Source organism: Salmo trutta, chromosome 2 (genome assembly GCF_901001165.1).
Source record: "Salmo trutta chromosome 2, fSalTru1.1, whole genome shotgun sequence".
Classification (NCBI taxonomy): domain Eukaryota; kingdom Metazoa; phylum Chordata; class Actinopteri; order Salmoniformes; family Salmonidae; genus Salmo; species Salmo trutta.
Window position 1 is genome coordinate 54246903 of NC_042958.1, and position 552016 is coordinate 54798918.

The following is a 552016-nucleotide window of genomic DNA, read 5'->3' on the forward strand; positions in this document are numbered from 1 at the left end:
CAAGCAGCATGAGCTCTGAAGATAGATGGGGGGCAATCATTTCGCATACGGTGTCCAGGGTACAGCTGGGGGCAGAGGGTGGTCTATAGCAAGTAGTAACGGTGAAAGACTTGTTTCTGGAAAGGTGGATTTTTAAAAGTAGAAGCTCGAATTGTTTGGGTACAGACCTGGACAGTAAGACAGAACTCTGCAGGCTATCTCTGCAGTAGATTGCAACACCGCCCCCTTTGGCAGTTCTATCTTGTCGGAAAATGTTATAGTTAGGGATGGAAATTTCAGGGTTTTTGGTGGTCTTCCTAACTTCAGAGTACCATTTGGAGATGTTCTCATAGATAAATGCTTCGGTGGTTATCTGTATTCTCATTCTAGATTTACGTAATTTGTAGCTGCAGACTATTAATTATACGCCTACGATTTGCTCTTATTCTGTAGTGATGGATAGTCTCAGAGTTGAACCATTTCCAGCTGTGTAGCCATAGAATTGTAGCCATTCCAATGTGGGGACTCTGTCCCGGCGTTCTCTGACTTATTAACCATTCAAGATGTCCGGCTTATCGTGGGTCTCTTTGGCATAGTTGTAGTTTAAACCACTTCACACACCAGCGTCCCCCGGCATGTTTTGGTCCCATGTGAATTTTTTCAGGAGTGGGTTTTATACACTGGAGTAGAAAAGGGCGGTTCCATGACGCCTACCGTAATGTCTATGCTCACGTGGGCATGGCCACTGACTAGTTCATCTTTATACTCTCATTTAGAAGTTTAACATCACATTACATCTTTTCGCAAGTAGTTCAATGTTTATTCACATACGTTTCACAATATTTAGATGTATACCTGACAGCTGGGAAATGTACACTTTAAGACATACAGTTATGTGTGTTTCCTGTCCTTCATGAGATCACCAAATGAAACACACTCATCATAACTGTCCCTTAAGTGTCCACGGACCATTCCCACATTCTCAAAAATATAAATATTGTTTTGTCCTCCCATTATAGGGATTAGTAGTTTTGAACATAATAACAACTTTGTTCTGGTAGACTCTCTCAATACTGCATGGCATTTTCTACCAGGTATTTATGCCTGTCATAAAGTCATAAAACTGTGGAGAGAGAGAGGGGGGCGTTATGATCCTCCCCCCAGAGCACATCATGACAGTCCCCCTCTGGTGGGCTGAATCTTGTGATTATCCTGCAAGTTGCAAACCAACATAAAAATAATGACAACGTGATGTCCTGATTGTGGTTGACATTGTTAGGCTCTCTGAAAGTGGAGCAGTGCACCATTAAGTAGGGCAGTGCATGTTCGGATGGTGATTGCTGTTGCGGTCCCCCTCTGGTGGTCGACCCAGGTAGGATTTCTGCAAATGGAACAGGCCGCCACAAGGATGGGCAGTTGATGTCTGGATTGGGATCGCCGTTCCGGACCCGTCGTCTGGTCATCCAGATTGGAAGATCTGGGCAGTAACTTAGGCAGATGTTAACAACGCACACACACTCACAAAATATATAATTACATTTCTTCCCAAATGAGCGGCGTCGTGGCACTAAATTATGTTTGCATGGGGTTTTTGTTTATGGCTCTATCACTTCCTAAGTGTCAAAGGAACTGAAATGAAAAGGAATGATAGCATAAACAAAATATATACAAATATAGTCATCACACCACAATAATCTAATTGGATTGTATTCTATATATGTCCAAAATCCTGGCAAAATGACCCTATCATGGCATTGTCTAATGTCATATCTAGGGCGTTCCTAATTTGCGGTGTGTTGCTTAGGGCACTATCCCAAGTTGATAACTACATAAGTCTACAGCTGCAAGGCACCAGCTTCGGGCAGTCTACAGGGATGACCTATGTACCTCTGTGGAGAAACTGGTGAGTACTGTAGCTGTAGAGTCAAAGGCCTCAGAGTAAATTTTCAACTTTACTAAGGCTGGTATTTTGTTCGGACCCTTAAGTGGTATGAGCATAAATCCTCATTAAATGTTCCGTTGTACGAGTATGTTTAAGCTTACATAAGCGCACATGTCAAGGGAAAGAACCAAGTATCCTGGTAGGTTGCAACCTGTTCAGATTGAGTCTGATGTCATCAGATCATTTCCAGGTCATTGCCTCGAGGTCAGTAAGAATTGATGTCGACCTCAAGACATATGTTAAGGGGACCTGTAGTAGTTTTACTACATGTCACTGTGTCTTACACCATTGTAGTGGTGATAGGTATGAAGGAGTCTATTTCGTAGTTATGTTATCCACGGAGGAGCTAACCTTACGCCAAAAGTACTCTCTAAGCATGAGTCGAACGTGGTGTGATCATGGTTCATGACTTCTAATAACTTTCCTCCTGAATGGAGGGTTCTACTTATTAGTGGCATGTGTGTTGACCATCGGAAGAGAGTTCTGGAGATTCCCTTACACGTGTTGCAATCTGAGTGACTACTAACTCCTCTGTCATTGTTATCAATAGCAATTTGACTTGTGAGGTTTCTAATCTTCTTACTGACTGTTGCTGGACTGACTGTGGTAGCATTGGTACTGGTACTCAAGGGGACCAGTTATCCTACTGATTTATTCAGAAATATTACCCTACCGGAACACATGATTAGAGCACTTTACTAGTTGTATTGTAGTTGAAACCACATATGGCAACGCATTACTATTTTTGATATTTGTTTTGGAGGTGGAAGTCCACTGGACTTCATTTACGACCAGTGTGGTACACCTCAGTAATATCTTAGATATGTTCGAAGATTACCCCCATCTAGGGGCCTGTCTGTCCCTCACTGTCCTCATAGGGGAGTTTACAACTAGATTTGTTTTCTGCTCTGGTGGCCTCGTATGGTGTTGCACGGAGTCTTGACGACCCCCCCCCCCCACCCCGCCGGCCTCGATGAGGTTCATCATGGGTCTGGGCTACTATTCCCCCCCTTTGTGGCTCGGGACAACCCCACCAGCGGTTGGTGTTGGTATCCGAGGCACAAACAAAAAGGTCGGACCCTATGTACGAGTTGTCAGTGGCCGCGTTGTTATAAGAATGGCTGTAAATTTTCAACCAAATCTCCTGGTGTTTGTGCTTCAAAATGCTCAGTGGCTGTCGAAGCCTGTCAGTCACCACAGCGTCCGTGTGTGGCAACCTCTTCGGTACCTGCGAACTGAGACGAGGATATCTGTCTGATATCGCAAAGTGTTTCACCAGTGGGAGTCATCGGGTAAGTTGCTGGACTGACGCCATTAGTATCATTGTAAGGGGTGACAGTCCCCCACAAAGCGGAAGATGCATCATCGGAAGCAGAGTACGCTCTGCGCGTCGATGTTTTACTTGCTGAGACGGCCGCAGTGCTTGCGGAAGTGTCCGAAGAGCAAGAGATGTTCATCTCAACTACAGTATTGCACGACTTCAAGGAGGAGGGAAGTTGCTCATTCACAGAGACTGCTGGCTCGTAATCATGAAAGGAATTGTCAATCACGTTTGCTGATGGAATGTGTCGAGATATCGTAATATCTCCTTGGATCGGATTCTGCACCAAGAGGTTTTGAATCGTCTTTTTCCCAAGGGGTGCTTTCAACAGATACCCCTTTTGGATGGCTGCGTTGCAGCTAGCGTTAGGGGAAGACAGTGTGGTTAGTGGATGACATGTATGGTCACTGTGACCTGTGACCATACATGGTTGGTTTTCCAAACCATCAGTGGGAGTAACCGATCCATCAAGTCTGCTCCGAGTAGCGGGGGTTCAGATTCGAGGCTGGTGACATACACAGGGTGAATGAGCGATACTTCCTGGAAGTGTAGTTTCAGCATGACTCTCAATGTGACAGGCGAAGTAGTCTGAGTGAAACCTCGAAGTGTAGTGTCACATCGTTCCACTTTTGAGGTCATTGAACAATGTTTGAGAGATGAGTGATATTGTTGCGCCCAAATCAATTAGTGCATGACAAGTTAAGCAGTCCTCCAGGACTGATTTGCATTTAGTGGACATGGATTTGCGTTTAGTGGACATATTCCCCACAAAGTGGTGTGCCATTCTGTTCAAGGTGAAAGCAGATCGTCTTTTCGGAGTTTGAGTGGGCTTGGCTTTAGCGAAGCTTTGACCTTTTTCTTCGCAACCTTTGTATCAGAGTCTATAAACAAAGCCTGTGGGCTTGTTTCTTGATTGAGCGGGCCCTGGATAGGGTCTTGAGTGAGAGCGGGGCAAAATGTTTTTTTAACGTCCTTGTGACGTCTAGTCCTTGTGACTTATCTTTTACCCTTTTTCTTAAATTTTTCTCGCTTTAATTCATCACGTAGTGGAACTTCTAGAGAAGATTGGTCTATTTTGATTGTCCTTTAACCCTTTGATACCCTTGTGCTTTGACACTTTGTGTGGGTTGGGTGCAGGAATGTAGCGAACAGGTTGATTGTAGTAGTAGTCGTTTCAATGGCAACGTACTTTAAAGTTATTTCAAACGCGGAGGTTATTGGAATCGTGGTTTCGTGGTAGAAACCGTTGTTGTGCGTCATCTCTCAATGCTCTAATACCTGATAATGCACCCTCTAACTGGAGTGAGTGCTCCTGGTCAAACTTCAAAACGGAATGGTCAGGGATCTTAGGGTTGCGAGCTTTTGATGCCTCAAAAGCTGTGTTTGCAAGCTCTCTGAGTTGTAAGATAGGCAAGCCAACGTGGGCTGAAGGGCCCAAGTAGGTAATGAAGGTGGGATACATGTTCAACAGAAACATTTGTTTGAATGGTAACAGCTCTTTCATTCCTGTTTCAGTGAGTAGGCCAAAGTAAGCTGAACAAAGCCTATGATACTAAACTTGTGGGTGTTCACTCCAAGCTTGTTTGACAGTGTTAGCCAGTGAGCTATCGTGTTTGCGAGTCGCAGAACCACTGGTAAACTCTCTCAATACTGCATGGCAGGTTCTACCAGGTATTTATGACCTGCCGTAAAGTCATAAAACTGTAGAGGAGAGAGGGTCGGGCTATGATCCACCCCCCAGAGGACATCATGACAGCAGTTTATAATAGCAATAAGGCACCCCGGGGGTTAGTGATATATGGCCAAAATACCACGGCTAAGAGCTGTGTCCAGGCACTCCGCGTTGCATCGTGCAGAGAACAATTGTTAGCCGTGGTATATTGGCCATATACCACACCTCCTCGGGCATTATTGCTTAAATGACCTTAACAAACTATTTGTGCATACTGGTACCACCGGCAGGAAAAGAGAGATGATCATCTACACGTTGAAGTGACCTCTTCATATGGGACTCCTTAACCCACATCGTGAGCTGGTTACAGTATGTTCACACTGGCAGAGTATCTGTGTGCCCTATTCAATACAAGGCTTTCACAGAGGCCGCCTCTGGAAATCCATAGTACAATATGCTGTCTTAATCATCACATTTGTGTCTTTATTGTAGTGAACTGCGGGGCAGGGAATCGAACCCGGGTCACTAGTGTGAAAGGCAAACACCCTACGCACCTTGGTGGGATTGGTAATGTGGCTCATACAGCGAGGATGGCTACAGTATGTTAGTATGATACGCAGGGAAAATAATGCCAGTGCTCATGCATACACAATAGAAACATGCACATTCACATGGAACACATTCGCATGGAACGTGCGCATGTTACAAACACACAAAGGAGGCGCTCATGTTGGAATCGATAGATTTGTACTTGTATCCCAGGGCTCACGTGTGGAACCGAATCAATCGTGCTTGGACAGAGATGGAGACTAATCAAAAGGAAAGTCACTGTAGCTTCTCTCAGCATTAGGTTTGTCTCCAATGTGATTTAACACGAGTTGATGGCTGTTATCACAACCATGTGGGATTGGATGACGTCAGAACCGTCTCCCTGTCTCATGGAGTAATCATCACACATGGACATTGGTCTTTTCACATCAACAAGCGCTCTCTCGCTCTCTCTCTCTCTGCAGAGAAAACAACTTGCACAATTAAGTACTTCAAGCCTATGTAAGATCTTAATTTCAGCCAATTTGCTATAGCAGGAAAATAATCCTGCAGCAACAGAAAATGTGAATTATTATGTGGACTATAATTATTGGACATTTTTGTACAGGTTGATACATTTTGTGTGAGGGGAAAATCAAGTCTGAAATTTCAAAGTCGATGACTAATTTCAGAAGCCTTTTTAAGCCTCAAATATACATGTTAAATGTCCTACATTGCAGGAAAGTTCTCCTGCAACAAAGTGATCAAATTAACATGCTACATCTGTATAATGTATGAATAAATCTTTTTCAGAGTTTCTAAGAGTGGAAAATCATACCAGAATATCTGTATCTGTCTTTCAAATTATTCCTTTTCATCCCTCTTTTTCTCAGTGTATCTCCGCTTTAGTAATCTCTCATGAAACTTTCCATCAATAGTGCTGAAATGGGCTCATCAAAGAACAATGCATGAGCGCCTGTGCTCAGACAAGCCTCGAAGTAAAGTAAATAAGCGTTTCATTTGCCTTTCTCTTCTTTGTATTTTCTTGTGTTGAAAAAAAATCTGACAATGTAGCCCTGAATGTTTGTGACAAAAGGCATCTGAAAAGTGTGCTTGCTGATGGTTCTGTGAAAAAAAATCGGCGAAGCAACGATTGTTCCTCGGATATATCTTCAAAGTGAGATCCATTCACCAGTTCATGGGTTTTTGTATTCAGCACTTTACAAATAACCCTCGTTGCAGGGGGTCTCAGCTCAGCTTGACGTCAGCCTAGCTTGACAGCTATGTTTACGCTAAGAGGCTAGAGCAGTAACTAACTGCTTTTCACTTGAAACCAAGTGTAGACTTTGGCACATGTTCTTTTCTTTTGAGTTATTCTTCGTCGACCGATGCAGTCTTTATACTCACTGTGTAAGATCTTGAGCTGGGATCATCATATTGACTAGAGCCCCATTTATACCTGGCTCTAACATGCATCCTTTGTCCTGATCTTGTCCACATTATGACCGTCCCCACATTTTCAGACAGGTGTAGACAGTCAGAATCAGAATCGCCTTTATTCGCCAAAACATCTAGATACAGCCGGGAATTTGATTTGGTGAGCTGGTGCTGCCACAGTAAACATAATACAGACTGAATGTATCGACATAGAACATCTGAATTCACATACACTAGAAATAGCAACAACAACAAAAATATTGATGCATGTATAAACAATTTGCAATCAAAAGACACATTGAGATATGTTCAGATATTCCTGACAACCTCCAGAGGTAGTCAGGCAAGCATTATGTCTGGATATCTTACAAGTGTAGACAGATCATTATCTCACCCTCTTAAACCATTACAGGTGGCACCATTGACTTACACCATCAATATGTCTTTACTCAATGAGTAAATTATCACCAGGATTTCCCCTTAGGGGATAGCATGCCATCCACTTCTTAATAAGTGTTTTTATATTGGTTTTCTCACCACATTGGCATAATTACATGTTATGAATTGTTGCTAGGCAGCAGGCCTCTGGTGATTAGAATTGAAGCAGACAACAACTACGCTCTACAGGTAACACAGCAGGTTTTATTACATTGAACAAAAATATAAACACAACATGTAAAGTGTTGGTCCCATGTTTCATGAGCTGAAATAAAAGATCTCAGATATTTTCCATAAGCACGAAAAGCTTATTTCTCTCAAATTTTGGGCACAAATTTGTTTACATCCCTGTTAGTGAGCATTTCTCATTTATCAAGGTAATCCATCCACCTGACAGGTGTGGCGTATCAAGAAGCTGATTAAGCAGCATGATCATTACACAGGTAAGCCTTGTGCTGGGGACAATAAAAGGCCACTCTAAAATGTGCAGTTTTGTCACACAACGCAATGCCACAGATATCTCAAGTTTTGAGGGAGGATACAATTGGCATGCTGACTGCAGGAATGTCCACCAGACCTGTTGCCAGATAATTTAATGTTAATTTCTTTACCATAAGCCGTCTCCAACGTCGTTTTAGAGAATTTGGAAGTATGTCCAACCGGCCTCACAACCGCAGACCACGTGTAACCACGTCAGCCCAGGACCTCCATATCCACATGTCTGTGGACAGCCTGATAACATCTGTTGCCACCGTACCTTGCTTCTGGCAGCAGATCCCAGATCAGAGCTGGCTGGCTTGGGGAAAACACTAGACATCTCAGCTGGAATTGTGATCCTTCCTTCAGATGGGTCTGGAGCTGAATCTGGACAACCATTTTGGCTTTTGACTGGAATTGTGTGTCTGAAGTTTTAGTAGATGATGGAAGAAGATTGATATGTTTTCCACTGTTTCATAAAATTCTACATTTCAATACTTGGTTTGGTCAATGAAGTAAGGAAAATAATTGGTATGGATACATTTTAAGTTAGACCCATAACGTAAATTTGAAAATGTGCTGGGATGTCATTGAGTCACATGTTTCACATGGGAGCAGTGTTCTTCCTGGCTTTGATGATGGAGACATTCACAGTAACAATACCTGTTGCTTACAATATTGTTTCTTCAAAGTCCCTCAGATCACTTGGTGTAAAAACTCTAGCTTCAATAATGTGAATTTTTTGGTAAAGATCTGGTTAAGAGCATGCACTGTGGAGGAGTCATGGTATTGTCTCTGTTCACAGGTAGTTTGTTTATGTTGCCTAGAGGTAACCTATAGAACAAAGGGTTTCTATACATGAAAAACACTTTCATTTCATCATCCATAACAACAGAACAGAAATACTGTGCCTGTTTGCTTTTCCACGACTTTCTGACCTCAGTATGTTCCATTCACTGTTAACATTAAATGCTGCTTCTCAAGTGTGTATTGTGTAACCTACATTTTAATATAAGGCAAGCAGTGTGATGTCTGTCTCTACAAATCCATTTTGAGATCCTGTGTTATGTAAAATAGCTTCTCTTCTCCATGCGAAGGAAAATCGAGCTTGTGAGATTGGCTAAAGGGCTGGAGCTCTGGCCATCCAGCCGGCAAACACAAAGCACCTTGCCCGTCTCCTTCTAAAGCCTCCCCCTGGGACGGAATTACCTAAACTTGGAGGTTAACAAGAGAACAAACAGTCTCTCGTTGTCTACACTTCATTAGCTGCCTACTCTCCCACTCTTTCTCTTTCTCTCCTTCTATTAATCTCTCTCTCGCTCCCTCTTTCTCTCTCTCCCCCTAAAACACAGGGAATTTTACCTCAGCACCAGCGTGTGTCTTGACCTAGCAGGTTTGAATTAACGACCATCGCTGTTGAGTTTTCAACCACGACCAATCCCAGTCAGCGATGTTGAGGAAGTGAGACAAACAGGTAGAAGTCACGTCTAGTGCAGCCAACATAGGAAGGCATGATTTCATGCTCTAGTGATATCTGTTATCTGAGCAGCATGCTCCCTGCATTCAGAAATGTGCACACGGAGTCTTGTTGTTCAATGGGGAAACTCCACCATGCCTACCTACAGTAGCTCTCCTTTGACAGAGCTGAACAAGCCTGGATATAGATAGCAGTGTAGCTAGGTTGACTGAGTCAATATAGGCTAGGTCCCTTTCATTTTTCAGACTTTAACTTCTGAAAGTGCAGAAAGTTTCAAAGTTTGACAGCAAACAATATGGGAAGAACATCAATTTTCTCACGCTGGAGGGGGGTTTTGGTCGAGGCACTGTTGCATGGCACAAACAGTACAGCTGGGACATCCATTTTCATGGTGTTTAATTGCGGGGCCGTCTCCTGCAGATCCACTCATTGCATCATAATCTGCGAGAGGTCATACAGGTCCATCTCTCAGGCGACGGAGAGGAGAGAGAGAAGTGTCTGCCTGTCAGGCTGATAAGCAGTCATCAATCTGCCAGACACCTGTTTGGGCTGGGGAAGAGGAGGAAGAGAGACACTGGTCCACTTACTTAGCTGCCTGATGACTCAGGATAATGGCAACTTCACCTTCAAGACAGGTTGCCTTACAGTGTTAAGCTTTCCCATTAAAGGTGCTATCCAAGGGTAATGCCCAATGTGCTATGGTGCTCAATTATCAGTTCTGTTCTGTTGACTTGAGACGCAGTACAGGTAGGAATTGTCTGGAGAGTTTCTATAATTTTCTGTCCACTTTTTGCATTAGAAGCTTTCATTCAGCGTGACAGTACACCAGATACTTCTGAAAATGTAATTTGTGTGCTCTTTAAGGTGCATCCTTTCTAACCTGTGAAGAACCTACTAAAACCAAATTAAAAGACCCCACACAATGAAATCAGACACGGTATTAACACCGCTAACAAATATTCATAACAAGTGAGTTGTGGGTGCATGTGCTGGTGTGTGTGGTAAAACGTAGGGCAAAAACAAACAAATGGCCAGGCCTTACTTATTTGGGAGCTCCCTTTACAGCCGGATCCGTGTATCTTTATAATTCATAACTTGTATAATTTCACTAACTGCTCTCCCAAGACAACAGCCTCGGAAAACACCAGATTGGGTCTGATGTATGGTCAGGATTTCTCCTAAGGGTTAGCCCTCATTCCCTGACCCTGTAACTCTGTGGTGAGGTTGCCAGTATGATAAGGGAGTATAAGCCAATTTGCTAAATGGTTTCAGCAGTGTGTTGTTACGCTCTTTGACATTTGTCTTAGAAATGTTGTATTTAGAAAATTGGGAATGTAATAATTTGTCATACGGTGAATAGTTTGTCTGGATTTCCTGAATCAGAACTGTTCTGGTCTGTTCTCTCTCGAAGTTATGGCTATAATGACTCCAGATGCTATCTACAGTAGATGCATGGAAGGGATAATTTGACAGAGAGCAGTGTGAGCCTCACCCCCTTTAATGGCGACAATGGCGTTCACTATGGCCCTGCCCTGCACCACTTCTACCTGAGACCTGAGTCCGAGCCAGCAACCTGTGTACGGGCGGCAGGAGTGCGGCATGAGTCCTGAGAGCGTGTATGTGGAGTGAGCATGGAGAGAGATCACGTCCAAACTCCTCTCATGTTGCTGGTGCACTGGTGGGAAAATGGACAATACAGCATTGACTGTACAGAATGGTGATGGAGGCTCAGGTGAGAAATTTGTTTGCTTGGGCAAATCAGGTTATACCCCAGATATTGAGGTTATACCCCAGACATTATCTAGGGCCATCAACTTCGACAGGCATGAGTTACATGTGTGCCCTTGGGAGGATGAACTGTAAAGCTAACTGAAGAAGAAAAGGAAGAGAAGCCAGAAGAATGAATGTCGGGAAGGAGCGGGGGCTCAACTGTGCACGTAAATTGATTTAGGGTTTCCATAAACTCTTGCAAGACTGCTTTGACCCCCAAGGATGAGGATGAAGGAGACTGGCATGGAGATTAGCATCCCATTGGCATAGAACAGAACGGATGAACGGTCCTTGCCCCAGTCTCATTCTCGTCAAGGGTGGTGTGAAATTATTAAACATGCATTCTCTCTTCCCTGTTTACGTCAACATTTTTTCTAGGTGGCTTGGAACAAGTGAGTGATCATTGTTCCAGACGAGGGATTGTTGGAAACTGACTAATTGACTTGAGCATGTTTTAGTTTGTATATAACTATGAAAGTGGACTAGCAGTAGTGGCTAACGTGTAATGGGTTAGATGGAATGATTTATGTGGAAATGTATTTGTAGCCAGAGGCATAGTATATAAGGTGTCTGTGTTTGACACTGAATGTTTGCACGAGGGTGTTAGTTAGGACCGACGTAGGTGCATTCTTTGGAGTAAAAAAACAAAACAAGGCATTAACGTTACAGGGAATTGGGAAAGCGTAATTGAATATGACTGGGGCAGAGATTTGTGAGGCTCATAGATTAAGGAAGTGGGTAATAGAGTCTCTGGGAAACGATACCACTCCTCTGTGTATAGTGATACCAGGGGATAGCTCATAGGAAAGGAAGGACAGCTAACTATGCACAATATAGAGACTAATATGAAGACAAGTTGTACGTCACGCATAACCATCGAAGGTACAACTCTTGAAAGACTAGCTATAGATCCCTGTATACAGGAAGCCACCTCAACGAAAGGGAAGTTCGCTGTAATAACAGCGTCACAGCTCCTGCAGGGTGTGATTAAGAAACATGTGGCTCAGAGTTTTATATGGTTGGATACTCTTCCAACGCCACTAATCTTTCCCCCATTCCTAACTGCCAGCATTGTGACCAAGTGATGGTAACAGGATAGTGTCAGAAGGTTGCTGCTTATCCTGTTGAGTATAGGGGGCAGTATTTTCACGGCCTGATGAAAAACGTACCCAAATTAAACTGCCTACTACTCGGGCCCAGAAACTAGAATATGCATACTATTAGTAGATTTGGATATAAAACACTCGGAAGTTTCTAAAACTTTTTGAATGATGTCTGTGAGTATAACAGAACTCATATGGCAGGCAAAAACCTGAGAAAAATCCAACCAGGAAGTGGGATATCTGAGAATTGTAGTTCTTCTTTTGAATCCCTATCGAAACTACAGTGTCTGTGGGGTCACGTTGCACTTCCTAAGGCTTCCATTGGCTGTCAACAGCCTTTAGAAAGTTTTTTCATCCTTCTCCTGTTACTGGGCAGAGAATAGTAGCTCAATCAATGAGTGGACTGCCTGAGGACAAAGGGCTTAGTGATGCGCGACCCCGCGAGTGCGCCATTCCTTCTTTTCCTCCTGGAATGAATACGCTATTGTCCGGTTGGAATATTATCGCATTTTTATGTTAAAAATACCCTAAAGATTGATTGTAAACAACGTTTGACATGTTTCTATGAACGGTAATGGAACTATTTGACTTTTCATCTCTGGTACTGTGCTCGCGCGTTATGCCTTTGGATAGTGATCTGAACGCACAAACAAAATGGAGGTATTTGGACATAAATATGGAGTATTTCGAACAAAAATAACATTTCTTGTGGAAGTAGGAGTCCTCGGAGTGCATTCTGACGAAGATCAGCAAAGGTAAGAGAATATTTAGAATACTAATTCAGAGCTTTGTTGATGCCAGAACTTGGCGGGTAGCTGTATAGCTTGCTTTGATGGCTGAGCTATGTACTCAGAATATTGAACAATGTGCTTCCTCTGTAAAGTTATTTTGAAATCTGACAAAGCGGTTGCGTCAAGGAGTAGTGTATCTATAATTCTTTCAATAACTGTTGTAAATCTTATCAACGTTTATGATGAGTATTTTTGTAAATTGATGTGCACATTCACCGGGAGATTTGGTGGGAATACATTTTCTGAACATCACGCGCCAATGTAAAATGCTGTTTTTGGATATAAATATGAACTTTATCGAGCAAAACATACATGTATTGTATAACATGAAGTCCTATGAGTGCCATCTGATGAAGATCATCAAAGGATAGTGAATATTTTAGCTGTACTTTTGGTTTTTGTGATGCATGTCCTTGCTTGGAAAATGGCTGTGTGGTTTTTCTTGTGAAGTTTATGTCCTAACATAATAAAATGTTATGCTTTCGCCGTAAAGCCTTTTTGAAATCGGACAATGTGGTTAGATTAACGAGAGTCTAATCTTTAAAATGGTGTAAAATAGTTGATTGTTTGAGAAAATTAAATTATGAGATTTTTGCTGTTTTGTATTTCGCGCCATGCTATTTCACTGGCTGTTGAATAGTGTGTCCTGCAGGTGGGACGCTAGCGTCCCACGTAGCCCTGAGAAGTTATCAACTGTTGGGACCCAAAGTTTACACTGTAACGAGGCTGCTCACAACGGGGTGGGGTGTAGATCGGCCTTGGGATGAGAGATGTGTACCTCAACTGAGCACAGGGAAGTATTATCCACAGATATCGACAGTAGCAGAACATAGGATGTTGGTGGCTGGAAAGTCGGGTAGGAGTTGGAAGACAGGTAGGGAGTATCTGAAAGATTCAGTCCTAGATATATCAGTGAACGACAAGGGCAATAGGAGATCAGGAGCAGGAGACAGATTCAATGCAATAGCTATTGTCACGGTAGTGGCTGTAGGGACAACAACAGAAGGACTCTATAGTAACAACCTGGAATTGGACTACGGCGAAAATGAGGGGTATCTTGAAGTACGTATCATGGGCAGTGTTAGTGGTAGCAGGGGTTACCTTGTTAGTATTGCTGGGATATTACCTTCTGAAGGCATTGATGTTGAAATGTATATACAGTGCTGATTTACCTCAAGATGAGGTAGAGTTGATTAAGGCTACCGCACGTGTATATCGGGTGGCCATGGAGGAAGAAGGAGATAGGGAGGAAAGTGAAGATGATATGGAGTTGGAACACTTTTTAAATTTTTTAAATTTTTTACCTGTGGCCTAACAGGGGAAGACTGGGTGAAAGCATTAGGAGTTTTTTTAGGGTCTTCATTTTTGTGGACCCCAGTAGAACGCTATCCCGAAGGTATAGAGTCAGGCTAAGGGAGAGTGGGAATCGCCATGTTATCAAACTTTGGTTTTTCTTTGCATATATAATTATGCATAGCTTATCGCATTATTAATACTTGTTATGTTTTGTGTTTCCTTTTGCTTTTCAAGTCATGTGCTATCGCTCTCTTAGGAACCAGAAGGATGAAAAGGAGAAAGTCAAAAGCTCCATCTGAAATGTCATTATCAGTTGTACGGCGAGAGGGGGGAATATGAGTGTGCAATAGTGTGATTATAGATCAGAGACCATAAGTCTCAGAGGTGTAAACATACAAATCAACTGAGAATGTTAATCATGTTTTATTTTCTGTTCATTTATAAGTAATTTGAAAGTTTATGTAATGTTGAACAGTATGTTCAAAAAGGAGGGACTGTTGAATTCTAGCTTGAAATATATATTTATTCATGTTACTATACTAGAACTACTTTACATATATAATGTTATTGTTAAATCTCATGGATCCTATGGAGAGGGCCAGAGGGTAACAGTCTGGTTTCAGTCACTGATAAGGTTGGATTAGGGAGGAGTGAGGAATGTGGGCCGAAGTCAGGTCAGATGAAGTGACAAGGAACAGTTCTATTACACACACAAGTTCCTACCTATCGACAAAGATGTATTGGCTGTCTAGAGGTGCAAGGTGGAGGCCCCGCCTAGTACGAGGTTATAAATACTTGTGCTGGTGGAAACATGAATGTGTCTTTGCAGCTGTTTGACCCAGTGGGGAATGCACTTGTTTTGAGCTTTTCCTAGTCATCCGTTTGAGTTTAACTATGTTTGTTTAGAACCTAACAAAAGGATAGGCAGTATGTTCATGAAACACCACATCCAGTATATTTTGCAACCATTTCAGCTCAACTGAAAGATGTTACATTTTGGTCATCTAGCAGACCCTTGACTTACAGGAACAGTTAGGGATAAGTGCCTTGCTCAAAGATTTGCCGCCCATAGTCTGATTGATATGACACACTTACAAATAATGTAATAATAATGATAATCTAATATCATGTTTAAATTCCTATAATCCTTTTTTCATGAGCCCACAAAGCCGACAGTTATCCAGGAATGAGAATTCACTTTTTCAATTATGAATGTATCTTATATATCATCTGAGGAAGCAATATCCTTTTGTGTCATTATATTTTTGTTCTGAATATTTACATTTCCACTTTGAGAGAGGACACCCCTTGGAGTGATAGGGCCAACCATGGATATTAAAAGTTTATTAAAATAAAATGTGGGTTCTGTTCTTCTCAGACTTCCTTTTATAGTGTTCAACTGTACCATCATATAGCTTTAGGGAGCTGTACGACACCATAACATGATAAAACACATTGGGCAGTGGAGAGGGAGATTCTGATCTCTTGTTGCTTGTGCTACAAACTCATCAATCCGATAGCTAGAGATTGATCAATATGTTAGCACTTGATAGTTCTTTCACAGGCTGAAACATTGGTGTGGCAGTGTAGCCTAGTGGTTAGAGCGTTGGACTAGTAACTGAAAGGTTGCAAGTTCAAATCCCTGAGCTGACAAGGTACAAATCTGTCGTTCTGCCCCTGAACAAGGCAGTTAACCGACTGTTCCTAGAAACCGACTGTCATTGAAAATAATATTTTTTTTCTTAATTGACTTGCCTAGTTAAATAAAGTTTGAAAAAAAATGGATGGATTTACTGCACCATATCTCATTTGACCACCCAAGTAATACATTAGCATGTGTACTTGGAGCTGTGCTCTTCAGCTATGCATGAATGCATTTGGGTAATTACTGTTCGCGCATCATACCCGCATGGGCAGTCCCCCAGATATGATCAATGATCAGACACTAGCCATTTTTAAGCTCCGGCTAGCCCACACTTAAAATACAGACCATGTCAAATATATAGAAACAATAGTGTTAATATATATTTTAAAAAACGGGTGAAAATTTACTTTTCTGTCCTTTAGTCAATTTTGAAAATGGATGTCATTGATTAAACCTGTATCAATAAAAATAAGTTATGCCCATGGTTAGGAGTGTTAATGGAGTATTATATCTAGTTAACTGCGCACTTACCAGTTAGGAATTCCATGTGTATAAATGTGTCCCCTGTAAGATGAATAGTCCCTGATCAGTTTGCCTGGGAGGGAAACCCCTAGCTGCTCAGTAAGTCTGCCCTCGTAGAGATCAGTCAGCACTTTTCACCATGATGAATCTCACCCCTGGATATTAAAATGGAATCCATTTACCAAACCGCATTGACTACCTGATTACCAATCTGTTTTAGATGCAGGAGGATGTTTTGCTATGCAATTTAATGAACTGGTAATAGAGCAGAGGTTTCCAACCTTTTTCAGCTACTGTACCACCAACTGAATTTTGTTCTGCCCAGAGTACTCCTTAAGTATCCCATCATGTGCATTTTGCCAGTAGGCATAAAGTCTCATGAGTCTTCTCAAGTGGATAGGCCAAGTACCCCCAGAGTTCCTTAGTACCCCTGGTTGGGAACGACTGAGATAGAGTACAGTATATATATTTTGACTGTGTTGTGGTCAAAATGCCTAATTTTAAAACAATTACATCCAATTTATTGATTGATGCAGTGTATCAGCACTATCAGCTCCAATATAAATAACATGAGCAAGTCTAATTCTGATAAGCTTCCCAATAAAGCATTAAAAACAATCAAGAAACCCCAAAAAGTGCTAAAAAATAGTTCATATTAACATATGTAGCCCAAGAAACAAGGTTCATGAAGTCAATCACTTGCTTGTAACAGATGACATTCATATTCTGACTATCTCTGAAACTCACTTAGAGAATGCCTTTGATTATACAGTGGTAGCAATACATGGTAAACATCTACCGAAAAGACAGAAATGCCAACGGGGGCAGTGTTGCTGTCTATATTCAGAACCACATTCCTGCAAAGCTTAGAGTGGATCTCATGTTAAATACTGTTGAAGTAATATGGCTGCAGGTACATCTGCCTCACCTGAAGCCCATTCTTGTGGGAAGCTGCTATCCCACCAAGTGCTAACAGTCAGTATCTGGATAATATGAGTGAAATGCATGTGATAACAGAGAAGTATATTTTCTGGGTAATTTAAATAGACTGGGTTTCAAGCTGCCCACTCAAGAAAAAACTGTAACAAGTGCCTGCAACCTGGTTCAGGTTATCAGTCAACCTACTAGGGTATTTACAAACAGCACAGAAATGAAATCAACATGTTCACATCTTTACTAATGCTGCAGAAATGTGCTTTAGAGCAGTATCAAAATCCATCGGATGTAGTGATCACAATATAGTAGCCATATCTAAGAAAACCTAAGTTCCAAAAGGCTGGGCCTAATAGTGTATAAGAGGTCATACAATACGTTTTGTAGTGATTCTTATGATGTAGAGAATATTTGTTCGTCTTTGGTGTGTAATGAAGAGCAACCAGACGCTGCACTTGACACATTCATGAAATTGCTTATTCCAGTTACTAATAAGCATGCACCCATTAAGAAAATGATTGTAAAAACTGTTAAATCCCATTGGATTGATGAGGAATTGAAAAATGGTATGGTTAAGAGGGATGAGGCAAAAGGTATGGCAAATAACTCTGGCAGCACAACCGATTGGCAAACCTACTGCAAATTGAGAAATCATGTGACTAAACTAAATAAAAAGAAAGAAACTGTACTATGAAACCCCCCAAAATTGAGATAAAGAATGATAATAAAAAGCTTTGGAGCACCTTAAATTACATTTTGGGAAAAAAAGGCAAGCTCTGCTCCATCATTCATTGAATCAGATGACTCATTCATCACAAAAGCCAATGTGTCTACGTATGCCTCAACACTATACGTCAGCTACTACAGCAACTGAAATGATTGCAACACAAGGCAGGTCCTACAGGTTATCATTTTGTTGCACCTGGACTACATTTTTACATTTTAGTCATTTAGCAGACACTCTTATCCAGAGCAACTTACAGTAGTGAATGCATACATATCTTTTTTTTTTCTTCATACTGGCCCACTGTGGGAATCGAACCCACAACTCTGGCATTGCAAACACCATGCTGGCATTGCAAACACCATGCTCTACCAACTGAGCCACAGGGAAGCCATATGGCCTACTGCCCAGCCTTTTGGAACTTTAGTTTTCTTAGATATGGGTACTATGTGGTCAGGTGACACAAAGAGAGACTTAGGAAAATTACAATTGGCTCAGAACAGGACAGCACAGCTGGCCCTTAAGTATACGGGAAGCTAACATTAATGATATGCATGTCAATCTCTCATGGCTCAAAGTGGAAGAGAGATTGACTTCATCACTACTTATTTTTGTAAGAAGTGTTGACAAGGTTAATGTACCGAGGTGTCTGTTTAAACTACTAGCACACATCTTGGACACCCATGCATCCCACACAAGACATACCACCAGAGTTCTCTTCACAATCCCCAAGTCCAGAACAGACTATGGGAGGTGCACAGTACTCCATGGAAATCTATTCCACATCAGGCAACTGATGCAAGTAGTAGAATCAGATTTAAAAACACACCTAATGGAACAGAGGGGACTGTGAAGAGACACATAAAATGTACAGATGTAATGAATAATCAGGGAAAAAAAGGTTTAGATTCACACGCTGAGAACAGCAGGTGTTTATTTTGTCTTCGCAGAAGGCAGAAATCGTGGTCACTGGCAGGCAATGGTCATACACAGGTAGGTAAACAGGCAGGTGAATCAAAACTAGGACTGAAGGTTATAACTGGTTCTCACAAGCGAGCTTGGAAAAGGCTTAGTAGAGTCAAAACGAACAATACCTCAAAGGCACAAACAGAATGAACTGAACTAAATAAGGACCTAATAAGACCAGTTGAGTAACTAACGTAGGTGAAATCAATGAACAAATATGAAAGACAGGGCTACGTTCAAGAACACAAGGTTGACTAAGAAAATAAATACAGAACCATACAGTACCCCCCCCCCCCCCGGGAGGCTCCTGGCAACCCAACGGCACCGGAGGGTGGAGCGGGCGGGGGAGCAGAGAGGTCCATCAGGCTGGTTTGACAAGGTTGTAGACTGACCCGACGTTCTGCATCGAGGCTGATGTCCAGTGGGTCTGTTCGGGGGTTGACCCTGAGGTCGGGGAGCGGGACGATTGCCTTAATCATCTCTGGGTCAAGGACGTCCTGGTGGGGGACCCAGGACCGGTCTTCAGGCCCATAACCTTCCCAGTCCACTAGATAGTGGATGCAACCTCTCAGATATTTGGAATCAAGGATGGCCTGAATGGAGTAGGCAGGTTTGGGGCGCACTGCAGGTTGAGACTGGAGGATGAAGAGGACTGTACGTGACCGGTTTTAACAGAGACACATAGAAGGACGAGGAGATTTTATACTGACGGGGTAACTGCATGCGGTACGTGACAGGGTTGATGCGATAGGCTATCTTGAAGGGACCAATGAAGCGAGGACAGAACTTTTTGCAGGGGATCCGGAGCCAGATGTCTCTGGTAGAGAGCCAGACACACTGTCCGGGGTGAAAGAGTGGTGTAGGTCGGCGGCGCTTGTCGGTAAAGTGTTTCTGGGTATTAGAGGCTTCCTGCAGATGCTGGTGAGCGGTCTCCCATTCCCGCTCCCTACGCCGAAACCAGTCGTTGACAGCTGGGACAGTACTAGGCTCCGCGTCCCAGGGAAACGTGGGGGGTTGGTAACCAAGTACACACTGAAACAGAGTAAGGTGGAGGGATGAATGCATGAGTGAGTTCTGAGCATATTCGGCCCATGCCGTATACTGACTCCAGTCGTCTGGAGAGGCAGAACATTGTTGGCGGAGGTACCAACCAGTGGCGCCACTCCGAGGGCCAGCTTGATGGCGAGGAGTTCTGTTCCCCACATCATAATTCCTCTCAGCGGAGGATAACTTACTGGAGAAGAAGGCACAGGGATGTGATTTTGGAGGTGTTCCCACCCGCTGAGATAGTATGGCTCCTACTCCTACTTTGGAGGCATCCACCTCCAGGGTGAAAGGAAGGGTCGGATCAGGTTGGCAAATGACAGGAGCTGAGGTGAAGAGGCATTTGAAGTTGTTGAAAGCAGTCAGGGCGGTATCAGTCCATTGAAGAGTCCGGGTCTTTTGGCTGGTAAGGGCAGTGAGGGGAGCGGCAGTATAACTAATGTTCCGAATGAATCGGCGATAGTAGTTGGAGAACCCAATGAAACGTTGGCTTTCCTTAACGGTGGTGGGTTTGGGCCAGTTACTGACGGCGGTGACTTAGTTCTCATCCATGCTGACCCCTCCAGGTGTCAGTACGAAACCGAGAAAATTTACCGAGGTTACATGGAAGGTGCTCTTTTCAGTCTTCACATAAAGATTATGGTCAAGGAACCATTGAAGAACCTTTTGCACATGCTGTATGTGTTCCTTCAGGGAGTGGGGATGTCAGGATGTCATCAATGTAGACGATGAGAAAGCGGTTGATCATATCCTGGAAAACCTTGTTCATAATGGATTGGAAGACGGCGGGGGTGTTAGAAAGGCCTTAGGGCACGACCAGGCATTCGTATTGCCTTTGTGCGCCTTCACGTATACGGTCAAGGTTATATGCACTTCGCAGGTCGAGTTTGGTATAGATGTTGGCGCGGCCCACTTGTTCAAGGGTCGCTGGGATCAGAGGAAGAGGGAAATGGTTCTTGACCATGATGTCATTCAGGGAATGGTAATCAATACATGGACGAGACCACCGTCCTTTTTTCCAACAAAGTAGAAGCTGGATGCAGTCAGGGAAGAAGGACGAATGAAACCGTTTGAGTGTTTCATCAATGTAGTTCTCCATTGCCTCATTTTCCGGGATAGGGGGTAAACATGGCCCTTCGGTGGGGACACTCCAGGGAGTAAGTCAATAGCACAGTCCCCTGGGCGATGTGGTGGCCTTGATTTTGCTGAAGACATTTCTATGCAGCGCATATTCAGATGGTATGGTGGGTGGCACTATAGAGGCAGATCCTCAATGGTGGTGGCTCTGCAGGGTAGGCTGAGACAACTGGTGAAGCAGTTAGAAGACCAGACAGTAGTTCACCTTGTCGCCACGAGATGGCAGGGTTGTGACGACAAAGCCAGGGGTGTCCGAGGATGAGTGGCTGTTTAGCGGATGAGAGTTCCATGAGTTGAATGGTTTCGGTGTGGAAGACTCCAAACTGGAGGGTGATACTCTGTGTGCAATGAAGCCCATGCCCAATGGCTGCCCATCCAGGGTATTAATCCTTAAGGGAGGGGTGACAGGTGTTAGATCAATGTCAAGCTCATGATCGATAAAATTATCTGCTGCTCCCGAATCTATCAAACCCTCTACGTACTTAGTAACACCCTTCACGGTTATCAATACTGGGATGGAGAATTGCTTCTGGGAGATATTTAGAAATAAGGACACGGCTACCTGCATGGCAGCGGAGGGACCCTTCTCATCTCTCCATGGGGGCGAACAGGGCAATGGCTGAGTAGATTACCTTTCCCTCCACAGTATTGTCAGAGCCCTTCTTGGATTCGCCTTTGACGTTCGATACACGGGAGAGGAGCATGGCCCAACTGCATGGGCTCTGGAAGTCTCGGACGGGATGATGGAAAGAAAAGGTTCCGGCTTCCTGGGAGGCAGAGTTCTTCGGCGGTCGGCGATGAGGTGGTCGATGGAGATGGACATACGAATGTATTGATTTAAATCCTGAAGGTCACCTCTACAGGCCAGCTCCGCCTGAAATGCCCTGTTGAGCCCTCTTCGGTAAGTAAAGCAGCGTCACTCCATCCACTCCCTGCGGCCATGGTGCGGAACTCGAGGGCATACTTAGCAGCTGAATTGCGTCCTTGTTGAAGTTCTATGAGGAGGTCTCCTATTGGACGACCGGAAGGAGAGTGATCGAATACCTCTTTGAAGAGGGTGTAGAAATGGGTCTCGGATCTGAGTTCTGTGCTGTTGGCAGTCCATATGGCGGTGGCCCAATCCAGGGCTTTGCCTGTGAGTAGAGACACAACTAAATCCACCCTGCTCTTGTCGATGGCGAAGTTAGTGGGGGTTGTGCTCAATGTATTTGCTGCATTGCATCAGACATCCCTGACATTTCCCAGGTGAACCGTCATATTTTCCAGGCATGGATATGAATGGAGGGCTATGGGTTACAATACCTGGCATCGGAGGAGTAGGGATAGGCTTCCGTTTTTTTGGGTGAGGTATTCTGTAGTGAATACTCAAGGAGAAAAAGGTGTAGATTCACGCACAGAGTACGGCAGGTGTTTATTTCGCCTTCGCAGAAAGCAGGAATTGTGGTCACAAGCAGGCAATGGTCATACACAGGTAGACAACAGGCAGGTGAATCAAAACTAGGACTGAAGGCTATAACTGGTTCTCACAAACAAGCTTGGAAAAGGCTTAGTAGAGACAAAATGAACAATATCTCACAAAGGCACAAACAGAATGAACTGAACTAAATAAGGAGCTGATGAGACCAGGTGAGTAACTAACGCAGGTGAAATCAATGAACAAAAATGAAAGACAGGGGTACGTTCAAAAACACAATGAAACAGAACACAAGGTTGACTAAGAAAATAAATACAGAACCTTACAACAGACACATGCATACGCACACAAGTGCTGGCACACGCACTCCACACACACGTACATTATAATATTGTTGTATGGTGGTAATATACATTTTGTATTATAGATATGTGGTGGTGTAATAATTGTATATATTGTACTGTTTTATCTTTGGTTTTATATGTGATGTAAGTGCATTAATGTGTTTGGATCCCAGGAAGAGTAACTGCTGCCTTGGCAACAGCTAATGGGGATCACTAATAAATACAAATACACAGAATACATGTTTTACTGCAGGAACAAGAGCAGTGTAAAAACAACCTCATGTCTTTTGCTTAAAATGAAAGATTTATGCACATTAGCTAATGGCTTATATGAAATTATACATGGCCCCTGGCAGACAAACCAAGCCCTAACAATTTTATTGCAAATATTAATTGGTAAAAAGGTGAACAAGTCTTTCAATTGCGCTACCTGTGCTAAATATTCCAGTGGAGTGGGTATGACAATTTACATTTTGCTTTAGGCATTTAATTAGAATATTTAAAAAATCTGTTTTCCAAGAATTTCACAGATGTGAAGTATTGGGGCCTGTGTTGCATTACATGGTGAAAACTTGATATTTTTTGCTCTGAAATAAAGTTTGATTCTAAAGTAGTGACTCTCCTGTAGAATGTTAGATTAAATTGATGCAATTTCCACAAGAGTGGGGATGAACACAGTAAAGGACATTGTGAAGCCATCTGAGGGCTCAGTAGGCTATCAACACTGGCAATGTGACAATGTACCAATTCAGTGATCCACTTCAATGTATTTCTTCACATGCTGAGCTCTGATCCAATGTGAGTGAGCATGCTGCACCTAGCCAGGGGGTCGCGTGTGCACTTTGGATGACTACCTCAGCGTCACTTTGACGATTAGATGATTGGACGAGGACATTTCCCACAGACTAGCTCCTATTGGTTGTCTCTCTCTGTTGGAAGGCTAAGTGCCAACTGTCCAATCAGGTGACAGTTCCAATAGGCAGATTCGCAAGAGATTAACAAATACATGGTTATAGGGAAAATTCTACTAGAAAGATTGTGATGATGGCATTTGAATAATTTTCCATAATATCCAATCATCTAATCAAATGGCTAACCATACTACTTGCATTGCCCCCTCCCCCCTCCTTTTACACTGCTGCTACTCACTGTTCATTATCTATGCATAGTCACTCTTGTTCTACCTACATGTACATATTACCCCAATTACCTCAACTAATCTGTGCCCCCGCACACGTACTCTGTACCGGTACCCGCTGTATATAGCCTCGCTACTGTTATTTTACTGATACTCTTTAATTATTTGTTATTAAAAAATTGTACTTATCTGTTTTTTACTTAACACTTATTTAAGGGCTTGTAAGTAAGCATTTCACTGTAAGGTTGTATTCAGTGCATGTGACAAATACAATTTGATATCACAAGCATGCATATCTGGAAACATTTTCCATAATATCCTCCAAACCATCCACTGACAGTTTTGCAATTCTGTTTATTTTTATTGTGATAGAAATACTGCCAAATGATTTGTTAAGCTACAGATACAAGGAGCTACAAAGTGACCAATAGCATCACAGTGTCACATCGGGCTGACGTGTCCGTGTCAGACCGTAGGGAACGACTGCTCTGTACATGCTGAATCTTGGCTGTTGCATAACTGGACAGAAAGCTCTCCTCAACAGGTAACATCAACATGACAAGAGTGCTTCTGACATCTGATTATACAGACCACATTGGACCATGACAGCAGACTGAATTGAGTCTAGCTTGCATTTCATGACTCTTTTATATGCTGTCGTCACACGTAGATCCCAGGGCAACGTACAGTAGTATTATGGCCGGGGAAAAAATGTGGGAACTGCCACATATCCACCGGCTGCTGAAGTTAAAGAGTGAATCAGCTTGGCTGCTTTTAGCAGTTAATATTAACACTCACTTTATAACACATTCATATTTTATCATTCATATACACAGTTGTATTTTTAATGCTGTTTATATTCTGTTAGGGTTAATAATGTAGGCCTATCCTTTTGAGACGGAGTGAGACTCAAAATAGCGTTCATAATTTCATGCATCTAAAGCCCGATTTATTAAGTTTGTGCAGCGGTGCGGTACTAGGTCCAACCCTGTTATTGCCATAAGGGAACAGCATGAAAGGCACTTTATGTTAAAAGGTTGACAAAAGAGATTAAGTTAATACAACTTTAACAAGGTCTTAAAACATAAATATTCTCCCCTGACAATAACAGGTGCAAACATTACAAAACACATGCTTAATCTCTTCTGGTAGTCTTTAAAGGTCTAATGCAACCATTTTTATCTCAATATAAAATAATTTATGTGTAACATTTAAGTACCTTTATGTGATTGTTTTCAATGAAAGTGGTCAAAAACAAACAAAAATAAAGAGCAATTTTTCAAGCAATCATTTTTCTAGTACTGTCTTGGAGTGGTCTGGGTGGGAAAGGGACAACTGCAAACTACCTGTTATTGGCAGAGAGGTTTGGAACTCTTTCTTATTGGTCTATTAACTAAATTACTGCCTGATGAAGTCACCAGGCAGGCTAAAACGCCATCCTGCCAAAACTGCCTGAAATTTCAGCCTGTCTTTTCAAACACCTCTTACACTAAAAGGGCATTATCATAATTATCACAATCTCACAGTATTATTCCAACCTCATAGTGTGGATATATATATATATATAAAACACAGCGCCTTTAAATAATTTCAGGAGCATCTGCCACTTTCACACCCGTATCACTGAGATCAGGGTCAGACCTCTCTCCTCCCCTCTCCTATCCTCTCCTCTCCCTTCCTCTCTCACTTCTTAACTTCCTCCCCTTCTGCCCCTAGATCACACACTGTCTGCTGGACCCAGTCAGGGGTCGCATGTATCAAGCTTTTCAGAGAAAGAGGGCTGATTTAGAATCAGCTTAGCCTTTTAGACCACAATGAATAAGATTACATGGACAAGGGGAGGATCTAAACCTAGATCAGCACTCCTACTCTGAGACGCTTGATACATACAGCCCCAGGTCTTTCATAATAGCTATATCAGGGCCACTCGTCATCAACAACACCACCACCAGCAACCAGCAGCCTGCCAGACAGGCAGGCGGCTCTCTCCCTCATCCTCACCTTCTCTCATTCCCCATCTCTCCCCCCTCCAGCTTCCCTAACGAGGTGCTAAATGAATCCACCACGCCACCATGCCACCAGGGAAGGGAGTGATTCTGCTTCCTCTGTAAACAAAGTGTCTGGACCACGCTGATCGCCGCGTGACACCATAGAGGAAAAGGATGCCAAGGCTATTAAAGGTTATATTCAAGCTGTATCGCTGAAGGGTTACAGATTGCGCAATATAAATGTAAAGGTAATATCCGATTGAGGAGGCAAATGCAGTGTTTACAGTGAATGCAATCTCCGCTAACGCAGGAACATTGCCTTTAAATTTCAATCACGGTGTAAAGTAACGCTGGGTTTAATGGTCAACAGCTACTGTTCGGCAACCCTTTAAGAGGCATCCCTTTAAGAGGGATCCCATTTAAAAAGCAACCGTCCCTGATGCACAGGGAGGTGAGTCACAGAGAATGGTAGAGGTGTTGGAGGGTTTAGGTATCAGTAGGTACGCTGTGTCCAAGACATAGGCTACCATTCTGTGTAGGTAGGTTTCATAATACGTTATGTTCTCTGACTTTCAGACTTTGCATGTCCTTGTCAAACAATCTCAAAATATGTTTCAATATAAAACTGTAAGATGACAGGTGGTCTGGAACTTTGGATATGTTCTCCTTCAAATGGACACTTCATTCCATATTTGCCTGTTATAAGGCACTCAGCCTATCCTTGTGACAAAGCTCTTACAAGGTGTTCTCCCCTGTCCTAAGTCTGGAAACTCATTACTAATTCCAGTTGTCCAAAATGGTACATTGAAATGTTTTAAGGAAAAGGACCAATGAAGGACCACTTTACAGATAAGGAGATAATAGATAAATAATGCCTTAAAATAACATACCGTATATTACTTACAGTACATGTGTGTTGTACAGTTCTTGGAAGTTCTTTTGAAGGTTAGCACAAAACACATACCAAAGATCTAAAAACCTGAGCAGAAATAGAGAGCGAACGATAGACTGCCTGCCTGACACAGAGAGGGATAGACTGCCTGCCTGACACAGTGAGGGATAGACCGCCTGCCTGACACAGTGAGGGATAGACTGCCTGACACAGAGAGGGATAGACTGCCTGCCTGACACAGTGAGGGATAGACTGCCTGACACAGAGAGGGATAGACTGCCTGCCTGACACAGCGAGGGATAGACTGCCTGCCTGACACAGAGAGGGATAGACTGCCTGCCTGACACAGAGAGGGATAGACTGCCTGCCTGACACAGAGAGGGATAGACTGCCTGCCTGACACAGAGAGGGATAGACTGCCTGCCTGACACAGAGAGGGATAGACTGCCTGCCTGACACAGAGAGGGATAGACTGCCTGCCTGACACAGTGAGGGATAGACTGCCTGCCTGACACAGAGAGGGATAGACTGCCTGCCTGACACAGAGAGGGATAGGCTGCCTGCCTGACACAGAGAGGGATAGACTGCCTGCCTGACACAGAGAGGGATAGACTGCCTCCCTGACACAGAGAGGGATAGACTGCCTGCCTGAGACAGAGAGGGATAGACTGCCTGCCTGACACAGAGAGGGATAGACTGCCTGCCTGACACAGAGAGGGATAGACTGCCTGCCTGACACAGAGAGGGATAGACTGCCTCCCTGACACAGAGAGGGATAGACTGCCTGCCTGAGACAGAGAGGGATAGTGCAGGTGATAATGATTTCTTACCTCCAGCCCTGTGCTAGAGTTTCTGTGGAGAGTCCCATGAATATTTAATGGTTTGTCAGAATGCGGCATGTCTCCCTCTTTATATTATTGATAAAATACTCCCAGGTTGTTTAGAACACCACAAGGCCTGTTCCTCTCCTACTGTATGGCCTCTCTCTCTCTCTTCCTCTCTCTCTCTCTCTCTCGTGCTCTCTCTCTCGCTCTCTCTCTCTACAAATGGGAATAATAAACTTGAATTACACATTCCATTCACCCAGTTCAATGTAACAGCAATAGGTTGAGGCTACTACATGATACTCAAATATTCCCTATACCCATCATGAGGTTGCTACAACCTAGCCTATGAATGAATGTTTACAACGTAGGTGCACACAGGTCGAGAGACTTGCGTTTAAGAAATGTTTTTCAACAGAATCGGCGGAATGAATACAGCCCTGATCACGTGTAAACCCAGTCCACATTCATAGCAGTATGTGACCAGGCGAAAAAACCTTTCCAAGACAAACCGCTACACACAGCCTGCATCGTTGTCACCATATTAGCTAAAGTAACATCATAGTCAGAATAGCTAATTGAACTAATGCGTTAGTAAACCCACTACAATCATGCAGTAAAGTTACATTGTACAGTCAGTAAACAGTTACACCGACGGGCCCCTGTGGCAATAAATTAGTAAAACCAAAAGCTTACCTTGACCTGGAAGAGTTCCAGTGTTGTGTTGGAAAGTCATAGCCAGCTAGTTAACATAGCATCCCTCTGTTTGAGCAGGGTGTTTCAGTAGGCTAAACCAACTAGCTGCATTTTCTAGCTAAGTAACTGAAAATGGAATTGAAAAAAAGGACTAAACCTTACTCTCTATTTCTCTCTTGCATCTCCATCGTTTTGGAAGAAATGAATTTGTTCAAAACTGTCAACTACTCACCACATTTTATGCAGAGCAGTGCTATCTAGCTGTAGAGTACGCTTTCAGTACTAGATTCATTCTCTGATCCTTTGATTGGGTGGACAACATGTCAGTTCATGCTGCAAGAGCTCTGATAGGTTGGAGGACATCCTCTGGAAGTTGACATACTTACTGTGTAAGCATATGGAAGGGGCTGAGAACCAAGAGCTTCCTAGGTTTTGTATTGAAGTCAATGTACCAAGAAGAGGACGGAAGCTAGCTGTACTCCAGCTACACAATGGTGCTACCCTACAGAGTGCTGTTGAGGCTACTGTAGACCTTCATTGCAAAATAGTGTGTTTTAAACAATTATTTAGTGACGTGATTGTATTTAGTATAGTTTTATCTAAAAAGGATAACTTTTTAAATGTTTAAAAAAAAAATGTTTTAAATGAAATTCACTGAGGAGGATCCTCCTGAAGCACTCAGTGCAACATTCAATTGTCAGATATCTCCGATCTGATGGGAGAAGATCAAGGCAGTGGTTGAGTGGGTGGTCTGGGCTGAATATCATTTGGAGGGCTTTGCGCTGGATAGCGCGTTCATTCTGTATGAAGAGTTTTGGTCTGGGGAGTCCAATCATTTTAGATGCCGTGTTTGTGATCATTATGTTTTATTGAGACTGTGAGCATGTGTTAGCAGATACTTCAGTAGATTAATAGTGGTGATGTTGCTCCGGTAAAGTAGCAGAAGGAGTTTGGGTTTGACGGACAGGTTGCGCAGGCGTCTGATGACAGACAGATGTTGCTGGGGCTTCTGTCACAGGTGGGATTTTTGCAAAAGCCGATGGTTATTTATTTGGTTTTGTAGACGTTGAGATTCAGGTAGTTGTTGCAGCACCACTCACTGAATTTGGTAACGGATGACTGATCTTGCTAAAAGGAGGAGGGGGTGCTTTTGCGGTCCCTGGCAGTCATTAGACTGGAACTATTCTATTATTATACCATTCATTTTGTGTTACATTGACGAGTTGGAAATAAATGTCAGTGCAAACACATATGTTGTAGTGTTATACTTCTGTTGGTTATGGTTATTATTTAATACCATCCAGGTTGATGCATCTAAATAATAATGGAAGATGTTGTGACCCAGGTCATGACCCCTTCTGTAATTGGCTGTGTTGGCATTAACTATCGTCCTATCGTCTCCTACAAGCTGGTTGCTGTAATGTGCATGTAATTGATGTGTTCTCTGACCTCCCCATGCCTCTATAGGTGCCTCCCCAATGGCAATATCCATACACTTTCCATACATTATCATGTCTCCCTCCACGTGGCATCTCCAAATGACGCTAATCCTATAGTCCCGAATGGAAGTAATCTATCGCTTAGTCCAGGGATGGACAACCGGCAGCCCCCTTTTGCAGGCCCGCGGATCAAATGTGTAGAATTGCAGGAAATTAAAAAAGGCTAGGTCCGGCTCTGACTTCATGTGTGGGTATGGATGTGGGTAAGCAGACCAGCGAGCGTCTGCGGACCCTCATGATGTGTTTAGATTTTTCTTGACTCCCATCAAAGTTGCCTTAGTCAAACAATTTTCTTTTATAATTTCTTATACCTTTGTATTCCTCAGTGCAAAGATTGATATGGAGTTTTATTGCCGTAATACGGGGAATTGATACAGAACCCCGGCGGGACACGTACAAATATCTAATTGCACCTCTAATCTGAAACCTCATTTTCATTTGAAGGTTGACCTCAATGTGCTGGGAGGGCAACAACTCATTGTGCTATTTGGAGATTAGTGGAATGGGCCAGGTCAGAGATAAAGCCTTAATAGGGAACACTCACAGGTTATGGCTGAAAACCTCCAATCACTGTGTGATTTCATTAAGGTATTGCATTAAGTGATTCGTGAGCTGACAAAGTAAATTGTCAGCGCTGGCTGGGTGTGCATGGATTGGAGGGGAGGAAACTCATTAACCAGCTCAATGGAAATTCAACTGTGGCAGAGATAATTCAATAATTTGAATAAGATAAAGAGGGCCGCAGGCTGACAGTGTTTCATTGAGTCAAATTATTGTCTACGACATTGTCTTCGCAAAAAGTGTTGAGCAAATGTTTTTTAATCCATTTGGTAGATGGTTCCATAGACATGAACAAGACGAAGGATCTCTATGGCTGGTTCTATAGTATGAGCATTCAAAACCACTGTTGAATTTACAATAAAAAATATGTGATTTTATAATGATAGCTTTTATAATGATCCTATTTGCGTAAAGCGTAATGTTCAAATGTATTAAAATAACAGATTGAGAGTTTTGGATCTATCAGATGTTTTTGTCAAAATGTATTTACAGATATAGCCTTGTTCTGTTCAATGTTCTTTAGCTATATAGTACTCTAAATACCCACAAGTCATGTTAAGTTCCAAGAATACAAGATAAACTATTTGCTGACACTATTCAAACCAATGAGGGTTCAGAAATGTAAAGCCAATTATCTCAGAATCGTCTTTTTGCAGATAGAACCTTACAGTCCCAAGCTCTCGAGATATCTTTATTGTCCTAATTCTACATCTAGTCTCTTTCCATAAACCCATATTCTGAGTCTAATCAGTTATATAACACCTTTACGCAATCGACACTCAAATCCAGCCTATACTACTCCTGCTAAAGTAAGCCGGGTATACTGAAAGATCACAGAGATTCTGATCTCACCCACAGGGCTACAGACTAGGGAAGGATAATTAATGATATGCTTAGTTTACAGGGCCCAGGCTGAGCATGCTGGGCAGCTGAGAGCAGCTCGCAGGGCTTCCATTTATCACCAGTGACAGGGCCATTTATCTGTCAACCTTTTCTGGAGCTCCTGTTCCTCTTTGACATGATCCAATAAAGAGGGCAAAGGAGCGGGAGGTCATTGATGAAAACATGGGATTACCGTTAGCCTTGATACCCCCTATATGGATCTGTATGGACTGGGTCCAATCTATGTGAGCTAAGAGTATATAGCCCAGTATGGAATACAAAGGTATTACAGTACAGATATAATTTGGTCACTCTTTTGTTGTTGAGAATTTTCCTACACTGCAGGAAATGTAAGCTTTTAGTGTATTCGAGTTTTAAAAAGGCTTCTAATGTTTGTCATTTCCACTTTGACATGTTAGACTTGATTTACCCTAAAGAAAAATGTATCAACCCATACAAAAATGTTAATGAATTATAATCCACAAAATAATTCACGTCCTGTTGTTGCCGGATTATCTTCCTGCGGTAGCAAACTGGCTCAAATTAAGATCCTACATCTGTAGGCTTCAGTACAAAGATTATTTGTTTTAGTGGAAGGGCATGGTCAGCTTTATATGCATCTCCCATCCATTATAAAGGTCAAGCCTGTAGTTACTCTATGTGCAAAAAGATGGAAAAATCCATTACCATGATGATATAAGCAATTGGCTAGAATGGTATTTTCAAAAGCTTTAATAGATCGTGGAGAAATCGACAGTAAATATGCGTTGGAGGGACAATTCTCTCGCCTGTAAATGAAATTCATAAATGTTGAATGCAACTCAATCTAGGCTGCTAGGCTGGCAAAGGCATTTCCATGGATGGCGAATCTGCATAGTGCATACATGAAAACATTAGCATATATTCCATGTTTTGCATTGTATACATTTTCCATACACTGCACACACACTACATGACCAAAAGTTTGTGGACAACTGCTTGTCGAACATCTTATTCCAAAATCATGGGTATTAATATGGAGTTGGTCCCACCTTTGCTGATATATCAGCCTCCACTCTTCTGGGAAGGCTTTTCACTAAATGCTGGAACATTGCTGCGGGGACTTGCTTCCATTCAACCACAAGAACATTAGTAAGGTCGAACACTGATGTTGGGCGATTAGGTTTGGCTTGCAGTTGACGTTCCAATTCATCGCAAAGGTGTTCGATGGGGATGAGGTCAGGGCTCTGTGCAGGCCAGTCAAGTTCTTCATCACCAATCTCGACAAACCAGTTCTGTATGGATCTCGCTTTGTGCACGGGGACATTGTCATGCTGAAACAGGAAAGGGCCTTCCCCAAACTGTTACCACAAAGTTGGAAGCATAGAATCGTCTAGAATGTCATTTTATGCTGTAGCGTTAACATTTCTCTTCACTGGAACTAAGGAGCCTAGCCTGAACCATGAAAAACAGCCCCTGACCATTATTTCTTCTTCACCAAACTTTACAGATGGCACTATGCATTCGGGCAGGTAGCGTTCTCCTGGCATCCAGCAAACCCAGATTAGTCCGTTCATCACTCCAGAGAACTCGTTTCCACTAATCCAGAGTCCAATGGCAGAGAGCTTTACACCACTCCAGCCGACGCATGGCATTGCGAATGGTGATCTTAGGCTTGTGTGCGGCTGCTCGGCCATGGAAACCCATTTCATGAAGCTCCCGATGAACAGTTCTTGTGATGATGTTGCTTCCAGAGGCAGTTTGGAACTCGTAGTGAGTGTTGCGACTGAGGAAAGACAATTTGTATGCGATACATGCTTCAGCACTTGGCCGTCTCATTCTGTGAGCTCGTATGGACTACCACTTTGCGGTTGAGCCGTTGTTGCTCCTAGACATTTACACTTCACAATAACAGCACTTACAGTTGACCGGGGCAGCTCTAGCAGGGCAGAAATTTGATAAACTGACTTATTGGAAAGGTGGCATCCTGTGATGGTGCCACATTGAAAGTCACTAAGCTCTTCAGTAAGGCCATTCTACCGCCAATGTTTGTTTATGGAAATTGCATGGCTGTGTGTTCGATTGAATTACCTGTCAGCAACAGGGGTAGCTGAAACAGCTGAATCCACTAATTTGAAGGGGTGTCCACATACTTTTGTATATATAGTGTATGTGAATAGTAAATAACTTAATTGGATGGTTCTTCTCCGTGTTTCATGTACTGTTCTCCACATCCTGCAAACAGAGTAAAATGATACTCATACACCATAGTTAATTTGTGGTAAATGGTGTTTAATTTAAGGAGCCTTTTGTATGAGTGCAATTGATATTCACTAAATCTGTAAAACTCAGTCCACAAGCAGACATTCCTTCCTCCTCACTCTTCAAACCTAGCAAATATTGATCCAACAAATTACTTCTCAAGGTCAGCACTTTGGGCACAGCTGTGTTGTCAGAGATAAGACAGAAGAGCAGGCAGGCACCGGTCTCCACAGTAGCTGTCTGGGGTTTGAGTTGGGGCTGACCTGCATAGCTAGGTGCAGTCTCTGCATACAGAAGTAGGATAATAATTTGATCACCCTGTTGCAGGAGAACTTTCCTGCAATAAATAAAATGTAAAACCTGTAGTGTATTTGAGGTTTAAAACGGCTTCTAAAGTTTGTAATTTCCACTTAGAAATGTCAGACTTGACTTTCCCTTAAGAAAAATGTATCAAACCCTACAAAAATGTCCATTAATTATAATCAACATAATCATTTTCCTGCTGTAGCAAACAGGCTCAAATTAAGATCCTACGTCTGTATCTGTGATTACTTGGATAAGTTTGTAATTTCCACACGTACAGACACGTACACTACATATCGATTGGAACCGGCATTTTACTCTTGGCATGTAGTACAACTCATGGTGTCAGGATGGCACTGCATTGTGTGGAAGGATGAGGTTGGCACTACATTGTGTGGAAGCATGAGGATGGCACTACATTGTGTGGAAGGATGAAGATGGCACTACATTGTGTGGAAGCATGAGGATGGCACTACATTGTGTGGAAGGATGAGGATGGCACTACATTGTGAGGAAGGATGAAGATGGCACTACATTGTGTGGAAGGATGAAGATGGCACTACATTGTGTGGAAGCATGTGGATGGCACTACATTGTGTGGAAGGATGAGGATGGCACTACATTGTGAGGAAGGATGAAGATGGCACTACATTGTGTGGAAGGATGAAGATGGCACTACATTGTGTGGAAGGATGAGGATGGCACTACATTGTGTGGAAGGATGATTTAGTAAATGTGATTATTATTTCTAGATTAGAGAGATCCTTGGGGTTTAACTTTAGTACCAAATAAAGCTCTATACAATCCGTATCGCGGAAGTCAAAAGTCCAATTGAAATGTTATGGCAATATTCAAATCAAATCAAATCAAATTGTATTAGTCACATGCGCCGAATATCATCTTACAGTGAAACTTACGAGCCCCTAACCAACAATGCAGTTTTAAAAAATACAGATAAGAATAAGAAATAAAAGTAACAAGTAATTAAAGAGCAGCAGTAAAATAACAATAACAAGACTATATACAGGGGGTACAGGTACAGAGTCAATGTGCGGGGGCACCGGTTACTTGAGATAATATGTACATATAGGTAGAGTTATTAAAGTGACTATGCATAGATGATAACAACAGAGAGTAGCAGCGGTGTAAAGGGGGGGGGGGCAATGCAAATAGTCTGGGTAGCCATTTGATTAGGTGTTCAGGAGTCCTACGGCTTGGGGTAGAAGCTGTTTGGAATCCTCTTGGACCTAGACTTGGTGCTCCGGTACCACTTGCCGTGTGGTAGCAGAGAGAACAGTCTATGACTAGGGTGGCTGGAGTCTTTGACAATTTTTAGGGCCTTCCTCTGACACCACCTGGTATAGAGGTCCTGGATGGCAGGAAGCTTGGCCCCAGTGATGTACTGGGTCATTCGCACTACCCTCTGTAGTGCCTTGTGGTCGGAGGCCGCATCACAGGCCATACCAGGCAGTGATGCAACCAGTCAGGATGCTCTCGATGGTGCAGCAGTAGAACCTTTTGAGGATCTGAGGACCCATGTCACATTTTTTCAGTTTCCTGAGGGGAAATAGGTTTTGTCGTGCCCTCTTCACGACTGTCTTGGTGTGCTTGGACCATGTCAGTTCGTTGGGGATGTGGACACCAAGGAACGTGAAGCTCTCAACCTGCTCCACTGCAGCCCCATCGATGAGAATGGGGGCATGCTCGGTCCTCTTTTTCCTGTAGTCCACAATCATCTCCTTTGTCTTGATCACATTGAGGGAGAGGTTGTTGTCCTGGCACCACACGGCCAGGTCTCTGTCCTCCTCCCTGTAGGCTGTCTCGTCGTTGTCGGTGAACTTAATGATGGTGTTGGAGTCATGCCTGGCCATGCAGTCATGAGTGAACAAGGAGTGCAGGAGGGGACTGAGCACGCACCCCTGAGAGAACCCTGTGTTGAGGATCAGCGTGGCGGGTGTGTTGTTACCTACTCTTACCACCTGGGGGCGGCCCGTCAGGAAGTCCAGGATTCAGTTGCAGAGGGAGGTGTTTAGTCCCAGGGTCCTTAGCTTATTGATGAGCTTTGAGGGCACTATGGTGTAGAACGCTGAGCTGTAGGCAATGAATAGCATTCTCACATAGATGTTCCTTTTGTCTAGGTGGGAAAGGGCAGTGTGGAGTGCAATAGAGATTGCATCATCTGTGGATCTGTTGGGGCGGTATGCAAATTGGAGTGAGCCTAGGGTTTCTGGGATAATGGTGATGATGTGAGTCATGACCAGCCTTTCAAAGCACTTCATGGCTATGGACGTGAGTGCTACGGGTTGGTAGTCATTTAGGCAGGTTACCTTAGTGTTCTTGGGCACAGGCACTATGGTGGTCTGCTTAAAACATGTTGGTATTACAGACTCGGACAGGGAGAAGTTGAAAATGTCAGTAAAGACACTTGCCAGTTGGTCAGCACATGCTTGCAGTACACGTCCTTGTAATCCATCTGGCCCTGAGGCCAGAATGTTGACCTATTTAAAGGTCTTACTCACATCGGCTGCGGAGAGGGTGATCACACAGTCTTCCGGAACAGCTGGTGCTCTCATGCATGTTTCAGTTTTATTTGGCTCAAAGCGTTCATAGAAGTAGTTTAGCTCGTCTGGTAGGCTCGTGTCACATCCGACGACCGTCAGAGCCGATGTAGTGTGGTTTGATCTTAGTCCTGTTTTGACGCTTTGCTTATTTGATGGTTCGTCGGAGGGCATAGCGGGATTTCTCCTAGTAGTCCCCGGCTACTAGGAGTGCCGCGTCTGGGTGAGTGTTTTCTAGTTTGCTTATGGCGGAATACAGCTCATTAAATTCTGTCTTAGTGCCAGCCTCTGACTGTGGTGGTATGTAAACAGCTAGTAAAAAAATTGATGAAAACTCTCTAGGTAGATAGTGTGTTCCCACGTAGGGAACACACAATGAGACTGCATTCACGGTAAACACTGCATACAGTATGTCGGCTCAATCGGAAAATAACTTATAAATATTTATTTAAACCTGTTGGGGCTACAGGGTAGCAATGAACCCCGAGATGGGATTGCTAGCAAGGCTGGAAATTCAAAACATCAAAAATCTAATAATTTCAATTTCTCAAACAATCAACTATTTTACACCATTTAAAAGATAAACATCTCCTTAATCTAACCACATTGTTCGATTTTCAAAGAGGCTTTACGGCAAAAGCATAAAGTTAGATTATGTTAGGACAGTACATAGCCACAAAAGTACAAACATCCATTTTCAATTCAAGGTCAGGCGTCACCAAAAGCAGAAACCAGCTAAAATTATGCACCAACCTTTGACAATCTCCATCAGATGACACTCCTAGGACATTATGTTATACAATACATGCATTTTTTGTTCCATCAAGTTCATATTTATATCCAAAAACAGCATTTTACAGTAGCGGTGAAATTCAGATTTTTTTCTTCTCTGAAATGCTTCCGGTGAACAACGTTACAATTTACAAAATTACTATTCGAAAACATTGGTAAATTATAATATTGTCATTCAAATAATTATAGTTTAACATTTCGTAAATGCTACTGTATTGCCAGATTTCAAAATAACTTTACTGGGAAATCACAACCTTTGATTATCTTCATCCATTGGCACTTCCAGGAATCCCAGGACCACAACAAATGTGGTTTCTTTTGACAAAGTTCATAATTGATGTCCAAATAACTCCAAGTTGTTCCATGTTGTTAGCGCTTCGGTGGCTACTAAAAAGTAGCGCGGGGGGGTGTGAAGTCACGGCGAAAAGTTAAAAAAGTTTAAAAAATAATCTATTTACGTTCGTTCAAACATGTCAAACGTTGTTTAGCATCAATCTTTAGAGCCATTTTTAACGTGAAACATCAGTAATGTTTCAACCCGACCTCTCCTGTGTCTAGAAAAACGTTTTTGAAAAATGTCTCGCGTCTCATGATTGCGCAGGTGCAGGCAATAATGGAAGTGACGACATCCCAGGGACGTCAACTTCCCTGCATTCTAATTCGATCTCTGTTCATCATAGACGCTTCAAACAACTGTATAAAGATCGCTGACGTCTAGTGGAAGCCGTAGGAGTAGCGAAATGAATCCTTTCTCACTGTGGTATCTATTAAACAATGACTCAAAAAAATAGTACAGCCACAAAATTCTTTTTTTCTCTCAGGTTTTCTCAGGTTTTTGCCTGCCATATGAGTTTTGTTATACTTACAGACACCATTCAAACAGTTTTAGAAAATTCAGAGTGTTTTCTATCCAAATCTGGTAATAATATGCATATCCTAGCTTCTGAGTTGGTGTAGGTGGCAGTTAAAAATGGGCACATATTTTTTTCAAATTTCTCAATACTGCCCCCTAGCCCCAACAGGTTTTAATATATATATACCCCTTTTTCTCCCCAATTGGTAGTTACAGTCTTGTCCCATCGCTGCAACTCCCATATGGACTCAGGAGAGGCAAAGGTTGAGAGCCATGCGTCCTCCGAAACACAACCCTGCCAAGCCACACTGCTTCTTGACACACTGCTTGCGTAACCCGGAAGCAACCCGCACCAATTTGTCAGAAAGAAACACCATACACCTGGCAACCAAAGTCAGTTGGCAGGCACCCGGCCCGCCTCAAGGAGTCGCTAGAACGCAATGGGACAAGGACATCCCGGCCGGCCAAACCCTCCCCTAACTTGGGCGACGTAGGGCCAATTTTGCGCCGCCTCGTGGGTCTCCCGGACACGGCCAGCTGTGACTCAGCCCAGGATCGAACCTATGGCTGTAGTGACACCTCAAGCACTGCGATGCTGTGGCTTAGACAGCTGCACCACCCTGGAGGCTACCTTTACATTTCTATCGCGCAATCTGTAGCACTTCAGAAATACAGATTGAATAGAGCCCTTGGACTTGCTAAGAGGTCAGAGATGCACACAGTACCTAATGAATTCCTAAACCACCAGCAAAGCCATTAAAAAATGGTCACTTGAGTGACACTCCGCTGAGTCATGATGAGGCAAGATTCTACAACTCTTGATTCATGACCAGCAGCACCCTGTGTGAGCCAATGATGGCAAATTACTCGTATTTATCTAGATGCCTCATCCTGAATTAAAATTCAACTCTCTCTCTGTCTCTTTCCACTGTCAGGGGCATTACAAACACTGGGTGTTACACAGCTCACAGGAGGAAGACATCACCCCTGTATATTTCAGGAAGAGTTGCTGCTGCCTTTGCAGCAGCTAATGGGGACCCTTAATAAATGGGTCAAAGATGAGACGTACATTTGGTGTCCGAAGGCCATTCATTTAACATAAAAAGATAAATATGTATAAATATAATATTAAATCACTCAACTCTTACCCTTCTTTTGACCCAGAAATATTTGTGTTGTAAACTATTAAATTAAGGGAGTTATTGAGTTGTAAAGTGTCAAAATGTCCTTCAGTGTAACTGTCCGGGTTAAAAATCTAATGACAAAAGTGTTTTTAAAATGTAGAAATTCATCCCCAAAATATAAATGAACACCCATGGCATAATTGTGTTAGTGTTAGCAACAACATACAATAATAAGCGACATACTGTATCTACATTTTTTTTTTAAACTTGAATAACTTTTGTCCGGACTTTTGCGCTTCATCAATGTCATTCAGTATAACAAAGGTAAAAAAAAACACTTCCTAGCATATCACATGATGACAATCATGTGACAGTGTGTGAAATCACAAAGAAGACCCATTGAAGACCATCTATCAATGTGATGAGGTGAGTAAATCTCTGAAATATTTGATGATTTCACTTTTTCACCCTCTAGTAACAAAAAGGCATGTCCTTCAGTACAACACAGAAAACATACTTTTAATGTTAGTATTTTATAAAAAGCTATGTTAAACATGAAAAGTAAGGATAGTCTTTATAGGTCAAGGTCATTACTTTATTTAGGTGGCCAAGGAACTGCCTGTTATATATGTTTATGTATGAAATCCGTCCTTCAGTATCACTCTTTTGTCCTTCAGCACAACAAAAGTTTAATGTTATAGCACAATGTCACCCGTTATGCTGAACGACAGTAGCTTCGTTATCCCATGTTTTCACTAGTTTACAGCATTTAAGTTATTTCAAGGCACATTATCTTTATACTGTAGAGGCCGTTGTCTAATAAAGAGAAGGCTGCACGGCACAGACAACATATTAACACAGATCCAGTTTCTAGAGAGGAAAGTCTAGCCAGAAGAAAAGCAAGGTATTGTTTTCATGGTTTCATGCTACTGTCAGCAACAGAATAGGATATAATAGGATATAAACCTGGGTGGATAACACATAAAATTAAGTTGCACTATTATACTGTAGTTAATGTTTTATTGCACTGCAGTTAAGGTATAACTGATGGATTATATTAGTTAATATAATATTACACACACACAATTCTGGATTAAAAATGGATTATGAATTATATTAGTTAATAGCTGCTTTACATTTGGGGCACTTAATGAAAAATCGAGACTGTACAAGTTTGAATTGAAGTATTTTGATGGGCATTTTATGTAGCTATTTTGTGTTGGTATCTTGAAATAGCATTTGTGTACCTGCATTGAATAGAAATGTACCAGTTACAGTGTAACAATGCATAATTACAACATTAACTATCATGTAATAATCGTGTAAAAATGCAACTTAATGCAACCTAAAGTGTTGCCACAGGCTGTAAGAGGGTCCTAAAAGTGATTATTATTAACATTAGCAATGAAATGGGAACAAAACATGTTTGAGTGAGAAAGGGAGAGGGAGTTGATTTCGTTTTAAACTTTAAGTGTTATCATTGTATAGCATACAATTAATATACTACTAATAACATTTAATGGGTGCAAATCCTATTCTGTGCCAGAGACATAACTATTACATTTTTGATTTTTAGCTATCAGGAAAGAAAGAAGGATGTTAAGCGTGATGATCCACTGATCCATACAATGACACACTCTCTAGTGTGTCATTGTGTCATTGAAGTTCAGCTAGCCTGCACATTTTAAATATCTTATCCTGTTTTTTTACAGTTTTATAACTTAAAAAATAGCTAAAAGAAAAATACTGTTGCTGCTACTAATAATATTTCATAGGATCATTATTGTTATCGCTGAAGGAATCACATTTAATCAATATGTGTGGGCTGTAGTGATATGGGTCATTCAGGGTAACAAAACATCAGTATTTTATATTAAATTACAATAAAAAAAAATTGTTAACTCAGAGAGAAAAAAAAAAATCTCAAAGGATGAAGTGAAAGATATTTTCATATATTTTAGCATTTTTTTCATTGTAATGCAGGAAGTTTTTGGAAAAACCTTCAACAAATGTTGAGTTGTACCCATGACACATCAAATATGTTGTATTCAAAATAAAATAATGTCCTTTTTTATGGGTAGTTATTTTTCAGCCAGTCTAAGCATGGATATATAACTTTGTGATTATGAAAAATGGGCATAAATATATATATTTTTAAAAACAGCATTATACTGAATGACATTTTACTAGGGTACATTCATATGAATCACAATAAAAATGAATTATTGGCTTTATTCTTGCATATGACTAATATAAGGGCAAAGGTGACAGTCCAATGAACATAAAAAAGCATTTTAAGGAATTGTAATTGCTGTTTTATTTTTTTGCTACTTTGAAAATATCACGACTTCCACCGAAGTCGGTTCCTCTCCTTGTTCGGGTGGCGTTCGGCAGTCGGCGTCACCGGTCTTCTTGCCATCGTCGATCCACTTTCCATTTTCCATTTGTTTTGTCTTGTTTTCTAACACACCTGGTAATCATTTCCCTCATTAAGTGTTGTGTATTTAACCCTCTCTTCCCCCCATGTCTTTGTGTGGAATTGTTTGTTTGTAAGTGCTTGTGCACGTTTACTGGTGCGCGTCGGGTTTTGAAATTAAACTGCTCCAGCTATTACCGAGTTCTGCTCTCCTGCGTCTGACTTCACTGCCACAAGTTACCCACCCCTTACAGAAAACCTTATACATCTTTGACCCAAATACAAATACAAATTCAGTGGGGGAAAAACAATAACATGTTAGTAGTAAAGCATTGTAGGTAATTATCTTGTCCCTTCCACAACTTGAATGAGTTCAATAAAAGCCCAAAAGGTATAATTATAAGGGGTAACACTCTATTTTAAAGGTATGTCATTTACAAACAGTATACTCACCATTTATTAATCATTACTCCCACATTTGTAAATGTTAGTAAGCTAGTTCTTCACGCATGTATATATCTCAAATCAAATCAAAGTTTATTTGTCAAGTGCGACGAATACAACAGGTACAACCTTACAGTGAAATGCTTACTTACAGACTCTAACCAATAGTGCAATAGTGCAAAAAAAGATATTAGGTGAACAATAGGTAAGTAAAGAAATAAAAACAACAGTAGAAAGACAGTGAAAAACAGTAGCGAGGCTATATACAGTAGTGAGGCTATAAAAGTAGCGAGGCTATAAAAGTAACGAGGCCACATACAGACACCGGTTAGTCAGGCTGATTGAGGTAGTATGTACATGTAGATATGGTTAAAGTGACTATATATGATGAACAGAGAGTAGCAGTAGCTTAAAAGAGGGGTTGGCGGGTGGTGGGTGGCGGGTGGCGGGTGGCGGGACACAATGCAAATAGCCCAGTTAGCCAATGTGCGGGAGCACTGGTTGGTCGGACCAATTAAGGTAGTATGTATATATGTACATGAATGTATAGTTAAAGTGACTATGCGTATATGATAAACAGAGAGTAGCAGCAGCGTAAAAGAGGGGTTGGGTGGGCACACAATGCAAATTGTCTGGGTAGCCATTTGATTACCTGTTCAGGAGTATTATGGCTTGGGGGTAAAAACTGTTGAGAAGCCTTTTTGTCCTAGACTTGGCACTTCGGTACCGCTTGCCATGCGGTAGTAGAGAGAACAGTCTATGACTAGGGTGGCTGGGGTCTTTGACAATTTTTAGGGCTTTCCTCTGACACCGCCTGGTGTAGAGGTCCTGGATGGCAGGCAGCTTATGCCTTACAAACGGTTTATTACAGACTCCTTAAAATAAAGTGTTACCTTATAATCCTATTTGCCCCATGTCGTACTATTCATTAAAATCAGTCAAATGTTTAACTGAACAGAAAGGCATTGTAACCATAATATTAACTATGAAGAGAAGGAAACAGCATGAAAGAATGGAATTGGGACCTGAAACACTGTTATTTTAGAGGTCGTAGGTGGTGCTGTGAGCCGAGGTGCTGTGAGCTGTAGTCATAATGAAAGAACTGTCTATCCAGTGGTGAAGCCCCCCCCCACTCTGCCTCTGCTTGCTACTAATGGACAGAGGAGAAGACTGATTAGTCACTGAAAGCCCATCAGGCACAGCGTGTGGCCATTAAACACATGGTGACTCCACTGACTGGAACAAATATCAAAGGCTTTTGGCGAGTCCAAATGTAAGGAGCTTAGAGAACAAGAATAACATACATTACATCCTGTGGACTCCCCTCTGTTGATTTTCACTCTCATGCTGTATGACTAAGTGTTATACTATGTGTGATTAACAACTCTTTTGGTGGGCTTAAAATACAGCTATTGTAGTGTGTACAAAGTTAATCAATCTTAATCACTTTCATTTGTCTTTCTCCATCATCCTCCCATGACGGCTGACACGGCATCTTCCTACTCTTATAGTAGGAGACCATCAGACTGCCAGACCTTTGTGAACACAGATCCGTTTGTCATAGAAATTATTATTTGTTCTGCACCGTTTCAGTAAACCCAGGTGCAAAATTCACCTGCGGAAGGGGATTTGAAATTCCAGAAAATTGCCATGCAGTTTCTCTCTCTGATTGTACTCCAGCGGTGTACATCTGTGCCTTGGCGTTATGAATAGATGACTGAGTGCTGAGGAGGCAGGGTGTTCATCAGTCTGCTACACTCTTAGAAAAAAAGGTTCTTCAGCTGTCCCCATAGAATAACCCTTTTTATTTCCAGGTAGAACCCTTTTGGGTTCCATGTGATTTAGAATGCTCTGTGGAAAGGGTTCTTCATGGAACCCAAAATGGTTCTACCTGGAACCAAAAGAGTTCTACCTGGAACCAGAAAAGGTTCTTCAAAGGGTTCTCCTATGGGGATAGCCCAAAAATAATTTTATGTTCTAGATAGCACCTTTTTTTCTAAGAATGTAGGGAGAAGGGGCGAGGTTTAGAAAGGTTGCAGGAGCCGCAGGAAGAGAAAGCCTTCCTCAGAAGCCTCCCAGTTGGGTGACTGCCAGTCAGCCTCCATCTAATCGCAGAGGGGGCACTCCAATTTAAAACTGTCCATATGATGTGTGTGAAGCCGGGTTTGTGAGGCAGCAATATTTTCTGTGTTTTTGGTCACTCCAGCAGCCCTGCTGTGGAGACAGTGGACTGTGACTCAAATTGCTGGTCTGTCTGACTGACTGACTGACTCAGGGGATTCTTTTGTTTAAACTCAGTGATACGAGGAGGGTGTGGATGTGCTGCTGCTACTTGCGCTTTCTTCATTTCCTCCTCTCCTGTCCTCTTCTCCTCCCGGCGTCAAACCCCTGTGTCAGGCTGTGCTGTGCCTCTATCTTCAGACTCACACTAACCACTGCTTTCAGATCAGACAGATCAGACAGAACAGCCCAGCCTCTGTCCTTACCAGCCTCTATAGTACAGAGGAAGGAGTTTAGCTACAAAAAATAACCCCGTATTCATTGTTTTATGAAGATGACAAGATGTGATAGTAAATAAAGGGATCTAAAGGAAAGCATAGTGTTGAGACAGAAGATAATAGTCTTGCAACTATTCCTGCCAAAGTCAAGTTAGAGCTCTATTCAGTCTGTACCGCTAAATAGTTTTAAGGTTATTTCCTATTGAGCCAACATATGCAGCGTTTACAGTGAATGCCGTCTCCGCTAACGCTGGTACATTGTCTTTAAATTTCAATCACTCTGTATCGCTGAATTTCAGCACCCACTAATATCCCTTCTCCAGGTGGGTGTCAAATCTAATGTCTCCCCCAGTCAGCTGTCAGGTAATGACCCATAACACTTCCTCACAACTCTGCTAGGGAGAGATTTAAATGTTTATTTTATTTTTACGAGGTACATCGTCTACAATAAACTCTGAGCTAGAGGCTGCAGGTGAATCTGTAAAATACCACTACTAATGTGTGCAAACCTGAAGATGTTTAAGGGTAACAAGCACTAAAGCCATATGTACACTGTTGCTTAGAACACTGGTATTACATATACTTTGGTCAAGTATTGCCCAATGGTTTAGGGCTGTACACCACTTTCTCAAGGAGCAGATGAAGATAACCCCCAGTGATTTGAATTATGAAAGTCAGTGTCTACAACCTCTAAATACGGAATAAAGAAAAACCTGGTGCCACAATCAGAGTGACTTATGTATTTATGGAGTGGTCTCCCTTGTAAAAGAGGTCTTCCGACCTCAACGGGACTTCATAGATAAATAAATGTTAAATAGAACTCCCATTCTCACCCACTATTACTAAGGTTGTGACACCGCTGTCATCCATGCCCTCATTTACAGATAGCTGTGACCCCTGCGAAATCAGCCTCTGAAAAGGCAGTAGATTTTTCAGAGCATGTTCACCTGTGAAGGTAAGAACATGGACATGACTCAAATCTAAATTATTACACATTTCTTGTGGGAAATCAACTAAACAGGTAGTGATAAAACTTGATGTGTTTTTTTTTTATTTTCCTGATGTTTATTTGGAGAGGTCTGAGCTACCAGTCGGGGAGATGTTAAATGGTTGAGATTAAACACAGAGGACGGCTGGCATCCTGCACCTCCTGCTTAAATCGGCCCTAATTGACAGAGCAGGAAATTGGAGAGGGAGAGGGAGAGATACACAGAGAGAGAGAGATATAGAGAAATACATAGATAGAGAATGTGTGAGAGAGAGAGAAACTAAGAAAGCAAGAAAGCAAAAAAGTGAGAGTGAGAAAGTGAGAGAGAGAGAGAGAGAGAAAGAGAGATAGAGAGAAAGAGAGAGATTATGTATATACACTGTGTACAAAACATTATGAACACCTGCTCTTTCCATGACATAGATTTATCAGTTGAATCCAGGTGAAAGCTATGATCCCTAATTGATGTCACTTGTTAAATCCACTTCAATCAGTGTAGATGAAGGGGAGGGGACAGGTTAAAGAAGGATTTTTAAGCCTTGAGAAAATTGAGACATGGATTGTGTATGTGTGCCATTCAGAGGGTGAATGGGCAAGACAACATATGTAAGAGCCTTTAAACGAGGTATGGTAGTAGGTGTCAGGCGCACTGATTTGAGTGTGTCAAGAACTGCAACACTGCTGGGTTTTTCACACTCAACAGTTTCCCGTGTGTATCAAGAATGGTCCCCAACCCAAAGGACATCCAACCAACTTGACACAACTGTGGGAAGAATTAGAGTCAACATGGACCAGCATCCCTGTGGAACACTTTCAACACCTTGTAGAGTCCATGCCCGATGAATTGAGGCTGTTATGAGGGCAGAAGTGGGGGCAGGTCAATATTGAGAAGTTGTTCCTAATGTTTTGTACACTCAGAGTATACAGGATGTATTCCAACATTGGTACGTGGGTCGTGTCAGCGGATGGCACGCTTGGCCATGTGATCAAACACCTTCTTCACACCTGCTGAAAGGGGTAGGTACCATTAATGTGTATACCGACAGAAAGCGAACCACGGTACACAATGCAATCTAAAATGAATTATCGATTGGGTAAGGAGGTGGGTGAGATGTCCTCTATTGTGAGCATTTGATAATAGAATAAGCTAAAAGCTGAGCTTTTAGAAAGCATTTAAGAGAAGGAAGCACAGTATCTTCTCTCACACTATATATAATTAGGAAGACTCAATATGGTGCCTTATTTCAGTATTGTATACATACATTGAAAATGTAAGGACATGTCATCTCTTAAGCCTACAGTACACACACTGCATGCCAATGTCGACCTCCCCAGCTCTTATGACATCACTGCGTTTTATCTCTGGAACAATCCGATGTCACTGGGGTGACGCCTATTAACTTTCAGCCTGTTGAGATTTACAGGTTTAAGTAAAGGCCCTGTTGTGATGAAGAGATACTTGTCGGTTGGTCTATTCTCAGCTATCTGTTGGAGCACCACCTCAAAGGGATGATTTTAATTTGTATCGTACTGAGAAGATTATGTCAAGCAAATCAAGCAAGGCAGATAGGACTTCTATGATATCAGTTGTTAGCACTGGAAATGGTTTTCAAAAGATCAAAATTAAGTGCAAATGTTTTCAAAATGTTTAAAAAGAAATGAATATAGGACCAACAGTTTATATAACAAATGTATAGTGTCGTGTGTGTTATCCATCGTCACATGCCCTATGACTCGAAGAAACAAACATATGTAAACCAAATTTCTTTATTAAAGATTAAGAAACTCCAAGCAGCATATTCATAAATTAAATGAGTCTCCTTAGATGTACTGTTACAGACTGGATGATGATAGCTTTTTTGAAATCATTTTTTCTTGAATCTTGTGGTGTGGGCATTGATACAGTAACGGGGGGAACACAGTAAGGCAGTGAAACACTCTCAACCCTTACAGTGATGTGGAACTTCCCTTTCACCACTGTTAGCGGATCATTGGCACAGGTTGTATGCAGAACACAGTGTAAAATGAGATCACTTTGGTTCACATTAGTATCTACTTGTACAAAATATACAGGCTTACAACCTCTCCAATTTAGTTTGAAAACCAAGAGCGGGAAAACGGGTGGCGCGAAACACTTTTGCGGTATGATACTTCTGTTTATCCTCATGACATCACTTCTTTCTCGTTCTTTGCTTTCCTTCAATGGCTCTGCGGGGTGATTTGTCACATTTTCAAAGAGGTAAGGACAAACCTTTTTATTGGTATGAGTATAGATCAGCTATCAGTACTCCTGGTACACAATGTGTTGTGCATATGAACAGTAACCACTGACATTCACTATCTCACTTCCTGGCAATGAGTTCTTCAGTATGATAGGCTAAAGGACATAAACAGAAAATATACTGCAGGACATAATTGCATTTTAATTGCACTTACGAAAGTCTTGGTAAAGTTTCGCAGTTCATCCTTAGTTGGAAATGTAATATGAACTGCTGCTCTGCAAAGTGCACAGGTTAATCGATGGGAAAATTCTGTTAATTTTATGAACAGAGTTCCATCAGTATTTAGACAGTAGGATATGTCACTATTACACTGTAATAGTTTAGAATTTTGATATCACTCCTTTATCTTCCATCTACCTTGGTGATAATTACTCCATTACAAATGATAAATATGAGACATTACAATATTATATATCTACTTTTCTCCATCTGCAGTTGAAATGACTTAACTACTCTGAAAGGAGACAAACTGTATACAACTTTTCAACAATAAATCCTTCAGTAAAAAATGAACACAGATTTTTCTAATGAGCTTTTTTTGTTGTTAAAAATAACATTTTTCTGTTTTAAACATCCCTCCCACACAACTAAAGAAACATATGTTATACATCGTCAGGGACATGATTCAGTCAAGACATTTCCTTTGAACATTCTCCTAACGTAAGCCTAACTCTAAGGTCTGGCCTTAGCAACGTGAGACGTCTGACTGATGTTACGCTGTACAGGGCATCCTTAGTACCAGCTTTGTTTGGTGTTGGGAGCTGACTGATACTAAATCTCCCTATGTCTTTGACAACATAGGGCTGAAATTGAGCTCTATGAAATACCTTCCATTTCAAAAATATGTAGAACTCATGAGAGACAGTTACTTCAGTTTCAGTCTTTATCAATGATTCTCTAAGACTTTAAAGTAGGAAAACAAAAACACCTTGAAAAATGTATGTCTTACAAACAAAATGAATCCATCTATTGGGAATATGCTCCTCTGATACTGCTCTATAGATATGGTTGTTGTTACAGTGGTACATAACAGTTGGTGTTCTACATTATGTCTCTATGGTGCATGGCCATCTAAGAATGAACTGTGGAGAGACATCTTTTATTTCGGCACTTAGAAAACAATCACAATGAATTTGCGTCATTATTCATATAGAACAAAATTTACAAAGCCATTCAAACAGTCGTTTTTTTTTATATCATTTTTTTTATCTCTTTTTTTTTATTTGTAACTCAACTTCAAAAATTGAGAATATTCAAAATACACTTTTACTTCACTTCGTTCTCTCAGTATTTACAAATATATACAAGTAAAATTTGCTGTTCTTTCGACGACGTTGGTTGTTCAACAGGTAATAAAAATCTCTTATTTTTCTCGTTTGTAGACTTTTCATATTTTTTTTCTTCATATATTTTTCAACAATCCCCCAGAATATCAGGTGAGGGGAAGGACATGTGACATTGAGATGGCACTATTAGATGGATGTACTGTGGGTGGACTCAATGGCTTCTGGGATGGGTCCTCCGGGAACTCCCTGATATGACATTGGCATGGGCGTCTTGGCGGGACTCTGTCGGAACAGCCCCCCGTTGGGAGCTCTGTGTTTGCACTGAATGGAGGGGATGGTGGAGCTGCTGAGGGGGTGGTGGGGGAGGGTGCTTCCAGGGCCCTGAGCTAGTGTCCGACCCAGGCCCCCCCCATGACCCTCCCCTGGGAGATAGGCGCTCACAGACAGGCCCGTGCCCGGGTAGTCCCGCACAGACTCCAGCTGCTGGCTGGGCTGCATGCTGCCGATGTCCAGCGCAGAGATCTCGATAGACGGGCCGGGGATCTGCTTGTGTGCCATGTCCTCGTCCATAAGACTGTTCATACGCCGATGCACCTGTTCCAGATTCACCTCCTTGTCCTAAAGTGTGTGAGAGAGAGAGGGGGAGGGAGAGACACAGAGGCTGAGATGGGCTGTTCCACAGTGGGTTTCTCAGGCTTTTCACCAGCTCCATACATTTACTTCCACTCTCCCTTCCTTAGTTTTTTTGAGGTGGTTTGTTTCCCAAGCCTCTTTGATTGTTTCACTCAACATGCTTATTGGGTAATGTCCGTTTTAAGTGCCCAATTGGAATTGAGGTGACTTAATTACAGTTGTATAGAATGTGCACCTTGAAATCAAACTTGGCCAGTGGACATAGACAGTTTGATGTTTAGTAAGGGGTGTCAAATCTTTGACAGACGACACTAATACTGGAGCCAAACCACATCCTGACCTCTACTGACTTTTCTAGGTTGCCATGCAACCTTAGGCTTCTGCGAAACCACTCAAGCATTTGTGCACAGGAAAAGTAACCTAAGGATATGAGGCATTTCTGAGGCTACAGTAAGTGCAATGTAACATATTACATGCCACATTAAGACGGTTATAAATTAACAACACATTGCTGATGCTACAGGAAATATAGTACATTGTCAAGTTGAAGTATTATATTAAGTGCCTTATTAAGATGGTCATACATGTACAACTCATTGCTGACGCTGCAGTATATTGTTGCAAAGTTGATGTAATATATTGGTGTCCCATTAAGATGCCCAAACATGAATACATGGGCTTCTACAGTGTTCTTTAAAAAAAAGAAGATATTATTTGCTGACAAAATAGGTTACATCGGGACATCTAGATAGAGGACAAGAAGCGTTAGGGTAGCAGGAATCACTAGTCAATCAGGAGAAGAATCCTTGCACTCGGTGGCTACATTAGGCTACTTTGTCGGCAGACGCAGCTTGGCTCCAGTAGTGGTCTGACAAGACGATTATATTAGTTCAATTACTGAATATGAAGACAACATCCACGTTGATCCCTATGTGCAGCACATATACAACACAATACATTGCAGAGGTTAAGCTTCTACATATGGAGGACAAGCCCAACCAATGAAAATAATACATGTTTTGGAATGATGACATAATCAGAAATGTGAATCTACGATGACGGGTGATGCCTTGTTATTCTATGCTCATCTACTACATGATCTACACGTGAAAGAAATATTTGATTATATTGCACACTGGGAAATTAAGAAGTCCTATATTTCAATCATCTTTATGTGATATTGGAGAGTAGGAACAAGCCTACATGCAATTTTAGAGACTAACCTAATGCACTGGAAATACTATGCAATTATAATGGATGTTGTTTGGCAACATAGATGCAGAAATACTTACAAAAAAACATTTACTCCTCTCATACTGCCAGACTGTATGTGTTAGAGTTGAATAATTTAACCATCAGAAGACATGAACTTTCAATGAGATCAGTGTTGCGTCAAACCGCGTAACTAAACGCCACTGTGATTCTACAGCGCATCGACTGCTCTTCCTCTTGTCAATACCAACTGCCTGTCAGAAGCACATTCTACCACAGCCTCCCAACTAAAAGCAGAAAACAAAGTCTTCTAGAGGAGATCCTAAACGTTACTAAGCCACTTAATCCATCTTGATACATTAGATTCCAGTCAAACAATAGTGTTTCCCACATCAGTTTGAACCTTCTGGAATGTACAAATATGTATCTTGATATGATTTGTTCTGAATACTTTATCAACAGAGACGTCGATTATAGGAATTAATTTATGACAGTATCAATCCAGTATCATAAAAAACTCCCAAAGCTAATTAAAACATCTCAGCCAAGGCTATTGTTTTAGCAGACTGGCGCCTCATTAAAATATGTTTATAATCTCGCTGCATTGGCGGCACGCCTAAACAAATACTTGCCTCAAATTAAACCACCGCACCGGTGTTTTAATAAGTGTGTTGATTTAAATTGAGAGGAAATAACACCAGGCTCTACGGTGTGAAAGCTTTCGTAAAGAAGAAACAACTCTTAAAACAAAACTATAAAACCACTCTATCCATCCATGGTGAGCCTGACATCGTTTCAATGACTTATCTAGGCTTGAGTAGGCTGTTTTCAAAATGTCCTCCGTAGGTCCTGTATTGTGGTTGTTTGTATTGTGGTATTGTAGCTGATCTCTGTATCTGTAACATATTCTATACACCAACTGCGTCAAACTTTACGAACACATTTAGAGATATGTATGCATATACAAAGGCCGTTATCCGAGTCCTGCACTGCTTATAACAACTGTTATAACGCACTGTCTATAGTATAAGGCACAATAAAGCGTCATAATGAGGTAGTTCATAGAAAATGTCACTGAATTAAATTCCTCTTATTCCCCATAAAATGTTTCTAGGTGAGGGTGACAGACAAGCCCTCGTCATGCATCCAACCATTACGAAAAAACTACCCAAAAAAGGAGAAGGAACAGAATAAGAAAATAGGAGGATTGCCAATGATGGGAAAGATGGTGTTGCGGCGTTTTAGATCAAGATGGCCCCCCAAGCCCAGTCGGACAGAGCAGAGTGCCCCTTTAATGCAGCAGCACATATCAGATCTTAGGAGCTCTATTCTGACCTGTGTCAATAGCTTCTGCTTCATCCCAGTCTCTTTCTCTCTCTGTCCAAATGTCCTTCCTCCCTTCCGATGAAGCAGTGGTAATCTCATTATATGTCAATGGACCAGAAACCCTTGCCAGTCTGTAATCCTTAGTAACCTGCACGAGATCATAGAACAGTCAAGAATAAGAACGGATGGATGTCCACATTGACATATAATAGCAATAAGATGTCACACAGTGAATTACTAGGGATTATAAACTGGGTGGTTCGAGCCCTGAATGCTGATTGTATGAAAGCCATGGTATATCAGACCGTATACCACGGGCATGACAAAACATTATTTTTACTGTTCTAATTACGTTGGTAACCAGTTTATAACAGCAATAAGGCACCTCGGGGGCTTGTGGTATATGGCCAATATACCATGGCTAAGGGCAGTATCCAGGCACTCCTCGTTGCGTCGTGTTGAAGAACAGACGTTTATCCTGGTATATTGGCCATATACCACACCCCCCTGTGCCTTATTGCTTAATTATGGACTGGGTTGGACAGATACAGTGGCTCTTATTGCTGTGGGGTGACGCATGCAAGCGTCCAGTTTCTGCTCAAACTTTAGTTTAGTTAACTTGTCTCATGTCATATGCACGGGAGAGTCACTCATGTGAGAGGTCTTGATAGACATAGAATTAGTAATTTAATAGGATCTCTATGTTGGTATACATCATGTTGACATTATCGTAGTAACTTGAGTGGATTAAACTCATAAGAAAGGCTTAAAGTGAACTGGCATTGATGCATAAGGTGTAATCAGTGCAAATCAGCTTAGCAGGCACTTATCTGGTGAAAGTGTAACGAGAATCAATGAAAAGTGTTCTCTGTGGTAGGCAGTGTGAATGTGTTTACAGTTTAGGGTAAGGAAGCTGTCTTGGTAATCAATGGGTTTTGATTATTTCAGGAATACTAATTTTACGGGGAACTTAAAACAAAATCGATACTGACGTCTTCTCATAAATGTGTTATCCTGAAGGCAGCTAAAGGGTTTATTGATGTGATTAACATACATCAATGAATATGTTCAAATTCAAAGAGTTTTGAAAAATACCAATAATCCAGATGGAAATATTAGTAAGAAAATGATAAAGGGGATTTGTCTTCATCTGTGAGCTGTGTGAGGTACGTAAATTCATACAAAAACAGATGGATTTGGTTTCAGAGAATGGGAAGGTGATAGATAGGGGGGACCAAATTGTATTTCAATCTGAGCACAATCTACAACTGTGTGTTCAGTAGCTCCACTAAATGGTGGTCTGCAGCTACAGTAGATCCTTAAAGTAGAGTGTGGTAGTGTCCTCCCCCTGTTGCCCTGTCCTCCGGGCTCTGTGCTCGGTCACCTCTTTGGGCTGCTCTTGCCCGCAGCGGTTGCTGTTCCACCACATCTCCAGGCCAGCAACCAGGCAGGCCAGCAGCAGTCCTGCAGCCAGGACGCAGAAAACCCCGGCAAAGCTGTGTAGCTTCAGGGACCGCCCGTCAGGCGTGGCGTTGGAATGGCTGTTGAGGTCGCATCGGCCCATTCGAGGCCACCACTTCTGCTTCAGGATGTCCAGGTCTCCTTTCTCCTGCAGCTCCAGGATCCTGCATTGAGGGGAAATATTTAGGTGTAAGAGGGTCCTAAAGTCCTTATTTCTAAAATCCTTTGTGTAACAGCCTTCAAACTTAGTACAACAGCAGGAAGCTTTCCTGAAAACAGGCTGTTGTACTAAGTTTGAAGGCTGCTAAACAAAGGATTTTAGGAATAAGGACTCTAGGACCCTAGTTGCATTATAATTACCATTTGTATGCTATCATGTCACTAAAGTAACAATGAAAAATAAACCTGCTGTATCTTCTGCAGATTAAAGCATTAATTTGTGACCATTCCCACAGCACAGTGTTTTAGTGATTTGTTGAATTATGCTTGTGCAGTGAATTAAACCCCCACAGTAAATTTCATTAAATGTCAGCTTTTGTAGTCCTTCACTGACACAAATTAAATCCAAAATAAAACAAGAATGAAGAACTGCTTAATTAAAAGAAAAGGAGCCGTGGCGAGGAGGGAAAGACCATTATCAGAGTACCGCCCCGTGGGCAAACAGTCATTTCTTAGATGAAAAGGAGCACATGGCGAATTTGTAAGGTTATGGATAGACAAGGGCGCTGAGGGAGGGATAGAGGGAGGAGAATGGATGATGATGATGATGGGACAGGGGACGGTAGGAAGTAAGATGAATCCGTCTCTGTAGAGGAGATGACTTCCTGGTTCAGCCTGTTATTACCCCCTAAGCATCCCAGCTGTCCTCAAAGCACATTACCATCCCACCACCACCACTATTTCTGTTAGCCCAGGATTTCCCAGGCAGATATTCATCCAGGCCATTATGAGTAGAGACAGGGGGACCGTGTTCAGTTCAGTGGGGATAGGCATTATAGGAGATCTTCCATGGAAGGACCTCTTTGCTTAAGCTCTGACCCCGGTCTTCCCCTGCTATGGCCCTGCATACTAAGTGTGCACTCCGAAGAGCCCTGATGAAGAACACCTCGGAAAGATTGGAGAGGATGTCAGTGTTCCACCACATTGACCTCTGGTGATTTATCAAAGGTGTGGCTTCCATGAGCCCCAGATCAAACCTGATCTAAGCATGACTAGCTGGTTGACACTGGTTCTGCTTTGTAGAAGGATCATTGTCCCTATCCTAAGACTTGTGTTTTAGTCACTAGAACGGCAGATCTTTCTGATTGTGAAGTTGGGATGGCACTCAAACAACAGAAACTGTTTATTTTCACTGAGTTGAACAGAGTTAGATTTCTTAACTAAAGCATAGTGTGACTAAACATTTTGGGTTGTTTTCACGGAACTGTTATTCGTGAGAAGAATCAATACAAGATATGTGGGAACGTAGTCAAGACTCAGGGATTTTGGGATTCATTTTGGGGATATGCTTGGCCAATATCCTTGGCCAATGCACAGTCCTAATTGGTTCCATGTGATTATGGAGAGATTTAGACAATCAGCATCTAAAATCTGCCGGCTTCTGTTATCTTCGCAATGGGATCAATTTACAATGGTTAATACAAAGGAGAAAAAACTGCAACTAAAAGATCAAAGATTTTCAAATGTTGTTAACATTTCAAGACATTGCCTAAGTATTTTGTTAAAATATGAATCATTAACCTTTTTCATGGAAATAATTAGCAGAATCATGTTAACTCATATTGAATAATTCCTCTAACTCAGCTGGAACATAAAACGTGTCCATGACTGTAACCTGGACTTATAGTAAAAAAGTTAAACTTGCCTTAAGGATAAGTTGCAGTGATCCCCTACTCTGTAATTCAAACACATCATGTGGCTCCTCAAGGGTAGTTTAGTGAGAAGTAATAAAAAAGAATAGACCACATTCTAACTGTGCTGCAATGTATACATCTGATAATATATAATTGCATGGGGAAACAGCATTAGAAGGGCATTAAAATCATGCATTAAACCTCTGTGAATGACAGAACTGTAGTAACTCCCCAGCTAACACATTTGGTTCCATGGAAGTTGTTCGAAAGTATGTTTTTGGTTTCAACCTTGGTTGTGGGAACAAAGCCATACGTTTCCTGACGGGTAAAACGGAATTTAAAAAAAAACCTTCTGACAACAGAAGTGAACATTTTGCCTCTTCTGGGAATGTTTATTTTTAGGTTGCAGGGAGGTTCTGAGAACATTTTACTCTGGTTCCTTAAAAGTTGGCTGGGAGGTTTGAGTAATGTTCTGAGAAGGAAATTATTTGGAGGTTTTTGAATAACTTCCTTAAAAAATTCACTGAATATTTCAATAACACTTAATACCACTGTTAGCTTATTTTGGTTTAACTTTTTGGAACTCCAAGCACAGCTAGGACACATGGAAATGAATTTCATTAGGTATTAATCATTCAAAAATATATTTTTTTTTTATTGTGACACAACATCAGATCGATTTGAAACTATGATCTTATGTTCTCTATCCATGAAACGAGTCCATCCAGGATGGAGCTAGCATGCATGTCATGTTTTTCATGTTTTTTGTCAATTTCCTTAAATGTGCTAAGAATGTCCCAAAGCCAAGTAACTATCCTGCACCATTCCAATAAAGTTGCAGTAAGGTTGTATGCAAAATATGTTTCTCAGAACATTATGTGCTAGCTGGGTTCTAACCTTTATTAAGAGCATTTTGACTAGTGTTTTTACTACAAAGTGAATTTATAAAAACATTGTCTTAGTGGGCCTTTCATTTCCTCATCAAACTCCCTCTAAAATGGATGAGTATAACCACCGAATGACCTCTCAGCCAATTACAGCCTTCAATTACCTCAGGCGCTGTCAACCATCAGTGATTATGTTTATGACTTTTATGAAGCAGAGAAAGTAATTAGGATTCAAAGTAGGTGTGCGTTAAACCATATGCACTTAAGACTTAGGATATTTCCCGAAGGGGATGAAAGGAAGAGATGAGGTGATGAAAGAAGAGGTGAGGAGGAGAAGATACTGAATAGAACTGATGATAAAGTGATGGTATATCATTAATGCATAAACATTGTAATGAAACGAGGGAGTAGCACGAGGTTTCGAGGCCAGAATCGATTTTCCAAAGCCGGACATGTTACCTCTGCTCTGAGAAAGCTAGTTCCCTTTGGGGGAGCAATAATCATGCTTATCAACGCCAGGGTCGTTACAATATAGATGGTGTATAATGAGGTTGGTGTTGTTGCTCACTTCTGGGAGAAGAGGTCTCTGTAGGGACTCCCATGCTGCATGGCGATGCCGTAGCCTTTGCTGCTCATGCTGTTTCCTGTGACGGTGATGGTGCAGTCATCGTCCGTCAGCGCGGCGTACTCCACCACAGCCATGTCCCACAGGAAGGCATACGGGCCCTTCTTCGCCTGAATAGGAATGACAATCAATGACCCTGCTAATGATCCAGATGATATACATGCTGCCTATACAATAACATTGTTTTCCGTGATAGAACCTAAAGGATGATAAATGTCAATGTGAAGTCTGGAGAAGGCCGATACAGTGCATTCAGAAAGGTAATCAGATCCCTTGACTTTTTCCACATTTTGTTATGTTACAGCTTTATTCTAAAATGTATTAAATTGTTTTTTTCCCTCATCCATCTACACACAATACCCCATAATGACAAAGAAAAAACAGGTTTTTAGAATTGTTTGCCAATGTATTGAATATAAAACTCAGAAATATTTGACTCAGACCCTTTACTCAATACTTTGTTGAAGCACCTTTGGCAGCGATTCCAGCCATGAGTCTTCTTGGGTATGATGCTGCAGGCTTGGCACACTGGTATTTGGGGAGTTTCTCCCATTGGATGGGGAACTTCGCTGCACCTCTATTTATAGGTCTCTCCAGAGATGTTCGATCGGGTTCAAGTCCAGGCTCTGGCTGGGCCACTCAAGGACATTCAGAGAAGCCGCCACTCCTGCATTGTCTTGGCTGTGTGCTTAGGGTCGTTGTCCTGTTGGAAGGTGAACCTTCACCCCAGTCTGAGGTCCTGAGCGCTCAGGAGCAGGTTTTCATCAAGGATCTCTCTGTACTTTTCTCTGTTCATCTTTCCTTGATTCTGACTAGTGTCCCAGTCCCTGCCACTGAAAAACATCCCAACAGCATGATTCTGCCACCTCCAGGCTTAACAATAGGCATGGTTCCAGGTTTCTTCCAGATGTGACGCTTGGCATTCAGGCCAAATAGTTCAATCTTGTAGCATCTTGTTTCTTATGGTTTTAGAGTATTCAGGTGCCTTTTGGCAAACTCCAAGCGGGCTGTCATGTGCCACTGAGGAGTGGCTTCCGTCAGGCCATTCTACCATAAAGGCCTTATTGGTGGAGTGCTATAGAGATGGTTGTCCTTCTGGAAGGTTCTCCCATCTCCACAGAGGAAGTGGAGCTCTGTCAGAGTGACCATCAGGTTCTTGGTCACCTCCCTGACCCTTCACCCCTGATAGCACAGTTTGGTCAGTCGACCAGTGCTAAGAAGAGTGTTGGGGTTTCCAAACTTCTTCTTTGAAGAATGATGGAGGCCACTGTGTTCTTGGGAACCTTCAATGCTGTAGAAATGTTTTGGTACCCTTCCCCAGATCTGTGCCTCAACACAATCCTGTCTCGGAGTTCTACGGAAAATTCCTTTGCCCTCATGGCTTGGTTTTTGCTCTGACATGCACTGTCAACTGTGGGATGTTATATAGACAGGTGTGTGCCTTTCCAAATCATGTCCAGTCAATTGAATTTACGACAGGTGGACTCCAATCAAGTTGTAGAAACATCTCTGTCACGTCCTGGCCAGTATATAAGGTTAATTGTTTGTAGTTTGGTCAGGGCGTGACAGAGGGTATTTGTTTTATGTGGTTCAGGGTGGTGTGTTTGGTTTAAGGGTGTTTGTTTTAGTAATTCCGGGTGTTGGTTTGTTTAGGTATTTCTATGTGGAGTCTAGTATGTCTGTTTCTATGTCTGGTGAATTGGTGTTGGGACTCTCAGTTGAAGGCAGGTGTTTTCTATCTGCCTTTGATTGAGAGTCTCATAAATGAGGGTGTGTTTGTGTTTTGGTGGGTGATTGTTCTGTGTTCAGCCCTAGGCTTTGCCAGACTGTTTTGTTGTTCGTTTGTTAGTTCTAGTAGTTTTGTTATTTTGTATTCAGTTGTTTTTTGTAAGTTAATAAATCTAAATATGAGCATACACGTACCTGCTGCATTTTGGTCCTCATTCACCAACGACAGCCGTGACAATCTCAAGGATGATCAATGGAAACAGGATGCATCTGAGGTTTATTTAGAGTCTCATGGCAAAGGGTCTGAAACCTTATGTAAATAAAGTATTTCTGTTTTAATACATTTGCAAAAAAATCTAAAAACCTGTTTTTGCTTTGTCATTTTGGGCTATTGTGTGTAGATTGATGAGGAAAAACATTTATTTAATCAATTTTAGAATAAGCCTGTAATGTAAAACAATTTGGAAAAAGCTAAGGGGTTTTAACACTTTCCGAATGTATTTTATGTGGGAACGACTGTGAATATAGTATCCCAATTCCATGCAAGTGTAGGACTCTAATGAATATGCAGTACCTTGGTAAAACAGACGCACTTCAATCCATTTACTGTATAGGTTTCTTTTCTAGGTTGATTCTCGTTGTAGACTGGGCTATTTGTTAACTTGCGTTTTTGATACAAAAACCTTTTAACTCAGAAACAGAAGGTGATGTGTGTTTTGATGTTGTCTCCACATAATTGCTACCTCTTACTGCGCTCTCTTCTTTTGTGAGTCCTCAATGGACTGACCCAGAAACATACTGCTACAAAGGCACACATTGTCTGTTGACAAATACAAATACATCTGCCGTGCTGCTAAAAGGCTCAGTTGGCTGAGTTTGAGAAAAAAAGCCTTTGTTTTGCAGTATAAAGACTAAATTTGACAGAAAAAACAGCACCTCTGTTTCCCTCCTCTAGATTGTCAGAATAGCTGCTGGTAGCTAATTGAAATTGACTGCATTGGAGAAAAGAAAAGACAATGCAAGAATGCTAATTAAAATGTGTACACAGACCGAATTCGAAGACATATGTCATAGTACTTCTCAGCATATGGGTAGGCAAAGTGCTAGTGCTGTTCTTCCTTAGCTATTTATTACAGGCAGTTTATGAGATTAACCAGTGTAATTGGTACAAATGTCACAAAACAGCACTTGCAGTTTATTCAGACTGACAGATAGTCAAAGACAATGTTGAATTTGCCTGGCTAATTGGTTTTGAAATATTGTGGAACTACAGGCGCAGTATTGAGTGAGAACAGTATGACACCATACTGTGAAATGACAATGAAACGACAATATTATACTGTTTTCTCTTTTCGTCGAAATCCACAGTAGCTAAGCAAAACTACCTAAAGTGATTGCCAGCCTGTACTCAGGAATCCTCTCCGTATTGGCATATACCTGCCTTGTCTTTGTCAACCTACCTTGCGGATGCCCTCTGAGGGACTGGACACAGAGTAATCATGGCCGTTGTTCTTACTGATGGTCCTCCACAGCTCTGCGAATGTGCTGTCCTGCTCCAGAGGGTTGGTGCCCTTGTTCTTGAAGTAGTCGTATACGGCTGAGTCTCTCACGGTGCCATAGGACACGTCCATCTGCCTAGACAGGTCCTGGAATGTCCTGTAGAGACATAGAGGGAAGAACACAGAGAAATACATCAAGTCAAATGTATAACAAGACAGATATTGTATGTACAGTAAAGTACACTGTTAAGTGTAATAGTAGATTTTGTCAACTTAACTTGATTTCCTGAATTGACATATTTCAAAGAAACAAGTTAACTTAACTTAAGGCAACAGCTGTCACGTCCTGACCAGTAAAAGGGGTTATTTGTTATTGTAGTTTGGTCAGGGCGTGGCAGGGGGTGTTTGTTTTGTGTGTTTCGGGTTTTTTGGTTTATGTTCTATGTGGGTTTTCTATTTTTTCTATTTCTATGTTAGTTTTGGGACCGACCTCCAATTAGAAGCAGCTGGTTGTCGTTGCTTCTAATTGGAGGCCATATTTAAGTGGGTTTATTTTCTCTTGTGTTTGTGGGTGGTTGTTCCATGTATAGTCTTAGTACCTTACAGGACTGTTTTTCGTCGTTATTTTGTTCAGTGTTCATTTCTTTAATAAATCAAGAAGATGATTCACATCCCCGCTGCAGTTTGGTCCGATTATTACGACGCTTATGACAACAGCAAACATGGCATACCTCATGAATGATGGAGCGCCTTCCATTGGGCAATTGAGATATGTATTTTACACATTTCTGTTATCGCGTGACCACAGATTATACATTATATTGACCAGATCTTCAAGTGGCTGCTCTAACAATGAAAATAAATGTCTTAAAAAATGGAAGGCAGTTAGCCTGGGTACCAGTCTCTTTAGCTAATCCACTCCCTGTACTCCATATCATGTGCCAAAGACTCTTTGGCAATGACAAAGAGTAGCAAAGAGTGGAATGTTAGGTAAAGAGACTGGTACTCAGACTACAAGGCAGTCGGAGGAGGCAAGATCAATGAGAGGGCAAATACACTTGTGAACAACAGGCACAATTCCGATACAAAGTGTTTTTTCTGAAAGTTGCAGGGATGTCACGTGTCCTATTTATGTCAGTACACTTGTAATAACCTAATCATTCTGAAAGGTATATTAGATCTGATGTTGGAGTGGTGCTGGAAATGATGACTATGAAGTAGAACATTTTTGAACATTTCCTTTAAACCAAATGTTATACTTTCTCATTGACCTTCATATAAAAACTCCTTGCTTGGTGAGCGGAAAAATCGCTACCTCCGGGAGAAGACAGATTTTGGGCCCAGTTATCCCTCTCGCTTCGACTCTTCCTCTCTGGTGTGACTCACAATTGTCAGTCAATTACTATAGCTCATTCCTTGGGCCAATCAGTTTAATTTTGTAAATGCTGGATCTGTATGGCAAGACACATCATTCACCCAGGTTTCATCAAAATTGGGCCAGTGCTGTCTGAGATATTGCGTATGACTATAATACAAACGAACAGACAGATGGAGACCGATCCACAGTCTCTCCCCGATTTCATCATGGGGGACAACAAATCTATTTTGTAACAGTGTAAATTGAGGATAGGCTTATATGGATGTCAGATGTATGCTCACAGTGAGACAGCTCCAAACTGGCAGGTGGGCCAGCTGTTACATAGCAGTGCTCTGTTTAGACACTTGCTGTGTCATAACGTATAAACAGTCCAGGGGAAATGAGGGCACAGTTTTTTATGGGCATCTCTAGACAGGAAATAATGATGCCGATGAGTTGTTTGCTTATTAGTTAGTTAACACCAGAGGAAGCACAGGAAATAATTTAAGAGGCGAAGTAAAGGGACATTGTTTAACATTAACATTAAAGGTGGAGAAGTCTGACTTTTAATCAAAACCTACTCTTAAAGAAATTAATCACTTTTGTACTGGATCAGATCAGCATATCACAAAAAAGCAACAAACAATTTACACACACCTCAGTTCTCAAAAAGAGTGAGAAAAACGGATTTATGTAATGAAGAAATTAGCAACACTAAACTTACAGAACAATCAAGGAGTGTCTAGAACTTGAATTATCTTACTGTCACGCAATGATCTGTTTCACCTGTCTTTGTGCTTGTCTCCACCCTCTTCCAGGTGTCGCCCATCTTCCCCATTATCCCCAGTGTACTTATACCTGTGTTTTCTGTTTGTCTGTTGCCAGTTCATCTTGTTTGTAAAGCTTACCAGCTTTTATCCTGTCAGCTCCTGTCTTTTCCCAGCCTTTCTTTTTCTCGCCCGCCTGATTTTTGACCCTTGCTTGTCCTGACCCTTAACCCGCCCGCCTGACCACTCTGCCTGCCCCTTAGCCTGCCTGACATCATGTACCTTCGCCCCTATCTGTATTTCCGACCTCTGCCTGACCTGACCCTGAGCCTGCTTGACGTCCTGTACCTTTGCCTCTGTTGCTGTAATAAACATTGTTACTTCGACACGGTCTGGGTTTTACCTTATCCTGATACTTACATTATCCTGTAGAGCAATCTACACCCACACCTTTCTTATAGTTGCCTTTCTATAAGGTGACAGGCAATGTCAAAACATACTTCATAATCAGTTTTTTACAAAAGAGTGCTAACAATTCTAAATTCATTTGATAACCAAAGGGAGTATTCACTGAGCTCGCAAATAGATTGGACATGACTCGAAGCCTTGTGAGAAGCATTATGATGCCTTGAAAGGTGTCTGATTTGAGTGTGTGATTTACTATGCCTTCGGAAAGTATTCAGACCCCTAGACTTCTTCCACATTTTGTTACGTTACAGACTTATTATAAAATGTATTAAATCAATACAAATCCTCATCAATCTACACACAATAACCCATAATGACAAAGCAATAACTTTTTTTTCTTTTTGCAAATTACAAATTACAAATAAAAAACAGAAATACCTTAGTTACATAAGTATTCACACCCTTTGCTATGGGACTCTAAATTGAGCTCAGGTGCATCCTGTTTCCGTTGATCATCCTTGTGGTATTTCAACAACTTGATTTGCGTCCACCTGTGTTAAATTCAGTTGAATGGACATGATTTGGAAGGGCACACAACTGTCTATATAAGGTCCCGCAGTTGACGGTGCCTGTCAGAGCAAAAACCAAGTCATGAGGTTGAAGGAATTGAAGGCACAGCTCTGGAGAAGGCTACCAAAACATTTCTACAGCATTGAAGTTCCCCAAGAACACAGTGGCCTCCATCATTCTTAAATGAAAGAAGTTCGGAACCCCCAAGACTCTTCCTAGAGCTGGCCGCCCAGCCAAACTGAGCAATCAGGGTAGAAGGGCTTTGGTCAGGGAGGTGAGCAAGAACCCATTTGGTCACTCTGACAGAGCTCTAGAGTTCCTCTGTGGAGATGGGAGTACCTTTCAGGAGGACAACCATCTCTGCAGCACTCCACCAAGCAAGCCTTTATGGTAGAGTGGCCAGACGCAAGCCACTCCTCAGAACAAGACACATGACAGCCTGCTTGGAATTTGCCAAAAGGCACCTAAAGACTCTCAGACCATGAGCAACAAGATTCTCTGGTTTGATGAAACCAAGATTGAACTCTTTGGCCTGAATGTCAAGCGTCACGTCTGGAGGAAACCTGGCACCAACCCTACTGTGAAGCATGGTGGTGGCAGCATCATTGTCACGCCCTGACCTGAGAGAGACGTTTTTCTCTGTTTGGTTAGGTCAGGGTGTGACATGGGGTGGGCATTCTATGTGTTGTATATCTATGTTGTTTTTTCTTTGATTGGCCGAGTATGGTTTCCAATCAGAGGCAGCTGTCATTCGTTGTCTCTGATTGGGAATCATACTTAGGCAGCCCTTTTTCCCACAGTCAGTTGTGGGATCTTGTCTTTGTGTTGTATGTGTTTGCACACCTAGCTTTTCGTTCGTTGTATTGTTTACTGTTTTTGCTGGTTCACATTTAAAATAAAGTATGATGAACCGAACTCACGCTGCGCCTTGGTCTCCTCCTGACAACGAACGTCACAATCATGTTGTGGGGATGTTTCTCAAAGGCAGGGACTGAGACACTAGTCAGGATCAAGGCAAAGATGAACAGAGCAAATTACAGAGTGATCCTTGATGAAAACCTGCTCCAGCGTGCTCAGGACCTCAGACTGGGGAAAAGGTTCACCTTCCAACAGGACAACAACCCTAAGCACACAGTCAAGACAATGCGGGAGTGGCTTCGGGACAAGTCTCTGAATGTCGTTGAGTGGACTAGCCAGAGCCCAGACTTGAACCCGATCAAACATCTCTAGAGTGACCTGAAAATACCTGTGCAGCAACACTCCCCATCCAACCTGACAGAGCTTGAGAGGGTCTGCAGAGAAGAATGGGAGAAACTCCCTAAATACAGGTGTGCCAAGCTTGTAGCGACATACTCAAGAAGACTCGATGCTGTGTAAAGGGTCTGAATACTTATGTAAATGTAATATTTCCGGGGGGGTTTTGTATAAATTAGAAAAAATGTCTAAAAACAAGTTTTCCTGCTCATTATTGAGTATTGTGTGTAGATTGATGAGAAAAACCAACAATATAATCCATTTTAAAACAAGGCTGCAACGGAACAAACTGTGGAAAAGGTCAAGGGGTCTGAATACTTTCCGAAGGCACTGTAATTAAGCTATTCATTACCAGCAACTGTTTAGATCATATTCTTTGTTACTTTGTTACCAAAACTTGCCAGAGTAATGAAAAGGAGGTGGCATGGTGAATTAATTGTACTTCGGTTCGAAGATATGTCAGCAGTGACGCATGGCTATCTCTCGGACAGTCACCACAGCACTCAGCAGTCTATCTATGTAATGACAAGTTCTCAGTGAGCAGTGCATACAATCATTAGTTAGACAGTTTAGCAAACTGCCTGTACTCTATGTCTGAAAAATGCTCAAAGTGAAATGGTTTAAGAGTGCATCTCTGCCGCAACCTTCACCTGTTGCTTAAAATACCCTGGTTTGAAAAAAATATTATTGCCAATTTGTAATAAAACGGTTATGTATTTCACACATTACACCGGTTTTAAGGTGTCTGCACTGGCTGCCTGTGAGTTTTAGAATTCATTGTTTTTTTGGTTTTTCAATCAATCCACGATTGTGCACCCCAATACATGTCAGATGTTTTTAAGTTATGTAACCAGTAGGTCCCTCAGGTCCTCTTGCACTGGCCTTTTAATTATCCTAAAGCCTAGGACCAAGATGCACGGAGAGGCAGCCTTTAGTTATTATGCCCCCAGCCTCAGGAACAGCCTGCCAGAGAACCTGAGGGGGTCCGAAACTGTTGACATATTTAAAAGAGATCTTAAAACACATATTTTTTAGCTTTACTTTTCCTTGGGGTGCTTTTCAGTTGTTCAGTTTGTTTTTTATCTTATATTTGCTGTGTAGTAAATGTCCGCCAACTCCTGGACAGTCTGTGGTGCAACGTGGCGTTGGTGGACGGAGCGAGACATGATGTCCCAGATGTGCTCAATTGGATTCAGGTCTGGGGAACGGGCGGGCCAGTCCATAGCATCAATGCCTTCCTCTTGCAGGAACTGCTGACACACTCCAGCCACATGAGGTCTAGCATTGTCTTGCATTAGGAGGAACCCAGGGCCAACCGCACCAGCATATGGTCTCACAAGGGGTCTGAGGATCTCATCTCGGTACCTAATGGCAGTCAGGCTACCTCTAGTGAGCACATGGAGGGCTGTGCGGCCCCCCAAAGAAATGCCACCCCACACCATGACTGACCCACTGCCAAACCGGTCATGCTGGAGGATGTTGCAGGCAGCAGAACGTTATCCACGGCGTCTCCAGACTCTGTCACGTCTGTCACATGTGCTCAGTGTGAACCTGCTTCATCTGTGAAGAGCACAGGGTGCCAGTGGCGAATTTGCCAATCTTGGTGTTCTCTGGCAAATGCCAAACGTCCTGCACGGTGTTGGGCTGTAAGCACAACCCCCACCTGTGGACGTCGGGCCCTCATACCACCCTCATGGAGTCTGTTTCTGACCGTTTGAGCAGACACATGCACATTTGTGGCCTGCTGGAGGTCATTTTGCAGGGCTCTGGCAGTGCTCCTCCTGCCCCTCCTTTCACAAAGGCAGAGGTAGCGGTCCTGCTGCTGGGTTGTTTCCCTCCTACGACCTCCTCCACGTCTCCTGATGTACTGGCCTGTCTCCTGGTAGCGCCTCCATGCTCTGGACACTACGCTGACAGACACAGCAAACCTTCTTGCCACAGCTCGCATTGATGTGCCATCCTGGATGAGCTGCACTACCTGAGCCACTTGTGTGGGCTGTAGACTCCGTCTCATGCTACCACTAGAGTGAAAGCACCGCCAGCATTCAAAAGTGACCAAAACATCAGCCAGGAAGCATAGGAACTGAGAAGTGGTCTGTGGTCCCCACCTGCAGAACCACTCCTTTATTGGGGGTGTCTTGCTAATTGCCTATAATTTCCACCTGTTGTCTATTCCATTTGCACAACAGCATGTGAAATTTATTGTCAATCAGTGTTGCTTCTTAAGTGGACAGTTTGATTTCACAGAAGTGTGATTGACTTGGAGTTACATTGTGTTGTTTAAGTGTTCCCTTTATTTTTTTGAGCAGTGTATTTCAGCTTTTATTTTCATTGTTTTTATTTTTTTTTCCTGTAAAGAACATTGTGTTGCATTCCATGTCTGAAATGTGCTGTATAAATAAAGCTTGATTTGATTTATGTTGATAGCTGCTATATCATACCTGATTAAAGGCACATGCTTTGTTTCCATTTTGGTTAGCTTTAATTGAGGTAGATCATAACTGACGGACATGTGGTCTCATACACCTGTATGTAATATGTTAATATTTTTATATCAACCGACGCGTCAAGGGATTAAGTTACAACCGTTAGATGTGTTGAATTGAGCATTTGGGGTGAGTGGATGCACGATAGGTTTAAATTAAACATGTCTATTTGACTATCTTCATTCAAGCGAATTAAAGCTAATAGCACATGTCAGGTTGTCTATTGAATGATGCTCTTTGACCTTTCCTGTCAGTCTCTATTGGCTAGTATATTGTATACGAGTAGATTTTTAATTGAAAATCTGAATCTTCCTAAATACTAAGCCCTGTTATGTGTGTTACGGTATTCCAGAACTATAAATATTAAAGTCTCATATATTGAATGAATGTAAAGTATTTGAATGGGTATGCATTATATGGACAGAACATTAGGTCAAACATTGAGCATTTAAAATGATTTAAGATTACCTCAATGGAAACTTGAAATGCTGTATCTTTTCCCCACACTGCCCTGGCCTCAATAGGACTGTAAGAACAGTTTAATTTTCACCAACTCAATTGAGGGAAAATGTGGAGGATAGAGCAGAGTTACTTTAACGCCCTTGCCCAATAGCAGATGACAGAAACACACACCCCATAATGCACCTTCAAGAAGTAAGTAACAAAAACTGTAAGCTAAAGGTCACCTCCTGATTTTACTCTGCTATCCAGAACCGTGTACTTTGCTTGGTTTATTCCAGTGTTCATGTCTGGGTCATTTGAAGCACAGTGAAAATAAAAAAGATAATTGCTCAATAAAGCAGTGTGATAGTAGCTGTACTGTTATTTGTGAGTATGGGATAGTGTTATAAAAGCATAATAACCCTGTGGATCAGAGATCAATTCCAATCACTATCACTGATTGCTCTCATTTGGCCAAATCAATACATCCTTTTATGCTATGGTCAATATGTGTGCTTTTTCATAGAATTGATGGTAGAGGATAATAGCAGCATGATGACTGCTTAGAGGAAGGCAATAGCACCCAGGTTTTGTCAGTGTAGAATACAGAGAGATATACAGTTCCTTCAGAAAGTATTCATACGTCTTGATTTTTTCCACATTTCCCTGTGTTACAGCCTGAAATTGATTAAAAAAAATTTTTTCACACAATACCCCATAATGACAAAGTGAAAACATGTTTTTAGAAATGTATAGAAGTTTATTGAAAATTAAATACAGAAATATCTCATTTATATTAATATTCACACCCCTGAGTCATTCTGGGTAAGTCTGTCAAAGCTTTCCACACCTGGATTGTGCAACATTTGGCCATTATTATTTTCAAAATTCTTCAAGCTCTGTCAAATTGGTTGTTGATCATTGCGAGACAATCATTTTCAGGTCTTGTCATAGATTTTCACATAGATTTAAGTCAAAACTGTAACTCTGCCACTCAGTAACTTTGCCACTCAGAATTCACTGTCTTCTTGTGTTATATCGGATTTGCCCAAACTCAACACTATATTCCACATTTTTTGCAGTATTACTTTAGTGCCTTGGTGCAAACAGGATGCATATATGGGAATATTTGTTTTTGTACAGGCTTTCTTCTTTTCATTTTGTCAATTAGATCTTCAGTTTTCTCCTATCACAGCCATTAAACTCTGCATCTGTTTTAATGTCACCATTGGCCTCATGGTGAAAACACTGTGCGGTGTTCCCTTTCTCCGGCAACTGAGTTAGGAAGGATGCCTGTATCTTTAGAGTGAGTTGGTGTACATTTAATGTCAGCTTTTTTTACCCATCTACCAATAGGTGCCCTTCTTTGCGAGGCACTGGAAAACCTCCCTGGTCCTTGTGGTTGAATCTGTGTTTGAATTTCACTGCTCGACTGAGGGACATTACATGTGTGGGGTACGGAGATTAGGTACTGTAGTGATTTTAAAAATCATGTTAAACACTATTATTGTACACAGAGTTAGTCCATGCAACTTATTATGTGACTTAAGCACATTTTTACTCCTGAACTCATTTAACCCTCTAGAGTCTAAACCCTGTCTAATCCGGGGGAGGGGGTTTCTAAGCTAACATATGAAATTGTTTTAAGATGGCCATACCAAGAATAATTTGGCTATTTGATTTTGAATTTTAAGACCCCTTAACATATTACAAAAATATATTTAAAAAGTATTTGATGCAACATTGAATTTGGCAATAATGCTATTAGCCAAAAGAAACACATTGAATAACAGATTCACTACATGAAACAACAAAATTAAAAGGAAGTTTGTTCTGAAGTGTCTGTCCTATATCTGAGAGAAACAGGAAACTGTTTAAAATATTTTTTACATGTATTTATCCCCTTATTTTAGGCACTAAACTATCTCCATATATACTTCCATAATTTTTTTAAACTGGGAACTTCAGAGAACTTCAGACGAGTCTTGTGAGGCTTTTGGGCGTCCTAGAGCAAATCAGAGAACACCATCCTGTTCGTGAGAGTCTCAGCTTTCAAACTGTTCGGACACTACAGACGTTTTCGTCGTGAGAAGACCGATTTTCGGGATGTCCCATGGCCTGACAAGCACTGCTCTAGCTCTGACACCTTTCACAGCAGATACGGAAGGGCGATATTATTTATTAATTTGTAAAAATTATTCCACTTTGACATTTTAGAGTATTGTGTGTAGGCCAGTGACAAAAACAAATCTTAATTTAATCCATTTCAAATTCAGGCTGCAACACAACAAAATGTGGGAAAAGTCAAGGGGTCTGAATACTTTCTGAAGGTACTGTATGTTTCTCAGGGCTTTTTGAAGAGGCCTTCAACTAGGGTTGCCCATTTTGGGGAATATTCAGAGGTAGAAACTTTCCGTGGGAATTAACAGGAATATATGGGAATTAACGGGAATATATGGGAATTAACGGAAATATATGCAAATTAATATTAATACCATTTAAATGTTTTTGCATTGGATATATTTACCATTTCATATGGAGACAGAAACATAAACCTTTTACCTTATCATAAGTAGACATAATTGCAAATGTTTAAATCCAATAGAAATAAAACAAAAACTATTTAGTTACAAATTGAACCTTAATTAAATGAGTTGACTCTTCACATGGGATGATTTCACTGAATGCCAAAAGAAAGGGAATTTTGAATGATTCCCAATGATCCATCGCATCTCCGGATGGCCACCAATTTGTCAACGCTTGTATTGGTCAGCCTGTTGCGTGCTTTGGTGTGTGTGTTCCCAAACAAGGACCAGTTGCGCTCTGAGGCAGCTGATGTTTGTCACACCCTGATCTGTTTCACCTGTCCTTGTTATTGTCTCCACCCCCTCCAGGTGCCGCTTGTTTTCCCCAGTGTATTTATCCCTGTGTTTCCTGTCTCTCTGTGCCAGTTTGTCTTGTATGTGGCAAGTCAACCAGCGTTTTTTCCCGTTCTCCTGCCTTTGCTATTCTCCTTTTTCTAGTCCTCCTGGTTTTGACCCTTGCCTGTTTCTGGACTCTGTACCCGCCTGCCTGACCATTCTGCCTGCCTTGACCTTCGAGCCTGTCTGCCACTCTATACCTCCTGGAATCTGAACTGGTTTTGAACTTTTGCCTGACCACGACCATTCTCTTGCCTACTCCTTTTTGGATTATTAAACATCTTAGACTCCAACCATCTGCCTCCTGTGTCTGCATCTGGGTCTCGCCTTGTGTCATTATAGATGTTGGTGGGATTTGAGGATGATGGAGGCAACAGGGGAAAGAGCCTCAGATCCACAAAGTCCCTTCTACCAGGTGGCTGATGAGATATGTTGGCACGACTGCCATATAGCATCTCAATCCCAAAGCCATTACTTGGAAGTGTACTTTGCCAGACTGCCAAGAACCTTGCCCTCATCCAGGCCAAGGTGGCGAGACACGGTAGTGATGACACCATAGGCCTTGTTGATCTCTGCACTAGACAGGATGCTCTTGCCAGCATACAGGGTCCAACATGTACGATGCGGTGTGTATGGGCTTCAGGCAGAAGTCTTCATGCTTTTTGATGTATTTCAGAACTGCAGTTTCCTCTGCTTGGAGCAACAGTGAAGTGGGCAGGGCAGGGCAGTACGGACTTGTTCTCTTACATCTGCAAGTAGAGTCTGAACATCAGACAGGATGGCATTGTCTCCCTCAATCTATGCAATGGCTACTGCTATAGGTTTTAGGCTGCTTACCACTCTCTCCCAAAATACATCATCCAGGAGGATCCTCTTAATGGGGCTGTCCATATCGGCAGACTGTGACATGGCCATTTCTTGGAGAGACTCCTTCCCCTCAAGGAGACTGTCAAACATGATGACAACACCACCCCAACGGGTGTTGCTGGGCAGCTTCACTGTGGTGCTCTTATTCTTTTCACTTTGCTTGGTGAGGTACATTGCTGCTATAACTTGATGACCCTTCACATACCTAACTATTTCGTTGGCTCTCTTGTAGAGTGTATCCACTGTTTTCAGTGCCATGATATCCTTGAGAAGCAGATCCAGTGCATGAGCAGCACAGCCAATGGGTGTGATGTGAGGGTAGGACTCCTCCACTTTAGACCAATCAGCCTTCATGTTGGCAGCATTGTCTGTCACCAGTGCAAATACCTTCTGTGGTCCAAGGTCATTGACGACTGCCTTCAGCTCATCTGCAATGTAGAGGACGGTGTGTCTGTTGTCCCTTGTGTCTGTGCTCTTGTAGAATACTGGTTGAGGTGTGGAGATGATGTAGTTAATTATTCCTTGTCCACGAACATTCGACCACCCATCAGAAATGATTGCAATACAGTCTGCTTTCTCTATGATTTGCTTGACCTTCACTTGAACTCTGTTGAACTCTGCATTCAGCAAATGAGTAGATAAAGCATGTCTGGTTGGAAGGGTGTATGCTGGGCGAAGAACATTCAGAAATCTCTTCCAATACACATTGCCTGTGAGCATCAGAGGTGAACCAGTTGCATACACAGCTTGAGCAAGACATTCATCAGCTTTTCTCTCACTATGTTCCTCCATTGAGTCAAAAAAACGTCTGATTCCAGGAGGACCATGAGCTATTGCTATCGATAAGGTGTCTGATTCATCATTTTCACCTCGAATAGAAGTAGAGGGACTTTTTGATTGCATGTTGTGAGCGCTGTGAGAACTTTATGCACTTGGCCAGATGATTCTGCAGCTTTGTTGCATTCTTCACATATGATTTGGCACAGTATTTGCAAATGTACACAGCTTTTCCTTCTACATTAGCTGCAGTGAAATGTCTCCACACATCAGATAGTGCCCATTTAGCAGGCTCAAGCAAGCTACAACCCACATGGTGGCAAAAACTAACTAGCAGAAAATGTTAACAAGTTAGAAATTATTTAAACACACTTTGCTGTAGGAAACCATTTACTAGTTAACAAAAAATCATGTATGTCATATAAAATATATTCAGTATTGTAATTAAAACTTACCAGAAAGCATGTAGTCCTTGGCTCAGACAGTGTTGTAGTGTGGGCCCAATAGCATCATTTTAGTGTGCAAGATCTTGACAATCAGCTGTACATGTGATGGAAGAATTGGTTGCAATTCCATTGAATTTGGGATAGTTTAACCAAAATATGCCACAAGACCTAGAATTGCCTTGTGTGTATCCCACAAAAAAATGGTTCACTGTTATAAGCTAACTTTTTGGATAAATTTAAGCTAAATTTCCTAAATTTCTGGGGCTTAACGTCCCATGGAAAACTTTAGGTTAAATTCTGGAAATTTACCGGAAAGGTTCCGTCCCTTTGCAACCCTACCTCCAACATTCATGAATATACAGTATTGTTCATGGGTGTACTTTGGATATCTTCTGTATGTGTTTACTTGAATAAATAAAGTAATTTATTTTGCAACACAAGATTGCATTGAAGATGAACTGATGGAAATGTCATCTTGGATTTGATTTTCTGGAATATAGTTAAAAGAAGCAGCTAGGGAAATTGGCGTGTCACCATAGTGTTCAAACAGTCAGTGATCTCTGATGTGACATGCTTGATGACATACTCTATTCACTAGTAGATACTAAAAAAACATTTGATGTACAATCAAAAGGCCCTCCATCTTCCAACCTCAGATTTCAAAAATAAAAAACATTCCAGACTGTAACCTTGCCGTAATATTAAATAATTTCATATTAAGGACATGACTGACGTCATACTTCTGTGTGATTGCCAACGAGCACCTCTAGCTGAGGCGCTTTTCTCAATATATATATTTATTTTTTCTCCCAGATTTTGATAATCTTACCTCAAAAGGACGTTATCAACATAAATATTTAACTTATTCATTGTTATGAACATTATATGGGGAATAATAGGCATTTTATCTAAGAAAATATAGCTTATTTCTAAACAAAGTAGCCATTTTCATCCGCTATAGAAATGCTGAGGATATGGGTTTTGCAAGTGCCAGCATCCCTCTCGAAAAAGTTGACAATCCCAAAATGTGCACATTCTTTAATTCCAGTAAAATGACCAAATCTTCCTCTAGTGGCATCACGGGTCGAATGTCATTAGTATTTTTTCATAATTCACTTTTATTATTTAATTTTTTGCTTACAATCCAGTGTTTCTATGTGAAACCTTTTTGTTATTTCAGTCTTCTGTGATGTATATAAAAGTGTAATATTGGGATGCAAACTCAAGATTGAATACATTTCAATTCTATATCTGACATGGTAAAGGTGTTTCTTTTTAAGCCCATAACCACGTGTTTGAGGTGTATACTTTTATTTCAAAGTAGATTTGTTTAAGACTATCAATAAAAACTCTGTGTGACCCTGATTTAGCCCACTGCAGTAAATGGTTAACACACTGGGGTGAGGCTAGTCAAAAAAACTGAAAGCATTTCCATAATAACGGGTGAATCCACTGACACACAAGACCATTATGTTCTTCATATTTTGTAGGAGAGGTGGGTGAAGAAGTTAGTTGTTCTGGCTGATACAGTGTATTTAAAGGCAGTGAACTATTCAATAGTGTCAGAATATCATTCAGAGTACATGCCCTTTTACTTGCGTTTTGTGGAGGTGGAGAAGCGTATCTCTCCAAATACTGCGGTCCTAACAGAATTGGAGAAGTTGTTGGGTTGTTATTTCTATAGGGAATGAAAATAGGCTAGCCATTTATGTTCTGAAAATAGTCTACATTTCCCCCTATATATTTTCTGAGATAAAAATGTCTAACATACCCATATGTTAAGAACGGGCTATGAATACTTTGTGAAATATTTTGGTTGATGGATTCTATCTTGTTATGTAAGGAGACTTTTTCATTAAATCCTCCACAACCTTCTTGGTACTGTAGAAGCATTCTGCTGAGATAGCGTAATGTGTTGTTTTTTTCATCAGTTGGCTGTCTATTCTGTCCTTCCATTTATAATCTAATGCTAAATTTCAGGTTTTGAAGAATATATTGTCTGCAACTGATATTCTGATTTGGAATTTTTTATATTTTCTGGTTGGATTCAGTCTCTCCCCTTTAACTGTCCTAATTGCAACATTTTTATAAACTCTGATCAGGGATTGAGTCTGTTGGAGAGGATCAGTTTGAGTAAAGTGAGGTGTAGAATCACTGATCTACAAATTGTATTCCCTGCCAAATAATAGGCTTTGTGCAATTAAGATTTGTATGTTACGCCTCCCCTGGTTTAGGCGATCCCCCCACCAAACACTCACGCGTAACCAGACTTTAAAGAATTGATTGGAGGCAGCTTGTGTAAATGAAAGAGCATTTCCTATGATTTTCTGCCTGCAGCAAACCCAGTGGATAATGTTACAAATACCGGTAACCCATGTATTATTTGCTGTTTGCCAAATATCACCCCATGGAGGAAATAAAATCAATCAATACCCACCCCTTCTCCCTCTCCCCATGTTTCACATTATCAATACATGTATTCAAAATGTGAATAAGAAATACACTGTGGGCTGCCAAACAAATTACCTAGTGGATATTGCGAGTGTCTTTCTGGGCACTGCCCAGTCTGTGAATACAATAATTAGGTTTAACTTTTTAGTGACAAGGGGCAGTATTCGGAAATTTGGATGAATGACGTGCCCAAATTAAACTGCCTGCTACTCGGGCTCAGAACGTAGGATATGCATATTATTAGTAGATTTGGATAGAAACCACTCTGAAGTTTCTAAAACTGTTTGAACGATGTCTGTGAGTATAACAGAACTCATATGGCAGGCAAAAACATGAGAAGAAATCCAACCAGGAAGTGACTTGTAGTTCTATCTAATCCCTATTCAAACTACAGTGTCTGTGGGGTCATGTTGCACTTCCTAAGGCTTCCATTGGCTGTCAACAGCCTTTAGAAACTTGTTTACTAAAAAGACCCTAAGGGTTGATTGGAAACATTGTTTGACATGTTTCTATGAACGGTAATGGAACTATTTGACTTTTCGTCTCTGGTTCTGCGCTCTCGCGTTATGCCTTTGGATTAGTGACCTTTGGATTAGTGACCTGAACGTGTGAACAAAACGGAGGTATTTGGAAATAAATATGGAGTATTTCGAACAAAAATAACATTTCTTGTGGGAGTCCTGGGAGTGCATTCTGACGAAGCTCAGCAAAGGTAAGGGAAGATTTATAATACTAATTCTGAGTTTAGTTGACTCCAGAACTTGGTGGGTAACTGTATAGCTTGCTTTGATGGCTGAGCTCTGTACTCAGAATATTGAAAGATGTGCTTTTGCCGAAAAGCTATTTAAAATCTGACACAGCGGTTGCATTAAGGAGTAGTATATCTATAATTCTTTCAATAACTGTTATAAAGTTTATCAACGCATATGATGAGTATTTTTGTAAATTGATGTGCTCATTCACCAGAAGTTTTGGTGGGTATACATTTTCTGAACATCACGTGTCAATGTAAAATGGGGTTTATGGATATAAATATGAACTTTATCGAACAAAACATACATGTATTTTGTAACATTGAGTCCTGGGAGTGTCATCTGATGAAGATCATCAAAGGTTAGTGATTCATTTTAGCTGTATTTCTGGTTTTTGTGACGCCTCTCCTTGCTTGGAAAATGGCTGTGTGGTTTTTCTTGTCAAGGTGATGTCCTAACATAATCTAATGTTTTGCTTTCGCTGTAAAGCCTTTTTGAAATTGGACACGGTGGTTAGATTAAGGAGAATCTTATCTTTAAAATGGTGTATAATACTTGTATGTTTGAGAAATTTTAATTATGAGATTTCTGTTGTTTTGAATTTGCCGCCCTGCTATTTCACTGGCTGTACCGCGGGTGGGACGCTAGCGTCCCACATAGCCCATATTAAACAAGGTTGGTTAGATCTACATAATCCCCTGATCAAGGATAGAGAGGGAACAGAGAGTAAAAAATGTCACAAAATTAGGACGAAAAGATAATTATGACTTTGAGGCCTCACCAGGATTTGTTTTTTGGATGTCTAAAATGTTCTTGTTTAATGTTTTGCCTCCGCCAGTTGACACCTTTTCAAAAATATTCTGCCTACTTCACAGAACTTGCAAGCACGTATTTCCAGCATTTCAATGAATGGTAAACAAAATGTAAATTAATAAATTGGTAAAATACTCAAAGTTTGGAGTACAAATTAAACCCTCTCAAATGATGTAGGTCACATTATTCACACACTGTCAATGCAATTGCATGTGGTATGCATGAGTGCGCACTTGTGTGTGTGTGTTTGAGCATAAGTGGGGGCTACTCATGATATCACTGGCTAATGCACATCACCATTAACACCTGGCACTGGCTGTACGGTAGCTTCTAAATGGTGTGATGGGAGACCCTTCAGAAAGAGGTTCATTGTGACCTCTGGGTTCGGGGGGAGTATGGGATGGAAAACACGTGTCCAATGTACTTTCCACTACCTATCCACTACCTACCATTTCCATTAGCTAACGTAACCACCATGCTGATGTAAAGAATGTCACGCTGCTTGCTTAGCGAGTACCACGTCCTCCTGATTCGGCTCACACCGTGGCTCAAACCCAGGACCTCTGCATCGCTAGCACAAATGACCGCCCTCCTGAAGCATCTTACCAGTCGGTGCCAAGCGAAAAGCTATCTATTCGCTGATGCAAGTCTGAGGAGTACGTTTCAGACATTCCCATGCACTCCAATGACATAAATGTAAAGAGACATTTGAAAGAACCCAGTGTCTGATTCAGCCATGGTTTCCACTAACAGGAGTGGGATGAATCATCCAGAATGGCTATAAATAAAGAACCTCTCCCAGCAGTGGCAGAATCAACAGAATGGCTAGAGCTCTGTCTCTATAACCTAATGTACCGAGAATACAGATATAAACAAGAAGGACGCGGCGTCACACTAGTGAAAAGCACACTCCAGTCCGTACTCCTAATGTGGCAGAAAATCTGCCAGGAAGGTCTGCTTCAGATATGTTTGATTATGAATTGGTACTCAGGTGGAATATATAAATATATACACTGAATATAAATATAAGTGTTGGTCCCATGTTTCATGAGCTGAAATCCCCTTTGCCAAAACAATCTATCCACCTGACAGGTTTGGCATATCAAGAAAATTATTAAACAGCATGATTGCTACACAGGTGCTCCTTGTGCTGGGGCAATAAAAGGCCCAGGAAATGTGCAGTTGTCACACAACACAATGCCACAGATGTCTCAAGTTTTGAGGGAGCATGCAATACACATGCTGACTGCAGGAAAGTCGACCAGAGCTTTTGCCAGAGAATTGAATGCTCATTTCTCTACCATAAGCCGCCTCCAACATCGTTTTAGAGAATTTGGCAGTACGTCCAACCGGCCTCACAACCGCAGACCACGTGTATCGCGTAGTGTGGGCGAGCGGTTTGCTGATGTCAGCGTTGCAAACAGAGTGTCCCATGGTGGTGGTGGGGTTATGGTATGTTCAGGCATAAGCTACGGACAACAAACAGAATTGCATTTTATCGATGGCAATTTGAATGCAAAGAGATACCGTGACGAGATCCTGAGGCCCATTGTCATGCCATTAATTTGCCTCCATCACCTTATGTTTCAGCATGACAATGCACAGCCCCATATTGTTCAGGATGCGCTGTATGACAGCGTGTTCCAGTTCCAGACAATATCCAGCAACTTTGCACAGCAATTGAAGTGGAGTGGGACAACATTCCAAAGACCGGAATCAACAGCCTGATCAACTCTATACAAAGATGATGTGTAGCGCTGCATGAGGCAAATGGTGGTCAAACCAGATACTGACTGTTTTTCTGATCCACGCCCCTACTTTTTTAAAAAGATATCTGTGACCAGCAGATGCATATCTGTATTCCCAGTCTTGTGAAATACATAGATAAGGGCCTAATTTATTTATTTCAATTGACTGATTTCCTTATATGAATTGTAACTCAGTAAAAAAAAATATTGTTGCATGTTGCATTTATATTTTTATTCAGTATATATATTTTTCAAGCTGACGTGACACACATAATACTGTAATACTAGTAGCTTATATGTAGCGTAATAAAAACCTGCTGTGAGAAAAAGCAGGGGAATTGGATGAGCAATGATATGAAAAGCTTGAGCTTGACACCTTGATAAAGTAATTTCCTGATAATGGCTCACCAATCATTGTACTGGGCGACTTCAACTTCCTGATGCCGGACTTCATTTCAGTTCTTTGACTTCACCCTTTCCCAGTCCCCTCCCACTCACAAGGCAGGCAATGCGCTTGATCTCATCTTTACTAGAGGCTGTTTGCTTGGTAATGTCACTGCAACCCCCGTCCGTGCTTTTCTCTCCCTCTCTCCTCCAAACCTAACCACTCAGCCACTACTTAGTTACGCTATCACAATCTTCGCTCTCTCTCTTTCCCACTACTCTCTCCTCTCTATTCTATCATCTCTCCCTTCTGCTAAATCCTTCTCCCTCCTGTCTCCTCACTCTGCCTCCTCGACCCTACTCTCCTTCCTTTTCGCATCCTTTGACTCTCACTGTCCCCTTTCCTCCCAGCTGGCTTGACCCTCCCCTCCCGCTCCATGGCTGAGTGACTCACTGCGTGATAGAGTCCTCCATCGGGTCTGATACCAACAGTTCCCCGTGGGTGACCCGCAAAAAAAATCAGCTTGCGGGTGGAATGAAAATGTTCTTTGAACAATTATATCGAGGGCCGGAAAACATTTGAAATCAACACAATATTTTTACAAACCCAGGAGCTTGTTGTATTGTGAATTCCATTATGTGAGCAGGGAGGCAGACATATAGGCTACCAGACACGCACGCAGTGAGAGAGTATTGAGCAGGGAACTGTCAACATTATTTGTGTGGTGCTGAAACATTTTAATTTGTCCATGTGCAGAGCTTATGTTCCGTTCCTCCATGTGAGAATACATTGCCATGTTTACTTTCCCTGGCTAGCCTAGCTCACGCAAAAATGGCTAACGTAAGCATAGAAATAAAAAGAAAGGTTACGATGGGGGAATACAGAATCGTGGATACAAGTCCCGCGTGAGTGAAATCCCCGGTTTGTAAGGATTTTGGAGTCATTGTGGACATAGACAAAAAGACGGTAGATGGATAGCGTACACAGCCTTCAAAAAGTGCAAGCAGGTATTTGTTTACGATAATTCTGTTAATTATCAGTTAATAATTATTACATTAATGTAGGCGTTCGCTATTTTTTTTTACTTTATGAAGGACATATAAAGTTATAATCAGTACAGCTGGTAAAAGTTTGAGTAGGGTCTATTAGCCTACTAAATATATGTATTTTTGCAGCCTACATTCAATTCTAGGAATTGTTAATTTAAGTTTCAATGAAACGATTTTATTATTTTAACAATATTGATTGTAAAGGTCTTGTTTTGTTATCTCAGCTATAGGTTTTCATTAGGTAAGAAGGTTAACAAGAAAGCATTTTTTTCCAAAGCGATTTGTGTTGTCAATGTGCTACATCGCATTATGAAAAAAAATAAAATAGTGTTCTTAATTCCATGGCATGGTTTCCGTTTATCCAAATGTTGGGCCGCCTGATTGACCTCCACCCGAGTGGGACACCCGACAACCTGCCCACTCAACTCCATCCCCTCCTCCCTTCTTCTCTTCTGCCACCTCTGGTCTCTTGGCCTTCCCACCTCTAGGGGTGGTCAGCACCCACTCAGCCCAGTCAAAGCTCTTCTCTGTCCTGGCACCTCAATGGTGGAACGAGCTACCCCCGGACACTAGGACAGGAGAGTCCCCGCCCATCATCTTAAAACGTCTGAAACCCTACCTCTTCAAAGAATATCTTAAATAAGACATCGTTCTTACACCTCCCCACCACGCCATGCCCCCCCCCCCCCCACACACACACACACACAAATAACCTTCCACTTGCCTTTTCCCACTAGTACTGACTTTGCTGACAACTTATTTATTGAGGAAAAATGTACGTACTACGACTGCGATATGTGGTTGTCTCACCTAACTATCTTAGTAGGCTGGATGACCTTCCTGCAATCCCCTCCCTCCTCCAACCTTGAAACACACCATTTGCACAACATCAGCATAATCAAATACAATCAGACGTCAAAGCCACAGCGCCTGAGCAAATACGCATCGTGCCGGGATAAGCGGTGGATAACATTTGCAGATCCGAAGGCCAACAGAGAGGGGATGGTAATCTTTAAAGATCCAACATCATGCCTCCATGTGTGAGGTCCATGTACATATACATGTGTCTGTGTGTGTCTGTGAGCAGGGAGGCAATGTAGGCATATGATTATTCAAAATGGATTCTACTGGACGATGCCATGATGTATGTCTGGCATTTCAAACAGTTGGCACATACCAGTGTAGCAAAATATCACCTTCAGAAGGAAGACACTGTATTAGATAATACAAATGCTGCAATCATGCTTTAGACATGTCAATTCAGTTTCAGTTAAAATGTTGTGGATGACACTGTGGAGATTTGTGGAATATGTTCTGGAGCCCATGTCCCTACAGGATGAATGGCAAAAGTACTGCATGGTCGAGCTCTGACATTAAAATAATGATCCTGTACATCCTGAATGTCATATTTCATATACATCTATTGAAAACTTTACAAGATCTTTTGTGTTATTCAACATATCACCATGGTTGTGTAACAGTCCATTGTGAGGCTTCAAGAACATCTAATGTACACACATGGTTTGATGCCATTCCATTTGCTCCGTTAAAGCCATTATTATGAGCCGTCCTCCCTGAGCAGCCTCCACACTGCAGTGCATACTACCTTGACCACTCACAAAACTTGACCCCTGTATAAACCACAGACTGACAACACTTGTGGTGAACACCTCATTCATATTCAACTGCAGACAATAAAATACACTGAACTTCTGGATGGTCTTTCTTGTCCCCTTGTGATGACAGAACATTAGACAGTCCAACAGCGGGGTAAGCCAAGGGTCGTCATTCATGACTTGTTCACCCGGGTTAACAATACCTTGACACTATTATTCAGGAAGGGATAAAACAGAGTCAGAGGGGCAAGGAGCAACCTACCGTACGGTGGTGTCCATGCGGGAGACGGTGAGGTAGGCTGCCAGGTTGGCCGTGTAGGAGGAACATACGATGAGAGTGAAGAGCCACCAGCTGCCCATGACGATCCTCAGGGCCACAGAGCTCACCACGCTGTCCCCTCCTATAGAGGGGGAGAAAGGACTTGTCACTATCCAGGCTGGGTAGAAAGCAACAACAGTTATCAAGGGGTTGAGGATGAACAAGTAGTTGGTAAAGTGGGTGGATGTACAGTACCAGTCAAAAGTTTAGACACCCCTACTCATTCAAGGGTTTTCTTTATTATTACTATTTTCTACATTGTAGAATAATAGTGAAGACAACATAACTGTGAAATAACACATATGGAATCATGTAGTAACCAAAAAAGTGTTAAACAAATCTAAACATATTTTAGATTTTAGATTCTTCAAAGTAGCCATCCTTTGCCTTGATGACAGCGTTGTACACTTTTGGCATTCTCTCAACCAGCTTCACCTGGAATGCTTTCCAACTGTCTTGAAGGAGTTCGCACATATGCTGAGCACTTGTTGGCTGCTTTTCCTTCACTCTGCGGTCCAACTCATCCCAAACCATCTCAATTGGGTTGAGGTCGGGTGATTGTGGAGGCCAGGTCATCTGATGCAGCACTCCATCAATCTCCTTCTTGGTCAAATAGCCCTTACACAGCCTGGAGGTGTGTTGGGACATTGTCTGGTTGAAATACAAATGATAGTCCCACTAAGCGCAAACCAGATGGCGTATTGCTGCAGAGTGCTGTGGTAGCCATGATGGTTAAGTGTGCCTTGAATTCTAGATAATTCTAAATAAGTAACTGACAGTGTCACCAGCAAAGCATCATCACATCTCCTCCTCCATGCTTCACGGTGGGAACCACACATGCAGAGATCATCCGGTCACCTACTCTGCGTCTCACAAAGACATGACGGTTGGAACCAAAAATCTCCTATTTGGACTCAACAGACCAAAGGACAGATTTCCACCGGTCTAATGTCAATTGCTCGTGTTTCTTGGCCTAAGCAAGTCTCTTCTTCTTATTGGTGTCCTTTAGTAGTGGTTTCTTTGCAGCAAATCGACCATGAAGGCCTAATTCACACAGTCTCGTCTGAACAGTTGATGCTGAGATGTGTCTGTTACTTGCAGAGTTTGGGCTGCAATTTCTGAGGCTGGTAATTCTAATGAACTTATCTTCTACAGCAGAGGTAACTCTGGGCCTTCCTTTACTGTGGTGGTCCTCATGAGAGCCAGTTTTATCACAGTGTTTGATGGTTTTTGCGACTGCACTTGAAGAAACTTTAAAAGTTCTTGAAATTGTCCGGATTGACTGACCTTCATGTCTTAAAGTAATGCTGGACTGTCGTTTCTCTTTACTTATTTGAGCTGTTCTTGCCAACATATGGTCTTTTACCAAATAGGGCTATCTTCTATATACCACAATTGATTGGCTCAAACCATTAAGAAGGAAAGAAATTCCACAAATTAACTTTTAACAGGGCACCCCTGTCAGTTGAAATGCTTCCAGGTGACTACCTCATGAATCTGGTTGAGAGAATGCCAAGAGTGTTCAAAGCTGTCATCAAGGAAAAGGTAGGCTACTTTGAAGAATCTCAAATATAAAATATACTTGTTTGGTTACTACATGCTTCCATATGTGTTATTTCATAGTTTTGATTTCTTCACTATTATACTACAATGTAGAAAATAGTAAAAATAAAGAAAAACCCTTGACTGAGTAGGTGTGTCCAAACTTGTGACTGACACTGTATATCAGAGGAGACTGGTGGGCGGAACTATAGGAGGACACATTTTCAGTTGAGGCTGGTATAGGAAGACTGGCTCATTGTAATGTATTGAATGGAATAAATGGAACGGTATCAAGACATCAAACATATGGAAACCACATGCTCGACTCCGTTCAATTTCTTACATGCCAGATGATAGAATGAGCCCATTCTCCTATAGCTCCTCCCACCAGCCCCCACTGATGTATATAGAAAATGCTGTGACAGAAATGCTTATATAAGGATCACTGAAGGGCTGAAGTCTGTTCACTGTCCCATAACACAATTGGCTGACAATATGCTGTGCTAAGAAAATGTATCCAGATTAGAGTGATTCACTTCAAAGGTTCCATAACTTTCAATGAAAAATGTGTTATGACGGACCATTGTTTTCCAATACAGTAAAAAGTGTCCACTTGAAATAGTGGGCAGTTGCAAAGAACCAACAGGACAGAGGCTCCCCATGTTTAATCCTTGGCTGTTAGGCTTAAAATGGTTCAACAGGCTCTCTGGCAGGAGGTAATTATAGATGCAGCTGAGGTTCAACAGGACTTGCTGACACACTCATTTATTTCCCTTTGCCAGTCTTGGATCCCAACCAACATATCCTTTTCTTCATTCAAAGGCACCTTTACTGTGCTCTTGTGAGCTTAACAAGCTTGTAATGCAATCACTATGCTATACGGACTGTATATCGCACACGTGTCCATGAGACATGTACGAGACAGCAACATAGGTGCAGAAACAGCTGTGTGGCCTTTTCCACTTCATATGCAACTTTATGAATGGTATTGTAACGCATAGGATCACTTTCATTACCTAAATCGGCTTACTGTTCATCCGAGCATTAGAAAGTATCAACATCTTATCATAAATAGTTTGTAAATAGTCACCGGATTTTTTTATGAATCATGCATTTTTAAATGTAATCGACAAACACATTCCAGCACATGAAAATGGTATGTTTCCCATAAAGTTTTTGAAACATACAAATTACACATTTGTTTTCTACTGTAAAATGGCCTGGGTTGCTTTAGATAAAAGCCAAATGAGTATGTAGGAGATTCCTCTGTACCTTGCTGTACAAATGCTCCATAGACTATCCAGATAGCACTGTGCAGGGAGTTGGACGCCTGGTTGGCGGGCTGCTGGTGTGGCACTGGAGGATTCTGGGTCCTCAGTGACTGAATCCTGCTTAGCAGGAATATGAGAACTCCAACCACGGGGATGGCTGCAGCAATACACCCCCACACGGCCAGGTCAAACGGAGCGAACAGCGAGAAGATGTTAATCTTCTCCTCCGGTTTCTTCAGCAGGATCCCCACAGAGTAGTCCATGTAGCGCTTACTGAAGTCCACCACGCTTTCCCGCTCCGGAGTGATAGTAATGGCAGACACGGCCAGGTCAGCTCTCTGTGGAGACAGACAGAGAATAAGTATAGCTAACATCCCCTGGTCGGTCAGGGATGAGCGGGGACTGAATTCAAGTGGAAACCGTAGTGGTCTCAAATGGCATTCTCTTCCTGGGGCTAATACAGCAGGTTGGTAGGTTTCACGGGTAATACAGAAAAGCTCACCTTGTTTATGAGCTCGCCGATCATTCCATTCCAGGAGCCGTTGGGCAGCTGCGAGCCGTACTTGCTGTCCGCCACCTGGTAGATCTCGTACTTGAAGCCCAGGATCTTAGCCAAGGCGTCGAGCACATCGATGGAGAATCCTTTGTACCGCTTAGGCTGACCAAGGATGTTTTCAGCAACCATGACAAATGGATCCTCCTACAAAATCAAACACAACATCAGATAGGAATGCTCACAACATGAATTCAGGTGCATGTGCTGAGTCAATGGTTATGTTTTAAGCAGCAGTGTTCAACACATTATTTTCAAGATGAACAGCATGGATACTGTTTCCAATTCACAGCACATGGATGGTAACACAGTCTCACAGTGTCAACAAGATATTCCTTACCAGTAGTGTTACTACTTTGACCGTTACTCCTTGCATGCCGTTCTCAATGCGACTCTCTTTCAGGCTTCCATTTAGACCATGGACTGAGTCCCATGTAGCCAGCTAAAAGAGAGAAAAGAGAGAGAGAGAGCGAGAGAGAGAAAGAAAGAGACACTTTCATAAATGTGTTCATAAAAAAAGTTCAACCATGTTTTTAGCAAAAAATAGACCAATCTCCTCTTGGCCTAATTCTATCTTTCAGGCTTCCAATCACACAGAATGAACCCCCAAAATCTCCACCAGACACCTTTCGATATTCCAACCAAAGAAAAGCTGATACTTAAGGATTCCTAAACCGTCTTAATTTAGGAACATGAAAAAGGCATTGAAGATCCCTCATTCCACCCCTTTACATGTTTAGTGAAGGTGATAGATGGAATGGAACATGACGGTCATCTAGGTAACAGCTGACTGAGGCAGTGCCGTGCTAATGCACAGAGGAATAGTTCAAAGTTAAAGAAAAATTAATAAAATAATAATTCAACATATTTCCCTCTTGATCTCCTCAAACGCTATAGTGTGTGTGTGTGTGTGTGTGTGTGTGTGTGTGTGTGTGTGTGTGTGTGTGTGTGTGTGTGTGTGTGTGTGTGTGTGTGTGTGTGTGTGTGTGTGTGTGTGTGTCTCATGCAACCATGTTTGATACTGGTGAGAAATCTGAAATCTGCTTAGCTCAGGTAACATGCTGATTCATTGATTACTTGATATGACATGTGTTTTCTGACTGCATGGCCAGATGGACTAGTCCTCTGGCTGAAATTAAATGCAAGCAGGGAGGGTTGGGCTCACTGGTCAAGTTGAAACTGTACAGACCACCTCTATATGTGGTTCATGGATACCAAATACTCTTATCCGGGATTACATACATTATAAAGAAGTCCATTCACAGGCTGTGTGTGTGTGTGTGTGTGTGTGTGTGTGTGTGTGTGTGTGTGTGTGTGTGTGTGTGTGTGTGTGTGTGTGTGTGTGTGTGTGTGTGTGTGTGTGTGTGTGTGACCCATCATCACCCCAGCAATAACGGTTGATTAAACTCATATCATTTTATGAACAATTTCACACACTTATTCAAAAATCAGATTCATTTACTCTGGGTAACAGTGTGAAGTTAATAACCAACATAATCCTCAGCCTAATGTCATAATTATGCTATTTAACGTACCATGTAGGATAATTGTTATTTTACAGCACTCCCATGCATAGAGGCATGCAGTATACAAACATAAACAAGCATAGGGAGATATACAAATGCACAAACACTCAGATATAAACCCTACATATGTACAATCTGTTGCAGGAGAACTGTCCTGCAATGCTGGAAATGTAAACGTGTAATGTATATGAAGTTTAAAAAGGCTTCTGAAGTTTGTCATTTCCAATTTGAAATTTCAGACTTGATTTTCCCTTACAAAAAATGTATTCATTAATTATAATCCACATAATAATTCAAATGTCCTGTTGTTGCTTGATAATGTTCCTGCTGTAGCAAACTGGCTCAAATTAAGATCCTACATCTGTACACATCCCATCACTCTAGAGATGTTTACTAAACTATGTTACAGCACAATATCAATTACCATCAATATCAACAGCCAGTGAAAACATCACTGTGTGTGTATCATCATCATGGTAACCATCTTACATGTAAAGGGTACCATGATTTCTTTCTATACTTACCGTATATAATCCTTTTCAGTAGGATGAATGTGGATGAGCTAGCCTCACAGGCCCATAAAGAAAGGCTAACTGGGAAAACATGGCTTCCCCATGAACAGCCTGAGGCCAGAGAGAATATCTGAAGCAGCTGTCTTCTTGGTGATCTCTAAATCGTTAGGGATTTCTTCATTATGTACATTAGGGCCTATAGCACTACGGAATTGTTATGGCCACATTTTTATGTTTTAGCTCTCCTCTCGGAAGTGGACAATACTAATGAAACTGGTTGTGAGTATGATTACTATTATTTTATTTATTTAATTAATTGAATCAATTAACCCTCTAAGCCAGAGGCACAGGGAAAATTATACATTTTAAATTAAATCAGCTGCCCTTTAAAGTGTATCACATTTTCAGTGATTCACTTTAAATTATGTTATTGGCATCAAGCCAAATTTATTCTGTCATGCATGCCCTGTAGTCACATTACAAGCTGTAACTTATTCATCGAAAGGAAGTGAGTTTTCTTGAAGGAAAAAGACATGGTTCTCAGTAGACTGAAACAGCTAAAAATGGCTGTGGAAAGCAGGGTCCTGAACCATAGAGAAATCAGTGGCTCTGTAGCCTACTGCTTTAAACCCATGACAGTCTCACTTCATAAAGTCAATATTCATTCCAACCCCAGTGACAAGGTCAGGCCTTAACAACAAAGAAGGCCTCATAATAATGGTGGTAAGGAAACGGCATCAATCATCAAACCAGAGCAGATGGATCACTTGTCAACGGAGTTTTATATATGGCTTTTATTGTGACCCACCATGTTGAACTTTATAATCTTTATCGACCCGGGTACATGTCAATCTGCACATGAATGGCTGCTTCTGGTTTTGGCCTCGGAAGGGAACTCCACTGTGGCCCTGTGATGTTGTGTCAGACTCTAGGGTTCTAACAGCTGTTTGAACACAAATCATGATGAACTCTGTGCACATAGAATCTCAGAAATGTGCAAAGGACAGAATATAATTTCATGTTTTAAGAGGAAAGTCCCTTCTGCTTGGTTTTCGCATACCAATTGTCATCATTAACCCCTAGCATTGTACTGCACACCACTGACACTCAGTTGGGCCATGATAGTACTATTTCCTGTTCTACTGGAAGACCAAAATCCTTCTTTAGTATGGGAGTGCTCTTTTATTTTTTTAAGGAGTGACATTTTATTGGATAAAACTGAGGTTGAGGGGCACGATAGAGGAGAGAGTGTGCTGAAATAGCAATAGTCCGGATTCAAACCCATGCTCCAGCTGTGATCCGGAGGCAGCGGCTTAGACCGCTAGACCACCCCTAGGCCACAGGGAAGGCTCTTTTTGAGCAGCAGTCAGGCCAGACAAATCTGTGTCTGTACAGCATCCTGTCCTCAAGGTGGATGGATCAATGGTGGGTCAACGCGTCGTCAGTCATGCGCTTCCATGCATCCCTCTTCCCTTTGTAAAAATGTCAGGCCTCTCAGTCAACTGTGGCGTTGCTTTGAGTGGGTGGGGGAGCTAAATGCCACCGCTTGACACCTGCTGTGTCCATCCCCAATACATATCCTTTCACAGAGATGATCTAAAAACTGCTCGAGGCTGAGAGGGTACTGGTGTGACTATCTGTCAGGACAGCTGTACTGCATGTCAATGTATCACACTCATGCCTGCTGGCAAATGTTTCACGGGTGATCAAAATGACATTGATGTTTTGATGGATTACGGCTATGACAGAGAAGGTAGTTGCCTGGATTAATGTACATGAGTTGATAATGATTTAATAACATGCTAGGGGGAATTACGAATATATTTGTCATTCTTGAAGAAATAAAATCACAAAATTTTTTAGTAATGGTTAATGGAAATAGACAGGCTTTGTCAGTGTTGGTTATATCATGTTTGTTTACAAGAGGCTAACCTATAGTGAATGATTAAATGGCTCCCTTAGCCACATGGCAGCGCTGCTAAAGTTAGCATCAGGTACAATGTAGCGCAATCCTTCTCTAACAATGCAGCAGGAAATCAGTCAGCGTGCCTTAATTTCGAGCTATAAAATGCATGGAGCTTAAAAAGCAACATCAACTCTGCTCTCCGCATCCTCGGAAAGCCCCCAGAAACAGAATAAAAATATTCTGTTGACGCATTCTTGGTGAATCCTCTCCTGTGTATTTCATTATTAGACTGTCTGCCTCTGATGTTTGAATCTCCACAGAAAGTTTTTTCTCTAGAGACAGTTCAAAGAAAACCATCTCTAACTAAGTAATTAGTGTATGGCAAGGATTTAAATTATTAGAACGCCTGGTGGTTCTTTGTTCGTTTAAATGCAGGCGGGGGAAGAAAAATAACAATACTGCTACCATCAATAGACGTGGCCTAAATGCGTTGTTTATTTCTTCCTCATTAGCGCAATGCAAATTATTGCAGATTTAAATTTGAATTGATCAGGGACGTTGAATATCACATGTATTATGGTGAATTTAAACTCATTATTGGGCTTTCATTTAATTCCAAAGTACCACAAGCCAATCCTGGTCACAATGTTCAGACCTAGCTCAACTCGTCAAGAAAAAACACACAATATCATTAAAGACTAATAGCGAAAAATCTACAATATCCTATGTCATTATTTTCGTATACTTATTACTTGGGGTTTCTGAATAGCAAATTGTTATTGCGAGGGATTGAAATTATCATGAAAGCCCTGCTTTTTCATCTCTTTTGTAATGGATTCATTTCAGAAGGACTTCTATTCAGCCGAATCCCTTTATGTTCCAAATGACTGTCTGTGTAATTCAGCTCCGCTCCAGCTCCTCTCCAGCTCCGCTTGCTTGTTAGTGGGCAGAGCCGCCACTGTAACAAGCCTAACAGGCACAAGAGAGCCAGGAGGATCCCTGTCTACCTTATCAAAGTCGTGCTACAAGCCGATAAGCCCCCTTCGTCTTTCAAATGGCCCACTGCTGGATCTCTATCTCTGTATTTCTCAATTGATAGACCAACAAAACACCTCTGTACAGAGACCGTCTGACACACTGGTGTCTCCCATGTCCCATCCACCCTCTCCTTTAACCCCCATCACAAACTTTATCACTGTGTCAAACCAAAGGAGATTACACCTCTATGTCCTGGTCGAGATCTAATCACCAGGCCAAAAACCACCGGTGGGATCCATTCTTGATCTGTGGCTGAGTGAGCCATGTTGTGCTTTACTATCTCTCCCAGTCGGGAGTCCCCGCAATGCAGACATGAGGCAACTCTGGCCTGTCTGCTCAACACAGCTCTACTACACCACACTGCATGGTACCTGCTAGCCAGCCTAGTCGCAACAAAGCCAGTCATTGCGTGATGTGAATGCTACTTGCAGGACTTAAAGCCAAAATCACTTTGGCTGCACTCGGTACTAGTCTCACACTGTGAGCAACATTTAGGTTACACCAGTGACGTCACAGCTTAATTTTTCAACAGATAAATATCGACTGATAAATAGAATTGAAGAGCTATCCAAGTTTTGCGTACATTGTCTGTACGGTAGAGTAGTGGTTATGGTGGTTGCTCCCCAAACCAGAGTTTGAGAGTATTAGTCCCACTGTAGCTCAGTTGGTAGAGCATGGTGCTTGCAATGCCAGGGTTGTGGGTTTGATTCCCACGGGGAGCCAGTATGTAAAAATGTATGCACTGTAATTCGCTCTGGATAAGAGCATCTGCTAAAATGTAATGTAAAATGTTTTTCATAACGGAGGTGCCAATCCTTGTATTGAATCGCCGTTATTGTTCTGAAAATACGGCTCAGTTTTTCAAACCAATTGTAATAAAGGGATAAGCATTATTGCACGTTACTTAGGGAAATGAGAACGCATCGTTAGTGAGTGTCGTAACTTTTACAGATACAAGATAAATTAGGCTAATTATTAGTCAGCTCGTTAACCCCTCTTAGTCTTCCGTCCTAATGGCCTTGTCGCAATCCCGAAAGGTTAATGGCAGTAAGGAGAGGATGTTGTAGGGACGTTCTACTATTTAACCAGTTCTTGCCAAGCTTGGGTATATTGATGAGTATATTGTATATTGATGTGTATAGTGTATATTGATGTGTATAGTGTATATTGATGTGTAGTGCATATTGATGTGTATAGTGTATATTAATGTGTATAGTGTATATTGATGTGTATATTGATGTGTATATTGATGTGAATAGTGCATATTGATGTGTATAGTGTATATTGATGTGTAGTGTATATTGATTTGTATATTGATGTTTAGTGTATAATGATGTGTATATTGGTGCATATTGACGTGTACATTAATGCGTAGTGTATACTGATGTGTATATTGATGTGTAAATTGATGTGTATAGTGTATATTGATGTGTATATTGTATCTTGATGTGTATATTGATGTGTATATCAATGTATAGTGTATATTGATGTGTATATTGTTATGTGATGTATGTTCATGTGTATATTGATGTGTATATGTATGTGTATAGTGTATATTGATGTGTATAGTGTATATTGATGTGTATATTGATATGTGGTGTATATTAATGTGTATATTGATATGTATATTGATGTGTATATTGATGTGTACATGTATGTGTATAGTGTATATTGATGTGTATAGTGTATATTGATGTGTACAGTGTATATTGATGCATATTGATGTGCATATTGATGTGCATATTGATGTGTATAGTCTATATTGATGTGTATAGTGTATTATGATATGTATATTGATGTGTATAGTGTATATTGATGTGTATAGTGTATATTGATGTGTATAGTGTATATCGATGTGTACAGTGTATATTGATGTATATTGTTTATATTGATGTGCATATTGATGTGTATAGTCTATATTGATGTGTACAGTAGGGAGAACAAGTATTTGATACACTGCCGATTTTGCAGGTTTTCCTACTTACAAAGCATGTAGAGGTCTGTAATTTTTATCATAGGTACACTTCAACTGTGAGAGACAGAATCTAAAACAAAAATGCAGAAAATCACATTGTATGATTTTTAAGTAATTAATTTGCATGTTATTGCATGACATAAGTATTTGATACATCAGAAAAGCAGAACTTAATATTTGGTACAGAAACCTTTGTTTGCAATTACAGAGATAATACGTTTCCTGTAGTTCTTGACCAGGTTTGCACACACTGCAGCAGGGATTTTGGCCCACTCCTCCATACAGACCTTCTCCAGATCCTTCAGGTTTCGGGGCTGTCGCTGGGCAATACGGACTTTCAACTCCCTCCAAAGATTTTCTATTGGGTTCAGGTCTGGAGACTGGCTAGGCCACTCCAGGACCTTGAGATGTTTCTTACGGAGCCACTCCTTAGTTGCCCTGGCTGTGTGTTTCGGGTCATTGTCATGCTGGAAGACCCAGCCACGACCCATCTTCAATGCTCTTACTGAGGGAAGGAGGTTGTTGGCCAAGATCTCACGATACATGGCCCCATCCATCCTCCCCTCAATACGTTGCAGTCGTCCTGTCCCCTTTGCAGAAAAGTATCCCCAAAGAATTATGTTTTCACCTCCATGCTTCACGGTTGGGATGGTGTTCTTGGGGTTGTACTCATCCTTCTTCTTGCTCCAAACACGGCGACTGGAGTTTAGACCAAAAAGATCTATTTTTGTCTCATCAGACCACATGACCTTCTCCCATTCCTCCTCTGGATCATCCAGATGGTCATTGGCAAACTTCAGACGGGCCTGGACATGCGCTGGCTTGAGCAGGGGGACCTTGCGTGCGCTGCAGGATTTTAATCCATGACGGCGTAGTGTGTTACTAATGGTTTTCTTTGAGACTGTGGTCCCAGCTCTCTTCAGGTCATTGACCAGGACCTGCCATGTAGTTCTGGGCTGATCCCTCACCTGATCCCTCATCATGATCATTGATGCCCCACGAGGTGAGATCTTGCATGGAGCCTCAGACCGAGGGTGATTGACCATCATCTTGAACTTCTTCCATTTTCGAATAATTGCGCCAACAGTTGTTGCCTTCTCACCAAGCTGCTTGCCTATTGTCCTGTAGCCCATCCCAGCCTTGTGCAGGTCTACAATTTTATCCCTGATGTCCTTACACAGCTCTCTGGTCTTGGCCATTGTGGAGAGGTTGGAGTCTGTTTGATTGAGTGTGTGGACAGGTATCTTTTATACAGGTAACGAGTGGAGAACAGGAGGGCTTCTTAAAGAAAAACTAACAGGTCTGTGAGAGTCGGAATTCTTACTGGTTGGTAGGTGATCAAATACTTATGTCATGCAATAAAATGCAAATTAATTACTTAAAAATCATACAATGTGATTTTCTGGATTTTTGTTTTAGATTCGGTCTCTCACAGTTGAAGTGTACCTATGATAAAAATTACAGGCCTCTACATGCTTTGTAAGTAGGAAAACCTGCAAAATCGGCAGTGTATCAAATACTTGTTCTCCCCACTGTATATTGATGTGTATATTGATGTATATAGTGTATATTGATGTGTATATTGATATATAGTGTATATTGATGGACTATAGATATAGCTTATAGGTGGGCTATGTACAGGTGCAGTGATCTGTGAGCTGCTCTGACAGCTGGTGCTTAAAGCTGGTGAGGGAGATAAGTGTTTCAAGTTTCAGAGATTTTTGTAGTTCGTTCCAGTCATTGGCAGCAGAGAACTGGAAGGAGAGGTGGCCAAAGTAGGAATTGGCCCTGGGGGTGACCAGTGAAATACACCTGCTGGAGCGCGTGCTACGGGTGGGTGGTGCTATGGTGACCAGCAAGCTGAGATAAGGCGGGACTTTACCTAGCAGGGTCTTGTAGATGATCTGGAACCAGTGGGTTTGGCGACGAGTATGAAGCGGAGGCCAGCCAATGAGAGCATACAGGTCGCAGTGGCGGGTAGTATATGGGGCTTTGGTGACAAAACGGATGGCACTGTGATAGACTGCATCCAATTTGTGAGTAGGGTGTTGGAGGCTATTTTGTAAATTACATCACTGAAGTCGAGAATCGTATAGTCTATATTGATGTTTATATTGCTGTGTATAATGTATATTGATATATGATGTATATTGATGTGTATAGTGTTTATTGATGTGGATATTGCTGTGTATACTGGTGTGTATATTGATGTGTATAGTGTATATTGATGTGTATAGATGTGTATACAGGGTCATCTGTGAAAAGGTTAAATTAAACAATTCATGATTAACACATACAGAGGCTTTCACTTCCTCGTCTTCGACCTCCTTGCTTCCCACACCCAACTGTGGCGAGCTTGAACTGTAACGCTTGGACTTAATTCTGGGGATTACTAAGAATATACAGTATGTACAGTGCATTCGGAAACTATTCAGAACTCTTGACTTTATCCATATTTTGTTACATTACAACCTTATTCTAAAATGGAAGCAATATATTTTTTTCTCTTCAATCTACACACAATACCCCATAATGACAAAGCAAAAACAGGTCTTTAGAAATGTTTGCAAATGTATATAAAAAAACCTGCGATACCTTAATTACATCCTTTGCTATGACACTCGAAATTGAGCTCAGGTGCATCCTGTTTCCATTTATCATCCTTGAGATGTTCCTACAACTTGATTGGAGTCCACCTGTGGTAAATTCAATTGATTTCACATGATTTGGAAAGGCAAACACCAGTCTATATAAGGTCCCACAGTTGACATGGCAGAGCAAAAACCAAGCCATGAGGATGAAGGAAATGTCCATAGAGCTCCAAGACAGGATTGTGTCGAGGCACAGATCTGGGGAAGGGTACCAAAAAATGTCTGCAGCATGGAAGGTCCCCAAAAACACAGTGGCCTCCATCATTCTTAATGGAAGAAGTTAGGAACCACCAAGGCTCTTCCTAGAGCTGGTCACTCTGACAGAGCTCCAGAGTTTCTCTGTGGAGATGGGAGAACATTCCAGAAGGACAACCATCTCTGCTGCATTCAACCAGACAGGCCTTTATGGTAGAGAGGCCAGCCACTCCTCAGTAAAAGGCACATGACAGCCTGCTCGGAGTTTGCCAAAAGGCACCTAAAGGACTCTCAGACCATGAGAAACAAGATTGTCTGGTCGGATGAAACCAAGATTGAACTCCTTGGCCTGAATACCAAGCGTCACATCTGGAGGAAACCTGGCAACATCCCTATGGTGAAGTATGGTGTTGACAGCATCATGCTGTGGGGATGTTTCCAACGGCAAGGACTGGGAGACAATTCAGGGTGGGCTGAAAGGTAAACGGAGCAAAGTACAGAGAGATCCTTGATGAAAATCTGCTCCAGAGCGCTCAGGACAACGACCCTAAGCACACTGCCAAGACAATGCAGGAGTGGCTTCGGAACAAGTCTCTGAATGTCCTTGAGTGGCCCAGCCAGAGTCCGGACTTGAACTCGATCGAACATCTCTGGAGAGACCTAAAAATAGCTGTACAGCAATGCTCCCCATACAACCTGACAGAGCTTGAGAGGATCTGCAGAGAACATTAGGAGAAACTCCCCAAATACATGTGTGCCAACCTTGTAGGGTCATACCTAAGAAAACTCGAGGCTGTAATTGCTGCTAAAGGTGCTTCAACAAAGTATCGAGTAAAGGGTCTGAATATTTATGTTTTATTTTTAATACATTTGCTAAAAAATCCCAAAACCTGTTTTTACTTTGTCATTATCAAATAAAATGACATTAGTGACATGTGCCGAATACAACAGTGCTTATTTACAAGCCCCTAACCAACAATGCAGTTTAAAAAATACGAATTAGAATAAGAAATCCATGTAACAAGTAGTTAAAGAGCAGCAGTAAAATAACAATAGCGAGACTATATACAGGGGGTACCGGTACAGAGTCAATGTGTGGGGGCACCGGTTAGTCGAGGTAATTGAGGTAAAATGTACAGTTGAAGTCAGAAGTTTACATACACCTTAGCCAAATACATTTAAACTCAGTTTTTCACAATTCCTGACATTTAATCTTAGTAAAAATTCCCTGTCTTATGTAAGTTAGGATCACCACTTTTTCTAAGAATGTGAAATGTTAGAATAATAGTAGAGAGAATGATTTATTTCACCTTGTATTTCTTTCATCACATTCCCAGTGGGCCAGACGTTTACGTACACTCAATTAGTATTTGGTTAGCATTGCCTTTAAATTGTTTAACTTGGGTCAAACGTTTCGGGTAGCCTTCCACAAGCTTCCCACAATAAGTTGGGTGAATTTTGGCCCATTCCTCCTAACAGAGCTGGTGTAACTGAGTCAGGTTTGTAGACCTCCTTGCTCGCACACACTTTTTCAGTTCTGCCCACAAATTTTCTATAGGATTGAGGTCAGGGCTTTGTGATGGCCACTCCAAAACCTTGACTTTGTTGTACTTAAGCCATTTTGCCACAACTTTGTAAGTATGCTTGTGGTCATTGTCCAATTGGAAGACCCATTTGCGACCAAGCTTTAACTTCCTGACTGATGTCTTCAGATGTTGCTTGAATATATCCACATAATTGTCCTCCCTCATGATGCCATCTATTTTGTGAAGTGAACCAGACCCTCCTGCAGCAAAGCACCCCCACAACATGATGCTGCCACCCTCGTGCTTCACGGTTGATATGGTGTTCTTTGGCTTGCAAGGATCCTCTTTTTCCTCCAAACATAAGGATGGTCATCATGGACAAACAGTTCTATTTTTGTTTCATCAGATATTTCTCCAAAAAGTACGAACTTTGTCCCCATGTGCAGTTGCAAACCGTAGTCTGGCTTTTTTATGCCGGTTTTGGAGCAGTGGCTTCTTCCTTGCTGAGCGGCCTTTCAGGTTATGTCGATATAGGACTCGTTTTACTGTGGATATAGATACTTTTGTACCCGTTTCCTCCAGCATCTTCATAAGGTCCTTTGCTGTTGTTCTGGGATTAATTCACACTTTTCACACCAAAGTACGTTTATCTCTAGGAGACAGAACGTGTCTCCTTCCTGAGCGGTATGATGGCTGCGTAGTCCGTGGTGTTTATACTTACTATTGTTTGTACTATTGTTTTTACAGATGAACGTGGTACCTTCAGGCATTTGGAAATTGCTCCCAAGGATGAACCAGACTTGTGGAGGTCTACATTTTTTTCTGAGGTCTTGGTTTATTTCTTTAGATTTCCCCATGATGTCAAGCAAAGAGACAATGAGTTTGAAGGTAGGCCTTGAAATACATCCACAGGTACACCTCCAATTGACTCAAATTATGTCAATTAGCCTATCAGAAGCTTCTAAAGCCATGACATCATTGTCTGGAATTTTCCAAGCTGTTTAAAGGCAAAGTCAACTTAGTGTATGTAAACTTCCTACCCACCGGAATTGTGATAACAATTGTTGGAAAAATGACTTGTGTCATGCACAAAGTAGATGTCCTAACTGACTTGCCAAAACTATAGTTTGTTAACAAGACATTTGTGGAGTGGTTGAAAATCGAGTTTTAATGACTCCAACCTAAGTGTATGTAGACTTCCGACTTGAACTGTATATGTAGGTAGAGTTATTATAGTGACTATACATAGATAATAAAAGAGAGTAGCAGCAGCGTAAAAGAGTGAAGGGGGGGGCAAGGCAAATAGTCTGGGTAGCCATTTGATTAGATTTTCAGGGGTCTTATGGCTTGGGGGTAGAAGCCGTTTAGAAGCCTAGACTTGGCGCTCTGGTACTGCTTGCCGTGTGGTAGCAGAGAGAACAGTCTATGACTAGGGTGGCTGGAGTCTTTGACAATTTTTAGGGCCTTCCTCTGACAATGCCTGGTATAGAGCTCCTGGATGGCAGGAAGCTTGGCCACCAGTAATGTACTGGGCTGTACGCACTAAATCAAATCAAATTTATTTATATAGCCCTTCGTATATCAGCTGAAATCTCAAAGTGCTGTACAGAAACCCAGCCTAAAACCCCAAACAGCAAGCAATACATGTGAAAGAAGCACGGTGGCTAGGAAAAACTCCTTAGGAAGGCCAAAAACCTAGGAAGAAACCTAGAGAGGAACCAGGCTATGAGGGGTGGCCAGTCCTCTTCTGGCTGCGCCGGGTGGATATTATAACAGAACACTACCCTCTGTAGTGCCTTGCAGTCGGAGGCCAAGCTGTTGCCATACCAGGTAGTGATGCAACCAGTCAGGATGTTCTCGATGGTGCAGCTGTAGAACCTTCTGAGGATCTGAGGACCCATGCCAAATCTTTTCAGTCTCCTGAGTGGGAATAGGTTTTGTCATGCCCTCTTCACGACTGTCTTGGTATGCTTGGACCATGATTGTTTGTTGGTGATGTGGACACCAAGGAACTTGAAGCTCTCAACCTTACCACCTGGGGGAAGCCCGTCAGGAAGTCCAGGATCCAGTTACAGAGGGAGGTGTTTAGTCCCAGGGTCCTTAGCTTACTGATGAGCTTTGAGGGCACTATGGTGTTGAATGCTGAGCTATAGTCAATGAATAGCATTCTCACATATGTGTTCCTTTTGTCCAGGTGGGAAAGGGCAGTGTGGAGTGCAATAGAGATTTCATCATCTGTGGATCTGTTAGAGCGGTATGCAAATTGGAGTGGCTCTAGGGTTTATGGGATAATGGTGTTGGTGTGAGTCATGGCCAGCCTTTCAAAGCACTTCATGGCTACAGACACGAGTGCTACAGGTTGGTAGACATTTAGGCAGGTTACCTTAGTGTTCTTGGGCACAGGGACTATGGTGGTCTGCTTAAAAGATGTTGGTATTACAGATTAAGGGAGAGGTTGAAAATGTCAGTGATGACACTTGCCAGTTGGTCAGCACATGCTCGCAGTTCACGTCCTTGTAATCCATCTGGCCCTGCAGCCTTGTCTTACAGTAAAGGTCTTACTCACATCGGCTGTGGAGAGCGTGATTCTTCTGGAACAGCTGGTGCCCTCGTGTTATTTGCCTCGCAGCGAGCATAGCTTGGCTCGTCTGGTAGGCTTGTGTCACTGGGCAGCTCTCGGCTGTGCTTCCCTTTGTAGTCTGTAATGGTTTGCAAGCCCTGCCACATCCGACGAGCATCGGAGCCCGTCTAGTATGATTCAATCTTGGTCCTGTTTTGATACTTTGCCTGTTTGATGGTTCGTCAGAGGGCATAGCGGGATTTATTATAAGCTTCCGGTTTGGAGTCCCGCTCCTTGAAAGCGACAGCTCTAGCCTTTAGCTCAGTGCGGATGTTGCCTGTAATCCATGGCATCTGGTTGGTGTATGTATGTACGGTCACTGTGGGCATGACGTCATCAATGCACTTTTTGACGAAGCCAATGACTGATGTGGTGTAGTCCTCAATGCCATAGGAAGAATCCAAGAACATATTCCAGTCTGTGCTAGCAAAACAGTCCTGTAGCTTATCATCTGCTTCATCTGACCACTTTTTTACTGACCGAGTCACTTTTGCTTCCTGCTTTAATTTTTGCTTGTAAGCAGAAATTAGGAGGATATAATTATGGTCAGATTTGCAAAATGGAGGGCGAGGGAGAGCATTGTACGCATCTCTGTGTGTAGAGTAAAGGTGGTCTAGAGATGTTTTCCCTCTGGATGCACATTTAACATGTTGATAGAAATTTGGTAATACAGATTTAAGTTTCCCTGCATTAAAGTCCCCGGCCACTAGGAGCGCCGCCTCTGGATGAGCGTTTTCCTGTTTGCTTATGGCGTAATACAGCTCATTGAGTGCGGTCTTAGTGCCATCATCAGTCTGTGGTGGTATGTAGACAGCTACGAAAAATACAGATGAAAACTCTCTAGGTAGATATTGTGGTCAACACCTTATCATGAGATACTCTATCTCAGGCGAGGAAAACCTTGAGACTTCCTTAGATATTGTGAACCAGCTGTTGTTTACGTATATGCACAGTCCGCCCCCCTTGTCTTACCAGACGCTGCTGTTCTATTCTGCCAATACAGAGTATAGCCAGCCAGCTGTATGTTGATAATATTGTTGTTCAGCCACGACTCCGTGAAGCATAAGATATTACAATTTTGAATGTCCTGTTGGTAGTTTAATCTTCGTCGTAAGTCGTCGATTTTATTTTTCAATGATTGCACGTTAGCTAGAAGAACAGGGGTTTTTATTCGATCGCCTATGAATTCATAGAAGGCAGCCCGACCTCCGCCCTCTTTTTCTCAGTGGGGTATTGTGTGTAGATTGATGAGGGGGAAAAAAAACAATTCAATCAATTTTAGAATAAGGCTGTAACTTAACAAAATGTGGAAAAAGTCAAGGGGTCTGAATACTTTTATGATGTAAATAACATGCATCATGACGCATCATATATTAGAATTGCTTGTGATAAAAAAATACAGAGACATTGGGTTCCTATTTTCACCCCAAATTACAATTGTGCCGAGCTCAAAGCCTGAAACTTTATACTGCTTGGTAGAAGAAGAGAGATAGAAAAAGCTAGGAAAGAAATAGAAAGGTAGAAATTACAAATGTCATGCCTGTTAGCGCTGCATTGAGTGGTCAAAAGGGAATGAAGTCAACAGACAGAAATAAGGAATAACGTTTCAACAGCTTTACCATGTGCCTTTTACTGAGAAGTGGCTTCCTTCTGGCGACTCCACCATAAAGGCCTGATTGGTTTAGTGCTGCAGAGATGGTTGTCCTTCTGGTATGTTCGCCCATCTCTACAGAGGAACTCTGGAGCACTGTCAGAGTGACCATCGGGTTCTTGGTCACCTCCCTGACCAAGGCCCTTCTCCTCCGATTGCTCAGTTTGGCCAGGCAGCCAGCTCTAGCAAGTCTTAGTAGTTCCAAACTTCTTCCATTTAAAAATGATGGAGGCCACTGTGTTCATGGGGACCTTCAATGGTGCAGAAACGTTTTGGTACCCTTCCACAGATCTGTGCCTCGACACAATCCTGTCTTGAGCTCTACGGACAATTCCTTCGAACATCATGGCTTGGTTTTTGCTCTGACACACACTGTCAACTGTAGGACGTTATATAGACAGGTGTGTGCCTTTCCAAGTCATGTCCAATCAATTGAATTTACCACAGGTGGACTCCAATCCAGTTGTATAGACATCTCAAGGATGATCAAAGGAAACAGGATGCACCTGAGCTCTATTTCGAGTCTCATAGAAGAGTACTTGAATTTTTTATAAATTACCAAACATTTCTAAAAACCTGTTTTCACTTTGTCATTATGGAGTCTTGTGTGTAGATTGATGAGGATTTGTTTTATTTAATGCATTTTAGAATAAGCCTGTAATGTAACCAAATTTAAAAAAGTGAAGGTGTCTGAATACTTTAAGAATATACTGTACATTAATCTCTTCTCAGGGGCCTAGCTTGTTGGGAAAGGGTGGAGCCCAGCAATAATGAACCACAACAGGACTGAGTGCACTTGCAATATTTTGTTGTTGTTGTTGTAATTTAGCATATACTCTTATCCAAAGCAATGTACAATAGTGATTGCATATATTTTCATACTTTTGTTCATACTGGACCCCCTCGGGAATTAAACCCACAACCCTGTCGTTGCAAGCGTCATGCTCTACCAATTGAGCCACACAGGACCATTAGCTGTCGCGTCCTTTCATTACATGCAATACATGCCCATGGTATTAAGGGGAGCTACAGTAGTATGATGTGCGTACGTGCGTGCGTGATTGGTTGCATGCATGTGTATGGGTGTGCGCCAGTGGAGGCTCCTCAGAGGAATTTTTGAAAATGTTAAATAGTGAAACATTTAAAAAAATACCATCCTCGGTGAATTTCTGAAAAATGTTAATAGTGAAACATAAAAAAAGACCATCGTCAGTGAATTTCCAAAAAATGTATACAATTATCCTTTTTAGATAAAACTATACTAAATATATTCACGTCATCAAATAATTGATTAAAACACACTGTTTTGCAATGAAGGTTTACAGTAGCCTCAACAGCACTCTCTGGGGTAGCACCATGGTGTGGCCAGAGGACAGCTAGTTTCAGTCCTCCTCTGGGTACATTGACTTTCATACAAAACCTAGGAGGCTCATGGTTCTCACCCCCTTCCATAGACTCACACAGTAATTATGACAAATTCCGGAGGACGTCCTCCAACCTATCAGAGCTCTTGCAGCATGAACTGACATGTTGTCCACTCAATCAAAGGTTCAGAGAATGAATCTAGTTCTGAAAGCTAAAGCTAGCTAGCACTGCAGTGGATAAAATGTGGTGAGTAGTTGACTCAAAGAGAGAGACTAATTTGAACTAACAGTTTTGAACTAATAAAAAAAAGTAAATGAAGGAGAAGGAAGAGAAAGAGAGAGAGCTATCTGTCATTGTATTTAATTGTTTCACTTTCACTTACTTAGCTAGAGAATGCAGCTAGCTAGTTTAGCCTACTTCAACACCTGGCTCAAACAGAGAGGGATGCTATGTTAGCTAGCTGGTTATCGCTATCCAACACTGGAACTCTTCCAAGTCAAGATAAGCTTTTGGTTGTATTAATAAATTGCCACCGAGGCCCACCGGTGTAACTGCTAAATTGCTTGCTGTACACTGTACTGCATCTTTGTAGCTGGTTTACTAATGCGTTAGTTCTAGTATCTAGTTCTATTGACTATGACGTTAGCTAATATGGTGACAACGATGTAGGCTGTGTGTTGCAGTTAGCGGTTATGATACGAAGGTTTGGCTTGGAATGTTTTTTTTTGCCCGGTCATAGACAGCTGTTGTGATTTGCACTAAAGTCCAGAAGCGAAGGGCGAAGGTGAGAGGAGGAGAGCGTGTAGATGCGAGAAGGAATTATACAACGAGCAAAGTGATCATGCTGTTTGTATGTGGCTGCTATAAAAGTGAACTGTGATTGCGGGTGATCAAGGGTGTATTCATTCTGATAATTCTGTTGAAAAAAATTTCTTAAACGGAAGCAAACGGAATGAAACAGGGATAAACATAGCTGAATTTGCCCAATAGAAACTCTTGTTTGCAACTGTTGGTGTAATGATTACACCCTAGCTCAGACAGATGCAGGCAAGAGTGTGCAAGGAGGTATTGAATGTGGCACTGTCTGTCACCTTGATTACAAAAAAATTTCTCTAGACCTGTACACGTACATTTGAAACATTAATTTGTAGGCTAGGTTGTAGGAACCTCATGAGGGGTATAGGGAAAATTCAACTATCATCTAGTAGCCTAAACCTATCGATGTTACACTGAGCTGGGTAAAGGGAATATGAATGACAGTCATCCAATATGTTAAGGCCAATATGTTAAGGCGACGTCACTGGAGTGCATGTGTATGTGGGGCTGATGGCTGTGGACCCTAATGGCCATAATGTGATACATTGGGTTCATAATTCAAGTTGGGATGCTGGGTGATTAAATCGGCATTGCCATTGGTTTGCCTCATTCCACTTCCCTGTAATTTACATTACTCCTTATTCTCCATGGTGGACCGACAAAAACAGTTGCACGAACCAACCAATGCGAAAATCCTATAAAACACGTGTCAAACACAAAGCCCGCAGGCAGAATCCGGACCATGACGCATTTCTATCTAGACCCTGCAACGATTTGGGTTTTCAATACATTTTGGCCCACTTCCATCACTGCAAGTCACAGCACGCAATGCCAACATGCTGCACGCCAAATGGAAGTGCCTTGCCACACACCCACCCCTCTCCCTGACCCACACACACACCCACACATAAGCACACACACCCAGTGCACTGTATAATATCATCACTAATGGCATGGACCAAATCTTCTACCGGACCTAAAGTTTAAGCCTGTTGTAGGCCCATGCCAAGTTTCGGTTGCAACAGGTCATTGCTGCAGCCTACAGAAAATGTCATACAGGTTGTCAAAATGTTATAAAATAAGGATTCACGTGCGGGTATAAATTACTACTAAAGGACAATAGGACACACAAGCGAGTATAAATGAGTCAACAGTTGAGTCATTTACTTAATGAAATAACAGCCTGATGCACTCACATCTGTGAATTCAACTTCAATTGCGCTGCTTCGTGTGTCCCGTTTATCGCGAGCAGCGGAGGGAAAGTGTACAGACACAAGACCTAGCTTGGCTACTAAAATGTTGCAGTGTGACTTCAGTTTTTAAAGCTTGACAATGAATAAGCAAAAAACTAAACCTGCAACAAAACACCAAAGGAGAAACAGACATAATACTCTATGTCTGGCCCGCAAATTCGTTGTGTTTTTTCAGTATGGCCCTTGCGCTGATTGAGTTTGACACCCCTGCTATAAAACGCTATGAAATTTAAAAAATATGAGTCAATAAAGCACTTGATAAGCAGGCTTTGACACTTTCCTCCTAAAAATTCAGCCTTAGGCAATAGCTGACATTTCTCCCAGTCATGGAGCATGTCCCTGTTATGTGGGGCGTCGTATGGAGACGTTCACATCTGATAGGCATCCTCCATTTTAATGATGTCTATCTTCTCCTCAGCAAGCACCAGTGAAAGTATCTTAGAATGAGAGTGGAACAATAGAAGAATACACTCTACCCAGCAAACCGGCAACATTCCCAGAACATTAGTTAAGATTCCCATTAAGTTCCAGTTAGGATGATAACATCCCAAAAACATTCAGAGAATGTTTTTTATAACAAAATATTGTATTTTCCAATAGATTTTTTTTTAATATTCTTGGAATGTTGTCCTAACATACACTTAAATGTTGTGCACAACATCTTTATCAACCATCACAGAACATCCCCCAAAAGTTTTCATAAAGTTTTCAGGTAAGGTAATGTACCAGTAATGATTTCCCAGCAAACCAAAATTGTCTCTGTAAAGGTTTCCAGAACATCTGTTAGGTTGCGACAAAAACTGACCATTCATGGTGATGATTATAGAATGTTTGTATAAAATGTTCCCAGAACACATTTCTTCTGTTCTGGTAATGCTCGTTGTTAGAAGGAGAAGTGGACCAAGGCACAGCGTGGTAAGTATTCAAGATACTTTATTTCAAGAAACACTCAAACAAGAATAACCAAAAACATCAAAACGAACGCGAACAGTTCCGTCAGGCGCAGACACTAAACAGAAAATAACCTCCCACAAACACAGGTGGAAAACAGGCTGCCTAAGTATGATTCCCAATCAGAGACAACGATAGACAGCTGCCTCTGATTTGGAACCACACTCGGCCAAAAACAAAGAAACAGAAAACATAGACTTCCCCACCCGAGTCACACCCTGACCTAACCAAACATAGAGAATAATAAGGATCTCTACAGTCAGGGCGTGACAGTTCATTAATGGTTCCCAGAATCTTTCATTAGATTGTGGGAACAGCCTGCTGGGAACATTATGGGGAAATCACAAAATATACGTTCCCAAAACACAAAAACTGTCCAGTTGTGCTGACATTAAGATAATGTTTGTATTCAGGTGCACAACAAGTGGTGCGACAGGGGAAACGTACAGGAAATTGCAAGATTCTGCTCTCCTGACTTGGTCATCAATTGAATACTTGGTCATCAATTGTCCCCCTTTTTACCTTCCGTGAGAGTTCTCAGGGATTATCACCATGGCTGTGTATATCCCGCCCCAAGCCAACACCAAAAATGCTCCCAAAGATCTTCATTGGACTGTGAACCAACTGGAGGCCGCATACCCAGAGGCAGTGTTCATCGTCGCGGGGCACTTTAACAAAAATAATTTGAGGGCACTGCTCCCAAATTATTATCAACATATTGACTGTCCAACTCGCGCAAATTCCACGCTTGGCCACTGCTAAACACCTTTTAGACATCGGTATAAGGCCCTCTGCCATCCTACTTTCCTCAAATCTGACCACGACTCCATTTTGCTCCTCCCCGCTTACAAACAAATACTCAAGAGGAAAGTTCCGGTGGTGAGGTCTGTACAGCGCTGGTCTGACCAATCAGATTCCAAGACTGTTTTAAACACGTGGACTGGAATATGATATGCGTCACCTCTGGGATAACATCAATGAATATGCCAACTCAGTCACCGGATTCATAAAACAAATGCATAGATGACGTGATACCGATTGTGTCTTTCAAAACTTAACTGATTAAAAAAATGTGGATTGTTGGCAGCCTTGTCAGAAAACTGAAGGAGAGAGATACTGCTTATAAACACGGCAAGGTGACCGGGGACAATTGTATGGTTAAGCAGTACAAATACAACCTACGCAGATCAATCAAGATTGCGAAACACAAGTATAGGGACAAAGTGGAGGAGCAATTCAGTGGGTTGGACACGAGGCGTTTGTGGCAGGGGCTTCTAACGATCACGGATTACAAAAAAAAGACCAACGCCGCCCTACTGGACGAGCTAAACACCTTTTTCTCACACTTCAAGCATAACGACTCTGAGCTGCCGAGGAGAGCCCCTGAGGACAATGAGGGAAATGTGCTTACAGTCTACAAGGAGCATGTATGTAAGTCACTCAAATGTGTTAACCCTCGCAAGGCAGCCGGCCCTAGCCACATCCTCAGAGCATGTGCAGACCAGCTAGCTGTTGTATTTTCAGACATCTCTCTCTAGCTCAGGCCATTATCCCCATCTGCTTCACGATGTCCATTATCATCCCTTGCCCAAGAAAGAGAAAGTAACTGAACTGAATGGCTACTGACCTGTAGAACTCACTTTAGTCATGGTGAAGTGTGTTCGAGAGGCTGGTCAAAGACCACATCACCACCTCCTTCTCTGACACACTAGACCCTCTGGAATTCGCCTACTGCCCGACAGATCGACAGACAACGCATTTGCCATTGCACTGCACACTGCCCTCACCCACCTGGACAAAAGAAATGCATATGTGGGGATGCTGTTCATTGACTACAGTTTGGCCCTCAATACCATAGTGCCATTTAAGCTCACCACAAAGTTCACGCCTGGGACTGAACTCCTGCCTATGCAGCTGGCTCCTGGACTTCCTGACGCGCCGCCCCCATGTGGTGAAGGCAGGCAACATTACCTTCTCCACACTGGCCCTCAACACGGGGGTCCAACAAAGGTGCATCCTCAGTCCCATCCTGTACTCCCTGTATACCCACGACTGTGTGGCCTCACACAGGTCCAACTCCATCATTAAGTTCGCTGACAACACGACAATTGTAGGCCTGATTACCAGCAACGACAAGATGGCCTACAGGAAGGAGGTAGGCACACTGATGGCATTGTGCCAGGTTAACAACCTCTCCCTCAACGTCAGCAAAACAAAGAAGCTGATTGTGGATTTCAGGAGGAACCAGGCTGGGCAAGCCCCCATCCTCATCAAAAAATGTCAAGTTCCTCAGCATCCAGATCGCCGAGGAGCTGAACTAGTCTAACCACACGGATAATGTAAAATCAAATCAAATCAAATGGTATTGGTCATATACACATGGTTAGCAGATGTTAATGCGAGTGTAGCGAAATGCTTGTGCTTCTAGTTCTGACAGTGCAGTGCAGCAATGTGGTGAAGAAGGTGAAGAAGGCACGAGGCTGAATAAATTTGGCCTGTCCCTCGAGGGCCCTCACAATGTTCTACAGGAGCACCATCAAGGGCATACTGCCGAGTAGTATAGGAGCATCATGGCAAAAAGTGAAAGTAGCTTCTACCCCAAACCATCAGGCTGCTGAATAGCCACCACTAGTAAGTATTATTTTTTTTGGTCTGGTTTCGGGAAATACAGTTTAAGTCCTCATTGTCCGAGACAGAGTCAAGACCAAGTAAATATGTATCCGACACAAGACAGATACACTCAATATGTGGTCTCGAGACCGGACTTGAGTACTATAACCATGGTTCCCATCAGACTGTTCCCAAAACCTACTGAAACATTCTAGGAACTTTTAAAGAACAAACAAAATGTTTTATGGGAAAGTTCTTGTAATATCAGGTGAATGTTTTTGCTCCCTAAAAGAAACATTGTAGAATCATCTGCCCAACTGGACAGTTTTTGTGCTTTGCAAAAATATATTTTGTGATGTCCCCACATTGTTCTCAACAGACTGTTCCCACAACCTAATGAAGAATTCTGGGAACCTTTAAAGAACAGATTAAATGTGTTCTAGGAACGTTCTTGCGTTATCAGACAAATGTTTTATACAAACATTCTATAATCATCACCATGACTGGACAGTTTTTGTGTTATAAGAATGACCTAACGATAGTTCTGAGAACTTTGACAGAAACCAATTTTGGTTTGCTGGGTAGTCAGTGAGGAGAAACAGAGCTGGTCTCTTCCCTATGGGACAGAGAAGTACACAGTGTCCCGTAATACTGCGTTTCTTTTCAATAGATCTACTGAGGGAACCAAATAGGGCGCTGGTAGAAGGTAATGCCCAATATGGGAAATATAGAGTATTATATGACACAACAGCATACAGTGTGTGTTGCTATGGCCACATACAGAGCTGTGTTGACAGTGGCCCTGTAGCTGCTTGTCCTACAGTTGTTATTACAGGATGCTTGGCATGTTCTCCCTCAGCCACAACTGACTGGTGTTTGATCAGGCCTCTCATGTTAGGGAGCAGGAAATATAGGCTGGCAAAAGCATTACATTAGCTGAAATAATGTGTGTGATTGAAATACAGTAATAGCTTAGCTGTATAGTAGCATGTTATTGTATGGTAGCCTTATAGAAATAGAAGTCATTCATATCTAATTTCTATGGGGAGCCTACTCATTTTGAGTTTTTATGTCTTAAGATGTCGTGCTGAAGCACTTTATAGTCATTCATGTCATTCATGTCATTCATGTCCTTCATGTTGTTTATGTCATTCATGTCATTCATGTCATTCATGTCCTATGGTGTTTTCTACTAATGGTTTCTTCTAATGGTCTCATGCCTTCAACACAAATGCATACTAAACCAATGAACTAGTTGGTTGTTATTTCCATTATGTTCATGTTGAATATAACACCCTGTATGTGTTTTACTAGGACGTATTCATGAAAATTAATAGTTAAGAAAAACATATCTTAGCACTTGACATTTAGCATTATAGAATATAGGGAATTTAGGTAATGTTGGTTAACCTTGTTTTTTCATATATTAATAAATAACCTAGCTAGATATTGTAGAGTATATGACATTTCTCGGTACAATTTTAACAGATAACTGACAGTATTCTGGCAGGTTCTTGTGTATGCTTTGCCTCAAGGACTGCAGTATGTTCCACAGGGTAGTTTCCACACTCTGATTTCTGTGTGCTAAGAAACCCACCCCAACACACCTCAGAAATCGCTGCCAGCAATTTATGGGCCATAACCTCCACTGTTTTAAAGAAATGGTTTACTGACTATCTCGTCGAGGCTTGCTGTGCTGAAATACCACTGGGTAGTGCCACAGAGGTCGTAGCTTCAGAACTGCACAGAGAAGAGTAAACTCAAAAACATCTATCAGACTTACAGCCATCTTGAGACAAAGGAGGAGTGACCACCAGCAGCAGAATCATCATACTCACCCTTTTCACATCTTTTCCAAACGTCTCACTGAAGCTGGTGCCCAGTATTTCAAACTGGACGTGAGAATTGGATCCGTTAGCTTTGAAATCCATCGTTCCTGTAAGGCCTGTGATATGTCCCTGTGATGGGAGAGAGAGGGAGGGAGATAGAAAGAGAGAGAGAGAGAATATAGGATGAATTTCATAGAAAGAGTGAGGTCTCACAGAGTCACGACAAGACCACCTGTCCAGTTCCAAGACCTTTAGTATCAAGACCATAACGAAATTGATGCGCTCCCAAAGCCAGTTTAATATTGTGGTTGAATCAGTTTGAACCAGTGACACTGTGCTAGGGACAGGCCGAGATCTCTGAGACAAAGATATCTATCCCATGTCCCCCCAGGGATAGATTAAACTCTCTCCACAGCTCTCTGTGGCTCATAGAACGTTAAATGAGCATGAAATTGAAGTGCACACACACACACACCTGCCAATACTACTCTGAAGACATCATTGGAAAAATGGACCCCAAAACCCATGAGCGCCACAAAAAACATAAGAGTATCTGCAGAGGAGATCTAGTACGTTGCTCCTTTTAGTGCTGAAGATATTAAGTCTGGAGAATGGCAATAGCAGAACTGACAAGGGGGTGGCAACCATCTTCATCTCCAACAGCTGAGCATCTCCAGTTGTAACGCAAGTGGAGTGAATTAGATTCAAGGACTGTTTCTTTTACTCTTTTCTGCTTCCGACTTTATTCAAGGCCTTGTGCCCTTCTGCTTTCGAAAAACATTCGATTCACAACCTATGTCCCTTGAAAAACCTTTCAAGTATTCAGCATGATGAAAGTCAATCAATCACAATCACAATAAAAAAAAAAATATATATATATATATATATATATATATATATATATATCTCTGTTTCACTGCAATGAAAGTCAGGAAAACAATTCATAGAGTATAAGGTTAGAAAAAGGTTAATGTTCACGTTCTGAACTAAAGTTTACCATCTGGATGTTCTCCAGCATGGACCAGCCTCCATTCCAAGGCTTGGTGGACTTCTTGATGCAGTTCAGACTGGCCATGCTGTGCCACTTCCTGTCCACCAACTTCCTCTGGAAGGCATTGGCCAGTGCCAGCACGCTGTCATACAGGTACAGGTTGGACACCTGGAATACAGAGGGAGGAGGAGGGAGAAAACACCATATAATTAGACATAGGACTCTAGAAAGGGCATTAGCATCCTAGTAACATGCCTAACAATCATCCATCTTGGTCAAGAAAACATCCATACTAGAAACTGATTACATACAGTATCGTAATATGTTCTATCAAACAATACATTTCTTAGATCTCTGTTGAAAACACACTACAGAGATTGGAGACCACGGAAACCAGTTAACCTCTCTGGTATCATTGGGACGCTAGCGTCCCACCTCAACAACAGCCAGTGTAATTGCAGGGCGCCAAATTCAAACAACAGAAATCCCATAATTAAAATTCCTCAAACATACAAGTATTAAACGCCATTTTAAAGATAAACTTCTTGTTAATCCAACCACAGTGTCCGATTTCAAAAAGGCTTTACGGCGAAAGCACACCATGCGATTATGTTAGGACAGCGCCTAGCCACAAGAAACCATACAGACATTTTCCAGCCAAGAAGAGGACTCACAAAAGTCAGAAATAGCGATTAAATGAATCACTAACCTTTGATGATCTTCATCTGGTGGCACTCCCAGGACTCCATGTTACACAATAAATGTTCGTTTTGTTCAATAAAGTCCCTCTTTATGTCCAAAAACCTCAGTTTTGTTGGTGCATTTAGTTCAGTAATCCAAAGGCACAAAGTGCGCTCTCAACATCCAGACGAAAAGTCAAAAAAGTACAATAAAAGTTTGTAGAAACATGTCAAACGATGTTTAAAATCAATCCTCAGGTTGTTTTGGTCATAAATAATCAATAATATTTAATATAATATAGGCTTTCAATGGAAAAACAGCCTTCCAAAATAATAGTACTTCCTGGATAGATGTTCACCTCAGGTTTTCACCTGCCATATCAGTTCTGTTATACTCACAGACATTATTGTAACAGTTTTGGAAACTTTAGAGTGTTTTCTATCCAAATCTACCAATTATATGCATACCCTAGCTTCCGGGCCCGAGTAGCAGGCAGTTTAATTTGGGCACGCTTTTCATCCAAAATTCCGAATGCTGCCCCCTACCCTAGGGAAGTTAAACGTGATTAGATCATTGTTGATGCAGGACAGTAAAATTTAAGCTGCACCATAATGGTTGATGTGTTTGATAGGACCATGATTTCTAATGGGTATTGTCTGTTTGTGTGTCATGACGACATGGAAAACTACTGCATAAGCAAAGGTTAGAAAGGCTTTATAAACAGAGCCCTGTGGTTGTCTGTCAAAGCAGCACAACAGATGTTGGTCTTTTTCTGATAGGGAGTGAATGGGTGCTAATCCTAGTGACCTCTGGGACTAGGAAGCACTGTGAATGGGAGTAGAAAACAGCTGGGGACTTCAGGATCTCACATGAACCCCCCCCCCCAAAAAAAAACACATGCATGCATGCACACTCACACACACACCCCAGTCTACCACACTCCCCTATCAAAGTGACACACAGCATGACAGCCCCCTTGAGCAGATGTGAGTGCAGTACCAGAGTCAAACCAGAGCCATGGAGCAGAAACAAAATGCACAGTGACAAATAAACAGCGGAGCAGTCCAACTGTTTCAGCTATGAAGGACGCAGGATATCACACTGGGCTGAGATAATGTCATAACCTGCACTGACAATTCACGCCATCTCCATTCTCCAGTATGTTAGAATAACAACATTAAGCAATACGGAGCTGCATCTGCATTACAATACTATAGGCTACCTCATACATCCACCCCTCATCATGATATGATTGTGATAACACATATCTGTTGTAATTATTATTCCTTTTGTCATTTTAGAGTGTGAACCCACAAATCAGGACCAGGCCCGTAATGTGCAGGCCTACTGGAGGGTTGTAATTCACACAGTAAAGCAGTCTGCACTAGTTTGTGGCCAGATTAGAAGCCTCAAGAACAGCTATGAGCCAGGCTGGGCTCAGGTAACTGAGTCCAGGCAGGGCTAACTGAGGCTGGACTAAGACTGGTTAGTCTGGCAAACCCGACCCTAGGTAAAAGGGTGTCTGGTTTGAATGATGGACTCTTTAGGCAGAGAGGCACTGCCTACATCGATAACGAAAAACTCCCAACAAATTATGAGGCAAACCAAAGTTTGCAGGCAAAACCTTTGCAGTGGTTCATATGATGCAAAATGCAGCTTCATATGATGCAAAATGCATCATACGGGGATGATTTCTGTATTTTGAAGGGTACATAAAGTAGTGGCGTAGACACTGACGTAGTTCCCCTATGACAAAAGAGTCCATCATTGAAACCAGACCCGAGTCACTGCTTTTGCCTAGGGTCAGGTTTATGAGACTAAGGCTGAGCTGGGCTAACTAAGTCTAGGCAGGGCTAAGGCTGGGCCGTTGATAGTACATCTGCCTGGGTAGTGTGTATGTAGCTGAAGAACTGGGAGAGCGACACTGGCTACAACGTCCCCATCACTCCCAACCCCCATGACCTAAATCTCTCCATCAGTGACACTTAGAGAAGGCAAGAAAAGCAACAAATCAAATCACATTTTATTTGTCACATGCGCCAAATACAACAAGTGTAGACCTTACCATGAAATGCTTTCTTACAAGCGCTTATCCAACAATGCAGAGTTTTTTTAAGTAAACAAGAAAAAATAAATATATTCAGTACCAGTCAAAAGTTACTCATTCAACGTTTTTTCTTTATTATTACTATTTTCTATATTGTAGAATAATAGTGAAGACATCAAAACTATGAAATAACACATATGGAATCATGTAATAACCAAATAAATGTTAAACAAATCAAAATATATTTAGTATTTCTGTTTCTTCAAAGTAGCCACCCTTTGCCTTGATGGCAGCTTTGCACACTCTTGGCATTCTTGCAACCAGCTTCACCTGGAATGCTTTTCCATCAGTCTTGAAGAAGTTCCCACATATGTTGAGCACTTGTTGGCTGCTTTTCCTTTACTCTGCGCTCCGACTCATCCCAAACCATCTCAAATGGGTTGAGATCAGGTGATTGTGGAGGCCAGGTCATCTGATGCAGCACTCCATCACTCTCCTTCTTGGTCAAATAGCCCTTACACAGCCTGGAGGTGTGTTGGGCCATTGTCCTGTTGAAAAACAAATGATAGTCCCACTAAGCGCAAACCAGATGGTTTGCAGAATGATGTGTTAGGAATTCTCATTAAGTTTGCCTTGAATTCTAAATAAATAATTGACAGTGTCACCAGCAAAGCACCCCCACACCATCACACCTCTTCCTCCATGCTTCACAGTGGGAACCACACATGCGGAGATCATCCGGTCACCTACTCTCTGTCTCACAAAGACATGGTGGTTGGAACCAAAAATCTCCAATTTGGACTCAACAGACCAAAGGACAGATTTCCACCAGTCTAATGTCCATTGCTTGTGTTTCTTGGCCCAAGCTAGTCTCCTCTTCTTATTGGTGCCCTTTAGTAGTGGTTTCTTTGCAGCAAATCGACCATGAAGGCCTGATTCACGCAGTCTCCTCTGAACAGTTGATGCTGAGATGTGTCTGTTACTTGAACTCTATGAAGCATGTATTTTATGCTGCAATTTCTGAGGCTGGTAACTCGAATTAACTTATTCTCTGCAGCAGAGGTAACTTTGGGTCTTCCTTTCCTGTGGCGGTCCTCATGAGTGCGAGTTTCATCATAGCGCTTGATAGTTTTTGCGACTGCACTTGAAGAAAGACATTTTCCAAATTGACTGACCTTCATATCTTAAAGTAATGATGGACTGTCATTTCTCTTTGCTTATTTGAGCTGTTCATGCCATAATACGGACTTGGTCTTTTACCAAATAGGGCTGTCTTCTGTATACCATCCCTACCTTGTCACAACACAACTGATTGGCTCAAATGCATTAAGAAGGAAAGACATTCCACAAATTAACTTTAAACAAGTCACACCTGTTAACTGAAATGCATTCCAGGTGACTACCTCATGAAGCTGGTTGAGAGAACGCCAAGAGTGTGCAAAGCTGTCATCAAGGTAAAGGGTGGCTACTTTGAAGATTCTCAAATATAAAATATATTTTGATTTGATAAACACTTTTTTGGTTACGACATGATTCCATATGTGGTATTTCCTAGTGTTGATGTCTTTACTATTATTGTAGAAAATAATAAAAAATAAAGAAAAACCCTTGAAAGAGTAGGTGTGTCCAAACTTTTGATTGATACTGTATATAATAAAATAAAAAAATGAAATAAACCAAAGTGAAAAAAATTAACAAAATAAAATAACAATAACGACGCTATATACATACAGGGGGTACCAGTACCGAGTCAATGTTCGGGGAAATAGGTTCGTCGAGGTAATTCAGATAATATATACATGTAGGTAGGAGTAAAGTGACTATACATAGATAATAAACAGAGAGAAGCAGCAACGTAAAAAAGGGGGTGAATGCAAATAGTCCGGATAGCCATTTGATTAACTGTTTAGCAGTCTTATGGCTTGGGGTATAAGATGTTAAGGAGCCTTTTGGACCTAGACTTGGCGCTCTGGTACTGCTTGCCGTGCGGTAGTTGAGAGAACAGTCTATGACCAGGGTGGCTGAAGGCCCAATTTTTAGGACCATCATCTGATACCGCCTGGTATAGAGGTCCTGGATGGAATGAAGCTTGGCAACAGTGATGTACTGGGCCGGATTTACCACCCTCTGTAGCGCCTTGCGGTCAGATGCCGAGCAGTTGCTAGGCCAAGCAGTGATACAACCAGACAGGATGCTCTTGCAGCTGTAGAACTTTTTGAGCATCTGAGGATCCATGCCAAATCTTTTCAGTCTCCTGAGGGGGAATAGGCTTTGTCGTGCCCTCTTCACGACTGTCTTGGTGTGTTTGGACCATGATAGTTTGTTAGTGATGTGGACACCAAGGAACTTGAAGATCTTGACCTGCTCCATTACAGCCCCATTGATGTGAATGCAGGCATGCTTGGCCCTCCTTTTCCTGTAGTCCACGATCATCTCCTTTGTCTTGATCACGTTGAGGGAGAGGTTGTTGTCCTGGCACCACAATGCCAGGTTTCTGACCTCCTTATAGTCTGTCTCATCGTTGTCTGTGTTCAGGCTTACCACCGTTGTGTCGTTGGCAAACTTACTGATGGAGTTGTAATCATGTGTGACCATGCAGTCGTGGGTGAGCAGGGAGTACAGGAGGGGACTAACCACGCACCTCTGAGGGCCCCCTGTGATGAGGATCAGCGTGGCAGATATGTTGTTGACTATACCTGGTGGCATCCCGTCAGGAAGTTCAGGATCAATTTGCAGGTGGAGGTGTTTAGTCCCAGTGTTTTAGCTTAGTGATGAGCTGTGAGGGCACTATGGTGTTGAACGCTAAGCTGTAGTCAATGAACAGCATTCTCACATAGGTGTTCCTTTTGTCCAGGTGGAAAAGGGCAGTATGGAGTGCAATAGAGATTGCCTTATCTGTGGATCTGTTGGAGCGGTGTGCAAATTGGAGTGGGTCTAGGGTTTCTGGGATGATGGTGTTGATGTGAGCCATGAGGAGCCTTTCATATCACTTCACGGCTACAGACGTGTGCTACGGGTCGGTAGTCATTTAGGTCGTTACCTTGTCGTTCTTGGGCACAGGGACTATGGTGGTCTGCTTGAAATGTGGGTATTACAGACTCAGTCAGGGAGAGGTTGAAAGTGTCAGTGAAGACACTTGCCAGTTGGTCAGCGCATGCTCTGAGTACACGTCCTGGTAATCTGTCTGGCCCTGCAGCCTTGTGAATGTTGAGCTGTTTAAAGGTCTTACTCACATCTTCTACTGAGAGCGTGATCACACAGTTGTCCGTAACAGCCGATGTGCTCATGCATTGTTCAGTGTTGCTTGCCTCGAAGCTAGCATAGAAGCATTTAGCTCATCTGGTAGGCTTGCGTCACTGGGCAGCTTGCTACTAGGTTTCCCTTTGTAGTCCATAATAGTTTGCAAGCCCTGCCACATCCGACGAGCGTCAGAGCCGGTGTAGTAGGATTCAGTCTTAGTCCTGTATTGATGCTTTGCCTGTTTGAAGATTCTTCAGAGGGCATTGCTGGAGTTATTATAATCGTCCGGATTAGTGTCCAGCTCCCTAAAAGCGGCAGCCCTTTATCTCAGTGCGGATGTTGCCTGTACTTCATGGCTTCTGGTTGGGATATGTACGTACGGTCTCTGTAGGGACGACGTCATCGATGCACTTATTGATGAAGCCGGTGACTGATGTGGTATACTCCTCAATGCCATTGGATGAATCCCGAAACATATTCCAGTCTGTACTAGCAAAACATTCCTGTTGCTTAGCATCCACATCATCTGTCCACTTCCAGATTGAGCGAGTCACTGGTACTTCCTGCTTGAGTTTTTGCTTGTAAGCAGGAATCAGGAGGATAGAATTGTGGTCAGATTTGCCAAATGGAGGGCGAGGGAGAGCTTTGTACGCATCTCTGTGTGTGGAGGGAAGGTGGTCTAGAGTTTTTTTTCTTCCATTGGTTCCTTTGACATGCTGGTCGAAATTAGGTAAAACGGATTTACGTTTTCCTGCACTAAAGTCGCCGGCCACTAGGAGTGCCACTTCAGGATGAGCATTCAACAACAACAACAACTCTGCATGTATACTCCCTTATCACTTCTCTCCTCTCCTCCGCCTTGTTGTTAGTTGTGTCCTTTCCTGATTTCTGTGTTTTGATGATAACCTTCTTATTACTTCACTATCACAACATGTTCAACCACAAGTGACCCGGTTAGAAGTCTCCATCGAGAGTTCTGTGATCGGCTATCTCAGTCATGCTCATCCCATCCATAGAAGTGGAGTGAATCACTACATTATAGAGGGGATTTGCTGTGTGCCAGTATATCGACAGAGTGAAGAAATGCATATGGCTAATTTGTTAATACATGGATAATTTACAGCTTTCCAGGTTGTGAGAACTAGATGCAGTGGTGTTAAAAGTGCAAATTCAGCGACAGGCTGCTGATGGGGTTTCGCCGGCACCGTGAACCAGCATTTTCCTTGTCATGAGGGTGATTTAACATCAAAGAGTGTTTAACCCTCTTTTGCATTAATTATTGAGATAAGAGCCCCTGGAGGATTTGGGCCATCTGTTAACGGTTAGCGATAGCGAAAGTTCAGGTGGGTTCAAGGAGGTTTTCAGTCAGAGACTCCTCTGGTTACATAAAGGTGGAACAGAGGGGAGGGATGTCAGAGAGCAACATCCATGTGATCTCGTTGAGTGGTTTGACTGGGAATGTCTAGCTGCTATCTAGCTGCCATATCAAAGAGGTATCTTTGATAACTTTGTCATCATATAGTACTTGTGTTGCTTCCTCTACTGTTACTGTTAAGGGGTAACATACTCAAAAACATATTCTTGTCATAAACTGCAGGCAGTGATTACACAGTGTTTACTCCAAGTTTACGAGAATCTCAGATTATTATTTGTTGGATTCTTAGCAATAAAGTGTAGGTTGCTTGGATGAGTAAACTAAAATAACTAATATGAATGGGAAGTTCAGTCTGAAATAGTGTTAGGAGACTCAGGGGACTGAAAGCAAAACAACTAATGAGTCAATAGGAATCAGAGGTCTAACTTCTCTCTAGCATCCTGGTCCTCTCAACCATAGAAATATAATCTCTAGAATTGGAATCCCCATTCAATGGGTCTAAATCCCTAGTGATTATATATCTATGCTCTCAACCAACTCTTCCTTATCTGTCCTACAGGCCTCCAAAAGCTGTCACTGTATGTATCCCACCACATGTCAATGGCACAGCCTTGTGTAACATCTCATCATCCCTCATCATGCTGTTGACCTTCAGAGGCCCCCAGGTCACATGCTCAGTGATACTCTAAACACACATTCTGGGGCTGTCTCTGACGTGACATGTGATAGGAGTCACTGACCTCACCCCCAGAGGCAGCATCAGATAACAGCAAAAGTAGACATGGGTACAGCGATAACATTTCTTCGATATACATAATTGTTGTTTCTTATGTATTTGTTATGATCAACCTTGAAGATATTAGTAAAGAGCAAATGTAATTTGGATCCGAATATGTTATGTGGGGACTGACATTTTTTCCTGACCAAATCTCCTGACAGGAATAACTCGGGACTCGGGCCCCTGGTCAGGTTACAGGGCCAGGAAAGATGCTTGACCCTATGGATGTAAGACCACTGGCCTTGATGTGAAGGTACATAAAAAGGCCCCTTGTTGAACTGACCTCAAGTGACTGTAAGTATCCTTCCTGGGGGTCACAGAGTAAGGAGGAGATGCGGTGGTTGTTCCTCATGCAGCGCACGCTGCTGTCCCTCCACAGCGGGAAGATCTGACGAATCACTGTCATCCGCCCCAATGCACTGTGGGCCAGCTCCATGATCTCAGTGTCACTGATCTCCTACAGACAGAAGGGGAAAGAAGGGAAGAGGAGGGGAGAGAAGGGGAGAGGAGGTGAGAGGGGGAGAGAGGGGGAGAGAGGGGGAGAAGAAGGGAGATAGGGGGAGAAGGGGTGAGAAGAGGAGAGGAGGAGAGTGGTAGAGAAGGGGAAGAGAAGGGGAGAGGGTAGGGGAAGAGAAGGGGAGAGGGTAGGGGAAGAGAAGGGGAGAGCGGTAGAGAAGGGGAGAAGGAGAGACAAGAGGAAAGGAAGGGAGAGGGGGAGAGAAGGGGAGACATGTTACAGCATAAAAAAAGGTGAAACAAAAACTGTCCTGCCTGTTACTACAGACTACCAACTATGACAAGGTGGACAGAGTCCCTGTGTACGGTGACCATATTAGGACAGCCTCAGTCTCAGCAGGTGGCAGTGCTGCAAGAGCTGTGTCCTAAGAATAAATCTCTTCGATGAGTATGAATATGGATGCTTTGCTGCGTGGTGATAGAGCTTTTTCCTTCACCTCCTATTTCCTTGGGTCTGCTTGCTGTTTACATCACAGTGCTCACTCAGCCTGCAGGCAAACTCTGAGCTCCTGCCTGGGAGACCCACCCGGTCCAAGGCCCCATCATCTCACCCGCCGCATCCACCCCCTGGATATGTGCTAGTCAGCCACTGCAAGCCCCTGGCCCCCGGCTCCCGGCTCACCCCACCACCACAGCTGTTGGCTTGTCTTCTCAGACTATGTTTGTTTTTATCGTATTTTCTGCTGGCTTGGGCTTCCCTCAGCCCTGTGGGACTGGGAAATGAACCCAGGCAGGCTTGCACAATCCCAGTCTGCACTTTGCCTGGCCTGGCATGTCCTGACTCCTGATTCCTGACACTGTCAGGCACACCTCAATGGCGGTTTCCTGGATACAGATTAAGCCTAGTTCTGGACTAAAAAGATAACTTAATGGTGAATCTCAATTGAAAATTATTTTTGGGGCTTAATCTGTATCCCGGGATACCACCCCATTTTTGTCTGAAGCAGCAGGGAAGCCTACGGTTCTGTATCACTTCCGCATCAATCAGAGAGAGGATTATCGCATGACATGATAATAATAACAGACACATCTGGTACTGACCGTTTGGCAGTGATGCATGGTTAATTTACCCTACAACTATAATGTGATATGGAGGAAATAAATGCTGGTCACGGCTTTAAAAAATAATATCTCATCACAAAACTCTGAGCTGACAAATTATTCAACGGCAGATGCTCTGATAAAAATAATTTAATTGAAGCAGTGTGGGTAATGTTTTATTCACCGTCACGTTGGTATTTTGTCCATATATAAAGATGCAAAGTTTTACACACAGTTTTTTTGTTAAATATGGGGACATTCTTTTTTGGTTGTAGTTTTTCACCCTGTCATAGCTAATAGGGTATATGGTGTACAGTATGCAACATTTGCTTTCATAGGATAACCAGAGGCAAAGTCATTAATACATTAATGAGCTACATCGGGTGATTGGTTAAGGCTTAAAAACCTGTTGAGGCCAGGGGGCAGGATCTTATCCCGGTATTGGGATTCATTGTCATGTGACCATGGCGGGGAATTCAAAACTGCAAGAATAATCATTTCAAATAATCAAATAATCAACTATTTTCCTCCATTTGAAAGATATATCTCCTAAATCTAACCACGCTTTCCGATTTTCAGAGGCTTTACGGAGAATGCATAAAGTTAGGTTATGTTAGGAGAGTACATTGACAATAGCTGTGTGTAATGTTTAGCCAATTCAAAGAAGGGCATCAACAGACAGAAAACTAGCTAGAATTATGCACTTACCTTTGACAATCTGCATCAGATGACACTCATAGGACATTATGTTATACAATACATGCATTTTTAGTTCCATCAAGTTCATATTTATATCCAAAAACAGCATTTACAGTCGCGGTGAAATTCAGAATTTTTTTCGGCTCGAATGCTCCCAGTGAATCCAGCATTACAAATCACGGAATTACTATTCGAAAACATTGGTAAATTATAATATTGTCATTCAAAGAATAATATATTATCATCTCGTAATTGCTACCGAATGGCCAGATCTCAAAATAACTTTACTGGGAAATCACATTTTGCTATAAACTGGGTACTATGCTAAGAACAATAGGCTAAGCTATAAGCTAAGCTATACAGTTAGCATCATCTAATATCGATAAATAACATTGTAAATATCCCCTTACCTTTGATTATCTCCATCAGAAGGCACTGCCAGGTCAAGAACAAATGTGCTTTCTTTTGACAAAGTTCATAATTTATGTCCAAATAACACCAAATAGTTAGCGTTCAGTAGGCTCCCACAAAATGAGTTGGCAGGTGTAAAGTCACGCCGAAAAGCTAAAAAAAACCTAGTAAATAATCTATTTACGTTTGTTCAAACATGTCAAACGTTGTTTAGCATTAATCTTTTGGTCCATTTTTAACGTGAAACATCAGTAAACATCAGTAATATTTTCACACAACCTATCAAGTGTCTAGAATAAACGATTATGACAAAGACACTCTTCTCAGATTTATGCGCAGGCGCAAAAAATGAAGTGATGACGTGTCAACTTCCAAGCATTCTAATTCGGTCTGTATTCATCACAGATGCTTCAAACAACTTTATAAAGATTGTTGACATCTAGTGGAATCCGTAGGAGTTGCGAACTGAATCCTTTCTCACTATGGTATCTATAAAACAATGACACTAAATAGTACAGTCACAAAATTCACATTTTTTTAAATCTATTTTTCACAGGTTTTTGCCTGCAATATGAGTTTTGTTATACTTACAGACACCATTCAAACTGTTTTAGAAAATTCAGAGTGTTTTCTATCCAAATCTGAACAATAATATGCATATTCTAGCTTCTGAGTTGGTGTAGGAGGCAGTTAAAAATGGGCACATATTTTTTTCCAAAATTCTCAATACTGCCCCCTAGCCCAAACAGGTTCACCCGATGTAGCTCATTAATGTATTAATGACTTTGCCTCCAAAAGGCTTAACCGCTAAGCCTTTTGGGGTGTGTGACATCACACAGATTTTTCCTTTCCACAAACTGTCTGTTGCTTGATATGAGCAAGTTGGCCCAAATGTATCAAATCCACAATTAGTTGGCTAGTAGTGGCTACTGCCTTTAGTGTTCTAGCTAGCTACATTTCAGTAATTTAGCTAGCCTCCTAAATGCAGTGGTTAGTGGATAAACTACAGTAAATATGAGTTGAACATATTTGTCTGAAAACGAATTAGTCACCAGTTATTGTTGTCCATGGTGTTATCATGTCTAACCAGTGGGCTCCTGAGTCTAGCTAGCGGAGTAGTTTGGCATCGACGATTCGCTAACTGTGATAGTTAATTGGTTACTGCTTGGCCAATGTGAGCCAGCATGCTAGATAGCTACATTTCAGTCAGTAGATATCCTAAATGCGGTGGTCACTGGATAAATAGCTATGAGTTTAACATATTTTGGTCAAAACAAACTAGTAGCCAGATGTTGTTGCCCATGGTTGATTAATATCTAACCAGCTGGCTACTGAAGCCTATGTGACATGTCTAGTACTGTATGTGCCTATTAGCTCCCGAGTCCATGTGCAGTTTAGCTAATGTTAGCTAGCTAGCATTGCTAGCTGAGCTGTTATAGAAAACGGCTAAGATGATTCAAACCCTGTGGCTAGCTAACAAGCCCTTCTCGGCGACAATGTTATTCAACAATATTATTGGGGTGCGGTACTATTAGATGTATTTTAATTTTAAAGTAACTGTCATTGAAGTTGGTGGTTAGTACTGGTTTTAGGGTTGTCACTAGTTACGACAGACAAAGGCAAGTTTTAGATCCAAGGGAGAGATACTTTTGAGGAGATAGGAAACTCCGTTGGAAATGAACGCCCATTGTGAATTTTGCCCATGCATCATCAATGCATGGTGCATTCTGGGCGATTCTGGGATAAGGAGAGCTTTCCTTCAAGGAGTGAATGGGTGTCAATTGGGAGTTAGCTCAAAAAACAACATTAGTATGAATTTCATTACACGAAGTACAACCTTACAAATCTTTTCTGAGATGTGAGATAATTAACTTGTTCTCTGTAATATCGTATAGCTTTGGAAATGTGGCGTTACATACACTACATGACCAAAGGTATGTGGACACCTGCTCGTTGAACATCTCATTCCAAAATCATGGGAAGGCTTTCCACTAGATGTTGGAACATTGCTGAGCGGACTTGCTTCAATTCAGCCACAAGAGAATTAGTGAGGTCGGGCACTGATGTTGGGCGATTAGGCCCGGCTCGCAGTCTGTGTTCCAATTCCCAAAGGTTTTCGATTGGGTTGAGTTCCGGGCTCTGTGCAGGCCAGTAAAGTTCTTCCACACCAGTCTCAACAAACAACTTCTGTGTGGACCTCGCTTTGTGCACGGGGGAATTTTCATGCTGAAACAGGAAAGGTGCTTTCCCCAAAATGTTGCTACAAAGTTGGAGGCACTGACTAGTCTAGAATGTCATCGTATGCTGTAGTGTTAAGATTTCCATTCAATCAAACTAAGGGGCCTAGACCGAACCAATAAAAACAGCCCCAGACCATTATTCCTCCTCCACCAAACTTTTCAGTTGGCACTATGCATTGGTGCAAGTAACGTTCTCTTGGCATCCGTCAAACCCAGATTTGTCCAGATGGTGAAGCGTGATTCATCACTCCAGAGAACGTGTTTCCACTGTACCAGAGCCCAATGTCGGCAAGCTTTACACCACTTCAGCCGAGGCTTGGCATTGCGCATGGTGATCTTAGGCTTGTGTGCAGCTGCTCGGCCATGGAAGCCCATTTCATTAAGCTCCCGACGAACAGTTCTTGTGCTGATGTTGCTTCCAGAGGCAGTTTGGAACCCAAATCAAATCAAATATTATTGGTCACGTGTTTAGCAGATATTATTGCGGGTGTAGTGAAATGCTCGGTAGTGAGTGTTGCAACCAAGGACAGACTTTTTTTACATGCTAGATGCTTCAGCACTTAGCGGTTCCGTTCTGTGAGCTTGTGTGGTCTACCACTTCGCGGCTGAGCCCTTACAGTTGACCGGGGAAGTTCTAGCAGGACAGAAATTTGACGAACTGACTTGTTGGAAAGTTGGCATCCTACGACAGCGCCATGTTGAAAGTCACTGAGCTCTTCAGTAAGGGCATTCTACTGCCAATTTTTGTCTATGGAGAATGCATGTATGTGTGCTTGATTTTATACACTAGTCAGCAACAGGTGTGGCTGAAATAGCCATATTTTTGTATATACTGTATAGTGTACGTTAAAAGAAAATAGGAAAGATTCTTGACTAATGCCATGTTCACGTGCTAGTTGGAACTAGGAAACTCGAAAATGCCCGACTTGCTAACTGGTTGTAATTATACACGTGCCACTTTCAACCAGTTAGCTAGTCAGAAATGTGGGAATTTGTTAATCCCGACTAGCACGTGAACACGGCACATAGCCTGACTTGGAGAAGGGTTTGTGTGATGATTAGCTTAGCAACCGCATGATACAGCATGACAACTTGAACGCATTTGGTTGACAGTCTACTGGGTGAGGCATTATTCGTTCCTCCATTCATTACCCATTGGGATTCCTATCTCTTACTTTCTCTAACATCTCTGTCCGAGGGGAGAGAAATTGTCCGCCATTGTTTTGTGTTTGCTAGGGGCTCGAAGTGATGCCCCCAATAAGGATCAACCAGTCACCCGACGGATAACAATGACTTTGCATCCGTCTATCCCCCGAAGAAAAGTTTACGTACAGCAGCGCAGTACAGAGCATCCTACTGGATGTGTCAACTGTAAACATCTTTTTCCCATTAAATTGAATTGTTTCATTCCCACATCAGTGCAGATCTGGAGGGGTGTTGGGGGTTAGTGTTAGCACTCTCTTCTCCTGGCCTCACATGCCCCTCCTGATTTCACACTCCGATGTGTCCAACATCTTCAGGTGCTGTACAGGCTGGGCCTCTATCCTGCTGAACCCCAGGACAGACTATCTGGTCATCCAACAGTCCTACAGACTGGAGCAGACCTACTCCAAGCTCAAGCTCCAGACAGGAGAGTGGCTCAGGAGATGGACGATGGGCGATAGACTATGGACTTATAACAGAAGGATATTTTGATGGAGCACACAACTGTTTAACCCCTGGCCAATGTCCATGAAGACTCTTCCATAAATACTCATGTTTATGTAGACAGAGTAGTGTTGATCTTGGCCTGGGCCTCTAAACTCTCTGTATCAGATTAATAATTAAGGTGAAGTTACAGCAGTGTTCAGGAGGATCTGTCTGATAGTACAACACCAAGGTAGAGTGTCTCAGCTAGGAAAAGCTAGCTACATACTGTAGGGTGAGTGCAGTATAGTTGTACTAGAACCATAACATGCAATACATTATGAAGTAAACATATTTTCTGGTTCTGATGGAAAAACCATAAATAGTTTTGAAAAAGCAGCCTCAAAAGAAACATAATTATTGAAGATAAATGAACAGTGCACGCTACTCACAGTACTCTGGAAAAAACTTCTGATCTACAGTAATCTCTCTTCAAAGAAAATCGATATCATAAGACTTTGAAATGTATATTTAGAATCATTTTTCTTATTCTGTTTGACTGATACGAAATGTAATTAAACAACAACAACAAAAAGATCTGGTACTGTGTGTATATATATATACACACAGTACCAGTCAAAAGTTTGGACACACCTACTCATTCCTTGGTTGTTCTTAATTATTACTATTTTCACCATTGTAGAATAGTGAAGACATTAAAACTATGAAATAACACATATGGAATCATGGATTAACCAAAAAATTGTAAAACAAACATATATTTTATATTTGAGATTCTTCAAAGTAGCCACCCTTTCCCTTGATGACAGCATTGCACACTATTGGCATTCTCTCAACCAGCTTCACCTCGAATGCTTTTCCATAAGACTTGAAGGAATTCCCACATATGCTGAGCACTTGTTGGCTGCTTTTCCTTCACTCTGCATTCCAACTCATCCCAAACCATCTCAATTGGGTTGAGGTCGGATGATTGTGGAGGCCATGTCATCTGATGCAGCACTCCATCACTCTCCTTCTTGGTCAAATAGCCCTTACACAGCCTGGAGGTGTGTTGGTTCATTGTCCTGTTGAAAAACAAATGATAGTCCCACTAAGCGCAAACCAGATGGTATGGCGTATCGCTGCACAATGCTGTGGTAGCCATGCTGGTTAAGTTTGCCTTGAATTCTAAATAAATCACTGACAGTGTCACCAGCAAAGCACCCCCACACCATCACACCTCCTCCTCCATGCTACATTGTGGGAACCACACATGAAGAGATCGTCTGTTCACCTACTCTGCGTTTCAAAATGGCATGGTGGTTGGAACCAAAACTCTCAAATTTGGACTCATCAGACCAAAGGACAGATTTCCACCAGTCTAATGTCCATTGCTTGTGTTTCTTGGCCCAAGCAATTCTCTTCTTCTTATTGGTGTCCTTTAGTAGTGCTTTCTTTGCAGCAAATCAACCATGAAGGCCTGATTCACGTAGTCTCCTCTGAACAGTTGATGATGAGATGTGTCTGTTACTTGAAGTCTTGGTTACTACATGATTCCATATGTGTTATTTCATAGTTTTGATGTCTTCACTATAATTCTACAATGTAGAAAATAGTAAAAATAAAGAAAAATCCTTGAATGAGTAGGTGTCCAAACCTTTGACTGTTATTGTATATCCACCGACACTGAACAAGAATTGTACTTTCTTTCTCTCTAACGTTGATGTGTATGTGGGGTTTTAAAGAGCAGAATAACCATTCTAGACTGCAGACATAGATAATACTAATATAAGTAAAATGCCTCTGGATTAATTTTCCAACACATTTTATGTAAAGGAATATTTCACAAAGAGAAGAGAGATAAGACCAACAAAATAAAAGGTAATTTTCATGTGTTCATTAAATTATTAATGAACTTGGATTGTTACCTTGAAAATATCTTTGAGTTGATAAAAAGCACAGAGAGACTTCCTCCTCATTATATTTTCAGATTATGTACAGAAGACGGTTCACCCATTTCTGATGCGGGCTCACAATGACAATAACTGGAGTATACTAACATACACAAATTAGCTTAATGGAAACACAACATAACACTGTATAATATACCATGCCATGTGTAGACCTAAGTGACAGCCAAATCACTCAGCAACACAAACCAGCACGACGTCTGCCTTCGTTTTACACACCGGCAACACACAAACACAAAATCGATTAAAGCACCATCTGCCGCTGCGTCATCTCCCCCCCATTCCCACTTTCCCGGCATCAGCGAACATTAGGAACACTCATAATAATAAATAAGACTTATCTCTGGTAGGCTGTGACATCACAACAACCACGGCTCTCTGCCCGCCATTGGGCAGTCTGGGCGAGGCAGCTCCAGCTCCACAGGAGGCCAGTACACCTGCAGCTACAGTACTCTCAAACCCTCATCAACTCTCTCTACTGCTGCCTGGCTGCATTCTGAGCAGACTCTGCTACTTTTAATTGGCCTCCAATGAACAGGCTGGATTAAAGGGCAGGGTTGTTTACATCAGCACAGTGTTAGAGCAGACATACTGAGACCTGGGTAGATGTCTTTGAGACATTGGCCGCATCCGAATACTAATACTAGTGTACTACATTCTTAAACTGCATACTAATTCCAGTGTTTGATCTAGTAGAATTCACTCATCTTTTCTGACTGGCGTGTTTGACAAAAGCTGATAATCAGATAAATTGACATGCTCTACCAAAATAAACGAATGGCGGGAGTCAACGCAATCGCGCATTAAATAATGCATTTGGAGGACTACTTTCAAAATTTCACACACTACAAAATGTTATTTTTTTGGATACTATTTAGTAAGCTAGTATGGCTATTGGGACAGGGCCACTGTCTGACTCTGCTTCGGGCACAGTTACTGCTGAAAAACAAGTGTGGCGTCCTAGTGGTACAAAGACCCAGACTATGTCTTTGGCTAAGACCTAGGGCTGAGTCCCAAATGGCACCCTAATCCCTATCGTGTACTACTTTTGACCTGGCCCCAGTGCCCATAGGCCTCTGGTCAAAAGTAGTACACTATATAGGGAAAATACTGCCATTTTGGACGCACTCACAGGAACATAACTTTTGCCGAAATTAGCAAATTGAGCAAGAGATGACAGTTTGCCATTTATCATTTAAAAAATGAGAAGTGTTTTTACAAAACTGCAAACGCTTAAAAGATGTCTGAAGTGGATGTGGGAGACTCAGGCATATTGAAATTGAAACAACAGAGAGGAAACTTTTAGGAACCCTTAGCCAATTGGCAACGCTTGTAACGAGAGAACACATAAGTACAATTATAGTTGAATCCAGAGAGAAATCTATGATGTGGAAATCGATCAAGGAAATTATGTAACTAAATTGGAACTGTCATGTCTCTTTCTTACTGGGGAGTTTCAAATGCAATTTTGGCCACATCTTCATAATGGTGCAGGGGTTTTGTTGTAACAAACAATGAGCACATCTTTTGTTAGAGGTCTCTCAGGGTGCAGAGTGACTAAAGGATGTGAGACACACGCAATGCAAGGTGCTGTAGAACTGTGAGCGACTACTGATCTACTCGATGCGTCTAGCAGTTCCCTTGATCGTCAACTCACTGTTATTGGCATCGTGCAGTTGTTGTGGGTATATACACTGAGTGTACAAAACATTAGGAACACCTTATGAATATAGAGTTGCACCCCCTTTTGTCCTCAGGACAGGATCAATTCGTCGGGCCATGGACTCTACAAGGTGTCAAAAGCGTTCCACAGGGATGCTGGCCCATGTTGACTCCAATGCTTCCCACAGTTGTGTCAAGTTGTCTGGATGTCCTTTGGGTGTTGGACCATTCTATTGAGTGTGAAAACCACAGCAGCATTGGCCTTCTAGACACACTCAAACTGGTGCACCTGAGTCCTACAACCATATCCAGTTCAAAGACACTTACATATTTTGTCTTCCCCATTCACCCTCTGATTGTCTCAAGGTTTAAAAATCATTATTTAACCTGTTCATCTACAGTGAGGGAAAAAAGTATTTGATCCCCTGCTGATTTTGTACGTTTGCCCACTGACGAAGAAATTATCAGTCTATAATTTTAATGGTAGGTTTATTTGAACAGTGAGAGACAGAATAACAACAATCAAAAATCCAGCAAAACGCATGTAAAAAATGTTATGAATTGATTTGCATTTTAATGAGGGAAATAAGTATTTGACCCCCTCTCAATCAGAAAGATTTCTGGCTCCCAGGTGTCTTTTATACAGTTAACGAGCTGAGATTAGGAGCACACTCTTAAAGGGAGTGCTCCTAATCTCAGCTTGTTACCTGTATAAAAGACACCTGTCCACAGAAGCAATCAATCAATCAGATTCCAAACTCTCCACCATGGCCAAGACCAAAGAGCTCTCCAAGGATGTCAGGGACAAGATTGTAGACCTACACAAGGCTGGAATGGGCTACAAGACCTTCGCCAAGCAGCTTGGTGAGAAGGTGACAACAGTTGGTGCTATTATTCGCAAATGGAAGAAACACAAAATAACTGTCAATCTCCCTCGGCCTGGGGCTCCATGCAAGATCTGACCTCGTGGAGTTGCAATGATCACGAGAACGGTGAGGAATCAGCCCAGAACTACACGGGAGGATCTTGTCAATGATCTCAAGGCAGCTGGGACCATAGTCACCAAGAAAACAATTGGTAACACTACGCCGTGAAGGACTGAAATCCTGCAGCACCCGCAAGGTCCCCCTGCTCAAGAAAGCACATATACATGCCTGTCTGAAGTTTGCCAATGAGCATCTGAATGATTCAGAGGACAACTGTGTGAAAGTGTTGTGGTCAGATGAGACCAAAATGGAGCTTTTTGGCATCAACTCAACTCGCTGTGTTTGGAGGAGGAGGGATGCTGCCTATGACCCCAGGAACACCATCCCCACCATCAAACATGGAGGTGGAAACATTATGCTTTGGGGGTGTTTTTCTGCTAAGGGGACAGGACAACTTCACCGCATCAAAGGGACGATGGACGGGGCCATGTACCGTCAAATCTTGGGTGAGAACCTCCTTCCTTCAGCCAGGGCATTGAAAATGGGTTGTGGATGGGTATTCCAGCATGACAATGACCCAAAACACACGGCCAAGGCAACAAAGGAGTGGCTCAAGAAGAAGCACATTAAGGTCCTGGAGTGGCCTAGCCAGTCTCCAGACCTTAATCCCATAAAAAATCTGTGGAGGGAGCTGAAGGTTCGAGTTGCCAAACGTCAGCCTCGAAACCTTAATGACTTGGAGAAGATCTGCAAAGAGGAGTGGGACAAAATCCCTCCTGAGATGTGTGCAAACCTGGTGGCCAACTACAAGAAACGTCTGACCTCTTTGATTGCCAACAAGGGTTTTGCCAACAAGTACTAAGTCATGTTTTGCAGAGGGGTCAAATACTTATTTCCCTCATTAAAATGCAAATCATTGTATAACATTTTTGACATGCGTTTTTCTGGATTTTTTTGTTGTTATTCTGTCTCTCACTGTTCAAATAAACCTACTATTAAATTTATAGACTGATCATTTCTTTGTCAGTCGGCAAACATACAAAATCAGCAGGGGATCAAATACTTTTTTTCCCTCACTGTACACCTATTGAAGTGGATTTAACAAGTGACATCAATAAGGGATCACAGCTTTCACCTGGATTCACCTGGTCGGTCTGTCATGGAAAGAGCAGGTTCTCCTATTGTTTTGTATACTCAGTGTAGAGGAAAGGCAAAGATAGGAGTTAGGAGAAAGAGAGAGAGAGAAAAGAAGCGAGAGAGAGATTTATCAGCAGCATCAACATAAATACTCTCATCTTCGCTTACCTCATTGACAAATACCCAGTGACTGTCCTTGGAAGCCAGGTTGGTTTCAACAGCCTGCAAAGAAAGAGAGAGAGAGAAATAAAGAGGTTACCATAGTGACAGATAAGACTTTGGAGGGAAGAGGCAGATTGAGTCCAGAAGACTTGGATGTATTGCTGCTGTTTCTGTCCAACAGAACCCATGTAAAATCATCTACAGTCTTGTCATTATCCAATTATACAAGGAACAAACATAAGACCCATGTGGCTTGGAAAACCATGATGGACAAGCAGCATTGGATCCATGCAAGCCTCACATCTAAAGACTCTCCAAAATCCACCGGACGGTAGCTCAAAATGACTGTCCAATCATTTGTCATGGAGACAACTTTTGTTCAGATTTGTCAAATAAATTGTACAGTATGTTCACACAAAACACCTCAGCTGTGAAAATAGTGTTTGTACAATTCCTTCCGTTTTTCTCTTTTGTTGTTCTCATGGTGGTACTGCCTTTCCCACAGTCCATTGTGTTGGCAGCCAGTTTCAACTGAAAAGTGTACTATAACATCCAAACTACAAGCCTTTTTTATGCCTTAGTGGTGCAGCATAGGTAGAGCTAAATGGTTGACAGCATAAGTAGTGCCAAATTGTTCAGCACCTAACATCTTTGCGTTTTGGAAAATTATAATTGCTCAGTGTAAGCCTACATTTTTTTATGACAGTGTTTGCTTGGGCCTATGCCATATATCATAATCACAACAGAAACTATCTTGTACTTTACAATAAAAACAAACATTTACACTGCCATTTTCAGAAAGAAAGGTCTGCACATGGTATAACCCAGTAAGAAAGGCCTGTACATGGTATAACCCAGTAAGAAAGGCCTGTACATGGTATAACCCAGTAAGAAAGGCCTGTACATGGTATAACCCAGAAAGGCCTGTACATGGTATAACCCAGTAAGAAAGGCCTGTACATGGTATAACCCAGAAAGGCCTGAACATGGTATAACTGTTACAGGAATGAAGTTATCAATGTTCTTAAACCGAACTTCAATGAAACTACTCAGTCTGCCCCCCAGAGTGTGTAAGATTCTGGTTGAATGAAGCAGATGGAGAACCAGCCCACAATGGTCAAAACGTTTATTTATGAGAGCTCTAAAATTCATACAATGCACACAGTCTTTTATATTACCCCCCCCCCCCCACACACACACACACACACACACACACACACACACACACACAAATAAACGTACATCAGTAGAGAACTCCAACCCGCTTTAGGCAGCTGTATTTTTCCACAGTACACATAAATTCATTATCAAACCTTGCAACCTGTCTTCTAATCTCCTGCCAGCTAAGCCGTTCTCAGGCCGTTGTTTCCCTCCCTAACTTAGGGAGGCCTCTTCTCCTGTTCCTTTCCCAAGGTCGTCTTATCAACTCTGCCCTGCTCATTTTGAAGTAGTAACAGTGTCCTAGTCTTAAACAGTCTCCTCACACACAGTATTGGATTATAGTTTTTAACATATTATTATAGCCTTATAATTGCTAATATATTTCAACAGGTTATATGGTTTCTGTGTGAAATCATTTAGTCAAACATTTAATCATATAATTTCCATTACAACAACCCAGTAAGAAAAGCCTGTACATGGTATAACCCAGAAAGAAAGGCCTGCACATGGTATAACCCAGTAAGAAAGGCCTGTACATGGTATAACCCAGAAAGAAAGGCCTGCACATGGTATAACCCAGTAAGAAAGGCCTGTACATGGTATAACCCAGTAAGAAAGGCCTGTACATGGTATAACCCAGAAAGAAAGGCCTGCACATGGTATAACCCAGTAAGAAAGGCCTGTACATGGTATAACCCAGTAAGAAAGGCCTGTACATGGTATAACCCAGAAAGAAAGGCCTGCACATGGTATAACCCAGTAAGAAAGGCCTGTACATGGTATAACCCAGAAAGAAAGGCCTGCACATGGTATAACCCAGTAAGAAAGGCCTGTACATGGTATAACCCAGTAAGAAAGGCCTGTACATGGTATAACCCAGAAAGAAAGGCCTGCACATGGTATAACCCAGTAAGAAAGGCCTGTACATGGTATAACCCAGAAAGGCCTTTTATTTGATCTTTATTTAACTAGGCAAGTCAGTTAAGAACACATTACTTTTCAATGACAGCCTAGGAACAGTGGGTTAACTGCCTTGTTGAGGGGCAGAACGACAGAATTTTACTTTGTCAGCTCAGGGATTTGATCTTGCAACTTTTCAGTTACTAGTCCAACACTCTAACCACTAGGCTACCTGCCGCCCCATAGTATAACGGCCTGCACATGGTATAACCCAGAAAGGCCTGCATATGGTATAACCCAGTAAGAAAGTCCTGTACATGGTATAACCCAGAAAGGCCTGCACATGATATAACCCAGAAAGGCCTGCACATGATATAACCCAGTAAGGCCTGTACATGGTATAACCCTCATCATCTGTATTCATGAACTCATGTATAATACATTCTGGTTGTAGGGTGTCCATATTAGAACAGCCTAGCACATTTATGTTGAGATACATGTAGAGCATGAGCCAGTTGAGGGGCCCAATACAGAAGCTATGGACCACCCCATGTGATTCTCCTGTCCTCAAGCTAATTAGGCCTGACAGATGTTCTCAAACGGCTCCTCATTTGCCTGCCTTACCATAAGAAGGCTGTTACATATGTAAACACTTCTGTGGGTTCATGTTGACCAAAGATATTCACAGATATATCCTGTCACAGAATTTCACAATGTAGGCTATACTATATGGACAATTGTACTGACTGCTCTAATGTGGGTAGTTTGTAATCATTTTGCTCCCCAACACACAGAGGTGGGACGCACACTCTTAGAAAGAAAGTTTCCAAAAAGGGTTCTTCAGCTGTCTCAATAGGAGAACCCTTTTTGGTTCCATGTAGAACCCCTTTTGGTTCCATGTAGAACTCTCTGTGGGAAGGGCTCTTCTACCAGGGAAAAAAAACGGTTCTACCTGGAACCAAAAAAGTTTCTTCAAAGGGTTCTCCTATGCGGACAGCCGAAGAACCCTTTTAGGCAGAGTTGCAAAAAAATCCATATCTCAGACTGGCCAAAGAAATATAAGATTAAGATGGGCAAAATAACACAGACACTGGACAGAGGAACTCTGCCGAGAAGGCCAGCATCCCGGAGTCGCCGCTTCACTGTTGATGTTGAGACTGGTGTTTTACAGGTACTATTTAATGAAGCTGCCAGTTGAGGACTTATAAGGCATCTGTTTCTCAAACTAGACAGATCTAATGTATTTGTCCTCTTGCTCAGTTGTGCACCAGGGCCTCCAACTCCTCTTTCTATTCTGGTTAGAGCCAGTTTGCGCTGTTCTGTGAAGGGAGTAGTACACAGCGTTGTACGAGATCTTCAGTTTCTTGACAATTTCTCGCATGGAATAGCCTTAATTTCTCAGAACAAGAATGATGAGTGATGAGTTTCAGAAGAAAGTGCTTTGTTTCTGGCCATTTTGTTTCTGTAATCGGACCCACAAATGCTGATGCTCCAGATAATCAACTAGTCTAAAGAAGGCCAGTTTTATTCCTTCTTTAATCAGAACAAAAGTTTTCAGCTGTGCTAACATAATTGCAAAAGGGTTTTCTAATGATCAAGCCTTTTAAAATGATAAACTTGGATTAGCTAACACAACGTGCCATTGGAACAGAGGAGTGATGTTTGCTGATAATGGGCCTCTGTACACCTTTGTAGATATTCCATAAAAAATCCACTGTTTCCAGTTACAATACCCATTTACAATATTAACAGTGTCTACACTGTATTTCTAATCAATTTGATGTTATTTTAATGGACAAAAAATGTGCTTTTCTTCCAAAAACAAGGACATTTCTAAGTGACCCCAAACTTTTGAACGATAGTGTATATACGTATATGTATATTATTACATTTGTTTTGCTGAGAAAACTTGGGGGGGAACAAAATCCGCGGAACAAAATCGGCACACGGGCCGCCAGTTGGGGAACCCTGCTATAGCCTATAGTCTAGCTGCATATCATGCCACATTTCATGTATGCAAGATCATCGCACATGTCCCCAAAAGCAGATGATATTTATGTGTGGCCCGTCCCCTCTGTAAGTTGTGTGATGTGGTTTGAGGCGGTTTGCGGGGAGGTGAAGTGGTTTGCGGGAGATGTGAGGAGTAATCTCGGAGGCTGCTGATGACTCTGAGCCTGCTTGGTCATTTTTCTCCTTGACCGAGCTACTGAGTTATAACAGTGACTACTACACGCTATATTTACCAGCCTACAGCAATAAGATAAAGGATACTACTGTGTTGTTAAGGACTGTGCTGCATGAAGAGAATATGCTTTAAACGTGGCTGACCGAAATATGTGTACATAAAAATAAATTTGCGTCAAAATCACTGTGAAATGTGTAATATCATTCAAATACTGAGCAATATGTATACTGTATCTGGAAAAACCCAATAAGCAAAAAGTAGAACACCTCATAATTCAAAATAAAGAAGAGGGATTTAAGTCAAACCCTCCCTGCTCTGTCCAATCCTGCATCCCAATGGAACCCCATTCCCTATATAGTGCTCTGTCCCTACAGGACTCTGGTCAAAAGTAGTGCAACATGTAGGAAGTAGGGTGGCGTTTGGAACACATTCCTGAGATTTCCAGCACCGGGTTCTCAATAGTGGCACTGGGCAAAGTGGATGTTTGCATTGCTGGTCACCACTTGGGCAGTATCAGTTATGGTCCTTTGTAGCTCAGTTGGTAGAGTGTGGTGCTTGCAATGCTAGGTTAGTGGGTTCAATTTCTGAGGTCATTCATATGTAAAACGTATGCACGAGTGGCTGTAAGTCGCTTTGGATAACATTATGATGGGTGGTGATGTAGAGCATGCTATAGAAGGCCTTAAGGGAGGTTGGCGGATGAATGGTTCGGTAATACCTGTCAGCCTTTAACCAGGGAGGGACTAAGAGGGAGACCACTGAGTGGAGGTACTGGGGAGAAACTACTCTTAACACTACAGTGACAAGTGTCTGACCATAGAAGACCTATAATTACATAAAGAACCTATAATGCCATAGAGAACCTATAATTTCATGTTATTCTATTGTTCTGACTGGGTCAATTAGACAGAGAGGCAAGGCTACTCTATTCAGTTCGAACTAGTAATTTTCTCGACACAAATTAAAAGTACATAGATAGACTACTGGTATTTAAAGCAATAATGTGCACTTAGCCTTTCTGCTATCTGAAACATTAGGACATTATGCACAATGTGTAATCAATTCAGTAATAAAATAATGAAAAATGTTGAACACATTCAAAAATCCCTTTTTATTGAATATTATATTTGTCCGTTTATTCATGCTATACATGCAAAGTTTGCATGGCCTCAAACTAAAAACACACAAGTCTACCTTAGTGAGAATATTTTATTTTAAACATGTCAGGTCAGGGGGACAATCAAGACATTGTGCAAATGTTCCTCATGCAAACAGTGTGTGTGTGTGGGTGGTGGAAGTTGAAAGCTAGTGGGGACAACCCATCAGGGAATCTGCATCTCTAGAGGTCAGTGAAAGCACGTTTGAACTCTGAATTAAATCAATGTGTCGTGGCAACCGCCTCACCAGGAATACAAATCAGCCTTCCTCTATTTAAAAAAGAAACACATCCTGATTGTATTTAAATCATAAAAAGTAATTAAGACATTTATTTAAGGAGGATGTATTTCAGGGGGAATCTGGATGCATATTATATAGGCTACATGTGAAGAACACACAGCTGTTACCTTCCTTTTAATATAGTCAGGTAACTGACTGTCCACATTATATATGATATATGCCATTTAGCAGATGCTGTTCTCCAATCGACTTACAGTCACACGTGTATACCCGGTGGCAGGTAGCCTAGCTGTTAAGAGCGTTGGACCAGTAAGTAAAAAGTTGCTGGTTCGAATCCCCAAGCCGACTAGGTGAAAGCTCTGTTGACGTGCCCTTGAGCAAGGCACTTAACTTGTAAGTCGCTCTGGATAAGCGTGTCTGCTAAATGAGCAAAAAAGTCAAAATACATTTTACGTGTAGTTGGAATCAAACCCACATTTCTTGGCATTGCAACTGCCGTGCTCTACCGACTCAGCTACAAAGAACCTCATCACCATCATCACATTACTGTGTGTGGAGTGTTGCTGGACCCCAGGAAGAGTAATGAGGATCCTTAATAAATACACATTATCTGATACAGAATAAGCAACCAAAATAACCCTGTTACCACAAAGAAAACATGGAGGTAACTGTACCTCATGTTCTGTAATGATGTGTCATGGACCAATATGACTAAGCGAATAATGGCGTTAATTTCAATTTACCCAGCTAGTTCCGTTTACCGCAAAACCAGCACAGGAGGTTGCTGGAACATTAACTGGGGAGGACGTGCTCGCGGTAATGGCTGGAGCGGAATTGGTGGAATGTTATCAAATAAATCAAACACATGGTTTCCACCTGTTGGATGCCATTTCACTTGCTCCATTCCAGACATTATTATGAACCATCCTCCTGTCAGCAGCCTCCTGAAAATAACAGCTTGCTTTGGCATTATATGACTGAGCCTGTCCGTGTTGCTCTTCATGCATCCCTGTGTCCGCAAACATAACCAAGCACATAGGATGCGGGAAATCAAAACGTGCCACAGCATGCCTTACCATGCATCATTTTAATGTAAAACAAAGAATAAAGCAATATCACCAACGCTTTCCATTTATTCCCTAATTAATCATGCATATGCAAAGCAGATGCATATGCATATGCATACCAGACAACTCACTTAGAATGGAAACCACCAAAAATGGTGGATGAAGATCTGTTTTGCATCAAGATGAATTAATGCATTATTTTAGGTCATTCGGGTCTACACTATTGAGAATGTGTTTTTTTTTAAACTCAGTTCATTACACGCTAATGAATGCTTCTGTTTAACATATGACTGGTTGGGGTTTGACTTCTGGTCTTCTGCCCGCCACACAACACTGTTAGCCGACTGAGCAGAAGCCCAGGCACTGGCTCTGGAGCTAACACATGTCTTCAGAAGGGTATTGAATTATCATGGCATTGCATGCAGATCTGGAGAGAGTGACACTGAGTAAACCAAAACAATAGCATCACTTATCCTCTTGTAGCATTCCATTTTCTAAGTCTGTGGTTTACAGTTTTTTGCTCAGAGGAAGTTTTAAAAGCTTATTAACAAAACCCACTGATAGCGTAATGGACTCAGGTGAATTGACCAGACAAACATTGAGGCATAGAGAAATACCTAATTTCAGACAAACCGATTCCAAATGGATTTTGCTCGCTGCGTATTTGCCGAAAGCTGCCGAGGGCCCTGAGAAACCATCAGCGGGACCTTGTAATGTTCCATGTCGTGTAACTATGGTTACGGTCTCCACAGCTGCATTTAAGATGCATTTTGAGCGTTAATGATGTTCATAGCTCTTTCTTTTTGGACTTTATTGGAATAATATCAATGGAAGTCAAACTAAAACATACAGCAAAGGGACTGAATACAACATTTTAGGGGGTTCATACAGAGAGCTGGCTTCCCAGACACAGATTATGCCTAATCCTGGATTAAAAAGCTGTTTCTATGGAGAATCAATATTGACAATGCTTTTTAGTCCTTATTAATGTCTGGTGAACTAGCCAGAACTGCATGTTTAGTTTGGTTTCCTATTCTGCAAATGATTTCTAGATGTATCTGTGACAGAGGCACATATATAGAGAGAGATCCATATATATTGTGATCTATATAGAGAGAGCCATATATATTGAGATCTATATAGAGAGAGATCCATATATATTGAGATCTATACAGAGAGAGATCCATATATATTGAGATCTATACAGAGAGAGATCCATATATATTGACATCTATATAGAGAATGATTCATATATATTGAGATCTATATAGAGAGATCCATATACATTGACATCTATATAGAGAAAGATTCATATATATTGAGATATATATAGAGAGAGATCAATATATTGAGGCTCTGTACAATGACTAGGATGTTAAAGTGCAGACTGGCAGCTTTAATTTGAGGGTAATTTCATCTATAACAAGTTTAGATATTACAGCACTTTTTGTACATAGTCCCACTATTTTAGGGGACCAAAGGAATTGGGACAAATTCACTTATATGTGTATTAAAGGAGTCAAAAGTGTAGTATTTGGTCCCATATTCCTAGCACGCAATGATTAAATCAAGCATGTGACTGTACTAACTTATTGGATGCATTTGCTGTTTGTGCCCAATAGAAATTAAGTGTAAATATTTTGGAGTCAATTTTATTGTAAAAAATAAAATATGTTTCTAAAGACTTCTACATTAATGTGGATGCTACCATGATTACAGGTAATCCTAAATGAATTCTTAATAATGATGAGTGAGAAAGTTACAGACGCACAAATATCATACCCCCAAGACATGCTAACCTCTCACCATTACAATAACAGGGGAGGTTATCATTTTTTTGGGGGGGGGGGTATGATACTTAGGAAAGTATTCAGACCCTGACTTGACTTTTTCCACATTTTGTTAAGTTACAGCCTTATTCTAAAATTGATTAACTAAAACAAATTCAATCTACACACAATACCCAATAATGACAAACCGAAAACAGTTTTTTAATCATTTTGGAAAATTGATTAAAAATGTAAAAAGATAAATATTGTATTGTATTTGTCTCATGCGCCGAATACAACAGGTGTATACCTTGCAGTGAAATGCTTACAAGTCCTTAACCAACAATGCAGATTAAAGAAAAATAAGTGTTACGTAAAAGGAAGATAAGTACACTTTCTTTAATAAACAGAGAGTAGCAGCAACGTAAAGGGGGGGCGGGACAATGAAAATAGTCTGGGTAGCCATATGATTAGCTGATCAGGAGTCTTATGGCTTGGGGGTAGAAGCTGATAAGAAGCCTTTTGGACCCAGACTTGACGCTACAGGTACCGCTTGCCGTGCGATAACAGAGAGAACAGTCTATGACTAGGGTGGCTGAAGTCTTTGACAATTTTTAGGGCCTTCCTCTGACACCGCCTGGGATAGAGGTCCTGGATGGCAGGAAGCTTGGCAACAGTGATGTACTGGGCCGTTCGCACTACCCTCTGTAGTGCATTGCGGTCGGAGGCTGAGCAGTTGCCATACCAGGCAGTGATGCAACCAGTCAGGATCCTCTCAATGGTGCAGCTGTAGAACCTTTTGAGGATCTGAGGACCCCGAATCTTTTCAGTCTCCTGAGGGGGAATAGGTTTTGTCGTGCCCTCGTCACAAACTTGAAGCTCTCAACCTGCTCCACTACAGCCCCGTCAATGAGAATGGAGGCGTGCTCGGTCCTCCTTTTCCTGTAGTCACAATCACCTCCTTTGTCTTGATCACGTTGAGGGAGAGGTTGTTGTCCTGGCACCAAACGGCCAGGTCTCTGACCTCCTCCCTGTAGGCTGTGTCATCGTTGTCGGTTATCATCGGCAAACTTAATGATGGTGTTGGAGCCGTGCCAGGCCATGCAGTCATGAGTGAACAGGGAGTACAGGAGGGGACTGAGCAGGCACCCCTGAGGGGCTCCAGTGTTGAGGATCAGCGTGGTGGATGCCCTTACCACCTGGGGGCGGCCTGTAAGGAAGTCCAGGATCCAGTTACAGAGTGAGGTGTTTAGTCTCAGGGTCTTTAGCTTAGTGATGAGCTTTGAAGGCACTATGGTCTTGAACGCTGAGCTGTAGTCAATGAATATCATTCTCACATATGTGTTCCTTTTGTCCAGGTGGGAAAGAGCAGTGTGGAGTGCAATAGAGATTGTATCATCTGTGGATCTGTTGGGGCGGTATGCAAATTGGAGTGGGTCTAGGGTTTATGGGATAATGGCCTTTCAAAGCACTTCATGGCTACAGAAGTGAGTGCTATGGGTCGGTAGTCATTTAGGCAGGTTACCTTAGTGTTCTTGGGCACAGGGACTTTGGTGGTCTGCATGAAACATGTTAGTATTACAAACTCAGTCAGGGACAGGTTGAAAATGTCAGTGAAGACACTTGCCAGTTGGTCAGTGCATGCTTGGAGTACACGTCCTGGTAATCCATCTGGCCCCTTGGAATGTTACAAAGAAAGTGATCACGCAGTCGTCCGGAACAGCTGATGCTATCATGCATGTTTCAGTGTTACTTGCCTCGAAGCGAGCTTAGAAGTAATTTGTCTGGTAGGCCCGGGTCACTGGGCAGCTCTCGGCTGTGCTTCCCTTTGTAGTCTGAAATAGTTTGCAAGCCCTGCCACATCTGATGAGCATCGGAGCCGGTGCAGTATGATTCAGTCTTAGTCCTTTATTGACGCTTTGCCTGTTTGATGGTTCGTCGGAGGGCATAGTGGGATTTCTTATAAGCTTCCAGGTTAAAGTACCGCTCCTTGAAAGCGGCAGCTCTACCCTTTAGTTCAGTGCAGATGTTGCCTGTAAGCCATGGCTTCTGGTTGGGGTATGTACATACAGTCGCTGTGGGGACGACATTGTCAATGCACTTATTGATGAAGCCAGTGACTGATGTGGTGTACTCCTCAATGCATTCGGAAGAATCCCGGAACATATTCCAGTCTGGAAAATTGTCCTGTAGCAAAGCATCCGCGTCATCTGACCACTTCCTTATTGAGCAAGTCACTGGTTTTGCTTGGAAGCATGAATGAGGATAGAGTTATGGTCAGATTTGCCAAATGTCGGTTTGTGGTGGTAAATAGACAGCTATGAAGACAGCTATCTCATGCTTATCATGAGATACTCTACCTGAGGGCAGCAAATCCTTGAGACTTCCTTAGATTTCATGTGCCAGCTATTGTTTGCAAGTATACATAGACTGCCACACCGTGTCTTACCAGAGGCGACTGTTCTATTCTGCCGAAAACTTGTAAAACCCGACAGCTGTATGTTATTCATGTCGTCGATCAGCCATGACTCAGTGAAACATAAGATATTACAGTTTTTAATGTCCCATTGGTAGTATATACATGCTTGTAGTTCGTCTATTTTATTATCCAATGATTATATGTTGGTTAATAGGGCCGATGGTAAAGGAAGATTACCCACTCGCTGTCGGATCCTTACAAGGCACCCAGACCTACGTCCCCGATATCTCTGTTTCTTTCTCCTGCGAATTGACGGGGATGAGGGCCTTGTCGGGTGTCTGGAGTAAATCCTTTGCGTCCAACTCGTGTGAAGAAAAAATATTCTTCCAATACGGGTTGAGTAAATCCTGTCCTGATATCTAGAAGCTTTTTTCAGTCATAAGAGACGGTGGCAGAAACATTATGGCTAAATTAGTTACAAATAAAGCAAAAAAAAACACACAATAGCACAAATGGTTAAGGGACTGTAAAACGGCAACCATCTCCTCTGGCGCCATTATTCACTTACTTACATAAGGTTTCAGACCCTTTACTATGAGACTCGAAATTGAACTCAGGAGCATCCTGTTTCCATGGATGATCCTTGAGATGTTTCTACAATTTGATTGGAGTCCACCTGTGGTAAATTCTATTGATTGGATATGGAATGGCACACACGTGCCTATATAAGGTCCCACAGTTGACAGTGCATGTCAGAGCAAAAATCAAGCCATTAGGTCAAAGGAATAGTCTATAGAGCTCCGAGACAGGATTATGTCGAGGCACAGATCTGAGGAAATGTACATAAAATGTCCGTAGTATTGAAGGTCCCCAAGAACACAGTATCCTCATCATTCTTAAATAGAAGAAGTTTGAAACCACTACGACTCTTCCTAGAGTTGGCTGCCCGGCCAAACTAAGCAATCGGGGGAGAAGGGCCTTGGTCAGACAGGTGACCAAGAACCTGATGGTCACTCTGACAGAGCTCTAGAGTTCCTCTGTGGAGATGGGAGAACCTTCCAGAAGGACAACTATCTCTGCAGCACTCCACCAATCAGGCCTTTAAGGTCAAATGGCCAGACGGAAGCCACTCCTCAGTAAAATGTACACTTTTGATGTCACTTTTTAAATCCACTTCAATCATTATAGACGAAGTGGAGTTAAAGAAGGATTTTTAAGCTTTGAGATAACTAAGACATGGATTGTGTATATGCGTCATTCAGAGGGTGAATGGGCAAGACAAAATATTAAAATGCCTTTAAATGGGGTATGCTAGTAGGTGCCAGGTGCACCGGTTTGTGCCAAGAACTGCAACGCTGCTGGGTTTTTCACACTCAACAGTTTCCTGTGTGTATCAATAATTGTCCACCACCCAAAGGACATCGAGCCAACTTGACACAACTGTGGGAAGCATTGTAGCCAACATGGACCATCATCCCTGTGGAATGCTTTGACACCTTGTATAGTCCATATATATTCCATGCCCTGATGAATTCTGAGGACAAAAGGGGTTTGCAACTCAATATTAGGAATGTGTTCATAATGTTTGGTATACTCAGAGAGAGATCTATTTGGCTCTGATCTGTGAAACAAAGTATGAACAACTCCTCTCTAAAGGCCTAGTGCAGTCAACAACCCCATTTTCCTGTGTTTTACATATATTTCCACACTATGAGGTTGGAATAATACTATAAAATTATGAAAATGATGATAATGCCCTTTTAGTGTAAGAGCTGTTTAAAAAGGCCGCCTGAAATTTCAGACCACTCCTACACAGTCCTAGCAAAATTCTTGCTTGAGAAATTGTTCCTTGCTAAGAAGCCTTTTTTTAATTATTGTTTTGTCATTAACCATTTTAATTGAAAGCAATCAAAGTAAGTTACTATAATTATTGCCCAGAAATTATTTGATATTTAGATTAAAATGGCTGCATTGGACCTTTAAAGGTGCTGTACATTTCTTCTATTGTACATCTATTCTTCTATTGTACATCATTTTTAATGGTGATAGATCCCAAGTGATAGATCCAATGTCTGACAATATGATGACTTGATTGTTCCATTGTCTGTGACCTTTCCCTGTCCTGTTTGTTCAGATACCTTCATTGAAATTTCACACATACACACATGCACACGCAGAGCTGATATTAGTCTCTTAATGGAGCGACATGTCCATCTGCCACAAGAGCAAGTTAATGACTTTTCATCCTAAGAATAAAATAGGGAGACAATAGCTGCAGGGTCTTGCTCTACATAACCATCATGCAATACAGAGAGTAGGAAAGGGTTTATAAATAGCTACATACTAGAACACTTTATTTCTATTCATCAGTGGATCAGGTCAAGTGGCACTTGAAAAAAGTCAAAAACACATCAAAACCACTTGATATGTTGAACACAACTAGTGGAATATGGTTGAATACAAAAATCAGTACAGAGACAAAGTGGAGTCGCAATTCAATGGCTCAGACATGAGACCTATGTGGCTGGGACTCCAGACAATCACGGATTACAAAGGGAAAACCAGCCATGTTGCGGACACCGACAAACTAAACACATTCTTTGCCCACATTGAGAATAACACAGTGCCACCGATGAGGGCTGTTCCTGAGGACTGTGGGCTCTTGTTCTCCGTGGCCGACGTGAGTAAGACATCCCTAGCCGTGTCCTCAGTGCATGCGCAGACAAGCTGGCTGGAGAATTTATGGACATATTCAATCTCTTCCTATCCGTATGCTGTCCCAACTTGCTTCAAGATGTCCACCATTGTTCCACTATCCAAGAAAGCAAAGGTAACTGAACTAAATGACTATCGCCCCGTAGCATTCACTTCTGTCATCATGAAGTGCTTTGAGAGGGTAGTTTAGGATCATATCACCTCCACCTTACCCAACACCCTAGACCCACGTCAATTTGCATACCGCCCCAATAGATCCATAGGCGATGCAATCACCATCACACTGTACACTGCTGTATCCCATCTGGACAAGAGGAATACCTATGTAAGAATGCTGTTCATTGACTACAGCTCAGCCTTCAACACCATAGTACCCTCCAAGCTCGTCATTAAGCTCGGGGCCCTGGGTCTGGACCCCACCTTGTGCAAATGGGTCCTGGACTTCTTGATGGGCTGCCCCCAGGTGGTGAAGCTAGGAAACAACACCTCCACTACACTGATCCTCAACACAGGGTTTCCACAAGGGTGCATGGTCAGCCCCCTCCTGTACACCCTGTTCACCCGTGACTGCGTGACCACACATGCCTCCAACTCAATCATGAAGTTTACAGACGACACAACAGTAGTAGGTCTGATTACCAACAATGACTAGACAGCCTACATGGAGGAGGTGAGAGCCCTGGTGGAGTGGTGCCAGGAAAATAATCTCTCCTTCAATGTCAACAAAATGAAGGAGCTGATCGTGGACTTCAGGATACAGCAGATGGAGCATGCCCCCATCCACATCGACGGGCTGCAGTTGAGAAGGTGAAAAGCTTCAAGTTCCTCATCGTACAGTACACTTCACTGACAATCTGAAATGGTCCACCTACACAGACAGTGTGGTGAAGAAGGCACAACAGAGCCTCTACAACCTCAGGAGGCCGAAGAAATTTAGCTTGGCCCCTAAGAACCTCACAAACATTTAAAAATGCGCCATTGAGAGCATCCTGTCGGGCTGTACCACCGCCTGGTATGGCAACTGCACCGCCCGCAACCGCAGGGTTCTCCAGAGGGTGGTGCGGTCTGCACTCCAGCACACCTACAGCACCTGATGTCACAGGAAGGCCAAAAAGATCATCAAGGACATCAACCACCCGAGCCATGGCCTGTTCACCCCGCTATCATCCAGAAGGCGAGGTCAGTACAGGTGCATCAAAGCTGGGACCGAGAGACTGAAAAGCACTTCTATCTCAAGGCCATCAGACTGTTAAATAGCCTTCACAAGCCGGTACCCTGCCCTGAACTTAGTCAATGTTACTATTCGGCTACCACCCGGTTACTCAACCCTGCACCTTAGAGACTGCTGCCCTATGTACATAGACATGAAAGCACTGGTCACTTTAATGACGTTTACATACTGTTTTCTAATTTCATATGTATATACGGTATTCTAGTCAATGTCATTCTATTCATCTATTGCTGTATATACTATTCTATGCAATGTATTCTAAATATTCTATCCACATAATGTCTATACATCCCAACACACACACACACACACACACACACACACACACACACACACACACACACACACACACACACACACACACACACACACACACACACACACACACACACACACACACACAGTACCAGTCAAAAGGTTGGACACACCTACTCATTCCAGGTTTTTTCTTTATTTTTACTATTTTCTACATTGTAGATTAATAGTGAAGACATCACAACTATGAAATAACACATATGGAATAATGTGACATACCTCAACCAGCTACACTAAGGTTGGAGTCATTAAAACTGTTTTTTCAACCACTCCCCAAATTTCTTGTTAACAAACTATAGTTTTGGCAAGTCGGTTAGGACATCTACTTTGTGCATGACACAAAGTAATTTTCCAACAATTGTTTACAGACAGATTATTTCACTTATAATTACCTGTATCACAATTCCAGTGGGTCAGAAGTTGACTGAGCCTTTAAACAGCTTGGAAAAGTCCAAAAAAAGATATAATGGCTTTAGAAGCTTCTGATAGGCTAATTGACATCATTTGAGTCAATTGGAGGTGTACCTGTGGATGTATTTCAAGGCCTACCTTCAAACTCAGTGCCTCTTTGCTTGACATCATGGGAAAATCAAAAGAAATCAGCCAAGACCTCAGAAAACAAATTGTAGATCTCCACAAGTCTGGTTCATCCTTGGGAGCAATTTCCAAACGCCTGAAGGTACCACGTTCATCTGTACTAACAATAGTACGCAAGTATAAACACCATGGGACCACGCAGCCGTCATACCGCTCAGGAAGGAGACGCATTCTCTCTCCTAGAGATGAACGTACTTGGTTGCGAAAAGTGCAAATCAATCCCAGAACAACAGCAAAGGACCTTGTGAAGATGCTGGAGGAAACCAGTACAAAAGTATCTATATCCACTGTACAACGAGTCCTATATCGACATAACCTGAAAGCAAGGAAGAAGCCACTGCTCCAAAACTGCCATACAAATGACAGACTACGGTTTACAACTGTACATGGGGAGAAAGATCGTACTTTTTGGAGAAATGTCCTCTGGTCTGATGAAACAAAAATAGAACTGTTTGGTCATGATGACCATCGTTATGTTTGGAGGAAAAGAGGGAGGCTTGCTAGCCGAAGAACAGCATCCCAACCGTAAAGCACGGGGATGGCAGCATCATGTTGTGGGGGTGCTTTGCTGCAGGTGGGACTGGTGCACTTCACAAAATAGATGGCATCATGTGGGAGGAAAATTATGTGGATATACTGAAGCAACATCTCAAGATGTTGTCAGGAAGTTAAAGCTTGGTCGCAAATGGGTCATCCAAATGGACAATCACCCCAAGCATACTTCCAAAGTTATGTCAAAATGGCTTAAGTACAACAAAGTCAAGGTATTGAAGTGGCCATCAATCCTATAGGAGATTTGTGGGCAGAACTAGAAAAGCGTATGCGAGCAAGGATGCCTACAATCCTGACTCAGTTACACCAGCTCTGTCAGGAGGAATGGGCCAAAATTCACCCAAATTATTGTGGGTAGCTTGTGGAAGGCTATCTGAAACGTTTGACCCAAGTTAAACAATTTTAAAGGCAATGCTGCCAAATACTAATTGAGTGTATGTAAACTTCTGACCCACTGGGAATGTGATGAAAGAAATCAAAGCAGAAATAAATAATTCTCTCTACTATTGTTCTGACATTTCACATTCTTAAAATAAAGTTGTGATCCTAACTGACCTAAGACAGGGAATTTTTACTATGATTAAACGTAAGGAATTGTGAAAAACAAAGTTTAAACAAAGTTGCATGTATTTGGCTGTGTATGTAAACCTCCGACTTCAACTGTATATATATATATATATATGTATGTATGTATGTATGTATGTATGTATGTATGTATGTATGTATGTATGTATGTATGTATGTATGTGTGTATGTGTGTATGTGTGTGTGTGTGTGTGTGTGTGTGTGTGTGTGTGTGTGTGTGTGTGTGTGTGTGTGTGTGTGTACGCATATACACACACATATATTAATACTCCAGACTTCGACATTGCTCGTCTTAATATTTCATATATTTCTTAATTCCATTCTTTTACTTTTAGATTGACCTGTATTGTTAGATAGTCCTGCACTGTTGGAGCTAGGAACAGAAGCATTTCACTACAGCCGCAATAACATCTGGTAAATATGTGTATGCAACCAATACAATTTGACTTGGAGATGCCAATCATGGCCGGTGTCTGGTAGATGAGAGGGACAGGAACACGAGTCCTAGTACTGACGCCCCTGCAGCCAGCCAGTGCAGATGATGACTCATAGCTTGACAGACTACGGTGCAGTGATATGTCACTCATTTCCCTTTTCCATTATCACTGTGCATAGGCACTGAGGAGGAAGGTGATTGGGATACTTGGAAAAAGCCCTTTAGTAGTGGTTCTGTTCTTGATAACGAGTGCTTTCGAGCACCGTCATGAATCTAGCTATCTACCACCAAGAGAGGGAAATTAAATGGTAACTCAACACAATATTCTCAACTTTCTGGCATAAATAATTAATCTGACCTTCAGTTCAAATTTGAAGACTATATTAAGAATGTACACATAGAATTAATATTCAGATGAGTAATTTCTTGTGTTTGCAGGAGAAATGATAACGTAACCAAATCAAAGTACTCACATTGACTTGCAGAGGTCGAATTGTTCAATTCAATCAAGCTCACAGTATTTAAGCAGCCAGCATGTATGTATTTTGATATGGAAAGGGTTGAGTACTGTAAAAGCAACAGGTAGACTCCACTGATAGGTAGGCTAGACACTTCCATTTCTCAGAATAAGACATGAGTGTGTAATGTGTACAGGGAGTATACATTTTGCAACTCAAACCTTTGCAAAAAGATTAGCCTGTCAAGTTTGATTGATTCAGACCATGACGTTTTTAATGCAGTTTCTAGAATGCAGGTGTGTGTAACAATGCTTTATGGGAGTTATTCCACATTCATCTATTGCACACAATATACTGGTATTTCACAGAGATTATGTACCTTGATATGAAAACCTTAGTTCATACTAGTTTCAGTGAAACTTCCAATAAAACAATAACAACAAATTTACCCAATATATTTCTCTCTTGGGGTCTTGTTACAGAGTACCAAGAAAAATGTGATGCTTACAGAAGTACCCATTGTCTGAGAAAACAGACAATAAACCACTGTCCCTCTAAATCGCACTCTCTTTATATGTCTACCTCTCTCTCTCACACATAAACCGCACACAAACAAGCATGCTCACTCTACACACAGTTACACATGCAGAACGGGACAAATTTTGCTTGTTTTGCAGCAATTATATCTGATAATAGGAGGGAAGCTCTGTCCACCATCATGAGAGAAATTCTGTCAACTTCACTAAGTTGATTTAGCTTATACCATGACTAAGGGCTGTGTCCATGCACTCCACGTTGCATCGTGACTAAGAACAGCCCTTAGCTGTGGTATATTGGCCATATACCACACCCCCTCGGGCCTAAATGCTTTAGTAGATCATTAAAAAGGCACAAAGCAAGGCCTACTTTTCATATGATGCTGAATTTACAATCACATACTGTACATTATATCTGAAACAACTATATTTCAATCTGGCTGCACATCAAAGATGCCGAAATAAATAATAAATTAACAAGCCTTTTGAACAGAATATGAATTTATCATATACACCAAAATATGCATTGGGTCAGTAATGTAAAGATGATTTTACTGTACAGTGAATATTAATCAGTGACTGCTTTCACAAAGTGCCTAAACACACACACACACACACATTCCTTGCTTCTCTCTGCCTAAACAGGTCATGGCAGCAAAGTCAAATGAACAACTACTGATTTCTCATACTTCGCAAGGTTATGATATGGGGGCAAGGTTTGTGTTGGGACATCCTGTAGAAAAACACTATCCAGGATACAATTCCACTCTCCATCCCCCAGGGGGCAGCAGCAACCTTGTCCAGATGCTGAGCCGGATTTTAAAAGTTTGGTTTTGAGTCTTTAGTTTAGGCATGCCTGTTTGCAGTTTTCCATTTTGTAATAATCCGCTTGGACTGGCCAACCAAGAGGTCAAGACGGAGCTGGCCCTGAACTCTGTAAGTTGCTGTCTCCTGGGCACATCCAACACGGACTTCAAATGCTGATTTCTCACATGAATGCACAGATTCATTCAGGTTACAGACCATGCAACTAGGCCTAGGACCCCTATACATAACGATTTCAGAACAATTAGTAGGCTAGTTAATCGGTTTTGTAACACAAGCCACATACAACAACGTAAAAAGTCTGTTTTCCTCCCATAGATTTTTTTACACATTTATCTTTCTATTGGTTCATTTTATTCCTTCCCTAATCTTACATCAGTGGAGGCTGCTGACGGGAGGACGGCTCATAATAATGTCTGGATCACGGCGAATGGAATGGCAACCATGTGTTTGATGTATTTGATACCATTCCACCGATTCCGCTCCAGCCATTACCACGAGCCCGTCCTCCCCAAAGAAGGTGCTACCAACCTCCTGTGTCCTACACCTAAAATAGGTTTGCTCTTATGTTGTTGTTGCAAATATGTTGAAGCTCAAAGCTAAGTTAAGAACTGAAGAGAGAAGAATGGTGGAAAACATTAAAGACAGACATAGTTAATTAAGCCACTACCACAAGGATAAAATGGGTATGAGATTGTGAAAACCGCATCTTCCTAGGCCTTGGCAAGACTCCACACACACAGTATAATCTCAATGTATTTTTGTCCTCTGTTATTCAGTCTGTTTTTCGAATGACTAGGCTGGATGTTTTTGTTTGTTTCCTTAGGGAAGTATTTTTGTTACCCTTGTGGGTGTATTGGTGCTATTTGAAACCTGGACATTTAAGACTTGAATTTCTAGAACTTTTTAAGCAGCTCTTTTGTGTGTGTGTGTGTGTGGGGGGGGGGGGGGGGAGTGCAAATTTAGGCTGCATTGCATGCATTTCTTATCTCCTATCGGAACAAACCCGCAAACCAGCTCTTCAAAGGTCTGACATTATCCTAATGCAGGAGAAATGTGCTCTACACTTAAACCGATTCACAGAAAGGAACATAGGATTCGGAGAAAGAGTAATTGAGCAGAACAGTCTTTTAGTCTTTTAATTATAAATAATATATATATATATATATTATATATAATGGATACATGAGGTCATCAATGTCTTTGCTCCACTGCCTGTGTAGCAAAGAAGATAATACACTTCATTTAAAGAAGGGGTTTATACAACAGATAAGCAGCTATTACGGTGCTACAAGGCCGATGACAAGGCTGTACATTATACACCATTGTAACCAATAATCCAATCTTGGTCATACAGGGCTGCTGAATAGCTAGACTATAATGAAAGGGTTGAAGTGAGAGGATGATGAACATGGCTTAGACAAAAGCATCTACTGGGGCTTTGAAATAGATGATGGCTCCTGCATTGTCTGGCTGTTGAAAATGAGGCGTTTGTGCACTGATTATAGACTACATTCATAGGTAGATGTAGGGTTGCAAAGGAAGGGTATATTATTAGAAACTTTCAAAGATTTTATGTAATTTATCACAAAACATCTAGTGGCCTTTGTGGGCCCTCTGTGTGGCCTTATCACATGTAAAGTATATAAAACAAAATCTAATTAGATCATTTGGAAAGAATGACAAAACTGTAAAACATTATCCTAAATACAAACCATGAACTTAGTGAATACCATCGGTGTTTAACATTGGCGGATTTAGGTATGGGCGACATGGACAGCCTCCCAGGGCGGCATCTTGCCGTTGACGGCACAGGGCGCCCGCACCCAAAAATTTGGAATGGTGACATTTGCGCGATCGGTTTTCTATCGCTCATTTGCACAGCACATCAATGATATCATGTCACCGTGTGGAACTGTGGGTCAATTAACCTTGTCGGAGTGGGCGCCCTGATTCTAGTTTGTGAGCTAGGCAGGCTACTGCCTGGGAAGGTCTCCCACTCAGAAGTACGAGATGGGGAGGGGGACGGGGGTAGGTTGACCTCAGGTCTCCCCACTGGAAGCCCGAGGTAGGGGGAGCAGGGGAATCTATCAAATAGCGCACCTCTAACTATGTACACTACTAATGCAATTAGTAAAATCAGTCACACTACGAAATGCTACCAATTAAACCACAATGAATTCATAGTACTGTGAATATTTAGTTTCTCAGACATATTGTTGCATTTATAAACTGTATTTCACTGCACATTCAGGGGCACTTCTGAAATATTATGGAGCACCCTCTGGAACTGGCCAGGATGAGGAGCCATCCACCTCCTCAGCCACACAGACCTCTTCAGAAATGATCTCTGAGCCTCAGAATGAGGAGCCATCCACCTCCTCAGCCACACGGACCTCTTCAGAAATGATCTCGGAGCCTCAGGATGAGGAGCCATTCAGCTCCTCAGCCACACGGACCTCTTCAGAAATGATCTCGGAGCCTCAGGATGAGGAGCCATCTACCTCCTCAGCCACACAGGTGTCTTCAGAAATGATCTCGGAGCCTCAGAATAAGGAGCCATCCACCTCCTCAGCCACACGGACCTCTTCAGAAATGATCTCGGAGCCTCAGGATGAGGAGCCATCCACCTCCTCAGACACACAGGTGTCTTCACAAATGTTGTCTGAGCCTGAGGATGAGGATGAAGACCCATTTTCTTCCATCTCTCCCCAGCAGGATTCTTCAGATGTGTTTGTGCACGTGTGTGTGCGTGTGTGTGGGTACACTCTCATGTGTTTGTGTGCATCCATGCATAACATAAACAAAATAAATGATTTCCCTTTTGTAAAGTTTTAAGTTTCCATATTGTAGGTAACAATGATGATTTTATTATTACTGGGTATGTATGTGGGATGTTCCACCACTATAAATGCTGTGAATAACGTGTGTAAACTAATTCCCATGTGCTCTCCATTAGAAATGCCTGTAGCAGCATTCCCACCACATCCTGCTGGTGAGGATGAACCACTGTCTACAGACCCTGCTGACTGGCCTTCAGTTCTGACTGACAGAATTCAGACACAACTAGTTTGCAGAGGACCAAGTGAGGAAGAAGTTGCCACCACCAGTATTTCAGGAAGACCTTGGTGAGTGGTGAACATATCCCTAGAATTTGGTCGGTGTATTCTGAAAGAAACAACAGCCTCTTCTGCTGCAAACTCTTTTCTAAGAAGAAAATGTATTTAGCAAACACAGGACTGACAGACTGGAAACATGCAAGTTCTTTGCTGACTTCACACGACAGCAGTCCAGAACACCAAAACTGCATGAAAACATGGAAAGAACTGGCAATGAGGATCAAAAAAGGGGAAACAATTGATAAGCATGAGATGGCATTTATGGAGGCTGAGAGGATAAGATGGAGAGAGGTGTTGACATGTCTGACTGCTATTGTTCAGTCTCTGGCAATTAGAAAGCTGGTACTAAGGGGACACACAGAAACCCTGTACTCTCTATCAAATGAACATTTCCTCAAAGAGGTTGAACTGATGGCACAATTTGATCCAGTCATGAAAGAGCACCTTAACCGTGTCCAAAAACAGACCTCTAGTCACACCTCCAGCTACCTTGGCCACCAAATACAGAAGGAACCCATTGATTTGTTGAGCAGCAAGGTCATTTCAATAATGGTGAGTGACATCAAGCTGGCAAAATTCTTCTCTATCCTTCTAGATTGCACCTCAGATGTCAGCCACACTGAACAGTTGTCAGTTGTGATTAGAATTGTGTCACTGAAGGAGGATCCCCACATTTTATGTTTTTTTTTGGAGGCAGAGGAGTCCACGGGCCAACATTTGGCATCCCTGATTGTCAAAAGATTGGAGGAGCTAAAAATTCATTTTGAGGACTGCAGAGGACAGTCTTACGATAATGGGGCCAACATGAGAGGTAAAAACAAAGGTGTTCAAGCCAGACTCCTGGAAATGAATCCAAGAGCACTATTTTGTGCCATGTGGGGCTCACACATTGAACCTGGTTGTGGCTGATGCTGCTAAAAGTTATGTTGATGCCAAAGGTTACTTTGGCATCTTACACAAACTGTACACCTTGTTCTCAGCCTCCACACACTGATGGACCATCCTGAAAAAAACATGTGGACATCACTTTGAAGATGTGGACTGAGACAAGGTGGGAGAGTAAAGTTAAGTGTCAAGCCACTGAGGTATCAGGCAGCAGTGGTGAGAGAGGCACTGACTGAGGTGAGGGATCAAACCAAAGACCCTGTGATAAAGATTGAGGCCCAGTCCTTGTCAGAGGTGGGATCAAACCGCTTCAGCATCTGTACAGTGGTGTAGTATGACATCTTGAGCCAGATCCAACATGTGAGCAAGCTGATGCAGTCTCCCAGTATGCATGTGGATGTTGCAGTCAGTCTTCTCAGAAAGACAGAGAGAGGTCTCAGCAACTACATGGCAACAGGCTTTATGACTGTACAAACGCAAGCCAAGGATATTTGTGAGGGTATGAATGTAGAGGCCTGTCTACAACAAAAAAGGCTGAGGTCTACAAAGCAGCACTTTTCATACGAATCATTTGATGAGCCTTTCAGTGATGCCCTGAAGAAGCTGGAGGTGACATTTTTCAATGTCGTTGTTGATGCTGCAACCTCAGCCCTTCAGGAAGGTTTTCCACATTGGAAAATGTGGGAGAGAAGTTTGGATTCTTTCAACCTTCCAAAGTCTCTCAAATGAGGAGCTGACAGAACAATGTACTATAAAGAACACTCAGACTTGGATGGCAGAGAGCTTGCACAGGAACTGAAGAATTTGCCTGAATTGCCATTGAAGACCATGACCCTGCTTGAGCTGCTGATATTTATACACTAAAGGGAGCTCTCAGAAATGTATTCAAATTTGTGGACTGCTCTCAGAATTAGTCTTACTCTTCCAGTGACCGTAGCTGAAGCAGAGAGGAGCTTTTCAAAGCTGAAGCTCATCAAATCCTACCTGAGGTCCACCATGGCACAGGAACGCCTTAGTGGCCTTGCTGTCATCAGAATTAACCATGCAGTAGCTGGGCAGATTTCTTATGATGATGTAATTGATGACTTTGCATCAAGGAAGGCAAGAAAGGTCAGGGTTTAGATGGGAGTTGTGCAATTTATTTTGTGTGTTTCTTGTTTGAAGTGCAATAGTGTAATAATCAGGTTCTCTTCTGTATAAGTGTGTTATTCTATTTGTGTGATATAGGATTTGTGCAATTTAGTTTTATTTGTTTTTGTTAGTAATAGGGTAATAGTGTAGTAATTTGATTCTCTTTTTTATTTGTATTTATATACTACAATTTGTTTCTATTTGTCTTTGTTACTTCTTGTTGATATTTATGAGTCTTATTTTTGAATATATGTTATGTTTATAGTTTTAAATGTTATGATTATTTATTTGTGTTGTTCCAAATGTCTGAATAAAAACTACAAGGGAGGGTCCGCCCAAGGAACCATACAAGCTAGAACCGCCACTGGTGTTTAATATGAGAGTTTCAGCATGAAATACATATTTTTACACACTTTTATTTATGTTACTATGTCAAAATTCTAAAGTTGGAAGAATAGCAGAGTTAATTAAAATGATGCCATTGTTGATTAGATGTCTTTTTCATTAATTAGGCTATTTTATCTTTAACCACATGGTCTGTCACTAAGAAAGTGTCACGACTTCCGCCGAAGTCGGTCCCTCTCCTTGTTCAGGCGGCGTTCGGCGGTTGACGTCACCGGCCTTCTAGCCATCGCCGATCCACTTTTCATTTTCCATTTGTTTTGTCTTTGTTTTACACACCTGGTTTCAATTCCCCAATTACATGTTCATTATTTAACCCTCTGTTTTCCCCATGGTTTTTGTGCGTGATTGTTTTATGTATGTTCGGTCAGTTATTGTGGGCTCAGTATTACGACATGTTATTGGAATATCTGAGTAAAGTTACTTGTGTTACTCATCTCTGCTGTCCTGCGCCTGACTCCTCTGCACCAGCTACACCCAGACCACTACAGAAAGTCATGGACAATAAATATATATATATATTTAGTGGGGGAAATATATATATAATATATATATAAATATATATATATATATACAGTGGGGGAAAAAGTATTTAATCCCCTGCTGATTTTGAGAGACAGATTAACAACAACAAAATCCAGAAAAAACGCATGTCAAAAATGTTATAAAATTATTAGCATTTTAATGAGGGAAATAAGTATTTGACCCCTCTGCAAAACATAACTTAGTACTTGGTGGCAAAACCCGTGTTGGCAATCACAGAGGTCAGACGTTTCTTGTAGTTGGCCACCAGGTTTGCACACATCTCAGGAGGGATTTTGTCCCACTCCTCTTTGCAGATCTTCTCCAAGTCATGAAGGTTTCGAGGCTGACGTTTGGCAACTCGAACCTTCAGCTCCCTCAACAGATTTTCTATGGGATTAAGGTCTGGAGACTGGCTAGGCCACTCCAGGACCTTAATGTGCTTCTTCTTGAGCCACTCCTTTGTTGCCTTGGCCGTGTGTTTTGGGTCATTGTCATGCTGGAATACCCATCCACGACCCATTTTCAATGCCCTGGCTGAGGGAAGGAGGTTCTCACCCAAGATTTGACGGTACATGGCCCCGTCCATCGTCCCTTTGATGCAGTGAAGTTGTCCTGTCCCCTTGGCAGAAGAACACCCCCAAAGCATAATGTTTCCACCTCCATGTTTGACGGTGGAGATTATGTTCTTGGGGTCAAAGGCAGCATTCCTCCTCCTCCAAACACGGCGAGTGGAGTTGATGTCAAAGAGCTCCATTTTGGTCTCATCTGACCACAACACTTTCACCAGTTGTCCTCTGAATCATTCAGATGTTCATTGGCAATCTTCAGACGGGCATGTATATGTATTCTTGAGCACGGGGACCTTGCGGGCGCTGCAGGATTTCAGTCCTTAGTGTGTTACCAATTGTTTTCTTGGTGACTATGGTCCCAGCTGCCTTGAGATCATTGACAAGATCCTCCCGTGTAGTTCTGGGCTGATTCCTCACCGTTCTCATGATCATTGCAACTCCACGAGGTGAGATCTTGCATGGAGCCCCAGGCCGAGGGATATTGACAGTTCTTTTGTGTTTCTTCCATTTGCGAATAATCGCACCAAATGTTGTCACCTTCTCACCTAGCTGATTGGCGATGGTCTTGTAGCCCATTCCAGCCTTGTGTAGGTCTACAATCTTGTCCCTGACATCCTTGGAGAGCTCTTTGGTCTTGGCCATGGTAGAGAGTTTGGAATCTGATTGATTGATTGCTTCTGTGGACAGGTGTCTTTTATACAGGTAACAAACTGAGATTAGGAGCACTCCCTTTAAGAGTGTGCTCCTAATCTCAGCTCGTTACCTGTATAAAAGACACCTGGGAGCCAGAAAACTTTCTGATTGAGAGGGGGTCAAATACTTATTTCCCTCATTAAAATGCAAATCAATTTATAACATTTTTTACATGCGTTTTTCAGGATTTTTTTGTTGTTATTCTGTCTCTCACTGTTCAAATAAACCTACCATTAAAATTATAGACTGATCCTTTCTTTGTCAGTGGGCAAACGTACAAAATCAGCAGGGGATCAAATACTTTCCCCCCCACTGTGTATATATATATATATATATATATATATACACACAGTGGGGGGGAAAGTATATATATATATATAAACTCAACAAAAAAACAAACGTCCCTTTTTCAAGACCCTGTCTTTCAAAGATAATTCATTAAAATCCAAATAACTTTACAGATCTTCATTGTTCAATGAACCATGAACAATTAATGAACATGCACCTGTGGAACGGTCGTTAAGACACTAACAGCTTACAGACGGTAGGCAATTAAGGTCACAGTTATGAAAACTTAGGACACTAAACAGGCCTTTCTACTGATTCTGAAAAACACAAAAAGAAAGATGCCCAAGGTCCCTGCTCATCTGCGTGAACGTACCTTAGGCATGCTGCAAGGAGGCATGAGGACTGCAGATGTGGCCAGGGTAATAAATTGCAATGTGTGCTCTTCACTGACAAGTCGCGATTTTTTCTCACCAGGGGTGATGGTTGGATTCACGTTTATTGTCGAAGGGATGAATGTTACACTGAGGCCTGTACTCTGGAGTGGGATCAATTTGGAGGTGGAGGGTCCGTCATGGTCTGGGGCGGTGTGTCACAGCATCATCGGACTGAGCTTATTGTCATTGCAGGCAATCTCAACGCTGTGCGTTACAGGGAAGACATCCTCCTCGCTCATGTGGTACCCTTCCTGCAGGCTCATCTTGACATGTCCCTCCAGCATGACAATGCCACCAGCCATACTGCTCGTTCTGCACATGATTTCCTGCAATACAGGAATGTCAGTGTTCTGCCATGGCTAGCGAAGAGCCTGGATCTCAATCCTATTGAGCACATCTGGGACCTGTTGGATTGGAGGGTGAGGGCTAGGGCCATTCCCCCCAGAAATGTCTGGGAACTTGCAGGTGTCTTGGTGGAAGAGTGGGGTAACATCTCACAGCAAGAACTGGCAAATCTGGTGCAGTCCATGAGGAGGAGATGCACTGCAATACTTAATGCAGCTGGTGGCCACACCAGATACTGACTGTTACTTTTGATTTTGAGCCCGCCCCCTTTGTTCAGGGACACATTATTCCATTTCTGTTAGTCACATGTCTGTGGAACTTGTTCAGTTTATGTCTCAGTTGTTGAATCTTGTTATGTTCATACAAATATTTACACAAATTAAGTTTGCTGAAAATAAACGCATTTGACAGTGAGATGACGTTTATATATTGTATATTTAAGTGCGTTATTCAAGTACAAATTATGAAAGTTATCCTCTAGATTGCCATATGTTACCTGTAAATTACCAAAATTTCATTCGATTTTGGTAAATTACTATTAGCTTTGCAACCCTAAGTAGATGTGGGACTCTGAATCATCCATTTTGTCCACGGTGAATCACTGAGTGGGAAACATATATGAGCTATAGATAATGTGTTCTGCAGAAGATAATTCCATTAAACAAACAACGCCATACTTTGACCCGACTAATATTTAATAGTTAAGATTGCAATTGTTGGGTAATAACATTGGCCATAATCCAATTGACTAGTATATGCAGAAAACTCCATACCCTACTACATGACAATCCCAATCTTCCCGTTGTGAAAGACAAAACCTAAATGCCAGCTGCAGATGTTTCAGTATTGTTGCAAAGCCTACTATTGTACTGCAGTCTTCTTGTTTTTCCTCTAATTGAATCCATCCTATATCTGCTCCCTGTTTCTCTGCTCACCAGGCATCCAGACTGACAGCTAAGGCATGAAGCCTTCACGATACTGCAGCATTCTGTGCGGCGGCTGCCTGCCTTTCCAGGGGGGCATCACAGATGCGGCACCCTGTCACTCCCAGAGCACATTATCTCCGCTGAGGGAGGGAACACTTCCCAGCAACCTCATAATAAGCGCTGCCATTCCCTAACCCTCCCCCTATTTCCTCATCACTTCTCAAACAGTCCACGATGAGCTGGATGACTATGACAGAATCCAGACTCGATAGTCAGGGTTTTTCTCGAGTGCTGGATTAGAGGAAAAAGGGGACAGTGTTACAGACAAAATGACAGTAGTGACAGCTGCCTCAGACAATAATGTGTCAATGCTCTAGTCCTCCAAATCAAATCAAATTGTATTTCTCACGTACACTGCGTCCTCCAGTCTGGGATAGGATGGCGCTGCAGAGATGGACAGCTGCCGTCTTACGGGCTCCTGACCAATTCTGCTATTCCGTTTTTTTACTCTAAACGTAACACATTTTTTTTCTTATAATTTTACTGCCATTATTTACTATGACCGAAAACAGCTTCTGGACTTCAGAAGGCTGCGGGGCCAGACGGATTACCAGGACGCGTACTCAGGGCCTGCGCTGACCAGCTGGCAAGTGTCTTCACTGACATTTCAAGCTCTCCCTGACACAGTCTGTAGCATCTATGCTGAACAGAAATATAAATACAACATGTGACGTGCTGGTCCCATGTTTCATGAGCTGAAGTAAAAGATGCCAGAACTGTTCCATACAGACAAAAAGCTTATTTCTCTCACATTTTTTTGTGCACAAATTTGTTTACATCCCTGTTAGTGAGCATTTCTCCTTTGACAAGATAATCCATCCACCTAAAAGCATGATCATTACACAGGTGCACCTTGTGCTGGGGACAATAAAAGGCCTCTCTAAAATGTACAGTTTTATCAAACAACACAATGACACAGATGTCTAAAGTTTTGAGGGAGAGTGCAAATGGCCTCACAACTGCAGACCACCTGTAACCACTCCAGCCCAGGACCTCCACATCCGGCTTCTTCACCTGTGGGATTGTCTGAGGAGGTGGAGCGTGGTGCTGAGGAGTATTTATGTCTGTAATAAAGCCCTTTTGTGGCAAAAAACAAATTCTGATTGGCTGAGCCTGGTTCCCCAGTGGATGGACCTGGCTCCCAAGTGGGTGGGTCTATGCCCTCCCAAGCCCACCTATGGCTACACCCCTGCCCAGTCATGTGTAATCCATAGATTAGGGCCTAATTCATTTTTTTCAATAAGTAAGCAATTCACTGTAAGGTCTACACCTGTTGTATTCGGCGCATGTGACTAATAAAATTAGATTTGATTTTGATTTGCCTCAGTAATATCTTTGAAATTGTTGCATGTTGCATTTATATTTTGTCTAAATGACTATCGCCCCGTAGCACTCACATCTGTAGCCATGAAATGCTTTGAAAGGCTGGTCATGGCTCACATCAACACCATCATCCCAAACACTCTGGACCCACTCCAATTCGCACACTGTCCCAACAGATCCACAGATGACTTAATCTCTATTGCACTCCACACTGTCCTCTCCAACCTGGACAAGAGGAACACCTACTTGAAAATTCTGTTCAGTGTTCAACACCATAGTGCCCGCCAATCTCATCACTAAGCTCAGGGCCTTGGGACTGAACACCTCCCTCTGCAACTGCATCCTGTACTTCCTGACGGGCCGCCCCCAGGTGGTGAGGGTGGGCAACAACACATCTGACACGCTGACCCTCAACACATGGGCCCCTCTGGGATTCGTGCTTAGTTCCCTCCTGCACTCCCTGTTCACCCACAACTGCGTGGCCGCTCACAACTCCAACACCATCATTAGGCTTGCTGACGACACAAAGGTGGTTGGCCTGATCACCGACGACGATGAGACAGCCTATAGGGAGGTGGTCAGTGACCTGGCGGTGTGGTGCCAGGACAACAACCTCTCCCGTAACGTAAGCAAGACAAAGGAGCTGATTGTGGACTGTAGGAAACGGAGGGCCGAGCACGCCCCCATCCACATTGACGTGGCTGTAGTGGAGTGGGTCGAGAGCTTCAACTTCCTTGGTGTCCACATCACTTTGGAATTATTATGGTCCACATACACCAACATAGTCGTGAAGAAGGCATGACAACACCTCAGGAGGCTAAAAAGATTTTGGCATGGGCCCTATGATCTTCAAAAGGTTCTACAGCTGCAACATTGAGAGCATCTTGGCTGGCTGCATCACTACCAGGTATATATCAACTGCTTTGCATCCGACCACAAGGCGCTACAGAGGGTAGTGCGTACTGCCCAGTACATCACTGGGGCTAAGCTGCCTGCCATCCAGGACCTCTATACCTGGCGGTGTCAGAGGAAAGCCCTAAAAATTGTCAAAGACTTCACCCAGTGCATAGATTCTCTGCTACCGCACAGCAAGTGGTACCGAAGCAACACGTCTGCAACCAACAGGACCCTGAACAGTTTCTAACCCTAAAGCCATAGACAGCTAAATAGTTTCATAGTTTAACCGAATAGCTACCCGGACTATTTGCATTGACCCTTTTTGCACTAACTATTTGGACTCACCACATATGCTACTGCTTATTATCTATCCTGTTGCCCAATCACTTTATCCCTACCTATATTTACATATCTACCTCAATTACCTTGTACCCCTGCCCATCAACTCGGTACTGGTACCCCTTTTATATAGTTATCGTTACTCATTGTGTATTTATTCCTTGTGTTATTATTTCTCTATTTTCTCTCTGCATTGTTGTGAAGGGCCCGTAAGTAAGCATTTCATTTTTAGTCTACACCTGTTGTTTATTAAGCATGTGACAAATAACATTTGATTTGTATGAGCCTGGCCAGCTGGTGAGGAGGCACAGCAGCTCTTGTTGTTAGAGAGACTCTGTCTGTCTGCTCAGATTCTTATTAAGATATCAGATCTGGGGTTATGTGTCTGTGTGTGGCAGGGCTGAAAATCTCATTATGATTATAAGTGTTGGCTCGGCCATGATAACGGCTTTATAAATGTCCCTGTGACTGGTGATTGGGCCTTCTTACTCAAATCTATATAACTGTTTCTCTGAATGCGTTGATGTTTCATTGGAATTACTGTGCTTAAAGGGATAGTTCACGCCAACTTATTATATTACTATGTTGATTGTCGTAGACAAAATATAACTAAACTGCATATCAACTCAAGCATGCGTTCTCATTGTGGGGAAGGAATGAAAAATAAAATAAGATGTTTTATTGTCACATACACCATATAGGTGCAGTGAAATGTGTTGTTTTACAGGTTCAGCCACAGTAGTACGCCACCCCTGAATTGAATTAGGGTTAAGTGCCTTGCTCAAGGGCCATATCGACCATTTTTTTTATATGATACTGGACTCTTCCTAAGCTTGATTAAATGCAGTCTGCCTGTAGTTTGTTGCTCCTTAGACGTTGAAGATGAGATCCCACTGACTGTAGATAATAATGAAATGGCATCGAGGCAATTTCCGATGTAAAGACCTTGTTTTCGTCATCATATCCTTCCTAGGAGTTTTTGACATAGGTGATTATATGAGATAGAAAAATATCAATTTAGAATCATTAATATGCCAGTCAAATGCAGATCTGTCACATATGAGGAGTAAGAGGAGTGCATTCTGGGCGATTGAATTGCCACAACAATAGTGTTGAAATGGCAAACGTAAGACCCACCTGGGCTAAGACTGAAGAAGAGAGAGGCTATAATTGACTTCAATTATAGTTCAATCTAGTGAAGGCTTAACTGAGTGAACAAGAGAGACTGAATGAACAAGAGAGACTGGATGAACAAACGGGAAAGTTGATTCAAATACATTTTGGGGATGACCACCAGAGCCATACGCCGGGATGGCAGTTAGCCCTTTGATGGGCAGCTGGCATCAGACTGAACTAGCGCTTCACTACATTATGCAGATAGGAGAGTCTTGCAGAGGAGAAGAGAGGAGAGAGAAGAGAAGAGAAGAGAAGAGAGTGATGGGGAGAGGATCAGGAGGATGAAATGGCCCTCTTTAGCTTAGAATCCCTTCAGAAAGAAGGATGAAAGACACCGTGCCTTTAAAGTCCTGATGCTATGACTCCCACATGTAAATGTACATAACACTGTAACTTGTAGCCGATACACATATGTGTGGCGCACATGGGAACAAACTCACAGCCTTGATGTCTTAAGAGCCATGCTCCTACCAACTGAGTCCTCAGCCATTATGTCAAGCACTTGATTTGGCTTAGGGAACAGTATGCTGGTAGGTATGCAAATAGACATGTAGGCTACTACAGTATCACAACACATAGTGGTCTGTCGCCCACTTTGAGTTAAAGTATCAAACCATAACATTAAACAAACTCATTCAGTAACCTCTACAAAACACACAGGGTACATGACACTAATTTACAATCAATAAGGCAGACACTTCCAGACACATTTCAAATTCAGAGCAATGTTCCCTTTTTTGTTGGGAAATATCCATTCTGTACTTTTCATCCTCAAACAGACAGAAAAACGCAGAGAGAAACATTTGCCCAGTCGTTTACATTTTAGTAATTTAGCAGAAGCTCTTATACAGAGCTACTTACAGGAGCAATTACGGTTAAGTTCCTTGCTCAAGGGCACATGGTAAGATTTTTCACCTAGTCAGCTTGGGGATTTGAACCAGTGAACCATAGCTTACTGGCCCAAGGCTCTTAACTGCTAGGCTACCTGCTGCGCCGAGAGATACAGTTATGCTACAGTCAAGTAGGTGTCTATTTCCTAAGGCAATTAACTCATACACAGAAGACCAGAAGCAGGGAATTAAAATGAAGTGGTTTGTGCGTGTGTGTGTGTGTGTGTGTGTCTTTCACCTTTGACCCTTTACAATGTCTCACTGAGGCAGGACGTTATAATATGCATGACTGGGAGCAAGACTCAATTCTTTCCCGCAGCATGTGATGTGAGACGCATATAAAACCCACCTGCCACCGTAATTAGGATATAACATCTTTACTCTCCCTTTATTTTTCGGTGATAATCAATCACATTGATCATCACATTACTGAGAATGTGAGCACGGGTGCCTAAAACTACTGTTCCACAAACACCGCCATTACGGGGCCTGAGAGGCTGATTACCACCCCAGACACAAAATGGGAGGGAGAATAATGCCCCATTGATTCTTACTGCTGCTATCCCAGATCACACGGTGCCATATTACAAGACTGAACCAAACGGCTGCTTTGTTCCTTATGTACAATCAATCAGTGATCTGGAATTAGTTAAAATACAGAAAAATGATATGCTTTTGTAATTGTCCAAAAGGGTGATTAAATCTTGCAATGGCCCCCTTTCGCCCATGTTCTTAATTGGATAGCCAGCCGGAGACAACATTATGATGTCCTGTGTTCTTAGAAACCTGGAAGCAGAGCAGCAGCCTCCTCAGGGACCACAACAACGCCTACATTTGGATCCTCTAATCCTGTAATAAAAGGCATAAACCATCTTAAATAAACGACTTAATACACAGGTGAGTTGTCTGACTATCCACTGGAGGACTCCAATCACAGCTCTCTCTCTCCATCTTCCCTCTCTCTTTCTCCATCTAAGACAGGTCAGTGACTGTGTGTTGTGTTGTCCACAGCTGCTGTAGGAGCCAGGAGCAGCGGGGGTGTGGCCTGGCCAGGACAGCCACTCTCCAGGAGAGATGGAAGGAAAGGGCCATGGAATAATACTCATTAAGAATCTAATTGTAATGATAGATTAAAGGCCCAACGAGCAACAGCTTTGTTTGGGGCAGCATCGCCCGGGTCCAGCTAATCCTCACGTGTTTCATTTTTGTGAAACCAGGAATGAGGGAAGGAAGGAGATGGGTTGCAGCAGGGCACTAAATGTGGAGGAAAGGAAAACCACTACCACCAGCTTCAGAGTCTCTAATGACAAACACTACGTTCCTTTGCACCTTGACGTGTGCTTTTGGTCTTATCAATACAATAGCATTCACCTCCGCTTACGTTTCAGTCAGTCAACAATATCTCTCTGTATGTCAACCAATCAATCAATGAATCAAATCACAGCATGTTAGGCCATCAATATATGTCTTTAGTCTATACGGAGCCGTTGGAGGTTAAAAAAAAGAAAATAGCTTGAATGACGGTGGCGCAGGACAACATGATTAAAACCTATATCTCAAATCACTTACTTCTCCATTAGTATGATTAATGGGACTGGCTAGGGCCTCAGACAGAGGCAGGGCTTGAAAAATGATGCAATTACCTGCTTTTGAATAGGGAAGGGGAAACCCTACTCTACTCAGGATGGTATGGACAGAGATTCTCTCGGGGTATGGAGACTAGTGGGGACGGAGAATGGCCTCTATTTCTATGGCCATTCACCTGAGCTGGTAGAATAGTAGTAGATATATTAGTAGGGTTGCAGTTAGAGTCACGGTCCCACTGCTGCTCCACAACAACCCCAGACGAATTATCTAAACATCTGAAGAATACAACCAGACAATCCAGTCGCCTACTTGATAACAGGGCAGTGGTTGATGTCCACTCCAGGGTTGGGATCAATTCCATTTCAATTCCAGTCAATTTAGAAAGGAAACCAAAAATTCTAATTCTAATTTACCCCATTGAAAAACATTGGAGAGAATTGGAATTTCAGTCTACTTCCTGAATTGGCTGTAATTGAAATGGGATTGACCCCAACCCTGTTCTACTCTATGCTGACCAACACCAAGATCAATAAAAACAACATGATTGTTTGTGTGAATGAGACTAGTATTGAATTCTGCATACTGGAGCAACGAACCGCCCTTGCTGTCTCTGCCTTGCCGGTTCCCCTCTTTCCACTGGGATTCTCTGCCTCTAACCCTATTACAGGGGCTGAGTCACTGGCTTACTGGTGTTCTTCCATGGCGTCCATGGGAAGGGTGCGTCACTTGAGTGGGTTGAGTCACTGACGTGGTCTTCCTGTCTGGGTTGGCGCCCCCCCCTTGGGTTGTGCCATGGCGGAGATCTTTGTGGGCTATACTCGGCCTTGTCTTAGGACGGTAAGTTGGTGGTTGTAGACATCCCTCTAGTGGTGTGGGGGCTGTGCTTTGGCAAAGTGGGTGGGGTTATATCCTGCCTGTTTGGCCCTGTCCGGGGGTATCATCGGATGGGGCCACAGTGTCTTCTGATCCCTCCTGTCTCAGCCTTCAGTATTTATGCTGCAGTAGTTTATGTGTCGGGGGGCTAGGGTCAGTCTGTTACATCTGGAGTATTTCTCTTGTCTTATCCGGTGTCCTGTGTGATTTTAAATATGCTCTCTCTAATTCTCTCTTTCTCTCTTTCTTTCTTTCTCTCGGAGGACCTGAGCCCTAGGACCATGCCTCAGGACTACCTGGCATGATGACTCCTTGCTGTCCCCAGTCCACCTGGCCATGCTGCTGCTCCAGTTTCAACTGTTCTGCCTGCGGCTACGGAACCCTGACCTGTTCACCGGACGTGCTTGTTGCACCCTCGACAACTACTATGATTATTATTATTTGACCATGCTGGTCATTTATGAACATTTTAACATCTTGACGATGTTCTGTTATAATATCCACCCGGCACAGCCAGAAGAGGACTGGCCACCCCTCATAGCCTGGTTCCTCTCTAGGTTTCTTCCTAGGTTTTTGGCCTTTCTAGGGAGTTTTTCCTAGGGAGTTTTTCCTAGCCACCGTGCTTCTTTCACATGCATTGCTTGCTGTTTGGGGTTTTAGGCTGGGTTTCTGTACAGCACTTTGAGATTTCAGCTGATGTACGAAGGGCTATATAAATACATTTGATTTGATTTGATTTGGTGTTTTTGATATTTTATTATAGGATCCCCATTAGCTGTTGCAAAAGCAGCAACTACTCTTTCTGGGGTCCACACAAAACATAAAGCTTAGTACAGAATGGCATAATACAGAACATAAATAGACAAGAACAGCTCAAGGACAGAACTACATAATTTTTTTTAAATGGCACACGTAGCCTACATATCAATACATACACACAAACTATCTAGGTCAAATAGGGGAGAGGTGTTGTGCCGCGAGGTGTTGCTTTATCTGTTTTTCGAAACCAGGTTTGCTGTTTATTTGAGTAATATGAGATGGAAGGAAGTTCCATGCAATAAGGGCTCTGAATAATACTGTAAACTTTCTTGAATTTGTTCTGGATTTGGGGACTGTGAAAAGACCCCTGGTGGCATGTCTGGTGGGGTAAGTGTGTGTGTCAGAGCTGTGTATAAGTTGCCTATGCAAACATTTTGGGATTTTCAACACATTAATGTTTCTTATAAAAAGAAGTGATGCAGTCAGTCTCTCCTCAACTCTTAGCCAAGAGAGACTGGCATGCAAAGTATTTATATCATCCCTCTGATTACAATGAAGAGCAAAACGTGCCGCTCTGTTCTGGGCCAGCTGCAGCTTAACTAGGTCTTTCCTTGCAGCACTGGACCACACGACTGGACAATAATCAAGATTAGACAAAACTAGAGCCTGCAGAACTTGCTTTTTCGAGTGTGGTATCAAAAAAGCAGAGCATCTCTTTATTACGGCTAGACCTCTCCCCATCTTCACAACCACTGAATCTATATGTTTTGACCAGGATAGTACAATCTAAGGTAACGGCAAGTAATTTAGTCTCCTCAACTTGTTCAACAGCCAAACCATTCATTACCAGATTTAGATGAGGTCTAGTACATAAGGAATGATTTGTACCAAATACAATGCTCTTAGTTTTAGAGATGTTTAGGACCAGTTCATTACTGGCCACCCAATTCCAAAACAGACTGCAACTCTTTGCTAAGGGTTTCAGTGACTTCATTAGCTGTGGTTGCTGATGCGTAAATGGTTGAAAACATTTAAACTCAGTTTTTCACAATTCCTGACATTTAATCATAGTAAAAATTCCCTGTCTTCGGTCAGTTAGGTTCACCACTTTATTTTAAGAATGTGAAATGTCAGAATAATAGTAGAGAGAATTATTTATTTCAGCTTTCATTTCTTTCATCACATTCCCAGTGGGTCAGAAGTTTACATACACTCAATTAGTATTTGGTATCATTGCCTTTAAATTGTATAAATTGGGTCAAACCTTTCGGGTAGCCTTCCACAAGCTTCCCACAATACGTTGGATGAATTTTGGCCCATTCCTCCTGACAGAGCTGATGTAACTGCGTCAGGTTTGTATGCCTCCTTGCTCGCACACGCTTTTTCAGTTCTGCCCACAAATTTTCATTAGGATTGAGGTCAGGGCTTTGTGCTGGCCACTCCAAAACCTTGACTTTGTTCTCCTTAAGCCATTTTGCCACAACTTTGTAAGTATGCTTGGGGTCATTGTCCATTTGGAAGACCCATTTGCAACCAAGCTTTAACTTCCTGACTGATGTCTTGAGATGTTGCTTCAATATATCCACATAATTTTCCTGCCTCATGATGCCATCTATTTTGTGAAGTGCACCAGTCCCTCCTGCAGCAATGCAGCCCCACAACATGATGCTGCCACCCCCGTGCTTCAAGGTTGGGATGGTGTTCTTGGTCTTGCAAGCCTCCCCCTTTTTCCTCCAAACATAACGATGGTCCTTATGACCAAACAGTTCTATTTTTGTTTCATCAGACCAGAGGACATTTCTCCAAAAAGTACGATCTTTGTCCCCATGTGCAGTTGCAAACTGTAGTGTCTTTTTTATGGCGGTTTTGGAGCAGTGGTTTCTTCCTTGCTGAGCCGCCCTTCAGGTTATGGTTATCGGTGATGTCATTTACAAAATAGCCTCCAATACCCTACTCAATAAACTGGATGCAGTCTATCACAGTGCCATCCGTTTTGTCACCAAAGCCCCATATACTACCCACCACTGCGACCTGTACGCTCTTGTTGGCTGGCCCTCGCTTCATACTCGTCGCCAAACCCACTGGCTCCACGTCATCTACAAGACCCTGCTAGGTAAAGTCCCCCCTTATCTCCACTCACTGATCACCATAGCAGCACCCACCTGTAGCACGCGCTCCAGCAGGTATGTCTCTCTGGTCACCCCCAAAGCCAATTCCTCCTTTGGCCGTCTCTCCTTCCAGTTCTCTGCTGCCAATGACTAGAACGAACTACAAAAATCTCTGAAACTGGAAACACTTATCTCCCTCACTAGCTTTAAGCACCAGCTGTCAGAGCAGCTCACAGATCACTGCACCTGTACATAGCCCATCTATAATTTAGCACAAACAACTACCTCTTCCCCTACTGTATTTATTTATTTATTTAACTCCTTTGCACCCCATTATTTATATTTCTACTTTGCACTTTCTTCCACTACAAATCTACCATTCCAGTGTTTTACTTGCTATATTGTATTTACTTTGCCACCATGGCCTGTTTTACCTTTACCTCCCTTATCTCACCTCATTTGCTTACAATGTATATAGACTTATTTTTCTACTGTATTATTGACTGTATGTTTGTTTTACTCCATGTGTAACTCTGTGTTGTTGTATGTGTCGAACTGCTTTGCTTTATCTTGGCCAGGTCGCAATTGTAATTGAAAACTTGTTCTCAACTTGCCTACCTGGTTAAATAAAAATAAATAAAATATGTCGATATAGGACTCGTTTTACTGTGGAAATAGATACTTTTGTACCAGTTTCCTCCAGCATCTTCACAAGGTCCTTTGCTGTTGTTCTGGGATTGATTTGCACTTTTCGCACCAAAGTACATTCATCTCTAGGAGACAGAACGCGTCTCCTTCCTGAGTGGTATTACGGCTGCGTGGTCCCATGGTGTTTATACGTGCATACTATTGTTTGTACAGATGAACGTGGTACCTTCAGGTGTTTGGAAATTGCTCCCAAGGATGAACCAGACTTGTGGAGGTCTACAATTTGTTTTCTGAGGTCTTGGCTGATTTCTTTTGATTTTCCCATGATGTCAAGCAAAGAGGCACTGAGTTTGAAGGTAGGCCTTGAAATACATCCACAGGTACACCTCCAATTGTCTCAAATGATGTCAATTAGCCTATCAGAAGCTTCTAAAGCCATGACATAATTTTCTGGAATTTTCCAAGCTGTTTAAAGGCATAGTCAACTTAGTGTATGTAAACTTCTGACCCACTGGAATTGTGATACAGTGAATTAAAAGTGAAATAATCTGTCTGTTAACAATTGTTGGAAAAGTTATTTGTGTCATGCACAAAGTAGACGTCCTAACCAACTTGCCAAAACTATAGTTAACAAGAAAATGTGTACCTAAGTGTATGTATACTTCCGATTTCAACTGTATTTAGAGTTTCTTTCAATTTTATTTGTAAAGCTCGCCGCCATTGGACTCTGGAGCAGTGGAAACGCGTTCGCTGGAGTGATGAATCGCACTTCACCATCTGGCAATCTGATGGCAGTATTTGGGTTTGGCGGATGCCAGGAGAACTCTACCTGCCCCAATGCATAATGCCAACTGTAAAGTTTGGTGGAGGAGTAATAATGGTCTGGGGCTGTTTTTCATGTTTCGGGCTAAGCCCCTTAGTTCCAATGAAGGGAAATCTTAATGATACAGCATACAATGACATTCTAGACGATTCTGTGCTTCCAACTTTGTGGCAACAGTTTGGGAAAGGCCTTTTCCTGTTTCAGCATGACAGTGCCCCAGTGCACAAAGTGAGGTCCATACAGAAATGGTTTGTCGAACGCCTGTGGGATGAACTGGAACGCCGACTGTGAGCCAGATCTAATCGTCCAACATTAATGCCCGACTTCACTAATGCTCATGTGGCTGAGTGGAAGCAAGTCCCCGCAGAAATGTTCCAACATTTAGTGAAAAGCCTTCCCAGAAGACTGGAGGCTGTTGTAGCAGCAAAGGTGGGACCAACTCCATATTAATGCCCATTATTTTGGAATGAGATCTTCGACGAGCAGGTGTCCACATACTTTTGATTGTGTAGTATATATAAGAAACCACAGGAAAACATCAGGAACCATAACAATATGTCTGCATGCTGTCCATCATAGAACAACTACCATTCTAACGAGTCCTGTGGACTCAAAAGACAGACAACACGTGTGTTTGTGAGAGTCTCAGCTTTCCATGCTGGGGTCATAATTGTAACTCAAACAGTTGGGACTTTAGAGATGTTTTTGGGAAGTCTCCTGGTCTCAGAACCAATTCAAATCACGGACCCATGATGGAGAATAGAACTTAGAACTGATGTAGTTCATTTGTGTTTTTTTCAGCACCTAATCATGGCATTGGGTTGATCAATAACGGACATATATTTGTTTTATTTTTATGAATCACTACAATAATATGAGGTCTGTATGTCAAATATTTACATTTGACATTTTAGTCATTTAGCAGATGCTCTTATCCAAAGTAACTTACAGTTAGTACATTTATGATAAACTCGATAGGTGAGACCACTACATTCCACAGTCAAATATAAACAAACAAACAAAGAATAAATATAGCGTTTTGCAACAACATTTATTTTAACACACATCTAAATTCAATGAATAAAAAAATCAGAAAACAGTAATATTTACAACAAAGACGGTGTTGAGCGATATTTTTTTTTAGGAAAAAACAAATGTGTGGATATAACGTTTTGGAACGAAACTAAGAGTAACTGTACCCCTTTATTTTGATAGGCCATATGTACAGGCTCAGCAAAATAGAAATAAAGACAAACACAGTAGCACATTACCTGCATCTGTTGACTTGCAACACACATGTACTTTACATTGGGGATTTACATTGGCTACGCAATGTGATGTACTACTGCAGATTAAATGCAGTCAATTGAAAGCGGAGCAAATTGAAAACAGGAGATGGGGAAACATCTGAACATCATGCAGCCAGTCCAGTCTCTCTCTGCACTACCACTTTTCATCCTCTGAATATTTCTGTGATCGCATCAGAGATAAGGGAGAGGAACAGATAGAGAGGAGAGGAGAGAGAGAGAGAGAGAGAGAGAGAGAGAAAGAGGGAGAGAGAGGAGGAGAAGGAACAGAGAGAGAGAGGAGAAAGGAGAGAGAGAGAGAAAGAGAGCGATAGGAGAAGGAACAGAGAGAGACAGATAGGATGAGGGAAGAGAGAGAGGGCGAGAGAGAGGGAGGAGGAGAAGGAACAGAGAGAGAGAGGATGAAGGAAGATAGAGAGCAAGAGAGAGAGAGGAACAGAAAGAGACAGAGAGGATGAGGGCAGAGAGAGAGAGAGAGAGAGAGAGAGAGAGAGAGAGAGAGAGCGAGCAGTGCTTTGCCCAGTGGAGCATGCAGCAAGGCAGGGTTGGCCAGGAAATAGGGTCCTCGCTGAATTAATTGTGTGAGACACTGCAGGGGCGTTGGAGTGGGACGAGTGTTGAGGGAGTGGGGGGGGCTGGGAGGGATGTGTGTAGGGAGGGGGTTGAGAGTGGGAGAAGAAGAGGAGGCGTGCATTAATTGTTAGTGGGTGGGTTGGTCCTGCTGGAGTGAAATAACGCTACTTCAGTACAATGACGGTTTGTTCAGTCTCACAGTCCCCCCTGTTCTCCTCCTCTTCCCCAGACGGCCCCAGGGCAGGGGGTCGATCAGGGCGCTGTGGTGAACGCCGGACCACCCTATCTGTCCTTGTCGCATTTCTGCCCACGTGTTTCCACTTCCCATTCTCCCCTGCCAAGCAGGTTGACCATCTTTGTGAGCCTCTGTGTGAAAGTGATTACATTCCAGTGGCTCTACCACCCTGTTATCCTTGGTATGCACGGCTCATGCTGTTCACTGCTTGGGGCTGGGTGGTAGTTGTGTTTCCACTGAATGTGCAAGTCAGCAATATGCTCCCATCTGTCAGATGGGTCGACAAATCTAATGATTGGAGTACTGGTAATATCAGTAAATGAATTGACTCGGTTTTTGGGAGAGCTTTTTCGGGAGGGCTTTGGCCAAGTCATTGGCTCACGGTAAAGCCTCTCAGAAGGCACGATTCCTCAAATCCTAAACAGGACGGTAAACCTCGACAGGAGATTGGGAATATTAATGGTTGCCAGCCTATTTAATGAATCCTTTGGCGTCTTTATCAACGAAGATGCTATTGAGTGATATTTTTTTCCTCTGGGTAGACTACCTTACTTCCTGAAATGATTTAATGGAGCTGGAGCCCGGAGGGTGGAATATGATGGGATGAGAAGTCTGGAGCTACAGATATCACAACACTTCATATCTTCTTCCTCGGAGATTGAGATCAAATCTATGGAATGGGCCAGTATATAAAAGTAAAGCTGCTCAACTTAACTCCATTCCAAAACCCCACTGCAAAACTGATTACCTCCACCTGATGAAATGATAGAGATGCTACCAGGCCGCAATGAAAATGACCACAGACATCCTGCAGGGTCGACCAGAAAATGTGATTGCATCCTCCTCCTAAACCACTCTCCCAAACACATGATCGAGTTCATTACAAAAAGCCCCCATCCAAAAGCCCATCTGGATAGAGGAACTGAGGGTAGCGCCTGTTAAAAGGCAAGGTAAATTATGAATAAACATGACTGAGGATTGACAGCTGAGGGTGGCGGAGCCCCCTCAACCTCTCCGTGCCATGCAGGCCAAAAGCCTCCAGATAATCCCAGATGATCCCTAGAAAGCTGTAAACACAGGGTTTAACTGACGATGCCATTCAGAGGGGAGGTGTGTGTGTACGCGCGCGACTGTGTATATGTGTACGTGGGTGTGTGTGGGTGGGTGGTATGGGAGGGAGTGGGTGTCATTGTCCCCATGATAGTGTGTAGTGTAAGGGCATTGGTATAATGGAGTTGCATGGGTGATACACCACTACTGTGATTCAAAGGGGGGGTAGCGTTTGGGGTTGAAATGTGTGGAGATTGCTATACAGTATTTACAACCCCCTGTGTGTCTGGCGCTGCATATGGAACAATTTGATAGAGTTGTCAGAACATTCTGATTGTCAAATCAAATCAAATCAAATCTGCTTGCTGTGTAGCCAGTGCCAAACTGTAATTTGTATTTGTATTTATTATGGATCCCCATTAGCTGCTGCCAAAGCAGCAGCTACTCTCCCTGGGGTCCAGCAAAATTAAGGCAGTTTATGTAATTTTAAAACATTACAATACATTCACAGATTTCACAACACACTGTGTCTTCAGACCCCTACTCCACTACTACCACATATCTACAGTACTAAATCTATGTGTGTCCTCAGACCCCTACTCCACTACTACCACATATCTACATTACTAAATCTATGTGTGTCCTCAGGCCCCTACTCCCCCACTACCACATATCTACATTACTAAATCTATGTGTGTCCTCAGGCCCCTACTCCCCCACTACCACATATCTACAGTACTAAATCTATGTGTGTCCTCAGACCCCTACTCCACTACTACCACATATCTACATTACTAAATCTATGTGTGTCCTCAGGCCCCTACTCCACTACTACCACATATCTACAGTACTAAATCTATGTGTGTCCTCAGGCCCCTACTCCCCCACATCTACATTACTAAATCTATGTGTGTCCTCAGGCCCCTACTCCCCCACTACCACATATCTACAGTACTAAATCTATGTGTGTCCTCAGACCCCTACTCCCCCACTACCACATATCTACATTACTAAATATATGTGTGTCCTCAGGCCCCTACTCCCCTACTACCACATATCTACATTACTAAATCTATGTGTGTCCTCAGGCCCCTACTCCCCCACTACCACATATCTACAGTACTAAATCTATGTGTGTCCTCAGACCCCTACTCCACTACTACCACATATCTACATTACTAAATCTATGTGTGTCCTCAGGCCCCTACTCCACTACTACCACATATCTACAGTACTATATCTATGTGTGTCCTCAGGCCCCTACTCCACTACTACCACATATCTACATTACTAAATCTATGTGTGTCCTCAGACCCCTACTCCACTACTACCACATATCTACATTACTACATCTATGTGTCCTCAGACCCCTACTCCCCCACTACCACATATCTACATTACTAAATCTATGTGTCCTTAGGCCCCTACTCCACCACTACCACATATCTAGATTACTAAATCTATGTGTGTCCTCCGGCCCCTACTCCACTACTACCACATATCTACATTACTAAATCTATGTGTGTCCTCAGACCCCTACTCCACTACTACCACATATCTACATTACTAAATCTATGTGTGTCCTCAGGCCCCTACTCCACCACTAATCTACATTACTAAATCTATGTGTGTCCTCCGGCCCCTACTCCACTACTACCACATACCTACATTACTAAATCTATGTGTGTCCTCAGGCCCCTACTCCACTACTACCACATATCTACATTACTAAATCTATGTGGGTCCTCAGACCCCTACTCCCCCACTACCACATATCTACAGTACTAAATCTATGTGTGTCCTCAGACCCCTACTCCACTACTACCACATATCTACATTACTAAATCTATGTGTGTCCTCAGACCCCTACTCCACTACTACCACATATCTACATTACTAAATCTATGTGTGTCCTCAGACCCCTACTCCACTACTACCACATATCTACAGTACTAAATCTATGTGTGTCCTCGGGCCCCTACTCCACTACTACCACATATCTACATTACTAAATCTATGTGTGTCCTCAGGCCCCTACTCCACTACTACCACATATCTACATTACTAAATCTATGTGTGTCCTCAGGCCCCCTACTCCCCCACTACCACATATCTACATTACTAAATCTATGTGTGTCCTCAGACCCCTACTCCACTACTACCACATATCTACATTACTAAATCTATATGTGTCCTCAGGCCCCTACTCCACTACTACCACATATCTACATTACTAAATCTATGTGTGTCCTCAGACCCCTACTCCACTACTACCACATATCTACATTACTAAATCTGTGTGTCCTCAGACCCCTACTCCACTACTACCACATATCTACATTACTAAATATATGTGTGTCCTCAGGCCCCTACTCCACTACTACCACATATCTACATTACTAAATCTATGTGTGTCCTCAGGCCCCTACTCCACTACTACCACATATCTACAGTACTAAATCTATGTGTGTCCTCAGACCCCTACTCCACTACTACCACATATCTACATTACTAAACCTATGTGTGTCCTCGGGCCCCTACTCCACTACTACCACATATCTACAGTACTAAATCTATGTGTGTCCTCAGGCCCCTACTCCCCCACTACCACATATCTACAGTACTAAATCTATGTGTGTCCTCAGACCCCTACTCCCCCACTACCACATATCTACAGTACTAAATCTATGTGTGTCCTCAGACCCCTACTCCACTACTACCACATATCTACAGTACTAAATCTATGTGTGTCCTCAGACCCCTACTCCACTACTACCACATATCTACAGTACTAAATCTATGTGTGTCCTCAGGCCCCTACTCCACTACTACCACATATCTGCATTACTAAATCAATGTGTATGTACAGTGCGTATGTTATCGCGCGCGTGTGTGTGTGTGTGTGTGTGTGTGTGTGTGTGTGTGTGTGTGTGTGTGTGTGTGTGTGTGTGGGTGTGGGTGTGGGTGTGGGTGTGTATGCGTCTGTGCCAATGTTTGTGTTGCTTCACAGTCCCCGCTGTTCCATAAGGTGTTTTTTTTATCTGTTTTTTTAAATCTAATTTCACTGCTTGCGTCAGTAGTGAGCAATGGAACAGTTTCCCTCTTGAAGGACAATACATGTCCTAATCACACACTATAAGCCCTACCCGCATCATTGTGACAGATCAAAATGACAAATGAAAAGGGCAACGTTTCCAAATGATTAGTCCTGATAAATATACAGGGAGAAACAAAAGTACTTTGATAATAACTGTTGGCTTTTAGTGCCGCGTGTCCACTAATTCCTGTACCAATGCCAAGTCTGCCATGCCAGCCAGTACAGGGCTGTACAGGGTGATGAGTTCATTGTTTAGTTTCCTTTCTTTATCCACTCTCTCCCTCTCCCTTTCCATCCCCCCTTTCTCTTTCCCTTCCCCCTCTCTCTCTATCGCCCCTCTCCCTCACTTCTCTCTCTTTTCCCTTCCCACTCTCCCTCTGTCTCTCGCTCCCTCTCTCGGCTGTGGGCTAATTGAAAGTGAAAGCGACTGATTTCACAGATTCCCCTGGTGTCACCTAGTCTGTGCATGTTGTGGCATCAGCGAGTGCCACGGGGTCTGTACCTCCAATGGGAAGAGCCAGTACAGTAGGTGCATGATTGGTTGATTGATTAGTTGACTCCTCACACCTAAAGTACCTAACACAATTGTATAGCTAATGAACACAACAGGTAGCTAAAAGAAAGAAAAAAACTCCCCAAACCCCAATGAGACAGTACAGAGGTCACAATATGCAGATCAAGGATGAGTTAATTGGAGAAATTACATTTCTGAGGTCAGAAGAGAAAAAAATCCAACAGGACAGCAACAATAAGAGTTTCGCTTAGACAATCACCAGGTCCTGATACGTTTGGGTTTCTTCTCAGGGCCAGAGGCTATTCAGGCTGCAGCAGGCTACCTCATCTAAAACCTCAGACAATCTTCTCAGAACAATGCCAGACATGGTTCGCTCTTTCTCGAACATCTCTCGCTCTCTCCCTCTCTCCCTCTCATTCTCTCTCGCTCTTTCTCCTTCTCTCTCTCCCCCACTCTACTGTATCTCTCTCTCCCTCTCTGCTTTCTCTCCCCTTAACCAACAACACGAGAGGGTTACAGGGAGGCAGAGTGAGAGAAGGAACGTTCTTTGTGACAAGGACAAGTGGTAAATCGGTACTAGACCTCAAGAGTCCCAGAGAGTCCCCTCCATCCAAAGAGGTTAAGGTCTGTCCAATCCAACTCTTAAAACAACCTCTAGCTTCAGTCTTTCATTTTCAAACAGACTGTGTCTGAGGGGCAAAGAGCACCATTTCTAAGGGCTTCAGAGAACTCAGAAAGACTGAGTGCATTTACATGTGAGCCTATTTAAGGTTGTTTGTGTCCTGGGTACCGTCTAAGTAGTAACCTCACATCACCGATGCACAAATTAGTCTGGTCAGAGTCTGACAATCGCTGACAGACATCTTAATGGGTGTTCTGGAGAATCGTATTCAACCATGGATTCAAATCAATTTAGCATTTAATCAAGTATTACATGAATGGCCCTAATCAATATTTTCCTTTAAACAGTATGACACAGAATACCTCATATAACCACAAGCCTGCGTTATCTGGACAGATTACTGCACATTATAAACTGTCTGGTTCGAGCCATGAATGCGGATTGATGTAACGTTCGGCGTCAGGTAACGAGGAAGCGGACCAAAACGCAGCTGGGAGCGAACACATGTTTATTCTTACACTGAATTAAACACGTACACAAAACCAAGAAAATGCCTGATCATTAACTGCTCAAACAAAAGAGACAACAACCCACAAACATCGTGGGGGGAAAAGGAACTTAAATATGATTCCCCAATCAGAGGCAACTAGCGACAGCTGTCTCTGATTGGGAATCGACAGAACCCAACATAGAAATACGCCCCAAAGCAAGGCTATACCAAAAGCATAGAAAATAAACTATAGAAATGCCACACCCTGACCAAAATAGAAGAGTTCACCTGGTCAGGGCGTGACAATTGACTGAAACACATGTAATATCAGACAGTATACCACGGGTATTATTTGTACTCTTCTAATTACATTGGTAATAAGTTTATAATAGCAATAAGGCACCTCGGGGGTTTGTGGTATAGGCTGTATCCAGGCACTCCGCGTTGCGTCGTGCTAAAGAACAGCCCTTAGCTGTGGTATATTGGCCATATAACACACCCCTCGGGCCGTATTTCTTAATTTAACCATTCAATAGAGCAATATCTTTACTGAATGTTTTTTTTTAGAAGTCACAGCTTTGAAGGCTATAAATATGTAAAAAGGTTTGATTTTCACTTGATGTAAAATTAAGTGGTTGTGTGTGAACGTGTGTGTGTGTGAGTGTATGAGTGTGTGTGTGTGTGTGTGTGTGTGTGTGTGTGTGTGTGTGTGTGTGTGTGTGTGTGTGTGTGTGTGTGTGTGTGTGTGTGTGTGTCATTCTACTCCAATCAGAGCCCCCAGAGGACGACTTCCTGATTGGTGTAAATATCCCCAAAACATGAACACGGGCATGAAATTGAGACACACGTCCGGCACCATTCAGTGAACAAAGGTTGACTGTGTGTAAAGACAATCTCCCACTACAATCCTATTCCATTACTTTGTGTTGCATGTCCTAGGGGCTAGGGAAATTCAATAGGGTGCATTTACACCATAGTAATACGTTATTGCTACACAGTAGCTATACGATACAGTGGTCTTCTCTCTCACTCTCTCTGTCTATCGCTCTCTCCCTCTCTCTCCCTGTCTCTCTCTTTCTCTCTCTCTCTCCCTCTCTCTCTCTTTCTCTCTCTCTCTTTCTCTCCAGGCACTACAGCCTTCTACACTCTCTTTTACAGTCAAACCTATTCCACACACTGTCATGAGGTGTTTATGCACTGTATGTCCTGTAATATCCACTATAAATCTCTATAATAACCCAAGAAATCATATTTTAGATGTGTGTATGCGTGTTCCATTTGATTGAAGAGTAGGCAGGATGAATACTAGGGTGAGAGAGGTAATGTGTTTGTCCTGGTTTGTATGGCAAGCAGCCGGGGCAATGCACACTGCCTGCATCCAAGTAAGCACAGATACAGATGTATGATCTTAATTTGAGACAGTTTGCTGCAGCAGGGAAATAAACCTGCAGACAATAGGACATGTGACTTATTATGCGGGTAATTATAATTAATGGACATTTTTGTAGGGTTTGATACATTTTTGTTAAGGGAAAGTCAAGTCTGACACTTCTAAGTGGAAATTACAAACTTTAGAAGATTTTTTAAACCTCAAATACACTACAAGTTTTACTTCTCCTGCAACTAGGTGATAAAATGAAGATCCTACATCTGTAGATAGTCTTAGTATCTGCAGACTGAGCTCCACATATTTCCACGTTCCTATTGACTAGAGAAGACTACAATACCACTGAGATGTAACTGCTAGCTAATGCACCAGCATAGTTCCTAGCATTTAATATACAGCTTTATTATACTTTTTTATTAAGTGTGTGTGTTTGTGTGTGTGTGTGTGTGTGTGTGTGTGTGTGTGTGTGTGTGTGTGTGTGTGTGTGTGTGTGTGTGTGTGTGTGTGTTTGTGTGCACGTGCGTGCCTCCAGTGTAACGTCCGAGCCCGGCTGCACAGCCAGGAGAAGGTAGAGCCACAGTCCCAGAACTTGGCATGGAGAAGAGAGGAGAGAAGAGAAGAGAAGAGAAGAGAAGAGGAGAGGAGAGGAGAGGAGAGGAGAGAGGAGAGAGGAGAGGAGAGGAGAGGAGAGGAGAGGAGAGGAGAGGAGAGGAGAGGAGAGGAGAGGAGAGGAGAGGAGAGGAGAGGAGAGGAGAGGAGAGGTCAGAGCAGCAGGATAAATGGTGATTTATCTGAGAGATGTTCTGTAAATGTCCTTGGTCCACAGAGGCCAGGCCAGCACAAGCTGGAGACAGGCTGGATGGCACAGCCCCCCCAGGGAGAGAGATAGATGGAGAGGAGGGAGGAAAGCTTTGGGGGAGAGGAGCGAGGTGAGGGGGAGGAAGAAACGGGGGAGATGGAGGGAGAGGAGTCTGAGGAGAGATGAGATGGGGAGAGAAATAGAGAGGGAGAGAGATGAGAGGGAGAGAGATGGAGAGGAGGAGAGAAAGGCCAGGGGCTGTGGCTGGTTTTGTAGACATACTGTAACAATACATGTTTTGCTTTGACATCCAACACCCTTCTCTGCTCTGTGTAAGGCCGAATTTAGCCTTGTAGTGCAATGGACAACACACTATTTTGAGTAGCTATATGCTAAGAATAAACAGGGAGCTACAAGCGTGGGGTTATCTCACTTTACTCATTACAAATCTGAAATCCTAATAATAGTATGTCAGCACATTAGACAATTAACATAATAAACAACACATTAGATAATGTGTTGCTTTAGGCTTCTATAAGCCCTTGGTGAATTTGCTTGACCACATCATCCTCAGTCTAGCACATAGTTCTACTACCTGGTGCCTGAATAACACTGTCTCTGCTGGCTTCAGCCCTGGATCTGCAGAGTGAGAAAAAGAAACAGGTCACTTTCAAGGTTGTCCTCAACAAACCTTTCTCCCACCTCACTCTCTGTCTCTCTCTGTGTCTCTCTCTGTGTCTCTCTCTGTGTCTCTCTCTGTGTCTTTCTCTGTGTCTCTCTCTGTGTCTCTCTCTGTCTCCCTGTGTGTCTGTAAGTGTGTCTCTCTCTTTCTCTCTCTCTTCCCCTCTGTCTTTCTTCCTCTCCTCGCCTCTCATCATCTCTCCTCGTGCTCTCCTCTCCTCCTTCACTTCAGATCTACCAGAGTGGTCCCTGATGCTCACCAGATGCGATGGGGACACATTTTGTGGTCTCCTTCTGTATGCACAGGGGTCATTACAGTATGTATCTCTCATCTTTCCAACTCCGATCAGTGCTCCACCGAGCCTCTGTACCTGGCCCAGCATGCCCGTCGGCTGAAGCCAGGGGAAATGTGCTGAAGCGAGGCTCTCCTGCCCCAGAAATGCTGACGCCATGGAGAGAGAACACTGATGTTTCACTGGGTGACGCAGATGAAGTGGATGTCAGAGACGTGGACCAGCGTGCCGTGTCCCTACCCAGAATCACCACAGTAGCAGAGAACCCCAAATGACACCCTATTTCCTATTTAGTGCACTACTTTTGTGCAAAATAAAGGGAATAGTAGTACAATATAAAGGGATAAGGGTGCCATTTGGGACAAATAACTCAATAAAGGAGCTTAGGGAAACAAGGTCTTCACACTATACAGTTGAAGTCCGAAGTTTACAATACCTTAGCCAAATACATTTAAACTCAGTTTTTCACAATTCCTGACATTCAATCCGAGTAACAATTCCCTGTCTTAGGTCAGGCAGGACCACCACTTTATTTTAAGAATGTGAAATGTCAGAATAATAGTAGAGGGAATGATTTATTTCAGCTTTTATTTCTTTCATCACAATCCCAGTGGGTCAGAAGTTTACATATACTCAATTAGTATTTGGCAGCATTGCCTTTAAATTGTTTAACTTGGGTCAAATGTTTCTGGTAGCCTTCCACAAGCTTCCCTCAATACGTTGGGTGAATTTTGGCCCATTTCTCCTGACAGAGCTGATGTAACTGAGTCAGGTTTGTAGGCCTCCTTGCTCGCACACGCTTTTTCAGTTCTGCCCACACATTTTCTATAGGATTGAGGTCAGGGCTTTGTGATGGCCACTCCAATAACTTGACTGTTGTTGTCCTTAAGCCATTTTGTCACAACTTTGTAAGTATGCCTGGGGTCATTGTCCATTTGGAAGACCCATTTGCAACCAAGCTTTAACTTCCTGACTGATGTCTTGAGATGTTACTTCAATATATCCACATTTTGTTTCATCAGACCAGAGGACATTTCTCCAAAAAGTATGATCTTTGTCCCCATGTGCAGTTGCAAACCATAGTCTGTCTTTTTTATGGCGGTTTTGTAGCAGTGGCTTCTTCCTGCTGAGCGGCCTTTCAGGTTATGTCAATATAGGACTTGTTTTCCTGTGGATATAGATACTTTTGTACTGGTTTCCTCCAGCATCTTCACAAGGTCCTGTTGTTCTGGGATTGATTTGCACTTTTCGCACCAAAGTACGTTCATCTCTTGGAGACAGAACGCGTCTCCTTCCTGAGCGGTATGTCGGCTGCGTGGTCCCATGGTGTTTATACGTGCGTACTATTGTTTGTACAGATGAACCTGGTACCTTCAGGCATTTGGAAATTGCTCCCAAGGATGAACCAGACTTGTGGAGGTCTACAATTCTTTCTGAGGCCTTGGCTGATTTCTTTTGATTTTCCCATGATGTCAAGCAAAGCAGCACTGCGTTTGAAGGTAGGCCATTAAATACATCCACAGGTACACCTCCAATTGACTCAAATTATGTCAATTAGCCTATCAGACGCTTCTAAAGCCATGACATCCTTTTCTGGAATTTTCCAAGCTGTTTAAAGGCACAGTCAAGTTAGTGTATGTAAACTTCTGACCCACAGGAATTGTGATACAGTGAATTTTAAGTGAAATAATCTGTCTGGAAACAATTGTTGGATAAATGACTTGTGTCATGCACGAAGTAGATGTCCTAACTGACTTGCCAAAACTACAGTTTGTTAACAAGAAATGTGTGAAGTGGTTCAAAAACTAGTTTTAATGACTCCAACCTAAGTGTATGTAAACTTCCGACTTCAACAGTACATCGAAAAACTATAAAACCATAATACCTACAGTACATTTGATGTAAACCATAGTATTTATGGTGTTAGAAGAAGTGGGAAGCATGTGCAGTATGGTCGAACATCTCCTAACAAAGTGATTGATTCCCAGAACTCAACCCTCACCTCTATCCCTCCATCTCTCCATTAATTTCCCATCTTGAGATGTTCAGAATGAGCTGAGGCCAGGACTCCCACTCAGCTCTACAGGGGACCAAGCAGGATGAGATTAGTGTGTGGAGAGGGGCCTTGCCTTGTGACTACAGAACCCTACAGTGATGCATCACTCCAACCCCCATAGCACCACACTGTGACGCCTCCCAACACCACCCACCTCTGGCATCTGTTAACGACTGTAGCAGGAGCAATCACCTCTGCAGTAGAGGAATTCTCAACAACTCTTAAATGAAAAACACGTAAGTACAGAAAGTTGAGTCGTAAACTTTAAGTGTTGCTGGGAGAATTGTTTACTGTCAGGACCTCAGTTGCCAGTTCATAAAAAAATACCATGAAACACCATCAAGAACATTCCTGCGTTCTCTCATTCTAAATCTAATTTGTTCGAACTTCTTTTTCGCAGGAAGTCTCGCCTTTTTCAAGCCTCTCGTAACACTTGCCTGAGTCTGAAAAGGTTCTTGTGGGTAGACAATAGGCCAACGCAGTGTGACTGGCTGACCATTGATCCACAATATCCCCTGTTGAATCCTATTAATTCCTGCTAGACAGGCTGGTAGGAATCTATGCCAGACGCACTGCTGTGCTCCGTAGAGACCCAACCTTCTCCAACAGGATCCGGTTCTATCCTGGACTGCGTGCCAAATGACACCCTTTTCCCTACTGTATGTAGTGCACTACTTTTGACCTGGGTCTATAGGGACTCAGGGACCTATATAGGGAAATAGAGTGCCATTTGGGACACAGCCCTGGTGACCCCTGGGAAGATCTGCCCTTCCGGACATTCAGTGTCTGACTGAGTGAGAGAGAAAGTGGCAGCCAGACCCGGGGCTGGGGCAGACGTCAGCCACCCTGCAGTGTTTTGTCCTCAGCCTCACAATGCAGGGGGACTGCCACCGGACACTGGCAGTCTGGCCCTCCACCAAACAGCTTCCAACATCCCTTTCCTGTTGTCAATCTTCTGTTTGGGGCTGTTGGAGACTCTACTTGAAAGTTTGGGTGTTTAGGGCTGTATTATACCCGTGCGGAGGGTAGGAGATGGAGGGGAGATGACGCAGGGATGTGGGGAGCTCTGGAGGATCTCTGGAGGATGTTCTTTCAGCACCTGCAGGTGGGTTTCTGGGTGTTTCTGTGCACATTTAAGCTCGGTTCCACACGCTGCATTCCAAACTGTACTCAGTCTAAACAGTCTACCACATCTGCAGTTATTCTTCCCTCGTGTTGAAATCCCATTAGGAAAATATATCTTCATATATGATAGTCAATGACATCGGCAAAAATTCCCTCAAATAAGTTGACGTTTGTCCTTGAGGAGAAATGGACATGATTGAATGTTTATAAATCTGCAGCTACATTGGTACTATGGCACGTACATGTTTAGTAAGATCATACCCCTGTCACTCAGTCTGAAGTGATCTGGAAACTTCATTTGAGTTAATGCACTCTGCCAATGGAACAAATTATTTATGCATGTGCGAGTGAGTGTGAGTGTGTGTTCTCTCTCTCTCTATATTCTTTCTGCATCGCTCAGTGTCACGCTCTCAGAAGTCTCCTCCTGTCATCTCCCCAGACACTTACAACCACAACACGTAAATGAACTGCAAACAAAGTGAACGTCAGACACACACACACACACACACACACACACACACACACACACACACACACATACACACACACACCCCCCATTGAGGGCAGCCCTCTCCATTAGGACTGACATGTTTAGTGGATGGAACATATATACATCCTGATGAAGTGTCTGCTAACAATAAGGACTGATTTACACATAACAGCACTGTGAGGGGGTGACCTTGAGACACACTGTGAGAGCGAGAGAGAGAGACAGAGAGAGAGAGAGAGAGAGAGTAGAGACAGAGACGGAGGCAGTGTCTGTCTCCTCTCATCCTTCTTCCCTCCTCTCTCCCTCTCTCGCTCGCCCCTCCTCTCTCCCTCTCCTTTTCTCTCTCTTCCCTCCTCTCTCCCTCTCCCTTTCTCTCTCTGTAGAGTTCTCCTAGTGGCCACTCCACACACGCAGTACCGCCGTACGACCTGCAGGTGCCAGTAGTGAGCAAATGTTCACAGAGTGTAACCTTCCATGGCCTGTAGTCAGCCAGTGTGCTAGATCAGCTGTAACGCTTGAGACATTGGACCAGCGTTTTATCTTCAAGGTCCAAATTCACACATAGATGAAGTTCTATGATAAGAATCTTCAGAGAGAGAAAAAGGTATGAGGTAGAATAGTATGAGTCAAGAACAAATAACGTCTCCTTTCTCTGTATAAACAAAATCATCTCATATAAACAATGTTCCCTGAGGAAAGAGAGACGGGTCTTTCAAACAAATTGTGTTTTATCTGGAGAGATTGGCTTTTAAAAGGGCAATTTACTTACGCCGATATGTCTTGCATGCTTTGGCGGCAAGCGCTACATACAAGCCAGAGTAATGATAATCCATTTCCTCAAGAGCCTGTCAACAGCAACCTTTTACTCTTAAATACCAACATTTGATTCAAGAGACTCTTTCTTTCTCTGCCACCAGTGAAAAATGTTTGCCTCAAATCAATACAGAAATGTTAGGTTTCTTTCCTTCCATTTCCCCCTGATGCAAATCACTGAGTTTCCAGGAATTTCTCCCCCATCCACTTCTGCCCTGAGATGCAGCTTTTCACTATCTCTAATATAATATCAAGGTAAAATGTGTGCTCAGCATTCAGCAATAGCTCTCTCAGACTTTGTTGAACGTTATTAAAGTCACAATACGTTTTCATGAGCACACAACACGCCCATCGCACAGATGTCAGCGAGCAGCTGCTCCATCAGCCATTTGATACATTGAGACTGTGACAGACTGTCTTGGCCGTGGAGAGAAATGCAAACACACATGAAGAGCCTTGCAGTGCTCTATTACTCTGTCCTGTTCCGCTCTGTTACAGGACCTGTCACACTGAAGACCTGCTACAGGCCGGGACCTGTCACACTGAAGACCTGCTACAATCGGGACCTGTCACACTGAAGACCTGCTACAGGCTGGGACCTGTCACACTGAAGACCTGCTACAATCGGGACCTGTCACACTGTAGGCCTGCTACAGGCTGGGTCCTGTCACACTGAAGACCTGCTACAGGCCGGGACCTGTCACACTGAAGGCCTGCTACAGGCCGGGACTGTCACACTGAAGACCTGCTACAGGCAGGGACCTTTCACACTGAAGACCTGCTACAATCGGGACCTGTCACACTGAAGACCTGCTACAATCGGGACCTGTCACACTGAAGACCTGCTACAGGCCGGGTCCTGTCACACTGAAGACCTGCTACAGGCCGGGTCCTGTCACACTGAAGACCTGCTACAGGCCGGGTCCTGTCACACTGAAGACCTGCTACAGGCCGGGTCCTGTCACACTGACGACCTGCTACAGGCCGGGACCTGTCACACTGAAGACCTGCTACAGGCCGGGTCCTGTCACACTGAAGACCTGCTACAGGCCGGGACCTGTCACACTGACGACCTGCTACAGGCCTTGGTGTCCACATCAACAATAAACTAGAATGGTCCAAACACACCAAGACAGTCGTGAAAAGGGCACGACAAAGCCTATTCCCCCTCAGGAAACTAAAAAGATGCGGCATGGGTCCTGAAATCCTCAAAAGGTTTTACAGCTGCAACATCGAGAGCATCATGACTGGTTGCGTCACTGCCTGGTACGGCAATTGCTCGGCTTCTGTCCGCAAGGCACTACAGAGGGTAGTGCGTACGGCCCAGTACATCACTGGGTCTAAGCTGCCTGCCATCCAGGACCTCTATACCAGGTGGTGTCAGAGGATGGCCCTAAAAATTGTCAAAGGCCCCAGCCACCCCGGTCATAGACTGTTCTCTCAACTACCGCATGGCAAGCGGTACCGGAGTGCCAAGTCTAGGACAAAAAGGCTTCTCAACTGTTTTTACCCCCAAGCCATAAGACTCCTGAACAGGTAATCAAATGGCTACCCGGACTATTTGCATTATGTGCCCCCCACCCCCTCTCTTACGCTGCTGCTGCTCTCTGTTTATCATATTTGCATAGTCACTTTAACTATACATTCATGTACATACTACCTCAATTGGCCCGACCAACCAGTGCTCCCGCACATTGGCTAACCGGGCTATCTGCATTGTGTCACGCCACCCGCCAACCCCTCTTTTACACTACTGCTACTCTCTGTTCATCACATATGCATAGTCACTTTAACCATATCTACATGTACATACTACCTCAATCAGCCTGACTAACTGGTGTCCGTATGTAGCCTCGCTACTTTTATTTTTCACTGTCTTTTTACTGTTGTTTTATTTATTTTCTTACCTATTGTTCACCTAATACCTTTTTTACACTATTGGTTAGAGCCTGTAAGTAAGCATTTTACTGTAAGGTTGTATTCGTATACCTGTTGTATTTGTCGCACGTGACAAATAAACTTTGATTTGATCTGACCTGTCACACTGAAGACCTGCTACAGGCTGGGACCTGTCACACTGAAGGCCTGCTACAGGCTGGGACCTGTCACACAGAAGGTCTGCTACAGGCCGGGACCTGTCACACTGAAGACCTGCTACAGGCCGGGACCTGTCACACTGAAGACCTGCTACAGGCCTGGACCTGTCACACTGAAGACCTGCTACAGGCTGGGACTTGTCACACTGAAGACCTGCTACAGGCCGGGACCTGTCACACTGAAGACCAGCTACAGGCCGGGACCTGTCACACTGAAGACCTGCTACAGGCAGGGACCTGTCACAATGAAGACCTGCTACAGGCCGGGTCCTGTCACACTGAAGACCTGCTACAGGCCGGGACCTGTCACACTGAAGACCTGCTACAGGCAGGGACCTGTCACACTGAAGACCTGCTACAGGCCGGGACCTGTCACACTGAAGACCTGCTACAGGCCGGGACCTGTCACACTGAAGGCCTGCTACAGGCCGGGACCTGTCACACTGTAGACCTGCTACAGGCTGGGACCTGTCACACTGAAGACCTGCTACAGGCCGGGTCCTGTCACACTGAAGACCTGCTACAGGCTGGGACCTGTCACACTGAAGACCTGCTACAGGCCGGGTCCTGTCACACTGAAGGCCTGCTACAGGCTGGGACCTGTCACACTGAAGAGCAAGGAGCAAGGAAGCGAGACAGTGAGAGAGGGGAAGAAAGCGCCAGAGTAAGAGAGAGAACAAGAGTGAGAGAGAGACGAGAGAGAGAGAGAGAGAACGAGAGAGAGAGGGAGCAAGGGGGGAGCGACAGTGGAAACGGGGAAGATGAGGCTCCAGACAGAGATAGATGATCCATTGGCAGCTGTGATATTCCCAGAGAAGACAGTGGAATAAAGAAACAAAGGAGATCCATAATGAGGTAGAGGAGAAGAGGGCCAGCTGAGGGGCCCTCGGGACAGGGGCCTGATAAGAGCAGACAGCCAACTAGATAAACTCTCCATGCAGCAGGACAACACATTCCTCATAACACAGCTGGCCTTGAGCGCTGCCTACCCTGCCTGTCTCTTATTAACCCACACCTTGGCAATCACACTATGGTCCCTATACACATCCACCATGCCATAGGGTCCAAACAACCACCTTCACACCCAGCTAGCAGACTCCGATCCTGGGTGACAGAGGGGACAGAGGGGGTCCTGCTTCTGGTCTCTCCAGAAGTTATAGACACGTGTATGTATGGTCTTTGCGTGGCTCCAGAGCCCCAGTCAGGGGTAAGCTGAGGTGAGCTGAGGTGATACTGAGAACTGTAAATCGTCCACCGCCACGCAGACAGGCTGATACTATTCATACCTCCATGAAGTCTGTCGTGCTTACTCAGCAAACCACTGTCCCATAGCTGGTGTGCCTTACCCATAAAGTACTTCCACATGACTACCAATCAATTGTCTCTGGCATCATCATCATCATCATCATCATCTTTAACATCCTCCTCATCGATGTTATCCTCTTCCTCCTCCTCCTCCTCCTCCTCCTCCTCCTCATCATCTTCAACGTCATCATCATTCTCCTCCTCATCATCCAGCACCTCCTCGTCCACCACCTCCTCCTCCTCCTCCTCGAACATCTGTATAACACTGTCTCTGTCTGTCATCTGGCTGACTATTTAAGGAGATGACATAGGATCACTTGTTTGGCGCTCGTTCAAATCAACATTCCTCTTTCACAGACTTGCTTTTGTCTTTCTCAGCATTTCAAAGTGTGCGGCCCCCAGACAAAGCCAACTTCTAAACAGTGACACCGCCTGTCTCAAGGCTGTCCTTGCAAGCGTGGCAACGCAGGAAATGGAGGCCATCTCTTGTCAGGCACAGCTCAGGTATTCACAGGGACACACACACACTGCGGAGAACAGCCTAGAGGTAACCTGCGCACTGTTTTCTCGTGTCATTGCCCCCAGCGGGACACAATGAGCCCTCCTTGGATAATGACATTCAGATTGATGTAATCAGAGTGTGAGGGAAGGCCATTAGCAAGCTGTCCTGATTTAATGGAACCTCCTATCTTTTTTTCATTCACAGTAGGGGGAGAGTTTTCTCTGTGTTTAAAATTTCACTAGGAAAACGCTATGGGACGTGCATAATTATTCCTGGCCCTGCTCATTTTCTCCCTCAAGGGAAAGTGTCAGTGATGGATACTGGTGGTGGTAGGTGGGTGGGTAGTAGGGGAGGGTGTCAGTGATGGATACTGGTGGTGGTAGGTAAGAGGGGTTGAGGGGAGGGGGGCAGCAACAGGCAGGGTTGACCCAGGGAATGGTGCTTCTCCCTCCTCCTCAGAGGGAGTGATGACTTGGGCTATGTGAGTCACACCTAGCTGGGTGGATGTTGCTGGTTCCCATTTCTCACCTAACGCACTGGGTTTGAGGTGGATGGTTGGAGTACTTACTCAGTCCTACTAAGGCATGGCTCTGTACTGGCCATAAGGATGAGGAGCGAGAAGCGGAGGGAAGAAGCAGCGGAGAGGGAGTGGTCCTGTATAGTGTTGGTTGGAGGAACCCCTGCGTCTCTTCCAGGGTGACCCTATGTGATTAATACAGCCCTGTCAGGACTGTCAGACCTGGGAGGTGCCCAACTTTCTACCGCTGCTAATAAGCCCCATCCCCTCCCAGCTCAATCCTAGCTCACTCCTAGCCATAAACTCTCCCATGATGGGCAGTGAACCAGCGATCCTCCCCCTGTCCTGGCCCTGTCACACCCCATCTCCCCATCCTGTCCTGGGGGAGTGGCTAGCGGGTGCTCCACCTCGCTACCCATCCAGGCCCATTGGGAGTAGACAGATGATAGGGATTTAATGGTGATATGCTCCTCCTCTCCTCTGCTCTGCCTCAGCCCAGAGAGGGAGAGAGGATCATGGGGAGAGGGAAGGAGACTCCAGGCTCCTCCTGACTCATGTAGGCCAATAGATAACAACTTCAGCTGGAGAGTATCTTACCAGAACATATCGCCAGTCCCAACACCTGAATCTATGCATGTGTGTTCCATGTGTTTCCCACAATCCACAAGTTTATCCTCCTATTAATGTTTTGAAGTCTGTGTATATAACCTCTCTGTATTCCCTTACGGAAAATACAAATTCATTTAATGTGATCTTACATGAAGTTAAGATGATAACACCTGACAAAATGTCAATATGTTATACCATGAAACTATACCTGTGAGACAACATTTAGAAGTTTTTCACATGTAAAACTGCAAATTTGATTTTCACATGTGAATGTTTTTCACATGTGAAAATTTAATTCCACTTGTGAGAGTTAGATTTTCACATGTGAATGTTTCTTACAGGTGGAACTGCAAATTAGATTTCCATCTGCAATTCACATGTGAGGTGAAAACATTCTCCTCACATGTGAAACGGTGGTGATAACATGTTATTCTCCTCACATGTGAAACGGTGGTGATAACATGTTATTCTCCTCACATGTGAAACAGTGGTGATAACATGTCAATTCTAGATGTAATACATGTGAACAACTGATATAAAAAATATTAACTTGTAAAAAGTTGAATGCACATGTCAAAGATGATGTGATCACATGTAAAATACACATGTTAAACTCCATGTGAAATATCTTCACATGTGAAGTGTTCCAAAACCACATGGTTTCACAAGGTAAAGGTTATGTGATCAAGTGAAATTTCATGTGAAAATATCATCACATGTTAAAAGTTCCAAAACCACATGGTTTCACATGATTTCACATGTGCAAAATGTGAATTTGACATATCCAAATCTAACTGCCTGTAGCTCAGGCCCTGAAGCAAGGATATGTATATTCTAAGTACCATTTGAAAGGAAACACTTTGGAGTTTGTGTAAATGTGAAGGGAATGTAGGAGAATATAACAATAGGTCTGGTAAAAGATCTAATACAAAGAAAAAAAAAACATTATTTTGTATTTTTTTGTACCATCATCTTTGAAATGCAAGAGAAAGGCCATAATGTATTATTCCAGCCCAGCTGCAATTTAGATTTTGGCCACTGGATGGAAGCAGTGTATGTGCAAAGTTTTAGACTGATCCAATAAACCATTGCATTTCATTTCAAAATGTTGTATCAGGACTGCCCAAATGTGCCAAATTTGTTTATTATTAACTTTTCAAAATTGTGCACTCTCTTCAAACAATAGCATGGTATTCTTTCACTGTAATAGCTACTATATATTGGACAGTGCAGTTAGATTAACAAGAATTTAAGCTTTCTGCCAATATCAGATATGTCTATGTCCTGGGAAATGTTCTTGTTACTTACAACCTCATGCTAATCGCATTAGCCTACGTTAGCTCAACCATCCTGTGGAAGGGACACCAATCCCGAAGAATTAATATTTTTCATTTATAAACATTATTTCAAAAACCTGCCGAAAATCCAGTGTTTCTATGTCAAGCGATTATATTTTGTGATGTATGTAAAGTGTGATGTATATATTGCTCCATTTGTATATTCTGTGATGTATATAAGTGTAATATTGGGATGCAAACTCTAAATTGAATACTTTTCAACTCTCTGTATGACATGGTACAGGTCTCTTATTTTTTAAGCCCATAAACATGTGTGTGAGGTGTATACTTTTGTTTCAAAGTAGATTTGTTTAAGACTACCAATACTCACTCTGTGTTACCCCGAACTAACCCACTGCAGTAAAAGGTTAAGGAGTCCTCTAATCCCGCTCTGTTTACAAGGTGATCATGTCTTGTCCCAGCCCAGTCCTTATCAATTCTTCTAATGAGCCCTGCTTACTGTAGCTCAAATGTGATTTACTTCATGGATTGTACACTGCAGGATAAAGCTGCAGTGGTTTAATGAGCTGAATGGCAAACAGATAGGACAAGTTATTGCTCCATTTGTATAGGTTGAATTTAAACAGGAAGGGAAATAGTGGAGATTTGAAAGGTTGTGGGTGGATGGGAGTCACGTACGTAAACGGACCTCTGTAGCTTCTGTGTGCTGTAAGGTGATTTGTCTAGGCAGAGATTATTTGTGTTTATTTTTATTTAACCTTTATTTAACTAGGCAAGTCAGATAAGAACAAATTCTTATTTACAATGACGGCATACCTTGGCCAAACCCTCCCCTAACCCGGACGATACTGGCCCAAATGTGCGTTGCCCTATTGGATATGGGATGTGACTGGACCATGGGGAGATATGTGATTTGTTGTGCTGCCACTGATAAAATATATTGTTGTTACACTATGTCACTCACTGACCTGACAAGATTAATCTTAAACCTTAGTCATTGTCCCTACATCACAAACACCATGCATGGGCATGCCAAGGCATACACACACACACACACACACACACACACACACACACACACACACACACACACACACACACACACACACACACACACACACACACACACACACACACACACACAGAGGCTCTGTTTCCATTCGTTCTAAAGCGAGTCTGTATGAATCCTCTGTTCCTTGTTGTGTGCCGATCTCTGCATCTCTACGAGTGCTTGTCAACTCACTTAACTGTCTAATAAAAAGCAAGATGGCAAGAGTACGCGATAACTGCTGCAGCTGGCTTGAACACAGAGGAGGATGCCACCAGGCTTAAAGCTCAAATCCAAAACTTGAGTGCTGACAAAATGAAATGCCAAGCTAACTACAGTTCAGTAGGCCCTCGTACCTCCACAACATGAAAGTCTATCTAGCACAGCAACACCAGGGAATAGCGTAACAGCAAACAGCTTTACTCTCTCAGTTTAGTAAGAACATGCATTTGAAATGGGAAATGTCAACATGTTAAGAGGAAATGTGTCACTATTAACTCTTGAATAATTTATCCAATACCCTCAATCCCATTGTGTAACAGTACATTGTTCTCTACGGCAGGGTGTTACTCACAGTTTCATGTCCCATGTGTGCTGGTCTTAATCATTGTTAATCACCGGGATTTGTCTCCCATCAAATAAGTCCTTGCTGCCACAGTAAGACAGCACAACTAATGAGGCAGGTAATATGTGAGGGAAAAGAGAGAAAGAGAGAGTAAATATTTGAATGGTTTATTTCACTTTTGTTTATTATCTATTTCACTTGCTTTGGCAATGTAAACATATGTTTCCCATGCCAATAAAGCCATTAAATTGAATTGAATTTGATTGAGAGAGCGAGAGAAAGAGAGAGAGAAAGAGAGAGATAAAGAGCGAGATAGAGAGAGAGAAAGAGAGAGAGAGAGAGAGAGAGAGAGAGAGAGAGAGAGAGAAAGGCTTCTAACGTTTATAATTTCCGTTTTGAAATTTCTAACTAGATTAATAATTCACATTTCCTGTTGTTGCAGGATTATTTTCCTGCTATAGCAAACTGGCTCAAACTAAGATCCTACATATGTACAACAGCAACGAAACAAGTATCTCCATTAGTGTCACGACTTCTTGGAAAGATAGTGCAAACCTAAATCAATATACACCTAGTATACAAAACCTTAGGAACAGCTCTTTCCATGACATAGACTGACCAGGTGAGTCCAGGAAAAATCTAGGATCCCCTTGTTGATGTCACCTGTTAAATCCACTTCAATCAATGTCGATGAAGGGGGGGGGAGGGGGGGGGGACAGGTTAAAGAAGGATTTGTAAGCCTGGAGACAATTGAGGCATGAATTGTGTGTATGTGTGCCATTCAATGGGTCAATGGGATAGACAAAGATTTAAGCTGTGGTGTAAAGTACTTGAGTAAAAATACTTTAAAGTATTACTTAAGTAGTTGTTTGGGGTATCTGTATTTTACTTTACTATTTACACTACCTGTCAAAAGTTTTAGAACAGCTACTCATTCAAGGGTTTTTCTTTATTTTTACTATTTTCTGTATTGTAGAATAATAGTGAAGACATCAAAACTATGAAATAACACATATGGAATCAAAATATATTTTATATTTGAGATTCTTCGAAGTAGCCACCCTTTGCCTTGATGACAGCTTTACACACTCTAGGCATTCTCAACTTCACAACATTTTACTTTTACTTCACTACATTCTTAAAGAATGTGTATGTGTCAAGAACTGCAACGCTGCTGGGTTTTTCACGCTCAACAGTTTCACTTGTGTATCAAGCATGGTCCACCACCACAAAGGACATCCAGCCAACTTGACACAACTGTGGAAAGCATTGGAGTCAACATCCATGGGAAACGCTTTCGACACTATGGATAGTTTACAAAATGGGGGGGAGCAACTCAATATTAGGACTGTGTTCCTAATGTTTTGTACGTTCAGTGTACATTCAATTGGGCACGACTATAAACTTTTTATTCCAGAAAGAGCATGATTGCATGTGGGTGATAGATGTTAATGGTACTTAAAATGCAATAATTTGATCTCTTCTCCAAATGTCTCCCCCAGATAACCTATTGTCTGATAGCAGAACATTACCCCTTATTTAAAGAGGTGTGCTTAGAGGCCTGTTGTGGTAGATGTTCAAGGTTAATGGAATACAGGGCTGCTTTAGTCACTGTGTTGTTCAAGACTGACAAATGACTCAACCTTTTTGACAAACCAAAAATGAAATGTCAATCATGGAGTTGTATCATTATTTTGGAAATCTAACTTCCCAGCTTTAATCCCATTGGGGACTTTGGGTCTATTACACGTAGGCCAAGGTATCAGGATTCAAACAAATGCAAAGTTGCATAAGACGAATTTGTGATGCAATTGGCTTGAAAAGGCTTTTTTATCATCCAACTCCAGCTGCGAACCCGACATAAAGTCTAACCAGAATTAATGAACTCCCTTGACAAAAAGATTGAACCTTACAAACAAAAAAAGTGAAGGCAAATGTGTTTGTGTTGTTAGATTTTGTGTGTCTGTGTGTGTGTTAGGTGTGTGTGTGTGTGTGTGTGTTTGAGTCACAGCTACACCTCTCTCATACCAACCCCTGTTCTCTCTCCTCCTGCTGGTGGGTTGGCTAATGAGAAACCTGCCATCCTGTCATTCACTGTGCACACACACATACACACACACCCCTTCCTCACCCACCCACACACACATACACATACACACACAACCTTCCACCCCCCCCTTCCTCACCCACACACACACATACACACACAACCTTCCACCCCCCCTTCCTCACCCACACACACACCTACACACACTCTCCACAGGAGGTGGAAGATTGTCCAACACGTGTCATCAATCATCTCCTGGGCTGCCTGATGGACGATGCCACTCAATCTGTCTTCCCCTAGCCACGACAGCCCTGGCCCAGCCTCTGTCTCTCCTCGGCGGGCAGAAAAAACATGGGCAAGGCTGGCAGAATGAGGATTGATGGAACACCCTGACTGAGTCCCAAATGGCACCCTCTACCCCATAGGACTCTGCTCAAAAGTAGTGTACTACACAGGGATAGGGACTCACACCCTGACTGACTGGCTGGGGTCTGGCACAGCCCCACCAGGGAACAGTGCTGTTGGGAACAGATTAGAAGGGGTGTCACTTCACAATCTGGGGCCTTGGTAAGACCGGAGGCAGCAGCGTTGTGGTGAGCTGAGCATCTGTACTTCTATCCACCCTTCAATCAATCTGTCCATCAATCTTTCCATTGATCTTTCCGTCAGTCTTTCCATCAATCTTCCATACATTTTCCCAAATTTTCCATAAATCTTTCATCAATCTTTCCATTAATCTTTGCATCAGTCCGTCCATCTATCATCAACTTGAGCCCTTAAACAGCAGCTGTGTAAGTTCTACAGAGAGACTGGTGAATGAGTTTCTCTGCAACCAGTAAATTGTGTAAGCCATATTCTTGCCAGCTCAAAGGATATAATGCCTCTCAAACAATCTTGGATGTCTCTGTTGAAGACCTACACACAGATGTGGATTGTCATGTACCGTTGCCTTGACTTGAGGAAAAGTGATGCAACGCGAGATTCATGCTTGTAATGCAAGACGTTCTATATGACTCTGTACAGGAGAACACACCGAGCTCGTAACACCCCAGAACATTATTCTATGACCATCTATTATTCAGCTGTAGTTCTATTTGGGATTCCACTGTGTCTGAACAGATAAAACACTCCCACATTAGAGATGCCAAAACAGCATCCACTAGCTACCTTATCCAGCAGCTGGCAAACAGAAACCATTCATATTGCAGTGCCAAACGATTAAAGTCACTTAGTCCTTTTCATCATTGTTAAAGTAAGTAAATAAGGTCAAAGTGTACATCCTCTCCTCTGGAGTGGGAGAGAAAGAAATAACAAGGAGAAAACTGGGTAGTGAATGCTAATACTGTAGCTGATGGGCCTTACACAGTAGTGAAGCTGGTGATTCTCTGCTGTACAACACTGCTGTTGAAGACTCTCCACTGAGTGTTAGAACTGGAAGCCTGAGTTTGTGTGTGTGTGTGTGTGTGTGTGTGTGTGTGTGTGTGTGTGTGTGTGTGTGTGTGTGTGTGTGTGTGTGTGTGAAGGAGCAGAGCAGCCTGCGGGGGGTAGTGTGTGGGTGCTCGCTGAGCCTCTAACAGACGCTCTGCGTTTAGTCACCGCGTTTACCGCTCACAAAAGGGACAGCAAAGGCACAGGAGATAAAGGAGCGGCACAAATTATTTCTCTCATCCAACCAACACCACGGTAATCCAAGCCATCCGAGCCAACCTGCTTTCTACCGTTAGAGAATGACAGTGGGAATCGACGGCACTACAGCGCACCGCACTAACGGCTGTATGTTGGTATCTCTCTCCCCTCTCTCTCTCTCTCTCTCTCTCTCTCTCTCTTTCCCCTCTTTCTGTCTGTCTCATACTCAACCTCTCTCTCAAATTCTCTCTCTCGCATTCTCTCTCTTTCTCCCCTCTCTCTCACTCTCCCTCTCTCTTTTTCTGTCTCTCTCCCCACTCTCTCTACCTCTCTCTCTCTCTCTCCCCCATTCTCCCGCATCCCTCTCTCTCACCCCCCGCTCTCTCTCTCACTCTCTCAAAAGGGAAGAAAGAGAAGAGAGATCAGACAGATAGATTTACGACACAACTCTCCTCTCAGCCACTCTAGATTTAATAAGAGACTCAGCGAGGTAGGCTGTGTGAGACACTGCTCTCATAAGTGCATTCACTCCCTGTGTCCTGCAGCTTAGGCTATGGATTGCTTACAAAATGGCTACTAAGCATGAGTGTGGAGTGTTTGGGTAGGGGATCATCAGAGTGAAGCATCATTTTATTTCACAGCAGCTATCAAGGTTCGTATTCTGGAATCATAGTTTATTGAATCACAAGTGGATGTGCGATGAGCATTTACGCTTGAAAACACTTTCTTGTCACATCTCAATACATTTTCATAAAGGGGCTATTCACCTTGTGCTTTTACTAATGAACATGGTGTGTGAGCCATGTCATCTTACCCTAGCCTGTCGGTGAGTGCTCATTTGCCGTAGTCATGGGAGGGAACAAAAGAACCCAGACATGGAAAACAGAATCAATCATCAAAGCCTGGCTATTCCTGTACACAGTGGTTCACCACCCCGCCACATCTATGCATAGATTTCCTCTCAGTAGCACTGAACGCCAAGCCATTCTTTGTGCTTGCTTACTGGATGACGACCAAATGCTTGATAATTTCCATTATTATTTGTGGGATACAACCTCTAAATCAAACATAATGTTCCGTGTGCCGTCCTCAATCAAAATGAGATAAAATGTCAACGATTTTCCTTGCACAAGCGTAACACGACGCAACATATGAATTACATAAAGGCATCAATTATCTGGAGATATCCACGCCACACTGAACCAGGGACCTGTGGAGAGACAGAGAGAGAGATGAGCTGTGATATTTTAGTATTTATTAAGAACTCCAATTAGCTGCTGCCGAGGCGGCTACTCTTCCTGGGGTCCAAACAGGAAACTATACAAGAAATCTCATCATAGAGATTGTGTGTGTGTGTGTGTGTGTGTGTGTGTGTGTGTGTGTGTGTGTGTGTGTGTGTGTAAAGAGGGAAAGTTAAGTGGTTTTGTATGTGTTACTGTGTTATAAATGTGTGTTTATACTCTCTTTCGATGCTCGACCACCGATTCTCAGACGGAGCTACTGCAGGATCAGGATCAGGCCTTCAGTGTGTTTCTTGTCCTCAAGTTAAACATCCGACTGCCCAATGGCGGCGGCGTGGGATTGCGGAAAGAAACGCTGTAAGGTGACTTTACGAAAAACCTTGAGTTTTGTCTCATGGCTCATCAAGGGAAAATGCTCACTAGGGCTGTGGCGGTCCCGAAATTGCGTCAGCCGGTGATTGTCAAGCAAATAACTGTCGGTCTCATGGTAATTTAACGTTAATTAACATAAAAACGTTTAGCATCTCCTGGCTTCCAAACATAGCCTACAAGCAATTTTTAAAAGTCTAAGAAATCCATGTAATGTGGCATACACCTTCACAATAAATCCATAATTTATTTTAGACAGGTCTAAAGAAGCATGATATGAAGAAAAGAAGAAAAGAAAAGCATACTCTGAATTGTCCTCCATAAGATGGAGCTGGAGACGATGGCAGACGTTTTAGGTGCCCCCAGCCGATTGGGTTTTTGTTCGTTTATTTGTGTTGTTTGTAACTTATTTTTGTACTTATTTTGTACATAATGTTGCCGCTACCGTCTCTTATGACCGAAAATAACTTATAGACATCAGGACAGCAATTACTCACCAAGGAATAGCAGAGTCCTCTTTTTCCTTTCACGACGCTGAAGAGCCCGACGCGAAGGATACACTTCTTCCTCGGGAACAGGCCCCGATCCCCGTGATCTGCGTGAAGATGCGGCGAAGGTCGGGCTGCCTTCTGAGAATTCGTAGGCGATCGAATAAACCCCCACTCCCCTCCATTCTACTAGCCAAAGTGCAATTTTTGGACAATAAAATCAATGAGTTACGCAGAAGATTAAACTACCGGGACATTAAAAACTGTAACGTGGCTAAACATCAACAACATCAACATTCAGCTGGCTGGTTATACGATGTACCGGCAGGATAGAACAGCGGCGCCTGGTAAGACAAGGGGCGGCTGTCTATGTATTTTTGTAAACAACAGCTGGTGCAAGATATCTAAGGAAGTCTCGAGCTATTGCTGAGGTAGAGTATCTCATGATAAGCTGTAGACCACACTACCTACCGAGAGAGTTATCATCTGTATTCTTTGTAGCTGTCAGAGGCTGGCACCAAGATAGCATTGAATGAGCTGTATTCCGCCATAAGCAAACAGGAAAATGCTCACCCAGACGCGGTGCTCCTAGTAGGGACTTTAATGAAGGGAAACTTAAATCCGTTTTACCACATTCCTATCAGCATGTTAAATGTGCAACCAGAGGAAAAAAAAAACTCTGGACCACCTATACTCACACACAGAGACACATACAAAGCTCTCCCTCACCCTCCATTTGGCAAATCTGACCATAATTCTATCCTCCTGATTCCTGCTTACAAGCAAAAATGAAAGCAGGAAGCACCAGTGACTAGATCAATAAAAAAAGTGGTCAGAGGAAGCAGATGCTAAGCTACAGGAATGTTTTGCTAGCACAGATTGGAATATGTTCCGATGGCATTGAGGAGTACACCACATCAGTCAATGGCTTCATCAATAAGTGCATTGATGACGTCGTCCCCACAGTGACAGAACATACATACCCCAACCAGAAGCCATGGATTACAGGCAGTATCCACTCTGAGCTAAAGGCTAGAGCTGCCGCATTCAAGAATCGCGACTCTCACCCGGAAGATTATAAGAATTCCGGATATGCCCTCCAACGAACCATCAAACAGGCAAAGCGTTAATACAGGGCTAAGATCGAATTGTACTGCACCGGCTCTGCCGCTAGTCGGATGTGACAAGGCTTGCAAACCATTACAGACTACAAATGGAAGCACAGCCGAGAGCTGCTTCTATGACCGCTACTTCTATGACCGCTTCGAGGCAAATAATACTGAAACATGCATGAAAGCATCAGCTGTTCCAGAAGACTGTGTGAACACGCTCTCCACAACCTTTAAACAGGTCAACATTCACAAGGCCGCGTGGCCAGATGGATTATCAGGACGTGTACTGTGAGCATGCGCTGACCAACTGGCATGTGTCATCACTGACATTTTCGACCTCTCCCTGTCTGAGTCTGTAATACCAACATGTTTTAAGCACACCACCATAGTCCCTGTGCCCAAGAACACTAAGGTAACCTGCCTAAATGACTACCGACCTGAGGCACTCATGTCTGTAGCCATGAAGTGCCTTGAAAGGCTGGTCATGGCTCAGATCAACACCATCATCGCAGAAACCCTAGACCCACTCCAACTTGCATACTGCCCCAACAAATCCACAGATGATGCAATCTGTATTGCACACTGCCCATTACACACTGCCCTTTCCCACCTGGACAAAAGGAACACCTATGTGAGAATGCTATTCACTGACTACAGCTCAGTGTTCAACACCATAGTGCCCTCAAAGCTCATCAACAAGCTAAGGTCCCTGGGACTAAACACCTCCCTCTGCAACTCTATCCTGGACATCCTGATGGGCCGCCCTCAGGTTGTAAGGGTAGGTAACAACACATCCGCCACGCTGAACCTCAACATAGGGGCCCCTCAGGGGTGCATGCTCAGTCCCCTCCTGTACTCCCTGATCACTCATGACTGCACGACAAGGCACGACTCCAACACCATCATTAAATTTGCCGATGACACAACAGTGGTAGGCCTGATCACCGACAACGACGAGACAGCCTATAGGGAGGAGGTCAGAGACCTGGTCATGTGGTGCCAGGACAACAACCTCTCCCCTGACGTGATCAAGACAAAGGATATGATTGTGGACTACAGGATAAAGAGGACCAAGCACGCCCCCATTCTCATCGACGGGGCTGTAGTGGAGCAGGTTGAGAGATTCAAGTTCCTTGGTGTCCACATCACCAACAAACTAACATGGTCCTAGCACACCAAGACGGTCATGGAGAGGGCACGACAAAGTCTATTCCCCCTCAGGAGACTGAAAAGATTTGGCATGGGTCCTGAGATCCTAAAAAGGTTCTACAGCTGCACCATCGAGAGCATCCTGACTGGTTGCATCACTGCCTGGTATGGCAACTGCTCGGCCTCCGACCGCAAGGCACTACAGTGGGTAGTGGGAACAGCCCAGTACATCTCTGGGGCCAAGCTTCCTGCCATCCAGGACCTCTATCCTGAACAAGTAATCAAATGGCTACCCAGACTATTTCCATTGTCCACCCAACCCCTCTTTTACGCTGCTGCTACTCTCTGTTTATCATATATGCATAGTCACTTTAACTATACATTAATGTACATACTACCTCATTTAGCCCGACTAACCGGTGCCTGTATATTGCCTCGCTATTGGATATAGCGTCGCTACTGTTATTTTTTAACATTTGATTTTATTTGATGTTAGGGCCTGATGTGGCTATGCCAAATAGCTGTGGGCTACACTAATTCATTTAGCAGACAAGATTTGCTTATAATTCCATGGCATTATTTAATATTATTTTATAGTATGGCGAATACAATTGAACATACGTAATAAAACATAAATTTTTCATCCAACTGATTTGAGGGTGTGTGTACATTAGGCAATTCTGTGTGAGTGGTTAACAAAGAAATCGGTACTCCTATATGCTTAATTTAGAGTTATTAATGGAACTTTAGTTGTTCTACAAACGTTAGGCTATACATTTTGATTTCGAATACATTGTAAGGCTGCATGATGACTGTACATACTCCAATAGTCTCTCATTCACAATATGAGAAGCACTTGATGATGCCTCGAATTTCACGGTGGCATCCCCTTTGTGGTCGTAATGCACCCTAAAAAAATCCATGCCTTTTGCAGCCTGGAGTGCTGCATTGTGCCCTTCTCCCTGAGTGTGCTGCGCAATCCGAAGCGTCTCTCACTCGCACGGCTCTCTGTCACATGATCAGGTCTTTCTCACAGGTAACAAGTGAAGACAGACACATCAGAGACGCAACCTTGCACGCCCTTATCCAGTTCTGAGGTGCATATTGAAGATATTGGATGAACTGTCCACATTTACTTTTCATCAGCCAACAAGAGAAGTAGGCCTAATGAACAGCAAAAGCACTAGCCTATGTCAATCTACTATCCCCCATAGCACAAAAGTCGACCTATTCTATTCTGTGTCACAAATAAATATTCCAAACATAGTTTGTGACATTTGTGGAACGCGATAGATCCCAAATTAATACAACCACTAGCATAAAAAAAAAGTTTTTATGCTATGTGGCTGACGCAACAGATCTGAATGTTTAGCTTAAAATGTTGATAAACTATGAGGCTATTTCTTCACACATGGTAGTAGGCTATAAGCGTGAATGTTACATTAGCGGAAAACACCATTATCAAAAGTGACCGCAAATGCAAATATGCATGCAACGCTTTTATTATTACAAAAATCTCTGAAATTGGAAACACTTATCTCCCTCACTAGCTTTAAGCACCAGCTGTCAGAGCAGCTCACAGATCACTGCACCTGTACATAGCCCATCTATAATTTAGCCCAAACTACTACCTCTTCCCCTACTGTATTTATTTATTTTATTTATTTTGCTCATTTGCACCATATTATTTATATTTGAACTTTGAACTTTCTTCAAACTACAAATCTACCATTCCAGTGTTTTTCTTGCTATACTTTATTTACTTTCCTACCATGGCATTTTTTTGCTTTTACCTCCCTTATCTCACATCATTTGCTCACATTGTATATAGTCTTATTTTTTTTATTTTTTTATATATATTTTTATTTTTTTTATTTTTTTTCTACTGTATTATTGACTGTATGTTGTTTACTCCATGTGTAACTCTGTGTTGTTGTATGTTGTCGAACTGCTTTGCTTTATCTTGGCCAGGTCGCAATTGTAAATGAGAACTTGTTTTTATGATGAAAAGTATCTTCCCCAAACTTGAAACTCACGCGCTGCTTATATATGCCAGTTCGGCTCTTCAGCCCTTGTAAAGCTGATTAATGTAGTTAATTTTAAGAAGTTATTTGGCCACTTTAGTGATACAAACCTTATTAAAACATATAGGCCTATGGGGCAGGCTACAGTACATGCAGTATGCAACTATGATTTGAATAAGTCAACAAAAAAAATGCATTGTTTCTTATGCTGGGCATCATTCACAAGTGATGATATATACAGTTGAAGTCGGAAGTTTACATACACTTAGGTTGGAGTCATTAAAACTCGTTTTTCAACCAAACCACACATTTCTTGTTAACAAACTATAGTTTTGGCAAGTCGGATAGGACATCTACTTTGTGCATGACACAAGTAATTTTTCCAACAATTGTTTACAGACAGATTATTTAACTTATAATTCACTGTATCACAATTTCAGTGGGTCAGAAGTTTACATACACTAACTTGACTGTGCCTTTAAACAGCTTGGAAAATTCCAGAAAATGATATCATGGCTTTAGAAGCTTCTGATAGGCTACTTGACCACCAAAGGTAGCCTTCACAACGAAAATCTATCACCCAAACATAAACAGAAATGGTAGCATCTGTCTGGACATTCTGAGGTCACAGTGGTCCCCAGCACTTACAGTTTCGAAAGTTAAGACAAACTGGCTTACATTCACAGTTTGTAAACCAACTTTTTTTTGTCTTGTTTCTACCCTAATTGCACAATATAAAATAATTAAAGCAAAATGCATCTCAAATGTTTTCCTAATTTGTTCAACTGTTGCCCTTGACAATATTGTGATGGTGTAATTGCAGAATAATCTCATCCTGGTTATCCTCACCTTTTGTTCTTCCAGTTTTATTGTCCATATGTTCTTTGCTATGTGACCCAAACCCAGATGACCACCTAGTCCCATACATAGCACACATCTACAAGCAGGACAAAGAAAAGTACAACAGATTAGCAAGAGATTGGACTCAAAAGTATGCAATGTTAAGGACTGAAGTTTGAGACAACGGAAAAAGCTTAAGCAAATTCATTTCCTGGACACCTCTGAAAACAAAGTACTGTTGCCACCCCTCATCCACACTGGTTCAAGAAAGTGTTTTATATGGGAAGCACTTTCTGTGCCCAAATTAACTGTTTTTATGCTTTGAACTCATTATTTTCTTTGACATTCCCAATGTTATATAAATTATTGTTCTGTTATTGCTGAGATGGCCATAAAGATTTTAAAAAATATATATATATGTATGAATCCAGTCCCCCCCCTTCCCTCATCTTATAGATAATTTTTTTATTTATTTTAGATATTTTTATTGTATAGTATCAAGCTATACTTCATCTATTTTTATTATTTTGCATTAAAAAGTAAAACGAATGGATCTTGTCTTTATTTTGATACTAGAGATGAGATGTATTGTGTCCTGTGTAGCTCAGTTGGTAGAGCATGGTGTTTGCAACACCAGGGTTGTGGGTTCGATTCCCATGGGGGACAAGTACGGACCAGTATGGAGAAAAAAATGTATGAAATACATTCACTACTGTAAGTCGCTCTGGATAAGAGTGTCTGCTAAATGACTAAAATGTAAATGTAATTGGAGGTGTGGATGTATTTCAAGGCCTACCTTCAAACTCCGTGCCTCTTTGCTTGACATCATGGGAAAATGAAAAGAAATCAGCCAAGACCTCAGAAAAATAAGTGTAGACCTCCACAAGTCTGGTGCATCCTTGGGAGCAATTTCCAAACACCTGACAGTACTGTGTTCACCTGTACAAACAACAGTATGCAAGTATAAACACCATGGGACCATGCAGCTGTCATACTGCTCAGGAAGGAGATGTGTTCTGTCTCCTAGAGATGAACATACTTTGGTGTGAAAAGTGCAAATCAATCCCAGAACAACAGCAAAGTACCTTGTGAAGATGCTGGAGGAAACAGGTATGAAAGTATCTATATCCACAGTAAAATGAGTCCTATATTGACATAACTTGAAAGGCCACTCAGCAAGGAAGGAGCCACTGCTCCAAAACCTCCATAAAAAAGCCAGACTACAGTTTGCAACTGCACATGGGGACAAAGATTGTACTTTTTGGAGAAACGTCCTCTGGTCTGATGAAACAAAAATAGAACTGTTTGGCCGTAATGACCATTGTTATGTTTGGAGGAAAAAGGGGGAGGCTTGCAAGCCGAAAAACACCATCCCAACCTTGAAGCACGGGGGTGGCAGCATCATGTTGTGGGGGTGCTTTGCTTCAGGAGGGACTGGTGCACTTCACAAAATAGATGGCTTCATGAGGCAGGAAAATTATGTGGATATATTGAAGCAACATCTCAAGACATCAGTCAGGAAGTTAAAGCTTGGTTGCAAGTGTGTCTTCCAAATGGACAATGACCCCAAGCATACTTCCAAAGTTGTGGCAAAATGGCTTAAGAGCAACAAAGTCAAGGTATTGGAGTGGCCATCACAAAGCCCTGACCTCAATCCTATAGAACATTTGTGGGCAGAACTGAAAAAGCGTGTGCGAGCAAGGAGGCCTACAACCTGACTCCATTACACCAGCTCTGTCAGGAGGAATGGGCCAAAATTCACCCAACTTATTGTGGGTAGCTTGTGGAAGCCTACCCAAAACGTTTGACCCAAGTTAAACAATGTAAAGGCAATGCTACCAAATACTAATTGAGTGTATGTAAACTTCTGACCCACTGGGAATGTGATGAAAGAAATAAAAGCTGAAATAAATCATTCTCTCTGCTATTATTCTGACATTTAACATTCTTAAAATAAAGTGGTGATCCTAACTGACCTAAGACAGGGAATTTTTACTCGGATTAAAGTCAGGAATTGTGAAAAACTTGGTTTAAATGTATTTGGCTAAGGTGTATGTAAACTTCCGACTTCAACTGTAATTTGCAATTGATAGGCTGATATTTTCACCCTTCAGATTATTCTTGATTTAACCTTGTCTTTTTTTAATCTTTTTTTTATTGAGCAGTGAATCCGCTCAACAACTACATCATACCAGTCATCCAACAGACTCCCATTCATAGCGACACAGAGAAGCATCCAGGGTCTATGCCCTGCTCAAGGGCACGTTGACAGATCTCCCACCAGGCCAAAACACGTGAACCAGAACCCTCCAAGATCCCCCACAGTTCCCCAATAGCTGTCCCTCAACCATTTGAGATAAATAAAAACTACAATTCATTCCATTCCCCACCACCAATAACCCCCCAATGCACCAACAACCAAGAGAATAAGCTAATGAAAAAAAAGAAAACAACAGAATAAAACAGCAAACAACGCCATTTTTTTTTAAACAAATGACATCAAGGACAACTAAAATCATAGCAGCAATGCCAACTGTTTGTGTGCATGTCTGGCGCTATTACATGTACAGTATGTGTGTGTTCTTGTATGTGTTTATTTGAGTGACAGTGTGTGTATATGCATGTATACAAACACCTGAACAGCATCAGCCTCAGGCAAACCGGCATTTTTTGTAAAAACACTGCCCCTCAGTGTCATTCAAATGTACTTTTGATTATGTTTATTTTAACCTTGTCTTTACAGATACTAAATAATATATGTGTGACATTAGTTTTGATTTAGAATGGACCATTATCATGCACCTGTATCGAAACAGGAGCATGCAGGAAAAAATACATGTCATTTATGCACTTAAATAGCGAACGGAGGATGCTTTTTCCCGTGGTTTATTTTCATGACAGCCAGTTAGGCTCTATTCCTGTTGTAAATATAAGCAATGTGCTTAATATTAGGAAAGTTGAGAAATAAATATAGTAGGTCTAGCCTATAGAAAGCTGATAGGATCCTCCTCTTTTTATTAGCGGCCATCACTCTGTTTTCTCACTCAATTGCATAGCCTATAGAAATGTTGCGCAACATGAGCTCATGGGCTCTCATTAAGTGTTTGATTAGATTTTCGAATACATTTGCATTCATGTCAGAGTGATTAGAGGGACAATAGAGTGCTGAGTCCCTGGCAGTTAGTAAGTTTGATAGGCTACTAATGACCAGCAGCAGCATCAGAGCTTGGAGAAGCTGGTCATGTGGAATTTGACTGCCCTCATGACTCGTGACCGCCGGTGTGGCGGTAATATGTTCACTACAACAGCCCTAGTGCTCACATGTCACAACAAGACAGGTGTCTGCGTCATTTCATTTCTCAAACGGCATAACGACTGCATCTTGCCCACCGGCACCCCGGCTATACATATGAACTACCTATGCACTGGCTGAATAGGAACACAACATATGCACTTAGAATAAAATAGTCTTGCTCAAGGGCACAACGGCAGGAGATGGGAGTTCAGATCCATTTTTGCATTACCCTGGCACAGGGCTTGAACCAGCAACCTTCTGCCTGCTGGTCCACCTCTCCATGGCTACTGCTTCAAAGTAAGGGGTTAAAGGCCATAAAGCAAGCATAACAGTACGCCATGAAGTCACAGGAGAAGGAAGAAGAATAATTCCAAATAACTCACCTGGTTGACAGAGCTGTTAACTACAGCCAGGTCTAGACAACTTGGGAATCAGAGAGGATCAAGAGGCCTTAACCCGCCAAACAAGTTGAAGGGAAACTCACTTGTCGACCCATTGCAAAGCCAGTGGTGCAGCATTCAACACTTGTCATTAACCAAGGAGTCCAATTCTCCCCTTTAACCAAAAGAACACACCAACTTAAAGACAGACAGACATACAGACTGTCTATCTGTCTGGAGGCTGGACAGAATAGATGTAAGTAAGGCAGACTTTGTCCAGACAGACGGACAGACAGACAGACAGTGTTATTTTGCTGTATGATCGTGGAACAGCGTGTCTGGTTTAAAGAGCAGTACAGCTAATTAAAATATTCACAAACATTTCCCGGTAGAGGCAGAGTAGCATCGGGAGTCGGAGTACAATGAGGCATTAAAGCAACTAGCTGCCACCAGCGCCCAGTTCGATGCAGCCGCCGAATACGACAGAGGTGCCACGGTTACTCCTTCCCCTCTGCTTGGCTGCTAAAATTAAGACTTCTAAAAATACAGCCTGCCTTGGCTGAGGCTTGGAGAACTGACACATTCATATGCATGACAACCGTGTTCCGTCTCCACTCTGTCTGTTAGCCATGGACAGGCCATCTGCTCTGCTCTGCGGTGCTGAGCCTGAGTCCCAGGACAGATCTCCGGGACACGTGACAGACTGAGCTATAAGGAGTCATGTGTACTATCTAATGATAGGCAATGCCCCCATGCCATATGGTGGCCTGGTCCAGTGGGGGAATACCAATATGATCACAATCATCTTGAAGAACAATCTGCCCTAAATGGCCATGTCCTCCTAAAGTCTCTACCAGGCAAAGCCAGAAGAGGACTGGCCACCTAACAGTCTAGTTCCTCTCTAGGTTTCCTCCTAGGCTCCTGCCTTTTCTAGGGAGATTTTCCTAGCTACTGTGCTTCTGCATCTGCAACATGCTTGCTCTTTCGGGTTTTAGGCTGGGTATCTGTACAGCACTCTGTGAAAACTTCTGTTGTAAAAAGGGCTTTAAAAAATAAATGTGATTGATTCATTGATTGACTGACAATGTGTCATGGAGGTCAATACTACTTGTCTTACAAGTACTGTGTTTGTGGGCAAGTTGGTGTATGGCTATGTGTGTGGGGGTGTTTCTGGTTTCTGTTTGTATGCACAGAGCAGGTAAACTACATGTGTGTATGTGTGCTCAGACATACCTGCATGTGTGTGTGTGTCGATCCGCAAGCATATGTGTGTGGCTATATCTAGGCCTAAATGCTGCCACGTACCTGTTGGATGAAGACCTGTGCTCCTCGGGGGCTGAGCAGTAGGATGGCCCGTCTCAGTGTGTCCCTGTAGCGGTTGAGCTCCTCTGTCCTCATGGTGTTGAAGAGGTTCGAGAAGACCTTACTGATGTTCCTGTCCACTCTCTGTAGAGATACGTCCAGCCCCTGCCGAGACGTCTGGTCCAGGAAACCCTGTAGGCCGCGGATATCTGAGGGGAGGGAGGAGAGGCGGATGAGTGGGGTTGGACTGACTGGACTCAGAAAACTCACTGACTGAACTCGGAAACCCCTCCATCCTCCTGCAGATCCCTATGAGTAATTGAAGGATAATGTATAATTAGGCATCCATTGCACTTTCCACTCAGATTCCCCTTTCAATGGCATATTCCAAATCAAAGTTTATTTGTCTACGAGCACTGAATACGTAGACCTTACAGTGAAATGCTTACATACAGGCCCTAACCAACAGTGAGATTTTCAAGTAAAAAATAGGTATTAGGTGAACAATAGATAAGTAAAGAAATAAATACAACAGTAAAAATACAGTGAAAAATAACCATTAGCGAGGCAATATACAGGCACCGGTTAGTCGGGCTAATTGAGGTAGTATGTACATGTACTATAGGTATGGTTAACGTGACTATATGATAAAGAGAGAGTAGCAGTAGCGTAAAAGAGGGGTTGGCGGGTGGCGGGTGGCGGGTGGCGGGTGGCGTGACACAATGCAGATAGTCCGGGTAGCCAATGTGCGGGGGCACCGGTTAGTCGGGCTAATTGAGGTAGTATGTACATGAATGTATAGTTAAAGTGACTATGCATATATGATAAACAGAGAGTAGCAGCAGCGTAAAAGAGGGGTTGGGGGCAGTGGAAATAGTCTGGGTAGCCATTTGATTACTTGTTCAGGAGTCTTATGGCTTGGGGGTAAATACTGTTGAGAAGCCATTTGGTCCTAGACTTGGCGCTCCGGTAACACTTGCCATGCGGTAGTAGAGAGAACAGTCTATGACTGGGGTGGCTGGGGTCTTTGACTATTCTTAGGGCCTTCCTCTGACACTGCCTGGTGTAGAGGTCCTGGATGGCTGGCAGCTTAGCCTCAGTGATGTACTGGGCTGTTCGCACTACCCTCTGTAGTGCCTTGCGGTCGGAGGCTGAGCAGTTGCCGTACCAAGCAGTGATGCAACCAGTCAGGATGCTCTCGATGTTGCAGCTGTAGAACCTTTTGAGGATCTGAGGACCCATGCCAAATCTTTTTAGTTTCCTGAGGGGAAATAGGCTTTGTCGTGCCCTCTTCACGACTGTCTTGGTGTGTTTGGACCATTCTAGCTTGTTGGTGATGTGGACACCAAGGAACTTGAAGCTCTCAACCTGCTCCACTGCAGCCCCATTGATGAGAATGGGGGCATGCTCGGTCCTCGCTTTCCTGTAATCCATAATCACTCCTTTGTCTTGATCACATTGAGGGATAGGTTGTTATTCTTGCACCACCCGGCCAGGTCTCTGACCTCCTCCCTATAGGCTGTCTCGTCGTTGTCAGTGATCAGGCCTACCACTGTTGTATCATCTGCAAACTTTATGATGGTGTTGGAGTCGTGCCTGGCCATGCAGTTGTGGGTGAACAGGGAGTACAGTAGGGGATTGAGCACGCAGCCCTGAGGGGCTCCAGTGTTGAGGATCAGTGTGGCGGATGTGTTGCTACCTACCTTCATCATGGGGGGGCGGCCCGTCAGGAAGTCCAGGATCCAGTTGCAGAGGGAGGTGTTTAAACCCAGGATCCTTAGCTTAGTGATGAGCTTTGAGGGTACTATGGTGTTGAACACTGAGCTGTAGTCAATAAATAGCATTCTCACGTAGGTGTTCCTTTTGTCCAGGTGGGAAAGGGCAGTGTGGAGTGTAATAGAGATTGCATCATCTGTGGATCTGTTTGGGCGGTATGTAAATTGGAGTGGATCGAGGGTTTCTGGGATAATGGTGTTAATGTGAGCCATTACCAGCCTTTCAAAGCACTTCATGGCTACAGACGTGAGTGCTACAGGTCTGTAGTCATTCAGCAGGATGCCTTAGAGTTCTTGGGCACAGGGACTATGCTGGTCTGCTTAAAACATGTTGGTATTGCAGACTCAATCAGGGACATGTTGAAAATGTCAGTGAAGACACCTGCCAGTTGGTGAGCACATGACCGGAGCACATGTCCTGGTAATCCATCTCGCCCGGCGGCCTTGTAAATGTTGACCTGTTTAAAGTTCTTACTCACGTCGGCTGCGGAGAGCGGGATCACACAGTCATCCGGAAGAGCTGATGCTCTCATGCATGCCTCAGTGTTCCTTCCCTCGAAACGAGCATAGAAGTGATTTAGCTCGTCTGGTAGGCTTGTGTCACTGGGCAGCTTGCAGCTGTGCTTGCCTTTGTAGTCTGTAATAGTTTGCAAGCACTGCCACATAAGACGAGCATCGGAGCCGGTGTAGTACAATTCAATCTTAGCCCTGTATTGGTGCTTTGCCTGTTTGATGGTTTGTCTGACGGCATAGCAGGATTTCTTATAAGCTTCCGGGTTAGAGTCCTGCACCTTGAAATCGACAGCTCTACCCTTTAGCTCTGTGCGAATGTTGCCTGTAATCCATGGTTTCTGGTTGGGGTATGTACATACAGTCACTGTGGGGACGACGTCCTCAATGCACTTTTTGATAAAGCCAATGACTGAGGTGGTATACTCCTCAAAGCCATAGGAAGAATACCAGAACATGTTCCAGTCTGTGCTAGCAAACAGTCTTGTAGTTTAGCATCTGCTTCATCTGACCACTTTTTTATAGACAGAGTCACTGGTACTTCCTGCTTTAATATTTGCTTGTAAGCAGGAATCAGGAGGATAGAATTGTGGTCAGATTTACCAAATGGAAGGCGAGGGAGAGCTTTGTATGCGTCTCTGAGTGGAGTATAGGTGATCTAGAATTTTTTTCCATCTTGTTGCGCATTTAACATGTTGATAGAAATTAGGTAAAACTGATTTAAGTTTCCTTGCATTAAAATCCCCGGCCACTAGGAGCACCGCCTCTGTGTGTGCGGTTTCTTGTTCGCTTATTTCCTTATACAGCTGACTGAGTGCAGTGGCTGACTGGTGGTAAATAAACAGCCACGAAAAGTATGGATGAAGTCTCTTGGCAAATAGTGTGGTCTACAGCTTATCATAAGATACTCTACTTCAGGTGAGCAAAATCTAGAGACTTCCTTAGATTTCGTTCACCAGCTTTTCTTTACAAATATGCAGAGACTGCCACCCCTTGTCTTACCGGAGTGTGCTGTTCTATCTAGGCGGTGCAGTGTATATCCCACTTGCTGAATATCCATGTCATCATTCAGCCACGATTCCGTGAAACATAAGATGTTACAGTTTCTGATGTCCCGTTGGTAGGATATTCATGATTGTACCTCGTCTAATTTATTGTCCAATGATTGCACGTTGGCAAGTAATATTGACGCTAACGGCAGCTTTCCCATTCGCCTTCTGCGTATCCTTACGAGGCACCCCACTCTATGACCTCTGTACCTGCGTCTCTTTCTCTTGCCAATGACGGGGATGTTGGCCTTGTCGGGTGTTCGAAGTACGTACTGTGCATCCTGCTTGTTGAACAAAAAATCTTTGTCTAATCCGAGGTGAGTGATCGCTGTCCTGATATCCAGAGGCTCTTTTTTTGCCGTAAGATATGGTTGCAAAAACATTATGTACAAAATAAGTTACAAATAACGCGAGAAAAAAACACAGAATAGCACAATTGGTTAGGTAAAACTGCTGCCATTTCTTCCGGCACCATTTTACAATATTTTGACTGTAAAAGTAAATATAATCTTGTCACTGTGATCGTTACAACATGGTGCTTCTGTTGTTAACCCATGACTTAGAATATACAAATAATGCATTCTCTACATGCTGACAAGGACTGTAATAGACATAAATGCACACAAAAAACACCATGCTTTGAACTTTTGCAGTGGTTTGGCTTGAATAACAGCAGAACAGAACTGAGCAACCCGGATCCCACACTGTGGAGTAAATTGCCTGCCTGCCCATCTCTGCTGTAGGCAGTCCAGTGAGTGTTCAGCTGAGGGAGAGTTGTGGAGGAGGCCTGGGTAAATCAATGCTTACTTTATTGTGCTCTCAGGGCTTCTTACTCACAGTCCTAGCCTATGGTGGGGCTCTTGTAGCTAGCACCAAGGCCCCCTATATACAAGTCATCTTCCTTTGTCTAGAAGTCACAATTCAGCCCAGAATAGAGCGGTTTCATTGCTAGCATTACATCTTATTTGCATCATGTTGAATGCTCTTCTTGGTGTTATAACTTCTTCAGCTATCACCCAAGTGAGAAGTTTGAAATGTCTGGGAAAGAGAGTTGTGTGGTGACAGGTGGGTTAATTTAAAAAAATCTCTCCTTCTCCTCTTATCTATTTGGACTAACATGTGCCTTGTAGTGAGTTATGTTTGGCTGTCTACTGTACTCATATGCTGCTTCCTCTCTCCGGAGTGACAAAAACTGTGCTTAGTCTATGTTTCCATGGTGAAAAAGGAGATACTACCAGGTCTTCTCACCAATGCTGGTTGTTGTAGTCTCTACAAAACAACCACAAACTACAAACATGTCTCTCGCAATTACGTGTTGTTGATTCATCATGAAGGGTACAGTTAGCAGTTCCTTGTGGGGGATGCATTCCTCGTCAGAGAGAACCTGGAAATGATCTGTATTAATCAAAATGCTAGCAGCACTTCTTGGCTTGAGTAGGAGATTACTAAATCATATATATGACTGCTAATGTCTAATCCCTTTTCTTCCTGTAACCCCTGCAGGTAGCACTTCATGCCTTGCTGTGAAACTCATTACACTGTGCAGTTTGCATGTTTTTATTCCTGTTATTTTATACCGTATGGATATTGTGAGACTTAAGGTTTTCACTTATATTTCACGTATAGGTAATATCAAACAGGACTGAAGTACTATAACTCAACACCTGCAAATATAGAGTGATACATACTTTATGGTGGACCAGAATCGGGGGGAAACCCCAGAAACTGCTCCGTATCATTCAAAGCCTAACTGCGGTGGGATCGAGAAATCCTTGTTTATGAAAATTCTAGATTAGCATTTTCCTCACTTTTCCTCAACTAATCCCTACAGATTACAGTCCAAATCTTTTGTCGGCTGCTCAGAGAGTGGCAGCAATGGGCTCCACAAAGCTGCCTCGCCTCGCCTCAAGGACTTCAGCAACAGCTGCTGTGGTCCCAGTGAAATTCAACTAAGACACGTGGGGGGAGGGGGGGGATCATAACAAGCAGCATAAGAGATAACCAAAGAGGAGCAGGGGAGCAAATCCCATCAAAGATGGCCCATCTCCAGTCATCTCTCTACTGGCGGGTAACAAATTAGATTTTACAGGGGGTTTTATTCTCTGTCACTCTGGTAGCTCTCTCTCTCATAGCTCTCTCTCTCACACACACACTCTGTAATAGCTAACACTCTTTCTTTCTTTCTCTCTCTCTCTCTCAATTCAATTTCAATTCAATTTAAGGGGCTTTATTGGCATGGGAAACATATGTTTACATTGCCAAAGCAAGTGAAATAGATAATACACCAAAGTGAAATAAACAATAAAAAATTAACAGTATTCATTACACGTTTCAAAAGAATAAAGAAATGTCAAATGTCATAGTATGTCCATATACAGTGTTGTAATGATGTGCAAATAGTTAAAGTACAAAATGGAAAATAAATAAACATAAATATAGGTTGTATTTACAATGGTGTTTGTTCTTCACTGGTTGCCCTTTTCTTGAGCAAACAGGACACAAATATTGCTGCTGTGATTGCACACTGGTATTTCACCCAATAGATATGCAAGTTTATCAAAATTTGATTTGTATCTCTAATATGGTCATACATTTGGCCGGAGGTTAGGAAGTGCAGCTCAGTTTCCACCTCATTTTGTGGGCAGTGGGCACATAGCCTGTCTACTCTTGTGTCACGGATCCCTCCGGAACTTTCATCACACACACCTGTCCCCTATTTCCACTGATTAGTATTTGTATATATGTGCCCTTTGGTTTCCATGGTCTTGTCTATTATTGTTACAATGTCCGTTGGTGAGTGTGAGTACCTGTGCTGTGTGTTTTGGGCAATCGTGCCCTTGTGGATTGTGCAGATGATTACGGGTTTTGTCCCGTGTGTTAATCATTGTGCGCGTGTGTATTTATTCGAGGTACTCCTCGCTCTTTTGTTTGGGTTTCACCCCCGTGTTTTTGTTATGTGTTTGTTTGGTCTTTGTTCCCGTGCCTTTACGCGGCACATCGTTTGGGCTGAATAAAAACCCCTATTACGCATTCCTGATAATAAACAGACCCTCTCCCACCCACAAAGGGGAGAAGGAGGGAACTGCCGGGTTGACAGCTCACACCCGGTCGTACATTTAAGCAAGAAAGAACTCTCTCTCTCTACCCTTTAGTATCAACCAAAGGAATGCCTTTGTCTAGAGAAACTTTTGCCCGCCCAAAACTCTGTCCAAAAAGTGATAATGAAACAATATTTCTAATGTAACAATGTGGGAAGTGGTCAGTGAGGAACTATGGAAAACGAATGTCATATTGTTTTTCATTTTGTGATGTTATTAACCTGTTGGGGATAGGGGGCAGTATTTGCACGGCCGGATAAAAAACATCCCCGATTTAATCTGGTTACTACTCCTGCCCAGTAACTAGAATATGCATATAATTATTGGCTATGGATAGAAAACACCCTAAAGTTTCTAAAACTGTTTGAATGGTGTCTGTGAGTATAACAGAACTCATATGGCAGGCAAAAACCTGAGAAGATTCCTTACAGGAAGTGGCCTGTCTGACCATTCCTTGAGCTTCTTGTCTCTGTTTATTGAAGACTGAGGATCTTTGCTGTAACGTGACACTTCCTACGGCTCCCATAGGCTCCCAGAAGGCGGGAAAAAGCTGAATGATGTAATTCCAGCCCCAGGCTGAAACACATTAGCGCTTTTGGCAAGTGCTCTATCGGAGGACAATGGGCTGAGGCGCGTGCACGGGTCGACCCCATGCTTTTATTTTCTTTCGTCTTTTATCCTAAACACAGATTCCCGGTCGGAATATTATCGCTTTTTTACGAGAAAAATGGCATAAAAATTGATTTTAAACAGCGGTTGACATGCTTCGAAGTACGGTAATGGAATATTTAGAAATCTTTTGTCACGAAATGCGTCGTGCTCGTCAACCTTCTTTACCATTCGGATAGTGTCTTGAACGCACGAACAAAACAGAGGATATTTGGATATAACTATGGATTATTTGGGACCAAACCAACATTTGTTATTGAAGTAGAAGTCCTGGGAGTGCATTCTGATGAAGAACACCAAAGGTAATAACATTTTTCTTATAGTAAATCTGACTTTGGTGAGTGCTAAACTTGCTGGGTGTCTAAATAGCTAGCCCTGTGATGCCGGGCTATCTACTCAGAATATTGCAAAATGTGCTTTCACCGAAAAGCTATTTTAAAATCGGACATATCGAGTGCATAGAGGAGTTCTGTATCTATAATTCTTAAAATAATTGTTATGCTTTTTGTGAACGTTTATCGTGAGTAATTTAGTAAATTTTTAGTAAATTCACCGGCATTTGCGGGGGGTATGCTAGTTCTGAACGTCACATGCTAATGTAAAAAGCTGGTTTTTGATATAAATATGAACTTGATTGAACAAAACATGCATGCATTGTATAACATAATGTCCTAGGTGTGTCATCTGATGAAGATCATCAAAGGTTAGTGCTGCATTTAGCTGTGGTTTGGGTTTTTGTGACATTATATGCTAGCTTGAAAAATGGGTGTTTGATTATTTCTGGCTGGGTACTCTGCTGACATAGTCTAATGTTTTGCTTTCGTTGTAAAGCCGTTTTGAAATCGGACAGTGTGGTTAGATTAACGAGAGTATTGTCTTTAAAATGGTGTAAAATAGTCATATGTTTGAGAAATTGAAGTAATAGCATTTCTAAGGTATTTGAATAACACGCCACAGGATTCCACTGGCTGTTACGTAGGTGGGACGATTTCGTCCCGCCGACCCTAGAGAGGTTAAAAACATTATAGACCAAATACAGTAACTTGGAAAGGATACCCCTTTATCTGTCAAGTTTTCATCCAATATGATGTGAATACAATATGAAAAGTGATGAAGCTATTTGTGTTAAGATAGGAATGTGATTTTAGTTTTCTAATGAGATAATAGTTTTTGATAACCTTTGCACATTAAGTAGCCACACCACGAGTGAGGTCAGAGAGCTTGTCAGCATGACGGAACGTCCCTTTTGAGCAAGAGTGCATAAAGGCTTGGAAGAGTAATCAACCTTTAGACAAGGGAACGTGAGGCGGAGAGCTGCACGTTTGGAATTGTTGATGCTTTGAAACTCAACAAAGAAATTAACTCACCTTCCTTTGGACCAGAAAGATGAAGAGCTGCTGCTCATGTCCATCGTGGTCTGAGTCCTGAATACCAACACGAGGAGGAAGTGGCGAGAAGCTCACCTCAGACAATCACTGGTACCGCTAAGTAGCTGTTCTGAGGAATGAACAACCCAAGGAGACTGGACAACTAAGAAGAAGGATATTGTGACCTCTGGTGGACAATCAGAGCATGTACAAGTGGGCCTCGGAAAGGCCCCACAAACATTCCAAGAAGGCTTAGTTCCGACAGAGAAACAGCGAACGGCATTCAACACGTAAATATATTCATTATTTCTTATTCCAAACGGCCGGCAGACTGTGTGCAAGGTATATGATTAATGTGAGGACAGTTCTAGAATGTATCCATGTTAAGTGTCCTGTTTCTTTCTCTCTCTCTTCCCCCCTCTCCATCTGTTGTAACAAGCCATCATATCTTGTCAGTCCACTAGGGACCTTTGTCTCATGTTAGTGTGTGTGTGTGTGTGTGATTTCTGTGTTATTATTTAGTTAGCTAGTAAATAAATGATTAAACCAATTTGTGTACTACTGAATAATGCACAAGGCTGGGGTTTTTGCAGATCCAAGAAGGTTACAATCGTTCAGAATGAGTATTTGATAAGAGGTAATGATTAATAAGATGACTGTTTATCGATGAAATAGGTATAGACCTTATAGAGTATAATTTGGGAGATGGTTACTCTCTGAACAACTTCTTCTGTGGTGCCCCAAATCCTAATGAGCTAATTGTTACATGATTAATTATAATCGGGTAACAATTAAACATAGTTAATTGGTTAAATAAATAACAGTCATTAGATTAATGAAAATAAAGTCACGACACATTCTAGTTTGCTCTGCTTTTTTGTAAATTCTTTCCAATGTGTCAAGTAATTCACTTTTTGGTTTCTCATGATTTGGTTGGGTCTAATTGTGTTGCTGTCCTGGGGCTCTGTGGGGTCTGTTTGTGTTTGTGAACAGAGTCCCAGGATCAGCTTGCTTAGGGAACTCTTCTCCAGGTTAATTTCTCTGTAGGTGATGGCGTTGTTATGGAAGGTTTGGGAATCGCTTCCTTTTAGGTGGTTGTAGAATTTAACGGCTCTTTTCTGGATTTTGATCATTAGCAGATATCGGCCTAATTCTACTCTGCATGCATTATTCGTTTTTTTTTTACGTTGTACACATTTTTCAGAATTCTGCATGCAGTCTCAATTTGGTGTTTGTCCCATTTTGTGAATTTATTTTTCATTATACACTCTCTAGTAGCTACCCAGTCCTCTCTCTCTCTTTCTGTTTCTTTCTCCTTCTCTCTGCTATCCCTCTCTCATCTCTCTCTCTCTCTCTCTCTGTGTCTTTCTCCTTCTCTCTGCTATCCCTCTCTCATCTCTCTCTCCTGCTCCTATGATTTCTTCTTCCTTCTGCTGGCCTTTTCATGGTCTATGTGAGTCATCATGAAGGCTGCTACCGCGTGAGGAGAGCACACACACACATCCACCAGCATGCACAGGAACACGCACACTACCCCCAACCACACACACAGAGACCTCCTAGGTGATGAGAGGTGCTGTGTGATACAAGCTGACAGCCCAAATATGGGCTTTTGTGTAACAGTGCTGCTGTCAAAGCGATGGATCGAGACAAAAGCATGCATGAGAGGCGACTATGTGACGTCCTATTGCAATCATTCAGCCCTCCTTTCAAAACTGCACGACATAGTCAAATGAGTCAGATGATGTCATTGAATGGGTTGTATATGTAATCATAACATGGCTACAATAGAAAAAGGAAACAACCAAACATTCCATCACACAATCATCACACTCTGCAAGGAGATGTGCAAGACAGAGGAAGTCATAGCATTGCAAAACTAGGCTTCACATTCGAGGAGGGGATATGTTGTGTCATTCTTTGCCACTGGCAGCCTAGAGGAACTTCAGGCTGACCCCAGGCACAAAGGCTTCAGAGGAGGGATGGAGAGATGGAAGGATAGAGGGATGGAGAGATGGAAAGATAAAGGGATGGAGAGATGGAAGGATAGAGGAATAGAGAGATGGAAGGATAGAGGGGTGGATAGAGGCATGGAGGGAGGAAAGGATGGAGGGATCAAACTAGTAGGGGAAAACAGAACAGCTCATAGGATGATACCACAAGCCGTAGTTGAAGTAGGGTTTAATCTGTTAGAGGTTACATCACACCTCGTGACTTATGAGTGGGGCGTGGCATGAGGTGATAAAATGAGGTTATAAGATATAACCCCATGATCTGAATACTTTGAGTTTAGGCAATCAAGGCTGAGAGACTGTATCCATTGATAGGATGTCCTGCTCTTTGTTTCATGCTCTTTGATCATACAAATGTTCAGACTTGATGGTTGTAACAGCAGAAAGACAGTAGGGTAGGTGTCAGGCCATGGTGCCCCAGAGTCTGGGGTGGAATTGTGGTGTGGGTGTGTTGATAAAAAAAAAAAATTCTACATCCTATTTCAAAAATGTTTCATTTACAACCAAAATATGTGAATTTTTTTTACAAGTATGTGGAACATTTTCACACCTCTAAGCACAAAATGTAATCAGGTCATCAAAATGCTCATGTTTCAAAACTATACGGATATTTTCAATTGACTGAGTACAACAAAGAAATCCACAAAGTCACTTGTTCACGTCTTCAATCCCTTTCTATCTGCTTTTCAAAATACAATATTCACTTCACTTTCGATATGATTTTATTGTCATTTGTTAACAATATAATTAACTATCACTTAATCAAACTGCTCAAATCTGAGAACCAAAATTATGTAGTACCTAGTGAATGTACACTACATGACCAAAGGCATGTGGACACTCTGCTCGTCGAACATCTCATTCCAAAATCATGGGCATTAATATGGAGTTGGTCCCCTTGTTGATGCTATAACAGCCTCCACTCTTCTGGGAACATTGCTGGAACATTGCTGCGGGGACTTGGTTCCACTCAGCCACAAAAGGATTGGTAAGGTCGGGCACTGGCTCGCAGTCGGCGTTCCAATTCATCCCAAAGGTGTTAGATGGGGTTGAGGTCAGGGCTCTGTGCAGGCCAGTCAAGTTCTTCCACACCGATCTGGACAAACCATTCCTGTGTGGACCTCGCTTTGTGCATGATGGCATTGTCATGCTTAAACAGGTAACAGGTATATTTCACTGGTCATCCCCAAAGCCACTGGTCATCCACACTTCCTTTGGCCGCCTTTCCTTCCAGTTCTCTGCTGCCAATGACTGGAACGAATTGCAAAAAATCACTGAAGCTGGAGTCTTATATCTCCCTCTCTAACTTTAAGCATCAGCTGTCAGAGCAGCTTACCGATCACTGTACCTGTACACAGCCAATCTGTAAATAGCACACCCAACTACCTCATCCCAATATTGTTATTTACCCTCTTGCACTTTTGCACCCAAGTATCTCTACTTGCACATCATCATCTGCACATCTATCACTCCAGTGTTAATGCTAAATTGTAATTATCTCGCCTCTATGGCCTATTTATTGCCTTACCTCTCTTCTACATTTGCAAACATAGATTTTTCTATTGTGTTATTGACTGTACGTTTGTTAATGTGTAACTCTGTGCTGTTGTTTTTGTCGCACTGATTTGATTTATCTTGGCCAGGACGCAGTTGTAAATGAGAACTTGTTCTCAACTGGCCTACCTGGTTAAATAAAGGTGAAATAAAAAACAATTTAAAAAACAGAAAAGGGCCTTCGCCAAACTGTTGCCACAAAGTTGGAAGCACAGAATAATCTAGAATGTCATTGAATGCTGTAGCATTAAGAGTTCCCTGAAACTAAGGGGCCTAGCCTGAACCATGAAAAACAGCCTCGGACCATTATTCCTCTTCCACCCAACTTTAGAGTTAGCACTATGCATTGGTGCAGGTAGCGTTCTCATGGCATCCGCCAAACCCAGATTCATCCGTCAGACTGCCAGATGGTGAAGTGTGATTCATCACTCCAGAGAACGTGTTTCCACTGCTCCAATGGCGGCAAGCTTTACACCACTTCAGCCGACGTGTGGCATTGCACATGGTGATCTTAGGCTTGTGTGCAGCTGCTTGGCCATGGAAACTCATGTTATGAAGCTCCCGATGAACAGTTCTTGTGCTGACGAATTCGGTAGTAAGTGTTGCAACTAAGAACAGATTTTTGCTTCATCACTCGGCGGTCCCGTTCTATGAGCTTGTGTGTACTACCACTTCGCGGCTGAGCCGTTGCTGCTCCTAGACGTTTCCACTTCACAATAACAGCACTTACAGTTGACTGGGGCAGCTCTAACAGGGCAGACATTTGACAAACTGACCTGTTGGATAGGTAGTCACTGAGCTCTTTGTAAACGGCCTTTACCGAGAAAGGTGCAACAAACCAAAATCATCCAGTCAGCAGCAGTCCTGTGGGTGAAAACAGCTTGTTGATGAGAGGTCGAAGGTGAATGGCAAGAATTGTGCAAGCTAACAGGCAGGGCACAAACAGACAAATAATGGAGCAGTGCATCAGTGGTGAGCGGAACGGCATCTCGGAACGTACAACTCGTCAGTCTTTGTCATGTATTTCAGCAGTTTACAACACCGGGTTCCACCCCTGTCAGCTGATAACCAAAAGAAGCAGCTCCAGTGGGGACGCGATCACCAGCACCAAACAATTGAGGGGTGTAAAACGTTGCCTGGTCCGAAGAATTCCAGTTCCTGCTGCATCGTTCCTGATGGCGGAGAGGATTTGGCGTAAGCAGCATGAGTCCATGGACCGATCCTCCCTGGTGTCAACGGTACAAGTTGATGGCAGTGGGGTAATGGTGTGGGCAATGTTTTCCTGGTCCCTTGATACCAATTGTGCTAAATGTGAGAAAAAAGACTTGGTACTTTTCCTTGGTCAATTGTGGGACAAAGATGTGTTATGCCCTTCATCAGTGGTAGTGTATTAGAATATTTGAGGAGCACAAATCAAATTAAACGATCTAGTGATGTTTTTTAAGGCCCTTTACGACACTGCTGAATTCCCTATTTACTACTGAATAATCTGTATTCAAGTTATTCCATACTGCGAATAGGCATATACACTTTCTGAAAGATTTAGCTGATGTGATTACCGTAATTTCCGGACTATTAAGCGCACCTGAATATAAGCCGCACCCACTGAATTTAAAAAAAAATAGTATTTTGAACATAAATAAGCCGCACATGTCTATAAGCCGCAGGTGCCTACCGGTACATTGAAACAAATGAACTTTACACAGGCTTTAACGAAACACGGCTTGTAACAAAAATAAACAGGCTTTAACGAAACACGGTTTGTAACAAAAATAAATAGGCTTTAACGAAGCACGGCTTGTAACAAAAATAAATAGGCTTTAACGAAACACGGTTTGTAACAAAAATAAATAGGCTTTAACGAAACATGGTTTGTAACAAAAATAAATAGGCTTTAACGAAACACGGTTTGTAACAAAAATAAATAGGCTTTAACGAAACACGGCTTGTAACAAAAAATAAAAAATTTGCAGTAAACAGTAGCCTACCAAGAAAGTCATTGGTCACTATCTTCCTCCTCCTGTGCACTGAAACCATCTCCTTCGGTGTCGGAGTTGAATAGCCTCAGAATTGCTTCATCCGATATTGGATCGTTTTCATTGTCGCTTTTGTCACTTTCATCCGGAGGCAAATCCCCCGCTGAGCCCTCTTCAACACGCAGCAGTCCAGCCTTTCGAAACCCGTTGATGATAGTGGATTTTTTGACAATGCTCCACGCTGTCAGGACCCACAAATTTGAAAGCGGGAAAAATCCATATATTAGCCGTGTCATTGTTTAAGCCGCGATGTTCAAAGCGTGGGGAAAAGTTGCGGCTTATAGTCCGGAATTTACGGTATATGTATTTGTGTTTTTCCACAATCGGTTGTTTATAGATATGGATTTAGTTTGTAGCATGTGTTACAATTGCATATTCTTTTTTTGGGGGGGGAGTATGTTCTGAGCATACTTTCATTTATATATTCCTTTTTAAAATGTTCAGTCACAGGATGCATGTCAATAAGAAGTAATATAACTGTGTCATATAACAATGTGCAGTTACATTACTCCACATAGCTTTATAGGAATCAGTTCCTAATCTACATAAACTTCTTCATGTTGGCCAAGTTTTTGTATTTCTAACATGTAACATATTTCCAAGTGTTTTCCATATCACATCTTGGGGATAATTTTTACCCACCCTTGGTTACAATATAGATTTTTGTTATCAAGATATGTCAGTACTGTACTACTACACTTATACTATATTGTAACATACTACTATCCAAGATGGTAACCCTTTACACGTACTCATATACGGGTTGAAAATGGCAGATTTGGGAACTAATAAGCACCTAAACTGGATCGCAGTGGCTGTACAGTACCATGATATAAATGACGTCAGAACTCAGGCTCTGCACTTCACAGCACTTTACGGGTTTTGATTGACAGCTGTTCTGAATTTGAGCACTGCACGTGACAGAAGTTGCCCAATTAGCTGGAGGGAGGGGGGAAACTTCTTGTCATGTGTGGTGCTCAAGTTCAGAGCGGCTGTCAATCAAAACACGTACAGTGCTGTGAAGTGCAGTGCTTGCCGGGTGCTGGAATGAGAGCAAATTTTGCTCCAATCCCCACAAAGGACAACGATTTTAATTATGCCACAGTGAGACTCACATAGGATGTTTTTTATGTGTAGATGCATTTTATTTTCTATATCCTGCTGTTTTGAAGAATAATTGTGACTTATACATTTTTATCTCTGCTGACAGGTGTGACATTTTTCCTTTAGGAGACATATTTTTCTCTTTGTGGATGAGAGATTTCTGCTATTGAATATCTATAAAAACACCTGGTATGACCTTTCAGATAGCTGTGAGTAATGAGCAGAGATTGGACCAGAGGAAGTTGGAAGGCAGACGATGGAATTCAATAGAATAGAAGCCGCCATACAAAGCCACCAATGTTGATGCTGTGTTGTCATTGACAAACCACTGCCTGTACACCTGCACACACACACACACACACACACACACACACACACACACACGGTTCTTATTCTAAAACTGGAAGGATCTATCTAGCCTGAGTGCCAGTCTGTTTGTGCTACCATGCCAACTCCTTGTCACTCGTTGTCATGCCAATCATTTTAGTTTTGCTTGACAATGACAGCATATAGGCAAGAGCACAAACAGATCTGGGACCAGGCTACAGAAGGAGACAACAGATCTGGGACCACGCTATAGAAGGAGACAACAGATCTGGAACAGGCTAGGAATAATCTACTCTTAATCTTCAAATAATATTTTTGCAGGAATCTCCTTGCGAATGATTTTGCTGAAGATTGTATCTCCGCCGGCCTGGGCAACCTGAGCTTTTGCTATCTGGGCAACCTGAGCTTGGGCAACTGGAGCTTTTGCTATACCTGTGAAGAGCTATTTATTAGTGGTCCTTTGTAAATCAGTTGGTAGAGCATGGCACTTGTAAAACCAGGGTAGTGGGTTCGATTCCAGGGACCACACATATGTAAAATGTACATATAAAAGCAGTAAAAGCAGCTGCTAAATGGCATATATTACTTAATAATCTTTTTTTCTCTCTCTTTTTTTAAAGCCATTCTGTTATTGTGTATGACCATAGGAAAAAGAGCTGCGTGCGTTTCAATGTATTTTGAGTGAGAACAGTTTCTTTCTGGGCTCAGCTCAGTCTCTTCACAGTGTTGAAGTATGAGGCTTGGCTGGAGAGAGCAGCTAGCAAACTCTGTCCTGGTCCTGCACTGTCCAATCTGTCACCACCATCTGCCCTCAGGGCAGAGAAAAGAACCTTGGAGACAAGAGTTGTCATCTCTCTGTGATGTCATCCGTCTGTCTAAACGCCTCGCACTTCACTGGCCGACTGAGGAGAGAAAGAGGGAAGAATCGCTCGCCATAAAAAAGGTGAAGAGAAAAGATGAGGGAAAAAAGAAGGGAAGCACCTTGGACAGCCAATTACCTCGCGTTGGAGAAATGCTACAGAAATGCTACCTTTTACAAAAGCCATTCTCACACGTCCTGGAAAACAATTACACTCACAAGAGCCATGGCAGTAATGTGATGAGCATGTTCTGGAATGGTGGGATTTAATTTTGTGATTGTATAAGTTAACAGTGTGTTCTCTCCTTTGACTAAACAAGTATTAAATGCAAAATTGCTCACACTGTCACGTTGTATAATGGTAGGAGACAGGCGCAGGAATACGTAATAGGGGGTTTAATTTCTCCACCCAAAATAAAGTACGTCATGTAAACGACGGGGACGAAGCCCAAAACAAACACGTATATGTATAACACAGGGATGCAACCCAAACAAAAGAGCGAGGTGTAAACCTGTAAATAATACACGGGACAAGACCCGTAACAACAAGTGTGCAACAGAACACAGGTACTCACAAGGCCAACGGACATGGGGACAACAATCGACAAGGACAATGGGGAACAGAGGGCACATATAAGACTGTCCGGGTTTGGTGGTAATGAATACAATTCAGTGACGCCTAGAAGGCCGGTGACGTAGACCTCCGGAGCTGGTGAACGGAATGAACAGCAGTATAGGGGGGGATCCGTGACAGTACCCCCCACTGACGTGCTGCACCAGCAGCGGGACGACCACAGAGATGCGGTGCAGGTAGGTCAGGGCGCCGACGGTGAAAATCCCTGGTCAGCGAAGTGTCCAGGATGTCCACCTCAGCAATCCGGCATCGCTCCTCTGGGCCGTACCGCTCCCAGTCGATTCCAGGACTTCACGGACCGAGTACGCCAGACCTCCCTTGATGTCCAGAGGAGGAGGTGGGGCGTCACTGGGTCCGGCCTCAGCGAGTGGACCAGGCACCACTGGCCTGAGGAGAGACACATGAAAAGTTGGGTTAATGCGGTAATCAGCAGGGAGACGCAAACGGTACGTTACCTCATTAATCCTCCTCAGGACTTTAAACGGCCCCACAAACCACGGGCTCAGCTTTCAGCAGGGCAGGCGGAGGGGCAGGTTCCGGGTGGAGAGCCAGACTCCTGGTGAGAAAACAGGTGCCTCACTGCTGTGCCGGGTGGCCTGTTCCTTGTGCCGAATCAAGGCCCGCTGGAGATGAGTGTGCACAGCTTTCCAGGTCTCCTCAGCGCACTGAAACCACTCGTCCATGGCAGGGGTCTTGTTCTGGCTTGGATGCCAAGGTGCCAGGGTTGGCTGATACCTCAAAACACACTGGAAAGGAATGAGGTTAGTGGAGGAGTGGCGGAGGGAATTCTGCGCGTACTCAGCCCAAGGTAGAAAATCCACCCACTCCCCCGGCCAGTCCTGACAGTAACACCTCAGGAGCCTGCCCAATTCCTGATTGACCCTCTCCACCTGCCCATTAGCTTGAGGACGGTACCCGGAGGTGAGACTGACCATGACCCCCAGACGTTCCATGAACGCTTTCCATACGTGTGAGGTGAACTGAGGGCCACGGTGTGACACAATGTCCTCCGGGATCCTGTAGTGCCGGAAGGCTTGCATAAAAAGAGCCTCCGTGGTTTGCATGGCTGACGGGAGCCAAGGCAGGGGAAGGAGGCGACAAGCTTTGGAAAACAGGTCCACAACGACGAGAATGGTGGTGTTCCCCTGGGAGGGGGGAAGGTCAGTGACAAAGTCCACCGAGAGGTGAGACCAGGATCGTTGTGGAACCGGCAGGGGAAGGAGCTTTCCATAAGGGAGGTGTCTGGGTGTCTTTGACTGGGCACAGATGGAGCAGGAAGAGACGCAAACCCGGGCGTCCCTAGCCAAGGTGGGACACCAGTACTTCTCAGTCAGGCAGTGTGTGCCCAGGTAAGGAGGTGGTCCCGCACACCCGTGGGCACGTAGGCACTGTTCTCCGGGCACAGTGCAGGTGCGGGTCCCTTGCGCATGGCCTGGCGTATGTCGGCGTCCACATCCCACACCACTGGTGCGATGATACGGGACAGAGGGATGATGGGGATCTCCCTGCCTCTCCTCTGCATCATAGAGGGAAGACAGGGCGTCTGCCTTCACGTTCTTCGAGCCTGGCCTATAGGAAAGTGTGAATTGGAACCTGGCAAAGAATAGAGCACACCTGGCCTGTCTCAGGTTTAGCCTCTTTGCTGCCCTTATGTACTCCAGGTTGCAGTGGTCTGTCCACACAAGGAAAGGGTGTTTGGACCCCTCCAGCCAGTGCCTCCACACTTCAGAGCCTTCATGACCACGAAGAGTTCCTGGTCCCCTACGTCGTAGTTCCTCTGGGCGTGGCTCAGCTGCTTGGAGTAGAAGGCGCAGGGCCGCAGCTATAGAGGTCTTCTAGTGCGCTTGGACAGCACTGCCCCGACTCCTACTTCGGAGGCATCCACCTTGACAATGAAGGGGAGTGAGGTATCAGGATGTGCCAGCACAAGAGCAGTGGTGAAGCATGCCTTCAGTGTCTTGAACGCCCACTCCGCCTCCGCCATTCAAAAAAGCCGCTGGGGACCTCCTTCTCAGCAGGGAGGTAAAAGGCGTGACCCCTGTGTTGAAGCCCCGGATGAACCTCCAGAAATTGTTGGCGAACCCCAGGAATCGCTGGACTGCTCTCACAGAGTTGGGGATGGGCAATGACCTGATTGTGCTGACGCGTTGCTCCTCCATCTCCACTCCTTCTGTGGATATGAGGTAGCCCAAAATGGACACGAACATTTCTCTTGTTTAACATATAGATCATGCTCCAACAGTCTTCCCAGCACAGACCTGACTAAAGAGACATGCTGGGCACGGTCAGCAGAATAGACCAAAATGTTGTCTACATAAAGCAATACGCCCTGTCCCAGCATGTCCCGAAACACTTCATTAATAAAGGCCTGGAAGACTGAAGGAGCATTAGACAGGCCAAAAGGCATTACGAGATACTCACCTGCACGAATGCACACCAGATTGTAGGCGCTCCTCAAGTCCAGTTTCGTGAAGTACTGCACCCCATGCATTTGTTCAATGATGGTTGGGATGAGGGGTAAAGGATAGCTGAACCTAACGGTGGCTTTATTCAGTGTTTGATAATCAATGCAGGGGCACAGTCCCCCATCTTTCTTCTTAACAAAAAAGAAGCTTGAGGAGGCTGTTGACGTAGAGGGGTGGATAAAACCCTGCTGGAGGCTCTCCTGTACGTAGGTCTCCATGGCCTCGGTGTCCGCATAGGAGAGGGTATAGACGTGTCCTCTCAGGAGGTCTGCGTCAGACAGCAGGTCAATGGCACAGTCCCAGGGGCGATGAGGAGGCAGGGGTGTAGCCTGGATCTTAGAGAAATCCCGGTGCAGATCCTGGTATTCCTCCAGTAAATCCACTTGAGGGGCGTGGTCCAGACTATTCACTGAAGTGGTGTTGACAGAAGGATATTCCCGGCAGCTCCGGAATCAATCAGAGTTAACAGGAGTGAGGGGCTAGGGTATTCAGGGAATTTAATGGGAAAACACACTGGTTGAGTTGACAGAAAAGGAGGGGAGATCTTGCATCCCACCTTGGTTGGAGCAGGATTATTCCCTGGCTTGTCACCTCCTCGCCTATTAGTGGATAGAAGGCAGATCGGGGAGAAATGACCCCTTCTCCACAATAGGAGCAGAGGCCCAGATTCCTCCTTCTCCTACGCTCTGCCTCGGGCAAACATGCAGAGCCCACCTCCATCGGCTCTGGCCACAGAGCAGGTGTAGCCATGGGCTCCGGATTCCATGCAGGTCTTCATCGGGACCGCAGGAGGTTGTCCAACCGGATTACCATGCTGATGAGCTGGTCGATTGACAGGTTGTCATCAGGGCAAGCTAAGTCCATATGTACCTCGTCCCGCAGTCCGCTGTGGAACACAGTGATCAGAGCCGACTCGTTCCATCTGGTGGAGGACGCGATGGTCTGAAACTCCAAGGCAACCTCTGAGACTGTCCTAGATCCCTGGCGTAGTCAGAGTAGGCGCCACCCCCCCCCCCCCCCCAATCTCGGCCCTCCACAGGATGATCAACCACTGAGCGGAGGAGGAGAGTGAAGCGCTCGTAGGACTCGACCTGCAGCACCCCAGTCCAGGGCACGTCTGGTCTGTACAGGTCGCATTGCAGAAGGAAGCCCTTGCATCTCGCTGGCGCACCATCAAGGCGCTGCAGGAAGGATAGGGGTATTCCGCTGACTGGCTCAGATGGGACAGAGGCAGGTAATGGTGGTGTGGCGGCTGGTGCCGGAACAACCCTCCAATGCAGGATGGTTGCCAGCACGCTGTCCATGGCGCTGCCGAGTCTGGAGTGACGGTCCTCGTGATGCTGGACTGTCTCTACGATGGTCGCCAGCTCGGCCTTTCCCTTTGTCTCGATTTAGATCGGTCGATAATTCTGTCATGTTGTATAATGATAGGAGACACGCGCAGGAATACGTAATAGGGTTTTTTATTTCTCCACCCAAAATAAAGTATGTTATGAAAACGATGGGGACGAAGCCCAAAACAAACACAGGGTTGCACCCCTTTTTACCCTCAGAACAGACTCAATTTGTTGGGGCATGGACTCTACAAGGTGTCGAAAGCGTTCCACAGGGTGCTGACCGCATGTTGACTCCAATGCTCCAAGTTGGCTGGATATCCTTTGGGTGGTGGACCATTCCCACAGCATGAAAAACCCAGCAGCGGTGCAGTTCTTGACACACTCAAACCAGTGTGCCTGGCACCTACTACCATACCCCGTTCAAATACACTTAAATATCTTGTCTTGCCCATTTACCCTCTGAATGGTACACATACACAATCCACGTACCAATTGTCTCAAGGCTTAATAATCCTTCTTTAACTTGTCTCCTTTTCTTCATTTACACTGATTGAAGCAGATTTAACAAGTGACATCAATAAGGGATCATATCTTTCACCTGGATTCACCTGGTCAGTCTGTCATGGAAAGAGGTGTTTCTAATGTTTTGTACACTTAGTGTATATTTTCCCTCTACATAAACAACCCTTGAGACTGTACAACACCCAGATACCATGTAAGCGTCTTAATGTTTTCCAGTTATGAAGAGGGGAAGCTAGTTAGTGTGGCTTTCCACGAGGTCATAAACAACACTAATTGGTACAAACACTTAAAAAGTTAAAGGTCCAAAGCAGCTGTTTTTTATCTCAATATCATTTCAATTAAATACCTTAGAGTGATTATTTTCAATTAAAATGGTCAAAAATAAACTAAAATAGCTTCTTCGCAAAGAGCAATTTCTCAAGAAAGAATTTTGCTAGAACTGTCTGGGAGCGGTCTGAGAGGGGAGGAGAAAACTGGCTGTTATTGGCAGAGAGGTTTGAAACTGTCTTTCTTATTGGTCTATCCACTAATTTACAGCCTGATGATGTCACCAGGCAGGCCAAAACTCCTTTCCACCAAAACAGGCAGAAATTTCAGGCGGTCTGTTCAAACAGCTCTTACACTAAAAGAGCATCACCATCATTTTCACAATTTCACAGTATTCTTCCAACCTCATAGTGTAAAAATATAGGTACAGCCCCCATTCACCAAAAGGCCCCTTGGTACCAATTGAGCAACGTTTCCATGCTCCGGAGAATTCAGGCTTCTCCGGAGGCAAAGGGGATCCAACTAATAAACTGACCACTGAGTGTATATTAAACACAGGAAAATCAAGTTTTTGACTGCACTGGGCCTTTAATGAAAAAGAGACAAATAATCATGCTATACCAATCAGGTCAACCGACCCATGAGACCGTAGGGTAACTGTTTACAGTGTCAGATAGAGGATAAGGGGAGAACAGCACAGTTTGTTTGTCCCTCTCATGACCCAAAGGATATGTGTTGCCCTGCTTCCCGCATGTCAAAAACAGCCAGGCCAGTAGATCCAGCAGGCCTCATGTAACCGGATTAACTGCATTAATATGTTCACTCTGGACAATCCCACGGACACTCGGTTTTCTGAAAGACAGCTTAATGACCCCTGAGGCTGGGTCTATGGAGACCCCTCTGAAGGCCTCTAAATGTGGGCCTGGGCATATAGGCTAGTGTGTGTCTGTTTATTTATTTGTTTATTTGGATGCAGAAGCAGCAGCTGGTCTTCCTTAGGTCCCCAAAACCCACAAAACAATGACAAGTAACAAAACACTGACACACTGATAGACAAGAAAACTCACATACAATTAAAAATAAATCAATATATAAACAATGCAACAATGCCAAAATAATTTGTGTTACATTGTGTCTGTGTGTGCATGTGTTTGTGCGTGTGTCCCCTCACAGTACCCATTGTTCCATGAGTTGTTTTTTTAATATATTTTTTTACCCCCTTAAAACTTGTTTGGGATGGGGGTTCCGCTAGTGGAACATTTCGCGAGTGGAACGTTTCGACAACATCCGGTGAAACTGCAGAGCGTGAAATTCCCCCCAAAATTTTTAAAATATTTCACTTTCATACATTCGCAAGTGCAATACACCAAATGAAAGCCTAACTTCTTGTTAATCTAGCCACCGTGTCAGATTTCAAAAAGGCTTCACGGCGAAAGCAAACCATGCTATTATCTGAGGACAGCACCCCATCAAACAAACACATGGCAATCATAATTCAACCCGCCAGGCGCGACACAAAACTCAGAAATAACGATATAATTCATGCCTTACCTTTGAAGATCTTCTTCTGTTGGCACTCCAATATGTCCCATAAACATCATAAATGGTCCTTTTGTTCGATAAATTTAGTCGTTATATCTCCAAAATGTCCATTTATTTGGCGTGTTTTATTCAGAAAAACACCGGTTCCAACTCGCGCAACATGACTACAAATTATCTAATAAGTTACCTGTAATCTTGATCCAAACATTTCAAACAACTTTCGTAATACAACTTTAGTTATTTTTTTACGTAAATAATCGATAAAATATAAGACAGGATAAACTGCGTTCAATACAGGACGAAAACAAAATGGAGTGAGCTTTCAAGTCATGCGCCCCAACCACAACAGTACACTAGACTCGACCCTTGTTCTGAACAGCAATACTTCTTCATTACTCAAAAGAAAAACATCAACCAATTTCTAAAGACTGTTGACGTGGAAGCGATAGGAACTGCAAACAAGTGCCTTAGAAATCTAGATCCACATAGAAAACCAATTGAAAACACTGTCACCTCAAAAAAAATAATTCCTGGATGGTTTGTCCTCGGGGCTTTGCCTGCCAAATAAGTTGTGTTATACTCACAGACATAATTTTAACAGTTTTAGAAACTGTAGAGTTTTTTCTATCCAAATATACCATATATGCATATCCTAGCTTCTGGGCCTGAGTAGCAGGCAGTTTACTTTGGGTACACTTTTCACTTTTTGGATGTGAAAATACCGCCCCCTATCCCAAACAGGTTTTAAGGTCGATGTCCGCGACCCTGCAGAAATCAAAATTCGCATAATACAAACATCTGTCAGCTTAAGCATCTCAATCCATCGCGTCCGCCTATATCGCACTTCCACATCTGCGGTAAAAGGTGACACAGCTAGAGCGGTGTTTGTCAGACCAATCGTTCTTCTCACTAACATGACCCCTCTGTGCAAAGGTGAGACTCTCACGAACACGTACATGTTGGTTGTTATGCACAAAGACGCCCACAGGCCTCACAAGACTAGTCTGAAGGTCCCCCGGTACCAGTTGAAGAAATTATTGGAAGTACAGTATGAAGACTGTTTAGTGCCAAAAAGAACGTGTTAAATACATGTTAAAAATATATAAATCCTGATCTTTCTTATATCTCTCAGATATAGAACAGACACTTCAGAACAAACTTCCTATAGATTTTATTGGGAATATCTGTTGTTCCATGTGGTGAATCTGTTATTCAATGCGTTTGTATGGGTTAAGGCAAAAACATTGTTTTCATCAAATATTATTATTTTAAATTTTTTTGATAATTCAAGGGGTCTTACAATTCCAAATCAAATTGGTAGATTATCCTTGGTATGACCATCTTAAAACAATTCCATATAACTTAGTAGAGAATGTTTTGAACCAAATACAATGCTTTTAGTTTTAGATGCATTTAAGACAAATGTATTATTAATCACCCATTCTGATACTGACTGTAAGTCCTTAATGATAATTTCAGTGAGCTCACTGGCTTTGGGTGCTGACATGTAGAGAGTGGCATCATCCGCATACATGTGGCAAATAATTTGTAAAAATAACGAGTAACAGCCAAAGACAACTGCAGTGAGGGACTCCGCACTGTACGTATCTGATGTTAGAGAAGCTTGAATTGAAGAACACTCTCTGGGTTATATTGGATAAATAACTCTCCAACCATGTGATGTAAAGATATAGCAAGTGAGATTTTCATGAAAGGCTGCACTGAAATCTAACAAAACAGCTCCAAATATCATATTTGATTCCATTTCTTTAAACCAATCATCAGTTATCTCAGTCAATGCAGTACAAATTGAGTGCCCTTCTCTATATGCATGCTGAAAGTCAGAAGTTAACTTGTTCTCTGACAAATAGTATTGTATTTGGTCAAACACAATATACCATATATGCATATGTAGCAGGCAGTTTACTAAGAACAGGCAGCAAACTGATAGGGCAGTTGTTAGAGCCAGCAAAGGGTGCTTTAGTCAGTGGAATTACTTAGCTTCCTTCCACGCCTGTAGACACACACACACTCCTTTAGGCTCTGGTTAAACATATAACAAATAGGGGTGGCAATACACTCTGCCTCCAATACAGTCTGTACTATGGAACTGTAAGAGTTGTCTTCTTCTAGCCAGGCGACAGCTATTGTGTTTGACTTGCCCTTTGCACTTGAGCGACGTCATTGAAAAGTATGGCTGTCTCTACTGATATCTATTCCTGTCCCTGCACAATGCCCTTTAGAACGTAACAATCACCAGTGGGGGAGAGGGGGAGGGGGGGAGATGTGGGTGCCGTGGAGGATAGAGGGAGGTGGGAGTTTGAAGGGGGGGGGGGTAGTGGCTGGTTCTGTTTATTTCATTATGTGCCAGCAGCTCTCTGCAGCTTCAATTGCATCTTTGGGATGACTCACTCACTGACTGTTGTGCCCAATAACATCAGTCCCTCTTTCTCTCAGAGCGCGTCAAGACCAGACTCAGTGTAACTGGGGGGTATAGAGAGGTACCAAGAGACCAGAAGAGATCAATACAAAGCTGGATATTGCTTAGAAAAAATATGAATGTTTGTGATTGGATGGCACTTAGAGACAGGCCTATATTTCAAGTGAGTTTTGTTTTGTTTTTATTGATTATCTTTTAAACATGAACTGTAAAGCCACATAGAAACAAAAGAGGAAGGGTCTGATTGTCTGATCTTCCATCTGATGTTTTGTGAATGCGTGCGTATTGGAAGCGTAGAGATGCGGTGCCTTCATAAAGTATTCATACCACTTGACTTATTCCACATTTAGTTGTGCTACAGCCTGAATTCAAATTGATTAATATAGTTTTTTTTTCTCTCACCCATCTACACACAATACCCCATAATTACAAAGTGAAAACATGTTTTTAGGAATTTTAGCTAATTTATTGAAAATGAAATACAGAAATATCTAATTTACATAAGTATTCACACCCCCGATTCAGTACTTTGTAGAAGCACCTTCGGTGTTGATTACAGTTTGAGTCATCGTGGGTATGTCTGTATCAGCTTTGCGCATCTGGATTTTGGGATTTTTTTCCATTCTTCCTTGCAGATTTTGGTTAACAGCAATCTTCATGTCTTTCCACATGTTTTCAACGGGATTCAAGTGTGGGCTTTGGCTGGGCCACTAAAGGACTTTCACATTCTTGTTCTGAAGCCATTCCAGCTTTGCTTTGACTGTATGCTTACGGTCATTGTCCTGTGGAACGTACATTTTTGCCCTAGTTTAAGGTTGTTGGCACTCTGAAGCAGGTTCTCATCATATTTGTCTCCATTCACTGTATCCTCTATCCTTACCAATCTCCCAGTTCCTGCCGCTGAAAAGCATCCCCATAGCATGATGCTGCCACCAACATGCTTCACGGTAGGGATGTGTTAGACGGGTGATGAGCAGTGCCTGGTTTTCTCGACACATAGCGTTTTGCATTCAGGCAAAAAAAGTTACATTTTTGCCTCATCAGAGACTTTCAGGTGCCTTTTTCTCAGGAGTGGCTTTGTCTGGCCACTCTCCCATAAAGCCCAGATGGTGAAGTACTTAAGAGACTGCTGTCCTTCTGTCAGGTTCTCCCATCTCAGCCAAGGAACTCTGTAGTTCTGTCAGAGTGGTCATTGGGTTTTGGGTTACCTCCCTGACCAAGGTTCTTCTTGCCCATTTGCTCTAAGCAGAGTCTGGGTAGTTATATATACACTGCTCAAAAAAATAAAGGGAACACTTAAACAACACAATGTAACTCCAAGTCAATCACACTTCTGTGAAATCAAACTGTCCACTTAGGAAGCGACACTGATTGACAATACATTTCACATGCTGTTGTGCAAATGGAATAGATAACAGGTGGAAATGATAGGCAATTAGCAAGACACCCCCAATAAAGGAGTGGTTCTGCAGGTGGGGACCACAGACCACTTCTCAGTTCCTATGCTTCCTGGCTGATGTTTTGGTCACTTTTGAATGCTGGCGGTGCTTTCACTCTAGTGGTAGCATGAGTCTACAACCCACACAAGTGGCTCAGGTAGTGCAGCTCATCCAGGATGGCACATCAATGCGAGCTGTGGCAAGAAGGTTTGCTGTGTCTGTCAGCGTAGTGTCCAGAGCATGGAGGTGCTACCAGGAGACAGGCCAGTACATCAGGAGACGTGGAGGAGGCCGTAGGAGGGCAACAACCCAGCAGCAGGACCGCTACCTCCGCCTTTGTGCAAGGAGGAGCAGGAGAAGCACTGCCAGAGCCCTGCAAAATGACCTCCAGCAGGCCACAAATGTGCATGTGTCTGCTCAAATGGTCAGAAACAGACTCCATGAGGGTGGTATGAGGGCCCGACGTCCACAGGTGGGGGTTGTGATTACAGCCCAACACCGTGCAGGACGTTTGGCATTTGCCAGAGAACACAACGATTGGCAAATTCGCCACTGGCGCCCTGTGCTCTTCACAGATGAAAGCAGGTTCACACTGAGTACGTGACAGACGTGACAGAGTCTGGAGACGCCGTGGAGAACGTTCTGCTGCCTGCAACATCCTCCAGCATGACCGGTTTGGCGGTGGGTTAGTCATGGTGTGGGGTGGCATTTCTTTGGGGGGCCGCACAGCCCTCCATGTGCTCGCCAGAGGTAGCCTGACTGCCATTAGGTACCGAGATGAGATCCTCAGACCTCGTGTGAGACCATATGCTGGTGCGGTTGGCCCTGGGTTCCTCCTAATGCAAGACAATGCTGGACCTCATGTGGCTGGAGTGTGTCAGCAGATCCTGCAAGAGGAAGGCATTGATGCTATGGACTTGCCCGCCCGTTCCCCAGACCTGAATCCAATTGAGCACATCTGGGACATCATGTCTCGCTCCATCCACCAACGCCACGTTGCACCACAGACTGTCCAGGAGTTGGCGGATGCTTTAGTCCAGGTCTGGGAGGAGATCCCTCAGGAGACCATCCGCCACCTCATCAGGAGCATGCCCAGGCGTTGTAGGGAGGTCATACAGGCATGTGGAGGCCACACACACTACTGAGCCTCATTTTGACTTGTTTTAAGGACATTACATCAAAGTTGGCTCAGCCTGTAGTGTGGTTTTCCACTTTAATTTTGAGTGTGACTCCAAATCCAGACCTCCATGTGATGATAAATTGGATTTCCATTGATTATTTTTGTGTGATTTTGTTGTCAGCACATTCAACTATATAAAGAAAAAAGTATTTAATAAGATTACTTCTTTCATTCAGATCTAGGATGTGTTGTTTAAGTGTTCCCTTTATTTTTTTGAGCAGTATATATTTATTTTTTACATTTCCCAATGATGGAGACCACTGTGCTCTTGGAAACTTTCAACACTCTAGAAATCGTTTAATACCCTTCCCCAGATATATGTCTCATCACAATTCTATCTCGGAGATCTACAAACAGTTCCTTGGACTTCATGGTATAGATCTGCTCTGACATGTACAGTCAACTGTGGGACCTTATATAGACTGGTATGTTTCTTTCCAAATCATGTCCAAACAATTGAATTGGCCACAGGTCCAATCAAATCAAATCGTATTGGTCACATACACATGGTTAGCAGATGTTAATGCGAGTGTAGCGAAATGCTTGTACTTCTAGTTCCGACCGTGCAGTAATATCTAACAAGTAATCTAACAATTTCACAACAACTACCTTATACACACAAGTGTAAAGGAATGAATAAGAATATGTACATATAAATATATGGATGAGTGATGGTCGTGCGACATAGGCAAGATGCAGTAGATTCTAAAGAGTACAGTATAAACATATGAGATGAGTAATGTAGGGTATGTAAACATTATATAAAGTGGAATTGTTTAAATTGACTAGTGATACATTTATTACATCCAATCAAGGTGGACTCCAATCAAGTTGTAGTGACATCTCAAGGATGATCAAAGGAAATTGGATGCAGCCTGAGCTCAATTTCGAGTGTCAAAGCAAAGGAGTGTGAATACTTGTGTAAATTATGTATTTCTGTATTTCATTTTCAATAACTGTGCCAACATTTTTTAAAGCAAGTTTCACTTTTTCATTTTGGGGTACTGTGTGTGAGATTTTTTTATTTACTTAATCAATTTTGAATTCAGGCTGTAACTAGGGCTGAGTGATATGGCCTAAAAATCATATCTTGATTTTTTTTAGAACTTATGCGCGATTCACAATATATATATTTTTTAAAATCTAAATCAGCGTTGTTGTACAATTATAGGTCAAATACACCACATTTCAAACAGTCAGCAATAATCTAATGAATTCAGGGCTTGTGAAGTTACACTTAGGCTGAATATAAGCCTTCCACAACCATAAGACCCACTAATCATTTCATTATTTTTTGCAAGAATAATGTTTCTGGATTTCAAGTCTGTCTATAAAAATTCCCTTTTTTTCTAATTTAACTACAACCATGCATAATGCACATTCACTAATAATGACTAACTTCATGAAGCAGTTATTTGGCTATATAAAATGCACACAGGTCTCATCAACAACCTCTCAAGCCCTTGTGCTAGTGATTAGCCAGCTAATTTTTATATTTCAAGTTTAGCCAACTTGGATCTATTTGCTAGCTAACAAGATTGAACAGTTGATTTGTTATGAACACACCCTTCTGTCTTTCTCCAACTGTTTGAAAAGCATGCGAGCCTGTCCACTTTGTTCAGATGTTGAAATCAAGTGGCCTACATTATTTCTGAGAATGACAACGAGTTGCCAATTCCTTATATAATTGTGTTTTATGCTTATTGCACATTTATAAAACACAGACTAGACAGAGAGTATAACAGTCTTTGGCTAAAATGCTGCTAACAGTACGTGGAACCAATGCCGCGTGCGACAAACTGACCATTCATTTTCAGAATCAATGTTCATTGATGCTCTCGTTTTAGTAGTGTCTGCTTTGCGCACAATTTGAGTAGTTGAGACAGAAAAAGGGTTTAGTTTGAAAAGTTAACTTCTCTATTATAGTAAAATAATGTCTCAATGTGGTTTGGTGTCCATATTACCGATTATTTTGGACCAAACCTTAAATGCAAATAGCTAGTTGAAACCGCTTAACAGAGAGGAAGATGTGATCTCTCAACTTTGTTGGCCTGGGAGGCAGGGAGAGGGGCGGGGTGTGTGTGTAAACCATAGAGGAAGAAGCGAAACAAGAGGTTTCACTCTCGCTAAAATCTGTCCATAATAAGGTCAATGCGTTTCTATAGACTTATTTTGGACCTAAGCATGTCGCCTACCTTCCCGCCTTTGGGACAACGACTCCCATTGCTAGGGTGGAGACGTACATCTCGTTATTATATACAAATCTCTGGTGTAAATGGGGAAGGTACACACAGCACAGAGGAGCGAAGGAGAGGAGACCAAAAATACAACATGAAAACAACCGGATATAAACGCTAAATGCTCATAAAAATGAAAAATAACTAAAAACTTGGTTCTTGCGATACAAGCATTTGGAATATCGTGCAAAAACATACATTTGAATTAATGAAATTAATTCGATATATCGCCCAGCCCTAGCTGTAACACAATAAAATGTGGAATAAGTCAAGGGGTACGAATACTATCTGAAGACACTGCTATATAGACATATAGCTTTGAGAAATTAAATGAGTCAATGAAAGACTTGTTAAGGATTGCAACAATAGAAATGGCATCACAGGAGTCCATTAGTGAACCGTGTGATTATGAGTCCTGTATGATGTCAAATTGAGGTGAAGAGGGGCTAAAGACAGGCTGCATAGACTTGGCTACATACATCTCTGTCCTTATCTTCTACTTGTAATTCTTCTTTGGCTCATTGAGAGGCTTCTTAGAAATGCACAAAGGCAAGCCTACAGTAAGGGCCTAAGGAAAGACTGAAGACTGAGAACTCTTCTGAGGAGAAAAAATGATGATAAAGAGAAACACTAGAAGAACCTTATTTTTATACAGTCTGTGTGTGTGTGTGTTTGTGTGTGTGTGTGTGTGCGTGCGTGCGTGCGTGTGCGTGTGCGTGTGTGTGTGGACCGCTCGCCAAAACCTTGCCTTACAAGATCTGTTCTTTGGCACCACCTGGGACTCAATCTGGCATGCAATATGCTCTTCCTGCAACCATCTGAGGCCAATTGCTGCTGTATCCTTCATAAAAAGAATGATGTGGGCAAAGCCTTTGAACAATTGTCTCTCTATACGGCAGGTTGATCCAAGGTATTCTGTTAATTGACAGGTGAGAAAGACACCTCACATCTTAAAATCCATGCAGCAATGTATGTATTTTATTTAATTTTAAAAAACTAACATTTTCCCACCTCAGAATCACGACCTCCGTCCAATATGCCACGGGCAGGTTGGGAGGCAGAGCAACATCAAGCAAGGCCTTGAAGGGCTAGCTAAGCCCAACATCCATTATGCATGCTAAACCTATCTGATCCAGCTCAGTGAGTAGGAGCGTTTCATAAGGGCAACGTTTGCAGTGAGAAGCCCAACCCGAGGGGCTGAGGGCTTTATTCCTAACAGCAGCCGGTAGAGTACGAGCCTAGCAGCAATGGAGCTCTTCTCAGTTTATGTGGCATGAAGCAGCCACCAGACAAAACAAGTTAAGACTCCAGGAAAAGATGTCTGTCCATTGCGGACCATTAACCCAATCAATCTAGGTAATGCGAAGTGCCAGACAAGCAGGCAGAGAAAAGCAAAGGGAGAGAGTGAAGCAGTTTAAATAGTTGTTTCAGGTACTTGCTGCCTGGAGGTGGCTGTACCAGAAATGTGGCCAGTGACTTCTACAACATATTTGTGTTCATTCAAATGCAATTGACCTCTTGAGTAACTCAACCTTGTGTATGTGTGTTGCTTTGTGCATACGTGTGCACATGCATTCAAGCATGTGTAGGGGAAGCTTGACTGACTAGCTTCATGTGTGTGTGTGTGTGTGTGTGTGTGTGTGTGTGTGTGTGTGTGTGTGTGTGTGTGTGTGTGTGTGTGTGTGTGTGTGTGATGAATGTGCGGCTGTGCCGGCTTATTGGCTAGAAGCAGTGTTTTTAAACTTCATTAACTGAGGAGGAGCTCGTAATGAGTCCATCCCTCAGGACCTCTGTCTGTCTGATGCTAGCATTGCTAACCACTGCTGGGTGCTCTCAACCATTCCCTCCATACCGCCACTTTACACCACCACAGCCCAGACTGCATCAGGACAGGCGCAATTGCCCACGCCGTCCTCTCACCTCTTGATGGAACAAATTGCCAAATCAACAGGCAGCTAGCTCGGCAGCACTGCAGGGGTGAGGAGAAGCCAGACTGCACTCCATTAATTGTAGGGAAATAGGGAGGTGTTTGTTATGTCAAGGAGGCTAACAAGATAAATTGTGCTTAAGATTATGGAAAATTGTTCAATAAAAATGTTATTACCCTGGATAATATTTTTTCTCGTAAGGCTTGAATACACTGGGAAAAGACAATTAGCAGTAAGAAATCTGTCTTAGAATCAAATGTAAGGTTATGATTCTTAAATATGCAGGTGTGTCAGTTCAGAGATCAACAAATTGTGTGCGTAAGTTCATTTCAGCGACCTCTAGACGATCTCTACTGCTAACGATCATCAACAACACATTGTTGTATTTAGCACAGAACCACAACGGACATCAGAGTTTTTCATGTATTACCGATAAATTGTCACATCTTAAAAATCCCCTCCAATGCCTGTAGTGCTTATGCAGATCCTCACATCTCTAAAGACAGTCCCATAGGGACTGATATACTACCATCCTACTACTGTAGATAAATGTTAATATCACCATGTTTCTCATCAAACATTTTTCTGGAATTAATCAGAGGCAAAACATGTAATGTACAGTATCACAGAAGATAAAATAAAAATGGTGGGCAGAAGCTATATGGCTAATTGGGGTTCTGCCGTACTACAGTACAGCAATCAGTCAGTTCAAACACAAACATCCATACTGTAAAGCCAGTAAGCCATGGGCTGCATTATGAAGTGTCGCCCTCTCACACTCTAAGAGCTCTATTTTAACAAACCTAACGCAATGATAAATCTAAACGCTGCAGGTAGTGTTATAGGTTCGGGGTTGTGTCAGAAATATTTTCGCTATTTTCACAGCCAGATTTATGGGCGCATTAGCTGGCGGTGGTGCGAAAGGGAGTTTTGATGAAAAAATGAATTGAAGGTGTGGCGAGACTTGACCCCTTGCTGGAGAATCAGAACTCGCTCCATGGCTAAATATGTGGTTGCTTCAAGTTGTGTATTTACGGTCTTTTATGTATTGGGTTTTCATCAACCAGGAGGCTGAAAAGATTTGGCATGGGTCCTCAGATCCTCAAAATGTTCTACAGCTGTACCATCGAGACCATCTTGATTGTCTGCATCACCGCTTGATATGGGAATTGCATCACCCTTGACTGCAAAGCGCTACAGAGGGTGTTGCGGACAGCCCAGTTCATCACTGGGGCCAAGATCCCTGCCATCCCGGACCTCTATATCAGGCAGTGTCAGAGGAAGACTCCAGCCACCCAAGCCATAGACTGTTCACTGTGCTACCATCCGGAAAACTGTACCGGAGCACAGGCTCTTGGACAAACAGGCTCCGAGAGCTCCAACCCCCAAGCCATAAGACTGCTAAATAGCCAGACCGCTTAATAGTCAATTAATGGTACCCAAACTATCTACACTGACTCTATTTTGCACTGACCCTACGCACACTCACTAGTCGATATATACACACACCATATACACACTCACTCACACACACACATTACACTGTCACTCCCACACAAACTCCCATATTCACATACACTACATACGCACACACACATAACACACACACACACACACACACACACACACACACACACACACACACACACACACACACACACACACACACACACACACACACACACACACACACACTTTTACACTCATCATTTGCTGCTGCTACTCTGTTCTTTATTTTACTCCTATTATTGTCTATCCGGATGCCTAATCACTTTACCCTGCGTTCATGTACATACAGTGCATTCGGAAAGTATTCAGACCCCTTGACTTTTTCCACATTTTGTTACGCTACAGCCTTATTCTAAAATGTATTATTTATTTTATTTTTATGTATTAAAAATAAAAAACAGATATACCTTATTTACATAAGTATTCAGACCCTTTGATAGACTCAAAATCGAGATCAGGTGCATCCTGTTTCCATTGATCATCCTTGAGATTTTTACACAATTTGATTCGAGTCCACCTGTGGTAAATTCAATTGTTTGGACATGATTTGGAAAGGCACACAACTGTCTATATAAGGTCCCACAGTTGCCAGTGCATGTCAGAGCAAAGATCAAGCCATGAGTTTGAAGGAATTGCCCGTAGAGCTCCAAGACAGGATTGTGTCGGTGCAGAGATCTAGGGAAGGGTACCAAAACATTTCTGCAGCATTTAAATTCCCCAAAACACAGTGGCCTCCATCATTCTTAAATGGAAGAAGTTTAGAACCACCAAGACTATTACTAGAGCTGGCATCCGGCCAAACTGAGCAATCGGGGGAGAAAGGCCTTGGTCAGGGAGGTGACCAAGAACCTGATGGTCACTGACAGAGCTCCAGAGATCCTCTCTGGAGATGGGAGAACCTTCCAGAAGGACAACCATCTCTGCAGCACTCCACCAATCAGGCCTTTATGGTAGTGGCCAGATGGAAGCCACTCCTCAGTAAAAGGCACATGACAGCCCGCTTGGAGTTTTCCAAAAGGCACCTAAAGTCCTCTCAGACCATGAGAAACAAGATTCTCTGGTCTGATGAAACCAAGATTGAACTCTTTGGCCTGAATCCCAAGCGTCATGGCTGTAGGAAACCTGGCACCATCCCTATGGTCAAGCATGGTGGTGGCAGCATCATGCTGTCGGGATGTTTTTCAACGGCATGGACTGGGAGACTAGTCAGAATTGAGGGAAAGATCAACGGAGCAAAGTACAGAAAGATCCTTGATGAAAACCTGCTCTCAGGACCTCAGACTGGGGTGAAGGTTCACCTTCCAACAGGTCAACAACAGGGCGGGGTCGAGAAGCAGGGTCTCAAGCTTAATGATGAGTTTGGAGGGTACTATGGTGTTGAATCCTGAGCTGTAGTCAAAGAACAGCATTCTTACATAGGTATGCTCTCGATTGTGCATCTGTAAAAGTTTGTGAGTGTTTTTGGTGACAAGCCAAATTTCGTCAGCCTCCTGAGGTTGAAGAGGTGCTGTTGCGCCTTCTTCACCACGCTGTCTGTGTGGGTGGACCATTTCAATTTGTCCGTGATGTGTCAATAAACGTTGTCAATACGCAAGATTAAACTCAGTATTGATAAGACTTATAAAGATAGTTAATCATTCCAATCATATTCTAATAAAACATCAACTTGTTTTAAATAGGCTCTGTCTAAATACAGTAACAGGCACCGTCATTTCTCCCAGTGGGGATAGACTATTAGGCCTAAAACAATGCAGACTATGGAGGGTTTTATGCACATCCAAACTTTTCACAGGACCAGAAAAATATCCAATATAAAGAGAAAGGTTGAATGTTCACCGTTACTGCTTCCAAATATATACAGTATATAGCTAAAGCCTACCATCACCATTGATATGGCCAGCAGTGACTTTGCCACTTGAAAGGTAAAGGAACAAACAGGCAAAAATAGCCTACAAGCGGATTCAGCACCACGGACAGCGATGATCGGAATTCCCACGATTTGACAGTTAGATCAAACAGAGGAAAGTAGAAGATGCATTAATTGACAAAATGATTAAAAATAAACAATCAGTCTTTTAAAAAAACTTAATGTTCCTTAACAGGCTTCCTACAGCCACTGAAGGCTGCTCACAAAAGCCGCTGCTAATCACAAGGATCTGTCCGTCTCCCCTTTTTTGCCCGGCCGGCGAATGATTTATCTCTCTCCTTTCACTGTTGCTCCCCATTTCAGCAATGTTGTTGCTGAGTTTTAGAGGCAGCTTCTGAAGGACGTTTCTATTCTCAGACTGATTTAGGCATTGTGCCAGTCTGTGCCCGGTTTAGAGCCCAAGACAATTAAGCAAAATTTCTTCTCATTCTACCCTCTTCACATCACAACAAAGCTTTTCTGGTTTACCGCAGCAACACTGATTACCATTAGCAACAATACTCCATCTATTCTGCATAGCCCAACCTAGTTTCATACCGTATATTTCATATTGAGATGTTCTAATGAAAATGTATGCTCTTCTTCATCGATCATTTAACAAGGTTTAATCAAGATATAGCCTATCTCGGCATATTCCCTTATCAAAGCCAGCTTAAACATGGTAAATGTGATCAATTTGATTCTAATGCAGTCAGATGTTTGCTGAATCATTGAATTATTGAATATAGCAGTACATTACAACTGCACGAGAGTTAAGGAAAACCCTAAAGCCTCTTTTTTACTCATCATTCCTGTAAGACATCTCAGAAATTCAGGCACTCTTGTACTGTAGTCTGTAGGACAATGGAAGTTTAATCAAAAAGTCATTTTTTAGGACCAAAAGCCAAAGCGTATCATTTTGACATAGTTGGGATTATTTATTGGTTGGACTGTGTGGTAATGACAGTATAGCGACAATATACTGAGAGTATAGAGACAGTATAGTGACAGTATAGAGACAGTATAGGGACAGTATAAAGACAGTATAGAGACAGTATAGGGACAGTATAAAGACAGTATAGAGACAGTATAGTAACAGTATAGAGACAGTATAGTGACAGTAAAGAGACAGTATAGAGACAGTATAGTGACAGTAAAGAGACAGTATAGAGACAATATAGTGACAGAATAGAGACAGTATAGAGACAGTATATTGACAGTATAAAGACAGTTTAGTGACAGTATAGTGGCAGTATAGCGACACTATAGAGACAGCAGTGACAGTATAGTGACAGTATAGTGACAGTATAGAGACAGTATAGCGGCAGTATAGTGACAGTATAGTGACAGTATAGAGACAGTATAGTGACAGTATAGTGACAGTATAGCGGCAGTATAGTGACAGTATAGTGACAGTATAGAGACAGTATAGTGACAGTATAGTGACAGTATAGTGACAGTATAGAGACAGTATAGCGGCAGTATAGTGACAGTATAGTGACAGTATAGAGACAGTATAGTGACAGTATAGTGACAGTATAGCGGCAGTATAGTGACAGTATAGTGACAGTATAGAGACAGTATAGTGACAGTATAGTGACAGTATAGCGACAGTATAGAGACAGTATAGAGACAGCCCCCTCAGCATGCCAGTCCTTTATATCAGAGCAGTGAAACTCCATTGGTGATCCATAACCCCTACTTGATGAGCCCTCTGTCCCCCAGCTAGTGCATCAGGGAGAGGGTCACAAGATGGTGCCCCAGTTGCTGAGGGGTTACACTGTGGCTGAGCACTCTGGGAGGAAACTGGGAGAAAACTGTCCATTACGGGACTTACAGTAACTAAGACAGAGTGGGGGTCCTATGTGGCAACACAGCCAGGAAGCCACTGTACTGTGAGGAACAACCATAGGTTAAGTTAAGAGATTGAAGCTGATGGGAGTCAGATAGGAATCCGACTCCAAATGGGATTCAGTATAGTCAGGCTAAAACAGAACTTATTCCACTGTGTATTGCTCCTTCTACGACAGTGAAGCATTATTGCTTTTTTGTTATTTCCCTACTGTGGTTTGTAAGGTCATACCTACCCCTACCGGCAACACATGACACAACACAGGATATCTATTAGAGGAATTCAGAATTGTCAGGAGGCATTTTTCACAAGTCCCCTCTGAAGAGAGTTGCAATACAATGCGATGTATCACCTTGTGAGACAGTCTGTCCAATGGAAGCACAAGCACAGGGCCAGGGGACCTGTCCGGTAGCGGCAATCTAAACAACTCCTATTATTCTTTCCGTTTTATTAGTGACAGATATGGTGGTTTCGCCTTTGTTCAGGCTGCAACTACATTACCCAAGACACAGTGGGGCAGTGCTGTGGAGGTGTGACTGACTAGATCAGACATGCAGCATAAAAGCCAATGAGATCCTGCTCATAGGCACCTTTCAGACTGCATCACATTTCCCCATCTCACTGATAAAACACAGCTGGGAGGAGGTTTTCAGGGGTGTCAACAGTCGGAAGGGGAATATCTTTTGGCAGCCAACAAGGTCCAGATAAACTCAGTGTCACGTTAGAGAATTCGAGATGCGCGGGAGAAGACAAATCGCTTTGAGGCATATGTGTTGAAGCCTCTATATATAGACAGCAGGGAGGAAGTCAGGGCAATGAGGGGACCCTCAACCTCTGTCATCGTAGCGTGAAGAGGCTCCAACAATTATCTGTCTGGCTGCTCGCCTCAATGGTGCTTCTGGATAATCACACAACCTCAGAATAGACTATAAACACCCTTGTATAAGTCCATGTGAAATACAGCTAGCTAGATAACTGTCATTTGTTTGTGTTGGCTATTCTGAGACTTGTCGTTGACGATTTCGACTGGCTTTATTTGTCACAGCTCTCAGCAAAGGTAACACCCTACAAGAGACGATTTGTGATATGACACCCTAATATCATGGGTGCTAATGACACAAAGTGACAAAAACAACATGTTTTGAGCAAATTCGCGTTATGTTTAGTCCACTTACAGTGTCCATATTAGGACAGCCTCAGTCTCAGCATGACTTCTTTCAATCCACCTATTATGGACAGCGTGGTAATCATCCTCCCAAATACTTTAGTCCATAAAAGTGCTCCTTATCTGCAAGGTGATTGTTCCAGCATACAGTGCCTTCAGAAAGTTATCACACCCTGATCTGTTTCACCTGTCTTTGTGATTGTCGCCACCCCCCTCCAGGTGTCGCACATCTTCCCCATTATCCCCTGTGTATTTATACCTGTGTTCTCTGTTTGTCTGTTGCCAGTTCGTCTTGTTTGTTCAAGTCAACCAGCGTTTTGTATCTCAGCTCCTGCTTTTTCCAATCTCTCTTTTCTTGCCCTTCTGGTTTTCACCCTTGCCTGTCCTGACTCTGAGCCCGCCTGCCTGACCACTCTGCCTGGCCCTGACCCTGAGCCTGCCTACCAACCTGTACCTTTGCCCCCATCTGGTTTACTGACCCCTGCCTGCCTTGACCTGTCTATTGCCTGCCCCTGTTGGAATATTAAACTGTTATTTATTTGACGTGGTTTGCATCTGGGTCTTACCTTCATACCTGATAGGAAGTATTCACATCCCTTGACTTTATCAATATTTTGTTGTGTTACAAGGTGGGATTAAAATTGATTTAACTGTCATTTTTTGTCAACGATCTACGAATAAAACACACTGTAATGTCAAAGTGGAGGAAGAATTTGAACATTTGTAAAAAAAAATATGAAAAAGAAAACACTAAAACATATCATAGGTAGTTAACCCCCTGAGTTAATACATGTTACCATCACCCTTGGCAGCGGTTTGCACAACTGGCTTGTACAATATTTGCACATTATAATTTGTTTTTTAAGCTCTGTTAAGTTGGTTGTTGATCATTGCTAGACAGTCATTTTCAAGTTTTTTGATAGATTTTCAAGGCGATTTAAGTCAAAACTGTAACTAGGCCACTCAGGAACATTCAATGTCATCTTGGTAAGCAACTCCAGTGTAGATTTGGCCTTGTGTTTTTGGTTATTTTCCTGCTGAAAGGTGAATTTGTCTCCCAGTGTCTGTTAGAAAACAGACTTGTACCAGGTTTTCCTCTAGGACTTTGCACTGTGCTTAGCTCTAATTCCATTTTTTTTATCCTAAAAAACAGATGACAAGCATACTCATAACATGATGCAGCCTCCACCATGCTTAAAAATAAGAAGAGTGGTACTCAGTGATGTGTTGTATTGGATTTGCCCCAAACATTAAGCTTTGTATTCAGGACATAAAGTTAATTTCTTTGTCACATTTTCTGCAGTTTTAATTTAGTGCCTAATTGCAAAAAGGATGCATGTTTTAGAATATTTGTATTCTGCACAGGTCTTCCTTCTTTTCACTCTGTCATTTAGGTTAGCATTGTGGAGTAACTACAATGTTGTTGATCCATGCTCACTTTTCATGAGCGGATGGTCGGGGGGCTGGAAGAGGCAGGGTCGGCATATAGCCTAAAGGTTATGAGAGGTGCCCTGGCCAGTAATCAAAAGGTCACTGGTTTGAATCTGCACGCTGACTAGGTGAAAAATCTGTAGATGTGCCCTTGAGCTAGGCACTTAACCCTAGTTGCTCATGTAAGCCACTCTGGATAAGTGTCTGCTAAAATGTAAACATAATTACAAATAATTGGTAGACTGAAAATTGACTGCAAGAATCCCAAACAGACATAATGTTTGACTAACACATAATCGTTTCAAACCTTGCTTACATTTGTACACGATCACGTGTCTCTCTATTATACTTGGGAACATATTTCTTAAATTAAAATCATTTGCAGATGATTTTCTGGTGTTTTTACAGTCCAACAATAAAAAATAATATTAAATAATAAAAAAGTGAATGTATTTTATTTATTTTTTAACTTAATTACTTCACCATGCTCAAAGGGATATTTTGGAGTGCTTCTCTTTCTTTCATATGGCTGGTCAGGCAAACTGGTTCTTGATCTGGGGTTTGAGATCAACAATCTGAACTAGGATCAAAGTGTTATGACACAGGTTGCATGGGAGCCTCAAACAGATCAGCTACTGGAGAGAAGTTGCCTTGGATTATCTATATTTTTTACTTTATTTAACGAGGCAAGTCAGTTAAGAACAAATTCTTATTTTCAATGACAGCCTAGGAACAGTGCCTTGTTCAGGGGTAGAACGACAGCTCGGGGATTCGATCTTGCAATCTTTCGGTTACTAGTCCGACGTGCTAACCACTAGGCTACCTGCCACCCCAACGATGAACCCTAGATCAGGAATCAAACATAGTGAGCCAAATCGTAGATCGTAGTTACTCAGCTTTCTCCATGAGACAGAAATAAGAGTATTCCATCCAGAGTAAACAGGAATAAAAGCCCTCTTGGAGAGGCGGGTGATCCACAGGGGTACTGTTTGAGAATACCTGTGTAGAGAATTATCCAATTAAGTGGAAGGGAAACTAAAATAAGCTAGCATCCCTTTTAGCCATGCATTATAGTGCATCAGGTAAGAGAGAGAAGGGAGAGGGAGAGGAAAGGAGAAGGAGAGGAAAGGAGGAGAGAGGGGGAAAGAAGGCTAATGCTATGCTAATGAGCGTGAGGGGTGTTTTGGTTAAGCAGATGCTAGGCTAATGCCTGTCTGTTTATGAATAAGACCACAGGGAAGGACGAGGGTGTCCGTGCTTAATTTACAGCGGGTATTTAGTGATTTAAAAACACAACCTTGAGTGTGCAGACATACCCACTTCAACCAACCTCTCTCAAGCCTAGACATTGGACCATGGGGCTGCATCTAGTGTCTCAGAGAAGGAGTGCTGATTTGGGATCAGTATTGTATGTTTGAGCACAATGAAGAAGATTACATGGACGAGGGGGACCTGCTCCTAGATCATCATGTAAAATGTATTTAGTACATTGTAATGTAGGACCTATAATAACGGGTTCAAGTATTACCAGATTTTCTTTTAGTACTAATACACATTGCTTCAATTCAAGTAGAGGCCGAGTGATTTAATGATTTTAACTGATCAATCTGACAGTGAAGCTAAGAAATGGCTTTAAAGAGATTTTAATATGAGTATAACTTTAACATCTGTCAACTGGACGTGCTGATTAAAGCTTTTACATGTCTACCGCTCCAATAAGTTATCTGCTGTAGCCACGGTAACAATGGACCAAAAAGTGTAACTGTCAAGGACCACCTCAGATTATTATTTTTTTAGTTGTGTATTTGAAATAAATATCTTTTCAAATGAAAATGAACTCAGTCAAGGAAATGTTTTCGGACACATCATACTTTATTTAAAAGTAAAAATGTTCACACACAAAAAATAACTCTTCACCAGTCATATAAAGTCTGCATATCACTATAGTGTTGACATAATTCAAAACATGTTAAATACTGCATGCACTTTTCTAATAATATTGCTGTTTTCCAAGAAAACACAGTGTCACACCATTCTGGTCTTGAATGTTTAAAGGTCCAATGCAGCAGTTTTTAGAAACAATTCTCAAATCAGATAATTTCTTTGTAAAAAAATCAAGTACCATAGTGTGATTTTAATTGAAAACAATGGTCAAAAAGAAACAAAAACAGCTTGTTAGCAAAGAGCAATATCTCAAGCAAGAATTTAGCAAGGACTGTCTGGGAGGGGTATGAGTGGGGAGGGGAAAACTGAAAACTAGCTGTTATTGGTAGAGAGGTTTGGAACTCTCTTTCTTATTGGCCTATTAACTAATTTAATGCCTGGTGATGTCACCATGGAGGACAAAACTCCATCACACCAAAACGGGTGAAATTTCACACAGTCTTTTCAAACAGCTCTTACACTAAAAGGGCATTATCATAATGTTCACAATTTCACAGTATAATTCTAACCTCATAGTGTGTAAATATATGTAAAGCACAGTAAATTATGTTTTTGATTGCACTGAGCCTTTAACGGTTCACCAGAGGGGTGTGAAATAAATACACTTCAGACCAAGCCTTTGTGACTCCAAGTACAATGGTGAGAAAGCAACTACTGTAATCACTTGGAGCCATACAGTATGTTACCACAGATCTGGAGAGAGATGAACAAACATCCCATTAAAATAGGTCAAATCAAATCAAATTTTAATGGTCACCAACACATGGCTAGCAGATGTTATTGCGAGTGTAGCGAAATGCTTGTGTGATCTCTCCCACTGTGACACCAGTTAGCACTCAGGTACAGTGTGGGTAAGTGTGGGTAGTGACCAGCGGCAGAGCATAGGAGACCATTAACTACACAACATCCTCAGTTCATCACAGCTTGAGTAGAAAATCGAACTCATTATGTATCTTCCTCCCTGGGCTCCATTTTGTTTCCCAACAATTCCCTCTGGTGAACAACAGACCAGTTACAATGACTTACTATGGTTTTAATGGAAACTGCTGGAAATGGAGGTTCCTGTGGTGGCAGCCATGTTCCCAGGATGGACTCCTGCAATGTGCAATGCATGGGAATTTGTCATCCACACTGTAGTCTGTGCTAGAAGAAGGGAATATCCATTTCTCTGGAACTGCATCACAAAATACCTATTTCAGGAGAGCGATTTGAAAAACATTCTACAATCAAATTCCTAACTGCTACAGCTATCTTTTTTTTCTGCATTGTAAAACCTTTTTGCATGTTTTCTTCTCATGGCTCATGGATTGTTGACTGAAACATATATCCTTTCTATAAAATGCAGTATATGTATTCCCCTTGAGATCCTACCAGTGGTACTTGTCTCCAGGGACAGGGAACAGCAGTCAATATCTCACACTCTGGGGGGCCAACAGGGACAGTGGCCAGCAGTTAACATCTCCCACTCTGGGGGCCAACAGGGGCAGGGACTGTGAGTGGAGGAGAGGAAATGAGCAGATGGGAGGCGGGACTTTGATGCCAAAGACCATCACATGGACCAGTGAGCCAGCAGCATGCCATCTGCTGAACGGCAGAGTGTTCAGGACCATGGACAGGCACCAGAGTGGGCTGACTATAAGCTCATAGACACTGGCCGTGTTTGAATACTTCAGAAATGCATCCTTCCTTCCTAGCTTCCTTGAAGTAATCACAGACCTGCATTGTTTGGATTGGTGAAAGTAATACGTTGGTAAGCTTGTTTCCACCTATCCACTCACTTATCGATCAGTGCTTATCTCAAGAAGGGCAGGAAGGAAGGATGCATTTCTGAAGTATTCAAACAACTGCGCTAAGTGAGGAAGAGAGGAGGTGGAGAGGGGAACCAGAAGAAGGACGAATGACAGGTAGAGTTATTCTTAGAGCAGCCTGATAGAATGTCACCTATAACATGACATGATCAGCATCTCGAAGAGTTCATAGCTGAGTTAGCAGAGGTATTTCAAACCCCCATGGTTGGATGTCAATCCACAATACTCTGGATGTAGAGGTGAGGTCACTTTTCCTCCCTGCTGCTGTTAGTTCTGGCCTGTATAGAGTGGGGCCAGGCCAGGATGTCCTAGGTAGGTGTGCGGATGGCTAGCCAGCCAGTTAATAACTTTCCTAGTCCCAAAGACTGGAGCTATTTGACATTCACTTCATTTGCCTCAGCCCAGAGCACTGGCGTCACATCACCTCCGCTTCTCAGCTCCAGGAGAGAATCTCCACGCTCATCCCTCCTCCAGGCTCTACACTTCACAGTATGGAGAGGAGGAGAGGATGGGACAGGTATAGCTTCCTTTTCTTCTATCATTATCCATCTCTTCAAAATATCCCTTCGTTAATCTCATGACATGAAGTACCTTTCCAGGATTTTACAGCCTCTGCTGAGATGAACATTACAAGTATACTGCTGAAACACACTTCAGTCTCAACTGATTCACTCTATCACCGATCATATCATGCAATGTAAGCCTGATGGAGTTGTCGCAAATCCCGATTGTACAACCCCTTCACAAATAAGACCTACGAATTTTCACCGTGTCTTGGTAAGCACATCTCAGAAAGACGCACGAGACGGCGGCTCCTTTCAAATGACTTCTCACCCCCACTGTTACACGCAGCGCTTAAGAGAAGGTGTCAAAGGAGGCAGATGGAAAAAAGAACTCAAGCTTCAGAGTAAAGAGCGAAAAGCGATCGCGCATCTAATACCAGCCTAATGTCCTGGCCCCTACCAACGAGCACATGGAGAAGCTCAGCATAATCTGCCCATTCTCCCCCAAGAGCATTGTGATGGGATTGGCTGAAAAACATACCTTGTTGTCAAAGGCAAATGTCTGGATCCTCAGGAGCTAGGGGAGCGAGGAGAAAAGTGTCATTTGGCTACTGCTGGTGCTGCTGGTGCTGCTGGTGCTGCTGGTGCCTCCCCCCTCCATCGGCATCCCTGCCTGAGGTGAGGCAAGACGAGGGGGAAGAGATTGAAGGGTTTAGGCTGCTGTCAAAGCTGAGCTCACCGTTCAGACCCTAATCTATTAGCAGCAAAGGCACAGTTCCTTTGATGCAGAGTGATTACCCAAAGAGCAAGGGGTCGGTATGATGTGTTGAGATCACAGGAGGTTGGTGGCACCTTAATTGGGGAGGACGGGCACGTGGTAATGGCTGGAGCGAAAATAAGTGGGAAGGTATCAACAACATCAAACATGGTTTCCATGTTTGATGCCATTCCATTTACTCCGTTCCAGCCATTATTATGAGCCGTCCTCGCCTCAGCAGCCTCCACTGGTTGAGATGTACACTGTGTGTACAAAACATTAGGAACACCATCCTTATATTGAGTTGCACTCCCTTTTGCCCTCAGAACAGCCTCAATTCGTCAAGGCATGGCCTCCAGAAGGTGTCGAAAGCATTCCACAGGGATACTGGTCCAATGTTGACTCCATTGCTTCCCACAGTTGATGTCAAGTTGGCTGGATGTCCTTTTGGTGGTGGCATATTCTTGAAACACACAGGAAACTGTTGAGTGTGAAAAACCTAGTAGCGTTGCAGTTCTTGACATATACAAACCATACCCCATTCAAAGGCACTTAAATATTTTCTCTTGTCCATTCGCCCTTTGAATAGCACACATACACAATCCAAGTCTCAATCGTCTCAAGGCTTAAAAATCATTTTACCCTGTCTCCTTCCCTTCAAATCAAATCAAATTTGATTGGTCACATACACATGGTTAGCAGATGTTAATGCGAGTGTAGCGAAATGCTTGTGCTTCTAGTGCAGTAATATCTAGCAAGTAATCTAACAATTCTACCTAATACACACACATCTAAAGGGATAGAATAATAATATGTACATATGGATGAGCGATAGCCGAGCGGCATAGGCAAGCTGAAATAGATGGTATAAGATATAGTATATACATATGAGATGAGTAATGTAAGATATGTAAACATTAAATAAAGTGGCATTGTTTAAAGTGACTAGTGAATCTCTATGTAGAGAGCAGCCTGTGGTGGTTCATTTCTGCATTACCAAAGGAGGAGAGTTACAAACTTCAGAGTTATACTTAAACTACATCTTTAATAATAAGAGCTTTGCAATAGCACTTGACTTTCAATGATGCGCCATTTCTAATGAACCATTGAAAGTGACAATACGAAAGTACAAAGATCTTTTATAGCCAAGATACACCCCTCTCAACGTACATGACGAACCACAGATCTTAGGAACAGTTCACAAAGAAAGAGTTTTACTTGAGAGAGGAGTATCCCATAGCCAGATAGCATTCACTATAAATTATTGTTCAGTTTGGTCCCTAAAACGAGGTTCTAATCCTGTTCCTGGTACTTCATAGCACAGAAACACCATCTCATCCAATGGCATAAATCAATTGACAACTCTAGATACTCCCATCTCAAGTAAACCCCCTCTTGACCCCACTCCTGGACAAGCTCACTGAGGGGAGTGAGCCTCTAGGTCATACACTATCCCAGGATAAGTGCAACATCAGAGAGGACATACAATGGTTCCAGACACTGCCATACACCTCCCCCCAATGCACTCGATATGTCCGATTTTAAAATAGCTTTTCAGATGAAGCACATTTTGCAATAATCTAAGTACATAGCCCGGCATCACAGGGCTAGTTATTTAGACACCCACCCAGGTCAGCCTCCACCAAAATCACATTTCCTATAAGAAAAATGTTCTTACCTTGCTTGTTCTTCGTCAGAATACACTGCCAAGACTTCTACTTCAATAACAAATGTTGGTTTGGTCCCAAATAATCCATCGTTATATCCAAACAGCGACGTTTTGTTCGTGAGTTCTAGACACTATCAGAATGCTACATCACGGTCTCGAGCATGGCGCATTGGCGTGACAAAAAATTTCTAAATATTCCATTACCGTACTTCGAAGCATGTCAACCGCTGTTTAAAACCAATTTTTATGCCATTTATCTCGTAGAAAAGTGATAATATTCCGATATGCATTGAGCCTAAACAGCCGAATAAAATTTCTCCTCAGGAGCGAATCGTGCACGCGCCTCATTCAAAGGTCCTCTGAGCCGTCACTTGCCAAAGGCGATAATGTGTTTTAGCCTGAGGCTGCCTCGTAAACCTTCAGGTATTTCCCGGGTTCTGAGAGCCTATCGGAGCCCTGGGAATTGTCACGTTACAGCTAAGATCCTTACTTTTCAATAAACAGATGCAAGACGCACGACTCCTTGTCAGACAGGGTACTTCCTGCTTGAAACCTTGTCAGGTTTTTGCCTGCCATAGGAGTTCTGTTATACTCACAGACACCATTCAAACAGTTTTAGAATATTCAGAGTGTTTTCTATCCAAACCTGAACAATAATATGCATATTCTAGCTTCTGAGTTGGTGTAGGAGGCAGTTAAAAATGGGCACATATTTTTTCAAAAATTCTCAATACTGCCCCCTAGGCCAAACAGGTTAAATGTAAATGTAAATGAAACATTTAGTAAGACAATGCAATCGTCCGCCTTGAATATTATTGAAGCTCTGGTTGAAAAAGGCCCTAAAGATTTATGTTATACAACGTTTGACATGTTTTAACGAACGTAAATATATATTTACGTTCGTCCCGCGCGCTTCAGTACATTATGAGTAGCCTTCGGAACGCACTAACAAGAAGGAACTATTGGGACATAAATTATTAACTTTTTCGAAGAAAACTAAATTTGTTGTGGACCTGGGATGCCTGGAAGTGCCTTCTGATGAAGATAATCAAAGGTAAGGGAATATTTACGATAGTATTTTTGATTTTAGATGGTTCCAAGATGGCGCTAACATGTATCGCCTAGCCTATTTTTCTGAGCATACCACGTCGTTTATTGCAAAGTGTGATTTCCCAGTAAAGTTATTTTTAAATCTGGCAATGCGGTTGCATTCACGAGATGTTAATCTATAATTCTTTGAATGACAATATAAAATTTTAACAATGTTTTCGAATAGTAATTTTGTAAATTGTAGCGCTGATCACCAGAAGCATTTGAGGGAAAATATTTTCTGAACGTCACCCGCCGATGTAAAATGCTGTTTTTATATATAAATATGAACTTTATCGAACAAAAAATGCATGTATTGTGTAACATGATGTCCTAGGAGTGTCATCTGATGAAGATTGTCAAAGGTTAGTGCTGCAGTTAGCTGTGTTTTGGGTATTTGTGATGCATGCTAGTTGCTTTGAAAATGGCAGTGTGATTTTTTTGGCAGGGTACTCTCCTAACATAATCTAATGTTTTGCTTTTGCTTTTGCTGTAAAGCCTTTTTGAAATCGGACAACATTGTTCGATTCAGGAGAGGTGTATCTATAAAATGGTGTAAAATAGTCATATGTTTGAGAAATTAAAGTTATAGCATTTATGAGGTTTTGTATTTTGCGTGACGCGATTCCACTGGCTGTTGACTAGGGTGGGACACAAACGTCCCACCTTGCCCAGACAGGTTAAACAGCGTCTGACATGCTTCTAAGTATGGTAATGGAACATTTAGATTTTTTTTTCTTTCTAAAGGCTTAGAAAGTGTCACGTAACAGCACAGATGCTGTAATTTGGATAGAGATGCAACAGAAGGACTACAAATTGTCAGACAGGCCACTTCCTGCCTGGAATCTTCTCAGAATTTTGCCTGCCATATGAGTTCTGTTATACTCACAGACACCATTCAAACAGTTTTAGAAACTTTAGAGTGTTTTCTATCCAAATCTATATGCATATTCTAGTTTCTGGGCAACAGTAGTAACCAGATTAAATCGGGTACGTTTTTTATCTGGCCGTGAAAATACTGCCCCCTATCCCAAACAGGTTAAACGCGGAGGTTCGCGCTTTCAGTTTTGCGCGAATGCCACCATCCATCCATGGTTTTTGGTTAGGGTAGGTTTTAACCTGTTAGGGTATAGGGGGCAGTATTTTCACAGCTGGATAAAAAAATTTACCCGATTTAATCTGGTTACTAATCCTACCCAGTAACTAAAATATGCATATACTTATTATATATGGATAGAAAACACCCTAAAGTTTCTAAAACTGTTTGAATGGTGTCTGTGAGTATAACAGAACTCATTTGGCAGGCAAAACCCTGAGACAGATTCTGACAGGAAGTGGATACCTGATGTGTTGAATTGACTTTAAGCCTATACCATTGAAAAACAAAGGGGCTGAGGAATGTTTTGGCACTTCCTATTGCTTCCACAAGATGTCCCCAGCCTTTACAAAGTGTTTTGAGTCTTCTACTCTGAGATCTGACTGAAGAAGAGCCTTGGAACGGTGATGGCCCATTAGACACCTTGCGCGCGAGTTGATGGTGGGTACTCTCATTCCGAAACGTTTTAAAAGAGAACCCAATGGTCCGCCTTGAATTTTATTCATGTTCTGGTTAAAAAAGGCCCTAATGATTTATGCGATACAACGTTTGACATGTTTGAACGAACGTAAATATATTTTTTCCGTTCGTGAAGTGAAGTGAAGTCTGGCTGGCTTAGTGCTAACAACACGGAGGTTTTTGGACATAAATGATGAGCTTTTTTGAACAAAACTACATTCGTTATGGACCTGGGATTCTTTGGAAGTGACATCTGATGAAGAGAATCAAAGGTAATAGATTATTTACATAGTATTTTCGATTTTAGATCTCTCCAACATGGCGGTTAGTCTGTATCGCAATGCGTATTTTTCTGGGCGCAGTGCTCAGATTATTGCAAAGTGTGATTTCCCAGTAAGGTTAATTTTAAATCTGGCAAGTCCATTGCGTTCAAGAGATGTAACTCTATAATTCTTTGAATGACAATATAATATTTTACCAATGTTTTCTAATATTAATTAATTATTTTGTTGTCATGACTTGACTGCCGGTATTGGAGGGAAACGATTTCCTGAACATCAACGCCATAGTAAAACGCTGTTTTTAGATATAAATATGAACTTGATAGAACTAAAAATGCATGCATTGTCTAACATAATGTCCTAAGAGTGTCATCTGATGGAGATTGTAAAAGGTTAGTGCATAATTTTAGCTGATTTTATGGTTTTGGTGACGCCTGTCTTTGAATCGACAATGCATTACACACAGCTATTGTCAATGTACTCTCCTAACATAACCTAACTTTATGCTTTCCCCGTAAAACCTTTTTGAAATCGGACAACGTGGTTAGATTAAGGAGATGTTTATCTTTCAAAGGGTGTAAGTTCGTTGTATGTTTGAGAAATTTGAATTTTGACATTTATTTGGTTTCAAATTTGCCGCTCTTGAAATGCACCTGCTGTTGATAGGGTGCGCCACGGGTGGCACGCTAACGTCCCACATAGCCCCAAGAACTTAATTGTCACAGTGGGTACAACATCTCCAATGCACTTCCTTATAAACTCACTCACCGAGTCAGCGTATAGATCGATGTTATTCTCTGAGGCTGCCCGGAACATTTCCCAGTCCGCGTGATCAAAACAATCTTGAAGCGTGGATTCCGATTGGTCAGACCAGCGTTGAATGGTTCTAGTCGCGGGTACATCCTGTTTGAATATCTGCCTATAGGACAGTAGGATGATGGAGTCGTGGTCGGATTTGCCGAAAGGAGGGCGAGGGAGGGCCTTGTATGCATCGCGGAAGTTAGATTAGCATTGGTCCAGTGTATTGCCAGCGCGAGTGCTGCAATCGATATGCTTGTTCTCAAATTTGCTTTGTTAAAATCCCCAGCTACAATAAATGCCGCCTCAGGATATATGGTTTCCAGTTTACATTGAGTCCAGTGAAGTTCCTTGAGGGCCGTTGTGGTATCTGCTTGAGGGGGTATATACACAGCTGTGATGAAAACTGACGAGAATTCTTTTGGGAGATAATATGGTTGGCATTTGATTGTAAGGAATTCTAGATCAGGTGAAAAGAAGGACTTGAGTTCCTGTATGTTGTTATGATTACACCATGAGTGGTTAATCATGAAGCATACACACCTGCCCTTCTTCTTCCCAGAGAGATGTTTATTTCTGTCAGCACGACGCATGAAGAAACCCAGTGGCTGTACTGACTTCGACAACATATCCTGTTAGAGCCATGTTTCCGTGAAACAGAGAATGTAACAATCTCTGATGTCTCTCTGGAAGGCAACCCCTTAACCTAATTTCTTCCACCTTGTTGTCTAGCCTCTCTGGGGTATTGTGACGCTCGCCAACAGCCAGTGAAATAGCAGAGCGCCAAATTCAAAACAACAAAAATCTCATAATTCATATTTCTCAAACATACAAGTATTATACACCATTTTAAAGATAAACTTCTCGTTAATCCAAGCACAGTGTCCGATGTCAAAAAAGCTTTACGGCGAAAGCATACCATTAGATTATGTTAGGACAGCACCTTGACAAGAAAAACCACAGCCATTTTCCAAGCAAGGAGAGGCGTCACAAAAACCAGAAATACAGCTAAAATGAATCACTAACCTTTGACGATCTTCTTCAGATGACACTCCCAGGACTCAATGTTACACAATACATGTATATTTTGCTCGATAAAGTTCATATTTATATCCAAAAAACCCATTGCACATTGGCACGTAATGTTCAGAAATGTTTTGGCTCCAAAACTCCCGGTCAATGAGCACATCAATTTACAGAAATACTCAACATAAACGTTGATAAAATATACAACTGTTATGCATAGAATTAAAGATAAACTTCTCCTTAATGCAACCTCTGTGTCAGATTTCAAAAAAGCTTTATGGCGAAAGCACACCTTGCAATAATCTGAGTACAGCGCTCAGTCACCAAAACAAGCCATACAGATACCCGCCATGTTGTAGAATCAACAAAAGTCAGAAATGGCATTATAAATATTCACTTACCTTTGATGATCTTCATCGGAATTCACTCCCAGGATTCCCAGTTCCACAATAAATGTTCGCTTTGTTTCGATAAAGTCCATATTTATGTCCAAATACCTCCTTTTTGTTCGCGCGTTCAGTTCACTATTCCAAATGCAAAATGCGCGAGCACTAAGTTCAGACGAAAAGTCAAAAAAGTTCTATTACAGTTCGTACAAACATGCCAAACGATGTATAGAATCAATCTTTAGGATGTTTTTATCATAAATCTTCAATAATATTCCAACCGGACAATTCCTTTATCTTCAGAAATGAAAAGGAACTCAGCTCGCTCTCACGGCCTCGCACGTGACTGAGCTCATGCCATTCTGCCAGACACATGATTCCAATAGCTCTTATTCTCTCCCCATTCACAGTAGAAGCCTGAAACAACGTTCTAAAGACTGTTGACCTCTAGTGGAAGCCTTAGGAAGTGCAATATGACCCCACAGACATTGTATATTGGATAGGCAATCACTTGAAAAACTAAACCTCAGATTTCCCCCTTCCTGGTTGGATTTTTCTCAGGGTTTTGCCTGCAATATGGGTTCTGGTATACTCACAGACATCATTCAAACAGTTTTAGAAACTTCAGATTGTTTTCTAGCGTCTGGGCCTGTAGCATGCAGTTTACTCTGGGCACGCTTTTCATCCAGACGTGAAAATACTGCCCCCTACCCCAAAGTAGTTAGAGACTGGACATTGGCGAGTAGCATACTCGGAAGTGGAGGGGAGTGTGCACGCCTTCAAAGCCTGACCAGGAGGCTGCTCTGTCTATCTCTTCTGTGGCGACGTTGTTTTGGATCGGCCTCTGGGATTAGATCCAATGTCCTGGGTGGTGGTCCGAACAAAGTCGTATTCCTGATTGTAATGTTGGTAAATTGACGTCACTCTTATATCTAATAGTTATTCCCGGCTGTATGTAATAACCCTTAAGATTTTCTGGGCTAACAACGTAAGAAATAATGCATAAAAAAACAAAATACTGCATAGACTCCTAAGGACTTGATGTGAGGCGACCATCTCTGTCGGCGCTAGAGATTAAGTGGATTTCACAAGTGACATCAATAAGGGATCATTGCGGTCACCCGGATTCACCTGGTCAGTCTATGTCATGGAATAAGCAGGTGTTCCTAATGTTTTGTACACTCAGTGTATATGTTAGGGATATGTGTATTTTCTCATAAAACTACTAGATATTGTGTTTCTATGGATCTGCATACTATGCTATTGTCTACAATCTAATGCATTAAATTGCTTTACAGGTGTAAGATCTTTGTTACCAGGTTCTTACAGCAGGAAACTAATCCTGCAGCAACAGGAAATGTGAATGATTGTGTGGATTATAATTAATGGAACATTGTCTAGGTGTTGATACATTTTTAGTTAGGTCAAATCAAGTCTGACATTTTTAAGTGGACATTACAAACTTTAGAAGCCTTTTTAATAAACCTGGGGTGCATACCTGAACACTCCAATGACGCTTTATCTTGGCCATATTTATTGGCCATGTGGGATAGGTCGTGAAAGGACCGGCATTGCAAGGAATCTGCCCAATTCGTAGAGGAGAAAATAACACCACAACACAAAAACAGTTAATGAAGACAAATGTCAAAGTGTGTTTCGCTCCCGGCCCGATTTTCCGCTCAACTTTTTATGGCTGTGGAGCAGCAGAACAGACCAAGGGCCGACGGACAGGGGTGCAGGGGGATCAATCATAGCAATGTCGTCATCTACCCCAGGTCCAGCCAGGCGAAAATAGCCTTCCTATCGTATCTGATCATATTATATCACACCTTTGATGGAACAAAGATGTTTAAGATCACAGTCCCAGTTCTAAAAGAAAATATAGAGAAGATAAGGATGTCAGAGCCTAGTAACAGACCCCTTGGGATTTGAAGAGAGAGAGAGATAAAGGTAGGGGGAGGGAGGGAGGAAGGAAGGAAGGAAGGAAGGAAGGAAGGAAGGAAGGAAGGAAGGAAGGAAGGAAGGAAGGAAGGAAGGAGAGGGGAAAATAACAAATGAAAGTGAGATGACTGGTGATCCCTCTTTCCCCCCTCTCTCTCTCTCTCTCCAGTTACCCCATCTCTTTCTACCCCTCTCTCTACCCCCCCAATCTCTCTCTCTCTTCCTCCCCATATCTACATCTCTATCACTCTCTCATAGCACTCCCATCGCCCTCGCAATCCCCAGTCTCCCAGACCGTCCACGTCCCACGGTGAGGGCCCCAGGTGAGTGTGGTGGGTAGAGATTAAGAAGGGGACATAGTCATTAACACACAACGTCTCACCGAGTCCCTAACCCCGCTACAACCACTTCCCTTAGTGAAGATTCCTGGCCAATTAAGGACTTTAATTGGAGGCAACATCAAAGCATCAATCGTAAGAAAGAAAATAAAAGAGCCCAAATATTGGAGCTGCTGCAGGTGTCTAGACAATGTCACTCGCAGGCCCAGTTGAAGGCTTAATTAGCTACAACAAATTGGCGCCGCGAATCCAACGACCATGAACGCTCTTCTCAATGACATCCCCCAAGGATTCATCATCAGCTTGCCTTGTGTGAAGTCCGAGCACTGATGAGTAGCTACACTGAAACACGGTGTAGAAGAAGTCATCCTGATTGTCTCAAAGGCAAAGATGGTCAAAGAAATAGGTGCATGGAATACAATTGGCAGAGGGAAGCCGGTGACGCCGTTGACTCGTTTAACAGTACAGCTTTGACTGAAGAGGAGCTTTTTAAGTATAAAATGTTCCATTCAGGCTATCGTATGTCTTTGTCAAGTAATGTTTTTACTGTGCCTCCTAAAGAATAAACAAACTCAGCAAAAAAAGAAATGTCCTCTCACTGTCAACTGCGTTTATTTTCAGCAAACTTAACATGTGTAAATATTTGTATGAACATAACAAGATTCAACAACTGAGACATAAACTGCACAAGTTCCACAGACATGTGACTAACAGAAATGGAATACTGTGTCCCTGAACAAAGGGGGGGGGGGCTCAAAATCAAAAGTAACAGTCAGTATCTGGTGTGGCCACCAGCTGCATTAAGTACTGCAGTGCATCTCCTCCTCATAGACTGCACCAGATTTGCCAGTTCTTGCTGTGAGATGTTACTCCACACTTCCATCAAGGCACCTGTAAGTTCCCGGACATTTCTGGGGGGAATGGCCCTCACCCTCACCCTCCGATCCAACAGGTCCCAGACGTGCTCAATGGGATTGAGATCCGGGCTCTTCACTGACAATGGCAGAACACTGACATTCCTGTCTTGCAGGAAATTACGCACAGAACGAGCAGTATGGCTGGTGGCATTGTCATGCTGGAGGGTCATTTCAGGATGAGCCTGCAGGAAGGGTACCACATGAGGCAGGAGGATGTCTTTCCTGTAACGCACAGCGTTGAGATTGCCTGCAATGACAACAAGCTCAGTCCGATGATGCTGTGACACACCACCCCGGACTATGATGGAACCTCCACCTCCAAATTGATCCCGCTCCAGAGTACAAGCCTCGGGGTAAAGCTCATTCCTTCGACGATAAATGCAAATCCGAGACTCGTCAGTGAAGAGCACTTTTTGCCAGTCCTACATTTTACATTTTAGTCATTTAGCAGACGCTCTTATCCAGAGCGACTTGCAGTAGTGAATGCATACATTTCATAAATTTTTTTCCCATACTGGTCCCCCGTGGGAAACAAACCCACAACCCTGGTGTTGCAAACACCATGCTCTACCAACTGAGCCACACGGGACCGGGTCCAGTGACGGTCCAGTGACGGTGATTGTGCCCATAGGCAATGTTGTTTCCGGTGATGTCTGGTGAGGACCTGCCTTACAACAGGCCTACAAGCTCTCAGTCCAGCCTCTCTCCGCCTATTGCGGACAGTCTGAGCACTGATGGAGGGATTGTGCTTTCCTGGTGTAACTCGGGCAGTTGTTGTTGCCATCCTGTACCTGTCCCGCAGGTGTGATGTTCAGATGTACCGATCCTGTGCAGGTGTTGTTACATGTGGTCTGCCACTGCGAGGACAATCAACTGTCCATCCTGTCTCCCTGTAGCTCTGTCTTAGGCATATCACAGTAAGAACATTGCAATTTATTGCCCTGGCCACATCTGCAGTCCTCATGCCTCCTTGCAGCATGCCTAAGGCACGTTCACACAGATGAGCAGGTACCTTGGACATCTTTCTTGTGGTGTTTTTCAGAGTCAGTAGAAAGGCCTCTTTAGTGTCCTAAGTTTTCATAACTGTGACCTTAATTGCCTACCGTCTGTAAGCTGTTAGTGTCTTAATGACCGTTCCACAGGTGCATGTTCATTAATTGTTTATGGTTCATTGAACAAGCATGGGAAACAGTGTTTATACCCTTTACAATGAAGATCTGTGAAGTTATTTGGATTTTTACACATTATCTTTTAAAGACAGGGCCCTGGAAAAGCGACGTTTTTTGTTGTTGCTGAACTTACAATACTGGTACATAGAACAACAAGACACAGCCATTGTAAGACAGGAACATAATTACCAGACTGGCATTTTCTGTTGGCTCACTGTGACTGTGATTTTGTTGTTTGGCAATGGCTTAGTGAATAATGTTTTTGTCTCAGTTAACGCAGCCCTGAATACACTATATATATAAAAGTGGACACTCCTTCAAATTAGTAGATTGGTCTATTTCAGCCACACCCGTTGCTGACAGGTGTGTAAAATCTAGCACACAGCCATGCAATCTCCATAGCAAACAATGGCAGTAGAATGGCCTTACTGAAGAACTCAGACTTTCAACGTGGCACCGTCATAGGATGCCACCTTTCCAACAAGTCAGTTCGTCAAATTTCTGCCCTGCTAGAGCTGCCCCAGTCATCTGTAATTGCTGTTATTGTGAAGTGGAAACGTCTAGGAGCAACAACGGCTCAGCCGCAAAGTGGTAAGCAACACAAACTCACAGAATAGGTGTGCTGAAGAATGTAGCGTGTAAAAATCGTCTGTCCTCGGTTGCAACACTCACTACCGAGTTCCAAACTTCCTCTGGAAGCAATGTCAGCACAATAACTTTTCGTCGGAGCTTCATGAAATGGGTTTCCATAGCTGAGCAGCCGGACACAAGCCTAAGATCACCTTGAGCAATGCCAAGCATCGGCTGGAGTGGTGTAAAACTCTCCGCCATTGGACTCTGGAGCAGTGGAAACGCGGACTCTGGAGTGATGAATCACGCTTCACCATCTGGCAATCCGATGGACGAATCTGGGTTTTGCGCATGCCTGGAGAACTTTACCTGACCAAATGCATAGTGCAAACTGTAAAGTTGTGTGGAGTATGAAAAATGGTCAGGGGCTGTTTTAAATGTTTCGATCTAGGCCCCTTAGTTCCAGTGAAGGGAAATCTTAACGCCACAGCATACAATGACATTCTAGACGATTCTGTGCTTCCAGCTATGTTGCAACAGTTTGGGGAAGGCCCTTTCCTGTTTCAGCATGACAATGCCCCCCGTGCACAAAGCAAGGTCCATACATAAATTGTTTGTCAAGATAGGTGTGGAAGAACTTGACTGGCCTGGACACTGCCCTGATTGCAACCCCATCGAACACCTTTGGGATGAATTGGAATGCCCGACTGCAAGGCAGGCCTAATCGCCCAACATCAGTGCCCAACCTCACTCATGCTCTTTTGGCTGAATGGAAGCAAGTCCCCGCAGCAATGTTCCAACATCTAGTGGAAAGCCTTCCCAGAAGAGTGGAGGCTGTTATAGCAGAAATGGGGAGACCAACTCAATATTAATGCCCATGATTTTGGAATGAGATGTTCGACGAGCAGGTGTCCACATACTTTTGGTCATGTAGTATAGGTATGCGTCATCATACGATTTTAAGTGGATTCTCAAAATAACTTAATTCCTATTAAGTATTTAACATGATGAGGAATGAGCGCTGTCTCCTTACAAAAATGTACCATGTTACTACTACTATGGTACTTTCACTTATACCATGGTATAGTCGGAATCATAGAAATGTATCATGGTTTTAACCTTAAAGTATAATTTGTACTACCATGATACTGCGATTGTACCTAAATATTACTATAGTATTGCATACTTTATACCATGGTATAGGTGAGGATCATGGAAATACCATGGTTTTTAACCTGCATTCTACATTCTACCATGGTAATGCACAATTATGATAATTGGTACCAAAAATGATCATATCATACCATCTTGTGAGTTACTATGGTACAATAGCAGTATAATGCATTAAATAAATAAACCCCCCCCAAAGTCAAAAAAGGTTAGTTGGTATTATATTGATGCAATTACAGTATATACCAGTATGGGCAAGTTTCTGATAAAGTCAGAGGCATTATGCTATTATTGTTGTTCCTAGTTTGTCTGTAACATCAAATAAAAAGGGAAATAGTTGCTGTCAAAAAGGGGTAATACTTTCTGTAGTAATACAACAGTTTTTGGTCATCTTTGGGTTCCCTGTGTTGCCAACCAGAAATGTGGGAGAATGTACCAGTCAAAAGACACACCAACTCATTCAAGGGTTTTTCTTTATTTTAATTGAGTACTTTTTTCACCCCTGTACTTAAGTACATATAGAAGCAGATACTTTTAGTATTTTACTAAAGTAGTATTTTACTGGGTGACTTTCACATTCATTTGAGTAATTTTCCATTAAGGTATCTTTACTCTTACTCAACTATGACCATTGAGTACTTTTTCCATGACTGTTCCATTTTTTTTAACTTAACCTTTATTTAACTAGGCAAGTCAGATAAGAACAAATTCTTATTTACAATTAGGACAAATTTTAACCTTGTCAGCTCGGAGATTCAATCTAGCAACCATTCAGTTACTAGCCCAACACTCTAACCACTAGGCTACCTGCCGCCCACATGTAATTAAGCCAAAATTACTGACACTTTTCATAAACGGCTGGCAGTAAAAATGTACATTCAGTCTGGCTGGCTGAAACCAGAATGAGCTTTCTCAGGAAGCTAGCTCTGTTATACAGATGAAAGATGGAGCAGTATTAAATCAATGCAAACAGCCCTACACTACAAACAACGGAAAAAACAACACAAAAGCACCCGACGCCATAAGCACATCTGTAATGTGGCATCTGACTATTGATGATAATCAACCTCCTTTTGATCCACCCCTTCCTCTCTTCTCCTCTGTTCCCCCAACGGTTCACACCATTCCCAGAGTTAATCCACTATGTTATGTACATTTACAAAATCGTCAGATGATCCAAATGTGGTGCCATGCTAGAGCGGCACTAACGCAGGCGGCGCTCCCTGTGATCCCACACAGGTGTTGGCTAATCTGCCTTCCAGAGGAGAGGGGCTTGCAGGCTTTTTTGGAGCTGCTGGAGGATAGCCTGGAACTGTGATGTGAGGTGCCTTTTGTTGGCCTCTCCTGAAGCGAACTGTCTCAGAGCATCAAGCAGCTCCGGGAATTACTCAGCATTATATAAAGCCCGCGGAGACTCAGCCAAAGTCACGCAGGGATTTACAAAACATCCAGTTCAAATGAGGCACCACTTCTTCTCTCTGTGCCCCCTCTATCTCCCTCCAACTCCCCATCCTCCACATGCACGTTCAAAGTCGTTGACTGAACTGATGGCGTTTATCAGGAATCATAGGCCAGTAAAGCCACAAGCAAATACAACCAAGCGGGCGAGCTTAAGATGATAGACCACAGTAGCCTTTTTTTTAAGCACTAATGCTCTGTAAATATGCGACTCTTTCTAGTATGGGTTCGGGGTATATCCTTATTTAAGTGTTCTCGCCAGGCTTACGCAATCACTGCCTTTAAATACGCAATCGCGGAGTTCACTTGTTTAACTGAACGTTGTTGAACGTAGCAGATAGGAACTACAAGATGGAACTTAGTAATTGATAACACTTTATTACATGTCTTGGGCGGATAGTAAGAGTGACTGATTTGTGAGTGGAGTTGTCCTCAGTTGCTCCACTCTGAAAGCCTAGCCATGCACTCCTGGGGGAACTGTTTGTGTAAATAAATCTGCCTGGGCTCATGAGGCTCCTGTATTCTGGAGGGTGTCTCGATAATATCATCACACCATTTGAATGACACAGTGAGTGGTAAGGGAGCTGTAAAAGTAATAGAAGCTTTTTGAATGAGGAGTTCCTGGGAGTGACTCAGCTGATTTCGGGCCAGACATAAATGAAATCACCTCCGCAGGCTGATATTGGTTTATTTATACTAAGGCTGGCATTAATATCATGACAGTGGGCATAAAGAAGTGCGACAGTAATCAACCACCCTCACTTTATGACTTGTGATTTTGTAAAGCTATACCACTAAATATAATGAAATTGCTGCGGACCAAACGCCTAGACTGGGAAAATACATGCATAAACAAAATTATGAAGGTCAGAAAGAAATGAATGGCTTAAGCTAGCGCTAAGAGGCTAAGTGAGCAGATCAGGTCTGCCACAGGGGGCGTTGAACTGGTGTTCAACTTGAATGCCCTGCATTCAAGGCACTGTCCAGCGTCAGTATAGGCTAATGCATGTTAACACTGATAGAGATCATGAAATATTATTGTGGCAAACCCTGACCCTGGGTATCCACTCAAGCAATTAACTCTGACCCCCTATAAATGACCCCTCGCCAACATAATAATATATAAAATACTATTGAAATGACCCCTTATAACCCAAACATAATGATATGGCTACTACAGTATGTTAGCTCCAGACAGCATTGTAAACCATCAGGCAGAAAGGAATGCAGCAACCCATGTGTAGCAATATGAGGTCACGTCAGAACCCCGTGGGTCAACACAAAATCATTCAGCCCTCGTTGCTTCTCACCTCATACTCCCTTTTACATTATATATTTTTTTACAAAAGTCAGGAGGCTTTTGTTCCAGCTGGCTGGCAGGTGGCTCTTATTGTTGCAGGTGAAAACAGGAGGTCCCAGGATGCATCCTAAGTTGAACACTACTCCAAAAGTAGTGCAATACTTTTGACCAAAGCCCTATGGACCCTGGTTTAAAGTAGTGCACTATACAGGGGGTAGGGCGTATTTTGGGACACCGTCCCAGTCAACACTGGAGCCAGCCCAGCTCCAACCATGTCTGTGATTGGGAGTCCATATTTGATGTTGCCCAACTGTTGTCTCATGCTTGGCGGAACATTCGGCGGAGCACTGTGTGACAGACGGAGCAGATCAATGCACCCGGCAAATCAATTCAGTGGACTATAGCTGTGGTGTGTTTTCCCCCCACCTCGCCACATCTCTTCATTCTATAGAGACACGCTGTCTAAATCCTGAGTCTCAACACCTTCAACAGTATAATGACATTCCATAGCCCAGCCAATAACCCTGTAGTCAGATAGGAGTAGGGGGAAGAAGTGCCACATTCCTGGGTGAGGCTGGAAAGCTGTGAAGTTGAGAGATGAGGAGGCAGAGTGGGGCATGTTTGTTAATTCATTCATTCATTTCTAACTAGGTTATTTTGCACAAGACTGTTGAGAGCAGTGCTATGTAGCAAGTCTCGTGTGTGGTATAACCAAAAAGGTTTCGCAGTCAGCTATGATGGCGACAGCAGAGCAGTAAACATTGTTTCAGCAGTTTACCAACCATGTGCCAACCAAAAATGGTCTACTCCACACTGTTTGTGGGACTGAAGTTTAAAAAAAGAACTGAAATGCTATTTCTGCATTTCCAGCAGCATCAGTGTACATATCTCTAAAACGGGTTGAGGGATTTGCCCTTTTGTCCTTTTGTAAGCAAACCAGCAAAGAGGGAATTGTCTGTACTTTATGAGGCGAAACAGGGTTTCCATGAGGAAGTGACTGAGAAAGAGAATGAGAGAGAGTATGACAGCAAAACAAACACAGAGAAAGATAAACACACAGACAGAAAGCGAATTTCAGTGAAAGGCGAAGAGAGAGAGGGGATGAAAGACAGACAGAATGAAAGGGAAAATGAGCACGGAGGTTGAGAGAGGGGCTGGGGAGGCAAGGGAGGCAGGGGGGAGATGGGATGGAAGCAGCAATGCAATCCAAGGTCTCTCCTTAATCATCATCACTCAGCTGTCAGGCCTGGGCCATGCTGGAGCCAGGCCTAGACACCCAAACCCAGACCCCATCTGCTCCTAATAAACTTAAAGGACTTAATTTGAATAAATGTGCCTTCTTCGTCTCCCCTCACTTATTTAATGCATTTGCTCATCAAAGGGAGTGATATTGTTGAGGCTGGGTTTGGATAGAGTGGTGGGGAGGAAAAAGCTGGCTTGTACATGCCTGTGTATGCTAAAAATCATTTGTTGAGTCAGATGGTTTGGTGACAACCATCTTTTGTGCTCTGTTAGGATTTTACCTTGTGAAGTATAGTGTTGTGCAATTTCCTTTCATAATGTCCACCTGAATGTTTGTTTTCCTGAAGAACAGGAAGACATTATGCATCCTCCTCTTAATATAGAAATATTACGATGCCGCATTTACTAAAACAACAAATTAAGACGCACAACACAAGAAGACATAATAACCATTTCTAATCCATTGCTCTTCTTCATATAGACAGAGTGCAACGTCTGTAAATTCATGATAAATAACAGAATAACAGCCAGAAACGTTAATATCTTACCCTTACCGTAACCTTTGCCACAAACACATGCACTGCAATCTGCTATACTGTTCAGAGAATCCACATCCCCCAGTTTCTATTGAAACACATCCTCAAGTTTCATCAGCTCTAGAAAAGCAGTCGAATATGGCAGTATGCAGTCATCCGACAATATTGAAACAACTGGGTTATGCTGATAAAGACCCTGGTTCAAGGGCATCACTGAAGCAAACCAAACATAGACAGGTTGAACTTCTGACCTTTTCTGATGCCGCTCTATACCTTCACAAATATAGACTCATATAGTGGAACGATATAAAATATAGAAAATAGAATCCTTATCTAAAAGCATTGAGCTGAAAGGAACATGCTGTGAAATCGTGGATCCTATCATGAAGCTGCTGTACAGTACATTTCATCATACTAAAATCAGACTCATTTGATCCTGATTAACATGATTAACATGATTTGATAAGTATCAGGAACAGGTGGTTCGTTGATGAGTAAGACAGCCTCTCTCCCTCTCTCCCACTTCTCACAGCGAGAGCTTCCCATGTGACGGTGAGTAAGCTCTATTTCCTCCATCCGATCACTCAACTCTGAGAGGCTTCATTGATTGGAGCACTTTTGTCGTCGGAGACAGACCATCCTGCAGCCCTCGCCCCCTCACCTCTCGTCATCAACCTCCTTCCACAATACTCTAGAATCCTTTTAGTGCCAGCCTTGAAGCATGTCCACTAGCTAGTCACTCCATACTCCACACTTACCATACTCGTTGTCATAGAAGACAATGAACTTCTGCCAGCGCAGCTCGCCGACCAGGGTGAGCATTACGTCGTTGAGACGGACGGGCGGGCGCGCCGCCAGGGTGTAGCGTTGGCCGTCGGGGCTGGGGTTGAGCTGGCAGGTGGTGCGTGGCGAGCCCTCGCCACTGCGCTGGACATACACGTGTGGGATGTGCATTGCGTCAGTCAGGGATTGGAGGGCGCTGGCCGAGGCACAACCGGTAGAGGTGACCAGAGCCAGGATGCCCTGGGTCATCAACTCGCAGGCTAGAAAGAGAAGAAAGAGAGAGAGAGAGAGAGATAGAACAGATTAGTACAGTGAAGTCAGCAGCACATTCATCTAATTATAAAACACATTGTCATAAGAAGACAAGGAGTTTGAAATGTAAAATATGAAATCAAATTCTAGTCTTCAGTGAATACTAATGCTCACATTACAGCTCTGAATGCATTGCCTTGGTCAACATGAGATCATTATTAAGAAGAAAATTACAGTTATTATAGAGAGTGTGACAGAGTCAATTGCTTTGTGACTTCTCTGTGCAATCCCTCCATTTTGATACACAACCACTGCTTGTAAGAGTGACACTAGGCTTTGACAGTGCTACAGTCAACAGTCAACACGCTGCATTACAGTAACTATAAAAGGATATAAAAGTCCCAATACCCTGTAAAATCTCCACTCTCTCTCGCCTTGATTAGTATGACCTTTCCCCAAATCTTCTCCATTATATAGCTCACACACTCTCTCTCTCAGACTTGCCAACCTTGACTGCTCTTCGTCTGAGATTTCCTACAGAGTTGGGGCTAATTATTTCCGGTTGAGGGATTTCCAAAGTTTCTCTAAAGGTCATTAAAAAATGAAGCACAGAGGCCTTTGAGTGATCTCAAGCCCGTCCGTGCACTGCACCGCCAGTCCGCGACAAAGGAGAAAAGTCACTCTCACACTAACACTCTCCCACTGCAAAGGGCTTATGTTATGTTATCCGCCACAGTTTGAGTAGGACCTCCAGAGACAAGGGCTGCATCTAAAATGGCACCCTATTCCATACATACTTTAGTGCACTACTTTTCACCAGTGCCCTATGGGACTTGATCAAAAGAAGTGCACTATATAGGGTGCCATTGTGGACCGAACCCTAGGCTTGGACTGGGTGAATCTACAGAGTATAACAGCAACGCTTTGGCTTTTAAACAAATACTGCTAATGAGGAAGTAATTAGAGCACAGCACTCTTCACAGACCCAAAGCATGATTGATCTGCTTCACTTCCTATGTCTTTAAAATAATGTATTTAAAGGAAAATCCCTCCTGTTCCTTTCCCTTGTTTCCCTGGTGACCGACACATCCCAGGACGAACACCGCCCGGCCCAGTCCCCTTACCTCCACATCAGCCAACATAATGGATCCGCCAGTTGGATTTCCTTGGCAGTGTCACTGTTTTAAAGCTACTCAAATGGAGTCGAATGAAAATGAAATTTAAAGTGCCTCTGTAAAACCTGCTGGGATCGATACACGGTTGGGCCAAAATAGCGAGCGAAAGAAAGCAAAATAAAAGGAGTGAGTGGGGCCAGGGTGGGGAGAGGAGTAGGATTCAATAAAAGGAGTGAGTGGGGCCAGGGTGGGGAGAGGAGGAGGATTCATCGAATTAATCGCTGACACAAGACAAAGGGACGGCTCATTGTGTGGCTGGCTATTACTCAAGGTCAATTGAGTTTTAATTCCTGTTACACTGAATTAAAAGCTCTGCATTGGTGGTTGGTCTTCATCAATAGGACCTCTGCTCACTGTCTATGTGCCCTCTGATCCTCCTATAGACAGGCTTTCACACACACACACACACACACACACACACACACACACACACACACACACACACACACACACACACACACACATACACTGGTCAATATCGTAGCTTCAGGTTCTGGCCCCTAAATAGTTCAATAGACACCTATTATTAGTGTATTATTAGTGTGGAATCAATTGTCCAGACTCTAGACAGACCACTAATGTCTTTTTGGAGGAGTTATAATTGCTCATGAGTTTTCCCCCGAAAATCGCTAACGTGCGCAACAAAACAAATTGTATTTATAAAGTACCAGTCTTTCACACGACCAGTCTGTGTGCGGGTTATGTCCTTCCTCAAAACAAAGGAACTACAACAGAGCTGTTTCTGAGCATTGATTTGCTGAGTCATACAAATTCAATATCATTGAAATGAATGCATCTGGATGGTAGACGCCCAAAATAGTAGACCACAAGAAATGCTATGGAGAACGGGGAGAACGGTAGTGCACAGGAAAGAGGATCTTGAGGGCTAAGGGCATATATCCAAATGTCATTTTCCATTTTCGTCCTTGGTGCTCAGGGACAATAAATCAGGCCAGGAAATGAACATGATTCAAGAGACTAGTTAATGTGACATCCAGGAAGATATCATCGGAGTCACAGAAGAGGGCTACACCAGACTGCTGTAAATTGAACACATGCTTCACCGGATTATGGTGAGTGGGTTTCATCTGCTCTACATCAATTGGGTCCCAGAACAGAGCAGAGAGTGAAACGACGTCCCTAAGGAAACGCAACCTGAAATCTCAGGTGTCTGCAATCTCCCATATTGCTTATTCAAGAAATAAGATGACCCTGTATCCCACCAATCTAAAGTTTGCATACTGTTCTATATTCAATCATTCAATGGCCTACTCCAACTTCAGTGGGCCCCTGGGCCTTTAATGTATGTAGACGATCAGCTTCATCTCATTTTAGTGCCAGTTCACTTAAGAAGGGGCACCAATGGGTTGGAATTCTAATCAACAGCTCAAATGTGTGTGTGTGTGTGTGTGTGTTTGTGTGTGTTCATTTTTACACCTCTGCGCATCTCCCATCAATTCCCTAATCTTTCTTTGGTTCATTAGCGAAATGTTACAGGCGGATTGTGTGCGGCGTTAAGCCTCAGCTTTGATGAGTATTTTACAGATGACACAAGCTGCAACACTGTGCTGGGACAGCCACCGGTGGATGGGAGCGTCATTGGTAAGAAGTAACGATCTATTAACGGTTGGAGGAGACATTAAGACATGCCAGAGGCTCCCATCCATCACCCATAGACATCTCAGGGACAATGCCATTTCTCACCAGTAAAACAGGGGGTTGGTTTGGGGGAAATTCAGACTGATGACGCGTGTTCCTACATAGCGCACTACTTTTGACCAAAGACCTCTGGCTCTGGCCAAATGTAGTGCACTATGTAAAGTAGTATCCTGTTGTTTACTGTGTTCTCTAATTGAAATGATGCAGTAATAAAACATTTTAATCTGGTTGGTCTCTAAGCCCTCCGTCAGAGTCTCTGGAACCATCTGTTGAGTGGATTTGGGTAATTTAACATCAACAGCATTGTCTCTCACTATTAATCCCACTCACTTGAACAACATTAAAACATTCAAGAAGAACACGTATTAGGTTCAAAGCAGACGCTTCATTCATTGACTTTTAAACGTCTTGTTTTAGATCAAAGATACAACCATGAAACAAACGTAAAGTATTCCTATGCTAGTGGGCTTTTGGATGCCTCGTGGAACAATCCGAATTCTCCTAGCCTGGTGGTCCAGACTATTTTTGCCTCTTTGCATTCGTTCATTGACATGCCAAACAAATATGTAATGGATAACAGTGATAGTTGGCTACAGCACATACAGAATACAACCAGGTTAGAATCCTCAGTGATAGTTGGCTACAGCACGTACAGAACAGGACCAGGCTTGAGTTAAAAATTCTCTGACCTGTCAAGTGTCTTTGAGAACACACAGACAGAGCCAGTCTCTCCAAGGGCAACAGTGTGTCTCTCAGAACAAAGAGAGGGTGGAGGTGAACTCCAGGCCCCGGCAGGAGAGGGCTGTTGGGGGAATAAGAGGGCTTGCATGGAGGCCTCACATCAAGGGCACATTCATTTCTCCTCTCTTTCCTCTTTTTCTTCCAGAAACTCCAACAGCGGAAGGATGGAAATGCTTATTGACTTCACAGTACCTCAGACATGGACGTCACCAGAAACTGGCTTTCGGAACTTTCACCCCGAATGATTTTGGGTCAGCCCCAAATCGTTTGCGCTTGCAGTCAACTGTCAACTGAATGCGGCACTTAGTTCATAGAGCTGTGGTTACATGAAACTCCCGAAGTTATCCAAACGTTATAATCAGGGGATGTAGGATGTAGTGCTGAGCGTGAATCGTCACTTCTCAGAATGGTGCCATGTCTTGCAAGATCACTTAATGATTAATTAGTATTGTACATAACAAACCTAATATAATAGCATGATAATGTCAGGCTACTGTAATACCAAAAACACCAGGTCATTTCTTAGGACGATTTAGGACGATTGTGCTGAAGTGTTTAACTCCATCTGCTCTGAAATGTGATTAGTTCAGCCGGTTAGCCACCCTGACATCGTTCAAAGGTCTAAATACATATTCCCATGAAACTGATTGAGATCAAATGGTTTGCATGCATGCAGCATGGACGTTTCACCTGTAAAATGTGAAGAATTCACGATTGACAGTGATGATGGCCTAATTTATAATAAGGTTGGCCTAATTTGGTGTTTTAGGATTTAAAAAATATAACGTTTTCCTTTAGCCACTTTCAGTACAGTATGTGTAGGCAATCATGTAATTTGGATAATGCATTCTATGTACATTATGTAACAGTTGTTAAAATATGTCATGAATTTCACCAGGTTCATATATTATGCATCCTGGGAATAGGGGAGCTTGTACTTGCGTTTTGCCCTGCGTGCTCCTGCTCAAATAATTCTGATGCACTATGAGAGGTAGGCAAACTTTTTCTGTCCTAAGGATCTGACCCTTTTTTTAAATTTTTGCCTAAAATAACATACCCAAATCTAACTGCCTGTAGCTCAGGACCTGAAGCAAGGATATGCATATTCTTGATACCATTTCAAAGACCACACTTAAGTTTGTGGAAATGTGAAATGAATGTAGGAGAATATAACACATTAGATCTGGTAAAAGATAATACAAATGAAAAAACCTTTTGTATTTTTTGTACCATCTTTTAAATTCAAGAGAAATGCCATAATGTATTATTGCAGCCGAGGCGCAATTTAGATTTTGGCCACTAGATGGCATCCGTGTAGGTGCAAAAGTTTAGACTGATCCAATGAATCATTGTATGTCTGTTCAAAATTTTATATTTTTGTTTTATATTTTTGTTACTTACAACTTCATGCTAATCACAGTAGCCTACGTTAGCTCAACTGTCCCGTGGAGGGGACACCGATCCCATAGAGGTTTAAGCACAAAGTCATGACACACAGTGTTTTGTTCATGAGTAATGTTGTATATTTAGAGTTTACTCATAAGTGGATGGTAATGTCAATATGCAATTGTAATTCTACTTTTTAGGATGATATAACCATTCTGAATTCAACATGTGGTTACTAGCCAGCTAAGGTATTGCATGTGCGAACGATGGCTATCTCCTCGACTGATCCAAGTCCTTTGCATTCTGCATCTATGTTGTAGAAAGAGGGGACAATTGGCAGAACATAATTGTTCTGTACAAATATTTTGTATTTTGGATGCAGAGAGAGAATTCTGATTCATTAAAATTAACTGATATCTGAAGTCCACATCTATAGTCTCAATCAATCACACACAACGCAGAGCTACATCTGTGCAGTACAGCTCCGGTTACATGTATATTCTAAAATCATTTTATACAATAGGCTTCATGTCGGTACCAACATTCATTCAGAAATGATGGCTTAATAATCTTTTTTTTTTTTACATTTTACATTTTTATACTTTTTTTTTAAAGCAATTGCCATGTGTGGGCAACTGATAATTCTAGCACGGTTTTGATTGGGACAGCGTCATTGCGCTGCTTTGAGACAAGAATGGGAACAAATCTTGATAAATCAATCAATGTCCGATTTTACTAGGGTACATTCATATGACTCACAATAAAAATGAATTGTATTCTTGAATATAACTAATATAAGGGCATAAGTGACAGTCCAATGAACATAAAAAAAGCATTTTAGGGAATTGTAATTGCTGTTTTATTTTTTGCAACTTCTTTTTGCTACTTTCAAAACCCACTTTTTCCATAGTAATTTGACATATGTTTTTATTGTTTTAAAAATGTCATAAGGCCTACATCGTTTCAATAACAATATACTGTAGCTGAACCCACTATTGGCTTCATTGATTTACTGAATTTATTCTCGTAATTGTAGGCTAGGCTACTTGCTGACAGTGTCACACCCTGATCTGTTTCACCTGTCTTTGTGATTGTCTCCACCCCCTCCAGGTGTCGCCCATCTTCCCCATTATCACCTGTGTATTTATGCCCGTGATCTCGGTCTGTCTGTTGTCGTTTCATCTTGTTTTGTCAAGCCAACCAGCATTTTTGTTCTTAGCTCCTGGTTTTCCCAGTCTCTCTTTTTCTCGCCCTCCTGATTTTGACCATTGCCTGTCCTGACTGTGAGTCCGCCTTCCTGACCACTCTGCCTGACCCTGAGCCTGCCTGCCAACCTGTACCTTTGCCCACCTCTGGATTGTTTGACCTCTGCCTACCCTGAGCCTACCTGCCGTCCGGTACCGTTGCCCCACCTCTGGTTTACTGACCCCTGCCTGCCTTGACCTGTCCATTGCCTGTCCCTGTTTGAATATTAAACCATTGTTAATTCAATGTGTCTGCATCTGGGTCTTACCTTGATTCCTGATAGATAGACTATTTTAAATATTATTGTAAAAGAAGGTCTAGCTACACAATAACCTCATATGCGGTTATTGACCGCAATCAATTTAATTAATAATAAGAAGTATTGATTAATTTATTTGGCCTTCGGGAGAGTAGGAGAGTGGAATGGAAGAAAACATAGCGTTGCAGGAAGTGGTGCTGGAAGTGCTGCAGATAAATTTGAATAAATGTGCCAACTTTTATAATTACTCCTGTTTCTATAAATAAATGAAATCATTGAAAATACTATCGCAGCATAATTTAGCCACAGAGGATCAATAGCTTTAAAAACAATTTGCTGTAGATTGTGTTTTGTCACATTCTGAGCGCATAGGCCTAGTTAGTCTACAGTCGGGAATCCTGCAATTAGGCAGCCAGTGCAGCAAATATAAAACAGCTGATTGTTGAGTTGTGGCTGTCAATGAACAGCAGGCAGCAGCTAGAAGGTATTTCACAATATTTCAAAATACAATTGAGGGGAAAAATCGGTTTGAATAGGTGAGTACTACTGGAAAGTTGGTGAACTATAATTTCCTACTCATGCTGTAGGCCTAAAATCTGTGTATCCACTCTTTTCATTGGCCTATGCTAATGGTTGCATTTAAGACATGGGTTGTTTTGTTTTATTGATCTCAGTATGTAAATGTCAGAGTAGCTTGTCATTTTGATCATTTGTGTGGTATAAAAAAATATTATTGTAATGGAGACATGTAAATGGACAAGGAATTTGCGGAAATTATTTTAGAAAATGCCTTTTTTTTCTTGGACCGACAAACCCTTCATCCCGTGGTCTTCAGGACTTTTATGAAACTGTGGTGATGGCCCTGCCTCAGAACCTCCCACCTAACCAAAGTACTAGAACTGCCCAGAAAGGGTCAAAGAGACTATATTTCATTGTTACAGGTAGGAAGGGGAGGAATCTCACAATAATGTATTGACAAAGGACCATCAATACCTTTTGATCAGGACATTGTTTGATCTATATGATTTGAAGTTTAAATCGTGATTGTTTCTGCATCACCCCTATGTCAATAGCAATCTTCTTCAATGAGGTTTAATAAGAATAAAGATAAAATAGATTATTTCTCAAAACAAGACAATACTTCATTACATATACTGTAGGTCAGGAAAATCTATTTCCCATTGAGCAAAACAAAGCTGATGTCTGACCCCTTCTCAGCTGTAAGTGTCAATTCAATGCCCTGTTTTTCCCTTTCATGCATGACCACAGCAATGCTTTTTTTTAAATTCCTTTTTGGGATTCTGAGAAGCTAGGTCAGAGCAGCATTTTGTGTGAAATGCAATGCTCGGATTGCATCACTTGTTGACTGCTGTATTCACATCTCCTTCATGGAACACTTGCCATCCAGGCAGAAAAGCATGCAGATTGTTGTGAGAGTGAATGGCCATTTGAATACTCATCACAATCATACAATACAAGAAGCCTTGGTGTGATAATCACAGAAAAGCCTTTTACCATCGCCAATGCACCTCGATGCCTTAAAAACAACACAGGAGTTTAATGAGGCAGTACTACCTGCACATCTAGATCAAAGAGATGAGCACTGCATGCTACTGAGGACTGCATGGAGTAGAGGCTTTTCTGACTACCTCCTCCTCACCCTCGCTTAAATTTGATTTAAATTCTACTTTTGCTCCTGCTAAAATGAGGAACTCGACAATAAACATGGTCAAGGGGAAATGAAATAATCCAAAACAAACCGGCTAGGAAGATGACAAATTCCCTGCTGTTGAGTCTGAACTCATCACGGTACAACATAATGATGGCGATGCTAACATAACGATGGCGATTCTAACGTTAGCCTAACTGAAACTGCTAGCATGGCTAACCCTGACTCACCCAGCCACGCCTGTTGCTGACGTGTATACAGTGCATTTGGAAAATTACTCAGACCCCTTTCCTTTTTCGACTTTTTGTTACGTTCAGCCTTATTGTAAAATGGATAAAATATATATCTACACAGAAAATCTTTGCAAAATTATTTAAAAAAAACTAAAACAAAAATACCTTATTTACATAAGTATTCAGACCCTTTGCTATGAGACTTGAAATTGAGCTCAGGTACATCTTGTTTCCATTTATCATCCTTGAGATGTTTCCACAACTTGATTGGAGTCCACCTGTGGTAAATTCAATTGATTGGACATGATTTGGAAAAGCACACACATGTCTATATAAGGTCCCAAAGTTGACAGTGCATGTCAGAGCAAAAACCAAGTCATGAGGTCGAAGGAATTATCCATAGAGCTTCGAGACAAGATTATGTTGAGGCAAAGATCTGCGGAAGGGTACCAAAACATTTTGGCAGCATTGAAGGTCCCCAAGAACACATTGGCCTCCATCAATCTTAAATGGAAGGAGTTTTGAACCACCAAGACTCTTCCTAGAGCTGGCCGCCCAGACAAACTGAGCAATCGGGGGAGAAGGGCCTTGTTCAGGGTAGTGACCAAGAACCTTATGGTCACTCTGACAGAGCTCCAGAGTTCTTCTGTGGAGATGGGAGAACCTTCCAGAAGGACAACCATCTCTGCAGCACTCCACCAATCAGGCCTTTATGGTAGAGTGGTCAGACGGAAGCCACTCCTCAGTAAAAGGAACATGACAGCCCACTTGGAGATTGCCAAAAGGCATCTAAAGGACTCTCAGACCATGAGAAACAAGATTCTCTGGTCTGATGAAACCAAGATTGAACGTCATGTTTGGAGGAAACCTGGCACCATCCCTACGGTGAAGCATGGTGGTGGCAGAATCATGATGTGGGGATGTTTTTCAGCAGCAGGGACTAAGAGACTAGTCAAGATCGAGGGAAAGATGAACGGAGCAAAGTACAGAGAGATCCTTGATGAAAACCTGCTCTAGAGCACTCAGGGCCTCAGACTGGTGCAACGACCCTAAGCACACAGCCAAGACAACGCAGGAGTGGCTTCGGGACAAGTCTCTGAATGTCCTTGAGTGGCCTAGCCAGAGCCTTGACTTGAACCCGATCGAACATCTCTAGAGAGACCTGAAAATAGCTGTGCAGTGACGCTCCCCATCCAACCCAACAGAGCTTGAGAGGATCTGCAAAGAATGGGGGAAACTCTCCAAAAACAGGGGTGCCAAGCTTGTAGCGTTATACCCAAGAAGACTTGAGGCTGTAATCGCTGCCAAAGGTGCTTCAACCAAGTTTATTTTTAATACATTTGCAAAAATGTATAAAAAAAACATTTGGTGCTTTGTCATTTGTGGTGTCGTGTGTTGATTGCTGAGAATTTTTTCAACATCTCTGGGATGAATTGGAATGCCGAACATCAATGGCCGACCTCACTAATGGTTTAGCGGCTGAAAGGAAGGAAGTCCCCGCAGAAATGTTCCAAAATCTAGTGGTAAGCCTTCCCAGAAGTGTGGAGGCTGTTATAGTAGCAAAGGGGGGACCAACTCCATATTAATGCCCTTGATTTTGGAATGAGATGTTTGACGAGCAGGTGTCCACATACTTTTGGTCATGTAGCGAATTTAACCTATATGCGACCCTAATGGTAGCTATGTCATAGGCCATATTATATCATCACATGTAACATTTTAAATCTTTGTGCACCGAATTTAGATGAATGTTTTCATCTCTTACCAGACTCATCGACCACACATTTAATTCTAGGTGTTGATTTTAACAGAGTATTGGATCCTTGTATGGATAGGCTTTCCACTCCAATGAACTCTATTAAACAATTAAAGTAGATACATTAATCTTGTTGATATTTGGATATTACACAATTTAACGGATAAGGATTACTCTTTCTTCACACATGTGCTTAACAAATACGAAAGAATTGACTTTGCTAAAACAAAGCCTCAATTCAACTGCCGATTTAATCCAACATTAGTCAACGATGAAACATTTTGCCAACAAACAGCCAATTTAATTACGGACTATATGTCCCAGAATGATACTGCTGATGCATCCAAATCCACTTTGTGGGAGGCCTTTAAGCCTGTGTGTTATGCGTAGGAATAATATCATATGGGGCTAACATGAAAAAACTTAGGCAGAGAAGATCATTAAAAATCGAAGCACAGCTCCCAGTGCTTGAGAGAGATTATATGGAGGCTTCTTTATCTTCCAAGTTGAATGACAATGAAACTCAAGTATGAATACAATAATATTCTTTATAACGATGTAAACACAATGCTATTACAGATTAAACAAAAACATTTTGAGTTTGGTGACAAGCCGGATAAACTACTGGAGCGCCAGCTGAGAGATTGTTGTGTGTGTGTTGGTGTTAGAGAGATACAGGCCAATGGAGCGATTCATAACATTAAATCTAGCACAGGAACTGTTGCTACGGACCCAAACTAAATTAATGAATGTTCACAAAGTTTTATCAAGACGTTAACACACCAAGGACCACTGTAGCCGCTGAACAAATTTCTGATTTCCTCCATCCTCTTTCCATACCTAAATGATGAGTCCGCTCAAAAGGAATGAAATGCTTTAGAAGAAGTTGCCTCTGTAGTAAACTCCTTCCCTAACCGGAAAGGGCCTGGCCCTGACTGCTTTGGTACAGACTTTCACAAAGCACATTCAGAAATGGTTACTACCCGCATGTTGAGGATGTTTAAACATTCTATTGCAACTCTCAGACTCTCAAAGTCTTTACACTCAACCAATATCTCCATAATATTGAAGAAAGATAAAGATGAAACAGATCCATCTTCTTATCGTCTGTGCTATAACCCTCATCGGATGCAATCTCACAGTGTTTATTAAAATACTAAATAACTGCATTTTGACAATAATTAATCATGATAAAACTGGTTTCATCCCGGGCCGATTTTCCTTTTCCAATGTTAGGCAACTGATGAAAAGCATGTATTCCAAACATGAAAAAGATTCCAAAATGTGCATTATAGCTTAATTTGAAACCTTTCATATCAAATTGTATTTGTCACATGCCCAGAATATAACACTATAATACAGTGAAATGCTTACTTACAAGCCCTTAACCAACAACGCAGTTTTAAGAAAATACCCCCAAAAAAGTGAGAGATAAGAATAACAAATAAAAGTGGAATGGAATTCTGACAGTATTGAAGGAGTTTGGTTTAGGGAAGAGATTTACATTTAAATAATTGAGCAGAAACTCTTATCCAAAGTGACTTAAAGGAACAATTAGGGTTAAGTGCCTTGCTCAAGGGGGCACAGACAGATTTGTTTTTACCTAGACGGCTCAGGGATTTGAACCAGTGAACTTTCCATTACTAGCCAAATACTTTTAACCGATAGGCTACCTGCCTTTTGGGTTGAAATGCTGTATACGTGCCTGACGGCTTCAGTTCTCACTAATTAAGCCAGGTTGCAGTTGTAAATGAGAACTTGTTCTCAACTGGCCTACCTGGTAAGATAAAGGTGAAATAAAATAAAAATTATACTGAACAAAAATATAAACATAACATATAAAGTGTTGGTCGCATGTTCCATGAGCTGAAATAAAGGACCCAGACATTTTCCATATGCACAAAAAGCTTATTTCTCTTAAATGTTGTGCACAAATTTGTTTACATCCCTATTAGTGAGCATGTCTCATTTGCCAAGATAATCCATCCACCTGACAGGTGTGGCATATCAAGAAGTTGATTAAAAACCATGACATTGTCACGCCCTGACCTGAGAGAGTCGTTTTGCACTGTTTGGTTAGGTCAGGGTGTGACATGGGGTGGGCATTCTATGTGTTGTATGTCTATGTTGTTTTTGCTTTATTGGCCGAGTATGGTTTCCAATCAGAGGCAGCTGTCATTCGTTGTCTCTGATTGGGAATCATACTTAGGCAGCCTTTTCCCCACCTGTGTTTGTGGGTTATTATTATTTCTGTGTGTACGCCACAGTTGCGGTGCGATGCGTTGCGTTTCTTGCTGTTTACCTGTTTATTGTTTTGGTTCGGTTTTCTTCAATAAAGCCTCTATCTATGATTGGCTGTGTTAACATTATTAAAAAGGTTTCTGTATCTCTTTCAGAATCTGCCTATATTTTTAACTACAGCTTTTATCAAATTCTAACATCCTGCCTTTTGTGTGGGGATAAAAAGTACACCTCATCTCTAAAAAACACAATCAAGCCCAAAGACCTAGGGCGTCTGAGCGTGCCATATTTTCAGCATTACTATTGAGCAGCAAATGCTAGAGCATTGGTTTACTGGCAGGGTGCATATCCTGGTTTGGGGGATTCCTTTACCCTTTCATGTCTTGCTATTGAGGAAGATATTCACAATTACCTCTCTTCCCGCACTCTTTCTCTCATCAACCAAATGATGGTTAATGAGAACAGAAGTGCCGCACTGTATGTGACAAACTGATGGTGTTAAATGAATAAATTAATTGGGTTATTATCAAAATAATTGTTTTCCAGTGGTGGAATATCTCCTGCAGTTCCTCAGTTCACGCACCTTAGATGAACTGTACAGTACAGTACGTGACAACCTACCTGAGTTGAATGTAAAGTAAAAGTAATATAAAGAACACATTGCATCAATCGCTCAACAATGGTGTGTGTGATTAGAGTGTTATATTAAGTGCAGTATGAGATTCAGAAAGGCTGTTTAAACACCCAACCACCTCTTTAGTGCTAAAGTATTCAGCCCAAAGTGCAGTTATCGTCTGCCATTGTAATGGGTTAGGACTTCCAAATTCTGTTTATGAGTTTAGAAATACAGGGAATACATTTCACAATTTTTTGACACAAACACTTTAGAAGTGTGACCTGAAAGAGTGGTGATGACATGAAGTGTTGGCAGACTTTAAGAAAACATCAAGGTTATAAAGAAACTCCAAATGAACAGAGGAGAAAAGAGGACAGCTCACAGGGTAAATATAGACACAGGTCGTTTTAGAAATGTCACACTCAATGCTGGCATTGTGCGTGTCTCAAAACTCTAATGCATTCAAAAGTACATTATAGATCCCATAGGCGATGACTGAAGTCTTCAGAATCACTCCAACTATCCTTTTCCTATCGTTGCCTATCTATCTTCACTGGCACTAACTGTGTCTGAAATGGACATGAATAGAGTAGACCTGTCTCTCCATCTGTCTTGGAGGACCTGTCCTCCCTATCTGATTACCATTCTCTTTCAAAGAGGTTTGTCCAGTCTGCCTGGCCAGATAAGAGGAGTCTAGGTCAGAGGAAACCTGGAGACAAAGCCTCTCACGTCAGCAACAAGACGATAGCACTGCCCTTAACTGAAGCAAAACTCAATTTTCTGATGCCAAGTCTAGAGAGAGTCTACAGAGACACCCACCCACATACACCCACACATACATATGCGCACACATTTTTTTTCTATTATATCTGCTGTTCTTTAGAGAGTGGAGCCCGGGGCATCATCTTTATGTCTTGGTGGGGTTTGTTTTTTCCTCTCTCCATGTCTCTCTTTTTAAAGTTACTGGTTTATCCACTCACATGCCAGTTGAGCTTGTGACTGCAGAAGTACAAGAAATGTCAAATAGGCAGCAATGCTGAGCCTCTGTCGACTCTTGCTTCCACCCTGAAGTAGGCTGGACAATAACGTCAACGGTGCCACAGTGCTCAATATAACTAATAGGAGTTGGCAGGGTGAAAAATGCCCTAAAACAAGGCCTGTTTATTTTTTTTTACTTCAAAACTACGGCAAGCAGCTGGGACATACGGTAATATTATGAAACTGGGCTCCATGGCGGATGTAATTAATTTGTTTTTATCCGAAAGAAAGCGTTGTTAAAAATGTAATGTGTCCAGAGATAAAAAAAGACACTACCTTTCAACCGACCCGAGCGCCAGGCCAGGGTCTGGGACAAATTAGCTCGGCAGCATTTGGCTAACGTAGCTCAATCACTGTAGAATGTCAGCATCCCCTTTTAATAACATGCTCTTTTTAAATTGGTCAAATGTGTTGGAGCCTGATAAAGCTGATTGGTTCCCTTAATAGACCTCATGGGCTATGCGAAGAATGTGAACCCATTTGGGTATACCCAGAAGGTTCCAGGAATCAATTTGAATGTAATATCTTAGGGCAGCAGTTCAAATGACCACATTCATGATGGCTTTAAATGACATGTGATTTTCAAGGGCTTAGACAATGGATATACTGTAGATGTTCTGCTTGAAATGGAATTCTGCCGATAATAGTTATTGTTATACTGTTTTTCCAACATTGACCTTTTGTGAAGACAACAAAATAAACAGTTGAATTGGTGCAGATAAACTAGACAGCGAAATAGTATTTTCCCTGTAGTTTACTTTGGAAAGAAGACATTCTCTCCCCACAGCACAGTAAACCCATGCCTGTCCCAACACACCAACTCAATATGCACAGTGCATCTCGCTTTAATGCCCCTTACCTCCCCCTGAATATGCAGCAGCCAAACAAACAGTGTCATTCCTCATTTTAATACCTGGCTTAAATTACAGGACGTTTCATTGTGTTTTTTTACTGGGGCTTTTATGGATATGTTCAATCCATGTTATCACCTTGAATAATCCTGATGCCCTCCGAGACTCAATGTGTACCCGGCACAATCAGCTGCCTAGTTTCCTCTGAAATTGTACATCATGGTAGGGTAAGAGAAAGGTATGAGTTCTGGGAGGTTTTCAGGAGTTTCATCTATCTTGAACATCCTTGTATGCTAGCTCGAACTAAATGGGCAACCTGTTGCAGGAGCTAAGGTAGTAAATGATTCCATTGTCTAGTGGTCTATGTAACCTTTTCAGCTGCAAAAACAGTGCTGCCACCATCACTACATCCCACGCCAACTGCCCGTCCAATGGAATAATACAGTAATTAATCGTTCTGTCAATATTGGATCTCATGTCAGCCAGTAAGATGGGCTTTTTGAGGCCCATCTCTAGGCTCTGAGAAAAAAATCATTTGCATTCATTTTTGAGCAGGGTATTCATATTCACTGCAAACGTCATTTGGCTCCATTCAATTCCAAATAGATTGAAACAGAGAAATGGATTTGATTGATAGATTTTTTTTTATGCAAATCCTTTAGAAAGCAAAATTGAGCTGGACCCTTCCATGAATATTTTCCGAGGAACATACTACGTACATTCAACCTCAATTTCCATCAAAAATAAGTAGCCGTTGCTTACAGGTTGTAGAAATACATATGCTGGTAGATAGAGTATAGGTCAGGCTTTGTTCACTGAGGTCTGTGGTGTCTGCTAAGAGTGGTGATGATGACAAAGTCTGAATAAGAATAGAGGAAGGTTTTATAAGACCAGCCGAAGCCAGAACCATTGTGACACCCAGGCACTCGGACATTGAGATATTGATTAAAGGTTATAAAAGCAGCTGACATTTGAATTTAATTTGGCCTGTCTTTTTTTCTCAGAGAGCTGTTGAGAATAAGCAGGTGCATTGGCAGTTTGTGACATTTGTTAAGTCAACTTCCCCTTTTCATGTGGCTTCGCTCGGAATCTTAAATGCTCAGGCATCATTTTTTTGTGGTCCAGGGTCCAAGGTGCAATGAGAGCTAAGCTCTCCCCTGGGCTGAGTACAGAGGCTGATTTGAAAATGAATAGAGCCAGTGCTTTTTCTCTGTTAATATCGCTCTCTGGGCTCCATTGTTGATTACAATGGAGGCCAATGCAAGGGCAAAGGGGTGAGAACTTATAATGAATTCCCAATTAGATTGGTCTATTTCATTACTTCAAGCCCACTGCCCACATTTTGAAGGAATTTTGTGGAAGGTTGAATCTTTCCAGTTATTACTCGAATGATGGTTTAAAAAATCAGGCCTGTGTATTAGCTATCATCTCACATTAAGCATGTTTTTTTGTTCAACACAAATGTTTATAATATTGGATTTCTGCACTGTAGTCCAGAGCAACACTGAAAATAATTTACTTTCGAATGCGCTTCATTTAGCGAGTCATTGGCGTGTGATTTCATATTGATGCAGCCTAAACAAAGCATAGCACATCATTTGCTAAAGAGCATGCTGCATATGCATCGGACCGACGCACTTGCCTCACCTCTGATTGTCAGCTCACGCAGAAAAACGACTGGAATTAAACCATAGATTTTAGAATCCCTAGTTCCCTGCTCTACATTTGTGCAAAAAAATAACCAGCAGACAATGTATAAAGGCTATGAGTGTCTGTGAGTATCCCCTTTTCCCTACAGTGAGTAGAAGATCAAGGCTTCCTGTTCCCCTGCAGAGAAGACGAGTGTGTGTGTGTGTGTGTGTGTGTGTGTGTGTGTGTGTGTGTGTGTGTGTGTGTGTGTGTGTGTGTGTGTGTGTGTGTGTGTGTGTGTGTGTGTGTGTGTGTGTGTGTGTGTGTGTGTGTGTGTTTGTGTGTTGAAAACCAACTACTACTTTTTGCCCTCACCAGGAAGTGTGTCCAGGGGCTACAGACAGTCAGTACAGAGACAGAGACGAGTGTGGGTGAGACGTGTGGAGATGTGGAGGCAGAAGTCATTACAAGTGACCTTGGCTAGGCGCCATTTAATATCGCCCACCAGCCGTCTCTCTCTCTGTCGAGACGTCTGGTTTCACAGCCCCTCAGAATGGGACACCGGTTTTAATTGGCTGATCTCCCAGTCCATCACCATCTAGCACCTACCGCTCTTTGTGGATTTCAAATGGAGAGCATCGTAAGTAATGGGCTAAATAAGGAAGTGAATTCCGGAAATTGAAAAGTATGCATCTAAGAAATTGTTTTCACATATAAACTTTACATGCCGAACTCAGAGTCAAATGGGCTCTCCAAAAATAATATGGTCGCTGTGATAGAACATTTAGTTTGATTGCCGATTTTCAGCATATTTTAAAGTCCCATCTTATTCAGCTGTAGCAGGCTCGCTCCCTCTTCCCCCTCAATTTTAACCACACCCCTTTCATGTCCCAATTTGTTGCACAGTGTTACCAGGCTCTATGCACCACCAATTCGAGCCTGGGGACGATGTTAGGCACCATTGGTCTGTGGGTCGGAGTGCGCGAGGACAAACAACCTGCAATTAAATGAATGGGTGAAAGAACACTCCCGTGTCACATACATGTAAAGTACCTCATAGTCTCACACCTACAACATGGCTCACACCATTAGTGGCTAGAGGAGATACTGTGGTTGGAGTACAAGGAATTGATTGGCAGGCCTATAAAGGAAGTTAAAAGGTTAGATGCAACAACAACAAGAACAACAACAACAGCAACAGAAATATCAGTGCCAGTTGTAAGCGAATGTCTGTAGGTTGAAAACTCCTTCCATTAAGCTAGCTACATTCCTCTTAGTGTACAAGGTGTGATTCTCACCCGATAAAAAAAAGAAAGAAAACAAAAATATCAGGCTGAGTAGGGATGCAGCTGTCATGATACTGCAGATAGCTGATCTCCTGGGCTACTGGAGTAAGTTGCTCTTCACATTTCAAGCCTGCACCGGGTAAGCTGATAAACACCGCCTGACATGAAAGGCAGGCCCAGGTTTCAGGGAATCATGCGCCAAAAACAAAAGGCATCAGGAAATCCATCCAAGCACACGGCTGCATTTGTATGTATGGTTGCGCCGTAGCCCTGTTTCGGGGCTGCAGTCGGGAAAAATTTGTAGGGAAATAAACATGTTGTTCAGGTTGGATTAGACATCAAGGACCCTGTGTTGGTATTAGCAAGGGGCTGTGTAAGAGTTGGGCCCTGTGCTTCTATTCTCATCCATAATGAGTGTGTCCATGGTGTGAACGCCTTGCCCATATTTAGTCATCATTACCGCTCCGCTGATCCCCCAAAGGCCCTGGGTTGACTGAATGCTAATGACAAAGGGGATTTGTCTATGCGGAACCTTTACACACTCACAGATGCACTCCCAAACTCACCAGAATACGGACACATGCATGCACTCACAGACGCAGCAACGCCCCCCCCCCCCCACACACACACACACACACAAATATACACTCGTACCCATTCTCTAAAATGTCCTCCAATGTCCTAATTAACCTGTCACAATAGTCATCGTTATAAATGTGTGCTTTCAGGGAGCATTCTGCTACTTTGTGAATCTCTCATAACAATAACATGTATTACAGCAAGAAATTGGAGCCTGTCGGTAAATGCTGGTATGCCAAATTAACTTTGTCATAACATAGTATTCACTCTTGTTAAAGACAGTCAACATTTTTACCTCAGATGATTACAAAGCTTTAGAAATAGTAAGCTGGAAAGAGCTGATGCTTTCTCTGACGCGTTAAAAAGACTGCAGACAAGACCTCGTCTCATTGCAGAGTTACAGCCTGAGCTAATATGATCAAGACCACAAACACACAATCTTCAATGGGAAATGACACCTAATTTAGCTTGATTTCTCCTCATCTGCCACTTAGTCTGGGAAGAGAGAGTGTCCGGTCGAGGCAGCAGTGTTGCTGGAGAGATGGCACGACTCCCACAGAACGCAGAATGGCCTCTTCACAGCTCATGATTACTAAGCATCATCGGCATACTGGAAATGGAAGGGGGGGGGCCCTGCTGAGTCATTCTCTCTCTCGATCTCTCTCTCTCGATCTCTCTCTCTCGATCTCTCGATCTCTCTCTATTCTGGCACCACAGCTCACAAATATTTGGTTTATAAAATATTGCAGTATTGTTAGAGAGGGAGCCCTGCTGAGTCTCTCTCTCTCTCTCTCTCTCTCTCTCTCTCTCTCTCTCTCTCTCTGTCTCTCTCTCTGTCTCTCTCTCTCTCTCTCTCTGTCTCTCTCTCTGTCTCTGTGTGTGTTACTCTGTCTCTCTCTGTCGCTCTGTCTCTCTCTCTCTCTATTCTGGCACCACAACCCACAAATCTTTGGTTTATTTGACCACGAGGCACAATTAGGCTGCTTTCACACAGACACTGAGAACAGAGCGGGAACTATTTCACTGGCAGAGGAGGGCTCTGGAGGGCTCTTTTAGATGATGTGCAGCAGCGTGACTGCCATTTTTCCATAGACACAGTCACACCATGGCATGTTCATCTCACAAAACCGTGCTTTGGAAAAGTAATGCCCATGAAACAGGTAACAATACACACCATAATCACAAGTACAGCACAGAGCTGGTTACACAGGCAGGGTTCATTGTGTCGTTTTCCATTGAATGCTATATAATCTAGTGCATAGATGACCCACTGCCCACTTTGTGGTTATCGGCTCTGTGTGAACAAGGATTGATGTTGAGTATTATACAGACTAGGGCTGTGGTGGTCACAACATTTTGTCAGCTGGTGGTTGTCAAGCAAATAAATGTCGGTCTCACGGTAATTGACCGTTAATTAACATAAACGCATTTAGAATATCCTGGCTTCCACACATAGCCTACAAGCCACTGATGCAGACCTTTGGAACATGTACATGTAAAAAGTATAATAAATCCATATAATATAGCCTACAACTTCACAATAAATCCATTTTTATTTTTAAACAGGTCTAAAGAAGCATGATATGAAGAAAATGTAGTTTATTTCAGAAGAAGAGAATAGCATACTCTGAGTTGTCCTTATGTTAGGTCCTGATCTGGCTATGCCAAATGGCTGTGGGTTACACTAGTTCATTTAGCAGACAAGATTTTCTTAGAATTCCGTGGCATTATTTTATATTATTTTATAGTATGAAGAATACAATCGAACAAAGCTGAATGAAATATAAATATTTTCTCCAAACGATTTGAGGAAGTGCGCACACGAGGCTATTCTGTGTTGAGCGGTTAACAAATAAATATGTACTCCTAATTTAGTTATTAATGTAACTTTAGTTGTTCTACAAATGTTGGGCTATATGTTTTGATTTTTAATACATTGTAAGGCTGCATGATGCGACTCTAATGATGATTTGGAAAGTCACTTGAAAGGCATGAGCTCAGCTTTGTTTTTTGCGCAGGCTGCTCAGACTTCATTAGTCTGTCAACCACAATATGACAAGCACTTGATAATGCTCTTTGTGGCTGTAATGCACCCTAAAATGCACCCTAATGCACCCTACTTCTCCTGGAGTGCTGTGCTCTTCATCACGTGATCAGGTCTTTCTCACAGGCTACAAGTGAAGACAGACACATCGGAGACGCATCCTTATCCATTTCCGAGGTGCATATTGAAGATATTGGAAGAACTGTCCACGTATACTTTTCATCAGCCAACAAGATGAGTAGGCCTAATGAACAACAAAAGCACTAGCCTATGTCAATCTACTAACCCCCTAGTACAAAAGTTGACCTATTCTATTCTGTGTAAGAAATACATTTTCCATACATAGTCTGAGACAGTTGTTGGATGCAATAGATCCCAGAGTAATACAACCACTAGCATCCCCCAAAAAATCTCATGCTGGGCATAATATATAAGTGATAGGCTAATAGTCACCCATCAGACTATTCTTGATTTAATCTTGTCTTTACATATACTAAATAATATATGTGTGAAATTTGTTTTGATTTAGAATGGACCATTATCGTGCACCTGTCTCGAAACAGGGGTAATGAGAAAATAATACATGTCATCTATGCACTTAAACAGCGAAAGGAGAACGCTTTTCCCGTGGTTCATTTTCATGGGTATACTCCTGTAGGCTATACTCCTGTTGTAAAGATAAACAATGTACTTAATATTAGGAAAGTAGTTGAGAAATAAATATAATAGGTCTAGCCTATAGAAAGCTAATGAGAACCTCTTCTTTTTAGTAGAGGCCAGCACTCTGTTTTCTCACGCAATTGCAAAGCATATAGAAATGTTGCGCAACATGAGCTCACGGGCTCCCATGAAGTGTTTGATTACATTTTCGAACACATATTCCTTGATGTCAGAGTGATCAAAGGGACAATAGAGTGCTGAGTACCAGGCAGTTAGAAACGTTGGCAGGCTACTAATGACCATCAGCAGTATCAGAGCTTGGAGAAGAAGCCTAGTTACCGTGACCGAACAGTCTCGTGGAATTTGACTGCCTTCATGACTCGTGACCGCCGGTGTGTCGGTGATACATGGGTGTCCTTCCATTTCACTAGATACCAATCTCTTCTGGTATCTCTACTAATATCACTCCAAAAATACACAAGGAATATGTTAGAAGCTATTTTTCCTAATCATTCTAAGGCATCTCTGTGTGTAAGCAACAAGCGAAGTGATCAATGGTGAACACACCGTTGATGATGCTTTGTTTTGATCCCATGCTACAGCAACATTGCTGTTTTTGTTGTGCGTGTTGCTGTACTGGCTGTCACAACTAACCATGATCCTCTCTGACAATACAAGGATCAGGCAACTCCCAGGCTAATGAGCAGTCGCCTCTTCAGCCTCAGCACTGGGCCAGATGAATGTGAATGAGTGGAGAGGAGAGGATTTGAAAGGTCTCCCAGTCCCAATTAGAACTGGGCAATATGGGCAAAAATCCATATCGCAATAAATTGCCTGAATTGAAGCGATAATGATAAATAGAACGATGCATTTATAACATTAAGGTTCACCAGTTTTTTGGTTATGATCCTTTAAACTACTTCTACTAGTTTGATGGTTGCAGCCATCAATTGTCCCATTAACAATCACCTATATTAGCAAACTTATTTCATTTCAAGCGTCATGTTTCTCTAGTATAGGCTACTTATCGTAAAGAACGGTATCAGCAAAATAACTATGATAAGTGATCGGTATGGTTGGTGTCAATCATTTATCTAGTCCCAGCATACTATTGCAAAACATAGGGGAACATGGGTAGGATCATACTGCAGATAATAAGATATTTACATCAGGAGAACTCAAGAGCGCTGAGATGTTCTCTTCTCTTCTACTCTCTTTCTCACCTGTCTCTGTCTCGCGTCTCACACACACACACACACAATATCCCTTCAGATATGATCAGGATATGTAGTATATCGACTAGCTGTAGCCACTTCTCCAAAGCATCAGATTTCCACATATTCATGTGTATATTTGCCTTAGCCGTGTATCTCACATATCCATACATGAAACTCTAAACAGCATGCAGGCTGCATCGCACCTCCAAGCCAAGTGACTAACAACTGAACAACATTTCATTATCTGTACAAGGCGAGGAAAAACTGATCCCATGTGAACTATCTCTTCTCCTCGAGTATTAAAACCTCGAGCATTAAAACCTCCCACACTCATATCAAAAGGGAAGGACAGAATCTATGTCCCCCTTGTCATAATTTTCACAGAACATTGAAAAATGAAATGTTAAACGGAGTTAGAAATGAAAATGGGTGGATATATTCCGACTCTGCCTCCTTGCCAGGCATCCAGAGGTATTTTAAAAAAAGTGTACACCTCTCTGACCTTGAAAAAAGTGAGACGTGCTCAGTGCCGCGTTCACAGGCAGTGGAAATGCACCCGGGATAGCCGTTAGAAGTTGATGGAAAATATAATTTTTATGTTATGGACTGAATTTATAGGCACACTCTGCAGGGGGATAGCTAGGACGTAGGTGCAGAGCAAGGCTTAGAGCATAGTTAATTACATTTCCTGGCAGAGGTCCTTTTTTTAATAGCTATTACCATTCATTAACAAAAATGTTTGATTGTTAAAGGAAATAATCCCCTTTCTCATTGTCAGATTCAACCTTAGGGGTGGCCTTTATCAAGAGAGTTGTGTCTCTGAACACAGTAGGGAATTTTTTGCACTCTAGGTGTCTCACTCAAGTGAACAGATCTGTTGCAATTATTATTATTACTTACCTTTATTTAACTAGGCAAGTCAGTTAAAAACAAATTCTTATTTTCAATGAGAGCCTAGGAACATGGGTTAACTGCCTTGTTCAGGGGCAGAACAACAGATTTTTACCTTATCAGCTCGGGGATTCAATCTTGCAAACTTTCGGTTACCAGTCCAACACTCTAACCACTAGGCTACCTGCCGCCCCAAATGAGGTGCATTACAGTGCCGTCACAAAGTATTCACACCCCTTGACTTTTCCACATTTTGTTGTGTTCCAGTTTGAATTTGGATTAGATTGAGATTTTGTGTCATTGATCTACACACAATATCCCATAATGTCAAAGTGTAATTATGTTTTTTGAAACGTTTAAAAATGAAAAGCTTAAATGTTGTTATGGCAAGCCTAAATATGTTCAGAAGTAAAAATTTGCTTAACATGATTTTTGAATAACTACCTCATCTTGGCAGCCCACACATACAATTATCTGTAAGGTCCCTCAGTCGAGCAGTGAATTTCAAACACAGACTCAACCACAAAGACCAGGGAGGTTTTCCAATGCCTTTCAAAGAAGGGAATTTACTGGTAGATAAAAAAAAATAAAAAAAAGCAGACAGTAATTATACCTTTGAGCATGATGAAGTTATTCATTACGCTTTGATTGGTGTATCAATAAACCCAGTCACGACAAAGATAAGGGCATCCTTCCTAACTCAGTTGTCGGAAGGAAGGAAACTACTCAGAGATTTCACCATGAGAACAATGGTGACTTTAAAACAGTTACAGAATTTAATGGCTGTGATAAGAGAAAACTGTAGTTACTCTACAATACTAACCTAATTGACAGAGTGAAAAGAAGGAAGCCTATACAAAATAAAAAATATTCGAAAACATGCATCCGGTTTGCAACAAGACACTAAAGTAATCCTGCAAAAAATAAAACTATTAACCGTTTGTCTTTAATACAATGTGTCTCCCCCTCAGGAGACTGAAAAGATTTGGCATGGGTCCTCAGATCCTCAAAAGGTTCTACAGCTGCACCATCGAAAGCATCCTGACGGGTTGCATCACTGCCTGGTACGGCAACTGCTTGGCCTCCGACAGTAAAAGGCGCTACAGAGGGTAGTGCAAACAGCCCAGTACATCACTGGGGCCAAGCTTCCCGTCATCCAGGACCTCTATACCAGGCTGTGTCAGACGAAGGCCCTAAAAATTGTCAAAGACTCCAGCCACCCTAGTCATAGACTGTTCTCTCTGCTACCGCACTGCTAGCTGTACCTGAGCGCCAAGTCTAGGTCCAAGACGCTTCTAAACAGCTTCTACCCCCAAGCCATAAGACTCCTGAACATCTAATCAAAAGGCTACCCAGACTATTTGCATTGTCCCCCCCCCCTTTTATGCTGCTGCTACTCGCTGTTATTATCTATGCGTAGTCACTTTAATAACTCTACCTACATGTACATATTACCTCAATTACCTCGACTAACTGGTGCCCCCGCACATTGACTCTGTACCAGTACCCCCTGTATATAGCCTTGCTATTGTTATTTTACTGCTGCTCTTTAATTATTTGTTACTTTTATTTCTATTGTTTTTTAGGTATTTTTCTTAAAACTGCATTGTTGGTTAACAGCTTGTAAGCATTTCACTGTAAGGTTGTATTTGGCGCATGTGACGAATAAAATTTGATTTGATTTATGTTTGGGGCAAATCAAATATACCACGTTACTGAGTACCAATCTAAAAATTTTCAAGCATAGTGCTGGCTGCATCCTTTTATGGGTATGCTTGTAATTGTTAAGGACTTGGAAGTTTTTCAGGATGAAAAAGAATCGGAATGGAGATAAGCACAGCCAAAATCCTAGAGGAAAAACAGGTTCAGTCTGCTTTCCACCAGACACTGGGAGATGAATTCACCTTTCAGCAGGATAGTAACCTAAAACACAAGGCCAAATCTACACTGTAGTTACTAACCAAGAAGACAGTTAATGTTCCTGAGAGGCCAAGTTACAGTTTTGACTTAAACCGGCTTAAAAATCTATGGCATGTCTTGAAAATAGTTGTCAATCCAGGTGTGAAAAACTCTTGGAGACACACCCAGAAAGACTCACAGCTGTAATTGCTGCCAAAGGCAATTCTAACATGCATTGACTCACGGGGGTTGAATACATATCTAATCAAGATATATTTGTGTTTTATTTTTCATTCTTTTTTTTTTACAAATATTATAATATTTCTTCCACTTTGACATTACAGAGTATTTTGTGTAGATCGCTGACAAAAAATAAGTTAATTCCATTTTAATCCCACTTTGTAACACAACAAAATGTGTAAATACTTTCTGAAGGCACTGTAAATGTCATCCTACTGTATGTGGCTCAGTTTGTACAGCATGGTGTTTTCAACGCCATAGTGGGCTAAGCTCTCGCTAGGTCTATCAATATAAAAATGGATGCACTCACTGTAAGTAGCTTTGAATAACAGTTTATGCTTACTGTAGGTAAGATGGCACTGATGGATGGTGCCTCGCCTCAAGCTCATACAAAACATTGCAGGTTTCCAGCCCTAGTCAACTACTCCCCTTCTGCTCTGCAAGATTTAGTATGCAAAACTAACTGTGCAAAAGATTTTCTTGTAGGCAGAGTGCATTGGAGTAGGAATCTAATGCATTGACAGCTAGGACTCTACACAGTGCGACATACACAATCAGAGCTGCAGTAGGTCTATATGCAAATAGGCATTGCCATATATGGATCTGTGCCATTCGCTTTGAACTAGACTGTGTTAGGCTACAGTATGAGCGGTTGCCAGTAGATGCGCTTGTTTTGAGATCAGAGTGAGAGTGGAAGCTTGCAACAAGAGTACAGATTGTGTACATTTCTAGCCATCTTTGAAAAGTGAGTCAGGTAAAGAGCTTTTTTATGTCTTAAAGGGGCAGTGTTGTATTTTGAGACTGTCTTGAATAAGCTAAGTAGCAAATAGCCAAAGTTAAGCATAGTTTGTCTGATTCTCTGTAATAATGGTATGGGAATAGTAATGCATTTAATTTTGTAGTGTTTTTTTGCATCATTCACAACATTTTGTGGCCTTCCCTGTGGCTCAGTTGGTAGAGCGTGGTGTTTGCAACGCCAGCATGGTGTGTGCAACGCCAAGGTTGTGGGTTCGATTCCCACGGGGGACCAGTACAAAAAAATTTAAAAAATGCATGAAATGAGATGTATGCATTCACTACTGTAAGTTGCTCTGGATAAGAGCGTCTCGTAAAATGTAATTTTCAATCACCTTGTCTGAAGGACAAGTGGATAAACAGGTTAATGTCAAGCTCTGCATGTTTTGTTTCAAATGTCTCACGGCATGTAGGCATTGAACACCACACATTGGCTGTTACTGTAGGCTGAATGATAGAACAGCTATTTCCATGTTAAAATGTTATGGGATGCATTTTCTCCATTGTTTTTAATGGTAGGCCACTCTGGTAGGCCTACATTATGATCAAATAGCCACAGTGCCCTACTTGGCCACTGTTAAAACTGTAACTTAAAGTGGCTACAGCCTCAGTGTTCACAGTAAACACAGAATTTTCACAACATTCAAGTTTAAACTCAGCAGACTGAAATTTACTCAGTTCCCCAAAGAATTTAAGGGAACATTGCCCTGCCTCCACCCCAATGGTAATTTACCATTGTTAAAGTATAGATTTTTACTGTAACCTGTAATTACACCTGCAACCCTGTACATGTGGATATTTAACTTGTAATATAATCTAATCTATGCAAAATGGATTTTTTTTTAAATAGTGCAGGAATAAAGATTCCCTATTCACTCACTGCTCCCATCATGTATTGGTTATTTTCTCTGTTATTTCTGTTATTCTTGTATGTAATAGCACAGAAACACAACAGCATGTGATTTGTATCTTCATCTTCTAGGGATCACAGAAAAATAGAATATCTCAGCAAAGGTGTTGCAATCTGCCAAACACTTTGATCTTCTTGTCAACAGCCACAATAATATAAAGGTGTATTATATTCTCAACTACTGACCAAGGAAACAAACAAAAGTTTCAATCCAATTCCTTTGTGGAAACTGTTCTTCAGCACAAAACATACACTACCGTTCAAAAGTTTGGAGTCACTTAGAAATGTCCTTGTTTTTGAAAGAAAAGCATTTTTTTTGGTCCATTAAAATAACATAAAATTGATCAGAAATACAGTGTAGACATTGTTAACGTTGTAAATGACTATTGTAGCTGAAACCGGCAGATTTTTTGTAGAATATCTACATAGGCGTACAGAGGCCCATTATCAGCAACCATCACTCCTGCGTTCCAATGGCACGTTGTGATCCAAGTTTATAATTTTAAAAGGCTAATTGATCATTAGAAAATCCTCTTGCAATTATGTTAGCACAACTGGAAACTGTTGTTCTCATTAAAGAAGCAATAAAACTGGTCTTCTTTAGAATAGTTGAGTATCTGGAGCATCAGCATTTGTGGGTTCGATTACAGGCTCAAAATGGCCAGAAACAAAGAACTTTCTTCTGAAACTCATCAGACTATTCTTGTTCTGAGAAATGAAGGCTATTCCATGCGAGAAATTGCCAAGAAATGGAAGATCCCATACAATGCTGTGTACTACTTTGTCATTATTGGGTATTGTGTGTAGATTGATGAGGGGAAAAAATTATTTAATCTATTTTAGAATAAGGCTGTAACGTAGAAAATGTGGGAAAAGGGGTCTGGATACTTTCCGAAGGCACTGTATATATTTGTATTTATTTAGAATTTTTTTTATTAACCCACCTCCCTCTTCAGAGGACAAACATTGCTTTTTTTGTTTTTAAAGCTTTTTTGTTATATACATTTTACGTGGCAATTTATATTAATTATGATCCCACACAATTTCGATCTAGATTTGTGTTGAGTGTGTCATTTACTGAATCGTAACGAAGAACACCAAGTGCATTGAAATGAACTTAATGAAAACGGAGATGTAGATATATTGACTAATTACAACAGTAATGGGCGTCGGACCATAAACAACCATGTGATTAGCTTGACAACGCTCCATTCTGTACATAGCTCAGATAGAAGTCCAAACTGTTTCATCAGAACGCTAACATGAGCTCTGATGCCCTATGCGTCAGCCGGCGCGACAAGAATAAGTGAATGAGTGCTAAGGTGAGCTGTCGCATTTCAATAGAGATCCAGTAATGCTCATATTTGACAGCAGTTAAGACAAGTGAGGAGAATACACATAACAAACCTGAGAGTCATTCACGTTCAATTGGTCATTACTGTTGATGACTAAATACTTAACAGTCTACCTTGATGATTATGACTGATCCAGGATCAGTGAGACGATGCGCCATTGACACTATGTGCTGCTGTTCTCCCCTCCCAGTCCCATCAGTATCTACTACTGACAGTGTAACTCACTCAGGTAGCACTTAGCAGTGTAATAACAAAAACATTCAGTCACATTCACTAGCACACTATCTGTGTGACCAGGAGAATTCTCACATTCTTTAAAGAGGCGACACACATGTCTGTCGGTAGAGGAGACACAGTAGTGTGTCTGTCAGGTATGGTTCCCACCTAAGCCGTTTTGGTTCAAGGGCTGTTCTAGTGTCTTGACACGGTGATAGGTCCCTGAGGTACAGGATTGCTTACAGGAGTGTGTTTGTCAGGTGTGGCTCCCACATCAGCCATTTTGGCTCCTGGGCTGTTCCTGACACCATGACAACTGCTCCCTAAAGAACAGGGCTAGGCTAAATCCCATGGTAGTAGCTCTAAAAGTGACCCTAGCCTTTGAGACTACATCAGAGCTGAAGAATGGGGATTCGGTATGAGCATGGCCCCTGGCTGCTCCAAGACCCAACCTGTGTAATCTCCCCTAAATGAATTCTGTCTTTGAGTAATGCCTGGAAAGACATGACAACACAGCCAAAGTCTGTCCTAAAAGTCTCCATTAAGAATGCCTCTGTAATGAAATACACCTCTGCAGTGATGGAAAGCTTTATCGTGGCCCATTATATTAATTCAATAATAGAAGGTATGGTATAGTGACAGAATGACTTACAAATGGTGCTCATAGGATCTTTAAGATCAACCAAACTGTCCCGTACAGTACCTCCGATGAAGAGGTTACAAAGGAGTTATTCAGTTTCACCCCAGGGAAAAGAAATTAATCCAACAGTCATCATGTGCAACACGACGATGAGAATAGTTCTGTCAACGTTTCATTACAGCAGAGAATTGTCGCCGCCAAATATTATCATGAGGTTGGCCTGTTTGATTTGTAGCATGGCTGGGGACATGGATCCACCTTCTCCATGTGGAAAAAAGAACATCAGGATGCTGCTTTGTCCTGGTACGAAACAAACTGGATGAAAACCCACAGGAAGTAGGCTGCGTGACATTGATGGATTAACATTGTCCTGGGAGAGAGTCCCTTTAACACTGCCCATTTAACACTGTGCCTTTAACACTGTCCCTTTAACACTGTCCAAATCAATCATGCTGGAACTTAAACAGGCAAAGCAAATGACACCTCTCTGGAACCCCCTCAGACTGCAGTAAGGGTCGAGGCCCGCTAAGACCCACTGCTTGTTTAACATTCACCAAGACCCTTGTCATATCAGCACCTCCACACTGCAGCCACTAATGGGCCCAGGAAAATGCCCTTGAATATCCATGAGATTTCCTACTTTGTCTCTCCCCCTCTCTCTCTGTTTCTCAATCTCTCTTCTCAGTGACCACATTAGCCGAGACAGACAAGATAATTCTCCTAGGGCCATAAATAGTTTGTGGGGTTTAAGGGTGTGTGTGTATGTGTGTGTGTGCGTGTGTGTGTATGCACGTGGGTGTGTTTGTGTGTGTGCGTGCGTGCGTGCGTGAGTGTGTGTGTGTGATGGCGGTGGTATATGGGGAATGCTGAAGGCTGTTCAAAACAACAGTAAGTGAATGCGACACCATCATTGTTAATCCTATGATTGCAATTATGCATTGTTGGGCTAAGCTGCAGATGTGGCCTGTGTGGGGTGTAAGGGACAGAGGATGGCCAGTGGTGATAGTACTGTCAGGGCACAGAGGGGACAGAGGGGTGTACGAACACACAGAGTCTATAACACTGCAGGAACTAACACGCAAGTGCGCACACACGAACACACACACACTGACACATTCAACAATATGATTTGCGATGTTAAATACATTCCACGGCTGGCGACCATTTGTAGAAAAATGCCAGCCGAATGCAAATTCTATTAACAGAAGCTGTAAAACAATATGATTTAACGTCATACATAATATAAATAGTAGTATATTAAAATGTAAATAAATTACAATGATCTTTAACTGTGTGGTATGCAGGGATGGAACCAAGGATTTTGGGCAGAGGCCAGCATGGCTAGTAGACTGCAATTTCTACTAGCCCGGGTCCAAAATCTCTGCCACAACATATTACTAGCCAGTGGGCTAGTTGGGTACATTTTTTATTTCCATCCCTGGTGGGATGTTTAGTGAAAAAGTGATTTAAATAGGAAGCAAAAGTAAGTACATTTCTATAGTCCTAATCTTATATGTTGCCATTGAGGCCAGGCTGGCCAGTAATAGACAGGGCTTTGGACAAGAAATGGAAAAAAGATAAAGTGGATTCTGTCAAATCAAGTCAGCACCATACTGATGAAACAGTTACAAGTCTGTGATGTGTGGCTAAACTGACAACTGTACAGGGATTACAAACAAGCAGAGCACTACAGGAGCCCAGTAGAAGTTATAAATGATTTCTATGAGGCTTAAGTGGAATACTTCACGCGGTGATATACGAGCAATAATACCTCGACAAACAAAGATGACATATCCAAAGATCAGAGCAACAGTGATTGCCTCGTTGAAAAATGACACCCGTATGCAATTAAATCATCAATGATATTTCCATAATGGATTATTGTTTTCCAATTAGTTTGCCTAAATTAAGCTACTGCAGGTCAACAAAACAATTGAATTGCTCGTTGACACACGCACCACACTTCTTCATGGTGTAGCAGCTCTGCTGGTGACAAGCATGGAGACGAGTGCATGCCTAATACCTTCTTCTCCATGGGAATACAACCAGGATATTGACGTGTCACTCATACAAACACTGTTAAAATCCAAGAGTTATTCAGCTGTCCCATTAGGGACCCTTTCGGGTTCCATGTGGAATTCCTGTGGAAAGGGTTCTACATGGAACCGAAAAGCATTCTACTTGGAACCAAAAATAGTTATTTGAAGGGTTCACCTATGGGGACAGCTGAAAGAACCCTTTTAGGTGCTAGATAGAAAAAAAGATGCTAAGAGTGTACCATACACCATTCAATAACCATGCAACCCATCCTTGTCATATTCAGGGTATCACACCTGACCCGTGGAATGAGAGCAGCTAGATTACAATGAGAGGAGATATAACGAGTGACCTAGCCTTACATATTCAGCACACGTAACCTATCTGTCACGTAACCTACCTATCACGTAACCTACTCTGGTTAGACTTAGAGATGGCAGGGGGCCTGCTTCTCTCTCTCTCTCTCTCCCCCTCCTTCTACCCCTCCACGACCCTCAGTCTCTGTTTGAAAAGGACAGTGGCCTTGTAAACTGAGTGGGAATAGAATTCTCTAAATCAAAGGACCACTGACTAGGTCCACCCACTGGCCTCCTCGGTCTCCACAGTGACAGAGAGCGAGAGGGAACGAGGGCAGGGGCGGACTGGCATTTCTAACTCATTGACCCATTTTTTTCCCTCAAGGCCCCCAGATAATTAACATTTTGCACTAAAAACCCAAGTTAGACAGGCCCACTAGGCAAAATATTTACCAGTCGCCAGTCTGCCCCTGAACGAGGGAGATAGGGAGTGAGTGAATGAGTGCCAGGAAACAGGAAAGGAAAATGACAGCCCTCAGAGCAGCCAAGCCTCTTGTAACACTCGTCGTTGAAGGGGGACCAAAGCGGGTAAAGTGCTCATCCTCTTATTTATTAAAGAAAACACTTAATCAATACAAAACAAACGATGAAAACAGTCCAGTAAGGTGCATAGACTATACTAGAAACAACCACCCACAAAACCCAGTGAAAACAAACACAACTAAATATGGCCTCCAATTAGAGACAACAACAACCAGCTGCCTCTAATTGGAGGTCATTGACAAAACTCACATTGAACTAGAAAAGCTAGATAAACATAGAAATAAGAAAACTAGAACCTAAACCCACAATACCCAACCACACAAAACAAACACCCCTTGCCACACCCTGACCAACTACAATGACAAATAACCCCGGTTACTGGCCAGGACGTGACAGTACCCCCCCAAAGGTGCAGACCCCGAATGCACCTCAAAACAAAACCCACAAAAACAACCCCAAACCTAAAGGGAGGGAAGGGAGGGTGGCCACCGTCAACAACGGTTCCTGTGCTTCACCCCCCCTTCCCAATCCTCCCACCACGGAGGTGGCTCTGGCTCTGGCCGTAGCTCCCGTTCAGCAGACTCTGGGCTGCGTGGCATCGCTGGAGGCCCCGGGCTGAGAGGCGTCGCTGGAAGCCCTGGGCTGAGAGCCGTCGCTGGAGGCCCCGGGCTGAGAGGCATCGCTGGAGGCCCCGGGCTGAGAGGTGTCGCTGGAGGCCCCGGGCTGAGGGGCGTCGCTGGAGACCCTTGGCTGAGGGGCGTCGCTGGAGGCTCCTGGCTGAGGAGCATCGTTGGAGGCTCCGGGCTGGGGAGCGTCTCTGGAGGCTCCTGACTGGGGAGCGTCGCTGGAGGCCTCGGGCTGAGAGGCGTCACTGGAGGCCCCGGACTGAGAGGTGTCGCTGGAGGCCCCGGGCTGAGAGGTGTCGCTGGAGGCCCCGGGCTGAGGGGCGTCGCTGGAGCCCCCTGGCTGAGGAGCGTCGCTGGAGGCTCAGGGCTGAGGAGCGTCTCTGCAAGCTCCAGACTGTAGGCCATCTCTGCAGGTTCCGGACTGTAGGCCATCTCTGAAGGTTCCGGACTGTAGGCCGTCTCTGCAGGTTCTGTACTGTAGGCCGTCTCTGCAGGCTCCAGACTGTAGGTCGTCTCTGCCGGTTCCGGAATGTAGGCCGTCTCTGTCGGTTCCGGACTGTAGGCCGTCTCTGTCGGTTCCGGACTGTAGGCCGTCTCTGTCGGTTCCGGACTGTATGCCGTCTCTGTCGGTTCCGGACTGTAGGCCGTCTCTGTCGGTTCCAGACTGTAGGACGTCACCGGAAGCACTGGACGGGGAACTGTCGCCGGAAGCTCTGGACGGGGGACTGTCGCCGGAAGCTCTGGACGGGGGACTGTCGCCGGAAGCTCTGGACTGGGACTGCGCACTGGAGGCCTGATGCGTGGGGCTGGCTTAGGAGGCACCAGACTAGTAACCCGCACCACAGGGCTAGTGCGAGGAGCAGAAACAGGATGTACTGGGCTGGGCAGGCGCACTGGAAGCCTGATGCGTGGGACTGGCTTTGGAGGCGCCAGACTAGTAACACGCACCTCAAGGCTAGTGCGGAGAGCAGGAACAGGATGTACTGGACTGGGCAGACGCACTGGAGGAAGAGTACGAGGAGCAGGAACAGGATACACTGGGCCATGAACCCTCACCGGCGGTCTGATGCTTGCAACTTGCATCACCGGTCCTTGTTCGATGCTGGCTGTAGCATGACACCTGTGAGGAGCTTACACCAAGCGCACCGGGCTGTAGCTGCGCACTGGCGATACCGTGCATATCTCCGCATAACATGGTGCTTGCTTGCTCCGTCGCTCCCCATAGTAAGCACAGGTGCTCCTTCGTGCCCTTTCCGCCAGTACCTCTCTCCGGAATCTCGCGTCAAGCTCCTCGCTTGATTCCTTGACTGGCTCCTCTTTGCTCCACGGCTCTCCCCTGTACGCCCGGGAAGTTAGGTCAGGGCTCCCACCTGACTCCTCCCATGTCCAGGACTCCAAATAGCTCTCTTGCTGCTCCTTCCTCCGCTGCTTGGTCCTTCTTTGGTGAGTGGTTCTGTAACACTCGTCGTTGAAGGGGGACCAAAACGCAGCGGGAAATTGCTCATCCTCTTATTTATTAAAGAAAACACTTAATCAATACAAAACAAACGACGAAAACAGTCCAGTAAGGTGCATAGACTATACTAGAAACAACCACCCACAAAACCCAGTGAAAACAAACACAACTAAATATGGCCTCCAATTAGAGACAACAACAACCAGCTGGCTCTAATTGGAGGTCATTGACAAAACTCACATAGAACTAGAAAAGCTACATAAACATAGAAATAAGAAAACTAGAACCTAAACCCACAATACCCAACCACACAAAACAAACACCCCCTGCCACGCCCTGACCAACTACAATGACAAATAACCCCTTTTACTGGCCAGGACGTGACACCTCTAATTTTCTTCATTAAGAGTTTGTCACCTGGGTGTGCTTTCAGTGAAAAGAGACTTTTAATTCCGGTTGATTGTGATAAAAAAAAAAAACGGTTTTATTTGAAATGTGTTAACATTACTGTCCTCATCGGCACCACCCACGTAATTCCGTTTCTTCCAGTTCCAAGCAGAACCTTTCACATTGTTTTAATTGTCAGATTAGCTGATTAGTTGTAGCTGGAGAATAGCAGTGGGGGTAACATGCTCTGCGTATCTTCTAATCAGAAACTCCGAAACTTTTCCTGGGTTTGGAGAGGGCTTCATCTCTGCGCCGTGACGCCCTGCCTGCCTGTGAGCCTGTGAGCCTGAGATGTCATCTCCACTAAACAAATTAGTACCCTGATCAAAAACCTGACAGGATATAGCTTTCTAGCGCACTGTCTCTCAAGTCCAATGTTCATCTGGTGCTCCCGGGGACCCCAGGGATGATGTCTAGCTTCTTTTAGAACAGAGGAGAGCCCCACTGTGCCTCAAAGAGACACACTTTTTCCTCCATTGACACACTTTTTCCTCCATAAGTATAAAAAAACTGTCCTCTCCAAGGAGTTGTTTAACCCTGAAAATTGGCTAGGATCTAGTCTTATTCTTCATCACTATGGAGACGTGAATGGGGAAAGGAGATTTCTGTTGGCGACAATGTCGGAATGCTCTGGAAGATGCTTCCAACAGTGGAACACTGGCTCCTCAGTTGTCATGACAAAGCTGTCACTCCTTATATAGAGGCACGGCGAGATGAAGCACTCATTTAATAGCTAGGGGAGCGGGATAAGCTGGACACATACACAGCCAATCAATGTGGGCTCGTTCTGCCATCAATTTGGGTGCAGCAGCACTGTCTGCGTCTCAAGTCAACATCAGAGCACGGGGACGGTGAATTAGGTGAAAGCATAAAGGCAATCACAGGTCTGTCTACATATCAAACACAGGGACTGAAGGCTATACTGATGAAAGGTTCGCCATGCTGATAGTAAACAACATAATGCTGCATATTTAAGCAAAATAGACTAATAGAAAATGGATCTACAACTCACAGCAGGGTTTCCATGCGATTGCCTGTGGTGTGGTGCATAGGGTATGGGATAAGGCGGGGAGAATCAAATCATTTCTGATTGATGTAATATTAATGGGCTGCATAGTAAAACATGCTGACTGAATCAGCTTATTCCAGTGTGGATTAATTACTTTCACCAGATACACTATATGATTCTATGGGAATGGGACGGTATGGTATAGCCTAGCCTAGCCTAGCCATTATCCATTAGCTTTCCATTTCAGTCTAATGCCAAGCCATTCATTTTAAATCTCCAGATTAACATACTGCAAGGCAATACCTATTGGAATATTTTCCCCATTAGCTGTAGAAAGACCTGTGAGTAAGTATGTAACCCACTACAGGTGGGCATGGTGTGTGTCGCTGCAATGAAATGTGCACTGAGGCATCTCCTTGAATTGAAGGTGTTATATATAGGCACACACGTAGCCGAGGTTTCACACCTTATCTGAATACGGCGTCCACCAACCTTGTCACTTCAATCCCCACGTCACACTCACCCTGCGGGTACGCACAAGTAGGTAACACCCAAATAGGTGTGGAACCCTGACCTTGCCATCTGTCCATATGTCTGTCCGTCCATCCGCCATCCTTCAACCTGCATGCTCCACACTGCAATACATGCAGCCTGACATCAATCCAAGATCAGGGTCTAATTACGCTTTCCCCAATCATCTTTATTTCATGGCTGGCAGGCTTAAGAGGGCGGCCCGCTGGCATATGAAAGGGTGAATTTCCACATGAATTATTCTCAGGCTACACAGCCCGAGGGCTCACCGCAACCATGAACAGTCGTCTCACACACTCTGCACACACACATATGCATGCAAGCGCACACTCCGCACATACAACAATACCGGCGCACACACACAAACACACACTGGAGCATGCACCCACACACACCTCCCTTGACTGTGAGTTCCACCACCAAGGTCACATATGTACAGGAAGTTATCCATGTGCACACACACACACACACACACACACACACACACACACACACACACACACACACACACACACACACACACACACACACACACACACACACACACACACACACACACATGCGCACTCATTAAGAGGGACTAGATGGGAGGGATGAGCTGACACAGACTCCCTTTGGTCAGTGGCTTTGGAGCCATGCCCCAGCCAGGACGGAGCTGAGTCCACATCCTTCCAACACACACAGAGAGAGAGAGAGAATGGAAGAGAGAGAGAGAGGTTCAAGAAGAGAAGCCTCATCAGCATGCAGGACACATAGGACATATAGAGGAAGGAAACTATTGGAGCTCAGGAGAGGAAGCACGACTCACCCTAACAACGGTGCAGTAAGCCGGGAGGGAGGAGCTATCAATAGCTCATCGCTAGCTACTGCTCTTCCTGTACTATACTGTCTGTCACTCACCTCCCCCATACAATACAATAGCCATTGACTCAGCAACCTTAGCCGTCTGTACCTCTACCCTTTCATTGTCCACTGTGTGTGTGCGTGCGTGTGTGCGCACACGCGTGCGCGCGCGCGCGTGTGTGTGTGTGTGTGTGTGTGTGTGTGTGTGTGTGCGTGCGTGCGTGCGGGCTATGTGCTTACAGGTCTGTCAATCTTTCCCCCTCAGCAGTTTCCACAGCCATTGCTCACTGTTTGTTTATGTGCTATATCATATAAACAGTATTTAGCTTCCTCAATTACCTCGTACCCCTGCACATAAATTTATGGTACTGGTAATCCCTGTATATAGCCATGATATTTTCTACTCCCTGTATATAGCCATGATATGTTCTACTCCCTGTATATAGCCATGTTATTATCTTCTCCCTGTATATAGGCATGTTATTTTATAGTCCCTGTATATAGCCATGTTATTATCTTCTCCCTGTATATAGCCATGTTATTATCTTCTCCCTGTATATAGTCATGTTATTTTATAGTCCCTGTATATAGCCATGTTATTATCTGCTCCCTGTATTTGGCCATGTTATTATCTTCTCCCTGTATATAGTCATGTTATTATCTTCTCCCTGTATATAGCCATGTTATTTTGCACTCCCTATATATAGCAATGTTATTATCTTCTCCCTATATATAGCCATGTTATTATCTTCTCCCTGTATATAGGCATGTTATTATCTGCTCCCTGTATATAGTCATGTTATTATCTGCTCCCTGTATATAGTCATGTTATTATCTTCTCCCTGTATATAGTCATGTTATTTTATACTCCCTGTATATAGTCATGTTATATTCTACTCCCTGTATATAGCCATGTTATTATCTACTCCCTGTATATAGTCATGTTATTTTATACTCCCTGTATATAGCCATGTTATTATCTTCTCCCTGTATATAGCCATGTTATTATCTTCTCCCTGTATATAGCCATGCTATTATCTACTCCCTGTATATAGCCATGTTATTATCTACTCCCTGTATATAGCCATGTTATTTTGCACTCCCTATATATAGCAATGTTATTTTCTACTCCCTGTATATAGCCATGTTATTATCTTCTCCCTATATATAGCAATGTTGTTTTGCACTCCCTATATATAGCAATGTTATTTTCTACTCCCTGTATATAGCCATGTTATTATCTTCTCCCTATATATAGCCATGTTGTTTTGCACTCCCTATATATAGCAATGTTATTTTCTACTCCCTGTATATAGCCATGTTATTATCTTCTCCCTATATATAGCAATGTTATTTTCTACTCCCTGTATATAGCCATGTTATTATCTTCTCCCTATATATAGCAATGTTATTATCTACTCCCTGTATATAGCCATGTTATTATCTTCTCCCTATATATAGCAATGTTATTATCTACTCCCTGTATATAGTCATGTTATTTTATACTCCCTGTATATAGTCATGTTATATTCTACTCCCTGTATATAGCCATGTTATTATCTACTCCCTGTATATAGTCATGTTATTTTATACTCCCTGTATATAGCCATGTTATTATCTTCTCCCTGTATATAGCCATGTTATTATCTTCTCCCTGTATATAGCCATGCTATTATCTACTCCCTGTATATAGCCATGTTATTATCTACTCCCTGTATATAGCCATGTTATTTTGCACTCCCTATATATAGCAATGTTATTTTCTACTCCCTGTATATAGCCATGTTATTATCTTCTCCCTATATATAGCAATGTTGTTTTGCACTCCCTATATATAGCAATGTTATTTTCTACTCCCTGTATATAGCCATGTTATTATCTTCTCCCTATATATAGCCATGTTGTTTTGCACTCCCTATATATAGCAATGTTATTTTCTACTCCCTGTATATAGCCATGTTATTATCTTCTCCCTATATATAGCAATGTTATTATCTACTCCCTGTATATAGCCATGTTATTATCTTCTCCCTATATATAGCAATGTTATTATCTACTCCCTGTATATAGCCATGTTATTATCTTCTCCCTATATATAGCAATGTTATTATCTACTCCCTGTATATAGCCATGTTATTTTTGTCACGTCCTGACCTTAGAGAGCCGTTTTATTTCTCTATTTGGTTAGGTCAGGGTGTGATGTGGGGTGGGCATTCTATGTTGTCTATTTCTTTGTTTTTGGCCGAGTATGGTTCCTAATAAGAGGCAGCTGTCTATCGTTGTCTCTGATTGGGAATCATACTTAGGCAGCTTGTTTTCCACCTGAGTTTTGTGGGAGGTTATTTTCTGTGTAGTATTCTGTTACCTGACGGAACTGTTGGCTTTTCATTTTGTTACTTTGTGCGAGTGTTTTTTGATCAATAAAAATCATGAACACTTTCCAAGCTGCGCTTTGGTCCACTCATTCCGACGAGAGCCGTTACAATTTTCTACTCCCTGTATATAGCCATGTTATTTTATACTCCCTGTATATAGCCATGTTATTATCTGCCCCCTGTATTTGGCCATGTTATTATCTTCTCCCTGTATATAGGCATGTTATTATCTTCTCCCTGTATATAGTCATGTTATTATCTGCTCCCTGTATATAGTCATGTTATTATCTTCTCCCTGTATATAGTCATGTTATTATCTGCTCCCTGTATATAGTCATGTTATTATCTTCTCCCTGTATATAGGCATGTTATTTTATAGTCCCTGTATATAGCCATGTTATTATCTGCTCCCTGTATATAGTCATGTTATTATCTTCTCCCTGTATATAGTCATGTTATTTTATAGTCCCTGTATATAGTCATGTTATTTGATACTCCCTGTACATAGCCATGTTATTTGATACTCCCTGTACATAGCCATGTTGGGGTGTCAGGTAGCCTAGTGGTTAGAGTGTTGGGCCAGTAACCGAAAGGTTGCTGGATTGAATCCCTGAGCTGACATGGTAAAAATCTGTCGTTCTGCCCCTGAACAAGGCAGTAAACCCACTATTCCTAGGCCGTCATTGTAAATAAGAATTTGTTCTTAACTGACTTGCCTAGTTAAACGAAGGTAAAATAAAAATATATTGCCATGTTATTTTCCACTCCATACATATAGCCATGTTATTTTTACTCTTTATTTTTTATTTGTTATTCACTGTATATTTTTTCCTCGTTTCACTATTTCTATTTATTTTAAAAAAATGTCATCTTATCTTTACATTTTGGAAATGGACCCGTAAGTAAGCATTTCACTGTTAGTCTACACCTGTTGTCTATGAAGCATATGACAAATACAATTGCATTTTATTTGAAATTTAATTTTATCAAGATATTAGATAAGAAAGATCCGTCATGCTCAGATAAAACCAGCCATTTTTTACAGAAATGTAAAGTCAGTCAAACAAAATGGAAGGAAAATGATGGCAATGTCAGTCATAGCAGAAACAGGCATTTTTCGTGGTTAAGGTTTAATTATCACTTGCCATGGATGCCGCCACATGGATGCCGGTGCTGGAACGAGTTCTGGAATACGGACAAATGGATTGTGTCTTGGTGACACGTATTTCCTTGCCCTCAAAAAATGTATATTTTCTGTCGGTCCTCCTACCGTGTGAATGTATTATCCAATCCACTGAGAGGCAGGTGCCAAGTTTCCACAGACAGAAATATGCACCCCTGCAGCTGGCCTATTGGCATGCAACACGTGACACTACACAAATACACACAGACAATGCACACATGCATGCAAGCAAACGTACACATACTGTACACACACATTGGGGAATTACATGACACACACACACACACACACACACTGACAAATGCAGTCAAGACAATATTGAAATTAACCCAGCCTTGACCATATCACTAACATCAGCATGTGCATACATTGTTGAATTTTTCTGAATACGCTCAGGCACAAGGACAGACACATACACACCGACTACCAAAGGCCCCAGAAAGGACTCATTGTAGGTAGGGTGTGCTCTCCCCCTCCTTCATCATCTCTTCTGGGAAATACTCCAGGTCATCGGCTGCCTTGGCCTGCATGATAAAGCCTGCAGTGAGACTCTGACCGGGTGTGTGAGTGAAATCTCAACTGCAGCACACGATAGGAGGCGTACACACAATAATAATAATGTGGGTGCTTACATTTGTCCTATTTCACATATGTAAAAGTGCATTGGAAATGCATCTCCCTGAGAGCCAGGGATCAGCCATTATGGACAGATACCCTGGAGCAGCTAGAGTTACATGCCTTGCTCAAGTGCACATCAACAGATTATTTTTCACCTAATGAGCTCTAGGATTTGAACCAGCAACCTTTGAGTAACTGTCCGACCGCTCCTAACCGCTAGCCTACCTGTCGCCCATGCACACATTCATGCACACACTCATACACACACTAAAGCACTGGTCAACAGACGACTGCATCATCCCCCCAGTATGTTTCCATCAGGATTAACCCCCTAAGAGACAGAGTCATCCATAGTGTCACAGAGCCAGTGAGTTTATGGACAAGACACATAGACAGACAATCATACGGATGAGAGGGCGATTACACCAACAAGAAATATTACTGATCATCGGATTGAAATAAGGTTGAGGGGGAGAGAACCTCAACATGGTGGCCTCATCCTGTGTGTGTGTGTCGGCAGTGAATCTCTCCATGTCAGGTGGCAGGTTTACGCAAGCCATAGAGACATCAAGGCTCCCCCAAATGTGACAGGGACAGATTGTGTAACATATAGGCCATCTATTCTCCCTTCCGATCCTTGATGGGACGAGACGTTTTAATTCACCAGGGTCAGGATGCAGGACTTGACAACTGTACTCTTGTCAGAGCAAACAGAAGCATTCTGTGTGACTCCTATCGTTTAGGCTTTCTGCTTTGATTTACAGAGGTGGATGGGTTTGGAGAAAAGGTCCTTTGATTTGTATAAACTAGGTTAATGATACCCGACTCCCGCCGTTGGACCTCAATTGGCTATTGATTTGCTTTAACCATTGTGGATGTCAATGAGGTATGTGTTCAATGACTAGGTGTGAAGTACAGAGGTAGGATCTTAATTTGATCAACCTGTTGCTGGGGAATTTCACTTATTTTTTCCCTTACAAAAAATGCATCAACCCCTACAAAAATATCCAATAATTATAATCCACATAATAATTCACATTTCCTGTTGCTGCAGGATTATTTTCCTGCTGTAGCAAACTGGCTCAAATTAAGATCCTACATCTGTCCACCTCCATAGCTCTACACAAAGAGCTAGTGTAAACAAGAGCAAGAACATCACCACTAGCATAAACAATAGTATCACCACTCTTGACACTTCCTCTCTATATCTACACGTTCTTCTCCTTATCTCATGTTGAAATACCTTTGCACACTGAATAAACGTTGAATAATGGCATGCTGGAATTAAGCATGAATACTTCTCTGAGTTAGCCTTGCTCTGGTTTAAAGCTCCTCAAGGTCTTGTACAACAACACTATCATAATTACCTGCCTCTCTGTGGACCCAACTGAAATTACACTCCATAATCCAGGGGATAAGAGCCAGTGTATGGCCTTATTCTCAATATATTCTACTCTCCACAGGGTCCCCCATGTTGACCAATCAGAATCAAGCTCAGTTTGATTGACACACTATTTAAGTAAACATAGGATGTGTATCTGTGTCTGTGAGTGACCATGTCTATTCACCACCACACATTGAAGCATACTGGCAACGACAGCAGGGATCCTGTGATTAAGATGGTGCCATATTGTCAATCTAGATAGAACATGGTTCTCCAGTAGCTACATCAAAGCCAGACCAGCGGAGTGACCCATGTATTAACACATGACAGGAAGCTGTGCCGTCACATTCACACCTCACTTCCTGTGAACACCGTGGCATGCACTGAGGGAGCTAACTGTCGTTACGTGTCTCTCCGCTTGGCACATGGATAAAATAATGGTGAGAGTGAGAAGTGTCTTGTGAGCGGATTTATTTTGTAGTTAATTTAACTAGGCAAGTCAGTTAAGAACAAATTCTTATTTACAATGACGGCCTATCCCAGCCAAACCCTAACCCGGACGACGCTGGGCCAATTGTGCGCCGCCCTATGGGACTCCCAATCACAGCTGGTTGTGATACATTCTGGAATCAAACCAGGGTCTGTAGTGATGCCTCTAGCACTGAGATGCAGTGCCTTAGACCGCTGCGCCACTCAGGAGATGATACAAGTAGATTACTCTTATATATTAGATTATGTAAGATGTAAGATATTAGGTGACACAAGACAATGTAAGGATTGAGTACAGTATGTGACTTGAATGTATACAATGCCTCTCTATCCATATCATTGTAATTAATGGAGCCTTGGTCTCCACATCTGGCACATGGGATTGGGAAGTACTCCTCATTGAGTTTACTTGTATTAAATACATCAGTCAACCCCAAGTAGCTTGACTAATATAACTTGTATTTTTTTGCAACACAACACACCTGCCACTGTTTTAGTAAGCTGAACTCCACCTCACACATAGAGCTTCATAACCGTGAGAGAAAATACTGTTCTATTTTCTTTCACCCACTAAATGATATAGAGTTTGAAAATAATATTTTCAGCTCATTTTATCCTGGTATAGAATTCACTCCACATTATTTGCAGAATCATCATCTGGAGTACTTATTAAGTTGCAGAAACATATTTTTAAATTCAGAAGAATGGAAAATATTAGTTTTCTGTGTAATCAAGGTCCTATGCCTTAACTGTGAATGGTTGGGATTTGACTGGAGAGCAGAGGGAAAATATCAGAGGAGAGGTCCTTAGCATAGTCATTACCTCGTATACTCACTGAGCTATGGGCTAGATCAGTGGTCACTAACCTTTTCTGAGTGAAGATCATTTTCTGAGTCAAAAAGCAAGCTGAGATTCACCGCTCAGATTTTTTTTAAACATGACTTTAAAAAAAAGTAAGCCTATGGAACATTATCCAATTAAACTGTTCTGTAGCAATCAGGTTTGTGCAATACATTATCACAGCATATCGGCTATGCTTGAATTTCCATGCAATGTTGTTCTTCTCAGACCATTTTGAAATTATATTTACATGTTTAGGTATAATGATCACAATGGTAATAGATCATTTGTTGTACTACTTGTGAGGCACAGCTGAGCGGGCATAATATATATACTGTAGGCTCACTGCTGCTCCCTGCCTCCCCTCAGACAGACCATCAGATGCAGGTCATCAGTCCAGTAAAAATAAAAAATAATAATAAAATAAAGAACAGTATATTTGTGTGTATATATATATATATATATATATATATATACACAGTCGTGGCCAAAAGTTTTGAGAATGACACAAATATTAATTTTCACAAAGTTTGCTGCTTCAGTGTCTTTAGATATTTTTGTCAGATATTACTATGGAATACTGAAGTATAATTACAAGCATTTCATAAGTGTCAAAGGCTTGTATTGACAATTACATGAAGTTGATGCAAATATTTGCAGTGTTGACCCTTCTTTTTCAAGACCTCTGCAATCCGTCCTGGCATGCTGTCAATTAACTTCTGGGCCATATCCTGACTGATGACAGCCTATTCTTTCATAATCAATGCTTGGAGTTTGTCAGAATTGGTGGGTTTTTGTTTGTCCACCCGCCTCTTGAGGATTGACCACAAGTTCTCAATGGGATTAAGGTCTTGGGAGTTTCCTGGCCATGGACCCAAAATATCGATGTTTTGTTCCCTGATCCACTTAGTTATCACTTTTGCCTTATGACAAGGTGCTCCATCATGTTGGAAAAGGCATTGTTCGTCACCAAACTGTTCCTGGATGGTTGGGAGAAGTTGCTCTCGGAGGATGTGTTGGTACCATTCATTATTCATGGCTGTGTTCCTACCCAAAATTGTGAGTGAGCCCACTCCCTTGGCTGAGAAGCAACCGCACACATGAATGGTCTCAGGATGCTTTACTGTTGGCATGACACAGGACTGATGGTAGCGCTCACCTTGTCTTCTCCGGACAAGCTTTTTTCCGGATGCCCCAAACAATCGGAAAGGGAAAATGACTTTACCCCAGTCCTCAGCAGTCCAATCCCTGTTCCTTTTGCAGAATATCAGTCTGTCCCTGATGTTTTTCCAGGAGAGAAGTGGCTTCTTTGCTGCCCTTCTTGACACCAGGCCATCCTCCAAAATTCTTCGCCTCACTGTGCGTGCAGATGCACTCACACCTGCCTGCTGCTATTCCTGAGCAAGCTCTGTACTGGTGGTGCCCCGATCCCGCAGCTGAATCAACTTTAAGAGACGGTCCTGGCGCTTGCTGGACTTTCTTGGGCACCCTGAAGCCTTCTTCACAACAATTGAACCACTCTCCTTGAAGTTCTTGATGGTCTGATAAATGGTTGATTTAGGTGCAATCTTACTGACAGCAATATCCTTGCCTGTGAAGCCATTTTTGTGCAAAGCAATGATGACGGCACGTGTTTCCTTGCAGGTAACCAAGGTTGACAGAGGATGAACAATGATTCCAAGCACCACCCTCCTTTTGAAGCTTCCAGTCTGTTATTCGAACTCAATCAGCATGACAGAGTGATCTCCAGCCTTGTCCTCATCAACACTCACACCTATGTTAACGAGAGAATCACTGTCACGGTTGTCTTCGTCCTCTGACGATATAACGAAATCGTCATCGGAAAATGTGGACCAATACGCAGCAGGTTCGTGAATGCTCATCTTGATTTTTATTCACTTACAAAAACAACTTAATACAAAATAACAAAACTACTAGAACTAACAAACGAACGAACAACAAAACAGTCTGGCAAAGCCTAGGGCTGAACACAGAACAATCACCCACAAAAACACAAACACAAACACACCTTCATTTATGAGACTCTCAATCAAAGGCAGATAGAAAACACCTGCCTTCAACTGAGAGTCCCAACACCAATTCACCAGACATAGAAACAGACATACTAGACTCCACATAGAACTACCTAGACATAAACCAAAACCCGGACATACTAAATCAAACACCCTTTACACAAACACACCACCCCGAACCACATAAAACAAATACCCTCTGTCACGCCCTGACCAAACTACAAAACAATTAACCTTATATACTGGCCAGGACGTGACAGTACCCCCCCCTTAAAGGTGCTACCCCAGAAGCACCTTAACACAAAAAAAATTACCCCCAAACAATACCCAAAAGAAAATTCCCCCTTACTAAAGGGAGGGAAGGGAGGGTGGCTGCCGTCAACGACGGCACTGTGCTACACCCCCCCCTCCCCAACCCACCTATCTTGGAGGCGGCTCAGGTTCTGGCCGTTCCAGGCAGTCTGGGCAGTCTGGCGGTTCGGGGCGGTCTGGGCAGTCTGTCAGCTCGGGGCGGTCTGGGCAGTCTGGCAACTCGGGCAGGTCAGGGCAGTCTGTCAGCTCGGGGCAGTCTGGGCAGTCTGTCAGCTCGGGGCAGTCTGGGCAGTCTGTCAGCTCGGGGCAGTCTGGGCAGTCTGGCCACTCCGGCAGGTCAGGGCAGTCTGGCAGCTCGGGGCAGTCTGGGCAGTCTGTCAGCTCGGGGCAGTCTGGGCAGTCTGTCAGCTCGGGGCAGTCTGGGCAGTCTGTCAGCTCGGGGCAGTCTGGGCAGTCTGTCAGCTCGGGGCAGTCTGGGCAGTCTGGCCACTCCGGCAGTTCAGGGCAGTCTGGCCACTCCGGCAGTTCAGGGCAGACTGGCCACTCCGGCAGTTCAGGGCAGACTGGCCACTCCGGCAGTTCAGGGCAGTCTGGCCACTCCGGCAGTTCAGGGCAGTCTGGCCACTCCGGCAGTTCAGGGCAGTCTGGCCACTCCGGCAGTTCAGGGCAGTCTGGCCACTCCGGCAGTTCAGGGCAGTCTGGCCACTCCGGCAGTTCAGGGCAGTCTGGCCACTCCGGCAGTTCAGGGCAGTCTGGCCACTCCGGCAGTTCAGGGCAGTCTGGCCACTCCGGCAGTTCAGGCAGTCTGGCCACTCCGGCAGTTCAGCGCAGTCTGGCCACTCCGGCAGTTCAGCGCAGTCTGGCCACTCCGGCAGTTCAGCGCAGTCTGGCCACTCCGGCAGTTCAGCGCAGTCTGGCCACTCCGGCAGTTCAGCGCAGTCTGACCACTCCGGCAGTTCAGCGCAGTCTGACCACTCCGGCGACTGTTGACTGACGGGCAGCTCCGACGACTGTTGACTGACGGGCAGCTCCGACGACTGTTGACTGACGGGCAGCTCCGACGACTGTTGACTGACGGGCAGCTCCGACGACTGTTGACTGACGGGCAGCTCCGACGACTGTTGACTGACGGGCAGCTCCGACGACTGTTGACTGACGGGCAGCTCCGACGACTGTTGACTGACGGGCAGCTCCGACGACTGTTGACTGACGGGCAGCTCCGACGACTGTTGACTGGCGGGCAGCTCCGACGACTGTTGACTGGCGGGCAGCTCCGACGACTGTTGACTGGCGGGCAGCTCCGACGACTGTTGACTGGCGGGCAGCTCCGACGACTGTTGACTGGCGAGGCTGGGTTTACGCACTTGCCGTTTAGTGCGGGGAGCGGGAACAGGACGAGTCGGACTGGGTGGACGCACTTCCGGGTCCGCACGAGAGACAGGAGCTGGAAACCCAGGGCTATGGAGGCGCACAGCCGGTCTAGATCTTACCTCCTGCACAACCCGCCTTGGCTCGATGGAACTAGTAGCCCTGCACGAGCGGAGTGCTCGTACAGGGCAGACTGGGCTGTGCAGGGGCTTGATGGTAGCCGTGCGTAGAGCGGGAGTTGGGTAGCCTGGTCCTCGGAGGCGTACCGGCGACCAGATGCGCTGCGCAGGCATCCTCCTACCAGGCTGGATGCCCGCTCTAGCACGGCACCTGCGAGGGGCTGGAATAACTCGCACCGGACTGTGCGTGCGTATGGGTGAGATATTGCGCTTCTCAGCGAAACATGGCGCTCTCCACCCCATACGCTCCTCCATATATCCACGGGTAGCTGGCTTCCGGCTCTTCTTACGCCTAGCCAAACTACCCGTGTGCCCCCCCCCAAAATTTTCTTGGGGGTGCCTCTCGTGCATCTCCTTCAGCGCGTCCACTCTGGCCTCGTACCACCGCCTCTCTGCCTTGGCTGCTTCTATTTCCCACTGCGGGCGGCGATACTCCCCAGCCTGATGCCAAGGTCCGGCCCCGTTCAGAACTTCTTCCCAAGTCCACTTCTCCCGCCAGTCCAACTCGAACGCCTTCTGCTCCTTCCTCTGCTGCTTGGTCCTTGAGTGGTGGGTGATTCTGTCACGGTTGTCTTCGTCCTCTGACGATATAACGAAATCGTCATCGGAAAATGTGGACCAATACGCAGCAGGTTCGTGAATGCTCATCTTGATTTTTATTCACTTACAAAAACAACTTAATACAAAATAACAAAACTACTAGAACTAACAAACGAACGAACAACAAAACAGTCTGGCAAAGCCTAGGGCTGAACACAGAACAATCACCCACAAAAACACAAACACAAACACACCTTCATTTATGAGACTCTCAATCAAAGGCAGATAGAAAACACCTGCCTTCAACTGAGAGTCCCAACACCAATTCACCAGACATAGAAACAGACATACTAGACTCCACATAGAACTACCTAGACATAAACCAAAACCCGGACATACTAAATCAAACACCCTTTACACAAACACACCACCCCGAACCACATAAAACAAATACCCTCTGTCACGCCCTGACCAAACTACAAAACAATTAACCTTATATACTGGCCAGGACGTGACAATCACTGACATGATGTCAGCTGGTCCTTTTGTGGCAGGGCTGAAATGCAGTGGAAATGTATTTTTGGGATTCAATTAATTTGCATGGCAAAGAGGGACTTTGCAATTAATTGCAATTCATCTGATCACTCTTCTTAACATTCTGGAGTATATGCAAATTGCCATCATACAAACTGAGGCAGCAGACTTTGTGAAAATAAATATATACACAGTACCAGTCAAAAGTTTGGACACACCTACTCATACAAGGGTTTTTCATTATTTTTATCAAATTTTCTACATTGTAGAATAATAGTGAAGACTATTATTAGACTCAAAACTATGAAATAACACATATGGAATCATGCACAGAAGTAACCAAAAGAGTGTTGAACAAATCAAAATATATTTTATATTTCTAAAAGTAGTCACCCTTTGCATTGATGACAACTTTGCACACTCTAGACATTCTCTCAACCGGCATCAAGAGGAATGCTTTTCAAACAGTCTTGAAGGAGTTCACACATATGTCGAGCACTTGTTGGTTGCTTTTCCTTCACTCTGCGGTCCAACTCATCCCAAACCATCTCAATTGGGGTGAGGTTGGGTGATTGTGGAGGCCAGGTTATCTGATGCAACACTCCATCACTCTCCTTCTTGGTCAAATTGCCCTTACACAGCCTGGAGATGTGTTTTGTGTCATTGTCCTGTTGTAAAACAAATGAGAGTCCCACTTAGCACAAACCAGTTGGGATGGCGTATCGCTGCAGAATGCTGTGGTAGCCATGCTGGTTAAGAGTGCCTTGAATTCTAAATAAATCACTGACAGTGTCAGAGCACCCCCAAACCATCACACCTCCTCCTCCATGCTTCACGGTGGGAACCACACATGCAGAGATCATTCGTTCACCTACTCTGCATCTCACAAAGACAGCGTTTGGAACCAAAAATCTCAAATTTCGACTCATCAGACCAAAGGACAGATTTCCACCGGTCTAATGTCCATTGTTTGTGTTTCTTGGCCTAAGCAAGGCTCATCTTCTTATTGGTGTCCTTTAGTAGTGGTTTCTTTGCAGCAATTTGGCCACGAAGGCTTGATTCAGTTTCCTCTGAACAATTCGACCAAGAAGGCCTGTTTCAGTCTCCTCTGAACAGTTGATGTTGAGATGTGTCTGTTACTTGAACTCTGTAAAGCATTTATTTGGGCTGCAATTTCTGAGGCTGGTAACTCTAATGAACTTATCCTCTGCAGCAGAGGTATCTCTGGGTCTTCCTTTGCTGTGCCAGTCCTCATGATAGCCAGTTTCATCATAGTGCTTGATGGTTTTTGTGACTGCACTTGAAGAAACTTTCAAAGTTCTTGAAATGTTCCAGATTGACTGACCTTCATGTCTTAAAGTAATGATGGACTGTTGTTTCTCTTTGCTTATTTGAGATGTTATTGCCATAATATGGACTTGGTCTTTTACCAAATAAAAACATCAGTTCTTTGCTGTATTTGTTGAGTCTCTCTCTAGTCATGTTTATAAAAGCTTTGAAATCTCACAGTATCAACTTTGCTGTGCATTCGAGGCACCTCGAGGAAACTTTGCAGACACGGTGATATGAGCTATCTGATTGGCTAGCAATAGGCCTATAGGTGCACTTGATTTACTCTCTGGGCATGTTGGGTAGGCAGAGTTCTACCTTCAGACACATGATATTTTTCAAAATGGGAACACTTTCCCTGGACAGAGAATAACAGGTATGCTATCCACAACTACAGAGAGCCATCCTCAGTTGACCCCAAAACCTGTTCAAATGAACTTTGAACAAAACACTTACTCGTCTGGCAAAAGAACAGGTAAAGTACAGATCATTATTATCTCTGATGCACACAAAGTGCTAAATAATTAAATAAATAATATGGAGTAAACAGATTCCCAAAAATAGCTAGTACACTTGTCAAGCGGACTCCATAGAAACCATTAGGTTACTGTGGGGAAAAAAACTCTCCTCAATCTAAGGCCCTAAGCGGTCGAATTAAGTCGTGCTCAAAGAGGTGAACAAAAGCAAACCAATCCCACAGGCTAACTCTGTCCCTTAAACACAGGGCTTTCAAATTCAGTCCATATGTGTGACTGGGCAGCCTCTTCCTGAGTCCCATTACTGCGTTGAACTAGTGCTATCCATTAACCACCAACCTCATTAAGGCCAAACAAAACGCCACCTAATTCTAATTAGATGGGAGTGATGTCAGTGGAGCCGGGTAGAGAGCACTGTGGGAGTGAATTGCAAAACAAGGTTGCCTAACTCAATTTCCAGAATAAACCAAATTCACGCATATATTACAGAAGAAATACAGCGTGGGGTGGCTGAAACAATGCTGTTAAATAGGCTTGAAGTTATACAAGGTGCAACAGGCGAGGTATCTACAACAATCTCCCCCAGGCCCTCTCATAGCACGGAGTTATCCTTCAGTCAACAAACGGATGCCATTAACAACAATGTATTAAATTAGCACTCAAGGTTGCAGTCTGTATATGCCCTCTCTCTCTATTTATATAATGCATTTACTCAGTCTCACAGATCTTCATTTGAGACAGTTTGCTACAGCAGGAAAATAATCCTGCCGCAAAAGCGAATGTAAATTATTATGTGGATTATAATTAATGGACATTTTCTGTAGAGGTTGATACATTTTCATTAGGGCAAATCAAGTCAGACATTTTAAAGTGGAATTTACAAACTTTAGAAGCCTTTTTAAACCTTGAATACACTACAAGTTGGCATTTCCTGATGTGCAGGAAAAATCTCAGCAACAAAAGCATGATCAAATTAAGATCCTACATCTGTATAGGCCTACAGTGCCTTCTGAAAGTATTCACACTGTCGCGTGTACTCCCTCTCCAGCACGCTAGGTCACCAGGCAGCTCATTATTACACACAACTGTCACCATCGTTACGCGCACCAGTGCCTCATCAGACTCACCTGGACTTCATCACCTTCCTGATTACCTTCCCTATATATGTCACTCCCTTTGGTTCCTTCTCCAGGCGTAATTGTTTTTGTTCCATTGTTTCGTGTCTGTATGCTGCTCGTGTTTCTTGTTTTGTCGATGTTCGTTTATTTATTAAATTATTCACTCCCTGTACTTGCTTCCCGACTCTCAGCATTCATGTTACACACACCCCACAAAGTGGGATTAAAAGGGATTTAATTGTCATTTTAAATCCCAAATACTTTGTTATGTCAAAGTGGAAGAAAGTCATAATAATATCTTGTTTAATTTATGTAAGTATTTAACCCTCTGAGTCAACATATGTTAGAATCACATTTGGCAGCGATTACAGCTGTGAGTCTTTGTTGGTAGATCTCTAAGAGCTTTACACATTGTACAATATTTTCCCGTTAATGTAAAAAAATTGTTCAAACCCTATATATTCTGTTGTTGCTAGACAGCCATTTTCAAGACTTGCCATAGATTTTCAAACCGATTTAAGTCAAAACTGTAACTAAGCCACTCAGGAACATTCAATGTTGTCTTGGTAAGCAACTCCATTGTAGATTTGGCCTTGTGTTTTAGGTAATTGTCCTGCTGAAAGGTGAGTTTGTCTCCCAGTGTCTGTTGGAAAGCTGACTGAACCAAGTTTTCCTCTAGGATTTTGGCTGTGCTTAGCTCTATTCAGTTTATTTTTATCCCCAAAAAACTCCCTTGCCAATGACAAGCATACCCATAACATCATGCAGCCACCACCATGCTTAAAAATATGAAGAGTGCTACTCAGTGATGTGTTGGATTTTCCCCAAACATAACACTTTTTATTCAGGACAAAAAGTTAATTTATTTGCCACATTATTTTAGTGCCTTATAGCAAGTTTTGGAATATTTTGTACAGACTTCCTTCTTTTCACTCTGTCATTTATGTTAATAATGTGGAGTAACTACAATGTTGTTGATCCATCCTCAGTTATCTCATATCAGAGCCATTAAACTCTGTTTTAAAAACCATTGGACTCATGGTGAGTTTCCTTCCTCTCTGGCAAATGAGTTAGGAAGGGGGCCTGTATCTTTGTAGTGACTGGTTGAATTGATACACCATCCTAAATATAATTAATAACTGCACCATGCTAAAAGGGATATTTAATGTCTGCTTTTTTTACCCATCTTCCTTCTTTGCGAACCATTGGAAAACCTGCCTGGTCTTTGTGGTTGAATCTGTGCTTGAAATGTATTGCTCGACTGCGAGAGCTTACAGATAATTGTATGTGTGGGGTAAAGAGATTGGGTTGTAATTTAAAAATCATGTTAAACACTACCATTGCACACAGAGTGAGTCCATGGAACTTACTATGTGACTTTACTCCTGAACTTATTTAGGCTTGCCATAACAAAAGGGTTGAATAGTTATTGACTCAGCTTTTCATTTTGTATTACATTTCTAAACATTTCTAAAAACATAATTCCACTTTGACGTTATGGGGCTTTGTGTGTAGATCAGTGACACAAAATCTATTTTTAATCCATTTTAAATTCAGGCTGTAAAACAACAAAATGTGAAAAAAGTCAAGGGGTGTGATTACTTTCTGAAGGCAGTAATTTCAGAAAGTATTCAGACCCTTTACCCTTTTCCACATTTTGTTATCTTACAGCCTTATTCTAAAATTGATTAAATTCGTTTTTTCCTCATCAATCTACACACAATACCCCTTAATGACAAAGCAAAAACAGGTTTTTAGAAATTTCTGTAAATGTATTTAGAAAAATATATATCTCTTATTTACATAATTATTCAGACCCTTTGCTATGAGACTCAAAATTGAGCTCATTGTTGAACATAAGACCGTAAAAACACCAGGAAATCAGCTCCAAGTGATTTACATGTTCGGAGATCTGTTTCCAAGTATTCCCATGCATAATAGAGATCACTCATAGAAACGTAAGCAAGATTTAAAATGATTATGTTTAAGTCAAATATTATTATATCTGTTTGGGCTTCTTGCGGTCAATTTGCAGTCTACAAATTTCTTGCAATTTCATTCCGGCCCCTGACCATCCGCTCAAGAAAAAAAATCATCCCGCAACTGAATCTAGTCGATGATCCCTGGTGTAGAGGTTTGTAATATAAGGATGTTGGTCAAGCAGAATGATCCGGATGAACAAGATAAAACACGTACATGCGCATATACAAACTCCACATGAAAAGGACCATACCAAAACAGAATTTTGCACTCTATTTGGTCTATTTGAATTCACTCGCATGGCCTTTTGGGTATTGCAATGCTCCCAGTATATTTCAACATGTCATGGAATGCATACAGAGTGCATTTGGAAAGTATTCAGAGCCATTTACTTTTTCCATATTTTGTTACGTTACAGCCATCTTCTAAAATATATTACCGTAAATTCCAGACTATAAGCCGCAACTTTTTTCCCAGGATTTGAACCTCACGGCTTAAACAATGACGTGGCTAATATATGGATTTTTCCCACTTTCAATTTTTTTTTCTAAAAAAAACACATTCTGTGACGTGCTCAGTTTTTTGGCGGCATGAAGCTTTCATTAAACCAATGAAATTGCCGAACGGGTTACGGTCAAACAACTTTTTTGTTTACTGTTTAGATTAAATCGAGAGCTCTAAAACTTCCCATTATTCTGATTACGGTAGTCATTTTGTCACCCTCATCATGGCAAAGACATGGAGAAATGCATATGATGCAGCTTTCAAGTTGAAGGCGATTGATCTGGCTGTTGGAAAAGGAAATAGAGCTGCTGCACGGGAGCTTGGTCTTAATGAGTCGATGATAAGACGTTGGAAACATCAGCGTGAGGAATTGACTCAGTGCAAAAAGACAACTAAAGCTTACTGCTCATTTTTTATTTTTTGTTACAAGCCGTGTTTCGTTAAAGCCTATTTATTTTTGTTACAAGCCGTGTTTCGTTAAAGCCTGTGTAAAGTTAATTTGTTTCAATGTACCGGTAGGCACTTGCGGCTTATAGACATGTGTGGCTTATTTATGTTCAAAATAATATTTATTTTTAAATTCAGTGGGTGCGGCTTATATTCAGGTATGCTTAATAGTCCGGAAATTACGGTAAATAGTTTTTTCCCCTCATCAATCTACACACAATACCCAATAATGACAAATCAAAAACAGGTTTTTAGATTATTTTGCAAATGTATTAAAATTATTATAAACGAATATCAATTTACATACTGTAAGAATTCAGACCCTTTACTCAGTACTTTGTTGAAGCCCCTCGACAGCGATTACAGCATCAAATCTTCTTGGGTATGACGCTACACGCTTGGCATACCTGTATTTGAGGAGTTTCTCCCATTCTTCTCTGCAGATCCTCTCAAGCTCTGTCAGGTTGGATGGGGAGCGTCACGGCACAGCTATTTTCAAATCGCTCCAGAGATGTTAGATCGGTCCAGGCTATGGCTGGGCCACTCAAGGACATTCAGAGACTTGTCCCGAAGCCACTCCTGCATTGTCCTGGCTGTGTGCTTAGGGTCATTATCCTGTTGGAGGTCCTGAGCGCTCTGGAGCAGGTTTTCCAACAAGGATCTCTCTGTGCTTTGCTCCTTTTACTGAGGCGTGGCTTCCATCTGGCCACTCTACATAAAGGCCTGATTGGTGGAGTGCTGCAGAGATGGATGTCCTTCTGGATGGTTCTCCCATCTCCACAGAGGAACTCTAGAGCTCTGTCAGAGTGACCATCGGGTCCTTCTTCCCAGATTGCTCAGTTTGGCCGGGTGGCCAGCTCTAGGAAGAGTCTTGGTGGTTCCAAACGTCTTCCATTTAAGAATGATGGAGGCCACTGTGTACTTGGGGACCTTCAATGCTGCGGACATTTTTTGAATTTATCACAGGTGGATTCCAATCAAGTTGGAAAAACATTTCAAGGACGATCAATGGAAACAGGATGCACCTGAGCTAAATTTCAAGTCTCATAGCAAAGGGTCTGAATACTTATGGTAATCAGGTATTTCTGTTTTTTATATTTAATACATTAGCAAACATTTCTAAAAACCTGCTTTTTTCTTTGTCATTATGGAGTATTGTGTGTAGATTGATGAGAATTTTGTTTTTAGAATAAGGCTGTAACGTAATAAAATGTGGAAAAATTCAAGGGGTCTCAATACTTTCCGAATGCACTGTATACATGTTTGCTTCACACGAAGGATACTCTCCATATTCCTGGTATAATAACACATTGAATATAGGATATGAAGACAATACTAGCTACTGCATAGCTGTCAATGGATGGCCCACTCCATTACCAAGGTCCCCCTGAATGCTCATATAGGCTAATTGAATGAACATTAATGGTCATTCAGGACAGCTTTTTCTTGTGACTGAAGTGCACTCTACACTCCTGCATAAGCACCACCAACACACAAAAATAACCAGAAACAATGTCCTACATGTGACCATGGCTCTGTGAACAATGGCGGCAGCCCAGAATTCTACTTTGTGTTTATGGACTCTAAAGTTTCTTTTAAATCTTAGGTTTTCTCATGACTAGTTTCTCATGGTAGATTTGAAGATGAATGACAATTAACAGAGGTTCCATAACTTAAGAGGTGTACTTGGGAGAGGAGCAGGTCTTTTGTACAGCTAGCAAAGAGAGACAGAGGCTATAAACTGAGTCATTAAAGGGATACTTCAGGATTTTGGCAATGAAGCCCTTTATCTTCATCTTCAAGTATATGAACCCGCAGATACCATTTTTATATCTCTGCGTCCAGTGTGTAGGAAATTATAGGCAGTTTCGCAAGCCAATGCTAACTAGCATTAGCACAATGATGCTAGCTGTTACCATAGACTTCCAGGCATTGTGCTAACGCAGTTAGCAATTGCGCTAATGCTAGTTAGCAACTTCCTTCAAACTGCACACAGAGATATAAAAATGGTATCCACAAGTTAATCTGACTCTGGGTAAATAGATAAAGGCCTTAATTGCCAAAATCCCAAAGTATCCCTTTCATATCTATGTAATCTCAGTGCATAGAACACAGCATTCTTTATAGGACTGTTAGTGCCCACAAAATTCATCTCAGGTACAATCTTTTCAGGTTTAATATAATGATAGTTATCTCTCAGTAATATTTAATGGAATTTATAGATAATGTTGGAGTTCCAAGCACAATGGAGGATAGGTACAGAAAATGACTAATATAATTGAATTCCAGAACTGGAAGTGAATGAAATGTAAAAAGAAACCATTGTATCTCAAGAGATTTCATGCAGACGATTAATCTTTAAAGAGATGATCCATTTGCCATTCTTAGCTATGATATTATATCAATCTGGTTTATATGAAACAACCATACGGAACATTATATCCCTGAAACACAGGATTAAGTACATATCAAATCCAGCACAGTTTGACAGCATTCGTAAAAAAATACATTTTCCAATTACTGTCTACATGTCCACCAGGAAAAGCAATACAAACAAGCTTTTCTTTATAATTGTCTTTCCTTTATTGTTTTTTTTTGTCCAATCATAACTACACACGGACACAGCAGAAAAAAAATCATTTTGCTTCCTTGAGGAGGTCTCTGGGGTCTGGTCACATGACCAGGCTAAGGGAGTGGAAGCCACGGTAATCACACACAGAATGTAATTGAGCGTTTGAATGACAGCTGTCTGGCGATGATAGGTGGTAGTAATGTGATTATTGCCACGGTCCTGGCGGCTCTCGCTGCTTTAATCACATTGTAGGCCAGCTTGTGTGTGCAGTGGTGGGAGCCTGAATTCACAAAGACCAGCCCACACAGTCTCTGCTCTTCTTAGCTTTGCTCAGAACCCAGGTATAGGAGAACCAAAGCCAATGGGAGTTTACGTCTCAATAGTAAGCTACCATGGAAACCCGTTAATCACAACAAAATATCCTTTCAGAGAGAAGGTATAGAGCAGGTAGGTACAGACATTAAGGAGTCGGATGGATGCACCTAATGCAGTTGAGGAGCCCCTAAGGTGTCTGTAATGCATATCTGAATCAAAATGTGCAATGTGTGTGCCTGACACACAATATTACACCTACTGTATATCTTATTGACATCAATTCATGATTTAAAATGAAAACTCTAGTTACACACATTATCCTAAGATAGGAACTGTCCATAGAGTTTCTGACAGGGTGGCCAATCGGGGGAAACTAGACTCACCTACTTTACCGATAAATGTAGCACAGGGTCACTTGGTTTCACTCTGTCGTGATGTGGTGGCCCTGCCTGTGACTTAAAATTAGTGTTGCCATGGGCCCAAGAGAGAATTTCCTCTTGGTCACAGGAGGCGGCTGAGGGGAAAATGGCTTATAATAATGCCCGGAAAGGAGCAAATGGAATGTTGTCCAACACCTGGAAACCATGTGTTTGATGTATTTGTTTACATTCCACTAATTCCGCTCCAGTCATTACCACAAGCCTGTTCTCCCCAATTAAGGTGCCACCAACCTCCTGTGATCTTGGTGTAATCGTTAAGACGTTGGTTCCCGAGTGGGACACCAGGATTCAGTTCCCACCAGTTACATAAACAAGGAGGCAAGCAAGGAAGTATACACCAGATAGGAACAGTAAAGTGGACCCTTTGTTTTTTCAAAGTCAGCCATAGTAGTACAGCACCCCTTGAGCGAATTAGGGTTAAGTGCCTTGCTCAAGGACACATCAACACATTTTTCACCTTGTCGGCTCAGGTATTCAAAACAGCAACCTTTCAGTTAATGCCCCAACGTTCTAACCGTTAGGCTACCTGCCCACCTACCTGCCGAATAGTACTCTACCCTGTGTTGCCCCAACTTTCAGGGCCAGACTGTGTGTTACAAGCAGGGAATATGATTAGCATGCTTTGTTAAGCAGCCCGTCACAGTAACACAGTGGTGTGTTATGAGTGTGTTTACACTGTAACCTCTGATGTCTTCTGAGAGGACGAAGACACCTTTATGGAAAAATAACATGATTTCACAAGTGGAAAATGACATGATTTCACATGTGACATTTCCCCAAAAAATTGCACGTGTGAAATCATGTGAAACCATGTGTTTTTGGAACACTTCACGTGACGATATACCACATAAAGTTTCAGACGTACATTTTCACATGTGATCGCATAACTTTTCACATGTGGATTAAAATGTTCACATGAGATCTCACAGGTGATGCCGTCCAAACAAAAAGTACTATGATACACACACAGCACTTTTACCATAAAGTGTTTTCCACTTACATCCATGAGTACATAGCATGTTCATTTACACAGTAATTATTACTCAACATGTCCTTACCTGGGACTTGAACTCACAGCCTCTTGGTTTACTGCATTCCAATATTCCTGCTACGCAATCATGTGTGTATCAATAACTGATTTCACCTGTATTTCTACACTTTGGACTTCAAAGTAAATCTCAGCTTTGTTAAAAATACACTCAACAAAAACAATTATATTGATCATAGTGATCTAGGAGTAACATTAAAACAGAATAATATGCTCCACCAACATTAGACAATAACATTTGATTTGAACTAGAAAGAAAACCCTAAAATTGCTGAAATATGTCTGTTAAATCAATGAAGAGAACAGTCAGAATAACTGATAACTAAAATAGCAGCGCATATGGCACTCTTTTGCTAAGTGCCTAGTATAGGTAATGAATGTGTATGGGACGCTACAGACTTTGTGGTGCAGCTGAAAGGTCAGTGTACTTCAAATCCAGAGGTTGAGAGTTCAAATCCCAGGGTAAGTCATACTTTAATTGAACAGCAATTTCACATGTGAAATGTCACGTGAAGTACTCCAAAATTATATGTTTTCACATGTCATGTGAAATCATGATTTTCCACTTGTGAAATCATGTCGTTCAACATGTGATGAAATGAACCTACACCGTCAGCCATTGCTGTTCATTTTGCAGAATTGTTCTGGTAATTTGACTGCAAATTTCTACAATAATAGTGTTTAGCTATATATATATATATATATATATATATATATATATATATATATATATATATATATATATATATATACTGTGAATCGCAATGCACTTGGGTACTTTTTGGCCCGTCCTGCAAGTTAATTTGGCACGCCTCACTTGCAATTGCATTTAAACTTATAGGACACTAGTTTAGATGAACTTATAGCACAAACTGTTTTTAAAACATCCTGTAATTTTATAGTAAGTTACCGGCTACTGAGTTGCGGTGAAAATTGTGGAAACAACTTTTAATGTACACTGAGTGTACAAAGCATTAGGAACACCTGAACGTTCCGTGACATAGACTGACCAGGTGAATCCAGGTGAAAGTGATGATCCCTTATTGATGTCACCTGTTAAATCCACTTCAATTGGTGTAGATGAAGGGGAGGGGACAGGTTAAAGAAGGATTTTTAAGCTTTGAGACAATTGAGACATGGATTGTGCATGTGTGTCATTCAGAGAGTGAAAGTGCAAGTCAAAATATTTAAGTGTATTTGAACGGGGTATGGTAGTAGGTGCCAGGCGCAACGGTTTGTGTCAAGTACTGCAACGCTGCTGGGTTTTTCACACTCAACAGTTTCCTGTGTGTATCAAGAATGGATCCATCACCCAAAGGACATCCAGCCAACTTGACACAACTGTGGGAAACACTGGAGTCAACATGGGCCAGCATCCCTGTGGAACGCTTTCAACACCCTGTAGAGTCCATACCCTGATGAATTGGGGCTGTTCTGGGGACAAAACGGGGTGCAACTTAATATTAGAAGGTGTTCCTAATGTTTGGTATACTCATTGTGTGTTCCAAGCAATAAGTATGAACCTGGTGGCACTGCAGAAACGTCAATGCACTCCCAACCAAGCGATTGCAAGTTAAAATCCCTGAAGAATGATTGTTTACTCTACGTCAAGTGTCATTAAGCACTGCTAGTTTTACATTGGTGGTGATAATTGTACAATTATTGACTTGATTCTGGGCACCTTTTAGCAAAGTGCAGGAATGCATTCTTGCCAATAAGTCTGTGGCCATATCTCTTTTACACTCACATATCTGGTGATGTAGCTGCACTGTAGCAGGATATTACAGATTGGTAGCGAGCAAGGGGTAGTTTAAATACCATTTAAGGCTAGGTCCCAGTTTTGTTCTCAGTACAAAATTATACAAGATTTTACAGTAATGGAAATCAGAATACAGCAGCATATTGTCATTTTATAGAAATAACATTTAAGTTGTTGTATATATTTACTTTACTTTAACAGCAACTTATTAAAGCAAAGTGCAGAAATGTATTCTTAGCAATAAATATAAAGCAAATGATGTCCATAGACCTGGTGGCTAAGCAGGAACTTCAGGTAGCTAGCAACCAAGAGGTTGTGAGTTAAAATGAAGTCCCAAGTAATCAACATACAGCAGCATACAGTCCTTTAACTTTCATTTACCTGTAAATATACAGCAACTTGTTGTAGATTTACTGTATTTTCACTGCATCTAGCCAAAAACCTCCAGGGGACCATGACACAATATCCTAATAATGTCCTTAGGACGTCCCTGACGTTCCTTGTCACATTTATTTGACATTCATTTCACATGATATCATGTTCTCACGTGCTCACATGTTGTCACGTGTAGTTTTATGTTATCACATGTTGCTACACATGTTTTCACATGTTCCTTTACATGTTATCACATGAACTTCACATGAAATCACGAGATCACATGAGATCACATGTGATCATGTGAAATTCATGTGTTTTTTCCATAAAGGCAGAGAGAGAGAGAAATCAAAAATGGCAATGGTGTTAAACTGTAAGATAACTCAGAGCTCGTCTTCATTTAACTGTAGCATGAAGACGAGACATCACTATCTCTGAGTATTGTTTGAATCCTACAGAAGCAATAAACTGGAAAATATTAGGCCTAAATCGATGACACAATAGACACAATGTTCATATCACCACAGTAACCCCATTGTTCCATAATTGTCCAGTGGACAGTCAATGAACTCCACAAAGCCAGTGTGACTGATGTGTGTGAAATACATCTCTATTTCAAGTTACAAATCACCAAAGCAGGTGAGGGAAAAGGTAGGTGCAGCAGAACGGATTGATGGCAACACAACACAACAACGGTTCCCACCTCATCTCATCTCCCTGCCACCGCTCGGCCATGCTTAATTCTATCATTTAAATACGAAGACACAAAGGGCCCCGCTAAGAAAAAATGCATGACAGGGACCTAAAAGCCGAAAGCCAATCCTTGGACAACAGACAATTAATCTCTTCCCTTCCTCCTATCCATCCCTCTTCCACTCTGTCTCTCTCGCTACTCCCCTCTCTCATTCCGGCCTAAAATAGGAAAATAGTCGAGGTGGAGATCTCGGAATTCCAATTCCAATAGCAGTAATTAGGAAAGAATGTGAGGTTCTCACAATTATGATCTGGCTTGCAAGCGACCCCTCCGCCGCAGCTTAATTAACACTATAATGCCTGAGAAGATATTTCCTCCTCTCTCTGTCTTCCTCCTTGGAGCTGAATTAACTAACTGATTCTGAGGAGGAGGAGGATGACGACAAGGGAGGAGGGGAGGAGGAGGACAACGAGGAGAGAGGAGGGGAGGAGGAGAGGAGGACAACGAGGAGGGAGGGGAGGGGAGGGGGGGGAGGGGAGGGGAGGAGGACAACGAGGAGGGGGAGGGGAGGAGGTGAGGACGGAGAAGAGGGGGAGGAGGAGGTTGGGGAGGAGGGAGGAGGACAACGAGGAGGGGGAGGAGGACGTGGACGGAGGAGAGGGGGAGGAGGAAGAAGGGGAGGAGGAAGCAAACGAGGAGGGAGGAGGGGAGGAGGACGAGGACGGAGGAGAGGGGGAGGAAGAGGTTGAGGAGGAGGGAGGAGGGAGCGGCTGAGGAAGAGGGAGGAGGGGGAGGATGATGAGGAGGGAGGAGGGGGAGATGGAGGGAGGAGGGAAGGAGAACAACGGGGAGGGAGAGGAGAGGAGGCTGATGAGGAGGAGGGAGGAGGAGGACAACGAGGAGGGAGGAGGGGAGGAGGAGGGAGGAGAGGGGGAGGAGGACAACGAGGAGGGAGGAGGGGGACAACGAGGAGGGAGGAGGATGACAAGGAGCTTGAGGAGGAGGGTGGAGGGGAGGAGGGGATGATGACAACGAGGAGGAGTGAGGAGGGGAGGAGGAGATCAATGAGGAGGGAGGAGGGGAGGAGGACGAGGAAGGAGGAGGATGATGAGGAGGAAGGGATGATGACAATGAGGAGGAGTGAGGAGGGGGAGGGGAGGAGGAGGTGGTCAATGAGGAGGGAGGAGGGGAGGAAGACGAGGATGGAGGAGAGGGGAAGGAGGAGGAGGGGAGGAGGACAAAGAGGAGGGAGGAGAGGGGGAGGAGGAGGTTGAGGAGGAGGGAGAGGATGACAAGGAGGGAGGAGAGGGAGGAGGGGAGGATGCGGCAGACAACGAGGGAGGAGGAGGGGAAGAGGAGGACTACGAGGAAGGAGGAGTGGAAGCGAGGAGGATGACGAGAAGGGAGGGGGGAGGACGACTAGGAATAGGTTGAGGAGGAGGACATGGGGGAGGAGGAGGAGGCAGAAGAGGGCTGCATGAATTTGTTTCCCCAGTTAGGGTTGGCAGGGTGAAGAACAGAACGGCAGCCCTTACAGCTCCTGCAGAGCAACGCTGTTACTACCACTGCTGCTATTAGTACTGATAATAATGCTCCAATGCAGACCCTGATATGGTCATGTCCCATGCTCGCTATGCAAGGAATCTACACACTTTCATCTGCTGTTGTCTGTTACCCTTTCCTGGCCTAACAAGGCTTATCTATTTAAGAACTCTTCTTCCTTAATCAATCAATAGTACACTACTTTACTATTTATCTGTAGTAGTCTAATAAGTGCCTCTGAAAGCTCATGTGGTGCTTGGTTTGTTTGTTATTGCCTGTCTATCACTGAAGAGCTGAGGTTCACCCTCCTGACATTACTATCTTATCTTCAGCATTCCATTTCTAATGCTACGCTAAACAGTTTGAACCTGGCAGTATATCTCAGCAAACATATACGTCTGTACCTTGTACAGTACCAATCTGCCTTAGGCAATAATGCTACTGTTATTTCAGTGAAAGATATAATCATCCTTTAATAGCTTTATCATACACTATTGAATAGAAAATAAATGCATTAATTTTCCGGGTAGATGAGTTCCTTTTAACTGACAGGCAGTCTGATATTAAGAGCCTATAATTATGATGCTAATTCCACAAAGACCATTATGGTTCTGCTTATTACGGGTCCTAAATTGAGGACTTCAATAAGGCCTCTATTGGTTTTGTAGTTAAACGGTATGGTCGTCATAATAATTTGGCTCTGCCTCTTTTTTTAAAATGTAGAATTGAAGGCATATGGCACTCCAACATTAAGCAGAATGCTGACACACATTTTATCAGCCAAAGGGTTTGAAACAGACTTAGCCAATTTTTTTGTAAAGAGAGCAGAAAATACGTTGTTAACATAAACTGTGAGTCGGATGATCTTGGTTTGTTTGAACCACAACTGGATGGCCACATTACCTCAGATGAAACTGAAATAGCAGTCTTACCAATTGGTACCATCAGTTGACTTGAGCAGAGGTCCTGTCATTATGCTTCGGCTAAACTGTCACCTCTGCCGATGACTTTAGTGCGCTTGGGTCTCTTTGTGTGTCCCAAATGGCAACCAATTCCCTATGCAGTGCACTACTTCTGACCAGGGCCCATAGAGCTCAAGGCAAAAGTAGTGCGCTATATAGGACATAGGGTGCCATTTAGGAGGCAGCCTCTGAGTCATCAAAGGTAGTGTGACCCACACCGGGTTGTAAAGGCAGTCAGGGTATGCAGGGTGAGAGCGGGGAGGAGAGCGGTGCTAATGAATTCTCCCAGCTAGTTCATAAACGACCCATACATCCTCCAGGGCCTCCCCAGGGGAACACTTAGCACCGGGTCAAAAGGCTCCTCCGTAGCATGTTCTTTCAGAGCCATTCAAATCAAAGGTCAACACGGATTTATCAGTGCTATTGATGGATGTCAGTGACACCCAGGGTTTAGGCGGCGGGAGCGTGCTGCTTGAACATGCAGGGGCTTAGAGCTGAGTAGGTTGACATAAAGTGTAGTCAACTTTGTTCTAAGGGCAGAAAGAATCTGATTGGTCTAGAGCAGAACAAATCTGATTGGTTTCTAAAAGGTCAATGGACAGAGTTTAACAGATGCACAACTTTGGAAAACATGGCGGAGGTTTGAACTGAGAATCTTATAAGTAAATCCTTGAATTGTAGAATTTTGAAATCATTATTTATGTTACAGTAGGAAATGTGACAACCCAGAAAACAGGGGACGTCCTGAGGACATTCAGTAATGTTCCCATTAGTTCCCTTAAAGGGTAACTCCCAACCCCAATTTCAGCTTTTGCCCAACCCCTTCACATTTTCAAGAAATGCATTCTGTTGAGAAGTTACAGGTTGGAGGAATTGCTCATATTACTTTTGGGGGTGGGTACATGGAGTTGTACCTGATCCCAACACTTTTTCACTAAAGCATACTTACCAAAAGTCCACTGGCACCCTCTGATAATACCATTATGTGCATCGAAAGGAAATACAGCTCTGGACAGTTAGCTCACAGTGGTAAGGCAACCGCGTTCCTGACATCTATTGCCACTTGTTGTGTGAGTTTGAATCCTGACAGTATAATACGGACCGCGGTCCGCCAGTTGAGTATGGGGGTGCAAAGTGAAAAGTGCAATCATCACCTTGAAAATGAAGATTAGGGGCTCAATTCAATCCAACCCACATTGCAGTAGTTATGCAGTAGCTGTTTTTCCAATGGGCAAATTCACTCACAGGTTGGTCATGGGGTACTATATAAGAACCTACAACTACAACAGGGCATTCCCTCTCACAGGTGGTACCAGGACAACAACCTCTCCCTCAACGTGCTCAAGACAAAGGAGATGATTGTGGACTACAGGAAAAGAAGACCGAGCACACGCCCCCATTCTCATGGACGGGGCTGCAGTGGAGCAGGATGAAAGCTTCAAGTTCCTTGGTGTCCACATCACCAACAAACTAACATGGTCCAAGCACACCATGATAGTCGTGAAGAGGGCATGACAAAACTATTCCCCGTCAGGAGACTGAAAAGATTTGGCATGGGTCCTCAGATCCTCAAAAGGTCCTACAGCTGCACCATCGAGAACATCCTGACTGGTTGCATCTGCTCTGCTCGGCCTCCGACCGCAAGGCACTACAGAGGGTAGTGCGAATGACCCAGTACATCACTGGGGCCAAGATTCCTGCCATCCAGGACCTCTATACAAGGCGGTGTCAGAGGAAGGCCCTAATAATTGTCAAAGACTCCAGCCACCCTAGTCATAGACTGTTCTCTCTGCTACTGCACGGCAAGGGGTACCGGAGCGCCAAGTCTAGGTCCAAGAGGCTTCTAAACAGCTTCTACCCCCAAGCCAGAAGACTCCTGAACATCTAATCAAAAGGCTACCCAGACTATTTGCATTGCCCCCCCCCCCCTCTTTTACACCACTGCTGCTCTGTTGTTATCATCTATGCATAGTCACTTTAGTAACTCTACCTACATGTACATATTACCTCAACTAACCGGTGCCCCCACACATTGACTCTGTACCGGTACCCCACTGTATATAGTCTCACTATTTAATTACTTGTTACTTTTATTTCTCATTCTTATCCATATTTTTTTTAACTGCATTGTTGGTTAGGGGCTCGTAAGTTAGCATTTCACTGTAAGGTTGTATTTGGCGCATGTGACTAATACAATTTGATTTGATTTGAGCTGCTTGGTCAGGATTAATCATACCCTTCTAGGGAGGATTCCCCTGACTGGTTAACTAGGGGCTCTGGGCTGGGGAGGGGGTCTGGGGGAGTATAAGGGAAGGTGACAGGCTTTTAATACCAAAATGATGCAATTAAAAGGAAAGGGTGGAAAGCCATCTATCCTTTAATTTGCAACGTGTGGCAGTAACAAACGACCCGACATCACTTTCCTCAACGACCCCCCCCCCCCCCCCCCCCCAGTCACCCCGTCCCCAACTCTCATACAGTATGATACATTATGCATGCTAATCCACCAGTAGCCACCCCACCCCAACCCTCTTCCAAATGAGTCTGGATGACATGTTATGTAGTGTACAGAGAAGTGGGGTTTGGACTAAAGTCTCTCCCTCTCTCTCTCTCTCTCTCTCTCTCTCTCTCGTACAGTAAGTGGAGTTAGTTGACCCAAGTAGTGGACCATACCATCTCAATTTCCATTTAGCCTCCTGGTCCATGTCCATTGCTAATAAAGTACACCCCTGACCATTTTTCTTCCTCACCGCAAAGAGAGAAAGAGAGAGAGTGAGAAAGAGAGTGAGAGACACAGAGAGAGAGCGAGAGAGAGAGAGAGAGAGAGAGAGAGAGAACATGGCAGGACGGGTGTGTTTGAAGGTGACACCAGTACCAGTTAAAAATGATGGACTTATAAAGTGGTTTTAATTAACTGCCTCCTTTTTAATCCTTTGATTGATAGTTGGACGAGAACGAACAGGGGACTTTGTTAAATGTAGTACATGTGTCAATGACAAAGACGTGATGAGCCGCTCCTTCCTGTCTTTCCAAGAAGGAGTTTAAGTCAGAAACGTATTGGCCATGGCCATTGACAAATGATCATAAATGAACCAGATGCTACAATAAGACGCAAAGCCATTACGCCAATGGTATGCCCTTCACACAATACGCGTCGGAACAATTGCCATTGGAACGATTGGAATCATCTCTTCAGATTCCTGGGAAGGCGTGGGAAGACCGTTGAGTTGACATGGGGAAGGACACGGAATTGTTTACACGCGACGGTGGGATTGAATGGTGAAGAACATGGTGGTTTTCTGGGCACACAATACTATTGTGCGCATGCACACACGCACGCACGCACACACACACACACACACACACACACACACACACACACACACACACACACACACACACACACACACAGACACACACACACACACAGGGGCACAGATGGCACTGCTCATTTTGACTGAGGAATTGGACGCTGGTGTGTGTCATCCTGCTGGTTTACCTAACCCATACGGTCACAGGATCTCTGTGCATGGATATACTGTATATGCCTGTGTGAGAGAGAGAGGACCAAGGAGCAACATTTGATATGAGGGTGCATTGTTTAGAGCGGGTAAACATTGTTTAGAGCGGGTAAACATTCAGGCAAATTGTGTCTTTTGGGAGACGGAGCGTAGCGGAGCAGAAGTTGACCTCTGCCAGTCAAAACAGAGCTCAGTGTGCTGGGGGGGGGGGGGGGGGGGGGGGGGGGTTAGATTTGGACTGATATACCCTGGCAGCACAAGACAAGGGGCACGATGCCCACCTTACCCACTCCTCCATGACTAACCCTCTGGCCAGAGATAAATTAAAACAGAGAGAGAGCACACACACACACACTCACTCTCTCTCTCTCTCTCACACACACACACGCTTTCTTTCTCTCTCTCACACACACACACACACACACACACACACACACACACACACACACACACACACACACACACACACACCAAACACAGAGACAGCACATCAACGCCCACTAGAAGTAAAACAACAACAAACAAGATAAACCTGTGTTTGTGAGTGCTGAGTACTATCCTACTTCTCTGCTCATAAACTAGAACAAAAACATAACCAGGTCTGGCTTTGACAGGGTCTCTGTCAGCTAGGGCCAAACAAAGGACCTCCTGCTATGTGGCATCCCTGGTTACAAAACTGCCGAACCAAACCCAGTGATTCAGAGCACAATATGATTGAGGGGTTTGACTCCGTAAAGCTATTGAGCAAAATGTGATAGTGTTTTTGTGAGGACTGGTGTGGTGTGTTTTTCTGCAGCAGAGAGAGAGGGGGGGGCGGTGGGGGGGGGGGGCAGAGAGAGAAATACAGTGCTACATCAACTGCACAGGCAGGAAGGATGAGAAGGAGGAGGTGGGGGGGGTTATATTGGCAGAGAAGAGCAGTTGCGATACAACAGCATAAATTATTTGCCAAAGCCGCTGCAGCCAATGTGATCTAGTATCCCTGAGCAGACAATGGGGGCGACCAATCGTCTCCTGCCTCTGTGTATGCAATCCACAGATTACAAAATACATACTATTCGGATTTGACTAGCGACTAAACTCAAATCAGTTTCTTATGTACATTAATGGAATTGCCCTATTACAAAAAATCCGCTCAATAAAGCACTACAAATAAACCGCACATCAAAATGTCTCTATGAAAAATCTGGCAGTGAGGGAACAAACACAGAACACTCTCACTGGAGGCCGTTTTACAGCTGCAATTTCAGGCTACAACAGAAGTGAATTTGTGTTTTCAATGTTTTTTTATTTTCAGCAAAGGCTTTTTTATAGATGTTTGCAGCACACGCAAGTCATAGATTAAACATCACTCTCTTCTCAATGTGTATAGTTCTTTGATTTTATAGAATTGTGCGATTTCATTGGTTCCAACATCTAGGGCCTGTCCAGAAATAACCTCAAGCCCTTACGACCCACTATGTCAACTTGACATAAACAAAAACAATGTTTAGTGTAGTGAATGCCACAGCAATACACTACTCTTTCTCCGCAAGACTTCCTTCATTAGGGGTGAGATTCAATTCGATCCTCCTTTGTCTGCTATGCACCCTTTAATGTTAATATTTATCATCATTATTTCTCATTACATTTTAATGAAGCAGTGCATGTGTTATTTAATAATTCTGGCCTTCAGTGTGTGTGAGACTCTTTGTTAGTGTCATCTCATTCTCAGCTCTGTAGCCAGCTTCACCTCATGGATATCTTCTATCGAGCTGTGGCTCTCCTTTCTGGTACCAGCCTGTGGTCTAAAGTAGGCTTGTTACTGTAGTAATAACATGTAATTCGCCAGTAAGGAGTAGATTCTGAAAGAGAAAGTGAGGAGGACAGAGGTGCTCTCTGCAGAGCATGCTCTAAATGCACTTGGCAAGTGAGCATTCCTCGACCCAATGCATAAAAACAGACTTGCAAAATCAGTCAATGCCAGGACACAGTGCCAACATGGCACATTGGAATGACGGGACCGACAAAGGCACGCCGATGCCTCTCTAGCTGTGGCAAGCTGTGGAGTCGCGAAGTCAGCCTGTCTTTGGAGGGCACAGCAGATGTTTTCACCCGTTGTCATTAGTTATAGTTTGGGAGAGCCCTAAACACACTCTGTCGAAGAGCGGGCTGCTTTCATTAGACTAACAAATCGGAAATATGTTCAACGAGGCCGGAGTTGGAACTTCATGGATGCCAAGGGAAGTCAGGCTTCCCCCACAAATTGACCAAGAAAAAACATATAAAATGATTTATCTTTCGTCTCTCTGTGTTTCATAATTTTACTTCAATTTGCAAGAGGCTGAATGTATCTCACCAGAGAAAGCATCCGAGCAAGTGAAACAGCCCACCTGTCTCTGTATGTGAAGCCCATCTATCTCATCATGCTGTCTGTTCAAAAAGAGTATGATATTGTTGCCGCCCGTAACATTGAATGCAAGGCATTTGGCCTCCCATGATTAAAAAAATTGACAATAATTGCCAATCAACTTTGAGCTAAACTGAGTGAGCTCAACTGTGAATGGTCCTGGTGCACAAAAAAAAAGTGTCAACGGAAGCCAGTTTGGATTTGGCTTCACGCCAATCACATCACATCAAGTCAAAGGTCATTGACATAAAAAAAACTTGATTTGTTGTGTTGTCCTCCTAAACTTTCCTAAATTAGCCATGGACAGATATAGGCATTTGAATTTGTGGTTTTACTTAATTCTCCGTACTTGCCAATAATTATAACGATAACTCTGATCCAACCATAAATTCATACAGTACATCGTTGCCCATGAAACGAAATTAGGCTAGCGAGCAAGCATTTTAGCCAGGTAGCCTAGGACAACAAAACTAAAAGTGTGTACTGTATGACAGAGTCATAGACCGTTTCGGCAATGGTGTTTCTCTACAAGTAGGTTGAATCAACATGTTTTGTTTTTTCACACACACACACACACACACACACACACACACACACACACACACACACACACACACACACACACACACACACACACAAATCAGTACTATGGACAGCCACATTATATTTAGCTTAAGTTGATTGGACTAAATTGTTTTTGGAATCTTTTAGTTGTCACTTTATTACACTAAAATACAATTTATGCTTGATCCGAATATGTAGCCGGAGGCGCCGTATGGAGTGTGTGACGCAATCGCGAAGCCGCTGGAGGCGTGCAGAGGCCAAATTGTGCTCTGTCCTGCATCATCGTGCCCTCCCAAATTGTGTAACAATATGGAGGGCTGCGTATAGCTCTGTATAACTCTGCATGAAATGATTGGTTGACTGTAGGTGGGGGCAGGAGGTCCAGTATTAACACAAACTCACTTCCTTGACAACTTCCTTCACAACAGCTCTGCTCTGCGAAGCACAAGAAGTATAAATGCCCAGTCTTCTGCAGAGGCCCTATCGCAGTAAATGCTGTACAACCCCTGCAGAAGTCAGATTTACCATGCATAACCTTTTAGCATAGGTGATTTGATGATGATGAAATGTTGAAAGTTGAAATAGTGGAGGCAGCTCCTGTTTTCTTTGCAACTTGCGATAACTCTCCAATGTTCTAAATCAATAGTTGTTTAGTAGTCCAAAAATGTTGGAAACATTAACTTGATCGACCATGCTGCAGGTCAGTGGTAACCAACCTTGTCTGAGTCATGATCACTTCCGCAGTCAAAAAGCAAGAATTTGTTTAAAACATGACTTAAAACATTTTACATTACCCTGGTTTGTGCATTAGGCCTAAAATATTATCACAGAATATTGGCTATATGCCTGGCCTACCAATATTGTTCTTCTCAGACCATATATTTAAAAACTTGAGCTTTGATAACAAAATAGATCAGTTGGTGTAGCACTTGTGAGGCACAGCTGAGCATACATTTAAATAATTATGAAATAATTTGCCATTTTATTTTACTGCATCTGATGTTCATGGTGCTTTCAAGACAACTGGGAACTCTGAAAAAAAACTAGGTCAAATCATGACATCAGTGATCTTTTGGTTGGAGCACTAGAAAGATGCCTTAGTTTCCCAGGAGGAATTCTGAGTTGGACGACAGTTCAAAATACAGTTTCCCAGCCGGATCTAGTTTTTGTCAGAGTTCCCAGTTGTCTTGAAGGCACTGAAGTCAGAAGTGTGAGATTTCCGACTTCCCAGTTTTTTGAACACAGCATTAGCCTCTTTGGAGGGAGGGAGAGAGCAGCAGAGTCTCTCACGTCCCCCCTCTCCCCTTTCTTTCCTGCGGTGAGACGGACCAAAGAGTGGGGACAGGTCTTCCACCTGATGGTGAAACTTTCTTGATATTAAAATAGACATGATGAGCTGCTAATAATAATAAATAAAAAGACAGGACTATCAATACACTTGGCTACTCATTTATTTTCAGCGGCAGCGCGAGTGGAAGTAGGGAGAAGTGTGTTTTATAAAATGGTTCTGGTCCCGTGTGGCTCAGTTGGTAGAGCATGGTGTTTGCAACGCCAGGGTTGTCGGTTTGATTCCCATGGGGGACCAGTATGGAGAAAAATGTATGAAATGTATGCATTCACTACTGTAAGTCGCTCTGGATAAGAGTGTCTGCTAAATGACTAAAATGTAAATGTACCTGGTGCGCAGGTCTTCTGAATCAAGTGCACATACAGTGCAACACCAATACAATAAAAAATGGAGAGCAAGCCCTTATCACTGGTTTTTGTACAGAAATGTTTGGTGATTGATTAGGAATGCCTTGAAGATCAATCAGCCGATTGCGATTGACCAGCTGGTGACCACTGCTGTAGGTCATGTAACTGTTTGTTACATGCAATATGCCTTGTGGACTCCACCTGACAGATGTTGCTCTCCGGTTTTGTGATGAAACAAAGGTGAGGTTGAATTTATTCTGCCACCATATCTTCTTACTGTCTTGGCCTTAGGCCTATATATCACGGTGGCAAGGTATATGAACTAACAGGTTATTGAGCAAACAACACAATTATCACAAGACACGGGTTTTTTCCCTGGCTTGGCTCTCCCAGTGATTTTACCCATGCACCGCTACTGAACTTTGGAACAGTAGACTGAGACTGTGGGCAACTTTGGCATCACTGAAGAGATACCCAAATATTGAAGCGTGAGAGGTGTACTCTAACTGTGTATTATGATGAAGGTGAGAATGTCTTTTGGCTTCTTTTCCAACCAACTATTGTTCAAGTCTTTTGTGGCTGTGAAAGCAGCAACAATTATCAAGTTCGGGACATTAAACCCCAATGGAATGATTGTGTGCTGGCAAAGTGCTCTAAAACGCTGGTGGGTAATTAATTCGCTCAGACATGAATGAGCCATGGCTATAAATTAGACACTCATGGTTCTTTTCACATGTAATTATCTCTGTATGTGATGTGTGAGATCTATGCTACATTATGGCTGGCAGATGATGGCATATGAAGTATCTGAGTACCCTCTGCATAGTGGAAGGAGACCGTGAATATCTCCATATTATATAGTGGAAGCCATCTACACATTCATGAGGGACAAAACATAATATGTGACCGACTGACTTGATTCGGTCTTACGTAGCAAAATTTGAATTATTATTATTTTTTTTACATTGGATAAAAGTAGAGACTCAGAGATAGAAACTGGTATATAATACACTACAGTTGATGAACAAATAGGAAAGTAATTCCGATTTGAAAGTTGATATACTTGTAACCTCACTTTTGAGAAAATGGTACCTACTGGAGAACTCTTCTTTGTCTACACCCATTCACCATCGTTCACACCCTTTCAAGGTTTAGCCCCACCCATCTCTTTAAGGATTCACATGTGAGGCTATGTAGTAAATAACCAAAGATTTCAAGACTAAAGGCTGGCTTGAAGAAGTTGAAGAGCATACTGGCATTGCCTCATTTTGTATAATGTGATCTAGACTTTGAACCAAAGTATAACCGCTGGCAAAGTGTGGTCGCAAACCAGCTGTGGGAGGCAGGTGTGATATGGAAGAACAGAGGGGAACTCACTGCAGCTGTGGCATTTCTCTTTAGAAGAAGGGTTGAGGGAGGCCAAGAATTCAGCAAAGTGCAGTATTCGGTCCTCTTAAGATTCACTCTCTAGCAGGCCCTGTACTGATCAGCAGTGACGGACTGGGAGTAAAAAAACGGCCCTGGACTTTGATCCACACCGGCCCACCAGAACCGGCCCCAGTATAATCCACAACGGCCGCCCTGCTAATGCACACACGACCAGCCACTAATACAGCCACCTAGCTGCATCACAACCATTGATCACTATTGCAGTACTACTTTAAAAAGGCTGCAGAACACACACACAAACGCTGCACATTGTTATAAAACTTCTACATATTTAACTACCTCACATCATTTACAGTCATTTAGCAGACGCTCTTATCCAGAGCGACTTACAGTTGTGAATGCACACATTTCACCCTTTTTTTTTCTTTTTTTTCCCCGTACTGGTCCCCATGGGAATCGAACCCACAACCCTGGTGTTACAAACACCATGCTCTACCAACTGAGCCACACGGGACTACTATCACATGAAGCCTAGAGTGAAAAATAGATGCTATAATATCCACAATACTCACTAATACATAGAACTGTATAACTGCTGGCTAGCTTTATGTCATAGGAGTACACCTTCTAAAAACAATGGTTGAACACCTCTCCAAACATAGAACGTAACCTGTAAGAGAGCAGCACAAGCCATCATGAGTCATGATTCATCTACATCACCTGAAGCCTGGAGTAAAAAAGAGATGCTATAATATCCACAATACTCATTGAAACGTCTAGCTGCTGCTCAGGGTCAGCTGGCTGGCTTCACTCTGTCAAAGTACTGGACAGCAATATTACAGACAGGAAAAAGAGACATTAGAAATGTAGGAGTAAAATAATGGTAAGTAAGCAAGTGATAGGAAATACGTCACAACTACCTTATTGGATGAGCAATTTTCTCAAAAGCTTGCTTTCTCTGCAACTCTATCGATCACCATGTCAGTATCCAGGGTCATTAGGATGTCCTTCTTGGTGGCCATCAGCATGAAGGCCTCTAGGTGTTCTTGTGAGAGAGTGCTCCTGAGTCTGCTCTTGATATACTTTAAGGTAGAGAAACTTTGCTCACAAGCTACCTGTGTAACTGAGAGGGTGAGTAGGAACTTGTATCCAAGGCCAAGGATATGGTATGCATCAGTCAGCAGGTTGTACCGTCTCAGCATCTGGTAACAACACAGTCGACATTCTTTGCAGGATGTATTCTTCATTTCCACCTCATCTTCATTTCCATCAGGGCCATCCTCCGCTGTCCTGGTCATGTATTCCTCCAATCCTGAACTTTTCAGTCTTTTCCACTGTACAGCGAGGCTCCTCAGCTCACACTGCAAATTGTCAACAGTTGCTCGGCTATCAAATCGAAGCAAACATTTTCTGAGCTCTTGAAGGGCTGTCTCTGGAAGACCACTGGATGTTATTTGGGAGAAGTTTCTAGGGTCTAGATGGGCTAGGTCAGCATATAGAGTGCCATGAGACAGAAATCGCCTGTGGATACTATCTGTGACTGTATCCATCATTTGATTGTGGACTTGAAATGTATAGGCATCTCTGCCTCTGTCGAAGCCTCATCTTGAGGAGAGCAAACAGTGACCCACTTGCTAAGACAATTTCAGTTGTGTCAGAACACCAGATTAAGGACATGTGCATAGCATCATACATGCACTTGATTGCGGGACTTTGAGGTTAAAAGAGTAGAGAAGCCGTTATATTTGCCCTGAATCTTGGATGCTCCATCCGTAGGATTGCCAATGCACTTGCTCATGTCTAATTTTTGTTTATCCATGACATCTGTCAACAACTGGACAAAGAACTGTCCAGTTGATGCCTCGCACTTCACAACAGCCACAAGCCTCTCTTGTATGACGTTTGTCACATATCTCACAATAACAGAACACTGGTTTTGAGAAGTTATGTCCTGAGTTGTGTCGATCTGGACAGAGAACATTCAAGCTTGCTCAATTTCACTTGACATGATCTCTTGAATAATGCTCTGAATTGTGTGAATGACGGTGTTGACAGTATTTCTTGAGAGGAGTGTGATTAGAGAACCTCTGCCTCTTGGCCCAGACTGATGTAGGTTCTTGCTTTTCTCAATGCATTAGTTGAGATATTCTTTCAAGCAGACGTCATACTTTCCCAGCAGTATTATCATCTCCAAGAAATTATCGTGTCCTCTAATGTATACGCAGTCTCAGACTGCATACCCCTGTAACTGAGCCCCCTCTTGCCAATGACTTTCACTATGTCTACGACATGTTCCAGCACCTGCCTTCTCCTGCGTACCTGCTCTCTGTGGGCAGACACCTGAATGCCACTAAGCAGGCTTTGAATATCTGCTTTGGAGGACCTTAAAAAGTATGCCTCAGCACTACTTCTGTGCATGTTGCTCTTCTCATGCTTTTCTACCCTTTGGTGAACATGTTTCCAATCTGCCATTCCACTCATAAAATTCCTGCTGTCAGTAGGCTTTGCAAATGCCATACAAATTGAACAGTATAACCCATGGCTTTCTTCATTGTATGACAGCCATTTCCAATTGGTGCCGTCTTTAAAACAGAAAACCCTCTGTACCACAGAGTTTTTTGATTCCTGCATAGGGTGGAAACAACCAAAAAAAATGTATTAGGTCATCTAACTTGAAATAATCAAAAGTTGGTCTGGCATCCTGGCCTTCCCTGACTCTCTCTTCCACTGAAACTGGACTGAGCCTGTCATCAACATCAATGCTCACTTCCACTGAAACTGGACATATCATCAAACTGGATATGAATATAATTATATATGAATGAACTAATAAAGGCCCAATTTTGAAAAACTACAAAAACACAGCAGCAGCTCCACTTTTCATATCAAGTGAATGAATGACAACACAACACGTTTTTTTGTGTGGCTTTACTCGCCTTTCACATTGGACTGTTGGCATGATGATGAGTTTCAATGCATTGTCTAGTAAGAGGCAAAGTGGTAGGAACAATGGCGATGAGGATCATAGCTAGCATATCACTGTAGCCACATTCTCCCATACAAAATATGAATTTGAAAGGGAAAGGACTTGATTGGTTTTACAATATGTATACTATTTACAACCAATGGCTGTATAGAAATTAACTACAATTAGCTAATTAACATCTGTATATGTCTAATCCAATTTAGAGTTCAGAATGACAAGGCAAAAGCAATCAGAATCAAACGAAAATGGTTGTTTTAGCTAAGTAAAATTATATGACTGATTGCCATTTCCCACAAAATCCCCACAGGACAGCAAAATCTAGGCATTCAGAGCTTTGCTAGGTGTCAAATTTGAGTTTTTCCACTAGCCGGTTTGAACACCCAGTTACTGTATGTCTTTAGCTCAATTCTTTCTTTCTGGTACATTTACACAGCGATAGCTCACCAAAAGTATTTGCATTTCACTCATAAATTCTGATATAACCTGTTGTATTTGTAACAAATTTAGGCAGATAAAGTCGGAAGTTTACATACACCTTAGCAAAATACATTTAAACTCAGTTTTTTACAATTCCTGACATTTAATCCTAGTAAACATTCTCTGTCTTAGGTCAGTCAGGATCAACACTTTATTTTAAGAATGTGAAATGTCAGAATAATAGTAAAGAGGAGGACTTATTTCAGCTTTTATTTCTTTCATCACATTCCCAGTGTGTCAGAAGTTTACATACACTCAATTAGTATTTGGTAGCATTGCCTTTAAATTGTTTAACTTGGGTCAAACGTTTTGGGTAGCCTTCCACAAGCTTCCCACAATAAGTTGGGTGAATTTTGGCCCATTCCTCCTGACAGAGCTGGTGTAACTGAGTCAGGGTTGTAGGCCTCCTTGCTCGCACATGCTTTTTCTGTTCTGCCCACAAGTTTTCTATAGGATTGAGGTCAGGGCTTTGTGATGGCCACTCCAATACCTTGACTTTGTTGTCCTTACGCCATTTTGACATAACTTTGGGAGTATGCTTGGGGTCATTGTTCATTTGGAAGACCCATTTGCGACCAAGCTTTAACTTCTTGACTGATGTCTTGAGATGTTGCATCAATATATCTGTCACGGTTGTCTTCGTCCTCTGACGATATAACGAAATCGTCATCGGAAAATGTGGACCAAAATGCAGCAGGTACGTGTATGCTCATATTTAGATTTATTCACTTACAAAAACCACTGAATACAAAATAACAAAACCACTAGAACAAACGAACAACTAACAGTCTGGCAAAGCCTAGGGCTGAACACAGAACAATCACCCACAAAACACAAACACAAACACACCCTCATTTATGAGACTCTCAATCAAAGGCAGATAGAAAACACCTGCCTTCAACTGAGAGTCCCAACACCAATTCACCAGACATAGAAACAGACATACTAGACTCCACATAGAACTACCTAGACATAAACCAAACCCCGGACATACTAAATCAAACACCCTTTACACAAACACACCACCCCGAACCACATAAAACAAATACCCTCTGTCACGCCCTGACCAAACTACAAAACAATTAACCTTATATACTGGCCAGGACGTGACAATATCCACACAATTTTCCTTCCTCAAGATGCCATCTATTTTGTGAAGTGCACCAGTCTCTCCTGCAGCAAAGCACCCCCACAACATGATGCTGCCACCCCCGTGCTTCACGGTTGGGATGGTGTTCTTCGGCTTGCAAGCTTCCCCCTTTACCCTCCAAACATAACGATGGTCATTATGGCCAAACATTTCTATTTTTGTTTCATCAGACCAAAGGACATTTCCCCAAAAAGTACGATCTTTGTCCCCATATGCAGTTGTAAACCGTAGTCAGCTTTTTTTATGGCAGTTTTGGAGCAGTGGCTTCTTCCTTGCTGAGCGGCCTTTCAGGTTATGTCGATATAGGACTCGTTTTACTGTGGATATAGATCATTTGGATTTAGATACTTTTGTTCCTGTTTCCTCCAGCATCTTCACAAGGTCCTTTGCTGTTGTTCTGGGATTAATTTGCACTTTTCGCAACCAAGTACGTTCATCTCTAGGAGACAGAATGCGTCTCCTTCCTGAGCGGTATGACGGCTGCGTGGTCGCATGGTGTTTTTACTTGCGTACTATTGTTTGTACAGATGAACGTGGTACCTTCAGGCGTTTGGAAATTGCTCCCAAGGATGAACGAGACTTGTGGAGGTGTACAATTTTTTTCTGAGTTCTTAGCTGATTTCTTTTGATTTTCCCATGATGTCAAGCAAAGAGGCACTGAGTTTGAAGGTAGGCCTTGAAATACATCCAAAGGTACACCTCCAACTGACTCAAATTATGTCAATTAGCCTATCAGAAGCTTCTAAAGCCATGACATAATTTTCTGGAATTTTCCAAGCTCTTTAAACTTCTGACCCACTTGTGATACAGTGAATTATAAGTGAAATAATCTGTCTGGAAACAATTGTTGGAAAAATTACTTGTGTCATGCACAAAGTAGATGTCCTAACCGACTTGCCAAAACTATAGTTTGTTATCAAGAAATGTGTGGTTTGGTTGAAAAATGAGTTTTAATGACTCCAACCTAAGTGTATGTAAACTTCCCACTTCAACTTTATCTATTGCTTCGGCTGCACTATCTTTGGCTTCGCTGTGCTCTCCGTCTACTCTTTTACCCGGTGAACCGGGTTGTGGCATCTTCCTCTTGCCGGTCTATCACTTCGATGTTACCGTCGGTGGCACTGGTACTAGTACTACTACTACCACCGAATAAGTAGGTTCGTTTTTTACATTTACTTGCATTTGAGTGAAGACTTGACTCTTTTGTCTCTTAACTTTCCAGCCCAGCCCTTATGTTTTTTGACTCTGATTTCCATTTTCTATTGTAGCTAGTTTTGAGCTGTCACTGTCAGTGTCAATGTGAGTGTGAGCGAGACAAAGGGGTCAGAGCTAAGGGTGGCATAGATGTTCGTTTGGAATAGACCAACGGGCCTGGGGGAAAGGGGGGTTGGCCCGTGTCGCTCAACCTTCTGCCAACTTTTTTATTAGTTGTAAAAAATGTATAAGGCAGGTGGCCTACCGGCCCAGAGGTTGACCAGCCCACCAGGAATCCTCCTGGTGCTCCTGGTGGCCATTCCGCTACTGCTGATCAGAACTGTTCTACCAGACCAGCTGTAGACTGGCTATATTACTGAAATCCTTGGACAAACGACCATCATCTATAGTATGGACTGCACAGAGCGGTGTGCTCTGAAGTTATTGAGTTGTGCTCATTCGTATTGCCAGGACAGTCATTAGATTGCTTGTGTTCCCTGGTCCACTGGGACACTGGGACACAGGGAAGAAAGTTGTCACGAGAATCTAACTTTTCAATCAAATTATTACAAGTGCCCAAGCTTTTATACAATTTGGAAGAGTACATTACTTTGATGTCCTTTTCATTTCACAGAAGGGTAACTTGGGGCCATTTAAAAAAGGGAGAAAGCATCTATTTACCATAGTTTGCCAATACCTCCTTTCGAGACGAGGGGTAATGGGAAGTTTAATGTGGGTTTGTGAGGGGTTTTCAAGCTCCAATAAGGTGCTTATGTTTTAGCCAATTGGTTCTGCAGCCTGCAGTCAGGTTTGGTAAATAAAGCCAATTAATGCATTTCATGCTTGATTTTCAGATACGACAAATACTTCCTTGAAATAATCGAAAACTGCTGTTCTGACCTGCTTACATCAAACCAAAGCACAATGGAAACAGCGCAACCTATATTGAGTAACATTGAGTAACAGTATTTGTTGCCATAAATGTTTCCATGAACGTTAGCCATTTCCTATATTTCATCATATTTTAGTATGATTATTTAAGATACCGAATAATAAAATGTTCCCTATGTATGCCATCTGAGCTGTCAGCAGTTTGAAATCCTATACATGCAGTTGACAATAATGTCAAACCAACAACACAATGTTTAAGCTGGAAATTGCACATCCGACAGCAGTGTGTACTGTGTAGAGGAGGCTAAACGGCTGCTGCTGCACTGCAGGTTTGATTGGACAGCATCATATGTCGAGCAGTGATGGGGTAGAGATCTTGTCTTGCACTCTGAATGGTGAAAAGGTCTCACAGAGTGAAGACAGAATAAAGAGAATAGAGGATGGAGATTGAGAAGCGGGGTTATACTGTATTTCAAGCTGGCTGCCCTTTTAACACTCTCCATTTCTTTTTTCTCTCTCTCTTTCCCCCCTCTCATAATCTCCTCCACTTTTTCAATCTGAAAAGACTTGGTTTTATCTAATAGGTTTACATTTCTGACAGCCTTATGACGATTTGTTGGTTCTGGATATAGGATGAAGACGAAGAGGATTTCCATTACTGCCAGTCGGCTACATGCAGCACCATACTTGGAAAAACGTAAATGGCAGGAATTCCATCCATAAAAGCAACCGATTATCAAACTGGTTATTCACCCTGGATATCTACGGAAAAGGGATTATTGACTGTGATTCGTAACTGTCAGAACTGTTTTATATTTAGTTAAGTGTTCACTCATCGGTCAATATCAAGATATCAGTACCACTCAAGCCCAAGAATGGTAGGGGAGGGCTGGGGATTAGCTGTACTCCTAATCAGCTAGAGGAACAGAACAGTCTACCCAACTACGGTACTCTGGAGTAACACACTAACACCACCGCCAGTGTTTTCCCTCCCATCATCAGGGGGAATGTTCCCTCCTGATGCATCCTGGGACGTAAATTGCACTATAGAGGCTATCAGATATATGAGGCGTTCTGTAGTGGAGCCCCTGATGGCGGTCTAAAATTAACTCATCCTATCTAAAAAAAAAATCTATCCAGCATCAGCATTCATTAGGCTGAGGGGCTTTTATAAGCACAGCTTGCCATGGAAACTCTTGTCTGGGGGAGATTGATGGCAGGAGTAGACGCTGGGCTTACTAATGGCTTTAGAGTTGAGGCCTGCTGGAAAGCCGGCTTATTCTTTTACTCTGTTTCACATGCATGTGCTTTGTCATTCAGTGTGTAAGTAAATAACAATCAACAACATGAACAGATTACTACTAATTAATTTGGTCTCTAAATATTTAATTCAATGAAAATAGTTATTATGAATGATGATTGATGTAATTTAGCCATATACTCAATATTCTATTTGATTCAATAGCGTAATTAGAAGAAACATCAATATTCACAGTATTGCATTGCAGTACTTGATTGATTGAATCCGATTTATTGCAATGCATTCCATTGACAATCAGTTAATCTCTTTTCAAGCAATCTCACCATGAGCCAATCTGAATGAGAAACTCTTATCTTTTCTTGGCTCACCTATATGCAGGTTGCTGAAATGTAGCTGATCATTGCAAAAAGAAGCCCATTTGCATTGATTTAATTCCGTGGGGAAAGAAAATAAGAGTCGCCTATCATGGGCTATTGGATTTGACACAGAGAAAATTCAACATATCCAACTATGGCAATAGAAATACTGTGAGGCCCATATAAATAATAGAACGGGCTTGGAACTTCTAACCCTGGCAATTTGACTGCTAATGGCTGCCTGGTATTGTGATGTAATAATTTTCATGGTAATGTAGAATGTTCATTAAAATTATGCTGACTGATGTGGCTCACGCAATGGAATGCATTTTTTGTAACGTCATTTGACTTGATTCAACAAATCACAGCACAGATTGATGCTTTTACATCCTGCTTTTACTTCTTGCTGTCACGCCTGCTTCCGATCTCCATCTCTGGCGCTCGAGGGAGCCAGACTGCCTTCACTACGCACACCTGTCACCCTCGTTACACGCAACTGCACTTCAACACCGGTCACCATCATGCGCAGCAGCGCATCATTGGACTCACCTGAACCCCATCATTATTTTATTGCCTCCCCTTTATCAGTCTGTTTCTTCTGTTGGTTCCCTGTGTCTTTTTTATTTTTGTATTTTTATTTTACCTTTATTTAACAAGGCAAGTCAGTTAAGAACAAAATCGTATTTTCAATGACGGCCTAGGAACAGTGCCTTGTTCAGAGGCAGAACGACAGATAATGCAGTGTCTGCATTAATGTCGTTGTGTTTTCCTGTCCTGACGCTGTCTTGTTCCATGTCCGTTGGTTAATTAAATGTTCACTCCCTGTACCTGCTTCTTATCTCCAGCGTCATTCCTTACACCTGATTTGCTCCTATGGGTTCACTCGCAATGGCCGCCAGTCCACCCACTATGTCATCATTGAATTGGGATGTCCGTTCTATTCATTGTTACTTTATTAGTAGTAGTAGGTTTTATTTGTTTCTCTCAGTCATAGACTGAATTTACACCAATTTACAATAATAACATCAATAATAAATAATGATCAAATAGTAAAACCCTAATCTAGCAAAACACTTTTAATCTAATACAATGTTAAAATTTGCAATAAATACAAAACAAGACTACCAAGACAATATTTGGGGTGGCAGCTTTAGCAAATACATGTTTAGAGTTCTTAGGTAGGCATTTCTAAGGCCCCTGGGCTATATGGTGTGTACATTGTTTAGTGAAGTGTGGAATGGGAGAGTTCTGATAGTGGCCTGTGCGTGTAATGGGAGTGTTCAATTTGTGGCTGCTGTGGGTTCCCCATCCAGTAATCTGCTGTCTGGTTGTGGGGGAGCCAGTTTGCAAACAGGGATTTAGTATATGTTAGGCAAATCTGCTCCTGTCTGCTCTCCAAAGACATGATTTCGAGGGTTTTATGTAGCTGGTGTACGACCCGCCCATAATTATTCTGCAGACACTCTTCTGGACCCACTCCATCTGAGTAATCAGGGTTTGAGTGAGGCCAGAGTGCCAGGCATAGACAGCACACTCCAGAACTGGTCTTACATAGACCATGTAGATGTACAGTACACTCTTAGAAAAAAGTGTTCTGAAAGTGTTCTTCGGCTGTCCTCGTAGGAGAACTCTTTATGGTTCCAGGTAGAACCCTTTTTGGATCCAGGTAAAACTGTTTTGGGTTCCATGTAGAACCCTTTGTCTAAAGGGTTCTACATGGAACTCAAAAGGGTTCTACCTGGAACCAAAAAGGGTTCTTCAAAGGGTTATCCTATAGGGACAGTCGAAAAACCCTTTTAGGTTCTAGATAGCACTTTCTTTCGAAGAGTGTAGGTCTACTGTGATTACAGAGAAGCGCTTAATGCGCTTGGGGAGGAATAGCTTCCTGCTGGTGCTTGTGGTCATGGTGTCAACCTGGCTGCTCCAGCGCAAGTCCTGTTGGACAGTGAGACCCATCACCCTGACCTTTGATGTCTCTGACAGGGGGACACCGTTGATGAAGAGAGGTGGTGCAGGGGGTGGGTTTTTAGAAAAGGTGACATGCGTCACTATACATTTCATCTCAATGAGGAGCATGTCATTGGTAGCGGTCCAGGTGCTGAGCTCGCCCAGTTAATTTTGCATTGATAATGGTTGCTGCAGTTTCCTGGTTTCAAGCAGATTCATGCCGTCAACATATTTCCACAAAGCGTTGGCAGCTTCATGTGCAGAATTTTAATGGGGACAAGGAAAAGGACGGGGCCAAGGAGGGTCCCCTGGGCCACATCACATGTAAGGGACTCCCATTCAAATAGAGCACCACGATAGCACACCTGTTGTCTCCTGTCAGAGATAAAGTCACAAATCAGACCTCACCCCCAATGACAGGATATTTTTGATGATGGTAGTTTTTTTATGGTGAGACCATTGTAAAGAAACAAAGACTCAATAAATTGCATACAGGAAATACTATTTTCAACAGGAGGTCATTTTATTTTAAATTGCATTAGGCAAAATTATTGTTTCATGCTCTTCATATGGGGCCAGTAATTCAATAATAAATAGTTACCAATGTACCTCTCATAGCTGTAAGTAACCATTTATGTTGCACCCCGTACATAATCAGTGTTAACCCATAACTAAGCTATATGGAATTGTTTTAAGAAGGTCATACCAATAATCATTTTGATATTTGATTTTGAATTTTAAGACACTTTGAAGATTCAAAACAATATATTAAACAAATACTTGATAAAAATGTGTATTTGGTCTTACGGCAATTAGCCCATACATACAGATTGATTAGACAACCACGGGGGCGCTGACATTGACCTTAGGGGGTTAATCAGTGTTTTATGCTATAAAAATGTGGGGATTGTATCATACTGTAGTTATTTACTTGTGCTTGTGATGTTAGGGTAAGCAACAGGATGCAGTTAGAATGTAATTATTATTGCACATACAGAGGGCATAAACATTATTTAATGCCATTTTGACTGGCGATACACAGAAAGTCTCGAAGCTATCACTGGCTGGAGAATGGTCTCCCAAACAAGGAAAATATACAATACAATACTGTGCACAACCTTGATTAGTCTATGTCTAGAATATAGAATATGGGGTCACATTTCTGGGAGGCATCATAAAGCAGCAAGCAACGCTGGACAAAGTGCAGAAAAAGGTTTGGAAAATAATTAACAACAAATTCTAAGCAGGGTTTGGAACCAAAATAATTTTCCAATTGATTCTTTCTGAACAGAACCATTATTTGTTTTGTTCCATTCCACTGTTCCGACTAGCAAAATAAAATTCTGTACCGGTTCGAACCCCAAAAAAGTACTGGTTTAAATTGTTCCCTTTGGTTTTTAAATCATGTTTGTTTTTACATTTAGCTCAACATTAAATTACTTCACCAAAGTGTGGATAGAGGAGCTTGCTATGGAGCAGACAAGCTATAGCTTAGTGAGTTGTCTACATGCGTGATGGAAAGACAAGTCTAGGACGCGAGATGCAACTGAAAGTTCGAGGGTAGGGAGAGTGAAAGAGGGTGGAGGAGGAGGCTTGGCTTGAAGAGCTGGGCATCTTGTGATGACATGCATTATCTGAATTAAACCCAAAGAATTAAACTTACAGAAGAACGGCTTCTATGGAGGAACTTTAAGTGTCTTTCAACATCAGAGTTGGTTTAACATTGGACCAGAGTTAGCTAGCTAGCTAACAAGCTTGTATGTGCAGACCGGCACCAGAATTAAAAACCCGTTTGACCTTTTTGTAGTTAATAAATCCAATGTGAAATGCGATAACTATAGTTTCCCTAACTAGCATTGAAAAAGTTAATCCATTCTTCTGACATTACAAGGGTGATTCTTCTGAATCACGCTTGTAATGTAATTAGGCTAAAGCTATGTTTCGGAGGAGGAGGGACAGGTAGCCTACACGCACACACTGGCAAAGATCTTCAGCTGGCACTGGAAGAAGTTTTTGATTGCTTTGCATAGGTGCTTTGTTGTGTTTTTTTTTGTGGACCTGGAAAAGAATGCTGGAATGTAAAATAACGTTATTAACCGGTTCCCATTCCTTGTAAAATAACGGTTCTATTCCGGATTAGTAAAGATAACTTTCCTTCCCAGTTCTGATTCTGTTCTCTGAACCGGTTCCAACTCCTGGTTCTGGTATTGCGCCCACAGTTTATCAGTCTATTCTTGTCCCACTATTGCCAGTACAGAACACACAATATATGCACTGCTGTATCTGTCCAGCTGCTTCACTCAAAACACACTCTCATATCAATCGCCAACGGGTGAAAACACTCCCTCTTTCCAGAAATCCCACCACTTAAAGAGCTCATTCAAGAGGTCAAAAACCAAGCTGGGAAATGTGTCTTTTCATTGCACAACTAAATGGACTTGACCTTCAATGGCGAGAAGCCGGATTGGGCCAAAGGCTGGAGAGAGTAGTACATTTTTAGCTAGCACCAGAGAAACAGTCTATTCGAAGACTTGGAAAGGGCAGCGGGTGTCAACATTAGGCCCAGTGGGCACAGGCTTGCATGGACTCCTCCTCAGGTTAGTGCTAATTTCCATGGCAGCATTTATTAAGTGCCTTGTATTGCACTCAGTAGCCCCAGTCATCCAATTAATCTTGGCCTCATTGAGCTCCATTGTAAAGGGACTAAGTATGAGACAGAATTGCGGAAGAGTAAAGCAGGATTAGGTTAAATGCCTAAATGACCGCAGCAGTGTTTTGGGGTGCCTGCTCATTTCCATACCGTAGTGGACACTGGAGAGGCCCAACCGGATGAGAAGAATTAGCTACTAGCTAGCTAGCGTCCCCACAGAAGTAAATGGTGACATTTCATTTAAACTGTAAAGGCTAATCAATAGCAGACAATCAAGGCTGAGAGTTTTATCACAGCTTGAATGTGATCACCGATTGATTACCTTGCTGTTTGGCTGGGAGCTGGCTGGACTGCAGCAGTGGCCTCAATGCAGATGCTTGGTTCGAGGTGCCCATGAAGGCAAGGACCATATTCCCTTTGCCAAACTCTTAGTCGTATCTTTGCCACATTGTATAAACACTTTAAAGAACAGGCTCATGACTCATACACAACTATATGTTGATTACACACTGTAGTTGGGTGGATAAGTGCTGTATAACTTTTTCATATTAGTCTAAATTAAATTGTCTTGTCATGTATAACATGATAAACAAACCAGTTGTTGTTGTGTTGTGCCTTCCATCATGATTAAGAGAAGTCCTTGACTGCCAAATTGCTTTAGAGTAACTACAAACTGTTACGTACAGAAGTGTCTTAAATCAGTATGCAAATTATATTTGCTCTCTTATCCTGAGGAAAATAACTAATCTGTTTATATGTAACTGTGCATACAGTACCAGTCAAAAGGGGTTTTATTTATTTGTACTATTTTCTACATTGTAGAATAATAGTGAAGACATCAAAACTATGAAATAACACATACGGAATTCTGTCATAACCAAAAAAGTGATAAACAAATCTTCTTCAAAGAAGCCACCCTTTGCCATGATGACAGCTTTGCACACTCTTGGCATTCTCTCAACCAGCTTCATGAGGTAGTCACCTGCAATGCATTTAAATTAATTAACAGGTGTGCCTTGTTAAAAGTGAATTTGTTGAATTTCTTTCCTTCTTAATGCATTTGAGCCAATCAGTTTTGTTGTGACAAGGTAGGGGTGGTATACAGAAGATTTGGTAAAAGACCAAGTCCATATTATGGCAAGAACAGCTCAAATAAGCAAAGAGAAATGACAGTCCATCATTACTTTAAGACATGAAGGTCAGTCAATCCGGAACATTTCAAGAACTTTTAAAGTTTCTTCAAGTGCAGTCGCAAAAACTATCAAGTGCTATGATGAAACTGGTTTTCATGAGGACCGCCACAGGAAAGGAAGACCCAGAGTTACCTCTGCTGCAGAAGATAAGTTCATTACAGTTAACTGCACCTCAGACTGCAGCCCAAATAAATGCTTCACAGAGTTCAAGTAACAGACACATCTCAACATCAACTGTTCAGAGAAGACTACGTGAATCAGGCCTTAATGGTCGAACTGCTGAAAAGAAACCACTACTAAAGGACACCAATTAGAAGAAGAGACTTGCTTGGGCAAAGAAACAAGAGCAATGGACTTTAGACCAGTGGAAATCTGTCCTTTGCTCTGATGAGTCCAAATTTGAGATTTTAGATGCAGAGTAGGTGAACGGATGATCTCCGCATGTGTGGTTCCCACCGTGAAGCATAGAGGAGGAGGTGTGAGGGTGTTTTGCTGGTGACACTGTCAGTAATTTATTTAGAATTCAAGGCACACTTGAATTCTGGTTTGCACTTAGTGGGACTCTCATTTGTTTTTCAACAGGACAATGACCCAAAACACACCTCCAGGCTGTGTAAGGGCAATTTGACCAAGAAGGAGAGTGATGGAGTGTTGCATCAGATGACCTGGCCTCCACAATCACCCGACCTCAACCCAAATGAGATGGTTTGGGATGAGTTGGACCGCAGAGTGAAGGAAAAGCAGCCAACAAGTGCTCAGCATATCTGGGAACTCCTTTAAGACTGTTGGAAAAGCATTCCAGGGGAAGCTGGTTGAGAGAATGTCAAAAGTGTGCAAAGCTGTCATCAAGTGCTTTAGGACCATGGGTAGGCTGTTTGGAGGGTTTATCCGACCGGATAAAATACACTGCTCAAAAATATAAAGGGAACACTTAAACAACACAATGTAACTCCAAGTCAATCACACTTCTGTGAAATCAAACTGTCCACTTAGGAAGCAACACTGATTGACAATAAATTTCACATGCTGTTGTGCAAATGGAATAGACAACAGGTGGAAATTTTAGGCAATTAGCAAGACACCCCCAATAAAGGAGTGGTTCTGCAGGTGGTGACCACAGACCACTTCTCAGTTCCTATGCTTCCTGGCTGATGTTTTGGTCACTTTTGAATGCTGGCGGTGCTTTCACTCTAGTGGTAGCATGAGATGGAGTCTACAACCCACACAAGTGGCTCAGGTAGTGCAGCTCATCAAGGATGGCACATCAATGCGAGTTGTGGCAAGAAGGTTTGCTGTGTCTGTCAGCGTAGTGTCCAGAGCATGGAGGCGCTACCAGGAGACAGGCCAGTACATCAGGAGACGTGGAGGAGGCCGTAGGAGGGCAACAACCCAGCAGCAGGACCGCTACCTCCGCCTTTGTGCAAGGAGGAGCAGGAGGAGCATTGCCATAGCCCTGCAAAATGACCTCCAGCAGGCCACAAATGTGCATGTGTCTGCTCAAACGGTCAGAAACAGACTCCATGAGGGTGGTATGAGGGCCCGACGTCCACAGGTGGGGATTGTGCTTACAGCCCAACACCGTGCAGGACGTTTGGCATTTGCCAGAGAACACCAAGATTGGCAAAATCGCCACTGGCGCCCTGTGCTCTTCACAGATGAAAGCAGGTTCACACTGAGCACATGTGACAGACGTGACAGAGTCTGGAGACGCCGTGGAGAACGTTCTGCTGCCTGCAACATCCTCCAGCATGACCGGGTCAGTCATGGTGTGGGGTGGCATTTCTTTGGGGGGCCGCACAGCCCTCCATGTGCTCGCCAGAGGTAGCCTGACTTCCATTAGGTACCGAGATGAGATCCTCAGACCCCTTGTGAGACCATATGCTTGTGCGGTTGGCCCTGGGTTCCTCCTAATGCAAGACAATGCTAGACATCATGTGGCTGGAGGGTGTCAGCAGTTCCTGCAAGAGGAAGGCATTGATGCTATGGACTGGCCCGCCCGTTCCCCAGACCTGAATCCAATTGAGCACATCTGGGACATCATGTCTCACTCCATCCACCAACGCAACGTTGCACCACAGACTGTCCAGGAGTTGGCGGATGCTTTAGTCCAGGTCTGGGAGGAGATCCCTCAGGAGACCATCCGCCACCTCATCAGGAGCATGCCCAGGCGTTGTAGGGAGGTCATACAGGCACGTGGAGGCCACACACACTACTGAGCCTCATTTTGACTTGTTTTAAGGACATTACATCAAAGTTGGATCAGCCTGTAGTGTGGTTTTCCACTTTAATTTTGAGTGTGACTGCAAATCCAGACCTCCATGGGTTGATAAATTGGATTTCCATTGATTATTTTTGTGTGATTTTGTTGTCAGCACATTCAACTATGTAAAGAAAAAAGTATATAATAAGATAATTTCATTCATTCAGATCTAGGATGTGTTATTTTAGTGTTCCCTTTATTTTTTTGAGCAGTGTATATATATATATATATATATATATATATATATACACTGCTCAAAAAAATAAAGATATATATATATATATATAAAAAAAAATATATATATATATATATATATATATAATAATTATGATTCTCCCACTTCTAAAACCAAAAGTTGCGCCCCTGTTTCCTCGTCCAACTCTCTCCCCCAAAGCACCTGCTGCTTTCGCACAAAATACATTATATTTCTACCAACCAAATGTTAATTCAATCCAACAAAATAACTATAGTTGTCATTTGATATTGTTTATTGTGGCCTTGCAGCTAATTTGTCCTGTGTGTATAATTTGAGTGAACCTTCTTCCAAACCTTGACCAAAACCCAAGCGTTAAATGTTTCAGATGATGTGTGTGTGTGTGGGAACGATAGTGTACAGCCACAGCCTTTTGTGGTGAAGCCCATATCAGCTCCACTAGTTCTGCTCAGCCATTGTTTCAGTCAGGCAGTGTTGACACCAAACAGCTCCCTACAGACACGTTTCAGTCAGGCAGTGTTGACACCAAACAGCTCCATACAGACACGTTTCTGGGCCAAATGAAGCATGCCTCCATGTTAAATGTTTAATTTCTCATTCCAAGACCTTCCCTGTGAACTGAAGCTTCTGTATTTCACAGCTCAGAGGAGTTAACAGCGGAAACCTTAATGGGCTTGTTGTGAGAACCAGCTTGTTTTCTACAAAGGAAAAAGCAGGAAAAAAAGACAAACAACTCTCCCTCCATCTCTGAGCACTTTCCTTTGTTGAATGTCATATAAATCAAATGCTAGCTTAGTTTGAGAAATACAATTATGTGTTTACCGTAGCTGAACATTTGATTAGAGGGTTTGTTGTCTTACCCTGAGCTGCCCTGGTTGGACGCATCACTCATATCACTCTGTAAACTTTGCCCCTTGAGTTGGAACCAGTCAGTGTTCCGTCTCAGATTGTTCTTAGCACATCTTGTTTAAGTCATATGTCAGGGGAGAAGGCTTGGTTCCATGGTAGGAATTTAGGTTGGCTAGTTGACAAGCTAATCAATATTTGTTGTGATAAGAAATGAGAGTAATTGGGAATTTGTTTTCAATCTGAAATTTCTAGTCACAGTTTGTTCAACTCAAAAATGATTTGTTCCTCTGAGTACTGCAGTACAACCTTGGCAGGGTGACCTGAGTCTTTATGAGTTACTTCTAAAAACACCTCTGAAGCTTCCCTGATGAAATCACTGTGTTTATGGGCAGGTTTATTTACAGCTCACCGTTGTCCTTATTTGCTTATTCATGACAGGATGGCTAAGGTCAGCGAAATAAACCAAACACCCACAGTTTGGCTTGACAGCAACAACCAAACACAAACAGGAAAATGAGTGAAATGTTTTTGCCATTCTGACAGTTGATCAACCATTTCAAGAAAGACAACCCCCAGGGCAGTATCGCACGACTTTATTCTCAGTCTTTGTTCAGTGCATAGGCTACAGTAAGATTATTTGGTACATATGCTACAGCTTACCGTCAGTCTAAGGCAGGTCCAGGAGTATGATATTATTAGATTCAGTGGGAGAAACATAACATTTGATTCCCCTCTTTTCTGAAGAAGAAATCCTTCCCATCCTTCTGTTCTGGGCAGCGTGCCATGAGTGAGACTCACAGGTCTTTGATGTCTAACTGAATATTTAGTCCCAGTGACGAGCAGCAGCGGTGCTTCTGAATCTGGATGGTGATAACGGTGTCTTTGTGATGTCTTCATTGGAATCAGGAGTGGACTCGGAGCCCACCCCTGTCTGACAACCCTCTTTACACAGAGAGATATGGGACAGCAGTATGGGGCCTCTTTAATGTCCCTCAGGGATAGAGGATGGAGACACAGGTCCCACTCAGTCAGTCTCAGCAGAGTCTAGAGAGATCCTGTTTGGATATTTAGTTTTCTTTGCTATGCCGATAATTATATATATATTTTTTTTCTACGATACATAACTCTGTTTATCGATAACTTTTTGTTTGGAATCTCACCACCAGGCCTGAGGTTGTACTCCTGCTTCCATAGCCCTTTCCTGCAGGCAATGAACAAAAGTCCCCTCTTGTCTCATGGATGGAATGTTATTAATATTCTTTCATAATTTCGTAATTAATAAACATGATTAAAATATATATATATTATATATATATTTTAATCATGTTTATTAATTATGAAAGAATATTAAATATATATATATATATACAAAATTCTGGTGTTTCTATGTCACAAATTTTGTTATATTTCAGTCTTCTGTGATGTATATGAAGTGTAATATTGGGATGCAAACTCAAAATGTAATACATTTCAACTCTATATTTGACATGGAACAGGTCTCTTCTTTTTTAAGCACATAACCATGTGTGTGAGGTGTATACTTTTGTTTCGAAGTAGATTTGTTTAAGACTACCAATACTCACTCTGTGTTACCCTGACTATTTCATTTTTGTGTTATTTCGTTACTCATGAGTTTAAATAGGTTGTTATTTTACTTTTGCTGTTCAATTAAGTCAATTCAAATTCCTCTGAAGCTCGGTGGAGACTAAATTGGATGGAAGGCTACGCGCTAATGAGTGATTACAATACCGTGGAGCATTGGTAAAGCTTCAATGCAGGTCGGTGAAAGCACATCATGTAAGCTGACAGTCAGCTATCATGATATCATTAGCTGAGCCGGAAAGTCTGTTAGCATGGATAGATGAGTGACAGCTGGCATTGTTTGGTGTGTGGTGAAGGGGTTTGGGGTCTAGTCTGTACCCTACCCCATCCAGTGGCCTTAAGATCTGGAGGAAGACATCTAAAGCGAGCAGAGTCACGTGGGAGAAAGGTCTGGCGTCATAAATCATGTCACATTCAATCAACAGTCTGCTCCTAAAGCTTAGCAGACAAAAGTCGATTTTGACAAGGCAGAAGGATGGCTTGTGGTGGATTTATGATCATATGGCAACTGCAGAGCAATGTGCACCATGCAACGCATCCTCTACAACGAAAAAATGAGAAAATCTGTGTTATTTGTCCATTTGTCTATATAAAGAGCTCGCTGCTTAATGTTCCATCTAGACGGTTTTTGACAACATTTATACATTGAGTTGCCTTTTGCCCTCAGAACAGCCTCAATTCGTCGGGGCATGGACTCTACAAGGTGTCGAAAGAGTTCCACAGGGATGCTGGTCCATGTTGACTCCAATGCTTCGCACAGCTGTGTCAAGTTGGCTGGATGTCCTTTGGTTGGAGAACCATTCTTGATACACACGGGAAACTGTTGAGAATGTTGAGGCACCTACTACCATACCCCGTTCAAAGGCACTTAAATATTTTGACTTGCCCATTCACCCTCTGAATGGAACACATACACAATATATGTCTTAATTGTGTCAAGGGTTAAAAATCCTTCTTTAACCTGTCTCCTCTCCTTCATCTACACTGATTTAAGTGGATTTAACAGGTGACATCAATAAGGGATCATAGCTTTTACCTGGATTCACCTGGTCAGTTTATGTCATGGAAAGAGCAATGTTTTGTACACTCAGTATGCATATAGAAGGCTTAAGTGCATATTGAACCACTTGCTCAGACAGTTCCTATGTAATTTCGTTCTCTGTAAAAGCCCTGATCCATGATTTTAATTGAGCATATCACTCAAATGAAAAAAAAACAAGACACGTCCTTGTTTCACAGCTCAATCATCTCTCTAAGGGGAAATTTTGCACTTATCTTGCGTCTTGCTGTGATAAAAATGAACTGTCATTCAAAAGAAGAAACAAAGACATGTCTGCTTTTCCACTCGCATCACTTCTCTGCAGGCAATGTGTGGTTGAGTTGGATACCAGACCCAACAAACATGACCCCATTGTTTGTTGACGTTGCAGAGCACAGGGCAGCAGGTAGCCTAGTGGTTAGAGGGTTGGGCCAGTAACCGAAAGGTCGCTTGCTCAAATAACTGAGCCGACAAGGTAAAAAATCGGTCGACGTATCCCTTGAGCAAGGCTTTTAACCCCAATTTGCTCCAGGGGTGCCGTACTACAATGGCTGACCCTGTGAAACAAAACATTTCACTGTATCTATCCGGTGTATGTGACAAAACATATTTTGAGTGTGTCACGGTCTGTTGACAATAGCTCCACCCTCCTATATACCCCGTCGGGCAGAAGGTGTCGGAGGTCTGGTACCAACAGGGTCAGAGACAGTTTATATCTACAAGCTATTAGACTGCTGAACACTTGAAATGGACTGACCACCTGCTCTGATTCTCCACAGCTTAGCACACATCCACTCACTCATGCACACATCCACACAGACACACACAAACACAGATATACATTTGTGCTACACACACACACACACACACACACACACACACACACACACACATCACAACTGCTGCTACCAGACTTTTATTATACTGCTCCCCATTTCCCCCTTCCCCAATATACGTGTAAACATTGGACTATAAATTGTGCCTTCCTGTATTATATTTATGTTAAAATGTATTATTCTATTTACTTTATTTTAGTATTCTTATTATTTATTACTGTTGTTGCATTGTCGAGAAGGAACCTGCAAGTAAGCACATTCTGTGGTTTGATTTATACCGAGAGTATCCCATACATATGACTAATAAAAGCTTGAAACTTGTAACAGAACTCCAGTGACCTCGCTAGCCTACAATACCACTTTTCCAGTCACATTCACACTACAGCAAACCCACATACCTTTTCCTGCCTATAGCTATTTAGCTGTTTTGACGGAGGTACTCTGAAAAGGGCTGGCATTGTTTTCCTAGTATCTGGAGTGCACTCAGTCTACCGTCCGAGGGCTGTGACTGGTGATGCTGAAGTCCCTCTCCAGGTTCCCACGCACCTTGGGGACCACTTTAAAAGGAAGCTCTGGCATGTTTTGCAATGGGGAACGGAGGGAGTAGTCATCGGGGAGATGTTGTTATGTGATGAATTCTTCTGGATTTCTTCCGGTATACAAACTCATCATGAGGTTCTAATGTGCTTAGTTTAGAGATACTGTATAAATGGGATGTTTGCCAGTTGTCACACACTTTCCTTTGATGGCCCTTGAAAGCCATTCATGGTTGGTAGTGTACCACTAGAGCCAATACCTTAGATGCAGTCGCACCCCTAAAAACAAAAAACATTTGTCATAAGAAACTAGCTCCCTGGTATACAGAAAATACCCGAAAATACCCGCTACAAAATACAGAAAATACAGAAAATACCCGCTACACCAAACTGGAAGTCTTCCGACTAGCTTGGAAAGACCGTACCGTGCAGTATCAAAGAGCCCTCACTGCTGCTCGACCATCCTATTTTTCCAACTTAATTGAGGAAAATAAGAACAATCCAAAATGTATTTTTGATACTGTCGCAAAGCTAACTAAAAAGCAACATTCCCCAAGAGAGGATGGTTTTCACTTCAGCAGTGATAAATTCATGAACTTCTTTCAGGAAAAGATCATGATAATTAGAAAGCAATTTACGGACTCCTCTTTAAATCTGCGTATTCCTCCAAAGCTCAGATGTCCTGAGTCTGCACAACTCTGCCAGGACCAAGGATCAAGGGAGACCCTCAAGTTTTTTAATGCTATATCTCTTGGCACATTGATGAAAATAATCATGGCCTCTAAACCTTCAAGCTGCATACTGGACCCTATTCCAACTAAACTACTGAAAGAGCTTCTTCCTGTGCTTGGCCCTCCTATGTTGAACATAATAAAGGGCTCTCTATCCACCGGATGTGTACCAAACTCACAAAAAGTGGCAGTAATAAAGCCTCTCTTGAAAAAGCCAAACCTTGACCCAGAAAATATAAAAACTATCGGCCTATATCGAGTCTCCCATTCCTCTCAAAAAATGTTGAAAAATCTGTTGCGCAGTAACTCACTGCCTTCCTGAAGACAAACAATATACACAAAACGTTTCAGTCTGGTTTTAGACCCCATCATAGCACTGAGACTGCACTTGTGATGGTGGTATATTACCTTTTAATGGCGTCAGACCGAGGCTCGGTCCTCGTGCTCCTAGACCTTAGTGCTGCTTTGATACCATCGATCAGCACATTCTTTTGGAGAGATTGGAAACCCAAATTGGTCTACACGGATAAGTTCTGGCCTGGTTTAGATCTTATCTGTCAGAAAGATATCAGTTTGCCTCTGTGAATGGTTTGTCCTCTGACAAATCAACTGTAAATTCCGGTGTTCCTCAAGGCTCCGTTTTAGGACCACTATTGTTTTCACTATATATTTTACCTCTTGGTGATGTCATTCAGAAACATAATGTTAACTTTCACTGCTATGCGGACGACACACAGTTGTACATTTCGATGAAACATGGTGAAGCCCAAAAATTGCCCTCCCTGGAAGCCTGTGTTTCAGACATAAGGAAGTGTATGGCGGCAAATTTTCTACAGAGATGCTAGTTCTAGGTCCCAAGAAACAAAGATATCTTCTGTTGAATCTGACAATTAATCTTGATGGTTGTACAGTCGTCTCAAATAAAACTGTGAAAGGCCTCGGCGTTACTCTGGACCCTGATCTCTCTTTTGATGAACATAACAAGACTGTTTTAAGGACAGCTTTTTCCCATCTACATCTACGTAACAAAAATCAGAAACTTTCTGTCAAAAAATTATGCAGAAAAATAATCCATGCTTTTGTCATTTCTAGGTTAGACTACTGCAATGCTCTACTTTTCGGCTACTCGGATAAAGCAATAAATAAACTTCAGTTAGTGCTAAACACGGCTGCTAGAATCTTGACTAGAACCAAACTAATTGATTATATTACTCCAGTGCTAGCTAGCCTCTCTACACTGGCTTCCTGTTAAGACAAAGGCTGATTTCAAGGTTTTACTGCTAACCTACAAAGCATTACATGGGCTTGCTCCTACATATCTTTGCGATTTGGTCCTGCCGTACATACCTACACATACGCTACGGTCACAAGACGCAGGCCTCCTTATTGTCCCTAGAATTTCTAAGCAAACAACTGGAGGCAGGGCTTTGTCCTATAGAGCTCCATTTTTATGGAATGGTCTGCCTATCCATGTGAGAGACGCAGACTCGGTCTCAACCTTTAAGTCTTTATTGAAGACTCATCTCTTCAGTAGGTCCTATGAATGAGTGTAGTCTGGCCCAGGAGTGTGAAGGTGAACGGAAAGGCACTGGATCAACGAGCCACCCTTGCTGTCTCTTCCTGGCCGGTTCCCCTCTCTCCACTGGGATTCTCTGCCTCAAACCCTATTACAGGGGCTGAGTCACTGGCTTACTGGTGCTCTTCCATGCCATCCCTAGGAGGGGTGCGTCACTTGAGTGGGTTGAGTCACTGACGTGATCTTCCTGTCCAGGTTGGCGCCCCCCTTGGGTTATGCCGTGGCGGAGATCTTTGTGGGCTATACTCGGCCTTGTTTCAGGAGGGTAAGTTTGTGGTTGGAGATATCCCTCTAGTGGAGTGGGGGCTGTGCTTTGGCAAAGTGGGTGGGGTTTTATCCTGCCTGTTTGGCCCTGTCCGGGGGTATTGTTGGACGGGGCCACAGTGTTTCCCGACACTTCCTGTCTCAGCCTCCAGTAGTTATGCTGCAATAGTTTATGTGTCGAGGGGTCTAGGGTCAGTCTGTTATATCTGGAGTATTTCTCCTGTCTTATCCTGTGTCCTGTGTGAATTTAAGTATGCTCTCTCTTTTTCTATCTTTCTTTCTTTCTCTTTTGAAGGACCTGAGCCCTAGGACCATTTCTCAGGAATACATGGCCTGATGTCTCCTTGCTGTCCCCATTCCACCTGGTCATGCTGCTGCTCCAGTTTCAACTGTTCTACCTGCGGCTATGGAACCCTGACCTGTTCACCGGACTTGCTACCTGTCCCAGACCTGCTGTTTTCAACTCTCTAGAGACAGCAGGAGCGGTAGAGATACTCTGAATGATCGGCTATGAAAAGCCAACTGACATTTACTCCTGAGGTGCTGACCTGTTGCACCCTCTACAACCACTGAGATTATAATTATTTGACCCTGCTGGTCATCTATGAACATTTGAACATCTTGGCCATGTTCTGTTATAATCTTCACCCGGCACAGCCAGAAGAGGACTGGCCACCCCTCATAGCCTGGTTCCTCTCTAGGTTTCTTCCTAGGTTCTGGCCTTTATAGGGAGTTTTTCTTAGCCACCGTGCTTCTACACCTGCATTACTTGCTGTTTGGGGTTTTAGGCTGGATTTCTGTACAGCACTTTGTGACCTCAGCTGATGTAAGAAGGGCTTCATAAATACATTTGATTGATTTGATTAGTATTTGACATGAAAGCCAAAGGCAAATCTCAACTTACTCCAAAATATCTGTCAGCGCCATATCAATTCCTTCCCTTTTTCTTTTACACATCAATATTTTTCCTTGGTTACGGCATCACATCTCACCAAGCCGAGTGTGAAAACAAATCAGGTCTTAGCTCTTTGTGGTTCCCTGCTTCTGGTGAGAATAAAATCAAAATGACATCTAAATTAAAATCGTCGCACGCTTCGTAAACAACAGGTGTAGACCAACGTCAGGCGCTTGGGGATACCCTGTCATTCGCATCATCACCATGAGACCAAATCCTCCTAAGGACTACCTGGTTAATGTGGGATGACGTGAAGCCAAGACTGGGACAACTCAGAGAGGACAGCCTTCTATTAGAGTTGAGTGTGGCTGTTGAGAAGCTCCAGATTTATGCTTGACCCCTCTGACGTGCTTCTCTCTGGGCTAGTTGACAACAGCACCAAAGGGTATGGCATCGTGGGTAAGTGGGAGTTCAAATTTTGGAAATGTTACATCTTTTTGAAGTGTTCCTGCTCTGGGCTTTAAGACTTTGCATGTAAATGCGACCTGTCTACCCTCAAATCCAGGTTTTTGTTAATAATGTGTTAACACATTAGCCATTTTGGCGTATACCTATTATCCAAACTGACACGTCTGCCCCTCGCCAGCTGGACAGCAGAGTTTAGTTATTCTAAAATGATATCTCAATGGATTTGCATACCAGGTGTAGCGTGAGATTTTTTGGGGGTGTTGAATGCACAAACAAAAAGGTGTCATTCAATGAATAACACAAGGACGTTGTGAACAAGCATAGTCTATTAAGTTGTATGACAAGGGTGAGGCAAAGCTGGCACACAAGGTGGCGCACACACACGCACACACACACACACACACACACACACACACACACCACAGCTGATTGGTGTGAGAGAGGAGATTGAATCAGTGGGTTTTAACTGGCTTATGTTGTTCCCTGAAAGAGAATGTGGAAGTTAAACTCCAGCTCATTCATTGGCCCGTGGTAGATGTTGTTGACAGTAAACCATAAATAAGCACAGGAATACTGGGACATTTCCTAGGACTTCTCAAAGACATTGGCAGCTACTCAAGTCCATATCAATATGAAGAGAGGCAGGAGAGAGGGTAGAGATTTTCAAAATTGTGAAAATTGCCAACCTTGCACCATAGAAGAAGCCTCCCCACCAATATGCTTTATTAGTATTGTTTGACATCAAGAAATATAATCTCTTAAACTCAGTGCAATAATAATACTTCTAGCAGCAATACACACCATTCATTACTTAATAAAAACGCCAGTCAGCCAATGGTCAGACCCCATTTACAGTACATTTCCCCCAGACGACACCATCTTTCTGCAGCAACGAATACTGGTTAATTTAAGTACGCAACATATGAATGATTATATCATGTATTCATCGGGACTTTTCGAGTACCATTTTCATAGTAAATTATGCCAGTTGGAAGCATGGCACGGCATGCCCGGAAGTGTCTATCCTTGTGCCAAGGGGAACGCAGGGAGGCTGTTGATTGAGTGAACAGAAGTGGCTGTGGATTAGATTATGAGTGTGTTAGTTATGTTTTCCCCTCTAGTAACTCCAGTATGGGTCGTCCGTGAATTAATCACAAATATAAGACATGATTGTTTTACAAACAAATTGGGCAATGTCACTTTCACTCTATGCCCTTTGCCCAACTGGAAGACAAGACAGCCTTAGCTGGTCTGTTAATACGATATTGTGTTGTTGTTTTCTATCAGTGTGGAATCGATGTCTTGCTCAGTCGCTGAAGGCTGAACTATTACTGCCTGAAGTATCGAGAATGTGTACATCTAGGCCAGGATACAATCCGATTGAGCCGACACATGCAGCGTTTACCGTGAATGTGGTCTCCATGAACACAGGAACATTGCCTTTAAAACAACTTATCGTCTTTATCTGTATTGTGGTTATGTGCAGTGTGTAACGCCATGATGAAGAAATCGTGAAGGGAAATAAGGCAGATTGGGGGAGAGGGAGGTGGGAGAGTTTTTCTGTCTTTTCTTTCCATCACAGCAAGTGCTGCTTGAGCTTTGAATGGCTAGATGAAGGGGACTAGCATGGGTAGAGCGTGAGTAGAGACTACTCCATAGGCTAGTGGTTTAGGAACACCCCTCTCTGCATGATAATGATAAAACCCAACTCCTATTCTATCGTATCTCAAGAGCTTAGGTTGTTCTGTGTCAAGACCACTAATTCTTTTTAAAAAAGTATAATTTTAAGCTTGAGTTCCTGAACATAATGGAACTAAAATGACCACTTAGCTTTACTAGTACCACTTAATATCTTAAAGGGCCAATGCACACATTTTTATCTCATTATCAAATCATTTCCGGGTAATTAAAATGGTCAAAAAGAAACAAAAATAGCTATGTAGCAGAGCAATTTCTGGGAGTTGTCTTAGTGGGGAGGGGATAACTGAAAATGTCCTGTCAATGGAAGAGAAGTTTGGAGCCTCTCCTTCTTATTGGTCTACTAACTAATGTACCGCATGGTGACGGAAGGCCAAAACTCCATCGCACGTCTTTTCAAAAAGCTGTTAAGCAAAAAGGGCATTATCATCATTTTCACAATTTCACAGTATATTCCAACCTCATAGTGTGGAAATATACACCCATCTAGTACTGAATGGGACCCTTCTGAATGGGCCTCCAGAACAGCCGAAATTCTTCGACATGGAAACAATTGCTCAATTGGTATCAAGGGACCTAATGTGTGCCAGGAAAACATTCCGCACACCATTACACCCCCGCCAACAGCCTGCACCATTGACATCAGGCAGGATGGAGCCATGGTCTCATGCAGCTTGCGCCAAATCCTGACTCTGTCATCAGCATGACTTAACAGGAACTGTGATTTGTCAGACCAGGCGATATTTGTGGCCCGCCTGTTAGCTTGCACGGTTCTTTGACCTCGCCCACAGGACTGCCGCTGATGCTGGCTGGATGTTTTTTGTTTGTCGTACCATTCTCAGTAAACCCTAGACGCTGTCATGCGTGAAAAGCCCAGGAGGCCGGGCGTTTCTGAGATACTGGAACCAGCGTGCCTGGCAACGACGATCATACTAAGCTTAAAGTCGCTTAGGTCACTAGTTTTGCCCATTCTAACAATCAAACAGTAACTGAAGGCCTGTCTGCTTGCTTTATATAGCAAGCCACGGCCACGTAACTCACTGTCTGTTGGACCGAACCATTTTCCGTGAATGGGGGGGTGTACCTGATAAACTGGTCACTGAGTGTATATAAAACACATGAAAATCACGTTTTTGACTGCACTGGGCCTTTAATAAGACGAAAGCGCTAGGCCTTCAATACATACAGTAAAATATAATCATTTCCCATCTCATGTAGTGGTCTCTAATAATAGAGTCCTTCCTCACAAATGATTTTCAGTCTACTTGAAACCACTTACAACAGCACTGACAGGTTAGTACAGTGCATGCACATTATGAAATATAGTACACAACTCATAATTATTCCATCCCTTGGCTTCTGCAGCCTATGGTCAGCATAAATAGCCCAACAAGACACTGGAATCATTTAAAATCATTATTCACTACAGACACATCCATAGCACACACACACACACACACACACACACACACACACACATATAGGCGCGCACATACACATAAACACACATACAGACACACAACAACCGTGGGCAGTGTCAGCCTGGTGTGAAAGTGGAGGTGAGAGTAAGAGATTGTAGTCTCTTTCTGTAATGGCCAGGCTGGCTTCCTGGGGGCTATGGTGTGTGCTCCTCACTCAGCGATACAGCCACTCTTAATGGGTTATTATTGTCCTTTGGGCTCCCTGCACTCCACACTGCTCCCCACACCGCCACAGCCAGTGGTGCAGCTCTATTCCTAGACGCCAGCTCGGGCTGCTCTGAAGGAAGTGGGAGCCGACCTCTGTTACTAGCTCTGCAAACTAAATATCTCATCCCAGTTAAAGTGCATTAAGAGACTGCGTGAAGGTACGCATCGAGAAGGTTGTTTTAGGAGCAGAGAGATGGTGGAGCGCTGCGTAGCCTACCGCCTGTCAGGTTTATTGCTCTGATGTGACACACTGAAGGAATAGGGAGGGGGAGTTAATTTCCTGGCCAGGCTCGTTCCCCTTGGTGACATAATTGGCGGGTTCACGGCAATAACCTGAGAGAATGTTTTCCTCAGTCAGCTGTACTCGCCGCTTAGTTCATAGAACAATGGTTATGTGAGTAATTAGCGGCTGGGACAAAAGGAGCGGTAAAAGTGGGTTGTAGCGCAGCTTGAAATAGTTTTCTTTCTACAAATTTGGCTTTAGATTTTGAACGGTTGGAGCTATTATCGACTGTAATCCAATCCTGAAAGCTAAGACAGTCAAGAACACGAATGTGTCTTCTGTTTCAACCTACACTCGACTACACTAAATTCTGGGTTAAAAACAACTCAATTTGGGTAGATATTGGACAGAACACATGTTGAGTTATTTTGACCCAGCAATTGGGTCACTTAACAACCCATTGCTAGAACCAGGTCAGATTGTTGATGCTGGGTTATTGAGCTACGATCAGAGATGGGCAGTGTTTCTGTAATTTAAATACATATTTAAATGACTTCTGAGTATTTTGTATTTTGTATTACACTGGGTTGAATTACACGCCAATGTATTTTGTAGCAACATACTTTTGATAGAGATATGTGTATTTTCAAAATACAAAATACTGTTCAATACCATTTCATTATAGTGGTTCACAATTTTGGGGCCCCCTTTCACCCTACATTGGTATGAAAAGTCTGATGGCACTATGGTGTGATAAGAGCATCTGCCAAGTGAAATAAATGTAAATGTATACAGTATGTAAAATGAACAATTGCAAATTATGCCGAGTATTACTCGAATGAGCTCTGCCCTGAAAACAAGGCAGTTGTTAATTTTCTCATATACAATTACATTTCGGTAATTTAGCAGACACTCTTACCCAGAGTGACAGTGCTTTCAACTAATTAGATAAACAACAACATATCACAGTCATAGCAAGTAAGAAGCTGCTGTAGTACTGAGAATGTTGTTACTGTTCAGCTGGCTACTTGCAAATATATTTTTGGACTTGCAAATACATGTGTTATAATTAAATACAATACTTTGCAAAAGTATCTTAAATATTTGATATTTGATACATTGGTCTTTTGGGTATTTTGTAGTTGTATTTTGTCATTTTAATTTGTAATTTACGTCCATCCATGGCTATGATCCGCTAGGTCAGATCAAAAGACTGGAGGTGTGGCTTAGTAGGGGTGTGTCTTTCAGGTAGTTATTTTTGGCCACCCATGAGAACAAATGTCATTTTGGTTCACCTGTTCTGTTGTATTGTCAACAGATGTTAAGGTTGAGCACTGACACATTTGTAACTTCATGAGGCTTACACATGAGTTCCTTAATTAAGTACCTATGCATTTCCCAATGCTGTAATAGTTACCACTTTGTTATAATATTTAAATAATAATGTTGTAATTTTATATTATAATTTTATATTAAAAATGTATCAACATTTTAATTTGCATTGCACAAACTTTGCATTGCAACATTTGCATTGCACAAACTTAACATGAATAACATTTAGTTTCATTTAGCAGACGCTCTTATCACACCATAGTGTATCAGACTTTTGATACCAATGTAGGGTGAAAGGGGGCCACAAAATTGTGAACCGCTATAAAGAAATAGTATAGAAAAGTATTTTGTATTTTGAAAATACAAATTACACGTATCTTGTTACAAAATACATGGGAGTGTAGTTCAGCCAAGTGTAATACACAATACTCAGAAGTAAATACTCAGAAGTAAATACTCAGAAGTGCCCCAAATGCTGGGTCAAAAATAACCCAACGTCTGTTCTATCCACTATTTGCCCAGCTCTGGGTTGCTTTTTAATCCATTTTTTTGTGTACGACACAAGGTGTGCAGGACTCATTAGAAAGGTGAGTGATGAATCTGCACAGAATAACTGAGGGAAATGAACTGATTCTTCACAAACACATACATAAGATTGTTTGATGAACTTTTCCGGAACTTTCCAATACCTTTCTGATGCATTTCAATCCCTCCAAAGCATACCCCCTTCAGACTGACATTTTCCATTACCTGATTTTACATATCTTGTGCTATACATTTTATTGAAATAATGGCAATAAGGTCATATTCTGAAGATTCATGAAATGATTTTACACATTTGTTTCCTCTTCCCCCAAGTGTCCTAAAATAGAGAATCATAGAATCAAATAGTTAGATGTTAATAGTGTGATGGATACATTTTCCACAATAGTATCTTAAATATCATATATAAATCCATTTAATATCATGTATGAATCAATTTGTGACCCCCATCCCTCGTTCTCAGATGGGTATAGCAGCTGCCCCCAGAGATGTTGTTTTACAAAAGTCTCCTTCTAAAATATTAGTGACTACCACTGCTGTAGTCTCAGGGAAGGGAAGAAGAGAAAGAAGCTCCTCCTCCTGGGTGCATCATGTCATGGTGCTGTGCTAGTGGAGGCTCCTCAGAGGAGGAATGGGAGGACCATCCTCCTCAGTGAATTTCATACAAATAAAAAAAGTAAAACATTTTAAAAGTGAAATCCCTTTTAGATAAAACTATATTAAATATATTCACGTTACCAAATAATTGGTTAAAACACATTGTTTTGCAAAGGAGGTCTACAGTAGCCTCAGCAGCACTCTGTAGGGTAGCACCATGGGGTAGCCGGAGGACAGCTAGCTTCCATCCTCCTCTGGGTACATTGAATTCAATACAAAACCTAGGAGGCTCATGGTTCTCACCCCCTTCCATAGACTTACACAGTAATTCTGACAACTTCTGCAGGAAGCCCTCCAACATATCAGATCTCTTGTTGCATGAATTTACCTGTTGTCCACCCAATAAAAGGATCAGAGAATGAATCTAGTACTGAAAGCATAAGCTACTGCTAGCTAGCACTGCAGTGCATAAAATGTAGTGAGTAGTTGACTCAAAGAGAGAGAAAGACAATAGTTGAACAGTTTTGAACAAATAAATTGTTTTGCAACTGTTGGACTAATGATTACACCCTAGATCAGCTAGATGTAGGCAACAGTTGAATGTGTCACTGTCTATCACCTCAAAGTTCTCAACCTGTGTGTACCTACGCTGTAAACTTTCATTCATAAGCTAGGTTGTAGCAACCTCATGATGGGTATATAGAAAAAGGTGAGTATCATGTAGTAGCCTAAACCTATTTCTGTTACATTGAACTGGGTGAATGGAACATGAATGACAGTCATCCAATATGCTGTAATAGAAAAGGCCATGCTCATAAAAATTGTCCTCCCTCATCTTAAATGGCACCAACCGCCACTGTGCTGTGTGTATAGCTGTGTAGCTGTGTACTGTGATACAGTACCACGGTGCAGCTGGGACTACGAAGGTGGGCATGCAGAGAGTCCTTCAGATACTGTTGGTGATGTTAAAGTAGTTTCTTGGCTGGATGACATCATATAGAATGTTGTTGTTTATTTATTTATTTATTATTTAGGAGGTATATCAGCTTTAATATTGCAGATAGATTGTGGCTTCTATCAATGTAATTGTCTGCATCATTTTAAATAGAGTTTGTTGGTTGGTCCAGGGATGAGGATGAACACTACAGACCACATGGTAAATACACGTAACAGGGTAACATTTTTATAGACTAGAATTGACGGTGTGTTCAGTCTGACTGGAAGCTAGTGTCGGCCTACACATGTACTGTACAAATATACAATACACTACTGGTATCATGACTATAGTCCATCCTTGTATGGATTCAATGTTTTTTCAAAGATATTTGTTGTGACTTCGCCAAAGGGCTCAGTATGCCTTTTCTACACTATATTTGACTGGAACTTGAACCTGACAGATAAGGAAGAGGAAACATTGAGGCTGACATTTCAAAACTCTGCCTCTATCTCTTTCTTTTCCTACATCAAACCGCATAAAGCTTGCAGAATCGCCACAGCTTTAACCCCAAAGTTAAAAGCTGGAAAACGTTTTTGAAAGCTGTCTATCAGGAAACAACTTGACGCTTTGACAAAGACTTCCTTGAAACTCTTCTTCACAGAGGCAGTCTGGGCCTCTGATTACTACAGTCTGTTATTAATGTCAAACATTACCAGTGCTAAAACACATTTTAAATATGAATATCCTTTTAGTAATGTCATCATTAGTCAATAGCTGTCATGTAATATTGATCGTATCTACATGTCACTAGAGAAACACTTGACTTTTACAGGACACACATAACATAATGGTAAGTGGTACCGTATGCAGCCTGAAGTCATTGAAATGCATTGATAAATATTGATAACTGTTTAAGAAATGCATGATGAATCAGTGGTGGAACCGTCCAGCCTTGACATAGAAAGATGCCTTATGAAAGATGCATGTGAACACTAGTAAGGTTGACATGGATTTCTGCTCCCCTGATAGTACCTGTATACATTCGGAACCAGCTTCCTGTTTTCATTTGACCTAGAGTAGCTCGGGACCAAATACAGTACGCTATTAAATACCCCTGCCATATCCTGGCACACATCAGGACAGTTTGAATAAACTGATATGGGTGAAATTGTGGACTGCTGCCATGTCAGTCTATGGAATAGTTCTAACCTTTTCATAGAGGAAGGTAAGGCTAGTCTGGAAGAAAAGAGAATAAAAGAGAAAATGCTAATATATTTTTGTCCCGTAAATCAGTATAAATAGTGCCTCTGGCTTATGCATACCTTGCAAGTATAATTGTACTATTTTAGTCACACTTTTAATACCCATGAGGAAGAAACAATACTCATCCCTTACCTTGACTCAGAGAAGGAGAAACAGTGCCAATTCTGTGCTCAGCCCCAGCTGCTAGAGTATAAGATGCTGCTCGGCCCAAGTGTTTAGTATATTTCCCTTAAAAAGGATGGGGCGGATCAATGGACCCCCATTAGCTACCTGGGCACCTTGAGCCCCTACCAAACACTACCATCCCCACTATCCCACTCCCCAAACCCCATCACCAAACACCCCCCACTCCAACTCCTCCCTGTGAAACCATCCCACAATGCACTGCACAGAGAGCTCTGAATCGTTATTGGGAGTAGAGAACGGAGGGTGTGTGTGAGTGGGTTGCTAAAGGAAAAAAAGCCACAAGAGACAATTTACCATTATGTTCTTCTATATCTGCTATGTTTTTATAAAGGCTCTCATTATATACTGTACCCTATTTAGATTCTTACAGACACTGAGTGTACAGAACATTCGGAACACAAGGCACAGAATTACAAGGCACAAAGCAATGTTCATTAAACTTACAGAGGACACAAAAAAAATCTGCAAAAGTAAATATAAAGGTGTTGATATTAGTTGGCAGGGGATTTTATGTCAACATTGTGTTTTAATGTATTTTTTATACCTTTTAAGACTTGCTGGTAGATGTGTAGTGGGGTAATATTTTATATTAATTTATATACACTGAGTGTACAAAACATTAAGAACATCTGCTTTTTCCATGCAGGTGAAAGCTATGATCCCTTATTGATGTAACTTGTTAAATATACTTCAATCAGTATACTGTATATGATTGTGTATGTGTCCCATTCAGAGGGTGAATGGGGAAGACAAAAGATTTATGCGCCTTTGAACCGGGTATGGTATTAGTAAACTTTTTCACGCTCAACAGTTTCCCGTGTGTATTAAGAATGGTCCACCACCCAAAAGACATACAGCCAACTTCAAACAACTGTGGGAGTCAACATGAGCCAGCATCCCTATGGAATGCTTTCGACACGTTGTAGAGTCCATGTCCCGATGAATTGAGGCTGTTTTGAGGGCAAAAGACGGGTGTTTTGCAGGTACTATTTAATGATGCTGCCAGTTGAGGATTGTGAGGTGTCTGTTTCTCAAACTAGACACTCTAATGTACTTGTCCTCTTGCTCAGTTGTGCACTGGGGCCTCCCACTCCTCTTTCTATTCTGGTTAGAGACAGATTGTGCTGTTCTGTGAACGGAGTAGTACACAGCGTTGTACGAGATCTTCAGTTTCTTGGCAATTTCTCACATGGAATAGTCTTCATTTCTCAGAACAGGAATAGACTGACGAGTTTCAGAAGAAAGTTTGTTTCTGGCCATTTTGAGCCTGTAATCGAACACACAAATGCTGATGCTCCAGATACTCAACTAGTCTAAAGAAGGCCAGTTGTATTGCTTCTTTAATCAGAACAACAGTTTTCAGCTGTGCTAACATAATTGCAAAAGGGTTTTCTAATGAACACACAGTCTTTTAAAATGATAAACTTGGATTAGCTAACACAATGTGCCATTGGAACACAGGAGTGATGGTTGCTGATAATGGGCCTCGGTACGCCTATGTAGATATTCCATAAAAAAAATAAGCCATTTCCAGCTACAGTAGTCAGTCACAACATTAGCAATGTCTACACTGTATTTCTGATCAATTTGATGTTAATTTAATGGAAGAAAAAATGTGCTTTTCTTTCAAAAAACAAGGACATTTCTAAGTGACCCCAAACTTTTGAACAGTAGTGTAGATTATTTTTTATTGATGACAAATTATATAATTATTTCACTGACAAACAAGCCCTCTGTTGCAGAGTGTCTAAGTCAACAGTAAAGCCATTCCTGTGTTTTTTTCATTTTGAGTTTTCAGTAATATGATGGAATGATAATAGTAGTATTGTGCTCTAGATACAGTATGTGTATGATGTTTAAATACATGCAGTATAATGGGACAGCATCATGGAACAGCATCATGGAACAGCGAGGGTGTAAATTATATCACGTAAATCGAATTATAAAAAAGGGAATCATTGGTATGAAAGGAGAAATCATAAAAATCTCTAATTTGGACCAGAGTCTGTGTTCATTTCCAGGACCATCATACCATAGTGTCCCATATGTTCCCATGCTAGATAGATACCACATACAGGCCAGCATACTCACACACTGCAGACTATCAGTGACGGAGAGTACATATTCCATCTTGAGGAAGACAGGGTTCATGTTGCACCATGCCGTCTGTCTACTCTTATGTGGGCAGAATGGTTGACAGAGCCAAGTCCGCTCTGCCATCTCTGACTGACAGGATTAGCCTAGCGCTAATTGTTTCTGAAGTCCCTAATATCCCTACTGACGGCTAGACGGATACTGTGTGCCGGCGTGCCATTAGGGAACAGCCTACAAAGGGCATAGATTGCAAGCCGGCACCGTTGTCTTTGTCGTGTCATGTTTTTGTCTTGTTTTCCATCCCCTGCTTTCATCAGATCTGAAACAACTTCAATCATGACTTCTTCCACATCCCAGCGAGCAGGTCAACAGCATCACTCCTCGTGAATTCCCACCTGGGAACAGCATGGGGGCTTGGGAGAAAAATATCACCAGGACGCTGCATCAACAACCAACAACCATCAACCGGTTTTTCGGGACATGCCGGCACAGGTCAACAATTCAAAGGGAGTGATCGACACGTGCAGGCAGTTCTTCAGCGCCGGCTCTCCCGAACCCCCAAAAATGCAGATGAAACAACGTGTCACCCTCCAACCAACTAGAGTGGGCTGGATCTGGGGATGGATGTGGAGCAACATCCTCTGATGGACTGACTAGAGAGCATCAGCATACAGTTAGGCATCAGCCAATGCAGCGGTGCTTCTAGATAGAGGCCTCCCGACATTTGCATTTCAATAACCCTCTCGGAGCCTCTCCTTCCTCTCCTGATCCAAAGCTGTTATCTCATTGTTTTGTGAGCGATGTGTCAGTATCTTTAATTTTTGCATGGGATATCATATGAGACAACTATCTGGCCTGTCCAGAGCCTCAGGGGATGAAGGGATGGAATTGGATGGATGGATGAAGAGAAAATATTATATAAGATTCGTAGAATGAAGGGTTTCATTATGCCCACGCTCCCATTCTGCTTCTGAATCAGGACAGCTCTCTTTCTCATCCCTCTCTCTTTCTCTCTCTCTCTCATCCCTGTCTTTCCCTCATCCCGCCGCCTGCCCATCATTTACCCATCAAAGCATGTACCGGGACAGTGCAACCCCATTTCCAGCTCTGCCATAAATTCACATGCCCTTCTCCAATAGAGTGTAAGCCTATATCACTCAAAAGAAAAGAGTGGATAAGATGGCAAGGGCTTCACATCTTTTAAATCCCTCTCACTTTGACTGATGTAAGTGGTACCCACTAGACAATTACAAGTGGTAACCTTTGAACCTCTATATAATATCTGGGAGGACAAAGCCCACACACAGCTGCCTCTGAGGTCATCAACATGTAATGTGACTGACTGAGGAAAGTGGAGGTGAGCTGACATGAAGATAGCCAGCTACCAACCTCAGCATGACCTGAAGATACACAGAGGGAAAATGCATATTGTGCAACTACTGTCGAACACACATCAGCAGTACAACAGGATAGGCAGGCAAGCACACAGACATACAGGCAGACAGGCAGGCAGACAGACAGGCAGGCAGGCAGGCAGGCAGGCACACAGACATACAGGCAGGCAAGCACACAGACAGACAGACAGGCAGACAGAAACAAAGACCTTTCTTCTGAAACTCATCACTCTATTCTTGTTCTGAGAAATGTAGGTTATTGCGACTCCGGGATGCTGGCCATCTAGGCAGAGTTGCAAAGAAAAAGCCATTTCTCAGACTGGCCAATAAAAAGATTAAGATGGGCAAAAGAACACAGACACTGGACAGAGGAACTCTGCCTAGAAGGCCAGCATCCCAGAGTCGCCCCTTCACTGTTGACGTTGAGACGGGTGTTTTGCAGGTACTATTTAATGAAGCTGTCTGTTGAGGACTTGTGAGGCGTCTGTTTCTCAAACTTGGATTAGCTAACACAATGTGCCATTGGAACACAGGAGTGACGGTTGCTGATAATGGGCCTCTGTACGCCTATGTAGATATTCCATAAAAATAAAAAAAGCCTTTTCCAGCTACAGTAGTCATTCACAACATTAACAATGTCTACACTGTATTTCTGATCAATTTGATGTTAATTTAATGGAAGAAAAAATGTGCTTTTCTTTCAAAAAACAAGGACATTTCTAAGTGGCCCCAAACTTTGAACGGTAGTGTATATACAGTATGTATTATCATATCTTATGTCCACTGCACATTTTCGACACCATCACAACTGCCACCATTTACTGTGTATGACTGCATACTGAAAGTCCAATAACCATAGGGAATACATGTGGGCATACCACACAATAATCTTTTATTAAGAATACTGGTGATGAATCACCAGAGGTAACGGCTTGCAACATTTCTACTGAGTGGAGTAGTATTCATCCACTCAACTATACATCAAATTCCTGTTTTACCATATTTCCATAATGCTTACTCAAGGATTTCTAAATCTTTACCCAGTTTTCAAATCTTTGGATTTTCAGCTTAAAAGCATAAGCCCTGGAGGTAAAGAGGATGGGAAACAGGCAAACCCTCATTACATGAAAACAGAGTGAGGCATAGTGGAAACATAATGACCTTTCCTGCAACACACGCACACACATGCAGAGTATGCAGATTTCACTGCAGCATCATTCACCGTGCTGTCTGAGTTTGTTTCCATCCCTTCATTTGTTCTACCTGACATCAACTCAGCATCCCCACGGCAAAGGGAAACACATCATGCATTGATTCAAGTTGAGTTAACCTTCAAACTGTTTTACCGGTACATTGTGTGTGTGTGTGTGTGTGTGTGTGTGTGTGTGTGTGTGTGTGTGTGTGTGTGTGTGTGTGTGTGTGTGTGTGTGTGTGTGTGGGAACATATTCCCTTAACCTACATAGGCTGTGGTGGACTGATAAGCATTGTACAATAGCTGACACAGGGGACTAAATAACATGCACAAAGAGAGACCTTCTCCTCAGCTGAAATTACGGGGTGGACACACACACACACAGAAAAATACACACACACACACAGAAATAAACATACACACACATGAATCACGACAGAGCCTTATCAAACACAAAATACAACTTAATCCTGTTATAACTGCAGGTGCACACTAAGATAATGCAGTGAAAGAGCCTGGAATGCTGGGAACCTACTGCTGTTGCTGTGGCAACCGTCAGCAACTCCAGCTCCCATTCACTCCACTATCTTAGTGAGAGATGTATACCTCTGCCTAACACTGAACCCCATCACATATCTTTTACCCTTAACATCAAGACCCCCGTAAGCCCCTTTAGCAAGGCGCTAAACAGAGTTCTCTTATGCCTGGGTGGAGTGGAGAGAGAATGTAGAGAATAGAAATATCTCCACCAATAACCACGGCTGTAGGAGGGAAGGCATTAGATGTATGGTGCTCCAGTCCCAGTGGCATTGATAACCTGATAAGACCTCTCCTCTGGGGGGTAGAGTTAGCCCAGCCTGGCCTCTCTGGCCCTGCAAGCACAGCTGAACCTCTTCTCATTCAGAGCACACTCCACAGAATACACAGAATACATGCTTACACACACACACACACACACACACACACACACACACACACACACACACACACACACACACACACACACACACACACACACACTGAGAGGGACCTGCTGTCACTGCTGTCATTACAGATTCTGGATTCCCTCTCTGATCTGGTGTGTGCTGCTGTGGGACTAAAAATAAAACACCTTGATCGCATTACGAAGATGTCTCCTCTCTTCTTTGTTTCTGTTAGTGGGAAGTGCTAGAGGAAAGGGAGGCTGACCAAAAAAGACACTGTATTTATAGTTACAGTATATATGAATGTTATATTTAGAAATGAAATGAATTTAGTTTGATTCTGTGTGTTTGTTTCCGGCTGTTTCTTTCTGTCTTTCAAGATGCAAGGCAGTCAGCTACTTTTTTAGTTCAATTAAGTGCCTGGGTATTGCGAGTGAAGATTTATTTTAAAATCTTTTGTGAAAATTGTCCATGAAGTTGCAAGGCACTATGCCCTTCCACTTCCCATTTATATAACTGCTGTGTATTGTAGAAAGCATTTATAACCAATTTAATGCATGAGTACATTTTTCAACTCACTGGGCTAAGAGCTCAAATGAGAGTCTCTAAATAGGTCTCTTAAAACACTTTGGGTGTGTATCAGCGAGTTGAATAGAGCAGACATTGCTAGAGAGCGTGAGAGAGAGAGAGAGAGAGAGAGAGAGAGAGAGAGAGAGAGAGAGAGAGAGAGAGAGAGAGAGAGAGAGAAAGGTCAATATGGAGGCCATTCTCCCTTCAGATGCTAGCTGGCTGTTGACTCTCAAAGCCTTACAATACACAATGTCAGGTATGCCTTCCAATAGCCAAAAATCAGAAACATTTCTTCATCCATTTAGAATTTTCTAGAACTAGAAATTTCCAGCTGCTGTGGTGACAAAGAAACAATCTGGTCTCGATCCAAGTTGCGCACAAAGTCTCCATTCACAGCTCTGGCGGAGACAATGCTGGCTGTCTAGCTGTGGAGTTCACAGCGACCAACTTAATCCATCCACGCTCACGGAGAAAACCCTTCCATATTTCCCAAGCTCCCCTCTGACAAATAATGGCCACTTTTCCTGGGCGGCTCTCTCGGTCATTCACACACTGTACCTCTGATGGGACATTTTGGGGTTTAACTGTGATTGGCTCCCGGAGATTTGTATTTCCGGCGTATCACCATTTCAATGTATTTAACAGAAGTTTGCTTCATTTCCTGTTTCGGTGTGATGAATGTGTAATAACTCTGGCGTTTGAGCCACAGTGGAGCCATGGCACCAGGTCACTACCCAAAGGTCTCGAAGATGTCGGGTGTGTTGGTAGCTTGGCACCTGTCAGCCCCGTTTTACATGTGAAGTGAACAAACCAATGGGGTGCCATGAAAGGCATCCTGCACTACCCTACTTTATAATTCATGTACCCTTTCCTTTTGTTGGTTATTTATAAACTTCAAAAAGATGTACCTACTGTGAAGTCTAGGGGCAGTAAGCTAAGGTCTTTTCACGGAAATGGTTGCTTTTAAAACTCCTGGGTTCCTCAATCTGAAAGCAGACAGAATTGATATTTCGGGAGGGGTTGTAACCATACTGGTTGGATGACAGCTTTTTAATCTGCCGGGTGTGTGTGTATATGTCTGCTTGTGCACATGTGTGTGTTTGCACAGATGCACACTGCTCCGGTGTGTAGTGCCTGTCTGCTGTGTTGAACTGTGCCGGTTTATGAAAAGGGACTTTGATGGTTTGCTGCCTCTGGTCTCCTGGGATATTTGAATACGATGGCCTCATTACATGGACAGGCTAGCAGAAGCAATCTGCTCAGCCACATGTGCTGCTGGAGGTGAGGGGAGACAGGAGCGAAGAGGAGAGGGGATGAGAGGGGATATAAGAGGGGAGGAGAGGGAGGAGGGGAAGATAGGAGATGGAGAGGGGAGTGGAGAGGAGAGAGGAGGAGAGAAGAGAGGAGGAGAGGAGAGGCCAGGGAAAAAGGAAATGAGAGGCTGTCAAGAGCTGCTACATTCTACAGGGTGGGAGGCTGTCAGCTAAGAGCAGGAAGGCAGATGCAAGGAGAGTGAGAAGACATGAACAGACTGACAGACAGTTGTACTGAGACCAATTCATTACTATTGACTGACAGATAGGCACCTCTCGTTCGGCATGGCAGGAAAGAAGCTCCCTTATAGTTAATGAATATCTTCTAAAATCCAATTCTGGATTCATGGAAATCCACATTTTCTACCCACCCGTCAGATTCCATTGTTGCTTATTAATAGAAGAGTAAACTCTATTTGAATAATTGAAGCCTGAACCATTATAGAGGAAATAAACGTCAAATAAACAGAGTGAATTAGAAGTAATAATGTTATTTTTTTACAACAGAGAACAGTATCTGTCCTCACCCCGGCTGAGGTCTCCCTCCAGCCTTCTTCTATTTTGGTTCTGGGTGCTGCCACCTCATCTCTGCAGCTGGGTGTAGATTGCAGGGGAGCAGGAAGCACAGATGACCTTCCTCTTCCTGTCATCCTCATGAAACAAACATCATTGTAGTGTCTTTAAGAGTCACATGTATTTATTTTCCAAGCTTTAGCACACAGTATTTTACATGCAGTGGGTTTTGAACGGACAAAAGACTTGGGTCTACTTCGTGTTTTCATTTTTGCCATGGAAAAATATTGCGATACTGGTATTGTTCTGGACCTAGTACAAATGCCAGAAAGTATCGAGGCATTTGTCCCAACAATACAGTAATACTCTAAACACAACAGGTTCGCCAGAACCCACAGTTGTCCATTACAGGAAGCCACTAACCCAGACAATACAGTGGTATGTATCTCCCTCTGACAGGCAGGCAGGCAGGCAGGCAGGCAGGCAGGCAGGCAGGCAGGCAGGCAGGCAGGCAGGCAGGCAGGCAGGCAGGCAGGCAGGGGGTAAAGGTAAGAGCCACACCAGCGACTGCATGACTCTGCCCAGTCATGTGAGAAGCTAGTGTGAATGGTGTTCATTACACACAGTTCAACTCATTATGGTCACCGTGGGAGATACTGTAGGAGGACAGGCGAAGAGAAACTGAGAGACAGCCTTGCTGCCTTTCAAAAAGGAGATATGAAACAAAAAGGAGATATGAGACATGGCTGAAATAGTTCTCAATCCACAGAGAAGGGAGTAAAAGTATGGGGATATATATATACACAATAGCAGTCAAAGGTTTGGACACACCCACTCATTCAAAGGTTTTTCTTTATTTTTTTACTATTTTCTACATTGTAGAATAATATTGAAGACATCAAAACTATGAAATAACACATATGCAATCATGAAGTAACCAAAAAAGTGTTAAACAAATCAAAATATATTTTATATTTGAGATTCTTCAAAGTAGCCACCCTTGGTGGCATATATAATATAGCCCAATTTGGTAAAATACCAGGTTTTAAACCTGTTGGGGCTAGGGGGCAGTATTTGCACGGCCGGATAAAAAACGTACCCGATTTAAACTGGTTACTACTCTTGCCCAGAAACGAGAATATGCAGTCTTCGCATTGTTCTCAGAATGACCACTTTCCAAAACCCCTACTGTTTTTCGCCCAGGGACTGCAGAGTTCCCCGTTCTGGCACCTTCTGAGAGCCTATGGGAGCCTTAGAAAATGTCACGTTACAGCAGAGATCCTCTATTTTGGATAAAGAAGCTATAGAAGGACAAGAAATGGTCAGACAGGGCACTTCCCATATAGAATCTTCTCAGGTTTTGGCCTGCCATATGAGTTCTGTTATACTCACAGACACCATTCAAACAGTTTTAGAAACTTTAGGGTGTTTTCTATCCAAATCAAATAATTATATGCATATTCTAATTTCTGGGCAGGAGTAATAACCAGATTAAATCGGGTACGTTTTTTATCCGGCCGTGAAAATACTGCCCCCTATCCTAAACAGGTTTTAAGACATGAAGGTCAGTCATTCCGGAACATTTCAAGAACTTTGAAAGTTTCTTCAACTGCAGTCGCAAAAACCATCAAGCGCTATGATAAAATTAGCTCTCGTGAGGACCGCCACAGGAAAGGAAGACCCAGAGTTGGAGAGGATAAGTACATTAGAGTTAACAGCCTCAGAAAATGCAGCCCAAATAAATGCTTCACAGAGTTCAAGTAACAGACACATGTCAACATCAACTGTTTAGAAGAGACTGCATGAATCAGGCCTTCATGGTCGAATTGCTTCAAAGAAACAACTACTAAAGGACACCAATTAGAAGAAGAGACTTGCTTGGGCCAAGAAACACGAGCAATGGACATTAGACAGGTGGAAATCTGTCCTTTGCTCTGATGAGTCCAAATTTGAGATTTTTGGTTCCAACCGCTGTGTCTTTGTGAGACGCAGAATAGATGAATGGATGATCTCTGCATGTGTGGTTCCCACCGTGAAGCACGGAGGATGTGTTGTGATGGTGTGGGGGTGCTTTGCTTGTGACATTGTCTGTGATTTATTTAAAATTCAAGGCACACTTAACCAGCATGGCCACCACAGCATTCTGCAGTGATACGCCATCCCATCTGGTTTGCACTTAATGGGACTATCATTTGTTTTTCAACAAGACGATGACCCAAAATACACCTCCAGGCTGTGTGAGGGATATTTTACCAAGATTGAGAGTGATGGAGTGCTGCATCAGATGACTGGACTCCACAATCACCCGACCTCAACCCAGTTGAGATGGTTTGGGATGAGTTGGACCGCAGAGTGAAGGAAAAGCAGCCAACAAGTGCTCAGCGTATGTGGGAACTCCTTCAAGACGGTTGGAAAAGCATCCCTCATGAAGCTGGTTGAGAGAATGCCAAGACTGTGCAAAGCTGTCATCAAGGCAAAGGGTGGCTACTTTGAAGAATCTCAAATATTAAATATGTTTTGATTTGTTTAACACTTTTTTGTTTACTACATGATTCCATATGTGTTATTTCATAGTTTTGATGTCTTCACTATTATTCTACAATATAGAAAATAATACAATAAAGAAAAACCATTGAATGAGTGGGTGTGTCCAACATTTTGACTGGTACTGTATGTATATATATATATATACTGCTCAAAAAAATAAAGGGAACACTTAAACAACACAATGTAACTCCAAGTCAATGACACTTCTGTGAAATCAAACTGTCCACTTAGGAAGCAACACTGATTGACAATAAATTTCACATGCTGTTGTGCAAATGGAGTAGACAACAGGTGGAAATTATAGGCAATCAGCAAGACACCCCCCAATAAAGGAGTGGTTCTGCAGGTGGTAACCACAGACCACTTCTCAGTTCCTATGCTTCCTGGCTGATGTTTTGGTCACTTTTGAATGCTGGCGGTGCTTTCACTCTAGTGGTAGCATGAGACGGAGTCTACAACCCACACAAGTGGCTCAGGTAGTGCAGCTCATCCAGGATGGCACATCAATGCGAGCTGTGGCAAGAAGGTTTGCTGTGTCTGTCAGCGTAGTGTCCAGAGCATGGAGGTGCTACCAGGAGACAGGCCAGTACATCAGGAGACGTGGAGGAGGTCGTAGGAGGGCAACAACCCAGCAGCAGGACCGCTACCTCCGCCTTTGTGCAAGGAGGAGCACTGCCAGAGCCCTGCAAAATGACCTCCAGCAGGCCACAAATGTGCATGTGTCTGCTCAATAGGTCAGAAACAAACTCCATGAGGGTGGTATGAGGGCCCGACATCCACAGGTGGGGGTTGTGCTTACAGCCCAACACCGTGCAGGACGTTTGGCATTTGCCAGAGAACACCAAGATTGGCAAATTCGCCACTGGCGCCCTGTGCTCTTCACAGATGAAAGCAGGTTCACACTGAGCACATGTGACAGACATGACAGTCTGGAGACGCCGTGGAGAACGTTCTGCTGCCTGCAACATCCTCCAGCATGACCGGTTTGGCGGTGGGTCAGTCATGGTGTTGGGTGGCATTTCTTTGGGGGGCCGCACAGCCCTCCATGTGCTCGCCAGAGGTAGCCTGACTGCCATTAGGTACCGAGATGAGATCCTCAGACCTCGTGTGAGACCATATGCTGGTGCGGTTGGTCCTGGTTTCCTCCTAATGCAAGACAATGCTAGACCTCATGTTGCTGGAGTGTGTCAGCAGTTCCTGCAAGAGGAAGGCATTGATGCTATGGACTGGCCCGCCCGTTCCCCAGACCTGAATCCAATTGAGCACATCTGGGACATCATGTCTCGCTCCATCCACCAACGCCACGTTGCACCACAGACTGTCCAGGAGTTGGCAGATGCTTTAGTCCAGGTCTGGGAGGAGATCCCTCAGGAGACCATCCACCACCTCTTCAGGAGCATGCCCAGGGGTTGTAGGGAGGTCATACAGGCACGTGGAGGCCACACACATTACTGAGCCTCATTTTGACTTGTTTTAAGGACATTACATCAAAGTTGGATCAGCCTGTAGTGTGGTTTTCCACTTTAATTTTGAGTGTGACTCCAAATCCAGACCTCCATGGGTTGATAAATTGGATTTCCATTGATTATTTTTGTGTGATTTTGTTGTCAGCACATTCAACTATGTAAAGAAAAAAGTATTTAATAAGATTATTTCATTCATTCAGATCTAGGATGTGTTATTTTAGTGTTCCCTTTATTTTTTTGAGCAGTGTGTATATATATATATATATATATATATATATATACACATATCAAGCGTTTCAGAGCAGCTGTGCTCATTTAGGATCACTTTATCCTTTTAGATCACAATAAATACAATTAATAGTACAGGAAGGACCTGATCCCAGATCAGCACTCCTATTCTGAGATATATGGGCCTTGGTCTACAGTGGGCCTACTAAATAAAGCTCCTCTCAAACTGATTAGAAACTGTGTGTCTGTGCCTTCACCGCTGATTCTGTAATACAATCAATGAGACGGTAATTGAAATATGCACAAGGATACCTCAGCACATTTAGTTTATTACATTTTTACATCTGTACTTGCTGAGGAGACAGGATAGAGAAACAGAGGAATTGATTTGCTCGCGCATTTTAGCCCACTTTAATAAACATGAAATTAGTTTGATGTAAAAATTTGCTTCAGTCTCATCACCTGCTGCTGAAACGAACCAAGCTGCTGCAGAGGAAGAACGGCTCTCTTATAAAGAGGAGCGCGGGTTGCCTGAAGTTTGCAGCAAACATGCTATGTGGGATGACAACAGAGGCAAAGCCTCCTCTTTTACACTATAATTAGATCTTTGGATTGAACTAATCGTTCACACGTTACAGCCCTCTTTTCACACTATCTATCTCTCAGAGTGGTATGATAATCATCTCCTTATGTATTATGTACAGACCTAACCTCAGGTCACATTCCTTCATCTTATGATGACAGACAACATAAAACAATTTATGTTTTAGGCTAATTACATAGGTTATAACTCTGTTTCCAGTGCTATTTCAACATCAACTTCACGGCCAACCACTTGAGAAAGTGCTTCGCCAGCAGCCAACAGCCAACAGAGCTTGATAAAATAAAGACAGGCGTTGTCATCATGAGCACAGATAATCTTGTTTAGTTGTTTTACATGTCCGCCTGCATCATATTTTGCCTAGATCCCATCCCAGGGCTGGCTAATAGGTGCAAATGACGCCAGATGTCCCCCCTCGTTCGATGTCTCGGCGCCCTGCCGCCCAGCCGATGGCTGAGCACTGCAAACAGGATAACAACTTGGCTGACTAGCCCACGCTCCCTCCCTCAGCCAACCTCATCTATTCTCCTAGAGATCCAGGCCTAATTCCCTTTTCAATAATGTATGGTTCTGTATTGGCCACAAGTTGGACTTGGATGGGCGAGTTACAGAACAGATTGCAGAAGTCTGTAGAACACGGTTACGAAATGATGTGTGTTTGGAGGGGGGGGGGGTTGCGTGGGGACAGCATGTGAAAGACACAAAAGCCATTATTTCTTACATTATAGCACCACAGTGTTTCATAGCAGCATAAATATCACACAGCGGTAGTTGAAGTGGCACAGTCTTCAGAGAATGCCCAGGCTGCCCAGAGAATGTCAGGGCACCCAGCTGGTAACGGCATGGATTCTCAGCCCAGGCTGACTCAGCACAGTAAATATGCTTAGGGAAATATAATCCTTCCTCCTCCTCTTGCTCTGTGTCTCTGTTCCCCCTGAACCCGCCAGTGGTCGATTAATGTAGATGCATTCATGATATGCACACGTCTGTTTATGGCAATAACTTTTCACAATGGGAGGGTGTCATCCCAGAGCAGCGTGTGCCTCACAGATAATTACTTAACCGTTTGGCCACGGCCCCCGTCTCCACAAGGCCCATTAATAGAATCCTGTCAATCTCCCCCCATCCATCCCTCCATTGCTGCTTTCCCTGCCTTCTCATCCCTCTGTTCTCCTGCCTTCTCAATCTCATTCCAATCCTCCCTTCAGCAAACATCCCTTCACAGCCATTGAAAACCGATTAGAGGTGTAAGCTGCTGATAGAATGTCGTAGCAGAAGACTTCCTTTGGTACTAGGAGGCATTACAAAGTCTCACCAAGCTTTACGAAGCACAAAACGGGAACTTGAGTAACCTGGGTATAAACACATAGCTGCCGGTTACAATGGGAGGCTTTGTTTCATCTCCAGTTGCTCACAGATTCGATGTCGGTTGTGGAAGTGTGCTGAAACAATAGCTGCGCCTCTCTCTCTCTCTCTCAAGCAGACGTACTGTATCACAACCCTTGATGAAGGATGACACCTCACCTAAAAGCACTCATGGTTCTTTTGTTCTCCCAGCAGTGTTGCGGTGTCTTGCGTTACAAAAGACATCGGCGGCTTTCGGAGGAGAACAGATCAGTGTCTTCAGCAAGTCTCCAGAACAATACTGTGCGCGCGGTTTTCCACGGGGTTAAGAGTGAGAACCACTGTACTAACTCAGCCCCAGAAACGTTCGGGAGAAACGGCAAGAAGACAAGAAGCTGGTGTGACGAAGGACGACGAATACACATGATGAAACGTTTCACATTGCAAAACAAAGGCCAACCCACGAGCTGTATTCAACCATCAGATCTACAGGGCCGCGTTCCAATGAATCATGCTGTACTATTATCCACGGAGGTGTTTCTGTTTGGGATCTGTGTAATCGTACAGGCATATGGGATCATATTAATCAGGTGATGGCGAGATAATTCTAAATATTCCTGACAACATTGTGAATACAAAAACACAATGAATCACCTTATTCCAGTCATGTAGGGAGGCTAAAAGCGTTAACTAATGTAAGCCAATAAATCCTAGCCGGTCAGTAGAGTGGTTAATTGCCAGAAGAGACAGCCTGGTTGGTCTCTGAAGCCAAGAAATATAAACGACGGTACACTCCTCACATTGCGTTTACCCACGGTGTGTGAAGGAGAGGAGAGGATGTTGGAGGGGCACCTCGCTACACACACCTTCTGGAGGGAACAGACCTCCACCCCCGCACCCCTCCTCTCTCCCACACCTCTTCATCCATCTCTCCTTCAGTTCTTTCTGTGTTGTGGTGGTGGCAGAGTGGCGCTCCCCTCCCCCTGGTCTGGTCCTGCAGCAGAAGGCCCATGCTGATTAATATAGTCAGCCTTTCTTTCTGTTCCAGAAGATGCGTTTTGTAAATGTTTGGACAGGCCCTTGCAGTATGACTGAGTGTGAGGGAACTCTGGCGGCCGAGTGGGGGTGTCTGCCTGGCGACGGGAGGGAGCACCGAGGGCCGAGTGGGGACTGGAGGACGGGTGGGCTGGGGAGGACCCAGGCCTGGTGCTGAGGCTGGGACCCTCCTTGTGGGGCTGCTGGGCCTCTAGCCTGAGGCAGTGAGGCAGAAAGGGAAAACACTGGGCTTTACTAATGTTTCTGTCAACATTAGTAAAGTTTCTTCCCTGCGCTGGCTTGCAGACTAGAAGCAGCAGTACATCCTGGAGTTTCTTTATGAGTGGGTAAACAAGTGGCCATTAATGGCCTATAGGAAAGCACCCTGCTGAAACACTGATAAAACAACACACAGTTCATTTGTTTTCATTACTTTTTTGATTCATTATTTACTGGCCATGACCCAAGCTTCTCTTTTTACCCATAGTTGGCACTCAGCTAATTAATTTACCTTATTTTGGGTGTGAGAAATGTTTGTACACGGCAGTGCGCATTTCCAATTTAAGGCCCAATGGAAAACAAATTGGTCTGTCAACGCAAATTGTTCTCGGTCACTGGCGGAGAAGGGGGGGACAGGGAGGGGGTGATATGCACAAATGCACCCCAGTTTCAACCAAGGGACATCATCAATAGAGGAAGGCTTCAGAACCCGACTCACCATCATGGACGGTAATTGGATTTCGAATTAAAAAGCCCAACACATTGATTATCAAGGCCATTAGATCAGCTAGTGAGAAAATTGGGCAGGACCTACTAGCCCCGTGTCAGGCATGAGAGCGTGCCTTAGATAAAGTGGTGAATTGAAATATGCCAATGTCAACGACACACATGACTGAGCAAATCCCCAGTGTTCATCTGTTTGATAAAACTCCCCCAGCAGCATGAGAAGCTTGATTTCTCTCTTAGTCGTGTGACATTTTCACTTTCAAGGCCTTTTGAGTAAGAAGAGATGGAGGGAGAGAGAGAGAGAGAGAGAGAGAGAGAGAGAGAGAGAGAGAGAGAGAGAGAGAGAGAACACGAGAACACGATAATGAACAATAGAGAGATGGAGAGACATAGAGCAAAAGAGAGAGAGAAAGAGAGATGGAAGGACGAACAGACAGAGACAGACACAAACAGACAAATAGAGACGTTGTTCACTTTCAAGGCCTCTTGAGTACGGAGACAGAGAAAGAGAACAAGAGAATGGGAAAATGAGAGAAAGAGAGAGACATAATTTATCTTCCTGCACTAATCATAATGAAGGAGAGCAAGAGAGTCTCCACGGCTTGCTCCTTGCGCCCCTGCTCCACTTTAGCTCCCAGAGGAGAGCACCATGGGTGTCAGGGTAAGTGGAGGAGGATAAGGAGAGCAAGAGAGTCTCCGCGGCCTGCTCCTTGCGCTCCTAATCCACTTTAGCTCCCAGAGGAGAGCGCCATGGGTGTCAGGGTAAGTGGAGGAGGATAAGGAGAGCAAGAGAGTCTCCACGGCTTGCTCCTTGCGCCCCTGCACCACCTTCGCTCCCAGAGGAGAGCACCATGGGTGTCAGGGTAAGTGGAGGAGGATAAGGAGAGCAAGAGAGTCTCCACGGCTTGCTCCTTGCGCTCCTGCTCCACTTTAGCTCCTAGAGGAGAGCACCATGGGTGTCAGGGTAAGTGGAGGAGGATAAGGAGAGCACATCAGACTAAAAGTCTGGGAATCAAGACACCAACGCGGGCTAATTGTAGTGTGGAGGGGATGGTAGGAGAGGGTAGGCCCCTTTGAGGGCAGAGACTCCATGGGTTCTTCTCTATCAGCGCAGCAGAGGAAACATCTTGTTTCCTGTTCAGACGCTCTTACTTCTGGTTTGAGGACCGGCATCGGCCCCAAAGATGTTGCTGAACGGCCCATCGGATAACTAACTGGAGGGGAATCATAGGAGAACTATAGCTTGTCGGTACCTGGGATAAGAAATGTTGAGAAACACTGCTCTCTGCTCCAAAAACCAACAGTGATGATTTGCCTTGGCCAGTAAACAATGAAGTGCTAATTCAACCCACAGAGAAAAGCTTCCATTGATCGGATCAACGGATCTCAGTCAGAAACTACAAAGACACTGCAGTCTTCTTCAATGACAGGTCTCACACCCCTGAACAGACGAATCAGAAGGCCTTACCCCGTGGAGACAATCAGCATGCATTACTTTCAGGGTACTTCCTTTTCACATGATATTTTACATCAAAAAAAAATCTGTAAAATCAACTGTGTATGCATATGTAAAGTGTGTTACACATAGAGTATATCTATACTAGTAACAGAATCTGCTCACCAGTAACGTGGTAACTGTGTGGATGATCCATGCCCCCTCCCATTCTCCACAAATGGAGTGGGGCGCCATGCAGCCCTGTTAGCTGCTCACCCCTATCTCTCCCTCTCCTCCTTTTCTTTCCTCCTTCTCCTCCCTTCCCCCTCTCACCTGTGAATTACTGTCTGCACTTTGCTCTACACGCGGGCGTTACAACGGGCAATGTCAGAGAGCCAGGAGAAGAACGTTAAATCTGCTAACATCCCCACACTCTGTTTCATGCCCAGTTGGGCAGCTGACGGCTCCACGGGACCCTGGCACTCTAGCCAGCACCAGCCAGCCAGTCTGGACCAGGAAGGGGCCAACAGAGGGACTCTGTCACGGGGGCTGAGGAGACTGCAGTGTATGTAAGGGGCTCACATTATGCCACAACCAGAGGGGAAAGAGACATACAGTCACAGAAAAGAAGGTGCTAGCGAGAACCGAAAAGGGTTCTTCGGCTGTCCCAATAGGAGAACCCTTTGAAGAACCCTTTTTGGTTCCAGGTAAAATCCTTTTGGGTTCCATGTAGAACCCTTCCCACTGGGCACACACTGGTTGAATCAACGTTGTTTCCACGTCATTTCAACAAAATTACGCTGAACCAACATGGAATAAATGTTGAACAGATTTTTGCTGTTATACATTTTTACAACATATAGCCAATTTTGACTCTGCACTTGGCCCATCTAGTGGAAATCGCTCAGCTCCAGGAAAAGATTCCCCCCAAAAAACATCAACCTGCTGAAATAGCACCTTATTCTCTACAGTGCACTTCCCTCTAACATGAATAATGTGGATAATGTAGGGAACAGGGTAGCATTTTGGACACAACCTTAGTCTATGGGGAAGATTCTAGAACTCAGTGGAACTCTTATGTCACCCCACATTCCAATGAAGACCGGTAAACGCAGCAGTATGCATGTTAGACAGCTATGACACAAAGAGCCAAGACATCATCATATCTGTATCGATTGGACTTCTCCTTGTGTGAAGTCATCCCATGTCAATCTGTGGTAAGTAGTATGACAAGCCCTACTAGACTGTTAGTAGCAGAAGATGGCTAAATCTGAAAGTGTTTGAGGCTGAGGCAAGATTATCCACCGTCTAAATCCTCAACATCACTAACTCATAATAAAAAGTAAGCAAATGCAAGCATGTATTTGGCCTCTCACTCAACATGACTTACTCAAAACTTAAAGGCCCCAAACATTACCTCCCAAACAAACACTACCTCCCAAACAAACACTACCTCCCCAAACAAACACTACCTCCCGAACAAACACTACCCCTCCAAACACTACCTCCCCAAACAAACACTACCTCCCGAACAAACACTACCCCTCCAAACACTACCTCCCCAAACAAACACTACCTCCCCAAACAAACACTACCTCCCCAAACAAACACTACCTCCCCAAATAAACACTACCTCCCCAAATAAACACTACCTCCCCAAATAAACACTACCTCTCCAAATAAACACTACCTCTCCAAACACTACCTCCCCAAACAAACACTACCTCCCCAAACAAACACTACCTCCCCAAACAAACACTACCTCCCCAAACAAACACTACCTCTCCAAACACTACCTCCCCAAACAAACACAACTCCCCAAACAAACACTACCTCCCCAAACAAACACTACCTCCCCAAACAAAAACACTGCCTCCCCAAACAAACACTGCCTCCCCAAACAAACACAACCTCCTCAAACAAACTCTACCTCTCCAGACAAACACTACCTCTCCAAACACTACTTCCCCAAACACTACCTCCCCAAACACTACCTCCCCAAACACTACCTCCCCAAACACTACCTCTCCAAACACTACTTCCCCAAACAAACACTACCTCATCAAACAAACACTACCTCCCCAAACAAACACTACCTCCCCAAACCAACACTACCTCATCAAACAAACACTACCTCCCCAAACAAACACTACCTCATCAAACAAACACTACCTCCCCAAACAAACACTACCTCCCCAAACAAACACTACCTCTCCAAACAAACACTACCTCCCCAAACAAACACTACCTCTCCAAACATTACTTCCCCAAACACTACCTCCCATAACAAACACTACCTCCCAAACAAACACTACCTCCCCAAACAAACACTGCCTCCCCAAACAAACACTACCTCCCCAAACAAACACTACCTCCCCAAACAAACACTGCCTCCTCAAACAAACACTACTTCCCCAAACACTACCTCCCCAAAAAAACACTGCCTCCCCAAACATTTTTTTACATTACATTACATTTTAGTCATTTAGCAGACGCTCTTATCCAGAGCGACTTACAGTAGTGAATGCATACATTTCATACATATCATACATTTTTTTTCTGTGCTGGCCCCCCGTGGGAATCAAACCCACAACCCTGGTGTTGCAAACACCACGCTCTACCAACTGAGCTATAGGGGAGCAAACAAACACTACCTCTCCAAACACTACCTCCCCAAACAAACACTACCTCCCCAAACACTACCCCTCAAACAAACACTACCCCCTCAAACAAACACTACCTCCCCAAACAAACACTACCTCCTCAAACAAACACTACTTCCCCAACACTACCTCCCCAAACAAACACTACCTCCCCAAACAAACACTACCTCCCCAAACAAACACTACTTCCCCAACACTACCTCCCCAAACAAACACTACCTCCCCAAACAAACACTACCTCCCCAAACAAACACTACCTCCCCAAACACTACCTCTCCAAACACTACTTCCCCAAACACTATCTCCCCAAACAAACACTACTTCCCCAACACTACCTCCCCAAACAAACACTACCTCCCCAAACAAACACTACCTCCCCAAACAAACACTACCTCCCCAAACACTACCTCTCCAAACACTACTTCCCCAAACACTACCTCCCCAAACAAACACTACTTCCCCAACACTACCTCCCCAAACAAACACTACCTCCCCAAACAAACACTACCTCCCCAAACAAACACTACCTCCCCAAACAAACACTACCTCTCCAAACAAACACTGCCTCCCCAAACAAACACTACCTCCCCAAACAAACACTACCTCCCCAAACAAACACTACCTCTCCAAACAAACACTGCCTCCCCAAACAAACACTACCTCCCCAAACAAACACTACCTCCCCAAACAAACACTACCTCCCCAAACAAACACTACCTCTCCAAACAAACACTGCCTCCCCAAACAAACACTACCTCCCCAAACAAACACTACCTCCTCAAACAAACACTACCTCCCCAAACACTACCTCTCCAAACACTACCTCCCCAAAAAAACACTACCTCATCAAACAAACACAACCTCTCCAGACAAACACTTCCTCTCCAAACACTACTTCCCCAAACATTACCTCCCCAATCACTAACTCTCCAAACATATACAAGGCTCAGCAGCATGGGTTCTCACATTGTCTTTGACTAGGACAGAAAGGGCCAGGGGAGTAGTGTGGCCCCAGTATTCCCCAGTATAAAACCCAAGTCATGTTGTTAAATAATTAGTATGGGGATTGGCTAGACACATGATTATATAGCACATTATCTGAGCAGATAAGAACACATTTTCAAAGTATTTAATTTGCTCCGTGTTTCACATTCACAAGAACATCTTAAATCCCATCATTACTATAAATAGAGTCTGAGTGGAGAACAGGCTTATTGCCGCAGCGTATCGACACACTCCGTGACCACCACGCCTCCCAGTAAATGTTGTCATTGGCGGAACCCTGGTGCACTGTGTCCTGGGGGACCAAGCTCGGCCTGCAGTCTTTGGGCTGTTAACGTAAAGGGCAGTCCACTGTTACGACTCAAAGTTTTGACTTTACCCATACTTTGCGTCCCATTCATTAGGCCTACAATCCTGATGTGACTTTGTGTTAAACCAATTCGGTTGTACAGGCTAGGCTACTTTTAACGATGATCATAACACTGATATTTATACCAAACTGTTACTTGTGTTCCCCAATTCACTGGGTATATCGAGCTAATGCCATTTAAGTTTGAGACTTCACGTGCCATATAGTAACAGTTGTTGTAATGTGGAACAGATTGAAGGCAGCAAGGTGGCAATAAGTAGGAGCAACACTCGAGCAGCGGGGCCTATTTTGAAGCATAGTCTGTACTGAAGGGGCTGACATATAGTGCATCCCTACTCATTTACTGCCTATTACCCGATGCGGCTTCTCCCTGGAGTAACACAGAACCATTAGGCACAGAGCAGAGGGAGCAGGGAGAGAACAGGGAGAGAGAAGCATGGAGAGAACAGGGGGAGAGAGCAGGGAGAGAACCGGGGGAGACTCGAGGGAGAGAGCAGGGAGAGAACAGGGAGAGAGCAGGGAGAGAACAGGGAGAGAGCAGGGAGAGAACAGGGAGAGAGCAGGGAGAGAACAGGGAGAGAACAGAGGGAGAGAGCAGGGGGAGAGAGCAAGGAGAGAACAGGGGGGGAGAGCAGGGAGAGAACAGGGGGAGAGAACAGGGGGAGAGAGCAGGGAGAGAACAGGGGGAGAGAACAGGGGGAGAGAGCAGGGAGAGAACAGGGGGAGAGAGCAGGGAGAGAACAGGGGGAGAGAGCAGGGAGAGAACAGGGGGAGAGAGCAGGGAGAGAACAGGGAGAGAATGGGGAGAGAGCAGGGAGAGAACAGAGGGAGAGAGCAGGGAGAGAACAGGGGGAGAGAGCAGGGAGAGAACAGGGAGAGAATGGGGAGAGAGCAGGGAGAGAACAGGGGGAGAGAGCAGTGAGAGAATAGGGGGAGAGAGCAGTGAGAGAATAGGGGGAGAATAGGGGGAGAACAGGGGGACGACAGGGGGACAACAGAGGAGGAGAGCAGGGGGAGTAGGCGGAGAACAGTGAGCGAACAGGGAAAGCACAAGGGGAGAACAGGGGGGAGAACAGAGGAAGGGCAGGGGGAGAAAACAGGGGGAGAGAACAGGGGGAGAAGAGGGGGAGAGAGCAGTGAGAGAACAGGGGGAGAGGAGGGAGGGAGCAGGGAGAGAACAAGGGGGAAAAACAGTGTGGGGAGAGCAAGGTGGAGAGCAAGGGGGAGAACAGTGAGAGAACAGGGAGGGAACAGGGGGAAAGCAAGGGGAGCACAGAGGAGGAGCAGAGGGAGAGCAGGGGGAGAACAGAGGAGGAGCAGTGGGGAGAACAGGGGAAGAACAGAGGAGGAGCAGTGGGGAGAACAGAGGAGGAGCAGTGGGGAGAGCGGGGGGAGAACAGAGGAGGAGCAGGGGAGAGCAGGGGGAGAACAGAGGGAGAGCAGGGGGAGAACAGGGGGGAGAACAGAGGAGGAGCAGGGGGAGAGCGGGGGGAGAACAGAGGAGGAGCAGGGGAGAGCAGGGGGAGAACAGAGGAGGAGCAGAGGGAGAACAGAGGAGGAGCAGAGGGAGAGCAGGGGGAGAGCAGGGGGAAAACAGAGGAGGAGCAGGGGAGAGCAGGGGGAGAAAAGGGGGAGAGTAGAGGGAGAACAGAGGAGGAGCAGAGGGAGAGCAGGGGGAGAACAGGGGGGAGAACAGAGGAGGAGCAGGGGAGAGCAGGGGGAGAACAGAGGAGGAGCAGGGGAGAGCGGGGTGAGAACAGAGGAGGAGCAAGGGAGAGCGGGGGGAGAACAGAGGAGGAGCAGGGGGAGAGCAGGGGGAGAGCAGAGGGAGAACAGAGGAGGAGCAGGGGGAGAGCAGGGGGAGAGCAGAGGGAGAACAGGGGGGAGAACAGAGGAGGAGCAGGGGAGAGCGGGGTGAGAACAGAGGAGGAGCAAGGGAGAGCGGGGGGAGAACAGAGGAGGAGCAGGGGGAGAGCAGGGGGAGAGCAGAGGGAGAACAGAGGAGGAGCAGGGGGAGAGCAGGGGGAGAGCAGAGGGAGAACAGGGGGGAGAACAGAGGAGGAGCAGGGGAGAGCAGGGGGAGAACAGGGGGGAGAACAGAGGAGGAGCAGGGGAGAGCAGGGGGAGAACAGGGGGGAGAACAGAGAAGGAGCAGGGGAGAGCAGGGGGAGAGCAGGGGGAGAACAGAGGAGGAGCAGGGGAGAGCAGGGGGAGAACAGAGGAGGAGCAGGGGAGAGCAGGGGGAGAACAAGGGGAGAGCAGAGGGAGAACGGGGGGTGAACAGAGAGAGAAAGAGGAAAAACAGGGGCAGGAAGTAGGAGCAGGGCCTAACAAAAGGACAGTCCCCAGTGTGCTCCGATTAAGGCCAGCAGCCCTGCCTCTCAATTAGAGAGTGAGCAATGGAGCAAAGGAGCAAACACACACACACACACACACAGATATACAGACAATCACACACAGACAGTGGAGCATGAACGCACAGACACATTGTTTTCTCTCTTCAAATCAACACAGCTGGCCCACTGCACTATACGTTCTTGAGGCAGATGCTATTTCTGCAACATAAACACTTAATATTTGATCTCTCCACAGCTCAGCGACACACAGCAGCTTTTCAACAACATGACACAGAATACTAAAGACGTGATGCTCATACAGAGATTAAAGTAACTACAACCATGTACTGTGAACACCACAGGAGGCTGGTGAGGGGAGCACGGCTCATAATAATTGCTGGAACGGAGGGAATGGAACAGAAACCACGTGTTTGATACCATTCCATTCATGTCGTTCCAGTCATTACTATGCGCCCGTCCTCTCCAATTAAGGTGCCAGCAGCCGCCTGTGGTGAACACTGATATCCGTGCACATTACCCTTTGGAGCTCCTCCCCTTGAGAAAACATAGAATTTGTATACATTATAAACACAGACTAATTGGTTAATGTGGTTTTGTTCTTTATGGTGGAAGCCTTGGATCTCCTGGGGGGTACAGTACTCAGTAGTCAGTACTCAGTACTGTGTAAGATGACAGTTGTCCGAACACCGTACTGCTGCAGCGCTGCATGGGCCTGGCTAATCGTATCGTGGCATTCACAGCACTAACACATTAATAACTCGTCTCTGTGGCACAGCCGAACCCATTAGTTGAAACTGTAAAGCAAACGCCCACTTTCCCTGCAGCACTGTGCGGGCGCTCTGAGATGCGGCCCCTCCCTCCCCCAAACAGTAGTTTGCCGAGCCTTCAGTTAATCATTCAAAAAGAATTACAGTCTATAAAGCAGAACAGATTTCATTTAAAACAACCAGTGCAAATAGCCCGAGTAGCCTGCTTTTCTCTGCCTCCAGGGTAATGGAGAGGACAGGGAAGGGGAGGCCGGGGGAGGGCAGAGGGTACACTTGATTAAACAATATGAACTGGCCCCAGAATATTGCCCTGAGAAACCCCTTTTCCATTTGTTCACCATAAAAGTGTTTGAACACAAATAAAGAGTCCCATCGGCCGGTCAGTTGACACGTGGAGGATGTGCACAGAGAGGGTGGGAGAGAGAGAGAGAGACAGGGAGACAGAGAGAGAAGGGGATACTGGAGAGAATAGAGCATGAAGGAACAGACACAGGCAAAAATGTTGAGGCACAGACACACACAGTGTACTGTATGAGAGCAGAAAAAGGCACAGCCATGGAATCAGCCAGATCCAACCAGTTAGAGGCCTACATCTTGTTACACACACATATCATGGAGCTCAGATCCAGAGCTGAAATCCCACTTCTCAGGGCTCTGGGGACACAGGTGGAAATTCATGTAATAGCAGCTTCAGTGACAGAGATACATTTCCCTGATAAACAGTCCTGAAGTCACCCGCTGCGTGTTAGCCCTAATATCCACTGTCAGGGGGAACTTTTTAATGCGATTAGCTAGGGACTGCTGCTTCCAGTTAGGGATGCATTGGCCGTCTCTGGCAGGGGGTATTGGAATTCAATTAGCCCCTATGACTCTTCTCTGCATGCTCCCCCTCCACCTCACTCACTCTCACACACACAAACACAGGTGCAAACATGCACGCACACACACACACACACACAAATACCTACAACAAGCTGAAAAATTACACAGGGAGAGAGGATGGAGGAGAGGAAGGGAGGACAGAGAGAGGATGGAGGAGAGGGAGGATGGAGGAAAGGGAGGGAGGATGGAGAGAGGATGGAGGAGAGAGAGGGAGAGAGGATGGAGGAGAAGATGCAGGAGAGGGAGGGAAAGAGGATGGAGGAGGAGGGAGAGAGGATGGAGGAGAGGATGCAAGGGGGGAGGGAGAGAGGATGGAGGAGAGGATGCATGAGAGGGAGGGAGAGAGGATGGAGGATGGAGAGAGGATGGAGGAGAACGATGGATGATGGAGGAGAAGGATGGAGGATGGAGGAGGGAGGTTTGAGGCTGGGTAGAGGAGAGGAGAGGGACAATCTCTGGCACAACAAGGTCTCATAGTTTCCCTTCGAAATTGGACGTATTATGGATGAACGTCTATCCATTCCGTGTGGTTACAGGGTTAAAACAGAAACGACTCAAAGGTGAACAGTTTTAGGCATTAATCCTAAGTGGTTAAGGGCTATGGTTTGGTGAAGGCTTAAAACAAAATAATAAAAAATGACGAGCTATTATTATCTGGTATCATCACTATTCTTAGTATTTTTGCAGCATGCTAGAGCATTGTGAACTGCCGTAGCGCAATGGTATGAGCAGCGCAGTGGGATGAGCAGTGCACTTCGGCTCGAGCACCACGGATTCGCGCCCAGTGCTGGGCAATCGTTTTCAGGACCTTTACAAACATCTGAAAACAAATTATATTTCTAGCGATCAGGCTGCTCTGGCATGTCCTCCATCTTCTGTAGTAATCTACTACTTTGTTGACAAGCACTGATTTACTTACTCCCCAACACACACACACACACTCACACACACATACGCACGCACGCACGAACAAACACACACACACACACACACACTGTCCTCCAACCCATTTATCTCCTTCGTTAGACCAGAGTTTCTCTCAACATGACAGGCAGCTCATATCCCAAGGTGCACTTTACTGTAAGTATATGGAAGACATACACCATGGAGTCAATTTTGTGTGTGTGTGTGTGTGTGTGTGAGAGAATCTGAATAAATACATCAGTAGAATCCCGCTGACGCAACAAAACAACCAGGCTAAAAGTTGCTTATGCATGGATGATCCCCAACTGAGCTACCTTGCGGGACCTGGGAAGTCTTGTAAGCACAGCTTGTTCATTTGTTTGTGCCAGGAGCGATACGCTTCAGCCCTTCATCGCCTTACTTTGACAGCCTCTGCCTCGCGACTCCCCAAGGAAGCAGCCTGTCGGCCAGTCACAACTTCAAAGCCCCTGTCACATGGTCACCCGGGTGATTTAAAATCTGGTCCAGGGCAAGTGTCCAGTTTTGAACACAAAATACTTTAGTCTGAATGGTCGGTTTTTTAAGTAATCAAAGTTATCACACAGAGGTCCCAGTGTGATTGATGTTTGAGGATACCAGGTGACACTGCAACTACAATACTTTCTGCAATACTATTCAAACAGTTGGCCCTACAAAGTTATGTTCAGAGTTTGGGAAGAGTGAGCTGAACCTAGAAGTGCCTAAGGGCAACTTCCACCCAGAGTAAAGCACACATATTCTCCCTGACTCCCATAGAACCTAAGCCCAGAAGTCAGCCTGAACAGCAGCAGTGGGGCTCAGCCCAGACTCTATTGAATTGGATTTCAGAGCTCCTCTCCTCCTGCAGTGTATCTAATGCGTAGTGTTTTGATAGCCGGAGAGTCTATCTACTCCCCCAAGGCCTCATTGGCATTCGGCACTCTCAATACATTACATGCATGGCCGCTCAGCCCATGTAACGCTGGCATATGAGAGAGAGAGCAAGAGAGAAAGAGCGAGAGAGAGAAAAAGGGAGCGAGAAAGAGAGCGAGAGAGAGCAATAGAGGTAAGGGTCTTGGCTGCCATGGCCAGCTGCTGGCCCTTTATTTTCCTCCCTCCCCTTCCCTGTCAGGGTTCTCCCTCTCTCAGTGGGACAACCACAACATTAGTCTGCTCTGTTCAAAGACCCATGTGTTAACTGGGTGTGCAGGGGGGCAATGGGGTGTCATGACCAGGGTAAATGTTTAGGCACCGTGCTGGGCTAAAACACACTGCTCTGTACCTTCATGGCCCCATGGATTTAACACACAACACCACAAACTGTACTACAGAGCACAACGTTTGAAAAAAAATAAACATCACCAGTTGAATGGAATGCGACGTTACAGATTTTGAAGGAACAGTCCAATATCATGACTGGAGATGCACTCGTCAATAAAGCATTAGCTCGCTAGCAATAGCATACCATAGGCTAGCTACCATAGCATAGCTCGCTATAGTCTACCATAACCTAGCTAGCTATAGCCTACCATTAGCTAGCTATAGCCTACCATTAGCTAGATAGCTATAGCCTACCATTAGCTAGATAGCTATAGCCTACCATAACTGTCTCTGAGTCTAGCCTAAAAGGAACCTTATTAGCACCAGCACTGACTTAAGCCCAAAATGAGCAAGTCATGCAACTTTCACAGCTGGCTGAATGGCTGACTGGGCTGGCTGGATTCTTGTCCTCCTCCTGTGATTGTTGTACTAATAAGATGGGGTTAAGTTCCCTTTTTCTTTTTTCTTTTATGAACGATTGGTTCCGGCTGAATTAATGTCTAAGAGCTGTGGTGATAAAACCCTACGATGCCATTATTGTAATATGGAACACATAAGGGAGGATGAGTGGAGCCATAAGGTGATGCAAAGGGCAGTGGGATGAAACAGCACCATGTTTTACTTGGATAAATTCGCCCTCCTGATAGGTCAGGCAGCGGCGATTTATCTACTGTACCAAAGGCTGTGTCCGACACTTCCTTAGTTCATTCCCCTGACTTGGGCACGTTTAGGATAATAATGACTTGTAATGGAGCCCAAGTGTAAAATAAAAACCACATCCCTTGCATTCCTAAAATAAAAGGCAGTGGGTGGACAGGGCAGAGAGAGAGGCAATGTGGGGTCAGTGGTGGGGCAGGCCAGGTTTTGTCATGACATAAAGTTAGCCTTCATGAGTCGTTGGCCTGAGACGGCACTACCTAAGCCCCTCGTAAATCTAGCTGCCCCAGACTGAGGTGGGAAAAAAAGAAAAAATGGGCCACAGTAACACTGTACTTAGGGGACATTAGCGTTGTACTCTAGCAGATGAACCCTATAAAGTTAATGGCGGGGGCAATGAATCAATGGATGCTTAGATTACCAAAGGTTGCATGGACACCTCTGTACGGTCGAGACTACGATCCCTGAGAATATAGAATTAATTAAAACACACACACAGGCATAGAATGCATCTCGTCAGAATGTCCTTTAGTAAAAATACTTTAAAGTACTACTTAAGTCGTTTTTTGGGGTATCTGTACTTGACTATTTATATTTTTGACAACTTTTATTTTTTACTTCACTACATTCCTAAAGAAAATAATGTACTTTTTCTCCATACATTTCTTCTTACACCCAAAAGTACTACATTTTGAATGCTTAGTAGGAAAATAAAATGGTCCAATTCACACACTTATCAAGAGAACATCCCTAGTCATCCCTACTGCCTCTGATCTGGCGGGCTCACTATACACAAATAAAATCAATTAAATTACAGGTTGTAATGTACCAAAATAGGAAAAATGCCAAGGGGATGAATACTTTTGCAAGGCACTGTACAGTATAATGAAAATATAACATATTTTGAATAATTTTGATACTTCATTCAAACTGTAAGAAAATCAGAGGGGGAGACAGTCAAGTGGTGTTGCATATGTGACATGTCCACGTTTGTTACCACTGGACCACAGTTCTGCACATCATGAAAATACTAAGTATAAACATGTGTGCGTGTGCCACAGTCCTTCCATATTCATGTGACATTGACACCCTACATCTAGCCCATACATTTCTGGCTCTCCTTCCCAGCGATCTCCATGTTGGTGGCTGTTAGTCCATTCAACAGGTTCAAGGATCTTTCACTAAATAATGAGCCGTACCTAAAAAGGAGAGCAGGGAGAGTCAGAACATCCCTGCGGTTTTCTTGTTATCCAATCACACTTAAGCGTGATGATTTCCATTAGCGTAGCCACATGCTTATGAACTGCCTATGAAGTGATATATACAACAACAACAACTGACAACTCAATTCATTCTTTTCTATTTATACTATGATGTAAAGTTCTTGCCACATAAAACAATGCTTCAAATATGGGCCATTGAACAGTCAGCCCTGTGCAGACTCTGTCATGAGGAAACACAGATAATCTATTTTGGTACTGTCCTTTGGTGGCTCGCTTTTGAAGTCAGGTCCAAGAGTGGTTGATAAATCATAATGTCCGTGTTCAGATGGACCTACAAACAGTACTGTTGGAAGATCTGAAAAACCCACAATCAATCAATGGGAAATAGGATTACATTCTTAGGTAAAGTGTTTATTTTTAGGGCAATCCCGATTAAAGCAGCACCCCGCACCTCTCTGATTCAGAAGGGTTGGGTTAAATGTGGAAGACACATTTCAGTTGAATGCATTCAATTGTACAACTGACTAGGTATCCCCCTTTCCTTTCCTTAGCCGGCCACAAGAATGGAATGGTCTACCGTATCAAAAGCCTTTGGCCAAGTCAATAAAAAAGCAGCACAACTTTTCTTAGAATCAAGGGCAAAGGTGACATAATTTAGGACCTTAAAAGGTTGCAGTGACACATCCATAACCTGAGCGGAAACCAGATTGCATACCAGAAACAATACTATAGACATTAAGAAAGCCAGTCAGTTGATTATTGCTAGGTTTTTCAGACACTTTTGATAAACAGGACAAGATATGAATTGGCCGATAAATAAAGGATGTACTGTGGCTGCCTTCCAAGCACTGGGAACCTCCGCAGATAGGAGAGACAGGCTCTGCGATTATAGGGGCTGCAACCTTAAAGAAGAAAGGATCAGACCCAGATGGGTTTTTTGGGTCAAGTATAAAGAGTTCCTTTAGCACCTCAGACTCAGTGACCGCCTGTAGGGACAAGCTGTGTAGCAGTAGCGGGGCAGGGGAAATAGAGGGAGTAGCATCATGGCTAGTCGCATTGGAAGGGCTGGGAAATGAGGAAGTGTTGGACACGCAACGAGGCAAATAGGAATCCTGACTTAATGAAGTGGTGATTAAAGCCATACGCTCCTTGTCAGTAACAATCATATCATGGGCAGCTGTGAGGAGGAGGGATTATTCTCCAGGTCTTTCACAATTTTCCAAAACTTCTTGGGGTTAGACCCACAGAGAGAGCACTGCTCCTTAAAGTAACGAACTTTGGCCTTCCGGATAGGCTGAGTGCACTTCGTTCTCATTTGCCTGAACAGCCAGTCAGCCTGAGTATTTGTGTGCCAAGCCTTTCACCAAATGGTGTTCTTGAGGTGGAAATATAAAAAAAAATATGGTCCAAGCATCTTTGACAGAGGGGATCAAGCTGATTCTATACCAATTTACAGAGGCCAGGTCATGAAGGAAGGCTTGCGCATTAAAAGATTTTCAGCAAGCCATTACAAACATAGGCTGTAAAACAGTGATCACTAAGGTCATTACAGAAAACACCAGGATTATTTGTGAGGATAACATCAAGGAGAGTAACATTTTCTGGGTGTTTGGAGTCATACCTTGTGGGACTGGTAATAATCTGAGTGAGATTTAAGTAGTCCCGTTGTTTTAAGACTTGGTCAGGTGGTTAAAGCATGTCCCAGATTAGGTCACCTAGCAGGACAAATTCAGACGTAGTGTACGGGGCCAGGGGAGAACTTATGGCAGGTAAGATACAGGCCAGTGCTGATGGGGGGCGATAACCCCCAGCAACATTCAACAAAGAGCTATTTGAAAGCTTAATGCTTAAAATCCGCAAATCAAATTGTTTGGGCACAGACTTGGTGGAGACAACCGAGCACTGAAGGTGTTCCTTGGTAAAGATTGCCACTCCACCATCTTTGGAAGATCTGTCTTGATGAAAAATGTTATAACCAGAAAGGCTAACATCAGTGTTCTGTCACGTATACTCCCTCTCCGGCGTTCAAGGTCGTCAGGCTGCTCATTATTACGCACACCTGTCACCATTGTTACACGCATCAGTGCCTCATCAGACTCACCTGGACTCAATCACCTGCTGATTACCTTCCCTATATATGTCACTCCCTTTGGTCCTTTCCCTATGCGTTATTGTTTCTGTTCCGTTGTTTCATGTCTGTACTCTACTCGTGTTTCTTGTTTTGATCCTTGTGTTATTTATTATTAAAATTCACTCCCTGAACTTGCTTCCCGACTCCCAGCGTACACATTACATGTTCAGAACATTCTCCCTTAACCATGTCTCAGTAATGACCAACACATCTGGTTGGAGCTGTGAATCCACACTTTCAATTGACCCATTTTAGATAATGAGCTTCTAGTGTTAATGTGCAGAAAATCCAGGCTTTTCCGAGAGAACAAATCAGTGAAGCAGAAAGCAGAGCACAATTCAGAATTGGGGCTAGCAACAGTAGACGGGTCAGGGTGTGTATGCACATTTCCAGATATCATCAGCAGTAATACCGTCAGGGCACGGCAGAGGACAGGGAGAGGTTAGAATAGGATGGGAGGCCAAGAGTCTGTGTAACCGATAGAGTCAGAGTCGGGAGTGTGGGAGCAAACATCTGTGCCACGTCGGGTAAATGACCAAGTTCATAGTCAACAAAGTGTGCAGAAGTCATGGAGTAAATAGCATAAAGCACATGAAAATAATTAAATGACTTGGGGCTAGTTCAAAGTGTCACTCGCCCCAACAAAATCACTTGAGAGAGATACTCTCTGAGTTCAGTAGGCTATAAAAGTCAGAGAAAATAAATAAAATAGTAGACCTATACTAGTTAACTTCATTAGGGTAAGGGGCACTATTTTCACCTCCGGATGAAAAGCGTGCCCAAATTAAACTGCCGGCTACTCAGGCCCAGAAGCTAGGATATGCATATAATGTAGATTTGGATAGAAAACACTCTAAAGTTTCCAAAACTGTTAAAATAATGTCTGAGTATAACAGAACTGATATGGCAGGCGAAAACCAGAGAAAAATCCATCCAGGAAGTGGGATTTTTTTATTTTTGTAGTTATCTATTGAATGCCATTACAGTATCCATTGACTTAGGACTCAAATTGCACTTCAATGGCTTCCACTAGATGTCAACAGTCTTTAGACATTGTTTCAGGCATGTATTCTGAAAAATGACGGCGTAAGACCACTTGAATGAGTGGACCATTCAGTGTCCCCGAGGGTTTTCATGCACTAGACCGAGAGCACGACTTTCTTGTTTTCCTTTTATATTGACAAAGCTTTTGTCCGGTTGAAATGTTATTGATTATTATGACTAAAAACAACCTGAGGATTGATTATAAACATCGTTTGACATGTTTCTACAAACTTTACTGATACCTTTTGGATTTTTCGTCTGTCTGTTGTGACTGCCTTTGAGCCTGTGGATTACTGAACAAAACGCGCAAACAAAACTGACGTTTTTGGATATAAAGAGGGACTTTATCGAACAAAACTAACATTTATTGAGTAAATGGGAGTCTTGTGAGTGCAACCATACTAAGTTCATCAAAGGTAAGTGATTAATTTTATCACTATTTCTGACTTGTGTAACTCCTCTACTTTTTTTACTTTTTATTTTTTTATTTAACTAGGCAAGTCAGTTAAGAACAAATTTATTTTCAATGACGGCCTAAGAACAGTGGGTTAACTGCCTTGTTCAGGGGCAGAACGACAAATTTGTACCTTGTCAGCTCGGGGATTCGAACCTTTCGGTTACAAGTCCAACGCTCTAACCACTAGGCTACGCTGCCGCCAAGTTACTTGGCTGGTAACTGTTTGTAATGATTTGTCTGCTGGGCGCTGTTCTCAGATAATCGCATGGTATGCTTTCGCCGTAAAGCCTTTTTGAAATTTGACACCGTGGTTGGATTAACAAGAAGTTAATCTTTAAACCGATGTATAACACTTGTATGTTTTATGAATATTTATAATGAGTATTTCTGTTTTTGAATTTGGCACTCTGCAATTTCACTGGATGTTGGCCAGGTGGGACGGTAGCGTCCCACAGCTCACATAATAAGATGCCCAAGTTAATTAGCATACATAAAATTCAGATCAGACCAAAGTCTTCGGCGTGCTGGAGGCGAACAAAATCTTGGGAGAGAGGGGGAAGTGTAGTGGGGGTACCTATACCAGACAGGGGGAGAAAAGCTAGGGCAGATGGGGAACAGATCGCGGATGCGGTGGATTGAGATGCAGCTCACCCAACAACAAAAAATATATATCTAGCTTAAACTGATGGATTTTGATGGGGATTTTTGTATTATGTTACCTACATTGACACACGGGTGAGTCAATAGACTCTTAAGGATTTTAAAGAGGTTCATTAGTCAGACAGCGTATGCACAGTACTACCGCGTGAGGAGACAGAGGCATCCAACCCTACAGGAAGATTATCATAACGAATAAGCCCTGAAATAGCTTATCTGTAAGTACTTCACTGGAGTACTGTACTTAAAGCACATCCAAACCTCCTTTAGGCTATATCCTATCCTGTGAGACTTCGGAAAGTATTCAGACCATTTACTTTTTCCACCTTTTTTTCCAGCTTTATTCTAAAATAGATTACATGTTTTTTAAATCCTCAGCAATCTACACACAATAACCCATAATGACAAAGCGAAAACAGGTTTGTGAAATTTTTGCAAATGTATAAAAATGTATGTATAAGTATTCAGACCCTTTGTTATGAGACACGAAATTGAGGTCAGGTGCATCTTGTTTCCATTGATCATCCTTGAGATGTTTCTACAACTTGATTGGAGTCCACCTGTGGTAAATTCAATTGACTGGACATGATTTGGAAAGGCACACACGTGTCTATATAAGGTCCCATAGTTGACATTTCATGTGAGAGCAAAAAACCAAGCCATGAGGTCTGAGGAATTATCCTTAGAGCTCTGAGACAGGATTGCATCAAGGCAAAGATCTGGGAAGGGTACAAAAAATGTCTGCAGCATTGAAGTTCCCCAAGAACACAGTGGCCTCCATCATTCTTAAATGGAAGAAGTTTGGAACCACCTAGACTCTTCCTAGAGCAGGCCGCCCAGCCAAACTGAGCAATCGGTGGAGAAGGGCCTTGGTCTGGGAGGTGAGCAAGAACCCGATGGTCACTCTGACAGAGCTCTAGAGTTCCTCTGTAGAGATGGGAGAACTTTCCAGAAGGACATCCATCTCCCCAGCACTCCACCAATCAGACTTTTAATGGTACAGTGGCCAGACGGAAGCCACTGCGTAACATGAAAGCCCACTTGGACTAACCAAAAGGCACCTAAAATCCTCTCAGACCATGAGAAACCTGATTCTTTGGTCTGATAAAACCAAGATTGAACTCTTTGGCCCGAATGCCAAGCGTCACGTCTGAAGGAAACCTGGTACCTTCCCTACGGTGAAGCATGGGGGTGGCAGCATCATGTTGTGGGGATGTTTTTCTGCTCGAGAGCGCTCGGGACCTCAGACTGGGGTGAAGGTTCAACTTCCAACAGGACAACGACCCTAAGCACACAGCCAAGATATCGCAGGATTGGCTTCGGGACAAGTCTCTGAATGTCATTAAGTAGCCCAGCCAGAGCCCGTACTTAAACCCAATCAAACATCTCTGGAGAGACCTGAAAATAGCTGTGCAGCGACGCTCCCCATCCAACCTAACAGAGCTTGAGAAGATCTGCAGAGAAACATGGGATAAACTCCCCAAATACAGGTGTGACAAGCTTGTAGCGTTATACCCAAGACTTGAGGCTGTAATCGCTGCCAAAGGTGCTTCAACAAAGTACTGAGTAAACCGTCTGAATACTTTATTTTTAATAAATTAGCAAAAAAATCTAAAACCTGTTTTTGCTTTGTAATTATGGGGTATTGTGTGTAGATTGATGAGGGATTAATGCATCATAGATCACATTAGGATGCTTCACCACAAGGGTAAAGTTATCACTGTCTCCAACCCATGGTAGAGTTAATTCCACCAATATGGCTGAGTGGTAGCAGAGTGACTCAGCCTCGGTCACATTACGGATGACCAGACAACACATAGGAGGGAGGGGGGAGTGACCAACAAGAGACATCCCTATCCGGGATGGGTGGGTGACTCCGTGACCACTAAGGGACATGGGACATGCCCTCTCTCCAGGCCGAGCAGAGCAACCGTCACAAATATGCAACACTGGAATACCCGAGTGCAGTTGTGTGTGGATAAATCCACACGGTACACACAAAGTGCTGTAGCGATCTCCCATGTAAAGGTCACCTGTAATTGTGAAAGGCATGCTAGCATGAAGCATTCATGCTTCCACAAAGCAATATAACAGATTTAATCTGTATTGGAAAACCAGGCTACAAGCACATCGATCATAACTGGTATACAGATACTGTAATATATATGTAGCTGTGACGTATTGTATTGCATCAACCTCCGCTAGGTCTGTCTGGCTGGAGCACCTTACCCCTTTCTTTTACTGTGGAAGCCGCATGTGAAAACCCCCTGTTTTCATGTGATAGGTACGCTTTACTGTACAGGACCTCTCTGGTCTAAAATAGATGGGTTTTCCTCTGAGAAAACAATGAGAGAAAACCGAGAAAATGACATTTACCAGAGGTAGAGTTCTGCTGCGGCGAGACAGAAACTGAATCACACATTCTCTGCACCGCCACCCTTTATTCCTCTAACTCTCCCCCCTCTCCCTCCCGCTTCCTCTACTCCATTTCCAGGAGAGATCTACGTCTCCGGATTCCCACTAAGACCATGGTTGCTGCTCGAGTCCCTGACGGCCAGACACCGATGATCCCGCCATCGTGACAGGATGTCGCTAAGGTACCAGGCTAAACACCAAGCTGATAGTTTAAGCACTTCTTATTCTTTATGTTGTCTAGGGCCATGCCATATCATCGCTGTGTCAAGTGTTCCTGATGCAACCAGTTACAGCCATGACAGAGCAGAGTTGGTCCCAGAGGACAAAAGAGCTGGGAATATTACCATTATCATGAGCAGTAGAGGAGACCTCACCTGTCGACCAACGACCCTGGCACGTCAACATCTGCGTGTATAGACACATGAAAGCAACCACGCTCCTGTTTATAATTCTGTTCATGTGAGTTGACCTATCAAACATGCACTCTGTCACTAGAATAGTCAGGAGGCATTTTCAATCTGCAGGCATGTTCAAAAGGAAGCCATGGGCGGTCATACAAACAATGTTTTCCGTTCTGAATTAAGCTAGTCAATAGTAAGCCAATAGTTACTTGCCACTGGGGGACAGAGCACTTCAGCTACTTTTAAAAAGGACAGCAAACTATTCTCTGTGTGTGTGTGTGTGTGTGTGTGTGTGTGTGTGTGTGTGTGTGTGTGTGTGTGTGTGTGTGTGCTTGCGTAACCCCCTGTTTCACCAAGCCGCTCTGGCGCTGCAGGTTTGATGGATTGGACAGGACATCCCCCCACCTCTCTCTGTCAACTGTCACAGTGTGCCCAACTAAAGACTACCATAATGTGATGTTTATCCTACTGTTCAACTGGCTGCACTTTGCCCTGGGAAATGATCCAGGACAGATGAGAAATGTCTGTCTCTTCAGATGACAACCCCTGTGGGATTATTATGATGTCGACCAGAGTCCACCTTGACAGATGCCAACTTCAGATCACGGCTACTTTGAGTTCTCCTCTGATCGTTGGTTGATTTCCCCTGTGCATTGTCCAGTTCACCTGAATAGTTTGTTCCCCTACACACACTGACTCCTCAAAATGGAGGACAATAAACCAAACATGAAGTGGGCCACGTTTCCCTTGAGAAATGTGCTGACTGTATAGATACTCCCTAAAATACTGTCCGAAACAGCATAGCATGAGTTAAGACTATGCCTTCTGTATCTAGACAGCATCTTATCTCAATTATATGGACTGTGGAGATAGTTTTCTTTTGTTTTACAGTTGCGAATGACAATACACCAAGAGGATCTACATTTTATATTTTGTGGGCCGGTGTCAAGATTGGTAGCGTGTGCCAGATCCTAGGTCAGAGGAGATATTGGTATCTTATTCAAGAAAACCCAAAGGCAATTTGGAGAGAATACATGCTAACATCTCCAACCCAGCACAACCCATTACATAGCAATGTCACTACACTACACAGATCTTGTCTCCAGTTCTCCACTGCCACTCCATAACCAGCCTGCTAAATTACCCAACACTCTCTCTGTTGTGTAAGCAAACTATGTTACAACCATGCTTTATGCAGTCCAGCGCTGACTTACCTTTCATGTCCCTCATTCTAACAACCAAGGAGAGAGGATTTGCTTCCAATCAAATCAAATGTTATTTGTCACATGCGCCGAATACAACAGGTGTTATTTACCTTATCGTGAAATGCTTACTTACAAGTCCTTAACGAACAATGCAGAATTGTTTAAAAGTAAGTAAGAAAATATTTGCAAAACAAAAATTAAATAAACTAAATGAAGACAAAAAGTAACACAATAAAATAACAATAACAAGAGTATGTACAGGGGATAGCGTTAATGAGTCAATGTGCTCTGCTACAGATTAGTCCTTATGATTGGGATTGTGGAACATTATTATATAATGATTTGTGCACTTCCTGTACATACATACGTGTCAAATGTGTCTATTGATCACGACAGTCGATTTGGATGACCACATGACACTGGCAATGACATAACCTTTTGTGTTTCCGCCCTTTTGTGTCTGAGTTGAGACTAAGTGGCTATTAACATGTACGAGTTCCGTTTAACAAACCTCAGTGTGCAAATTAAAAACATGACGTGTGCATAACATGTGATACTTAATAGGATATTATGCAACTTTTCAAAGGCAAAGTATTGCTTGAAATGAGCCTATTATTATTATTATGAATAACTAATCCACTTATAAAGATGCATTTAGAATGGCAAATCATAGTATGTACATTTGCGCGTGAATAATATGGAGTTATGCAAGAGCAAATATGCATTTAATATGATTGTGCTTTTTCTCCAGCTTAGCAATCAGCTTGATACTTGAGCAGGGCAGAATAAAAGCGTGGAGGGGAGCCACTGCAATGAATTAGATGGGTCCTGCCAACCTGTGTGATCTACTGTGAGAAAACTAATCTCCCCGTCCCTTCCGGCGGCACCACGACACGACTGGATTGAACCGCAGCGACGGAAAAAGGTGATGCTGACGTTTCAACAGGAGCCATGGCTTCTCGGGGAAATACTTCATCCCGATTTGCATGTCAGAGCCGACAGAAAGCTGGGCTCAGATTATTGGCAGAGCAATAAGCAGTCTGCAGCTTGGAGGCACTTATTTCATCCAATCATGGAGTCATGTGAAATATGTCCATATAAGCTGGAAGCATTGGCCTTGGACGCATCTCGAAAACGAAGAGGGAGAAGAAGAAAAAGATGTGATCAGAGATCACATAGGAAAGTTGACATTTCAATCACGACAGATTTAGAACCACTGTCAGGTTTCGAGCAGTGAGGATTCATTAAAAAAGCCCTGCCTGAAAGAAAACATTTGTTCTCTCCACTCCTCCTCCCCCCCCCGCTCACACATTAATACACGATAGGGGCAAAGTGCAAGGCGAAAGACATTGCTTTCCGTTTAATATCCTCTCACACTGCTGAGAACAAACCATAGTCCAGCCTTTTTGTTTTGCACACACTTGGTAATTGATTCACAGGACTGTGGCAAACAGCGTTGTTGTCTAATTATTTGTATTTTATTTTTTTCAGAGCTGTCTGGGAAAAGGTTACTCCATTGATAAATGTACTAGCTACCCCATCCTCTGCGGCACTCCACCACTGCACACAGAAGATCGACAGTGTGCTTTTACAATTATTCTGTGAAGAGGGATAACAGCAACCGAGAAAATACATGTTAGTCCTTTTTATTGATTACGGTGCTCTAATCATTAAGGTATTTTCAGTGCGTGGTGGTCCATACTGGGGCAATTTGTCTATCATGTCACAGCTGTCTGCCTTAGAAATGAGAGGTGGCGCCTGAATGAGTTTGTTTTGCGGTCTTGAGGCGTGGTTCTATGACATTAGTGTTTGCAGTGGTCATCACTGTGGCGATGGAGCTGCTGCTTGTTATACATTCTCCCCATACCACACGTAAAAGTTTCTCCATTCAGTCTCCATGCCTGTATGTTAAATGACACAGAAATAGATAGATAGGAAGAGAGAAATGTTGTTCCATCCGTTCTATTTCTAGGACTACTCGAAGACCATCAGAATTCCTTATGTGGAATGTGAATCTTGTCAATTCACCAGAAGAACACTTCTACTCTATCTTCAAAGCACTATTGATGGTAGGAGAAGTAGACCTTATAGACCTGCATGAGGTCGAGACAGACAGACAGACAGACAGACAGACAGACAGACAGACAGACAGACAGACAGACAGACAGAGCTACAGAGAGAGAGAGAGGGTTGCAATAATAGGTGCTGGTAAGCAACAGGTTAATCCCAGCAAACACAGTCATCTCCCAGATTCTTGGCTCCCACTGCAAACAATCGATAGCAGAGTGAATGACCAACCAGCAGATTTAAGTGGTCCCAGTCTCAGCGCTCAAAGCTTGGCTTGGGGTTATTGGGAGTGTCACAGCGGCCAGTATTGAATTGTCAGGGGTAAAGCCACTGAAGAGATTTCACAGATTGTAAACCACAGAGAGAAAATTCAGATGAAAAGCCCCCCACTGCAGCGCAAACCAAGACAAAGAAAAACGAGAAGTAGGAAGTGGATTGTGAGGAGTGTGCGTCCGTGCAGGTGTGTCTGCGTGCCTGCATTTGCGCCTGCATCTACACATGTCTATAGAGACCAAGAGGGGGGTAGCTGCAGTATACTTGAAAGGCAAAAGGAGCACATTAGGAATGCACAGCACTCCTGTCCCTAGCAACAGTAGATACCCAGCGGAACATTGAAAAGCTCCAGTGAATCTCCTGAAGGGGCGTAATGCCTGGATTACTGCTGCTAGCTTGTCAAAGCTCAGCCTCTGAGTGGTTCAATATGCACAGCTAGCTGGGTGATGTCTGGGCAATTTTTACACACACACACGCACACACACATAAACACTGAAAAACGCACACAGGCGTACGTCTGAAGCAGGGGAGCTAGGAGGCTGGTATTGTATGGCAACGACTCTCTTATTCATGTCGCTGAAAAATTGCCATTACTTTTCATTGTCTTTTCAGCCAGAGGAGAGGAGAAGAAGCATATTTTATGTATCTATTTGGTTTGCTCCAACTCCTAGTTGGGCTTTTTTCATGCGCCCAGCTATATTCAATAACATATTTGCACACCTGAATTGGAAATGTGTTTTTTTGCATATTCCATTCCCACTGAAATACCCTCATAGAGTTGGGTCACAGCCAGTGGCGGATTTAGTCATAGGCGAAATGGGTAGCCGCCCAGGGTGGCATTTTGCCGTGGGGCGGCATGGGGCATCCGCACAAAAAACACATATATATATACACTGCTCAAAAAAATAAAGGGAACAACACATCCTAGATCTGAATGAATGAAATAATCTTATTAAATACTTTTTACTTTACATAGTTGAATGTGCTGACAACAAAATCACACAAAAATAATCAATGAAAATCCAATTTATCAACCCATGGAGGTCTGGATTTGGAGTCACACTCAAAATTAAAGTGGAAAACCACACAACAGGCTGATCCAACTTTGATGTAATGTCCTTAAAACAAGTCAAAATGAGGCTCAGTAGTGTGTGTGGCCTCCACGTTCCTGTATGACCTCCCTACAACGCCTGGGCATGCTCCTGATGAGGTGGCGGATGGTCTCCTGAGGGATCTCCTGCCAGACCTGGACTAAAGCATCCGCCAACTCCTGGACAGTCTGTGGTGCAACGTGGCGTTGGTGGATGGAGAGAGACATGATGTCCCAGATGTGCTCAATTGGATTCAGGTCTGGGGAACGGGCGGGCCAGTCCATAGCATCAATGCCTTCCTCTTGCAGGAACTGCTGACACACTCCAGCCACATGAGGTCTAGCATTGTCTTGCATTAGGAGGAACCCAGGGCCAACCGCACCAGCATATGGTCTCACAAGGGGTCTGAGGATCTCATCTCGGTACCTAATGGCAGTCAGGCTACCTCTGGCGAGCACATGGAGGGCTGTGCGGCCCCCCAAAGAAATGCCACTCCACACCATGACTGACCCACCGCCAAACCGGTCATGCTGGAGGATGTTGCAGGCAGCAGAACGTTCTCCACGGCGTCTCCAGACTCTGTCAGGTCTGTCACGTGCTCAGTGTGAACCTGCTTTCATCTGTGAAGAGCACAGGGCGCCAGTGGCAAATTTGCCAATCTTGGTGTTCTCTGGCAAATGCCAAACGTCCTGCACGGTGTTGGGCTGTAAGCACAACCCCCACCTGTGGACGTCGGGCCCTCATACCACCCTCATGGAGTCTGTTTCTGACCGTTTGAGCAGACACATGCACATTTGTGGCCTGCTGGAGGTCATTTTGCAGGGCTCTGGCAGTGCTCCTCCTGCTCCTCCTTGCACAAAGGCGGAGGTAGCGGTCCTGCTGCTGGGTTGTTGCCCTCCTACGGCCTCCTTCACGTCTCCTGATGTACTGGCCTGTCTCCTGGTAGCGCCTCCATGCTCTGGACACTACGCTGACAGACACAGCAAACCTTCTTGCCACAGCTCGCATTGATGTGACATCCTGGATGAGCTGCACTACCTGAGCCACTTTTGTGGGTTGTAGACTCCGTCTCATGCTACCACTAGAGTGAAAGCACTGCCAGCATTCAAAAGTGACCAAAACATCAGCCAGGAAGCATAGGAACTGAGAAGTGGTCTGTGGTCCCCACCTGCAGAACCACTCCTTTATTGGGGGTGTCTTGCTAATTGCCTATAATTTCCACCTGTTGTCTATTCCATTTGTACAACAGCATGTGAAATGTATTGTCAATCAGTGGATAGTTTGATTTCACAGAAGTGTGATTGACTTGGAATTACATTGTGTTGTTTAAGTGTTCCCTTTATTTTTTTGAGCAGTATATATATATATATATATATATATATATATATATATATATATATATATATATATATATAGCATGACACAAGTAATTTTTCCAACAATTGTTTACAGACAGATTATTTTATTTATAATTCACTGTATCAAAATTCCAGTGGGTCAGAAGTTTACATACACTAAGTTGACTGTGCCTTCAAACAGTTTGGAAAATTTCATAAAATTATGTCATGGCTTTAGAAGCTTCTGATAGGCTAATTGACATCATTTGAGTCAATTGGAGGTGTACCTGTGGATGTATTTCAAGGCCTACCTTCAAACTCAGTGCCTCTTTGCTTGACATCATGCGAAAATCAAAAGAAATCAGCCAAGACCTCAGAAAAACAATTGTAGACCTCCACAAGTCTGGTTCATCTTTGGAAGAAATTTCCAAACGCCTGGAGGTACCACGTTCATCTGTACAAACAATAGTACGCAAGTATAAACACCATGGGACCACGCAGCTGTCATACCGCTCAGGAAGGAGCCGCGTTCTGTCTCCTAGAAATGCACATACTTTGGTGTGAAAAGTGCAAATCAATCTCAGAACAACAGCAAAGGCCCATGTGAAGATGCTGGAGGAAACAGGTACAAAAGTATCTATATTCACAGTAAAACGAGTCCTATATCGACAACCTTAAAGGCCACTCAGTAGGGAAGAAGCCACTGCTCCAAAACCGCCATAAAAAAGCTGACTACGGTTTGCAACTGCACATGAGGACAATGATCGTACTTTTTGGAGAAATGTCCTCTGGTCTGATGAAACAAAAATAGAACTGTTTGGCCATAATGGCCATCGTTATGTTTGGAGGAAAAAGGGGGAGGCTTGCAAGCCGAAGAACACCACCCCAACCGTGAAGCACGGGGGTGGCAGCATCATGTTGTGGGGGTGCTTTGCTGCAGGAGGGACTGGTGCACTTCACAAAATAGATGGCATCATGAGGCAGGAAAATTATGTGGATATATTGAAGCAACATCTCAAGACATCAGTCAGGAAGTTAAAGCTTTGTCGCAAATAGGGCTTCCAAATGGACAATGACCCCAAGCATACTTCCAAAGTTATGTCAAAATGGCGTAAGGACAACAAAGTCAAGGTATTGGAGTGGCCATCACAAAGCCCGGACCTCAATCCTATAGAAAATGTGTGGGCAGAACTAAATAAGCGTGTGTGAGCAAGGGGGCCTACAAACCTGACTCAGTTACACCAGCTCTGTTTGGAGGAATGGGACAAAATTCACCCAACTTATTTTAGGAAGCTTGTGAAAGGCTACCCGAAACATTTGACCCAAGTTAAACAATTTAAAAGCAATGCTACCAAATACTAATTGAGTGCATGTAAACTTCTGACCCACTGGGAATGTGATGAAACAAATAAAAGCTGAAAAAAAATCATTCTCTCTACCATTATTCTGACATTTCACATTCTTAAAATAAAGTGGTGATCCTAACTGACCTAAGACAGGCACTTTTTACTAGGATTAAATGTCAGGAATTGTGAAAAACTGAGTTTAAATGTATTTGGCTAAGGTGTATGTAAACTTCCGACTTCAACTGTATATATATAAATGTATATATTGTAACGATGTGCGCCGAGAGTCGGGAAGCAGTTCAGGGAGTGAAAACATTTAATAAATAAATGAAACAAACAGCGCACCGACATGAAACAGATACAGATACAATGACGACTGGGGAAGGAACCAAATTGAGTGACAAATATAGGGCAGGTAATCAAGGAGGTGATGGAGTCCAGGTGAGTGTCATAATGTGCAATTACGCATAACGATGGTGTCAGGTGTGCGCCATGACGAGCAGACTGGTAACCTAGAGGCCGGAGAGGGAGCACAAGTGACAGTACCCCCTCCCCGACGCGCGGCTCCTGCCGCAGGACGCTGACCAAAATGACGAACCCGGGGATCAGGAGCGGAGCGGTCACCTCTGTTGAGGCGCGGCAAACCTGATGATACAGCAGAGGTGCGGGAGCACGGCGACCTAGAGCGCCGGAAAGAGAGCATACGTGACAGTACCCCCTACCCGGCGCGTTCGGCTCCAGCCGCAGTACGCCTACCACAGGTACGATCCCGGGGATCAGGAGCGGACCGGTCGCCTCCACTGAAGAGCAGAAACCTGACGAACCGGCTGAGGGCGTGAGAGCCTGATGAGCTGGCTGAGACCTCCCCAGTTGCCTCGGTCAAGGCACGAGAACCCGTCGAACCCACCGAGGCATGGAAATCTGACAAACCGGCGGAGGCCTCCCAGGTAGCTCCGGCCCAGACACCCGGACCCGACATCACCTCCAAAACAAAAAACACTCCCTGATGCTTCCCTTTGGTGAGTTGTCATTCTGTAACGATGTGCACCGAGAGTCGGGAAGCAAGTTCAGGGAGTAAAGGGAGAGGGAGCACATGTGACATATAATATATATATATATTCCGAATTGTGACATTTGCGCGATCGGTTTTCTATCACTCATTTGCACGTCACGTCAATTACATCATGTCACCGTGTGGAACTGTGGGTCAATTAATCTTGTCGGAGTGGGCGCCCTGATTCTAGTTTGTGAGCTAGGCAGGCTACTGCCTGGGAAGGTCTCCCACTCAGAAGTACAAGATGGGGAGGGGACGGGGGTAGGTTCACCTCAGGTCTCCCCACTGGAAGCAATTAGTAATGCAATTAGACGTGCAATTTAGTTTGTGTGTATCTTGTTTGAAGTGCAATAGTGTAATAATCAGGTTCTCTTCTTTATAAGTGTGTTATTCTATTTGTGTGATGTAGGATTTGTGCAATTTAGTTTTATTTGTGTGTTTCTTGTTAGTAATAGGGTAATAATTCGATATACTTTATTTGTATTTATATACTACAATTTGTTTCTATTTGTCTTTGTTACTTATTTTTATATTTATGAGTCTTATTTTTGTATATATATTTGTATGTATATAGTTTTAAATGTTATGATTATTTATTTGTGTTGTTCCAAATGTCTGAATAAAAATTTCGCCCATGGAAGCCATACAAGCTGGAACCACCACTGGTCACAGCCAACCATAATAAACAGCTACCCTAGAGCAATTAGGGCTATTGGACTTACTCCAAGGCACGTTGAACAATTTTTCACCTTGTCAGCTCAGGGATTTAAACTAGCAACCTTTCGGGTACTAACAGCTAGGCTTCCTGCTGCCGTGTGTGAGCCTGTGACAGCTCTCAAACTTGCAATGCATAAATTACAGCAACACAAGGGTAAAAATAATAATCTGGCCATTCAGGTCATTAATGTAAGCTGAAAAAAAAAACATATGAGTAATTTCCAAGTGTCAGGTAAAATAGGGTTCTACTGCTGTGTTGGAGCGCTGTTTCTGTGTTGGAGCGCTGTTGCTGTGTTGGAGCTCTGTTTCTGTGCTGGAGCGCTGTTTCTGTGTTGGAGCTCTGTTGCTGTGTTGGAGCGCTGTTTCTGTGCTGGAGCGCTGTTTCTGTGTTGGAGCTCTGTTGCTGTGTTGGAGCTCTGTTTCTGTGCTGGAGCGCTGTTTCTGTGCTGGAGCTCTGTTGCTGTGTTGGAGCGCTGTTTCTGTGCTGGAGCGCTGTTTCTGTGTTGGAGCTCTGTTGCTGTGTTGGAGCGCTGTTTCTGTGCTGGAACACTGTTTCTGTGTTGGAGCGCTGTTGCTGTGTTGGAGCTCTGTTGTTGTGCAGGAGCTCTGTTGTTGTGCAGGAGCTCTGTTGTTGTGCAGGAGCTCTGTTGTTGTGCAGGAGCTCTGTTGTTGTGCAGGAGCTCTGTTGCTGTGCAGGAGCTCTGTTGCTGTGCAGGAGCTTACATATCCACAGTGATAGAGCGTGTTGTTGTAGCTTAGTTATCCATAGTCTCCTTCCACATCCTACTGTAGAATACTAGCTAATACGACTTTAGGTTTCTAATGGGTACAGGGCCAGTATTCATAAAACAACTCAGAGCCGGAGAGTTGATCTACGATAAGTTTAGCTTTTTAGATCCCAATGAGTAAGATTACACAGACAGGGAAGACCTGATCCCAGGTCAGTACTACTACTCAGAGACACTTTATGGATACGAGCCCAGGTCTCAGAGGAGTGTCAAACCATAGCACCCAGATGATGGAGCTCCTCCTGGGTTTATTGATGAGCCCTGCGTATCGACACAGGGAGAGATAGCTAGATCTCTCCCTGTCATCAGCCAAACAGGAGGTTAGGGACTAGGACTCACATGACTGGCATCACCCATGACACCCACAGATGGATAGGAGCGAGGGAGGGAGATCTCCACAAGAAGAGATCTTTACAACAAAAAAACTGTTTCACGTGTGAAAATCGAAATTTGGTATGTTGATGTTTTCACATGTTGAGCTTAAATTTAACACATGAAACCATATATTCACATGTATTACATTTGAAAAATATTCCCATGTGAAAATCCCATTTGCCGTTTCACATGTAAAGAAAACTCCAAGTGAAAATCTCACTTTCACATGTGGAATTGCAGATTCACATGTGGGGCTGTCATAATGTTATTCTCCTCACATGTGAAAAGATGGTGTTAAAATAAATCTGTTAACCATGTTTTTAGCCTATACAGTGGTTGTTTACATTTACTTTGTTTACAAACAATGGAGTAAAACAAGTGTATATTTTGGGTTCTGGTGGGTACGACAGTTGAACTAAGCTCATGAGGCATTTATACGTTATATTCTTCAAGAATCAATGGGTTCATATCATTAACTTAAAAGTCCAGAAATGTATGTAGCAACTAAGGATTGCCCCTTCTTAGGGACAGCCCCCTTCTTTTTTTTCTTCACCTAAATGACATACCCAAATCTAACTGCCTGTAGCTCAGGCCCTGAAGCAAGGATATGCATATTATTGGTACCATTTGAAAGGAAACACTTTGAAGTTTGTGGAAATGTGAATTGAATGTAGGAGAATATAACACAATAGATCTGGTAGAAGAAAATACAAAGAAGAAACCAACCGGTCTTTTTCTACCACCATCTTTGAAATGCAAGAGAAAGGTCATAGTTATAGCCATCACTCTGGTTGTAATTCCAATAGTGTCCACAAGATGGCATCAATGTATGTGCAAAGTTTCAGGTAACTTGAAAAATGACTGACCTACAAAACTTTTAGTGTGAAGTCCCCAGGTAAATTTGGGCAAATCGTGAAGGAGACATTCACATTCCATTTTTCTGCAAGAATATAATCAAATCTGTATACTTGGACTTGGACTGATTTAGCTTTCCAAGTATTAGTAGCCATATTATAAGTTCAACATTTGAAAAACAACCAGTCTTCATAAGTTCATAACTCTGAATATCCTTATAATTTTTGTCCAAAATGAAAAGGCCTGCAGTCGTAGGTTAAGTTAGTAGCTACATTTTACGACAAAAACATGGTTTCTCCCATAAAGCCCAGCTCATTGGCTATCTAGCTAGCTTTGTTTGACCCGATTGGTGCTTATTTGACAAAGATACAGTCATTCAAGAGATGGCCGCCCGTGTCATCGGCATGCCATGAAGGCGTCGCTCTCTGAACAAATATGGTGTCCTATAGGATATACTACACCCCTAATGAAATAGTGAAGTCTTGTTACCTACTAGGATCTCTGAGGAATAAATACGAATGTGATTTGACTGGTTCAAACAACGTTTAGGGTGAGATTTTCACAGATTCCTTTCTTTGCAAATTGAATGAGTGGAAATACAAAATCGATCGTACATGCTATATCGACCTTGTTAGGATATGAAAAATGATTTTATCTAACAAAACGACACTTCATGTTATCTCTGGGACCCTTTGGATGATAAATCAGAGCAAGATTTCAGGATGTAAGTACACATTTCACTTTCAGAGGTGAATTTATCAAACCCATTGCGTTGAAAAGTGTTTTGTTGTTAGGAGCTACTGTAAATTGTACAGTGCAGTTATATTAACAAGAATTTAAGCTTTCAGCCAATATAAAACACTTCTATGTAACGACATTTGTTGTTTCTCTAAAACCTGTGATCTTGACATAACGTGCTGCATGATTTACAACTGTCCCGTTGACGGAACGCCGATCCTTAAACTATAATGTTGATTGGTCAGTCCTTGCATCCATAGCGTAGTCAATGGATTTGAGTGGTTGCATTTGTCCAGCCCCTTCCCTCAGGTTTTTACTGAAACTGTGGCAGGGAGTAATAGTGTAATAGTGTTATTATATGGTGCAATCCTCTAGTGAGTGAGTTACTTTTGTGCCAATAGGAAAACTTCTGAAGTCGAATAAAAAATGTTTAAAATAGCAAACAAAATACGGCAAGGAAATCATTTTAGAAATGTGCTATGTTTTTTTTTTTTTTTTTACGATAACGTGATTAAATAAAACGTCTCCCTCTTTCCTGCAAGTTTGCCTATCTTTGGTTACTGCAAGTTTTAGCACATTAATTCAAGTAGCATAGCACCCTGCATCCCACTGCTGGTTTGCTTCTCAGGGTCAGGCAAGCTGACACCAGAGGCCAAATGGGTCAAATGAGCCTAATCACAAGGGTGAAGCTCTGAAGGAATGCACAATTGAAGACATCCAGGAGTAGAATAGAGAATGAGACAAAGCACAATGTATTATACCGACAGTGTATATGAGACCGTGAGGAATCTGGCATGTGGAAATTTCCCCTGTATAGGAGCCCATGGCTGTGTTAGAGAATACACTGTGGACGCGTCAAAAAGGGCAACCTATTCCCTATATAATGCACTACTTTTGACCAGAGCTTTATGGGGAATATAAAGGGAATAGAAGGCCATTTGAGACACAACCGGTGCTAATTCATAGTGGGGGCTTGTCCTTGGCAGGAAGAGAATGGAAAACTACTGCACTAATCAATCTTGGACTGGAGGATTTCTCATTCAGATAATGCGGACATCTAAGTGATGAAATAACCTTTGAGGACTTGCCGTTTGCTGCCAGATTAAGTCTGTGCGCTACCTTACATTAATTGAAGGAGAATTTGCACCATCAACAACAAAATTACACACGAAAGACCATCAATCCAAATCACCACCGTCTTTGCCTAAGTGGGAAAAAGACTCTGTTAGTTGCATCTGTTAGTGGCTCATAACTTCCCTGTTTCCTGAAAGGTATTGCATAAGAATCTAGGAAAGGAAAATAATATTTTATTTTGGCGAAGACTATATAATTACCTCTCTAGGTGGCTATTTGCAACATTCAACCGCTGAGCCTCCTGGATCTGTGCAAGTGGCCAGGGTTCATGAAAAATGTCAAGTAGCTTTCACTCTCAGCGTGCGTGAATGACGACCAATGGGGAATTGTTAAGAGGAAATAGATGGCCATCAAAGCCATTGTTACACAGAGCAGGAGATGGAAGAGGAAGGAGAAAGAGGAGAGATGGAAGAACACAGAGAGAGGAACATAAAGGATCCGAGAGAGAGCGCGCGAGAGAGAGCTTTTCTGAGAACAGCAAGAAATAGAAATCCCCACCAATCTGTGTAGTACAGTAAATCATACAGGGAGGAAACAGTTTATCTTGATAGGAGACGGTCAATCACGGTCAATCACTCACTTACTGTACAAAGCCATTGGCGGCTATACAAGCCTAGCGTTATAAACTGTGTTGACTGACACAGCCGAGAGGTGAGTAGCCATTCGCATCATGTCAAGGCCATGAGCTAAAGGATAACCATTATTAAAATTGGCACGGGGATATTTCATTTTAACTGGATACAGCTAACGAGTACCGCAGCAATACAGCCTGTCATTCTGTTTCCTCGATTCCCTCTCCCCCCTACCTCCATCCATCCACCCTCTCTATTTAATTAATATGTGTGAGCATGCTTGTCTAAGACTCACCACACTTCAATCAGTAGCATGCTCGAGAGCATGCAGCAGCCTCCCAGGCACAGGTAGAAGAACCCATGGGAGAACGAGACCCAGCCTAAACAAACCTGTCATATCCAAATGAGATCTGCCAGCGCACGGCAAACACGGGAGAAGACAGCGCACGCATTACAGGAGACTTCAGTACAGACGGACTGAGTGACAGGCCAATATCTGAATAGCCCACAGGCACGGAGGATGGATAGAGGATTCCCGAGGCCCCTCATCATAATTATAATCAGAATACCTCTGGATGTGACTAGTGCCACAAAACGGTTCGCTATGGAATTGTTTGTGTTGGGTGTGAAATGTGTCACCGCACTGAAATGCTCATTGTTATGGCTGTTATTGTCATATTTTTTTGTTGCGGTTATTGTAGGTTTCAGTTATGTTATTGTAAGTAAATCATGTAATATTGCTCCTTCTTCCCTCACGGATATATTCACACTGTGGGCCGTATATCTCACAACACTCAGAGTGCAGAATACACAGGGGGCGTGGAAAGCCACGGGAAAATGTAATATTTCTGCATCTCTATTCATTGTTAGTCGTTGTTTGGCCATGTTGAAGAGGTAATAGACGTGCCAACAAAACACTGAAATATATGACTTTATCCTCGGGGCACGCACTGGGATTTCCTCCTGAAACATCTACAGCGAGGCGTATTATTAGATATAGTGTGTCATCACGTTTAGTGTCATGGAGGGCTGCACCCTATTCCTTATGTGGTTCACTACTGTCTAAATCAGTGCACTTCAAAGGGAATAGGGATGCTGACTTGGTTAGAGATGCCTCTAGTGTGCATTACCCTACTCTCTGGCTGTGTTCCAAATGCCACCCTATTCCCTACATAGAACACAAGTTTTGACCAGGTTCCAAAGGACTCTGGTCAAGTGCACTACATAAGGAATAGGGTGCAATTTGTGACATAACCCAAACTCTCCATGACACCACAAGCCTTTGCATTCATCTTCAGGCACTGCGTGATGACACACTATATCTAATAATACGCCTCTCTAGAACACAATCATCCCAGTCCTTCATTACATATGTATCTATACAACACAGCCTTCATTCATCCTCTGCCATCCTCTCTCTCTCTAAGATTCAGTGACAGCGAGCGCATCCAACAAGAACCTGTCCACTCCTGAGCACGATGCTCAGAATACACCTCAATGGTAGAAAGAAAGAAAGAAAGCGAAAGAGAGACACATAGGGAAAGAGAGAGAGAGAGACAGAGAGAAAGAGAGAGAGAGAGAGAGAGAGAGATAGCAAAGTGCCAGGATTTTGGCATGTGCGAATTTCTTCAGTGCTACAAAGCAGGTTGCAGACTCTAAAGGCTTACATGTGATTACGGTCCCCTGGATCACTGTGAGTCAGACTAGAGAATGGAGGTCGCCCATCATCCAGTCAGACTAGAGAGTGGAGGTCGCCCATCATCCAGTCAGACTAGAGAGTGGTCACCCATCATCCAGTCAGACTAGAGAGTGGTCACCTTTCATCCAGTCAGAATAGAGAACGGAGGTCGCCCATCATCCAGTCAGAATAGAGAACGGAGGTCGCCCATCATCCAGGCAGACTAGAGAACGGAGGTCGCCCATCATCCAGTCAGACTAGAGAACGGAGGTCGCCCATCATCCAGTCAGAATAGAGAACGGAGGTCGCCCATCATCCAGTCAGAATAGAGAACGGAGGTCGCCCATCATCCAGGCAGACTAGAGAATGGAGGTCGCCCATCATCCAGTCAGACTAGAGAGTGGAGGTCGCCCATCATCCAGTCAGACTAGAGAGTGGTCACCCATCATCCAGTCAGACTAGAGAACGGAGGTCACCCATCATCCAGTCAGAATAGAGAACGGAGGTCGCCCATCATCCAGGCAGACTAGAGAACGGAGGTCGCCCATCATCCAGGCAGACTAGAGAGTGGAGGTCGCCCATCATCCAGTCAGACTAGAGAACGAAGGTTGCCCATCATCCAGGCAGACTAGAGAACGGAGGTCGCCCATCATCCAGTCAGACTAGAGGGGATTATGTAAACATCCTATAGAATTATGGCTCTGGAGGTGTTGGAGAGACATTCACATTGGTAAACACACACACACATACACACAAACACAGACACACAGATGTGTACAGGGAGAAAGAAAGAGTGACACAAGGAACAACAACAACAGATGTGGGGAGGTGAGGTATGAAGTAATAGAAAACCAGACATTTTAAGAATGTAAACAACAACATTCCTACCAGTCGATTTCCCCAGATCTGTAATGACAATCTACAGCCATGTGGTAGTAATAAACAACTTATGAATTCCCGTCATGCTACAGAATCCCTCCAGTGTAATGAGCAGGAGAGCGAGGAGATGATGGATGTCCATCTACAGCAGTGTCTGCATGACAGAAGTGATGCATATTTAGTGGTAATACAGATGCAGTTCAAACCAGTTGGTAAAGATCAGTAAGAAAAACAGATGATTAAAGAAGCTATTTGATGAAATAACTCATTAATGCATGCATTTTCCAGTATGTTGTATTGTACGAGGCTTAAACACACAATGAGGTTGAGTCCACATGGACATCAAACAGACTCCTTAACGATGGACCATCCCCGTGGACTGAAGAGCCCTCGCTCTCTCTTGCTCCCTACCGCTCTCCCTCTCTCCCCCCCTCTCTCTTCCCCTCTCTCCTGATTGTTAGTTTGTAGATACTTTAGCGACCAGCTAATGAGACAGTGGGAGAACAATGGGTGTTGTTGTTGAGCACAGTCAAGTCACCAGGCTGGCTAAGAACCAGTTCGGCTAAGAACCAGCCTGGTTGTGAATCAGCGGCTCAAACAGGCAAAGCAAAGGCCAGTCGCATGCAGTCACCCCGCCACACCGGGCCCCTCCCTTTTACTTTATGATAACCCAATTACAGCCATCTAAGTGCACCTCACACAGGTTCACAGGGACACAACGTTGGGGCGAGGTGGAACAACAACATCGATTTTTGTGTCCAACAGGGACAATTAGTTCCGCCTGTTGGCTTAAGATGGAGAGATGGTTTCCGGTGAAATAGAGAGAGGGGAAAATGAGGGGACACATCTGCTATTCAGCCACAGCCCATAGCAATTCCCTCTCCACTGCGTTGGGACAGCGGCGAGGGACCTAAAACAGAGGCATGCAACCAAAACTGCTGAAAGAGAGATAATAAATGAACCACAAGGCAATGAAATAAAACACACTTTAACAAAATCTCCCAGAGTGAGTTGGATAGTGAGATGAGGTAAGGACTGGGGAAGTGGGTTCATACTGGAGTCATGTCTTCCTACAATGGTTTTGAACTCCAAAAACCATGTCAATTAGGGGTCTCATTTGAATGCCAAATGAATACCCTCAAAGGAGTCGATTCTACAAGATATCACAGGAAAGACAATTCTGAGAATATAATCTCAGCCACGATGCCAAGAACTGGCATAATTGTTGACTAAATCTAAATCACCAGGGTAATAGCGATTCAGATTTAGATAACAGAATGGGATACACAACTCCCTGTCTCCTCTCTTTCTCCCTCCCTCCCTCTGCTCCTCTGGCAGGAAGAGGGAGAGGTGGAAGAGTGGTAGAGGAGGGAGAGGGGGAGAGCGGGAGAGAAGATGGAGAGAGGGGGGAGAGGGAGGAGAGGGGGAGCGGAGATGGAAAGGGGGGAGAGGAAGGAGAGGGGAGAGAGGTGGGAGAGGTGGGAGAGAGGAGTTGGAGAAGGGGGAGATGAGGGTGGACGGAGGGGGAGGGGGGAAGAGCGCCTCTCCTTCCACCCGCTTGCCATTGTGCCGAACGAGGCATACCCCCATCTCTTTGATTATTCCAGCTTTTCAGATCATTGGTAAATCAGGGACCCACTGGGAGGATAATTGGCAGTAAATTAGATGATTTGCCATTCCGATGGAGCAACCGACCCAGCACTTCCAAACCCACTGATTACTCCCAATCAGGGCAATCTCAGGAATATTCTGATCATTTAAAGTTGTGCCAGCCGCACACACACTACACACAAAAAAATAAAACATCTAACTTTGGAAACGCCATACAGTTTGATAGTGAGCCAATTACATCCCAGCAGAGCTCACGTTACTGGTGTTTGTGAGGGATCACAACAGCTCCGTTCAGTATGGTTTTGAAGTGTTCTTTCAGTGAAAACATTGGTATAAAAAACTTCAAAAGCGTCACAGCTGAAGAGATGCAGGCAGCGTCAGTGTGTCTCGGAGCTGTCACCAGTCTTCTGGTTCAAAAGCACGGCGTTGCATCCCACACACTGTGTACTGCTGGGGGGGGAAACAAGCATGCATGAAATAAGTGCCACATAAAATGATCTTAAATGTGTGGAGTGCAATGAAGGTTTGCCCTCCTAGTCTGCTGGGAGTGGATGGAAATGATGTGGAGGATGCTTATAAGTCATAAAAGACTTTAAATAACTTTCAATAGTATAGATAAGTGTACATGAGATAGAGAGAGAGACAAAGAGAGATGGAGATGGTACGAGAGAGAGAGAGAGAGAGAGAGAGAGAGAGAGAGAGAGACGAAGAGACAGAGAGAGAGAGAGAGAGAGAGAGAGAGAGAGAAAGAGACGGAGAGACAGAGAGAGAGACAGAGAGACAGAGAGGGAGAGAGGGAGAGGGATAGAGAAAGTAAAATGTCTCCATGTCACAACGTCCATGTTGTCATAGTGTATTGGGGTAAATCCTGATGGCTGGACGGGAGACAAGAGGTCATACCTGGCTGCTCCCTCTCTCTGTCACCGTCTGTCAACCTCCGCCACAGCATTATGGCCACTACACTAATGTCCAACTATAGTATTCAAGTAGCCCCGGCAGCCTTTGGATTGACAATCTCTGGAATCTGGAATGTTACACAATTAGAGGACTCTACTGTATGCACGCATGACTGTAAGTCATTTTGGGTAAAAGCATCTGCAAAAAACGGAGTATATTATTACTCTATTAAACTACGCTCAAGTGTCGGTTGCAACTGGAATTTCATTAGCAACACTATCTAGAATTGAACAGAGGACCTTCAGCGCTTCGTTGGCATTACCATGTGTGGATGTAATCAAAGACAGGACTTGTGACAGTTAGGCGTATTAAGATCATAAAATGCTCATTGCAATGCTTTCAAGTCCCACCTGCCATATTTATACCCCCCATAAATTGTGGCTATGCTCCTCAAAGTAGTGCAGTACAACCGAGCGTTGCTAATGAGGGACTGAGTCTGAAGGAAGGACCTTAATCTACATAAATGTGGTCGGTGATCATGATGTGGCCGGTGACACTTTCCTTCTTGAAAGTCCAATATCTTGAAAACTTGACTGCTGACATGCAAAACATTTTGGGGCTGTATCAACAGTGGACTAATGAAAATAATATAAAAATATCATTTTGGGTGGATTTTACCTTTAAGGCAAGGAGAGGAAATTGTCACTCAGTTGCTGGTTATCTGCCTGGTTGTTTCACTTTTCTGTGCCACATAAGAGATATTAACTGGGCACCAAGGATCCATTTTGGCTCTAAAGAGTGCTTGGAACGCTGTAAAGCCTTGTTCACATTGGCAGTTTGAAGTGACTCAAATCCTATTTATTTGCCTATCCGATTACAATCGCTCCTTTTTCCTGCAGTCCGAACAGCCAAAAAGCACATGGAATCTGATATTTCAAACCACCTTCACAGATGGTTTGATGTCAGATACAAATCTGATTCCTGGCCATGTGACTTGTTTCTGAACAGTCAGATCTAATTTATTTTCCCTATTTGGCATATCTTGTTGCTTGCTAGCTACTCTGTTGAAGGTTTAACAAGAACATGTGGTAGCTAACTAGCTTGTTCTTTGTCTACAAACAAATTAGTGAATGTGCTGGAAAGTTAAACAGCTACCTAGCTAGCTAGTTGACTGCTGTGGTTAACCAAAAAGGATTCGTTTTGAAGGTTGCATCATCTTATTCTTTGAGGCTTTAAAAGTGTTCCCACACTATGATTTGAACATTCAAAGCAACTGGGAAACATCCATGGCAGGCATTGTTGTCACCTTAGCTTGCTACATAACTTCTGAGTGATAGGAAGCTTGAGTGATAGGAAGCATGAGCACCACCACCAATCAGCCTACACCACTGCGCACACACCCATCATTACTATGACAACAAATGACTGCTGTCTGAACACACACAAATCTGATTGGTCACTTGTAACTTGCTGTTTGGACAGTAAGTAGTCCTAAACGGATTTAAAAAACAAAACTGATTTGAGCATTAAGGCCTGCAGTTTGAGTAATGCTTAATAGCCACAGACTCCCCACCACTGGGAAATGAAATCACTTCCTGATTAGGGAGAGTCCATTTTTAGAAGTGAGAGACTTACAGTATAATCAAATAGTGGCCAATTTCACACAGAGTCGCACTAAAACATTAGGCGAGAGGTAAATGGGTTTAAAATGGCTCTGGTCCAACGTGGGTGATAAATTTAACTTCCCCCCAAAAAAATGACAGTCACGAAGCCTTCAAGCCTCTACAGGTGTCATCTAATACCACCCATTTATTTTCTCTTCAAAAACAACGGATCAAGGCTCAGCACCGGTGTGAAATAAATCCTACCTCTCTTCACAGAAAACAATACGATTATAGCCCAAATGAAATTGAACAGATTAAGGTATTAATTACACACCTCTGTAAATTTGTGAAAAACAAAGGTATTATATACAATATCACTGGATTTACTGGATTTACAAAGGCAGTCAGACACTCTCTTAATGGCTGTCGTTCTAGGCCATTTGATTACAATGCGTGTTATTCTATTGAGGCTATACAGCAGGGGTGTCTGCAATAATTTGGTATAAGTTTGTATTCAATTATGAATTCAACGTAATCTCTGGTGGCTGACTCAGACTGGGAAATAATTCACTGACTGACAATCCATTGAATGTCTCCTTAAAACCTCAACAAGAACTCTCTGTCTTCCCAATACTCCTCCTCTTAATGTCATCAACCTTGACGAACTCTCCGCTTCATTTCACTCTTCCACACACCATTATAGCGTCGCTCCCTCTCTCCCCCCTCTATCTCCTTCCCTCCCTCTCCCTCCCTTCGTCCCTCTGTCACTCACTCCCTGCCAGTCTAAACACATAGATTGCGAAACACGCTGAGCAGAATCCACCAGACTGATCCACCACAGCAGGAGCTGTTGCCATATCAATCTCCCATAGACCCTGAACAAAGCAACTGCAGTGTGTGTGTTGAGAGAGAGAAAGGGGCTGTATATGAGTGTGTGGATATACACTGAGTAGACAAAACATGATGAACATCTGCTCTTTCCATATCATAGACTGACCAGGTGAATCCAGGTGAAAGCTATGATCCCTTATTGACGTCACTTGTTAAATCCACTTCAATCAGTGTAGATGAAGGGGAGGAGACAGGAGAAATATGGATTTTTAAGCCTTGAGACAATTGAGACATGGATTGTGGATGTGTGTCATTCAGAGGGTGAATTGGCAAGACAAAATATGTGCCTTTGAACAGGGTATGGTAGTAGGTGGAAGGCGCACCGGTTTGTGTCAAGTTCTGAGGGTAAAGGGACGAGGGGGGGGTGTAACTCAATATTAGCAAGGTGTTCCTAATGTTTTGTACACTCAGTGAAATTATATATTATCTATGGATAATAACCAAAAATCTATGGGACAGCTGTGCATCATTCCACTTCCTTTTTTATGAATACAAATATTTGCCTTTGCCATTCTAATGGTAAATGGGAAGAACAAAATCCCAATTCGATTCATCTTGATATGACAAACTAGAACGACAAAATAATACACCCATGACCTTACATCCTGAGGTTCAAATTTCATTTGACTCTTACTAGGGAAGCTGAATTTAGGAGTTATCAGTGCATTACCTTATAAGGTCGTGATTCAACTCACTCTCAGATTGCGCTGACATTTTAAAGAAAAACAGGCTAGGCCAAAACGTCTTTTGTGGCCCAAAGGATAATGATAACAAATCCTGTGGATGTGGCCTTTAAAGAGACGGATCATTCCAGCACAAGAAAGCAACCAAAATGGACTTGAGTGGAGGATTTAAGAGGAAGGCAATACTCTTTTCGTATGGCTTAGCTCTTTATTGCATCTTGGTGTTATTCCTCTTCTTTGACCCTGCTAAGAGAAACTGCCTCCGAGCAGAGAAGAAGGAAGACAAACAGAGTGATAGTGGAGGATGGATGAAAGGGGAGTTCTCTCTCTTTATTCAGTGAGGGTTTGGGCATTTGTAAGGCTACGGACTGGACATTAATCAGTTACATCCCAAATGGCACCCTACTGCCTATATAGTGCATTACTTTTGACCACTTTTTTTTTTACACTCCATTCTCTCCTTCCCCAGGTCACCCGCCTACTCTCAGACAGTGAGCCCTCAGGCCCTACCTTGTCCTGTTAATCTATTCATAAAAATGTTAGAATGTGTCGTGAATAAATTTAGATTACAATGCAAACCCATTTTTTTCACCAGGGCTAAGCAACAACATGGAAAATAGATTCTAGACACCAATGTCACCGCAGGTTTTCACTTGGCTAATCCAAAATTGTACATTCATGAAAAGCTAGCACATACTGTCCCTAAACTACTGACTGAGGATATCTTCAGAGAGCCATAACATTTTTACACGCTTCACCGGATCCTAAGACTTAAACTACTGTATAAAGCGGTACAATTCCCTGCTTTGACCAACCCACCAAAACCCGTGTGCAGTCAACCTTTAGCTTTGCTAGCTTTGCTACCAGCACTGCCATGCTAAGCTAAGTGCCTCACAGAAAAATGAATAAATAATGTATATGAATCAAATCAAATTTTATTGGTCACATACACATGGTTAGCAGATGTTAATGCGAGTGTAGTGAAATGCTTGTGCTTCTAGTTCCGACAGTGCAGTAATATCTAACAAGTAATCTAACAATTCCCCAACAACTACCCAATACACACAATCTAAAGGGATGGAATAAGAATATGTACATATAAATATATGGATGAGCGGTGGCCGAGTGGCATAGACAAGGGGCAATAGGAAGTATAAGGTACAGTATATACATATGAGATGAGTAATGTAAGATATGTAAATTATTAAAGTGGCATTATTTAGAGTGCATTGTATACAGTGACTAGTGATCCATTTATTAAAGTGGCCAGTGATTGGGTCTCAATGCAGGCAGCAGCCTCTCTGAGTTAGTGATGGGTGTTTAGCAGTCTGATGGCCTTGAGATAGAAGCTGTTTTTCAGTCTCTCCGTCCCAGCTTTAATACACCTGTACTGGCCTCGCCTTCTGGATGGTAGCGGGGTAAACAGGCAATGGCTCGGGTGGTTTTTGTCCTTGATTAACTTTTTGGCCTTCCTGTGATATCATGTGCTGTAGGTGTCTTGGAGGGCAGGTAGTTTGCCCCCGGTGATGCGTTGTGCAGACCACACCCCCCTCTGTGTATTCCGAGGAACTTAAAACTTTCCACCTTCTCCACTACTGTCCCTTCGATGTGGATAGGGGGATGCTCCCTCTGCTGTTTCCTGAAGTCCACGGTCATCTCCTTTGTTTTGTTGGCGTTGAGTGAGAGGTTGTTTTCCTGACACCACACTCCGAGTGCCCTCACCTCCTCCCTGTAGGCTGTCTCGTCGTTGTAGGTAATCAAGCCTTCATCAAGCCTCATCAAAACTTGATGATTGAATTGTAGGCGTGCATGGCCACGCAGTCATGGGTGAACAGGGAGTAGAGAAGGGGGCTGAGCACGCACCCTTGTGGGCCCCCTGTGTTGAAGATCAGCGAAGTGGAGATGTTGTTTTCTACCTTCACCACCTGGGGGTGGCCCATCAGGAAGTCAAGGACCAAATTGCACAGGGCGGGGTTGAGACCCAGGGCCTCAAGCTTAATGATGAGCTTGGGAGGTACTATGGTGATGAATGCTGAGCTGTAGTCAATGAACAGCATTCTTACATAGGTATTCCTCTTGTCAAGATGGGATATGGCAGTGTGATGGCAATTGCATCATCTGTGGATCTATTGGGGTGGTACACAAATTGAAGTGGGTCTAGGGTGACAGGTAAGGTGGAGGTGATATGATCCTTGATTAGTCTCTCAAAACAATTCATTTTTTAATTTAACTTGGCAAGTCAGTTAAGAACAAACTGTTATTTTTAATGACAGACTAGGAACAGTGGGGTAACTGCCTTGTTCAGGGGCAGAACAACAGATTTTTACCTTGTCAGCTCAGGGATTCAATCTTGCAACCTTTCAGTTACTAGTCCAATGCTCTAACCACTAGGCGACCTGCCACCCCGTGATGACAGATGTGAGTGCTACGGGGCGATAGTCATTTAGTTCAGTTCCTTTGCCTTCTTGGGTACAGGAACAATGGTGGCCATCTTAGGAACAATGTGGGAACAGCAGATTGAAAATGTCCTTAAACACACTAGCCAGCTGGTCTGCGCATGCACTGAGGATGCGGCTAGGGACCCGTCTGGGCCAGCAGCCTTGCGAGAGTTGACACGTTGAAATGTCTTACTCACGTCGGCCACGGAGAAGGAGAGCCCACAGTCCTTGGTAGCGGGCTGCGTCGGTGGCACTGTATTATCCTCAAAGCGGGCAAAGAAGGTGTTTAGTTTGTCTGGGAGCAAGACATCAGTGTCCGTGACATGGCTGGTTTTCTTTTTGTAGTCCATTATTGTCTGTAGACCCTGTCACATACATCTCGTGTCTGAGCCGTTGAACTGCACGTCCACTTTGTCTCTATACTGACATTTCACTTGTTTGATTGCCTTGCGGAGGGAATAACTACACTGTTTGTAGTCACCTTTCCATGGTTAAATGTGGTGGTTCGCACCTTCAGTTTTGCGGGAATGCCACCATCGATCCACAGTTTCTGGTTAAGGTAGGTTTTAATATTCACAGTGGGTACACATTTCCTATGCACTTCCTTATGAACTCACTCACCGAATCAGCATATAAATCGATATTATTGTCTGAGGCTACCCGGAACATGTACCAGTCCGTGTGATCAAAACAATCTTGAAGCGTGGATTCCGATTGGTCAGACCAGCGTTGAAAAGTCCTCATCACGGGTACATCGTGTTTGAGTTTCTGCCTATAGGAAGGAAGGAGCAAAATGGAGTCGTGGTCAGATTTGCCAAAAGGAGGGCGGTGGAGGGCCTTGTATGCATCGCGGAAGTTAGAGTAGCAGTGATCCAGTGTTTTGCCAGTGTGAGTACTACAATCAATATGCTGATAGAATTTAGGTACCCTTGTTCTCAAATTTGCCTTGCTAAAATCCACAGCTACAATAAATGCAGCCTCAGGATATATGGTTTCCAGTTTGCATAAAGTCCAGTGAAGTTCCTTGAGGGCCGTCGTGGTATCGGCTTGAGGCGGGGATAAACACGGCTGTGACAATAACCGACGAGAATTATCTTGGGAGACAATACTGTCGGCATCTGATTGTGAGGAATTGTAAGTCAGGTGAACAAAAGGACTTGAGTTCCTGTATGTTGTTACAATTACACCATGAGTCGTTAATCATGAAACATACACCGCTGCCCTTCTTCTTCCCGGAGAGTTTATTTCTGTCAAATGCTCCTATGAACTTCACATGTTGCTGCTCATGGGTCCTCTAAGATGGAAATGCCCTGGAGCGTTTGTGAGAATTCTACAAAACATGTTTTACTTTTACAAGACCTGAAAATAACCATTTCAGGGTGTGATTTGCGATAGGCACATTCTAGATGGCACTAGCAACCTAGCTTTTTATAAAGGGTTAAAAGTTCCACATGACTCACACTGCCGCATCACCATGCATTGTACTCAGGTCCTGGATCTTTCATCCGTTACTCACGCAGGTCCAGGATTTGTTTCAGCCAGGGATAGTCACACATGCTTTATAGCACAGATCACCGTATCAAACGCTCCAGGACGTGGGCCATACAAGGCACATGTGGAAGCGCACTAAGTCAATTTCCTTGATTCCTTGATTTCATCTCGCAGATCACATGCACCAAATACAGCAGGTGTAGACCTTACAGTGAAATGCTTACTTACAAGCCCTAACCAACAGTGCAATTTTTAAGTAAAAAAAGAGGTATTAGGTTAATAATAGATTTCTAAAGAAATACAAAAGAAAACAGTGAAATGACAGTGAAAATAACAGGTGGTACAGGTGGTACCGGTACAGAGTCAATGTGCGGGGGCACCGTTTAGTCGAGGTAATTGAGGTAATATGTACATGTAGGTATAGTTAAAGTGACTATGCATATATGATAAATAGAGAGTAGCAGCAGCGTAAAAGAGGGGGATGGCGGGTGGGGGGTGGCGGGACACAATGCAAATAGTCCAGGTAGCCAATGTGTGGGGGCACCGGTTAGTCGGGCTAGTTGAGGTAATATGTACGTGAATGTATAGTTAAAGTGACTATGCATATATGGTAACCAGAGAGTAGCCTCTGCACATACACTGCATAATTGAAACTCCACTGTATACATGCATAATATTATTGCTCACTGTACATACTGTAATTCAGAGGAGGCTGGTGCGAAAGGAAAAAGGAGCAGAAAGCTTCCTGCAATGCTGAGGATGTCATACCACCACTAGAGTCTGTCTTTCAGCCTCATGGGCCTACAGTATAATACTCCATCCATATAGCTTATTTCCTGGAGAGGTTGCTATTTTTTAAAATCCCTTTCAAACAAGCCATCTTTGCAGTATGAATAGTCCCTCCAGAGGTATTAGACACATAGCTAGCTACTTGAGGGGGAACAGGCCTTATATCAAGTAGTGGTTGATCCTATGGACTCTCATCCTACTAACATACACCTCTGGGTACAGTGATATAGAATGGGATGTAAACATTCTTGATGAGGGGTACATGGCCTAAGCTGTTATACAGCATAGATGGAACAGAGTAAATAGGCATTTTAACATCATAGATTTAGTCGTGGTAACTTCTGGAATAGACACCGGCTGGAATGCGGTTTTAACTAATCAGCATTCAGGATTAGACCCACCCGTTGTATAATTAAGCAATAAGGCACGAAGGGGTGTGGTATATGGCCAATATACCACGGCTAAGGGCTGTTCTTAGGCAAGTTGCATGGCGGAGTGCCATATACCACAAACCCCCGAGGTGCCTTATTGCTATTATAAACTGGTTACCAACATAATTAGAGCAGTAAAAATACATGTTTTGTCATACCCATGGTATACAGTCTGATATGCCACGGCTGTCAGCCAATCAGCATTCAGGGTTCAAACCACCCAGTTCATAATAAGCGTGAGAACATGAAGAGAGCTCTTGCCGGCCAATAAACACACACCACCAAAGAAACCTGCTCGTCACAATAGAGCATTAGGCGTTTGGCTGTATGCTAATGAGGAGTGATTTATATTATAGAGCTGAGTGCACTTTGAGAATAGAAAATGGGGACAAATGACAGCGTCAATTATGAATCATTCACCGACAACTCCTGCTAAAAGGCTTTGATAACCACGTGCCCCTACAAGGGTCCCCGTACGTCTACCTTTCCCCCGACCCTACCTCTTAATAATTGATGGCATTTTTTGGATTGGGTTAAGTAGGTAGGTAGCTAGGCTCGTAAAGTACAGCGGTAGTGTAAGTGCGAGGATTTTTTCATGGTTCATTAAGAGGCATGAGAGACGGCAGTAATAGCTACCTGCTGATGTGATGAGACAATCACGCCTTAATTGCATAGTTTAATAGTTGGGCCATGTACCTGATAATTGGAGGCATTTGCCTGCTAAACAGCAGTCATTTTCTTACAATATTCCCTGTGCCATAATCACTCCAGCTGCAGTGAAAGTCGTTTTTTCTTTAAGGTTTGTTTCCATTCTCTGTTTAGCAATCAATCTAAATGGCTTCTTTTAATAATAGGGGCGGCAGGTAGCCTAATGGGTAGAGCGTTGGGCCAGTAACTGAAAGGTTGCTGAATGGAATCCTCGAGCTGACAAGGCAAAAAATCTGTCGTTCTACCCCTGAACAAGGCAGTTAACCCACTGTTCCCCGGTAGGGCATCAGTAAATAAGAATGTGTTCTTAACTGACTTGCCTAGTTAAATAAAGGTCAAATTTTAAAAATGTGGAAGCGCGCTGAGTAAATTTCCTTGATTCCTTGATTTCATCTCACAGATGAATTAGCCTCTGCACATACAATGCATAATTGAAACTCCACTGTATACATGCATAATGTTATTGCTCACTGTACATACTGTAATTCAGAGGAGGCTGGTGCGAAAGGAAAGAGGAGCAGAAAGCTTCCTGCAATGCTGACGATGTCATACCACCACTAGAGTCTGTCTTTCAGCCTCATGGGCCTACAGTATAATACTCCATCCATATAGCTTATTTCCTGGAGAGGTTGCTATTTTTTTAAATCCCTTTCAAACAAGCCATCTTTGCAGTATGAATAGTCCCTCCAGAGGTATTAGACACATAGCTAGCTACTTGAGGGGGAACAGGCCTTATATCAAGTAGTGGTTGATCCTATGGACTCTCATCCTACTAACATACACCTCTGGGTACAGTGATATAGAATGGGATGTAAACATTCTTGATGAGAGGTACATGGCCTAAGCTGTTATACAGTCACTTCCTGGTCTTCAACGCAGGCCTATGGTGCTGTAGAACAAAATACAAATAGACTTACACAGGTCAGTCAACAAGGGTGGCAGGCGGGAGCTCTACATGTGCTAAAGCCTCAAACGTGTGAAACGGCATCTGCTAAGGTATGTATTTAAGTGCTAATGCCTGAGAAGCCAGTTTTCTTTAGGATATATAGGCACGGGAGTCATTAGCCATAGATGGAACAGAGTAAATAGGCATTTTAACGTCATAGATTTAGTCATGGTAACTTCTGGAATAGAAACTGGCTGGAATGCGGTTTTAACTAATCAGCATTCAGGATTAGACCCACCCGTTGTATAATTAAGCAATAAGGCACGAGGGGGTGTGGTATATGGCCAATATACCACAGCTAAGGGCTGTTCTTAGGCACGATGCATGGCCATTGCATCTCTCTCTTTTTGTTTCTGTTTTTTTTTGTCTGTGAGTGTGTGTGTCTCTCTCTCTCTGCCTCTCTCTTTTTCCCCCGTCTCTCCCTTTCAGTACATTGCTCTCTCCAAGGCACAAAGGTGAGTCATTCTGATTGAATAGTGTAATGCTGCAGCATGGTGTATTTGACTGAGTAAAAAGTCTGACAGGTCAAATGAGTGACGAGAGGTAAGAGAAGGGCGTTCCGGTGCATCACCATGGAGACGCTGCTGTTCTCCCCCTGTGGACCTGCAGAGTGAAAGCTGCCAAAGACAGAGTTACTAGGACAAGGAGTTTTTCTTTAGCATATGACGTGGCTCAGGCTCTAGTTAGGTTATAACTAGATCGACATTAAGAAACAGTCTTTTTAAAAATATATATATTTAACCTTTATTTAATTAACTTGGCAAGTCAGTTAAAAACAAGTTCTTATTTACAATGACGGCCTACCAGGAAACAACTGCCTTGTTCAGAGGCAGAAAGACAGATTTTTACATTGTACAAATTTTACATTTCGGTTACTGGCCCAACGCTCTAACCACTAGGCTACCTGCCACCCCCAGTATGTTTAATCTCAATCCATGTTTAATCTCAATCCAAATCTCTTCATCATTGTCAGTCCAAACGAACCACAACCCAATAAAAATAGGTGAAATTACATCACAAAAGAGTCTGAAAAAAAGGTAATTGGGCTGAGTTTAAAGCCTCAGAACGTATCTGCGATTTGTTCTGAGATGGCTTGCAGAGATCAGAGAGTGTAATGAAATTTGTCCGGATGGTGTTTCTCCCTTTGAAAACAGTCACACAGGAAATCCCTGCAACTTCAGAAACTCTTTCAATCTTAACCACATAACTTCCAGACCAAATATGTCAAATTTATGTGGGGCTTGGATCTATAGCCCCGAGACAAATTGTTCCAGGAAATGATCCTGCTTAAGATGTCAATTCTCCTCGTTGCTGAATTCAGGCTAGAAAAGAGCCTTAGGCCACATAAACTGTAGAAAAGGTCAACTATACAAGAGGCTATACACTGCAACAGGTGTGTGCCCCTAGTCTATATCGATATACTATCACAGTAGATCACAATACGCTGGATATAAGGCTTTTGGCTGTGCCGTAAACTCTTGACTACATTTCCATTGTCTAAATAAAAGGGAAAGAGTACATTTACAGCATGTCCCAGTATTAGATGACAGGCAGTAATGAGCAATGGGTACTTTACACAAGTGTTTTTACATGGGTAAGTGTGATTTTTAAACGTTTCTATCTATCAGCTATGATGGACATTAACATTGACAGCAGTTGATTTAGACTAAATCGTGCCACTAGCGTCTGGTGGTTAAAACAACACAGCGAGAGCGGTCTTAACTACGATATATTACATTACTTGATCCATCATTCATCCCTCACTGCTTCCATCCGAGTGTCACCGCTGCTTCCCTATTCCCTTTCATTAATTGCTGGTGGCAGGATAGTAGTTCCATTCCACAGCCACTAGAAATATTTAAGAAAACATGATAGGAGTTTTAGATGCCGAATTAACGAGGGGGCGATTTGGAGGGCTTCATAACGGAAGCTGGAAGAGTAAAGCAGGAAAGTAAAAACTGACCCCACTTTGCTGATTACAGCAGGCTACCACTCGGCAACCAAATTATAGATCTCTGGAAGTCAGGACCTGCTAGATTAATAATAAACAACTCTGGTAAAGAACTACTGCAAAAATATTTTTTCTTGGGGAATGAAAGGTGGTAATATATTGGCTAATAAAATGATATGGATATACTGCGAGGCTAATTGTTCACCCCTGTTTTTTCAATTTTCGCCTGAAATTACATACTTAAGTCTATGTCTTGGGAAATGTTCTTGTTACTTACAACCTCATGCTAATCACATTAGCCTACGTTAGCTCAACCGTCCCGTGGAAGGGACACCGATCCTCTCATTTACATGAGAGGATACACTAAACGCTTCACACTAAACGCTTCCTCGGAGCATGCGCAGACCAGCTGGCTGGAGTGTTTACAGACATATTCAATCTCTCCCTGTCCCAGTTTGCTGTCCCCACTTGCTTCAAGATGTCCACCATTGTTCCTGTACCCAAGAAAACAAAGGTAACTAAATGACTATCGCCCCGTAGCACTCACTTCTGTCACCATGAAGTGCTTTGAGAGGCTAGTTAAGGATCATATCACCTCTATCTTACCTGACTCCCTAGACCCACTTCAATTTGCTTTAACGCCCCAATAGATCCACAGATTATGCAATTGCCACTGCACTGCACACTACCATATCCCATCTTGACAAGAGGAATACCTACGTCAGAATGCTGTTCATTGACTATACCTCAGCCTTCAACACCATAGTACCCTCTAAGCTCATCATTAAGCTTGATGCCCTGGATCTGAACCCCGCCCTGTGCAACTGGGTCTTGACACTTCCTGATGGGCCGCCCCCAGGTGGTGAAGGTAGGAAACAAAACCTCCACTTCGCTGATCCTCAACACATGGGCCCCACAAGGGTGTATGCTCAGCCCCCTCCTGTACTCCCTGTTCACCCATGACTGCATGGCCATGCACAAATCCAACTCAATCATCAAGTTTGCAGACGACACAACAGTAGGAGGAGGTGAGGGCCCTGGTGGAGTGGTGCCAGGTGAGGAGGTGAGGGCCCTGGTGGAGTGGTGCCAGGAAAATAAAATGATGGATACAAAATGAAGGAGCTGATCGTGGACTTCAGGAAACAGCAGAGGGAGCACGCCCCTATCCACATCGACGGGACCACATTGGAGAAGGTGGAAAGCTTCAAGTTCCTCGGTGTACACATCACTGACAATCTGAATTGGTCCACCCACACAGACAAAAGTCAAATCAAATCAAAATCAAATCAAACTTTATTTGTCACATGCGCCGAATACAACAAGTGAAGACTTTACCATGAAATGCTTACTTACAAGCCCTTAACCCAACAGCGCAGTTCAAGAAGAGTTAAGAAAATATTTACCAAGTAGACTAAAATAAAAAGTAATAATAAAAAGTAACACAATAAGAATAACAATAACGAGGCTATATACATTGAGGTAATTTGTACATGTAGGTGGGGGTGAAGTGACTATGCATAGATAATAAACAGTGAGTAGCAGCAGTGTACAAAACAAATGGGGGGGGGTGTCAATGTAAATTGGCCGGTGGCCATTTTATTAATTGTTCAGCAGTCTTATGGCTTGGGGGTAGAAGCTGTTAAGGAGCCTTTTGGTCCTAGACTTGGCACTCCAGTACCGCTTGTCGTGCGGAAGCAGAGAAAACAGTTTATAACTTTGGTGACTGGAGTCTCTTACAATTTTATGGGCTTTCCTCTGACACCGCCTATTGTAGAGGTCCTGGATGGCAGGAAGCTTGGTCCCAGTGATGTACTGGGCCGTAGGCACTACCCTCTGTAGCGCCTTACGGTCAGATGCCGAGCAGTTGCCATACCAGGCGGTGATGCAACCGGTCAGGATGCTCTCGATGGTGCAGCTGTAGAACCTTTTGAGGATCTGGGGACCCATGCCAAATCTTTTCAGTCTCATGAGGGGGAAAAGGTTTTGTCGTGCCCTCTTCATGACTGTCTTGGTATGTTTGGACCATGTTAGTTTGTTAGTGATGTGGACACCAACGAACTTGAAACTCTTGACCCGCTCCACTACAGCCCCGTCAATGTTAATGGGGGCCTGTTTCAGCCCGCCTTTTCCTGTATTCCACGATCAGCTCCTTTGTCTTGCTCACATTGAGGGAGAGATTGTTGTCCTTGCACCACACTGCCAGTTCTCTGACCTCCTCCCTATAGGCCATCTCATCGTTGTCGGTGATCAAGCCTACCACTGTTGTATCATCAGCAAACTTAATGATGGTGTTGGAATCGTGTTTGGCCACACAGTCGTGGGTGAACAGGGAATACAGGAGGGGACGCACCCCTGAGGGGCCCCTGTGTTAAGGATCAGCGTGGCAGACATGTTGTTGCCTATTCTTACCACCTCGGGGTGGCCCGTCAGAAAGTCCAGGATTCAGTTGCAGAGGGAGGTGTTTAGTCCCAGAGTCCTTAGCTTGGTGATGAGCTTGGTGGGTACGATGGTGTTGAACGCTGAGCTGTAGTCAATGAACAGCATTCTCACCAGTTGAGAAAGGGCAGTGTGGAGTGCGATTGAGATTGCGTCATCTGTGGATCTGTTGGGCCGGTATGTGAATTGGAGTGGGTCTAGGGTGTCCGGGAGGATGCTGTTGATGTGAGCCATGACCAGCCTTTCAAAGCAGTTCATGGCTACCGATGTGAGTGCCACGGGGCAGCAATAATTTAGGCAGGTTACCTTCACTTCCTTGGGCACAGGGACTATGGTGGTCTGCTTGAAACATGTAGGAATTACAGACTCGGTCAGGGAGAGGTTGAAAATGCCATTGAAGACACTTGACAGTTGGTCCACGCATGCTTTGAGTACTCATCCTGGTAATCCGTCTGGCTCAGCGGCTTTGTGAATGTTGACCTGTTTAAAGGTTTTGTTCACATCTGCTACCGAGAGCGTTATCACACAGTCAACCAGAACAACTGGTGCTCTTGTGCATGCTTCAGTGTTGCTTGCCTCGAAGCAAGCATAAAAGGCATTTAGCTCGTCTGGTAGGCTCGCAACACTTGACAGTTGGTCCACGCATGCTTTGAGTACTCATCCTGGTAATCCGTCTGGCTCAGCGGCTTTGTGAATGTTGACCTGTTTAAAGGTTTTGTTCACATCTGCTACCGAGAGCGTTATCACACAGTCAACCAGAACAACTGGTGCTCTTGTGCATGCTTCAGTGTTGCTTGCCTCGAAGCAAGCATAAAAGGCATTTAGCTCGTCTGGTAGGCTCGCAACACTGGGCAGCTTTGGTCTGGGTTTCCCTTTGTAATCAGTAATAATTTTCAAGCCCTGCCACATCCGATGAGCGTCAGAGCCGGTGTAATAGGATTCAATCTTAATCCTGTATTGATCCTTTGCTTGTTTGATGGTTCATCTGAGGACATGGCAGGATTTCTTATAAGCGTCCAGATTAGTCTCCCGCTCCTGGAAAGCATCAGCTCTAGCATTTAGCTCGATGTGGATGTTGCCTGTAATCCATGGCTTCTGGTTGGGATATGTACGTACAGTCACTGTGGGGACGACTTCGTCGATGCACTTATTGATGAAGCCGATGACTGAGGGGGTGTACTCCTCAATGCCATTGGATGAATTCCAGAACATATTCCAGTCTGTGCTAGCAAAACAGTCCTGTAGTGTAGCTTCCGTCACTGGTACTTCCTGCTTTAGCTTTTGCTTGTAAGCAGGAATCAGGACGATAGAATTATGGTCAGATTTGCCAAATGGAGGGCGGGGGAGAGCTTTGTATGCATCTCTGTGTGTGGAGTAAAGGTGGTCTAGGATTTTATTTCTCTGGTTGCACATGTGACATGCTGGTAATAATTTGGTAAAACTGATTTTTGCCTGACTGTGTGGTAAAGAAGGCGCAACAGTGCCTCTTCAACCTCCGGAGGCTGAAGAAATTTGGCTTGGCCAATAAGACTCTCAAAAACTTTTACAGATGCACAATTGAGATCATCCTGTCGGGCTGTATCACCGCCTGGTACGGAAACTGCACCGCCCGCAACCGCAGCGCTCTCCAGAGGGGGGTACGGTTTGCCCAACGCATCACCAAGGGCACACTGCCCTCCAGGACACCTACAGCACCCGATGTCACAGGAAGGCAAAAAGTATAATCAACCACCCGAGCCATGGCCTGTTCACCCCACTATCATCCTTCCAGGTGCATCAAACCTGGGACTGAGAGACTGAAAAACTGATTATATGTCAAGGCCATCAGACTGTTAAATAGCCATCAACCCTGCACCTTAGAGGCTGCTGCACTATAGACATGGAATCACTGGCCACTTTAATAATGGAACACTAGTCACTTTAATAATCTTTACATACTGCTTTACTCATCTCATATGTATATACTGTATTCTATTCTACTGTATTTAGTCAAAGCCACTCTGACATTGATCGTCCTAATATTTATATATTTCTTAATTCACTTCTTTTACTTTTAGATTTGTGTATTGTTGTGAATTGTTAGATACTACTGCACTGTTGGAGAAAGGAACACAAGCATTTCGCTACACACGCAATAGCATTTGCTAAATTTGTGTATGTGACCAATACAATTTGATTTGAATCATTTAGGAAACGCTCTTATCCAGAGCGACTTACAATAGTGAATGCATACATTTTCTTACTTTTTCGTACTGGTCCCCGGTGGGAATCAAACCCTCAACGATGGCGTTGAGCAAGCGCTATGCTCTACCAACTGAGGCCCTCTACAGTCGCCTTTGCATTTCCACACTGTGGTCCGCAGTGGCTAAGAGCAGAGCAGCGTGGGGCGGCAGGTTGGCGCCAAGGTGAAGTACACTCAATAATAGACATTTCCCCTCTTGGAGAGTGGTGGCCCATGCTCTCATAACTCCAGTTTCAATGACTAGCTGTTATCACTACAGCCAGACCTTAACCCTGCTGTGGTTTAAAACCCCTCTCCTTCCACCTCCGTCACTACCAGCTACATGGTGCCGAAAGGGAAAAAACTCTCACGGTAAATTGTCTCAGTTCCATTTTCAAATGTTATATGCTTTACTGGGAACCAGCTTCTTCCCTGCTTGATCCACTTCACCCTACTTGCTTGAGAAGTTGCAAGTTAATCCTACAAGTCTGGCTCAATGCTTTAGCAGGAAGTACAATAGCACTGAATGGCAATCTCAGTTCATCTCTGCTATACTAAAACATGAGAGATTGCCTACGGCTGATAGCAAGTGCTATATGATGGCCTAGTCGGCAGTATCCAACAGACATGCAGTCAATGGGTGCCTATCATGTGAGCAGATCAGCACAGAGAGAGGGAGCAATGGAGCGAGACAGAAGTTAAGCGAATGAACAAAGCGTGCCGTGGGCAGGCACATCAGTGGGACAGAGGATGGTAATTTGTCTGCAAAGGACCGAGCAGCGGGAGCCATCACTCACACTGGAGCTCTCCATCATTAGATTCCCAGGTGTCTGAAGGTTATTTTATCAGGTAACGGAGAAACACACACACAACCGTCCTCACGCAACAGGCCTCCGCAGCGAGCCCAAGCAGCCCAAGCAGCTTGCCAGGCCGACCGAACGCATTTGAATCAGTGTTTGCATCAGAATGCCGGGATATGAGCAGTAAAGTCCACAAATTAATTATCCCGGATGGCTCCGTTTAAAGCACGGCGCACAGCTAATGGATGAACTTTCAGAGGCAACCACGGCAGTATATCTTGTGGAGACAGAATTGGGCTTGTACTTTTGGATGTTTATCCCCACTCCAGCTATGCATCTCCTTTCTAAATTGCACCAGAAAAAGTCAGGGCGGCACCATGATTAATTCTGCCCAATTGTTTCCTCTGTCATAAAATGGTCGTCTTTCACGCATTGCCAGCCAGCACTGACCAATGCGGGTTCAGGGTTGGAGCTGGCTGACAGCTGGACATGAGTGATTCTCAGAGCTCACTGTAGAAACACAACAGAGAGGAAGAGAGTGAGGGAGAGGGAGGAGAGAGGGAGATCAATCTCATCACTTTGTGATCCCAGTATTACACTATCTCTGGTCCCATTGGAGAAGTTGCACATTGAAGACGCGAGTCTCTCTACCTTCACAGTGAAAATAAGAGTAGGCTTAGGTCTTCTGTGATGTATCCTTATCAGTCGTATCAATAGTATTGTACTTATCCATTGAACTCCAACTGAATAGGTCACTTCCAGGAGAGACGGATGAATGTTCTTCATAAACACTCATCTCATCTGCATGGCCACTAAAAAGGGCATATCAATTAAACGCTTAAAGCCTGGAGAGAAAAGGTTTTTCGGTTTTGTTTTCTAGTGAGATGAATATTCATGTGGTAAATAATGGACCCCAACCAGCGAATACTGCTCTGACAATGAGGAGACAATAAAACGTCTCCATGAACTATAACAATAATTCATCCAGCGGAGGACGCCAGGGTAAAATGATTGTTTTAACACTGAAGCAGCGGTAATGGAGCTGCTGGTCATGATGAAGAAAACGTCATTAGCCTAATTTGTTTGAATTTAAAAAGCCATTCAAAATGTGTACAGCGAGAAGAAAAAGTTGAGCAAATATCCAATAATGACACTTCAGCATCAGAGTCAATAAAAATATCGAACCATTATAAAGCTGATTGAGATTTCTATTATGAAAAGCGCTATATAAGTTGAATAAGTTATTATTATTATGATTATAGAAATTGTTCTGTGGTTGGGGACGCTGAGTGTGAGGTTCTAATTCCAATTATTTTTGACAAAAAACTTCATAGGTAGCGAGAAATGTAATTAGACAAACATTCAGAAGTCATTCTTAATGCTTATAAACAATAGTTTTATATAGAATAAAATCAAAGGCTTGCTGTAAAATAATTGCATGTTCCAAGGATGAAAAACAACTCCTCCCTAAATGCACATTCACCATTATTAATGAGCTGCCACTGTCATAAGAAACACTAATGCTTTGTCTTGTATGGGATGTGTTTTCAAACAAGCTAAATCAACTTTACTGCAATGAACAAATGTGTGTGTGCAAGTCGGTACGTGCATATGTCATGTTTCTCTGCTCTTTTAGGAAATGTCTTCATTGGTGTTGTGAATTATTCTGTAACCATGGGCAACGGGAGGGGTATGGTAACGCATGCTTTCCTTGTCTTCAAGCAACACAATATGGACATCATTAAGGATGAAACACTGCCTAACACTTACCATGAACAACACATAGGACTATATGTGCCTCCAGTATCTTCACTTGCATTGGTTATTCACTCCTACAAAACTCCTGTTTCTCTAAAATGTTAAATTAAACACAGGGAAACAGCACTGGGCAGAGGGTTTCTTATTAACCTCCTTTCGTATGGGAAGAAAATGTAATGGGCAAAGGCAGGGGCGTCATACACCTATTATTTTAGAGGGGTCACGAAGTACGTGTGGATGGGGGGGAAGGTGGTTGGAGAATTTAGCATTTTTAAAACACCTGAAACAGATTTTTTCCTGCAATCAGGAGCTATAATCATTATGCCTAATTCTATGTAAAATAAATTATATGTACAGTATATAATTGTAATTGTAATGAGGGTGTCATCTCTATATAGTACATTAACATGCCTAGGATATTACATCCACATTCCAACACAGTTAATGAGATCATGACACACATCATCATCACAGCAGGCACATATCATGGCGTCATAATTAAAGCACACAAATTCATTGTGCTGCCAGATTATGTTCAAACCAAGTATTTTTATGCATATATAAGCATGCCTCTGTATCTTCCAGACTGGTGTTTCTATGTTTCTTTGCATCTCTGCTAAAATCTAGGTAAACGATTGAAAGGAATGATAGCGTTATTCAGTTCATTTATTAATTGCTTGTTTTTATAAAGTCTAGCAACCTTGCCATACAAATTGTCTACAGTTGAAACCGGGATTAATCAATGAAGAGCACCCTTCTCCAATGTGCCAGTGGCCATTGAGGGTGAGCATTTGTCCACTGAAGTCGGTTACAAAGCCGAACAGCAGTTAGGTCAAGACTCTGGTGAGGACGACGTGCACCTTCTCCAAGATGATTCTGACAGTTTGTGCAGAAATTCTTCAGTTGTGAAAACCTACAGGTTCATCAGCTGTTCGGGTGGCTCATCTCAGACCATCCTGCAGGTGAAGAAGCCAGATGTGGAGGTCCTGGGCTGGCGTGGTTACACGTTATCAGCGGTTTTGAGACCTGTTCGACATACTGCCAAATTCTCTAAAACAACGTTGGAGGCAGCTTATGGTAGAGAAATTAAAAGTTAATTATCTGGCAACAGCTCTGGTGGACATTCCTGCAGTCAGCATGCCAATTGCAGGCTCCATAAAAACTTGAAACATCTATGGCATTGTGCTGTTTGACAAAACATTTTAGAGTGGCCTTTTATTGTCCCCAGCACAAGGAATGATCATGCTGTTTAATCATCTTATTTATATGCCACACCTGTCAGGTGGATGGATTATCTTGGAAAAGGAAAAATGCTCACTAACAGGGATGTAACAAATTTGTGCACAACATTTTAGAAAAATAAGCTTTTTGTGCGTATGCATATTGAAAATGTCTGGGATCTTTTATTTCAGCTCAGGAAGCATGGGACCAACAATTGACATGTTGTGTTTATATTTTTGTTTAGTATATTTTCGATAAAACGTGGGTTTGAACAAAAATCTGTTTAGTAATTAGTTGAACATGGAAAAAATCAAAAATAAAACAGGACAAATCTGACGAGGCACGTGCCCTTGTGCTCCCTATTGGCATAACGCCTCTGGTGGAGCTAAGCAACAGAGCGTTGTGTTCTAAGTCAGCCAGGGATCTCTCTCTCCTCCCTCTCCGCAAGACAGGCATCAGATCAGCAGCTCCATGGCCCCCTGGGCGTCTTTTGTTTCTATTGCTCTCTGAGAGCGGATCGGTGTGAATCCCTCCCTCATTACCCATAATCCTCCAAAGAGGGCTGACTATCTGGCGTGGAGGAAAAGGTCAGCGGTGAGTGGGACGTCATCGAGCCGCTCCCTGGCTGTGCCATATTGATCTCCTCTGTCCCTTTGTCATTAATTGAAAAAGCCCAGGGACTCAAATGTGACCAATTAACAGGCTGCCTCCAAAGTAAATGGGAAAAATATGCCATTGTTAGTGTACTCGTGTGCAAAGGCCACGTATACTTACATGCAGTTAACATAGATTTGCTGAAAGAGATGTAAGCAAATAATGAGCAGCATGTCCTTTGCTGCAATTGACCTCCTCTGGAAGGTCACGGAAGGATCACTGACTGAGTTTCGATTTCAATTCAACATCAACAGCTGCCAAAACAAGATAAGTGTGCATGTACTGTATGCGACCTATACAGACCTCTGGCGAGTAATGATGACATGGTTTACAAGTACTTCTAGAACATCAGAGAACATCCTTGTACTCAGATACGTCCGTTGGTCTACGCTTTGAACATAACCCAAGGCAAAGGTCAAACATGCTGATTGTGCTAATTCACAGGGGCATTGACCCCTGCTCAACTCTCAGGGGTGGGTGTTAAAGATGCACTATCAAACTTTTGTATAATTTCAGCCATTAGTTTTGAAAGTGGTGCTCACGAGCCAAAAGTGGTCCTCTGATTTTTTGTGTTCCACGTCATCAAATTGTGTCCTGTGTCATCCATTTCGTATGATATGTGACGTCCTGCATTTATTTTGCACTTCGTATGATATGTTAGTAATCCAATTCGCACTATATGTAGGGCAGGTAGACTATCATTTTGAATAAGAATTTGTTCTTAAATCTGACTTGCCTAGTTAAATAAAGGTTAAATAAAATAAAAATAAATAAATGTGTGATAGAGCAATGACACATCTCCGTTGTAACTCTCCCCTGGCTGATGTCTTTTCAAAGGTCATAGCTTCTTCAACCCAGAAACAGATTTACAGGGCGATTTCATTTTTATGGATGTTACATTTGAATGCAAAATCACAACTTTAATGTCTCAGAACAGACAAACGAAATGTAAATGATTCCTATGATTGTGTGTTGTGCCCCTTAGGAGTTCTAAATATTGGCATGTTGGAGATATGAAGCAAATTAGAGGGATTAAGGATATTACATGAAATGGACACATTTTTTTGGAGAGACTGAACATATTAGCTAAAGCCTGTGAGTTTGTATGTCTTAAGGTCAAAACATGGATAAGCATTTCGCTGAACAAAACAAGGACTTGGCTGAACAAAACAAGGACTGTTTTGGAAAGATTGTAATTTCCATTACTACTAGAGGAAAAACGACTCCTATAGATGTTACACCTTCCGTTCGGGATATTACAGTCTGAAACAGTAAAAAAAAACGGATCTGCCATCATCATGATCATCACCCATACAACAGTAAGACAAGCAAATTAGGCTACCCTTTTTGAAAGCAGGACGTCTATAGGGGTTTCTGCGTACTGGATGGCAATTATGTAGAAAATTGCTTTTGAGTCCTGCTCGACTCAATACTTCCACCTAGCTTTCTATCCACAGAAGACACTGCTGCTGGACTAGTTTGGAGATCCTTGGCTTAAAGAGCATCAAAGAAGAAGAGATATTTCCCCTTAAAAGGACCCAATTCCCATCTTAAAAATATGACTAACTAGCCTACAAACTGCACTCGAGGTAGGTTATGATACTATAAAGTACTAACCAAATATGGCGAAAGGGGAAAGGGAAAACAATGCATTAAACCAATTCGATGGCATCCCACTTACCTTCCTGGACCGCCTGGAAAGGGTTGTTAACCTCGACAAGTTTTATGGAATGTGTGATTTTCTCGCTCTGCAAAATGTCGTCGTTGAGACTGAGGTCTGAGATCGCCAGCTGGAAAACCTCGTCATCCCTCACTGCGTTCTCCTCGAATATGGCACCTGTTGAAAATATGACATGTTCAACATTGCAATATGTGTAGACGTCCGTTTTCTAAGACTACTGAGGCAGTTGCATTTCAGTTTCAGAGAAATCTCGTTCGCCTGACACTTCTGCCTGTGTGTAGCCTAATCAGCCTGGGGCTGGGGCTGGGGCTGGGGACGAGGTTAGTTTCAGGGAAACGATTGAAAAGGTCGAATTTGTTATTAAAGAAAGGGATGATATGACATGACATGTTAAATCGCCTTTTCCTGATTTAGGTTTTCAGTGAAGCTTAATTAGCGTTATAATGAAATGTTGGCGGATGTACATACACATAGATCAGTGAATGGGTGGATGCCAGATCAAGACTTTTCACTTTCCCTGCCCGTCAATGGTGGTTACACGATCCCAAAATTTCAGCACCATGGAGAGCAAGAATGTTGTACCATGTTTTCGACCTATATAAACAAACTCTCAGCTCCAGCTCCTCTTGGAATATGTACATTAACGAAATACTGTATCTTGGACCAGATTACCGAAATCTAATCCTTGTTTTTACCATTGTAAAAGCTGGCCCTGTATCAGTAGTTAGGGGCAATTTCTGCCCACTCATCATCGGCTTCAGTTAGATATGGGCCGGGCTTCACAATATAACCTCGCCCATGCTAGACCTACTACACTATGAAATCCGTTAAAGTTTCACATTATGACCCGGAATTGTTTGTTGATACATTATCAGTCATTTGAAGTTCATTATTGTAAACAGCTTTCAGATGCTATACGATAAAGTAGATTAGGATGTATCGTATTTTGCAGGTGTGCAGGTGTTTTGAGCGAATAGCCTGCTTGATGGTTAACTGATGTGTTCATCTTATTTAGCGGGGGATGAGAATGCCGCATCTGCCCATTCTGTTTGCCATTGAGAACCGATTGGATTCCCGGTGTTTGAGCTCGCCTTCCAATGCAGGGCTAGATAACCAGCGTTTCATCACCCCGTAAATCCCTCACGTCAGGTGTCCAATTTATGAGACAGACGTATTCCTCTCCTGCTTAGGAAACACACTCCTCTTTTAGCTACAATGACAACTTAAGAGGAGAAGAAGAAAGAATAGGAGAGTTAAAGGATATAGTGGTAATGAGGTGGAAAACGTGGTTATTTCACGTCGTTCACAACTGACTGTCTCTATTGGTAGCATTTTACGCACAATAACAATAACCCTAAACTGTCTGATATCTGTAGGATAGCCATGTCCATTTCACATTAATAGCCTATATTAAAAGCTAGGAGGAGTAACCCCTCAAAAAATTGACCGGAATGAAACTGCCACATTCGATAGTGGGCAGTCTTTTGGTTGCCAAGTTCGACCGTCTTGTATTGAGGGCTATCCAGACTTTTTGCGCAGCAGCAGACTGGGCACGGAGACCGGCTATGGATAAGGACTATTTGAACCTCATGCCTCATGCGTCAAGCCTTTTAAATGAGCATCCATGGCGTTCAAACGTAATGGTGTACCACTATTCAACTTCACTCATTAAGACAATATTTAATAGGAAGTTAATCAGAAAAATAATGAATTGTTTTAACCATGTTCATGTTAAGATTTGCGTAGCCTAGGCTACTCAAGGGTAGGCTAAAGCTTGAAATAGCATGCTCGATAGGCTACTTACTGGCTTTGCACTGCCAGCTTTTTCTGTCAAGATCACCAATACATTGGATTCCAATAGAACAAAATGTGCCAAAAACGAATCACAACCTCAACGGACATGAAATGAACGTTTTGAAAACCTTAGAATAGCAAAATCCAGGTAAAAGCCCTGTTTCGGGGTGGAGAGGGTGGAGGGGATGACAAAAGTGCAATGGCTACATTCCAACTATTCCAACTTGCTTTAGACCGGCTTTGTTAGCTATATGCGGTTGTTATTTATATCTGGGTTAGGCAGATAAAAGTGCAAATGCCATCGATGATAATTTATCCAATACATGTTTAATTATAAACCCCCGCGATGCTGCCTCTGAAGCTTGATAGTGTCCAAGACAAATAACCTACATGTCTAAGTACTGCAGAATTCTCAAATGTCAAATGCTTCAACTGTTGTCTTGCTTGATGGCTTTATTTCAAGCAATCAACTAGTCACTGCATCACCATTGGTATGCAAAGGTTTCCATGGAAAATTTGAAAAACTAATGGTCCACTGCTAAGGTGTGTGTGTGTGTGTGTGTGTGTGTGTATTAGTTGTCTTTGGTCAAACAAGTGGCATTATTCAGAAATACAATAATCAAGTCATTCATATAGACCCCTCCCTTCCCCCCACCATCTTCTCCTCCACCGCCTATGTTAGTTGTTTCAGTAAAACAAATGTGTTCAAGTCAGATAAAATCAATTGGACAAATCTGAAGTCTTACCCACCCAAATAGATTACACTGGAATCTATTCTACTGTTGGTTTAGTATTTGTCCCTTTGTCATGTATTTCCTTCACAGGTTTGTATTAACATTTCGCTCACGTTCAATTCAAAGTTCAAGCTCTAGATGGGGACCGGGAGGAGAAGGGATATGCAATCCTTTAAAACCCCACGTTGTGTTACTTTGTCTGATCTAGGCAAATTAGTTAGGTTTTGTCGTGTGAATAACAATATATTTGAAATATTGCCTTTATTCTAATGATTTATGAAAAACCACATTAGCGGTGTACTTTTCCAGGGACTTTCAATCAAACGTTTGCAAAGCCATTCATATGATATTCTGTATAATAGGTTCATGTAAACTGACAAATTGATCTGACAATGACTGTATGGTTTAGAATTCAAATTAAGATATTGTAACATTTTCACAGCTCCACTCATGACAACGTTACTGACCAGAACTACAGATCAAGCGTATAAGGTCTTTAGTTCAAACTCGCTCTTCATACAGGCTACTAACACATTCAAGATGCATATCTGTCACCCTTAAGCCTTCCTAAATGTGTCTTTAATTTCAACAACAATAGACTGCACTGTTTTATTCGAAGCCCCGAAGGGGTTTATATCACACGTCCGCGTTTTCAATCACACGTCCGCGTTTTCATCCCTTCTCCCCTGCTCAAGCTCCTTACCGATGTGAATGATAGAGTCCGCGCTTGCCACTGAATTGCATTGCAATATCCAAAAGGAAATACATATTATCAGCACTTCCATCTCCGGTTTTGGCTAAAGCTCATCCACGGCCCCTCGTGTGTCAGACCAATCCAAATAAGCAGCAGTGCGTAAACCAGTTGTTCAGATTGCGACTGAATGAAAGCCGAAGAGAAAACTATAAGGAGGGAGGAAAAATGTCCAGGGTTTCCGGGGGTATAGAGAATACGTTAGTGGGAAAGGGAGGTGGCGGTTGGACAGAAAGGCTTTTCGGTAAGTAAGGCTGAGAATCCGGCGCGCTCTCTGTGGCTCTCGCTCTATCCAGCGAGAGTCTGAAACATAACAATCTGCAAACTGCAGAGGAGGGACCCCCCCCACCCACCCACCCCACACCCCCCCACCCCACACCCCACACCCCACACACACACCCCACACACACACACGCACGCGCGCGCGCTGTCTCTCGCTAGCTCACTCTCGATTTTCCCGACCCACGTGACTGCAGAGACTCTCTATCTACACCGCTAAGCTGTCCGGAGAAGGCAGGGAGAGATGGAATCCGAGCAAACCGGAGACGGGGACGGCGATCAAGACATGCCCTTGAGGCTCCGTCTGTCAGCAAATGTACATTACCATGGACGGTCGGGAACCTGGAAAACCAAAGAATAGCCTACATTAAAAGCACATGGATGGCGCGAAAAGCAGACTTGCATTGCAGTGTAAGTAATCGCACCGGGAGCATAACTTCCGATTTATAGTTAACTCTCATAGAAGATTATATTTTCAAATGACAAATAGATTGGTGCATGGTAGCCTGTAGCTACCGGGATGCCACACGCAGCATACTGCGCTGAGGGGTATGTGTATGTGTGTGCGTAAAACCTTTCCACAGCTACAGGTTTGTATAGGGGACCATTTGAAGCGTTGAAAAATTCACATGTGAAAATTAACTAAACGGCATGAATCGGAAAGAACAGATGTGGAGAGGACAGCGTCTGCTAAGCGTGCCTGCCCGGAGAGAAAGCGCGAGCGCACATACCGCTGTGGAGGGGACGCTACTGCAATGTAGTTTGGACGCAGAGGTTACACGGGTGGGTATAGAGCACATCTGTCATGGTTTGATACAGGAGCTCATCTAGATCTGTTAGCCCACTGTCTTTGGGAGTTTTGTTACAATTTTGTTTTTATGTATTATATTCTGACAATAGATTACAGGGACTATTCCACTGACCGCGGTGACAGTGTGGTAAGCCTTCCATATCGACTGTATTTGGAGACATGCATTATGATTATTCCACTGACCGCGGTGACAGTGTGGTAAGCCTTCCTTATCGACTGTATTTGGAGACATGCATTATGATTGTAATTTTGTTTATATTAACGCCTGACAAACTGTACACAACTTTTCTTGCATGCCAGTTAAATGACCTGTCGAACCTGTCATAAGTTATGAATAGATTGTCCACATGGACATGGAGCCAAGTGACATCATTATGTTATTCTATTTTCTGAACTACGAGGTTCATACTACAGGTTGATCATGTGGATGGCCGAAGAAGGAAGATCACATCCTGAAACTCCAAAAACGAAAGAACCTTCTGGCTTGTTTTTTCCCCCATGACAATGGTCCATTTCAGAGAAGATTTCCTCATGTAAGAAATGGAACGGTAATATTCTTAATCTTACAATTAAAGGATATTTCTTGCGAATGAATGAGAGACGGAAATGTCCCTTAATTGTTTGGCTAAGTCTATTTTTCTCACGGAGAGATTTCAGCACCACGGATCCATGGACAGCTCCGGACTCTACTCATCGCCCTATGATGACTCAATGTCAGATCACATTCGTGCCTCCCTTACAGAGCTGTACATACGGAAGGCTGTAATAATAATAATACCTATTGTTAGCCCATACAGTGTATGAATATGCATACATTTTTCTACACATTTTAAGGGAATTCTGGCTTTGCCTATATAATTTGCATATATATTTTAGGTAAAAAGGGCTATTCAATATGCGTCTGAAAACATAATTGATTGCTTATAGCAGGATTGGGCCAGAGGCACTGAGTTGCGAGCCACATGCAGTGAATTGGGATTTTATATCGGTTGACGTCCACGGTAGGGAAAGCGCGCCCACATCTAGACTCTGGTAACAAGTGGTTGCTGCAGCTCGATCTTTCAGCCTCTCCCAAGATGGAAAAGGAGCAGAGAGAGAAAATAGGGATTTTCTAATAAATGGCATGAGACTGATAGAGAACCGACTCCTAGCCTGTAGATAGTTTAAAATAAATGTTGAACTAAACCACAGAATAAGAAAATAACTGAATTACATACAGTACAGTATTTGTCAAGCATTCCACCAGCGCAGACCAAGTAAAATCCAAGGACACAAAATGTCATATATTTTATGAAAACAATACATATAGGCTAAAATGCTACAGTATATTTTGTAGACAGTTTTATGTACTGTCTCCAGTAAGCATTTTAAAGGGCCGGCTCTAGGCATAAGCAACATAAGCAGATGCTTAGGGGCCTGTCCGCTAGGGGGCCTGAACCCCCAAAAATATGTACATACATTTTTTTAACTCAATCAGGGTCTCAACTTACTTTTGAGAGTTGAGAGTTAGAATAGTAGAATGCACAAGGTACAAGTTCGCCATTTGGTCGTGCATCAGCAGTTTTTCTCTTGTTTTGTCAGTCACTGACAGCCACTCAATTTGCCATGTCAGATAACAATTTTTAGATTGGTAAGTTAGTCTAACTAATTATCTAAACTTGTAGTAATCATGGCCGAATACCGACCGGGCGTGCAGGGCACGTGCCCAGGGATCCTGACCTCCACGGTAACAGTTAAAGAAAACTCCATCTGTCAATCCAGTAGCCTCATTGAGGTTGCAAATTGCCCAGCTGTGAAGTCCCATATGTGCAAACAAACAAATTACATTTCCTTATACATTGTCACGAACTGTCAATATTTCCGACGCTATGAAGCAATAAAACATAGTAATGATCCATTCTCACAACACATTAAAGCATTGATCGATAAGGGTACAATTATATTGTCATATGAACAGGAATCATTGCCGCTAACAGTAGCCCATGTTGGGATGCGATGAGACGGTATGAAGCGGAGAAGCTAATGCTGTCATATTGCGATGGCACTGTTCTGCTGGTGGTCCTAGACCAAGTCAAGCCAGTCATTGGAGTGAATTGGGCATGCACACCCATGCTGTTCTGTAATTCTGGATGGAGTTTGGGTTTGTTTGACTAATATAGGCCATCTTTTCACCAATTCGACACACATATATAGAGTGGGCAAATCATTAAAAGTGCCTGCTCATCCATGACATGGACTGACCAGGTGAATCCTAGAGAAATCTATGATCCCTTATTGATGTCACTTGTTAAATCCATTTCAATTAGTGTAGATGACGGGGAGGAGACAGGTTAAAGAAGGGTTCTTAAGCCTTGAGACAATTGAGACATGGATTTTGTACGTTTTCCATTCAGAGGGGGGATGTGCAAGACAAAAGATTGAACTGCCTTTGAACGGGGTATGGTAGTAGGTGCCATGCCCCCCGGTTTGTGTCAAGAACTGCAACACTTCTGGATTTTTCAACTCAATATTAGGAAGGTGTTCTTAATATTTTGTACACTCGGTTTATATGAAATATGGGTAGAATCAAAAGGTATGAGGCAGTGGAGTAAAGTACTTAAGTAAAAAAAACTTGAAAGTACTACTGAAGTCTTTTTTTGGGTTATCTGTACTTTCCTTTACTATTTATATTTTTGCCAACTTTTACTTCAGTACATTCCTAAAGAAAATTATGAACTTTTTACTCCATACATTTTCCCTGACATACAAAAGTACTTGTTACATTTTGAACGCTTAGTAGGAGAAGAACATTTTCTAATTCACACACTTATCAAGAGAACACATGGTCATCCCTACTGCCTCTGATCTGGCTGGCTCACTAAACACATGCTTCATTTGTAAATTATGTTTGAGTGTTGGAACGTGCCCCTGGCTATCTGTAAATAAAAAAACGAGAAAATGTGGCCATCTGCTTTGCTTAATATAAGGAATTTGAAATTATTTATACTTGTACTTTTACTTTTGTTACTTAAGTATATTTAAGCAGTTACATTTACTTTTGATATTTAAGTATATTTATAACAAAATACCTTTAGACTTTTACTCAAGTAGTATTTTACTTGGTGACTTTCACTTTTACTTGAGTCATTTTCTATTAAGGTATCTTTACTTTAAATCAACTATGACAATTGGGTACATTTTCCACCAATGGTAGGAGGTCTATTTTGTGTTGCACATACATGCACTATATGGTAAGCGAAACACTTATTCAAGTTTTCATAAAAGGTTAAGAAATATATTCTCAGCACAGTCATAAATCAGCTGTTTGAGCTGAAGTTACTGGATAAAGATCAAATGATGCCTATTCAGACAAAAATAAATCCTTAAAGGGTATAGAATGTTAGCAGACACACTTATGCAGTATGCCTACTGTATACATGTCACATTTGCTGTCATGACAACATCAGATTACTACTACAGGAAGCTCTGTTTTTGTTTACTTCTAACTGAAAATGGAACCTAAAGGTAGACTATCATCTGGCCCATGATTCACATGCAAGTCAATGACCTGGGACCTTGGTATGTATCAACTGTCTCAGAGTAGGAGTGCTATTCTAGGATCAGGTCCACCCCATACTTATAATCTTAGTCATTTAGATCTAAAATTCAAAACTGATCCTAAATCAGCACTTCTAATCTGAGACACTTGATGCATAGGGTTCCTGATACTTCTAACTTCACAAACTACTGTCATGGTGTCCTGCATGACAACTGAAATGATGTAAATGTATTGACATGTTTAACCTGCTTTATTGACACAATAAAGAATAATAGAAACTATATCTGGGGGTTTTATCATCATTAATAAATGAGCATTTGGGCTTTGAGTTAATAATCTTTATTAATTTGATTCAATTGCATAAGGCTGTAATGTACAGTACCAGTCAAAAGTTTCGACACCTACTCATTCAAGGGTTTTTCTTTATTTGTACTATTTTCTACATAGTAGAATAATAGTGAAGACATCAAACTATGAAATAACATATATAGAATCATGCAGTAAGCAAGAAAGTGTTAAACAAATCAAAATATATTTTATATTTGAGATTCTTCAAAGTAGCCAACTTTGCCTTGAGGAGAGCTTTGCACAATCTTGGCATTCTCTCAACCAGCTTCATGAGGTAGTAACTCCAAAAAGTTCTGGGACACTGTAAAGTCCATGGAGAATAAGAGCACTTCCTCCCAGCTGCCCACTGCACTGAGGCTAGGAAACACTGTCACCACCGATAAATCCACGATAAATGAGAATTTCAAAAAGCATTTTTCTACGGCTGGCCATGTTTTCCACCTGGCTACCCCTACCCCGGTCAACAGCCCTGTACCCCCCATAGCAACTTGACAAACCTCCCCCATTTCTCCTTCACCCAAATCCAGATAGCTGATGTTCTGAAAGAGTTGCAAAATCTGGACCCCTACAAATCAGCTGGCCTAGACAATCTGGACCCTCTCTTTCTAAAATGATCAGACGCAATTGTTGCAACCCCTCTTACTAGCCTGTTCAACCTCTCTTTCGTATCATCTGAGATCCCCAAAGATTGGTCATACCCCTCTTCAAAGGGGGAGACACTCTAGACCCAAACTTTTACAGACATATATCTATCCTACCCTTCCTTTCCAAGGTCTTCGAAAACCAAGTTAACAAACAGATCACTGACCATTTCAAATCCCACCGTACCTTCTCCGCTATGCAATCTGGTTTCCTAGCTGGTCATGGGTGTACCTCAGCTACGCACAAGGTCCTAAACGATATCAAGGTCCTAAACGACTCTGTAAATCACCACATTCTTATCAGCAGACTCAACAGACTTGGTTTCTCAAATGACTGCCTCGCCTGGTTCACCAACTACTTCTCAGACAGAGACCAGTGTGTCAAATCGGAGGGCCTGTTGTCCAGACCTCTGGCAGTCTCTATGGGGATGCCACAGGGTTCAATTCTCGGGCTGACTCTTTCTCTGTATACATCAATGATGTCGCTCTTGCTGCTGGTGATTCTCTGATCCACCTCTACTCAGACGACACCATTCTGTATACTTCTGGCCCTTCTTTGGACACTGTGTTAACTAACCTCCAGACGAGCTTCAATGTCATACAACTCTCCTTCCGTGGCCTCCAACTGCTCTTAAATGCAAGTAAAACTAAATGCATGCTCTTCAACTGATCGCTGCCCGCACCTGCCCGCCCGTCCAACATCACTACTCTGGACGGTTATGACTTAGAATATGTGGACAATTACAAATACCTAGGTGTCTGGTTTGACTGTAAACTCTCCTTCCAGACTCACATTAAGCATCTCCAATCCAAAATTAAATCTAGAATCGGCTGCCTATTTCGCTACAAAGTATCCTTCACCCCTGCTGCCAAACATACCCTCGTAAAACTGACTATCCTACCAATACTTGACTTCGGCGATGTCATTTATAAAATAGCCTCCAACCCTCTACTCAGCAAATTGGATGCAGTCTATCACAGTACCATCCATTTTGTCACCAAAGCCCCATATACTACCCACCACTGCGACTTGTATGCTCACGTTGGCTGGCCCTCGCTTCATATTCGTTGCCAAACCCACTGGCTCCAGGTCATCTATATGTCTTTGCTAGGTAAAGCCTCGCCTTATCTCAGCTCACTGGTCACCATAGCAGCACCCACCCGTAGCACTCACTCCAGCAGGTATATTTCACTGGACACAAAGCCTATTCCTCCTTTCCTTCCAGTTCTCTGCTGCCAATGACTGGAACAAATTGCAAAAATCACTGAAGCTGGAGACTCATATCTCCCTCACTAACTTTAAGCATCAGCTGTCAGAGCAGCTCACAGATCACTGCACCTGTACATAGCCCATCTGTAAATAGCCCATCCAACTACCTCATCCCCAAATGTTTTTTTGTTTTGCTTCTTTGCACCCCAGCATCTCTACTTGCACATTCATCTTCTGCACATATATCACTCCAGTGTTTAATTTCTAAATTGTAATTACTTCGCCACTATGGCCAATTTATTGCCTTACCTCCCTAATCTTACCTCATTTGCACACACTGTATGTAGATTTTTTTTCTATTGTGTTATTGACTGTACGTTTGTTTATTCCATGTGTAACTCTTGTTTTTTCGGTCGCACTGCTTTGCTTTATCTTGGCCAGGTTGCAGTTGTAAATGAGAACTTGTTCTCAACTGGCCTACCTGGTTAAATGAAGGTGAAATAATAAAAATAAAAAAATAGTCATCTGGAATGCATTTCAATTAACATGTGTGCCTTGTTAAATATTAATTTGTGGAATTTCTTTCCTTCTTAATGCATTTGAGCCAATCAGCTGTGTTGTGACAAGGTAGTATTGGTATACAGAAGATAGCCCTATTTGGTAAAATACCAAGTCCATATTATGGCAAGAACAGCTCAAATAAGCAAAGAGAAATGACAGTCCATCATTACTTTAAGACATGAAGGTCAGACAATCCAGAACATTTCAAGAACTTTGAAAGTTTCCTCAATTGCAGTCACAAAACTATTAGGCACTATGGTGAAACTGGCTCTAATGAGGACCGCCACAGGAAAGTAAGACACAGAGTTACCTCTGCTGCAGAGCATAAGTTCATTTGAGTTACCCACCTCAGAAATCAGCAATTAACTGCACCTCAGATTGCAGCCCAAATAAATGCTTCACAGAGTTCAAGAAACAGACACAATCAATCAAATGTATTTATAAAGCCCTTTTTACATCAGCCGATGTCACAAAGTTCTTATACAGAAACCCAGCCTAAAACCCAAAACGGCAAGCAATGCAGATGTAGAAACACGGTGGCTAGGAAAAACTCCCTAGAAAGGCAGGAACCTAGGAAGAAACCTAGAGAGGAACCAGGTTCTGAGGGGTGGCCAGTCCTCTTCTGGCTGTGCCGGGTTGAGATTATAACAGTACATGGACAAGATATTCAAATATTCATAGACGACCAGTAGGGTCAAATAATAATAATCACAGTGGTTGTAGAGGGTGCAACAGGTCAGCACCTCAGGAGTAAATGTCAGTTGGCATTTCATAGCCGAGCATTCAGAGTTAGAGACAGCAGGTGCGGTAAAAAGAGAGAGTCGAAAACAGCAGGTCCCGGACAAAGGTAGCACGTTCGGTGAACAGGTCAGGGTTCCATAGCCGCAGGCAGAACAGTTGAAACTGGAGCAGCAGCACTACCAGGTGGACTGGGGACAGCAAGGAGTCATCAGGCCAGGTAGTCCTGAGGCAAGGTCCCAAGGCTCAGGTCCTCCGGGAGGGGAGGGAGAGAAAAAGAGAATTAGAGGGAGCATACTTAAATTCACACAGGACACCGGATAAGACAGGAGAATTACTCCAGTTATAACAGAATGACCCTAGACCCCCAATACATAAACGATTACAGCATAGTTCAGAGGAGTCTGCGTGAATCAGGCCTTCATGGTCGAATTGCTGCAAAGAAACCACTACTAAAGGACACTAATAAGAAGAAGAGACTTGCTTGGGTCAAGAAACACAATCAATGGACCTTAGACCGGTGAAAATCTGTCCTTTGGTCTGATAAATCAAAATGTAACATTTTTGGTTCCAACCGCCGTGTCTTTGTGAGATGCAGAATAGGTGAACGGATGATCTCTGCATGTGTGGTTCCCACTGTGAAGCATGGAGGAGGTGATGTGATGGTGTGGGGGTGCTTTGCTGGTGACACTGTCAGTGATTTATTTAGAATTCAAGGCAAACTTAACTAGCATGGCTACCACAGTATTCTGCAGCGATATGCCATCCCATCTAGTTTATGCTTAGTGGGACTATCATTTGTTTTTCAACAGGACAATGATCCAAAACACACCTCCAGGCTGTGTAAGGGCTATTTGACCAAGAAGGAGAGTGATGGAGTGCTACATCAGATGACCTGGCCTCAACCCAATTGAGATGGTTTGGGATGAGTTGGAACACAAAGTGAAGGAAAAGCAGCCAACTAGTGCTCAACATATATGGGGGAACTCCTTCAAGACTGTTGGAAAAGCATTCCAAGTGACTACCTCATGAAGCTGGTTGAGAGAATGCCGAGAGTGTGCAAAGCTGTCATCAAGGCAAAGGGTGGCTACTTTGAAGAATCTCAAATATAAAATATAGTTTGATTTGCTTAAAACATTTTTTGGGTTACTACATAATTCCATATGTGTTATTTCATAGTTTTCATGTCTTCACTATTATTCTACAATGTAGAACATAGTAAAAATAAAGAAAAGCCCTTGAATGAGTGGGTGTGTCCCTACTTTTGACTGGTACTGTATATTCTAAATAGCAGAAATGGGTTAAGGGCCACAGTATAGAGAAGCTGCATACATTACAAACCACATTTATTTGATATAGTATTGTATTAATGTGTGATAGTTGGTGCCCTATAGAATTGCCTTTTACAGAGGGCCAGCTGCTTAAGGAGTTTAATAACTCAATAGCTCATCAAATTCAACTCTAACGGAATATAGGTCGGCACTCTGAGTATGTAAATGAAGAGAAATCTTAAAACAAATCAGATATTCTATCCAGCAAGAAGAAAAACTGAGGAAGTTAATTCCCTCAAGCAGAGTGCCCTGTGAAGTATAGTCAGTGAAGAAAGAATCTGAAACTCAGTCAATCCCCTGGGTACCTTTTTAAAATCTTAGACAAACAGAGGTGGTCTAGTCGAGTTCTGCTTCTTTGTGGTCGGGGAGGTTGGAATTTTAAAAGCTCAAACTTATTCCAGCTATTCCATCATGTTTAGGCAGACTAACAAATAGGTAAGTCGATGCAGCCTTCAGACTAATAGTTTTTTACATAATGTCGGCCAGGGCAATAATAGAGGTAGCTTCATTAATTCAGTTCCTGTAACCTTGCTTACAGAAGGAAATCTTTAAAATGGTAGGTTGAAATACAAACCCTCATTATAATCACTGGATCCGTTTATTGGGAGAACCGTCAGACATTTCATTAGCTATTAGGAAACCGCATTACAAAAGCCTTCCTTTTGAGACACAGCATTCATTAGATATACCAGACACTGCAATGGAAAATAAGAAACACTTCCAGGCTATGTCCGAAATCACAACCTATTCCACATATACAGTGCGTTCGGAAAGTTTTCAGACCATTTACTTTTTCCACATTTTGTTACGTTACAGCCTTCTTCTAAAATTGATTAAATAGTTAGTTTCCCTCATCCCTCTACACACAATGCCTCATAATGACAAAGTGAAAACAGGTTTTTAGAACGTTTTGCAAATGTATACATTTTTTAAAACAGAGCTACCTTATTTACATAAGTATTCAGACGCTTTGTTGTGAGACTCGAAATTGAGCTCAGATGCATCCTGTTTCCATTGATCATCCTTTAGATGTTTCTACAACATGATTGGAGTCCACTTGTGTGAAATTCAATTGATTGGACACGATTTGGAAAGACACACATCTGTCTATATAAGGTCCCACAGTTGATAGTGCATGTCAGAGTAAAAACCAAGTCATGAGGTTGAAGGAATTGTCCGTAGAGCTCCGAGACAGGGGAAGAGTACCAAAACATTTCTGCATCATTGAAGGTCCCCAAGAACACAGCGGCCTCCATCATTCTTAAATGGAAGAAGTTTGGAACCCCAAGACTCTTCCTAGAGCTGGCCGCCCGGTCAAACTGAGCAATCGGGGAAGTAGGGCCTTGGTCAGGGACGTGACCAAGAACACGATGGTCACTCTGACAGAGCTCCAGAGTTCCTCTGTGGAGATTGGAGAACCTTCCAGAAGGGCAACTATCTCTGCAGCACTCCACCAATCAGACCTTTATGGTAGAGTGACCAGACAGAAGCCACATCTCAGTAAAAGGCAAATGCCAGCCCGCTTGGAGTTTTCCAAAAGGCACCTAAAGGACTCAGACCATAAGCAACAAGATTCTCTGGTTTGATGAAACCAAGATTGAACTCTTTGGCCTGAATGCCAAGCGTCACGTCTGAAGGAAACCTGGCACCATCCCTACTGTGGGGATGTTTTCAGTGGCAGGGACTGGGAGACTAGTCAGGATCGAGGGAAAGATGAATGGAGCAAAGTACAGAGAGATCCTTGATGAAAACCTGCTCTAGAGCGTTCAGGACCTCAGACTGGGGTGAAGGTTCACCCTCCAAAAGGACAAGACCCTAAGCACACAGCCAAGACAACGCAGCATGGCTCCGGGACAAGTGTCTGAATATCCTTGAGTGGCCCAGCCAGAGCCCGGACTTGAACCCGATTGAACATCTCTGGAGAGACCTGAAAATAGCTGTGCAGCGACGCTCCCCATCCAACCTGACAGCGCTTGAGAGGATCTGCAGAGAAGAATGGGACAAACTCCCCAAATACAGGTGTGCCAAGCTTGTAGCACCATACCCAAGAAGACTCGAGGCTGTAATTGCTGTCAAAGGTGCTTCAACAAAATACTGAGTAAAGGGTCTGAATACTTATGTAAATGTGATATTTCTGAAAACCTGTTTTTGCTTAGCCATTATGGGGTATTGTGTGTAGATTGATGAGGGGGTAAAGCGATTTAATACATTTTACAATAAGGCTGTAACGTAACAAAATGTGGGAAAAGTCAAGGGGTCTGAAGGCACTGTAGGGTGTTTTGGTTAAAAGTAGTGTGCGCTATTTAGTGGACAGTGTACCATGTGGGATACAAACTTCCACATAATATCTCAGCACATTATTTGATTTGCCAGTGCAGGCTCTGTTCATGATACAGGTCCATCCATTTCTGAGTATGACTGAAGAGAAACAAAAACATCCCCAACATCCAAACTCATTACTGGAAACAGGTCCACAAGTACACAGAGACAGATGTCCATTCAGTTTCCTGTCTCTCTGCCAAATCACTTTGTATTTTGAGAGAATATGAGCAGAACCCTTCCGTTAACCGTTTGTGTTTGACTTCCTGGTCCACAATGATTCAGATATAGTTTTTCTTTACGGTTCTTTAAATTGAAAATCAACAATGGCAGAGGACCTCTGCAATTAGGATTAGCCCACAGTGGATTCATGTCTTTAACCTCTGGTCTTCTGTTTCTGCAATGTATGACCACAGCTAAGCAGGAGCCAATAGGTTAACAGAAGACGTACTAGCTACATGTCAGGGTCTCACCCAGGTGACTGGAGTAACAACATGACTGTCAGCATCCCGAGAGCTGTCCGTCACTAGTCCTCACTACCAGCGGCCCCCATGTCCCATGTCACTCAGACCTCTTCTGGTGAGAGCAGAGCAGGGACTGAGTGGTCCTCAGGGCAGGCGCTGGATAACAAAGACAGCTGCTTCCCCTTGTTACCCTGGTCCCCTGGCCTGGCTGGGGTGTCAGAGTCTGTCTGTCTGCTGCCTACCTACCTACCTGAGGGTCCTTGTGGATAGCAATGTGGATAGAACTGACGACAGAGAGACTGAAGGGTGAGAAAGAGATCGGACAGGTACTCGTTTCACACCTAGCCTGTCACTGCTCAGAGTGGAGGGGCCCGCTGGAGGGGTGCAGTGCGAACCCCTGACAGCACCCCCTCTCCAATTAGCCATGACCGAGGGTGATGTCAGGACCTGAGAGGATAAGTAATGGCGGAATTAGGCAGCACTTTAGGAGCAAGTCTGTCTTGGCAGAGAGAGGCCACTGCATAGATGAGGCTGCCGTTGAACACACCCAGGGCTTGGAATGGGGCCCTGTTCTCTGGAAAACAGGATATTAATCACTAGCCACAGCTACCACTAAGCTAAGTGTGTATCCGACGGGTATTAACAGTCACAGATATGAAAGGTCTTGTTACGCCAGGCCTCTGTGTATCTGACCAGTCGCAAAGGGTGTTATGGAGTTTGTAAAGCCTGTGTTATGACAGCATCGTGTGGGTAATGGGTGAACCGTCCGTTAGGGAGAGAACAGATAGATGACACTGACTGCAGCCTGTGTGGAATGGTCAGCAAACAACATTATTATGATGACCCATCTAATTCTATAATTGCATGCCACTCGCCCCAGAGTCTAAAGGCCTCCATGTACAATCATCTGTAAGTAGAGGAGACAACAGCACACTTGACAAATAGCCTTTGTACAATTGTTGAGGGATGCCTTAGTGTATTTCTAACCAGAGAGTGTAAAGCATTTGGAGGTGCAACTACAAATTGTCCAAGGACTTCCGTGGATGTATACACAAGCCATACAGTATAGCAAGCTGTTTGTCTCTGGCCTCAACGCTGTTTTAGGATCACAAACGATGCTCCCCATCCCACACTCCCTGACCCCCTTAAAGTCAGATAGTGTGCGTCTCTCTCTCTCTCTCTCTCTCTCTCTCTCTCTCTCTCTCTCTCTTTCTCTCTCTCTCTCATTGAGTGCTTCACAAGACAGCGTAGCAGAGAGAGGGTTAAAGAAAGGGGATGTGAGAAGAGAGGAGCAGCAGAGGAACTTTAAAAGGCAGAGTTAGAGACAAAATGGTGCGGATCGTTGTCCAATGGAACAGTGGGCTTCCAATGCCAATGCTCTCATGTAGAATGCCTTAAGGAGTGAGGGGATGCAGGGAATTAAGGTTCCATTAGGATCCCGTCGTAAGAGAAAATGAAACCCCGGAAGCATCCAGGGAGCTGGAGAGAGAAGGCTTGGATCTTCCAACCCATTGGATTGTTTGCTTTGAGGCTAACAAATACATGCATGGCAAATCTTAACACAGTAGGCTAGTTGATACTCAAACTCAACAAGTATAAATAAGGGGGGAATGAATAAAGTGTGTTTTGAATTAGCAGTAAAGTGACTAAAAGTCGGCTTCTTTACACAGTAAAACTGCCACAGTGGATAAAAGAGCTTTAATCGACAATGTAAATGTAAGAAATCTAAAATGTAATTTAACTGCAGCACCGAACAAATATCTTCCAACAATGAGTAGATTAGAGTAAGAGCATATAACAGACTCAAAGAGGGAATAGAAAAACATGCCAAAGGCCACCTGAGATATCTCAGAATTGCTCTTTGTTCATATTTGGCAACATGTTTCTCTCTCCCTCGCTTCAAAAAACGCATCCCTTCATTTACTTTCCAAGCATGCCATTGCTGTGCTCTTTGCATGCCTCATGGCCATTGCTTTTAAAACATATTTTTACCTCATTGGCTTGATGTGAGTGATGCCTGACCTCTCTCCCTTTTCCCCTTCTCTGTCCCTTTGTCTTCCTCTTGCTCTTTCCCTCTGTGCCTGCTGTCTGGGTACACAAATGAGTTCCATCATCTCAACAGCCATTAACCTTGCCATCTGATGTGTGCATTGAGAAAATGTTAAACCAAACAGGAATTAAATATCACAAATTAGGGGATATTACATTTTTCACTCCCAAGTCACTTTTGATAAATCGTAAAACAAGGCAAAGATGAATAATAAATCATGTCATGGCATGGTCATTCAGTAAGGAGAATATGGATGTTCCTGCTGTAGCTGTTATTATCATAGTTAGTCTGTGTCACATAAATAATGCATAGTATGGTGGCCTACTGGGCTAGAATGCATGTGGTGTGGTGGCAAGATTTCCCCAAGCCACATGATATTCCTGTGTTTTATATTTCCACACTATGACGTTGGAATAATACTGTGAAAAAGTGAACACTGTGATAATCCACCTGTGATAATCCAATGTAAATTTGTTTGACTGAGTTTTTATTTAAAACAATCACAGTAAGGTACTTGTTACCAAGAAATTATTTGATATTGCGATAAAAATGTCTGCATTGAACCTTTAAGAATGAACAAATATTCAGGAGAGAGGACCAGACTTGAACGAAACACTTTTTTTTAACAAGTTGCCTTAAACACAGCTACCTAGCAACTCAACAAGCACCAGCTGCTACTAATTGCCAATCAGCCTCCACACCTGTTTGCAACACATTAACTAGTTGCCTTGAACACAGCTCCTCTACAAGCATCAGCTGCTTCTCACAGCTAACAGCCCACACCTGTCCTCGCTGTTTCATCACCACTGCCACCCTACTTAAACCTGACCAAATTAACATTCCTCCTCTGTGTTCTGCAGTGCATGTTGCGATGCACAGCGCTGTGTGTTACGAGCATTAACAAGTGGAGCGTCCCCCTCTCTCCACTGGGATTCTCTGCCTCTAACCCTATTACAGGGGCTGAGTCACTGGCTTACTGGTGTTCTTCCATGCCGCCCCTAGGAGGGGTGCATCACTTGAGTGGGTTGAGTCACTGCTGTTATAATTTCCACCCGGCACAGCCAGAAGAGGACCCTCCACCCCTCATAACCTGGTTCCTCTCTAGGTTTCTTCCTAGGTTTTGGCCTTTCTATGGAGTTTTTCCTAGCCACCATGCTTCTACACCTGCATTGCTTGCTGTTTGGGTTTTTAGGCTGGGTTTCTGTACAGCACTTTGTGACATCAGCTGATGTAAGAAGGGCTATATAAATTTGATTTGTACGGTATTGCTCAGGTTCTTCCACGGCTCCCCAAGGGAGGATCGCCACAGCAGCCTGACTACCGCAGCCTGACGATGAAGTCTACCTGAGACTCCAATTCAAACTCTACAGAGTTCAGCCCCTGGATCCTTCACTCTGCTTCATCCAGTCCATTCTCATTCCCTTCCTGAATTCTCATTCTCACATCCATTCCCTAAAAAAATATTTTAAAACCATTTCGATGTCTGGTCCTTATAATCCTGAATAGCATTGTTGGATCAGAATGCTTACTGTAGTATCTGCAGGGGCCATAATAATGCAAAGATTTTCAGAGATTTGAAAACCTATAGAAACCAAATGAGGAAGCCAGAGTCACCCTGATTTCATGGTTGTGACATGCTGAGTGGTGATCTGTTCAACGCCACCACATCGCAAGAGGCCTATACCACCCAATCATTAAACACAACGTTCCCTTGGCAATATCATTATGCACACTGTTAGATAAGGAATACACATTCCAATCTGACTCTGTACATCCCAAATGGCACCCTATTCCCTATATAGTGCACTTGTTTTGACCAGGGCTCTGGTCAAATGTAGTTCACTATATAGGGAATAGGGTCCCATTTGGGACTTAACCTCTGGGTGGAAGCCTTGGGAGGACCCGTGCATGAAGCATATCTGATCTATGAGGAATGAAACACCTCTTTGTTTCCAGTCTAGAAATACATGTTAAGTTGGTCTGTGACAAATACCATTCTTGACATACAAATTCTGTCATCTGTATCTCAGCTATATAACTCATCTCCTCAAAGTGAAAAAATGATAATCCATGTTATTGCTGCAGCTTCATTTTAAATTCTAAAACTTGGCATCTCGGCTGTGATAACTATTTTATATGCTTTGCATTTGGTTGCGATAGCATAAAAGGGGCATATGAAATACGACTGTCTCTCTATCCCTCCATTCCCATCCCTGTAGTGATGAGATGCTCATCTCTTTCTTTCATCTTCAGACAGAAAAAGACAGCCTGGAATCTGACTCAGAGCATGTGCAATGTATAGGCTACACATGCCTAGCTACCCAAGATAGCAGTGTGCATCACAGCCTTCATAGGAGTGCAAAGTACATCTGTCAAAACATGAAACATAAAAACTGCTTTAGGCTTTCGACTTAAATCTCGTTCTTGGATTACTACTAACATGGACCTAAACACCATTCTAAAAGAAGTGGCTCGACTTTATCAGATGGAATAGCTTGTACAATAGCTGTTAAAAAGGTGCTAACAAGCAGCCAGCCCTGTGAACGGTGAATATGTACAATATTCCTTCTCGTCAATATTTCAAGCCCTCAAGCCCAAAATGTATGATTCATCTCCATTAGGGAACAGTTGGTTGGAGATGATCATTTGTGTCTCTCTCCGTTGCGTTGTGGTGAAGTCAAGTATTTTTCTCCCTTCATTATGTGCTCACTAGTCCTGGCAGAGCCAGTCGCACAGCAAAATGCACCAATGGCTTTGGCACTTCTCTTTGTCAGTTGTTATCAATCTGATAGAGGAAATCCCTATTATGTTGCATGCACAATTTGAGCATGAAATATAGAGTAACACAATATTCCAACCGATTCAGTCAGCAGCCATGTGCAATGGGGCAACAGATGTTGCTTTGGGCTATGTATTGATATAATATACTGTAGTAGGCCTCCAATGATGACGGCACAGCCCTTTGACACTTTAGTCAAGGTATTGAAGTCAAAACATGGCACACCAGCAGTGGTGGTGATATGTTTCCATGAGAAGGCGGCCATATTGTTGGCCCTGCCTCTGTTAAGTCCGTTAATAGCAGGGTGAACAGGCTGTCAGAAACCCTTCTGACTAAGCCAGCTGGAGACTACACCTCCATGAATACAACCTGAATACAACCACTAGCTCTGTGGTTGGCATAGCAGACAGTGTTATGGGTGCTGTGATACTTGTGCCCTCACACAAAGTCACACACACACACACACACACACCAAAGAGAGAACATGATGGAGTAGACAGGGGCTAAAGGGTAAAATGTCTCTTTAGAGATTGGGGGAATTACTGTGCCATTTCCTCTCTTTTCTCCTCCCCGCAGCTGTAATGCATTCCGCAGGTAAAGTGGGAATCAGCCTATGAAATTACAACGACTTGCAGGCAGCACCGCTATTGATAACAGAGTGGTTACTTATCTAATTGATCTTATCCTACTACCATCCCTGGCAGCTTTTCAACAATTCCCTCCCTTCCCACACCTCTATCTATCCCTCCCTCCCTCTTTCTCAATCTCTCCCTCTTTTCGGCTCCACTCTGTCACTCTCTTATTAAGCCTGTCACTATGAAATGCAACTATTTTCTACCGTACTGCCCTTTTTTACAAATGCAGTTTGTATCGTAAACGGTGTTGTAACAGCATTTCAGGGTACAGCACAGGCCAGTATGACTCAACTAAAGATATTATGACTACCCAAAATGCACACAATTTGTGCTTGATGCCTGCTCGCCTTTCAAACAGAGGTTTGACAATAGGACCCTAGCAGAAAAGTAGCTGTTCAATGGGAATCACTAGGTCACTGTTGCATAAACTTCCAGCAAACATTTCAGTAGACATATGGTGAGTTTATTTTGACTGCATTTTGATTTGACACAGAATACTACACGGATCTGCCACTAGCAGGAGCACAAGCCTGAACGCTGCTAAACAATGTTTCGCTTGATGATCCACTATTGACAGTAACGTTGAGTGATATTCGAACAGTGACATTATCTTTGCTGTAGGCACTGTGTGTGACAAAGGAACATGCGGACTGATGAAACATGAGTAACTTTGCATGTACCAGATAAAAGAGAGAAAGGGAGAGTGGAGGGAGAAAAAGAGAGAAAGAGAGAAATTCATACTGAGAGTACTCAAACCCTACCATGTTCTTGCACTCTTAGAAAAAAAGGGTTCCAAACGTGTTCTTCAGCTGTCCCCATAAAACCCTTGTTATGGGGACAGGTAGAGTCCTTTTGGGTTCCAGGTAGCACCCTCTGTGTAAAGGGTTCTACATGGAACTCAACGGGGTTCTACTTGGGGTAAAAAAGGGTTCTTCAAAATGTTCTCCTATGGGGACAGCCAAAGAACCCTTTTAGGTTCTAGATAGCTCCTTTTTTCTAAGAGTGTGGGTTGTTCCTTCCTTTCATCCCAGCGTGTTGCTTTTGCTTCACGTTCACCACAGATGATGATGATGACAAAGATGTGCCTCTGCAGCCAAAAGGCTCTATGTTCTCTCCGGTGACATGCCATTTCTGGAACAAGAAAGCCAAGAGGTTTGTTTGTGTGTCCTTTCAAATTGCTGCTAGGTCATTGAGTGTATATTGATGCATGTTCAATTTAGACACTCACCTGTTCTTTATATACATCTAAATACACACATGCAATTGTATGGGAACATTGCACTCTTGAGTGCCCCTAATGCAGGCATGGAGTGACTTGGCTACTTTAGCCAGAGCAGTCTGATTTAAAATGACTCCAAAGACTCCTTCAAGCTCATTTCATAATCAGAGAGTGATAAGGTCTGAGTCAGAACACACTCTGCATGCTCCCTGCATCAGGAACAGGTTGCAGGAGGGTCAGTCGTAGAGGGCTGAGCGGTTATGCCCTGCAGCATTTGTTTGTTTGTTTTTTAAAGAGATAATTTAGGATTTCGTGATTTGGGGTAATTTCCAACTTACCCAGAGTCAGACGGACTCATGAATACCATATTCATGTATCTGTAAGCAGTTTGAAGGAAGTTGAAGGTAGCATATCGTTAACTTAGCGCAATTGCTGAAAGTCAATTAGTATGTAGTAGCCAGCTCCTCTCAAAAGCAGGGAAATAGATCGAACTACAAAGCTGTGTGGCTAACACTTTGTACACTAAGTAGTCTTTACAAGTATATATTCAATGATAATATTTTATATAGTTGTTTTTAAACGCATTTCTTTTTGGAGAAAAATACATCTCTGAACTACACGTTTCATTCATCCCCTGTGACAGTGGGCGCAAAGATAGGGTGTTGGCCAGCTGAGACAGCAAGACAGTGGCAGTTTTGAATGAGTTCACTAGATATCAAGTAAACAAAGTGTGGGAAGGGTACATCAACAAAAAATCAAATCAAATAATCAAATAAAATGTTATTGGTCACATATACATGGTTAGCAGATGTTAATGCAAGTGTAGCGAAATGCTTGTGCTTCTAGTTCCAACAGTGCAGTAATATCTAACAAGTAATCTAACAATTTCACAACAACTACCTTATACACACAAGTGTAAAGGGATGAATAAGAATGTGTACATATAAATATATGGATGAGCGATGGCCGTGCGGCATAGGCAAGATGCAGTAGATGGTATAGAGTACAGTATATACATATGAGATGAGTAATGTAGGGTATGTAATCATTATATAAAGTGGCATTGTTTAAAGTGCTAGCGATACATTTATTACATCCAATTATTAATTATTAAAGTGGCTAGAGATGTAAGTCAGTATGTTGGCAGCAGCCACTCAATGTTAGTGATGGCTGTTTAACAGTCTGATGGTCTTGAGAGAGAAACTGTTTTCCAGTCTCTCGGTCCCAGCTTTGATGCACCTGTACTGACCTCGCCTTCTGGATGATAGCGGGGTGAACAGGCAGAGGCTTGGGTGGTTGTTGTCCTTGATCTTTTTGGCCTTCCTGTGACATCGGGTGGTGTAGGTGTCCTGGAGGGCAGGTAGTTTGCCCCCGGTGATGTGTTGTGCAGACCTCACTACCCTCTGGAGAGCCTTACGGTTGTGGGAGGAGTAGTTGCCGTACCAGGCGGTGATACAGCCCGACAGGATGACAAGCCAAATTTCTTCAGCCTCCTGAGGCTGTCTGTGTGGGTGGACCATTTCAGTTTGTCCGTGATCTGACGGCCAACAGACTGCCATTGCTCGTCCAAAGCAATATTTGTACCTTGTAACCGTGAGTAAAGATTGTTGACACTGCTGGAAGTATTTTCAAGCTATTAGCTAGCTTACATTAGCAAGTAGTTTTATTTTATTAGGATCTCTTTTAGTCCTCATTTGGACTAATCTTCCAAGAGTCCACGTACAGTAGCTAGCTAAGTGTAGTGAGACTTGTGTTACATCGACGGACTACTATAGCTTGTCCAATACGGTTAGTGTGTGTGCTGTTTGCAAAAACAAACCAAGGACTTAACTGCCAAACATGTTTTATCAAGCTAGCTAGCTAATGTTAGCTAACCAAGATAGCGATGAACTTCATTTCTTTCCTCACTGATTGGACATTACATACAGTCTGTTGTGTCAGTTGCTTGACATAGGATCGATTTCTATTTACATTTGACATTTTAGTAATTTAGCAGATGCTCTTATCCAGAGCGACTTACACTTATGAGTGCATACATTTTCATACTTACAGTATCTCTTGCGATGCAATGCAACTTAGTTGCAGGCAATGTTTGTTGGGTGACACATGGAGCAACCCAGATTCAACGTTGTTGGAAGCAACATAAATTGTGTCCAGATTACTTGGTGTGACATCGTGTGACATCATGTAACTGTAGAAAAACAACCTCATGTCTCACTCCCCTCAGCTGCATGGTCTCAGACCACTTTGAAGTGTTTGTGATAGTTTCACCCATCCCCCGCTGGTGCAATAGGTCTAGGGCCATACATCTGCCCTGTCTATCAGGAGCTAATAACCTTCTCACCCTGACAGCCCCCACTCTTTCCCCACTTCATTTCCCAGAAACAGTGTACAGATATCAACGATGCTTGTCTGTTGAACTCATGCCCTGTTTGCGAAGGTTCAAGTCAACGTTCCATCACATCTGCGGGGTCCATTTCTGGGAAGAGGGCAGAGAAGAACACCGCTGTTACCATGGAGAGCTAACATAGGACCAGCAGAGGAAGAAGAGGTGGCTACAGGAAGATTCACCAACCCACAAAGCCCTATACTCTCTGGTCATGGACAAATGCCTGCGGCATGATCTTGATCAGATGGCACTGTTCAAACACACAGGTGTGTTCCCCATTGAATTAGCATCTACACTGAGTGTACAAAACATTATGAACACCTGCTCTTTCCATGACATAGACTAACCAGGTGAATCCAGGTGAAATCGATGATCCATTATTGATGTCACTTGTTAAATTCCCAGTGTAGACGAAGGGGAGGAGACAGGTTAAATTATAATTTTTAAGCCTTGAGACAACATGGGCCAGCATCCCTGTACAAGGTGTCAGAAAGCCTTACAAAGTCCATACCGCGACGAATTGAGGATGTTCTTAGGGCAAAAAAAGTGGGGAGGGGTGGGTGCAACGGAATATTAGGAAGGTGTTCTTAATATTTTGTACACTCAGTATATATCAAATTTAACACACATAGAACCTTTCCTTTTCACATAATGGAAATTCTTTCTTAGTCTGTTATTGTCCTCTGATTTGTGTGCATGTGTTCACAAGCAAAATACTTATCACATGATATCTATTTGGCACTAGTCTTGCCTATGTTAATCAATGCTCCATGTAATGTTGTCTTCTACTATGTCACTTGAGGTATTTCACAGTTCTATGTTGAACTACTGCCAAAAGCATCTCCACTTCAAAGACTACAGCATGAAATCCCGTAACAAGTTGAGAGTTTTGGACCACAATGAGAATCAGAACTGGAAATAGAGGACAAGCCTCAACTGTTGCTAGTAACTAATGAATGTCATCAATGTTCTGATTTACACTTTAGTACTTCTTTTGTCATATTGAAATGCGGAAAGTGGGGGATTTCATTGAGGGATTTCATTTGTGCTCAGAGGCACCCTTTTTTTCCTCTGTGGGGGGTGTGGGCCCTGACTATCTCCACGAACTAGGCTAATCTCATAATTTGCATCAGATTACCAATTAGGCTACAGTCGAGCAACATAAAGTGTGCACGGTGGGTTCTTTTCCTGCTTTGATTACTTTTGCTGGTACCTGAAACAGCATGCAAGCTTTTCAGGAATACCGGTGGAATCACTCATCCACAACAGCAGAGGCTATCTTTTACAATGGACCAAAGGGGACATACCTGCAGAGATGGTGAGACATAACAACCCGGGCAAAGGATTACTAAGAAGGAAGAGGAAATGGGGAAGGAAAGGAGGTGTGGCCAGAGTTTGAGGAGGAATAAAACAAAGATCCCGCTTCCAACTATCCTGCTCTCCGATGTCCAATCGCTTTAGGGAAAAATTAAAGAGTTGCAGGCAGACACACAGTATCTATATGAATGCAAGGATGCCTGCGTGATGTCTGTTGGAGGCGGTGCCCGACTCTGAGGTCACCCCCCACGGATTCACCATTACTGGTATAGACAGAGACAGAGAGGCTACTGGTAAGGAGCACAGAGGGGAAGTCTGTGTGCTGATATATCAAATCAAATCAAATGTATTCATAAAGCCCTTCTTACATCAGCTGATGTCACAAAGTGCTGTACAGAAACCCAGCCTAAAATCCCAAACAGCAAGCAATGCAGGTGTAGAAGCACGTTGGCTAGGAAAAACTCCCTAGAAAGGCCAGAACCTAGGAAGGAACCTAGAGAGGAAGCAGGCTCTGAGGGGTGGCCAGACCTCTTCTGGCTGTGCCGGGTGGAGATTTCAACAGAACATGGCCAAGATGTTCAAAATTCATAGATGACCAGCAGGGTCAAATAATAATAATCACAGTGGTTGTAGAGGGTGCAACAGGTCAGCACCTCAGGAGAAAATGTCAGTTGGCTTTTCATAGCCGATCATTCAGAGTATCTCTACCACTCCTGCTGTCTCTAGAGAGTTGAAAACAGCAGGTCTGGGACAGGTAGCACATCCGGTGAACAGGTCAGGGTTCCATAGCCGCAGGCAGAACAGTTGAAACTGGAGCAGCAGCACAACCAGGTGGACTGGGGACAGCTAGGAGTCATCAGGTTAGGTAGTCCTGAGGCATGGTCCTAGAAAGAGAAAAAGAAAGAGAGAAAGACAGAAAAAGACAAAGAGAATTAGAGAGCATACTTAAATTCACACCGGACAAGACAGGAGAAATACTCCAGATATAACAGACTAACCCTATCCCCCCGACACATAAACTATTGCAGCATAAATACTGGAGGCTGAGACAGGAGGGGTCGGGAGACACTGTGGCCCCATCTGACGATACCACAGGGCCAAACAGGCAGGATATAACCCCACCCACTTTGCCAGAGCACAGCCCCCACACCACTAGAGGGATAACTTCAACCACCAACTTACCATCTTGAGACAAGGCCGAGTATAGCCCACGAAGATCTCCCCCACGGCACAACCCAAGGGTGGGCGCCAACCCGGACAGGAAGATCACGACAGTGACTCAACCCACTCAAGTGATGCACCCCTCCTAGGGATGACATGGAAGAGCACCAGTAAGCTAGTGACTCAGCCCCTGTAATAGAGTTTGAAGCAGAGAATCCCAGTGGAGAGAGGGGAACCGGCTAGGCAGAGACATTAAGGGCTGTTCGTTGCTCCAGTGCCTTTCCGTTCACCTTCACACTTCAATAAAGACTTAAAGGTTGAGAACGAGTCTGCATCTCTCACATGGATAGGCAGACCATTCCATAAAAATGTAGTTCTATAGGAGAAAGCCCTGCCTCCAGTTGTTTGCTTAGAAAATCTAGAGACAGTAAGGAGGCCTGCATCTTGTGACCATAGTATACGTGTAGGTATGTACGGCAGGACCAAATCGGAAAGATAGGTAGGAGCAAGCCCATGTAATGCTTTGTAGGTTAGCAGTAAAACCTCGGGCTAATGCGCGTCGCTGGAGACCTCAGGCTGCTTCGCGTCGCTGGAGACCTCGGACTGGAGGGCGACTCTGGGAGCTCCGGACTGGAGGGCGACTCTGGGAGCTCCGGACTGGAGGGCGACTCTGGCTGCACCGGTTCCGGACTGTAGGGCAACTCTGGCTGCGCCGGTTCCGGACTGTAGGGCGACTCTGGCTGCGCCGGTTCCGGACTGTAGGGCAACTCTGACTGCGCCAGTTCCGGACTGTAGGGCGACTCTGGCTGCGCCGGTTCTGGTTCCAGATGTACTGCGCAGGCATACTCCTACCTGGCTGGATGCCCACTCTAGCACGGTACTTGCGAGGGGCTGGAATCGCTCGCACCGGACTGTGCGTGCACATGGGCGAGATCGTGTGCACTTCCACATAGACCGGCGCTCTCATGATCCGCTGCTCCCCATAATAAGCAGTCTATTACCAGACCTAGCCACTCTTTCCGTGTGCCCCCCCCCAAAATATTTATTGGGGCTGCCTCTCACACTTGCCAATCTGCACGTATAATGCCTCGTAATGACGTCGCTCCGCCTTGGCTGCCTCCAGCTCCTCCTTAGGTCGCTGGTACTCCCCAGCCTGGTGCCAAGGTCCTGCCCCGTCCAAAATTTCCTCCCATGTCCATGACTCCAAATCCCTCTGCTGCTCCTTCCTCCGCTGCTTGGTCCGTTGGTGGTGGGTAGTTCTGTCACGCTCGTTTTAAAGATGGGACCAAGGCGCAGCGGGAATGTGTATACTCATCTTCTTTATTATGAAGAAAACCAAAATAAACACTTAAACAAAAACAATGATTAAAAACAGTCCTGTAAGGCACACAGCTTACACACGGAACAACTACCCACAAAAACCCATGAAAAAACACCCCTACTAAATAAGACCTTCAATTGGAGGCAACGAGGAACAGCTGCCTCCAATTGAAGGTCAACCCAATAAACTAAACATAGAAATAGAAAAACTAGAACGAACATAGAAATATACTAACATAGAACATTAACCAAAAAACCCCGAAACACATAAAACAAACGCCCCCTGCCATGCCCTGACCAAACTACAATAACAAAAAAATACTTTTACTGGTCAGGACGTGACAGCTACAGTAACGCGGGTCATATTTCCTTTTAATGATAACACTTAAACAAAATAGCAAAAACGACAGCCAACAGTTCCGTCAGGTACATAGACAAAATGGAAAACAACTACACAAAACCCAGGAAGAAAAACCCCTACTTAAATATGATCTCCAATCAGAGGCAACGAGGACCAGCTGCCTCCTATTGGAGATCAACCCAAAAAACAACATAGAAATAGAAAACCTAGAACACAAACATAGAAATAGAAAACATAGAAAAACACAAAACACCCCCTGTCACGCCCTGACCTACTCTACTATAGAAAATGACATCTTACTAGGGTCAGGACGTGACACCTACATTCCACGAGACTTTTGAAAAATCATGCAGAGCTTGACATTAACCTGTTAATCCAGGAGGTGACTGAAAATATTGTGTTATTTGATTCAAGAAACCAAATAAAAAATAAAATTACTTATTATTCCCATACCATTATTACAGAGAATCAGACAAATTATGCTACCCTCTGCCTATTGGCTACTTAGCTTATTCAAGACTGTCTTAAAATACAACACTGCCCCTTTAATTTAAAAAAAATGTCTTTACCTGACTCGCTTTTCAAAGACAGCTATAAATGCACACATTTTGTGCTCTTATTGGAAGCAACTACTCCCCCGTTGTTGACTAGAAATTAGCTATAACTGGGCTAATAACTCACTAACTAGCAAAGAATATGAACAAAAGTGCACAGGTGGCTACATGCAGCTCTTGCTTTGATGTCAAAATAAGCGCATATGCACTGCCGCTCATACTATAAACACAGTCCAGTTCAATGTGAATAACACAGATCCATTTATTGCAATGTCTTTTTGGATATAGGCCTACTACAGCTCTGATTTGGTTATAGCACACCAGTCTGTGTAGAGTAGGGGCCTGAGTAGTGTCTGTCAATGCAATAGAATTGTACTCCGATGCACTCTGCCTACAAGAAAATCTCTTGCATAGTTAGTTTTGCATACTAAGTCTTGCATAGTTTGTTTTGTTTCGGGATATTACAATGAAAGTGGCTAATATTGTGTTCATTCAATGACAATTCCCTCAGTAGAGCAAAATGTTGACAGTGTTAACTAAAGAGGAAATCTCTAGAAAGTTGAGTGAAATTCAATCTACTGCTTCTCAGGGGGGGCTGATATTTATTCTGCATGGCAGTCCGAGGGGAGCTACGTGCAGGAGAGGAGCTCAATTGATTGGACATGATTTGGAAAGGCGCACACATGTCTATATAAGGTCCCACAGTTGACAATGCAGCTTAGAGGAAACATTGCTCCTGATATAGAGCTAATTGTCAGTGTCACTGCACCAAATCTACCTCCCACGTGAATTGCCCCAGCCATTTATGACTGTTGTTTATATCCATCCAAGAGCGAACATTGTCAATGCAACTGACATCATTTTTAACATCACTCAAGAGCTTTATGAGATATCCCCTGATGAGCCCAAATTCATCATTGGGGATTTAAATACTGTAGCTGAACTCTCAAGCACACTTTGAGTACTTCCACTCAGTATGTGGCTTGTCTAAGAAGGAAAAATAAGATCATTGACTTCTGTTACGGCTCAGTTCCCAAAGTGTATTCATCCTTGGTCAGACCCCCACTTGGTTGATCAGATCATAACACCAACTTATAGACAGTTACTCAAAAGGGAGAAGGTGATGGAAAAACAAATACAAGTGTGGGACAATGACAGTATTGATCAATTGCAAGGAAGCTTTTTTTGTACTACCTGGAGTGTATATGAGGAATCATCAGCTGACCTGAAGGAAATGACTGATGTAAAATCTGGCTATGTTGTATTCTATGATGACTCTGTGATCCCCCAAAATACATGTAAGATATTTCCCAACAACAAACCATGGGTGACCAAGGTGTTGAAAGTGGTGTTTAACAACAAGAAACAAGTGTTTGCCTCCGGGAATCCCCTCGAAAGTACAGAGGGGGGAACAAAGAGATGAAAAGGGCGAGATGCCAGTACAGTAATTTTCGTGCAACAGACACTGTCACATGGCAAACACCCCCTTCAAAGGGAGGGGGTGCCCAGACGAGAAGGTGTGCCTCTACACAGCCAATGAACTGAATGAGTTCTTCACCCGCTTCGCTTCCCCGGCCTGCCCGGAGGAGGACATCATGACAACCGAGAGTGTGGTTGTCGTCAATAAGGAAGTTGTACAACGAGTGTTCAAAAGCACTGGAGCACGAAAAAGCCCGGAGCCTAATAACATAAGTGGTTGTGTCCTGAAAGATTGTTCCACTCAGCTGTCTTCTGCTCTCTCTACAAGCAGTCCCTGGATACACCGGAAATTCCATCTCTGTGGAAAAAAATCTATTGGTGTACGTGTCCCAAAAACTTCTCACCCATCCGAGTCAAATGACTACAGACCTGTCCCGCTTACCTCCCTCTTGATTAAATCTCATGAAAATCACACATTATCAACACCACCAAACACCACCTTGACCCCCTCCAATTCATCAACACCACCAAACACCACCTTGACCCCCTCTAATTCATCAACACCACCAAACACCTCCTTGACCCCGTCCAATTCAACAACAGCACCAAACACCTCCTTGACCCCCTCCAATTCATCAACAGCACCAAACGCCTCCTTGACCCCTTCCAGTTCATCAACACCACCAAACACCTCCTTGACTCCCTCCAATTCATGAACAGCACCAAACACCTCCTTGACCCCCTCCAATTCATCAACAGCACCAAACACCTCCTTGACCCCCTCCAATTCATCAACAGCACCAAACACCTCCTTGACCCCTTCCAGTTCATCAACACCACCAATCATCTCCTTGAACCCTTCCAATTCATCAACAGCACCAAACACCTCCTTGATCCCCTCCAATTCATCAACAGCACAAAACACCACATTGACCCCATACAATTCATAAACAGCACCAAAACACCTCCTTGACCTCCTACAATTTGCATACCAGTCAGAGAGAGGAACAGATTATGTCATCTTCTCACTCTTAAATATGGTGGACAGCATTTGGAGGACAGCAGAACCAATGTGCATATCATGTTTTGCAGATCTCTCCTCGGCATGTAACACAATCAGTTTGTCCTCGCGGACAGACAGAGGAGACTTCGGACTTGATGCTATGCTTATCACATGGATCACTAACTTCCTAACGGATAGGTCTCAGCAGGCAGGAGTTGGCACACCGTCGGAGGTGCACAGTTTTTCAGTTGGAACCCCACAGGGCAGCGCCCTGTACATACTGTGTACCGACAGCTGCAGGAGCAAGTTCCCAGGGTGCCACCTGATCACTCCACCCCGAATTCCTCCCCTCCCCTCTGGCATAAGGTTTGATTCCGAATGCAATTCTGCAACTTAACAAAATATCATACTAATTGCACTTTAGCGCTTACACTTTAACATGTTGCCCATTTTTACATTTTTATTATGAAATTGCACTAACCCAGCCTAGTAAATAAGTAAGTAACTTTGCATGAGCCTTGGCTTGTGCGAGCCGGAACGGCAAGAGCCTATCTCCTGTTTCTGTACCGAGAGGCAGCATGATATACAAGTACACATTTTAGTCATTTAGCAGACGCTCTTATCCAGAGTGACTTACAGAAGTTAATGCATACATTTCATACATTTTTTTATTTTATTTTATTTTTCCGTACTGGTCCCCCGTGGGAATCGAACTGACAACCCTGGCGTTGCAAACACCATGCTCTACCAACTGAGCCACACGTGACCACCCCCTGGACAGGACATTAGTATATCGCAGGGCCTTACCCCCAATCTATCTCCTTAATGCTGAGTGCCAAGCGGAGACAGTCTTTGGTATGTACTGGCCTACTTGCTAGTAAATATAATTTTTTGCTTTTTGCTGTTGTTTTTTAATATATCATTTTGCTTATATGTTTTATGACTGCTGCAAAATGAATTGCCTCTTTGAGGACATTCAAGTTTTTCTGAATCAGACAAAATTCTCTCTGACAGCAAAGCCTCGTCTGGAGAAAGAGTGCTGACATTCATATCAAAGGTGCCCCTGCAAGTGGAAGCCATTTAAAAAGGCTAGTCGCGCTCCAGCCCCAAGCAAAGCAGTCAGAAGACAAACTGAGAATTCGCGGTCCCCTGCCTGCCGATCGATGCCGCAGCCAGGCTGTAATTTATGGCAGGACGGCTGGGCTCTTTGAGCAGGCTGTTTAATCTGCCTCCATTCAGTGCCGGCAGCAGGCCAGGGTGGGTTCCACATCTGAGGACTGAATGGACTCTGGGAGTCAGCGAGGCAGCGAGGGCCAGAGCAGAGACCGGGAGCAATGCAGTATTGATGAAACTTCAGCACTCTGATCCGATGTTCCAAAAACCGCCACAGTTCAGCCGGACAACGCCTCAAAGATATGACATGAAAATAGGAAATGAATAAAATAGTTTGGGACTTAACAGGTGTATTTAGTTGGCGGGTTGGTGTCTGGTAGAAGCCTCAGAATAAAGAAGTGAGAGATGTGTGGTGTGCAGACCTCGGATAACTATAGTTTTAAATATGCTTAGTGGAAAGTAACAATTTTTTGTGGAGGAACAAATAGTTACTTTGGAGGTGACTACAACTATTTGAATACAGATCCACAAAAATTACTACTTTTGAAAACTATTTGAATACAGTTCTGAGAAAGCAACTACTTTAAAACCAATGTTCAATACAGATTTCAGAAAGTGTCTACTTTTTAGAAATTATTTGATTGGCTGCATTCAACTAATTGCCGGGCTGTATCTAGAACTGCATGTAAAAGATAATGAATAAATAAAGCACACACAACTTCCTATAATATTCCAATCCATCTGAGAGTGGATCATGTTTGATCTACTCATTACATTTCTATCTGAACATTCTGTAAATGTCCATTCTCCTGAGCAGGCGCCAGGTGTAGGGAATCAAATCAAAGTATTCTTGTTTCAACACACACTGTACCATCTTTAAAGGGATAGTTTACTCAGAATACAAATTAACATGAATTTTCACCTACCTTGGCTGTAGTTGAATCAAGAAAGGCATGGATATTTTAGTCCCCGAAGACACTTAATAGCCATACTTGTTTTTACTGTTAGCATTCTCAGTCTTACTCAACGTTAAGCTGTTCTTGTTCCTTTGTAATAACTCTGTAATTACTTTCAGAGCAAAGTTTTATCAGTGGTGGAAAAAGTACCCAAATGTCATACTTAAGTTAAAGTAAAGATAAGTTAATAGAAAATTACTCAGGTAAAAGTGAGTCACCCAGTAAAATACTACTTGAGTAGAAGTCTAAAAGTATTTGGTTTTAAATATACTTAAGTATCATAAGTAAATGTAATTGATAAAATGTACTTAAGTAACAAAAGTAAAAGTATAAACGATTTCAAATTCCTTATATTAAGCAAACCAGACGGCACAATGTAAAAAATGTATTTTTATTGACGGATAACCAGGGGCACACTCCAATGTAACGAGTACTTTTGGGTGTCAGGGAAAATGTAAGGAGTAAAAATTACATTATTTTCTTTAGGAATCTAGTGAAGTAAAAGTTGGCAAAAATATAAATAGTAAAGTAAAGTACACATACCCCAAAAAACTACTTAAGTACAGTAGTGGAAAAAGTACCCAGTTGTCATACTTGAGTCAAAGTAAAGATACCATAATAGAAAATCACCCAGTAAATGACTTATTGAGTAAAAGTCTAAAAGTATTTTGTTTTAAATATACTTAAGCACCAAGAGTAAAAGTATGAATCATTTAAAATGCATTATATTAAGCGAAAGACTGCACAATTTTCTTGTTTTTTATATTTACAGATAGCCAGGGGCACACTCCAACAATCAGACCCAATTTACAAATGATGCATTTGTGTTTAGTGAGTCCGCCAGATCAGAGGCAGTGGAAATGACCAGGGATGTTCTGTTGATAAGTGTGTGAATTGGACCATTTTCTGTCCTGCTAAGCATTCAAAACGTAACGAGTACTTTTCGGGGTCAGAGAAAATGTAAGGAGTAAAAAGTACATATTTTCTTTAGGAATGTAGTGAAGTAAAATTAAAAGTTGTTAAAAATATAAATAGTAAAGTACAGACACCCAAAAGTCAGAAGTTTACAAACACTTAGGTTGGAGTCATTAAAACTCGTTTTTCAACCACTCCACAAATTTCTTGTTAACAAACTATAGTTTTGGCATGTCGGTTAGGACATCTACTTTGTGCGTGACACAAGTAATTTTTCCAACAATTGTTTACAGACAGATTTTTTCACTTATAATTCACTGTATCACAATTCCAGTGGGTAGGAAGTTGACATACACTAAGATGGCTATGCTTTTAAACAGCTTGGAAAATTCCAGAAAATGATGTCATGGCTTAAAAAGCTTCTGATAGGCTAATTGACATCATTTGAGTCAATTGGAGGTGTACCTGTGGATGTATTTCAAGGCCTACCTTCAAACTCAGTGCCTCTTTGCTTGACATTATGGGAAAATCAAAAGAAATCAGCCAAGATCTCAGAAAATAGAATTGTAGACCTCTGGTTCATCCTTGGGAGCAATTTCAGAACACCTGAAGGTACCACATTCATCTGTACAAACGCAAGTATAAACACCGTGGGACCACGCAGCCGTCATACCGCTCAGGAAGAAGACGCGTTCTGTCTCCAAGAAATGAACGTACTTTGGTGCGAAAAGTGCAAATCAATCCCAGAACAATAGCAAAGGACCTTGTGAAGATGCTGGAGGAAACAGGTACAAAAGTATCTATATCCACAGTAAAATGAGTCCTATATCGACATAACCTGAAAGGCGGCTCAGCAAGGAAGAAGCCACTGCTCCAAAACCGCCATTAAAAAAACAGACTACAGTTTGGGGACTATTGCACATGGAGACAAAGATCATACTTTTTGGAGAAATGTCCTCTGGTCTGATGAAACAAAAATAGAACTGTTTGACCACAATGACCATCGTTATTTTTGGAGGAAAAAGGGGGAGGCTTGCAAGTCGAAGAACACCATCCCAACCATGAAGCACGGGGGTGGCAGCATCATGCTGTTGGGGTGCTTTGCTGCAGGAGGGGCTGGTGCACTTCACAAAATAGATGGCATCACGAGGAAGGAAAATTATGTGGATATATTGAAGCAACATCTCAAGACATCAGTCAGGAAGTTAAAGCTTGGTCGCAAATGGGTCTTCCAAATGGACAATGACCCCAAGCATACTTCCAAAGTTGTGGCAAAATGCCTTGAGGACAACAAAGTCAAGGTATTGGAGTGGCCATCACAAAGCCCTGAACTCAATCCTATAGAAGATTTGTGGGTAGAACTGAAAAAGTGTGTGCAAGCAGGTAGGCCTACAAACCTGACTCAGTTACACCAGCTCTGTCAGGAGGAATGGGCCAAAATTCACCCAACTTTTTGTGGGAAGCTTGTGGAAGCCTACCCGAAACGTTTGACCCAAGTTAAACAATTTAAAGGCAATGCTACCAAATACTAATTGAGTGCATGTAAACTTTTGACCCACTGGGAATGTGATGAAAGAAATAAAAGCTGAAATAAATCATTCTCTCTACTATTATTCTGACATTTCACATTCTTAAAATAAAGTGGTGATCCTAACGAACCTAAAGCAGGGAATTGTTACTAGTATTAAATGTCAGGAATAGTGAAAAGCTGAGTGTAAATGTATTTGGCTAAGGTGTATGTAAACTTCCGACTTAATACTTCAAAGTATTTTTACTTAAGTACTATACACCACTGCGTTTTATTAGCATGTTGTTACATAATGCTTTAGTAATTGCTTTTTAATGCATAGCAATTAACTGTGAGTTTTTGTAACTACTGTACACAAGAGGAATAGTGACTGTTTCTTATTCAACATGTGTAAAAAAAACTCCATTATTATGCAATTATAAAGATATTTCTAAAGTCCTATGTAGCAACAATGATGCTATTGTAGAAATCAAAGTTACTACTTTAGTGATAATGCCCTCAAAGCCGGTGTTTGGAGGGTATATTGGCACAGGTGTTGTCAGGTCCAAGACGAAGGGCATTATTACTTTTAGACAATGGGTTACCAACATATTCAAATAATGACTGACATATTTTCATTAAAAACGTTATTTTGATTAAATTTATTCATGCTATTTCATCCTTCCACAAGACATAGTCCCAACACAAATCTAGGGTTGCTACCCAGGCCGGCTGGTCATTTGTTCTATCGGTTCGGTTGTGAGAGACGCGACCAAGTCACTCAGTCTTTTTGTTCTGTATCTAAATATTCCATTGTCATACTGGCAATGAGGCCCGATTTCGCTTGGCATAGAAAATGTGCTCACTCGTCAGGAGTACACTGATGTTCAGAGGAGCTAGCCAACAACACAGCTAACGCAATCACTTCAAACTAAAGCTGGAAAGACTGCAAACTAGCTGCACTTCTACCTTTTTTTTCTTTGTATAAATCCATTAAATGATGCCAGTTGATTCATGATTTCGACTGGCTGAGAAGCGTTGCCTGCCTGTCTGTCTCGTCCCGACTCCCGACACATTCATTACTATGGGAAAGCTGGAGATTGAATTTGAATACTGAAACAGATGTTGCTAATGTCGAAGAAACAGAGAGCAAGGTTTATACAAATCTCCGCTATTGAAAACAAAATGTTAGTCTAAAAGAAGTGAGATAATGTCTAGATGCTTTTTATAGTGGAGATCAAATGTATAAATTGCCTGGCTGGGATCATGACAGTGGATTACGCAGTCAAATGGAACAAAGTAAATAGGCATTTTAACGTCATAGATTTAGCCGGTGGTAACTTGTTGAATAGACACCAGCTGGAATGCTGTTTTAACCAATCAGCATTCAGGATTAGGCCCACCCAGTTTATAAATATGAATAAGAACTTGATGTTAAGTGTTAATGTACTGCCTTGTCTCACTCATTATGAAAATGTATTTCTTAGTAATTTTTAAAGCTGCAAGTGTGTTCCCCTCTAATGTTCAGTCCATGTCCCTCAAACTGTTTCCTAGATCTAGCTACATGCCTGAAAGTGGCATTTATCAGATATTTTCAGGCCTACAAATGTGTCATAATTCCATGTCCCAGGCCATCGTTGGGTAGATCCAGTTATGTGCCTCAATGCTAATGAGCATATATTTAGACTAATTAAATGAACTGTTGTAGAATTAGTTCTTCATAAAATTTTGGGCAGCATTTAAATACTTATTTTCTTGTGTTCAAATACTACATTTTCTTCTGAGAGGTATTCAAAATAGTTTCAAATATAATTAGTTTTTCTGTGACCTTTATTTGAATATCAAAGAAAATAATTGCATCAGGCGTTTCTCTATATTTGACTACCTTGAGTATTTGAAAAGTTGGTTTTTTCAAATGAACTACAAAATACAAATATTTTCTGCCTAGGTCTGTTGGTGTGACTGTTGGTAAATCAAGACATTTTATTTTCTAGAATGTGTTGAAAGGAAGGTTAAAGTTATAGACTTTGAAGCACCCCTCTGTTATGTTACTCCGTATTGAGCCCGCTGCATTCTTTTTGGTTGCCCTGGTGACTGGAGATTAGCCTTGCAGCGTGGAGGTGTGTGTGTGTGTGTGTGTGTGTGTGTGTGTGTGTGTGTGCGTGTGTGTGTGTGTGTGTGTGTGTGTATAAAGTTGTCAGGGAGTGATGCTTTGGGTTTATAGCATATGGGCACTGGGCCAGGGAAACCACTTTCTGAGGTTTCTCTTATTCAACATATAGTGGGGTAGTCTCTGATATGTGTACATACACCTTCCAATAATGGCGCAGTACAACAGTGGTGTGCCGAATGGCATCTCAGAATGCACAACTCGTCTGTCGGTCCATGTAACGAATGGGCTATTGCAGCAGATGACCACACCGGGTTCAACTCCTATCAGCTAAAAACAAGAAGAAGTGGCTCCAGCAGGCAAGCGATCACCAACACTGGACAATGGAGGAGTGGAAAAACATTGCCTGGTCCGACGAATCCCGGTTCCTGTTCCGTCATGAAAGAGTCAGGATTTGGCGAAAGCAACATGAGTCAATGGACCCATCCTGCCTGGTGTCAACAGTACAGGCTGGTGTTGGTGGTGTAATGGTGTGGGGAATGTTTTCCCAGCACACGTTTGGTCCCTTGATACCAATTGAGCAACGTTTCCATGCCCAGAACAATTCAGGCTGTTCTGGAGGCAAAAGGGGTTCCGACTGGGTACTGTACTGAAGAAAAATATAAACGCAACATGTAAAGTGTTGGTCCAGTTTTTCATGAGCTGAAATAAAATATCCCATAAAGGTTCCATACGCACAAAAAGCTTTTTTCTCTAAAAGGTGGTACACAAGTTTGTTTACATCCCTTTTAGTGAGCATTTCTCATTTGCCAAGATAATCTGTCAACCTGACAGGTGTGGCATATCAGGAAGCTGATTAAACAGCATGATCATTACACAGATGCACCTTGTGTTGGGGACAATTAAAGGTCACTCTAAAATGGCATCCTGACTGCAGGAATGTCCACAAGAAAATTTGCTAGAGTATTGAATGTTAATTTCCTTACCATAAACTGTCTCTAACGTCGTATTAGAGAATTTGGCAGTACATTCAAATGGCCTCACAACCACAGACCAGGTGTAACCACGCCAGCCCAGGACCTCCACATGCAGCTTCTTTACTTGCGAGATAGTCTGAGACCAGCCACCTGATGAAGCTAATGAAACTGAGAAGTATTTTTGTCCGTAATAAAGCCCTTTTGTGGGTAAAAAATAATTCTGATTGGCTGTGCTTGGCTCCCCAGTGGTTGGGCCTATGCCCTCCCAGGCCCGCACATGGCTGCACCCCTGCCCAGTCATGTGAAATGCATTGATTAAGGTCTAATGAATTTATTTCAATGGATTGATATCCTTATCTGAACTTGAAATTGTTGCATGTTGCGTTTATATTTTTGTTCAGTATAGATGGGTGTGATGTACCTAATAAACTGGCTACTGAGTGCATATACAGTACCAGTCAAAATGTTGGACACATCCACTCATTCCAGGGTTTATCTTTATTTTTACTATTTTCTACATTGTAGAATAATAGTGAAGACATCACAACTACGAAATAACACATATGGAATCATGTATTAACCCAAAAAGTGTTAAACAAATCAAAAAATTAATTTTATATTTGACAGTCTTCAAAGTAGCCACGCTTTGCCTTGATGACAGCTTTGCACACTCTTGGCATTCTCTCAACCAGCTTCACTTGGAATGCTTTTCCAACAGTCTTGAAGCAGTTCCCACATATGCTGAGCACTTGTTGGCTGCTTTTCCTTCACTCTGCAGTCCAACTCATCCCAAACCATCTCAATTGGGTTGAGGTCGGGTGATTGTGGAGGTCAGGTCATCTGATGCAGCACTCCATCACTCTCCTGCTTGGTCAAATAGCCCTTACACAGCCTGGAGGTGTGTAGAGTCATTGTCCTGTTGAAAACAAATTATATTTCCACTAAGTGCAAACCAGATGGGATGGCGTGTCACTGCAGAATGCTGTGGTAGCCATGCTGGTTAAGCGTGCCTTGAATTCTAAATAAATCACCGACAGTGTCAACAGCAATTCACCCCCACAACATCACACCTCCTCCTCCAAGCTTCATGGTGGGAACCACACATGGGGAGATCATCCATTCGCCTACTCTGCGTCTCACAAAGACACGGCGGTTGGAACCAAAAATGTTACATTTGGACTCATCAGACCAAAGGACAGATTTCCACCGGTCTAATGTCCATTGCTCGTGTTTCTTGTCCCAAGCAAGTCTCTTCTTATTATTGGTGTCATTTAGTAGTTGTTTCTTCGTAGCGTTTTGACCATGAAGGCCAGATTCGCGCAGTCTCCTCTGAACCGTTGATGTTGAGATGTTTCTGCTACTTGAACTCAGTGAAGCATTTATTTGGGCTGCAATTTCTGAGGCTGGTAACTCTAATGAACTTATCCTCTTCAGCAGAGGTAACTCTGGGTCTTACTTCCTGTGGCGGTCCTCACGAGAGCCAGTTCCATCATAGTGCTTGATGATTTTTGCCACTGCACTTGAAGAAACTTTCAAAGTTCTTTAAATGTTCCAGATCTTCGTGTCTTAAAGTAATGATGTGCTGTCATTTCTCTTGAGTAGGTGTGTCCAAACGTTTGACTGGTACTGTATACTGTATACACACTTCACATGTTACCCATAATAAGACTATGAAATGTGTATGTTAACAAATTGAATATCTGACTCCATAAAGATTATTTAGCAATATGCAAGAGACTATAGTTGAGTTACAGTAATAGGCAATCAAGATAGGGATAAGAATTGTCTATATCAAAAGGTAGATATTTAATATCATTGTGAAATGAACGGATCCACATTTAAGGCATGTTAAAGCTTAAGTTACAAGACAATACTAGCATTACAAGGCATTATTCTAGGCATGATCAGAGAGGGAGAGAGAAATAAATCAAAGCCTAAAAGGCCATGCCCAAAAGTCCATGGGGAGGATAGCGAGAAAGAGAGAGAGTCTATATCACCACTGCTGGTCAGGAACAAAGAGAAAGAAATGAATCTAAGAGGCTTTTATAACATCTGACCAATAGTACTACTGTAAAGTTAACCTCTAATCAGACATCAGACCTACATAATGTAAAGACAACAGAACCTCTGCTATGCAGAGGTGTTATAAGAGGGGGTTGGTGAGATAATGCAGTGTTCCTATGACAACACAGAGGAAACCTTGCTTACAGTTTAAAATAGTCACTTCGGGGGCTGGGCCACACTACAAACACAACACCACCACCCCCCCTAACACACACACACACACGTGCCACCTCAGAGCCTGTGTCCTAGACACATAAACACACACACACACAAATACACAAGCGCAGACATTAATTTATGCAATGTACCATGCCACTGCCAGTGACGATGTCGTGATGTATTTTGCATTTGGGAGATGAAAAATGGAATGTGAACAGAAGGGATCAGCAAGTTTCCACCCATAGAGTGTGAAATGGAGCTAACTCGCATTGCGCATGCTCCTAAGGAGTGGGCCTTTTCAGACTCTAAGCCTGTCAATCATCTCTGCCCCCGGTTCTAATCCACAGACTAAGCAGACCAGAATGGTGGAATCTTCCTTCCTTCTTCTATATCAGGATAGAAGGCAGGGTTGGGGTCAATTCCATTTCAATCCCATTTAATTCAGAGAGTAAACCATATTCTAAATTCCAATTTCAGATTTTCCTCATTGAAAAGTATTGAAGAGAATTGGAATTGGATTTTGGTGTACTTCCTGAATTGTCTGGAAGGAAATAAAAGTGTGAAACAATTATTGTCTATTTTAACGAGCCAATCCATCCTTAAAGGCTATGTGTCATGCTATGCTAACTGCGCAAATGGCCATATGTAATTAAGAATCTATTTGTATGTAGTTACTAATGTATGATGGTGAAATGTTGAAAATACATGATCTAATTTCATAACAGCGGGGGCATAATATGCAATGCAGGCACAGCAGTGGCATAATTCAATGTTAATTCCATGTTTTTATGGAGCCTGATACCTAGCAGACCCTCTGATTTTGTTAAGTATGTCGTTAGCCTACAGTGTAACCCTTGTCTGTGACTCAGCTGAAGTTAAACGTACCCACCAGTGTTTCATAAACCTTTACGCAAATACGGGAATTCTTAGTTTTTTTACACTGAATGCAAAACAAACAACAACAAGAACTAGAAGGAAGTTAAAGTGCCTGGGGGAGGAGTGAACAAGGATATGACACACACACATGAATGTGCAGGCACACACCACGAGGCACACACACACACACACACACACACACGCATTCCCTGCAGCACTATTTTCAATCAGACTGAATATCCGTCTATTAATCTACCTTTTCATAACAGCTAATCCAGAGTGATGGAGTGTGTGTGTGTGTGTGTGTGTGTGTGTGTGTGTGTGTGTGTGTGTGTGTGTGTGTGTGTGTGTGTGTGTGTGTGTGTGTGTGTGTGTGTGTGTGTGTGTGTGTGTGTGTTTCGGCGGCTGAAGACCTGTGATTGTTTGTTTTAGAGATGAGGCTTAATGAAAGAGCCCTATTACTAGGGCCAGGACTATACCAGTATCACCATACTCATTAGCATCGCAGCAAGGAAACAAAGCCCGAAGCGGATTTATCTTCTTTAGGAAAACAGCCCTAATGTTGGAAACAAACATCATTGTCATCCAGAGTCCCATGCAGTGGTGGAAAAAGTACCCAATTGTCATACTTGAGTAGAAGTAAAGATACCTTAACAGAAAATGTAAAAGTCCACTAGTTAAATTCTACTTGAGTAAAAGTCTAAAAGTATTTGGTTTTAAATATACTTCAGTATCAAAAGTAAATGTAATTGCTAAAACATACTTAAGTATCAAAAGTAAAAGTATAAATTATTTCAAATTCCTTAAATTAAGCAAACCAGACGGCACCATTTTCTTGTTTTTTTATTTATGGATAGCCAGGGGCACGCTCCAACACTCAGACATCCTTTACAAACTAAGCATGTGTGTTTCGTGAGTCCATCAGATCAGAGGCAGTAGGGATGACCAGGGATGTTCTCTTGATAAGTGTGTGAATTGCACCATTTTCCTGTCCTGCTAAGCATTCAAAATGTAACGAGTACTTTTGGGTGTCAGAGAAAATGCATGGAGTAAAAATAACATTATTTTCTTTAGGAATGTAGTGAAGTAAAAATTGCCAAAAATAGTGCAGATACCACAAAAAAATGACTTAAGTAGTACTTTGAAGTATTTTAACTTAAGCACTTTACACCACTGGTCATACGCATTTATTTTCCACACTATAGCACACAGTATTTTACATACAGCATGTTTTTAAAGGACCAGAGAGTTTGCCCTACTTCGTGTTTTCATTTTTGCCATGGAAAAAATATTGTGATACTGATATTGTCCCAGCCCAATTTAATACATATTGTTTATTGGCTCTGTGTTGATGATTCAGGGGTTTATTAAAGATAGTCTAGTGCATCAGTGTCAGGATTCGGGAGTGACTTGCACATGTTCCATGTGCAATTAAATGTCAATCAACAGCGAGCACTCTCCCTCGCTCTGGATTTGCTGGAGCACTCTCAACACTCTGAATTAGCTGTAGCACTCTCCATCATTCTGGATTAGCTGTAGCACTCTCCATCATTCTGGATTAGCTGTAGCACTCTCCATCACTCTGGATTAGCTGTAGCACTCTCCATCATTCTGGATTAGCTGTAGCACTCTCCATCATTCTGGATTAGCTGTAGCACTCTCCATCATTCTGGATTAGCTGTAGCACTCTCCATCACTCTGGATTAGCTGTAGCACTCTCCATCACTCTGGATTAGCTGTAGCACTCTCCATCACTCTGGATTAGCTGTAGCACTCTCCATCACTCTGGATTAGCTGTAGCACTCTCCATCACTCTGGATTAGCTGTAGCACTCTCCATCACTCTGGATTAGCTGTAGCACTCTCCATCAATCTGAATTAGCTGTAGCACTCTCCATCACTCTGGATTAGCTGTAGCACTCTCCATCATTCTGGATTTGCTGTAGCACTCTCCATCACTCTGGATTTGCTGTAGCACTCTCCATCACTCTGGATTAGCTGTAGCACTCTCCATCACTCTGGATTAGCTGTAGCACTCTCCATCACTCTGGATTAGCTGTAGCACTCTCCATCAATCTGAATTAGCTGTAGCACTCTCCATCACTCTGGATTAGCTGTAGCACTCTCCATCATTCTGGATTTGCTGTAGCACTCTCCATCATTCTGGATTTGCTGTAGCACTCTCCATCATTCTGGATTTGCTGTAGCACTCAAAATAATTCTGGATCAGCTGTAGCACTCGAAATCATTCTGGATTAGCTGTAGCACCCAAAAGCATTCTGGATTAGCTGTAGCACCCGAAATCATTCTGGATTAGCTGTAGCACTCGAAATCATTCTGGATTAGCTGTAGCACTCATCATCATTCTGGATTAGCTGTAGCACTCGCCATCACTCTGGATTAGCTGTAGCACTCTCCATCATTCTGGATTAGCTGTAGCACTCGCCATCATTCTGGATTAGCTGTAGCACTCTCCATCATTCTGGATTAGCTGTAGCACTCTCCATCACTCTGGATTAGCTGTAGCACTCTCCATCACTCTGGATTAGCTGTAGCACTCTCCATCAATCTGAATTAGCTGTAGCACTCTCCATCACTCTGGATTAGCTGTAGCACTCTCCATCATTCTGGATTTGCTGTAGCACTCTCCATCATTCTGGATTTGCTGTAGCACTCAAAATAATTCTGGATCAGCTGTAGCACTCGAAATCATTCTGGATTAGCTGTAGCACCCAAAAGCATTCTGGATTAGCTGTAGCACCCGAAATCATTCTGGATTAGCTGTAGCACTCGAAATCATTCTGGATTAGCTGTAGCACTCATCATCATTCTGGATTAGCTGTAGCACTCGCCATCACTCTGGATTAGCTGTAGCACTCTCCATCATTCTGGATTAGCTGTAGCACTCGCCATCATTCTGGATTAGCTGTAGCACTCTCCATCATTCTGGATTAGCTGTAGCACTCTCCATCATTCTGGATTAGCTGTAGCACTCTCCATCACTCTGGATTAGCTGTAGCACTCTCCATCATTCTGGATTAGCTGTAGCACTCTCCATCACTCTGGATTAGCTGTAGCACTCTCCATCACTCTGGATTAGCTGTAGCACTCTCCATCATTCTGGATTAGCTGTAGCACTCTCCATCACTCTGGATTAGCTGTAGCACTCTCCATCACTCTGGATTAGCTGTAGCACTCTCCATCACTCTGGATTAGCTGTAGCGCTCAGTGGTGGAAAAAGTATTCAATTGTCATACTTTAGTAAAAGTAAGATACCTTAATATAAAATGAATTCAAGTAAAAGTGAACGTTACCCAGTAAAATTCTACTTGAGTAAAAGTCTATAAGTATTTGGTTTTAAATATTCTTAAGTATTAGAAGTAAATGGAATTCCTAAAATGTACTTAAGTATCAAAAGTAAAAGTATTAACCATTTCAAATTCCTTATTTTAAGCAAACCATAAGGCACAATTTTATTTTATATTTTTATTGACGTGTCACCAGGGGCACACTAACTCTCAGACATAATTTACAAACAAAGCATTTGTGTTTAGTGAGTCCACCAGAACAGAGGCAGGGGATGACCAAGGATGTTCTCTGTTTAGTGAGTCCACCAGATCAGAGGGATCCTAGGGAGGGGATGCCCAGGGATGTTCTCTGTTTAGTGAGTCCACCAGATCAGAGGGATCCCAGGGAGGGGATGCCCAGGGATGTTCTCTGTTTAGTGAGTCCACCAGATCAGAGGCAGTAGGGATGACCAGGGATGTTCTCTGTTTAGTGAATCCACCAGATCAGAGGCAGTAGGGCTGACCAGGGATGTTTTCTGTTTAGTGCGTCCACCAGATCAGAGGCAGTAGGGCTGACCAGGGATGTTTTCTGTTTAGTGCGTCCACCAGATCAGAGGCAGTAGGGATGACCAGGGATGTTCTCTGTTTAGTGAGTCCACCAGATCAGAGGCAGTAGGGATGACCAGGGATGTTTTCTGTTTAGTGAGTCCACCAGATCAGAGGGAGTAGATGCCCAGGGATGTTCTCTGTTTAGTGAGTCCACCAGATCAGATGCAGTAGGGATGACCAGGGATGTTCTCTGTTTAGTGAGTCCACCAGATCAGAGGCAGTAGGGATGACCAGGGATGTTTTCTTGATAAGTGTGTGAATCGGACCATTTTTCTCTCAAAATGTAACGAGTACTTTTGGATGTCAGGGAAACTGTATGGAGTAAAAAGTACATTATTTTCTTTAGGAATGTAGTGAAGTAAAAGTTGGCAAAAATATAAATAGTAAATTAAAGTACAGATAATACCCCAAAATACTACTTAAGTAATACTTTAAAGTATTTTCTTTAAGTACTTTACACCACTGGTAGCACTCTCCATCACTCTGGATTAGCTGTAGCACGGTTTGAAAGCCTAAAGGAAAACCTTGGGAGCAACACTAGTAGTGTTAAGACAAAAGAAGTCCAACTGTGGATGATTTAGTCTGTGTTGGGAGGCTAGCTGCGCAACAACATAATGAATAGCGCATTGTGTTGTCATCTCAGATAAGAGTAGAGAGGAGATATTGTAGTCGTCTGATGAGCGCCGCTCGCTCTCAACCTCTCCGTTACAAGATTATATCATAATTTCAGTTCAGCTCAAACACAGACCTCTGATGTACTGTATCTTTGGTAGCTAGAGCATCTCTAAATGACAGAGATATTCAATTGAATCTAGCGCCCCCCGAGGGGATGAATCAAGTTGAATTGAATTGGAATAAATCAAAAACAAACGTCTTCCCACTCAGCGGGAAAATACTAATCAACGTTAATTTGAGTTTCTCTTTGTTTCTCACTCAACAATATTTCATTGAATACATGATTTAAAGTACTTGAGTGCAGCATTGGTGCCAAAAAAATTGGTTTTGTCTTATTCCAGAAACCCAGTTGCCATGTTCAATTGAATAGGCTCCCGTATTCCCTGCTTTTGTATAACAAGTTTATGTGAGTTTGCCAAGTATCGCATAGGCCTTGTCTAGCAGTGGCAGCAAGATCGTTGACCCCTGTGGAGTACAAGTAGGTCTTCTGAGAGCTGAACTGTGCCCTGTAGTAAAACTGACAGAAAACAGAAGAATCCATTGTTGGATTCGTTATGATCAACAACAAAAAAATATGATAATGCCCTTTTAGTGTAAGAGCTGTTTGAAAAGGCCTCCTGAAATTTCAGCCTGTTTTGGTGGGATGGAGTTTTGGCCTGCCTCGTGACATCATCAGGCGGTAAATTAGTGGATAGACCAATAATAAAGACAGTTCCAAACCTCTGCCGTTTTCCTGAAACATACTGTAGACCCTGGAGTGTGTGCTTTCAGAAGACTGTTGCTGACAAGCCAGAGTGACTCATCTGGAAAGACACACCAAAGACAGGCAGAAATATAATTGGTTAATTTTATTGTGAAAATAGTGTTGACATTTTGGTGAACTTCAGTTGCTAGAGAGGCATAAAATAAATAACTGACATCCTTAGCATAGAGCCTCAGTCAGTTTTAGAATGGGTAACTAGCAATAGGCCTCTCTAGCAACAGGAGTTCACCAAAAGGTCAACACTATTTTCACGATAAAATTAACCAATTATATTTCTGACTGTCTTTGGTGTGTTTTTCCAGATGAGTCACTCTGGCTTGTCAGCAACAGTGCTAAACACTGGATAAATTTTTTTGGGACAAATAACTCGCTCAACCCTACACTTTATCTAGATCTATAATTGAGTAATGTGGCTGTTGAGCAAGTTGAAGAGACTAAAATGCTGGTTTTTAACCCTAGATAGCAAGCTATCATGGTCAAAACATATAGACTCAATGGTTACTAAAATGGGAAGAGGTCTGTCCATGATAAGTCGTTGCTCTACTTTCTTGATATCTCAGTCAACCAGACAGGTCCTACAGGCCCTAGTTTTGTGGCACCTGGAATACTGTCCAGTTGTGTGGTCAGGTGCGGCAAAGAAGCACATAGGCAAATTGCAGTTGGTCCAAAACAGAGCAGCACGTATTTCACTTAGATGTACACAGAGGGCAAATATCAATGACATGCACGTCAATCTCTCCTGGCTCAAAGTTGAGGAGAGATTGACTGTATCACTATTGGTCTTTGTGCGAAGTGTTGATGTGTAGAAGGTACCGAACTGTCTGTTCAAGCAGTTGGCACCAATTTCGGATATTCATCAGTACCACATGAGACATGCAACCAGAGGTCTCTTCACAGTCCCCAGGTCCAGAACAGAGGCTGGGAAACACACAGTATTAAATAGAGCCATGGCTAAATGAAACTCTCTGCCACCCCAGGTAACTCAAACTAGCAATAAAAACAGATAATAAAAAACAGATAAAAGAACACCTTACAACACGACGAGGACTGTGATGAGACACAGACCATTTTTGTGCATTTTGTATTGTATTATGTATTGTATTATGCATTGTATTATGTATGTGATACGTGGTTGGGATACGATAGTGATATGTGGTTGTCTCGCCTGTCTATCTGTAACGGCTGTCGGGAGAGAGAGTTGACCAAGGTGCAGCGGAGTTAGTGTTCATCTTGAATTTTAATGACAGAAAGAACACTATACAAAACAAGAACTGACATCCAAACAGTCCTGTCAGGTGCAAAACGCTCAACAGAAACAATTACCCACAAAACCCAAAGGAAAAACATGCTCCTTATGTGTGACTCCCAATCAGCAACAACGAGCTTCAGCTGTGCCTGATTGGGAGCCACACACGGCCCAAAACAAAGAAATACAAAAACATAGAAAAAGGAACATAGAACGCCCACCCAATGTAACACCCTGGCCTAACCAAAATAAAGAACAAAAACCCCTCTCTATGGCCAGGGCGTTACACTATCTTAAGATTAATTCATTAGCTGAGGGTTGCTCTGGATGGGAAATTCTGCTGAATGTCTAAATTGTAATGTCAATTTTGTGCTATGTATATTTATGTATATTATGTACTTTATTTGTTGTGTTGTTTCCTGTTTGAATCCCAGGAACAGTAGCTGCTGCCTTGGCAACAGCTAATTGGGGATCCTACTAAATACTTAATACTTCCCTGGGGAATGAAAGGTAGGAATGTGGAAGACTATGGATAGAGGAATCATAGATATCCAACAGAGCAGCCTCCCTGCTCTGAACACAATCTGTGGCAATCTTCCTGTAGTCTCTCTGAACACACAGTCTCGCCATGGCAGCCTCCTGCATTAGTTACACCTGCCCTGGGAGAGTGTGGAGTGCTGTGACAGTCTAGGCAGTGAAGTGTGTGTGTGTCTGTGTCTGTGTGTGTGTGTGTGTGTGTGTGCGTCAGATTGACAAGGCGTCAGTCCCTCTCCACAGTCACTGCCAAATCTTACAGCATGGAGAAACAGGCACGGGGCTAAGAGGAGGTGGTGTGTGTGTGTGTATGTGTATGTGTGTGTGTGTGTGTGTGTGTGTGTGTGTGTGTGTGTGTGTGTGTGTAGAGAGCTGGTGTGGCCATTACTGACCTGCTGCGAGTGATACATTTACTGAGCTGAATGCTAACAAAGCGATGGAGAAAAAACGAAATGTCATCTGCAACTGGAAGGGACAGGCAAAAGGAAAATAAACCCACTGCAACGGAAGAGAGCGCTCCGGTCAAAAAATGCTGCTGTAGAAACAAAGCCTTGCTGAAAGCAAGTTTGCCTTACTATGATTAATTTAGTCTCTGTTGTACTCATATACGAGGAGACAACTGCCATTTTCTACATGTCAATAATATGCATATGTCTTACTCTAATAAGAGTAAGTATTATGGCTTTTGTGTGTTTGGAACTGTCCACTGTCAGAGTCCACTATTGTTCATACTTATTTTAACTTATAGTGATAGGGGTGAGTATTGGTGTTAGTCTGTGAGACTAGCCAAGCAGTTATTTATGTTCAACTTCCCAAACATCGTCAATAATAAACAGAGTCTTTCATGGTCCTTCCTCCCTTCCCCTTCGATTTCAAATCTTTTTATAAACTGAAAACTTTTCGGTAATTTTTAGTCTGTACCTATATCTACAGGAGTGGGAACATCCCTGAGCTGTCCTCTCTGTGTCCATCATTGTTCTGAAGGCTCAGTGGGCTGATGGGAGTGCACATTTCAGGAGAACGCTGCGTGCCTGGCGTTGGAGAGCCTAGGGACACATTTCAGTGCGACACACTGCATTATTAATATTACGCTCATGTTCCCTGTGGAACCTCTTTTATTGCTCAATGTGTGGAACAGTGGGCAACGCCCAAAGACGAGAGCCGCATCCCAATACAGATCTAACACTGACTGGAGGAAGACACTGTCCTGCACAACAGCGGAGAACGATGGGTCAGAAAGTTTAGGGCACATTAGGGGGGGATAAGAAAATAACGGAATCCTGACCCAAAATACTGTATTGAATCAGGGAAGAAAGCAGAATCCTACCATCACTATGACAACAATGGAGTGTTACTGAAACCAACTTGTTAGATGCCGCCAAACGTTGAACAACAAATTGTAGCCTACTGTGGAGTCCCAATCATATCCCTTATCAGTGGCGGCCCGCCCATTAGGGCGTTAGAGGCGGCACTCCACTTAATGTGATTGGTCCCCCCAAAAAAGGAAAGATACTTTTATTTAAAATGAAATCTATATTATATAATTCATGGATTATGTTTTAAATTATCCTAAAGGTGCGATAAATGTGTACATTTTCCTATTTCAAAAATATATAGTTCAAAATAAGCTGTTCAGTTACTACTCTGCCAGCAGCAGCAGCAGCTCCGCTGGCACATAGGCCATGCGCACATTGCTTGGGTTGTTTTGTCAGCTATTTGCTATGGGAGAGAACTGCATAAATTATAACAGCACAAAATAAATGGACAGTCCTGGGGCGCTCAAATGTGCATCCGTTCAGTCAGAACCTCTGGGTCTGTTCTAGTCTCCATCCCAATCAGTCTCTCGGCGCTAGACGGTTTACTTCCTCACGTGAGACTAGATCTGCTCTGTCAGGTACAGATGGCACTAAAGCAAAAGCTTATTGTCATTAACTTGTAAATAAATAATCCTAACAGTCATGGGAGCCTGGGACCTGATAAACCGGATAACTACATGCAACAAGAGTCCAAGGACAGATGGATACACTATCTAGAACCTTCTCATCACGGATCTGGAAGGATAAAAAAGTATGAAATTAGCTGGCCAATTTGATTGTTTCCATTCATGATAATCATCATGTTCTACTGTAGGTGGGGGTGGATTAAAACAGCATAAAATCGGATATATCACAAAGCATGATCAAATGAATTAGCCAGCTACAGTAATTTTGAGAAACATTGAGAAACAGTGGGGACGATTTTCTTCGTCAAATGAACCAGTCATCTACCTTTCATAAGCAGCTAACTATAGCTAGCTGGTAGCTTGCTAGCTAGTTACCTCCCATGCCAATCTCAAGTCCTTCTAAACTCATATCTGACTAACTCGGAAATATGAAGTTATTTCAGAATGAAAGTTAACTGCTAGGGAATCATGCTTTGTGACATTATGTTAGCTAGCTATCCCGTTAGATTATGTGTTTTCACTTATTGCATCTGCAGTGGCCACCACTGTCCCTTATAGCTGGAGCCAGGAATCTTTCCCCTTGGGGCCTTAGTTTATTTAACCTTTATTTAACTAGGCAAGTCAGAGTTAGAGTGTGGTATAATGCTATTCAGGTCACGTGGCTAGGAAACACTCCTGACCCTTTCTACTTGCTACCTGCACAACACACTGACTGCAGCACAACAGCCTTTGTATCTGAAACCCACATAGAGAGGCTGAGGCTCCCTCCTCCCACTCCAGCCTGCAGCACTCAGCCAGCCTCAGCCTGCAAGCTGCACTGAGACACCCCACTCCCCCCCCTCCCCCCCTCCTCATTCTTTCATCAAACCTGCCAACTTCTCTCTCTGTCTCTCTGAAGAAAGCCAGTGGAGTGGGCCCACTGCTCCGCTCTGCTCCGCTCAGATCCTTTCCAATGGAGATATTAGCATTCATGTACTTCGAAAAGACACTTTATATAATTCTGTTATCAAAATGAATCATGCTGTATTTGTAATGTCCCCCTCCCCCTCCACCATGCCAAAGTATCGCTGTTTTAGCAAAAGGTCAATGGCATCCTCTTTATCTCTTTACCAAAACACGATTTCCTCTTCCCTTCTTCACTGAAGCAGTATTTTCTCTTTTAACCACATGCAGCGGTAGATTATTCCAAACCTCTGGGACTTCTTTATCAACCTGCCAGCCCAGGGGAAGAGAGGAAGATAAGAGAACAATAGAGGGAGGGGAGAGAAAAGAGAGGGAGGGGAGAGGAAAAAGTTGTGGTGCAGAGAGACAAAGAAATACAGCACTAGAGAGGAAGAAGGAAATCAAGAGAAAGGAGATTAAGGACGTGACCACAGAGCTTGCCTAGATGACTGGGTTGTCCCAGAGGATAACCCTGACTCCTCACGGCACAATGTGTGTGTGTGTGTGTGTGTGTGTGTGTGTGTGTGTGTGTGTGTGTGTGTGTGTGTGTGTGCACCTGCATACATGCACTACTGCGTGTGTGTGCAAGTGTAAGTGTGTTCATGTGTGTCTCCGTGATCCTCCAGTTCACCGGGGACGCCGCCACGCTGGACCTGAGATCTTAACCTTTATGTCTATGGTTCCGAGTGCCCAGTGACAGTCCCACAGCGCCCATAAAGCTGAGGGCACTAGACTATAGGCTCAGAGAGCTGGGGGTCAGAGAGCCTAACACACAATGGAGTTATCATTACTTCTGCCCTGTGCCTAGCTGGGCCGGACAGATAAAGCTGTGGCTGTCATGACATTTTGTCAGCCGGTTAATGTCATGCAAATGACTGCCGGTCTCACGGTAATTGACCATTAATTAACATAAACATGTTTGACATCTCCAGCCAGGCCTCCACACATACAAGCCGCTGAACATCTACATTTAAAAAAGTTTAAGAAATCCATTTAATATACACCATCAAAATAAATCCCTTATTTATTTTAGGCAGGTCTAAAGAAACATTATGACATGAAGAAAATGTATTTCAGAAGAACAGAATAGGAGTTGGCCTACTGTATGTTATCTGGCTATGCTCCATGCCATAGGCTGTAGGCTAATTGAATTAGCAGACAAGATATGCTTATAAGTCCCGTGCTATTATTTTATATTATATGATTATATAGTAAGAAGAATATAATTGAACTGAATAAAATAGAAATTATGTTTTTCCCATTCCGGAGAGAGTGTGCATATGAAGTGGCTATGTTGAGCATAAAAGTGATCATTTGAAACAGATTCTATATGCTAGATTTAGAGTTGTTTGGTAACTTTAGTTGTGAACGATACAAACCTTAGAATGTCTAAGAAATAAAACCATATATAGGCTGCATGATGTCACAATGGGATTTGAAAAAGTTGCAAAAAAACGTCTGCTCTGTTCCTTCCCTCAGGCTGCACACAAGCTGTTCAACATATTTTTCACCCATCGGACTATTCTCAATTAGATCTTGTCGTTACAAACATGTAAAATGTGTTTAGATTTAAAATGGCCCATCATCAAATGGGCAGGAACAGGGGCAGCAAAAAAATGTTATCATACATCTCATCCATTTTCCCATGGTTCGTTTTTCAAAAACATGACTACTCTGGTTAGCGGCTGAGAAATACATAGAGTAGCAGCTGGGATCCTCCTCTTTTTAGTGGCAACCATCAAAACTGCTTTCACACAGGATTGCATATAGAAATGTCTGAGTTTATAACACTTATGTGACTGTTTGAAGAGCATGCAGCCTCCTGCTGCTCAACGGGTGATCTTCTGCCCAAACTCTGTATGCCATTTGCTCTCCAACCCTGTCCCTGCAGCTAACCAGTGCTGCATTTGGGAAACAAAGTGAAATCTGTTCGGGAACATTAGTAACATTTTTCATTAAACTGTTGACAGTCCCTCTCTTTGCACGGTGGAGGAGATGGAAACACACTGTGGTGAGATATTCTGTAGCTAAAGGTAATGTCAGCCTATTAATTAGGAAAATATTTTTTCCAATCCTATTACTACGCTATTCAAAATCAAATATAAATTCACTATATTAGTAGAATTTGTTTAATTTTGGAGTATAGGTTAGACCAATTATGTACTAGACATCTTAAATCAATGTCTTTAAAATGTTTTTATGTCATGCGTAATATGCAGTAGGCTATTAAGCTATGCATTGTATAACGACACAATCATTATTTTAATGATGATGTTTTATTTCAGGCCTGGGCTCATGCGTGTGCCTAAGCTCTAATATGCGTATAAGGGTTTTGAATTAATCATCACCATAGAAAGCGCTGTCAGTTTCGTTGTTTGTCTTTGAAACAACGTCCACAACGACAATGTTTTCCACACAGTTTCAACCTGTTCGATCACAGTGAGGTGAGTTTTATAAGCTTGATACTGTTCTGATCTTAAGTGTTTGATGTGATTGTCGACCGCATTTGTATTGATGTCAGAGTGGTTAGGGCAGGCCTGGGCAAAGGCCGGCCCAGGGGCCATATGCGGCCCCCGACCTGATTCAGTATGGCCTGCGGAATCATGTAAAGTTTTGAAAAACGTATGTTATTCAAATTAAAAGCCCAATGAGCCTTTGTGTATTGATTTAACTCCCACTGTCACACCAGCCTTAGCTTTGGTTCCCCCTCCTGTCCAGCTCAGGCGCTCGGCGTCACCGGCCTTCTAGCTGCTGCCGATCCTGCTGCTGGCAAACCCCCTTTACTTATCAACCCTGGAATTGTCTCGTCATCATTACACACACCTGGTTCCAATCCCCACTCTATCACTGTATATATACTCCCTGTAATGGTCTGGGTGTAGCTGGTGCAGAGGAGTCAGGCGCAGGACAGCCGAGATAAGTAAGTAATAAAAGTAACTTTACTCCAAATTACCAAAATACATTACGTAATACCAAGCCCACAGAAAAGGACCGAAATACATAAAACAAACATGCACAAAAACCATGGGGAAAACAGAGGGTTAAATAATGAACATGTAATTGGGGAATTGAAGCCAGATATGTAAAAGACAAAACAAATGGAAAATGAAAAGTGGATCGGCGATGGCTAGAATGCCGGTGACGTCGACCCCTGAATGCCGCCCGAACAAAGAGAGGGACCGACTTCGGCGGATGTCGTGACACTCCCTCTGTAATTTCTCTTTGTTGGTCATTGTATATGTTGCTTGTTTTCCTGAGAGTATTCTCAACTAGTATTTCCTGAGTACTTTATTATTTTGCATTTTGGGTTTCGTCCCGCTTTCATATATGGTGCTTTAATAAATGTCAGTAGTTCTAAACCTGCGACTGCATCCTGCCTACTCCTCTCTACACATGTGACAGAATAACTGTACCAACAGAACAGGAAGAAGCAGGACATCCCGACCTCTCCGCTATCGGAGCGAAGCTCATATACCATGACTCATACCTGGAGCACCTCGGGACTGCCATGGACGAGGTGCTCTGGACCGTAAACCAGCTGCAGGCTACACCACCACCTTCCCAGCTCCCCGCTGTCTTTCCAGCCACCCCACCACCATCTACATCACCTTGTCTGATCAGCAACGTCCACCTGCCCCTCCCGGAGCGGTTTGACGGCACCCCAGCTCACTGTAGGGGGTTTCTTCTGCAGTGTGACCTCCACCTTGCCCGTCATGCCGTGACAGCCTCCGAGAGGGACAAGGTGGCCACCCTACTGAGGGCCAAGAGGGAGGTGAGCGTCTCCTCTGTCTACACCGGGGCTCCAGGACAGTGTCTGAGTACGCTCTGGATTTCCGGACTGTGGCTGCATCCACTGGCTGGAACGACCAGGCCCTGTTGATGGTTTTCTGTAGCGGGCTACAGGTGGACGTCTAGACCGAGCTGGTCTGTCACGATGAGGACCTCACGCTGGACCAGCTCCTCGCCAATAGCCATCCGCCTGCATAATCTCCTGCGTGCCAGTCGTTGACCCATCTCAGGGGTTCAGGTCTCTCCCAAGAACCTCCAGCAAGACTGAGCCTGTGGAAGTGGGCACGATGCACCTTCCCCCAGAGGGAAGTCAACACCTCCGTCAACAGGGTCTCTGCTCCTACTGCGGGGAGTCGGACCACCCCTGGAACACCTGTCCCAGAAGGAGAACCAGGCGAGAAAGCGACAGGCCGAGGAGTGCTCCTGCACCTTCTCAGGTAGGCGTGGACGTGCCTTGCTCCTCTCTGTCCTTCCAGCCCGTCCTCCTTCCTGTCACCTTCCCGTACTATCCTGGCCCCCCACTGAGTCCTGCCCTAGCGGACTCAGGTTCTGCAGGCAATTCCCTAAAACCGGTCAGTGGTCGTATCATTATGCATTCCTCTAGTCCCTTTACAACCCCCTATCCCAGTCCATGCCCTAAACAAACATCCCCTAGGAACAGGACTGGTGTGCCAGACCACGATTCTCATTTCCCTCACAGTTTCTCACAACCACCATGAACGCATCACTTTCCTCATCTTAGACTCTCCTGCACACCCCGTAGTTTCCCCTGGTTACAGTTGCATAACCCCACGATATTGTGGACAGAGAGGAGGTTGTTGGGTTGGTGGCAGGAGTCAGGGGAGGTGTCTCTCTGTGTCTCTGTGCCACCACCGTGGAAAGTCCGTACTAGGCCACCCACGTCCCTATTCCGGAGGAATACCGGGACCTACAGGTGGCTTTTTCAAAGACTTATGCCACGCGCCTGCCCTCTCATTACCCATGGGACTGCACTATCAACCTACTGCTTGGTTCTACCATTCGCAGGGGCACATTTACCCTCTCTCGCATGCAGAGACCAAAGCCATGGAGGTCTACGTCCAGGAAGCGCTGGCCCAAGGATTCTTCCGTCCGTCCACCTCTCCGGCCTCCTCCAGCTTATTTTTCGTGAATAAGAAGGACGGGGGTCTCCGCCCCTGTATTGATTACCAAACACTTTATAAGGCAACTGTTAAATTCAGTTATCCCCTGCCTCTCATACCCATTGTGATCGAACAGATGCACGGTGCTCAGTACTTTACCAAACTGGATTTACGCAGAGCCTACAACCTGGTGCGCATCAGAGAGGGGGATGAATGGAAGACCACCTTCAGCACCGGCATCGGGCAGTATGGATACAGGGTAATGCTCTACGGCTTGACAAATGCAGCCTCAGTGTTTCAATCCTTCAATAACGAGGTGTTTAGAGACATGTTGGGTCACTGTATAGTGGATTACATAGACTACATTTTGGTGTACTCCACTACATGCGAGCAACATGTCTGTCATGTCAGGTCCATTTTGGAGAGGCTGATAATGCATCACCTGTACACCAGTGCCTTTTCTTCCAGCAGGCGGTCTCCTTCCCAGGCTATCGGATATCCACCGCGGGAGTGGAGATAGAAGAGAAGAGGGTCAGTGCAGTATGGTCTTGGCCTGTTCCATCCAACATAAAGGCGGTGCAGCGCTTCCTAGGTTTTGCCAACTATTTCAGGTCGCTTCATTAGGGGTTTCAGCACAGTGGTGGCCCCTCTCACCTCCCTCCTGAAAGGAGGTCCTCGACAGCTGTGCTGGACTGAGGAGGCCAACAAAGCCTTCCGTGCACTCAAGGAACGTTCTACGAACGCCCTTGTTCTGGCTCATCCTGACCCGTCTCTGCTCTTCATCGTGGAGGTGGACGCTCCCGAGGCTGGAGTAGGGGCTGCTCTCTCCCAACGCACTGGATCGCCGCCTAAACTCTATCCATGCGCCTTCTACTGACGGAAGCTGTCCCCGCGGAGCGGAATTACGACGTGGGGGATTGTGAGTTACTGGCGTCAAGAAGGCGCTGAAAACATGGTGGCACTGGCTGGAGGGTGCTCAACACCCATTCCTGGTTTGGACGGACCACCAGAACCTAGAGTATATCCGAGCAGCGAAGAGGCTGAACCTGCGTCAGGACAGGTGGGCCTTATTCTTTGCCAGGTTTGACTTTACCCTCTCCTACCGGTCGGGATCATTGTCCTGGGTACATGACACAGAGGATCAGAGGGAGAAAGTGGCACCCATTATTCCTCTGTCCCGCATTGTGGCTCCTGTCATGTGGAATGTGAACGCGGACATCCTGCGACATTGTCCCAAGGGGCATACCTACGTGCCCTCTGATGTGCGGGACCTTCTCCTCTCCTGGGCACACACAGCACCTGTGTCGGGGCACCTGGGTATAGCCCGTACTATCAACTGTCTCTCCACCAAGTACTGGTGGCCCACCTTGGCCCAGGATGTCCGGGTTTCTCTTCCTGCTCCACCTGCGCACAGAGCAAGACACCGAGACAACTCCCTTATGGCAAACTCCACCAGCTGAAGGTTCCACAATGACCCTGGGCCCAGCTGTGACATCAGCTGATGTAAGAAGGGCTTTATAAATACATTTGATTGATTGATCTCTCCATGGACTTTGTCACAGACCTTCCCCCCTCGGAGGGGCACACCACCATCCTGGTCGTTGTGGACTGGTTTTCCAAAGCCTGTCATTTCATTCCTCTCCCTGGTCTCCCTACAGCCATGCAGACCACGGAGGCTCTCTTCTCTCACGTCTTCCAGCACTACGGGATCCCGGAGGACATCATGTCTGACCGTGGTCCTCAGTTCACCTCCCATGTCTGGAAAGCCTTCATGGAACGACTGGGGGTCACGGTCAGCCTCACCTCTAGGTACAAAAGTTCCTCTGTCACTCCTCCACTAATCTCAAACCCTTTCAGTGTGTTCTAGGCTACCAGCCGGTCCTGGCACCGGAGTCAGATCGTCCTGTGTGGACGATTGGTTCTGGCCCGCCGAGGAGTTATGGAACACAGCGCACACCCATCTCCAGCGCATCGTCCTCTGGCAGAAGGGGCAGGCTGATCGTCACCGCAGTGTGGCTGCAGTCTTTCACCCCGGTGCTTTCTACGAAGGACCTGCCCCTCTACCTGCCCTGCCAGAAGCTGGGCCCACAGTTTGTGGGGCCATTCAAAGTCCTGAGGAGAGTCAATGAGGTGACGTACAGATTAAAGCTCCCCATCAATTACCGTGTCTCACCTTCATTTCATATATCTCTCCTCAGGCCGGTGGCAGCTGGTCCCTTGGCTAGTGCTGGACCCCACAAAACACCTCCCCCTCCCTTGGACATTTTCGGAGGCCCGGGGATACTCCGTCCGCAGCCTGTTGGACTCACGGTGTCATGGGGGGTCTCTCCAGTACCTGGTCGACTGGGAGGGGTATGGTCCCAAAGAGCGATGCTGGGTTCCGGTGCGGAACGTCCTGGACCAGTCTCTCATTTGGGACTTCTACAGGCGTCGTCCCGATCGACCCGCACCGCGTCTCCAGGGTCATCCCCAAGGTTGGCGGTACGCCGCTGCTGAAGCAGCGCCACAGGGTGGGGTACTGTCACACCAGCCTTTGCTTTGGCTCCCCCTCCTGTGCAGCTCAGGCGTTCGGCGTCGCCGGCCTTCTAGCAGCTGCTGAACCTGCTGCTGGCAAACTCATCAACCCCGGAATTTGTCTCTTGATCATTACACACACCTGGTTCCAATCCCCACTCTATCACTGTATATATGCTCCCTCTGTCATTTGTCTTTGTTAGTCATGCATATGTTGCTTGTTTTCCTGAGAGGAATCTCTCCTAGTATTTCCTGAGTACTTTATTATTTTGCACTTTGGGTTTCGTCCCTCTTTTATATATGGTGCTTTAATAAATTTCAATAGTTCTAAACCTGCGACTGCCTCTCTCCACATGTGACACCCGACGCTTGTGGGACATTTATTTTGAAGGCACGTATAAATAACAACTGCACGAGGACAGAGAGTGACTGACAGGCTGACACACGTCACAGTTACAAATTGTAGCTAGCTAGAAATTGTGCTTTTTTTTCAAAGAAAAGGAAAGTAGACAATGAATGTAGGGTGTTCCAGCAAGACTGGATATTGAAATATTTATTTATTGAGGTATCTTGGAAAGCTGTGTGCTTAGTGTGCAAAGAGAGCATCGCTGTCGTGAAAGACTACAACTTAGAGAAATATAGGAATATGTCCTCTGAGCAGAGGGCAAGTGCATCGAAAGAGTTGCTTTCTCAGTTGCAAAAGCAGCAAGGACTTTTCACGAAACTGCATTCAGCAAACAACAGAATTGCGAGAGCTAGCTATGTATTGTCTCACAAAATTGCTAAACATATCAAACCATTCGCTGAGGGCGAATTCATTAAAGAATGTTTATTTGACTCTGCAGCAATACTTTACCCCGACAAGAAAGAGCTGTTTGAAAATGTTTCCCTGTCAAGACAAACAGTGACACGGCGTGTTGAGGACATCGCAGAGAATATGGAACAACAGTTGAAAGACGAGGTAAAGGATTTCACCTATTTCTACTTGGCCCTGGATGAGAGCAGTGATGCACGTGACACGGTGCAGTTGTTGATATTCTTACGAGGCAAAACCCCAGACTTTGAAATTACAGAGGAGCTTGCTTCAGTGAAGTCAATGAAGAGCACAACCACATGGAAAGATTTATTGGAGGAAGTTAATAAGTGTGTGGCAAAGCTGGGACAGAGTTTTTAAAAGTTATCCAGTGTGACCACTGATGGGTGCCCAAACTTGACAGGAAAAAACATTGGCCTTTTGAAAAGGATAAAGTAGTTGAGCTGAACCCAGATCAGAAAATGATTTTCCTGCATTGCATTATTCATCAAGAGGTGCTCTGTAAATGTGTTCTGAAAATGAGCCATGTTGTGGATACAGTCACTAAAGTGGTAAACTTCATAAGAGCAAAATCTTTAAAACACAGGCAGTTGTCTCACTGTTGGAAGTGACAGAGTCAGGTCATGCAGATCTCCCCTACCACACAAACGTGAGATGGCTGAGTTTGGGGAAGGTGCTTTAAAGGGTGTGGGACCTGAAGTCGGAGATTGCTGAGTTTTTGCAAATTAAAGGAAATAGTGCATTTCCCTCAACTGCAAGATAAAGAATGGTTGGCTGATTTTGCCTTCACCGTGGACATCATGGCCCTCATGAATGAACTGAATTCCAAACTACACAAACTACACATCAGATTACAGCCTTGTCAAAGCTTTCAAGGGAAAATTACTCCTCCTGACCCACCAAGTAGAAGCCAACAATCTGACCCACATTCTGACACTACTAGTCTGTTCCCTATCAGATGACCAGCGAGAGAAGTATACATCGCTGCTGAGTGCTTTGAACGGTGAGTTTTCTTGTTGTTTTGGGGATTTCAAAGTGTTGGAAAATGACATGCTGTTGGTTTCCTCTCCTTTCACCTTCAACGTGGATAACGCTCCCACTGACCTGCAACTTGAGCTTATCGATCTTCTGTCTGATGCAGTGACTGGAGAACTATTCAAAACAATGTCACTGACGAGGTTCTATGCATCTCTCCATGTTCAAAACTTTCCAAAGATTAGGAGTCATGCTCAGAAGATGTTTGTATTGTTTGAGTCAACCTATGTATGTGAACAGACATTTTCAGTGATGAAATATAACAAGTCAAGGCACAGGTCATCTCTCACCTCTCAGCAATCCTGCGCATAGCGACATCAGAAACTATACCCGACTTCACTGCTCTAGTCAATGTCCATCAGAGACTTCACTCCTCACACTGATTGAGTAGTTTAAACGTAATGTTGAGCTCTCCCTCTTTCTTGTGTTTTTGTGCATATGCGTTAACAAGAGTTCTGTCCGTGGTGCTGAATGCACAGTGTACTTTCCCTCCGTATAGTTCATTACATGTTTAATAATGAAAATACCTACCAAAAGGAGAACATGGATGGGGTGTATTTCTGTGCATGTTAAAAAAGTAAAATATGTAGTATATCTGGACGTGATTTACAGTAGATATATCTGTCAACACTGTCAACACTTTTTTAACATGATGTATAATCCTGTTATATGATTCTGGCCCGCGGTGGGAAAAATATATTCTAATGTGCCCCTTCATGGAAAATAATTGCCCAGGCCTGGGTTAGAGAGACAACAGAGCCCTGAGTACAAGGCCATTAGCAACCTGACGGTCATTAGCGAATTGGGTACAACCAACACGTTTTTTTTATTTATTTCACCTTTATTTAACCAGGTAGGCAAGTTGAGAACAAGTTCTCATTTACAACTGCGACCTGGCCAAGATAAAGCAAAGCAGTTCGACAACATACAAAAACAGAGTTACACATGGAGTAAAACAACATACAATCAATGATACAGTAGAAAAAAAATAAGACTATATACAATGTGAGCAAATGATGTGAGATAAGGGAGGTAAAGGCAAAAAAGGCCATGGTGGCAGAGTAAATAAAGTATAGCAAGTAAAACACTGGAATGGTAGATTTGTTATTTGAAGAAAGTTCAAAGTTAAAATATAAATAATATGGTGCAAAGGAGCAAAATAAATTAAATAAATAAATACAGTAGGGGAAGAGGTAGTAGTTTGGGCTAAATTATAGATGGGCTATGTACAGGTGCATTGATCTGGGAGCTGCTCTGATAGCTGGTGCTTAAAGCTAGTGAGGGAGATAAGTGTTTCCAGTTTCAGAGATTTTTGTAGTTCGTTCCAGTCATTGGCAGCAGAGAACTGGAAGGAGAGACGACCAAAGTAGGAGTTGGCTTTAGGGGTGACCAGAGAGATATACCTGCTGGAGCGCGTGCTACAGGTGGGTGCTGCTATGGTGACCAGTGAGCGGAGATAAGGGGGGACTTTACCTAGCAGGGTCTTGTAGATGACCTGGAGCCAATGTGTTTGGCGACGATTATGAAGCGAAGGCCAGCCAACGAGAGCGTACAAGTCGCAGTGGTGGGTAGTATATGGGGCTTTGGTGACAAAACGGATGGCACTGTGATAGACTGCATCCAGCTTGTTGAGTAGGGTATTGGAGGCTATTTTGTAAATGACATCACCGAAGTCGAGGATTGGTAGGATGGTCAGTTTTACGATGGTAAGTTTGGCAGCATGAGTGAAGGATGCTTTGTTGCGAAATAGGAAGCCAATTCTAGATTTAACTTTGGATTGGAGATGATTGATGTGAGTCTGGAAGGAGAGTTTACAGTCTAACCAGACACCTAGGTATTTGTAGTTGTCCACAAATTCTAAGTCAGAACCGTCCAGAGAAATGATGCTGGACAGGCGGGCAGGTGCAGGCAGCGATCGGTTGAAGAGCATGCATTTAGTTTTACTTGTATTTAGGAGCAGTTGGAGACCACGGAAGGAGAGTTGAATGGCATTGAAGCTCGTCTGGAGGGTTGTTAACACAGTGTCCAAAGAAGGGCCAGAAGTGCATAAAAGAAGATTACCGTGACTCAACGGTCACGTGGAATTTGACTGCGGTCATGACTCATGAATGCCGGTGTGGCAATAATAGTCACCACAACAGCTCTACAGGCTTCTAAACAGCTTCTACCCTCAAGCCCTAAGACTCCTGAACATCTAGTCAAATGGCTACCCAGACTATTCACATTGCCCCCTCCCCTCTCTATACCACTGCCACTCTCTGTTGTCATCTATGCATAGTCACCTTAACTCTACCTACATGTACATACTACCTCAACTAACCGGTGCCCCCGCACATTGACTCTATACCGGCACCCCCTGTATATAGTCTTGTTATTGTTATTTTACTGTTGCTCTTTAATTACTTTTTATCTCTTATTCTTATCCGTATTTTTTGAAACTGCACTGTTGGTTAGGGGCTCGTAAAGTAAGCATTTCACTGTAAGGTCTACACCTGTTGTATTCGGTGCATGTGACTAATAAAATTTGATTTGAAATGTGCTTGGGATGGTTGCTAGATAAAACAGCTTGGTGATGTGTTGACAGTGAGGATGAGAACTAATGGTTTTTTGAGCCGCAGGGAATGCAAGCTCCAGAGGGTCTCGAAGCTAAGCAATTCCTGGTGAACATTCAAAGCCCCCCCCCCCACACACACACACACACTGTCAATGCTGGGTATAACAAACGACTATTAAACAACCTTTTGATTGCTTTTGTTTTTGCTCTGTGCATGTTTGTGTGTGCGCGTCTTCGAGTCATGAGTCAATCTGTGCTTCCAGGTTTGAAGGCAACTGAATTAATTAATTTGCATCTGTACATCCCTCTCGCTCCCGTTTCTCTCTCCCCATCTATCTTGTTCTCTCTCTCAGAAATAAAAGTGTTTTTGTGCCTCCTGCCTGTCATTATGCCTGAGTGGGTACATTGGGACAACACTAACTGACGGAATATGTCACAGGCTGTCTGAATACGGCGAGATTGAAACGGCGTCTACCACATTGAGTGCTTAGGTGATTATGCCTTACTGAAATGTATGAAAGGTTCTTGCACTAGCTGGTTATATATTCTCCTCAGGCTAATACAAGCAGATAAGCAAGCAGCCAGCAGCACAGCCCTAGCGCTTGTTGTTATGTCCTTGCTTCGTGAGGTGTTTGCTATGTCTCCACACATGGAAGGAATCAACGCCAAGACAACCTTATTTAGCAGAGAGGTTGCTCAGCCTGTCTGGGAATCCTAGATCCCCACCTCATTCTAGAACAGAAATAAGGATTTTGGCTTGTCGGCACCTCAAAATCCCCTCACGCTCAAAGTTTTCATCGCTCTGTCTAGACAAACTTAAGCAGTTTTCAGCACCCCAAAACATTTAGATTCCACATCTTGTGTGTGGCTGTGTCTGCCCTGGGATTCCCTATGGAGAGACAGTGGCACAGCTGTGTGATGCCTAGAGATTCCCTGTGGAGAGCTAGGCAGGGAGCTGCATGTTAAGCCTGCCTAGAGCGCCTCATCTATACTGCTGGCTGCTAATGCTTGAAATGGTGAAAGGATTTATTGAACATTTTAAGAATACACACTTTATTTTGTACAGTGCCTTCAGAAAGTATTCATGCCTCGACTTATTCCACATTTTGTTGTGTTAAAGCCTGAATTCAAAATGGATTAAGAAGATTTTTTCTCACCCATCTACACACAATACCCCATAATGACAAAGTAAAAACATGTTTTTACAAATGTATTGAAAATGAAATACAGAAATATCTAATTTACATAAATATTCACACGCCTGAGTTAGAATCACCTTTGGCAGCGATTACAGCTGTGAGTCTTTCAGGGTAAGTCTAAGGGCTTTGCACACCTGGATTGTACAATATTTGCACATTATTCCTTTTTATATTCTTCAAGCCCTGTCAAATTGGTTGTTGAACATTGCTAGACAGCCATTTTCAAGTCTTGCCATAGATTTTCAAGCCAATTTTAAGTCAAAACTGTAATTAGGCCACTCAGGAACATTCAATATCGTCTTGGTAAGCAACTCCAGTGTGTATTTGGCCTTGTGTTTTAGGTTATTGTCCTGCTGAAAGGTGAATTTGTCTCCCAGTGTCTGTTTGAAAGCAGCCTGAGCCAGGTTTTCCTCTAGGATTTTGCCGGTGCCTAGCTCTACTCCGTTTCTTTCTTTCCTAAAAAATCTCCCTTGTCCTTGCCGATGACAAGCATACCCATAACATGATGCAGACACCATGCTTAAAAATATGAAGAGTGGTACTCGGTGATGTGTTGTGTTGGATTTGCCCCAAACATAACACTTTGTATTCAGGACATAAAGTTAATATCGTTGCCACATTTTTTGCAGTTTTACTTTAGTGCTTTATTGCAAACAGGATGCACGTTTTGGAATATTTTTATTCTGTAGAGGCTTCCTTTTTTTCAATGTGTGTCACATTGTCTAATGATTGGAGACAGGCAAAGGAATACATAATAGGGGGTTTTATTTACTCCATCCAAACAAAAGAGTGAGGTGTAAACCTCTAAATAATACATGGGAAAAGACCCGTAAAACAAGTGCACAATTACACGTAGCATGGAAGCCGATACAACAGCACAGGTACTCATAGGACCAATGGACATGGTAACAATAACCGACAAGGACAATGGGGAACAGAGGGCACATATATACACATACTAATCAGGGGGAATGGGAACCAGATGTGCATGATGAGACAAGACAGTCCGGGGTTGGTGGTAATGAATCCAGGCCGGTGACGTAGACCTCCGGAGCTGGTGAATGGAATGAGCAGACGGTGAAAATCCCTGGTCAGCGAAGTGTCCAGAATGTCCACCGCAGGAACCCAGTACCGCTCCTCTGGGCTGTATCCCTCCCGGTCAATGAGGTACTGGAGAAGCCCCGCCGACGCCTCGAATCCAGGACTTAACAGATCGAGTATGCAGGGCCTCCCTCAATGTGCAGAGCAGGAGGCGGGGCGTCACTGGGTCCAGCCTCAGTGAGGGGACCAGGCACCACTGGCCTGGTAATTAGCAGGGAGTTGCAAACGGTAGGTTACCTCATTAACCCTCCTCAGGACTTTAAACGTCCCCACAAACTGCAGGCTCAGCTTCCGGCAGGGCAGGTGGAGGGGCAGGTTCCTAATGGAGAGCCAGACCCGGTTGCCTGGAGAGAAGACAGGCGCCTCGCTGCGGTGGCATTTGGCCTGTTCCTTGTGCCAATGCACGGCCCGCTGGAGACAAGTGTGCGCAGCTTTCCAGGTCTCCTCAGCGTGCCGAAATCACTCATCCACCACAGGGGCCTCGGTCTGGTTTGGATGCCAAGGTGCCAGGGCCGGCTGATACCCCAACACACACTGGAAAGGAGTGAGGTTAGTGGAGGAGTGGCGGAGGAAATTCTGTGCATACACAGCCCAAGGTAGAAAATCCGCCCACTTCCTTTGCCGGTCCTGATAGTAACACCTCAGGAACCTTCCCACTTCCTGATTGACCCTCTCCAACTGCCCATTAGCTTGAGGGTGGTATCCGGAGGTGAGATTGACCGTGACCCCCAGGCATTCCATAAATGCTTTCCATATGCGTGAGGTGAACTGAGGTCCACGATCTGACACAATGTCCTCCGGGATCCCGTAATGCTGGAAGACGTGCGTAAAAAGAGCCTCCACGGTTTGAATGGCCGACTGGAGCCCAGGCAGAGGAAGGAGGGGACAAGCTTTGGAAAACTAATCAACAAACGACGAGAACAGTAGTGTTCCCCTGGGAGGGGGGAAGGTCAGTGACAAAGTCCAGCAAGAGGTGAGACCAGGGTCATTGTGGAACCGGCAGGGGAAGGAGCTTTCTATAAGGGAGGTGTCTGGGTGTCTTAAACTGGGCACAGATGGAGCAGGAAGAGACATCCCTCTCCAAGGTACGGCCTATCACAGGATGACCCGACACAGGCACCGTGTGCACCCAGGTAAGAAGGCGGTCCCACACACCCGTGGGTACGTAGGAGCGGTAGTCCGGCCACAGTGGAGGTGCAGGTTCTGAACGCATGGCCAGCCGTATGTCGCCGTCCACATCCCACACCACTGGCGCGATGATATAGGACGGAGGGATGATGGGGGTCTCCTCTCCCTCCCTCTCCTCTGCGTCATAGAGACAAGACAGGGTGTACGCCTTCACGTTCTTTGAGCCTAGCCTATAAGAAAGCGTGAATTGGAACCTGGCGAAGAATAGAGCTCACCTGGCCTGTCTCGAGTTTAGCCTCTTCGCTGCCCTGATGTACTCCCGGTTACGGTGTTCCATCCACACCAGGAAAGGGTTTTTGGACCCCTCCAGCCAGTGCCTCCATGCCTTCCAAGCCTTCTTGACCGCCAAGAGTTCCCGGTTCCCTACGTAGTAGTTCCTCTGGGGGTGCTCAGCTGCTTGGAGTAAAAGGCGCAGGGCCGCCGCTTTGGAGGGGTTCTGGTGTGCTGGGACAGCACTGCCCCGACTCCTACTTCAGAGGTATCTACCCCGACGATGAAGAGAAGTGAGGGTTCGGGATGTGCCAGCACGGAAGCAGTGGTGAAGTGTGCCTTCAGTGTCTCAAATTTGCTCTATGCCTCCGCTGTCCAACGAAGCCGCTCAGCTGCTTAACGAAGCACGACCACCGTGCTGAAGCCCTGGATGAAGATCTGGAAATAGTTGACGAACCCCAGGCATCACTGGACTACTTTCACAGAGATGGGGATGGGCAATGACCTGACTGCGCTGACGCGTTGCTCCTCCATCTCCATTCCCTCTGTGGATATGAGGTAGCCCAAAAAGGACACGGACCGCTGGAAAAACAAACATTTCTCTTGTTTAACATATAGATCATGCTCCAACAGCCTTCCCAGCACAGACCTGACTAAAGAGACATGCTGGGCTCAGTCAGCAGAATAGACCAAAATGTTGTCTATATAAAGCACTATGCCCTGTCCCAGCATGTCCCGAAACACTTCGTTAATAAAGGCCTGGAAGACTGAAGGAGCATTAGACAGGCCAAAAACCATCATGAGATACACAAATGTGCACCAGATTGTAGGTGCTCCTCAAGTCCAGTTTCGTGCAGTACTGCGCCCCATGCATTTGTTTGATGATGGTTGGGATGAGGGGTAAAGGATAGCTGAACAGTGGCTGTATTCAGAGTTTGATAATCAATGCAGGGGCGCAGTCCCTCATCTTTCTTTTTAATAAAAAAGAAGCTTGAGGAGGCTGGTGACGTAGAGGGGTGGATTAAACCCTGCTGGAGGCTCTCCTGTACGTAGGTCTCCATGGCCTCTGTCTCCGCATAGGAGTGGGGATAGACGTGTCCTCTCGGGAGGGCTGCGTCAGACAGCAGGTCAATGGCACAGTCCCAGGGGCAATGAGGAGGCAGGCTTGAAGCCTGGGTCTTAGAGAAAACCCGGTGCAGATCCTGGTATTCCTCCGGCAACTCCACTTGAGAGGCGTGGTCTGGACTTTCCACCGTAGTGGTGTTGACAGACATGCGAGACACCTCCTCTGACACTCCTGCAACCAACCCAGCAGTCTCCCCTTGGACCAGGAAATAACAAGGTTATGCCAACTCAACCAGGGGAGACCTAAAACAATGGGGTGCGTGGGGGTGTCTATAATCAAAAAGGTGATCTATTCTAAATAAGTGTCATGGGTCAGCAAAAAAACGGGAACAGTGATGTACGAGCCATGTCTCTATTGGACGATTATCCAGGGCTCAACCCAAAATGGGTGACTGTAGGGGAACCAAAGGAATGCGTAATGCAGTGGCAGCTCTGGAAATTCCAGGCAGCTCCGGAAATCAATCAGAGCTAACGGGAGTGAGGGGTTAGGGTATTCAGGGAATTTTATGGGAAAACACACTGGTTGAGTTGACAGAAAAGGAGGGGAGATCTTGCATCCTACCTGGATTGGAGCAGGGGAATTCTCTGGCTTGTCACCTCGCCTATTAGTGGATAGTGGGCAGGTCGGAGAGAAATGACCCCTTTCTCCGCAATATGAGCAGGTGCCCAGATTCCTCCTTTTCCTACGCTCTGCCTCAGGCAAACGTGCAGAGACCACCTCCATCAGCTCTGGCCACGGAGCAGGTGTAGCCATGGGCTCCGGATTCTCCGCAGGTCTTCGGCTGGAGCACAGGAGGTTGTCCAAACGAATCGCCATGCTGGTCGAGTGACAGGTAGTCATCATGGCAGGCCAACTCCATCTGTACCTCCTCCCGCAGTCCGCTGCGGAACGCGGTGGCCAGTAAAGTAAGTGCACAATAACACATAGCATGGAAGCCAATACAACAGCACAGGTACTCACAGGACCAACGGACATGGTAACAATAACAAACAAGGACAATGGGGAACAGAGGGCACATATATACACATACTAATCAGGGGGAATGGGAACCAGGTGTGCGTTATGAGACAAAACAGTCCGGGGTTGGTGGTAATGATCCAGTGACGCCTAAAAGGCCGGTGACATAGACCTCTGGAACTTGTGAATGGAATGAGCAGCAGTACCGGGGGATCTGTCATTTGGGTTGTATTGAGGAGTAACTACAATGTTGTTGATCTATCTTCAGTTTTCTCCTATCACAGCCATTAAACTCTGTAACTGTTTAAAGTCATCATTGAACTCAAGGTGAAATCACTGAGCGGTTTCCTTCCTCTCCGGCAACTGAGATAGGAAGGACGCCTGTATCTTTGTAGTGGCTGGGTGTATTGATACACCATCCAAAGTATAATTAATAACCTCACCATGCTCAAAGGGATATTCAATGTTTGTTATTGTATCTACCAGTAGGTGCCCTTATTTGCGAGGCATTGGAAAACCTCCCTGGTCTTTGTGGTTGACTCTGTGTTTGAAATTCACTGCTCGACTGAGGGACCGAACAGATAATTGTATGTCTGGGGAATAGAGATGAGGTAGTCATTCCAAAATCATGTTAAACACTATTATTGCACATATTCAATTTATGTGACTTGTTAAGCAAATGTTTAATTCTGAATTTACTTAAGCTTACCATAACAAATATATGTTGTATACTTATTGACTCAAGACATTTAAGGGTATTGTGTGTAGGCCGGTGAAACAATCTCAATTTAATCAATTTTAAATTCAGGCTGTAACACAACAAAATGTGGAAAAAGTCAAGGGATGTGAATACTTTCTGATGCATCTGCATGTGTGCTTTTCCTCTTTCCCAATTCAACAAGAATTATATCACAGTTTTATATGTTATTATATGGATTAACATCTACTTTCTTGTAGTTTGAATAGTGCAGAACGGATGGATGGAGCTTTGGGAGTTCTGTCTGTCAACAGACAAGGCTTAAGGCAGCAGGGCCGGCAGATAGCGTCTGGTATAAACTGCCCAAAGGGGAGGGGAGTAGAAAAGGGATGAATAAAAGACAGGAGACCATGTTAGCCTTCAAGGCTGCAGGAGCTCCAGTCAGCGCTGTTTAGGGTCAATGTGATTCGTCAGGGATAGGGAGCAGAAGCCTTGCTGCTGTTATGTTTGCCCCTCCTGTCTGTCACGTCACCCTGAGAAAGTCAATCTCTTTTCATTAGCGCCATGCTCATACTGCCATCTGAGGTGCTCCAACACACACACACACACACACACACACACACACACACACACACACACACACACACCAGCTTCAGCCGAGACTTGAGGCAATAGGACTCCTAACAGTTGGAGACACGTATTGTATGTAGACAGATCACGTTTGCTCTTCACATACAATATTCATAAGAATACCCATGTTCTCTCCTCTCTCATGTTCTCTCCTCTCACATTTTGTCTTTCCCCTCGCGCTCTGTTTCACACGCATGCACACACGTGTAATGAACCGGGGTCTCCCAAAGGAGCAACCAACGTCTTAGACCGCTAGACCAAGAGGAAATTGTCCCTTGGGCTGAGGGCAGACACTGGTTTTGGGGGTTGCAGGCAGGGCTACCTTATCACGCAGACCATGACCGACTCATGACTGCTACACACACACACACATCACTCAGAGGAGTGCTTTGCTCCATTATAACGAGTTAGGGTACTACATAATTTAGCAGACATACTTATCTGGGCTGATTTGCCATGCTATCAATGTCTACATCACAGCTTCACGGTTCAGAAGAGCAGAGACTGAGCCTGGAGGCTAGGCTAGCACATCCCAGCCCCTGAGGGGACCCCACAACCCCAACCTCAGGATTCATTAGAACCCAGGCCACAGAGTTAGGTCTGTATATACAAACACTGGTAAAGGCTGGAGTTTCTAGTGCATCCTCCACCAACATTAATGGAATTTCACACATGAGCCGCTACGGACACGACCTGCCTTAATGTAGAGAATACGCTGTCCAGTAAGGTAAATAAGCACCATTGCCACATGAATGAATCATGGACTGTAAATACAGTATACAGTGTTCTGAACATGCAGAGAGGAGGTGGAGGTTCAGCATTTAATCAAGATGATTGAACCTCTATTGCAAAGGTCAGCCAGTTGGCAATTGTTGCTATCATAGCTGCACGTAGACCACACAGGTGAGCTCTCCCTCTCTATCATAGCTGCACGTAGACCACACAGGTGAGCTCTCCCTCTCTATCGTAGCTGCACGTAGACCACACAGGTGAGCTCTCCCTCTCTATCATAGCTGCTCGTAGACCACACAGGTGAGCTCTCCCTCTCTATTGTAGCTGCTCGTAGACCACACAGGTGAGTTCTCCCTCTCTATCGTAGCTGCTCGTAGACCACACAGGTGAGCTCTCCCTCTCTATCGTAGCTGCACGTAGACCACACAGGGGAGCTCTCCCTCTCTATCGTAGCTGCACGTAGACCACACAGGTGAGCTCTCCCTCTCTATCGTAGCTGCACGTAGACCACACAGGGGAGCTCTCCCTCTCTATCGTAGCTGCACGTAGACCACACAGGGGAGCTCTCCCTCTCTATCGTAGCTGCACGTAGACCACACAGGTGAGCTCTCCCTCTCTATCGTAGCTGCACGTAGACCACACAGGTGAGCTCTCCCTCTCTATCGTAGCTGCATGTAGACCACACAGGTGAGCTCTCCCTCTCTATTGTAGCTGCTCGTAGACCACACAGGTGAGCTCTCCCTCTCTCATTTTCTCTCTTCCCTCTCCACACCCTCCCTGTCCTCATGATTCTCTCTCTCGCTCACCCCGCTCTGCTGAATCATATTCCAAAGCCTGCCACCCCTACCACTCTGCCCAAACAGGCTCCCTCCACTCTGCCCACCTCTTGCCACCCACCACATGACCATCCGGGAACACTGCAGCAGATAATTACAGAGACTTCTGGGCAGACTCCCACTGTGAGCCCAGGTTTCCCAAATAGGCAGGCAGAAAAAGCTGGCAGGGAGGCAGTATGCCAAGACTCTGGAAAGCCAATCTCTGGTCCATGTGGATCCAGGTCTAATGAGTCAATTAGCTTCAGAATTAGCATGATTAATTACCAGAGCAGCTAACCAAGCTGGTAGCGCCTTGCAGGCCTGGCTTAGTATAGAATAGTGGACCCAGAGTAGCGAAGGGAGGTGATAGGTGGGAATGAGGAACACCCATGGTTGTAGAAAAACGGTACCTGAATTTAGTGCAGATGAAGAATTTCAGGATACATGGCTTGTCTCGAAAACATTTGTCCATAGAAGCAACATTCAAGGAAGTCACAACATCAACTGGTAAGAATCACACAGTTTCACAGAGACATTATCAGTGTGCCCTCGGCTCAGTCTGGCGTCAAACTTTAACTATAAGAGTCAATGCTGGCAGACATTTGACACTGGCAGTTAAACAGGTCAAAGGTAGAACATCAGTACTTAGTTACGACCGATAATTGTAGACTCAAACACAGGAAAATAAGTTATCAAATAATTTCTCATTACAGGTTCCTACTGCAACTAAGACTAGGCCTAAATGCTAAACAGCATAATTAGGGATTACCCGTTTTCCAGCTCTGAACAGAGCCTAACTCTCCCCCTTACTTAGCCATTTCAAATGTTGCCTAATCAGACCATTACTCTGTTCCAGCTGTTTGATAGGGGTTATTAACAAGCATAGCACAGAGAATTTAGCCTACCTTAACTTGTCTATACTTCCATGCCCGACTTGCAAGACAACCAATGTCTTCTAAATGTCCATGTCTAGTTGCAGGGGGTTCATTTGAATTTACAAAATGAATAAAAAGAAACGTTTTGATCCATCTAGTAATCCGACAATGCGTGCTCCGTCATCTTGTCTCTTTCAAATCTTCTCTCATTGATTGAGACAGGTGGTTGTCCACCCCGAAGGGCCACATGTCATGACGACACTCACCTATCTCAATCAATGAGAGGACATTTGAAATAGATAAGATGGCAGCTTACACATGGTTGGATTATTTCATGGAGCAAAACCAGGGCTGGAATACCGAACGGGCATGCAGAGCACGTGCCCTGGGGCCCACGACCTCCAGAGAGACCCCCCCCCCCCAAAATAATACATTAGCCCATTACAATCTGCTAGCTACAACTTAGCAGGACTAAGGAGAGTCACCCAGGACAGTGAACACCAACTGCCTATACATACAGATGCAACAAGCAAACTGCTATGGGGTTTATCTGATGCCTATATGATCTTTTCTCGAATGTGTAAACGGCAACAACAAAAAAACACATGGAACCTGATCTTTTGACTTCCAATGTATGCCACCTTTATATGTGGATCTGAATCCTCATACAAACCCCATCCTCCATATGTGACCTCTGTCTGGACACTCTTTGGTGTTGCTCTGAAGTGCATTTTTTTTCTTTGCACATGCCGTTACCATGACAACCCCCCAAAATCTAAAGGAAGAGTGACAGGAAGTGAGCATTGCCTCTGTGTGCTTCTTCAGAGGCTATATCAGTGTGAATGTTCAAATCTGATATGGGTCACATGCATAGCAGCGGGAAGCAGGGGTGCTGAGGGTGCTGCAGCAAGACGTGTGAACTAGGCCGCTATTGATCCTGTTTGTGCGGAGAAAAGATCGGATATAGAAAGAAAATCAGATTTGGGTTCTTAGGGTGGCTGTTTAAATGCAGCCATAAACAGCTGCATTAAAAAGAACATGATTAGAGCTACTCAGGGAGACTGAAAACACAGGTGAGCTGAGTGCTAATTATTTAACTCACCACACCTGGCTTAACCTAAGCAATCAATTTGGTAGCAAACAATTAAGGTCAGGGACACCTAAACCGGTGGATAACTATGCATGGCAATGAACATGTGCACTTTGTCAAAACCGCATAGATAGATACTTATAAGCATTTTAGATGATCATATTGTTAGAAAGTACATTCTAAACATATATTAAGATGGTAATGAGGCCAGGCTCAGGCTGAAAGAAAATGGGTCTGGATGGAAGAGGAATCACAGCGGTACAATCCAGTAGCAGAGCTGTTGAATACTGAGTGGAACATCATCATCACAGAGCCTGTGCCATTGAATGCTCGCTCGCCTGTCAAATATTCGGAGTGCACTGCCTTTCAAATAGCCTGCCTGCCCCAAGTGTAATGCTAATAATGATAGCATCCCTGTATGAATGGATGGAGAGAGATATGAATATTGCTCTCTCCTGTGACGACAGCTCATCTCCTCCAACGGTGTTGTACCGTTCCTTTGACACACACACAGTATCCATCACACGTTAGTGGCAGTATGGAGGTGAAAGGAATTATGGGTCTGACGTGTGACAGAGCCTCCACACACTCACACACCTTAACAGCAACATTTCAACAACTACACATGCATGCACAAACACCCGAAACAACATACACACACACACCTGATACAACACACACACACACCTGAAACAACATACACACACACACCTGAAACAACACACACTCACACCCCGAAACAACACACACACACACACACACCTGAAACAACATACACACACACACACCTGAAACAACACACACACACAACCAAAACAACACACACCCACAACCGAAGCAACATACACACACACCTGAAACAACACACACACACACTCGAAACAACATACACACACCTGAATGAACACACACACAACCGAAACAACACACACACACACACACAACCGAAACAACAGACACACACCTGAAACAACACACACACACAACCGAAACAACATGCACATACACCTGAGGCAAAACACAAACCTGGACCTAAAACTACTTTAAACCTCACCAACTCAAGACATGTTAGTTCTGAAAGCAGAACTGAAAAAGAAATCCTGCAAAAACATCTTCACAGACAAGCATTTTGTCGTGAGAGGATCACCATGAGGTGTAGTCGATCATTTTCACATTGAATATTATAGTGCTGTAATCTATCTCTCCATCATCCTGGCCTGATTGAGGATTTTTATTTTACTAGGCAAGTCAGTTAAGAACAAATTCTTATTACAATGACAGCCTACCCTGTGCGCCGCCCTACGGGACTCCCAATCACAGCCAGATGTGATACAGCCTGGATTCAAACCAGGGCCTGTAGTGACACCTCTTGCTCTGAGATGCAGTGCCTTAGACCGCTGCGCCACTCGGGAGCCCAATGTACAGGAAGTAAATGTTTATGAGGACGTATATAAGTATTATCAGACAGAGATCAAACAAGGAATTTGTGAGTGAGGAGCCAACATCACTTCCAAAAGAGAGAACTCCTCCTTCTGCGGCTAAGAATTCCTGCCAACAGTGCTGGAACAGTGGAGCACTTCTGTCTGTGTGTGTTTGTTGAGGGGATATAGTGCCCACTACTGGCCCCAAAGAGCAATTCGGGAACAACTGGTCCATACCCATAGGTTTCCAGACTGGCAAGAGGGTGCACTCGTATACTCACTATCATGAATGTAATAGGATTGATGTAAGCATTGGTTTCCATCTTTGTTACATCCATGCAAGAAAGAGTGCAAGAGCACACTGTGGGAGAAGGGTGGACAATCGGTGCGCAGACCAAGAAAGAGGTCTGTTGTTGTTGAAAAGTATTGAATGTACACAACAGGATAGTAGAATGTATTCTTGGATCCACATCAATGCCTCCGACTGAATATCTTCCTTGAGGGAAACCAGTACGCACACATTATAGGGTGACTATAACTTGAAATGTAGTGACGGTTTGGGCAGTTCATTTCTAATGTCATCACATCACAGATGTATAAGGAACAATAAGACAATGACAATTAACGATGAAGAGGAACACTATCTGATAAACATATTGTCAGTAAATTGCTTATGAGTCTATCTTGAAAGATGGTGGCATTTGGGCATGGCATTTTGGAAAAAAATAACTTTTTCAAAATGGCCTACAGGCCCTGTTTAATAGTTGTGCACTACATAGGGAATAGGGTGTGGTTTGGGATGCAGGCTCGGTTTGAATGGCTCCTATCCCCCTCTCCGTGGCGGGCCCAGGCTCTCCCGACGTTTACGTGATTGTATGCAGTTTCCCAGGGACACAGCACCATCCAATGGCTAATTGATGAAATCATCTCAAAGATCCCAAAAATGGAGTCTGTCTGGCCTGGGTGTACACCACTCCATACAGCACGTGCCATCACAGCTCGTGGTCCAGGGACACGCTGGGGCTATGCCTGGTGGCCACCCACTGGGAAGTCCAGGGAGTCCAGGGCCAGGCCCAATGATGATGGAGAGGGTGATTAAAACACAAAGAAGCCCTGTTAATACTGAATGAGCGAGAGAGAGAGGGAGAGAAAGGTGGAGCGTGGCTCTAAATTGGACCGTATATCTCTGGTGCACCCCAGTCCTGCGTCACCCCACTGGTAACGGATGAGGGAAGCACTGGAACATCTTCAGCACAGGCAGTGCCCACTGAAGGAAAATCCCTTGTTCTATATATAGTGAGAGACTAAATACTATTAAAGTGCTGTAGAGCAATCCTTTAAAATCTTCCAGTAATGTCAGCTTTAGATCGTTCAGAGGCAGAGTTGGGGAAGCTACTCTGAAATGATAGTTTGCCCAAGCTACCAATTACTTCACACTGGAAGAAGTTAAGCAACACTAGAGCTGCCCTTAAGAAAAATATAGTTTAGTTAACTAAAGTTACTTTGAAAAACTAGTTCACTACATCTAAATGATCATATCTAAATCTCAAATGTCATAGACTACAAATTGCAAGACAGATCACTCTGGAATCAGATGTTAACAGACTGTGTATTGTAGCCTATAACACAGATGCTATGTTTCAAGTGAGAATTAGGCAGGTCTGATGCCGAAAAATGAATTCAATTCTTACCCACTTCACCCCTATTTTATATTTGCAAAAAATGTAGTGTGTAGTTCCAGTAGTTAGCTACCCCACTACATGGTAAACAAAAGTAATTAACTACTGAAAACACTACCAATATTGGAATTTAGTTCAATTACCACCAAGCTACTGCAAAATGTATTTAAATGACTAGTTACTAACTACATGTAGTCTACTCCCCAACACTGTTCAGAGGTTGGAATAAAATTCTAGTCTGGGGTTGGTATAAAAATGCAACTATTTGACACATTTTCTATGTCAAAAGATTCACAGATAAACACGAAACCTTTGGAAATCTGACTGACTGAATGGCTGACTTCCCAGACAATAATATTGTTTTTCTCCAATGAGCCATAAGTTAATTGGAGAATAGTCGGTGAGATCAACAAGAAAACCAGAGAATGAGGCCAGACAGACAGTTCTGTTTTTTTTGTTTCTTGTTTTTAGTCATTTGGCAGACGCTCTAGTCCAGAGTGACTAGGGTTAAGTGCCTAGCTCGAGGGCACATCAACAGATTTTTCACCTAGTAGGGACGGGGATTCAAACCAGGAGCCTTGAGAGCATGTTTCCTGCTGTTTGATAGTCAGTGTACCTGTCTCTCTGATAGAAGTGGTCGAGGCCTCTTCTCACACCAGACAAGTTTGATAATAGGATCTGACGTATATGAGACACCAGCTCTGAACTCTCTCCCATCCATCCTGGCTTTATTCATAATTAACAGATCAGAAGAGGTACTACGTTCATTCTGGAACCGCAGTGAGACACAGATGAAAGGGTCACGTTATAAAACCTTTCCCCCAAAAAATGCTGTCAAACTATGTGATATTTTATGCAACAGCTCACTGCATATAGATAGAGGAATTAACCAGCAGGAATATGTACTCTCTATTTCTACCATCTACATCCCTTCAGTAGAGTTCTTCCACTATATCTGTTCCACCACCCAACCATAACTTAGTATGGTGAATCCATCTATTCAATGCTATGTATGTAAATACCATACATCTACCCAAAGCACAAGCCATCCAGTCATTCTGAGTAGCTCATCCATCTGGCCTAAACAACACAGCCCACTGTAGATATTCAGAATAGGGCCTATGTGTCTACCCTTACCACAAATCATCCATCAATGCGGTGTAGTATCCATCTATCCATTGATCCATCCACACCGTGTAGTGGAGGTGCGCATCTATCTAGCACCCTAAATATGGCCCCTCTCTGTTACAGACACACAGCGCTCGAGGGTATGAGGGTAATACTCCTCAAAACATTTCTCTGAGTCAATTATACAGGAGGATGCAAATAGGGGTCCTTGGGGTCCGGCCTCATTTTGGAAATAGTTTGCGGTTGGGGAAGATGCAGAGAGCCTTGGTTTTGCTCTGAAATGAATTGTCCACCTGTGTGAATATGCTAGAGATGTGACGCTGATGAAATGTGGGGTGGGACAGTGTGTTGTCCTCCATGTCAAACCAAGATGAGGATTTCACAGCTTTTGCAATTCATTTCCATTACATTGCTGGAGGAATCCTCTAAATATGAGGGGGTTCTGAAAGCAGAATTTGGTAACCAGGTAGGTGTTGATTCTACTCCAAGTCCATATATACGATTTGAAGCTAGAAGTTTGAAATTAATTACAAAATGGAATCTACTGTACAGTATGGCCTTCCAACACTGAATAGCACATGAAAAACATGAACATGCATAATTCAAGGAAAAATCTGTGGGTGAATTGGAGGGAAAATCATGTTCTGTGCACTTCACTCCTACTTCGTGCTAGTCCCTATTAGCTGCCATGGAAATCAACGTCTCTGCACATTCTCTGAAGGGTTCGCGTTTACTCCTGCAGGTGTTGAATATGTATTAGGTTATTCTGCCTATGACATGCTTTCCTCTGCTCTCCTGCCTGTCTAAATGGCGAGCCTGCCTTGCTAATTGTAATAATATGGCTAATGTCAGTAGTTGCTCTGCTTGTCTGAAGGTCTAGACTCCCTGCTAATGTCAGTAGTTGTTCTGCTTGTCTGAAGGTCTAGACTCCCTGCTAATGCCAGTAGTTGTTCTGCTTGTCTGAAGGTCTAGACTCCCTGCTAATGCCAGTAGTTGTTCTGCTTGTCTGAAGGTCTAGACTCCCTGCTAATGCCAGTAGTTGTTCTGCTTGTCTGAAGGTCTAGACTCCCTGCTAATGTCAGTAGTTGTTCTGCTTGTCTGAAGGTCTAGACTCCCTGCTAATGTCAGTAGTTGTTCTGCTTGTCTGAAGGTCTAGACTCCCTGCTAATGCCAGTAGTTGTTCTGCTTGTCTGAAGGTCTAGACTCCCTGCTAATGCCAGTAGTTGTTCTGCTTGTCTGAAGGTCTAGACTCCCTGCTAATGTCAGTAGTTGTTCTGCTTGTCTGAAGGTCTAGACTCCCTGCTAATGTCAGTAGTTGTTCTGCTTGTCTGAAGGTCTAGACTCCCTGCTAATGCCAGTAGTTGTTCTGCTTGTCTGAAGGTCTAGACTCCCTGCTAATGCCAGTAGTTGTTCTGCTTGTCTGAAGGTCTAGACTCCCTGCTAATGCCAGTAGTTGTTCTGCTTGTCTGAAGGTCTAGACTCCCTGCTAATGCCAGTAGTTGTTCTGCTTGTCTGAAGGTCTAGACTCCCTGCTAATGCCAGTAGTTGTTCTGCTTGTCTGAAGGTCTAGACTCCCTGCTAATGCCAGTAGTTGTTCTTCTTGTCTGAAGGTCTAGACTCCCTGCTAATGTCAGTAGTTGCTCTGCTTGTCTGAAGGTCTAGACTCCCTGCTAATGCCAGTAGTTGTTCTGCTTGTCTGAAGGTCTAGACTCCCTGCTAATGCCAGTAGTTGTTCTGCTTGTCTGAAGGTCTAGACTCCCTGCTAATGTCAGTAGTTGTTCTGCTTGTCTGAAGGTCTAGACTCCCTGCTAATGTCAGTAGTTGTTCTGCTTGTCTGAAGGTCTAGACTCCCTGCTAATGTCAGTAGTTGTTCTGCTTGTCTGAAGGTCTAGACTCCCTGCTAATGTCAGTAGTTGTTCTTCTTGTCTGAAGGTCTAGACTCCCTGCTAATGCCAGTAGTTGTTCTGCTTGTCTGAAGGTCTAGACTCCCTGCTAATGTCAGTAGTTGTTCTGCTTGTCTGAAGGTCTAGACTCCCTGCTAATGTCAGTATTTGTTCTGCTTGTCTGAAGGTCTAGACTCCCTGCTAATGTCAGTAGTTGTTCTGCTTGTCTGAAGGTCTAGACTCCCTGCTAATGCCAGTAGTTGTTCTTCTTGTCTGAAGGTCTAGACTCCCTGCTAATGTCAGTAGTTGTTCTGCTTGTCTGAAGGTCTCGACTCCCTGCTAATGCCAGTAGTTGTTCTGTTGTCTGAAGGTCTAGACTTCCTGCTAATGTCAGTAGTTGTTCTGCTTGTCTGAAGGTCTAGACTCCCTGCTAATGCCAGTAGTTTTCCTACTGCCTGTCTGAAGGGGTGGGAAGAGAGAGAGAAAGTGTGAGAGAGAGAGTGTGAGTGAGTGAGTGAGTGAGTGAGTGAGTGAGTGAGTGAGTGAGTGAGTGAGCAAAGGCATAGGGGGCATAGATAGAGAAAGAGGAGAAGAGAGAGAGGGAAAAGGGGCGAGATAAACAGAAGCGCCGGTGCATTCAGAGATGCATCAGAGGATCCACACCAGGCTGTGGGCATCTTTCCCCATAATGGATTTAATGACACATAAACACACACACAAATTCAAACACAACTCCAGCCCCACACATCACACTCAAAAGAAGAGTGGGATTGTGCTTTTACACATTAGCATTTGTACAGAACACATGCTATGAAGAGGAGAGAGGTGGGCAGTTAATGTAATCTCTAGGATTAGTCATCCTGTATGTGCTCTTTGATGGGAAAAGACTGGCTATCCTGATGTGTTGTTAACATCGTGGGCCAGTACTGCGGGACACAGACCCACACCGTGCACCACAGTCTATGGGCACCAAAGAGCAGGGTGCACCCGCCCCTCTCCACTCACACGGATGTTAGATTTATTGGTGAGCAGAGCAGAGCAGGGTTAAGGTTAGGGGAAATGGGATTTGGAATGGGAATTAATTGTATGTGGGAGAGAGAGAGAGAGAGTGTCTTTGAGGGTGGATGAGTGAGAGGAGACTTTGTGTCTGTGTATGATTCTGTGATTAAAGATTGGAGAGAGAGAGAGACAGAGAGACAGAGAGAGAAAAGAGAGAGAGAAAATGGAGTGAGAAAAGAGAAAGACAGAGAGAGAGACAAAATTACTCTTCATTAATTTTTCAACATTTATCTGCACAAGACAAATTCACAAACCTTACTGTGGACGCCAGCACATTACTTATCCCTTTCCAGGAGTAACGTTGACCAATTTCACGAGACTCAGCTCAGCCCAGTAGCCAGCACACTAGTTGGAGAAAGTAATGTGATTCTTATACTCTAGTGCCAGGCTTAAACCCAACACGTGAATACTGAAGTGTGACGATAAGAATATATTCCAAGCGGTGGAGGCTGCTGAGAGGAGGATGGCATTTTTGATGTGGTGATACCTTTCCACCTATTCCGCTCCAGCCATTGCCATGAGTCCGTCCTCCCCAATTTAGGTACCACCAACCTCCTGTGATTCCAAGATATCTTCTATCCATTTTGTGCTAACTCACTGACTGAGCTACCTAACAGGTTTCCTAAGATGGCTGCAACTTCTTCACTCAGAAAAACGACAAGCAGAAAGCCGTATTTACACCGTCTGGATAGCACAAACATACATAATGCTGTGTTCATAACCAAGTGGGAAGGTGGTAATTAAAAGTGGTGAAGTCGTAAATACCAGCTGGATGCATTCACATGTTTTGAACTCATTGAGAAACGCTAATGGCCAACAAGCTGCGTAAACCAAAAACGAAAGGTACAGCTGTCATGCTTGTAAACAAATTATAGTGTTCAAAAAACATTTTCCCAGTCGTGTGTGGTAAATACCACCTTCCCACTTGAATGCAGCATAAATAAGGCTACAAATAAATACACATACAGTGCCTTCAGAAAGTATTCATACCCCTTGACTTATTTCACCATTTGTTGTTGTTTTTTTCTCACCCTTTTACACACAATACCCTGCAATGAAAAAGTGAAAACATGTTTCTTAAAAAAAAAAAATGCTTCATTGAAAATGAAATACTGAAATATCTAATTTACATGAGTATTCACACCCATTTGCTATGACCCTCCAAATTGAGCTCAGGTGCATCCAATTTTCTTTGATCATCCTTGAGATGTTGGTACATCTTGATTGAAGTCCATCTATGGCCAATTCAATTGTTTGGACATGTTTTAGAAAGAAACACACCTATCTATATAAGGTCCCACAGTTGACAGTGCAGGTCAGAGCAGAGCTATACCATGAAGTCCAAGGAACTGTACGTAGATCTCCGAGATAGAATTGTAATGAGGCATATATTTGGGGAAGGGTATAAATCTATTTCTAGAGTGTTGAAAGTTTCCAAGAGCACAGTGGTCCCCATGATTGGGAAACTCTGACTAGAGTTGACCGTCCGACCAAACTGAGCAACCATGCAAGAAGGACCTTGGTCAGGAAGGTGACCAAGAACCCAATGGCAACTCTGACAGAACGACAGAGTTCCTTGGCTGAAATGGGAGAACCTGCCAGCAGTAAAGTTTCTGCAGCGCTTCACCAAGTTGAGTTTTATGGGAGAGTGGCCAGACGGAAGCCACTCCTGAGAAAAAGGCACATCACAGCATGCCTGGACTTTGCAAAAAAGGCACGTGAAAGACTCTGACATCAAACAATGTGACTCTTTGGCCTGAATGCAAAGGGCTATGGTCTGGAGAAAACCAGGCACCCATCTAACACCATCCCTACCGTGAAGCATGGTGGCAGCAGCATCATGCTATGGGAATGCTTTTCAGTGGCAGGGACTGGAAGACTGGTAAGGATATAGGGAACAATGAATGGAGCCAAATCCAGGTGAATCCTTGACAAGAACCTGCTTCAGAGTGCAAACAACCTTAGGCTGGGGGAAAAGATTTACGTTCCAACAGTACAATGACCCCAAGCATACAGCCAAAGCAATGCTGGAATGGCTTCAGAACAAGAATGTGAAAGTCCTTGAGTGGCCCAGCCAAAGCCCAGACTTCAATCCCATTGAAAATCTGTGAAAAGACTTGAAGATTGCTGTTCACCGCCGCTCCACATTTAACTTAACAGAGCTTGAGAAAACCTGTAAGAAGATGAGAAGATTCCCAAAACCAGATGTGCAAAACTGATGCAGACATACCCAAGATGACTCATCACCGCCAAAGGTGCTTCTGCAAATTATTGAATCAAGGGTGTGAAACCTTATGTAAATGAGATATTTCTGTATTTCAATTTCAATAAATTTGCAAACATTTCTAAAAACATCTTTTGACTTTGTCATTATGGGGGATTGTGTGTAGATGGGTGAGATAAAATATATAAATGTAATCCATTTTGAATTCAGGCTGTAACACAACAAAATATGGAATAAGTCAAGTGGTATGAATACTATCTGAAGGCACTTAGGCTGGGGGCGCCTTCAGGTATCAATTGCTTCATAATACCATTAATCCACATTGTTAATAATACATGGTCATTGCTATAATAATAATTTGAAAGCAAGCAGAAATTTGATCCCAGTGGATGATGTAGAGACTTGAAAATTGCTTTTGCAAATTAGCGACTCCTTGATGCAGCCTAAAGTAGATACAATACAGTAATCCTATACGTTTCTCAGGAGTAGGCAGAGAGGAAGAGAGGCAGAGAGAGAGAAAGTCAAAGAAAATAGTTAGGGGGAAAGAGAGATAGAAGGGGAGAGAAGCGAGAGAGAGGTGGGGAAAGAGAGAGAGAGAGAAACCAGTGCACGCAGCAGAGAGAAAGAAGGAGAGCTCTGGTGGAAAGAGAAAACATTGATCCCCAATATAATTGGCTCCACACCACCAGTGTGTCTTATGCCCACAGGCTAATAAATAAACCCTCCAATTTGGCAACCGCTTGCTCTCAGTATGCAGTGTTCCCCATTTATAATACATCATGTTATTTTTATTTTAAATACAGATCTCTTCTATAAACTACAAATAGAAATGTGTTTTCAAACTAGCCTTGACTTCTTTGTGCATAAAAGTATCAAAGTCTGGTTTTCAAACGTGAAATGTCTCTTAATCTTCTTCATTTGGTTTTCAAAGAAAACCTATTTTAGTATCAATTAAAGGTATTTGATAAATGCATGGAAGTGAAAACAAGAGCTTCAACCATTGTGACATAACTGCACTGTTGGAGCTAGAAACATAAGCATTTCACTGCACCTGCGATAAAATCTGCTAAATATCTGTACCCATAAACATTTATTTTTGGGGATTTGTGAAGTCTCTACTGTGTTAGTAAGACCTTGAACTGGCAATGTCATTTTTATTTCTCTCTCTCTCTCTGAATTGTTCTCTTTCCCCAAAAGATGTCATAACAGTTGAGGTTGATGATGTTCTGAGAGAGAACAGAGATGTTTCTCTGAAAGTATTCTCATCCTCACCTCTACTGTTAAAATAATTATGCCCTTCGAAACGTGCATAAATAAAAATGTTTTCATCTAGGCCTACCAGTTCTTGGAATTTTAACAACAATACTGAGAAAAATCTCCAGTATTCTGATTTGAAACCCTGTATCCAAGCCATTGGATGCATCCCAAATGGCACTCTATTCCCTATTTAGTGCACTACTGTTGACCAGGGCCATTGGAGCTGGTCAAAAGCAGTGAACTATATAGGGAATAGGGTGCCATTTGTGGCTAATCCATCTTTTATAATATTCATGGGAGTCATCCCATTCAATCCCTATTTCTTTGGCACACTGATAGCTCAGTAGTTGATATTTGTTAGAGGCGTGTTTCACACATCAAGCTCACAGATAGCAACAGGAGGGAATCAGCGGAGGCTGCTGAGGGAAGGACGGCTCATAGTAATCGCTGGACTGGAGTCACTGAAATGGTATCAACCACATATAAACCACACGTGCATTGACTCTATTCCAGACATCATTATGAGCTTTCCTCTCCTCACCAGCCTCCACAAGAGGGAATGCTGTGCATGTGTGTCCTCTGCTTAGCCTAATGCCCTAAAATTCAACTCTGGACATCAAAGCTAGTTCCACTGTTTGTTTTATTTTTTATCGTTCCCCTCTAACCAGGGATTGATTTAGACCTGGGACACCGGGTGGGTGCAATTAATTATCAGGTAGAACAGAAAACCAGCAGGCTCTGGACCTCGTAGGGTCAGTGTTGAATACCACTGGTCTATATATTCTAGTCACCCAAACCCTTCTGACCTGCTATATTGAACACGGTAATGATTGAAAGAGATATTGACAAAATTCAGAGAGAGGGAACTGTTAGATGTAATCAAAGGCTTCCATACAAAATACATGTGCTTGGATCGTCCTCCATCTGTACCAGTCTGATTGGGCTTCATTCACTGTGGTGAAGATGGATAAAAACACATCTCATTTCCCAGCGCTGAGGACTTGGCCAAGGCCAGCCAAACTGTTTCTTAGAAGCCGTTTCAAAGTGTAAGTCCTGGCCTCTGCACACAATTTAGCGTGATTTAACATTGATTTAGTTAGTTCAATGGAAGGGCTTTGCCAAAACAGAGTCAAATAGTGTATGTTCAAATATACTGGTTGGAGGGATGGAGTGATATGGACAGGTAAAAAAGGAAGATTGCACATTCGATTGAACCTACTGACTGTGCAGTGCAGTTATAAAACACATGAACTCTGTAGCCAATATATAAACTGGGTGGTTCGAGCCCTGAATGCTGATTGACTGACAGCCGTGGTTTAACAGACCATATACCACAGGTATGACAAATAATTTATTTTTTATTATGTTTGTAATCAATTTATAATAGCAATAAGGCACCTCGGGGTTTGTGGTATATGGCCAATATACCATGGCTAAGGGCTGTATCCAGGTACTCTGCGTTGCGTTGTGCATATGAACAATCCTTAGCCGTGGTATATTGCCCATATACCACACCCCTCTGGCCTTATTGCTTAATTATAGCGTACCATAGACTCCACACAGACAGAGCACCGATTACATTACACATTCACTTGTTAAGAGGGTAACCTATTACCGCTATTTTTGGGGCTTTTGTGGGATGTTGTGTCATGGTCCCCTGGAGGATTTTGTCTAGTTACTGGTTTGTCCCGGGGACATCACCTGATGGTTGCAAAGAAACACACCCCAATTTTTATTCTACCTAGGACTCACACACCCTCGTTTCATTACACATCACCCCTAGTTACTGTTGCCAAGCCCATCAAGACCCTTATTGGTAAACCACTAATCGAGTCACAGTTCTTTGTCTTTTGTCAATGCTAGCGAAACCCACAAACAATGCTTTTAACATAGTGTTTTCAATTTACATATTTGACACACATGATTACATTGTGTATGTTCATTCATACATAAACTGTTATTTTATAATGTCCTCACATGGGATTTGAACTCACAACTTCTTTGTTGTCAGATCTTCCTGCTACGCCACCATGTCTGTATCAATGACTTATTACACCTGTTGGCCTATTCCTACATGTTGCACTTCAATGTAAATCTCAGATCTGTTAAAAAATACCCTGAAGAAAAAATACTATATTTATCATAGTGATTTAGGAGTTAGATTCAAATTGAATAACATCCAACAACAGACAACTATAGTGAAAATCCAAACGCTGAAATAAGTAAATTAAATCAATGGAGAATAGTCAGATTAATTTATAATTAAAATAGCAGGGCAGATGGCACTCTTTCGCTAAGTGCAGAGATGTATTATAGGTAATGAATGTGCAGGGGACTTCTGTAATTCGACAAACTTTGTGGCACAGCAGAAATCTCAGCATACACCAAATCCCAAGGACGTGAGTTCAAACCCCTAGGTGGGGTCATATTGAAAAGTCAGTACAAAGTGATCATGTCAAATGTAATAATTTTGTTTAGCTGAACATACCATTTCATTACTTATAATGGTTTGCGCGACAAAAACATCCAGGGGACCATAACACAATGTCCCAAGAAAGTTCAGGGGACATACGTCCTAAAAACGCCCTCGGGGACATCCCCAGGACAACCGGGAACTAGACAAAAGGGGACCATGACACAATGTCCTAAAAATTTTCAGGGGACCATGACACAACATCCCAAGTACATCCACAGGACAAACCGGGACCTATAAAAAGTCCTGAGAACATCCTATAAAGGTCCTGACATGGTCCTCAGTGATGTCCTGATAACTTACAGGGAACTACACAAAGGTCCCCCAGAGAATGTTCCCTTGGGACCATCACGCAACGTCCTAAGGACTAGTAGAATGAAAGTCCTGAGAACGTCCTAAAAAGGTCCTGACACGGTCCTCAGTGACATCCTGGGAACGTACAGGGAACTACACAAAGGTCCCCCAGAGAACGTTCCCTTGGGGCCATCACGCAACGTTCTTAGAACATTCCCAGAACATCAGTGGGATAACGTCGCGCCGAAACACAAGGTTTTCCTGTTTGCTGGGAACACTACAGCCAAACTACACCGTCTTTACGCAACCGCAGAATAATAAAAAACAGGAAGTAGTTGGTTGTTGTTAGCTAGCTACTATTTTTTGACAATCCCTAATGTAACATCTTACATCCTTTGTCATCCTGTCTTTCATAGCCCGTATGCTGGCATTATCTGTTTAACTTTCCTTTATGTTTTATAACTACTTTGATGCTTAGCTGTTTACTATCCCCATTGAAATGTAGCTATAAAGCTTCTGTTTTTGTCATGCTAGCTAAAAAGTATATGTGCTTGTATGCAAATGTAGGATATTCATATTGGTATACTTACCCATTCTACTTACCTCTTTTGACCTGTTGCCAAGGAGTCCCTCGATTTAAGAAGACAGAAAACTGGAGGCCATTGTTGGAAATATTAACATTGTTTATCAAATGTTTTTCTGTGTTGTCTTATGTCACCTCTGTTAGTAGAAGATTGATAATGGCTTTTAATTGGTTTTCTCTTGTGCATGTCTTTATTTTCTAAAAGGTTACGTGGTGGAGAAATGTGGCTGCAACAAAAAAAAGAGGATCTGAAGATCTGTGGAGGCTCCTCAGAGGAGGAAGGAGAGGACCATCCTCCTCAGTGAATTTAGGGGGAAAAAATAGTGAAACATTAAAAAAGGGATGTTACTGAAATACATGGCTCAAACAGAGAGGGATGCTATGTTAGCTAGCTGGCTATGGCTACCCAACATTGGAACTCTTCCAAGTCAATGTAAGCTTTTGGTTTGATTAATTTTCTGCCACCGGGGCCCGCCGGTGTGACTGCTAAACTGCTTGCTGACTGAACACTGTACTGCATGATTGTAGCAGGTTTACTAACACGTTAGTTCTATTAGCTACAGTATGTTGACTATGACGTTAGCTAATATGGTGACAACGGTGTAGGCTGTGTGTAGTGGTTAGCAGTTATGATATGAAGGTTTGGCTTGGAAAAGTTTTTTCGCCTGGTCACAGACAGCTGATGTGTTGTCCACAAGAGAAGGGAAAAGGTGAGAGGAGGAGAGCGTGTAGATACGAGAAGGAATTATACAATGACCAAAGTGATCATGCTGTTTGTATGTGGCTGCTATGAAAGTGTGTTTGCGTGTGATCAGAGGTGTATTCATTCTGCCGATTCTGTTGAAAAACATTTCTTAAACGCAAGCAAACAGAAAGAAACGGGGATAACCATATCTGAATATGTCCAATAGAAACTCTTGTTTCCAACTGTTGGACTAATGATTAGATCAGCTAGATGCAGGCAAGGGTGTGCAAGGCAGTATTGAATGTGTCACGGTCTGTCATCTTGATTACTAATTTTTCTCTCAACCTGTGCACCTTTGTTGTAAACTTGCATTCATAGACTAGGTTGTAACAACCTCATGATGGGTAAAGGGACATTTTTGTATCATGTAGTAGGCTACACCTACCAATGTTACATTGTGCTGGGTGAATGGAATATGAATGACACTCATTCAATATGCTGTAATAGAAATGAGGCCATGCTCATAAAGAAAAAATATATCCTCTTCCCTCATCTTAAACAGCACCGACCGCCACTGCTGAAGATACGTCAAAACTGAATGAAGACAAGGCCTCAAAGGGATTAACAAAAAAGTGCAAATATGTCATTTAATATGCCATTAATAACACATTTAAAAAAATGCAATTACTTTTGTATTAGCTTATTATTTGTTTGATTATATAACTACAGTTAGAAACTTGAGGAAATAACATGTCCACTAGTCAAGTAGTGACGCAGTAGTGGAACATGATGTTAATAGTGATTTTGGTAACACTTTATTTGGATAGTCCATCTGTAGAACCTTTACAGACTATCAGTAACATTTAAACGAGGGCCTCCCGAGTGGCGCAGCGGTCTAAAGCACTGCATCGCAGTGCTAGACACGTCACTACAGATCCGGGTTCACAACCAGGAAACCCATGAGGCTACGCACAATTGGCCCAGCGTCGTCCAGGTTAGGGGAGGGTTTGGCCGGCTGGGATGTCCTTGTCCCATTGGGCTCTAGCGACTCCTTGTGGCAGCTGGGCACATGCACACTGACTTCGATCACCAGCTGTACAGTGTTTCCACTGACACATTGGTGCGGCTGGCTTCCCGGGTTAAGCGAGCAGTGTAGCAGCTTGGCAGGGTCGTGTTTTGGAGGACGCATGGCTCTCCACCTTCGCCTCTCCCGAGTCCGTACAGGGGTTGCAGCGATGGGACAAAACTGTAACTACCAATTGGGGACAAAAAGGGGTAAAAAGTACCACACAAAAAAATTACATTTAAACAAACTATCTCCTAGCCCTAACCTTAACTCTTATCCCTAACCATTATTTTTTTTGCCCTAGCACTACACAGCTGATTCAAATAATCAACTAATCATCAACATGTGACAGTTTGAATCAGCTGTGTAGTGTTAGGGCAAAAACCAAAACGTGCACCCCTTGGGGTCCCGAGGACAGAGTTTGGGAAACGCTGCCCTAACCTTTATTCTAATCCTAACCTTAGCAAGCAGTTGCTTATCAACAGATAGTTTGTTGATAATGTGAAAATCCGGACTATCCAAATAAACTGTGACCAGGATTTTGAATAGGCAAAGAGTAATAAATATGTCAGTTTTCAAATAGTAATTCCAAAGGGTTTATGTAGGAAATGACAAAGGATCAGGAGCATTTCGGCAGTGATCAGTAGTGACACAGCACCACACACACACACACACACACACACACACACACACACACAAAGGGCAGTAGTATTTCAGTAGGGATTGAGTAGGCATTGTAGTGAGGTAATATTTATCCTATACCTCACATGTGACCCATGATAAGACTATGCAATTCGCCTATTTACATGTTTATCTGACTCCATAAAGATAAATAAAATATGCAAACAAGCATCAGGCAACGAGTTGACGTTGACTAGCAAGAACTGGTCTGAGAATTGTCTTGATCAAAAGCAGATAAACAGTGGCGAATTACAAATTCAATAGAAAGGAGAACCACTTACAATGTAACACACAGCAATTGTATGTTCTTATGGAAAAGTTAATACAATAGTTACAAGTGACAGAAGTGAGAGACCGTAAAGCAATTCAAATAGCACCCTAAAGTGGTTATCCACTAAGTGGAAAAATCATGTTAATTAATTAATTGAATTTCCATGTAACTTGAAAATGAGACAGAATGTCCACAGTCCATGATTAGGATAAAATTAGAAGGAATGGAACGGTAAACGTTTTATATGATAGCCAGACATTCTTGGTACCCACATAGTCTATGCACCATCCCTCCCTCAGTGACCGTACACTAATCTGATAACGTTTTTACGGTAGGTACATTTTTGTTTTTATTGTATTGTTGTCGATTTAATAAAATAAAAATACAAAGTTTGGACACGCCTACTAATTCAAGGGTTTTTCTTTATGTCAAGATTTACCAGGGTGATGGAGCTTTATGGATAAGAGCCAATTTATGCTTGATCCAAAAATGTG

The 552016-nt window shown here is 43.0% G+C and overlaps 1 protein-coding gene across 2 annotated transcripts; it reads right to left on the minus strand.

The window, feature by feature from the left end:
- Positions 1 to 48585: 48585 nt before the first annotated feature.
- Positions 48586 to 463400, minus strand: grid1b (glutamate receptor, ionotropic, delta 1b). Of its 2 annotated transcripts, XM_029705837.1 has the most exons (17): positions 463203 to 463400; positions 459972 to 460127; positions 273892 to 274176; positions 210466 to 210671; positions 131175 to 131228; positions 119062 to 119235; positions 110664 to 110825; positions 109676 to 109795; positions 85583 to 85684; positions 85192 to 85389; positions 84691 to 85027; positions 81820 to 81958; positions 60411 to 60606; positions 57166 to 57332; positions 53781 to 54021; positions 52406 to 52544; positions 48586 to 49843 (listed from the first exon to the last, which is right to left on the minus strand). In XM_029705837.1, the coding sequence occupies exons 1-17, from the start codon at positions 463282 to 463284 to the stop codon at positions 49437 to 49439; spliced, it is 3165 nt and encodes a 1054-aa protein (XP_029561697.1). In that variant the 5' UTR covers positions 463285 to 463400; the 3' UTR covers positions 48586 to 49436. The 2 variants fall into 2 exon arrangements, with proteins under 2 accessions (XP_029561697.1, XP_029561708.1); XM_029705848.1 differs by lacking the exon at positions 52406 to 52544.
- Positions 463401 to 552016: the final 88616 nt, after the last annotated feature.

Bases quoted from the DNA above. Each gene is read 5' to 3' on its own strand.
- grid1b (XM_029705837.1), bottom strand. From the start codon at position 463,284: ATGGAAGTGCTGATAATATGTATTTCCTTTTGGATATTGCAATGCAAT. The intron at 210,672-273,891 runs GTAAGTGTGGAG...CCCTCCCCTCAG, and splicing joins CTTCTATGACAACGAGTATG to ATATCCGCGGCCTACAGGGT. The intron at 54,022-57,165 runs GTGAGCAACAAC...CCCTCAATGCAG, and splicing joins AGAGACCTCTTCTCCCAGAA to GATCCTGGAGCTGCAGGAGA.